This window comes from Anas acuta, chromosome 1 (genome assembly GCF_963932015.1).
Source record: "Anas acuta chromosome 1, bAnaAcu1.1, whole genome shotgun sequence".
NCBI classification, from domain to species: Eukaryota; Metazoa; Chordata; class Aves; order Anseriformes; family Anatidae; genus Anas; species Anas acuta.
This window is the reverse complement of record NC_088979.1, coordinates 61,951,931-62,447,112: the sequence shown is the minus strand read 5'-3', so window position 1 is coordinate 62,447,112 and position 495,182 is coordinate 61,951,931. Positions and strand designations below refer to the sequence as shown.

The window sequence follows — 495,182 nt, the reverse complement described above, 5'->3', positions numbered from 1 at the left end:
ATGCACTGTAAGTCTGGTCAAACTTCATTTATTTTTATACTTCTGGTTGTCTTTAAAGCCAAAAGGGTTTTTTGCTGTTGTGGTGTGGGTGGTTTTTTTTTGTGTGTGTGTTGTGTTTTGTTTTTTTCTCTCTAATTTTGTGTGTAACTTGGACCTGAATTTTCTTAATTAATATTTTTTTCAGATCTTTGTTTCTTAGATGTCTGGCTTATGTACTTGCTTACATGTCAAAAGTAAATAATTTGCTAGGTCTGTGCCCAGAAGTCCCCATGCTTCAAGGGCAGGCTGGCGAGAGTGTTAAGAGTTTTTCCAGAGACTGTGTCTCATGAAGCATAGATAATTGTCAGGATAATGTTTGCATTCTCACCTAAAATGTTCCCTGTTGGTAGAGGGCCTGAAGGCCTCCACAATGACCTTGATTTCTCCTTTTTCTTTCCTGTGGCACACTGCAGCTTTGAAGGTTTTTGTTTCCCATCCTACAGATCATCTTTATACTGGTGAATGTTTTGGAGATGATGTTGGTGATACATGAAATTTGTATCCTGTGGGTTCATGAACTCTCCTCTTTATTTTAAACTAACACAGTCTGTTTGGTTATTCCTCACAGGTCATGTTTTCTAAGCTAGTGGACTTTCCCATTGCTTTCCCCTTGTCTCTGTGTCATCACAGGCTGTGAAGGCCATTCCTTTCTTAAAGGATGATGCCCAAAGGCTGGGCAATATTCAAGACCATTTTGAACTCACAGCCTGTCTACCAGCATACTTCTTCCAACATACTCAACAGTTTCTCCCAGGTTTACGTCCTCCACAAATTTAATGCACCCTCTATCCCATCACGGCCATCAGTGATAATTGAGTGGTATCATACAGTGGAAGCACCTCAGCACTTTCCACCTCCCAGGACTATATGCGGGCATGACACTCCAGCTACTTTTTTCATCCCTTCTGTACTATTGTAATTCAGACTATTTCTCTGTAGAAAGGTCTGGTTTGGTACTAAGTCCTATTATGTCAGTTTCTTTCTCTTATGAGGGTTATTTTCTCAGTAGCCCCTTTTGGAAATCCATTGTGGGCTTTTGTTGGTGGTGGCAGTGTCTTTGAGGAAAGGTTGTTTATTTGTTTTTAATAAAGTTCAAAGCACAAAACCCAGCTTTTTTTTCCATGATTTCTGCTCTCAGCAGGAGTTTATTTCTTAAATGATCCTGATGTTCCTAATTCTTCACCCTAATAGTCAGAGTGCTTTTGTATTCCTTGAAAAGTTTAGGGCTCGTCCCCACCTCCCATTATTTGAACCCCTAATTGAAATCCAGTAAAGTAGTCATTGCTGAGGCTAAATTCATGGCTCTTAATAAGCCAGCTCGCCCACTGACACAGGATTATGACCATGAGGTAAGAAGAATTCCTTTGTTCATAATTTATAAATGGTATTTATTGGCACGGTTACTGGCACAGTCCCTCTATGAATACATTGCTGTAATTCAGCTGGGCATTCTAAGGAAATCATGCAGGAAGTGAAGAAAGGTCCAGGATAAGTAACCGTGAGGTAAACAGTCATTGGCTATTAAAAGAAAATTGCTGGAGAATTCACTTCAAAAAACCTGCTTCCTGGCTCCAGCCAGTTTCCAAGGTGTATTTTGTTGTGGTGTGTTGTGTTTTTACTAGCAGGAGATTTAAAAGGCTGTCAGCCTAAAAAGGGACTCAAAAAGGTACAGCTGTATATAACAATTTTTAGAGGTATCCAAGATAAATGAATGACACACACGTACATGTGTGTCATAAGGGGGGTTAATTGCCTTCCATAGCGTTTTCATCCATCAATTTATGCAGCCAGTGTGCTAACTCTATCAGCTTTTAGGATTCACAGCATTTTCTGACAAGGGGTTCCACGGACATCTGTATGCCACATGAAGAAGTGGGATGTCCCAATGGGGGTGAGAAGCAAACTGAAAAGTGCTAGGAAAAAAAAAAAAAAAAAAAAAAGGCAAGTTAAATGTCAGGTGTATTTAGAGCCACAGGAGAATGAACCTGAGGAAAGGTACATTGCCCTTACAAAGAAAAACACTAGCTACTTTGCTACATGATACCAAAAGCCATTGGATGTCTACCTCTGCAAGATGATTAGTAGAAGTGTGCTCACAATGCAGCAATGATAGCACATCAGAAGGGGGACCAAGCAAAAAAATAAAATCACTTAATTTGTGCTGTGAAATGTTACACGACTTTGTGCATGGGTAAAAGTGTATACATGTGGCTGTATCTCTATCAGTGCAATTAGAAATGGATCATCAATTTTTGGAATGCATGTTACAGGAACTCCTCTAGAAAATGTGGCTTAAATTTCAAAATTATCTATTTCATTGCTGAAAGAATAAATCAACTTGAAAAGCAAATGTGGTACTGGTATTGTTTTAAAAGGCATAATTTCAATTCCATTTCCAAGTAGTAAACCTAAATTTTGATTAATTATTTTGGCTGTCTCAAAGCATCTTCAAAAGTTCCTTTAGCAGCACAGTGAGTTATACTATCCATTGATTTTTTTATTATTTTATTTTTTTAAGTCCAAAAGTAAATGAAGCATCCTGCACCTCTCCTCTACCATCTGATGGCACATTTAGTCAAGGTGCCCTTCTTGTCTGCTGGAGCAGACACTGTTAAAGTCACAGACAATGCACAAAGCGGTCCCAGTGATGGAAAAGAACTCCTTGATCCTCTCTCTGCCCATGCAAAGTTGTTTCCTCTAGTGTGTGCTCAACAGCTTTGTTCAGTTCAGATTTAAAGTCTCAGTTACAAGGTTCTCCTCCTTACTTCGACAGGCTGTTTGACAGTTTACCTGCTACTGAGGAGAGCCAAGAGGCAAGTTCCACACCAAGAACCCTTGTAAGAATTGTAATTTATCCCAACATATGTCGAGCTGATCTCATAATTGCTCTACAGATGTAATCCTCAAGCTCAGGTATCAAAGTATTCAGAAACTCTGGACAACAAAACATGACATACAAGTAACATTCTGGCATGTACTGTGGTTTCCACCATGTCAAAAATTTCTTGGTAAGAAGAACAGCAAAGTTTGGAGGTTGTGATGGTTTGGTCAATTGTGATAGTTTGGTCAGGTGAGAATATATTGGCTCAGACAAAGGCGAGGAGCTTGACCTTTAATTTTAAAACGAAAGATGATGCTCCATTCTGCTTTAACATCTTCATCAATGATCTGGATGACGGCATTGAGTGCACCCTCAGTAAGTTTGCAGATGACACCAAGCTAGGTGCGTGTGTCGATCTGCTCGAGGGTAGGAAGGCTCTGCAGGAGGATCTGGATAGGCTGCACCGATGGGCTGAGGTCAACTGTATGAAGTTCAACAAGGCCAAGTGCCGGGTCCTGCACCTGGGGCGCAATAACCCCAAGCAGAGCTACAGGCTGGGAGATGAGTGGTTGGAGAGCTGCCAGGCAGAGAAGGACCTGGGAGCGATGGTGGACAGTCGGCTGAATATGAGCCAGCAGTGTGCTCAGGTGGCCAAGAAGGCCAACGGCATCCTGGCTTGTATCAGAAACACTGTGACCAGCAGGGCTAGGGAGGTGATCGTCCCCCTGTACTCGGCTCTGGTGAGGCCGCACCTCGAGTACTGTGTTCAGTTTTGGGCCCCTCGCTACAAGAAGGACATCGAGGTGCTTGAGCGGGTCCAAAGAAGGGCGACGAAGCTGGTGAGGGGCCTGGAGAGCAAGTCCTACGAGGAGCGGCTGAAGGAGCTGGGCTTGTTCAGCCTAGAGAAGAGGAGGCTCAGGGTTGACCTTATTGCTCTGTATAAGTACATTAAAGGAGGCTGTAGCGAGGTGGGGGTTGGCCTGTTCTCCCATGTGCCTGGTGACAGGACGAGGGGGAATGGGCTAAAGTTACGCCAGGGGAGTTTTAGGTTAGATGTTAGGAAGAATTTCTTTACTGAAAGGGTTGTGAGGCACTGGAACGGGCTGCCCAGGGAAGTGGTGGAGTCACCATCCCTGGAAGTCTTCAAAAGACGTTTAGATGTAGAGCTTAGGGATATGGTTTAGTGGGGACTGTTAGTGTTAGGTCAGAGGTTGGACTCGATGATCTTGAGGTCTCTTCCAACCTAGAAAATTCTGTGATTCTCTGCTGATACCTCTGTGGGGAAGAAAGTCTTCAATCAAACATTAAAATGCCATTACTTCATCTTCCAGATTCCTAACTCAGTTCATGATGGCAACACAAAGGAAGGGCAACAGCCTGGTTTATTTCTTCTGCTTGATTTGAAAGTACCAGAATTAATGGTGCTTGTGATGACATGGGCTGCCTGTGGAGATACGGAGAGATGGAGGGTTGAAATAAAACAAGGTGACGGGTTTTAAAATGCATTTTCTACTTTCAGGGCCAAGACACTTTCAGCAGCATTTTAGAGTTCTTCAGTCACTTTGTTTTGTAAAATAGTAAATTATCAGTAACAGAGAGTTAAAAGGAGCTGGTGGACCATGACTCGCTGCCGGGCAGGTTTAACCATCCAGGAGATGGACTATGGCTTAGCAATCCAGGTAGAGGACAAAAGATGCAGAGCCCAAAACTTTTCACAAAGGGAAAAAATGTGCAGAAGAAAACTACATTTGGAAAATTTAAAAAGTGTTTTCATTCCCCCTGTCTCTTTTTTACAGCTTTAAGGCTTTTGGTCACTGGATGCAAGGGGCTGGGTGGAGACGAAGAGGATGTTCCTGAAGGACCCTGCCCATCCCGCAGAACTGAAGTGGCAGGAGGAGGACAAAATCAAAGCCCTTCTGTCTCACTCGCTCTCTTTCATGCAGAACTGCCTGCTGCCCTGGAAGAAAGCCCTGCTGATATTGGCAGCAGTGCAGGGGAGCTGAAGGGTGACAGTCTGGTGAGGCAGCTCAAAAGGTGACCAAGTGACTAGAGAGCTACTCAGGACTTTCAAAGTCTCTGGGAGGGCACCCTCAGAAGACAGACACTTTTTAATTAGCTGCTTTATTTCTCCTCGGCAAACAAGGCACAGCATTAGATAGAGGGGAAAAAAATTAAATAATTTTTTTAAATGTATTTTTTTTGCCTATGCATGCTTGAAAACGTATAAGAAAAACAGGCTGAGAGCAGGAAATCAGCCTCCCCATCATGCACTTTTTCAGTGCCAGCAACAAAAGTGGTTAAAAGTAGACTAAGAGGGGAAAATCTATCAGCTTCTGTGGGCTGTAAGCACCGACACGCTTGGGGAGGTACATGTGCATCATTCTTGATTTCATGGACTTTTAAAGAGACAAAATAGGTTATAGGTGGAGGTGAGCTGGCTGTTCATGGTACATAGATACCTTGGTAAATGAGGCACTTCTTTTGCCTCACAGACTGATAATGACCATTTATATCTGATATTGCATTAACTTTGTCCACTCATGTTTCAACAAACTTAAACTTATTAAGTAGCTGTGACGGGTTTGCACACAAGGTCTCTTACAGTTCTGATTTCCTTCCCAGATTTTGATCAAGACGTCATTTTTCAGGTCGTTCCCCTTAGCCACAGCATCTGCTTGGTTGCAACAAGCTGTAAGAAACCTAATATTTTAATAAATAACCTCCAAGAAAACACTATTGAATATTTATTTAGGCTAATATTTATGTATCTTTCCCTTTTCAAGAACAGCCTGAAGACTCTTGGTTTGTCTATTTGGAGAAAAGGAGGCTAAGAGCTGACCTCACTGCTCCCTACACCTTCTTGAGGAGGGGAAATGGAGAAGGAGATGCTGGTCTCTTTTCCCTCCTGTTTACTGGAATATTCTGTTCTGTTCTGATCCATTCTTATTCTCCATTTCCACTTGCATAAAGCCTTCAGTGCTGGCCTTGTTGCATGTTGAGATTTCAGGTCTTAAATCTGACTGTTTCAGGAATTAAGATGTTTCCTCAACTCTAGTGTCATTGGGAGGGCTGGTGAAGGGCATAAGGACGGGAGGAAAAACACTGCGGAGACAGCGTAGGAGAAAGATCCATCTTCAGAAAGGGAATGGTTGCTGAGAACTGGTGCTGGCAGGAGTGCATCACTTGCTCATCTTCCATGGCAGCAGCAGCCTGAAAGCATCAGGGTTTTATAATACAAAAACTAAGCCCAAAGGATACAGAGCAGTGGAACAGGGTGCAGGTGAGATGTTAAAAAAATACCTGGTGAATGAAATGCACATAGCTAAAGCTGTCACACTGGCATTACTCCCTTCTACGGGCATATCTATTTCTATTTAAATATTTATACAGACAGACTCATGCACCCTATTAGAACATGCTGTTGGATTCATAAAGGCATGAGCTGTATCATACGTCCCCATCCTTAGTGGGGCTCAGCACCAGTAGGATATTTTACTGTAGCTACTTGAAAATTTTTGAATTTACATTGACCCTTTCCCTGTGAATTGATCTTAAGGTCTACGCATATATGTGTTACCATAATTAATCCTAAAGACACAATTTAATACAAGAAATAAGCCATTCATTTGATCTATTCGCTGATCTATTTTTGTGGTGTATGGTCAGGCACCTCTCTTCGATGGTTTCCAATGTTTGTGGCATGGAATCATTGCCCCAGAATGAAGGAACGAAGGATTTCCCCTTGGATTTCCCTGACTGTTGTTGTATGTCCTCAGCCCGTGTTATGCCCACACAGGGACAAGGAGACAAAAGACTTCTCAGGATGGCATTGAACTCCCTTACCATTATGGTGGGGAGCTGATGGCTCCTGAACCCAAGGCTTCAGCCCCCATTGCACAAACATACCTGCTCCTGCCCACGTGCCCCTGCACCTTGCCTAGGAAGGTAAGCCTTTTAAGATAAATGTGAATAACAATTTGACATAGCTCTTACAATGCTTGCTCATCAATTTTTGAGTTTATACAGAGGTAAGCTGTTTCTTGAACATTTATGCAAAAAAAATTTCACCTACGCAAAGGTTATGAACAACCTATAATAAAAGTAACATAATTAGCATAGCCTAGACATTCAGTTATAAAGAATAAATGTTTCTGAGTCTGAATTATTTTTGGTCTTATTCTAGTAAAATCAAACCAACAAACCTTGAAATGGGAACTTCGCATTAAATCTGAATTGCATCAGCATTCATAAAAGTGAATTCTGGCTTTGGGGAATGACTTTTGGGGAGGGACTCAGTTTTATGGCTCCCTGTATCTGCTGGGCTGCACAGGACAAAGAGGAGACAGGGGACCTGGCTAAAAGTAGCTGCTTGCTGCATTTGACTTAAACAGCTCTCCACGTGCTATGTATGTGTTTCATTTTAAATAATAGTTACCCCAAGGTGTAAATGAGTCAGTAGATGTGATCACACCTACAGCGGCTCATTGCAAGTGCTATAGGTGGTTACTGCTTTCTCCTGTAATAATACTTTCAAAAGGGCTTTCATTTGGCTGTGAAGTTTTAATTCATGTTGTTTCAAGTAAAGGCATTTTTCTCTCCACATAAATCCTTTAGTAATAACTAAGTTTACTGATCCACTTTACAATCCCTGGAGGGCTTTCTGAGCAGAGATTACTGATGTACATTTCTGAAGTTACTTTTTAGTCGCTTGGGAGCACTTATATCCTAAACCAAGTCTGCTTGTATGGACCTTGATTTTACATTTCCTTTGCATCCAAATTCCTGCTGAGCATAATGCCAGCCTGGCATGCTCAAGGGACATGGCATGAGACACAAGGGCTCTCCTTCCTGACAGTACACTTAGCATAATTTAAGATATTGAGCCTGGCCCTTCTTACATCTGTAGGAAGCTTTTATGCATGATGTCAGAATCTGGCACAGCTGAGGTTAGCAAAGTCAAACGAGCTAGGCCTGAAGTCACAGTCTTTGGAAAATTCACAAATCCACACAGTTGGAAAAAAAAAAGAAATATTCAGGGTATGCAGAGTAAAATTAAACACAAGTTTCCTGAACACACCAGCTAAGCTGAAACCCCAACAGAATTCATTCATAAGCTACAACATGAATATGAGAATTATTCAATATCAACATAAAAGAAATAGTGTGATGCTTAAAGACCTGGGTTTGGAAAAAAATCCATTCCCAGTCATTGTTTCACAGCTATATGTTAAATCTCTTCACAGATTCCTGGCAATTTTTCCCTCAAATCCTGTACTAATGTTTTCAGAGGCAGATAGCTGAGTGCCACGGGGCTACTGTCAACACCATTAATGGTTGGTACACCATTAATCCACATCCTTCATGGCCCTTGACAGAGGCATCTTGCCTGCAGCCATTTAGGATGCACCTAAATCTTGGAGAATGGCATTGCTACAGACCACTCTTTGTGATCCTTCCTCAAACTCCATGCACACTGTGTAACAGTCCCTGGGCTGTTTCCAAGGTTTGAATTCAACTTGGGCAGAACTTGTATGATCATCAGCTTATGGACAAACACCTCTATTAACATGGGTTGAACTACTGTGTAAATGTTACCTCTATCAGCTTTCTTCTGGGCTCATGTACATGGTGTTCGTCCATGATGAACACAAGGCCACTTTCCATTCCACTGGGAAAAAGGATAATAAATTTTAAAAATGATAATAAAGCAATATAAGCCACGGAAATATAGCAAGAACTGAGACCAACATTCCTGCTATAATGAAAGCAATTTTTGAAAGTGGTCAAATAAAAAATGCACATCATTCTAATTCTTGATGCATGTAGGTTGTTCTTTCTGTACACAAGTATTTAATAACTTTAATTACTACAGAATCCTCATAAATCTAGAGGACTTCCATACAGTTCAACAAAACCATCTTAATCAGTCTGGAAGATTATGGCCACCTGTTGACAACAAACCTTAATCTTACCCAGCTTTCAGAGACTTTTAATTATCAGCAAACAGTTCCCATGCATGCAGGTGGGTGTTCAATTCTGCTTTGGACATAAATGCCTACCATTCCTTTTGCCCTTTTAACTACAGTGCATCATAAATAAGCACTAGGCATTCCCTTCCTAGAGCACTTTTTTCCATTTTTTACTTCTTGCTTAGATTTTTTTTTTTTTAATGAGAAGCTACTTGCTGATTTATGAGCTGCTGTTTTTTTTACTGTGTATAAAATTTCCTGCTATACAACATCCAATATTTCCCTACCAAACAAAAGGCATCAGGTCTTTAATCTTAATATTATCTCCTCGTGTATTTATGCATGGCAGTTGTTTGTGGGAACCTCTATCCTTTCCATTTTGATGAATGACACTTCTAGGAGACTATCACAGTGAGTCTGCGGTATATGTGCTGTTCATGCAGCACCCAGCATCTCCTGGCTTCTCATATGAGGGAGGATAAAAGAAGGGCTGGGACCTGCTTTTGAGGGTCGAAGTCTTAAAAGAAAGGAGAAACACAAAGGAAAGAAAAGAAATGGGACACGAACACCCCAGTGGGGTCAGAGGGTGGCCATGTCCGGCCTACTCAAGAGAGTTTTGTTATGCTTTTCTCCTGACTTGCTCTGGAAATGTGCCTGAAGCAGTCGTGTACAAGTATTTTGGGGGGTGCCCTTGAGAACGGTCCTACAGGAGCAAGAGGCTGAGGCAAGGCTGAGGCAGAGGAGGGAGAAAGTGAGAGGGAGGATTTAGGGAGAGCAGGGAGATCGGCAACAAATGAAGCAGCTTTTTAGCTCCTCAGATAGCGACTGTGCTTTCAACAAGACATAAACTGACCCTAACCTTGTGGTGACTTTGCAAATCAAAGATAATTCTTTAATTAATTGCACAGTGAACAAGAGAGAAATGGGCGCTTCTTTTCTATAATGATGATCTGCATCTGGTGGTGCTCTCCTGCTGCCTGAATAAATGGCAGGCCCAGCCTTGTGGCGCTCCGGCAGGGCTTCTGCAATCAGATTACCTCCCCTCCTCCACTGGGCATCGCAGAGCACTCGCTCCTAATTGTGATCCGATCTGATTACTGACCGTGGCTTCTGATCATGCCCCATCCCTTCCCTCATCTGCTTTTCATCTTCTGCATCGCCTCTCTGTAATCGTGACAGACCTGCCTCAAGGCCCCAGGTTATTTCCTATTGGCTTTGGGTGCAAGAGCTTGGGGGATTTTGACAGCTCTGCTTGTCCTGGTGCCGTCCATCTCTCTCCTGAAGCCCTGGCTAGCTGAGATGTGACACTAGCCAAGAACAGGAGCAGTTTCTCCAGGTGCTGGTGGCCCAAGTGCTGCCTCCAGGGATGAGGGCCCTGAACCAGCATGGCCTGCATATGAGGATGCTCTTCACATGGCTCAGCAGGGCCTCCCATGCAGATACCATACTCTGCTTTCTAAAAATGCTCACGCCAACCATCCAAGCAGCCAGACAGGACTGCCTTGGAGTTCCTGAAGTAAATGCATTTCTTGTTTAACATCTGAGGAGTCGGCCAGCCCTTCTTGCCAGGAAGATGATTAGGCCGTCATCTGGGGGCTGGAGCAGAAGAAAGGACTAAATGAAAGAGATGATAAATCCATCTATTCATATTACAGGTCATGAAAGGGGAAGAGCTGGCAAGCACCTGGCATGTAAAAGGCTGGTCTGCAAGTTGGGAAACAAGAAAGAACAGAGCTTGGCTGGAGCCGGACATCCCTGGCAGAGCAAAGAGACCCCATATCCTGAAGCACCACACGTATCCTGCCCAGTTATATGGCAAATACTGAATAAAAATAAAATTAATTTTGGCTGTGTTACACGTTCAGCTGTATACCCTGTAGCAACCAGCTCTGAGCTGTGGTGCTGCATACAGCAACACCACTGGAAATTTCGGAAAGGGAAATTGAACACCGAGTCTGTATTGCTGCTATCGATTACTTTGCTTTCATTTATAAATAATGCCTGGGTGCTTAGGTTGCCAGTTAGGATTTCTAAGACTATCGGGGGTGATATCTCATTCCTTTAGAAAGACTTGGTTTAATGTGTCTAAGGGATAGACTTGTAAAGATAACCCTGCTCAGGAAAGAGGCAACCAGGTAATGAAGGGAGCAGGAGCAAGTCGGTGCCCTCGCTGCAGAGGGGTTTCAAGGAGAGACCAACCACACCGAGGGGCCCCAGGGAATTTACACAGGGGAGGGCAACACAGGATACATCCTCTGCCAACTCTGCTCGTCGTGGGGCAGCTTCAAAACCACAGGTGGGCTGTTCGCACTGACATCAAGCACGCGTCTGCATGTGGGTGAATTGCCTCCCTGCCTTTCAGCCTCCCAGTAAACTCACAGACGTATGAGGTGTGCTGGGCTAGCTCAGTCCAGCTCAGTTTCATTATATCGATGGGATCGGATTTGTTCTTTTGCAAATAGACAGTGCTCAGGTGTCCCTGGCACCCTGCCCTTCCAGAATCAATTGCTGAGTGCTTGCAGAGAGCCACTTAAGGAGAAGGATATCTAGTAAAGAGTAAAAAACGTAAGTCAGCTTTCTTTCCCTCTTGCCATGGATTTGCTTCTCTAACAGTCTGTATATATCCTCATACAGAGGAGGACAGCATTTCTCCTCCACAGTCCACGTCCCATCGTCACATTAAATAGAAGTGATGGCGTACTGGCTAGTTTCCTAACCTCAAAGCATATATGCTGATTTGTCTCACAATATCTCATCGATGTCCTGGAGAAACTGTGGAGTCCACTGAAGGGAATTATGACGGACTGCAGTCACAGGAGGCAGAAGCCAAGTTTTCTACCACAACCCATCCAAGAGGCAATGCAGCAGCCAGCAATGCCTCTCCAGGTACTGTGCTGCTTGCAGGGGGAGGCTTCTCCCAGCAGGAAACAAGGCTTTAGACTTCCTTATTATGAAAGGACATCTGATAGCCCTGATCAGCCTACCAGACAATCCATCATTTATTTATTGGGCTCTAATGGAATTGTATAGCTGCCTGGATGCATCCTGCTTTGTAAGTCACTCTGTAAGTGACTGACAGGCACCCATAGGATTGTGTCGGACAGATACATTGATTTTACAGGGAGGAGACGTTTCTTAAGTTGAATTCTGTGCCCTCCTCCCCATATCCAGAAAGACAGAACTGGAAGAGATGCAGAGATGCATCAGGACGTGTCAGGATGCATCTCTGCATCAGCAGTCAGGATGATCAAAGGTACCAGGTGGCCTTTGCAACAGGAACCACTAAAGATTTGAAAGGTTTAAAGAAGAGCTGAGTGGGGTGGCATGAGGGGGGTCTGCAAAAACATCAGTGTCTTAGCCAGTCATCAATGGCTGTCTCTTCTAATCAAAAGACTAGAAAATGGGGTAGCAAATGAGCCTGGCAGGCAGCAGGTTTAAAAGAAAGACAAATCCCCGTGCACATAACATGCAGGTAGTCTGTAGGCTGCCTTGCCAGAGGCCTGTCATGTGCTAAAAGTTCACCTGGGCTCAGAAAGCATGCAGAGATGTTGAAAAGAGTCAGCTCCACTGGCACAGATGGTGGTCGTGACCCTCTGTCCCCTCACTCTCAAAGGGATTAAGGCCATGACAGCCCCTTAAGCAGCTGATGTGACTGAGATGGAAACCCCCAAACTGGCAATTTCAGCACAATGTGTGACTTGAAGGCAGCTGCCGTGTCCAGAAACAAGGTCAGATGCCCTTCCAGAAGCATTCCACAGCCAGCAGCAGGCTCTCAGCAAGGTGGGCAAAGCTGGAGAGGGGCAAACAGTGGTGAGAAGGCACTGGCCAAGCACAGGTACCTCAAAGCATCTGGAAAAGCAAAGGGCAGAGTAAAGGAAGCAGATAGAAAAGAAGAGAGAAAGCACGAGTAACCATAGGCTTATTAAAAAAAAAAAAAAAAAAAAAAAAGTGTCCCTATTAAGATCTTTCTGTGCTTTAGTGATTGAAGCAAAGAGAAATTTTGATTGAATTCTATGAATTTCTGTGTATATATGGTTACACGCAGAACAAGCCTTAATGTCATTTCTAAATTGAAAGGAACTCCTCAGACGATTTTCTGGCTTCCTAATTGGAAAGTATCTTGTTGCCTGTCGTGAAGTCAGACTTTGCTGGAAATAATCTCACAGCGGTGGATTGCAAAGAGATGTGCAAAGGGCAGGAGGAGAAATATGAATTGTTAAATTCAAATGGAAAAAAAAAAAAAAGGCACAATCTGCATATATGCAAGTGATTTTGAGCAGCAGAACAAAGCCCCTTGTGCTGTTGAAATCAGTAACCTGGATGATATTTTCTACTCACTTTCCTTGATACAGAAATAGCATCCAGTACAGGTTGTGAGAAGTTATCACCCCGTCTTTAACATCTGATTCACTACCACGTTACAGCCTGAGGTCTTCATCACAGACTTGTACCTGCAGGATATTTTTGTTCATCCTGGGTATGTCCTGGAATATAAAGCACAACTACCTGTGTAAACAGAAAAAGGCTGTAAAAATGTTAGGACTGTTTGCTCAGTCTCACTCACTGAGCAAATAAATAAGCTCTTACGATTTCACTGAGAGCACTGAAACCATCATTCTGAACCTGATAGATAAATTTATGATTCGTTTTTGCAGCCAGTTGAAAATCTGTCCAGGGAGAAAAGTAATAATACAAGATAAGATCTATTTCTGGACACATTTTAGGGCTGGGAAAAGCCTGTCTAGAATTATCAGACACGGTCAAGTCCAAAATATTTTTTGGCAAGTCTTGTGAATGCCCTCTGCCTCCAAGTCTCCATCTGTAAACACCTCTCCAGGGTCTGGCCCTCCTGTAGGGAATATTTTGGGGTCCTGTGTGAGTGGATCTCTGTTGCAGTGTGAGTATGAAGGCGGGCTGTTGCTCAGCGTGAGATGTTACATGACCCTGCGATGGACCAGGTCTTGTTTTCTGTTATAATTTTCCCCCCATAGCAGCAGTGCTCTGAGGACTATCGTTATTCAGGCATCTCTCAGTGATTAATGGGGAGGTGAGAACCCTTCTCGAATACTGCCCAAATCATCTGGCAGTGCACAGGCTCCTAAATACCAAACCACACAACACCAGCCTCTGAAGGGGCTTGCTGAACCTACTGCGTACTTCTTACGAATAACATAAAAACACATAAAATAGCATTGAAAACTCTACTTATTGAAGGGTGTTTTGATTTGTTGCTCCTTTGATATGAGAACCTGACTGAAATGTGACTGGCAGCTGAGATGCGGGACGTGCCACAGGCTTGCCCTGGCTCCCTTTGTTCAAGACCCCTCTGCAGGAGGAGCTCTACCCAGCAGGGGGAACATTTTTACTGAGATCTGTACCACGAGTCACACAGGGTCCTTCAAGTCATCGGGGTAACCTGAAGGCTCAGTCAGATCTGTTGTTTTCTTTCTGTCTTCTCTCAATGGTCCAGGCATACAATTCGACTTTCTGGTGACGCTGTGTAAGTCAGACAAAAACCATCTTTGCCATTGATCACGCTACGTCTGCTGATCTTAACTCGTATTTCTAGGAAGGAACAAGTCTATTAACAGAGGAGAGAACGGAGAAACGAAATTGGGATACGTTTCAAGAGCCAGGCCGGGTATTCACAAGCATCTCCACAGCTTCTGCAGATAGCAGTAATCAATTCTGAACATCGGGACTTCATAATGGTGCCTCGGGACCTGAAGCTTCATTATTGATTACCGCTGCTGATCCCAGGTAGTCACATCGATACCAAGACACAGTGCTGCTCACATGCTGAAGCACAGCAATATCCCGAGATGTTCCCGTCTCACAGGAGGATGACAGCTAAACATAAAAGCACCATAAATGCTCCTAGCCCGTTTTGATGAAGCACTCAGTTTTAGAATGATTTTTTCTGCCTGTCTTCCCTTGAAATGTTGATTCAGCCAGTGTTTGTATTCATGGTATCCCCATTAAATCTGTTTAGCTTGTCTCAGAAAGCACCATTTTCTGTCTTGTAGACCAGCAGCCCAAAGCAGAATGGTTTCCTCTGCAGCCATGTACCTCTTAATGCTAAATAAAAGATCATACCAGAAGACAGTGTAGCTCAGACCAATGGTTTAATAGGTCCACAATGAGGCACACAGATCATTTGATGAAAAAAACCTGCTTGTGCTCAGCTCTTGTCCTCAGATTTTTCTCCCCTCCTCTCTTCTTGAGGATCCCTCCTTAGCACTTACAGTCATGCTATCAGGAAAATCCTCTTCATCTTTTCCCAGTTACCAGCATTTACTGGAACAAGAGGAATATTTCTGCCTCTGTTTTTCTGACTGTGCTGTTTTTTCCATTTCCTCACTCATTTAGGCACCATTTTAAAATGCCTTAGCCTCTCAGCAGGCACTGTTCAGGAGATGTGCAGAGGGAGACCTATGGTGCCTCCCAGAGCCATGCCACTGTGTGCTGCTAAGCCCAGAGGACCTGGGGGCCATTTCCCCTTCACTTCATCCTCTTGGGTCAGCCCCACAGGGATGCTGCAGGGAGTGCTTGTACCTTGGTGCTGCTGTGGGTATGGGTGAAGGGCAGTAAAACAGTCCCTCCAGCATCCCTCCAGCAGCAAGGGGCAGTGAGAGCTGAGTATTCAGAAACAACCTGGCCTGAGTTTGGGGTCCCTTGTAGCACATCATGCTTTTCAATCGCTCAGAAGGCTTCGTTTGACACAGTCAAGTATCTCTTTATGCAGTGACTGACTGGAGCCACATCAATTAAAAGAGCGTCAGTCTGCTGTAACAAGGCCGGGGGACAGCCGAGCAGCCCCAGAGGGACAGGCAGCAGAGAAGGATGTCTGTACACTAAAGCGAGCTCATTAGCCACTGAACAGACATTCTGGTTATACTGGAAGGTTATGCCACGTCTTTCTACCTGGCTTCATTTCCCTGCTTTAGCCTGAAAAAATGAAAAGGAAAAAAAAAAGAGAGAAGAAAAAAAAAGCCAGCCTTTTTAATATAAAGGAGGATATACGTACATACAATTGTGTAAATATATAAATAACATATGGATATATCTATATATGCACATCTATATGTTTCATTCTCTCTGTATAAATTATAATAATATACATTGGCACCAGTATTATAATAATAATAACATTGGCACCAGTAGGGGAAGTAAGGCCTCTGGGGATTTATGCTGTTAACAAATACAGTATTACAAAGAATGGCAGCAAAAGAGGAATCAGCCACTGATTTATTTATTATTATCACTTTTGGTCACAATGAGCCAAAGAAATCCCTGATAAACTTGCTGAGGACCAGCCTCCTTCCCAGGGGCCCAAAGAAAGGTGAATACACCACCTTGGTTTAAAAACACAAAAAGGAAGGAGCTAGGGAAATACATTAATGCCACTTCAGTGCAGAAGAAGGGGCTACAAACAGGATTACACAATCAGTTTATAAATACCTACAACTTATTAGGGCAGTTTAAGTCATGCTGAAAATGCCACAGCAGTCTCACTTCTTGCTCTGCCTAGGAGGGCAGAGGGTGAACTTGGCATATCTTGATTTAGGTAAGATTTTTATCTGTTTCATATGGTATTCTCCTAAGAAAACTTGTATAAGCAACTTTTAGTAATAGTATGTAGGTGAAATAATCATTATATGGGTTCACAAACCTGTTCCCAAAAAGCAGTTTCAACAGTTATATATATTTACCCATGCTTTGCTGTAAATAGGGAGAGTATTCTTGATCCAAGGAATCTCCTCCTCAAAATACACTGTGCATTTAGTGAGGAACAGGTACCTCGTTGCCTTCACAACATCACTGGCAACGTGCTACTCGTGTTAGTGATAGATTTACCAAATAGCAAAAAATAATACAGATTTCATTGTGGCAATGTACGAGGTACTAAGCCATGAGGCAAATACTTGAATGGCTAAAATTCAGTGAGAAGAAGGGCTCTGAGAAGTAGCAGCGGTATGGGGAACTTGCTGAACAGTAAGTGCACATGAATTTGCAATTTGATAGGGCTGTAAAAAATATGTCCTAAGTCATTTTGAGTGGCTTGTGCTAAGACATCACATTACCAGGCACTGTTCCTCTCTTTGGGCCAGATCCTGAAACAAATTTAAGTCAGTGGGGGAACTGTCATTGATCTTAGTGATTTTGTGGTTGCTGATGCCACATCTTGAACAGCATTCAATTTTGGGCGCCTGATTGCCCTCAAGACGCTGACAAGCTGAGAGGAGTTCAAAGGAAAATGGCAATAACAGAGGAGACTTGGTTTCAGAAGTAAGATTGACGAGTTATTAAATTATTAATAGCATCGCTGAGCAATATCTCTACAGTCTTTGAAGCAGGAAAAGATGAAGGAAGAAGACAGAAGTGAGGGGAAGCAATGTTCCCAGTAGGAGATTTGTTTCAGACAACCAGTCCACAATGTCCGCATGAAGCTGAAGTGGGAAGAGGTGCACATGGGGCCAGGAGGTCCCCTCCAACATGGAGACCAAGGCTCCGGGACATGGCGAGCAGATTCTGGCTGGAAGGAGAAGCCTGTGGGCAGCTGAGGCTGGCATTACTGCAGGGTGAAATGTAAGGAAGAGAAAATATGGTTAAAGTGGGGTGGGGATAGGGCTGGAGAGCAGGATTTGGGAGGGCGGGAGAGTGGGACGTATGGGAGAGGGCAAAGGGTTTCTGTTCTGGACCTGCTGCACACATGTGCACCTGGGGTTGAGACAAACTTTATGTTTTTAGGTTTTAAAGCTATTTGATAGAAAAATCCTGAAGTAAGGCACCAAACTGGGTTATTTTGCAGTAGCCCATCAGAATATAAACTGATTTTCCTATAGCTCCAGAACATTTTTTTTGTACCTGCTCCTCAGACCTAACCACACGAGAAGGTAAAAAGCAGAAGCATTAAAAACAAACAAACAACAACAACAACAACAAAAATCCAATCTCCTGTGGATGTAGGAAGATGTGCCCAGCTTTGAACCCTGCACCTCACGGTGGTGGCCAGAGAGCGACTGGGGTGGGAAGGGACCAGGCCACGGGGATCTATGATATAGATATGTGAAAGGAGAAAGATTACCAGCTGCTCGTGTCTAGTAATGAACCACTAGTAATGAAAAATCCCTGTTAATAATAAGTATCACTCAGTGCTACCCAAAATGTGTGAGACAGGGAGCCCACATGCTTTTAAACTTGTTTTTTTACAGAGGTGTCCACACAAAGGAAGCAGGCTGTGACCTCCCGGGCGGCCTGCAAGGCCACATGACTGCTTCACACCTCACAAATAATAATAATAATAATAAAATGTGAAGAGAGAGAGAAAAATAATAAACTAAGTGGTTTATTTCAACACGTGCAAGCGGAAAATAAAGGTTTGTCTCTTTTCGCTGCCGCCGAGGCCTCCGTTCGCTGCGCGGTGCTGCCGCCCGCCGTGCGGCCGGGGCCCTGCAGCCGGCCCGCAGCAGGCCGCGACTGGGCCCTGTGGAGCACCCGGCGCTGGCTTCGTGTGGAGACAAAATAAATAAAATAAATAAAATAAAATAAAAATCAGTGTTTCCGTCGCGAAAACATCCTCCTGCTGCCAGCCGGCAGCAGCCCCTCAGAGGGGGGCCATGCAGAGTGAATTGGGATGCAGCGAGATGCTGCAGTGGCCTGAGGGGAGCAAGGTGCCACGGGCTGTGATTGTGCAGAAAGATAAATCCTTTCAGCAAAAATCGATGAGGCCAGGACTGCTGGAGACGTTTCATGGGATGCTTCATGTTTCCAAGGACCTCATTACTCTCCATCATTCACAAAACACCACGAGCAGTTAGTTATATGTTGCCTCCACAACACCAGGCATCGGCACTCGTTCACTGTCAATCTGAAAGGAACATCACTGGGGTTTGCTGGATTTATTTTTGCAAGGTTTCACAGCCATAATTTCCTTCAGTTTCTCAGGAGGTGGAGTGCGAGTGGAGGGAGCTGGCTGGGCTAATGATGGGTCAGGTCAGCAGCCCTTGGACAAACAGGAACAGAGCAGAAAAGTAGAGTCCAGCCAAGATCCTTCTGAAATACCACAGTGAGCAGTGGGTTAGCCCTGAAGAGAGGCTGCTTTGCCTCTCTCTTTTTTTTTTTTTTTTTTTTTTTTTTTCCCACAGCTTTGGTCATGCTGCTATTGTAAGACCAGCATTGCACTTGCCCCTAAACTGCCTTGCTCTTATCGCTTGCCCCAAAGCTAGAAACAGTAGGAACATCACAGCTCAAAGATATTTTCACTGGTTTCTTCCCCTGAATTCCTCAGGCTGCAACTTTGATGTCTTTAGTCTCAAATGCAGAACAACTGTTCTCCCCAAATCTTAAAAATGCCAACAAGTTTTCTCTTGTCAAGCTGCAAAACACAAGAGAGAAGCAAATAGAAGGGGTAGTTAGTGAAACACACAATGCAGGGAAAAGAGAGAAGAAAAAGAGAGAAGAAAAAGAGAGAAGAAAAAGAGAGAAGACTCTGAAATAAAATTCAGCCCTGGAGATGAAAAGCATCCCTCCACACACAGAGGGAAGGGAGCCCAGCGGGTGCCTTCCTCCAGGCCCTGCTGCACCACGACGGATTTCCCTTTTGGCATGCTGTTATCACGACTGAGTGATGTTAATGTTTTACTAACATTGACACTGAGCTCCCGTTTGGTGCCATACAGACCTACAGCAGTGCAAGCAGGCATGGCTTGCTGTGAGCTCTGCATACGGCAGGCTCAGCCACCACTGTATCAGGTGTGCCATCATCCGTTTCTGCTGAGGAGAACATCCCAGAGGGATAGCATCTCAGGCTGGATCTAAGGCATGAAACGCATGAAAGAGAGGTTCAAGCTTATTAGTCGAGCTTAGTGACTGTACAAACCCTCATTGTACGTACAAATTCAGCTATCACTGATCACAGCAGCATGGCTCTCCCGAACATGTTCTCCATTACTCTTTTGGAAAGTCTGGGCCACCCCGAGACCAGATTCTGCTTTGCTCACACTGAGGTCAAGCAGGAGAAGGGAAATGCACTCAACATCCCCACCACCACCTGAGCTGGGCAGAAGAGCCTGAAGCAACCCCCAAAACCAGTGCGAATGCTGCTGCCCACCCAGGAGGGGGAACTGGGGCCGTGGTCTCACCCCGAGTCCTGTGCCACACTCTAGTGCGACCTTCCCCCTGCCGCTTGGCCGTCCTTCAGCCCAGCGGCCAGCCCAAGGTCGGAGATGCAGACATTAAATACCAGCTGGGGAAAGCAAACACCAGTCCCCGTGCAAGCAGCCCCGAGTACATTAAACACCTCGCTGCTCTCCGGATGGAGCGCGCATGCCCACCCCCTGGCCACGGCTCTGCTACCAGAGGACAAAAGGCTGTAGGATTTTGGCAGAGCAAACAGAGCAGAGCTGGCAGCAAGATGAGGGCATCTGGGCAGTGACTGGACGCTGATGGGTAGCTCTGCATGTTCGGTCCTCCCAAATTAGTGGCTGTGAGCCCTTCAGAGAGCCTTTGGGATAGCCCTTTCGACAGGCAGTGCTCATTCCCATTCACATGCGCAAAATTTCCATGAAAATGCCACAGCTGCACATTGGCTGTGCCCATGGCTTGGCTGTGCCACACGGGTGGCACGTCACAAGAGCTCTGGCTTCACCTCTGTGTGCACCGATGTTTCCTGACCCTGATCTCCAGTAAATTGCTTACCCCGTGTTGCTTTTACCTCCACCCACAGGCATCAGTGCCCTGCGCTCACAGCCTACCTTCTCCAGTTATACATCCTTGAAGCCCGGCAGGAGATGAGAAGAGGGAGGTTCCTGTGACCTCCTTTGCAATCTGGTGATTTTTGCAATTAATTAAGGTAAAACCCAGCAGTCATATCTCAGAAAAAAAAAAAAAAAAAAAAACCTTGGAGGAAAATCTGTTGCTAGAAACCTTTTCACTCCAAACTTTTCCTTCAGCCTTGCAGAGGAGACACCCAAGTTCTAAGTCTGCAGAGTGCTGGGAAGTCCCCAGCTTCCCCCTGGCACATTTCTAAACCCACTCAAGCGAGAAGGTGTGACCCTGGCTGAGCCTCCCCTTGTCACCATCTCTGCCTGGCCACTCTCCATCCCGTGGGGACACCGCACTGGGAGCTCTGCTGTCATCACATTCATGCTGTCCTTGGCTCTGCCTTTGCCCACCAGGCTGGTCATCTCACTTAGTCAGGCCCTGTCACCCCCTTGCCTTCCTCGTGCTTGCAAATGGTGTCCTGGAGGATGTCTGGACTTTATTTTCTAGCCACTTCTTTCTTTAATTGTTTTTAGAAATCAGGCAAGATTGCACCAGCAAGGCTTTCCATTAAGAAACTCCCAGTGATTTCTTCAATAAAATGCAAGTTTCTCTGCTCTTATCTGCTGCTGCATCCCTCTCCAAATATTGGCATCCTTCATTTTCACTAACAAATATCTGACATTTCCACTGATGATTTCAAATACTGAAGAGAGAAGCCCTCTCTCTGTGACCACCCACTGCCATCTGGCTTTCACCCTTTGTTTTCCTTCTGTTTTTTAATGTAAACATGCTTTGTAATTTCTTGCTTTTAATGTATGTATTTAATTTATGCACAAGTTTAAATGAGGTGTCTAGTTCATTACAAAATAAGGATATAATTCAATGACTCTGATTTTACTTACGCTGTTGTATTAATGTGGTTAATTTATTTATGTAATTTGCATTTTGGGTGCTTCCAGTCAGAGCAGATTTCCACCTGCAATAATTTTCCCACTTATCCTTGTAAATGCTGCTGTTAAAACTTTGCACGTTTTCATTTTCAATTTTCAATGAACTTTTCTAACTCCAGCTTAGAAATAAGGAGCTTTAACCCAAGTCACCCACCTAGGTCACTGTGTATCCGTGCGGCTCACGGTTGCCTGTGGCATCCCAAGGCTCTGCCTCCCTGAATACCATTGAGTGTTGCACTGCTGAATCATCACCTTTCTGCAAGCAGCATCAAAATTTACTTTTCCTTCTTTTTCTTCCTAAAATTGTTAACTCCACGTCTAGTGACTCCCCTCCGTAGGATTCACCAGGATGGCTACTGCTCCACACAGAAGGGCTGAGGTCACGCTGAAGACCCGCTGTTTTCCTGCCTGCTTTACCTCCAGGTCCTTCACGTCTTTGTTATCCTTTCCAAAACTGCTTCGTTGGAACCTTGACAATCCTTTTAACCTCTGTGTAAGTGCTTGATTTCCTTTTTTTTTCAGGCCACTGCCCAATCTCCTTGTCTTATTTTAACGTTTGTCCTAAATATCGGTCAACTCGTGGTGTGATGACTAAATGCACCTTTTTGCTCTTCTTCCTCCCATTTCTATGGGAAATACAAGCTGGACAAATGTCTGGGGCAGTACTCCAGGCAGGCCAATACTCTGATTTAAAGGGGAGGAAGTCCTGCCCCTGCTGAATTAAAGGGCAATCAGAATTGGAGTCAGCATCATCAGAGATCGCATGGAAAGTGTTATCTTCAATTCCCCAGCTGTGAAATGTGGCAAATACTATGGAAAACAGTCAGTTTTGGCCCAAGTCACCCCACTGCAATCCCATATCTCTGAGCAGAGTGTTATGGGTTGTAATGGGGGAATAGCATCTGCCATTTATAGGTCAATGGAAAAAATAAAAAAGGGAAGAAAGAAAAAAAGAAGTAAAACCAGAGAGAAACTATTTCTCCTTCTCTTTATCTGCTTAGATAACTGCTATCACACCGAGTATATCTCAAGCCCTAAAGGCACTCTGCAAAATGCGTAATTCTGCCAATCTACGGAGGTGGCCAAGAGAAAGTAGAAGGGCATTTGATAGGAGCCAACTTTCCTGCGGCAGCCTGGCCACCCAGTCGTTATCAGCACTGCTTATAAAGAACTGTATCTGCTGTGGGTTAATAGCCGTGGGCAGGGGCTTTCACTGGTCTAGGAAGTAATCTCGTTGACCTTCAGCAGAGCAGAAGATATAAAAACCAAAGGAGTTGTCTTGGGCAACTGTTTGGGCACCCCTTGTGTTTCTCAGCTTCTGAGGAGGACGTGTTTGGGGGAAATTCGGTGACAAAATGGCAACTTTAAACGAAAAGAAGACCTGCAGCGAACGGATGGAGAATTTCCGTCGTTTTGTCTGGAATCCCGAAACGAAGCTGTTCATGGGAAGGACCTTGATTAACTGGGGTACGTTCCCATGCATTGGGATCTCCTCTTCCTTCGGTACCCTTAGAAACCTTGCAGGGGGAGGGAGCGTTGTACTGATGAATGGGATATAACGTGCTGATGGATAGATTTTTTTCCTAATCATTGCAAACGTCAGTTCTCGTATGTGCTTGGGCTGGCTGGTGCTAACGCCATGGCAGCAGCTTCTTCTCCAGACCTAGCTGGGGAACTGTGAGAAAATGTTTTTTGTCCCGTTCTCTGGAAACACATTTTGCTTTTCTGAATTTCCTTTCTAAATTATTGTCTGTTTAGTAAATCTCTGCTATCATAGTGGGCTAATGCATATTTCAGCTGAGTCTCCCTCAGCCAAACTTGTGTCCGCAACAACGATGTGTTTTATGAGCTATGTTTTGAAAAGTGCAGCTCTGAACACTTCAAAGAGGGTCCCTGCTCTTCCCACAGACCCTAAGGGTAGCTGCAAGCTCCCAGAAGGTTTTTATTATTTTATTTATTTATTTATTTTTCTGGTGGGAAACTTGTGAGTGCAGCTTATGGGCCACTCTTGAGAACAAAAATCAGACCAAAATATGAACCTTTCCTATTTGTGTCTACATTACACACACAGATACGGAAACAGAGCATTATCCTAAGTCTTATGCTGTAATGAAATGGCAAGACGCTGCGTTTTGCTGAAGGTGGCTTCGGATGTCAGAGGCGATACAGGTCTCAAATCAGCACACCTGAAATACTGCACTCCCTGATCCAAACAACACAAGCAGCAGCTTGTCTTTGCTGATGAAATACGTCTGCTTTTTTGCTTAGTCTGTGCGTTATAAGGAGCTGAATGCTCTACAGTGAGGATTTCACCTCCTTTTTCCCCAGTGTGGATCAGCCTCTACTACCTGGCCTTCTACGTGGTGATGACCGGGCTGTTCGCGCTCTCCATATACTCCTTAATGAGAACGGTGAACCCGTACGAGCCGGATTATCAAGACCAGCTGAAGTCCCCAGGTACAGCTGCTGCACAAACCATCCCTGCAAAATTTAGCCTCATCCTGAAAACACTTTACCAACTTAAAAAAAAATGTAATAAATCAGCGTGTTTAGTTCCTTTATGCACGCCACACTGTTGAGACCATCAGTGCCCAAGCACAGCAGTCACTGACAAGTGGAGAAGCCCTTGGGGAAGGGCTCGGCCCCAGGGGAAACCTGGCTCCAGCTCCAGCCTCAAGCACTGGGAGGGTCTGGGGGTGTCCTGAGAGATAGGGAGGCCAGGCACGAAGGCTGTTGTCAATTTAAGCAAACTAATGGGTGCCCGGCACCTCTGCTGCTTTGCCTTCCCTTACGAAGGTGTAACGTTACGCCCGGATGTGTATGGGGACAGAGGACTACAGATCTACTACAACACATCGGAAAACAAAACCTGGGAGCGACTGGTGACGACCCTTCAGACCTTTCTGACAGGTAAAAGAAGTGGTGAGGTTTCCTGCATCACGTTGAAGAAACATGCTGTCACATCTCCCTTATCACACCCCAGTGCCTGTATCTCCCTCATCACATCCCTTCTCCCTGTAGAAGCTGCAGCCTGATTTTGGGATGTGTAACTTCTTCAGGGAGGAATGTTTCTTTCTTCTTTCACAAATCTAGCCTATACCCCTGCTGCTCAGCATCTGAACATCAACTGCACAGGTGACAAGTACTTCATCCAGGACACCTTTGATGGCCCAAACAACACAAAGCTGTCCTGCAAATTTACATCAGATATGCTTCAGAACTGCTCTGGCATCGCAGATCCTACTTTTGGATTTCCGGAAGGCAAACCTTGCTTTATTATAAAAATGAACAGGGTAAGTAGAGCCTCGGACTGCACAGAAGAAACGATTAGTTGAGAGCCACCAGGTCTCATGATTCTCTGCTGGGGAACTGCTCTATAGCCTGCTGCCCCAGTGGTTCTCTCCTGCAATACACAGATCCCGTGGCTTCAGTTAAAGTGTGAAGATGGAGCCATAAATAAAGTGATTTCAGAGATGTGCTTCTTGCACACCTTATTTCTCCAACCTGCAAGGAAAATCTTTTTCCCCAAGGAAAATTTTTGCTTGCTGCATGCCAGCCAGGGCAGGAGAAATACATGTTTTCAGTGCTCAAGGGACTTTACTTCCTTTTGCTCATGCTGCCACAGGGCACAACCCTACTATTTTGACAGGATCAAATGGACTTGAGAGTTTCTGCTCAAGCCAAGGCTTCCTAGTAAGAGATAATGACAGGCACAGCTTCTTTGTAATTTTCACCCAACTACCTGCTTTAAGGGACACCCGACTGCCTGGGTTTCGGAAAGAGCAACCCTTGCATGCAGGTGATGAGCTGGACTTGCCAGGAGGTGCAGCGCTACACAAGCTGGGTGTGTTAAAGCACTGACCAGCCAGGGATGCACTGTCCTGACTCCTAAATATCAACCCAACAAGTTTTTTCCACGCCGGGTACCTAAAATGAGCCGATCGGTCTGTCAGTGCCTTGTGCAGAAACACATTAAGCAGCACCTGAAGCTCAGTTAACCATTTGTTCACTTTTCTCTCTCAAAACAAATTCCAAGATGACCAAATGTGTGCTTTCTGTTTCAGATTATCAAGTTTTACCCCGGTAACGGCACTGCGCCGAGAGTGGACTGCACATACGTGGTAAGTGCATAAGGCCTGGGCTCAAAGGTTTCCAGCACTGCAGGTCTGAGGGCAAGCTGTGACAGAAAGGTCACCCTGCACCTCTGGAAATCGGGTCATTCTGGCAAAGCGCAGTAGGAATGTTCTTAGTGCTGGGCAATTTCTGGCACCAGCAGGCATCCTAATAACAAAAAAAAAAAGAGAAAAAAAGAAAAAAGAAAAGAAAAGAAAAAAAAAGTTTTCTTTTAAACCACCCAAAATTGTTTTTCCATACTGCAGGAAAAACACAAGAACTTTTGCTATTTGTTTTCCTCTCCCATTAGTGAAGCTTATGAATCAGAGCAACTCCTGCAGGCTTTCTGCAAATTTCAGCAGATCCTAATTCACTGAGTTCCCAACTGCTACAAAAGACCACTTGGCTGTTTCTCTTGGCAATAGTAACAGCAGGAGATTTCCACTTTTATTTGAAAAATAAAATTGGCACTAAACAGACTGCTGAACTCGCGTTTTAATACACACTCTGCAGCTTTTAACAGCAATAAAACATTTGCACAGGGCTGGCCAACAAATCCCCTCTCTTGCTTTCACAGGGTGATGAGTCTCGCCCGCTGGAGGTGGACTACTACCCAGCGAACGGCACCTTCAACCTGCACTACTTCCCTTACTACGGAAAAAAGGCACAGGTGGGTGCTCATTTACGTCAGCTTGGGTTTTCTTCATCTGTGAATCAGATGAAATGCCCGTCTGATAATTTCCGCGATCTTACGTGAACTGGAGAGAAGGTTAATTTCAAGAATTAGTTTGAAACCAATTACATAAAATTAAAGTACCCATTGTTATGTTTTGTTTTTTTTTCTCCTAGCCTACTTACAGCAATCCTCTGGTAGCTGTGAAATTTCTCAACCTTACAAGGAACGTAGAACTCAAAATAGTGTGCAAAATCATTGGAGCTGGGATTACCTTTGATAATGTTCATGATCCCTACGAAGGAAAAGTGGAATTTAAATTGAAAATAGAAGACTAAGCAGCAGCAGCAGAGACACTTCTGAAAAACATCTGTGAGGAGTGACTTACCTGTTACTGCATTCACTCATATTTATTTTCTATGATTTCCAGATAAATTGACTCAAATTGCAGTGAAAATAGACATTTTCTACTGAAAGGCAACCCATGTAACTAAAAATCAAGATACCACTTTCCGTGTGCGAAGGCGATAGGGATCACCCTGCATGTACATAGCTTGCTTGTGCCTCCGTGCAAATACTTGTGCAAAACAAGTTTCCTCTAAACCCAGCAGGTGTGTCCTCAAAGAAAATAAGCACAGGATCAAAACACCATTTTCATTTACTTTTCAAACCGTAATAAATAATTGATGTAAATACTAAACATTGTAGAAATAATTAGGGTAGCTAGAAAAAAAAGTTTGAAATAGCACAATGTAATACAATACTCAATCTGTCTTGTATAAGATGTTTAAATTATAAAAGGGTAAGTAGCAAAATTATCTGTATCCCCATACATTTTTATTTTTTTGTACTAGTCAGCTAAGCCAGATTTTTTTTAAGTTGACAAATCAATGGCTGCAAAAGAAGTGAACTTGAAACCGGCCTCCAGGCTACAGCTTTTATTGTACCTACCACTTGTCATTTTTGTCCAACAATAAAAACGCTCGGTAAGACTGTAACACCCAGTTACATCCAGGAGAACTGTATTCATTTAGCTGTTAGGGGCTGTTGGTTTTGTTTGCTTCCCCTCTCCAACCCTCCCAGTAGAATAGCTTTATAGGGCTTGCTGGGTTACCTGGAATAATCTGGAAAAATGAAAATGTTAAAATTAAATCTTTAAATGAATTGAAAACTTGAGAAGTCTAGCCCTAACAAACAATACAAAGACACAGGGCTGCTGTGTCTGTAGAGTATATTTATCTTAGATGAAGCCCAGGTTGCTTCAGCCGAAGAACAAACATTACACAGAAAAGAAATCCGACAGAAATCCTTCATTGCCTGGGCATGTTAGAAAGATGGGAAAGGTAAAACCTCACCATTATGACACTGACATTCTGACACCCAGCTCGCAGAAAGAATCTGGTTGAAGGGGAGTATTTCCACTTCAAAACCAGAAGGGCATTTGAGCCTATTCTTTAAAAAAATTAGCATTCTACATTTCAGAATTAGTAAGAAAATGCACCCTCATATAGGAATTTTTCCCCCGTCCTTCTATATTTCAATTTTTACTGCGTCTTTGCCTCTCTTTTAAGAAACTGAATGAAAACCAATTTTGCATCCTTGTTGGAACACAGTTCTCTTCCTCCTACACATCTTTCCAAAATAATACAGAGAAGTATGAAACAAAGTATTTTTGATAACCAAAATAGTAATTCATGCTCAAAAGTAATTCGAGGTTGTCTGCAAGCAGAATGTTTAAACATTATTATAATTATATCACAGAGACCTGTCCCCCTGCCGTCTCTAACATGGGCAGGTTCTCCGCTTGACCGTATTTGATTCAGCTTCTACAACCTGCAAGCTGGAATCAGGCGATGCAGTATTAGAAGCTCACATTTTAGTGCACTACAGCACAGCACAGGAAGAGGCTGAACAGATTTCCCACCTACCAGTATCTGTACAGCCACAGCTTCAGAATTACAACCTATAGCCTTGCAGAAAAGCCTTTGATGGGGCAAATGTAAGGAAAAGACAAGCCTGTCCCCATGTTGAACAGATGATGATGCATTCTGCAGTCAGAAACTCTGTATGCAGGTCCTCCAGGTACGGTTCTTTTAAGAACAATGATTTTCACCCTGAAGTTGGATTTAACTTACAGTCGTCTGATAGGATTCTCTTTCTTTACTGGAATTACAGGTAACAGCAACGCAGAGCAAGGTTTGTGGCTAGTGTAGTCGAAGTGGACATCTGTGAATTGATCTGGGTTTAATTAATATGAGCTTGCCTAGAACCCAAATCTAAGCATACTTAAACAGCAGAACCAACAGCATGCAGGTATTTTGTAATACTGCAATAGCACAGCCCAGCAGAATGCGCAAGCATTTCACGTAGCGAGCAATATAGCCAAAGCAGCAAAAAAAAACTTGCAGTTGTGCTCTGGAGACATCCAAGCAACAGAATTGATGAGACCAAAATGAGGACAGGAAGGAAAAAGGGCCGGACGTCCTGCCCCAGGCACAGGAGGGTGACCGGCAAAACCAGAAGCACGTTGAGGAACAGGGAGGAGCTGAAACCCTGCTTCCTGCAGGTGGGGTAAGGAGCAGCAGGGAGTGGGGAAAGATGCAGACAGACAGACAGACTGTCCGCCTGGTTCTGGGTGCTCTGGGGAAGGAGCTCTCTGATCACCTTAAGGACTAGAGAGAACTCAGCACCAGCTGTACAGTAGCAGCTACTGCACAGCCACAGCTCACATAGCGTCCAGTTGTCATATGCTGAAAGCTGTATGGAAGTAGCAGTTATGATTAATTATAAGCAAGAACTAGCCATTAGCACAATGTGTATTGCTATTGAATGAATTCAGTCGTTTTGAATTTTAAAACTAGTCCCCTTTATCAGTCTTTTAAGTGTTCCCACTGCAAGTCTCTAATTCCTTGAAATATATACATGTGCACACAGAAGTATGTATATAGATATAATATACCTGCATTCAGCTACAGCATTAGAGATATTTGATTATTGATACTTGTAATCAATACAAATGGGGAAAAAAAAAACTGTCAGGCTACACGAGTCTTTCTTTGATTAGACACTGAAGCAGTGGATTTCAGAACTAAATACATATTTTAAAAATATATATAAATTCCTGAGTTTAACTGGATGTTGATCAACGAGAGACCCTGGGAGCAAAGGCAGTTAGTTTGTGCTCGTGGCGCAGAGAGAGGGACAGGCAGTGGTGACACCAGAGAGGATGGCTGTCAGTGATGGACTGCCAGTTGCAGCTGTGCAGCAGAGATGGGATCCGTTGGGGGAAAAGACATAGGGAAGGTAGCACCATTGGCATAAACACCAGTCTCTGTTCTTTATTCTCTACCACACAGAAAGGTTTGGGTTGGAAGGGACCTTAAAACCCACCCAGCTCCAACCCCCTGCCATGGGCAGGGACCCCTCCCACCAGCCCAGGCTGCCCAAAGCCCCATCCAGCCTGGCCTTGAACACCTCCAGGGACGGGGCACGCCTGACAAGGGATTTCTGGGCATTCTGTCTTTATCACAGCAAATATGTAACCAACAATCTTGATTTTCTCTGGCTAATGTTTTGCTCATTGGTATTGGCACACTTTCTCCAACCTGTAGCAAGAGGCAGGCGTGGCCAGGTGAGCACCACAGTAACGCCAGGTGAGCTACTGGTGAAAACAGCTGTTAGAAGTAGGAAAGGCCTGTGCATGTCTATTGTCCTCCTCCAGCTTGCTCTTAGCTTCACCTGTATTTCTGCTTGGAAGCCTCATCCTAAGGCAGGTGGTCTTCACTTCCACCTGCTCAGCTAACTACCTTTCATATCATAGGAGCTTGGTAACTTCTGATGGTTTCTGAAGATCAGCCGAGCTTCCATTCATCTTTTGCTGAGTCTTCAGTATGCAGGCAAGCCAGATAAGCCATTTGTAAGACTGCTCACGAGACTGGCATATGCGATTTTCTAACACTCTTTTTTTTCCTAACACTCTCAATATGGTAACTCAGGCTGGAAGGGACTAGAGGACTCCCAAGGTGCAATCCCTACTCAGCTGTAAGGTCAGAGTCTAGCTTGTTTCATGCTTTTATCCTGTCCCACCTTTGAAAACCCTAAGGGTGGGAGTCAGCACTCTCTCCAGGCAACTTTACTTACTCACCCAACATCCCTGTACAGTACTGCCTTCCTCTTTTCACGTAAATCTTGAATCATACCTCAGAGACTTAGAATATAAGGAAAAACTGGAATAACCCTCTTGGACTGTCAAAAGGTCCTTGACAGCTATCGTTGGGCTCTGCACATAAAAATCGCCATTCACTGCCAAAAAGAATTTGAAGCAGCTGACCCACCTGCTACAAGAACATGGCTTCTAGCATCAGCACTGCAAGGAATGACACATCTTTAGTTAGAAGCAAAACATTCAATTAGCCTTCCCCTAAAAAGATTTTTCCAGACCTGTAAAATTACGTAATTTTCTTGGTTCACTTATATTACTATAGGGTTTGATACAATTACAAAGTGTTCACTGCATTATCAACTGATCTGTAGTAAGCACCCACATCCTTTTACCACAGAACATGTGTCAGGGCATAATCTGTCACCGTAACATTCCTCATGTTTACCCCTGGGTTTAAGCACACGGAGGAGCCATTACCACAGACCCTAACTTGTTATTCTAACTTGTCTTTGCAGCAGCTCCCTTCGTGGAAGCATCTAAGCCTGACTCTGGCAGTGGCCTGAAAGAGCAACTGAGCCATTTCAGTAACCTGTGCTTTGAAACAAGAGCAGAGAGTGATGTACCAAAAAGGTGCAAGTAGATGGAAAATATATGAAGACTTGCTTTGAGAACACGGGAATGTACAACAGAAAGCGAGGACAGGAATATGGGATGAAGATTTAAGACAGCAAGCGTGGGGTTTTACATAGAATAGCTGGATTAGAGTATGGCCTGACATTCTGAGGAGCAACAGGACTGAAGTAAGGAGACATGAAAGAAGAGAGTACACAGTGTATAATAGTGCTCTTTGCATCGTAAGGTATCAAGACCTACAAGGACAAATTGCTAAACTAAAGCAAAAAGCCAGGAGGGTCCTATGTAGCACAGATGCAGTATCCTGAGACAGTTAATTCTAGGTCTTGTGGCGAGAGGAAGTGAAATGTTCTAAAATTACCCTAAAATTAGAAAAACCACAGAGCTTGTTAAAAATGCCCATGCGCGTTTTATTAATAAAAACTAACAGTGCCAAGGTTAAACAAGTCAAACAATTATAGTCTCTTTATATTCCATAAAATATTACAGAAAAGTTTATTTGTGTTTCAATAAAAAGACTACTGTCTTAGAATAGGCAGCTGACAGTATTTGTGCAGTTAATTGTTTGTGAATAGATTTAAAAAGACTACCACCTGCCCTGAAATTCCTTTTATAAAAATGAACTATTAAAAATGATTGACAAATTTTGAGTTAAAAAACTTAAAACATTCTCTATATTTAATTTCAACTTTATAATAGATTACAGGAAGATGCTTATGAAACAAATACAAACATTTGTTTCAGTACATGTCTTTATATGATAGACTTATAAGTATGTAAACAACTATATAATAAAAAGTTTCCAAAGTCTGCCTGTAAGAAATCAGGCAAATTTTACCATAAGCAATAAATCATTCCAAACCTTCAAGACATTTTATATAGCTGCACCAACTGGCAGTAAACATTTGCCAAAAACTCTGTAATTCATGTCCCAACATACAGTGACAAGTATATAAACTTGATGGAATCATAATGTTAGATATAATTTAAGGGAAAATAAGTTCACAACAACATTTCTGGAATTTAACATGTAAAAAAGTAGGACGTATCTTTCTTGTTTGGTTCTTTGGACACTGCATGGTTAACAAAAAAAACACTACTACATTAGCTCACTATCCCTCAAAAAGTGGTATAATCAAAATACACTCCAAATAAATTGCCATTCAGTGTATTCATTTTCCACAGAAGGATAGCATTTTATTTCTCAATGATGTGTCTACAATTTCTTTAGCAAACTTAGCAAGAACATTTGGGGCAAAATCCATTTTCCTTCAAGTAAAAAAAAATAAAAACAAAAATAAACCAAAACCCCCTAAAACGAGTAAATAAAGGCTCTGCATTAACACACTGGTATCAAAAACACACATCCACACCACATTTAAAAATATCCTACATAAAACAATCCTTGTTTGCTTATCAGAGGTGCAATTTCTAAACTCAGAACTGCTTACCAACATTTTTCTTGAGGGACGGGGCAAAGTAATTTGAGACTTCTCTCCCTAGAACAATTTATTCCTGAAGCTTGCTGAATTTTAACAAAAAATAGTCTACAAGCAAAGGGCATCAGTCGTCATCATCGTTTTCATTAAAATCATCATCGTCGTCATCGTCATCCCCTACGTAAGAAACTGGTGTTTCAACTCTGGAGCCACTGTACTGAGATCCATTGGAACTCGTAGCCAACATCCCATCTCCACCATTGGAAAAGTCACTGGAAAAAGAAAAAACAGTTGGCATTGCTTAACGATTCTTCCCAGTTTGCTGTGCTTTTAACCATTATCACGTATCTGCTCCATTCCTGTAACAGATCTGCCACTTCTACTTTGTAAATTGTCTTTAACATAGGTCTAAGTTGCTTCTCAAAAGCTCTAATAGTAATTTAGTAACATCTGCTTCTAACAGTTGAAGTAATTTTGAAATGTTTCTTATTATGTTTGTTCCATGGAGTTTAATATAACAATGAAATCCTTTCACAAGTGCTTTACAAGCATGTTTTTCAGATTTCATTCAAGGTATATTTACTTTTAAGAGTAAACAGCTATCTAAGGCCCAAAACATTTTTATGTAGCGCCAGACAGTTGCATCACAAGTGAATCATGTCATCCCGAAGCACTAATCTTGATTTGGGAAGTACGGAATTCATAGTTTCTCCCAGTTAATTCCTTGTTGTTACATGGCCAACTACCATGCTGTATTATTAAACTGAGCATTTTTATTCTCACTGTGCTTTTCTAGTTTTAAGAAAAATTCCTTAGTATCTTCAATTTTTATCCCCTGTAAGAATATTAAAAATTTGCCTCTTAGAACAGCAAGTAGATTTAGAGCATTCACTTTCTTAAATACATTATTTTTCCCCCCATAATACACATGCATTGTAGATATGGTCTGATATTTCTTGTTCCTAGAGAAATTAATTGCGTTCAGAAGAATTTTACTTCTAATAGTCAGTACATTTCTGCCTCCATCATTAGTTGCTATTTTGCTAGTCTTTTTATTACCAAGTTTGACATTCTTAGTTAAGATCAGTGAAAAATCCTTTTCCTGAAAAATCACTGAAATGGCATTTCTAACTTGACAGATACTCATCATTTTTTCAAAAACACATTTTAGTGATTTTTAATCCAGTTAACACGTATAATCAGCCATGCACAGTCTTGTTGTGTTGAACGAACTCAAAGCTTTGGACGTCTATCTTTACACAAATTCAAAGTACTATCAGTAAAATTATATTCCTGTTCTTTAATCTTGAATAAATTAATCCTGTGCTTTGTTTTGTATTATTTGATCTGAAATTGGTGCCAAACTAGCTAACCGTAATTAACCAAACACATCCCACCTCCTCTCTTTCCACTACTGGCAGAATAACAAGCACCCCAGTTTTTAAAGTACTTCTCTAAAGAAGACAATACCTCTTCTCTTCTGCTTTTCTAAACATATTTTGTCATAGTTCTCACTGAGCTTCGTTTCCCTAACATAGAACAGGCTGTGTTAGGCTATGTTCCCCTCTCATGCTCTTTTGGGCAGCTGTATAAGCAGGTAGTCCTGTGTATCCCTTAGCTTAACTATTTCCCTTATTTCCCAACTTTCCGGAACACAAAGAAAACAGTAAGATCATACACAAAATGTTACATTTTTTTTTCCCAAATATGATGTTAAAATTGCTAATACAATTACACTTTCAAAGTAGACTAGATATTGTATTTTTATAGAAGGGCCTTCTTCCAACTCTGAGGGAAGACAAACAGGTGAGAAAAAGCTGCCAGAAGATCACACTTTCAGAGAAACAGAATAAACCCTTATACTGATGGGATATTTTTAGATAAGGATGTAAGAGTTTTGCCTTTTAATACAAATGCCTTAAGGAATATCCCCCAAACTAGGCCTTCCTTAAGGAATTTTAATACAGCAATTTCCCAAATAATTGCTGAGGCAGAAACATAGAAAGTGGCTTTGACACTTAAGTCAGTGTTACAGAAAAAGCCTACATAATGTAGACCTTACCCTTCCCTTCTCATGGCACATGCTCACACAAAGTTAAACAAAGTCATGGGCTTATTGTTCTACCAGCATCTGATGCTGTTTAAAGTCCAAAGACTAGGATTCCATTTTACCCTAGACACCAATGACCAAGGGAGAATCTTGACCAGATTGTCTTTAGACAAGTATCTGTTTTCTTGTCACAAATCAGAACAAAAAACACCTTCAAGATTAACATCAGTCTGATTGATCTGTTTTCCAATACCTTGACAAAGATTTCTTTAATGACACTGGGAAGAAGCACCTCTAGTCAAGTTAAAGCCATGTCTGAGGATAAACTCAAACACATATCCACACCACATTTAATCAAAATACAACCAATTTCACAAAGTATTTCATCTGTAATTAATTTTATTTCATGCTTACTGGTTTTCAAAACTAATTGACAATTCCAACTCACCTGGCTGAAAATCTTGTGCCATTTGATGCAGAACCTGATGAAGATGTGACATATACACTGCTGATTGATCCCTGAGCCATTTCTGTAAAAACAAACAAGTGTTATTGCAACAATATTTCAACTCTTCCTATTCAGAGAAAACGCTTAATTTTCTCAGAGCCCAGAAAATAAGTCTTACAACCAAACCAACATATTAATGCCCTATACCCAAAATTTTGTAATTAAAATTAGTGACTGCAAAAATTCAAAATAAATTATACATCTTACGTTGAAGTGAGCAACACAGAAGTCTTCAGTGTCCTTATATAGCAAAAGTAATAAAACATCATAAAACAAAGCCATGACCACGTTTGCACTTAACACCTTTTCAGACAAATCAACTACAAGTCATGTCTTCATAAAAGAAATTACACACTGAAAAGATCTACTGGCATGGGACAATGCAGAATGCAGTTCTCTGAAGAGCAACACCCTCTTCTCTAAGAATCTCTGTTTTTTGTTCCCTAACATTCACTAAAAAGCACACATTTGAAAACTTATAAATCTACACCACAAACCAGTGGAAATCAACTGATCTTAAATAATCTCATGTTTTTCTCCTCGATTTCCATGTTAAGAAGGAAAACAAATTAACTCTTAGAGTAACTAACCTGTCACATATGGTTCCAAAGCTTTGGGAACCAAACTCCTTGCAATTTTTAGGTCCTCTGCTGAACAGCTTCCAGATTCTAGCCCACAGGCCATCCCCATTCGTTTTAGTACTTCTATATCATCATGAATTTCAAAAGTATTGTCAAAATTAAATAGATACTCAAACCTGTAGGGGAAAAACATCTCGGTTAACTTCATCTTTCCAATCACTTAAACTTAACTAAAATTAAACCTAAAATGCATGTGTAATTTTAACAGATACAGATATTAAAAGTTTTAGTTAAATACTTAAACTATTTTGCACATTTGATCAATATTTCTCTAATCCCATTCCTCTCTTTTTGCTGGCAAAAGCCATCTACATTGTCATCTTTTCTTCTGTTTTAACCTTTTCTTGTAAGCTAATAGTGCAAGCAGAAATGACTGCTACTTTCAGCTTTTACTTAGGAGATGAAAAGCCTAGGTTTTTGAACCAAAACCAGAGAACAGCAGTTCTAAAAGCAAAATCCATTTTCAAGTCTGCTGGCTGTATTTCATCATGTTAATGGCAAGTTTACACTACCTGGTAAAGTATTACCTAAAAATTCAGCAGAGCTGACTTACTACACTTTCAAAATCTTTAGACAGTTCATACATTTTAAGTCACTGTATCTGAACACAATTATTCCATTTAATAAAAAGCTTCATGCAGCTCTGTTTCTATTCAACGTTATGCTTAACTCAAAATTGCAAAGGTCTCAATCTACAAAAGGTAAAAGTATGTTTATTCATACTTCAGTTTTAACAATTGCAGATGAACTCTTTAACATAGATGTAAAACTCAAAGGTGTAGCAAAAGCCAGAAGGAAAAACTTCATTTACTCACTTGTCATTTGAAATACTGCAGTCAATCACTGTTTTCTTGCTGGTGTTCACAATGATGAATGGCAAATGGATGACAGAATTGGAAGGTGGCGGCCGATTTGCCTGTTGTTCTGCCTGACGATTTCGCTGAACGAGGTTCTTGAAGGCAATTTGCTACAAAAAGCAACAGTGATATGGGAGTGAATTAAACCTTCAATATTTGGTTAACCTACAAATCCCTCAATGAATACCAGCAACGGTTGAAACATGTAAATGCAGAAATGAACAGAGAATGTTCATCATATTCCTGAATTTTAAGATGCAACAAGAGACAAAAATTAGAGTATTAAAAATGCAAAATGATAAAAATTGAGGAAAAAAACATATCTAAGAACTACAACAGGACAGATCCTTGAGCAGATTCTTGACAGAGAGAAGAGATGACAGTGACTGGAAAAAGCAAGACTCATACAGCATCTTACTTCCACTCTGTTTAGTATTTCCTGCTAGCTACCGTACTCTACAATAATAGTTGAATGATTAATACTGTATTTTTGCTGAAATGGTATGCTAAAAAAAGGCTAAAGTTTGGGATGTGAACATCTGACACTAGGTTTCTGAATTGTTTAACTAAGATCAGTGACTTTACTCATTTCTTACCAACAATTTTTCAGAATGTAAAGTTCATATTTTAAAGATTAGCAAACTTAAGAACTAAAATCATTACTCAATTTTTTTTTTTTATTACTCAACTTTTTTTTTTTAATTACTCAACTATTAAAACTCAAGTTATATTAAAATCTTACAGAAAGTCACCAAACAAAGCACTTTTATGGTTGTAGAATCAAATGACATGAACAGGAATTAAAAACAAAATCCAAAGCAAACAGAGGCTGATAAATATCGGAGTTGTATAGATTGCTGTTCCACAGCTGTCTTTTCTTTCTGCAAGCTCTTCCTGAGATTCTCACCCTTACTGTATGTGATGGAATTACTGAAGGATACTCTGGTGAGCCACCAGCACAGTGACTTAGGGGGTAAACTGCTGCTTCCTACAATCTACTAGGTGAAATCTGGAAAGGAGTTCAGTTACAATTCAGCAAGTGTTCCAGAACAACTAAGCCACCTATACAACAGGGGCAGCTGAGTTCAAGAAAGGCAAGACACAGGCTTCTTAGATGTCTCCCATCCCTCACTGGGATAAAACAGGAATACACGTGTAAGTTACCTTGCCCTAGAGACAAGAGTACCTTGACTGTACCTGTAGAATGAGTTCTTGTAGTTGAGACTGTTTTTGCTTTATTCTTTCAAGTCTTCTCTGTTTCTCCACCTTAAGACAGAAAGAAGATGGTTAGTTTGTTGGTTTAAAACAGCATTTTCTCCCCTTAAATTGCTTAAATACCAGAGAACTGAAGGCATGAAGTATGTCAGTCATTAAGGTTCTGCTGATGATTCAGAGATCCACTAAGTCTCACATCAGTACTACTGATGGAAACTGTAACAAAGCAGAATTAACACATCGAGGAATAAAGTAGAATATATCAGTGAGTATAAAAATTTCTTTGCAAACAGAAGTTACGCCTCAAAGAGTTATCCAGATTCTCTGAAGGAGGCAAAGAGCATGTGGACCAGGTAGATCCACTTGATACCCTCTACTGTTATTGGAGGTACTGGAGAAGAGATATTAAAGAAATGAAGCTGTTATAGAATCAAAGGTTATGTCCCCACAGAATTAAACACATACTAGATAATAATAGAGAAGACAGGGACAATACAGTACCAAATAAACAGCTTTCTCAGTGGAGGAAGTCACCAACAGATTCTCATAAAGATTTCTTTTACAGACTATTACTCAAATTGTAAAGGATCAGAATAAGGGGATGAACAGCAAGGTGACAGAATTTGCTGTCAATGTTGGGCTATCTAGTATAGTAAAAAGAAGAGCGCTCATCACAAAGTACATAGGAAGTGCCTTTGTAGCACTGCGTGATTAAACCATCAAAATTAATACTGGTAAATATAATGTGGTATATGTGAGAAACTATAATCCTATTCATGCAAATTTCAGAAAAAGTGACAGGCTCTGAATTACATATTGCCACTCAGTAAAGTGATCTTCAACTACAATATCTACAAAAATATCAGCTCAGTACATAGCCAGAAATTTTAATTACTTGACAAGGAACAGAGAACATAACACAAGTTATCATTACATCAGCGTACGAACCCTGAAGTTTTGTATCTTGGATTCTGTAGGTCTTGTGATCCTATTTCAAAAAGGCCACATAAAAGAACAACCATGATAACTTATAGTATGGAACAGATTCCATACCATGAAATAATGAATAAGTTAAGACTTTTTAGGAAGGAGAACGAAATAAGGTGGGAGGGTGAGGAAGATAACTATAAACCAGGAGTAACATGGAGAAAATGAATGACTGGGTCACCATCACTTCCAATCAAAAAAAAACAACAAATGCACACCAGAGGATATCAACTAAATAGAGTATGCTTTAAAAATAAACAAAAAGGTATTTCATAAGAAACTCTTTAACACAGCTGAAAATCTCACTGCCATAAAAGATTCAATGTTAAAGGCAAATTTTGTACAAAACTGAAGACTATTAAACAGAAGGATATATACACACATCTGTGTCAAGTTGTGCCTGAGCCACCACTTACAGGAGAAAGCATCATTAATTGCTTTCTCTAATTGTATACTCCTTTTTAGCTTACTGCTATTGTCCAGCAACACGCTAGGATAGACAGACTGCTCATTCAAAAACAAAATTTTGTTCTTTTGTCCTTAAAATATGCACTTAAGAACAAAATTAATGGAGTTAAACAATTCACATGCAGAATGCAGTTGTGCCCGCTTTTGATGAAAAATTACAAGCATATGCTGTTGCAAAAACTGCAAAGGCATGATGTTAATGAAAAAAGACTAAGTGCTTTTAATTTAGCATTAGAAATAAATGCCTCCTTCCAAAAAAATAAAGAGGCTTACCACAAATGACCTGAGATATTTTCCTATCACATACACAAACTACACTGCTTTCTATATTAATTCAAGATACAGACCTTATTAACTGACCCCCACAACCCTTTTTGCATTATCAGGATGTATTTTACCATTTCTGATACTCTTTTTTACACAGAAAATACAAGTTTAAGAAGACAATACTACATGCTTAACGGGGAATCCCCCAAGCTCATTTGTTCCCTTATGAACTATTTTTATTTTTAAACAGTTTAAGGGTGAGGCTAAGCATTTTCACCTGGAATGGTCAAAAAAAAAAGTTTATTATGCTTGACAATTTCACAAATTAAACAGCCTCCCTAAGCTTGTTAAAGAAAAACAACAAAACTTATAAAAACTTTCCAGATACTGTCACTAACAATTTAAATGTCGACAGACCTTGCAGAAAAATTGGAGCTAGAACACTCAGGAAGTAATAATGGGGGAAGGGAAGAATCTTGCAAATTCCTTGAGCAAGCTCAACACATTATAATTTTTGCCATTTCCAAAAATACATTACATTTGTGGCTCAATTATTCCATGGTTAACAGAACCCCTTCCTCCTCTTGTGACTTGCAATTAACAAGTTCTCACTTGGATATCAGAAATTAGCATTCTACATATCTTAAATGCATGAAATTTCACTGAACATTTTAAGTTGCTTCTGTCGGTACTAATATTATCCCACCCTTCTTTAGGGCATTATCAGTCATGCCATTACATTCAGTAGAACAAGCCATGCATCTTTTTTTTGTTGCTCCAGCACTACTGGCAATGCTACACTTTATGAGACAGATTCAAAAACATCAGCTTGAAAATCCTCCCAGACAACTGATTTCCTATTCAGCACACAGAACAGACATCTTCAAACCACTTCACCCTAGTTTTTAAATGCCCTGATTGTCACTCTCTCACCCTAATAATTTTAATTTAAGATAAGTATCTTACTTAAATCAAACTCAGATTGATTAGATCCGTTATATTTTCTTCACCTAGACAGCAATTACATTGGCAACTGAAAAAAACAGTTACCAGTATCAAACAAAAATGTTCACAGAATTAGGCCTTTTTAGATAGGTTCCAAAATATTTTTCTCAACTTGTCTGCTTCTGTGCTGCCTTTAAGTTCTACTGAAGGGAACTTCACACTAAGAACAAATACAAAAACCTCATTCTCTTCTGATAAAGTAAACTGACCTAACTGAGCTCTGTAAACCTCAGTAATTATTATCCTGCAAGTGTAGGACTCAGGATACTTATAAATGAAAAGGAAAAATTCTGCCAGAACTTAGGAATACCTCTGAGTATTAAACATTTTGCTTCTCTCCCAAAGCTCATACTAAAAAATTTTGACATGTTTATGTAAAACAACTATCAGAAACAAAAATGACCTACAGCAACAAAGAAGGAACGCTGTGTGCATATACTGATCGATAAGTAACACTGCAGATGTATTATTTATGTGGCATCGGGAGAAAACAGCTTTGACCACCACTACTGCAGTGGAAATGTACACTAGTTATTCACTTTGATTAGCTTCCAATCGGAACCACTTCACATATATTTTAAGTGTTGTGTGGCAGAGTTGCTCCTGACATAGAAGACCTACTTCAAAAAACTATTCAAGCAGTCTGGTTAGATGTGTGTTCTGTAAATACAAGTTGGGAGGGGTGGGGGGAAGTATCAAAAGAGATCCAACTATTCTATCTTGCTATCTCCGAAGATCACATGCAAGATAAAAACATATTCAAGTAAACTTTTATGCAAACACAAAGCCATTGCGAATTTCCTATATAAATACCTCTAAATTCTGACATTCCTGAGCCGAGTTAGTAGGTAGACCGATCCATTTGATTTCCTTCTTCTCCTTAGAGATAATGTTCATGGCCATAAGGACATTTAAGGCATCATAGACACGTCGTCTAATATTCTTCTGGTCATAAGCCTGCTGTAGACATAGTGCATTAATCAAAAACATACCTGTGACAAAAATATTTGAAAATAAAATATATTACAGTAAATGGGTAAACTTGGGTAGTATCTGAACTGTTTCATTTAGCAGGAAGAAAAGAAATGCAAATCTAAAGAAATTTATCTTCCCCCATTGAGTTCATAAATACTTGTCCCCCCCATTTACTTACTGATTCATTTGGTGAAATGTGATTATCTGTGGTACTGAACTCTGCAACCAACTCGTCTGCCACCTCATTATATGAAGTGGTTCCTTTTCTTTGTACCTTCTCACAAACCTTCATAGAGAAATGACGTAAACCTTTGCCATTCTTCTCTCCTTTTTTGTTCCGCTTCCTAAATATACACATAATATGTAATTTAAGAAGATTTGAACTTTGGAATACTTAACATTGCTTTTTCAAATACAGGCACACTACAGTAAAAAGCAAGTCTTCCCTTTCGTTACACTCCTCACCCCTTTCCAACATTTTTTTTTCCTGATATTCTTCTCCCCTCTTCCCTGATAAAATTTACAGTAACAATTCTACCATCTTTATGCTGAGACACAATACAGATTTATCTTTTTGACAACTCTGCTAGCTCCAGTAGCAGATAAATTAACGACAGGGATGTTACTTAAAGAAGTCAATAAGGAAAATCTTACAATCTTCAAGACGGGGGAAAGGCTAAAATGAGAAGTGAATTAGAACAGGTAATTTATTTTTCTCTCTTTTTTTTTTTTTTTTTAAGATAGCCCATCTAGTTTTGCAACAAAAGCCTATGTTGGTTGAATATTGTTCCAAGTCTGATACTGATTGAACAGATACACTTGTTGAACTCACTTCACCGGTTGAGTACCTCTCCTATGAAGAGACACTCAGAGACTTGGGATTTTTCAACCTGGAGAAGAAAAGGCTCCAGGGAGACCTTAGAGCAGCCTTCCAATATCTAACGGGGGCTACAGGAAAGCTGGGGAGGGACACATTGTCAGGGAGAGTAGTGAGAGGACCAGGAGGCTTTAAACTAAAAGAGTCTAGATTAACCTCTAATCTAATCTAGACCATCTAATGGTCTAGATTAACCATTAAGAAGAAAATCTTTACTATGAGGGTGGTGAGGCACTGGCACAGGTTGCCCAGAGAAGCTGTGGCTGCCCCATCCCTGGAGGTGTTCAAGGCCAGGCTGGATGGGGCTTTGGGCAACCTGGGCTGGTGGAAGGTGACCCTGCCCATGGCAGGGGGGTTGGAACCAAATGGACTTTAGGGTTCCTTCCAACCCAACCCACTCTATGATTCTATGAAGCCGTTACAAAAGCTTCAAAATTACTATAGATGAAATATGTTTTTTTCTGCATGTCTTTCACATAAAAAGTTCTGTGTAACTTTTAGAGAAATCTAAGTATCAACAGAATTAGTATCAAAAATAGAACCTCTCATTTTCTCAAATGCATCATAATTCCAAAGTAGAAAATCTATGTGTAATGGGACACTGACGACAATTTGTGTCTTAAAACAACTACAGTTAATGAGAGACACTTAAAAACAAACTTGCACAACAGAAGACATAAGAACACCACATTCATTGTATCTACAATTTATCTGCAGTAAAGACTTTATTCTGATTTAGAACAATTCTTCAGGATATACTTTTTCCATCTGAAGTATACTGTCTTGTCTTAGAAATAACCCAGCAAAATAGAAATGCCAAATTAAAACGTGAATCAAATCAGGTGAATTCTTGTGTCCTTTTAGGAGCTGAATTCTCTAAATCCAAGTAACATGAGAAAATCTGTCAGTGTTTTACAGAAAATATCCTACTCGCTTGTATGACAAATGAGCAGATATTCATTCCTGTATGACTATGCCTATTTTTTTAACATAGCATACTTTAATGTCGAAGTGTTCTTAGTTGAAAGGTAAGTAGACTGTCCTTCTCACACAGCTCACCTGAAGAGTGCATACAGTATCACAGCAAACATTTAGAACAAAAGTTTCAAGCTATTTATTAATCCTTTGCAACTTTTATTTAGCTCACCCAGCAGACCACGGCGAAGAATCTGCAGTCTGGTTCTGTGATACAAAATGTGTATTAGGTGTATGTGGGCTTCCTACCAGGATAGTATTTGGCGCTGAAGGTCTCTGAGGTGTACTGATAACCTACAGCAAAGATAAAATCATTTGGAAAATAAACATAAGTATTCCAAGGTATTCAGATGCTGCAATATTCAAGTGATGTATTATCCAAGCATGAATAATAGTTTGTTTCTACCCACTTCTATTAGATGTTTTCAACTTATATACATTAGCATAAAAATCTTCAGACTACATGTTACACAGTTAGAGCACTCCCTAAGTAATAATCATTTATGTTTCATCCTTCCTAAGCAAGCTTTTCATGCTGTCTCATTTAACTGCAGATTTTGGTTTTAGATAAGAGCATTCCATTTTCCTTTAGCTACAGTCTGCCTCACCAACAAAATTTAAAGTTTACTCCCCAAGCTAGCTTCAGTAATTTCGCCTTTGCACGAATAAAGTAGAAAAACTTAAAAGTTGAAATGAAACCATCCACTTAAAATGTTTCTAATTCTTACAGAAAGCCAGCCAATCTCCCCTACCCTCCCATAACCAAAACTGCTCATTGTTGAAAACAGAATGAGGGTGGGGGATACAGAACAGGCACTGGGTGTATATGAACCAGCTCGCTTTCTCCCTGGAGAAAAATAAATAAAAACATCAATTTTGCTACTAGCAGTTCTCTACCAACTACGGACCAAAAACTTTAGCTGTTTTAACCTCCTGTTTTAGGCCATTTCTGACAATGTTTTTAAGAAGAGTTGGAATGAACATCTCCAGGCATATTCAAGATGTCTGATCCCACTGCTTTGCTTTTTGCCCTTAGATGACCACAATTCCTGAAGCCACCCCCCAGCAATTCTGTCCACAACCTTTTCACTTTCACTGATCTCATGAAAAAAGAAGTGTCTGGTTCACCAACATCTCAGAATGCCATCAGGACAGCCAGTGTGCTGCTCAGGTAACACAGACAATAGAGAGAAGTGAGGAAAGCTCTTAACCAGTTTTTATTCTTGAGGATACTGTTAGAGAGGACTGCTAGAAATGACAACATTTTTCTTGCAGAGGCTAAAATTAGAGGGTCCCACCCTACTCCCTTGTTCCCATTTCCACAAACAAGCCCACCATCACCTTGGTGCCTAACAAATAACACAGTGCATAAAGATGGGAAGCCAAACCCATACAGAGGGAGGGAGGGGAGTTATAAAACTCGGAGAAAAACAAACCATTTGGCAACAGCAAACACTGGAAATCTACTGTGCTCAGTAGTGTCATTAAACATTCAGCAGTACAAAGTAGTAAATGGATGGAGATAAACCCACAGACTCATTTCTAGAATGGAAAAATGAAGTCTGTTTAGTAAATTCAAAACCTGCTCAGCATTCCCAATCTAACTCACAGAAGTCTGCAAACTAGCCAGAATCATATGCTTGCTGGTTATATCTTTAAAAAGCTCAACTTTTACATAGAGTATGTCTCAGATTTAAGCTTATATGTTATGCAAATGATACATATCTCAGAGAGAAGCTTAGAAATACAAGAACTTTCCTTAAAAATTCTAATAATTTCTCTCATGTGTTGAAAAGTCTTCATATAGCAAACAACCACATGTTAAGACTCTATACTGTTTTTCTGTAGAATGGAAATAAACCTTACAGACAAAAAGGAACTTCAACATGGCAGGGATGTTTGTTTTTTAATAGTCATTTTAAATCTAATTACTCTTGCAGTTATAAACAACAAACAGTGGTGATTTTGTTTTTCTGAAAGATGCATCTCTACAACCTCTTGAAGACAAGGACTGCTACATAGCTTAGAATTTGTACATTATTAATCCAAAATCAGTATCATCTACCAGTAACTGCATCACATTGTTTCCAAACACATCCAATTTATTTCAGTATTTGAAGGACACAAACGGCAGAGATACTCCAGAACTTCAGAGATAAGTGGTGAGCCTCTCTACTTCGTAAGCAAGTGAAGGAAAACTCCTTAACAAAGCAGCTGTCTATACCAAACGTCTTACCAAATCTGAAGCAGCAAGTATTGATATTACAGAAGACCCTACAGCCTGGAGTTTCAGATTCTGCTAAAGAACTACTTGGTGCTATTGGCTCCTTTAAAAGGAACGATGATGTCTCTAACTTTCACGCATGAGGTCGTAAACAGGAAAGACTTTGAATGAAAAAAATACTGAGTTAGGCAGTACTGAGTCACTGGGAACATCCTAAAACAAAAGCTTATGGGTGCAATTATAAAAGACAGTTTTTTAAGGAAAATAGGGAGAGGAGAGGCAAAGAATGCAGAAGTGAAAAAAGAAATGTCTGCTGTTCTCTAAAGTTTCCTGATTTACAGGGAGAACGAGATTGAAATCCAGCTCCTTAAGAACCACTAAGATCAAGACCATGGAAAAGAACAGAGAATAGCAAGAGTCTACACAAACCACTTCACTGTACTAAACACTGTCCCCATGTACATTTTCCTGCTAAGAAGAAATCAGACTGCCTGAACAAAGAACACAGGCTCAGAAAATTAAGTACTTAAGCATTAAACTGGTTTTGCCAGTCAAGGGTTAGAAAGTTGAACAGGGTCACAAGCCAACTCAGTAACTCTGATCCTCAAGGACATTTGGCTCATTGACAGAAAATTCTTGCTGTCCTTCTAAATCATAAAGTCAGAATAAATTTATCCAGGGTTTCTCTCTATTTATATATACATAAAATAAAAAACTCCACCTCTGCTTTAGTGACATATAACCAAACATTTAGTTTTGTATTGGTAATAATAGCCTATACAAATATGCTCTGATATGGGACCCTTATTTCACCAAAATTTATTTTTGTCTTATTCTGAATATTTTAGCAAAGCAATAAAGAACTTATTACCGAGAATGTGAATTTCACATAGCCATCATACTACCAAAGACTATGGTATTAAGACTGGTTCTTTCAGAATCAAAATTTTTAATAACCTTACCATGCAAAATTAGTCATTATAATACAGATGAGCATTTGTCAATTTAAATATGTGATTTGTATTTGTAAATACACACACACAGATATAAAAACAGATTTGCATGCATTTATTTACTCATTGTTCAAAGTTTAAGGAGGCATCAGATAATTTGTCATTTAATTATTAAACCATGGCTTTGGTACTTTGAGAAAAGGTTTGTTTGTTTGTTTTTTTCAAGTTACCTTTCACTTTCAACATTAAAAATCTACTATGTACACAGCCTAGCAATAAAATCTGGAAGAGATATCCCACAAGTCATTACAACCTATGATCTATACAAAAACCATCTTCCTCTTACTGCTGGTTAGTGAAATTAATGTCTAACAACTCTATTTCCTTGTTTGGAGTATTTATTTACAAACTGTCTCCTACTAAAGAGGCAGCTTCAGTTAAACTTGTTTTAATGCACTCTAGCTTTCGAGTAATTGCTGGAGGGAGTTAGTTCACCACCACCACTGGTAGTTTAGCACAAATAATCTGCAATTATACTGATACTTCGCTACTCAGGTATCTTCAGTCTGTCTCAGATGGGCCTCCTCACGTTATGTGAAGCTCAAGGAGTTGAACATAGTTCACATTGCACTGCTGCAATTCAATTAAGAACACTGGTGGATGTAGAGGTTTGGTTTGGTTGTCGTGTCAACCTCCCCACCCCCAGGCTCTCTTCGAATTGACAGCCGTACCAGAGCAGCTATCTGAGCATGGTCACAGTTTCAAAGTATAGTCAATAAGCAATTATACAGATAGAGCAATTATACAGATAGACTGCTTATTACAGAGAGAGTGGACTTTCCACATCTGTGCAGTTAAAGTGGAACAGTTATAGGCAACCACAGTTATAAAACATTCCCTAGAGCTCAGAGTTGGTCAAGGGAGATGGAAAACCGCTCTTGTATTACCAAATGTAAGAAATTAAATTCTAGATGTTTATACCTTGCAGTAGCTTTCCAGAAGATGAACTGAGACCAACTCTCAGTTGATCTTAATTTTGATCAAATAGAAATGTCTTCTCACAACCTATGTATTATCTACTGCATTATTAGATTCTCTGAGTCCTCTAATTTCACGTAACTCACACTCAGAGCAAAAGCAAGCACTGAGGCAGGAGGATATCTAAAATCATCATTAGCATTAAAAAATGTAGTACTGCTTTCAATTTTGTTCCATCTGACTTCAATCTCAGTAAAAACGTGCTAATGGAATTAAATTTACATGTCTCTATGACAGAATCTGGAAGAGCCACTGATTAGAAGTGGCAACATTAATGAATGATAAGGCCACCTGAATATTCAGGTATGTTGATTTGACAGTCATCTTTGCATTTCTTTCTGCACATTTGTTCTAATGTAGTAAGTCCATTAAAATTAGAAACATTTAGACAATCTGCACATGACAAGTGATGCCAAATATCAATCTACAATTCAGATTTACAGTATGTGTAATCAATAAGAAAAAACAATGCAAAGTCTCCTTACCACTTGTTGTGTAATGTTGACATTAGACTGTCCAAATGTTTTTGGCAGGAGCTGCTTTCCGAGTGTATTTACTGTAGAGGGATGTACAGCCAATAGAGAAACAACTCCTAAAAACAAATACAAGTACAAATCTTCAGGTCAGCCACATTGTATTATTTTAGCAACTGCAGTTTCAGAGATATTACCAATGCATATTAATAGAAACTAGCTCTGAGCTCCACAGAGAGACAACATAAATGTAGCATTTATGCATCAGAAGAAAAAAAAATCTTAAAAGATTCTTAGTATGTTGTCTTAAACTTCCTCCTGTGTGACCTTACAGCTCAGTGATCTAGTCTGAGCATGTTTAAACTCCTCATACCCCAATTTTTCTCTCAAAGCACAGTAGGAGAGCTAACTGGTATCTGATAGAAGGATTACCCTCCATGTCTACCCCCTTTCTTTTGCGGCTATTGAAACCTTTTCCAACATTGCCCCAAAACCATGCCCAATTCCCCAGCATACAACATAGCCTTCTGAGGCATGCTGGTCTATAAGAGGTTATATTTGGTTCGCACAGGCTTTTCCAAGAGAGTACTCCCAACCAACTTTTAGGTACCCTCTTCCAGCTGCAGGGAATTAAAGAACTGAAGCACACAAGAAACCAGTACTTGAGCAAAACACACGCAACACAGTAGACCAACCCTGCAGGGAAAGCTGCTCTCTTCCTGTTCACAAGCCATCCGTAGTCCCTGTTGATGGTTAAGCCTTAAGCCACATAAGACAACAGTTCAACTACAGAAATTCTACGCCGGGTGTCTGTAGTGACTTAATGCTCCATACCAGCCTTTAAATAAGTAAATAAACAAGAAGGACTGAAAAAGAATCATGGGACAAATAAGTTGAGAGGTTTGACAGCTCTTTCCCTGTCAGAAGAGCATGGCACAACTCCTATTCATCTTTTTTCCTTTTATCCAATGCAGAGACAATTATTGCAATAGCTGCATCAGGAAGGACCCTGACCAGTCCTTGATGCCCTCCATCCCTCTTACACATGCAGGTAGTCAACAGAAAGTTGGAGACAATCCCTCCTCTCCAGAAGGCCTGTGTTTCCAAGCTGCCATTACTATACCATGACAAACTGACAGCTTCACTCAAGAGTTATTTTCAGCCCCACACAAGCACAGGATGCTGTAGCCCATCATTCTTCCAACTTCTGAATGCTCCTTCAGAGTCACACAAGGAAGGCTGCTACACCTTCTTGTTCCTTCAAGTACAGCCATCAGTATCATTGTTTTTCATTTTGGCCTTCCTCTTTGCAGAATGCAGTAAAAAGCAGTATAAACTATTTGGACTAGTACTGCTTGTGCATCTTTGCTCAGCTACTCATCAGTGTGACTTTTTTTTTTTTAAGGCTTCTAAGTGCTTGAAAAACAGGAAAGCGAACTGAAGATTCCCCTTCCCATATAAGAGCTGCAACTGGTTCCCCAAGTTAAGCCCCCTTATCTATTTGATCTCTCATTTTACAGAGCTTTTTCCTTGCCTTTGATGGTTCTTGTTGCCTGTACACTTTCCAGGTCTCCCACCCTTTGAGATTTATTTTTGAATGGGACAGACATTATTCACGACAAATGAATGATATATGTTATACAGTAACATTTTTATTTTTCTATTTTATTCCCTATTCCTTCCCAAATAATTCTGAAAATTTGATTTGCTTGTTCCCCAGCAGACACTGATTTCATGTTTTCATAACATAGCCTACAAGGACTTTAATAACTCTCCTGAGTGTCAAGAGCTCACTAGGGGTCCTCATTTTATCTGGTTTAGTTTTCATCAATTATTAACCCATGAGAGGACTGTCCCATTCTCTGACACCTTAGTTTCTTTAACAGGCCAACTAAGGACCTTGATAATGTCTTTTTGCTGTTGCTTTCAAGAAATCCAAGGACATCACACTGATTAGATATCCCTTATCCATACATTTGTTGATTCTTTCAAAGCTTGACTTTGAGAAGACAACTTCCTAACTTCCCTTTTCCCCTCCTTCTAGAGGGAGACATGTTAACTCCTGCCCAGTATCACATTTACCCACGCCTACTAATTTTCGCTGTTATGTTCTCAACTGATCTCCCAAACAGAACCCCGACTTCCTCATCTGCATTTCAAGCCCGCCAAGAATCAGTGCCAGGTATGTCCTTCCTATCCTGGTAGGATATTACTTGCACATAAAAGGATTATTCCAAGCCACAGTGCCAGAAGTACTTTTGCTAGGTCCTTATACTACAGTGAGACAACTTCACAAAGAGCAGTCTTGCCATGAGATGCTCCCTAAGCATCTTCATCATCTGTCAACTCTACAGACACACACAGACTTCACTCTTCTGATGTGTTCAAAACCAAAGCAATTCTTTATGCTATCATGTTGTTTCTGCTTATGCAGTCAGCAAAGGCAAATACAAATGCACTTGTAACAGTCCAGTACACCTCCATGCTACAGCAGAGGTGAGGAGTCAAGTGGTTAGCTCTGCAGGAATGGACCCAAGGCGGTCCTGGTGGACAGGAGGCGGAATTGAATCCAAAGTGTACCTCTGTGCTAAAGAAGGCTTAACAGCACACCGGGCTGCATTTAGAAGAGATCACCAGGGTCAGAAGAAGGAATTATTCTCTTGTGTGCCTGCACTCTAAGCTGTATCTGGATTACTCTGTTCAACTTTGGGGCCACAGCGCAAGAGGATTCACAAAGAGGGAAGAGTCCAGCAAAAAGCTGCCAACGTGGTTAGGGTACTGGAGCTTATGATGTACAAGGAAAAGCTGAGGGAGCTTGCCGTGTTCAGCCCGTAGGACACACTAAGCCAGGACATTGGTCTGTCTGTGGCATCTGATCACTGCCTTCAAACAGCAAATGGGGAGCTGCAGAGATGACAGCAGAAGGAAGAGAGGCAAGTCTCAAGTTGCTGCACACAGCAAATTCCAGCTAAATACTGGGGGGAAAAAAAAAAAAAACACAATGAAAATGGCAATGCACAGGAACAGGTTGCCTAGGAAGTTCCCTGGAGATACATAAAAATTTCAAGTACTCAAGGCTCTGTGCTTTGAAGTTGCCCCTGTTTTGATCCAAGGCTAGATTGGATGGCCTCCAGCCTCCTTACATTATTCAAATAATTCTAGGAATACAAAAAGTTATCTTGCAACTACATCATCTGCATGAAAGGAACGGTATACGTTATGCTTCTTTAAAGTTTTTAATTACATTAACATTTTCTGTGGCACTGTGCCAGCATTAATCCATGCCCCTGAACCAACCCGTCTCTATACAGAAACGGCAAGGTAGGGCTGTCTGTACGCACAAGCTGATTGGCAAGGAAATGCAAACGTAACTGGAAGAACAGCAACACACCTCTGTTCCAAGCAAAGTCAAAGTCCACCCATAAAAGACAGCATATTAAAGACTGCTCAATTAAAGGAAAAAAATATTTTTAAAAAATTATTTTTTTCTATTTGTCTCTGCTTCACGCATTCTACTTTCTCATTTACCTGACTTGCAGAAGTTGTTCTAGCATCCAACTGCATTTTTTTCCCCAAAGGCTCATAATGCTCTGATTTCAGAGTATGTGTGGATGAAAACTGTTTTTAAGTATACAAGCAGAAAAATGTTATTAATTTAGCTTTGCAAGAGACTGACAGCTCAGTTTCTCAAAGGAATTTTACTAATCATTTGTTAATTACTGTTACTCTTACAGCAATCACTGCCATCCAGATAATCTTGTACTTTATTGCCAAGATACAGTGTACACTGCAGCATGTAAAAATTAAAACCGCAAGTTTGCAAACAGTTTCCTGGCACCAACTCTTCTTCCTTTTCAAAAGGAATGTATTAATGCAGCTAGTTCCTCGCATTTTTTTCTAAAAATTTTTTTCCTTGCATTTTCTTCTAAAGAAATTAAGACTTCAAAAAACATGGTTAAAGGCCAGTTAAAGCACAGAAAAAAAAATATATACACCGAAGGACAAAACTACTAACTGAATGCTCAGCCTCCCAAGCATTGCCAGTTCAGAAGAAAACTTAGCAGCTTACCAATCAAAAACCACAATGAAAGTAGAACTTTACTGTAAAGCTCCAGAATGTGTCCAAACAGAAGGCAGAGAGAGATGGGATCAAGGAGCAATGTCATATAAAACTTGAACAGCAAAAGCAGCAGCACACTTTAACAAAAAAAAAAAAAAAAAAACTATCTGGAAGTTTTTGTAGACAGACAAGTGCCTTCTGCATACAGAAAATGTTAAATAGTCTGCTTTGGTTACTAATTTCAGTCAGGGTAGAGCTCTTGAACTCTTTCACATGCCCTTACCCTTACCAGCATATGAGAACAAACCCAAGAATAAAGAATCTCCTGCAGAATTTTAGCAGAGTGGTGATACAAATAATTATGAACACTTGAAATAATTTGAGATGTCACAGAAAGAGACAGTACATCTAAGATAAAAGAGTGCCCTCTGCAGACAAGGCAATAGATCACTCTGAGCACTGACTGCTCCAGTTCATCTAACAGTAGTGACTCTGAATTTGGTGTTTCATATCAAAGTGTTTGGGCTGAAGCACTCCTCACCTCAGGAACAGAAATCCCACTCATTCTAGGCACCATACCATTTGCTGATGCAATCAGTCTTTACATCTTCTTTACTTGAGAAAGAGCATGCAACAGGAGTGATGCAACAACAGAAATCAACTGAAGAAACAAGCCAGTTTCCTGATAATATGGTCTCTAACAAAATCTTATCAGTAGAAACAATATTGTATGTGACAGAACTGGATTAAAAAAGGTAATTCTGAAAGCACTTTCTGCTATCACAGCCCCAAAAAAACAAGGTATGGAGTAAGAAGAGAGTGGTTTGTCTGGATTCAAAGTAATTCCTACCATTTCCTGCAACAGCCTCAAACTCTGTTCAGCAGACCAGTTTGTAAGTAAATACTCTACATGATTGAAGGTTAGGAGTTGAGCAAAGAGTTATTTTAAGAAAGGTCCAAAGCAAATTAACCTTGTAGATGACATTTTGCAGTACAACTGCTTTTAACTGCTCTTACAAACTCCACAAACTCTTGTTTCAATTCTCTTTAAAATTGATGGTTTTAACAGAGCAGTTGAATAGGACTTCAGGACATCTACGCAACTTGAAGGCAACAGTATTATTAAATGCGTCTCAATACAAGTCACACACGACTTAAGCTTTTGAAAAGACAACACTACTATCAATAACCAGATAAAACTCACAATTAAGAGAATAGGAGTTGAAGAGAGCAAAGAAGACCAGTGAGACTTTCCATGAGCCTGGTGATTTCAGTAAGTGCCACTGACACTAGATTCCATTGTGACTGCCACTTCTGAGAAGACCAAGTGTCATTCGGAATATTCCTTATGTTTGGAATCAAAAATAAATAGGAATAGAATTCATACATAGCCAGAGTACCACTACTGTTTAAGATCCAAATGATTGATCAGGGATTACATGAAAGCTATGAGAATTATTTGGAAAAATGGTGTAGAAACAGTTTGGGCATCTTCTGTTTGCAGATTTTATTTATTTATTGGTTAGAAAAGAGACATGAGGAGAAATAAATGGAGTTCTACATCAACATCCCTAACAAAATTCTTTACTGTCACCATTTGGTAAAGCAAATACCAAGCTAATTCCAGCTTCAAACCTGTCCACCAAACCATCAGCTTAGCACAAACAAAAAAAATAATTAAAAAGCCAACTAGTAATGAACTGCACAGTCCGCTCAGAATATGCGCAAAGAGTGCACTTAGAAGACCTGGGAAAGATGACAGAGGTTACAACTAGACCCTGGGAGCTGATTCCTCATCCTCCACTCCTGGGAAGCTGCACTTTGTAACTTCTCTCTCACAAACGCCATAGACACGTTATGATTAATTACCTATTTTTTTTTTGAAAATTAGCATTGAACCACTTCTGAGCCCATCAACCTCCCGTAAGCTTTGACAACACACACAGATGACTGTCTCCAGTTGTGTGCCAAGCCAAGTAAGAATATCTTTGCTTATTGAGCAAATTGCACCATCATGTTGAGACAACATGCTTACACGGCAGCCTTGGATACTTTTACAAAGGCATCAATCTCCCCCGACATAATACCACAGTATTCCCGAGTGCTTAAGTAATTTCTTACATCGACTTAGACTTTTAGCTGATTCTTGCCATCCTTAGATATGACTAATAATACTTCACATACTACAAACCAGTCTTTCTTTCCAAGTCTGTTCAGATATAGTCTACTCTTAGACTTTATGAGTCTTTCCAGACTTTTTGAAACATCTTTCCTATTGGCAGCAACAGTTTTATTTCCCGACTTTGACTTTAGACGATAACAATCGTTTGGAATCGTCTGGGCTGCTGTAATGCCCCAGCTTTTCATAACCAGTGTTCAGGCATATGTTTGCTGAAGGGTGAATCACAGGCTCTGAAATAGCTGTCTGCTTTCATTCCAGAGGAACGACTCCAAACATTGTCAAAAACCAGGGAGCGTTTGATCTCTCTATACAGATACAATAACGCAACATTGTGAAAGCTTCTAGTCATTTAAATATAAAAGCACAAGACAATGTTCAAGGCAGTGTTGAAATAGAGTTTAAATACACCTCAAAAATTTACATATTTGACAACTTCAATTTTTTTCAATTACCAAATCTGAAATGAAAACAAAACTCAAGTTCTTTATGCCTATATAATGTGAAACCTTATTTTAAGGCATAGGAGACAAAAGGAAGACATCTTTACAAGCATCTTCTGGTTGCATACCAATAATGCCACCTACTGGCATGATAGATGATCCAAGTTTTCTTTTTGATTAATTCTGAAGTTAACCTACGAGCTTTAATTTCAATATAACATAAATACCATTGACTCCCTTTCCCTTCCACTCAACCAGGTATTTTCTTTCACCAAATATCCTTGCAAGTATGGGGCAGGATTAGAACTGAACAGTGTCCTATTTAAATACCAACACTAGTCTGACTGTAACAACAGGGACCAGAATGCAGTACTTTTCTTCAAAATGCAACCTCACGGAAAAACATTTTTTCTAAGTCTATAAAGTTTATCGCCAAATAATTTTTTAGAATGCACAGACTCGTGAAGAAGTTTTACTGGTTCAATTCCTATTAAAAGTTTTTTCCATTCCTCCACCACATACTGAATGAATTCTGATTATAATTATCAGTTGAAGTCAACATACGGGGTGAATTTGAGCATTTCACGTTTAAACAATTAGCTGGGTTCATATTCCAAAACAAACCCAGGAATTAATAAAACTAGATTTAAAAAAAAAATGGTAACAGTAATAATCCCAGAATGGAAATAAACTAAAATAACGAGTAAAGCATCCAAATGCAATTATCCTTGCCTTCTATCTTGCCTGCAAGAAGCAAGCAATTACAATCGAGTCACTTTGGAAACTTACTCCATGATTAAACTGCTCTTTTAATTCTGTCTTGGATAAAGGAATTTCTCCTTTTTATTATTGCCAGGAGGAGGGATAGAGCTATAAATCACACTATTTCTTCACTTGGTGTTTTTAAATTTTCATAAACATTGTTTCTGATTACAAATTAATCTCAATAAACCCTCGAATTATGAACAGCTTATGCAAATCCCACTCCCAAGCACAGGGTAACAAGCGATGGAACAGGCCCTGTGTAGTGTTCTTAGCAACTCAGGCCTCAGGGAGAAAAATGCAACTGGGTACTTTGGTATGAGCCAAGGAAACTTGCATCTGGTTCCAGTGGGATTTATCATTCCTCCACAATGTCATAAGCTGACAACACAACAGCACAGGGCAAGCAGCAGATATAAAACCATGTAGCTTTATTAGCTTATCAATGAAAGGACATCTGGATACACCGCTACCTTTTGCTGTGGGTCAACTCATTAGCAGACTCTAGCAAAGCTGCATTTTTAAAGCACCTGGCATTGTTCAGGATTTCCCCAAACAAACATGTTTACATCATCTCTTCTTCCCTTCCCAGACACTCTCTGCACATTACATTGCTGCTTCTCTCCTTAAGAGGGTTATAGCAGAAAATCACCTTCCTGGTTACCGAGTACACCAAAACCTTGTGCCAAACCAAACACTCTACACCAAACCCCTGCAATTGTGCCACTTTAACCCTACCAGGCTGCAAGCTCAGCAGACCTGGCACATAACAGGAAAGCTGCACTAAGATGCAATTTCACACCTCACCTCCTCTCAAAAAAACAGGACTTCCAGGAGAACACAGATCTTCAGGACCTCCCTGGAGCCAAATGTACTGGAAACCTGCATTAGCAATACTTCTTCACTGACAGACTGACAAATACTTGAATACTAAAGAAATTTATTACAAATACATTTGTATCAAGAAGAAAAACTAAATGGTACATTTTCTGAAACTTTCATGAGATCTGGGAATCAATATGGCCTCCTATCAAGTTGATGTAATTGATGTCTCACTCCACTGATACTTTTCCAAGATTCAACTTTGAGAATCTGCCTTCCAGAATAAATTCTCAGTGGAGAAGGAACAGAAGTGGAGAGAGAACCTTCAAGTGAGCAGAGCTAATGGCATCATCCTAACACAAAAGAAAAACTTGCACTTTGCTTGAGACACTTGACAGCATGCTGTTTTTTGGGGGGCTAAATGAGGTGCTGCACTTCACTAATGGAAATACATCCCATTAATATAAGTGAATTTACACCCAGCTACTTCTGAATACACAAGCTTCCAGCTCATTTCCACTGATACCTCTTATTGCACACTAAAGATGCATTTAAAGCAAGAAAGACATCTTTGAAGCATTTTCTAGAATGGTGTTTTATCTCCATGACAATTTACTCAATCACATGCTTTATGCAAAACAGATGTTGTGAAGTAATTTTTAAACTATTTTCTCCTCATAAATGAAGTCAGATCGTGCTTTAAAAATAAAAGCTGTTAGTTAAACCAGCACTGATGAATTAGAAGTAGTTCTGTAAGTTGAAAAAAGAAACGATACAGGTTTTTAGGAACAGGACATAGAAGACTAGACCTAAATTCCCCTGAACTAGACTACGGGTTAATCTGAGAGGATGGGGGGTAATCCAACTATGCATGAAGTCAATGGGCTTGTCAACACTAAAGTTTATGAGAACATCAGACAAGAAGAAGCAAAACAACTCAGACCTAATAAATTTCTCCCTACTTAGTACAATTTACCAAAGCGTGCCATCTGTCACACGGGAATAAAACAGACTTAGCAGCATTTGGAAGCAACAAAGGAAAATGGCCACCCCACCACAACCTACCCTGAGATGAATGTGACCACAAATATGATGTTACACAGAAAAAACTGGCATCTCCATGAAAGTATGACCAACACTTACTTCACTTGCAGTCATATATACAATTTTGGACACTTGTGTTCAGGAAGGTTGATAAAAAGCACTAAAACAGGCTCAAAGACTGACCACATGGACAAAGAGCCTATCTGATGCAAAGTCTAGAAAACAATGGCTAGATGGCTTGTCAAACTAAAGACTTAGGACATTCAATTGTTCTTAATAAAGAGTAGGCAAACGCACTGGAGGAAACTATTAAGCTGAAAAAATAACACTGCCACCAGCAAAATGAATAAAATGGCAAAAATATACTTAACTGGAAATCAGAAAATAATTTCAGAGTCTCACTATGGAAACAACCTTCCCATAAGAATACTGGGAAGAAAAATCTGATTTTGATATGTAGCATAATCAATTTAGAAAAGATTCTATTTAGCTGTCTAGAACTGCAGGCACTGGAACTCAGCATGCTTCTGTTTTTTTCCCCCCAGTTATACTAATTGTAACACACAGCACACACAGCTCTCCAAACATTTAGATACTCCTAGTTTTTTGAGCGTACATGTCAAATTGAAGTGTTGTAGCCTACATTTTATAAAATTGCTTAATTACATTACACTATCATACAAGCACAGCCACTATCAGCAAGTCCAAAACAGTTCTGTTCCAAATACCATTTCAGATAGGTACTAATGGATGCCCTATCATAAAACCTGTCACAGCCCATTTTAAACTGTTACACCCCTGCGTTTTCCTCCATTGCTAGTACATACTGCCCCAAACGCTGTTTTAGGCCATCGTGGCCTTTATACTTATAGCTATGCTACCAAGAAGACCTCATATGGAATGACAGTAAAACCACAACTGAACTTTGTGCTCAGTTTATAGACAATTATAAACCATAACAAAACCTACAGTTTGTTTGCTGAGTACACAAGATATAACTTGAGAAAAGCTTTACAAAGCTATGCTAAGAAAGTATTTTAAAGCCAGTAATAAGCATAACAACTAAAAATCAAGAAACAGGCTTACTAAAATTGTGTTCTTACCTTTTCCAGGACTTAGGTTTTGGTCTATAAACACCTTAAGCTCTCCATTGGCTTCAATTAGTCCAGCCTATTAAAGAAAGTAACTTTTATTACATTTACAAACACTGATAGCCTTTTATTGTTAAAGATGGAAGCAATCACACAAGAAGACTCTGCTGCCACTATTCAGTTCCTCAGAAATCTGCCACTAATTGCACTGTTTGTGGCAGAGTATTTCTCAACTTTAAAAAAATCAGTTGATTTTTGTAAATACTTATTCTTAAAAAGCAAGGAAAAAAGCAGTTTACACCTACCTTGCTATTTTGTGCCCTAACAGCATACATGCACTGCCTTCAGAGACAGCTGAACACCCCTATTTAGAACCACTGCCGTCTGTGATTACACCTTTTGCTATGTAGGAAATATTACCCTGTTAATAATGTTACAGCAAAGACAACAGAGGTGGTAAAGAGCACCTTAAGACATTTTAACTAGGAAAATGGCATTAAAAAGTAACACTTTGAGCTTTTCATTTTTTTTCTTTTTTTTTAAAGATCAAACTGCAGAGCTCTTAAACAAAGGATTACAGACAAGTGTATCAAGTAATCATCATCCCTTGAGAACACTCATAGTGGAAATTTAAAAGATAATACTGGATAGAAAAAACAAAGCCACAACTCCTTGTTATCTCCAGACAAAACAGCCCTGAAAGAATAATGAACACAGGACAAACAGACTGTATCCATTTAGAAAGAACAGCAAGGAAGTCAACACTTGTACTTACCAGAGTTTAGCAAGTGGTGTTCAGAGGGTGAAAAGTCCCTAGCTTTATTTTCTACATGGCCTGTACTTGCAGGCTACTGCACATCTTCAAGATACAGTTAAGTGGTCTGCTGTCAGTCAGCCAGCAGCAAAGGTTTCCCCGTAAAAGCCTACCTGAAGAGTCCTGTTTGTAATTTGCCAGAAGTTCAACAACCCAAGCGAGCCACTAGAGGATGCTGTGGTGCTGTTACTATCCAGGTGTATGGCAGCAATGAATCCTTACGATGTAACTTTACAAAATGGGAAACTTTCTACAGTCTTCTCTCCTCAATGAAAGGAAGAAAGAGAAAGAAGACAGAGTGCTGGGCACAGGCTGGGAAGTAAGAGGAGAAATTTTGTGAAGGGAAACAAAGAGCAGTGTCCTATAATAGCATGGCAGAGATGAGAACCTGGTGACACAGAGGAAACTTAAATGAGGAGGTAATGAAAGTGATAGGTAAAATGAAGAGCCTGTAGCATTTGTCCTCCTTTCTCATAACCTTCCCTCTCCCAGAATAATGAAATAGTCTGGTTTTAATGAAACGGCAACAACTTTCTGTTATACAAACAGCAGAGATTCAAAGGCAGCTCTGCTGCCCTATTCCCAGGCACCAGAGCTGACATCCAGCAGGCTCCGTCAAAGAAAGATGGTACTAATCCATATCACCTGCAAAGATGTCACTAGAAACGCATTCTGTAGGACCAGTATAGGCAACAGGACCTTCTAGAACACTGGAACTCAATGCATTGAAGACAAAGCCAAATTTTAGGGTGTTACATTATACTCCCAATTCCACCTCTGTTTCACAACCAGCGTGTTAAACCACACAGGAAGTGCAGCCTTGTTGTCATCGCATTTTTTAAGTGCAATCCTTCAGTTTCTATTCAACAGCAGAAAGAAGAGGTTTGTAGTCCGAGGACTCCTGCCATTTCTCTTGTCCATAAGAATCAAAAACATACCAATGACAACAGAAAGACAACAAAAATATAATATAAAAACTCATTACATTGAGTTTGTGATTAGCAGAACACCCAGAAAATGGCTGGTTTAATCTGTAATGTCTTTCATCATAGAAGGAGATGAATTTAAAGCTTTTGAATTATTAAATCCATTCATCACTTTAATATGCAAAAGCAAACTTGCACTGAGCTTGAATGTCAGTTATAGTGATGGTCCAAAAGTTTGAGCAGTGAGCTAGTTCAGCAAATTCAAGTACTAAAAGCAAGTCACTGCTGAAACAGGTATTTCAATAATTAGCAAATTAGGTAATTGGGTAATCAATTATTCTTCAGTCCCCTATTTTTCCTGAACTAGAATGATCTCCAATATAACCATTTCTATTAATTCATTTTATCCTTAACCAACCAACACATTGTAGTATCAAATCAAATAAGCTTCACGTTTTCTTCTACATAATTAAGATACACCATGAAAACTCTCAAAACCTACATTCAACTCTAGAAATGCAATCTAGCATTACACAGGGTCAGGTTGGTGCCACATATCCTGAGGATCATGCTTCTGTGTGACTGAAATTACACAAGTCACTGACAAACTGGGAAACACTGGGGAAAAACACTGCATTTCAATCAACAATAGAATGCAATTTGGGAAAAAACAGAACAGCAATCACTGGAGAACCACCAGCAAATTGAAGAAGACTACAACAGTTACAGTTCCTCCACCTTGCACACAAGAGTCTTGCTGAAGGTTCAGTTCTGGCAGCTACATGGCTGGAAATGTTCGACTCCTAAGTGTGTGCCTAGGAAAGACTCCAAGAGACCTGCTTGGAAAGAACACTGTCAAATCCCATAATGAATAGCACCCCCAGCTGCTATTATCCATAATGAAAGTTGATTTCATTTCTAGTGAAATCCTGCTACTCTAGGCTCAGTATGCATTTCATGATCCTGGTTATATCGTTTCATTCTAGATTAGCAAAATTTATCACTATTTAAGTCTCTTCAAAGTCACTAGCTTCTGGGGATACAGAACTGAAAAGCAAAACTTCCCTGCCATACCAAGACCCAGTATCTTTGGTCTAAAATAGAACTACTAGGCAAAAATCTCTCAGTGCATAATTCACAGAAATTCCCACTATTTTTCAAGGTAGGTTATTTGGGAAGATAATCCAGGATTACTCCTCCATAACATATCTAGCACAGAGCAGTGCTCTGAAGAAAGCAAGAAAATAGAACTCTGAGGGAAATGTGACCACAGCTACCCTTAGGTACACAACAGTCACGGATTTACAATCAGCAAAAGAAGTATTTGAGTATTTGTTTGTTTTCTCCAATAAAGAAGTAACCTTCTGTCAAGTAGCATTTAAGCCTTTGCTGATGGGACAATACACTTAGTTTTCAGGCCTTATCAAGGTACTTGTATCAAGGTATTTTGATTTTGTTTTCCACCTGATAACATTAAAGGAAGTTATGCATCTTGAAGTTGAGAATCATGGGAAGAAGAAAAGGAAGAAAAAATATGTTAACGTCAGGGCTGTTTGAAATGCTATCGTGATCTTAATATTTGATTCCAAAGGCTTTATTTATTATCTGTAACTTCACAATTTGAAGTTGCTTTCCTCTTCAAAGAGATGTTGGCTGTATATCCTTCTGTAAGATACACAAAGAAACCTTTACTATCTGAAACAGGTAACAGGTATATTACTCTTTCTGCTTTTCACATTTCAAGAAAATGAACAATAACGTAATAAAAATAGCTTCTGGTGCTCCACATAACATTTAGCTGTAATGATTTCAGTTCTGAACAAAAACTTTGATCTCCTCCTTTGTGGAGAACACAGGTAGAAGGTTAAAGACCACTGGGTAAATCAGTAAAGCTGCTAATTTTAACTATGGATGCTAAGTTTGAGTAGAGACCTCAGCTACCACCTAGGATCTATCACATCACATTGTTCAGAACCTCTAAGGAAAAGAAAACAACTGAAGCATATCAAAAACAACTGAAACATATCACTAAGTTAGGTTTGGCCACCAGCAGGCAAATGGAATGGGAATTCTATTTTTGTTTTGTTTCTAAGTAAAAACTGAAGAACTGGAAGTCAGTCAATTGGGAAGTAATCTTTTTGCTGGGACCTGAAACAAAAAATTTGTAAACCTGAAACAAAATTTGCTAGAAACGTAGAAACTTTTGAGACTTCAATATCTTACTAGCTAGCTAATATTTGTGATCTCTGAAGTTATGCACTAGAAACTTAACACCCTTACAATGAAAATAACATTTCTTCCCCAGCTTTCCAGACTTGCAGCTCTTTTTCTTTACAAAAAACTGGCATAAAGTTATTCACTACACCTTCAAACTATAAAGAGAAAAGTCTAAAGCAGAACATGGACAGAAGGACAGGGAACCTATAAAAGCATGACCAGGTATAGAAGCTTGACTAAAATGAGACTGAACAAGTACATGTCCTATGTCTGTCAGGCTTAACCTGAGAGGAAGGTCACCCCCACCACACTGAGATAAGCAAATACAGGGAACAGAAAGCTGCTTTTGTGCCACAGAAATACCTTTTCTGTCTTGCTCCTAGGTAAGTGAGCCCAATTTGAAGCATTCTTTGTGTTTTTAATTATGCTCTGTGAGAAAGAACTGAAACAAGAGGGGGAAAAAAGTTGAGATAAATGGAAACAAGCATTTGCCAAAAGGTATTTCTCAGAAAGCTTTAAGTTGCTAACTGCAGATTAAGACCTCTAAAATGATGCACAGGACTGGGTGTGACAACAAAACATTAGAATTAGGTCAAAATACACAACATTGGTTAAAGCACAGGAGTCAGAATGGGACAGAGAAACAAGCAGACAACATTGGCACTGGAGGGGGAAGACACAGAAAATGAGCTAGAAAATCAAATGGAAATGACAGATGAGGTGCAGAGGTTAGAGAAACTGGGAGTCTCTGAAGAAGTACAGGAAACACAACTCATGAGAACCGAAGAGAGTTTAAACAGAACCAGGAGTTTGGATCCCATGCAGAGAAAGGAACAACACGGGAACTGGGAAGGTATTCTCACCTTCCTATTCCAAATTAAGCTATGACTGAAAGGGTAAATAAGCTGGCACTCAGCGTTGCAGTAAAGACAAAACTAGGGAATGGAAAAATTGGAAAGGAAAAGTATTCCCATTAGAGCACATTTCCTCCCAGAGCATGTCAAACTCACAAGGAGGATGCCTCTGCTGTCTGCAGGCATTTGCAAAGTCAGCTAGTAAAAACACACGCCTCTGGTGCAAACTGCACCTAGATGACCACCACAGAATGACAGGCCCTGGGATCTGACTTACATGACAGGCCCCATGCCACACCATTTTACTATGTGTCGCTTTAATGACAACGTAGGGGGGGAGGTCGCCTCATGTTATTATCAGGAAGCAACACACACACAGAGTGAAAAATTAGCACGGCTATGAGATGGAGAAAACTTATGATCAGGAATAATGCTGCTTAAACAACTTCACTTCTCTCCCCCCTACCCACATGCAGATGTTACTTGAAACAAGATGATCATACCCTGTTTTTCCCATCAGACTCTCATCTCATTCAGGGACTGGAGCAAGTATGCTGTGGGAATGAATCATCATATAACTTCAGGAGCCTGTTTTTATGGGACATTTTTCACAGAAATTAAAAGGCAATCAAGAAATACAGTAGAGCACTGCAGGAAAGGAAAGAGGGTTCTTAAATTTAAAACATTTGAATTTCATTTTGCAAATGAAGTGAGAACTATGCCTCACTGTACAAAGTAGCACAAAAGAACTTTCAAAGTCAGGCTATGGGAGTCTGATCTGGCAAAATTCTCAGATGTGTTACTTCACTGCCTCTGAGCAGCCTTCATCAGTGACAGTTATCATACCACATCCTCAGCTCACAGCAGCACCATGAAGATAAATGTGCTTGTCAACCACTTGGCAATGACCTGTACCATTGAAACAAGCTTCCCAAAGAGTAAACTGAATTATTAGCACCTTAACCTATGCAAGGTGTAGCCAAAATGCTACACATTAAAAGACCTGGATCACACAGAAAACCATGAAGATTAATAAAAATTAAACAGGTTAGCAGCTTGGTTAAGCAGTGTTAGTCTCTGCTCTGAATACATGCCCCACTGGTACTACACACATGCTGAACCCTGATCACAGAGAGAATGACACCTGAGGGAGTCTCAGTTGTGGAATATGTCAGGACCATTAGCTTTGTCTGGCTGCTTTTCTAAATGGAGTAACACACCTAGAATTCAGCAAAGATTAAACAAAGAATTCATTTTGAAGAGAATCAAATAGTGCTCCATTCTAAGTAGCCACACAAATCAAATATACTGAAGGAGTTAAATTATTATACTGGATTGTTTCTCAGGGTAATGAATTGCCCAAGCGATACTATCCTTGCATGTGTTAAAGCTGGAGCCCCCAAACTAACTGCAAAGCTATAAGAAGTAATACTGAATACAGGATTCCTAGAGTATGACCAAAGCCATGGTTTGCCGTTTCTTTGATCGTTTTGCAGTAGAAAATCCCAAATTGTGTCCTCTTGTCCACAGTATCACACACAAAGAGGTAGCAGCAGCTGCCATTTCCACAGCTAGCTCCCAGTGCTGTTCTAGATTTGACCTTAATAGACTTGTTTTTCCAACCAAACCAAAGTCTTTCAAAGTAGTTTGTTCAATAGCATCTGAACACAGCAGAACTCAAGTCACGTTAAGCAAGACTTGTTCCAAAGCCATTTGCCTCACCAAGTTCCCTATCAGTGCATTAGAAGACTACAGCAGCCCACACCATTTCCTCCTAAGTCTGTGTAACCATTACTGCGATACAGGGAGGCTTAGCAACTGTAGCGTAACTAGACAAGTAGCTGGCAGGCTTTTGGGGGACACGGACCACTGTCAACCTTTAAGATCAAGTTGTTCATTCACTGAAAAAAACTTTGAGAATGTTTAGCAAAGATTGGCCCATTTTTCCCTCCCGCTTTCAATTACCCGCAATAAATCTCCGTTAAGTGATATCCAAGCAAGCAAATACAAACACTAGTCCCTAGTGTAACTTCACTTTTAAAAGCTGGCATTTTTGCTCAGCTTGTGAAGATATCAGCACACAGTATTTATTCAGTAATGCTACAAATAAATAAATATAGAAAGCCACTACCATTAACTACACATACAATTAATAAAGATGCTAAATACTTAAAAGCTATAGTAAAATAACTTATTTCTGCAAATAGTGTAGCAAGGTGATAGGTAACTTCAGAGTTGCTATTTGCTGTTTAATAAATACAAACTAACAAAGAAAGTAAAAGACGCTCTTATTGTGTAGTTACAACCCAGAAAGGAGAGTTTAAAGATCATTTTCCTTCTGTGTTCTTCAGCAAGGCCTATTTTAAAATATACTAACAGCATTTGAAATCCTACACTGAGATGCCTTTTTTTTTTTAATAAGACCTGATTTCATATTACTTCATCTTTAGTTTACTAACCTCTGAACATGTCAGGACTGACTAAAGCCAAATAGAAATAAATTAAGATACCGAGAAGTCACTGAACTACAACGGTACCAAAAAAGATGCACAATCCACTTGAGATCCACTAAAGGTCTGATTTATCTAAGATGTCTCACTGCTATTCCCAGTACATAACCAAAAATAAACATAAAAGGAGAAACACATGCTGGTATTTTAAAAGGAAGTCTGCAAAACGTTTTGAAAGGTTTTCAATACTTTCTAGATATTCAGAGTACATCATGTAAAAAAGATTCTCAATCTATTCCCTAATTCCATTAGGATCTTTTTTTAAAGATATCCCAAATGTAACCTTCTCTTACCATGAAGACTTGCTCAAATGTGTGATGGACACGCTCCACATGAAAGCAACCAAAAATTCAACTTTTGGGGTGTTCCTGCAAATGTACTGGTAGGGAAGCAAAGACCTACAGATCTTTCCCTAGATTTAGCACACCTATTGACCTATCAGGTAAGGCTGCTTTAAGAAACTACAGTTTGCTGTTTTCTGGTTGTTTTTGGTTTTTGATTTTTGTTTTATGTATCTTTTGCTTAAATAATATTTAAATAATACCATGAAATAAATCCATTAGATGAAATTACATACCCAAATGTATTCTGAATACTCAATTAAAATAAGCCATCAACTGTAATCCCTGTATCTCTAGAGCTCTGAAACAGTGATGTTAGACCAGGTGCTGAACTTTGTGCCAGCAGAACTTCCTCCACTGTGTCTTTGGGATATACACATGTGCACAGGGTTTCCTTTGCAAAGTTTGATATCTGGGCTGTTTCTGGTACTCAGACATTAATAAAGGCACCGTTAAACACTGAAGACAGACGGCATGCTTTATGCAAACTAGAGATTAAGAGAAAAAGCCCTTAGAAAGGAATTCAAGAAAATGATGGCAGTAAAATAAAATTTTTTAAAAATAATCCCATTTTAGAACGAGTTATCCCAAACCATTGCCACCTATGAAACAGTACCATATGAGAGCTTTCCAGATGAACAGCTCTCAAGAAAGATACTTCAACCCACGAGAAGTTCTGAAGCCTACCACTGGTGTATTACTTCAAGAAGATTGTGCAGTTGAAAACTAATTTGTTGTTTCATGTTCTTCATTAACATTTTTTTTAATTCTTTTTCATGACTGCAAACAGTCATGAAAAGGTGAATAACGGAAACAATCCTAAGCACCTACCACTAGGTACAGAGTATTTATGTAATCAATGTATTTCAATACATGCAATTTTCAACTTCAGAAGGAACCCTACTCATTCCTTTTGTCTAGTCCTATTTTTTCTCCCACCTGGCTGTAATACCATGCATTGAACAGCAGATTTCTAATAGTTTCAGTGCCTGAAAGTGACCTCTGCTTCTTCTCTTCCATTGTGTAACGAGTCTTAAGGAAAAGAACCACAAACTTCTCTGTATGGCTGCTTGAGGGGCCTCAACACAGTTCGCTTGCAGCAGAAGTGGACAGGAGGAGAACCAGAAACAGAGTCATACCACAAGTTGGATCTTCAGCTACAGTATAGAAGCTGTTAATTGAGTAGTGGTGGTGTATCAGCTAACCAATTGATACTAAAAAGTATGTATCATCTGAATTTTCAGGTGATTCTAATATATGACTGAGCACAAAAATGGTCAGCAATTAGTTCTCAATTATGCTGGGCCCCAGCAAGCTAATCCATGAATCCTGTGAGCAGCACAAGTCAGCTGAGCACCTTGGCACGTTCGTTTGACTCCTCCAGCTCCTGCCTGCAAGGTGTCACATCTGTAAAAGTAGTGGAAGAGTTTATAGGAGACCCAACAAAGACTCCGAGAATTACACTGATTATCCAAAAAGAGGATGTGGCTAAGCTGGAGTTTCTGGAGATGCTCTGCACACAATGACAACCTCTATTTCAGAACAAGAAACTTCCCATATGCTGTTGTCCAGTGCTCTCAAAGATGTACACGGTGCAAATGTACACATCAAGCTGTGCCCAACTCTACTGACCTCAGCTGAACACCAGCTGTCATCCTGCCTCTGACGAGCAGAGGAACAATCCTACTCCCATGGTGCACACATTCTTCAGATACTGCAACCACTGTTCCCTCATCCATGCATGTTTTTTCCCCACTGTTTCTTTAAATTGGATAAAAATGTCAAGTCTTTCTAGTAACTAAGCTCTTCTGAACTGAATATGGTACTCCATGCCTGGTTCTGTTTGAACCCGTTCCCAGCTGCACACAATGCTCACACACCCACAACCAGAAATGGCTACACTCATTGCTGTTACCAGACCCCACTGGAAAATGAGTTTGCTCCTTTTTCCTTCTACATTGATTGCTTTCTACATCTCCTACCCTTTATGTAACAGTCCTCCAAAATATAAGATTTGGCATACCCACAAGTACTTCAACCTTCACAAGCTGGTATTTATCTATTTATGTTACTGTCAATGTATCCAGCTATAAGATTAGTCTCAATTATGCTCTTAAACTCAACCTACATGCTCCTAATTAAGGTGCTTTCCCTGCCCCCCCATGGATTCCTGACCCTGGCAGAGGAAATCAAATAATTTTGCCAGAAATCAATGCTTCGTTGCTTATTTTCCCTTTATTGTACACTCTGAAGAGCATTAGAGGGATACGTTTTAAAGTAATATTTAACAGAATTTAGACTTTGGTCAAATATCTCGTAAACATTATCTTGCCAGCTTACCTGATCAGTACTTTTGTAATTACTTAATCCTTTTTAAAACCATTTTCTTGGGATTGCCAGTATTCTCCAATCGAGCTCCCCTTTCGTTCAATTCTCCAAAGAAGCTGCCTGCCATCTTTTAATAGGTACGTAACCTTTCAAACAGCTGTCTCAAGCGGTAGCTCTTATAAAGAGCCTTCAGCAGAAAAGCTGGAAGTGAGCAACCCAAGGAAAAGAAATGCTTCTTTTCCTGTAGCAGGTGGGAGGAGGGGTTAAGTAGAGGCGCGTTATCTAGTGGAGCCCTGGCTCCACACCTTCCTCTTTGGCGGGGCCGCCTGTTTCACCAGGCGCCAGAGCAGGCACCGGACCCAGCAGCACAGAGCGAGCGTGGCACGCACCCCGAGCCCGCGCCCACTGGCTGCAGTGCACCGACGTGTGCTCGGCCACGTAAAGGCCACCTGAAGACCAGACTTAGGGTATGAGCAGCACAACCCGTCCTTACCACAGTTTAGCCATTTCAGCCCTGAGGACAAAAAAAGGAAGGAAGGGGTGGGGGCATTCATCAACTGTGCCATCTTCTTCGCCACGGCATCTCACAGTCAGCGACTGCACTCGATAGGTGACACAGCAGAAGCACAGGCCGCTCATCACAGCAGTATTTCCAGGTCAAAATGTGTAAGTTTACAGTGGAGCAGGCCTTACAGGCTTAGTATCCGGATATTTAGTGGTACTTTATCGTGATTAATTCCACTGTTTCACGAGGGAAAGAACTGGAACTTGGGACAAAAAAAAAGAATTATTCTTCTTTTCCCTTCTGAAAAGAAAACTATATATACATACCAATTAGCACCTTTATTTTCTGGCATTAAATGAAACCTAAGGCAGCCCATCATCAGACTGGGAATTTAAAACTTCCCAGCTTTCATTATACATTTTAGACTTCGTGTAATGGTGGGCATGCAATAATCCACAACAAGGTAAGCAGTTCACCTTTCTTCCCTGAGGCAGGATTATATATATATGTGCAGAGGTTTTTAAGAACAGGTTAGACAATCCTTCAAGATTTCATACTCTCTACCTACCCTGTTCCAGTGCTCAAGAACACTTTAAATTTTACCTACAGTCTGACCTAATTATCACTTTTCCATATGCAGCTCATGTTCTACTCTTAGAAGACACTGATAACAGCTGTTTGTCCCTATCTATAGTATCTTCCTCCATTTCTGAAGTTTATTACCATGTACGCTATTTGTCCCTTAACCATTCTGCTTTGTAGAATAAGCTAGAACTTTCAAAACCGAGGCTTTTCCTCAAATGTCTTACTCTCATTATGCTCCCATAGACTTTCTAGGACCTTCATCTGGATATCCAGGTGCCAGTACTTCTTCACGTAGCTGATCTCTCCTCCAAATGGCGGTATTAAACAAATGTGCTCTAATATCCCCATTACTTTGAACTGCTGCAATTTCATCTCCTGTTCCACCACTCCTCTTTCGTTTTCTTCCCGCTCATGTGGCCTTTCATTCCCTGAACCCTGCTATCTGTACCACACTTGGCCACCCTTATCTTTTACAAGCAAGCTTTGAGTGACTATGTATTTCTGGTTGCGTTTCTGCAAACTAAGATATTTTTCAGTTGCCTCTAAACAACGAAAATTCTCTACAAGATTAATTTCTTAAAACAATCACTATTGCATGGTAATTCTCACTCTGTGAAAGCTACAACACTTCACATTAGATCATACACTGCTGTTTAAGAATGTCAGCTTGTTTACTTTTGCTTTTGTTTTTAAACTAAGTGGAGATATATTCTACTTTGCATATGGAATAGTATCTTGTCTTTTTTTCAATAGGGAAATGTGAAAGCCCAGCTGCCTTAGGTAGTAACAATGAACTACACCTTAAATGCAGAACCTGTTTAAACAGTTTAAAAAAGAAAAAAACACTGGAATGGGTAAAGACCAAGTTCAGGAGGTAGGCCACAGAACCAGAGCCACTAATCTTGAAGTGAATGGTAATGAAAATCAATGATGAAAGTCCCCAAAGCCTGTTCTTAGTGGCACTAATTAGCATTTTTGGTAGATGGAGATGAAATGGTGAACACACATAGAGACTTCCCTGCCCTGGATATATAATGTCCCATCAAGCAGTAGAAAGGCAATGCTAGCCAGCAGCGACACTTGCGTTGTGACTTTTGTCAACAAGTAACGATAGAACAGTTATCAACAACAACCCCAACACCCAAACACAATATTCTGGGGGTATTTTGAACCCTAAGTCATTTTAGTGTTCAACATGAATATACCTAATGCCAGCGACCCAAGTGCTTTTATGGGAACAGCAAATCCTTAAGATTACTCTGAGACAATAGCTGCAGATCTGAAGCTATGCTGCTACATCTAGAGGGAAACATAGCCCAGGCTTGATGTGCAATGCACAGAAAGTAAGTTTCACATATTCACTGATGTCAGCTACTATAAAGGATGACCTGTTTTGCTTCTGTTAATAAAAACAAAAGCAAAAACATGCTATTTGCTATGCTGCTCCATGTGACGTGCTATAAATATACTTACATCTTTTGCCATGTTACCAAAGACTAGAAACCAATCCTCTTAAAATCTTGATGGCTGCAGGACACGGAGACAATGATGCTATTTTCTAGAAAGCAAGAAAAGCCAACATTAGCTCTAAAAAACAGGAGGAGGGAAAAGTTTGTTCCCCGTTTAAATCAGCACCTACCCCCAGACACGTTCTGCTTTGGGAAGAAAGAAGCGTTTTTGAGGAGGGGAAAGTTTTGTGCCAGCACCGGCCGGCCCCCCAAGCCCCCCGGGCCGATCTGACACGTGGGGCGCGCCGCCTCTGGGAGTCGCCCTGGCGGGGCGCCCTTCCCCCGGCCGAGCCCAGCGGGGGCAGCGCTCCCTCGGCCGCCTCCTCCCCACCCCCGTTGGCGGCAGCAAGCAGGCCTCGGAGAGGGGAGTCGGGGACGAGGACGTCTCCCCCGGGGGGGCCTTCAGCACCTCCCCCCTTCCTCCTTTTCTTCCTCCTCCTCCTCGCAGCGGGCGGCAGAGGCTGGCAGCGCCTCGGGCAGCCCCCCCCTTCGCTCCCTCCTTCCCTCCTCCCCCTCCGCGCCCCCCGCCCAGGGCCTCACCACCCGTGCTTAGCCCTGCGCCTCCCTCCTCCTCCTCCTCCTCCTCCTCCTCCTCCTCCTTCTGGCAGCCAGGGGCCGCCCGCATCGCTTGGGGGGCACCGAGAGCGAGGACGAGAGACGAGGGGGGGGCACGACAGCCTAGGAGGGCACCCCCGCGGCTCTCCCCATCTTCCCTTCACCCACCTGAGCGGCCGAAGGCGGAGAGCGCCGGCTCCATCCCCCAGCCAGGGAGCCGGAGCGGCACGGGCAGCACCACCACGACCACTCGCAGCACCAGGAGGAGCAGTACCAAGAGGAGCAGTGCCAGCAGCAGGAGCAGCAGCAGCACCCCAGCACCCGCCGCGCTGCAGCGGACGCTCCCCACTGCACATGTGCGGCGGCGGCGGCGCGCGCGGGCCCCGGCGGGAGGGAGGGAGAGGAGGGAGGGGGCAGGGGCGGAGGGAGCCGGCACCAACGCTCCCTGACGAGACCCGGGGGGGGGGGGGGGGTTGGCGGCACCTCACCAACGGTCACAACCGCCCCAACGGCCGCCGCGGGGACCCCAGCGCGGGTCTCCCCCTCGCTCCCTTCCCCTCAGGGCTTGATGGGGCGAGGGGGGCGCTGAGGGGGTCCCGCTGCGGGCTGCGAGGGCCCCGTCACGGCCCTGCCCCCCCCGCGCCTCACGCAGCCGTGGGCTCGCCCGCGGCCCTCGCACACCTGCGCGGCCCCGCCGACGGTTGGGAGAGGGGAGGGAAGGGGGGGGGGGCGTTAATAACCCCCTCCACCCTTTTTCCCTTTTTTTATTTTTTTAAATTATTTCTATTATTTTCGCCATCGCCGCCCGTTAGCCCAGCGGCCGCGGCGGTGGCGGTTGGGAGGTGACGGTTGGGAGGTGACGGTTGGTTGGGGGGGGGGGGATTGAAACTTACACTTTTGTGCGTCCCACCGGCGTGACGCTGCGCGCTGACGTCACGGGGGTGTAGCGTGCCTTGCACGGGCACACGCCGAGCGCTCCGGGCCGCCCGCCCCGCCCGCCCTCCCTCCGCGGGCACGAGGGAGGGCAGCGAGCATGCGCGCCGCTTTTCGCGCCTTTCCCCTCGGCGCCCCGCCTCCCCGCGCGGGAAGCGCTGCGGGCACTGAGTGCGCTGCTGCTGCTGCTGCTGGTGGCGGCGCGCGCGCGGAGGGCGGGAAAAGCGGCGGCGCTGTGGGGGCTGCCCTAATGGCGGGTGGGGATTGGGGGGGGGGGGGGTGCGAGGCTCCTCAGGTGCCTCACGCCCGGCGTCTCCACAGCCCGGCCGGACCCCCTGTCACCGCCCTGAGCCCTCAACCACCCCCCTACCCTACCACCCCTGTCACCACCAAACCATGTCCCCAAGCACCAGGCCCAACCTCTCCTTGAGCACCCCCAGGGACGGTGACTCCACCACCTCCCTGGGCAACCCGTCCCAGTGCCTGACTGCTCTTTCTGAGCAGAAATGGCTCCTCATTGCCAACCTGAACCTCCCCTGGTGCAACCTGAGGCCATTCCCTCTGGTCCTGTCACTGGTTACCTGTGAGAAGAGGCCGTCCCCAGCTCCCCACACCTTCCTTTCAGGTAGCTGCAGAAAAAAATGCTTCCCGAAAGGCAGCATCTCCTCCTAGTGATGCTGTCAACCCTCCAAGCCATATATATACACACTGAGCCTGTGTACTTAAACTTTTTTACATCTTTTTTTTTTTTGAGAAACTTTGTTCCAGTATCCCCATTACCAGAGGCTCCCATAGGTTCCAGGATGGCACCCTCAACAGACAGCAGGGTATGTCTGTCCCAGGGCAAAAAAGGGACTAGAACAAACAAAAAACAAACAAACAAACAAAATGTTTTTAGAAAGGTAATGGTAAGTGACTGTACACAGTTATAAGACCTTTCCTCCAACATGCTGAGTTTTACCCCTGAGACTACCTACTGTCACTTTTTGAAAACTCTCCAGTTGAAAACTTGCAGCCTCTCTAGTGCAGAGGAAAATGGACAGAATCTTTTTATAAATAGAAAGTTGAGAAAATAATTCATAAATGACTGTGATTTGTAGGGCCTAAGAAAACAATACTAGCCTTGTAGAACAAAGGAGCAATAACAAAGGGCAGAACACAAACCTCATACCACTGCTTTTGCAAACTTCACAGCTCTGCAAACGCAAGAATCAAGTCTTTCTTGACCCAAATCAGTAAAGAAAGAGTGATTGAAGACCACCTTATTTAATTACTCAAATTCCTCTATTGACACTTGTGTAATCTCACTGTGTGGAAAAAAATCTTCACTTCTCCGCTCTCTAGGCATTCCTCTCCTCTTGGTCTCTCTAAAGCTTTTTGGAGCTTCAGGACTTCCTTTGTGTTTGTAGTGGTGAAAGACTGTTTGCAGGTTTTGTTTTTTTCTTTTTTTTTTCCTTTTTTTTTTTTATTGTGGCCTGTCTCATTTTAAGTGTGCTTGAAAAGGAGAACAGATCACAACTTCAAACAGCGTCAGTTTGGTGCAACTGTGCAGCAGACTGAGAGAGAGATGTGAAAAACGTGTTTCAGATCATCTAGTCGATAATCAGACACCTGTGACACGCCAGACTACGTGCACATGGATGCATTTTGACCTACACGCTCAGGAACTGGCAGCCACGCCATTTTCAGATAGGGACCTGCAAGAGCTCCCTTCTTAAGCAGACACCTCACACACCAGCTGATACGCGTGTCAACATTTGGCCTCACTGGGAGGCAGTATCTCCCAATTCTCAAACTTCTGCTCTATTTTAGGAGATAAAAATACAGCTTGGCATTGTAACGTTGGACGTTTTGCCATTCTCTGACCTAGGTTTTGTCCCCCAGGGCAGGATCAGCTGCCCCGAGGCCATTCAGATTGCCCAGTTTGTCCTTCAGCTCCAGCAGGAGGGTGCAGTCGTCTCTCATGGTAGCTCACTGTCCTTATGGGCAAGAAGCGTCTCCCACCTAGCAGAGGTAATTACTCAGTGGAGATGGTGGAGCACCAAAGAAGAGCACCTGCTAGGCTACTACCTGAAGCTGGTGGATGCTCTCTTCTGCCTTTCCTTTCCCTCAGGGCAGGTTGGACCACAGGTTTCCTAGCCCTGAGGACATCTTGCTGCTCTTCTTTCTCCTTTCAGGGGTACGGTTGCCTCCTTCATCAGATCAGCTTACCAGTGGATGCCTGGGACTAGCTGCTGTTTACACACAATTGCCATTTCCAGCCAAACTACTAGCACTGCTAGCACGGCTTGCCTCCTGTCACTCACCGGTCCCGTTTCTTCCATGCTTTGTGTTGCCCATGTGCTGGAGCACTGCCAGGAATGCTTACCGAGCAAAAGTAGATTCCCTTCTTAGACAAAACCCAGGAGAGCTTTTGTGGTTAGATTGTTTTGGGTTTGCTCCAAGAGGCAGCAAGGCCAGGCTAGGTTTCCCACACCCTCCATCAAGCATCATCATACAGCACTGATCTCTCAAGCGAGGCACCCTCGCATGCCTCTCTGCCCACAAAGCAAAGGATGTCCAACTATACAAATAAAAGGCACTGTGAGGTTTTCTTCTCATTTTTGAGGATTACGGGAAATATGAATTCTTAAAGCTTTTTAAAAAGCTCCAGGCACCTATGACAGCATTCACTGAGCTACCCTAGGGCGATGCCAGTGTCAACTGCAAGAAGCTACCTCGTAGCTCCCACAGAAAGACTTTCCCACTGAGAAACAAGCACAGCCAGCTTTCTATGGGATGAGACCAACACAGGGTAGTTTAGGGTCAATATATAGTGATCTAACACTGGAAACAGGGAAATGAATCACAAGGTACGATGACAGTCAATACCACCAATTTGCAAACTGTTTTGATTCCTTCTCCCTCATAGACAACAATGAACAAAATTAGCAATTAAGGGCTAACAAGCAAGAACTGCAGTCCTCAGAGAAAGATGCACAAACCAAGCAACCAGTCTCATTCACCTCCAAAACAAAAAAACAACAGAACCACCAAAAAAACAAACAACCAAACAAAAACACAAGATATGCTGAATGAGTTGTTATCTTTCCTTTCTATTCTCTCAAGCTCAGCTTCACCACGTAAATGTCCTTTCATCATTAATGAAGTTTCTGCTTCGCATCAGCTTTTTTGTGTTCAGATGATGCTGATCATTGGATAAAAGAATGAGATAGACCTCTATCCAACAAGCTGAAATAAAAAATTCCAGACAAGACCACCTGCCCTTTAACAAATCTTCAACAAATCAGCAGACGTTCCTCTCAGGGGTTCTGGTTCTCTGCTTTATTTTTATCTCCTTGACACAGAAAGAGAGTATTCCAGATTACAAGCAGTAAATTCCTGAAAAGCTGCTGCTATATCTAACATGTGCCAATTGCAAAGTTTTCTACCCATTTTATATACAGGTACGACAGTCGTTCAGGAATAAAGCCTTCGTTTCTATCCTAAGACTGTGTCATGGACCCAATTTTGACTTGGAATTATGCATGGAGCTGTAACTCGTATTTCAGGAAACATTTACAATATCTAAACCTGCAGCTTTCTAGAGGACAGCCCCAACTATCTGGTTGTAAATCAACTTGTGTCTATTAAGATTAGTAATTTGGACTTGCATTTATTATCCAGTCAGGCAATTCAAGGCTGTGTCAACAAAGTGACACAGGATATTGAGCTCAGATGAAGCTCCTATTGCTCTTCCCCCAGTCCTTAGAAAGTCTAGGCAAGTCAGGTCTGAGTCAAAAATTATTCAGTAAAGAGATGGCAGAGATGAGGCTGCCCATAGGGTACCCAGATACTTGCTCTCCATTTTGGACATGGTGCCAAAAGGACTTTTCACTTAAATCCTTTAAAAGGTAATCAGGGAAAATATGTATTTTATATGTTTCTTAAGAGACATAAACCCTCTTTTTTTCCTTCTGTCCTCACAGGAATTTTCCAGAGAAGTACAAGTAGCCACAACAGTTTATTTAGACATAAGGTTTACTCATCACAGCTGCAATACTTTGTATAATAGTTCTGAGGGCTTACTGACAAAGAGACATAATGGAAACCAGACAGAGGCCTCTGTCATGGTCAATTTTATTTTTTCCCTGAAACATAGGTAGTATGCTATGTGTGACTTAAGCATCTTTCAAAATTAACATGGGGCATTTAGTTGAGAACCTTGTATTTCGGGGAGAAACTGTAGACTAGATCAGTGGTCAGAGTAAGATTTCTCTCCCTAGTTTGTTAAGAAACAAAGTTAAAATTATTTTAGTGGGGCACCTGAAACAAAAGTTTGAGATGGTAGACTTAAACTCTATCATAAAGCTTCTGAATTACTTCTATATTTTGAATACCAGTTATTGAAGTAAACCAAGAAAGCAGTTTCAAATTTCTTTTCTGATACTCATTTTATAATCAAACTCTTTTATAGATTTATAGGGCAGCTTTTGCCTCTGTTTGTCACTGTTCCTCAATAACTTTGGAAACCATTACAAAAGAGATGAAATTGCCATGTGTTTCTGTAAATTTTTATGAAGAATCAGTGCCTGGAGATAAAGCCCCACATCCAGTCTGCAAAACTCAGTGATGAGTGGCAGTGGCCAACCAGCCTAATAATAAGTACACTCTCTAAACTAGTCCAAGCTGTATTTTGACAAACCCAGCTGATGTCAGAGAAAACAGAGGAGGAAGCTGAGGCACAGAATGGCTGAGGTTGGAAGGACCTCTGAAGATCACCCAGTCCAACCCCCTGCCCAGCAGGGTCACCTAGAGCACGTTGTGCAGGATGGCATCCAGGTGGGTTTTGAATATCTCCAGAGAAGGAGACTCCACAGCCTCTCTGGACAACCTGTCCCAGAGCTCTGTCACCCTCACAGTAAAGAAGTGCCCCCTCATATTGAGCTGGAACCTCCTGGGCTTCAGTTTGTGCCCGTTGCCTCTTGTCCTGTGCTGGGCACAACTGAAAAGAGACCAGCTCCATCCTCTCGACATCCTCCTCTCAGATATTTATACAAATTAATGAGGTCTCCCCTCAGCCTTCTCTTTTTCGGATTAAACAGGCCCATCTCTCTCAGCCTGTCCTCATACAACAGGTGCTCCAGTCCCCTACTCATCATCGTAACCCTCCTCTGAACTTGTTCCAGTAGCTCCATGTCCCTCTTGTACCGGGGAGCCCAGAGCTGGACACAACACTCCACGTTTGGCCTCACCAGGGCTGAGTAGAGTGGGAGGATCACCTCCCTTCACCTGCTGGAAACACTTTTCCAAATGTAGCCCAGGACACCGCTGGCCGTCTTGGCCACAAGGGCCCACTGCTGGCTCATGGTCAGCCTGCTGCCCACCAGGACTCGCAGGTCCCTCTCTGCAGAGCTGCTCTCCAGCAGGCCAGCCCCCAGTCTCCACTTGGAGTTATTCCTCCCTAGGTGCAAATAAAGACCCTGCACTTGCTGAACTTCACGATTTTCCTCTCAGCCCATCCCTCCAGCCTGTGCAGGTCCCTCTGGATGGCAGCACAGCCCTCTGGGGTACCCGCTACTCATCCCATCATCATCGTGTCATCATCAGACTTGCTGAGGGCGCACTCTGTTCCTTCACCCTGGTCGCTGAGGAGTAAATTGAATAAGACTGTACCCAGTAGTGACCCCTGGGGGACACTGCTAGCTACAGGCCTCCAACTAGACTGCACAACTCTCCGAGCTCTGTCGTCCAGCCAATTCTCAGGCCTCCTCACTGTCCCCTCATCCAGCCCACGCTTCCTGAGCTCGTTTATGAGGATGTCCTGGGAGACAGTGTCCAAAGCCTTGCCGATACATGATAGAGGAAAGAAGTATAAAGCACGCAAACCCATCCAAAGCTTTGTTAGTTTCGCTACCTGGAGGATAACTTTCATTTTAATTGGCAATTTAAACCCACGGAACATGCATTTTGCTAGCTATTTGCCGGGTATCAAAGTTATTTCATGTGATAGTATAATACTGGCCTAAAGTGTTAATATACCTCTTTTAATAGCACTGTTTTAAACAGATAAAACTCGACATGATTTTGAAATTGTCAGAGTGGACTACAATCTATGAATAAGCTTTCTCTATGATGCTTACAAAATAGTCTTACAAGGCTTATCCTGTTACGTATAATGTTTTAAAGAACAAAGCACTTACATTTAAGATCACATTCAAAACATTATTTTTTTTTTAAATATCATGATACTTTAAGGAGACTAACAATTTATACAATGTAAATGCAAAGTATGAAGTTGTGGAGTTCCAAATACACATTCAATCTGCCATTTCTAGTTTTGTGCAAATTAATTTGCTTGAAATAACTTCAAATGTAGAATATTATCAGCAACACCCAACCTCCAGAGATTAAAAAAAAATGACTTTTTTATATCTGCTTGAAATTAGACTTCCCAGATCTACTAAATTTATTTTTGATTTAAAACAAGAAACTGTAAACAATTACTACAACAGCAGTTAGCAACAAGAATGGGTAACAGTTGTCAGTCTTGAAATATAACCTATGCCCTTTGACCTTTTAGTCAAGTATGTAAATAAATACAAGAACTAACACAAATAAAAGCTACCATTATAAGAAAATACATTATATGCTGTAATTTGGAATAAAATCTTATACAATATCGGCTGCATCGTTTGGAATACGTATTTGCTTAAAACAGCTTGATACTAACAGTTATACTTCTTTGTGTAAAGGACTAGACTTTTACTCACCATCAGAAATGTGTTTTGTGATTAATTTTATACCAGTATACTAAACACTCAAGTGTGAAAATGACTCAAGTCATATAGTAGAAGAAGATACCATAGGCACCATAATATATATTTTTTTCTTTCAAACATAACCTGGTGATGAACCAACAGTAAGAAAAGGAGATGAAAATTAAAAGGCACATTCAGGCAAGAAATAATCAACACAGTTTGCATGATGCTATAGTTAAAAAAATAATTTATACTCTGCATAATTGAACAGATCAGGAACAAATACTCTGGTAGATTCTAATCTGTCAGAGAAAGCCAGTTTTGTAAGAGATGTGCAATTCAAATCAGATCACTCTTTTAGAAGTTGAATTTTGTTTTGTTTTAAGGTCAGTGTAAGGCTTATAACCAAGTGCATGTTAAGAGGACTACTCAAAACCTCTTGTTTTCCAAGTGCATAGAGATACAACGAACAATGAATATATTCTTTGCAAGATGTATTCTTGTACATGTGCAAGTCTTATCAAGTACTTGAGCGTCTTTCGGGTCTTGGAACACACTTCATAATAGCAGCTCTCCACAGGGCAGGGGCAAGTAAAAGACTTAGAGTAGTCACACTCAGAATAAGAAGATAGACCTGAAAATCGGAAATAAAAGCCATTACTTCCCTCCACAGTTACGTGATAAACTAAGAAATGCTTTAAATTTGATGAGATCAGACTTTTCTCAATATTTTCAGGCTGAGACTTTACCTGTCTCTCTTACCAAGTATGCTTGATTACAAAGGCAAAAAAGTGCATGCACAAGTCATGTAATTATCTGTTTACCTGATTTGAACATTCACTTGAAAAAGAAAAAAGAAAAAAACAAACAAATAAACAAACATAATGAGCTCATAGAATAACAGTTATTTACATCTATAGCTGAGAGGTCAATTTCAAAAGCTTAAGGTGTGCTAAAAAGTCAAAGGCCAAATACCACTTTATTAATAAACATAAACCATTCTGGTTTAAAGATATAATGGCAAAGTGTATTACTAATATATACACTATAGTTTTTTACCTATCAAGAATCCCTCTAAGTCATGCTGCACATCTTCTGAAATGAGATCTTTGTTACATGTTATGGAAGAGTGTTTTAAAATGGCAATAAGAAGTAGTTTGAGGTCTCAAATATAATTTGAGTGACATTTGGAATTTAGACCTATGTAAACCTGTACAGTAGAAAATGACATGAAAACTGACCCAGGAAAATTGAAAGCCTAAGGGTCTCCAGGCACTCTGGGTGGGCCCCTAAAATGATTCTGTGATGGGTATCTTGAAACTCTATACAAACATATAGTATTTATAACTCCTAATTATATGCAGGAGTAAGCAGGACGATGAATCACCTCTACACACGCAAGTGAACAGCATTGTGTAGATTTTTCACACTTGCTTTATTTGGAATTGGTTCCAGCATTATACAGCCCAGTGCTCTCACAATGGACAGCTCAGAGAGCCAGTAAAGTATTTTTGTGAGCAGAGATACAGAGGGGAAAGCACTTAGCTTTAGAATGTGAGGTCAGTTACATCTCTGTAGCCATAATTTACTGAAGTTCGCAAAAGAGATTTCATCTTGAGAAAATAGTGTTCTCCTAGCTTAAATATAAAGCTAAGTTTAAGGTTTCCGTCCTAGGGTATTTTTTCACGACTACTGAAAAACCTAATTTCTTCTGCAGTGGATTTAAAATTAACAATCTTTGCAGGTAAAGACCACAAGTTTGTTTGCTCACTTGTTTGATTGTACATTAAGGCAACTTGCACTTCATCATACTTACCCTCTACTTCTGATTTACTAATATTTCCTTAGTCAATTCCTATATTCTCCTTACATCTTTCTATAGCTGTATCAAGATTTTAAAAGCAAAAGCTTCTCACTCTTAGACACCTGGGTGCTATCTACAATTCACTGCTCCATTAATAAAGAAGTCATTAAGGGGGAACAGTTAAAGCAAAACATTCATAACTATATAATTTTAAAATTAAAACGTGCAATCTGCAACATTGAAGTCCAACAAGTAAAAAAAGTTCAATAAGGGAAAAATTGAACAAAGAACCCTGTCAAGGACAAACAAGTTTCTGTTTGTATGGGCTGATTACTTGTTACCAGTTTCAAGATTACACAAAATAGGCCTCCAAAATTTCACATACACTGCAATATAAAATCCCAGTAAGTTTTTCAGGTGCAAAACCCAAAGTTAGTAACTATAAAACAGCTTACCTCCCGAGATATGATCCCTGCTCTGCGTGCTCTACTTCCAAGAACAAAAGAGAATTCACTGACTTGTGCCAGTCCTGCTGAGACAATCCATTTGATATACTGGCTGGTCTTTGGAAGAATCAGAGAAAGGACAAGCACTGCCAAGACAAACTTTAAAAAGTAGGGTTTTGGGGGGTTGTTGTTACATTGTTGTTTTTTTTTATGTTTGTTTTTAAATAAAAGAAAATATTACTGTCACTGTAAGATACATAGCATCAAATACAACAATGCTGGACATAAAAATAAACTGGCGGACTTGTAAATGTCTTCTGTGTTAACATCAAAAGAGGCAAAAAGTACACAGCACAGTACAAAGTAGCATTTTTACTAAAATAAAGCATTTGATAACTGTTACAAATCCTAAGTTAAGCAAAGACATTTATCCACGTGTAACAGACTTGTAACATTAAATAAAAACCCTGCATATTTGATTTTTATCCCTGTATATTTATTTTTATCTTTTAAACATAAAAAATATATATTTGTGTGTATACAGCCTAAGAATGTTGTATCAAACTGTATTCTACCAGTTAAGATTCCTCCAATTACAGTAAAGATGTATGACTTCTCAGATGTTTATCAGATTTATCAGATTTTTATCAGATGTTCAGTTTTTGAACTATGTTCATTATGGCATGCAGCACTAAGATTATTCACACTGTTAAAAGATTAAAAAAAATAATAATAAAAAATACCTTCATTATGACCACAGACAACGTAAGGAAGAGTAAGACTGTGAGTTCATATATGACAAATGTGGGGAAAACATGAAGTCCTAGAAGGAAAAACATTGGTATTATCTTAGTGCATCTTTTAAAATCAACAACTTTAGTCAAGCATTCATACTCACATGTAAGCTAAGGCTGAATATAAAAATCTTGTATTTATTGGAACAGACAACGAAAACATGTAAAGTTTCCAAATGCTGAAATAATATATTTGTCCTTTAAACTATTCAGATTTTATTGCATCTACAAAGAAGTATGGAGTTAGATTTCATTTACAAGAACTAGGAGTTTTAGTGTTGTGTGTTTTGTTTTGTTTTTTTTCCTTAAAGTTATGTGCTATACTGTGGCATGTTCTGTTTCTAACTTATTTAGAGCACATACAGTTCATTGCTGAAAGAAATCCACCGGACAGTAACGTTTCACAAGAAGTATTTACAATGATTCAGTTTTAACATTTTTTTTTATTTATTTATTTTTTACCACTGCTTTGCTATATTTTAATTTACTGAGTGCAACTAAGATCTATTTAATAGATAGCAATATTCAGTTTGTTATGCTAGAAATCCCTGGGAAGAAATATTTCAAAGTTTAATGCCAATATTTTATTATGATAATTTTCAGAGTTCATCACAGATTTAAGTGCAAGACTGTATTTTCAAAACCAACCAACCAAAAATCCCCAACACACCTACCAACACTACCTACTTAATCACTTAAGTATTTCCTGGCAAACCTAGACATTTTTGGAGGGGTTTATCTCCAACAATATTCCAAATTGAGTTAAATTGTATATGACAGATGCATTAGCACTTTTGTTTATGTTTTGTCTTTTCCACACCAGTCAACAGTCCAGAACCTGAACTGAAACACACTTCTTTCATTAAAGCTTTAAAAATACCGCAGGAAAATAATTCCATTGTTCTGCACGGTGACTCCAAGATATACTTTGCTAGCCATTTAGCATTCTTGTATGAAACGGTAATGGACTATTACTGAGGATGGAACATGTTACACATAAATTACAAATGCAACAGAAAACGTAATTGTTTTGACCCCGTGACCCTCGCATGCAATCACTGAAAGTCACCTGAACAAGAAAACTCTCTTGGACTGGAATCAGGAAAAGCCATAAAACCCCTGAGTATGGTCTACCCCAGCTAAAGAATGACTTAAAGCCGCATTTCGATGATTTTAGGATTTTAGGGTTTCTGTTGGTCTTGATTGTTTTTGCTTTTTTTTTTTTTTTTTTTTTTGAAAAGGAATATATCAAGGTGGTCTTGCTTGAGAAACTTATGTCTCATGTTGAGACACCTGAATTTTATTCCCAGTGACCACACACATATTTTCATTAATCTTATCTGTATGATCAGTAAAAGGTCAAACCTTGCTGTAGCATCAGCAAAATGATTTGGTTATTACATGAAGCACGATAATGAACTGTCAAGAGCACAGCAGCTTAAAACTAAATCCGGCTATTATTAAACAGACAAGAAAAACAAATATTTGTTGGAGATGTCCTGTAGTCACTGAGGAGGAATCTTACTCACAGCTAAGTCTATTTTTTCCCCTAGGATATGAGGGACTTGTGCAGGCAAGAATCTTTGGAAGTCCATTCCTTTTCCACAAAATCTCTTAAAAGAGAAACCAAACTAGTGGAGATGTTCCTGATAAATCCATAACAATTGGCAATTCTCCAACCTAACTGTTTTTGTTGAAGGGCAAGAGTTTAGCTTTCTGAAGCACGAGGTCAGTAAATCAATGCTCTAACTTCTTATTCTAATGCAAGACTGGTTTCCATGAATTTTCCCTGCCCTGTAGCACTGCAGAGCCAGAAGAAATGTAGAGAACCAAGAGTTGCTGCCTTCCTAAATGCACAGGAGAATTTACTTAGAGCAACTTCAAGATGTTTTGTCTATGTGCACATTCCATTGTGTATGAAAATGTACTTCAAAAACCGTAAGCTCAGAGATTTGTATACAAGTAGTACCCAGTCAGCATGCACACTGCATTTTACTTCTTAAGTTCCTTTTAACTGTGGAAATGCAAATGCAGAAGATTATCAGAATAAGGAGAGAGATGGCAGAACAAGAGATGAACATCACACCAAAAAAAAAAAAAAAAAAAGAAATCTAAATGTTTTGTGGACATGGACAGGCAAGTAGCTTCTCTCTTTTTAGTGTTTATCATGTGCACGTTGCTTGCTCACCTCTAGGCTGGTCTCAGAGGTGTACATGAAAAGCAGCTAGAGAAACACAGCCTGTAACAACGTCGTGTCTGACAAGAGGGCCAACCAGCATATCTGGAACTGTAGGCTTCAAAGGGAGGCTGTAAGTATAGCCTGGGGCTCTCCTCACTACTGGTGGATCAACCTTTTCACTTCTGGAGCAGTCTGAAGTTCATTTGGACTGCTTCCTGACGTGGAGATTATTACCATATTCAAAAGAGCTGAGGCACAAACTACCACAGACTTCTCTGCTATGTGCCTGCTAAACAGCATGTGAAGATCCAACTACAGTCATCACTGTGTCCTGGAAAATCCAGCATCAAGAAGAGGAATCTTAGAGATCCTTGACAGCAGACATGATGAAAGAAAAGAAAACTCTGGTGGTCAAATCTCAGCCAGTGGGAATAACTCTGACACATCCTCAAGATGGGACAGTCAATCAGAAAAATAACTTTAGTGATGCATTGGGATGCCGTATCTTAATGGACCTAAGAGCCCTGTATCTTACTGAACCTAAGATCAAAAAGACAATAGCAGAACAGAAAAAACAACGTTCTCCTTCATTTTTCTGCAACAAAAGGGAAAGCCATCTCCAGTCTACTATCAGTTCTGAAAGCTTGAAACATCCAAGTTTCATTCTGTCCCATGCAGGACAACAAAGCAGTAGGGCTGGATGGATGAGAAGGTGATTAATGTCACCTAATCAGCTCCAGTCTTGGGATCTTCCTTTCAGTTCTCTCAAATCCAACACTGTCAGCATCACCTCTCTTCAGAAGAAGAAGATGAAGTTTTTCAGCATCTTGCATTTAAGGCCCCAATGCCAGCCACAAGATTTACCCAGAAGAAAAACATGGAGCCTTGCAAGTGAGTACGTCTGTACAGCACACTGAGAACACACGACCTAGTCACTCACTAGAAGCAAGATGCCTCCTCACCACTGGCAGATAGAGTTGCTGATGCCCAAATTCCACGCATCTCGTGGTCTGAGAAAACCCAGGAAATTGGAGCCTTAAAAAATAAACAGGCTGTGCAAAGATTCCTCCCATCTTCCTGAAAAGCAATCAAAAGAAAAATCAAATGAGGCCGAGGTGGAAAGGGAAGGATCTGAGTAGCAGGTACTCAAAGTTCTCCAAATGTGACTCTAAGAAGAGACTGGTTCAGATGTTCCCTCAAAAAATATTGGTGAGGACAGAGAGTAACAGCAACTTCCTAACCTCAACAGGTAACACGAAGAGAGTCAGAAAATTGGAAGCAACACACAGAGGCATAAATGAATGTACACTGTCACAGACAGTACGTGAACAGGTACTGTGCAGCTCAGCCTTCAAGCCCCAGGATGGTTTTTGTAGTTAGAACACAAGTAGGCATTTAGGACAAACAAAAGAGGGACTAACTTCTCCAAACAATGTATTTACATTCACTCTTCAATAAAGTCAGCCCCCCAATTCCAACCAAGTCCTTTATTCTAAAAGGAATAGAAATTATATTGCTACAATGGTGTATCACCCCATCTCGGGATCTCAGATGTCTCTACTGTTGCTGTGTGTAGCAAGCACCCTGTTATGAACAAGCCTTACAATTACATTAAGAACAGTCAGAAAAGTAATTTTTGAGATTTGTGACAGTACTACAAAAATAATTTTCTTAGAGTGTAAGTTACACTACGTGGAGTGCTGCCTATTATGTCAACTGAGGTCATGCCCTGTCCATCCGTCTCATCACTATTCATAATTTATGAGGTCACAGGAGCGTAGGACAGTTTTGTGTTCAGTTCTTTGCAAAATCCACTTCTGGCTTATGATTACTTGTCTTGCTTTATAAACCTGGTAACACCACCATTTCCATCACTTTCTTTACCAAAATATGTAAAAAACTTATCTGTGAGCATTTAGCAATTACTCATCCAACCTTGTCTGCTTGTCAACCTTATCTGTTTTATCATAGTTCGCCATTTTATTAAAACAAAACCAAGTTCTTCAAATAGACATTCCTACTGCTAAGTAATCTGGCTGATCAGCACAAGTTACTATCATGGGCAGGGTAAAACAAAATCAAAACTGGCGAGTATAACTTTTTTATTTTGAAAACTGCCAAGAAACACTTGGTTTCTGTTATGATAGAATGGGCATAAAGCAGTATATAAGGAAAGGCATACAAATTCTGATGATGGTAGGGCTTCATTATTATCTCAATAAATATATGGAGATAAAAAAACAAAGAAGAGGAAAAAAAGAAGCAAAAACATGGGCTGTCTTCGAAATAAAATCCAAGAATCTCTCAATTTGCATTGGTTGAAGTAGGTTAGATTTGTGTGCCCCACTCAGTCCTTCTTCTTTTAGATATTGCAATGCTCCCAAAATCGGATATGCATCTCCTGTATAGTCCAGTAGGCCTGTCTCCTCATTCAGTGTACCTAAGCACTGCAGAAATGTGTTTCAGTTTCCTTCAGAGGAGGTATATGGACTGCTAAGGAATCTAACACTTCAAAATGAAGCTAGCAACCAATTTATATAAATATTCTCGGAATTAGCATGCTCTGGATAACAACCTTAATGAATTTCTCCCTGGTCTTAGGCATCAATATTGCATTTCAGTCAGCGGGTAGTCTGAGATATTTCTTGTTCAATTCTTCCTGCATTGAGCACACACAGATTACATCTTCCTAACTAAGGAACCAAGAGCTATAAAAAGGATCTGCTTCCATTACCATATTCTGCTTACAGAGAAAACCAAGCCTCAAGGACGTGAAGTTTAATCTATTCACTGACTCAAAATGGTAATAAAACTTTTGGTATAAATTACAAGTATATCCACTGCAAAGACAGAAGAACATTTTCTAAAAAAGAAAAACAGCAAACATAAGGCCCTTCTTCCCTTAAAATTTTTAGTTACGTGCTTTAAAGAGCCCAGAGAAATTCAGAATTGAGAACAAAAACCTGACATTAAAACAAAAATTGAGAGTACAACATGGAAATTCCTTATGAAAATTAATACTGCATTCAAAAAATAGCAAAGTCAAACCAATGGTGTCATCAGTTAACATTTTAGTATACTGAAAACATAAAATCTATCTCGTTCAATTTGTATACACTAGTTTATTTATTTTTACTCCCCCACATTTGTAGGTTAGCACTACTTTTAGTAAGCTTTGTCAGAAATTACCTATGGATGCAAAGAAAATGATGGCAAGAAAGTCTCGTATTGGTTCAATACAGGACATAATCTCCTCAGTGACCATATGACCCTGAGAAGAGATCAGAGCTCCAGCTAAGAAGCATCCCAGCTCCATCGAGACATCCAGCAGCTCTGTGATCTGTCAAGGAATAACAGGAAAATCTATTACCGTTCTCTTGCCCAGAGTGACCTTCTTTACCATTTCATAGAGAAATTACAAAGCTATACATTGCACTGGATGTAATAAATTAATATAACCTTACACAAACTCAACATCAAATATAATTTAGCTTATTTCAGTTTTCTGCAGTATTATGTTTGTAGAAGAGACTGACAAAACCATGATGTTTCCCCTCCATGTTGTTACTTCCTTCCCCACAAAAACAAATTTCTTAAGCTACATCATAATGCTTTGTGTCTCACTTATGGATAGCATCTGATTTCACCAAAATGAGAGAGACTAACAGCTTGGGAGACAGGCTTGCATAATACAATGAGGCTACGAAAATAAGCCATAGGAACTTCATGTTTCCCAACCGTCAAACAAGGGGAAAAAAAAAATCAAAGCTTATAATTTGGGAGAATAGTCTCAATTTAGCAAAAACAGTCCCAGACATAATTTACATTTTATGACTGTAAATTGGACCTAAATGTGTTTGTGTGTTTTACTGAGTAGGGATGGATTTAAGCAAGTGAAGTAAACTGCTGGAATGAAGCATCTACTTGAAAGGATTCAGACTGCTCTTCGTTCTTTTTTTTATTATCTGAACATGGTGCTAGAAGGGAGAGATGAAACACTTAAAGAGAATGAACTACAAACCAAGAAATTGCTTCAGGCAATGCTTGTAACATGAGAAAAGCAAGCAGCACTTCTCAAAGGTATAAATAAAATGCCTTTAAAACCATACTGCTGCAGACGGTCACCTCACTTAGAAAGGACAATGCTATTAATATTAATAGGACATTTTAACTGAAGACTTATTTCCATAGCAATTTAGTTTAAGTAACAATACACCACGGTGCATTTATGGACAACATTGATCATGTCTTTAATGGTGTTACACTGAAGTATGAAGCTAAAACTCAAGTGACTTGAAATTAATGGAGGAGAAGGGAAGACACGATAAACGAGTCTCCAAGCAAGGTATAAAATGCTGCCTAAATATGCAAAAGACTGGGGTTTAGTTTTAAGTATTAATGTCTAAATGATCATCACGTAATTCCATTTGTGATGATAGTCCTTCACTTATTGCAAGATATTTAAGAAAACAAATTGGGTCTGTCAACTTATGCAAATAGTTGCTAATCTGGCAAAACCAACAAAATAATCTGGGCCAGCTACTGTGAAAAATCTGCCAGTCTGGATACACTCCTATCTTAAAACAAAAGGAATTTCAGTTCAGTCTCAAAGATGCGCAGTGCTCTTCCTAACAATCTGAAATAGCAGGAGGGAAGAAGGAAATGTACACAAAGGATTTAAAATCACCAGGGGGCAAAAAAAAAAAAAAAAAAGGAAGAGTAACAAAGGAAACATTTTGGGAAGTCACAAGCTTGAGAGTATGACCATGATCCAATACAGCCTCTTTAAATAAAACTGGAATTATTTCTACAATTCAGATATAAACCACCAACAGTTAAGTATTACCTGCTATAACAGAGCTTCAGGTCAAAACATTTATACCTGATATATTAAGCATTCATATGCGCATGGTGAAGTTACCATTTCAGAAGGGATTTACCAGCTCTTCTATTGGAACTGTATGATATTGTGCTGTTATCAGAATCACTAGGCAAGTAAGAAGCATTATCAGGGTGAAATAAATAAACTACATGCTTGTTCAGAAGGCATAAAACATAACTAGAGTAAAACCTATGTCTGTTTAGGTTTGCTCCCACAGCATAAAAGCCGAGATCTATGTCTTTACTCTAGAGCAAGCTAAGTAGGAGTTCAAGGACCTGGTAGATAAAAATGCAGATTTTGCTATTTGTCTGTTCTCCAGGTACTATACAACCTCAGGTCTACTACATATATAAACATGTACACACGTATATATATACACACATATATATTAAATCATTACTCAAAAAAAAAGAGAAGTGGATGAGAGGACAAGGAAAAACCCCCAAATCAGGGTACTTTCTTAACCTCATTCAACTTCCTCCAGTCTGTTCTTCAGATTTATACCAAGACTGCTTTTACTATTCCCATCCTGGTTTCTGGTTGTCCAATATTATCAATAAGCAGACACATTTCCCCAACTTACTCTGTAGCTTCAGGGGTTATCATAAATAACGTGTGCAGATAGATGCAATGAAGAGTGTTTGTTTTACTGGCAGGAAGGGCTTCTCAACGAAATGTATTATATAGGCAAAACTCAGAATGTGTTTTGCATTTAGTATTCCCTCTCTGTTTGCCCCATTTTTAACATTTTCCTTTATTGAGCAGGGCTCTAACAACTACTGTTTCCTGGGCTGTGCTCTGTCCTTTTCTTGACTCCTACATTACAGTAAGCTTTGCCAGTCAAAGCTAAATGAAAACTTTTGTTAATTTGCACCTTTTTTTTCCCTTGTACAATTTAGTTTTCATTTGCATTCAAGGGTTGCATTTTACTCTTAATTCAGAGAGGATTGTTTTGCACTCACTAGAATATAGGATTTTTATGTTCAAGTGTTCTACCATAGCAATAAATAAAGAGAGAAACATTGCTGCTATACCATGTTCCAGTTGAATTTCAACCACTTGTTGAGCAGCTGTTTTGCCTATGTTCACTAATAACGTGTGTCTTATTGCTACTTTTTAATCAGCATAGAAGCTTAATGAATAGGGTGAGCCAGTAAGACTAAAGAAATCCCTGACCAAAATAAAGGTATTAATATTTGGGGATTAATAACTTAAACCTGCCCAAGAGTAAAGACGTGGATCCTAAGCTTGCATTTAAAGAAGCAAAGCATTAATGGGAACTAAAATATTTTTAGAGAGCCTTTTAAAATTCCATCTCGACTGTATTTTATGAAATAATTAATTTGAATATGAGATTACAGTTCTTCCTTAATCTTCTCCCTTTAATTGACAGAAGAGAGTTCAAAAGCAGGTTATGAGCCACTGAAAAGTACTCCAGCAAACCAGGAATGACTTTCCTAGTTGACTGCAGGGAAAAGTACGTACATTTTCTTATAAAAAATGCTGCAATGACATAACTTTTTCTCCTTCCATCTTTTTGATATGTAAAGATAACTGGCAATTTCTCTCCTCTTGCTGCTATCACCAGAGTTCAGGGCAGTCAAACTGGAAGCCACATCTCCCCAAGTGTATGCACAGTCCTATAAACGTGTAACTGCTGTCCTCCTTACTAGGTCTTGTTTTTTTCAATTGCTTAATAAATTTCCACAACTTCATGTTAAAATATGACAAAACTGACCACTGTTGTCCTGCAGATATCTAATACAGCAATTCATTATCAGTGGAGTGTTTAAGACAAATGTTCTTGTAATATTTCTGTACATATAGAATATGAAAAGGCAACGCGACACTCATCAACACTCAGGCTGACATACGGCACGTTCTTCAGCCACCATAATAAGTGTCTTAACTTAAAAAAGCACCAGCTTGGCTATCTGACCATGTATAAACCAGAAGCTGGATTCATTTTTTATGTTGTAATTGAAAAAAACAGTTTCCTAGTCTTAAAAAAAAAAAAAAAAATCCACAAAGAACAGTGTCTGCATAAACCAAAGATTGAAAATCAGTTTAAAGTTTAATAGTTATCTACTGGACCCTTGTTACCGATGATAAGAAGACTTAAAGATGTACAACTGCACGTCAAAATTCAGCTAGACTTGTGTAGGATTGGCACTTGACAACTCCCTGACCCACCAGTCTGCCCAACTTGTTGAGGGAAAAAGGGAATTTTAGTTACTTCTCAGAACATAGGGAAGCAGAAAGAAGCATCTCCAAAACTTGGTAAAATAGCTTATGTTTTAGATTTATTACATCTCTTTTACTCTAAGTTAGTTTATAAAGCAGAGACATATTTAAGATCCAGTTTCAGATTCAATGAGCCGCAATGTTACCCAAGTGAGCCAAGCAGATCAGAAATGCTCTAAACAAAGAAATGTTCAAAAGTCATTTCCATACAGAAAGTTCCTCTACTGACAGGATAACCCTTACACTGAAATCACTTACACTGCAGTGCAAGAACCTCTTTTGCTGTATATTCCCTCTCGTTTTCCCATACTGAGGCACCGAATTTGCCCTTTTTGGTAGAGAAACTGCAATTCTTGTCATAGTCAAAGGAGATTTTCAAGCACAGGAAATAAATAAAATAATAAATAAGTTTATATAATGTGTGTTCAATACATATGCTAGTGTTAGACTTGAACCCCAATAAAGGATAAACTTAGGTGAAGCCCAGAAATCTAGACAGTACAAGAGCACATAGCAAGTAACTGTGCATGAAGCAGAAACGCAGTATCATTCCTACCTGCTTTGTCATGCATTGGAAAGGATGTGGCCTGCAAAATAATTCACACACTAGACAGAGAATTAAAATATTTTCTTTAAAAACATCCCTCAATTTCTCTAAATGAAGCTGCGGAGTTATTTTTGGTAAAGGCTACCGAAATCTTTCTCACTCTCTTATTCCTCCCTTTAAAAATGTAAAAGCTATTTAGAATTAAACAAGCATGGAAAATTCCACGTGTGCAGATAATTGTACAAATTCTGTCAATGTTTAGGCTTGCTTCTCAAAGGAGAAAGATCTTTGCAGGCATTATTCCAGTTTAACTGTTTTTCTACCTGGCACCCAAAAACCTTAGTTTACCCTTTCCAAATTCATGTAACTTTTTCAAATTAGATTACCACCTCCCCCTTTTCCATGCTCTTATACCACCATTTTTCTATTGTTATTATATTTATTTTTAAGTCTTTGTGCTCAAGCCACAGCTTGTAGTATTACTATAATAAATATGTCTGTGTCAGTGAGCATAAAGCCTCTGAACTGGTTTACCAAAGTTTTGTGTAGCATCTTTTGTACTGTTCCTTTTGATGCATTATTTATCAAGTTTAAAAGGAAAGCTGCTTTCACTTAAAAGTACACAAAATACTTGCTTCTTTACAAACGCTTCCCGTGCTGAACAAGCATCCCATTTTTGCATTATGCATCCAATCCACTCAAACATATTCTCCCTTAGGTTTGTATACATACGCATTATGTGAAGTCATGTACACAAACTCCTTTTACATTTGATGTGGATTTGGGCACAATGTGCCCAATTCAATAAAATCAGTCCATGCAAGCCATTCTTTCATGAAAGTAAGATTTTTTTCTATATACCACAGCATCTAACGTGACTTACGTGGGGTTTTGTTTTTATTCAAGTTGTTGTACAGATGTTATGTCTGCCTCTTTGAACGTAAAAAGGAGAAAATAGTTTTGTTTCCTTTTTTATTAACTATCACCAGCGTTTGGAATATGAACAGCTGTTTAGAGGGATGGTATTTTTAGCCTACAGAATAGAAATCAATAAATTGTGAAGGTATGTTCTCACTGACTTCTTTCTCAACTGTTTTCCTGGAGAAGACCCCATAATAATTAAGCAAACACACCTAGCAAAAAAAAGGTTCCACACACAGGAAGTTTGGGTTTTTTTTTGGACATTTTTTCTCAGAATTTCTTAAAGGGGACACAAAAATCTGCATAACCAGGATAAGAGAGTTTCAAACCCATGACATTATGAATAGCCATCACAGTCTGTTCTCCAACTGAAGAGCTTGTCAGATGGATGAAACGTGAGATAGAAACCAATGGAAGGAAGACTGAGAGCCAAACAAAGCAAACCCAGAAAAGATATCAAAACCTATGAACGTGGATCATATCCTGGAGAATTGTGGCATGACTTCTGAAGTTTTACTCTGTTTTCTAGTACATCCCACTTTATGCATAGGAATCCTACACATTTTAGTTCAGGCAGAGGAACCTTAGGGCATTTCCCTGCTTTCTCAACTTCATCTCCAGCTGTTTATCTCCCACAGAAAAAAACGTAAGCTAATTTTATAATAAAAACTGTCCAGAATTTGCCATTGAAACGAATCCAGTCAGCAAGTGTCAGTCAGATGTTACCAGCATCTCAAAACCCATCCTAAATTATTTTGAAATGCATGAAGTATCCCAAAATTAAAACTGCAATCATGATCCTTACAGTGGCTGTATAAAAAGTTACCCGCAGAAGTTCAGTCTATTGAGATTCAAGATATGTCTGCTACTACTCATCTGTACTGTGATGCATGAATCATCTGTTCATTTGGGTTTTAAAACATTTTAAAATGAAATAATTAACTACAGAGCTATGTGGATATGCAATAACAGTAGGTGTGATGGCTTTTGTGGTACCTACAACACGTATCGAAAAGTTTTATTAATGTAAAAGATTACCGTTAGCATGAGGAAGATGAATGCAGATATTCCTAGAATGAGGATTTCTTTATTCCCTTTGCTTTCTGCATGCAACTTGCGATAATACGGTCCTATGAGATAAGTCTTTATAACAAGACATATAAGAAAAACAGCAGCCAGAGAAAAGAGAATTTGGCCAATCAGTATCAGTATTCTCAGGATTTCCTTGAAAATGCTGGAAGAGAAGAACAAACAGAACATTTCTTTCAACTGCTCTCTTGCCTCTAAATGAGTTCCCCTTAAGTGAAAAGATCTAATTCCATGGATGTTCAAAGTTGAGTAGCTACAGTAAGATATTTCAATATATTAGCAAACAACGTGAATACTAAATCTGCTGAATTCCTGTCAATCTCTTTTATAGCACAGAATTTACTCTCATGCTGGTTCAAAAAGATTTTTATTGATTAATTTTCACAGTAAACCATCAGAATCAATAATTCTATCCCTCTGCCTTTGACAAAAAAAATCTTAGTAAATTAAGGTAATAAAGTTAAGTCTGAAGAAATTCACTTATTTTCAACAGTACTGAATTTTTCACTACAAATTTTAGTTTAAGAGTGGACAGGACGAAGGCAGCTAGAACAGAAAGAATATCCACGTACAACATGACAAATAGAAATAGTAAAGGGAACTTGGAGAACAAAGCCCTATTTTTCATAGAGCTGACATTAAAGGTAGTGCCCTCATGTTCATATTTGCGATCTATATACTAAATTGGAAGGGGGAGGGGAAGAGATTAATTTATTTTTTTTTACCTGGAGTGTGTGCTCACTCCTGCTTGAATAAGTGTAGGCATAACAGCTATAAATAAACCAAGCTGCACATCCTGCATCACCAACATGCCAAGTAGTACGCTGCTGTAGTCAATATCTCCTGCACACCAACAAAGCAGTCATGGAAACATTTATCAGAATATATGAACGCTTGCAGAAATCTAGAAATGTCTTAATCAAATGAAAGCTATGCATAACACTCCAGAGGGTGAGGTCAAAGTATTCTGGTTTTCTTTTGCTTCTCTCCGCCCCCCAGTAGCTAAATCAAAATATATATCAATAATATAAAGGAAATACTCATATGAAGCTTGACTTTGCTTTGCAGTTAAGCAAAAGTTACACATTTACTGAAACTTATAGTCTTCAAAATAACAGGCATATATAATGTAATAAGAGCCAGCATACATAAAACATACACTTTGAATTTATGCATTGTAGTAAGAATATTCTAGAGAGAGGGAAAAAAAAACAAAAAACAACACCTTAACACTGTATATATGAGAGAGGTTTAAGGGGAAGAACAGGTTGGCAAAACGGTTGAGTGGAAACATTTAGGAGCCTTTGGAGAAGTCAGTAACCTGGCACTTGAAAGTATTTATTTGAAGAGCTGCTGTCTTTGCAAGACTACCTGAGCTGGTCTTAGTTTGCAGGAAAAGGATGTGAATTACTTAAGTCAGCCTTTCTGCCCCAGTGACAGACTGGTAGTAATGGTCTAATGAAGTAGCCTCTTAAACAGCACAAGAATTCCAGAACTCCAGTAAAGTGATGTCTTTTGTTTCTCTTACAATATTACTTATTCCATTTCAATGAAATTTCGTTGTAGATGCATAAATATTTAAGTCATACATTGATTTAATACATTAAGCATTTAAATCATACTTACCCTCTTTATCTCCTCGAACAGTACCTGCAAGAAATCTTGACACCAGTGGCGTGCTCGATAAAGACAAACAAGTGGAAATGAAGACGCTTTGTGTGGGTCTGATTTGGAGCAAGTGTCCCCATAACAAACCAAAGGCAATCATCAGAACGGTCATGTAGCAGGGTCCTTGCAAAGATATCTTCCATACCTTGGGAAGAAAACAAGTTCTTGTAATTAAGTCTGATACATGAGAATGATTCTTCAGTGCAAATAAGCCATTAAAGGTGCATGATTAGGGGCTGCAGTGCTGGGCCACTGACATAACCAGCTCTCATCATACACATCCTGAAACTCTGAAGGTATTATGCCTAGTAGATAATATTCTGTGCCAGAACACTTATTACCTCATGAAAGCTCATTACGTAAATTCCCATAGCTCACAGACCAACAAGTTAAGGGTCAAAGGCCCACTGTGGGTTGAACTACATTAAAATCAAATGGAAGACCAGTTATTTGGTACGACTCCAAGGCAAAAAAAAAAGGCACAGTTAAGACCGTCATAAATACCAGCAGCCCACTCCATGCTAGTCCAACACACGATTGTGAATTTGCTTGCACACCAGTAACAGTCTGCATGCTAAGATTTAGGAACCTCTGACTTACTGACTTTTATCTTTGACTTTAGGTGAACTAAAAATAGCAGAGTGGCTGAATGCTCATAAACTTTAACACATTTCAGTTAAAGCTTTTATAGTCTGATGAACTCACAGCCATCAGTTTAGGAACAAATCATACAATGAAACTCTTTAAATAGATAGAGCCTTCACATATTTTGCAGCAGTATTTTCCACTATTAAAATTCTAGCTTGTTTTTATGAGATTTTTTTTTTAATTAAGACCAAAAGAAACTTGTACCTTTTTGCTGAATCCCGATGGCCACAGCATGTATTATTCCAGATTGTGCTAACATACTCGCAGAATCATTTTATTAGCCAGTACAGCATGTAACATCAATTCAGAATGCAGTACTTAACAAACTGATTTTATTTTTTTTTTTATTACAGGACTGGCAAACATCACTGGACATTCCATAACAGCAACTGCATGTTACTGCATGTTAAAATAAAGCAGAGATGGATTGAAATAAATTGTGTGAGATTTTTCTAGCAATCAAACTGTTTTACTAAAATGAAGAGGAATAGCAAAGTTTGTTGGAGATGCTGAATAAATAATGCATTCTATTCTTCCCAGAGAGTTAAAGACAAAAACACCATGTTTGTCTTTTCAAAATTGTACAATGTTACAATAGTATATTACAGAGAACGTGTAAAAATCTGAAATAGAAGGAGTAACTTGAACATTAACAATTAAATTCTGCAATATAGAAGTATTATACAGAAATACCTTTCTTAATCTTTCAGGAGAAAATTCCAGACCAACTAGAAATAGAGTGAAGAATACACCAAACTCTCCCAGTGTCTCCACCTGTACAATAGACTTTCAAAAAGATAAAATAAATGTTAGTGCATATCAGTCTACTCATAAAGCAAAATGTAAGTATACTCACAAAATAAACAGTTTATGTTTCCATAGGCAGTTCACCTGCTGGTCATATGACATCAGGAGTTCCCTCTGCATCTTTAGGATTCAGAACACCATCTAGCTATTACTGGACAGTTAGGTTGGGTAGGGCTGGTCACCCAAAAAGCACAGGTGCTTTGAGCTAGGGAAGCTTGCTTGCTTGATGAAATTGAGTAGGTTGCTTCATACATAAGCTATTAAACCCTCAAGGCTTCTGTTCCAGCAGTTACTTCTGGCTAGTTACTTTGTGGGTCTTCTGGTAGAATTATTCCAATGTACTGTAGCTGCTGTTTTACTCTCCATCCTATAGACTCCATACATCCATCTCTCAGACAAGTATAATTGCCTGCCTTCCTACCTCAGAGAGAAGGATGCAACAGCAAGAAAAGTGCTTCCTTCTCAGAACAGTAAAAACACTTTTTTTCTATGCATTTATAGTCCAGAGCAAAAGAGGACAGGGTCTACCATCAATCACAGAGAAGTGGAGATGGAAACTATCTTTCCCCAAGATCACAATTTGCCTGCCTCCAACTCATCCACTACATTCCACGTTTTTATGAAATGCAGAACAAAAAGAGAGAATACACACTAGAGATCCAGTCAATATGAACATTATACAGAGGAGTACTGCTTAATCACAGCTCCATAAGAAACAGGCAGCTCAGGAAGAAACCTTCCTAAAGAAATCTCCCTCAGCTCTGTTCTGATCACATCATTTTCCTCAGAATAAGTCTCTGAAAATACACTGCTGAATCTTTCTAATGCCAGCCACACAAACTTGTTCCTTAATCAAGTGGTCAAGTGGTCCAGACCTTCTCAACCCAACAGTTATGTACTACACAAAGGTTATTATTTAATCTCAGTTTTAGAAAAATACAATTTTGAAAGTGTATTTTTTAGCCTTCCTTTCTAATACGAGACTGAGAAAAATCCTACAATTTCTACTCCCTTTACTTTTGAGCACAATGATCAATTTCCACAAAAGCCCACGTCAGAGCAGAGGTTGCAAAGGTAGCAATTTCCAAGCAGCTATGTGGGTATTCACGTAACAGACACGTTTGACTTAACCTGACATTAACATCCAACCTTAACACTTGCTCTGTTTTGCCTGCTGGCCAAACAATCTGTTAATGCACACCAGAACACTAATCAAAACGTGCAGCTTCTGGCCAAACACAGCCCGCTGGTTCTCACTGAGCTAGTAATCAGCCTACACGTGACGGAGCTGAAAGGCTTCAAGAGAATTCAGGAATGCAGGCAGGGAAAAGAACCAGGGTTACTAGGAGGGATGAAAGAGCTACAGAGATGCAAAATAACTCTCTAGGAAGCCAAGCTATGCTACTCAGGAAACTACTTGTTTTAAACACTTCTTACACGTTAACACTGACTTTTTGCAAGTTTCTGAGTATCTGATATCGCTTAAATGACTTGGCTCCCAAATGCTTTGCTTTATGATTAAAAGCAAACAAGCAAAACAAAACCAAACAATATATAAACCAAACAAATAAGCCTTTAGCTTTCATTTTCAACAATTCTTTTGTACCTTCATTACATAGGAGAAAAAAAAAAAGTCCACGCTTGGTGATTTTATTTTATTTTCTAATACGTTTGCAGCTGGATATACCATTTTTTAAGATATTATTAAACACATCAGTAAATGATATCAGTCAAAAAGCAGCTTACACACTTACCTTGATGCTATTCAATCCTGACGGTCCTAAGAGTACGCCACAGATGATATACCCAAACATGGTTGGCAATCCTATTGTTGTGCACAGCCAGCCACATGGCAAAGACAACATTCCTATCGTCACAATATCCTAATGTATACAATTTAAAAGTATGTTAACATAAAGGATACACAATTTTGTGGTGAAATTAAAGACTTATGATCCTTCAAAGGAGAAATGACACTGTAAAATTAAATGCAGAATACTGCCTGTGAAAACAAAACACAACTTCAGTAAACTAACCCAAACACACTGTCATAGGTATAAGCACTACAGTTTTGTAGATGAAACACTTGAGGTACTAACCTTAAGTAATTAGTGCCTTGGGGACTTTTGATCAACTCATTAAATATCTTAAATATATAACAGGAAACATAACGGTTTCCTGAGGTCTTCTGGAGTGGTGGTGGGGGACAGACGCTTTACATAAAATGGTGAAAAAAACACTATGGTGAAACAGATCCATTTTGTTTAAAAAGAGTTTCCCAATCCTGTTATTCTTCACGAAGCACAAATATAATAAGAACTGCCTCTGCATTTTTCAGCTTCCCTTTCCTTACCACAAGACATGAATAGATAAATTCTCTCTAGTGATAACACTCAAGTGGCTTTCCAGGCACAGCAGTAGCTTGCTTCACCCCTGTGCAGCCAGGCAGAAAGAATGCTGCCACAAAGGTGCAACAAGTCATGTCAAATACAAACAGAGAGTATCCATATGGTATCACAATCAGTCTTGTGAAGACTGTGTTGGGATTAGGAACATATTGTCCAGATCACCAGCAGAAGGGGAAAATCATGAATGCTAGGGTAGCTTTAGAGGGAAAAGCACTGAAACTGTATTCAACCCCATCAAGCAGTTCCAGCATGCAAACTGGGGGGAGTAAGTCTGATAAAAACAAATGGTAAGAGTGTCTCTAAAAGGATTACCTTTATGAAATGATGATCAGCACGAGGAATGGTTGAATCTCTGGGCTTGGTAAGGATATACTGATTGTTCTGGGAATCAATAAGCATACTTAGACCCAAGTCATCCTCCACTTCTCTTTTTGAAGCATTTCTTTTGGAGTTGGCTTCGTCTTCTTCCACCCTTAAAACCGCTTCAAAGTTAACACCTCTTACCTGTAAGGAAAAGAAGGAAAACAATAATAAAGAAAAAGAAAAGCAAACAAAAGACACTTGCATGTCTAGGAAGCTTATAGTAAAAAGGAAAAAAACTATTAGCTGTTCTTGAAGTTGCTCCAGCATTTGTTGACAGTGACTAAAAATACTAGTCTCTTCTTAGAGAAATCTTTTCAGCTTCATTATCAAAACTGGATGTCTGTAACTGAAAACACTGTAATTTACTTTTCATTTCAAACAATGAGGGGTTTTCCAGACCAACTTGCAAATGGAATAATGCCTCTGCAGCCACGTTGTTCAACTTAAAAAAACATAAGGACAGGGTTTCAAAGATGCAAAATTCCAATTCAGGAATCTGAAACATATTCTGAAGTTTGCAAAATTATTTATAAATATATAGAAGTACATATAAGTATATATTTATAAGTATTTATAAGTATATCTAATTCAAACATCAGCTTTTTTAGGTGTCCGAATGAGACACCGACAACTATTTTCCTTTTATATATTACAAAAGCTGCATTTTACTCACTTTTTGCCTGCAACCTGCCTCTTTATATCTATTCTGCCTTCACTTCCCTGAGCTCCCCACTTACCAGACTATTTTGCATTCCAGAATGAAGTCTCCATTGCCAAGTCTAGGAGACCAAACCACATTTTCATGTTTTCAGCTGATGAGAAAAGGCAAGAGCAGCTGCGTGCCACGTACATGCAAACTATTCTCACAGCATCAGAACAAAGAAAGGCTTCCCTACAGTCAGCAAACAAGAACTGTTTCTAATCAGAATACACAATAGGTTCCCAATCCTACTGTTTTTCTGTCATCTTCACTCCTGACGCCCTTGATGCTACTACAAGGAAAACCAAAACAGAGCTCAGAGCATACTGTTGAATGCTGGCTCTATGAATTAAAACATACTTTACACTGATTTTCACGTAGGAGTTATTTCACTGTTCAGTGCAGTACTTTGCCTAAAACCAAAAACTCTAATAAGCCAACATCTGCTCTAGTGTTTTCTTGGGAATTTAAAGTTATGACATCAGTGATCACGTACAGCAGATAGAATTACCTTATGAAATACATCAGCACTGAGACATCTACTTTGAAGATCTGGAATTTTAAATTCATACAGAGTTTGCTCTATGTTCCTTTGTACTTGGTAGCTTGTGTATCTGGCATCTACTCAAACCTCTCTGTATCAAAAGCAAAAATGTATCAAAGATCATCTAAAAGTGATGAGGTCTATTTCAGAAACGGTATTAGGAATAGAGAGAGAATATTAAGATTAAGAAAAAGATTATGAAAAAAATATTTTTTCTGTGTCTTTATATCTTCTAATATATTTAGAAGTCATGTACTGTGTGAATATTATGGTGCATTTTTATTTTTACTAAAGAAAAGGGAACAGACAAAAGACAGACTATGCTCAGAGAGTGAGAGTAGATGGCACAGGTTCAGAGGTGCTTTTAAAAAACACTAAGCATCTGAAGACATAATAGAAGACAACAGTATTTGTGCACTTTTATGTAAAACACCCTTTCAGGGATTGTTGTTTGAAGAAATAAAATCCTGGGAAAAAAAAATGTTTTCTCATTACATAGGTTAGCTCATATTCTCTTTTTTTATTTGTCTCTATTACATTTCTCTATTTGATTGTATCTTTAATAAAATCCTTTGCATCCTTATCAGATTACTGATGATTGTATTAGAACTTTTTTTTGCATTCCAGCTTAAGAGAAAATATTCTAGATACTTCTCACAAAGATAGAGATGCAAATAGTCCTCTAGTGTGAATTTCATTATTCCTTTTGTTTCATGAACCGACATATAAGAAAAACAAAAGAGATACATTGGACAAGAAGGATGCATTGGGTATTTTTTGCCAATGAACAGGTATTGCAGATGAAGTACCATTCCTGGCCTCTTTGAAATGTGCCGTTATACCCCAGCATAACAGGAGAGGGCACTCCAGCAAGATCTTCCCTACCCTCCCTTGGTCCTGCTAGGTAGGATTACCACTAGGTGTAATTGTACCTGTCTGGCGTAGGCAAAAAGCTACTTTTACTTTCTCTCAGGAGAGTACAATTACAAAAATGGCCTGGCCCTTTCCTGCAGAGCAGCTGTTTTTCCTCCGCAGCAGAATTCACAAACTGTGCTTGCCTTAGAAGTCAAGCTGCAAATCAACAAAAACCTTTCAAGAGCAGAAGCCAAATAAAAATTTAAATCCATGCTTATAAGGAGGATCAACTCAGAGTCAGCTTCTGAGAAAAATGCAATGGGACACTGGGATAATGTGATGAACTCCCGGCTCCAAATACACACAGCCTTACCTGAGGGACACTGTCCATCCTGCAACACAGAAACAATGAACGATGCAAATGGTGCTAAAAGCAGAGACAGTGGGAAGCTGGAGAATGCAACACCACAAACACATTTCAAATCCTTACCTTGAAAAATACATCTTTTCCCAGATTGTGAAAACTAACTGCAAGGATTCTTGTTCTCCTATAGCTTTCTCAACAAAATGGAAGAGAAAAATAAAACTGGAGACTACACGTAACTCCGTATCTTGCAAAGTCTAAATACCACAGTCATGGAGTCCTGCAAAGTCTAAAAACCACCATCACGGATATGTCGTAACTCTCATGAGCTGTATCAGTAAGCTGGAATACACTTATCACTGAAAGTGGTAGCCGCAGGGAGCAGTTTCAAACTAAAGCAGAGAAATCATTAGCAAAGAAAATAACGATCCCCGTTTGCTCATTCCTAAAAAGCGACTATTTTACGGCTACTTACATTCTCCCCTTGAAAGGGAAGCAAAAACAAATGTAGAGCCAAAGGGTGTTTTTTTTTTTTTTTAAAGTTGTCACTAAAATCCTAAAAGCTATCTAATACAAGAGAAGTACCCATACAATGCAAATACTTAATGCAAAGCAAAAACTTAAAAATAAATGCATACGAATGAAAAGACAATCCAAAACAACACTTACAGATTTGTTGTCATCAAAGGCGTGCTCTTCTATTTCTTCCTCCAATCTGTCAGCTGCCTTCCTGACGTCTTCAAGAATTTCATCGAGCATTGACAGGCTTTTGTTTTGATGCTGCATGTTCTTAAGGGCTTCGACCTGATGCTTTTCTGCTGCTAGGAGTTCGACATACTCCATTTCCTCCTGTTGAATTTTACAACACAGATAAAGTGCTGGCCAGGCCTTTGAGCAGCCAAACATTTAACATAAATGTATGCTTCTTTTGACACAGAGCATCTTACAGGGGGAATTGCAAAAGCAATACAGACATTGTATTGGTGTTTGAAGACTATTTTCTCTTGTGCCAATCTCAATTGGAGGAAAGGGGCAAGGAAAACAACAAAGCAAAATAAACAAACAACAAAACACTGATTCCCTTTTCTAATCCATTAAACAGCAGAGCTGCCTCAAGGTTACAGAAAATAGGAGAGGAATTACTCCGAGGAATTCTAGGAAACATTTCAGAGCCATGTAAATTTAAATCTCAATGTTTTAGCAGGGAAGCGTAATAAACTTGAAAGCATTGCTTTACCAGCTACAAGCATCAAACAAACTGAAAGGTAAACATAAGGAATCTTAATTTTGTAAGCAATTTTACAAGCAGATTTACCAAGATGGGAAGAAGCGTGTTTTATCATTTCCACACTTGCTGTAATTTTTGAGAATTGCTACAAAAATAAAAATAAAAAAGCTGGGTAAGAGCATGGATGAGCAGCTAAACCCCTCAGCAGTTAGCTGAGGTTCCTGTTTCTGCTTCCCTGGAAGCATTTTCCATCAGGTGCTGGGTCTGGCTGGGATGAAGTTAGCTTTCCCAGCATTTTGGGGGGGATAAATATATGATGCTTCAGCTTACATGGCTGCATTCCCTTGAAGATGCACTAACTGAGCGTGGACAATCATGAATGAGTGAGGGGAGGTGGGACAGCAGGCTTCTTCCTTTCAGGGAGGTTCAGGATGCCGTGAGGGTTTGGCTCAGACAGCCCCTACATCTGGTTTTTGAGAGAGCCAATATTATTACCGAGGGAAACGAGAAACAGTCTGGGCAAAAACTGCAAGCGACCTCTAGGTCAGACCGAATTGCCTGAAAACACAGGTTTCGACCTGAATGTTTGATGCTCTGCCATACTCAGCTGGAGGCCAGATAGACACAGATCTATTTCCCTCCAGTTTTGGGCTTTGTCTGCCTACCCCACACAAGCATCTTAGAGAGCCTGGGCATCTAAACTGATCCTAGACACTGGTGTTGGAATAAGGAGGGTCCCCTCCTCCACACACGTTTGTGGATGGACATTTTTCTGCTGAAAACCTCCGAGAACATGCTTATAACTCCATCGATTCCTTGACGCCCAGACAGCAGTATGTTCAGAACAGCCTGTAACTGTGTTTAGCCTGGAGGTTTTTTGTTTGTTTTTTTGAAATCCCGACAGCCTGATGAATGCTCCAGGTTGTGACAAAACCACAGAATCGCTGCCTCTCGTCTGCTGGCATTTGGGATTACCATAGTTACACTGGCATGCTGAGAATTACCCAGCGCCTAAAATAACTGGAGTTGGGGAAAAAATGGAGCTATTAGCGTGTTTGGACCTATGTCAACTGCTTCGCTTCTTATGCAACACATAGGAAGGAGTCGCAGTCACTCTCCTACAGCCTGGAGGAAAGGAAAACATTTCCTATCTGTTGTTCTCTGCTTGCAGACATTGTCTCAGAGATGTTAAAAACACACCCAGGGAGAGCTGTGGGCTCTTTCCTCAGTCAACAGTTCTGGAGGTAATGAGGTTTAGTCCCTCCCCTCCAAATAGAAAGAGGTTTGGGGTGAAAGGGAGCTGATCAGTCCTTTCTGGCAGCTGGGACAAACTCTAAATTTACAAGAAGAGCTTTGAAACAACCTGGTTCCCTTAATGAAGATGAAGCATTCGTAGCCTACAAAGTGGCACCTCTGTTTTGCCCAGTGCCACAGCAGTACAGTGGGTCCAAGAGCGGTGTCCACGAGCAGGACAAACTTTCTTGCTTGCCACAACAGCCTGCAACATGCTGGGCAAAAGTGCATCACAGTGCAAGCTCTGTTCTGCAGCTCAGGCTGGGATTTGAGGTATTTGATCACAAAGTACTTACTAAGCAATGTTTTAAGCAAGGTTATATGGGTAAGGATTCTGTACTAAGCAGCAGACTTGAATACCTAGAAATGTGAGCAAAATGAAGGCAAGACTAGTTAATGCAGCATTGCTGTTCCTACTCTTTAATACTGGATGAAGAAAGCAAATTCAATTCTTTACAGTGCTTGAGACTTATCTTTTCCATCAGGGAAATCTGAATTCCACCCAAGAAATCTGAAGCAGGTAAACTAGACAAGATTTTGTTGCTCAGACCCAGCATGAAATGCATCACACGCACACATATTCTGATATTAGAGACTTTCAAATACTTCAGCTAAACAGAAATAAAGTGAATGTATGAGTCCAGCATCCTCTGCAGTAATTGGTACTTTCCATTCAACCACTCTTTAAAAAATGGAGAGGATGTCTTACGAGTGCACCGAGAAAATAATCACGACAATAAAACCAAAGTGGAACAAAACCAGACCTAGTGCATGTCTTTTGAAGCGAGAACGAGTCCAAGAAAATTTATTCCGTGTAATATTAATCTTTGGCATTCATTTCCCCATCATCTCCACCTTTATTTCACATTATAAAGCAACTTACAAGGTTAGAACAACAAACATTGTTTAGACAACCATGCACCTTGATAGCCTACACAACCCACCCCTGCAGAAGCTAGCCTCTGATAATCCATCCTTTTTTCCACTGCAGGGACCACTCCAGCCTCCCAAGCCTGCATCCTACCTTCTACTGCCATCAGCCTTTCTTCCCAACCATTTCTGGCACACGTTTCTGGCACACAGCAGTCTCTTGCCATCATCACCTGCTAAGGTCTGCCCATCTCTCATGCAGATGCACTTTCTAGATTCTCTGCTCCCTGCTCACTATAGCCCAATTACATTTTTTTTTCCCTTCCTTGGCTCCCTTCCACAAGGAGAGCCTCTTCCTGAAGAAAACAAAGAAAATTCTTAATGATTTTCTTCAGTGGTTGAGGGGTAGAGGCTAGGAAATGAACAATTTAACTACTGAGTCAGCTCAGCAACATTTTCTCTCCTTTGTAGGCTCTCAGTAGACACCCTGAGCACTACCAAGTTTGGGGCCAGACTGTGCAAGCCCCAACAGCTCTGCACCAACATGGGAACCCAAACTTTCCCCAAAGTACTTCTGTTCTCCTGTTACTCATCTGTGCTTTTCTCAGCAAAGTTACCTCAGCCAGCTCTTTCCTGGAGATGTTATTTTTCAAACCTGCACTTCTTCAGCTAGGAATTCTCCAGCGAGGTCAAAGAATCCTGTCATCAATGCTCTGCACGCCCATTTTACCCACATCTATGGGAGTACAGGAAGTAAAGAAGTCGTTCTGCCTGATTTGCAGGTTTTCGTTGAGCAATTCTCTTCTGAAGTGGAAAAAACATTTAGTATTTTGCCAATTTGTTGCCTTATTTCCACTCGCATAATGCCAGTCACTCACACAGTGCAGCTCTGTTAAGTTCACTGACTCACTTCTTGTCTTCCTCCTCGTCTGACATATTTGACGTGTGAGTATGCTTGGCTTTGTTTTGGTCTAACTATTGGCTGCCACTAAGCTTTAAGCTTTATTCCAGAATCACATACTCACAACTTTATTCAAAATCCACTTTAAAACTCCCAGCTGTATGTAGATCCACTTTTTTTCATTAGAACAGATTGAAACAGTATCATAATAAAATTAAAATAATATTCTAGGAACAAACACAGTGGGGGGAGGAACAAAAGGGAGAAGGCACTAACCTTAATTGCAGCTTCTCTCAAGGCTTCCAGTCTCTGCCTACTGCTTTCTTTCATATTTACAACGTCTTTATAATCCCCCTGTAGAGCTCTCTGGAGGCCATGGATTGCCTGAAAGACGGAGTTTTCACTTTCATTTAGCTCCTTTTGGAAGATTTCGAAGGTATGCACCTGAAAAAGCTTCTCCTCGTCTGACAGCCCCGCATCCTTCTCAACTGCCCTTATGGCACTTTTCAGTTTGTTGAGAACGACGTTCTTCTGGCGAAGAAGGCCGGACAGTTTCCTGCAGCTCTCCATCACCCACTGCTTTCGCTGGGTGATAACAGCTCCCTTCCCACGGTGCAGCTTTATCGCGTGCTTTACCACATCCTCATGGTCTGCAGCGTTCGCCAGGTGGCCACAAAGCAGCGAAAGCAACGTCCACAGGGGAGTAAGCCCAGTCACCTTCATCCTTCGCTTTTTACTGCTGTTGGGGAGAAGCTGATCATCCACAGCCGCTCACGGCTTTCTGCTGCATGGTTTCTGCATCCCCAGCGCACACACCGTGCTGCAAGACAGTACCAAGCAGTTATCAAACATCATAACATTGAGTCACTGGATCAAACAAATTATAAAACAAACCAAAGGCTGCTTTCTGTGCCACGACCTTTAACAGAACACATATGGTCTCCTGCGGTCAAGAGTTATCAAAACCAAGCAACAGCCCAAAGTCACTGTCGGGTTTTATTCCCTCTGTTTTCTAGAGATGACCTTGTCTGAAGAACATCAAACGGAAGGCTTAGTCATGTCACACGGCAGTCATCTGTGCTGCTTCCTAGAGGAGGGAAAAGCCATTAAAAATATCATGAGGCCGTAGGTTGGACTTCAACCTAGCACCAGAAGGCCTTCTTCCTTTATATCAGTAACCTCTTGTCATTTTTGTATCATAATTTGTATCATATTCACTTGTTATGGATAGAGCCTCAGAACTGGTGGTATCGGCTCAGAGGTTGGACCAGGTGATCCTGGAGGTCTCTTCCAACCTGGATGACTCTGGGATTTATACAAAACTCAACAAAAAGAACCTTAATTGATAGAGATCACACTGTAGTTGTGAGAGAAGCGTTCCTGCAGGGAAAAACCAGAACTTGCTGGGCTTGGTGCTACCAGCTTGGATGGGAGACCTCGACCTGAAAGGCTGCGTGGCCCGGGGGCACTCTGCTTGAGCACTGATTATTGATCCTCGTGATTTTAAATAGACTTACGTTATAAAAGAGATTGATATTAAAAACAAAATCGGTATCTTTCCTAAGTTCCTTTCCCAGGAGCTACCCCGCATCCCGGTGCAAGACCAGGGACATTTTCCTGGCACAAACCCACCCCAAGGCTACACGCAATAAAACACCCCCTGAGACCCTGGATCAGCACCCTGAACACACACAACCCATGGGATATTTCGGTGTGTCACCGAAGGAGCCTGTGTGAGCCCAAATTTCGCCCTTTAACCCCGGGCTGGGGTCACCACTGGGGTCACTGCTGCCCGGTGGCAGGCTGGCAGCGGACCCGCCGTGCCCATATGGCAGCAGCGGCGGCAGGGAGGGGTACGAGGTGTCGGGACGATGCCAAGCACAGCTTTTGGGGTGCGCTGCTGGGTTTTGGGGTGCCCCAAACCCCTGCCCGCTGCCCGTGGGGGGGGGTTTGCCGGTCCCCTTGCAATGAATGAAAGGCGAGCCCGTATATTTAGGTGCCTGGAGTTGACTATAGAGCAAGGTTTAGGAACGCAGGAGCTAAAACACTTAAAATTAAGAAAGGGGGGGGATCAATGAGGGGCTGGAGCGCGCCCACCCCGCGGATGGCGGCGCGTAAAGCACGAATATTTCGCGATTTCGGTCAAATCCCTGCAATTTGGCCATTTCCAGCAGCCGGACCGCAGCATTTGGCCATTTCCAGCAGCCCCCCCCCCAGCAGCCCTCCCCCCAGCAGCGCCCCCCGCTTACCGCACCGCGCCCCGCCGGGCTCCGCGCCCCGCACCCCGCACCCCGCACGGCGGCAGCGGGGCGAGGCCCCCGGGCGCCAGCAGCCCCGCGGAGCCGCTGCGGCGCCTTTAAGCGCGCTGCCTGATGGGAGATGTAGTCCTGGCTCTGTGTGCGTGTGTGGCTATCGAGAGGGGCGCGGCGGCGGGGGTCGCTCCGTTAGGCGGGCGGTGCGGCGCGGCGCGGGGCACGCTGGGAGATGTAGTCCGCCGCTCGGCCGCGGCCTAAGCGAGGAAGAGGAGGAGGAGGAAGAAGAGGAGGAGGAGGAGGAGGAGGAGGAGGAGGAGGAAGGAGGAGGAGGAGGAGGCGGCGCTGCTGCTCCTCAGCGCCTGCGCGGGAGGCGGCGGCGGGCGGTGAAGTTGGGCGAAGCGCTGCTGGTGCCATGGTAGGCGGCGGGGCTGCGGCTGAGGGGGGGCGCAGGGACGGTTGGGGACGGTTGAGGACGGTTGGGGGGGGGGCGAGCGGGGACCCCCCCACCCTCAGTGTCACCCCCGCTGTGTCCCCACCCCCGGTGCCAGGCAGCGGGAAGGTGACCCGAGGCGGGCAGGCAGGCGGCAGCCGCGTACCTTGCCCTTTTTTGGGCTGCGGGAGGACACGCAGCGCCCCCCCCCCTCCGTGTCCCTCTGTCCGTCCCGCTGTCTGTCCCCTCACGTCTGGGGTTGTGGCGTTTTTGGGGTTCCCCCCCCACACACCCCCGACCCCCCGGCTCAGGGGTTTGGGTAATGAGGAGTTGGGGTCTGGTGTCTGAGGTTTTGTCAGAAGTGAGGGGGTTTTGTCCCAAAAGACCCTTCTGGTGGTGGTTTCTGGGGTGTTACGCAAAAAATAAGCTTTATGGGTGCCTGCTTATATAAAATTGGGGAAAAAAATGCCGTTTGTATCTTGCCTGTGCCACGCGTTGCGTGTCCTGAGTTCATCTGTAGGATCCGCGTGTGCCCCAGAGATAAGGAGGCAGCCCTAGGATGGGGCCGTGAGCCCCAACCTGCAGTGCTCCCCGTCCCGCTCCTGCTTAGGACACCCCCATCCAGCCTCGTCCTCCAGGCAGCCCTAAGCAGCTTCAGACAAATTTCTCAGATAAGACATCCTGGTCCGACAGCTACACCAAGCGTGGCTTAGCCGAATCAGGTGGTGCCAAAACACAATAAAAAAAAAAAAAGAGTTGGATGTAAGCAACCCCCTTCTTCACACAGAATCACACTGATCAATGTTAACAGCAGGTTTGCTCCCCCCCCCAAAAAAAATCCCATCTCCAACCTCTTTTTTTATCCCATAAACTTGGGGGTGTTGCAGAGAGGCGGCTGCTGCAATTAGCCCTCATTAAGAGGGACCCCTCCGTGGCTCCTCCATGCTGCTGCAACAGGCCACTATTTTGATTAATGTGCTAATAGTGTAAATAGCTTTTTTTCAGAGTAAATTAAAGTTTTAGATCATGTTTACGGGAACTTTGTGGACTCGCTGCAGCATTCAGCAAACCTCTGGGGTGTGTGTGCTTTATTTTCTTTCGGTCTTGCATCTTCTGATGGCAAAAGTTACTAGTTGCTAACAAAAAGATGTGAGAAATGCTTCTGACTTTCAGTTGATCACTTAAAATGATTAAACTTTGAATTAGCGCTAGCAAATCAGGAAAACCTTTAAGCACGTTTCTCACTTTCTCCATTCACAGAGGGCTTGTACAGGACCTGAGAATCTGTACATCAGGCCTGTGTGATTCCTTGTTTATATGTTTATGTTTTCAGAAGATAGCCCTATAGTTATATGATGAAATTTGTGTTTGCTGATGTTACAGAAAAGATGCTTGCATAGAAGGCGTAAGTCTATTACTGACAGAATATTTTTTGCTAAAAATGTACGTGTAGATGCTGTCGTTTCGACTTTCAGAATAAAATGCTGTCTTTTTAACTGCAGAAGAACGAGGCTTTGTCTTCCCATAATTCTGAAGTGAAAGTTACCATCAACAAGAAAACTAAACCCTTTTAACTATAGGCGTTAGTAGTAGAATGCTGAAACAAACTTCTGGATTAGCTTCATTGGCTTTCCTGCTTCTTTTGCATCCCAAAGCATAAGCTTAAATCGTCACAGAAGGACAAGGTCCGGCAGTTTATGGCATTTACCCAGGCTGGGGAAAGGACTGCTATATACTGCTTAATGCAGAATGAGTGGAAACTAGAAGTGGCAACAGACAACTACTTCCAGAACCCAGACTTGTACTACAAAGAATCCATGAAAAATTCAGTAGACAGGAAGAAATTAGAACAATTGTATAATCGATACAAAGGTAAGGCTTCTTTTTTTTTTTTTTTTTTTTGTGTTGGGTTTCATTTGTTTTTTTAAATTTCCTTTGGGGTGATATTGCTACTCTTCCCTCTGCTAACTTGTGCTTCTTACTCTGTACGTAGCAGGGAGGTAAGAACGAGAGAGGTTTTAAATGTTCTCAGTATTCCGATACACAGCTTTCTTAGGTATTCCTGTAGAGTTTCAGATAAATTCACAACAGAAAACTAAACCTGTAATGAAGAAAGTCTCAGCTATGTATTGTAGAAATGAGAGGAGAGCGTATTACGGAACTGGTTTTATTGCTGGTGGCTGCTATTAAATATATCCATGATGCACTTTGGGTGGCAAAATAATACACATGATTCCTGTACAAATATTTGGGGGAGTTAATTTAGTTCCAAGATGGTAGTATTTCTATACATTGAAATCAAAAGCGTGTCGGGTAACATTATGGCTAGAAGCCTGACTAAACGGTAAAATGAGAAAACTCAAAAAGTAGTCTTGAAACTCCATCCTTAATTTATTCTTCCTGCTTGCCTATGACAGCAAAAATGATGCCTGTGTTCAGAGAGGCGTGGAGGGAAAACCATAGGGAAGCAGGTTAAAGGCAGAGTTGTTTCTTTTTCCTTTGATTTTGGAGCATTGTTAAAAAGATAGGAAAAATAAAAGGAATAGGGAAAAAAAAAGTCATGTAAGAATGTATGTAAAAATGTGAGCGATCAAGGTAACAGGGACTTCTGAAATGTGGCCATCTGATGGGAACACATGTGTTCTTTACATGTTCATGCAGAGTGCACTGGAAGCATCATTACCAGTCACTGCTGAGATCCATAAACCTTGTGTTTTAAAAAAATGGACTCCTCAAAATTAATCAGCTATGATTTCACATACTTTTCTACTTGTAGTATGTAGCCTGCTTCACATATACTACATCTTACTCTTACAATAGTATTTCCACTTCTTTTTTTCTACTCTTTAAACCACACATTCTCTTTTAAATATAGACACTCTTCAATATCTTCAGTATTTTGTTAAAAGGTGGCAATGAGTTGTGGGAGAGACAAAGAATCAGCAAAACTGTAGCATTTCCTCTGAGAAGGTGGAAAAAGTTGGATTAATGAACCACTCTTTGTTTTTAGTATGTGTCTGTATCTCTTTCTCTCAGTCCTTTGCTTGAAAATATATATACCAATTCACAAATGCTGCCAAGAATATCTAAATCTTAAAAAATCACAAATTTATTTCTTATTCATAATATTATAGCAATGGAAACTAGCATTTATTTTTGTCAAAGAGAAGTCTATCCAGTTATGTCTGTGTTTTGGTTAGCAGCACACCTTTTGTGTTCTCCTGCAAATCACAGTAAGCTTGTAAACTTAACAAAACTTTCACAAGATTTAAGAGACAGCAGACTTGATTAGGCACCGAGAAAAAGGTGCTTAGATATAGCTTAAACTTCACACGGCTTCTCAACAAGGTGGGATCCCTGTTTTCACTAGGGTTTATAGAATTACTATGTACATTGCATTATATTCTGAAGTCTGAAATGAGAGGTCTTTCATTTGCTTTGCCCCCTTGGTGGTAGTTGTCTTATCTGTTTATCTAGCAGCTTTATCAAAGCAACAAATTCATTTTTGTTCCCAATCACTTGGATGACATGCAGCACGATAAGGATGTCCTTGTTGAAATGCATCAAAATGTTTCCAGTGATTTTTTAAAACACACACACACTTTTTGCCTTCATATCTTCAGTTATTCCCAAGTTATATAAAAAAAGCATTTTGTCACAGAACTAGATCTGGCACACAGTAGAATTGTTACTTGTTATTCCTGCTCAAAAGTCCATAATAATTCTTTGTGTAATGGGTGTAAACCTTTGCTAAATTAACTTTCCCTTTTTAGTATGTTTGCTACTGTAGCTGTGTCTGGAAAAGCGAAAGAGATCTTATGTCAACAAAACAAAAAAAGGTTTCTTAAACTGGCTTTTTGATCAGTCATAGAATAAGGACTTAAAGTAGTGTAGTTGAAAATCTTACCAGCTTAAGGGATTAATTTTTTAAGCTTACTCGAGGGATACCTCAAGTCTTGAGAATGAAAGGTGTAATTTTTAGTGTTTTTTTTTTTTTTTAAGAGAGAACTCTGTTACAGTTACAGCATTGTTACCAACCCTAACATTCAGGTAGTGTGGTGCTGATCTTAAAGAAGGTACTTAGTACTAGTGAAACATAACATTTTCTAAGTTGTATTGTTTATCATAAGCCACTAGTGTGCTGAGGCATCATTTGAGCAATGCTGTGGTGATTTTCCTGGCTTGCAATGAAAAACCAAAAATATTTCAGTGTACACTTGTAGTGTATTCTCATCTGCCACTAGCAGGAAAAAATCTCTGGGAAGTTTTTGTTTAGTTGTTTTTTGTTTTGTTTTGTTTTTTTTTTTTAAGTTAGCCATGTGCTAACCAGTAAATACATTGTGCAGGTGGATGTATTTATCAGCCTTGCTGTGTTGTAGATTCAGTCAGGCATTTCTTCCTGTAAATTTGGATCTTGCGTGGAGCATTGTGGGAAAGAAGACAAAACTGCTTTGTTAAACCTAGCTTGTACATTTAGGAAAAAGTTGTGATCCAATTCTTAAGGAAGTTTGCAGAATACTTGATCTACCCACTGAATAACGAGATTTCAAGTGAAGCTTATGTAAAACCAAAGACCTGTGATATGCAGCATATCAGAGCTGTGCTGATGACTATTGGTAAATGATTTTATGAATAATTATAATTCTCCTCTTTGTGTTTTGAATTGCAGACCCGCAAGATGAAAATAAAATCGGCATTGATGGGATTCAGCAGTTCTGTGATGATTTAAGCCTGGACCCTGCCAGTATCAGTGTTCTGGTTGTAGCATGGAAGTTCAGGGCAGCTACTCAGTGTGAATTTAGTAAAAAAGAATTTGTAGATGGCATGACAGAGCTGGGGTGAGTATCAGTTTCTTCATGGTTCAAAATGTAATGCTCTCAGTTTCTGTGTAAAATATTTTGATTAAATCAAGTGTGAAGCTTTGAAAAGCTGGTAGTGATGGTGCCAAGCTTAACAGGTGCTAAAGGCCGGTAGTGCCAGTTTTCTGTAAACTGGTGCTTTACTGCAAAATATTAATGGTAGAAGCAAAATAATTCTAAACAGTACAGCAAGATATGCTGATCTTTTTATGTAACTTACATAAATACATGTATGATCGTGTTACGGTTTTGTTGGATGCCATGCTGTTAACAGATGAACATCACTGGAGAAGCTTCAAATAAAAAGAAAAATCTCAGCATTGAGAAGAAATAGCACAGCAGAGAAGAACTTTCCATTCTTTATCTTCTCACCACCAAATGGAACTCTTTCTTTTTACCAGTTTTACAAAATATAGTTTTCTTTTATTGCCTTCTGTGCTAGATACTTCATTTGTAGAGAATATCTCTAAGGAACCGAAATAAAAATGAGAGTACCAGTGGTAGAAAAAAGTTATTTGCTCTGACTGTGACATAACTAATAAAAGATTTTTTTTTCCTTCCTGAATTATTGAACTGGTCTGGAGAGTAGACAGAGGCTAAAACCTAACCCTCCTGTTTAGCAATAAAATCAAGCATTTATTACCATAAATTAATATTTTATGTATAACTCTTTAGAAGAAATGTTGTATTAATTATATGTATCATTTTGACCCTTATATAAAATACATATGTGTATATATATTTTTTAACAGATTACATTAGGTAAGTGAGAAAGTACAGTTTATTGTGCATACTTTTAGTTGTTAAATAACTTAATTTGGTTTAGAATGACACTTCATTAATACCTTTCTACAGTAGAGCAACTGCGAGCAAATGTAGTAGCTGTTTCTTGAAGCAGGGGTCCTAGCAGTCTGTTGTTATTGACTTGTGTCTAAGCTTTCCTTTTCAGGTAAGGATTTTCAGAAAATGATGAAAGATCTTTTAACATCATCTGAACTCCACTGCTTTATTTTGTCCCTTTCAGTCTGGGTTTTGGATAGATTCAGAATAGTTATGACTTTCTAGCCATGGAGAAGTCAAGCAGTTATGCTGTTACATTGAAGGCTGCCAGCATTATTTGATTTAACTGATTTAAAAATAAAAAGATTTTGCTAATCCTCCTATGGTTTCTGGCTTGGATGTTATTTTGTAACTTCATTGTTATGTTGATCATATGTCCTGTATGATATGTTTCACAGAGGTCTGTGAATTTTACCTCTCTGTCCATTTTAGAGTTCTTGGAAGCATAATCTGGTCATACCTGCTTGGCACTGGTATGCTGCTTATTGATAATTTGGAATGCTTTTTGTTACATACAGGATGTGCAGCATCTGTGGTTTGTTAGCATTGAACACAGGTTAAGATTTGAATGAAAAGACATTCCTTGAGGCTTAGTCCACATAGCACTGTCAGGGTGTGAATGGGAAGCAGAAGGAAGGCATGTTAAGTGTTCCTATTGTTAGGTAGATCATGTCCCCAGGAAACTGAAGCTCTCAGTTGAAAACTTGGCAAAATTCCTCATCTTTCCTCTACCAGGTACTGTTAGAGACAAGGGAGGTTGTTTTTTATTAATCTGTAATATGCAAGACATTTAGAACAACATCTGCATTGTATGGATTTTTCTATACCCATCCATTCTTTAATAAAATTGTTACTGAAGCTTTAAAATAAATGCAATCGTTTAGGTACTGAGAAATTTTATCTGCAAGATTTTTTGAAACCGGTTTCTGTCTCTTTGAGTATCAAGGTGCAGTTCAGAGTATTGGTAATATCCTGTAGATCTTGAATATGCATTTGATTCCTTGATGTGGGGAAAACCCTTTTTCTTCTAAAATTGCATCTTGTCGGGTCATACACTTTCACAGGAAATACTTCAGTTGTGTCAAGGGATGTGTTTCTGTTAGAGTCTCAGTAACTTGATCCCATCTTAGTGTACCTGTGCCAAGCTGTTAAACACCTTGTCAGCCTTCAAAGTATTGTCAAAGGCTCTTTTTTTTTTCCCTAGGTTTTATCTGTAGGTATACAGTGGTGGCAAGCAGATGTTTGCAAATAGTTCATTTTGTTGGAAAGTCCTCTAACATCAAGATTAGCTGTAAAAATAGCACACAGTTCTTCATTTATGTAGAACGGGGAATAAATAAAGTGTAATTAGATGAAAACATAAAGCTTATGTTACAACAGCTATGAAAGGGAAGGGAGAACTTATTAGTGTTAGGTCAGAGGTTGGACTCGATGATCTTGAGGTCTCCTTCAGCCTAGAAATTCTGTGATTTTGTGATTAGGTTGTGTCCTTCTGAAGGCCTATATGTATTGTTCTACCTAAAAATGTTTAGTAAAGGATTGTAATTTTTTTAATTCTATCTTAAGAGACACTTTTTTATCTTAACTACTGTTTTGTTTTGCTCTGAAACTGAAAAAATCCCTTAATTATATATAAATATTGTAATCTCTCTGTCAACAGGTGTGACACCACAGAAAAACTAAAAGCTCTATTGCCGCGACTGGAACAAGAACTGAAGGATCCAACAAAGTTCAAAGATTTTTATCAATTTACTTTCAACTTTGCTAAAAACCCTGGACAAAAAGGTCTAGGTAAGTAGAAAAAATTTGAGAAAATATCTACAGACAGTGAACTCGATTCCAAATTCTTCCAATAATATAATTGTCTCATTGGCAATTGTATAGTAAATTCATTATTGATTATTTTTTCCTGACTTTTCCTCTTACCCTTCTTTGCTCAATTAATTTCTTCTTTAATGTCCCCTTGGTACAGATAATTTAAAAGGATTTTCTGCTAGCTTTGACGTTATCTCTCTTCTTGTCAAAGGAAGCTCCTGCAGTTCTTAGACCCCTGATGTAATTTTTTGTTTAAAAAATGTTTAAAAAACATTTTTTTTTGTTTTTAAAAAAAGACTTAGCTAATGAGCTCCTCATGTTTGTTTTGCTCAGAATAAAGCTGAAACAAAATCTCCATATCAGCTTAAAAAGAGGGAGAAAACACCAGGCAAAAGATATTGTCCTTTCAAGAATTTTTAGCTTTAGCCCACAGTTTTTATGTAAAGTTTCTAAAATAAGTAATATGGATTTGATTCAAAGCTAGTGAGCAGAAATAGGCATATGATGTATAAAGTATTACGTTGTTCTCTAAAGTTTGAGATTGTTCCAGTCCGTGGCTTATATTGTTGGAGTGAAAAGGACATGTAATTTAAATTCCAATATTTTATTCTCTAATCAAAAATCCAATTTTTATATTCAAATGAAAAGTTTGGGAATAGATGGGGAAAATTGTAAGATAAAACTTCAAATATATGTCCACTTCCAAAAGACCCATTCTGTGTGTAGAACAGCATCATCACTGTACGCTTGTGCAATGGTTAAAAAGTGTGGGGATTATTTTTGGTTTCTTTGTTTTTTGTTTTAAGCCTAGCCACTTTGTGTGTCTACATTGCTTGGCAAGCATGTTAACAAATACTCTTTCTCAAAAATTGTTCAAAGAAGTGGGAAGGAGAAGCAGAATATTTAGACCTTCTCGAGCAGTGGTGTCTGTACCTCATTCTTTACATGCAGTAATAATCTCTTGAATTTTTTGATGTCCTTTTTTTTTTTCAGCTGTGGACAGCTTTTAGTCAGTGTCCCATTTTCTATATCTTTCACAGCGATTTCTTCTTTTATTACATATGTCTTCCTTGCATCACATGCCACCTTTCTAGACACAAATGAAATAGTCCAGTAGAGGTTCTGTGGAGGTGGTTAGAGTTCAAGTTCATCACCTAGTTGTTCGTTCTCTTGCTTCTGCATTAAAAAGCCTAGCTTTATCAGCCTGCAGGGTAAAAAAAAAAAAAAATAGGTTGGTTACAGCTGAGGTTGGAATTTATGGGACACCTAAAGAAATATTACAAATGGCTTCCTGTTTTAATTGGCCCCCCTCCAACTTGAAACTCATGTACTTGGGAAATAGGACGCAAAAGCTTTTCACCTAAGCCTGTACAAAGAGAGGGGGGAGGGAGGGAAGGCAGCCCAACCCAGGTTATGGAACTGAATGTACTGTTTATTTGACATGAGGAGGAAAAAGGAAACTTAGTTGTGTTCCATTACTTCTGTTTATTTGGTATGGAAGCCCTTCCATTTATGTCTGTCTTCCCTGTTTTGTAAGAATGGTACTTTTCAGCAATAAAACGCCGAAGTGCCTTCTTGCACTAGAAGTTGAAGTGGTAGCAGAACTAAGCAGAAGAGAAAGAAAGCCAAGTGTAAAATACGCTGTAGAAAGAGTTGATTGGAACTGTTGCTGATTTCAGGTTTGAGGAATTTTAATAATTCTGCCAATACTTACTGTTCCTTAATTTCAAGTAGTGCTTAGTTCACAGTATTTTGAGGACATTTTTGGTCAGACTTCTTTGGGGTTTCTTAAGGTTATTCTAGATACTAAATAAATCCGATCAGGTGCTACTTATTTCAGCAGAGATACATGCTTCTCTCTGGTGTGAACTTGGGCCGCTCTAGGTTGAGTAGAAAAAGGTGCTGAGCAGGCATATTGACTGATACTGTATTTTCTTCAGTTCTTGAGGTCAGTGATAGCTTAGCCAAAGAAAAATTAAAGCTGCATAGGTTTGGAGCTGGACTCTTTTCAAGGAATGCCATTGTGTTCAGTGGAGCGGGGAGAGAGAAGGAAAAAAAAAATGCTGTTTGGTGTTTACTACATACTGTTTTCTGCTCTGATTATTCTAAAGGTTATTCCTGTTCTTTGGGGGAAAAACAAAACCAAAAAAAAAAAAAGTAAGCAAAAGTTCAGACAGTTACCTTACAAGAGCATTTCTATGGGCTAAGAACTCTCTCTCTTCAGCTACCCCTAATACAGGATGAGGTCCTTTTTTATTTTACATCATCTTCTCTATATACTCTCTATTTTCTTCTATCTGTTCATCTTCCCTCCCTCTCTCCACAACTGCATGGAGTTGGGTGGTATTTGTGTCCCAGTGACTGCTGCCAAGGAGATGCAGGAACACATCTCACTCATGTACAAAGTGTGTTTCTTTCTTACTGACTTTGGAGCCTTGGCTCATGATGCTTTTATGAATTCAGTGCAGACAGAATGCACAACTTGATTTGTTACTAAATGAGCTGGTATAAACCTCAGCCTAGGTCCTTTTACAGTGTAGATCTCTTCTTCCTCCCTACATGCACATTAGATGACACACAATGCTGTGTAAACACAGGATGCTCCCAAGCAACTGTCCTAGCTCCTTGACTTAATTTTTTTTCTTGTGTCATTCTGCAGCAGTGGTGTTTGCCCACAGACATTCACATTTGAATTATGACTTGAAGACTGAGAGGTCAGTAAGCTTATAGAAAGTAGAGATAAAAGTGAATAATGAAATGAAAACGACAAAAGCAATTATTTCCTGCCTGTCAGTTAAAAAAATATATTTTAATATGATTTTTTTTTTTGGAGGCCTGAAATATCCATTGCTTTTTTCCTTTAGCTGTACTGGGAATTTAAATCACCAAGTCTGGTAGCACTCCTTGCTTAGAGCAGTGATCTGTCTGCTAAAAGAATATTACTTGATTCTCAGGAATACACATGACCTATGAATACTCATAGCTGAAAACTAAACAGGTTTGACGTTGTGTCATTGACAATCACAAAATCCATATTTGTAGCAGATTGTTAATAACACAACTTATATAAAAGATGATGTAATTAAAATGGTAAGACCCTCCAGGCTAAGTGCTACCACATTTTTATAACAGAAACAAAAAATGAGACGAGCTTGCCAGACGAATTTCTATATGTAAAAAAAAAAAAAAAAAAAAAAAAAAAAAAAAAAAAAACCAAAAAAAACAACTTTGCTTATTGTTTTTCGTAAAACAGAAGCAGCAGTTATTACTTTATTTTTTCACCATCTCCACTGAAGAACATCAGGAAGTACAGTGAATCATGGGTTCCTTTTCAATATGCCAGGCAGCCTTTCGGTTTAAAAGGTAAAGGATTGTTTAGTGCATTCCTTTGTGCCAGATGGGATCAAGTGCTACCAAAACGGTTCCTCGCAGATGTTCTTCTACCCAAGTGTTCAGTGGTATGCTAGCAATGTATACCATCTTGTCTTTTTGGTTTCGGTAGTTATCTGCAAGATTTTAGATCTGTTAGCTGTAGTCCTCTAGCTGAAAAAGTTTGGAAGCTGCTGCCTTTGCTTAATAAGTTCTTAATTTTCTGACAACAGGTCTTGTACATCTGTGTCAATGCTTGCTCACACTTATAGTTACTATTTTATATTGTTTTCTAGTGTACAGATTAAATCTATGTTTGTGAGATCTGAAGTTCAATACTTACACATCCAGAGTAAATACGTAGAAAACTGTTTTCTCACAGTTAGGAACAGCTTCTTACATATTTGGCAGGTAAATGTTTCTTCCCTTGGTCTCTAGGTTGAGTAAAACCAACTACTTCAAGACATTATATCTTCCAAGCCTCTGATCATGTGTATTTTCCATTGCAGTCTAATTGATCTAACTTTCTCCTGTCTTGTAGTACCCAAATAAGTTGGACTTTTCATTTGCCTTAGGTACTTTGCTCCTTGTTTTACATCTCAATATTAAGTTTGCTTGTATTTTAACACTGATAATGTCAGCAGTTTGTGATCTATTATGTTACTGGGTTTCTGCAGAACTGCAATGCACCCAGTTGATTACAGTCTTCCGTTTCTGCAGCTGATTAGTCCTACTAGCTGTATTACTTTGCGTTTCTCCTTAGTGAAATCTTCCCCGTTTACTTTCAAGCGTTTTTTCAGTTTGTACAGACAACTTTGAATTCTAGTCCCGTCTTCTACCGTGCTACACTTTTCCCAGGCTTTGTATAAGTTACAGATTTAATGAGGGTTTCATTTGTTTTCTCATCTGAGTTACTGAAGTGTTGGACAGCGTTAGGTACAGGCCTGACTCCTATGGAGAAGTCACGTTCTCCCAGTCTGGCAGAGAACTACTGAAATTAAATTTGAGTGTGGTCTCCCAGAAACTGCTTGGGATCTCAGATCTGGTAGGTAGCAGTTTGAGGGCGCTTCAGCGTGCTCTAAATTTGATCACATCTAGCTTCGCTTTAACCATCAGTGCTTTCAGACCGAATTTCTAGTTCTTTTTGGGATTGCAGTCAGGTTTCAGTGAAGCTTTTTACCTGAAGCATATCTTGGAGGGGAAAAAAAATCCATGTCCCAAACATTCCTCTTTTAGGAGATATCAGCAAAAAGTATAGTATCTCTCATTACACCAGCTGACATTTGTAAGGGTGGGAGTGGAAAGGCCCAGAAGCCCTTCTTAGGAATTTTTTTGGTGATGAAAGAAGAATTTTTGGTGATTCCTACCATGGTCATCTTCATGGTACAGTGGATTTCACTGCAGGAAAGTGATTCTGGCTCTTTTGTTGCCGTTTTTTGTTTTATTTATTTTTAGAACAGCCTGTCTTCCACTGCTTCTTTAATTTCTTCCTGTAGTTCCACTCAGAACTAGTGCAAGAAATTCTGCCTGTACATAATTAGATGTGAAGAATCCTCTCCAGTACATTCAGTTGCATCGATTCTGTCAGGCCCCAAACTAGGCAAAGAGTTCAGTACATTGATATTAATTCCTAGAAACAGGACTGCCTTTTATAGGAGTCTCTTTTCCACACTTAACCTGGTGATACTAGGGAATTTTTCTTTCTATCTGTAGGCTCCATAGTCTCATCTAACTTGAATATTCCACTTATTTTTATTAATACTATCAAGTAGTTTGCTTCAGTAAGGAATATACTCTTTAAAAAGTAAAAAGTGGTACTAGTACCCCTAGGTAATAGCCTGTATAAGCAGTGAAATACAGGAAACAAAAACATATTGCATGAGGTCTACCATGATTTCCTTTAAACAGAAAAACATGCTCTGATTAATGTCACTTAGGACCCAGCTGTCACGTCTGATACCTGAATCGATTTGGTTGTTGGCTAAGAGAAAGATGGATGTTTATGACTGTTAAGGCCACTGCCCTCTAAGTGGTAGACAGAACTCAGGAAGAAAGATAACAAGGTTTCATGCAGCAATGGCTGAATATTGGACCTGGCAGACACAATATTTGGATATATTAAACTGCATCTGAGTGCCTTGTTTGTATCTTTGAGATAATATAAAAGGTGCAGTTTATTAAGGTCCAATTTGCCAGGAAACTTAGACAAAGGATTATTATGAATAACTAGTTTTGCCTGTGTATCTGCTTCCTCATGGTCTTGCTAGTATATATGTTATAATAACTGTTAAGTTTTGGAGAGGTTTATCTCACCTTCTACTCCCAAAGATTAACTTTTTCTACTGCAGTCTGAGTGATGTTTTACATCCTAGCTCTTGCGTGTTAACTGTAGTAAAGAACGGTATTGCAGATCTTCTGTCATGTTGTACATAGAGCAGTTGAGATTGCTAAGGACACTGCTCAAGGTCAAAACAAGGCCTTAGCCCTATCTTTCTTTTTGGTTTTGTTTTTTTTTTTTAAACCTGTTACTTATTGTGAGTCTCTTAACGGATCTCCCTTTGAGCCCCAACAAGATGTGTTCCAGCGATTCCTCATGCTCAGGAGTCTTACTACAGTTTGTTTCAGCACAGTGGAGGAACTTAATGTGTTCCTTCACGGTCTTCGGCTTCTTTTCAACATGGAGACAAAAAGCAGATTGGGTCCTTCGTCGCTCCTTTGTGGTCCCTTCGCCTACTTACTGGCTCAAAAGGTTGTGCTTCCTTCTCTCTGCCAGTTTCCTGGGATCAAGCAAGACATGATACATGAGGAGGGCATTCAGACTTGAATCAAATGTTACCTCAAGACCAGAAGAATGACTATCTTTGCAGCCGGTATGTGGACTTCCAGGAGGTTGCATCTTCTGTGAGCAGATGAGTATAACATGCTCTTTTTAATTGAAGCAACATCATCTTTAGCTTTCATCGTAGCAGTATCTGAAGCTTGAGATTCTTTGAAAAAATACTTAGACAATAGGCAAGGATATAACTTTTTTTCTTACTAGTTACCAGGATTTCCTCCGCTTTCAATGAAGATTGATCCATTTGTAGGGTACTTAGAGGAGTGAGTAGATGAAGAAATTGAGGGAATTAAATGAATTTCATGTTATCTTTGGAAGAGGTCTGTGAATACTGAATAGCCTTGGTCTGTCTAAGTTTTATTGGTCCTTATTTTAGTTTTATTCATTTTTTTTCCATTCAGAAAATGCCACCAATTTCAGAGAAGTTCAGTATAGGACAGGGTGCTCTGAGGAAAAGAGGCCAGTAACAGCAGCAGAAGTGTGGCATAACTGCCAGTTGTAGTAATGCCTTGTTAACTCTTACTCATGTTAACTCTTTTACTCATGTTTGGCTCTTACTTACCCAGTCCACTTTAAGTCATCTGTCATAGCTTATTTGAACTGTACGTGGGGAGATCTGGAGAGATGTAGACAATCTTAAAATCTTTAATCAGGCTTATTATCCTGTGCTCAAACTGATGTTTACTTTCTTCTAAGCCAAGCTCACAGTCAGGAGCAGTTTATTTGCTTTTGTGCAGTTGATGCTTGAGATAATGAGCATGAAAGGTTCTGCATGGAATCAGCCTGCTATCAGTGAGGTGGTTAATAAGCAGTCAGAGCCTGACTGATTCCTGCAGAGCTCTTCTGAAATCTGCATCCTGTGATTCACCACTCTTCCCTGTCCACCACAGAGATGTAATTCTGACGCTGCTAACGTGGAGTGCTGGGAAGCTCCTTGCTTACGGCTTTGCAGGGATGAATGGAGACAACTCAGTTGGATCCTGAGTTCAGCCACGTCCAGCGTTCACTTCATACCCCTTCTCTATTTTTTGCCTTGTCTATTCCTTCAGGGGGGGGAGCTACTAATTGCAGATAAGGGCTATTTTGCTCTAAACACTTGACAGTTTGATGAAGGGTTCCCAGGTTGAGTCCTGATGCTATTTTCTTGCTGTTTTGCTTTGTAGATTTTATTTGAATGTAGAAAAAAAGAATACTCTTATTAGGAAAGAAACTAATTTTTGTGTCCATATCCTTAGTAATTTGGAGGCCTAAGAAGACTCTTAAAATCATTCAGAGATGAGGATACAAGGAGTCAAGTAACTCACTGAATCTTGCAAGTATTCATTTGATGTTTTTTTGGTGAGGGTAGTGTGATAGTCCAATTCCTTAGATTCACACCAGTTTCCACTGTTCCCAAATCTACACCAATTTGTGCACCATGTCTAGGAATTGTATTGAAAGAAAGTAATTATTTGTACGATGCAGTTTGTTTTAGCTTTCTTAGAGGTATGATTTTTGCTTGTGAACAAAATAGAAGAGATCAACCCAATGATTCTGTAGGGGAATTTACATAATTTTAAAGAAAACATCTGAAGTTCCATCTCTTACAAAGGTTACTTATACTATTATAAGTCAATTGAATGATAAAATAGATTTGTCTTGCACCTGTCCAGATTAAATTTTTATGCTGGTTTGGGTACAATAGAGTTTGCAGGCTACTCTTGTTTTCAGATCTGTAAAGGAAGGTTTGGTTACTGCAGTGAGGAGAGAAAGCCTCAAAGGCGTTTTTATTTCTTTCTTTTTTTTTTTTTTTTTAATTCTTTATTAACTGATTTAATAGAAGTAACTCTTTCCTCCTAAAAGCTTTATGTTACATTCTTTGCTAATTTTTTGGTTTGTGGCTGTAGGTGGACTGGGAAGCACTGCCTGATACTTCTTGGTGTAAAAAATCCTACCCTTGTAGTTTGAGACAGTACTCCTTGAGTAAGTGAGCACTGAGGCTTTTAACAAGCTGCTCATCGCCTTTCACAGGACTTGTGTAATGTAGCAAAGCTTTACAATGTTGATAAGAAGGTTAAACATCAGCAGAGGAAGAAGAAGGCAATACTGGTACAATCAGTTAATCTCGAGGGGAAATCAAGACAAATGATTTATTTCCAAGCTCTAAAACATGCTACACTCTATCATACTGTGCAGAACCTAGTCAGCAGGCTAATAACGGATTTTAAGGACAACAGTGACTAATACTGAAGTATTCTTATAAATAACTTAAAGGTCTTAATATGTACTTGGGAGGCCAATGCAATGCTCTCTGCTTTTTTCTCTGCAGTTATGTCAGTAATTTAGATGAATTAGGTTTAGTATTCTGACAGCATCAAACACGACTGCATAAACAGCTCTGTTGGTAGGGCAATCTGAGAGAGCTGGAAAGCTCTGCTTGGCAGAGGATGACAAGTGAGTGCTGCAGTCCCAGAGAGCTGTTTTGGCGCAGCAGGTCTAAATGAACTTAATTTCATGTTCCTCGTAAATCCTCCTCTCCAGTCAGTCCCTTGCTGTCTGCTGATTTATCCATTTTCTCACTTCCTTGATTACTTGTATGCAGTGACTTCATTCCCCGTGTCCAAAATCATAGCAAAGGAGTAAGAAACTTCATTTAATTTGTCTTTAATTTCTAAAATTTTTACTAACAAAATAAGCATTCAATCTAACCTTGAAGGTAGGTACAAGCTATTTAGCTGGTAGCCTATTTCTCCTGCATTAATTGTGCTAATTTATTTCCACTTTTTAAGCTTTCTGTTCAATGAGGGTAGAAAAGGCTGAGGCTTTCATTTTTCTAACAAATTTAGGATGTGTTTTGTTGTTTCAAAATAGATCATGCTGGTCACAAGATCATTAATTTCTGACTGTGAAAATAAATGTAAATCTCTTAAATAGTGTAAAAACAGTATAAATAAAAGGAGTTCCTAACATTTCGAATTAAAGCTAACACTAAAATGTACTAAAGCATGTTTACTGTAATAACCATTATTACAGCAAAACGTTTGAAATAATTAAAATATTACTTTGCTATCCATTTCCTCCTTCTTGAGTTCTAGTTTTACTTTTTTTTGATATTTTTAATAATTTCAGCTTAGATAACTTTAAATAATTGATACCACCTGTAGGTGATTCAATTAGTCCTCAGGGTTTCACTGCAGAAAGCTGTAGAGATGCTGTATTGTGTACCTAGACTAGGTATCCAGAAAGCCAAACATCTCGATAATGAAGCTTTGTTTCAGTGTATGCAAACTCCTCAGACTGTACTAAAGGTCTGCATGACATGCAACATGTACACAAGCTGGTCCGTGTTTAGACATTAGTTTCCAGAGGTTTGTGCATCTGTCTTTACCTTTCCACCTCTAAAATTTTCTTCATTAATATATAACATAGGAAGCATGGTTTTTGTACAAAGCAGCATACTTTTTGTAATTATCACTTTACTTGTAATTGATGCTTTCATAACTGTGCAGCATTGAAATAGAGCGCATAAGAAATCTGTGCCTTGCCAAAGCATCTTTCTGCAGGGCTGCAGAACTCAGGGCATGAGGCCAGAGGTGTTGGGCAGCCTCCCTCTCTCCCTGGAGGTATTTGAAAGCCACCCAGACGTGGGCCTGGGCAAGTGGCTCTGGGTGGCCCTGCTGGAGCAGGGGCTGGACTGGGTGGCCTCCAGGGGCATCTGCCAACCTCCTGTGATTCTGTGATGGCTTTTTTTCCCTTTCCTTTCTTTTGATGGTTTTGTTTTAATCTTTTAATGCTGTGCTCATCATAGCAGCTGCACTCCACAGCATCACAGTTGATTGATGCTACTATCAGCAGCCTAATGAGGAACTGCAACTCTGTGAGACTAAACCCTCCCTTGACAGCAGAAGAATCCAGTTTTCTGTCCTCCAGGACTCAGGTTTTCAACCTAGATAGAGAAATGTCTTCAAACAAAACTGCGTGTAGCCATATCCCTTGACAGCATGGCACGCCTAAAAGCCCAGATTCCCCAAATACTGGTACGATCACGTGAACTAGCACCGTTACCAAGAGTCATAGTCCCATCTCGTCCACTTCTTCCAGTATCTCTTTGGATCAGTTCATGGGTTTGTGTGATTGCTATGAACCAGATAAGAAAGATTTACTTTTCTTTTTTTTTTTCTTAATTTATTTTTCTTATCTTCACCAAGCTAATTTTATCTAGGATCAAGGCTTCCTTCTCTTTTAATTGTGTGGCTTTCAGTTAATTGTGCTGAACAACAAAGGAGGAGTAGGGCAAATACACTTTTTTCAAAGCCTGTAAGTCACAACAACCAACTCCTGAGTCTCTGTGTAGGAGAGTCAGTTGGCACACACGTGTAATATATTCTGCAAGTGACAGATTAATTAAAATAATATTTTTATTTACATTGTGTTGAATATAATGCTGCTGCAATCAGGATTACTTTAAAATAATGCTAAACATAATGCTGCAAATACCCAAATAAACCAAGGAAGTGTGGCATCTTCTTTCCTTTTTAGCACTTCTGCAGTACCTCTAACCATCTTTGCTTCCTTGCCTGTACCTTCTCCCATTTTCCAAGGAATATTTCATCTGAAGTATAAAAACTCTCATGCTGTAAAACTGTTTTTCATCAAAGTGCGTTTTGCTTAACGCTTGCCAATGCTCACAAGATCAGCTTGGAAAAGTTGAGGCTTCATAATGAAGCCTGAGTGAATGGGATCAAAGCCAGTCGCTTCACGGTGAAATTTAGAAACCCGTAAGATTGTGGGAGTTTCTCCCTTCCCGCTTCTTTTGCTTTTCATTTGGGATAACAGATATGAATAATTAATTTGCATACCGAAGCAGCAAGGAAAAGCTATTAAACAGCGTTTTCTGTGGAAAGTGAGCTCGTTGGCCAAGACATCTGACTTTGGTAGGACTTTGGTATTAGATGTACAGCAATTGTCTGCCTCATCTTAACTGCTGTGCTTAACTTTGGGCCCCAGCCCCCCATCATACAGACTCTAGGGAGCTGGCTGTGTTGAGAAACTTGATTTCAGGTGGCACAGTGGCTTTTGGTTTGTAATAGGATATGTGCAGTTCCAAGCACCACACCCCTCTCTTGTAGGTAGGTCAGCCTTCCTCCTCAGCTGCTGTGGTGATCCTTTCTGTTAAGTTGCGTGTTTGGTTTGTGCTTAACCTACACTGAAAGCAAACACTGAATGTTGTGGTTTAAGAAAGGATGTGCCTTTATTTTGCTGGTGCACAGCAGTGTGCACACACCACTGTATTTAGTGGTATTACGGGTGGGACCAGGGACAGAAGTGGTTAGCTATTGCGGATTGCTGAGATGAAACAGGCCTTCAAGAAAAGTTTTATTTCTACCCTAATGCTGTATCTAATACTGCTGTTACTGTTCTGCTTGAATCTGTGGCAGTGCTGCATCCTCCTCTTGGCATGCATGAGCTGAGCTTTGCTCCTAGACCACTCACTGTGGTGTGGAATAAGATCTGCTTACTTGGTCTTATGTTTTCAGTTTTGTGTAGGGGTTTTTCTTCTTCTACAATCACTTATCAGAAGTTTATATTGCTGTAAGGGGTGCTGTAGAATTATTATACCCAGACAAATCTTTTTTATTCCCTCTTGTCCTTAAATTCCCTTCCAAGTTAGGTGTGTCTAAAATGTGGTAAATAAACAGTGGCTGGCACCTGCAGACTTGAATGTCCGGGTTTCTATCAATATTTGCCTTCTTTTTATGGGTGTGTTCTCTAAGTTTGTGGCAGGGTTATTGATAACTATTGTTTTGTTTCTAGATTGAGTAACTTTAATAATGCACTGCTGGGTGGTGACAAAGAGACTTTAATCTTTGACTGTAATGTTCAACGTGCAATTTTTACCATTACTGCTTTTCTTCTGCCTTTTGGGTTACTATAGAGAGCAGTTCTTGGTAATGATTGTAAGAATTTCAAAAGAATGTAATAAATTTGTATCTTAATATACTGGATGAAGCATTAATTGTTTAATCTTAACAGTTTTAATGCATATAATACACTGTAATATTAAATGTTTTGCTTTGTCTCTTGCAGATCTAGAAATGGCAATTGCGTATTGGAATTTAGTCTTGTCAGGAAGATTTAAATTCCTAGATCTTTGGAATAAATTCTTGTTGGTAAGTACGGACTTTATTCCTTCCCACCTTAGTCCACAGTAGTCTGACTTCTATGATGCTGTGCTTACAATAAAAAGACAGGACCTATGAATATTTCCTTTTAACTTCTTTTTTGAAGACTGATATAAGGTAGTCTTAAATCAAGCCAAATTAAATCATCTTTGTGTAATTTTCTAATTGAGGAGGAAGCAAACAGATGTAGCAAAGCAGCAGTGCGTTCTGCTTGCACAGTCCTGTGTTCTCCCACCTTAAGAAAGCTGCTGCATGAAATGAAGCCATAATTGTAGATTGAACCTATGCTGTCTTTATTCTCAAGACAGCTATGATTGTTGCCAGCCATATATTTTACCATACCTTATGTGGTACTAATGCATAAATTGGGTCTTTTTACAAAGTAAGTTGTGTTATGACTGACTTAACCCGAGAGATGACTTCTTAGTGAAAGTTTTTGTCCAAGTAATTATTCTGACTCATATTTTAGATAATAGTTGTGAACTTATCTTGGTAGTTTTGTGTTACCAGTGCAGTTCTGTGGGCAGTGGAGTAAAGATGCATAAATTAAACTTTAGGAATCACAAAATATTCTTATTTAAGAGCCAATTGATTCATCCATATTTCTACACTGGTATTTCTATATGCTATCAGAAAACCTTTGTATAATATTATATCGTGTATAATTTATCTTTAGTTTTCAGTTTTACTTTTTACCTGTAGTTTAGAAGCAAGTCTTTCCTATATTTATTTCTATATTTTTAAGCGTATGCTTTTTAGAATATCTTACTTTTTTTCTAAAAAATTTGGATATTATGTTTATTTTATTCACTGTCTATACGTAAGAGTTTCATAAAGAGAATTTGTGAAAACATTTCACATTTTAACTGCCTTAATACACTTAACACTTAAAGTATCAAAATACAACATCCCACTAGGCTATGTGATCAAGGTTGTTACAACAAACTGTTCTACAGATCTCTGCTTCAAGCAGTACTCTAGAAGATGGAATATAGTGTCTTATTTTGCTATAAGTATTTAACCTGAATGTAAATGATAAAAAAAAAATGTTTAGATTAAAAAAAAAAAATCAACTTAAGAAAACAGCAAGCTAGGACTCCTTAGGGCATGTTTTTGTTTTTCTTTTTAAGGAACCTTTTCCAAAAGATTTGTTTGCTTGTTGTGTCTTGGCTGCAAAAAGTGTAATGTTCGACTTGAGTAAGGGTGCGTGTTTGCTGTTGTGATGGATGTCAGCCTCATTTTGATCAAGTTCCAGGTTTTTAGAAAAGCAGCTTGTTCTCAATATTTCAGAGTGTTAATGCTTTAAAAAAACAACAACAACAACAAAAACACAAAACAACCACACACATACACACACACAAACAGAACAAAACAAACAAAACACTAATTCTTTACATGCAATTACAACTTGCTGCAAACCAGGTCTAGGCATTAGGGCTGACGTTGAATTCCTGATTAGTCACCCCTGTTGTCTTCAAGTACTATAGCAGTATCAATGGATGAGGTGAGTTCTAGGTGGTCTGACCTAATCCTACAGCTCAAAACTGTTTCAAGTTGTTTCCCCACATATATTTCTGCTGATTTCCTTTACAACAGCTGCAGTGCTTTATTGACCATCCTTTATGAACTGTTTCTGCTTGCTAAGGTGGGAGAAAGATCCAGCAATAGCTGAGTGTTCTCCTTTGGGCTAAGCAGTTGGCTTCCCAAGGGGTCAGAGGAGCACACATTTTTGGGGTGTTGTTCAAACTGGCTGGGCTGGAAACTGTTCCATGTGAATGAGGTGAAAGGAGCATACCTGAAATCAGACTAGGAGGTCGTATGGGAAAATAGGAGGAAGTGGGGAAAAGGAGACTGGAGAAAACAAGTGGAGCAAATGCAGATGTTACACAGTGGTGAAGAAGAGAGTTGTTTGAGAGGCTGAGATGTTTTTTTTTTTTTTTGCATCCTTTAGTAATGATTTTATAGTTTTCTTTGGAAGAGCTCAACTTTTAAAAATAAATAGTGTAAAACATCAATATCTTCTGTACATGTCAAAATAAAGTTCTGCCATACTACCATGGAATTTGAAAATAGTTTGTACTAAACAGTACCATTTTTCTTCCTTTGCAGGAACATCATAAAAGATCAATTCCAAAAGATACGTGGAATCTTCTGTTAGACTTTGGAAATATGATTGCAGATGATATGTCCAACTATGATGAAGAAGGTAAAGCAGTACTTGAATTATCTGCAAAAGTTGGTGCAGCAGAACTGAAATGCTACTACAAGCGTACATCAGGACATGCTGAAACCTTTTGTTTCAATTTCTTACATGGTTTAGTTGCAAATTTAGGGTAACATACTTGTTGCCAAAACTAATGATAAGAATTTTGACATAACATGTAGATGGAATTAAAGATACTGTCACACAGTGATATAGCACACACTATTTCAACCTGTCATGCTACAAGAGTCACAGTAAAATTGTTATTGTACCAAAAATGCTGTTAAATGCAAGGCTAAATACTTTTCCACTTGCAAGAATGCCTACATAAGCTTTTGTTTTGTTTTGTTTTAATGAACCTAAAAGAAACTTACACTGTCCCTAATCTTACAAATCCCAGTTTGGAATGGCTGTTTACAGAAATATTTACTGGGTTATGAATGACTCTAATAGAAATGCCATGGTTTTTCTATCAACTGTTTATCAACTTTGTAACATGGCACTGTGCTTTAAATGCATTTTGTTTGTATGAAGAACTATTGCTCAAGAAGAGATGCAATGTTTTTTACTATTTAGGAGTTTTTCTCTAGTGTTTATTGTGTCATGCATGTTTCAGGTAGGAAATGAGGAAATGTTTCTGCTCAGAAAGAGCAGCCAGGCACTGGGACGGGTTGCCCAGGGAGGTGGTGGAGTCACCGTCCCTGGGGGTGTGCAAGGAGAGGTTGGACCTGGTGCTTGGGGACATGGTTTGGTGGTGACATTGGTGGCAGGGGGATGGTGGGACCAGGTGATCTTGGAGGGCTTTCCAACCTTAATGAATGAATCGATGATTGTAAAGCTAATCTAGGCCAGAAAGTCAAAGTGACCTTCTGATCCTTTTTATTTAGAGACTATACCAACTTACTGCTAATAATGATACATTAATTTCTGAACTGCTTGACTTCTCTTTAGGAGCGTGGCCTGTTCTTATAGATGACTTTGTGGAATATGCACGACCTGTAGTCACAGGAGGAAAGCGTAAAACTTCCTAACCCCAGACTTAATGTGGACTAAATGCACAGTCTGAACTGCGTTAGGTAACAAAGATTTGTTGGCTGGTAACTGTGCACACTGTTGCTGGTTTCGGTGGTCGTGATGAGATTCCGGAGACAGAGCAGGAATTCCTCCTTTCTGCCTGAAGAAAATGATGGCTGACCCACGGACATTTCATGAACAAACTCCAGAAGATAGTCCAGGCTGTTTGTAGGCTATTGGCTTCAACTATTTTACTGGTTGTATCATATAGGATGTAGATTTTGCATGATTTTATACTTTGGAGAAGTTTAACTAGAGGCCATTTTATTAAAGGTTTGACAGCACAGCATGCCATTGAGTTCATGATCCAAAGTGAACACCAGCAGTTAAATAAATAAAACTGTATTATATTGTACTTATATGAAAAGCAGTATTTGTGGTATATAAATTAAATCCCTAAATAAAACATGTAGTATGGTGTATTTTTATAAAAGCTAGCTCTATGGATCTGTCCTCATGCAGAATTTTTTGACTTGTTGCCAGAATTTTGAATTTATATTTTTAAGCCTTCAATATAGAGATTAAGCCTTCAGTATAGAGATTAAGCATTCCTTTTGTTTTCCCCGATTAGATTAACTTCCTCACTACTGAATTCTTGAAGAGCTCGGACATGTTGCAGTAGCAGTGCTGAGGAAGGGGTTGCTGCTCTGTGCTATGTTGCACCTCCAGCTTTTTTTATTAACCATTTTAAAATAGACCTTAAACAACTGAAGATACTTCTATTAATTTATATTTGATGATCAATTCTCCTAGTCTTCAGTTATGTATTTATTTTAAACAGTGGATTGGTAGAACATAACTTTTATTTGTAGCCTGGAAGACACCTTCAATGCTAACAAGATGCAACAATTTATGAGTGCAGTTCCTGACAAGCCTCACAGAAAGTAAACATGAATAAGCCCAAAGACTTCAACAGTTGGCTTCCACTTTGAAAACAGAGGAAAGGAAATTTCACATTAATTATGTTAGAATCTGGATATTTTGTATATTCAGTAATACTTAAGGAAAAAAAAAGAGTAAATTAATGCAATATCACTCAAGAGCAGTGGAATTTGATCAGTTTTCACCAAATCCAAATTCATTCAGATTTTTTCTCCCCTCTCACCGATGATCTGTTACAACGTGTATAGAGGCCAGTCTTCTTTTTCCCCAACAGTGTCTTCCAGTGCTTAAGCACAACTTCTTTTTACTAGAAACTATTCAGCATGCTTTCATACAGGGCTCTTCTAAACTCTACATCATCAAAATGAGTTTGTCCTAGCCTTTATAAAAGTTTGTTAAAGAGTGGCTAAAGAGTAAACACAGCTCTGACTAATAGATGTGCTGTAATCAGAGCTGCATAAATCCAAGAATTCTTTGAGAAGGTAGTGCGTTGAGTTATATAACTCGTACCTATTTGGCTCACCTCAGGTAACTTAACTATTGCATGATGGCTTATTATATTTCATAGTTTGGAGGGTGTAAAAACTTAAACTACTCTTAAAAATCTAATGTTTAGATTTTTTCATATAAGCATTCAGGTTTCATTTACGTCAGCGCAGCCTACAAAGCAAATATACGCGGTGCACATGAAGTTCACATTCTTCTACTTGAGAAAATTTCAGGTGTGTATGATGTTTAGAAAGCAGGGTTAGGATGAAATTTGAACAAATAAGCAAATTTTCTATGTATAGGAATAGAGCAAGCAAGTTAGAGATGCCCAGTTACTGATTTATTGTTAGTCTCTTTACCCCAAGCAGTATGTGTAAATGTTAGACCTTGCACGACAGCCGCTAGATGTCAGTGTCTCAGTCTCCAGGTGCTCCTTTCTTTTGTATAGGAAGGAAGGGTGTAAAGCTGACCCAAATTACCACTTTCTGACTGTCTTTTTAGGAGGCCATTTCTTATGTAACTGCAGTATTCTACAGAAGTCATCTGAGATATAAAAGCAGTAGTGTTCTCTTTTAATGGATTTGATTTATAATCAAATCTACCCAATCTTCTTCTACCCAAACCAAGCCATTTCTGTCCTGTAGGCTTTGGAGAATGTGTGTGACACCCCATGGCATCAGCTGCCTCTGTCCAGCCAAAAGCAGTGGAATGCTTGCTACTGACACAATTATCTCTTAAAATTATATAGTTATAATATAACTGAGCAGAAATAGTTTAATCCATTGGTGTGTGATGTAACCAAATAGTCTCATAGCACCGGAGCTTGCAAAACATTTGTACGTGCTGAGAACTCCTTCAAATCAACCTAACGATGCTTTTACCTTCCCAGATAAATGGAGCATAAAAAAGTATGTGGCTTGAGGTTTTTTGGGTTGTTAATATAAGGAAGCAGGTACTTAGAATATTTATTTAGTTCTCACATAAAATTGTTTGCCTCTCAAGCTTCAGTCCTGAGGTCCTTTGTGGAAAACACCTTGCCACAGAGGAAGACTGGGTGAAATGCTCTCAAGGTAGGAGTTGCTCCCCATCAGCCAGTGTAGTCGATTTTTTTTTTTTCTTTTTCTCTTCCCAGTCTTCTACTCGCTTGAAACCACCTCTGCATTTCACATTCCCATAAATATGGAGTGACAGCTTCAAGCTTGAACAATCGCAAAAGTAAATGCAAATGATCAGCTTTCAAATGATGTTTTCCTTACGACTTCCAGTATTTGCCACTGTCTGCTGTTCCCCTTTACAGGGCACTCTGACTTTGCTTTTTAGCTCCTCTAGTGGTAACACCTAGGCTGATTAATTTATAATCATAAATGGTACGGAAATCTTGAAGTTGTTCACTACATACCGTGTTAGTTCCTAGATAAACTCTGTATTTTTTTTTAAAGCTGTTGCCAAGTTTTTTGGGTTTTCTTCCTGGAGCATTCGAAACTGAGCCATAGGATTTGTACTTGCCAATTCTAAATTTAAATGTAATTTATTGTGTGTGTCATGCCAAGAAGAGCAGACCCGCAGGCATCCACTCGTGCAATGCACCTGAGGGATTTGCTGCTGAGTAAGCTGTACGTGTGTGAATTTTTGTGGCAATGGAAAAAAAGAATAAAGGGACTTGGAACATAAAGGATCAAAGTCAGTCATGTGAGATGTCTCTGTGGTTTTATCAGCTTTCTGCTCTGGAAGCCTTGCAAAGGCTGGGGAGGGGGGGATTTTGTTTGTTTGTTTTCAGTTAATATGCTGGATTCATGCATTATTCCATCAACCAGATGAAGGAGAGGATGCAACTCATGATTTTTAGCAGTTACACCTGAAAGAAATGCCTGTTTTGTCCATCTGTGCCACCTTTAAGTTTTTAAGCAGCTGCAGTTTGCATCAGTAACTTGCCCAGGCTATGAGAGGTGTACCTGCAGGGGAAGCCTTGCTCGGTCCTAGGCACTGAGCTCTGTAGGAGAAGCAGCACGCTCAGCAGTCTGAGTGAAGATCTTCAGATGTGTGTGTTCAACCGTCCTTAATTCTCACCTGAAAGGCTGAAGGAAGGCAAAGCAAACATCTATGTGACGAGGTGAGAATGGCACCTCTTAAACAGGGCTTTTTTCTTATGAACTGTGGGCAGGAGGGGCTGACTGCAGCTGCCTCTCCACCCCCACGCACGAAATCCCATATTTCAGATGCTGTGTGATGGCAGCCGTCCTGTCAAGAGGGTGAAGAAGGACGAAGTCCATGCTGCAGCACTAAAGGAATGTTTTTCTCTCAAGGCAGTGGTGCGAAGCGGTATAAAAATGAGTCACCCCCAACTAGTAAGCAATTAAGGAAGGGCAGTCTGTTTTCTGAAGACCTGGTTGACATCCCAGCAGGTAAAGGAGGTATCCTCTGAAGCCAGGTTCCCCGTAAGCTGAATGCAGGCTTTTATGTTTCACACGTGGCTTCCAACACAGCTGAGCTGAAACAGCAGCACTTTGCCACCAACATGAAGGCTTTGCTCTGCTCTGCCTTCCCATTTCATTTTTTCTGTGTATCATGCAAATATGGTATTTCACAAATATTTTTTGTTTGTTTGTGGGTTGTTCATTTGTGGTTTTTTATTATTTTTTTATTATTATTTTTTGTTTGTTTTGTCAGGGAGAGTAGATATCAGTGTGCCTAACTCACCTCTGTCCAGAAAGTTCACAGGGGTTGGAAGCAACACATGAAAAGGAGATGATATGCAGCTCACAAATTAAACAAATGGTTAATCCTTTGTTGCGTGTCCTGTTTAGTGGCGTTGGAAAACTAGAACTTCTCTGAATTTTTCTCTGGGTTTTCTAATAACCCAGAGAAAATAACCTAATAACCTTATTTTTAATAGCCAAAGACTTCACTCCTAATTTGGTCTGAGTTACAAGCAGTCGAGTGTGCATGCAACAGGGAGGGTATAAAGTCCATGGGAGGCAAAGGGGCAGTACAACTGCCAGCCACGTATAAGAGGAAGAGATAAATGGAAAACTAAGAATAGCTTTGCCCATTTCCAGAGAGGAACCTTTCATCTGATAAGGCCCCCGTAGCTCCCTGCAGTGCCTCAGCAGGCGGTTTCTCCTACCCTTGGTTTGCAAGTTCAGCTTCCCAGAAATCACAATATCCTGTGGGAGTACCAAAGGGGGGGACACACCAGGATGCACGGACCTGTAAAAGAGATGTCAGATTGGAAGCTACCACACTTCTGATGTTTTCTTTTTTTTTTTTTTTTTTTTTTTTTTGGTAAAAATTGTCCTTAGTTTTCCATTTGAATGTTCTCTTTCAGACCCACGATGCTCGTGGCAAGCCATCTCTAGAGCAGGCTGCCCACAGCCATGCTGTAGAGTTCATGGCACTTCATCGCCTCTCAGCCCTCTGTAGTGTCCCTGGTACTAAAGGCATAATTGCTATTTATTTTGTGCTTTTTCAGTTCAGAGTTGTTCTTTCTGTAGGGGTTGGAAGGGACCTCAAGAGATCATCGGGTCCAACCCCCCTGCCAAAGCAGGTTCCCTAGAGCAGGCTGCCCAGGTAGGCATCCAGACAGGCTTTGAATATCTCCAGAGAAGGAGACTCCACAACCTCCCTGAACACTCTCAGTGTCCTCTTTTTAAAACTCGGAGACTCTGTTACCCAAGCCCTAATCTGTAAAACAAGAGTGTGCTGACCAAGGCTACTTCCTCCACTTTTGCATCTGACTACTTACAATACAGAACGGGGATGTCAGGGCTTATCTTCCATCCAAGTGGTCAAAAACTGCATTAAAGTCCCTTGAGTACAGTGGTATTCTTACTCATGTCAAACACCCAGCCTGTGATTAACTGCTTATCGTTCTGGGAGACAGCAGAGTGCATCCTCTGTGCTGCTGGCCTTGTCCATCTGAGCAGCAATCAGTGCTGCTTTAGGAAAAAGGTCAAAGTAAAACAAAGATTTTTACCCCAGGTATCCTTTATCAAAATTGCAGTCAAGCCAACTGCAGTTAAGTCAAAGCGTTCTCTATTTATTTTTATAATAAATACATGGTTATATTTACATTTGTATTTCTACCTGTAAAGCTTAGTAATTTTTGATTCCTTAGGGCAGCATGAGTAGAGACTCGGGACCACAATGTGAGGCAGTTTCCACAGACCCCGTAAGGGAAGATGCTGAGCCTACACAGAGATCTGTTTGTGGGCAAAACACGTTCAGAAGGCTGCAGGATCACAGAGCCTTTTCTTACACTGCATGGCAGAAGCACAGGACAAACTGCACTAACAGAATGAAGCAGATAATTTCCCAGGGATCAGGTTTGGAAGGGTGGTATTAATATAACCAAGTTCTTACCAAGTGTGATTTCTTCATCTGTGAGCTTTCCTAGATTTACAGGATGCCGTTTAAATATATCTTTCCAAATAGTTTCCCTTCAGAGTCCAAATGTGGGCTGCACCTAAGCTCTGTCCTAGGAAAAAGTCATCCTTTGCCAGGCAAAAGGAGATGTGGGACTGAAGCTGGCGTCGTGCTGAGTGCTCGTCGGGGTGCAGTGAATGGGCTAAACACCCGTGGTATACGTGGGACAGAGCAAGAAGGTTGTTGGTGAAATATCGCCATTGGAGATGTGCATTAGAAATGTGAGAGGTCTACTGCATTTACTGGGTTTCTTTCCACCTAAGCCATCGTTCCTGTGTTTCCTGAGTTCAGAAACCTCTTTTATCCCAGGCTTTCAGCTTCTTGAGCAGTCCCTGACAGGGAGACTGACTCCAGCGTATCAGAAAAGTGCAGGAAAACGTATTAATTTGCAAGTTATTAAATAAATAAACACCCTTGTGAAGCCATCTGTTTTTCTGGGTGTAGAGTTACTTCCACGGGGTAGGGCTAAGTATTTCCTGGCTTGCTTTGTGCTGGGCTGCAGAAACGATGTTTTTGCACTTGGCTTTGTGGGCGCGCTCTCGCGGTTTCATTGAACAAAGCCCCTGCAAAACCCCTGGCTTATGAAATATTTCCTCTCCATTGGGCCCCAGACAAGAGATGGCATCTGCAGAGCCAGAAAAGGAAGCTCTTGCCTTATAGAGAGAGCTCCCGGGGTGACACAATGGCTGATATAAAGTGTCGGGGGAGCTGAGCCGAAAGCAGAGGAACAAAGGAAGATCCAGATTCAGTGGCGGCTTCAGGCAAAAGGGAAGCGAAAAGCGTCCCGGGGATGGATAAATTCAAGGCTGCGCTTGTACTGGCCGGGGTAGGGGATGCTCTTGGTTACCGAAATTTCTCCCGACAAGACAATGCTTTAGGTGCAAAAATCCAGCAGGAGCTGAAGGAAATCGGAGGGCTCGAGAACCTGGTGCTCTCTCCAGACAAATGGCCAGTAAGTGACAACACTCTCATGCACATGGCTACAGCAGAGGCTGTCATCACAGGTAGGTAACACGGGACTCACAGCTGCAGTCTGGCAAGGAGCAAAGCTCTAGAGCCGCTGCTTTCCTTAAAACAAGCCTGAGTGCTGTGGAGGTCGGGAGAAAATGTGTCAGAAATGCTGCTGGTGTGAATGATAAGGTGCATTAGCTCGTCTCCTCCACGAGCATAATCTCGTGGCCACCACACAAAGAGGAGTTTCGATTTCTTAAGTGTGGACGGGCTCTCCCTGCACTCTGTCTAGGTTTATAAAGTTGGTTAAAGCTTAAAGACCTAAAATACTGCATGTCCAGCATAATAGCAAAAGTATTGCATAGCTCATGTGTACACTGCATGTGTCAGGGAATGGTTTAGACACCAGGAATAAACCCGTCTGAAATTCTTCTATAAAAGATCTCCTAGAAGATATAGTCTTACAAATTCTTCTATAAAAGCTCAGAGCTTTTCCCAGTGCACTTTTAATGTCCTTGTGCTCACTGCTCCAGGCTGGAGTGGAGTCCCCTCAGTATCTCATCCAGGCTAAAATCTTCAGAGCTATTTCCTCTTTGCTGCCCTGCAGGCACAGCGTTGTGCCTGCAAAGCCAGAAAAGGAGCAAGCTGTTTTGTAGGGAGAGCTCTGCATCTTTAATAAGAGGTTAAAATAAGAGGTTAAAATAAGAGGTTTATAATAAAGTATAACAGAATAGAGAAGATTATTAATATATGTCTTCCAAAATCACAACAGAGAGAGAACATTTGTGTTTTCCTAAGCTAGTGCCAGACTTTTTAAGATGCCACGATATTTGTATCAACACTCTACCCACTGAGCTAAAGCTGAGACCATCATCAAAACTACATCAGAAGACATCAACTATTTTTTCATCTCCTCAAAATGAATCAAATGTTTTTTAATCTCCAGAAATATTCCTGACTTCTCCTAACACAAGCAGCACCGGATAGCTAACAAAAGCAATGCGATGTAGCTAGGTAGCGTTAAAGTCAATGAAATTTCACTTCTGCCTCTGTTTCGCTGCTTTATCTCTGCCTGCCCCTGATGTGCTCTAAATTTAGTGTGTGGAGATCAGTTGAAGAGTGTGTTGGGCGCTTCATGCTTGGCTATTAGCTAGCCAATGGTTTACGGGGTAGCTAATACACTAAAGATAAGGGCAAGATGTCAGCCTATGAAGGAAAAAAGATGACTAACATCTTTCTGAATATAGGCTATGATTAAATCCGTATCATGTGTTTCCTGCTTATTGAACTCTCCAAAACCATAACTTACGGGTAGTCAAGTCAGTCGGGCTATCCGTACAGTAATAAATCTCAAACAGGAGCGCTGCCCTTCTTTAAGGAAAAAAATAAGGTTTCGCCATAATTCACGTCAGCTGTGCTGATCCCGTGCTCTCGTTTCTTTGTCCTGATCAGACGGGCTTTAAAAATGATGCTGTTGTGGGCTGGTGATAAAGCTACAAGAAGGAGAGGGAAATTTTAGTGAGAAACCTTCATTTCAGAGCAATGCTCGTGAGTGTGGGAAACCACGTCCTTTCCTCCGCTTCCCAAAAGGAAGGCAGGACCCACCCACAGGAGCCCCAAAGCCAACAGAGTGATGCTCACCAAGGCGAAGGTGGCTCTGTGAGGCTGAAGCCAGCTGGCACTGGCCCCAAAACCACCCTGTGCACTGATGGAAAGTTTGATCCGAGAGCAAAGGACAAATGAAATATCTACCTGCGGGAGTCATTTGTCCCGTGAGGGGGGAACAAAACCAGCACCACCAAAAGCAGGGGACCTGTCCCCGCCACAAGGAAAGCCTTTTCCTCTCTGATTAAACACAGATTTTAAGAAATGAGCACTCATGTCTAAAGGAGCCTGCCCCATTTGGCTGATGGCTCAGGCACCAGCCTGGCCCCACGAGGGACCCGCAGTGGGCTCAGGCAGCTGGCGGTGCTGGACCAAGGGACCCTGGTTTTGGGGACAGCTTCTGTGGGTGCTGCTGAGCGGCAAATCCTGCTCTTGGCTCGCATCCAGATAAACTGACACCTGATTCCTAAATCTGGAAAGAGTCGGCAGCTTGAAAGTATCCCGTTCCTCCAGGACTGTAAGCGGGACGGCCACTGTAACCGATAGGGCATTTTTCTTGTGAAAGGAGGGGAATCTGGGTTTTACCCCGTGTCTTTTCTCCCCATCTGTCTGCACAGATGGCACTTTAGAGTGGCTCTGGCTATGGGTCTCCAAATGTAGCCTTAAATTAAGCCTCCTCTTCCGTGGGTTTTGAGAAATCATCAATCTTTGACAAAACGCTTGAAGGTATTTTTAGAACTTCCCTTACCGTGTCATTCGATCTGTAGGCAACCCAAGTGTTAGGAGGGGTTTCTTCGAGTACGCTGGAAACATATAGATGGTCAGACCGTGACAGCCTCCTCGGCTCCTGCTGCGTGCAGAGCTGTAGGAGGAGGCAGCGGGGGCTTTTCCTCAGTGAGAACCAGGGGCAGGACTCTTCAGGCCCAACACCTGAAAAGCCCAACACGTGAAAAACTTACAGAGAAGACCTCTGTTTTATTATGCATATCTCATCAAAATAATTCGTGGTGTTATATAAAATGAGGAGAGCTTTGTTTTTAATGTGGATTCACGCCTGCAAATGAGCGCAGAGGTGCAGGCAGAGCCACCAAGGCAGCACGTCCCCAGGGGTGAGACACCTCGGTGAGCGCTGCACACCCCAAGGTGAGGTACAGCCCCCGAGCAGCTCCTGTTGAGGAGCAGAACACCTCTGTATTTTCAATTAAAGGAATGAAAAATGAAGAGAAAAGGAGCAAAATGTAAAAAACAGAGAGACAAGGATGTTTCTCTCCAGTCCCCTCTCATGGGTGGCGGAGTGTGGCACCAGAAATGTGACCCGGCATGCTGGAAGTGGGAATAGGAGCATTTATTGAAACCATGATGAGCTTTTTGTGTTTGTTTTCAGCACTCTCTTGCTCTTTCGCCTGTGCGTGACCATGTTTTATTCCCGTTGTGCCCAGACTACTGGTGCCTGGAGGACCTGTACCGCGAGCTGGTGAGGCGCTACGTGGACGCGGTCGACAAGCTGTCGGGGAGGCGGCCAGACCCCGCCACCATCGAGGGCTGCAGGGAACTGAAACCAGACAACTACCTGCTGGCCTGGCACACGCCGTTCAACGAAAAGGGTAGGGTACCGCCTCCCCTTCAGAGATGCTGGCCTCAACAGTGCAAGCTCTCAAGATTTGGGGCAACGGGGAAATCGTTGCCTTTCTTCCCCCGGCATCAAGGGCTGCGCCCCCTGAAACGTTTCCATGTTTGCCTGGGGATGGATGGCAAGAGGTCTGCCAGGCATTCCTGCTCCAGGGCACTATGTCCTCTCGTAAACGAGCCCTTCCCTGTTTAACATCTATTTAAAGAGACTCTGTTCTTGGCTCCGTGCCGTGGGGTCCCGGTCTCTGGCCTTGAGTTTAATGGTTATTTTAAGAAGTATTTTCTGCCTTTTATTTTTTCGTTGAAATGTTTGTAGTTGAGGATCTTTTTGGTCTTACATTACTTTTCTCCAGGAGGATGCAGTGCTAGGAACGATAGCTGTATTGCTGACCACCCCTAACAGTCCTACCCCTGCCTCCCTCCCCATGACCCTTCCTTTCTCTTTGTGATTATTTCATTTTATGATAACTGGAATTTCTACTTCCAGCTAGATAACATGCATGCAGCTACACCTAAGCAGTGCAATTAACCTTGAGAGGCTGCAGAGATGCCATAGCATCAAGGGAGGCAGACCTAGGCAGCCACGGGACCGTGGCAGCTCACATAATGTAGACACTGCACCGTGTCAGCGCGGTGTGGTATCACTGTGGTATGTACCCGCACCACTCAGCAGCATGGCACGTTGATGCAACGCTGTGACAAAAACACGGTGGCACCATGCCACGGCTATTTCTGGGTCTCTGCAGTCAGCTTTCTTCAACACAAAAAGCATCACCCACTCAGCCCCCGCCCCTACAACAGCTGCTGGGAGGGGAAGGATCCTCTCCGTGTGTACCCTGCCCACCTCACCATTCACCAGGCAGATCTGAGAGAGGGCCCCGTTGTGTTCATCATGTGTTTTCTGACTGACCGTGAGTAAAATTCAGTCAAAATAATCGTGGGAGCTGCTGCTGGCCCTCAGCAGCTCTCAGCACCACCAGGAGTGGAGCACAGCTGCTCCCCAACCTGTTGCGTCTGGAGCCACGTCTCCTCTTTTAGCCTTCCTGCTGCCCAGCTTTCCATGGCTGAAGATTTGTTCCTGGGATACTCTGGGATAGAAGTGTCTGAAATTAATTTCTTCAGACCTGGCAGCTAAAATGCACTGTCTACATCTGGTCCGAAAAATGCCATCCTGAACATCTTAAGTAGCTTTTTTTTTACCCTGAGAACAAAAGTACCGGTTACCTGGGTTGGAGATGCTCAGCTTACCATGGGGCCTGACACTGCTATGGACACAATGCTACACTGCTATGGACACAATTAACTTTTTAAATGATTTTCCACAAACTTCCTCTTGAGGAAAAAAAAGTAAAAAAATCCATGTTGTTCAATGCCTTGCAGTGAGGTGGTATTTTGGACAGGCTGGAAGCCACATGCTGCTTTATTATGATCATCCTAAGCTATCTCACTTCTAGCAAAAAATCATGTGCTTATCTGAAGCTCCTCTGCTCAAATTTATGTGAGTATATTCAGCACGTTGAGTTCTTATGTTAAATTGCCCCATGTGCTTCTTTGCCACCTGCTCTCAGGTTCATTGACACAATCAATGCTTTGTTTCATTGCTAAAAACTTGAATTGTTCAGAAGAGAATCACTGATGGTTGAAAGCAGAAACAGAAGTCTGGGTAAGGCCAGAAATGTGCCTTTTTAACTGCAAAAGTCCAGTTAAAAGCCAGCTTGTCTCTACCTGTATTGAATGTATTTCAGGCTGAGGCTGCGTCATCCAAGCAGGACTTTATGTGCAGCTACTGGAGCCAGCTGCTGGGCTTCCCAGTGGTGCTTATGAACAGTATCTTTTGATGGTGGTATGGGATTATGAGGAAAAAGTGCAAGTTAAATGCAGGATGTCGGGGAGCAAAAATGAAGAGAAGGATAAGCTACAGAGGGACACGAAGTAAAAGGAGTCAGGCTCTAAGTTTTCATGCAGAATAGCCTGTAGTCACAAAAGGGGCATCCTCTTCAGAGCTTAGTAGGCATTAAGCTGATCTGTATTATTATGTAGAGTGAAAAAAAAAAAAAAAAAGAAAAAAAAGAAAAACAAAACAAAACAAAACAAAACAAAAAAAAAACAACACAGAGGAATTCCATAATAATAGAAAATAACATAGTGCGTGAATGAAGATGATATTGTGTGTTCATAAAAACATATCACAGCTTTTGTAGAGAGAAGTCACACCTCAGAAATTTGTGAGAAAGTTCACGAAATAGCCAAGAATCTGGGGAACAGAGGATACACATTTGACAAGGTCCTTTACCAAGATGACCAAGTCACCAAGTGACAAGGCAGTAAGTTGCTACAGAATGATGGAAAGGCTCTCATGAGCATAGATAACTGGTTAAAAGACAGTAAACAAAGAGCAGGACATTGCAGTCTGTCTTCTCCAGAGAGAAGGAGACATCTGTGTTGGTTCATGGTCAACATGTCCACAAACTATCTGGAAAAAATAAGTACATGGTTGTTCAGCAAAGTCTGCTGTCAAAAATAGTAAAGTACAGAGCTGTAGAAGATCCTCACAGCCATGAGTAACTGTGATATAATAGCAGAACCAAATGCAATGTAGATAAATGAAAAGTCATATGCATGGGAAAAAAAAATAATATCCTAATTTTATATACATGGTTGAAGTTGCTGAGCCAACTATTACTGTTGAGGAAAGGGATCATGGAGCTGTAATAGTTCTACAAGAACATCACTTCAGAGCTCAATAAGAGCCAAAAAATTAATATACTATTAGAAATGACTGGGAAGGGAACAGAGAACAAAGCACTAAACACGCTGGCACCACTATATAAATCCATAGCTCCTATTTCTTGATTACTATATGTAATCTGGTCCCTCCCTCCCCACAAAGGGATGTAAGAGAACTAGAAAGGACATGAGGAAGGATAACTGGGTCAGTCAAAAACAGCTTCCTTAGCCACCGATGCCTAAAGTAGATCTGCAAAATCATAGTTTGGAGAACATTAATACAGGTAGAGAAAACTCATGTCTGCTCCAGTACAGGAACTAAGTACCTCAGTTGAAACCATGAGTTCAAAGCAAGTAAAAGGAAGGACTTCATGCAGCACCTAATTAAGTTGCACAACTCATTTATATGGGAACGTGCAGATGATACAATTCCTGTGGGTTCAAAAAATAGCTGCGCAAATTCACCCAAGGAAAATCCTTCCAACATTACTAAGCAGAAAGATGAAGAAACAGCTACCTGCTGGATCAGGGAAGGAAATTGTCAGCACTATACTTAGTACAAAGGGGCAGTGTCTTTATACTTTTCTTTTACTCCTTAAATATCCTCTCCATTGGCCACTGTCAGAGTTATGTTGACCTATGGTCTGACTGCAGCGGACAGTTCTCATGTTCTCACAGGTGTATCTCACCCCTGGCAGGCACTAATCTTGCTGTCCCTCCCTTCATTGATTCACATGGTATCGATACACTGGACTTAATATCTACTGATCACAGGAAACCCTTCCTAGGCTTAATGTTACTCCATGTGATGGATTTTTTGGTTGACAGGTTTGCTTGTTTAATTCTGCAAAAGGTTTCAGTATAGCTTTTAAACACAGAGGAACACAATGAAGTTGCAAAGGCAACCACCTTCAGACCCTCAGTCTGTAGTGCATCCTTCTCTTTGAATACACCGCAATTTTCTTTAATTAGTAGCTCTGGTGTAGCACAACACCTGTACCTTTTAGATAACCAGCATGGATTATGTCCCTTGGAGGAACGGGAACTGAGTAGTAGATAAGACATTTTTCAGACAAGAATTATAGAATATCTAGTGTTGGAAGGGACCCACAAGGATCATCGAGTCTGACTCCTGGCTCCACATGGGACCACCCAAAAATCAGACCCTGTGTCTGAGAGTGTTGTCCAAAGGCTTCTTGAACTCCGGCAGGCTCGGTGCTGTGACCGCTGCCCTGGGGAGCCTGTCCCAGTGCCCGACCCCCCCCCGGGTGCAGACCCTTTCCCTAACCCCCATCCTGACCCGCCCCTGTCCCAGCTCCATGCCGTTCCCTCGGGTCCTGTCGCTGTCCCCAGAGAGCAGAGCTCAGCACCTGCCCCTCCGCTCCCCTCGTGAGGGAGCTGCAGGCCGCCATGAGGCCTCCCCTCAGCCTGCTCTGCTCGGGGTCGAACAAATCAAGGGACCTCAGCTGCTGCTTATACATCTTTCCCTCTAGACCCTTCACTATCTTAGTTGTCCTCCTTTGGACACTCTTGAATGGTTTTATGTCCTTCTTACACTGTGGCGCCCAGTCCTGCACACAGTACTTGAGGTGAGGCCTCACCAGCACAGAGCAGAGCAGGCTAATCACCTCCTCTGACCAGCTGGCAGTGCCGTGCCTGATGCACCCAGGGTATGGTTCGCCCTTTTGGCTGCCAGGGCACACTGCAGGCTCCTGTTCAACTTGCCGTTGACCAGAGCCACCAGATCCTTTCTGTGGGGCTGCTCTCCAGCCTCTTGTTCCCCAGTTTGTAAATATATCCAGGGTTGCCTTGCCCAGGTGCAGAATCCAACATTCACTCTTGTTAAATGTCATACCTTTAGTGGTTGTCCAGCCCTCTAATTTGTCAAGATCTCTCTTCAATGCCTCTCCACCCTCAAGGGAAAGAACGCCATTTGCAGCACAGGTGTCCACCAGGAGCAGGGGCTGAAAATGTGCTGGAGAGGGTCTCTTTCAGTCTCTTTCATTATAATCAGGATGGCTCATAAAGGATGAGAAAGTTCTGAAACTGCAGAGAATACAATAGTATTTTGGAAAGTCCTTTCATGTCATATTTATTCGATGTTTGACCTTTTTAGACTGTACTTGGTGGCTAAACCAAGGTTAAAGAGGTGTCGGAGTCACCACACACAAAACTCTTCACATTGAACTCTCAGGAGGATGGGAAGAAATTTCTTCATCTAACCTAGTTAGATCACATAACCAGGGTGTCCACTCAGGATAGATCTTCTCTGGGAAGAAAACAAGCCCTCTCTAGAGAGTAATTGAGGTACTAGTTGGTCTGTATTTCATTTGGTGATGCCAACGGGTGGCTTGTGTTAACGTTTCAGTTTGTATCAGGCAAGTACTTTTGCATCAGATCTTTCCGCAACCCCCACTATCACACTTTGATCATGAAGCACCCAAGGTGGAGTCACTTGGGATGAAACTAAAGGGATCACAGTGCTCTAGGAGAGCCCCTGGAGCTCCACAGCCACAGCAAGCAGAGCCTGGGGAGCAGCCAAGGGCTCCTCTGGAGGTAGGTGTCCAAAGCAAGGTGTCCCTGGCTCCTTGGCATCTGCTGCTTCACTCTGGCCCGTGAATTCCTCCTCCTCTGCCATCATACTGGCTAGCAGAGGCAATCTTTCTCTCTGCTGCCTGTCTGGGAAAGACAGGAAGAGTGTGCTCCTAATGTAAGTTCCACAGATGCTAAAATTAGGTGGCATAAATATTCCCCCTTATCTTCCAGGGGCCAAGCAGAGAAACACTGATTGCTCTCAGCTCTACCCAAGGTCACTGGGAAGTGTGACTGAGCAAAGGCAGTGCTGAAAAAATCCTAAGTACTTTGAAAAATCGAACCCTATCCATCTCAGAATGAGTCCCTGCAATGAGCATATGCTTTTTTTGGGCATTGGCTTGCCAGCTGTGAAGAGGAGATAATCACCTCACGCGTGCCTAGAGAAGATAAGCTCATTAAAACTTCTGTGGGATCCTGATATTACTGTGATAAGTACTGCAGAGAAACTCGTTAGTAAATTTAACTCTTCATTCAATGAGGTGTTTAAAATATGAACACCTGAAATCATGCCCTCTGTGCTGACAATTTAAAGAAATACTGAATTATCTACTCAATAAATAATGTCTGTACTGCATGAGGCAGAAATTTCCAACAAGTGCAGGCTGATGATGATAATGAGTGTGCGCAAAAGCGCAGACTTCAGGTTGAACAGGAAACCCCAGTTCTGTCTTCTAACTTCAGAGGATTTGTCTTTGGACTCTTTAATTTCTTTTTCTGATATGTTATTTTTGTAATTAATAGAAACTTTTGTGAACTACCTGTGGGGCTCTCTAGGATGAAACATGCAACAAAACTCTAAGATCAGCTGTGATACCCATAGAAAGGGTTTTAGTAATGTGCTTTCATCAGGAAGACTACTAAAATAAGGGCATAGTAAAAGTGTACCTGTTTTGCAGACTGCTGCTTCCAGCCCTGGCATCTGGAAGGAGAAAAAAAGAGGTGTCAGTTGAGGATGAATAAAGATGACATGAGAGTTTGAATAAAAAATGTACTGGTAACAGGCTAGCATGCTGCTCTTTGGTACCTGCTATGCTCTTCACAGAACTTGAGAATACTGGAATATACTGGTAAAATACATAGGAATGTAGTAGTATTGGAATAAATTTGTAAAATCAGAGTGATTGTGTGTAGGCAAAATTCCTTGCATGAAACTTTCAAAACATGTAACTTGCTTTGCATGCTCTTTTCCCACTTCTTAGGGAGCTCCCACACAAGTGTTGAAATACTAAAATGTACTTGCTTCAGATTTTATCAGCATATTTATGTATCATCCATCTACTTTTAAATGCTTACCATTGTTGTTTTATTACAGGGTCTGGATTTGGAGCATCTACAAAAGCCATGTGCTTAGGGATGAGATACTGGAAGCCAGAAAGGCTCGAGTCACTTATTGAAGTGAGCATTGAGTGTGGACGAATGACTCATAACCACCCTACAGGTAATGTCCATGGACATATAATTTCTGTGAAGTGCCTATGGTTGCTTTTCACTTCCATGAGGACTAACACAGCTCCTGTAAATCCACCTGGTTAAGCAACTTCTGCTTTTCAGGCTCCAAGGCTTTCATTTGAATTTGCTTGGATAATATATGTATGTATATACCACTTGTACAATCATAGAATCGTAGAATCATACATGTAGAATATCCCGAGCTGGAAGGGACTCATAAGGATCATCAAGTCCAACCCCTTGAGTCCAACTCCAAGTCCTACATACAAGGTTATGTATGTGATTGTATATTATACAAACAGCAACCACAGCATAGGAGTATTCCTTCCTGAAATCCCAATAACTAAACACAACCTGTCTCATCCAAAGCATATTCATGTCACATGCTCTGATCAAATTTTAGGATTCATGTACAACCATATGACTCATCGTTATCATGCGAGTTTATGGTTCAGGGGATAATAATGTTTTTCTGTTGACAGGTCTTGTCACATCCAATCACTGCAGGCAAAGGTAGAAAGCCAAAAAATTCTAACTCTACACATTTCAGGACAAAATATGATTTATTATCCAAACAAAACAAAAGTAATTACATTTAATGTTGCTCTGAATATTCAAGTCTGTCATCCTGATAGTTTTATGCTATGTAAGCATGTATTCATTCTGTTTGCTTTAGACAGCATTAAATAAAACCATAATGAAGGGTGACATGTTCAACATGCTCAGTGCTCTGATGTAGTCAGAACATCCAACAGGATGGCACAAAATTAGAGGAAAAGTATTTAGAGCAAAGCAGAAAATACTGTTGAACCAATATACAAAATCCATGGTGTGTTAGCAGCAGCAAGCCTGCTTGTATTTCTGGGTATCCCACGTCATAAAGAACTTACTAGAGACAGGAAATGGCATCAAGAGTATCAAAGTCATTAAATGCCTTCCATAAGAGGAAAAATTAAGTCTAGAAAGAGTTTTCTGCTTGGAAAAGAGACAAGTGGCATCCAGAGAAGCATCCAGAGAAGCACACATGACATTATTCTGCTCACCTGGGGCTTATTTCAATTATAGAATTCTTTTCTTAGCTTTCTTTTGCATGTTGCTCTGGGTTGATTTTGTTGCATTTGACAAAATGCCAGGATAACAACAACCATAAGAAACATGCTTCTCTGTTTCTGACATGAACGAAGAGTTGAGTGTTCATTTCAAATATATTTGTATCCAAAGAGGAAGACCTAGCTAGTTATGCAGACAACATCTTAGACAACTGCTTCTTCAAGACAAGTACAGACCAAAGAAAATGGATCCAACTAGATGGAACAGATTTGTCCCCCTAGAGGAAAATGCACCAGAAATAGTGTTATATCCAACAACCACAGCCACTGAGCTGGATGAATCCACCATAAGCAAGGTGATATAACTTGCAACTGAATCATTTTGTGCTACTCAGTTATTCCATGTGACCTCAATTAGAAGTCTTTCAGTATCACATTAGTGGATTATGTTTATTTTTGACCCCTACCTCAGTTTCTGTCATGTTACACCAGTGAGAACAGAAGCACCCTTCTATACAAAATAAGTTGTAAACCACTGGACACCATGTATTAGCCAAGAATCTTAACGTGCCAAGAGCCAGCTGGTAAGCAGACAGGGGTAGGATATGTGTGTTTGTTAATGTACCCAACAGTCATGAGGCATCCTACTAATGATTTTACTAGGGACATGACAAGAATGTCACAAGCACAGTTCACAAGGTGGTAATCATATTTATATATTAATTCCAGGCTTTCTAGGGTCCTTATGTACAGCTCTCTTTGTGGCTTATGCAATACAAGGGAAGCCCCTGGTGCAGTGGGGAAGAGAGATGATGAAAGTCGTGCCAATGGCCGAGGAATACTGCAAGAAGACCATTCGCCACATGGCAGGTAATGTCTGAACCAAGAGTTATTTTCTTAAAAGCATGTTCAGCTAGAAAAGGCTAAAGAAACATCACTGCTAATTCTCCCCATTTCTGCCGTTTTCCACCAGCTCATGACTCCACAGGCTGTCCTCCTCATCGTCTTGTTAGACTGTAAGCTCTTTGCAGGTGGTGTCTTCTTCTCGTACTATCTGTTAAGTGTCAGAAATATTGGTGGCAAAAAATACAAATTATAATTCCATACTGCACAGTTTGATCTTTAAGAAATCTTCAAAGATTGCTACAGGGTGATGGGGAAGGAAGAACTGTTAGTTAGCAGGTTATTAAGCAAACTGACTGCTGAGATATGAATTATTCATTCCTTCCATCAATTAGCATGGCCCAATAGCTTCCATTAAAAAATCCACTACTTTCCTCATTTTGCCAGGAAAAGTTCACCTGTAGATGCCTCTTGACAAAGAGTCAGCCTTTGACCACAGATGCAGATTTGATTTGTTGATATTCTGAACAAATATTTAAGATACAACCTGTTGTATCCTTTTTTAAAGCAACTGAGTGGACCACAACTGTTCAACTTGATATTGCTACTTCACTAATGGTGCGATCTTCAGGACAGAGGTGTTTTAGTTCCCTCTTGCCTGGGACTGATGCATTTGTAACAGTGAGACCTGCTGTGGACAGATGAGTATAGTTACATTAAAATATTAAGGAAAGTTTTCCTGTTAATCTCAAGGGATATCTGTTGAACAGACTGAATTCTGTGGAAATCTGTAGTCAAAAGCACCCAGAAAAGAATATTTACCTGGGAAGGAAAGCTGCCTCTTTAAAACCTGAAAGAAGCAGGGAACCTTCCTGAAAGAAAATGCATTTTCAACCACGTCTCATTGCACACTAAGATTTTTTTTAGATGAGACCTATGAGGAGCAGGTGCAGGATTAGTGTGAGTGAGCTCCTCTTTGAACGACTTTACAGCAGGTCCCTGTCACTCCACCAGAGCAGGACCCCTCTGCATGGAGGTATGTGTGCTGGACTCCTGAGGCACGCTGTCCGGGTAATGCCCGTATTGTTGAGCTTAGTCCTATTTTGGTAGCAAGAGAAGTCTTCTGCATTAAAGTTAAGCTCCTTGGCTGGTGAGATGCACTGCAAAGAAGTCCTGCCAAACAGAGTCCTCCTGATTAGGAAACTCTTTCTTGGCTTCTTTATCTCCCTTGGATAACAAACACCATGTTCAGTCACAGAGGGCTTGATTCAGCACCCCTCCCTGCTATTCAGCTGCATTTACTTGCCAGATATCCCATGGATCTCAATGTGACTGTAGTCTCAGGCTGGATGTGAGGGGTGGGGCCTCAGAAGGGCTGGATCTAGGGTTTCATACCATGTCGCAGGTTGTCCACACAGCCAACATCTCCTGCATATGCTTTTCCCCTTCATTACTGAGCCTGTGCATTGCAACAATCATGCACCCCTGCTTATCAAGGTGCTATACAGAGAACAGTCATTTCTGAGGTGTTCACGTTTTCTGGTCATGTTGAAAAGAGGAAAGTGGAAAATGCTGACTTTAAAATACAAAGCAACCTGTTGGGTCATCTGCATTTTTAAAAGAAGTTTTGGAACTAGCCGATGGAGTGCTTTTTGGTAGTTTTCTTCAACCAATAAATTTTTTCTTCACTGGATAGTGAAGACCCCAGTCACTATGGGGTTCCTTCCACAAGGCTCCACTTTAGGGCCAGTTCTTTTTAATGTTTTCATAAATGACTTTGATGCAGGACTTGAAGGTATGAGGATGACACGAAACTGGGAGGAATCCCTCAGGTGTAGGAGGGCACTGCAGAGAGATCTTGACAAATTAGAGGGCTGGACAATTGCCATGAGCAAGTGCTGGATTCTGCACCTGGGCAAGGCAACCCTGTATATATGTACTGATTAGGGGATGAGAGACTGGAGAACAGCTCCACAAAAAGGGATCTGGGGGTTCTGGTCAACGGCAAGTTGAACAGGAGCCTGCAGTGTGCCCTGGCAGCCAACAGGGCCCACTGTACCCATGGGTGCATCAGGCACGGCACAGCTAGCTGGTCAAAGGAGGTGATTAGCCTGCTCTGCTCTGTGCTGGTGAGGCCTCACCTCAAGTACTGTGTGAAGAACTGCGCGCCACAGTATGAGAAAGACATAAAACCATTCAAGAGTGTCCAAAGGAGGACAACTAAATTAGTGAAGGGTCTAGAGGGGAAAATGTAAATGCAGCAGCTGAGGTCACTGGGTTTACTCAGCCCTGAGCAGAGCAGGCTGAGGGGAGGCCTCATGGTGGCCTGCAGCTCCCTCACGAGGGGAGCGGAGGGGCAGGCGCTGAGCTCTGCTCTCTGGGGACAGCGACAGGACCCGAGGGAACGGCATGGAGCTGGGACAGGGCAGGGTCAGGCTGGGGGTTAGGGAAAGGGTCTGCACCCAGAGGGGGATCGGGCACTGGGACAGGCTGCCCAGGGCAGTGGTCACAGCACCGAGCCTGCCGGAGTTCAAGCAGTGTTTGGACAAAGCTCTCAGACACATGGTCTGATTTTTGGGTGGTCCTGTGTGGAGCCAGGAGTTGGACTCGATGATCTTTGTGGGTCCCTTCCAACTCAGGATATTATATGATTTTATATTTTTCTTCTTAAAATACTCTCCATGGTCTGATGGCTGTTAGCACATTGTCACTCTGTTTTTTTAACAGCCCCCTCTTTAGAGTTCTGCGAACTAGCTTCCCAGTCATCAGGGCCATGCAGCTGGAGATTAGTCCCAGTGTGGGGCTGGGTAGGCACAATTTTGTGAAGGTATAAGTTCATGCAAGTTAGCCAGGCTGAATTTACATGGCACTGAACTGCTTTAACGATCTTAATCAGCAAAGAGAGACACCTTTATGGCCTTATAGGAAAAGAAGCAACACTACAGAATCACAGTGTAGTTTGGGCTGGAAGCACCGTAAAGATCACCCAGTTCAACCTCCCTGCCATGGGCAGGGACACCTCCCACCAGCCCAGGTTGCCCAAAGCCCCATCCAGCCTGGCCTTGAGCACCTCCAGGGATGGGGCATCCACAGCTTCTCTGGGCAGCTTGTGGCAGGGCCTGACCACCCTCAGAGTAAAGAATTTCTTCCTAATATCTAACTTAAATCAGTTTAAATTTAGTGTAAAACCATTACCCCTTGTCCTATCACTAAATGCCCTTGTAAAAGATCTCTCTCCGTCTTTCTTATAGGCCCCCTTAAAGTACTGAAATGCTACAATAAGGTCTCCCTGGAGCCTTCTCTTCTTCAGGCTAAGCAACCCCAGATCTCTCAGTCTTTTTTCATCCTTCAGAAAAATGGTTTGGTTGCATGCACATTCCTCAGTCACTTGCAGCACAGAACTGAGCGACCAGAAAGGACAGAACCAGGGGAAAAGCAGCAAGATTTAATTATATGTTAAACTGTACACAAGTAGTCCCATACTGACTCACTGTTTTGCCGTGGCATACTTAGCAGTCTCGTCCATCTCACTGATTTCTAATTCCTGATCCCCATCTGCTTTCCAGACAGGGTTTCATTCAGGCATAAATTCTGCAGAGGTGTGTGTACGTATTCAATGTGACTTCTGCAACTTTTCAAGCCTTTATAAAGGGTTGAGCATTGGTTTAAAAACAAGATGAGTTTAATAAGATTATTTGCATGCACAAATTTAAACATTATTAGAGATACTCTTCTCAAAGTGACATAAAAAAAGGAGAAAGACCTGTGGTTGCTAAAAAAAAGGTTTATTTGTATGGGCACAAATAGTAGATATGTGTGTTATTTATCTCTTTCACTATATTCAATAAGTATTATAATATACAAAAACTGGAAGTTTTGGTCTTTCTAACAGCTCTTTCCTGAAAGATCACAGTAACGAACAGAAATACTAGAGAAATTAAGTGAATAAAAACTGATAACTGAGGTAGGAGGTAATTTGTATTTAGGATATGTAAGCATTCTTAAACATTCTTTAGGCATAGTAAAGGAATTTTTTAATGGCATAGATTTGATTTTTTCTCTCTTATCTTTCACATCTTCTTTTTCCAGTTAGAGGTCCCACTACATACTAAAATGCATACTTTGTATATATGCCTGTTTAATGTATGTTACTGGAAAATACCCAGTTTTACAGATAAGTCAATATGTTCATTTTCTTTAAAAGCTATTTAAGTAGAACTGAAAATGTTGCTGAGATGAAATACTACATCATTAATTTCTTTTGCATTCAGAATATCAGGAACACTGGTTTTACTTTGAAGCCAAGTGGCAGTTTTACTTGGAGGAGAGAGAAATCAATGAGGAAAACCAGAACAAACCTGTCTTTCCGGACAACTATGATGCAGAAGAGAGAGAAAAGGTAACTGCAACTTCAGAAAGTGCCCAGAAAGGCTCTGAACTGAGAGAGGTATTTTCAAAGGGACACACCAATATTTTACAACTTTTTCTAGTGCCAGAGCAGAAGAGAAAGTCTTTGTGTTTTCTTTTTTCCTAAATTTTCAGGGAAGAACAAAAAACTCCCATCCATGGTGCAGGTTAAGTGTAAAAAAAAGCAGCTGTAATCAGTCCTGAGGTGCTAAAGGTTCCTGCAGTGGGAGAGGAAGTCCTAATGTCAAATGTGGTGATACTCAGTGGAAGTGCAAAACTCGTAAATAAACTCCCATCAGCCAGGGCAATTTGAGGTTGGAAAAGGCAAACATCCAGCTGGAGGCTCTCATGAGAGCCTAGCAAAGCTGTGGCCCAAGTCCCACAGAAATCTCTTAGGAGCTGGGTGTAGCTGTGATTCTTTGAACAGAAGACAGCCCTCCTAAGCAGTGATCTGCAAACACAGGCAGCGTCCCAACTAGTTTTAGGTGTCTCAAGAGATGGTGTTTCACCACATCTCATGGGATACTATTTTATAGCGTATGTGATCTTTCTTTTGACTTATGACTTCTGGTTAAAACTTCTTAACTCATGGGAAATAATGCCCTTCTTCACTGGTGTTTACAGCTTTCTGATACGTGCTGGCACCTCTTATGTTTCTCCACTTAGCAGCTAAGCAAAAAGTATGTGGTTCTTGTCACCTTTTCCCATAAATCAATCCCCTTTTCCAGACTATTAAAGCACAGCTCTATTCTGAGAAGCCACTTTGTATATTTTTAGGTGTTCATCTATGCAGAGAAAGGTGCCAATGGAAGATAGATTAACTCTGGATAATTTAAAACAAATGCTTTAAATATAAAGACTAGATCTCCTTCCAGCTTTATTTTATCACTTCTGTGCCATGAACTTGTTACTAGTTTTTTGTTTCTTCCAGTTCTACTGGAGTCTTAGAAGAGCATTATGAGAGATTGAACTGAACAGAATCTCCCCACAGTCATTTTCAAGGGAAAACTGGTTTAATTCATACTGCAGAAACAAAAATTATCTTTGTATTACCTAACCCAACTAGCTTGATCTGCTAAACTATTTATTTTGATGCACAAGAAAGGAAAATGTTGCTTGAACTCCACTGCCATGCAAAGACCACAGCCTGGCAGAAGTCTCTCATTTTGCCTACAAATTGAGTATGTTTATAGCCATGGAAAGAATAATCACAGAGAAGGCAACCATCCTGCCTGTCTGTTTCCCAGGACTGTTTGCCTTTGCACTCCCTCCAAACCATGTTGTGTCCGATTGCCTTTCTGCAGGCAAGTAATAAACCACAAATATCTGTCACCCCTTCTCACCAGCAGGTTGTTTTGGGCAGGTTCCTGCTAGACCAGAGGTATACAGGTTAAACTTGGAGATAACTGGAAACGTGGGGGAAGAAAAACAGATTGCACCTTCTTTAATGTATAAACACAAAGTGGGCAATCAGGTCATAGTAGGAGAAATCATTTTTCAACTGCGCTCAGGTTCAGCCTTGCTTCTGCAAACACACCCTCACCCTGCTCACTTTCCCAGCGCTGGACACATTGCATGACAAACAAAATGTGAGAGGGAGTGTGTCCCCTTAAGATGGGGTTGTTTAAACCAGCACCAGAGAAGGTAAAATGGTAGAAAGGGGAGTGCTAGCCAGCTGCAGGTCATGCAGGAAGGCAGAGGCAGCTGCAGACTGACTGCAGGGGATGTGTGCATTACCTCTAGGGCTTGGCAGCAGAAGGGATCTCATAGTCACACCCATATCCATCTACCCTGTGGTCTTCACTCGCCCTTGCCGAGGGAAGCCGGGCTGTTGCCGGCTACAATGTGAGGCTGCACTTCTGAAAAGCTTGAGAAATGCTGCCTCAGTGCAGATCGATCCCAAGGAGCACTCTTCCTCCACTAAAGAATTCCCAGCAAAGTGAGGTCACGTCAGATGTGTGCAGAAACATCAGCAATCGTGAGGGCTAAATGGAGCGAAACTTGAGACGCCGGCGTGCTCACCCAGAATAGCACTTCCATGGTTTGTGCTCGCCTCTGGTAGCGTTGCACCTGCGTCAGTGCTGCTCCACCAGAGTGAAAACTGCAGAAATAAGGCTTTACATTTGGCTTGTGCTAGAGGACAGAGTAAATAAATGTTCTCTTTAGTTTGCAAAGAAAAAAAAAAAAAGGCAACAGACTGAAGGTAATCCATCTCTGCCCTGTGTGATGTAAATGCAGATAAACCACAACAAAGTATGTACTGGTTGAGGTTGAAGTGAGTAGATAGAAGTGCAAATCTTCATGTACAGCGCAGAAACCACAGGCCAGCTAAGCAGTTGCAACTGACTTACCACAACGCAACTTAAACCCCAGGAACTAAAGCTGCCAATTTCCTTTAAACGAAGTTATTTTTAATGGTAGATTTATCAGAGTCTTGAGTTCACTTGGGGATTTTGGGCAGGTAGAAGTGAGTTCTGGAAGTACTTCGTCTAGAGGAAACCCACCTGTCTTTTGCAAAGCTTGCTGGGTTTGGTTTGGTTTGGTTTGGTTTGGTTTGGTTTGGTTTGGTTTGGTTTGGTTGTTTTTTCCTTCTTTCTTCTCCTGTGAAAGAAGTGTTTCTTAAATTTGCAAGGTTGTTCAATGGAAGGGGAAAGAATGGGCTTGGCAAGAAAAAGTCAGAGAAAGTGACCTGAGTTAACACAGCCTGAAAGTTGAGTCCCTAAAGAAATTACTGAATCAAACCTTTTTTGATGCCCACATAAAATTTGGCTAAGTAAAACTTTTGCAAACGTGTGACGAGGGAAGCCGAGAACATTTCCCAGAGGCAGAAAGAAGACCGATAATGTAAGTAAGTCTTTTCCAACCCCAATTTTTGAAAGAATAGGAACTTCTAGGGTGTGAAATTAGAACCCATGGGTCTTCTCACTGTGAAACAGTCCCAGAGCAGAAAAGCTCGAAGCCCAGGAGTACCAAATGCCTCCTTGTGACTCCCAGGGCACAGGGACGGGGCTATGAGGCACATATCCCCCTTCCTGCTGTCCCACCTTAATGCCTCCATCTTTCCCTCAGACCTACCGGAGGTGGAGCTCCGAGGGCCGGGGCGGGAGACGGGGCCACGATGCCCCTATGATCGCCTACGACGCCCTGCTGGGGTGCGGCGGGGACTGGACGGAGCTCTGCAACCGCTCCATGTTCCACGGAGGTGAGGGCGCGGCCGCGGCTCCCATCCCCTGCTCCGTCCTGCCACGGGGTGCTCGCAGGAGGTGGGAAGGAGACCTGCCGGTGAATGGCGGCTCTCGACATTATTTCTGCTCTTGAGATTATTTCTGTGGCTCCCGGTTTTACACCGTCGCAGAGTCACAGCGTGGCTGAGGCTGTCAGGGCCCTCTGGAGATCACCTTCTCCAAGCCCTGCTCCAGCAGGGACACCCAGCGCAGGCTGCCCAGGCCCACAGCCAGGCAGCTTTTGAAGATCTCCCAGAAGGGAGACTCCACAACCTCTCTGGGCCATCAATCACATTCTCTGAGCAGCAGCTGCCGTGCAAGCTATTTATGGTCCTTGTCAAATGTTACTTCATCTGAGTCCCATGCTTTTGCCAGAGGTGCATGAGAAGTAAGTCCGGTATAACTTAGTAAAGGGTTGGCATCTTTCTACACCAAAACACTCGCCCCTTTGGCAAAGCCACCTTTTAACTGCGTATAGTGAAGCCAAGTAAAGGGGAAAGATAATACAGTGCCCAATTGAGTGCCTGCCAGATAAATCTTAGAGGCACACGATAAGATATTTCCATAATTTTGCAAGAGAGAACTCTCTCACTGGCAACCATGCACCCTGGGCCAGGGCAGCTGTGGAAGATGATCCCAGCACTGCAAACACCTGCACCGTGGTGGTGGGAGGTGGTGGCCCCTCACTGCAGAGGCTGGCCAGCAAGAACCTGCAAGGACCACAATGAGCATCGCTGCTACTTACCATGGGGTTAGATGTTTTAAATCACACACAGGTCCCTGCTGTGATGTTAGGATGGGAGACACAGCCTCCAAACCAGGGTATTTGCCATGTAGCAGGGGTTCCTGTGTTCCTGGCAATGGCCAGCTGCTTGCAAGAGCTGTTGGGTTGCAGTGGGTTTTCCCCAAGCCAAATTAGTAATGAGCCTGTGCTGTCAGCAGTGATCTTGTCCACTCTGCTGGCCGTGCCCCTGCCTCTGCCTCTGGCCACTCGGTCTCTCATTTGACCAGACATGTCCTTGCCTTTCCTCACGCTGACAAGGTGACTGAAATTGTGTTAGATGGAGAGTGAGCCACAGCACATCTATCATGCATCTCCCAGTTGCTTATTCTCCACTAGCGTTAGCCCTCAATGTAAGCAAACGTCACAGAAAAAGTAAGCAGGGTGATCAATCCTGTGCTGTCTCTTCCACTACAAGAGCTACAGGGTATCAGATACGAAGAGCAGGTGAAAGCTTGGAAACAGACCAAGGGAGATGCTCCTTTCAAACAGTGAGAAAGGATGCTGTAAATGCTAACAGTTCCCTGCACTCAGAAAGTGATCAGGCACTTGACAGACCCATGGGAAAAGGTTTGATGAAGGCCAGGAGACAGAGAGGCCACTCCAGCTCAGGAGCACACACCGCAGAGGCACTGCTGTGCGCTGGCTTTGGTGTTACTCTCTTCCCTAGGCACGGGACAAGACACGGGGTCGTGCAAACCTCTGGGGCTGCCCCAGCATGGCCATCATGTCCTTCCCACGCTCCATCAGTAGCTTTATCCTTCCTCCCCTGCGCAGTGCGGGCTGTGGTTTTGTACTTGAAGGCGACCCTAAGAGAACTTTGCATCTGTGCTTGAACCCGCAGGAGAAAGCGCAGCGACTGGATCTATCGCGGGCTGCCTGTACGGGCTGGTGTACGGCCTGAGCAAGGTTCCCAAGGGCTTGTACCAGGACCTTGAGCAAAGGGAGAGGCTAGAGTACTTGGGAGAGAACCTTTACCGACTGTCCATGCAGGAAAAGTAAAGCGGTTTCTGCCATTTTCTCTTTCTCTAAAGACCATATCAAACCCTGTAGATAACTGACTGGCTTTAACAGTGAAGGATTAACTGAGTTAGTCTGAAAGGCTGTATGTAGACTGTGTGCAAGTGCAGGTAGCTGAAAAATTCAAGAGCAACTAGGTTTTTATGGTGTTCTTCTTTTTTTTTACAGATGTAGGGGTTTCTGAGTATAATGATTGTTACTTAAACCCGTGAGATAATCTCAAATGGAAAAAAATAAATAAAACCTCTTTTGGTTGATTTCAGTCTAACTTGCTATAATACCACCTTCTAAACAGCTGTGACCAGTAATTACACGTACAAAATTAATTTCCAGAACTAATGCTTTCCTGCAAAACTAATGGCGGTGTCCACTTATGGGGATATTCTCTGTATATTTGACAATCCTTTCACCACTGCTGTTCTGCCTTGTTCTCAAATCTAATGTGTCTGTGACACTTGTAAACCTAATATCTCACGGATTATCCTTTAATGAACCGCTGATCCCCGCATCAGCGCTGTGGTGCAAGGTATTGTTACATTACAAGCTTCCAGAAAAGGAAAAGCCAACACTAAAAATACCCCCAAGGCTCAGCAAAGCATCAGCGTGTCCAAACTTTCTGATTTACACTTCTGTTGTTCTTCGGTCTTCAGAACAAACTTTTTTAAAAATACAACTGGCTGAAATATTTGTAAATAAATTAGTGCTTACACTATTTCCTAAGCATCATTATTTATTTTTAGACTGAGCAGATTATATGTTGCTGTATCAGTATCAGAATTTTTGGCTGAGGTCTTCAAGCAGTTGTAATAGGTCAACAGTACGGCTGTGATACATTTCGCAAGTCTGGGAAACAGAAACCCTGGAAAGAAAACAGTTACAACTGCTTTTCTTTTCTTTTCTTTTCTTTTCTTTTCTTTTCTTTTCTTTTCTTTTCTTTTCTTTTCTTTTCTTTTCTTTTCTTTTCTTTTCTTTTCTTTTCTTTTCTTTTCTTTTCTTTTCTTCTCTTCTCTTCTCTTCTCTTCTCTTCTCTTCTCTTCTCTTCTCTTCTCTTCTCTTCTCTTCTCTTCTCTTCTCTTCTCTTCTCTTCTCTTCTCTTCTCTTCTCTTCTCTTCTCTTCTCTTCTCTTCTCTTCTCTTCTCTTCTCCTCCTCCTCCTCCTCCTCCTCCTCCTCCTCCTCCTCCTCCTCCTCCTCCTCCTCCTCCTCCTCCTCCTCCTCCTCCTCCTCCTCCTCCTCCTCCTCCTTCTCCTCCTCCTTCTCCTTCTCCTTCTCCTTCTCCTTCTCCTTCTCCTTCTCCTTCTCCTTCTCCTTCTCCTTCTCCTTCTCCTTCTCCTTCTCCTTCTCCTTCTCCTTCTCCTTCTCCTTCTCCTTCTCCTTCTCCTTCTCCTTCTCCTCCTCCTATTTTTCTCTTTCTCTTTCTGTCTTAAGAAAACCAGTCGACTATGATTCAATCAAAAGCTGCATACATCTGCATCTAAAGTAAACAGTAGCACTGGGTGAAGGAGATTCTGATATACCAGCAACATGGGCACAGATCTCGAACCCTTAGTGAAATGACATAGAAGAATTAAGCCTGGAATTTGTCCCTGGTGTTTACCCTCATGTTTTAATTCAGAAGCTCCAAAACAGAGGTCTGTGCCGCACTTTCTAATCTCCACAGAGAGTGATTGACTACATGGTGTTGGTTTCTCCTATCTTTCTCCAGCTGCTGAAGCGTGTTTTAAAAAGATAGCTAAAAATACATAAGTACTTTCCTACTCCTTTTTCCATGTAAGCAATTGCTGGGATTGTCACTGGGATGTTATGTGGCAGAAGGAGGAGCAGGTGATCCGTGTTGTTATGAATAGAAGCCTGCATGACAATATCCATATGAAAAAGGTTTCTGTCCTATGGGCTACTTCAAACACCGTGGTTTTAGCATGTTTTCTCTTCGCAGCTTTGCAAGGTGCTTTCTTATTTGCTTTGGAGATACGTTAAACAAAGAGGACCCTTTGTGTCAGTAGCTTTTGATTTAATATAATACCAAGATTTCCCCAAAACATTCCTTCTAGTTTATGATGACTCTAGCATACCTGTAATAAATTCAGCAATAGAGAAGAGAGAGGAACATATCCTGTGTCAGGTAGGATCTTCACCAGCACTTTGACGTTTCCTTAAAAAAAAAAAAGCACAAAAGGATGAAGCACACTCATAACCATTTCCTCCCCACTTCATCTTATGTCCAGACTGGTGAGGACCAAGTTTAGCTTCAGAGACAAGTAAGAGAGTGTAATTTAGAAGGTGGCTCACGAGGGCTGGATTTACAAAGCACTACCTCTGCACTTGTTGAGGCGAGCAACGTGTTGGCCATCATTTCATCAAAACACTAAAAATGCCTACTCCTTACTGTCAGAAACTCCCTCAGTTGCATGTTTTTAGCAAGCACTGTGAGATGCCACCACCACTGCAGCTCCCGGAGCCCCCAGTGAGAAGCAAAAGGTGTGTTGGTGCACTTGGGTGCTGGCAGGGCTGGAGGAGAGTGCTGGCTCCATCCACCACATGGGCAGCGCTTGCTGCAGAGGTTTTCCCGGGACAGGACGGGCTCTGGGATAGGATTGCAGTGCAGCCCCTTAGCATATCAGGCTGTTGCCACTCAGATACTGGTGTGATAAGTGTCTCCAAAGAACCTATAAATAAATAAGTAAACTGCCTGTCTTACGCATCTTAATTATTCGAGGGAGAAGGAGGCAGGAAACTTTTGAAGACAGCCTCACCTCCTGTGGAGGACCAAGAGATCTGTCCTCCGGACACCAAAAAACACATCTGTAGAGCAGCGCTGCCAGAAGCGGGCAGCACATCAGAGCAGCATCACGGGCACTAAGAACAACGTGAAGTGACTTCTCCAGAGAGGTCGCTGCTGGTTTGGGGTTTCCCCCTGCTCACATCGAGTACCTGCCCGGCTCCTCCCAGCCGTAGGTGGGACTAGAGCTGACTATGTGTAGGTGATAATCAGCTCATATAGAGGTGACTATATTTCGTTGATGGGTCACACAGTTCAAGAACAGTAGGATGCAAAGCAGGAAAAGGTGGTGAAGAAATATTAGTGACGATGTTTTGGCCCATTGAAAACGGTGGTCACACTCCTGAATTAATGTATCTGAGAAACCCTTGGTCTTTGCCCTCCTTCCCAGAGGGGAAAGCACACTGTTCTCCAAACACCGAGACAACATCATCATTGCCCCACATTTTTTGTGGTGGTCTCAGCGTACTTCCCTTCTGCAGAATGCTTTTGAGATTTACGTGGTCGTGATGCTGGTTTGTAGGTGAAATCACCTCGGAAGAGCTGCAGATGCTCTAAATAGGTGCCGTACCCCTTTGCTCATCTTCTGTGCCTTGCTGGCGAATACAGGTCAAACACTCAACCCATGCAACACGTCGTGGTACTTCAGGCAGTGCAGTAGTCCCACATTTCAGAAGGCACCCTATAAGAACAAGCTAATTTCTATGTTACCAACACAGAGTCGAAGGAGAAGCCTGAACAGAGCTCACTAGCAATATATTTTAACGAATTTGGAATTTTTAGCTCATAAGTCATAATTTTCATAATTATAATGAAAAGGATGTGATCTTCTTCCCTTCACAATCCTGGCTCCCTCAGCTGTGGTGCGTGCAGTAACAGGAAGGGTGGATGTTACATGGCAGAGAGCACCTGTGCCGTGTTGAAATGTGCTGATTCCCAACCAAAACCAACACGGTATTGTTTGTTACATTAGCCCTATGCCAGTTGTCACGCTTTTTTTTTTCTTTCTTCTTTTATTGGGCTCTAAAATTAGCTACAAAGCTGTTATAAATAAACCTTCTTCCATTCAAGATGGCAACTTCATCCCACTACTGGGGGATGTGATTTTCGACATGTGCGTGTGCTTGAAACGCAGCCAAGTGGAACCCAAATGCCAGCACCCGAGCGGGTGAGGAGCAGCCCCTCGCTTTCCAAACAGCCCCTGTAATAAACCTGGGGGCAGCAGCTCCAGCTTCTTTCCGAGGCCGGGGGGGAACAGCTGCTGGGGCACAGCTGGGCCTTCCCCTGCCTTCCAAGCCTGCCACTCCCCCAAAGGATGAGCCTCTGCAGCTTCTCTTCATTTTCTACACGTGGGTTTAATTTGAAGAATTTCTTATTCGGCTTCTGCTCATAAAAATTAATACCCTCCTGGTATGCAGGCTGCGTTCTGTGCATGAAGCTATTTCTCTGCACGGTGAAGTAACCTTCCAGACTTTTGTGGTGTTAGAAAGCTGACACCTCTTGGTTTTTTTTTTTGTTTTTTTTTTTTTTTTTTTTTTTTTTTCCCCTTCCAGCCCCATCTATTGTTATTGACTTCACACTCCAGCTCTTGTGCTGAGTTCACTATTCTATTTAGTAACTGATCCACACCGATTAAAGCATTGCCGAAATCCCCAGCTGTCCTAGGGCCTGATTCTTCAGTATCTCAAGGGTAGATCCAACACAGCAGCCTTCTTGCCCCAGATTAAAGGGTCTTGCAGCCAAGTGACATCGCCACGGTTGTTGGTTTGTCAGGTAGTGTTCTCATCGTATTTACCTTTACCTACCCTTTACCTAGCAGGAGAGGAAAACAGCTTCGATGTTAGGACACGGTAACACCAAATCAGAGTGAGGAGTGGCACAGAGGAGATGTGGCCACCCCAATTAGTGTTGTTGCTCCCCTGAAAGCTTCCACTTACCACAAAGCACAGAAGAAACAGCCAGCAGTGCCACGGGAGCTGTGTAAAGCCTGAGCACTTTACACGGTGCCTCACGATGCTTGTAAAGCACCTTGCATGCTTTTTAACAGGCCACTAATGCCAACTCTCTCGAAAACTCTAAAGTCAAAGTATTTTTTTCCATTTTATGCACAGTAGCATGTCACTAAAGCAAAGTAAGGAGGTAGCAGCAGTGTTGATGCCTTGAAAAGAACATGCATGTTTTCTCTTGCGCAGCACCAAACGCACAAACTCTTGTGGAGATCAGATGCTGGTAGACCCTTTGGTGCTGAAGAAGAAGCTCAATAGGATGGCAACAGAGCAAGGGGCCTTTGCAGTCCTCAGCAGCCTGCTGCTGTACGTCACCGAGCTGGCAGCCTGCGACCCGCAGCTCAACAGCAAGAGGACCAAATGGGCGGAAGGTAAAGAAAACCAGGTGAGTTTTAAACAACCGTCTCCAGACACAAGCAGGGGGCAGTACCCCACCCGATTTCAGCTCCTGCGGTCCCGGTTTCTAAACAACAATCGCGAGCCTTACATCAAGAAAAGAAGAGAAGTCGGCAGGCTGGTCATCAAGGAGAGGCTGTGGGCGAACAGGGCTGGAAACAAGTTAGACAGAGGCAAGGAGAGAAGAGGAGATGGGAAAGCAGCAGAAGAAGGTGAAGAGACAGCGCCCAGTGAGAGGGCCAGGTGGAGCGGCCAGGGTGGGAGAAACACAGTTAAGGACATCTTGAAGAAATTTCTGGCTGCCGAAGAGAAAGAAGCCAAGGAGAAGTCTCCCAGCTGGAAGAAGAAGGGGCCAAGCAGTGGCTTGCCAAAAATAGTCAACAGGAGTTCAGTCCTCTCCAAGCTGAAGGAGCAGTTTGAACAGAGCTCCCTCTGTTCGGCCGCGGAGGTGAAAGCGTCGCTCTTGCGCAAAGGTGAGAAGAAGACTAAAAGCTTCCCCAGCAGAAAAGCTATTCGTAAGCCCGAGGTCAGAGTGCTGCGCACGGCAGCACTGGCAGCCACAGACATAAAGAGCCCCGAGTCCCAATATTTGGTGTGCTCCATGGTCCCGGTGCCCAGACTCAGCATGGCTACTGAAATTAACCATCCTTGGAGCTGGTCGAAAAATAACGCTGCGAAACAGCCTCTGGATCGCAACACACCGCTGAAGGAAAAGGGGGACTCTGAGAGAAAGCCTGGTGAGAAGAAAACAGCAGCACATGCAGCCCAGCACAGGGAGGACAAAGAGGAGATACTGATGGCACCCCAGGAGATGCCTGATGCCAAGGACAGTGCCAAGATGAAAGTAGATTCCACAAAGCAAGGAGCTGACTTTAATCCTAATCTAGATGGCTCTTCTGCCATCTGCAAAGATAAAGCACTTGCAGATTGCATTCCTCCTGCATCTGGGCATAGCCTGGACTCCAACAGGAATAATTTATCAGCTGGGCCTGGTACATCTTCACCACCGGGGGCTACCAATGCTGCCCAACGTGCTAAGGGCAATGGTCCACCTTCTAACTCACCTTACTCTAGAAAAGCTGAAGGATCCCCTGAACCAAGTCCTCAGGACACTAAAGCAGATGAGATTCCTGAAATAGTAATGTACGTATCTTGTTCTGAGGAAGCTGACCCAGAGCTCACACAGCCAGAAAAGGATCTTTTTTTTGCCGAGCAAAAATGTATCCCCGAGCAGAAAGCCCTGGAAAACATCCTGCCATTTCTCTCTCCGAGAGTTCAAGCATCTTTTGAAGCTGAGCCTGCGACGCAGGACCAACAGCTGACTCTTCTAACACCAGCTGCTGGTAAAAGGCCACCAGTAGCTCAAAAACAGGCACCAGGGTTAAGAGGCAGATGTTCTGAGGAAGCCAAAGAAGGGGAGAAATATCACAGTGAAGACAAAATGCACTCTACTTCTGGCAAAAATTACATTGATGTCCCAGATAAAAAGGAACAGGAGAATGAAGCACCCCAGTGCCAAATGCAAAATGAACCCCAAATCAGGCAGCCACAGCCACCTCAAATGCCTGGCCCACAAAATGAGTTTGGTAATTCCGGTGCTGAAACGTCAAATCCCGATGTGAATCAGACCAAACCTATGTTCTCCTCAAAGGAGAGCCAGGAGAAGGAGCCTGGTGCTGCAGAAGAGCACCCCTCTTCTGACTGGGAAAAGAAACGAGGCCCTTTGCCAGATGAGTTTGTGAAACACAGACTGCACTTCGCAGAAGAGGATTTGGGGAAGGGGCAGTTACCTTCATCAAATGAAATGATGAGTGATGGAGACAGTCGAGGCCTGGGCAGGAGTACCTTGACTGACCTGGAGATCTGTCACAAGCTGTCCAAGTATTTCCTTCACCGTGAAGAGACCACTGCAGACGAGATGCCATGGCCTGACTCTGAAACAGGGCTGTCATCCTCAGCGAACCTTGAAACAAGACCAGCGAGTGGGGTTGCAGGACAAAGAATCCACCACGCTCTTGGAAATCCCCCAGCCCCTCCACCTACTGAGCTGGTAAGAGCAGGAGCTGGCGGTGTGGAAGATGAGCGTGGCAGTCACGGCTGTGAGAAGCATCCACTGCCCTCTTCAGATGAGCTGATGATGCAGGAGAACAATACTGCAGCGGAGAAGAAAAATGAATGTGATTTTAAGAAGCAACTGCTGTCCCCAAATCATGAAACAGAAAATGAAGATGCTACAGCTGAAGAGACAATTCCACTCCAGGGCTTTGATCATTATGTTTCACTTTCGACAAAGAAAACAGGAAAACATGACAAAAAAACTATGCTAGCAAGAAAGCCCCTGTTGCTCTTGGAGAGGAACCAAACACAAACTCCAGATGATACCTTGATGCAGGAAGAGAACCTGTTTCCTTCATCAGCTGAATTGGTGCCAGGCCAAAAGAAGCATGCAAAAGGTACTGATAACGTCTCCAAATATAAAAAACATAAGCCTCTGCCTTCAGATGATGCCATGAAGCATGGCAATGAGAGCATGGAGACAGAGGAGGGAGAAGAGAGAAGTGTCTTACATAAATTTCAGGAGGAACAAGTATCAACACCAAGCGATACGATGGATCATGATAACAACTCGTCAAATGAGAGGAGTGCTCATAGTCCTCAGGCACCTCAGCTACCTTCGTCAGAACGTGATGCTAACAGTCAAGGGGTGAAAAACACTGGGCAGGGCTTGAAGTGCCCAACACCTGCAAGAGATATGGTTAAACATGAGCGTGATATGACAGTCGATGAAAACATCTGCTGCAATAATGAGAAACACCAACTGTCCCTGTCAAGTGAACCACTGAAACGTGCAAATGACACTGCAGGGAAAAGAAACATGAAGTTGAGCTTCAAGAATTACTCAGCACCGCCAAGAAATACAGCAAGCAATGACAATAACACCACTGATGAGGAGAATACTTTTCATGGCTTGAAAAATGAGCCGGTGCAACACAGAAAGAGTCATGAAGGAGAGAGGAATACTTCATGTGATCCTAAAAATCAAATACCATCATCAGGTCCTCTGGTGAAGCAAGACAAGAAATCCTCCCCTCAGCAACAACCATCACCTGCTGACTTCGTAAAGCCTGAAAATAAGTCAGCTGAAAAAAAGACTAAACATACCTCTGAGAAGCCCCAGTCACCTTCTTCAGACAAACTGGAGAAGCCTCAAGAAAGAAGTCCTTCAGCAGAGAGGAAGCAGAAGACACCAGCAGCAGAGGACATCCCATCACCCAAAACAAAGGCTGTAAAAGGGGACAATGAGCACCAGCACCCAGGAAAGTATCGGTTACCACGGTCGAGTAAAGCAGCAAACCTTGAGAAAGAAACTCCAGGAGGAGAAAAACAGCAAACAAGGTCTGAGGATTTTACGCCTGGTGCAAATACTGCAAAAGAGAAGAACAAGTTTCCAAATCTCAAGAAGTACCGATCGGTATCTTCAGAAATACCGGCTAAGCCTCAAGAAAAGGATGCTCCAGATCAAAAGCAAGAAACATCAGCTGCTACAGGTTTTAAGAAGCCTGGTACTAATGCTGTAAAAGAAAAAGATAAAGATAAAAATTCAGAGGAGCTCCAATCACCCTCTTCAAACAAAGGGATGAAATCCCAAGAAAAAACTACTTCAGGGAAGAGGAAGCAAAAGACACCATCAGCAGAGGACATCAGGCCACCTGAAACAAAGGCTGTAAAAGAGGATGATAAACACCAGTGTGCTGGGAACCATCAGTTACCCCTTTCAAGTAAATCTGCAAAGCCTGGGAAAAATTCTCCAGGATTGGGAAAACGAGAAACCGCAACTGAAAGTTTTAAAAAGCCTGATGCAAATGATGTAAAAGATAAAAGCAAAGATCTAGGTTCTGGGATGTGCCAGTCCCCATCTTCAAATCTGCAGGTGAAGCCTGAAGAAAAGAACGTCACAGCCAAAAAGAAGCAATCGACACCACCATCTGATGAAAAAACGAAGTATAAAGCTGGTAGTCCAGAAAAGAGAACAGAGAAATACCAGCTACAGTCTTCAGATAAGAAAGGGAAGAAGGACAATGATGATTCGGGAAAAGAAGGGTCTGCGGGTGACCTCAAGAGCTCTCAAACTCCATTGCCACGTGATGGCATAAAACATAAAAGCAACACTGCCCCAAAAGACACTGCCCCAAAAGAAACTGCCCCAAAAGACACTGCCCCAAAAGACACTGTCCCAAAAGAGACCTGTTTGTCTAATACAGAGAGGTCCCCCCAGTCATCCCCATTGCCTGATGCATCGAAATATGATGGAAGTCCCGCTGAAAATAGAAGAAAACGGCCTGGATTTAAGAAGTACCAAGCACTCTCATCAAATAATTTGGTGAAGCATGACAAAGACATTGCTGAAAGGGAGGCTAGCTGGCAGGCAGCTGCTGTAACAAGCGACAGAACAGCAGAGCTGGAGGACTGCTCCAAAACAGCACCATTCTCCAAGTACACAGTGGAAAGCTACGGTGAAAGGCCCTTAGATTCATCTTTTAAGCCACTGATCATTAGGGTAACTGACACATTTAAACATCACAGCTAAAAAATACTGCTACAGCTTAAGTAAGAACTTACAACTGATCATACCACTGAGTCACTCAATCTTTCTTTTTTTTTCTTTACTCTCCAGGGCATTACATTATCATTTTTTAATCACAAGGACATTGATGTGCATCTATCCGAGCTGGGCTTTTTCCTTTCTTAACATTAGCCCGAAGACATGAATTAAATTAATCACTGCAAGTGAATTAGCTAATCACTGAATTAATCATCAGTTTATAAATTAAATATGAGAAGGGCTTTGAGATCAGTGTGAATTCAGTCCTGCTCCAGACTCCCCTTGCTAACTAATGGGTGTTGTTTGCAACAAAGACGACTGTTCAGGGTGAACTCTATTTGTATTTACTTATTCTAATGAAACTCTGCTAGCACATTTTCCAGGAACGATGGTAGGCAGTGTCAGCTTTAATTATGTCAAAAAGCGCTCGTTCCAGGCTCTGCCTTTTCACCAGTTAATGGGAACTGTTGGTCTATGGCTGCATTGAGTGGCACTGCTAGCAGAAGGAGCGAGGGAAGGAAGGGCACGCTTCATTTATCCGCAGAAAAATCCTCAAAGGACGTTGGTGTTACAAAAGCTCTTACCGTGAATGCAAATTTTCAGCCTTATTAATATTGGAAAAATAGTGATTTAACCTCCTGTGAAGCTATGGGTACTTTGGCCACATACTGCATGCGTTATTGTTGGGGGGGACACGCTGTTTCAAGTTATTCTCAATGATCGCAGACGAATGTGCAACAAGTGAGTGTGGAACAGCTCAGTGCTGAAAGGCTCTGAGGACTTCTCTGGGGGATCATGTCAGCAGGAGAGACTGAAAACCTTGCTGGGGGAGCTCAGCTCTTTTTGGGGTTTCTGTCTCAGCCTGGGTCATGGGGCATGGGGCACAGCCAGGCACTGCAGCTAGCACTGAAAGTCGTAGGAAGTGCTCATTTTACAGCCTGATGTGAAAAGGAGCAACACGAGGCAGCCAGCACCGCTGAACGCTGCTGATGAGCCGTGGCTTTCTGTGTGTACCACAACAGCGGCTTCTGTGTAAAGCGTGCACGGGACAAATTTTTTGGAGAAATGAGGACGGGGCAGCTCCACACTCACTGGGCTCCTCTGCCCTCAGTGAACAGCAGACAGGCAGAGAGATGTTACAGCCAAAATCTGCCGTGCAGCCCTTCAGCTTAGTGCTGTAAATGATGAATTCAGGTATTTAAAGGCATGGCCTAAAGAGTCGATTCATTTTTTTCCACAGCCACCCCCATGCAGGTCTTGGCTCTGTGACACCAAAGGTGGGGCCACTCAAAATAAATAAATAAATAAATAAATAAAATAAAATAAAATAAAAGCCCAATCTTCTCAGTGTAACTGAGCTTCAGAGCTGCCCAGGAGAGAGGACAATCGTGGTCCTGCTCCTCATGGCCCTGGCTCCCCTCAAGTGTTTCGGATGTCCTCCTCCCGCAGCGTGCGGCCTGCTGGGTGCGGCCTGGCCACTGCTCCAGCCTGCTGGCAGGCCGCCCCGACCCGTGGCCAGCAAGGAGAGAGGATGAGAGCGAGCTGGCAGCACGCTGGGATCAAATCCCTTTGCCAGAATAACGCACACGAGTCATATACGTGACAACTGGGCCGGCCTGGTCAGGGACGCTGCCGGGAGGAAGAGGGGACATGCACGCAGCGTCACCCCCTGGCTGCTGAAGAGGCTCGGGCTTTGGTTTCTTGTCCACCACATGGCACGAGTTAGGCTTCCTGGCATCTGCAGGCTCACAAAATGAGGAGTGCATTTGTATACCAAGCTGTGTCCTCAAAAAAAAAAAGACGGTGAAGGGAATTTATCGGTTGTACAACGCTGCCCTTCTGCACGGAGGTGTATGTCACCCTTGCAGCTTTTATGGGCTGGCAACCATAAAGGCCACTTTGTACTAAACCTAAGCTGTAATTTACTTTTTATTGTCCATGATTTCATTTCCCATTGGAGAAAAGCCCTTACAACATAAAGCGTTTGCACCAGACTTGAATAGTAAATCCTCTGCTAGCTGGCCTTTTAAAACAGCAGGCAGATCTTGCTGGCAGAGGAGAAGCCGCTTTTATTATTCTTTTTCTAATCTTTCAAAAGAAACTTAAAGGCTTTTTTTTTCCCCCTCTTATTCACATCTGAAAGATCACTGCCTTGTGACGAATTAAAGGGTTCTGTCTAGCAGAAAATTACCCACGTGTGCAGCAGGGGCCCCCCAGGAGAGTGAATCGGTGGGTACCAGGGGGGCCTCAGCTCTTCCATTTCACAACTGCAATGCCTGGTTTTCTTGATGGATGCAGCACGAGGAGAAGAAGGTGCAACACCCTCTGTTTGGGCAGAGTCATCTCCTGAGGGTTAACTGTTAGATCACAGCATGCCTTCATCTTTGATGGTAAGAGGTAAATCATCCATTCGAGACTATTGAGGGTTCCTGCCTGAAGTGCACTTCAGGGATGAAGGAGACTTGCACCGAATGTGTCTTTGGGTGTAATGCACATCCCTGAGCGTCAGGAGTTAGCACAATCAGCTCCTCAAGAGAGGAGGGAGCGAGGCCATGCAAATCTCAGCGGCAATCACCAGAAGAGCATAGGCAACTATCTGGAGTGCCTTGCAGTTAGCAGCTCAAAACAAGCCGCTCCTGCCCACACTGATGGGGAATTTGGCACTGCTGGTAAGCAGAGACTCCAGAAGGGAGTATTTAAGGAAGAGCAGGAGCACGGGGAGGAGGATGTACATCTACATCAGCTGTGGCACAAACTGTGCAAATCACCAGGCACCAACCATGGTGAGACCCTTGCCCAGGCCACATACACAACAGACATCAAACATTTCATTTCCCGTTCCTGGCTCCAGTCCCTCAGAGCTTTTCCCAGCCTCCTTCACCCCAGGAGAGGCAGCAAGGGAGCCCTCCCAGGCTGCCATTTCACTGCGTATGACCCAGTACCAGACATTGTTGCTGCCTCTGCTTCGCTGAAATACAGTGGCAGCCAGCATCTCAAAAGGCATCTAAAGGCACCAGATCCATAGCCCTCACTGAATGAAGCAGGATATCACTATTATTACTATTTTTGTCAGTTTTAGTTGTGATTCCTTAAAGCCCTGGCTTTGTTATAAATGCAGTCAATCAAACAAGTCTCCTATGAGGAGAAGTTGAGGACATCTGGGCTGTCCCATCTGGAGAAGAGGAGGCTGAGGCATGACCCCATTGCTCTCTGCAAGTCCTGAGGAGGGGAAGTGCAGAAGGAGGTGCTAGACTCTGTTCCTTGGTCACCGATGTCAGGGCGTGTGGAAATGGCTCAAAGCTCTGCTAGGGAGGTTCAGGCTGGGCATTAGGAAAAAATTCTCCACCGTGAGAGTGGTCAAACCCTGGAACAGGCTTCCTAGTGAGGTGGTTGATGCCCCATGCCTGTCATTTGGATAGCTCTCTGGATGCATCTCACTCTCCCTCCACCTCTCTTGTCTTTTTCAACTGAAAAAGAGCATTAAAAAAATAATAATAAAAAAATCACTATTCTCAGCAAAAAGAGCCCAAGCCCTGAGGAGAATAATCCAGTCAAAGAACTCAGACTAATGCTGAGGCATAAGGCACAACCCAGCTACCTCAAAATTAGGAAACGTGTCATTCATTTTCTCCAGACATCCAAAGAGGGAAGAAACATTTGTCCCAGTAGTGCTGTTTCATTCCACGTTGTTCAAAGGCAACAAAAGTCTGATTACTGTGCACTTAAGGCTCTGACCTATGAAGTAACTTAGTGATTTACCAGCATTTTGTACAATTTCATCTTAGGCAATCTTTAAAACATCTTGCATGACAAAAAATGAGAGGCTAAGACCTGAAGCCGCAGGATTTATCTCAGGTTTTCCCCATTGTACTTTTTTTGGATGGCAGTGGTGATAGCAATAGAAAATACTAAAAATACTAAAAGGAATATCAAGGATTTCATATTAAAATGCAGCACACCCCCCATTTTAGCTTTTCTCCTGCCCACCTGCGGCCAGCCGGTAACAGCCCACGGGCATTACTCGGTCCTGCGGTGCAGCATCCTTCCCAGGCTGAGCTGCCACAGATCACATCTCTCGGCTGTAGAAAAGCTCCACCTAATGGTTGGATTTGTACAGCACGTTACGAGCAAGCACTGATGAACACGGAGTAAAAACCACCCTGTGGTGGAAACAGCAGGGAAATGTAGAGAACAAGTTCTCCTCTTATTCCCATTCCGGTAAGGACCGCACACCATCCAAAAGGAGCTTTTCTGTGTGAACAGAGAAGCCTTAAAAATAATAACTGCGAATCCCCATAGCATTTCCACTTAGCATTTTGCTAAGGGAGATTCCTGTTACCTTTGAAATAAGCACAGAAGTGTAACCGGCTCTTAGCAGAACCAATTTTCACTACTTCACTCCCTATGTGTTTTCCAAAATGTGTAATGTCCGCTAAGTTTTATTTCTGTTTTTCATTTCCACGAGCATCTCTTTTTAGAGAATGAAGCATTTTTCGGTTTTTGATGAGAACTTTCAACATGTCAATATGGAAAAAAATAATCTTGCTGGGCATCTGCTTTCCTGCCTACCAAGTGATTTTTTTTTCTTTTTATTTTTATACCAAATAGCAAAAGAGTCATTAGTTCTGTATTTAACCTCTTACAACCTGAAAGACCTGAGGCAGTTTTGGGAATCGTTTCACATCTTCTGTCACTGCCCTTGACTTGTCCCTGTTCATTGCTTGTATTGTGCCGAGCTGCAGGTGCAAGAACAACTTGGTGGCATGGTGTGATTCTCACTTGGCAAGCCAGCACTATGGCAGGCTTTCCGGGGTGTGTGCAATACAGTCGCAAAAGCATACTGCTGAGAAGATTAAGCCATAATAACTCATAATGCACTGAAATGGTTATCCTCAAGAAGCCCCCAGTTAGCTGTTAGGGACTGTGTTTTCAAGAGTGGCAAGTGACTTTGGGTGTCTAACACCTTATCAAGGGATCTGAGTTTTAGGAAGAGCTCAGCACTTGCTCTCTTAAAATCACGCTTCTTCCATAACATGTCTTATGTGAGGCAGCCAAAGCCCCTTCTAAAACCTTGAGCCAGTCATCTGAAATATACAGGAGCTTCATATGCACCTACTTGCCCTGTACTAACCAAAAAAAGGCTGTGAACAAAAGGCTTGGTGTTCAGGAACCGGTGAATGCAGCCAGTACAAGTTGCTTTGACTGTGAGGAACTGTGACCACAACCCACAGACCACACAACTTCCTGACTTGCCGCACAGCAGATGCAGCACCAGTCCCTCTGGCCCTTGCAGGGCACTGAGAAAGTTTTTATATGGCTGAGATGCTTCCCATCGCTGTGCTCCCCAGGGCTTCTGAAAAGTTCCAGAGAAATAAAACTCTTGGATGCTGCAGAGCCAGTGCATCCTTACCAAGGAACAGCCACGTCTAGTTGAGCTACATCACCAGTGTTAAATAATTGTGTCCCTTGGGACTTGCGCAAATGCAGAGGACTGTCTGAACACAGCTCTGGATTGCTAGCCCCAGTTACTGAGATCTTTCATTCCCCTAAAGAATGGGAACAGTGCAGGCTGTGCTGAGCCAAGCATCCAAACGGGGTCCCAGCAAACATGTCTCAGCTCTAACTACCTTCAGACTGAAGGAAATTATCACAGAAGACCAGAAATCCCCCAAAGACATCTTCTTTATTAACTCACTCAAATGACACCCGTCATGTAACAAGAAAGCTTGTACCCTTGTCATGCCATGCAGATTTCTTAATACAACTGTTTCCCTTTGTATGTGGGTTACTTATTTGTAGCACCGAGTCTCGTGTGTCAGGAAGATGAAGACAATAAAAACGTGCCAACTAACGAGCTCGTCGGCGTCTTGTCATTATCAAGGAGGGAGCCTGTGCGTGCCTCATTGGTATGCAAACCGCTCTCCTTTCAACCGAGAGAGCTGGCACAGGCTGAGCTTCGTGGGGCAGCTGCGAGCAGCTATAAAGTGCAGAGCGTTGCTTGTGTAAATGCCATGGCTTTGAAGAGAGCAGGACACACTGCATCCTCTGCTGTGCCTGTGTTTGGGTACTCGAGGCATAAGTTCCTTGGGCCATGGCAGCCTGCAACGTGTGTGAGTGTGTGGATGTGCCACCTGCCTGCCGGGGGCCAAGATCCCACCTGAAACTGCCAGGCTAGGAGGAAACTCAGAGGGAAAGTTACATTCATTATTTCCTTCTTTTCCTATTTTTCCCTCTTCTTCAGAGGGTTTTTCTCGGGATTCATCTGGAAGCAGCAGATCGGCTCACTGATTTTTGCAGGTATCTTTTTAAAATAAGTGGCCACTGCTTTCTAATGCACACCACCAGTGTCCAGCTCTAGGCAAACAGAAACACGAAATCCAGTCTTCACAGAAGTGTAGGGGTTGGAAGGGACCTCATGAGATCATGAGGTCCAGCCCCCCTGCCAAAGCAGGTTCCCTAGAGCAGGTGGCCCAGGTAGGTGTCCAGATGGGCCTTGAATATCTCCAGACCAGAGAAGGAGACTCCACAACCTCCCTGGGTCTTTCTTTTTTGCTTTCTCAGGGCTGAAAACCAGCTTCGGCTTTGCTTCCGAAGCAGTGAGATCACTACGAGTGTTGTTAACATCCTTCTTTGCGTGCCCTGTGACCGATGAAGGATTGTAAGAGCGAACTAAGTCAACCAGGAGCAGCCACCCAAAGCTTTGGCATCTCTCTGGGCTGCACCGTGCCTGGTGGCTGCTCTCCGTGTCCGCCCACAGCTGAAGCTAGAGGTGGGACAAGGCCACACCAAACTGATCCTAAGGGCCAGAAGAAGCCATAAACAGGGCTGGGCCCTGCTCACAGGCACTAGGCCCAGTCGAGCCAAATGTGTGGTGATTTAGGGGCAGGAGGCATGCTAAGGCCCGGCTGTTTCTCATTAGTGTGCTGCGTGACGGCTTTCAGGGCACGGTTTACAAGGGTGGTGAAGGCAGGCCTGCAGATCCTCTCTTTCCTCTGCAGTATTTATATGTTTTCCTGTCAGCGGCTGTGGGATAGCTTCTACTCAAAACGGGGTGAAACTGAGGCTGCCTCGCCCCAGCCTCTTGTTTTTAAGGGGTGCAAGGAAAAATTTTATAAAACTGAAGCATTTTATTCTGGTCTTGACCTTTTACTTGTGGTCCTGATCACTACAGGAAAGCAGGCACAGAAACACAGCAACTTTTCTCTTTATTTCAAATAGAAAAACACATTCTAGCAACGTTCCTCCAGCCTGACAAAGAAAGCTCAGGCTTCCCAAAACACTGTATTTTGGTGTCTTTCCAAAAGAAAACGTGTTTCCATGGAAAAAAAAAAATAAAATGGTTAAGACACAGGATGTTCTCACCAAAAATATGTTTTGTGGGGAAACCACTGCTGATTTCTAGGAGCAGGGAGGGGGTGCTAGGGCTTGGGTTGGGAAACTCGAGGGGCAGGAACCCTACAGCCGAGGCACCGACTATGCATGGGGAGATTGTGAGCAAGGGTGGGTGAAGCCTTCTGCAGAAGATCATCAGCTCTATTCTTGCGTTTTTATGAGGTCAGGTCAAGCTCCAGAGGCAGACCCTCTAAACTTCCTTGGGATACCACCCAAAGGGCAGCATCATTTTGCTAGCCAGAGCAGAAAAGAGGAAATCCTAAAAGGAAATCCCCCTGAGCTTGTAGGGCTCTTTTGTTCCCACGTCCTTGCGAGTGGTCCCGTTGGCCTGCAGGTGGCGAGTTTTCCATTTGGAGCCTGGCTGCTCGCTGACAAGGTGGGGAAAAGCCCGGCATCCTTAAGGGAATCTGATACACAAATACCGTGCGAAGGTGGCAAGGAAGATTTAACTCCTCAGCCTCCCTAGGGCCTCTCCCATAGTGCTTAATTTTGTCTGCATGAGCAACTGTTTGCTGGGCATGGATATAGGATAGGGTAGGATAGGATAGGATAGGATAGGATAGGATAGGATAGGATAGGATAGGATAGGATAGGATAGGATAGGGTAGGGTAGGGTAGGGTAGGGTAGGGTAGGGTAGGGTAGGGTAGGGTAGGGTAGGGTAGGATCGGATAGGATAGGGTAGGGTAGGGTAGGGTAGGGTAGGGTAGGGTAGGGTAGGGTAGGGTAGGGTGGGGTAGGGTAGGGTAGGATAGTGAAATAAGGGTATGCGATGATCATGCTGTCATTTAATTTTCTCGTTCCCCCTATGGCCTTTATTAACACACCACCATGAAGAGGTACCCGTGTTGGCTGACTGACCTCAAAGCTCACCCTGCTCGGTCCACAACTAAAATTTGAGGAGTGGCTTGCAGTGTTATTGGTCTCTGGGCCATCATGAATGAAATTCCTCCAGGAGGGCAAAAATGTTGAGTCTGGCCCCCACTGAATCACCACATACTTTGAGGAAGTTATGGTTTCTATATCTGGTTTTCATAACACACATCTGTACTGTAATGTCATCTGGACTCCTTCACCAAATAGCTAGTAAAAATATGAAGTCGGAAAGCATGTTTTTAATACACGCAGAAAGACATGTTTTCCCCTGACTGCCCAAATGGAAACTCCACTTACCCTAAGCTCATCCTGTGACGCACCCATTTCCCATTGCAGGCTTCCCTCTCGCCCTTTCTACTTTCCTACCTTTTCCCCTTGTATTTCTGTCCCGCCCAAGGGCTACAAAATGAGGCTGGGATGTGAATCATATATTTCCAAGAAGCATAGAGAACTTGCTCCTGGGGTCAATTTTTCCATTTATTTTTCAAAAACCGATTTCTGAGCCCTCCCAGGAGCCACATGCGTAGGGATGTCTTTCCAACATGCAGCTGCTCATGAATTCCTGGGAGGACCCCTAACACAAACAAAACTTTCAGTAGTACAGTAGTCTTTCCATACTGAAGCTTCATTTTTATTTGGTTTAAAAGAAAAAAAAAAAAAAAAAGAAAAGAAAAAAAAAAGAAAAAAGAGGAAACCAAAAACACTTGCAGACATTCAAAAAACATTTTCAATATGCTATTTTGATCAGCTACCCAAATAAGCACACATACTGCATTCTGGCTGCAAACCTCAAACTTGGTGACAATTCAATGCCCACGTGAGTATAACATTCTGGGGAGGGGAGGAAAAGGGTTTTTTTGCATCCCTCCTGTTCTCCAGTGTGGTACCAACCCCGCTGTGGATGGTTTGGGTTTTCCTACAGCACCAGGAAAGGAGAAATGCACAAGTGCAGAGAGATAATACTCTGAGAAAAGCTTCTTGATTTCTGCTCAGAAGGTTCTTTGCAAGGCTCTGCTTCATTTCAAGGTGCTCAATGCTTGTCTTTGATCCCACAGTAGACTGTGGGTCCTGTGGGGAGTACAGGGAAAGAGCTAAGGGGAGCAGAGGCAATACCTCTGTGAAATTCTTTTGAATGCACAGCATTTTTTGGCTGGAAAATAAATAAATAAATAAATAAATAAATTTAAAAAAGCATTTTTGCCTGACCAAACCCAGCCACACTGCTGCAATGCTCTTTGTGCCATTACCTCTGACCTTTCTAAAATGCACAAGGCTTCCTGGCTCAGCTGAGGTTGAGGATGCTATTATGGGGTTCTCGGAGCCCAAGAGCACCCAGGTCTTGGAGTCCTGTCACCACTGTTCGGCTGCCGCCCAGGTTTACAGCTTACAAAAATAAACCCAGGGTCTGCTGTCACTTACACGATGTGGTGAGAGGCCTGGGTGGAGGGTGGCACCCCAGAAATCCCCCTCAGAGATGCAAAACCCCGATGTGATCATTTCCTGTGGTGTCCTGCCTCTTCAGTTCTCACGCTCATCACAGAGGGACTTTGACTCTCTGCTTCTAAACTATTTTTGCCTGTCTTTAATAGCACAGGCCATTAGCTCAATTACTGCCTCCAAGTGTGTCTGTTCAGGGAGGGGACCCCAGATGCCTTTGCCCAACACAGGCTTTTAGTTTAATTAAAGGTAAGTGCGCAAATATAAACAGCGAGACATGCATTTTAACAACATTTCAGCACTCGCAGTTTTGCTCTTTGCAATCACCTGCTGCAAATTTCTCAGATGTTATTTGGTATTACTACCCTGGTTTTCAAAGGCATCCAGCAAGAAGTGCTGGATGCACTCTGGACCAGAGCATCCAAAGGTAGCTCTGCGAGTCAGCAAAGCACAAGTCGCCAAAGCCAATTACGCACAGGCAGAAGCACTTACAAAAGATGCTGGAGGGTGCTCGAAAGGAAAAATAGACCATTGGAAAGCTAAAAACAGCCATTGCTGCTTATGTAAGTGTTACCTAATCGTTATTTCTTCCTAGAAAACGGTACATCAGGGCCGTCTCTTGCCTCGTTACAAGTGTCCTCTTGATGAGGACTCTTTACAGCAACTGTGAGCTTTTAAAGTGTTGTTTATTATCACCACAAAAGCTTGCCTGCAAGGATCAGTGACAGATTTCTCCGGTGGGAATATGGATGGTACAGCCAGAGACACGCTGTCACTGCTGTGGGAGATACAGCACCTTGCTAATCTGGTATTCGTTTCATAAGAGACAGTTCCCTGGGAATACTAATCACCGCTTGCAGTAACCACACATCGGTACTCTAAAAGGCAGCCACTGCAACCTGAACAGCTACCAGTGTTTTTCCATCCAGAGGAAGCCCCAGGCACCCTGAGGAATACTGGTGGTGTACTTTGAAAGGCTGAATTCTCCTTAGAAGAAGGCTCTAAACCACCTCCTTTGTGGAAACTCTTTTATTTTTCTTTTCTGAAGCATTCAGTTGGTATGAGGAAGTTCTCAGGATGTTGTCCATCTTCCTGGTATCTGACCACTCGATTCTCAGCTTGCATAGAGGTGTGTGACCTGAAAACTTGCTGTTAGCTGTATTTGGTCCTGTGATGTGCAGGAAAAAAAAAAAACACAGTAATAATAAATGAATGAAAGAAACAAACAAAAACCCAATTCTGCAGTGTTCTGCAGAGCAATAGCCAATGCACCAGCCACTTCTCTACAGGAAGGCAGGCTGAACTTACTTTGTCTCTACTTGCAGCTCCTTTTAGTTTGCTTTCCTAGACTATTCAAGTTCCAAGTAAAATTGTGGCTGTGCCTTCACATTTAAGAGCTGACTTGCTTTAGCATATAGCCTGGGGAGCTCTGAGCTGCTGCAGCAATGATTGGTGGTCTTCAGAGCTGGGCACTGGAGCCAGAGCGAGAAATTACCTTCTGAGCTGAGGTGAAGGCCCAGAAGAGAGTTTTTAGTGCTGGAGGACAGACATCTCCTCTCCTTGAGTGGCTTGCACACCTTCTGGTCCTGCACCACTGCGGCCGTTTGAGCCCCTGGGACTGGGTCAAGCTGCAACTAAAAGCTGAAAATGCTCAAGAGAGGTATGATGAATACTCAGCCCCTTGCTCCCCACCCCTGTGACTTCTGTGGGGCTGAATCCAACCTGTCTTTGCTGAAAGTTGCTTCATTTGGTATATAAAGAACCATTAGATACTCAGAAGTCTGCAGTTCTCAGCAAATTTTGTGCAGGACATTTTTGCTGCCATTGAAATGCAAAAAGCTATTGTATGAGGGATATGTAAATGTAAAAGGAAATGATTATAAAGGTAACACTATCATAGTTTCTGAGAATAAAATTATTGAAAAAAATGTTGCTTAGAAATATGAAAATACAGAAATATAAGATGATATTTGTTGCGGACACAATTGAAATGTGCAGCATTGTCCACACAATGATTGCTATGGCTTACTGGATAATAACAGCAAAATAAGTTGTGCACTTTTCCTAAGTTCACATGTAGCTAAAATAAAATTTATCAATTGAAGAAACATTGTGGACATTGAGCCTGATTTTCAATGGAGAAAAAAATCAAACATCTGGATGAGAACCTATCATTTTTATAACTACTTACACAGCAAACCATGGAAATACCTAAAAGTTGCTGATCGTTTTCGAAGCTACACATCCCTTCTCAGTTTGATTACTTTGTGATGGGAAAGGCCAGTATCAGAAATACTCAAAATATTAAAATGAAATTTAAATTAATTCATTTACATGTTGACGACGTATCAGTGAAATTATTCCTGTTAACTCGAGGGGACATTTATCCGCAAATTAATACCAAGTGAGAATCGAGCATTTCCCCCAGTATTAGCCATTTAATTTAATCTGTGACCTGCAAAGTATGCCAGAGAGAAGTCATAATTTGATCTTGGCTGTTGCAATCAAAGTTTCTTACCTTCCAAAGGAATTTAAAAATAACATGAGCTATTTCAGCCGATCCCTTGATTGCATGCAAATACTGAGGCTTATCGGCACAGATGGTTATTGCTGTACCCTGCGGTCGAAAGGACCTTCAGCCACTCCTGCTGTCAACCCCAAGCTTGTTTTTTCACAAAACTTCTGAGTTTTCTTTGAGCCCATGAGTCTGCAAAGCATATGGGGAACACGCGTGCAGAAGGCTGCAATGGACAGCAGCGTCCCTGGGAGCACAGCACGGAGTTCAAAACTCCGAATTTGGGAACATGCAGAAAGGCAATTTGCTGATCTGACCTAAACTCAGTGTCCTTGCACATTTGCATTTTGAAATATTATTTAATTACAGAAATTTAGGGTTATCTGTATTTCTGCTGCCTTATTCCATGCAAGGAATGGACATCTCCCATTGCATGGGCAGCTATACAGCTTTTCCTTTTTACACCAAATTGTTTCAACACTTTCTGGATTTTTTTTCCCTTAATGTGTGATTTTTAGAGAAACCCTTAACAGAAAAGAGACAAGGAAAATAGACAATGTTCTTCAAAGCTTACACTATGCATTTACATGAAATGATTGCATTTAAATGCCTGTAATGATAACTCTGCCTGCTGTTGGTGGAACAGGATAGTGCTTGACACAATTGTAATGAGAGTCCTTGCACAAGTCCCAGAGCAGCAGAAGGCCAGCAGAAGGCTTGCTTTCACTTGTCAGAGCCAGGACAGCATGTAAAATCAGGGTATGCACTGAGCGGACGTTCAGATATATGCCCAAAAGTGCATCCCTAGTCAGCTAGGTATCTTCACAAGCTCAATAGGGATGGGGAAAAAAAGGGGAGGGGAGGGTGGGGAGAAGTAAAAGGGAGTTACTGTTCCCTGAGGAATTTCAAGGTTCAGTTAGAAGCACAGCACTCATGCAGCCAGAGGAAATTAAACAGCACCAGTGTGAATTCAAATTGCTTTCAGCACACTGCCTATGACCATTCAAGTAGATAAGGAAGAAAACAAAACAAAACAAAGCAAAGGCATTTAGAAAATACTTTGTCAGGTCGCATCACAAACACATTTTCTGAAGTTTCAGCCTGACCCAAGATTCATCAAGCAATTAGCCAGTACGAACTTCTCATTTCTTTCATTCATTTCCACTCCATAGGGTCACGGCTCTGTCAGACCTGCTCACTTTTCGCAAGGTCATTCCTGTTTCTGTCTTAGGAACGCTTCCTAACGTTCAAGTATTGTTTTCATATCACCCCTGACATATATTTTTGCAGTGTTTTGCACATCGAGGGCACTGCCACATCATTTCTCTTCCCTGCTGTTCCCAGCACTGTCACTTACAGCCTTGAGCCTTCTTGTCTGACGCAGCTGGAGGATGGCAGCTGAGTGCAAAAACCCTTCTGCAGAGTTTTCCACGGGTAATGTTGATTCTCCAGGCGGCTGTGGTGGTAGGCAGCAAGCTTCAGAGCTCCTTTTTATAGCTGCTCATATCAGTATGCTTTGACTCCTGGGGCCACAGTCATACTGAGAGTAATCAAAACACTGGCGTGTTAAGACTACACGTGGGTTTGTAGCTTGTCCTGCCAGCCAGCAACCTGCATCAGTGTGAAGCTGTGAAGCCTTCAGGGAAGAGAGGAAATTATTATTATTTTTTTTTAAATGTATGTTTCTGTCCTTGCTCTACAGCCTGTTCTAAAGTTCAGCGATTGCTGCTGGAACACTTCACATGAGCAGGTTTAATCAGGCCCACAGACCAGTTATGTAAGCATGACGCAATTTGCTGGGACGAAAATATGGAGCAAGTTCAGCATTTCATTACCTGTCCAGAGACTCGGTCCGTACGTAGGCTGGAGGTTGACTAAACCGGGTGGGTAGGTGGTGGTAACACGAAGCAAAGGCGTCAGGATGTGATGGTGGCATCCCTTAACCTGGCCAGATGGACGAGCTGTCTGGTCCTGCAGCACGTTGTGCCTAGGCGAGAAGATACTCCTCCAATGATTAATATATATACATATATATACACATATATCTTCACTTCTTGGTGGATGTTTCTATATTGCCAAATTTGCCTAATCTAAAATGTTTTCCTAAGCAGGGAACAGCATTTTTTTCCCATCATATGAAAGTAGCTCAAGCTAAATGGGTGCAGAGAAGAGCTCCAGCAAGGCTTGCTTGGAGTGGTTTACTAAATACAGACACAGAAATGAAGGTCTACACGATAAGCCCCACAGACAAGGGGGATGTATGCTGTGAGTTTCATCGCTTACTTAGGATACTGGAACATCCAGTTACCAGTAAGAATGATCTTTTTGTGCCTGTGTGTGTGTTTGCTCATGGCAAAGAGGTAGCAACGTTTTCTGGACGCTTTGCCAAGAGCTATTACACTCTTTGGTGCGTGCAGATTGCATTGCTCTTGGATGTCCTGCCAGCTTTGGTATTAGGGAATCCAGCATTAATGGCCACAAACTTGTACGAGCGATATATTCTCTGAGCAGCAGCAATTTAAAATTTTATTTCAGAAAAGTATTTTAATTCCAAGTTCCTGTTTTCAGATCCATAAGTATTGTAAAAATCCTGTTCTCTGAGATGTGTGTTAATCTTAGCTGTGGGGTAATTTTACCTATTTATCTTGTTACTTCCTTAAACAGTCTGGACGGGGCTGTTCTGTTAACTGAGTTCACAGCATCTCACAATGAATTGACATCAGCCATTTCGGTCATCGCTCTTTAGCTGCTAACGAGATTCATGCAGTCCAGCACAGTATCATTATAAAATACTTCACACTCTGCTTTAATCCTCAGCCACGACTTGCTAACTACTTGCTATGCAGGAATCCCTACTCTTTCCATACTCTTAATTAATACTCTGTTAAATGCTCTTTACCACATGGGGTTTCCCTGCTGTGCTGGAGGTGATCTCTCAAGGTGAACTCATGCTCTCCCCTCAGCACTCTGTCCAAGGGATGAGACCCTCCCTAAGGACTGACTAAAGCATTGGCAAACCTCACATGTCCCCTCCAATGCTTCTGCATGTGCTATTTCTGAACAGGGCCTTTTAACTATTTTGTGAATAACTAGGCTTTTTTTTTTAAACTTCTCACCTGGATTTGGAAAAGCAGACCTGCTGGCCTTGCTGGGAATGGTGTTTCTCACATGTGGTGGTCGCAGATATGGAAATGTTCCTCACTAAAACACGGGGCAAGGGCAATGCAGGCAAGCGAAGCTGTGAATGCCGCAGCATGTGAAATACTACTCGGCTGTGTTTATCTGCCCTGCAGCGAGCAGAGCTAAATGCCTAGCCTTAAAGGGAAGTCCCTATTTTGAGGGCTTACTCTGGCGAGCAGCGAGACGAGAATTTCTACCAAACGTGTTCACCATAATGTAAAAATTTCAGGGATAAGGGTCTGGATGAAAGGGGTCAGGGGAAGGTACATTAGGTTAATTCCCCTTGTGCCAGGCACTGATCAGGAAAGTGTTTCTCTGGGCTGAATGTCCCAAAACTGCCCTCCTGCACCGTCACTGCCCCTGTCAGCAGCTCCCTTGAAGCAGGGATCAAAAGTCACTGGTATCCTTCCCTGTGAAACAAAAACCAAGCACACACAGTTTGCAGATTTGAGACTTTATGCGTTTCTTTCTTTGGATGCCTTTAAAAAAAAAAATGTGTGATATGATCTGCCCAGGAGAGAGCAGCACTGACACCCTATAAAGGACAACCAAGGTATTCTCTTGCCAGACAGGAGGCTGGTTCACCTTATCAGCCATGATACTGAGATGAAAGATTCTTAATAGGAGCTACCTGAAGTTTAATGAGAGCCCTTTTGTGAAACCAGCATACCTCAGAGCGCACCACAAAGGAACATCAGCACAGGAACTGTGTAAAACATTTCAGGCTTGCTGATGGTAAAAACGCACCATGGCACACACAAAGGCTGTCCTTGATGTGCTGCAGGTGTACCCTTAGTTAATCAGAGACGTAACCTGTTGTTCATGGGGGATTTTTGACGGAACCACTTTAGAAGGAACATGCACAGCACAGCCCACACTTTGCAGATGAAGTACAACCAAGTGCTGCGGCTTTGGGATTTGGGGGAGGAAGGCGAGGGTCCCTTTTCCCTTTGGTGGGACAGCATTGCCTCCTAGTCCCAACTCGGTGGTGGCAGCTGACACAAACACAAAGCTCTGTGATTTTTCCCTGTTGTCGGAGCCCAACTGCATCCACGTCGCTGTGTGGGTGCCTGCCTCTGATCCCACACAGAGGAGGCAGCTTTCTTGAGGAGTGTGCTGGGAAGGAACAACTGTTGATCTCCCTCCCGAAATCCCATCTGTTGTCTTCAGCAACTATGACTTGCTGGCTGGACTAGATAATGTTTCCCTGGCAGGAGCTGTAAGTTTCCAAGCGCTTGCTTGGTGCAAAGTCAGAACTTGATTAAAAAAGGACAAGCAGGAATATAATTTCCCTCTCTCCCGTCTGTTCTGTAGCACAGTACGAGGTACGCTGCCAGCAGCCAGACAGTGCAGGGTCTGTGTGAGTTTTGGGGTTTGTTCCATGCCTCAGAAAGGCGAGGAGCAGTATGCTAACACTAGAGGCGGGCTCAGGAAACAGGGAAGCCTTTCTGGGCATTAATATTGGTGGTGTTATTACTCCGCATGTATTTGACAATCGGCTGGTGTAGATTTAGTTTGAGGTGGAAACGAAGTCAGCAGAAGCTGAAGTTAAATGTATTTTGGTGTAGCAAAGCACTGGCTGTGCCATGAGTTATTTGGGGAAATAAAGTTAAATGGAAGCCTGTATGGCAGCCTGAGGGGTTGGGGGAAAAAATGACTGATTTTTAATGAGGTCTATCTCCTCCAGAACCTAGTCCTGAGGAGCACTAGTGCCTGCAGGAACCGAACCACTAGGGCAGGGGGCTCATGCCGGGACCTTCCACAAGCAGCCACCGGGGGGGACCCCGAAATGGCGGCTGCCCGCGGCAGCCCCTCCGGCCTCCGCAGGGCGGGGGCTGCCCCGGGGCGCCCCGCTCGCCCTCTGGGGGTCCCCATGGAACTGGGGCCCCCCGGCAGCCCCCGTTTTGGCACGGGCCCGGCCCCCAGCACGGGAGGGAGGCGGATCCGGGCGGCCGCCCCCGCCCCTCAGCCGGCGGAGCTCCGCATGGGGCGGCCGAGGCGGCGCTGCTCGGGCTGAGGAGAGCCCGGCCGGGGCTCCCTGCCGGAGGGGGCCGATGGCCGGGACAGAGGGCGGCCGGGACTGGGCGTACAGGTAGGCTGAAACTCCGTCCCTGGGGGTGTGCAAGGAGAGGTTGGACCTGGTGCTCGGGGACATGGGGCAGGGGGTGACACTGGTGGTGGCAGGGGAGTGGTGGGACCAGGTGATCCCGGAGGGCTCTTCCCACCCTGCTGGCGCTGTGTTATGGAGAGAAATGCACCCCGGGCTTCCGTGCGGTCGCAATTTGGGTCAGTTTTGCACACAGCAGATCCTTTGCTCTAAAAATTCCTCGCTTCTAAAGCGAGCGAAATCTGTAAAACCGCCTGAACGGCGCGTGTGTAAGTTCATTTACTTAAGCAGCTTGGATACGCTGTGCAGCCTGTGTAAAGTAAGTGTTTGCTGGGAGGAGAGCTGCGTTTAGAAATAGCAGCTGGAAGTTATTTAAAGCATAATTAACTTTTTTTTTTCCCCTCACTTGAAGGTATGTAGAAGCAGTTGTACAAGAATTCTTTTATCTCTTTTTGTTTATTTTATAGGGTTGATCCATATGGATTTGAAAGGCCAGACGACTTTGATTACGCATCCTACGAAGCTTTCTTTTCCAGGTACCTAGTGGTACTCACAAGGCGAGCGATAAAATGGTCCAAGCTCCTAAAGGGGAAAAACAGCATTCAGAAGAGTTTAAAAGGTGAGCTGTACGTCTACTTAAAAGTAAAAGAGCATTATGTTGGAACCGGTATACATTATATTCGGTTCATGTGGGTTTTTGAATGTTGAATTTTATTTTCCTCTTCAAATGAAAAATATTATTAGGGGGATCATTGATTTGATTTAAAGCTTACAAAGGAGTAATCCTTCTTTGGCATACGCTGTAATATCTTATTACATCTGTAACCCAGAGATTATGGCCAGTGGCACTTCCAGGTGCTGGTGTACAGCTGTTATGTTGCTCTGTGCGCTCTCTGAAAAGACGTGTGATGATGCAGGAGGCACTGTCTTTAGCCTCTCTCCTTGGCAGTTTATTGATTGCTGAAATTTTCTAGTTCATTTTATCCTCCTTTTGTAAAACGATGTTCACCTCGCTGCTAGAAAGGCGTGTACGGAGAACTGAAACTAAGCACCTTACAGAGCAAAGAAAGCAAAAATTCATGCGGGAGCTAATGCAGCATTGGAGAACATGCTGATGGAACAGTTCATGGCCAGTTCAGAAAGGAAGAAAACCTCTAATAATGTTTCATTTTACAAGAGAGATGATGGGGAGAAATAAGTACATGGAGGGAATCAGAAGGGGACAGGGTGTTGTCAGACTGAAGGTCACCCCCCCTCCCTTCCTCTGGATTTTTCCATATAGGCATCATTTTTTCCCTTTGCTCTCAATTATGTTATTCAGCTTGCTTTCTTTTAGGAAACCTTTTGGAGTTCCCTATAACTATATTAAAGAAAAAGTGAGTAAAACAACCCAAAAGTTCATGCACTGGCTGTAACATAGCTGAATATTCAAAGCTCTGCTTCAGGTGTGGACCTTGAGTGCTAATTCTGGCTGTTTGTTTTTTTTTTTTTCCCTTGGCACCAGGAATGGAATGGTAACAAGTGAGACGTTTTCAGAGGAACAGTGTATTTAGTGGAAGGATGTCAGTTTTGAGGCTGAGGAACACCAGAAAATGTAGGTTTGAGCTATAGTTGCTAGATCATATGCTGCTAACTAGAAAGTAACTACTGATACTCACTTATTTTTCTTCCAGAGATAAAGAAGATACTGTTTAGGGTGTACATTTTTAATATAGTAGTAACTACGCAGTATTCTGAGTTATTTTGAGAATTCTGAGTTATTTGCAGAATTCAGAGGATTTTGAGTTTCTGCAGAATTTAGCATTCCAGTTGTGGAAAAAAATAATCTTGGGTTTTAATTCATCTCCTTATTTTGTTAAAATGGGTGAACCGTGACAGGTGAAACCTTTAGTAATTTGCACAAGCTGCTTGCATCTCTCTGCTCTTGTGTAGCCTGTTCCAGCCTCACAGACGCAGAATGTTCCTGTGGTAGAGCAGTGTGAGTGCCTTTCGTCTTATTTCAGAGCCGAAACTTTGACTAATTCTCTCAGCTTGTCCACTAAGCTTCAGTACCAATAGTGGTGCTGCCCCTCTAGCCACGTAATGATAACAGCCATTAATGTCATGTTTATCTTCCCTAACAGGCTAATGTGTTGTATTTTTAAAAAGTCTGCTGCAGTTTGTGAAAAATTGGGTAAAGTAGATCCACTGAGGGGGTGCAGGCAACAGCTTTGGCTGTAGCAAGCCCTTGCAGGCTGGCGTATCATCTTTGATGCTAGTTTTTGTTAAAGGTACTCAAATATGTGTTCTCATGCATATGTGTAATATATAATGTGTAATTATAAGGAGGGCGACTGGAGTTAAGTAGCGTTGAGGAAGTGCAGTCTGAGTGTAAATTTGAAGCTGTTACACTAAGCCGCCCTCATTCCCATCAGCTGATTCCTCAGTGGAGAAGAGCAGCAGATTAACCTGTACAACTACTGATTGAAATGCTTCCCCTCTGATACCGTGTATTTAGATTGAATCCTGTCAGTTCTGTGAAGCACAGAATTAAGTACCTAAGTAGTGGCTTCAGTGTGTGCTTTATCCTACAAGATGATCCTGCAGGGCCTTGGGGAGCAGAAGGTCTGATTTGTGGGGTGCTTGCTGCCTGGTGAGGCACTCTACAGAATCACAGAATCATCTAGGTTGGAAGAGACATCCAAGATCATGTAGTCCAACCTCTGACATAACACTAATCAGTCCTCCACTAAACCATATCACTGAGCTCTACATCTAAACGTCTTTTCAAGACCTCCAGGGATGGGGACTCCACCACTTGCCTGGCTCCAGCACCTGGCTTCCTTGCTCAGGAGCTCAAAAAAGCTTTAAAAGGCACCCTGCTGTGTCTAGCTGGGGGAGAGGCACTGTGTGTGTGACACCTCTGTGGCTCCACACCCATTTATCCCCACATGTCGAGGAGCTCAGCATTGCTGGCCAGGAAGAAGTGATGACCTGTGCTAATTTTCCAGTTGGGAAATGTGGCGTGTTCACGTGCTGCTCAAGTTAGCCTCATGCCCATGTGCGGTATGGACGCATGTAATTCTGTCCTACTGTAAAGAAAACTAATTAGGCTACATTTTAATGAGGGTAATTAAGCGGTGTATCCTGTTGTTCTGGATCAGAGCCTTCCGGCAGGACAGGGCATGGGAGTTTTGGCTGGTAGTTCATTTTGCTCGTTCTCCAGTCTCTTGCTTTGTGCTATTTTGTGGTGTTCTGTTTCCCTTTCTACCCTCGTTATCAATGCTGTCTCCTCTGCACATGAGAAATTCCAGTTGGCACTCGGTCGTTTGCCTCCTCTCTCTCTCACAGGATCCCAGTAACAAAGGTAGAATTACTGCTTTCATCCACTTGGCTGCTGTCTTTATTGGGACCAAAAGACAACCACAGGCAGGCAACAAACCCTCCAAGATAATTACCCAAAGGAGCTTAACTCTGACCAAAAGTGTGCTGTGTAAGAGAATCAGGCTGCAGGTGGATTAGTCAAAACTGGCGGGCAGCAGAAGGCACTCTCTGGTCTTTGAGGCTGGTAAAATCCAGTGCAAGGTGAAAGTGGTTGTCGCAGGAGCACAGCTGGTCCTCAACAGATGTTGGAGGAAGGAAGGAGCTTCTTGGAAAGTCAGTTTGTACGTTTGACAGGAACTTGAGTGTTCGCAGCACAGGTCTGCTTTGTTTCATCGATGTATGCATAAAACAAAACCTTCAGCTCTTTGTTGGGATGCTGTTCTCAGCTCTGCCGTAGAGTTTTTTTCCAGGGTCTGAGTTACTTTCCTCAGTATTTAATCGGAATTGTTATGTGCAGGTGTTTTTCAAAACCACGCTCTTCTAAAATTTTAGGCATGATGATTTTTGTTCTTAAATGACGTTTTCCTGTGTAACTTGGTCTGCCCATGGTGTAGAATGAAGCAACGTTAAGGGGAAGGGGAAAAGGTAAACGCAACTTTAACTTGAGGCAAAAACCTTAACAATTTTCATATTCCATGTTAAACAGCTTGCTTAAAGACTGATGCTTCGTGTTTCATCTATGAACGGAGGCAAAATTTTGATGTACAGATATTTCTTTATCACATACTCCGAAACTTGGACTGTTGAAGGCTTGGTGGTTTTGAGCAGTGCTGCTCTTGAGATCAAGCCTCTGGTGTACAGTTGGAGTCGGATGCGTGCTTGAAGACACATGCACAATCCGGCTTCATCTGTGAAAGCTTCTTAAACCCGACAGTGGGAGGATGTTCTGCTGTGTGGGATGTTGTTGTGGGTTTTTATTTCCTGAAGATAATGTGGAAGCACCCGGGGCGATAGGAGCCTCTGGCTGCCTATTGTCATGTGAATGATGACACTGAGGAATAATGAGTGTGCTGGGCGCTGCAGGGCTGCTTTCCCCTTGTGCCAATGTCAAAGGCCTGTCCCCACTTCCCTGAGTTTAACGCGTGTTGTTGTTGGATGTGGTTGCTGGCTGTGCTTTCAGGATTGATAGTTGTTCATCAGCTGCGTTCCTGCGCTTGCTGTGCCCATCTCTAGGATTTATTGAGCAGCAGAGTTCAAAATCTTGTAAAAAAGATGAAGCGGGGATTATCAAACAGAAATGAGTAAATTATCTCCAGTCTGTCTAGAATAAGGTTGCGGTTGAAGTTACTTTACAGCTGGAACAAGAGAGGCTGTTACCCATAGCATAAATCCTCATGGGAACGCTAAATAAAAACTGTACCCTGAAGGCCAGGTGCTTATTGCAAATGTGAAGGGTAGGAACATTTTTTTTGAGAGAAAGTGCCAGATTTTAGGTGGGCGGAATGCCCATTAGAGATGCACAGATCTCTCCGTTGACATTGGGAAGGCAGTTTTGGCTCCTAAAGCATAGGCAGCTAAAAAGAGGTGGAAGCGAGGCATGTAGAAGGTCGCTGGCTGAGTTGCTGTAAACTCATTTTGCTCTGCTGTTTTTAAGGCCAACTGCCTTTAATTCAGACACCATTTATCTTGAGTTACAGACCTACGTAACTGGATAAAACCAGGTTGGGTATTGATATTTTGTGCAACAACCAAGAATTCCCCACTCTCATTCGAGTCCCATTGGATTTGGAGAAGAGAAGCTGGAGCTTTAATTAAGCATCATTCATTTGGTAGTAAATGTCTGATTCCTTTGTCACTTTCTTCTCCCTGGAAAAAGCAGAAGGATCTCAAGTGTTTGGCTGTCTTTTGGGGTCAGAAGGGGTCATGCTGATGTAGGATTATGTACCCACGAGCAGCATTGGTTCCCTTATTAGTATCTTTCATTCCATTCCTAGGAGGAAGCTGCTTTGGCTGTTATTAGCCTGATGCTCCTTCCTGCAATCTTGCATCCTAGTTATTCACACTGAATCATCTGCTTAAAAAAATAAGGCTAGGATGCAGGAGATAACAGCTATTTTATATCTGAAAAGATTTCCCCAGTTATTCTGGGACAAATCGTCTGCTGCTCTCTGACATTTCCATCCCTTCTAATTGAGTTTAGGCAGTAGCCACGTGTTTCGTACTTCTGTGTCTGCGATGGTTTCAGTGGTTAGGTGCTAAACTGAAATCCCAGCGTTAAGTTAACAGAGCCATTTACACTAGAGAATAACCAAGCAAACAGTGGTAACGTGTCAGAGGCTGTTAGGGAAAAAAAAAAGTTAGTGCTTGTTTGAATGATAAAGGATGAAGATCGAGAAGAAGCTTTTTGGTGTTCCTATCTCAGAAAGTGGGAAGGATTCAAAATCCTACTGAGGCAATAGAGGACTGAGAAAAGCATCAGTCTGGTGATCAGTTTGAGTGGCAAGTATTGAAGCAAGAATCAAAAATAAACGGTAGCTGAGAAGAAAATGCTTATCCTATGTGGTAGTCTAGGGGAGAAAGCATAATAATCTCTAGTCAAGAGTTGTCCTGTGACTTACCAGCTTTCTGTTGCTTGTCCCAAAAGAAAAATGTATCTGGAAATGTTTTCAAAGCAAACCAACAAACAAAAGCTTCTTGTTTTGCAGTGAAGAGGTATATCAGGAAAGGCATCCCCAATGAACACCGGGCGTTGATCTGGATGATCGTGAGCGGGGCCCAAGCCAACATGGAGCAAAACCCTGGATACTACCACAGGCTGCTCGAAGGGGAGAAAAATGACAAGCTGGTTGAAGCAATCAAAACAGGTAATTGTCCTGATAATAAAATCCGTGTTTATCTACTATCCTATGTCCTTAAATTGTTAGAGGTGAAGTTATGTCATGGAAAAATTGGGTTTCTGTAGTAGTGGTTTAAGTGCTGAATTAGCATGTAAATTAGATTAGCCATAAGCTCTTTAACAGCACAGATCTTTCCAGGTTCTTCACGTAGCCAAAAACATTAAGGAAGATTGGAAATTTTTTTGGAAAGGAACTGAGAACAAACTAGAAGGCGTTGTTATGTCATCTCCTAGGTGAATGATGAGTTCTAACTTCGTAGTGTGAGACCTGCCTTTGCATCTGTTTCTCCTTATTTCAGTCCCAAAAGGACCTGGAAGAGCAGCAGGAATGGTTGAAGACGTGGAGCAGTGCCTGTGTAAGGCAGATGAATTACACTTGCATCTCAGCTCGAGGAAAGATTGCGAAGGAAAAAAGCTGCTGACAGACCTAAATGAATTATAAATGGTGTAGAGAGGGCGAATGGGGAACAGTTGTTAACTGAAGCAATTCATTTTGTCTAGCAAGAACTAAGGACACTGGATGAACTTTGCCATGCTGTGGATTTAGAAGAGCGTATCACTGAATTGTGGTGCCTGTTGCTGGAGGGTGCTGCTGAGGTCAAAACCATGAACCAGTTCAAAAAAGAATTTAACAAGCCGAGGGGTGGGGAAGTCCACTCAGGAACTGGTGGTTTTACCATGCTAGGCAGCTGAATACCACAACCGCTCTCTCACTCCCCCTCCTTAGAAGAGGAGGGGAAGAAGTAAAGGAAAGAACAACTCATGGGTTGAGATAAGGATAATTTAATTAAAGGAAAAAATAATTATTAAGGAAAGATTATTATTTATTGAACAATTTAACTAAAGGGAAAAAAGAGAAAGGGGAAAAGGGAAAAAACAAAACAAGTAAAGGCTATGTGGAAGTGCAGAGGAAAGAAATTACCCTCTACTTCCCACAAATGAGCGATGTTTGACCACGTCCTTGAAGCAGGGCCTCAGTGCACGTAGCTGGTGTTTGGGAGGACAGATTTTTTCACAACGAGAGCCCACCCCTCCCCTCTTCTTCCTTTTTCCACCTTTTATTGCGGGGTGTGACATCATCTGGTATGGAATATCCCTTTGGTTGGTTTAGGTCAGCTGCCCTGGTGATGTTTCTTTCTTGTTTTTTTGCCCACCCCCTAGGAGGGTTAGAGAGAGGCCCGATGCTGTGCCAGCACTGTGCAACAGCAGACACAACACTGGTGTGATAACACTGCTGTTATAGCTACAAATGCAGAGCACAGCCCTGTATGGGCTGCTGCAGGGAAAGGTAACATCCCAGGCAGACCCAGTACAGGCTGTTACAGCGGTATGGATGTACCCCCTGATGCATTAAATCACTAAATGTAAATCCTTGAAAGAAGGGAAGAAGAGGAGGGTGAATACCACTCCCCTACTAGTCCAGTTGCTTATTTGTTCATTGACTAGTGGCCAAAAATAAGTGACAAGGTGTTAGACCACCCCAACCTTTCACTGGCCCTCTGGGAGTCTGAAAGAGGCAGGGATGGGAGGGACGGGACAAGTGAGTAAAAGGTTGATGTAACTGCTATTTGTCCCCAAATTTTTCAACCTGCTGCAGCAGAGCTTTTGCGGAGAAGCTGTTACGGCCTGGATTGCCAGATAGCTGAGTTGAGAGGTAGGACTGTGCTTTGGACAACCACAATGCTGAGGCTGTTACGTTAGAAAGGCAGGTGCAGTTACTGTTGTCTTTTTTCATCTTAAAAAAGCCAGGTAGTTAAAGCTGGGATTTTACTGATTTTAGTTTGAATTGGGTAATCATTAGAACTCCTTTTGTTTTAGTTCCAATTTTCCCCTCCACAGCAGCACCATGGGCTTTTGGGACTACACACCTTAGCAAGGCATTTTGAAACACAAACTTTCATGTTCCTGCAAATGAAGACTAAACAGAAATCTCCAGGCTCATATCCTGCCTAGGGATAGACACAGCAGAGCTCTAACTTTATCTGTACAGAGGGAAATGAGTTTCTGTAGCGGCCTAGAGAAGGAGCAAAGTGTATTCAGTGCAAAATTCAGAGCAAAATGTATAGCTGCTGAAAGCGGGAGATGCAAGCAATTTCTTTTCTGAAACTAGACCGTAGCACAAGTGGTCATAGTGTGACAGCAGGAAGCTTTTCACACTGGTTATACAATGAATTAAAATATTTCTGCGGGGGAGGAAAAATAATGTCAGAAGCTGAAGATCTACTTTTGAATTACTGAGGAACTAAACTTTTGGAAGAGCAACTGCATGGATAGGTAAACCGCAGAAGAGGAAACTAACAGGGAGCAAGTGAGGGAAAGGGATGAAAGAAAAATGGGTTAGAGGGGGAAAAAATATGAAGAGGACCTCAGACTTCAGTGATAGATTTCCCTTCAGAAAGGAAGCAACGATGTGAACGTATGGGGGTTAGGAGAAAAGTATTAAAGGTGAATGGAAATCTTATGTTAATGAACTTAATGCTCGTTTTGACTGTACAAATTTTATCATAAGCTTTATCTGAGGACTGTTTCAGTGTAAATTGTTGTCTGAGTTCGTTTCTGCCTGTTGTTTTCCCATCGCAGCAGTTGTTTTAAACAGCAAACTAAATGAGGATGTGGAATCTTGCTGCCGCTCTCAGGTCTGCAGTTTCCAACATTTTCAGACAATTGTGCTGTATTTAGTCATATAGCCCAACTACAGAGTAATAGCCCAACACAATTCTTTACACCATACTTTAAAAACAAGAGGATAGTAACCATGCTTTTTTTTTTGTTTTTGATGGGAGGGACAGGAGGGCAAGGCCAACTTAAGACTTTAAAATCCCTTGTAAAACGTTTAAGAGCCAGTTACCTGTTTCTTTTACATGCCCAGAAGCTCCAAACAATTTTCATTTCCATTTGGAACTTATTTTCAACATGGAAATGTCTTCAGTGGGGTGTAACTAAATTAAAAAATGCAGGGGGACTGTACAGAGAAATGGCCTGATTTTAAAGAAAAATCTGATTAGTAATAACAATAAATCTAATCTATCCTTTGACCATTTTTCTTCATCTTGTTGATTTTTAACTGATGGGCTTTATTGCTGATTTTGTTTTATGAAGCTTGCTTTTGGAACACTTTTGGATTTTATTTTTGAAGAGAAATATGGGAGAGAAAAGACTTCGTTAAACATAAAAATAAGACCTTAAAGAATGCAGGTCTCAAAATGTTGATGCCAGTTTTCATAGTTTAGGTTACGTACACATTTAGAAGGGAATATGTTTCTACAGAGCTTTGTTGTTCATGCCCCGTTGTGGTAAAGTTCAGTTGGACAAGTGGTGTTGGCCCAGTAGATGTGGCTGTCCTGATGCAAAGCCCGCCTGCTGGTTATGAAAAGGCCTTATCTCAAAGTTAATGTAGCTTGTTTGCAGTAAGTCCCTCTTCAACCAGGACATTTTCAGTTAAGTATGTAGTGTGTGCAAGTCTTCCTGTGTACACGTGCAGCTAATATCCATGTTTCCACTTCTTTTTTCCCCGTCTTAAATCTGCTCTCACAGAGGCGCAAGCAACATCACTTCTTGGCTCGGCTCTGGTCAGCAGTGGGGACCTTACCTAACATGGGGCAGCTTCTAGATCCTTCTTACAGAAGCCACCTGCTACCAAAACCTCGCCACATAAACCCACTACAGCATTTCATGAGGGGGAGCTGTATTGGTGACAAACATATCTGGTATCTGAGAGTCCCCACGGCCTGTACAGCACCTCATGACTGCTGGCCTGAGGGCCTAGCTGTGTGGGTCAGGTAGCGGTTGTGGGATCCTTCGTAATAGGTTCAGAACTGTAATTCAGATGATAGGCAGCTATAAAATCGACTCTACACTGCTCAAAGCATGAATAAGTTTCTCTGAAGGGGGGTTGACCTATTTGTGGAGGTTAGGAACATTCTCATGAGTTTTACATGGTGTTTAGCCATGGGGAAGAGCAGCGTCAGCTCTTTGGGCTCTGTGTTTAAAGTAAATCAGGTGGTGCCCAACTGCTACCTCGCTTCCTTGTCTGTCTGCCAAAACAGTTAAAGGAAGAACTGGAGAAGGAAAGTGCGTGGTGATACTTCCTCAGAATATGTTACCTACCTTCTCTCCAATTCTGGTATCACCTTTTGGAGACAAAAGGGACTGGAGTTTATGCAGTAACCAAGACACAGGATGCTGCTTTATTCTAATTCCAGGCAGTGATATTATTGTTCTCATCTCTTTTTGTAGAAAATCCTATCCCAGTTTGCTTTCTTCATTGCTGTAAGCTATTGAACTGTTACTTGAAGCTGGGTGATTCAGGCTTGATTTCTCTAGTCTTAGTTGATAGCAAACTTCAACTTAACTTTTAAAAATAAAAAATATCTCTAGAACGATTTCTAGTTCTCATTGTTACAAAGTGAAGCTTGAAGCTGAGTCCTGAATATCCAATTATATCAAATTTAAAATACCCTTTACATATTTTACTTTTCCAAATCTTATTGAAGACCTCCAGAATAATGAGATTAGGTTTTCACTGGAGTTTTTGAATGCTTGTACTTGACAAAAAATAAAATAAAATGCCTGGAATCTATTCAGAACAGAAGCAAGTTACAGACTAGCAGTAGTGAAGAAGTGTGATCAAAACGGAGTACAGCATGTTATTAAATAAATAAATACTTGTGTAATCTACTGGGCATTGTGTCTGGGAGTGGGAGGCACATTGATACAAAGATATGTACAGAAAGGGTGGGGTAGCAAGCTGAAGAAGTCTGGCTTGTAGGCATGCCTGGCTTTGGAAGTACCCTAAATGTGAAAAGCACTAGAGTGATGCAAAAACACTAAACGTCTTTTTGCTCCAGAAATAGCATCTACAGTTCTAATTGTGTGTGTTAAAATAAATATCTCTTCAGCTGAGGCTAATGTGGATTCCTGCCTATGTTTGTCTTGCTGAATGCGAGGTGAAAATGCTGCAGTCCTGGGGAAGGAAAGAAACAAGCCAATGCTCTTCTCATGCTTGCTGCACAGAGATGAATCAACAGGAGAGGAAAGCTGTTGGTTTAGTATTTCACAGCAGCTTAACACCACCACCTCCCAGTATTGAAGGATCATCTGAAAAAAATAATATATCATTTTGGGATTTAATCAGAGTGTACTGCAAAGAAGTAGCTAGTCATTTCTCAGTGACTTTCTTCCTGGACCCATGTTCCTGCGGATAGCTTGAATTTCGTCAGCAGGTCTTCACACAACAAGATTGTCATGGTTTGGGGTTTATCTATCAGTAAAAAGCACTAACGTTGATTTCCTTGCTCAATTCATTCTGGTGGTTTTCTTTCCCCAAAACTGGAGTAGCTCGAGGTTGTGTTCCTTTGGCTGCTAACATCTGTCCAGAGGGAAGTAGGTGAGAGGAGAGCAGGTCAGCTCTGAGGTGTGGATTCTGCACAGGTTAGGGGGAAGAGCCACAGCTGAAATGTCAGCATTCATCTTTTTCTTTTTTTTCTTTTTTTTTTTTTTTTGTGAAGCCCAGCCTAAGCTTCAATAAACAAGAAATTATTCCGATTATGCAAACACAGTGCTGCTCTTCCTACCAAGAGGAAAGACAACACTTGGTTATCCTGTAACTGCCTGGCTGTTGCTCAAGTCCTTTTAAAAATTAGCTTTTTCCTTGAGTTTTTCTTCTAAGTCACATGAGCGGTGAGGTGAAACATTTTCCAACCCTCCCATTTCTGTAAATGATTTATTGACTTCAAAAGGAAGAAAGAGTGATTAAAGTCTTTTTAATGCTTGTGATTTCCATGAAACTAATCATGATTTTGGGTGACTTTCTTCCTTGAGTTGCTTACAGCTCAAGTTTGTGTCAGAACTGTAGTAGGCTTTTTCCAGTATGGAAGAACTAAAAGAAAGCTAACCAAAATAACTTGTTTTATTAATGTCTCAAGGTTCGAAAATCTTCGCAGTAATGTTACTTTCAAATCAATTTTTTTTCCCCCGACTTGGACTTCTAAAAATCAGACGTGGAAGTGGATTAGTAACCTTGGCTTCCCTCTTTATAGAGTGAAGCAAGCTAAAAATTAACTCTGCCTGTTTTTCCAACAACCAAAGGATGTTTGGGTGACTAGCTCAAACCTGCATGGTTTAGGCCTTTGTAAAGAGAGGTGAGTCCTGCTATTCACATCATAGGGGAAAAAAAAAATACTGTGATTCCAGGGAGACGTGCTCAGTTACAGGAACGAGACTATTTATTTTTAGTTGTTTGGGAATGCTTGGTTGAAGCCCCCTGAATGATAAGCCAACTGAAAGATCTTTGGATTTGTTATGAGAATGTTTTCCTAGAGGTGCAGATCATTTCATGCCACTCTGCTAGATAAATTTTGTATGAATTCTTTTTCTTTTTTTGGTCTAAACGAGTGATTTGCTTTCATTTAAGCTTTTGCAGTCAGGCCTTGAGTCCATTCTGCAGGAGAATTTCTTTAGTCCTGCTTGAAATCGTTTTCTGTACCCTAATAGGATTAGTCTTTCTAGGAATGGATTATCCTCAAGTGTAGATGCTCTTTTAGCCAAAACAGAGGTAAAACTGGTTCTTGGTAAAATTCATCCACCAAAACTACAGTGTAATAAGGTTTCGGTTGTGCTTCAGGAAAGCTGTAAAAGTCTGCTTTGAAGACCAAGGAGGGAACAGCTCTTAATTTTGTTCTTTTTTTTCCCTTTTGTCTAGACATGAATAGAACATTTCCAGATAACATAAAATTCCGCCAAACGGCTGATCCCTGCCTGCAGGATACACTCTACAATGTATTGGTAGCATATGGGCACCACAATAAAGCAGTAGGATATTGTCAGGTATGTAGTCATTGTGTTGTTTTTTTGTTCCCCCCCCTCCCCCCCCCCCCGTTTGTTTCTAAATGCTGCATTTCACCAGTGGTAATTGGTGTTGCCCATTTGAATGTGCACTTTCAGAAGCAGATCCACAAACAATTTCTGTTCTTAAAATGGCCCTGGGAGAGAAAAAAAATAATCACTTCAAGCATGTTCAGGTACCCTTGTGAGTTTCCCCAGGGTCTTTTTGTAGCTACTTCACTGTATTTGGTTTGATTCATGCCTTGGAGAGGAGAAAGAGAGCTTGTCTTTCCCTCTTCCCCCCTCCTGCCATCCTTCCTGGAATAGTCCTTGGTGTGTAGGAGTCGTGATGAGATCTCAGTTGTCTTTGTTTTCACTGGAATGTTTTTCAAAACACAGGAAAACCAGTGCTCATGTGATATATCACCTAGGATTTGGGATAATTGGGTAGAAGGAAATAGTAGCATTTATTTGGTGCTGTCTCCAAGTATAGACAGACAGGTAGGAAGAAAAATTGTTTGAATTTCACTTAGAAAGTCTTCCCTTTCTTCACCAAAGATGCAAGTGCTAAGCTGTATCTCATGCTAGTTGGGGAAGTTGGTACGGTATATACAATTGTTCCAAAGTTTAGAAGATTATGAATTATATTTACTGAAATCTGGAAAATAGGAGACTAAGGAGGAGACTTAGAGAGGCTTAACGCTAGATTAAAGTCATGAAAACAAATTATTCTTGTGTATACTAACCAGCTGTAGTATGGAGATTATTTGAAACAGGAGTAAAAGATGCCTGGTTTTTCCATTTTGTTGTTCTTGGTATTATAAATTTATTAAGATGTGATGTTTAAAGTGTTGAGAATAACAGAAGGAATAGAACTGTGAATAGTCTGTTTTGCAAGGGTCAGGCCCCTGTATCAAGGTAGAAACATACCGCTTCTAAACCGTGCTGGCTTCTAAACAAAATAGATGTCCAATTGTTGAAAAGTTTTGCTATATTGTTTAATCGGTGTGCTAATCTTTGCACATGGCATTATGAACATTGGAGATGAAAGGTAACTTAAGGAAAAAAAAGTGATTTATTTAGTTTTTCTCCTTTCTTCTTGCCTCTGGTGTCCTCACAGGATGAATGTTACTTTTTCTGGCTAAAAATAATTAGACTATAAACCAAAGGCCAGCAGCATCTGCTTTCCAAGGCACGTTGTAAATCAGGGAATGTTTCAGGAAAGGATGTTTTCTACTAGTGAAGCAGCAGATTTTGTCCAGGTAGATATTGTGATGCCTGCTATACTATAGCAGACACCCTGTAAACACTAGAAAATGGAGTAAAAAATGAGAACTTTAGTATTTTGCAGAGTTCTTTTTGTCATCTGAAGGCTCTTCAGGGGGCATTTTCACAATTCTACCACATTTGTAGTATTTGCTGCCAGTTAGCTCCCCATTTGGGAGTGTGTTGGGCTTCACATGGTCATGCTGTGACAAGGCCATGGCACTGCCTAAAATCAAGAGCCCTGTGAATTTATGCTTAAGACTATTTTCCTGTGTGTGCCGTGTTCAATGCCAAGCGGTCTCTTGTCACCATAGATAGATGCAGTTCCTGAGCTGTCGGCCTCGAAACAAATCGTTGCCTCCCTAGCTAGAAGGCCGAGCACCGTGTAAGGCCACACAAGGTCTGTCCGAGCCATAACAAGTGCTGAGTGACTCAAAGCTGGAAAACGAAGCCCTGGGGAAGGTGCCACGTCCTAATGTTTCCCTGTTGTGGGAGTGTTGCAAGGCCTTGTATGGTGGGATGGGCAAGTGAAATCTGCTGAATGCAAGAAATGAGATTTCAGATGAGATAGGATCTTGTAGCTTCCAAAGGCTGTGAAGGGCCTCCTTGGTGGCCGTCATCTCTTCAGGTCCACAACTGGCAGCACTCAGGAGACCGAGAGACAATGCTGGAGAAGTCAAGCGTGGAAGGGGAGAGAAAAGGAAGAAGGCCAAATAAAGGGATGGAACTGAAGAAGGCAGTGTAACCAACACCAGCTTTCATAGCCTGTAAATATTTAAAGATAATTTCCTGTTAGCTTAGGAAAACTTTCAGAGACACCTTTGGTAAATTGTCAAAGTGTGCTTGCGGTGATATTGCAGTTGTCATCTTGTTTACAATAGAAAAGATACACTTAAATGTTTTTTTGTTTGTTTGTTTTCAAGATGAGGAATCCAAAGAAAGTGAACTACTATGCAAGTAAATTAGTAATACTGCCGTAACTTAGTGATATTATGGCAGACACAAAAAAAAGTGCCTCAGGCTGAGGCAATATTTTTATGGGGAATACCAGTTCACAACCTGTGTGTTCTCTATGCAGTTTGAACAGGCCAGTTATGGGTTGACTAAGCTTTCATAATTTTTTTGGTAGCTCCCCCTCCCTCCTTCCTGTTGTTTCCCTTCCTTTTTACACTGAAAGGCAGGAGCTGCAGTGGCCAGAGTCATTGCCTACCATGAGCAGTACCGGAGGTACTAGAGGAAACAAATGATTTGTACAGTCATTTGATGGGCTAAGCACCAACAGCTCATAAAAGCTGCAGCTTTTTACAAAGGAGTGTTTGGATCAGGCTCTCTCCTTCTGCAGCTGTGTGGTCCACCTGCAGGTGTGTTACGTTTGCATTGCACGTCCAGATCAGCTGTGTTTTGGTGCTGGTCAGAACAGTCAACAGTTAACACTGGGACAGGGCTTTGGGATTTTTTAAAAAGGGAAAATTGAATGTAAATTATACACTGCTAAGCTTTTTATTTTAATTTTCTCTCCTTGAGCTTTGATAATAATTCTCACCAGCTGTCCTCTTGCAGGTTTAACAGCTTACTCAAACAGTGGCCTTTATTACTAAACTGTACTTGATGTGCTCACTTTATATACCGTGGTAATTTAGCTCTTAATCAAAATAAATGAACTAGAAACTCTTAAGGTAAGTGTACGCATCTTAAAATTCTTCTTTCTTTTTCAGGGCATGAATTTCATAGCTGGATACCTGATTCTTATTACAAAGAATGAAGAGGAGTCCTTTTGGCTGCTAGATGCTCTTATCGGAAGAATATTGCCGGGTATGGTAAAAATTTAAACAGTTGGTTTTGTATGCTGGAGCTTGGCTTTTATTCTATCTTTGTGTTTTTGTTCATTTTTAGAGTGCTCAGGTGTTAAAATGGGTTTGCATGGACTGAAGACGTTTTAGGGCCCTGGAAACACAGGACAAAGACACCACACACAGGCAAAAGTTGTCTGTTCTGTAGTCACAGCTTAGTCCTGATGGAGTGGTTTGCTTTTATGTTAATCTGTAGTCTCATTTCTCACTCCCTACTTGCACCTGTTGGGTAGGTGTCTTCCCACGCCTGTGTGGAGCTGGGGAACAGAGCTCAGAAGGTGTCTGGGATCTGGTGTTTCTGTTTGCAGGAATGTGATTTGAGGCACAGATGAAGCAGTAATCACAGAGCAAAGGTGGGAGATGCACGCAGACTGAGCACTCAGCCTGCAGCATCACTTCCCAGTGGCTTGGCAGGAGGCAGCACGAGCTTTCTTCAGTGACAGCTGGCATGGTGGTGTGGGCTTCTGCTAGGGGGGATCCTCTGAGCAGGCACACCTTGGGTATTTCCACATACTGATGTTACAGCAGAGCAGGCAAATGTCAAAATTCCTGCCTGTGGCTGTATGCGAAGTTCCCTTCAAAGCTCTTGTGATTGTGATCTAGCCAGGTTGGTCGGTAGTCTTGAGGGAAATTCAGTGCACCCGACAGTGCAGACAGCATTTACATCTGGTCGGCTCAGTAGCTCCCTAACTTTTCTTGCCTGGGTTTGCAGCAGGAGCTTCCACACTGAATTTTGCCTCATGTTCAACTGAATCTCACCACATGTGGAGTAGATCAAAACCAGAAGCAAACATCAGGCACAGCTGTGATTTATAATCCTGTGAAATACATTTGGGAACGTTCTTTCTTGGGATTTAATTGTAGAGGAAGAATGGCTTCATCATGAATTCCCAAGAGTGTTGTGCATGGGACTGACTTACAGCTACAGGCTCAGTGTGTGTCGCATTCAGAACAGGAGAGACTCATTTTTCTATAAGGAGGCTGTGAAATTCACTGTTGGCCCAGTTCTGCTTTTGAACAGATGTTTATCCCAAGTGGCTGGAGGCTGAATCCAATATTACAGCGTCAGCTAAGTGCTGGTTGGAGGCATCAAGGTTGATATTTGTATTTCTGTTTCTTCCTGGTCTGGTTTAAGATTTAAAAAAAAACATTTTTCTTCCCTTTTGAAGAGAAGGGAAAGACTCTAAGAAAGATAAAGAGCTGAGGGAGTTTTTTCATGCTTTTGACCAGCTGTAAGAATTACCTTTCGCATTGAATTACACCATGTAGGAGCTGAGTTTTTCCCTTGCATGTTAAGCACCATGGTTGCAACTTGTAAGAGTAGGAACTGGCAACTGTGATGTTGAGTCAATCTGCAAATATTTGAGAAGTTGCAGCCTTGAAGCTTACTCTCAAGCTACAAGAATAGCCTGAAGAAACCAACTGTCTGCTGGTTTGTTCAGCCTTGAGAACGATAAGCTGGGCAAACAGGTAGGAAACAACAGGCTGCCATGGGACCTGTCACTGGCTGAAAGCAGAGGATGTCTTCCCATTGGCATCATTTTCGGGGAGATAAGGCCCTCAGTAAAAGGCACATTTGATTGCAAACTGGTGTGTGGCACCTTCTGCTGCTAATCTTTTTGGTAGTCCTACATGTTTTTATTTGGGACAAAGGAGTAGATTCAGATTTTTTTTGTTCATCTTGTTGTATCCCTTCCAGCTCAGGATAAATTCATAAATTTATCATTGCTTTTGGCAAGGAATTCACTCCAATGAGTTCATCATGAAGCCTTTCTACATATTGCTGGTATCTAAATGACAAAAGTTGCTCTTATTTTGCCCTCTTAGTCATTGCATTGATATTATGCTGGTAGCGTTGGTGTTGAGAAGAAATGGATAATGTGGAAAGCAATCACTGTGTACAAAGGAGATGTACATTTGCTTATATCCATGGCAATATTTTTTACTACCCTGTTTATAGATAGGCATTTACTACCCTGTAATGAGAGTCTTACTACAGACTTTGGCCTGGGTTCAGCACGTCCAGTCCAGAGGCATCCAGCTGAGGTACTGACGTTAGAAACACGCACGCTGGCAGTTCTGCTGCTGTCAGTGGTGAAAGGGATCAGAATTGCTAACCTGCCTGTGCCCCCTTCTCCTCCAAAATCAGCTTTAAGAGATTTTGAGGTACCCCTTCCAGCTCGGGTGCCTCAGCAAGAGCCTGAGTTAGTAGGGTGAGTCTTCTATCTAGGGAAAATATTTGCGTTGGGGAATGCAAGGCTTCATTGTCTCAAAGCAGCAGCAAGTTTTCTCTGCCAAAAAATTCTCATGACAGTTCTCTGTCGTAACGGTGATGATTTCTCTACATACATATTTCTTTTTATCCCCACTGTCCTCTCAGCTCATGCTTGAACTGTACGTTTATGAAATTCAGAGCATGATGGATAAAATAATCAGCATAGTGTCAAAGCCATTATGTATGTGTGAGAGAGGGGCAGACAGACGATATGCATAAAGAAACTTCTTCAGATAAGTACTACTCTGGTGTTAATAGTGCAGGGTACAGCACATTTCAGTTTAAAGCCCTTCAGTTACTTCTTGGGAAAGCAGAGAAGTGCTGTGTCCTCTCCAGGTCTTCAGAGGGAAAAGTAGCAGTCAGTTTTGTTGGGTGCCAACAGTTTAAGCCAATCTTTTTCCTTCAGTTTTATTCCTGTGGCTGTCTTCTTGATCTGTTTGCGTTATGATCTACACCTTTTCCTCTTTTGCTGCGACAGATATGCCTCCAGGTCACGTCCTCGATTTCCAAGTATCCCCGTGTCACTGCAGCTAAATCAGGGGCGATTTAGGACAGTGTGGAAATCCCTCTGCTCTCTGTGGTGCTGCTGTGAAAGCTTCCTTGCCCCTGCCTGCACACGTGTAATTCCACTCAGCAGCTGGATACTGGCAGGGTTTTTGGTCAGCAGGTGAACCAAGTAAGCCAGAGATTGTGCCATCTATTGAAAAACGTAGCGTGTGACAGATAAAGGATTAGAACAGCTTTTGGGGGAAGTGACAGAGGACTCCCCCAATCCACAGCTCTCCTCCCCGGTCTTACTGGTCTTTATCCCAGGGAGCGGGATGTGCCACAGGGTGCGATGGAGGTGCGACTCCTCCACCCCCTGCCAGAAGGGGACAGCTGGCGATGGGACCATGTAAGTAGAAGTTTTTCTGTCTGAATCATCCCACTACACCCATATGGGGTTGGTGCAGCTCTCAGAGGGAGCCAGCAGAAGTTAAAGGGGTTTGCTGGTGTGTAGGGCTGTGTGTACGCCCCGCATCTGGCTGAGCTCAGCACTGGGCAGCGCAGCTGAGCGGAGCCAGGAGGATTTGTGCTTTTGCTGAAGGCCAGCCCCATGCCTGTTGTGGCTGTCAGCTGCTCAGCTGGGGGTTTGGAGGGATTAGGGGCATATCTCATTTAAACGCACCATGGGGGAATGCAGCTGTTTGTTTAACTGAAGTTTTGGGTGCTACCAAGGTCCTTTTATTCCTGGGTCAGTCAAAACAGGCTGAGCTGGAGCAGACAGCGTTGCCCAGAAGAACCAGTATGGCTTCAGTTCAAGCTCAGAGAAATTGTGGCTTTGCAATTTCTGCGTGGTATATCTCTGCTGTTGCTGTTCTGCTCATAGCTTTACTTCTTGCTGAGAACATTTTTTGTTCTTGTGAGGAAATCTATGAGGAAATACTGGGGGGTTGCTTTAGAAAGTAGCAGGTAGGAGGTAATGTATGACTGTGGTACTTTGGTATGTAATTTAAGGAGCATATTTGCCTTTCTTTTTTTTACATTTATGATTAAATGGTGAGTTTAAGAGAGGAAAAACTTGATGGTTTGAACTCCCTTCAGCATGGCAGGCATTATATATATCAGTATATATATATCTCGGAACATTTTTTTATTTTTTTTTCACTTGTTTCACTGGGTTTGTATTACTAAGCTGCTTCAGTCAAACTCTTCTCTTGCAGTTTGGTTTCTGTTCCCTTCATAGCCTAAAAATGTGCACTTGTTCTAGTTAGATTTTTTTTTTTTTTAACATGCTCACAATGATACTTCCCCCCCCCCCCCCCCTCTAGTGGGAGTATTGCTAGTGCCTTGAGCAATGGCATTATTTATCTCTTTTCACAGCTGAAAGTGTTTTATTTGAGAGAGGAAAACTGTAGGATCTCCTTTGCCTTTTTTTCTGGGTCATTTTGAGCTGTGATCTTGGTAATGATGCATGTACTACTGTCCTCTTGCTGCTGACAGCTGTTTTCCTGCAGCTTATAGGCATTTATAGCACCTTTTGTCGAACTGTTTGCACACTCTTCTCTGTGTGTTTTTGTTAAATATCATCACATCTCTCTGCCTACATCCCCAAGTAATCCAATCCTTTCACTACATTACTCCATTGTGCCCTGTGTGTTGACATGGGACAACACCTTCCAGGTTAGTACTGGTAAACAAATACCAGCTTGCTCTTCTTCTCCAGTGTTGTTAACAGAAATCTTAAATCAGATTTAGCCTACAAGTGTTCCTCAAGAAGGCCCAGCAATGTTCCTTCAGCCTGGAATTGTTTTAGGTGAGTTTTTTTCTTTAAACTTGCGGCATAGTGCCTGGTTGTGTATCAGTTACTGAAAATAAGGATTTTTGAATAACGAAAGTCACAAAGAGTCACACAACTGGTAGACTGCAGTGAAGCAGTGGGCATTATCTGCGAGAACAAAAGGTGCAGTGCAAGATACTGCTTCGCTGTGTAGCTTAGCAACTGCTGGTTCAGGCACATGTCTGCGTCTTCAGATAAATAATATCTAACACATCCCTGTTTTGAGCTGGCTGTGGTTCTCAGTTATGTCAGCCATAGACTCGCAGGTATTTTTGCAGAAGAGACTAGGCACAGGAAGAGGCACGAATATTTGAACTGAATAATAACATAATTGCTCACCCAACTCTTGTGCATCCTTGTCTTTCCCTTGCTCAGTGTTAGGACATTCTTTCAAGTCCCATCACACAGACTTCAGGTTTCAAGGGAAGAGTCACTTGAGAAATACAGAATGCTCTGCTGCCTATGAAGTGTTGCTGTTCAGACTGCTTGCTTGTAGTTGCAAGTAAGCGTGTATTTGTTTCCTTCCTGAATTGGGCCAATGAGGTTGCTGCGGTTGCTCAGTCTGGAGAAGAGGCGGCTCAGGGGAGACCTCATTGCTCTTTGCAGCTGCCTGAGGGGAAGCTGTGGGGAGCTGGTGGTCGGCCTCTTCTCACAGGTAACCAGTGATAGAACCAGAGGGAATGGCCTCGGGTTGCACCAGGGGAGGTTCAGGTTGGCAATGAGGAGCCATTTCTGCTCAGAAAGAGCAGCCAGGCACTGGGACGGGTTGCCCAGGGAGGTGGTGGAGTCACCGTCCCTGGGGGTGTGCAAGGAGAGGTTGGGCCTGGTGCTTGGGGACATGGGTTAGTGGTGACACTGGTGGCAGGGGAGGGGGATGGTTGGACCAGATGCTCTTGGAGGGCTTTTCCAGCCTTAATGATTCTGTGATCACATCCACCACGAGGAGAGAGGAACGCTTGGCTGCTAGGCTGGGTAAATAGGAGCTCTGAAGTACGAGACTGACACATTGTACTGTTAGTCAGCAGCCACGATGAAAGGATTCATCTTTGAATATTAGAGGTCAGTTGTATTTATCCAGGAATTAAGCATGCAGTGTCCTGATAAGCTGAAGGTGGAACGCAGGGGTCATCGTGTGTGTATATTTAGAAACCTTGATAAGCCTGAAATGCTTATTACTAACAAATCTGAACTGCTGTGCCACTTGGGAGACTTGAGCAAGCAGGAAACGAGTAACTGAGGTTTTTCTGCTTTTACATGATAAGTAAGCTTATACTTTTGGAATAATTTTATTTCCTATATGCATCTTATTCCTTGTAATTCATAAGCCTCATCAATAAAAATAACGCTCAATATTTAGCATTTGGGCTTTAGGTAGCTGGGTAGAAGTCTGACAGTTTTGTCTAAACCACAGGTTTCTTGTGTGTGACCAAATGTACACGTTCTCAGCCTTACTTCTGTGTGGGGACGTGCTACATTTTGGCTACCAACCAGAAGAGCCCTTAGTGTTTTAAAATGCTCAAGAGGATTGCATTATTCCTCAGCCTGGCTGTATTTACACTGTGGAAGCAGGACCTAACTGATTTATTCCATCCAAAAAGTCGAGCCCATCTCTTTCCTGCTGGCAGGCAAGCCCTGTATTAATAGAATTTAATTATGTTAAACCTTGAGTTATCTTTAATAGTCCTTCCGTGGCCCTGCTCTGAGAGGGGACTGCAGCCTTCGGCTATCTGTGCCAGCCGTGCTGTTTGCCTCTTTGTCTCCCCAGTCGATCAAAGTTTCAAATCCCTTTCAAAAGCCACCGGCAAAATAAAGTTTTCAAATGAAATCTTAATTTGGTTAGGTCCGATTAAAGGCAGAACCGCCTGGCTGCTGATAAAGCAGGAAGGTAGGTAGCAGTGGAAATAAAGGAGCAGGGGTTTGGGGGAAGGAGGTCCTTTTTTTAATTTTTTTTTTTTTTTTTGATGTGTAAAAGCCAAGTCTTAATGGACAGCACTTACATAAATTTGGTGCCTGATGTTTTATCCAAATAGTCGTGTTGGTGGGTGTTTCGGTTGCTTGTTTTCAGCTAGTGGTTTTCCTTGTGAAAGCATGAATGTGCACAGGTAGTGTTGAACCACTGTGGTTTTGACAGAGCTGTCTACGTATTGATTAAAGGGGTTGTGGTGTTTTAACTCTGCGATTAAAGCAGCAGAAGCAAAGCTAGCGAATAGCTCATTTCATTCCTCACAGCATATATTTTTGACCTTCTAATGGTCAGCAGGGGCTCTGCGTGTTCATTTACGATGATGCAGCCTTCCCGGACATCTTATTTGGACTGCAAAAAGCATAATATAAATGCTGACAAATGCAAAATGGGGTTGTGGGTGCTTGTTGTAGATCCTAAGGCACAGTTTTGTATTTCAGCTTGTAAATTCCTCGAAAATGGATTAGCTGGAGTAGACAAATACATGTGTTAGATACCAAGGCTCGTGGAGTGAGGTTTGTAAGTGGCCTTGCTGGACAAGAAGCCAGCTGAGCAAACAGCAGCATTGCTGCCCGTGCCCCCTGCTGCAGGCTTGGTGCTGTGAAAGGCCCCAAACTTGGTTGGAAGAGAGACCCTACCACTGTTAGTAGCGTCTTTGAGCTGTGAATTACAAAACCACAGAAAGGTTTGGGTTGGAAGAGACCTCAAAGCCCACCCAGTCCCACCCCCTGCCATGGGCAGGGACACCTCCCACCAGCCCAGGCTGCCCAAAGCCCCATCCAGCCTGGCCTTGAGCACCTCCAGGGATGGGGCAGCCACAGCTTCTCTGGGCAAATCACTTTTTATCTGGATGTGCCTCGTTCTAACCAGTAGCTAGTGCTACTTGTGAAGACTTTGTTTTCCTCTCTCGAAAAGTCCATAATGTCTGGGGTGTTTCCTCTGTGAAGCAGTCGAGTTTGCTTGTCATATTCCTTGGATAAAGTCTCTAAACAGAGAAGTTCCCTACAGAGCTCAGTTTCTGTGAGTAGTGTTTATAACCCTTTGTTTCCCACCCCTGCCAGTCCATCAGCTTCCTGCCTTAAATATCAGAGCTGCTGCAGTGTTCTGACTTCGGTTTGGTTCGTGTCACATACAGAGATAACACACTCTCTTCTTCAGCACTGAATACATCCAAGGATTACTTTACCTTTTCCTGAACTAAGACCTGCTTATTCAGGATTTATTGTATTTGTAACTTAAGATGTTGGGGGGAAAAAATACTTTTAAATTGCTCAGCTACTGCAAGCTTTGATATTATTTCAAAATACAGTGAAAAGCATCAGCTACATTGAGAATATGTTTATGGAGGGACGTGTGCTTTGGGAGTAAGGGAGAAACCATAGGGAGAAACTCATGTGCAGTGCCCAGCAGTACCTGTTGTCTCCCTAAATGTTTAAAGACTGATGGCCTGTTTAGTTTTAGAGATGCTTGGGAAATATTACCTTGTTTTTTTTCATGTGTTTTACGTTCAGAAGACTGAAATGCAATACTAAATTTTCAGCTTATGGCTGGGGGAGAGGTATGACTCTTCCCCCATTTGTACCTCTTGCAGGTTTAGTAGAACCTGTCGCTTCAAGATTAAAATTAATACGCGTTAGCTTCCTCAGGCTTGAAGTAAGAGGATTGTGGATTTCATGCTGTTCAGGCTGAGGTGTTGGATTGGTTTCCTTCTCCAAATATCAGGCTGGAGCCACGTGTGCCTGTTCAGCTTTCTATTTAAGCCTCCTGCTTCTGTCCAAGTCTTTTAAGCGAGGGAGTTCCCGTGGCGTGACTGTAGCATTGTTGTGAAGAGCTGGAGAAAACGTGGCTTGTTTTTGAGTGTGAGATAACAAAAGTGCTGTGTTTTGTGCTGAGGTGTCAAGAATAATCTTGTCAGTGCAGTGAACTGATAACGTAGTTCCTCTCCCTAATCCCAGCCAGGAATCACAAAAGCCAGAGACCAGGATCCTCCTTCAGCTGCAGTCGTGTAAGACTCGTGATAGGGTGGCAAATTCATAACCAAGTATTAGTCCCCTCTACAAGCATGGTAAGCAGTTGTGGCAGCCTGCAGTGTTTGCTCACGAATTCCCCTCCATTGGAGGAAATGGAGGTAAAAGTCTGTCCAAAACCTCGACTCCCAGGACCATCACCCCTACCTGGTGAACTGGAGTTGTTGCATGAGCCTGTATGAGATTACTTTGGTAGCTGGAGCTTCAAACTGTGCTTGTTTCTAATGATGCACATGTCATTATTGAATGCAAGATGGTAAAATTAGTATTTAAAACAAATCTAGGCTGCTTCTTTTCCCATAGCAAGAATGTCTGAAAGTTGCATTTGTGCTTTCTAGCCTGCTGCCAACTTCGTTTTTCCATGTCCAAGAGGTTGCACAAGGAGTCTTTGCTCCTTCATATTTCACCTTTGTCTTCTGTAATGTCAGGAGAAATACTGGTTTTGCCTTTATTCCCATTGTTGTTATATTTAACCAGTGGTAGCTCCTGCACCTGCTCAGATTTGCTTGGTGCTGCAGGAAATGCAAATAAGAAGCCAAAAGGCCGTTTCCATCCCACAGCACCCATCTTCCAAGTTTAAGATCAGAAGTTTTGGTTCACCTTGGTTCAACGAAGTAAAAGCTCCAGCTTGAGCCTGTTTTGGGGCGTTGCTCACCCTCCCCCTGGAGGACAGGGAGCTTGTTTTTGACATGACATGAGTTAAGAGCTCAGCTTGCCACTGAGCCACGTATCTGCAGGATATCGCTTTGGCCAGGCCATCTGCAGGGGGTCACTGTGGCCTGAGGTTGCAAAACGAATTGGCAGTACTCTTGGTTTTCCTCCTTTTCCTGTTGTGACTTCTCTTGTTTCCTCCCAAACATGTGTTGTCCAGCTCTGTATGCAAAGCTGGCGATACAGATCCTTACAAACCCCCCTGCACCTTTCTGAACTGTTCCATGGTAGAAATAAAAGGGCAGAGCGTTGCCCTTCCCTCCTGGGTAAAAAGAGGCTGCGAGTTGCCAACAGGGAGAATGAATTTGGCTCATGCCTGTGAGAAAAGTTAAAATAGCCAATCCTCAATTCCTCCCTTTGGTTAAATAAATCAGACCTGTGAGATAAATCACCGCGTGCCCCAGGCCGGGTTATGCAGGCTCCTGAAATGCTGCTGAGAAATGCTGGAAGACGTGCGGCAGAGCCTGGGTCCTGCCGTGGGTATTTCTGTAACACCAAGAATAATTCCCAGCCTGCTGCTGCTCCCCGTAGGAGTGTTTATATTTAACCTGACACACGCGCACCAGACTCGGAGGAGCCTTTTTTAACTTCTGCAGCTCTGACTCGCAGAGGTAACTCGAGGCTGTGGGAGTGCTGCTTCTTAAACTTTTATTTTGGGAACCGCTTAATCTCTCCGTACTGCAGGACGAGGTCACGGGGTCCTTGCAGGCCTGATCCTCGCTTCCTGCAAATCCCATTAGCGCCGGACATGCCACTGGGAGGCTTCGGGCAGGTGCCTGGCTGTGCTGGGAGGCAGCGAAAAGGAGGCTGAGAGCATCTCTTCGCCAGGAGCTGCACTCAAACAGGTGTCGGGCTCAGTGTCCGCGTGCCACAGGCAGCGCAGGCATAAAGAAACCCTACAAGCAAGGAGAAAAGTCCCTTCCCCTCGTCCTGTTCCTCCCACAGCAGCAATGCAGCACGGCAGTGGATGGAGCTGGCTCTTCCTTTTGCAGGAACAGGAGCAGCACCAGGTGATCCAGCGGGGTGAGGCACATGCATGGAGCAGCCGGCGTCCCAGGCAGACTTCTGGAATTTGATCGTGGTTTAATGGTAGTACAGGGTAATGATTTCCCATCCTGTGCCTCGTTTGTTGCCTCCCAGAACACGTGATGGGAAGTAATGCTCACCTCCATCCCCGTCGCTGACAACTGAGAGATGAAGGGAAGCCATCTGACCCTGTGCTGTTTCTTCAGGGGATAATGTCTTGTCAGAGGGCATTCCTGCAAACCAACCCAGAGCAGTAGATGCACAATTAGCCTGCACTCATTAGTTATTTGTTTATTTTTAATTAGCAAGCAGCAGCTTGGGGGCAGATCCTGAGCCAGCTCCATTCTGGGTCACAAACTGCTCAATATTTTGCCGGAGAAGGAATAACAATGAGCATGCTCCTCAAATAGTGTCTGCAATCGGGGAGAAGAGGCAGGACTGCGGAGTTTTTGCTGAGGGGCTGTTTGCAGAGGCTTTAGGGGCTGGGCATCGCTGGCAAGTAGGAGCGGGGCAGGTTTGCTCTTGCCACGCGTTTGGGCACCAAGCCAGGTTACAAAATCACTGACTAACCACGCTGGGTGCGTCACCTCTCCGGGAAGAGCAGAGCCAAGGCTGTGCCATCGTGCCCTCCCTCGGGTGCCTTGTGCAGTGGCTGTGCTCCGAGATGTGAGGGTGAGGTTTGCTCGGGATCCCACAGGAATGCAGCTGGAGGACTGGAAGCGCTGCTTCCCGAACTCAGGCAGCTGTTTTTATACACTGGTTTACATTACAGGTACATATATGTCTTATATATATGTATGTATCTCATCAAGTGATAGTACATTGAGTGATAATTAAATATTTTAGCTAAGAGGTAAGAGAATCACAGAAAGGTTTGGGTCGGAAGGAACCTTCAAGCCCACGCAGTTCCAACCCCTGCCACGGGCAGGGACACCTCCCACCAGCCCAGGCTGCCCGAATACCTGTAACATCCCTGGTGGCTGTAATTTTTGGCCATTAACTTTTTCCTCGCCAGCTCTCAAACTGCTGGGCAGGTGCCTGGCTGCGTCCTCGCTGGGATCCTGGCATTTATGTTGTTGTGCAAATTAAAAATAGCAGCCGCAGCGTGTGGGGTGATGGTGCAGGGCACGTGGGTCCTCGTTCCTCCCAGGGACACTCACTGGTGGCGACTTGAAGTTTGCACTCATATCCCTCAGGAGCACCGAAAAGAATGGGTTGGGGGTGTGTGAGAGGAGGAAGGAGGGTAGGAAAGAGAAGAGAACTTGTTCTTTCACCTGAAATATAATTCCTTGATATTTTTTCCTCGTATAAAGCAGCATTTTAGGCAAAGTTTACTTGGCCAGTCAATGTTATTTTGCCAGTGTGCCAGTTCACAAACGTGCACAGCACAAACACATGCAGAAAGAAAGGTTTTTGTTTCGGCTTTGCAGGTCATGGTGCAGTTTTCTGTTTGTTCTCAGCCTACTTCCTCATGGCACTGTGTGTGCTGCAGCTCTCCAAGCTTTCCCTACAAGCAAGTCAAAGATGACTGGTTAAAGGAGTGTCTCCAACAGCAGCCACTCTTATGCTGGTAGAGGAGTTTTCTCTAAGCACGCCCAGAACTACTTGTTCATCGAACTGAGGTGCTCGTTGTTCAGCCTGCACCTTGATAACATAAATGCTTCCCCTGTCAAACAGGCTCTGGACTAGCAGTTACATCCAAAATTAAGGAAGCTGGAGGGTGCTACAACAATTCAGTGCAGTGACCAGTGATGTAGGTCTAATTTCAATCCCTGTCCCTCGGATAAGTCTTTAAGTGGGAAGAGCTGTTACCACGGGGACCCATCAACTGCTGACTTTTTGGTTTCTTCTCCCCAAGATTATTACAGCCCGGCCATGATGGGCCTGAAAACCGACCAGGAGGTCCTGGGAGAGCTGGTAAAGCTGAAAGTCCCGGCTGTGGCAGAGCTGATGGAGAGACACGGGGTCATGTGGACCCTGGTGGTGTCACGCTGGTTCATCTGCTTGTTCATTGACATTCTGCCAGTAGAGGTAAGCAGTGACGTTGGCTTCTTTTTAACGTGAATCTATAATCCTTATTCCCTTTGTGGTGCTTCAGTGATACAATTTCCTCCTGTAATCTGAGTTCTCCCCTTTCCTGCAGACCGTGCTCCGAATATGGGACTGTTTGTTTTACGAAGGGTCAAAGATCATCTTCCGCGTGGCCTTAACGTTGATCAAGCAACACCAAGCTTTTATTCTGGAAGCCACGAATTTCCCCGACATCTGTGACAAATTCAAGCAGATCACCAAAGGAACATTTGTAACAGAGTGTCACACCTTCATGCAGGTAAATTCTCCATGGGTTTCTAGCTGTTATGAATTAAAAACAACTTTGCTCCATCAAAAACACAGTTCAGAGAAATGTGTCTGTGGGAATCGCTGAAAGGATGAAGAACGTTTTCATATATATATAAAAATAAATCAAACTTGTTATTTTAGAATTATTATCCAAATTCACATACAGCAATCCATTTGTATTCTCTGTCCTACAATGGGGAAAAAATCCCTCCTACCCTTTTTAGCTTTTTTTTTTTGAGGCAGGAAGTCTGGCAAGAAAACAACTTCACTGAATGCTTTCAGTGAGCTGTGCATTGATCACATTCCTATGCGTTTTCTCAGATGAATTGTAGTAATTATTATTATAGGATACAACTTGCATTGATAAATCTTCACTGTAAAGCCTTGGTTAGTCATAGAACGAGAAGTACCCAGCTCTTAACCTCCAGTCTGAAAGCTCACTGCCATGAGAATACCAGTTCAGAGGCTGATATAAACACTTGTCCTTGAAGGACACTTTTTTCTCTGCCCTTCCCTTTAATGTCATTATAATGACTCTTTAGGAAGTCCAGGAGCTTTTTCTTGCAGTTTCCCCAATAAAAATAGCTGGGTTACTTATTTTCCAGAAGTGTTTATGTTATCTGGGGTGGTTACTGTAGTGAGGGGGCTTTCAAGGCAGTAACATAAACAATTTAGGTTAGGTTTTTGTGGGATGGGGAAAGGCATGCTCCTGAGTTGTTTTGCAGAAATGCCAACACTGGTTCCAGTGGAGGTGATGACAGCTGAAGGTTTTATGTTCCCCTCACGAACAAAAACTTAGTTTTCAGTGTAATGCCGTGGAGACTTCTTTATCAGAGTGCTTTCAAAGCTGGCTCATTCGCAACCTCATCTCCAGAGCTGTCGGTTACAAGTACAGAGAACAGAGGGGCCTACGCAGCTCAGCTGGAGACTTAAGCACAAAGCAAGTTTATGTGCTCAAGCTTGCTGCACAGTTTTGTTTGGTCAGAAATTTTAAATGAAGTAGTGAAAACAAATGTATTGTTCTTGAGATCTCAAAAGCAACAAGGGATAGCCAGAAACATTACAGAAGCGTTTGGTAGCATTTGAAATGTCTCAAATTCTTACATCCAGGTACCCTCCTCCCCTTGGAAAACCTCATGGAATAGGGCAAAGGTAGTTCCTTACTTCACTAAGGCTGATTTTTTTTTCTTCAGCAACAAAGTATTGTGTTTTGAGTGCCAGGGCCTGAATGACCTATGCTAGCACCACAGGAAACACGCATTGATACTTTGTAGAATTACCCAGGATGGCTTAGTGTGTTCTGAGTATGATTTTATATCATTTTAACTAAGGGTTTTCTCATTTTGCACCCAGAAAATCTTCACGGAACCCGGAACCTTGTCCATGACTACAATCGACAAACTCCGAGAGACGTGCAGAGAGAAGCTGCTTTCTCAGGGATAACTCAGCAGGCGGTCAGATACGACAGAGATCAACACATTCCTCTACTTGCACTGGCTGAAGCACACTTTAAGCTTTCCATGAGTTAACTGACAGTTGACCAATTTTTTTTCCTGCCTTTCAAGTAAGTGTTGGTAACACTTTGTACTGTATGTCAGACTTGATAACTGGAACTACTGGACCTGGTGGTTGTGTTTTTTGTTTTTTTTTTTAAAGGATTAAAGTGTTTTCAGAGTAAAATGTGATCAAAGTCGAGACACTCCTTTTAAAAAAAATCACTGTCCTTGTGTTTTCAGGGCATTTTGTAATGTTAAAGAACAGGTGTATAGAATTACATATCCTTCCTTACTGTTAACTGTGACACCTCGTATCATTTGTACAAAATAAATCTAATTTAATTTGTGAGAACCTGTTGTTTGGCATGAAGAGAGTACGATAGCTGACCCTAATGCTTAGTGACTGACTGAATACAGCATCTACTGATCTTTTTTGCTGACAGAAACAAGGGAAGCTGGCACTAGGCCCCCTCCAGCCTTGCTGAATTAATTGCTTTCTTGTCCTTACAGAGCCCTCTTGTGGCCACATCCTTTCCCTCACCTTTTCTCCTGTTAAAACTACTGTGGAAAGCCTCACCTTGTACCACACTTCTTTTCAGCCTCTGCTGCAAGACTGATCTTTAATAAGGAAGTTAGTGGGTTTGTTTTGCTGCACAGGGAGCTTATTTCATTCCTCACAAAGGAAAAACAAACACAGACAGTAATAGTGCTTTAAAAGTCTATGATAGTGTGCTATCCCATCCTTTATGCTAGGAGATGCTACTTTTCATCTGGACTGCTCAGTTCTAAGGCCAGTGGCATCCCTTCAGTATGGCAGCAGCTATCAGGAACTGAGAGTTTGTTTCACCATGGGTGAAATCCATCATTTTCTAGTCCCTTGAGGGTAGCTGGGCAGAGGTCCAGAGCATGCCAGCCTTCACCATCAGAAGGCAGCTGCGCTGTGCAAAGTCTCACTGGAGCTTGGCTTTGGAAGAAAGAGAGGTACAGTTAAACCTCACACCAGTTGTTTTTTTCTGCCAGAGGAAAAGAAAAATAAACTTTTAACAATCCCAGAGTAAGGATAGCTTAAAACTTCAGAAACAGAGCCAAGACTACAGCACTTACCAGTCAACTGTTTTAAAAAGTGATCAGCAGCACAAGGATTTACAGAAAAAAAGTGTCTTTATTAGCATTGTTACAGGCAATGCATACATAAGAACTGATCCTTGAAGTGTACAACCCCCCAGCCAAGTTTAAAGCAAGAGAATCAGCAGATTGAGACCTATATTGTACACATGTGCAGTAACAGGATCTCTCTGGACCTTCCAACAGAAGAGACTGAAATCACTTTACAAAAAAATGTAAATAAAAATAACACCCATTTTTAAAAAAGCGCCGGCTCCTCACAAGCTGGCGTAGCATCAAAAATATCAAACAGGGGAGCTGTCCAATCATAAAGAGTTCCTGTAAGGTTTGCGTATTGCGTTCACACCCTGCATATGCCAGGCATCGTGTTTAAAGCTTAGTAATAAAAAATACACACCTAGTAGACAAGGTGGAGTTTAGAGAAATTTCCATTCTGTCAGTTGTTACTGGATTTCCTTAAACGCATCATCAGTATAATTAACATCATCACTGGATGGCAGCAGTACCAAAAATGAACATTTTCCCTTTGTTAAGAGTTCTGCAATTGAGTCAAAGTAAATTAGCAACATCCCTCTCTGGAATCTTTACACTGACATTACCTTATGCCAATTCCAAAAAAAGCACCCTTTAAAAAAAAAAACAAACAACTTTTAGCTGGTTTCTAAGTGGGTAAATATTTAAACTAGTTAGCAAAATTAAACACCAGAATTTTCAGAAGTTATTTCTGTGCATAGTTAAATGCTGCAAGATGATTTCACGTTTAATAAAGCAGACTTTAAGAAGCAATTTGCAAGAAAAGGTGTTCCCTTACAATATCAATCTTAGCTCAGGGGAGATAGGTATTTTTTTTTCTCTAGCTTCTTGCAATTGCTTTTCATCTACGCTGGATTTTAGTGCAAGTCATTAAATTGTTTGATATCCAGCATGGCTCCTCCTCCTGCCGCTCAAATAAGCGATCAGGACAATTAGAACAAGACCAGCAAGGGCTGCACCGACTATTATAGGGATCAGCATGTTGTTCTCATCCAGCTGACATTCTTCCACTGAAGAGAAAGAGAGATTAGCATTAGGCACTAGTTCACCGACAGACAGGTATTTCCAGAACCCCACTCCTGCTCTTCCATGACTCTTCTCTAGACCATAAGTAACAAGTCCTAGTTATTTCAAAGCTGCTTTTTACACTAGCCTCAATTCAGACATCTTATCAACCCCCCCCAACGCCTGTAATAGGGCGTGCAGAGACTTAAGCACAGCACCTACAAAGTTGTCCTTTGACTAAGACTATTAAATTTATACCAAATTGCAATTCACAAACCTTAGTGTCATTCCCTCCATCTGCCCTCCTGTAATGTAAACCACTTACCTGCCCCAAATTTGTCTCCATCAACCTTGAAAACCTGGACCTGAACATTGAACACGTTGACAAGGGCTTTGTCTGTGACCTGGAGATTCTCCTCGGCACTGCACTTGTAGGAGTTCCCTACCGTAGCTCTCAGTTCGCTCATGCTGTTGTTTGAGGCTTCAAATATTGGAGCTGCGTAAGAGAAAGTCTTATTACAGAATCCCGAAAAGCAGGAGCTGCAAGGTCATTGAGCTTCAAATTCATCCTTTTGAGCTTAAAATTCAAGGCATTTACCCCATTTCTAATGGGTTCTTTAATGCAGGCAACCCATAATGTTTATAGACGAAGTCACCCAATGTAAACTTCCTGAAAGGCCCTACCTTTTGCCTCAGAAGGCAGAGTTGTGCTGACACTCACACCTTGCAGGAAGAATTTGTCACTACTTGCATTCTAAAAAAAAAAAAAGAGAGAGATTAGTTTTAATTTAAAATAATGACGTCCAACAAGCTGTTGAGGTTAGGGTTCATTTGTGCGTGCATTCAAAGGACAGTCCACAACTGGGATGCTAGCATCCAAAGGGCTTATTTTTAGAGAGAAATGGCTACCGACGGTATACACCTTAGGGAAGGCTGCTGGTGGGGAGGGGGGCAGAGAAATGCAGGCTGCTGCTCCTCAGACTGACCTCACATCCACCCCAAAGGAAGAGGTCCCAGCTCTGCTGGAGCCAGCTCTGCTTGAGCAGTAATCCCACCCGTGCTACAGGGAAGTAACAGGTCAAGGCAACAAATTTGATCAATCCGGAGATCATCGAATGGAGCATTAAAGTATTAAAACCAAAGGCATTACTCATTCCCCTTCCACAGATGGATTTTCTGCCCTAGTACTTGCCCAGATTAATCTTCTTGCATCAAAAGAACTGCTGACCCTCCATGCTTTGTCTATGGATCCTTACCAATACGAAGTGGAAGATGATCTTTGTTTTCTCAAAAGTCAGATTCAGGAAGGCAGACGTGTTGTCACATTTTCCAGAAGCAGTTGTGTTGTGTGGTATGAAATTCAGCAAGTCTAACCCCATCTAGGAGAGAAGAGGATCGATTACAACAGCTGTCCTTCAAGCAACTAATACACCACCACGTGGTCAGGCAACTCCTAGTTTGCCTGTACTCACGTGTATATAATGCTTTATTTCCCGACCTATTTCACGTGCAAAGAGGCAGATATGTAATATAAATTAGACCCAGTATAAGATGTACCAGAGCTACCATGCTGGCACCAAGAGTGAAGCACATCTCTGCATCCCTAAAGAAGCTCCCTGCAGTCCCAGCTGCTGATAACCTGCTGCTTTCTCCAGGCTAACCTTCTTTGCTCCTGGCAGCACGAGGAAAAGATCAGTAACCACCACTGCAGAGGGAGCAACAAGCTATAAAATAGTGCTTCAACGTGATGTAGAAGCAATCAAGGGAGATGTCTGCAAGGATGGCACCTCCTCACTGGTCAAGGAATCAGAAATTAGGCAGTCGAGCTGTGCTGGAATGCCATGCTGCAGGAAGCAGCTTTGGGAATTCCATACAATTCAGGTGGCTTAAACACAGCTGTCATCAACCATCTACTTACTGTGCAGCAGCACATCAGCAATCAGGGCTTTTACCTCTCAGTCATAAATAAATGCAATATATTCTTGTGCAGTACGAAGCTCCTAAATCCTAAGCAGACACCACCCTCCTCACACCAGGCCCTTTCATCACTGGGATCCAACTTAAACTACACAAAAGCGGCCACAATTTGTTTGCCCATGGTCATTCACGTTACCTCAGATATGAAAACAGCCATTATTTAAGTAGCTCTTAGGCACTTCAGTTAATCCCAGCACTCTTTGATATTGGTTGGAAATTAAGTAAGGCTTTTGCAAGTGTTTGAGTCCCCTAAGAATTTGTCAAGTCTGTACATTGATACAGCAGGAATAATTTCCCACTCTAACAGTCATTCTTCACTTTCATTTGGGTACCTCAGGCCAGATTCCTGTAATTAACAGTTTGCACATCTTGTTTAGATGGCATCCTTGGTATACAACTCCCCCTCATCAGATCTTTATCATTTTTAACTGCTTTTGTGGCATGGCCATTTACACTAACTGGATTTGACAGGCAATCCTCTTAATGAACAGAAAAAACTACTTTAACGACCACTTTCAGTAGAGTACAACTGTTTGAGTAACCGCTAGTCTAAACCAAGCTAAACAATTCAAATAGAGGACAGGCGTGGATGAACACTACAAAGAATCAAGCTTTTTACAGAAAACAGCCTGTAATAATTCAGCAAGTCTTCGCCAAAGAAGGAGTCCTAAGATCTTAAAGAAAAACGTACCTTTTCATCTTTTTTTTGATAGGTGATATTAAGCTGTAGCCCCATGGAGGCAAGCACACAGGTTCCATTTGTGCCAGTCACGTTGTATCTACCAACTGCAGGGTTTGGAGGCAAGGCAGTGGGCGCTGGGCTAGCTGTAGGAACCTGGCTGGTAGTATGTTTAGCAGTTGTCTGTTTAGGAGTTGTTGGTACTGCCGTGGTAGTAGGAACCATATCTTCAGAGCATTCTGTCACTGGAGAGAAAGGAAAACAGACAGTCAAACAAAGGCACGGGATGATCTACCTTTATAATCCTCCAGGGAAAGGAGGACACAGTTTCAAGTAGTGTTTCCTAAGGGAAGATAATAAAAGCTGAGAAACAACAGCGAAGCATTATTGGAACTCTTGCTGTGAAATTAAGAAACTTAAAACATCACACATGGAAATGCCACCTCTGCTGTTATTTGTAGAAGTTCATGGTGCCTGCATCTGCTTTTATTCATTTGTCATTTTGCTTCACAATCACATCAGGATAAATAAAATTCATAGGCTCAGAGCCAGCCTTCCTGCTGTGTAGTCACAGCAAGGCTCAAGTGACTCCCCCTTTTGGGCACTCTGTGCTAGCAGCAGAGGAGCAGCTCCTGTGCTCAGTATTAAGCGGTCTCCCAGGAAATACGTAGTATTTCCTCATTCCCTCCTTCCCCCCCAGTACACTACCAGGTCACGAGGGCCCTACTTCATTATTTTGGCAACACCCACAGCAGCATTAAAATACCACTGGGCCTGTTATCAGAGCAATGCTGTGGCTCTTTTATCCTTAACAACATGACTTCAGGCCCTGTTTCTGATGGCAAGTGTTCTGGTATATCCTTTCCATTTGGGATTTTATGCCCACCCTCTCTAGTTCTGCACGACAAGCTACCTACCACCTGAGCTACAAGGCTGCCTGCCTTTTCTTTTCATCCAGTCTCAGCACCAGCTTCCAAAGCAAAAGGAACAGTGGCTTCATTTGCCAGAGTATTCACAAATACCTGGCAGCAAGATCTCAACACGTTGTGAGAGCCAAGAAGGCTCCTGCACTGAAGATCTAAGCCAAAACCAAAGGTCGCAGCAAAGACACTGCTGTGGCACAGGCTTCCCTGTTCCAAGCCAAGGTCATCTCCCTATTTCAGGGATAACTTGTAACTTTATAAGGATGACAGCAAGTGTGACTGTGCCATAAATCATCTCAATTTTGACACAATTTCTCAAAAGGCCTGGTTCTAAAATGCCATCCATATCTTGCAGATACCAGATAACTACTGAATAGCCTCTGTACAGCAGCTTAGCTTCTGATTATGGCTCGGAAAGAGGAACTCCGATCACACCTTCTGAACTCATACAGACTCCAGCACAGCACATTTTCCTATTTCTACTCCATTTCTGGAAGGTGGAAGTGAAAAAAGAAGATGGATGAGTGGAGGAGTGACCCTACCTTCTGTAGGCTTAACAGATACTGCTCAGGTCCCAGAATGCGATAATTTCCTAGCAAATAAACCAGACAGTCACCTTGATTGGTACTTCAATGCAGAATTTATCTCCATCTGCAAGGCCTCAACACATACCGCGTACCACCTCTTACTGCAGCTGGCAGAGATGGAAGCCTCCATCTCACTTCAAGTGAAAGTCTGCACTGGGTGGAGTTTTGATACAGTACTTTTACTGAACTCACAGCACAGCTCCTACTAACTCTGCAAGACAGACATGGAGATAAGATACCCCCACGTCTTTTTCTGAGGGTTACAGAAAAGCAGCTGACAACAATACTAACAGATAAAATCCAAGCCTCCTCTTTTCTTCTTCAGAGCTGCAGATAATCATTGCAGTTAACTGCCAGAAGTTACCACTACTACTGATGCACAGATGCATTGAATACTGACTTTTCTCCCCTTCAGAGAACCTTACCCAGATCACCAGCAGAAACATCCTCTAATGAAAGAGCTGCAGATTAAAAAAAAAGTTAAACTTCAGATCTAGAATTCTCCCTTATCAAGAACTAGCTGCCAAGTGGATAGGGGAAGTCTTAAGCTCAAAATGGTGGAAAGAATGAACTTATCTGGAAAGAACAACGTATTTTCAGGACTATGATTTAAAAACTTATCAAGTAAGAATTCTTTAACCATCTGAATTAAAAATAAAATGAGAGGAGATGCTCATTATGCAGGAAGAGTGAGGAAGAGTGGAAAAATACAAAAAAACGGGTACAGTCTCGAGAATAATAAAAAACAAGGGAATAAGTTAATCAAATGAAAGAAACGAGAATGGCAACATAAGTAACAGTAATGTGGAAACAGAAAAACAAAACAGAGCTTGAACTCAAACTAGAGCATCTATCCCCAGATCATAGGATCACGTGTCTTTTCTAAGGATAGCTTCATCAAGACAGTGATACCACAGGATGGAGGAAAGCAACCCTGAGGAAGTGAGCCTGGCAAACAGACATTAGGAGAACCTAAAAACGGAAAAGGAATCAATTAGGAATAGAAAGTAAAACAAACGTTGATAAACTTGTGTTCCAGAAGGAACATCCGCCCCAAATAACGCAGTATTGTCTTACAGCTCAACCAAAGGACTGTAAGGACAGATAAGTGGTGCTGAGAAGTATTAGGCACTAAGGAGATTTTACTGAAGTTTCATAGAGATTAAAAAATAAACGCTTTTTCCTTAATATCATGTTAAAGCCAGCTCATAAGTGATCACCTTCCATATTTATCCAGTACACCTGGATAACTGGATCCAGGCACTTAAAAAAAAAATGAGATTGCTCTGAAGACTGGAGTAATAGAAACTTTTCTAAAATTATAAATATAGGTCCGTTTTTTTTTTGCTGGAAAACTAGTTCATTAAAGGGAAAAGCCTGATCAGGAGAATGATAATACACTGAAACCTGAGGCAGTAACATGAGGCAGCCATAAAAGAACTGCATTATCATGCATCAAGCAAAGTATTTCTCAAAGAGACGGGACAAGGATACTCCCATAGAATGCAGCTTTTCAATGAATCCATAGGATGCCAGCACTGTCTACCCTAGTTTTAAGATTAATTTCAATTTATCAAGTGTATAAATTGGATTAACAGCCTAAGAAAGAAAAGTTTCACATTACCCTGAGAAGACTTCTTACTTGCCCCAGCAAGACTTACCGCTTCCTAAAATGCCTCAAACAAACATGAAGAAACACGAACTGAAGAACTTGAAACAGCACCGTGAAAACACCATAAAGTAGCCTGACTTCTAAGCATTACAGAAGTGAAATTCTGAAAGGCCTTTCAATGCAAGCAACCAGGACAAAAAGTCATTCTGACTGAGGCTGAGTAAACATAATTTTTAAAGCTTATGTAAAACTTCCTGTAGGAATTGTTCAGTATCTGCTCCCTACGGAGCAGTTCGCTGCTGTCCTCCACTCTGTCATTAATTTTCCCCAGAGCACAGTAACTGGTTCAAATTACTTTGGTAGCATAATCGTAATGTAATCAGATATTTCTCAAACCAAGATTTTGACCATACATCCAGCTGACCTACTGCAGCAGGTCTTTACACCCCTAAACAATCATGAGCAGAAGGAACATTCCCTAAAGCCTGCACAACATCCTTGGGAACATCGTGCACCATCTTCCAGTCATGGACACTGACACCCTCAGAGAAAATCCGAGGCCCGTTCGTTTCAGAAGATTCTGCTACAGAGCTATCAGAGCTTCAGGTCCAGCTTACAGCTGCCTAAGTATGATAAATCAGGACTTCAAAAAAAAAAAAAAATTAGAAAGATAGTTCCCCAAGTACATTTTCTGCTACAAGATACTTACTGTTTCTGCTGAAAGTGCCGTTTGTGAGGAAGGCTTCCAAAGTCACGTTGCTAAAAGTAATGTTCACATGCTTCATAAGGATGTGCTTGGAGTTGATGCATCTGTATTCTGTGTCCAGATGTGCCTGAATAACAGATTTTTGTGATGCTTCCATCACTTTTCCTGTGGAAAGATCATATTGCATCAGTAGGTAACAGTTTTTACAGAAAAATCCGTGTTACATCCGGAAGGGTGACACAATGAGAGCAGGAAGTTTACCTTCAGTTGAATTATGGAATAAAGTTGTATCTGACAGGTTGTAGCGGAAAGTTAGCTGTTCCACTTGGTACTTATCCACAGTTTTTGAGAAATTCAGGCGTAACAAGTGTCCTGCTCCAAAACTCAATGCTAGAATTGGGTTAGATGTGTTGCTATCACCACAGGAGCTGTGTGGCTGCGTTGTGGCATTTTGTGGAAGAAAGAAGTGTGCAAACTGTAAAAAAAAAAAAAAAAAAAAAAAAAAAAAAAGTAAATAAAACAACACAATATAGTGTATAAATGGGATAATGTAATAACTTTTTCTTACTGCTTTTTAAGTATCCTATGAACCTACTACAAAGCATACAGCTGACGCTCTTATGCTATGTCTATTTACCTACCTGTATATAGCAAGTAGCATGTCACTGGCACTCAGATTTCTAAGAACATTCGTCAGAAATTTGAGGACAAAATAATATGTCCTCACAGCACCTTAGACTTTCCCTTTAAGCTAGGGCTATGAATTTGCAGGTGAATCTGTACTAGGCAAATCTGATCTGGTAAACTCCAGACATGTGGAAAACAGAATTTACGCTTTGCTTCTTGCAGTACAAATGAGTCAGAACAAAAGCAAATGGTACAGCGCACATAGTTTGGCTCCAATTCTTTTGTATTTATTATATTAACAAGGAACTTGGTACCTGAGGATAAACAGAATGCTTACTGGAAAGCATGAGCTGACTGCTCAACAAGAAGAAACAGACCAAAGCACGTGATGAAAGCAGTTACCTCTGAATGCAAACCTGTGTAGCAGTATCAGCAGGATTTCAGACCATCAGCACTGAAAAAGTCAACTACACAACTCAGCTCTGCTCAAATCACACACAGTGAATGTAAGCACTGGCAAAGCAACTGGATGTTTTAATCTCACACTACGATGACTAGAAAAAGGTAATTTTAACAAGAGTGCCTTAAAACAGGCAACTGCAATAAGATTATAAATAATCCACAGTTCTGTCTAGTAGTAAAGATGGGAAAAAACAGCAAATTGAAGAGCAGAGTATTTGTAAATAAAGATTCTTAACTTTCCAGTTACAGACTCGCTGATAAAAACCTGTAAGCACTGCACTGGTCTGAAGATACACTGAGATTTACAGAGATATGCTAAGCAGGTCACAGGTTTCAGGGAAGCTTCAAAGCTAGATGCCAGTGGCCATTTCCGTTCAGAGGCAGCCCATGTAAGTATCCTGCAGTGACCAAGTTCACCAAAAAGAGACGGGCATTGTTTTATCCTTTACAGTCACAGTGAAAGCCATTATAGCTACCAACAGGACTCGTGTCGAATTCCAGACAAAATTTCACATGTATCACTCGTGGTGGCTTCGGGCAGCTTCAGTCCTGCTGTATAATTACAGGAAGCGTCAGTAATAAAGGAAAAGTTGATGCAACATGACTGGAAGGACGGAATGTCTGCAGAAGCAGTTTTTCTGGCTTAAGTATTTGTTCAACATTTGTTTCAGTTCTGCAGAGGTGCAAAAACACCCCAAATTTTATAAATGCGTGTTAGAGACAAGCAGCGAGCTCCTCCCATTACCTGTTTTTGCCCATTGCTTTTGTATTCCACTGTGAAGGCTGCTGTCAGGTTAGCAATTATGCAGACTTTGCCAGTTTTATCTTTCACATCAAACGAAGAGGAAACCTGCAAAAAGCCTGGTAAGAGCGACAAGGAGTTAGCTTGGCGTCACATTAAATTTAGTTTTTGAACTAAAACAATGAGACAAATATGTACAGCTCTATGTTTTGGGAGAATATCCTGAACACCAGTTGAGTTTGGAAACGTTTGTGAAGTCTATTTGCTAGCCTTAACATCACTAGCACAGGGTATATTTAACAGCCCATTTAGAAAAAGACAAAACCACCCCAACTGTTGACATGAGAGCTCCTCAGAGCGTAAGAAAAACCTGTAACCACCATACCAGCCCTGCTGCTCGAGGCAGCAGCTCCACATTCACCCTACACAGCAACTATTTTGCAAGCTGCAGCCAGAGCTGACTTAACAGGTCGGACTCCAGCACTCAGCCTCCCCCCGCAGCACGCCGCGCTGCCTCCACTCCCACTGTACCAGGACGCTCGGCCGCACACGCGCTGAATGCAGCATTTAGAAGGCTTGGACTGACTGCAGATGTTTTGGAGCTCCGGCCAAAAATAGCGTGACGGAGCATGCCACCCTTGCCAGGAGAGCTTCTCTTGACTGTCCTCACGCTCCCCGCGCTTGAGAGGAGGCCGGGGGCCGCGACCTTGGCTCAGACAGAGGTTGTTTTCCTGCCTGGTTTAAGCTCATCTCAGACCAAGCGCTGAGAAAAGCGGGGCTTCTTCCCTGAGCAGGGTAAAGCCATGTGGCTGGAGAAGCGTGGCATCATCCCTGCTAGCAGGCTGCATTCAGCCTGAGCACTGGTTTTCCCTTGCTTTGTCTGTAGCAAGTGCCAAGCAGACAGTGCTCTTGCATCTGTACTCATACCAAGGTGCTCACATTCTTTATTGTAAAGCATTTTCTGTTTCCGATTCTTATTTTGTCCCCACACATCTGAAACAAACCTCACCACAAAAAGCCTGCGCCATTTTCCTGCTAGCATGTTTGTCACCTCGCAGAAACCTTGAAAAAAAGCAGTTACAAGGCACAAACCACTCCATTTATCACAAGCAAATAAGCTTTAAAGAGTCAAACACGCTAATCCACTCGACTGCTGACACAGCAAAAAGATCCATGTGAGGGATTATCCATTAGCTAGCTTCCCAACCCTCAAGAGGCTTTTCAAAAGCAAATCCCAACTTCAGAACTTTTTGCCACAAAAGCATCTTGCATCCAATTGCATTATGACAATTATTAGGAAAAAACTGGACTTTTGTCACAGTTACACTCAGGCACAAGGCACTTCAGTTGTAGGAACACAGTGGGAACAATTTCAGCAAGCATTTGCCCTGCTTGCTTCCCCCCAGCAACAGTTTCCTTCATCTCCAGCAAGGGACATACATCTCCCCCAGCATCAAAGGCGACCAAAATTAGCTAATACTACCAATGGAAACTGCAACAGAATGGAAACCTTCAGTATGCATGCTGATTCCATTGTTTTACAGCTACTAAAAAAAATTTTGGTGATTTCAAAACTAAAAATAAATGAGTAATAGGCACTACAGAATGAAAAAAGTTTAGAAGAGAATTACAGGGCAAAGAGAAGACTGAAAAACAGCATTAAGAAAAACTTGCTGTCCTAAAGGAAAATATGAGAGTCCTGCCCATTACAGATGATTCAGAGAACAACAAAAGACAATGCAAAGGTACCACAGAAATCACTGAATGGAACAGAGATTCTGGGAATGAACAGCTGACAAATTACCCTCGGCAAGTTTAAGTAATAGAGAACAAGTGGTTTGAGCAAATATTAAGAATACCACCTACACAGCTGCTAGGATTATGCAAGGTTAAGTTCACACCACAATATGAAACCCTGTCTGGTTAGCGTGGAATAAACACTAAAACCCCATTCCCCCTCCAGAAATGTTAGGCAGCCGCTGGATTTGCAGTGTCAGTGATGAGACATGCGTCAGGCATGAGACATCGAGCTATCCTCAATGAAGTGGCAAAACAGGGCTGCTTCCCTGCAAGTAAATTGGCGTTCACGAGGACGGCGATCAGAGCAGGCAGTGTAATCCACTGCCATCGTCCTGGGGGCGGGGATGGAGAAGCACACAGAACAAATCGTGTGAATAAGGGATAGGGGGGCACTGAAAAATTAGCAAAGCCACAGAAGAGCAAGGCAAGGTACTGAAGGCAAGACGTTCCTGCCTACTCTTCGCTCCAGCCAGCCAGCTTAAAGCAGCAGAACAGCTTGCCGGGTTTGGGAGGAAAGCAGCTGCTGAGTTTGAGAAGGCTGCTTCAGTGCCGACCAGTGATTAATGTGTGAATCATCTCCAGCCCACAAACAATAAGAGTCTGCAGTCAAAATGTCAAGAATACAGAAAGCAAACTGATGTTGAATCAATCTGTCCTGGGAATATTTCTAATAAGTTACATAAAGTAATGGTCAGTGTTGTCACAGCGTATCTACAAATTGAGAATATTGCTTGTACTTCTCATAATGGTACCATTCTTTGCTGTTTACCACAAAAACTGATACAGCCTCCAGTGTCTTCAAACTTTAAATGCTCTTCTTAATAAACTACAGCATCTTACTGTGCCAGAGCCATGGCAGTACTTGATTTACACAGCTGAATAGATCCCAGGCTTTTCAATAGCAAAAAGTTTTCTGACATTCATTATTCATTCAGCTGGAAATAGTATGTTATATCATCTAGCAGGAGAATCACCAAGGATGTAGCAGCATCACAGAAATCTCACTTTGTTCAGATGCTTCCTTTGGATTCCAACAGGTTTGTAAAAAAAAAGTCTCCTCACACATTTATTCCAGCTGCACAGTTTCACCTGAAAATCATAAAGTAACTTATCCCTTTACACCTCATTTCTGAGGTTATATTGTCATGCAAGGAAGATTGAAGGAAAAACTGTTTAAGGAACAACTAGATAGATGCATTGCTTAAAATCTGGCATCCATCTTTAACACACCTAAATCAAAAAACAAAACAAAACAAAACACAGAGCTTATTAACACTCCAAGAATCAACAAGTCAAAGAAAACTAGAACTGCCTTATACAACAACTTATCTTAAACTGATTTACCACAAAAGGTTAAATTTGTTTTAAACTGAAAGCTATAAAGCTAGCAAAACAATCTGGCACATTTGAACAATCTTAAATCTGAGCCCTTTTGAATATTGTTCATAGAAAGCCAGGATTCCCCTCTGTTGACCAGACCAAGATGCTTTCAGGTTTCAAGCTTTTTATGATTTATATCCTGTTAGTCAAGCGCAGCTACCCTTAGGCTACTCTCCCTTATAATGGAAACCTATCAAGGGAAAAAGATGAATGTTTTATTTTGCTCTAAAAAAAAGCATGCATGTATTAATGCCAATTGTTTACGCTAGCTGCTTGCAGAGAGGACTTCGGTTACAATAGTTAATCATTTACCATCTGAGTTTTTTCTAAAACCATCGGACAAGGATCTCAAGCATGAAAGCTACTTATATGTTGTTTTTTTGTTACTGTATTCGTGTTTCCTGCATAAGTATTGTCCTGCCTCCCTCTGTGAGGAGCCACCAGGCCCCAGTGCCAGGGCTGTCTGTGCAGCAGGTGCCTGGCGGCCATTTTGTATCCATGGCGTCAGGCCCTCAGCGCCACCACAGGGAGCGCCACTACCCCCAGGGCAGTGATCCAAGGAGCAAAGTCGTGCTGGGTCCTACTAAAGGTTTATTTCTCACTGTACACGAGTGGAAGTGTCCCAGTAATTTAATCACTTGGCTGGTTCAGAAGGATCCTGTCAACTCAGTGCCATTTTGCGAGCAAAATGGTGACCCTGATGCTTCAGACTCCTAGTGTCTGTGCCAGAATGGGAAAAAACCCTGAGGTGTTTTGCTTCTCTCCTCTAATCACGTCTTCCAATTTAAGCACCACTCCCAGACAGACACCTTGTATGAGTCCTTTCTTGGAAGAGAAGGCAAGATCACTTGCTTAGGATCCAGGATCTACACTACCTTGGGACTGTACAAAACCCAAAAACTTTATACATATATATACACACACACACACATACATATTTAATGATCATACTATTCATTAACCCTTATGTTTCTGAGAAACAAGCAAAAGCAAGAAATCCCTTGACAGATCTGATCCATGACCCACTTGGGCTCAGACAAGATGGTCTTCATAAAACTGAGTTAGCATTTACCTGTCACCGGTAGACTCAAAAGACTGAGCACAGGGTATCAAAAGCATATCAAGAAGAGATAAGGCTGGGCTCACATCTCAGTTGCTGTTGGGACACGCCTGAATACAAGCACAGTGACAAAAAGCAGGACCAGAGCTTAAATCAAGATTGGTGGGTACCTAGGTAGGGAAGATGAGCTATCAAACTCCAGACCCAACCCCAGAAGATGCATCCTTGCCAACTTACAGGGATGGATTCACACGATCTTAGATGGTATTTTTAATACTGTTGATTTACACTAGGGCAGTAAGCATTTCGTATCTCAATCCAAGTGTGCAGGTGAACGACCTCTCTCTTTATAAACACCAAAGCACAAAGTGTTATAAAGGAAAGGATATTTTGCAGCTGTACACTTGCCATTTGGCCGGACAATTGCACAATTGCATCAAGTTCAGTCACATGAAGCTTCTTTACGGTTTACAATCTAGAGGAAGGAAGTCTTGGGATAGCTCTACAGCAGCTGATCACACGAGTCCACCGGGAGGGCTGATACACCATGGCTGGACTCTTTCCAGCAATTGCACAAATTCATTTTGCGCTTTCTGTGGTTAACACTGCTGTCTCACACCACACAACTAACACCCCCTTCAAGGTGTTGGGGCTGACAGCCCCAAACAGCACCAAACTGACAACTTAAATCCCCTTGGAGACGAGAAAACTGGAAAAAAGAATAGTCTTGCCTCAGTAAACCACCCTCCTATTCTTATTGAGAATAAGGGAATAGATCTCACTTGTGGGGGAAAGTAAAACCATATTAACATATGTAATATTACACAGACTGAACTCTGTGTATTTAAGAAATAAGAAACCACTAGAGGTTAATCCAAGAAAAGGAACTGCATTAAAAGCAAGGACTGCTGTCCATGCTGCACTGGCAGGGGGCTACTTACACTCTCGCCCTTGGAAGCGGAGAAAAGAGTGCTGGCAGGCGGCGTGCTGCCAAGTGGCAGGGAATGCTGAGGAACTGTCACGCTTGGATTGAACAAGATACCACTTTATCTTAATGTCAGACGCACCAGAAACACGAAGGCCTGATTTACCAGAGCATAAGATACATTTTAAAGAAGTAGGCTTGTAACTTAGAATTCAGGTAATGCAATCAAGCGTTCAAATAGCTGCTGTAACTACTGCCGCTCACACCCAGAAGGGTCGCCTGCCAAGCTTCAGAGAATAAATACCAGGAAATCCAGGATCTCACTAATCTTTCTCAAAGAATTTCCAAATCACGCCTGATTTGAGAGAAAAGAAACCATTGCAGTTCAGCTGAAACAAGCAGAGGCAGGCATGCCTTTTTAGCACGAGAAACGAGTTCTCGAAGACATGGGAAAGGCTACACTGCAGTAAAAATAGCTCCTCAATGAAATACCCACCCTCTCCTTTCAGTAGGGCTCCCCTGTACCTAGAATAAACTCTCCAGCTTATCATCTGCTACTGATTAGCCATCATCCTATTCACTAGGGAACAATCTGGAAAGAGGTTACGCAAAAAGTGAAACTTGAAAGCCGGTCTGGACAGGGACCTAAGGCATGTCCCAGGCGGCACGATGGGGAGCCAGTGGAGCTTTTACCCTGCCAGGCAGGAGAGCCACACAAGCCAAGGCTGCATAACCTGTCACATGATGACAGACTGGCACTAGCACACCAATTCAGGTCCTTGGAGACTGTGTCAATACACTTAAAGAAGCCGTCAAGCAAGCACAGCGGTAAGTGCGGCGTTTGCTAGGGCAACATTCCGCAAGTTGCACAACACAGCAGTGGTTATAGTTTATGAAAACTACTTCTGAGTCTCGGTTCCATATAGCTGGTAACCCTAAGACTCAGGAAAACAGTAAAGCACCTCGTTATTTAGCAGCTGGAATTCATTAGTCAGGTTTCTCCTTTTAAGTTGCCGTTTCCAAGAAGCATTCTGGCCTCTTATCAGGGCGCTGCTAATCAGCACATCCAATGCAAGTACAGGCAGCACAACACGTTGGTAGCAAAGTTTGAAATTCCCCTTCAGACGCAAGTTGTGCAATAGAAACACGTGGATTACGCGTCAACAACCCTGAAACGGCATCATGGCACCTTCAGCTCCCCCCCTCCTCCCTGCCAGATCTCAGATATTTCGTTATTCTGATCCTGAATCAGGGAGTATGTAGCAATGCCTGACTGCACTTCGATTTGGGACGTGTTTTCCTCTGCTGTGCTCATGTTTCAGCGAGGAGGAGGGCTTATTGGTGCTCCAGCACTGGAAGAGCACAAGAGACTCTGCTGGGCTGGACACCCAGCACAAGTGGCAGGTTGTGCTCAACAGCAGACAAGCGCGATCGCAGTATTTCAAAAAGCTACAGCTAATTTGAGGGAAAGCACTCGGTTTCCTTTAGATTCCCGGAATTCATCGCTGAAACTCAAGTCCTTGGCTCTTTATATTAGCCAGGAAACTCGTCAGGAAGCACTCCATGCTGACACGCGAAGGAACACCCAGCTCAGCACTTGCTATTCCCGGCGAAGGGAAACCGAAGCAGCAAATGAGGCACGGCGAGGGGAGACACTCCGTGCAGACCCCAGCCTGCTGCCTGAACCCAAGGCGCTGCCGAGCAGCGCTTCGATATCCTGATATCTCTGATATCACCCCCATAACCCTTGAGCCTCCCGCGATCTCACCCAAATCGACGTTCACCCAGAGGACCGAAGGGCTGCAAAGAAGCCCAGGCGAGGCGAGGCGAGGCGAGGCGAGGGGAGCCCCTTCTTCCCTCCCTCTCTCCCTCCCTCCCTCCCATCAGGTTACCCGAGCCTCCAAGGGCAGCGTCCCCCTCTGCACCACAACGCCTCCCCCTGCGATTTTAGGGCATAAAGCGGTGGGGAAGGATGTGGAGCCCCCCCTCACGCCCCCCTTTAGGGCCCCGTCCCCCTTACCCAGCAGAGCGGCCGCCGCCAGCAGCCGCCGCGCCATGGCCGGGAGCCGGGAGCGGGGAGCGGGGGGCTCGGGGCGCGGAGCGGCAGCGGGAGGAGGAGGCGGAGGGGGGGGGGGCAGCGGGAGGCGGCTGCGCGGGGTCACATGACCGGGGCGTCACGTGAGCGCTCTCGCGAGAGGGGGGTGGGGCCGCAACGGGCGTAACGGCCGCAACGGCCGCCCCCAGGAGGCTCCCCCTGAGCCCCAGGAGCTCTGTGCTGTGCGGGTGAGGAGCCCTGGCACAGGCTGCCCAGAGAGGCTGTGGGGGCTCCTCCTTGGAGGCCTTCCAAAGCCGCCTGGAGATGGGCCTGGGCAGCCCAGGGAAAGTGGTAGAGTTGGGTGAGAAACAGCTTTGGCCTGCAACAAAACGCACCCAAATACTGCATTGCCTGCAGAATGCTTCTTGCCACTGAGTTTAAAAGCAATCATCTCACATAGAATAAATCCAGTCACAGCCGTATAAACTCAGTGGAAATTAATAATTTGTTATCTCTGAAGTGATACATCTATGTCTGCCTGTGTAGACAGAACCCATGTATCTGTTCCAGCCCAAAACAGAGGCCACTAATGAGTTGTCCCTGTATGGCTTGTCATACAGGTAAAATTATTTGTATTTTCACACGGCTTCTGACATTGCCTGATACCTTCATAAACAGGAATTTTAAGAAACCCCACACCTTATTTTTTGGAAAAGAAAAAAAAAAAGTGGTGTTTTTTCTATTGACATTGTCAGATGTCAGTGTAGTACAGCGATACAGAGCCCAGCCATTTGATCACTTTGTAATTCAATGCAATCCAATGCTCTCTCTTATCTAAGCTGTTAAGGATACAGTTTCTCCAACTGAAACCTTAGAAGTATTTATTTTACTATTTCTATTAGAAAGTGCCAATAGCTGCATGCTGCTGCTTTCTCCTCAGTACAACCTACTCCAGGTTAGTCAGCTCAGAGACGAAACCCTTTCCACTCCCAAGCCGCCTCTGTGCATTTTTACGTAGGACCGATTGGAAACGCAATGTAGCCACGACCAGCTGCTGAAGTCAAGTGCGGTTGTTCTAAACCAGATGACCTCTCCCCGATGTTTGTCTCGTTTCACTTACACTTCCTATTTCCACAAAACATCCTAGAGAGGGTTATCAGCTCTTAAGTGTGCCTTAGAGATCTGCCTTTCTCTTCCAACAATGCCACCATAAACAGACCTTTCTTTATAACGCATTTTTTTCAGTGCCTTTTTAAAGGCAGAAACGCTTCATTTTTCACTTGCTTTTTCCTGCAGCACTTGGAGTAACCTTTATCCCCACCATGCGTTGCCAAAAGCAGAAGTTAGCCTTAAAAAGGACGTTAAGGAACAGCTCTGGTCAAGTGCTTTGAATGAGTCATTTGCAGAGGAGTGGAGGTGGGACATGGCTTGTTCCGGTTTTTTGATCGCTGCTTTTGGAACCTGCGCTGGGAGTGGAGGAAAGCCTGTGGGCTACTCAGAGCCTGCCAGAAAACAACAAAGAGGGAGGCCCGATGGCACGCTTAAGCTCGCTATTCAGTGGCCTTCCTCTCTGCTGAAAAAAATGGGGTAGGCATTGATGAATTGAGAATTTCCCTGATGAAATGCATCTTACGCAAACGTTGCCGTCAGCCTCGCTGCTCAATTACTTGTTGGCCAGCATCAGCAAGCTTGGTAGCAGGGTAAGGTACAAGCAAACACAAAATTAGGGCTTGTCTAAAAGCCGGTATACGGACAGAGCCTGGAGATCCCAGTTAGTGCTGTCACCGAGGGAACAGTGGTCACGCGTTGTGTGAGCTGCTGACCGGCGTGCAAGCAGTTCCGCATCCAGCACGGTGTGTTTCTGGCCAGCCACGGATGCAGGGTGGCTGCCTACAGCAAAGAGCACGGGGAAACGCTGACAGGATCTGAGAGACAGGTGAGTACAGCCTGGCGTGCACAGTTCAGGCAGAAGATGAGCAGGGAAAGCAGAGTACAGGCTGAGAATTTTCACCAGGAAAGGATTTCCATGAAACACGACTCCTTTTTTTTTCCTGTAGCTTTTTGCTGCTTATTATCAGACTGCACAGGGTTATTTTCCTTCCAAAGAGATTCACCTAGGAATAGATAACCAAGTTCGTAGTACAGAGTCCACTCTCCCCAGCACCAATCAAGGATCAAACATGTACAAGTAGATCTACATGCGTAACTCTAGATGATACACTGAAGTTGCTGGAAGGGTTATGATTTATTTCCAGAGACACACAGCACAAAGAGATTCACCCTCAGGCTGGATTTCCAGATCCAGGTGTGTGTGTGTGGCCTTGTGCTCCTCTGCATTTTGTATTTCAGGGGAAGGAACACCAAAATCCTCAGCTCAGAATGGAGCTTCAATGGAGTTAACACCAAAGGCAGAAAGAAAGCTGGAGCAAACCAAAGGAGTTAGATAATGAACCCAGATCCAGACAAAGTATTAGGGGGGAAACTAAAATGCAGAATGAAGACAACCCAACACAAGGAATGGGCAGGAAGAAGGCAGTTAGTGCCTGGTAAGGAAAGCTTTAATGGCCAGACTCAGGAAGAACTTACAACTGTCAGCCATCAACCAGCGTTCTTGTACTCATTTTCCCCTCAGAAAACCTTGGGATGGAAAATTATTCTTTAAATAGATGTAAGATACATCTGGATGAGTTCAGCTAAAGGTTGAAGTTAAACTCAAACTAGAAGGTTTTGGTTAAGACTCAGATACCCCTCACTTGTATCCCAGACTCCTGATTTTTTTTTTGTCATTCCATACAAGGGTATTGCTACTGAATTTATTCCAAGGATGCTGAATCACCAAGATCGAGGCTTTCGAGACATTTCCTACTGAGCATAGAGAGCGTAGATGCAGTGCAAGGGAAATCTGTTACCTTGCTGCAGCCTGACTTCATCACTAGGTGATCTTCCAGGAAGAAGTTTTGAGCAACGTCATCATCCCTGTGGGCACAAATACACCCGTGGGACATACCGAACCCCACAGCCTCTATCAACTAAAAGCTGGTGGAGACAGGGTGCTCAGCCAAATTCTATCACCAGCAATCAAAAACCAAACAAAAGCAGCTATTTCACCATGAAACCGCGATTACCATGCTGACTAATGAGCCAACTGCTTTTCTATTTGTTCAGCACGCACAAAATTCCAGGAGAAATTTGAGGAAGCTGAACAGAAAACGAGGGCCTGAGAACAAGAGCCATGAGCACACGGCCTCTCAGTCCCTCCCATAGCTTTTGAATCGCTGAAGCCACTTTCAGACCATTTTTTTGGGGGGAGGTGAGGGAGCATGGGGGAGATTGGCAAATGGATCATGGAGAGTAAAACCAATGCTGATGGTTTGCTGTTAGCAGCATTCCGCAGTACTGCTTCTTGAGGTTATTTATGGGGAGCCTCCAGCCAGGGCCAACCAGCATACATCATGGAAAGACAGCCATCATTATTTCTACTGCTCCTGGAACAACCTATTTTTAATTGCTATACCAGAGTAATTTGGCCAAGGAGTTCTAGGCAATGGCAATTAAGAAGAATTGCAGATCTCAGCACTTTTAATCAATTAACATCACTTTGCAAGGCAGAATCAGTCCATCATCTTCAGAATAGCACCGCTGCTCTTAACATATTGTTTTAAAACTATTGGACCAGGAAGTGCAGCACATGTTCGTTGCTTGGTATCAGTTACTGTTTACCACGGCCAAGTTTCCATGCGGATAAAGCCTCTGCCCAGCACATTTCTGTGAAGAGTACCTTCCTTTTTGTTTTAAAAGCCTTGAAAGATGGAGCTGACTGGCTTTCGCATGCCTGGAAGATCAGTTACAAGGCAAGTCATAATTAACGCTAAAGAATGTACTGCATAAATTAAGGGCCACATTCTCACCAAGGCTAAGGAATTGAATATGCATCAAAGATTTTATTTGAATTAACTGGATTCAAATATTAAAATAAGTACATTAAATTACAACATTAAATATGCTTTAAATACAATAAACTAGATGTTTTTAGTTTCTAAACACAAAGGGAACAAAAACAATTCAGAAGAATGCAATACAATTAATGACACCAGGTGACAGAACAAGGACTTCATGTAAATCTGCGAGATGTCAACTCTTTGCAATGTTTACTTTAAGAAGACATGGTGGCATTTCAACTGATGCACAAAATCCATGTTACATAAATTTAGCAAGGTATCTCTCAGAAAATATTGCTGTTATAATTCTCATTTTCGCCACGATCAAAACTCCTTTGGTAGCTCTTTTTCAGAGTGAAACACACCAGTATGCAAATCCCGAAAATAAACAGCATCTTGGAAGTATTACCACAAAAGGTATGTTCTTTATAGTTACAATTATCTAACAGATCTACAGTGTCTTTCCTCCTTTAGTTCAAATCAACTTACATATATACAATATGTAACAAAGTACTCACAAAATCCTTAGTCTTTCAAGACAAAAAACTATGCTTTCACAACATCAAGACCATAAAAGTCTGTTTTTTTAAAAAAAGTTCTCGATTCTTAAAGTGGAGCACGCTGTACAGTAGTTTCCCTGTGATTTTAAAGGCAAAACTAAATGTTACGGCAAGTACATCAACAGTGATAAAACCCAGTTGCCCTAAAATGAGGTAGGGCCTCTGACTCAAATCTAATCCTTGCCACCCAACCCAGCAGAAGTAGTAATAAAATAACAATCCATATTTTTGCTAAATAACCCAACAATTCACTACACACACGAACGCAGTTGTCCTCTTGGCACGTAAAGGATCTCACTTCAAAACCTGATTTATCCAAACCAGACTGAAGTTCATACTCATTTGAAAAAAAAACCTAAATGAACACAAGGTCGAGAGTTTTCACGGTGCAGAATTTCAAAAATTCAGTGTATTTCAACAACACTGTTTGTACATAAATGTTCATCAATTAAGGGTTTTTAAAAAGTTACCCAAGTTGTCACTGTAGCTAAAGAATGCAGCATATAGGGTCTTTACGGATGCAGTCAGGAACACAGAAATGAAAAAAACAGACTTGCATCCATCACAGAAGTATTTCTTACACAGGTGATTTTACCTTTCCAACCAACTTTGATGACAATTTTAAGCAAATCTGTAAAAATAAATTGAGAAGAACCCAGAAGAACAAACAAACAACTAAAGGAAATAAAAATGCGACATTTAAAATTAGTAAGGAGTCTTGACAAGGATGATCAGTTAACATATCATTTTGCTTCTTGTCCACAGCAGTGCATGCAGCTGGTTGAATAATATACATCAACCTGAAATCTGCTAAAAAATAAAGTCTGGAACAGCATAGGTATTCGGTGTCCTGAAGATATATTTGGATTTTTTTTTTTTATTTTTTTATTTTTTAAATAAAAGTATTTCCTCTCCATTATGCAACATAGTGGTACTGATTGGGGTTGTCTTTGTCTCTCTCCATATAGTCCCTGTCAATGAGAGACTCGATCCTCTTTTTCAAGTCTCCAGGCTGCAAGAAAAGATGGGATTAGTAAAACAGTTCATGATACAAAGGCAAACATATTTTATTTAAAAAACAAACACACACACAACCAAAACCAAAAGACAGGACAGCTAAAGACCACATAGGAATAGGAACTACAGTGAATTGCTAAACAGAATTTCCTGCTGATCCTTTAGCTTTCTGTTCACATGCTCATTTTAGTACTTGAACCTTTGAATTTGATTCAGACATACTGCACATTTCTTACTCTCACAGACAATCTGAATGGGAAAGTATATGACATATTTTTAGGTAATCGTAGGATGGTTTGAAAAACAAAATCACTTACCTTCACTGGAAATTTCAGTTGATTATACAATTCAGAAACAAGAAGATTATGACCGAGAGTCTTTCTCATCTTCATTATTCGTACAATAGCAGCATCAATCTGGTATTGTCTGTCTTGGAATACTCTTTCAGTTGTGCTAACCTGTTCCTCGACCTAAAGAACAATACAACACCATGAATAATTACCTTTCATTACTATTATTTTATCCATTATATTTCTGCAGTTAACCTTTCCAATGAAAGGAAACTCATTCTCGTCCAACTCTGAGACAGATGCAGACCTTGCTGCATGCTCGTAACTAAGTGACTCTGAAGAGTACTGCTGCTAAAGCAAGCCAGATATAACATTAAGGATAATGTAAAGAAAAAAATCATGTCTTATTTCAAATCTATTTGATAAATCAAACTAATTCATAAAAACTCACTTCAGATTTGTAGAGCACAAAAGAATTTGACAGTCCAAATACATCAGGTCTTCAGCATTAAAAATGCTCAACTGATTGGACTTTTTACAATTTTATTTTAACACGCAAAGACCAAAAGGAAACAACTCAATGCTAATTAAAACATGTCAGCTGGTGTCAAAAATTGGGATTCAAGTAAAACAAATGTACCCACTACAAAAGAAGGGACAACCCTGACCTTTCAATAACCCCTCCTAATAAAGGAAAGTGACATTTGATTAACAAGTTCAGTATAGTACCAGCACTCCAGTCATACCATGAAAGCTTTTAACATGGACTGAAACATCTGCAAGCTCCTATCAATTTAACATAATGGCATTTAGATGTGCAGGCACAGGAAGAAGGAACCTGAATTGGTTTGATTTCAGTGAGATTTAGGATCTTTATTGCCTCCAGTCAGCCAGCCTGACTACCAAAAATGCAGAGATTCTGTCTCTCCGTGTGGGACATGGGTAAACAGTCAACCAGAATGAATGCGAAAATAAATACATACTGTTTCTTTCATCTGGATTTGATTGATCTTTATTCTAAACAACTTATGCTTGAAATCACCATTAAAGATGAATTTGTCTCCATCTTCTACATCCTTGCCCTTTGGATTTTTAATCAATACTCGCGCTTTCCCACAAGCTAAAGACTGCAAGGTTCTTCTTAATTCACTGTCCTCTGTGAAGAAGTTCAAGAGAAAACAGAACAAAACGTTAATATGAAAAGTTTTATGCAATTAATCTAGCCATACAATTTTAAAAGTTATTGTTTTTTTATGTTATTATCTTCTTCTAAGCTAAGTTCTAATTATGCAACAACTTACAGCCTTCACGCTTGGCCTCACACGTATCTCACAGGCAGATGCTGAGAGCGTGCACAGAACTCTACAAGTCAACAATACAGACTCAGACTCATCTCAGCAAAGTTTCTATCCAACAGTAGTATCAGAAAAAAAATCACAGCAATGTGAGCCTGGTTTTATTGCTGTAGTTTTGTTTGGCAATCAAAAGAAAAACTCGTTGATGACAGGAAACTCAAGCCAGACATTTTATGATTTCATCACTCTTTCTAAACACGCACCAGAAAATATAAACACAAATAATAAACAAACAAAGGAAAAAGGAGAGAAGTTGATAAGAAGATGTTTTGCGAGAAGGTACAGCTGACAGCTATTATAGTTGCAAACTCCACCACAACAAGAAAGTAGTGGAAACAAGGGGGTGAGGAAAGTTTTATCCATTAAGATTTAAAGCTAAAAGCATTTGGACAAGTAGATAAAACAAAGTCTAAAATATAATTACTAGAATGTTTTGAAGTCTCATCTCAAGATTTTGCACTACAACAGCCTCTGGAGTCTCCAGAATACTTTTATTGACAATATATAATTATCACTGAACGTGTCAGATCTGAAAAGTTCAAGAATGGAAGATTTTGCAATCTAGTGCTGAAATGCACAGAATAGCTGACTAAAAGATTAACAGTTATTATTTCTAAAATACTGTAACTTTTCCATTCACACAGGATGACCAGTTCTTTTAAAACAAAACAAAAACCTCCAGCTGTTCTATTACTACTAAAAAAAGCCCAAACTCTAAATCAAACCTTGAACTTCATGCTGTTTCAAACTTTTTAGGTGTTTCACCTTCAGTAAATACAGACTGATGCCCAGGCCCAAACTCCTGTGTAAGGATGCTGTTAAAAAAACCTTACAGTTCCAAGTGTGACCAACTGATACAGATGAGGACAAAGGAGGAAAAATCTCCATGATTTTGGGGGTGGGGGTGAGGATGTTGCAATAGTCCACAAGCCACTTTTCTACTTAGCATGAGGGAAAAATATCTGACTTTCTCACCCAGAAATGTGTAAGTATTTCATGTTAGATGGGAATGGAATTTAAAAATACAAAAGGCAAGTACTGGTTTCTGCCATACAAACTCTTAATTTCTTTATGTTAACTTCAGTATGACTCTAAGTAAGCCAAATATTTATCTGAGTGGCCCTATCTTCTGCTGAAGTCTGTAAAGGAGACAAGAAGACGTGACTGATAGACAGGAGGAATCAACATGAAGCAGCTTTCTCAGGAGTTCCAATAGGACAAGAAAGAGTACCAATGCTGCCAAACTGATTTTTATTATTCTGGAAAATCCCAAATGATTTATACCTCATTCCAGTACATGATTCATGAGGCTTTATTCTAAGAGGTCCATGGGAAGATACTAAATAAGCAGAATATAGTTTGTGATTACATTTATGATGTTCTCGATTAAAAATCAATGTACGTGCAAGAAATTGTGGGCTGACAATCTGAGTTGATCTGAAGTTCGAGGATGACAGCTTTAAGGTCTGCAATTAATCTCAGACAGCTAACCCTGTTTCGGTTGAGACCAGCTGCAATATAGGTTATATGGAGTAGATCAAAACGTCTGGCTCTGTTAAATATGACTGCTAATCTCTGCATGTGTAGTTAGTTATTTCCTCCCTCCACAGATGTGTTTGTATTCAGCAACGCTGGCTGTCATCTGATCTCCTGATTGTTCAAGTTGGAGATCCTTTTGTAACGTTTAAAAGTTTCAGATTTGACCTTCCTAAAGAATCAGCATCAAATCTGTCGCATCGGTAATCCTCTTTTTCAGATCATTAATGACTACGTTGAATAATAACACAGGGATCCCAATTAGGAGCTTCCTTCCACTGTGAAAGTGACCCATTCATTTCTACTTGTTTTGTCTTCTAATCAATCATTCACCCGTGAGAAGAATTCCCCTCTCAAGCCATGAAAACTTATTTAAAAGCTTGTAATGAGCTCTTACCAAAAAGCATTTTAAAACCCAAGTGTACAATTACCGTGCATATGCTTGCTGACTCCCTCTAAGAAGCTGAAAGGGAAATTATGTGTCACAAATCATGCTCTTCCCTAATATACACTTAGCCATGAGCCTCTGGGTGAATACCATCAGGTGGTGGTGGTCTAATTTACCATCAGATTTACCAATCTGTCCCGAGCCCTTTACTGACACTTCAACTCAGAGTGCTTTATTCTGTCCTGTGCATTGGGTGCAGCTCCCTGGACTCTTCTGATGTAACCACCAATGTGCAAAGACTGGTTAACACCTCGTAATGGGTCTCAACATAAACACACATCAATTAAATAACTGCCCCAGGCTCCCAACATCCCCCAGGAAGAGTTAGCACATGTGAACACCGAAGCAAAGGAAGTGGTTAGACACAATTCTTTAGAGTGGGGAGGTTCAGCATCCCTGTCAGCGCTTGCTTTACAACATAAGAACAGTTGTCCTGAATCAGAAGGTCCATCCAGACCAGTGTCCTGCCTCTGACAGTGCCACCAGCAGGTGTGCACAGGGCAGTGTAAGAGAGAAGCTAACACAGCAATGCTCTGCGCTTCCTTGCTGCTGCTCCTCTCCTCATCCTACTGCTCCCTGAGCCTCCAATCATTTAGGGCTCAGGGAATTCCTAAGGCAGAGGCAGCTTCCATGCACTGAGGTACCTTTCCATGCATTGCTCGTCCTTGAATTCTGTAAACTTCCAGCTTTTACAACATGCTGTGGTCAAGTTTCACAGGTTATCACTGCTGGGCAAAAATCAATCAGGGTACTGCTCAGCAAATGCTGAGCTCCCCTCAAAGCAGTAGGAGGCAGTGAGACCTGCTTCTGAAACCATTTCAAGACTCCTCTCATTTAGAAGGGAGACTGCTAAATGGGAACGGGACCTCTCTAGAGAAGCTCTGAATGCCTTGTGTGGGTAGAATTTGGAAGAGTTATTCTACTTCAGGTATCCTGGTCTCAAGGGCCCTGTGAGCCATGAACTGTCCTCATTCAGGGTTTCCTACACTGTCTCCTCATAAGAGAGAGAAACAGAGATGACATAATAAAGGTAGCTCCCAACTATCCATCAATTCTAGCCAGCTGCCTTAAAAAGAGTCTATTGAAATCCTTCCTATTGCGCTGGGACATCATGGATTTCCACGCAGCAGATTTTATCTGTTGCTGTAAGGCAGCCAGAATGCAAGCGCTGAGGTAAAGCAATACAAGGTGAGAACGCAGGATCTGGATCAGGCTTGTGTGAATTTCTGTTTGTTCTGTAGGCCTTGTACTCTGACCTAATGAGTCTCTGGACCATGCTGATGCTTATCGCTCACGATGGCATGCTTTCTCCAGCTCCCTTACCATTAATGGCACAGGTGACTCAGCAACCTGAAGATTCAAGGCTGAGAGGCTGGAGTATCTAGACTGTGCTGTGCTGCCTTCTGAAACAACCTGCCAGACAATAGCGATTCTTGATACCCCATTTTTACAATATTTTATAAACTGTATTTACAGTATTTTAGTAGTTGGGTGTGTTCAGGGACTTTTTCAGCAATTGTTTTATTGGGTTGATCTCAAGGTTCAGCATGCAGAAAGCTACTGGGTATGACCTGCTGGTTGACGCAGAGAGTTCCCAAGAATAAAGAGATGAAAGGGTTATGCTTTTTAATGTCAATGGCTGTAACTATTTCAAGAAAGTGTAAAAAATTAGAGAACAAAAAAACAACAACAAAAAAAAAACACCAAACAAAAAACCCTGAGAGGATAGATCCCACTAGTGGTTAAAAAGAAACTTTTCTCTTTATGCCTGTTGTTCTTTCTATCTTCAGGTTCAACCTGCAGAGAGGAACAGCTAAAATGTACACTCACTACTGGACACTGCTCTTTTTAACAAATCAGATCTATTGTAAAAAGGGAACTCCGGCAACAGTAACAGAAAAGAGAAGGACAAGCTCTCAGAACAGCTCAATTGCAAAAACTCATAGAATTATAGAAGTATTTAGGTTGGAAAAAGACCTCTAAGACCATCTAGTCTAACCTTTAACCTAGCAATCACCCTAATATGACAACATTCTTCAATCATTGTCAAGATATAGTATTTGAAAGTGTGATTAAACAAAAATAATCTGTACATACAGCTAGTCTTTATCACAATGTGAATTGTAAGAACTGCAAAAAATATATTTTGTGAAACTGACAGGTTGTTAGTAGTACCATATGCTACACACCTCTTACTGTCTACTTTACGAAGCATTTTATCTACACCAGGAAGTATGAGCACTGTATTTTGCTCTTTTTTTTTTGTCATCGATATACTGTTGGCTCACAAAGTTTGTCCTAATGCTCATGACAAATTTCTTAAAATTAGGCCTTTACCTACAGATTTGTAATAGGCAATCACTCAATGAATAAATCTAAGAATCACAAAGTGTTTTTCTTACCTATACCAGTGGCCATTTTAATCTCTTCAAAACTGAACTCATCTCCTTCATTGAACATAAGCAGCACTAATGTCTGAAAGAGTGATACTTGAAATTCTTTCTTTCCCTAAAAAAGAAATATAAAATAATTAGCAGTAATATTCAGACCATTTTCTCTCATATCCCCTAAATCTGATAAGCTACAGAAGCAATACATTCTTTTTTTATTTATTTCTAGAAGAGAGGGGCATTTTTGTATGCCTATCACACGGAAGAACTTGCTCAAAAGGTAGCACTAAAGAAACAGGATATTTAAAAAACTCTTTAACTTATCTAACAGTAGCAGTACATCACAAACCAGAAGCTCATTAGAATGAGCTAACAATTAGGTCACATCATTTACTTTATTTCATTACAAATTCTAGCTTTGCTACCACCAACAGCAAATCTTTTTTATACTTCATGCTGTACCAGTAGTCGAATATTTGTACGAGCAGGCAATGAAAAGGAAATAAATTCTCCAGATGTACACACTGTTGTCAATCAGCAACAAATCTGTCTTACTGTTACATAATGACAAAATCTGTAAGTTTCATATTTACAGTGAGCTGGTAAAAGAATTCAAGGTTGTGGGTTTGCCTTTTTTTGTCTCGCTCTGCTTCAATTAAGCTGCATTATTAGCAACACAAGATCTTCCATGAGACAAAACAAAACCACATTAAGAAACAATGTGGTTATTTAAGACTTAAATAATTCAACAAGCATTTAAATTTTAACCAGTCATCACATCACCAACGCCCTTCAGTCTCTTTTTGCAACAATTAAGCATTCTATAAATGTCATCAGTATTTCTAAGATCAAAACAATCCCATATTAAAAATAAGATGCTGTACTATTTCTCTCTTTAATTTCCTGCTTTATTACAACTCTCTTTATTTGAATAAACAATAATTCCTATCAAATGAATATAAATGTTACTGCAAGGTATCACATATTTGTCTTTAGATCTGTTGAATTTCAGTTTAATTATAAAAAATATTATTGTTGTGCAAAATAACAATACTGAACTGTGATTGTTCCTCTGCCAAACATGCTATTACCTTGATAAAGAAAATACTGAACATGACTAGATTCCAAATAGTTGACTTAAATTTTACCCCAACAGGCTAAACATTAAACATGCACTTACTTCCTTAAATTCTGCCTTCAGGACAGCATGCCCTAAAGTGGTCTGCCACTGAAGCTTTCGACCACTGTGTTTTCCTAGATAAAAGGTTTTGAACACCTCTTGAAGCTTTATCATCTGCAAAGCAAAGAGAACAAAGCTTATTAGCGTTTTACCAGTACAGTGATACTGGATGATTTCATGTTTAATTCCATTGTTTTTTTTCTCAACAATATTTCATAGTAAATGTCTTTGTGAGGAAAAAAGCAATCACTTCATTTTAAAGAGCTAAAATTTGCTCTCAAGTACATTGCTACTACTGTGTACAAAAGAAATTCTCAATTCAAGTATAGCTTTCAACTTCCCTGATTATTATTATTATTTTAATAAATATGAAATGAAGCATCCATAATGGGTTTAACACCTCTAAAATACTGATTTTGTCCTGGACATTTCATCTGATCAGGAAGTCACAGGACAGGAAGCATACAGCTTGCACCTATACACTGACTACTGCCACCTGCTCTGAAGTTCTTCCTTTTATTTGCCATATAAAGTGTCAAGTCTTATTTCAATGCTTGAATCCCAAGTAATTGGTTTCTACTCCTCCATTTTCATGACTCGTTGCTCAGATTGGATCCTTCCACAGTAGTCTGCTGTTGAAGAAAACGTAGCACAGGAGAAAATGCACAAATGCTTCCACTGCTCCTGAACTGAACGGGATCTCCACCACCACCTTTGGCCTTGTAGGTGTTTGCTGCTCTTCAGATCAAGCAAGGTATCGCAGGAAACAGGACTCCAAATATGTATTTCAACTTAAATAACTACAGGTATGAGCTTTGCAAAACCTGTACACTTGGAAGCAATCTTTTTTTCAGACCATTTAAATGCAGGGACTAGTTTTATGAGAGATTTCGCAGAGAACAGAGGAAGGATCTTAGGGAAAACAAGAGCATGCAGTAACATAACTACTGGCTGGATCAACATGCATAATCACTGCAGTTAAAAACTGATTATGGTGAAATGTTTTAAACTTTTAAGTGCTTGAATGCAACGTTAAATAAGACACTAATTTTATTTTAATACTAATTTAAGATTAGTATTATTTAAAAAGTGAAAAAAAAGTGAAACAATCACATTAAAAAGTGGATTTTACCCACATTATTTTTTTGTAATTTTGAAATCTTTAAAATGAGAAAAATAAATTAAAAACTTAAAATCTCACAGAAAAACATTAAACAAAGTTCACCCTATGATAGTGATCATGATACCATTACATAATCTGCATTTAGAAGGAGAATTCAAACACTAACCTCTGAATTTAAGTGGACTTCCATAGGTGTATAAGTTGGCCAATATCCCATAGTTAATATATTTACTGTCAGGTCTATATTTCCTGGGTCGCTTTGGTTCTGCATATACTAAGATACAAGAGACAAAAAACATCGAAGTCTACTGTTTGCATGCTAAATTAGAAAAATATACATACTTAATTTGAATTAGAAATTTTAAATTAAAAGGGTAATGATGAATTCCTACATGTCACATCCTTAATTACACATGCTCTACCAAGATTTTGAATTTCACGTCTAGTTAATGCCCCACTAACAACCTATTTCAAACACAGCAAGTGACTGCAAGTAAAAAGAAAATAACAACAGACATTGAAGTTCCCTAGACGACTGTCTGTATGAGGTATCAAGGTCAAAAACTTTAACCACATGCAAAAAGAAAAAAAAAAAGCAAACCAAAAGCTTTTGATCAGAAGCCAGGGCAACAATTTTAAGATCAGAGTGATTCCCTAGCACTTCAGCATGTCTATGAGACAACACATTTTCTTATAACTTCGGCATAGCAGCAGTCCAATCAGGCTGCAAACTCTGGGATAGAAAAAAGAAAACAAACTACAGTACTTTTTTAGTGGAGTAGCTGCTCTGGGTCAGACCTCTAGCCCAGAACTCTGTCTTCAGTAAGGCCCCAGAAAAGGTACTCAGCAGAAGCATAACAACAGGGCAAGCATACACAATATTTCCTCAGTCACTAACAGTTTGGAAGTTCAGGGGTTGAGATATAAACGATTTCTATGCATTGTAGCAACATTCAGGGAGTTTTTCTGGCTTATTTGCAAAGAATTAGAGCAGCAATAGTTTCCAGAATGAAGGATAGGGACTTTAAAGGATGTCAACCAACTAAATTACTATGTGATATTTAGACTTTATTTCACTTTAAAAAGAATTAAATAAAAAAGATTTTATCTGAGTAGATATAGAATAAATAAATTACGCTTTATAAATGGATCTATAAAGAGACTGTTATCATGATTAGGGACTGCTCAAAAGCTGCTTCATTTTACTTTAGCTTAATCCAAGGTATAACACTATTTAGTGCTTCCCCATCATTGTTGAAAATTTAGCACGCAAACACAGTCTGAATGTACCTGCTTAAACTGAACCATGACATCTTTTGACAGTTCCATGTCCTTGAACATGCCCTCCAGTTTGCTGGTAAAAGCAGCCCCACATTCTGTCACACAAATTAAAGCAAAGATCCCACAATTACAACAAGCACAGAACAAATGAAAGGTTTAACCAGAGATAGCTGAGCCAGATTAGCCAGGGTCTAGAGCACCCACACGTAAATACATATTCTGCTCCTACACAGGTATATTAAATGAACCAGTCAAATATCTGAGAGGTCAGCCCAATAGCTCTCGCTGAGCACAGTGAAAGTTGTGATATGCTCAGCTATTACTTAAGACCTGGCTTGTTACTTTGTAAAGTATGAGACCATATGGGTTCAAATTTACAAAAAAAGTATTAAAAAAATTAGAACGCCTCTAAAGATGCCTACCGTGTTTAAGCTTTGACAACATGGACTTCTCAGCATCTACTGATGCACTTTTTCCAACCAGCAGTCTTTTTGCCAAGTCCTTCTTATAGAATGCCTCAAACACATCTTTACCTGCGTGGAAATGGGAGCAAAACATGCATGAAATCATACATTCTATTTGTACCATGGCACTTCAGGTTTGTGACACAAGCCTCTCTCATGGCATGTTGATCAGCAGATCAATATTCACTATGCAACAGCAAAGAAAAATATGCAGACAATAAGTTCTTATTATATTTGAATTATTCTCTTGACATACATATTTTTAAATTTACTCCAACTCTTTGGTGTCTACCCAGAGACCATAAAAGGTCTGCAACTCAATCTCCAAAGAAAGTTTGTCCTCCCTGTTGTGTTTAATGTGCTCCTTCCAAAGGAAGGAACCTTGAATTTAAGACTAATTCTAGTGGAACATCACACTAAAAAGATCTCTTAGAGGAATAAAGTTCAGCTAGTAGCTAGAAAAGCATTTTAAATTGCATTAACTTGGAACAGATATTTCTTACCATGAATAAATCTAAATATGATCATGATTTTGTCAAGGATTCTTTCCAACTCTTCATCTGTCGCTTCTTTATTACCAGCTCTTAATTTGGAATCCACATATTTTGCTACAAATAAAACAGTTTAACAGTTTAATTAAAAATAGAAATCTAAAGTCACCAACTTCAGTGTTTCCCACTTGAAATATTACCATATATTACAAAAAAGCAGGATAAGTGGTAAACTTTCTCTTTTCTGTTCTCCCTATGTTCAGGGGAATGATAGAGCACTTATTGTACTATTGCCATAATGGAAAAGCATCACAAGAAGGAATCACCCAAGGGAAAAACAAAGGAATAGAGTAAAATCATTAAAATTAATGCATTAGAAGTTCCCACATTCTGTGCTGTATTCATTGCAAACACATTACTTGTTGAAAGACAATGCCTTGGAAGTGTATAATGCATATGAATGTATTTATGAGAAACAGAAACAAACAACACAAAGAGGACTACAGTTTTGTAACTTTCAGCAGGCTCCTCTTGCTCCTTGCCATGGTATTTTTTTGTATATAAAAAATTAAGCAGAAGCAATGCTTTCAAGTTAGTAGCTTCAGAATGATAAACATTATGTTAAGCCGTGAATTTAGCTAAGTACTGACTAAGCCACATTAGTATTTCTATGCAATCTTCTACTGGGGTAGGATGGAAGCCATTGCAATAGCTGAAACAACACAATCCACAAAGAACAGCAGGCTGTATCATGGCTTTAACCTGCATTCACTAGGTTGTGCGATTTGTCCTACGTTAGGTTTGTTTTAGGATGAAGCCACAAAACATGGTGAAGACATTCAAAAGAGGGGAAAAAACTAGGAGCAGGATCTTCTCATGGTGTAAATGCCACGATTCCCCTAGCTGCAGGCAAAGCACAGCCTGAAGAGCAGCTTTTGCTAGGTCAGGGATAATTCCAGTGAAAGTACTTTTACAATATATTTTTTTAAATTATTTTTCCCTTAATGAGATCTAGTTCCCTCTTCAAGGTACTGATTACTTGTTTTCCTCCTTACATCTGAAAGCTTTAAAATTGTTCTCCCAATTTCAGCCTTCCATTCTGATGATGGACATTACTCACTAATTTCTGAGAGATCTGTAACATTCAAAGAGCTTGTGTACTACCAGACAAAAATAGTTCATTTTTTTTTTTTTTGCTACGGCTGCTCTCCCCCCAGCCCCTGACGCCGCTCGTAGGATTCGCATTGTGTTCTCTGAGCAAGTGTTAGCACCAGTCACAGGGTAGTAAGCAGAGCACAGAACAGCAGAGGTTGACATGCTCCTTTGGGACACTGCACACACCTAACAACACACCCGCGCCTTCGGTCCCGCCGTGCTCCCAGGTTAACTTTTGCCTGGCACCCCCAAAGCGAGTCTCCTAAAAGCAGGACGCGTACTGCTATTACACTAGCACACTCAGCAGCAGCATCTCATCATGCTTTCTACAGACTTTGGAAATATTTTACAGAAAAACGTTTGTGTACCTATCAATTCTGCAGGCTTATTTGGTCTCTTGTTGATAAATGTTTCAAAGGACTCCTTCATCAAGTTTATAAATTTTTCATTTTTCTGAAAGCACACTTCTATGATATGGTCCACTTTATCCTTAAAATCTAGTAGCTCTTGCACCATATCCTTGTCCTTTTCAGGATTAACCACTATTGTTGTCCCAAAGTTCTGCAAAACAAACACTTTTGATAATAAAATACTTTAGAGTACTACCTATCTCCCCCAACAGACACATTCACACTTATAAAATTTATCATTAGAAAGAATAAAAGTGTTACAGAGCTACTTATATGTGACTTCAAGTTTTCAAAAAATGAGATGCATTAAAATTTGAAATAAAAACCCAGACACACATTAAATGGATTTCAAACATCAGCGTTTGACTTAAAGATTATATACATTTAAGACAGAAGCTAAACAAAAACACAAAGTAGACATGACTGTATGATGCACAAGTTCACAGTTAAATACAGAACTACATGATTCATGTAAAAGAAATTATATGGAAACTGCCTCAGAAATGTTACGTGTAATGGAAAGCTTTGCACCATTCTGCTGAAATCCACTACAGAGCCCTACTGACAGGAACAGGTGGCTGAAATACAACTACTGCTCATCGCTCCAAGATTGCTCTCAGTGAGGGTTACAGACCCAAAAAAAAACCAGCTGATTTGCAACAAAACAATTTTCCCATTTTAAAGGAGTCACATAGTTGGTTTTCTTTTCTTGTTCATTTACTATCCTAACGTTAGAGCTATAACACCATTTGCCCACCAAAGCAAGATGTCCCATAAGGGAAGAGCTGAACCTATCAGACCTTTTACAACTGCTTAATAACACCAATCGCTGCCCTAGACAGAATGACTGGTTTTCCACCATGGGAAAGAGCAATACTGGCACAGTAATAGTGGAATACTATTTAACCCGTGTATTTACATCAACTAAAGTACGTTAACCACAACAGTTAAACAGAGATGGGAAAATCCCTCTCAAACCTCAGAATTTCCACTTAAATACCTAACAAACCACTGCAATCCTTCTCCAAGATCTTTCTTGAGAACCATTTCCAAGTGAATTAAGAGAAAAACGAGGCTGCCAAGCGTCCTTAGGCTTGCTGTGTACATCTTGCACTGAATACAATTTCCCTTTCATTAACACAGCATCCAGATCTGTCTCCACCAGTTATGTTCATAAGTTGCCGTTCCACAAATGGCAAGCTGAGCTACAGAGAGCTAAGTGGCATCCCTGAAATCACAAAAAGGTGACTACAGCAGAGCACAGATCTTCCCTCCAGTACTCTGTCCCTATGTGCTTTTTCTTTCTCACAAGGTAGAATTTAAGTTCTTGAAGCCTCACTTTGATGAAATCTGTCATACAGAATGTTGTCAAGGAAAAAAAATAGAGCAACTTGATAGAAAGTGCAGATTTCTGAGCACGTAAAAAAAGGTTCTTAAAAATGAGGCCATGAAAGGTCTGATTCTGTGAGACATAAGGCATGATCAAGCCATCTAACCAACTTGCTGCTGAAGGTGAGGGCCTGCTCCTCCTTCCCACGGGTTCCTACCTGTCCTGAACTACTCCTTTCCTTGGGCCAGCACCAGCACTGTTCTGTGAGCCTCTTTAAGCTCACTAACCTTGGCATAACCCTGACTTTGCCCACGTACAGTTGTTAAAACGTCACAAAAAGAAGTCTATGGAGCAGCAGGCCATGCAAGTGATGGAGGAGTGTGATCCAGGAGTGAGGAGGAAGATCTGGGAGCCAAGGCAAGCCGTTCAGCTGGCCTAGCTGACCACAGATCCACAGGGACAACACCCTGCTGAGCAATCTGCATCTCAGTTTTGGGGGTGGAGGGGAGACACTGCCTTTCTCCTATGTGCTGTGTACAACTCCAGGTATGGGTGCACAGGAAAGTCACCTCCCAAATGAACCGATGTTGTGCACTTAGCCCTGAAGGTAGAGACACCCACGGACGATTCAGGGGAGAACTAGCACATCGGGAGTTGCCAACTCCAGAGAGAAGTATTTTATGCGAAGCTTTGCTGCCTTCATCTTGCAAGAGCACTGGAGTGCAAGTTCTCTGTGGCAGTGTACTACCTGCATATTATGACTAACTAAACAAACCAGATACCCCACTTTGATAAGGGATTATTTTCAAAAAGAGTATTCCCTTCAAAATGGCTTGAGCATTCACCTTAGTGCAGTTGGTTACACGAAGCACTGTTAATCTGCAGTAGGACAGCTGCATTCTGGTGTTCCAGGAATGTAAAACAGTTGGGTGTATTTGTACCAAAACTCAACATCTACTACAACTCAGCATACTCTAAATAAAAGCTCATATAGCTCTATTTAAAAGTACACCAAAATAACTTCCTTGCATATCGTTCAAACCTATATTGAAAGCAATTTCCAAGCAGCTAGGAATTAAAAATCAAAACTTAAGCGTTGCTGTTTCTCACCACGTGATCATTACTGGGGATCAACATACCATCAACATATTTGCTTAAAAAAGAACTTTGATGTATACACCTAAAAGATATACTATTCTTGTTTCTGAAAGAAGAAATCTATGATAACATCACAAATTTTGAGAGTAGCAACAGATCTTTGAAATACCTTGATGTATTCACTCCAATGTTGCAAAAGGATCTGCTGCCCCCCTTTTACCCGGCTGAACAGCTGGTACGTCTGGGTCAAGTCTGATATTCTGTTTTCATCAAGCAGGTTATCAAGCCCTAAAAAAATAAAATTAGAAACACGAGCAAATTAGAAGGGAGTTGCATAAACACATTTAGGAATACATCAGAAAACCAAAAATCTCTATGAAATACACCAAAAGCATAAAAGTATGAATTTTTAAAGACTAAATTTCTGAAAGCAAGTATTATGCCCAGGATTAACATGCTCCCTTCTTTAAATTGGCTGAAATGATTTACATCATGATATTATAAAACTAAGTCAGCTGAAGTACTTTCCCAACAAGGTGTTGACTCTAAGTCTTTTGCAGAATGTTTATGAACAGTACTTGATTTTAAGTGCAGTTTTATCAAAAAAAAAACCTCATAAAACCTCCAAAGAATGTCAAAACCAGTAAGTACACTGTCCCACATTTAAAATAAAGACATCTACTTTGCAAGTTTTTTTTTCCTGTACTGTTGAGCCATGTTTTTAGATTAAGAATGTGCATAAATTGTCTATGCTCATACTGATGTAATAACACATGATTACAAAGCAACATTTCCCTTTTATCAATTCACCCTATGTGAGACTAGGCCTTGGACTAATGAATAAAGAAAAACACGAGGCTAAATGTAACACTTTTAACAATTACACACACATTTTAACATTTGAGAACGTGGTGAATATAGGCCCAATGTAATCACAGATACATCGTCTGTTATCAGTGACAACAGGCTTTGGTAAAATGTTAAGGTAACATCAAAGATTTATGCCACTGTTCAAAATCCAGAAAGCTGGATTTTACACAAGTTGACAATTCACATCAGTGTAGCTGACACTGTACAACTGTTCTACTTCATGCACAAAATGTACTTAGTTACTTCCAATTTTTAAACGGTATTAGATTACAAAGGATTTTGAAGTACTACTTGACGACATCACCCCATTTTCTACTCTCTTCTTCACCTTAAGATACTTCCATTTTAATTTATCTACGTGTTCAGAAAGGCAACCAGTTTTCTAGAATGATGTAAGGTAAGCTTTTGCCCATGTTGAGATACCAGAAGAATTAATATACTTTAGAAGTATATAAGAAAACAGATTACAAAGTCTTGAATACATGTTACTGATGTTCTTTTGAACACTGAAATTAGAAAATGCCCATTCCATCATATCCAAGCATCATCTCTTACTCATTTAGGGAGACCAATAAATACACTAATTGCTTTGTTATAACCTAGCTGATAAAGTACAACCCTTCTTTCTCCTCTAGCATATAAACTGCATGATGGAAACAAGCATTTTGTCACATACTTGACAAATGAAAAAAGACATTTAGGTAAGTCCTCTGACACAAGGCTTCACACAGCTTCCAAAAAGCACTGTCACAGCCTTGAAAAATTTTATTGTACTCACAATGAAAAAAAAAACAAACAGTATCTATTCAATGGAAGTTGTAATAATACAAGAAAATAAAGTTTCTCATATGTACGCTGCGTGGTAAGATTTTTTTTTTCCTGTATCAAACTTAGTACATCATATGCCTTCTCTCCTAGGGAACAAAACCTACAAAAGGCAGTATCTTCTACTTGCACTGAATACTAGAATGTTATAAGTGGATTACAACGTGCCCTGGATCAAATGAATGCAGAAAGTTATGTAAGAAGTGATGTTAGACTTGCTTCTTTTTTTCCTCTAAGTGTACACATAGAATATAAAAATAATCCAACAATATTACAAGTCCCAAAATACACTAACTGTAAAAATGTATAATTTTCTCCATATTTACATGGACACTGCATATACATTATAAACTAAAAAAGAGTGCAGACTTTTTTCAGAAAACAAGAGCATGTTTTCTGACTACACCAACTGATATACAAATATATCATTGGAAAAGTGACTTGAAAATAACACTTGAATTAAAAGACAAGCAAAATCAGCATGTAGCAACAAACCTATTATTTATTCCTACCTTCTATTTATGATAAGCTTAAGAATAGCTAAGATGGAGTAACCATGCTCATTTTTGTAAATGTACTGAAAACAATGAAATAACCTACTCCCAGAGTAGTTCAGTGAAAACTGTAAGCATGCATCTTTCTTTGTCCCCTTTGTAAAGATAGAAGTGAAAGGCGTGTGCAAAACAATCCAAAAGTATTAACAAACATGGATGTGATGGAGCTTGAAGATAACAATAACAGTTCTGCAACAGTAAAAGTATACATAAGGATACACTGCTACAAGATCTAAAGCCTAGAAGATGGCTAGTGCTAGAAAAGGAAAGGATTATTTAAAGTAATAGAAGATCAGATCAAACCCAGGAATTCAGTGAAAAAAGGGAAAGATTAAAAGTTAAGAGGAACAAAGAAATGGTGATTTGAAGATTGGTATCTGAATAGGGAGTTCTTAAGAAGACTGCAGCTCAAATTTAGAATTGCCAGACAGAAGGCAAAATACAGAAAAAAGCATATGAAGTGCATCACCTCTGAGTGTTGTCAGCTCCAATAGCTCATGATTCTTTAACTATATAATTACAAGGATATGTAAAGCTATTGCACTTGAGCTGTGTAGTCATCACACAAAAGAAACTACAACAGTAAATGCAGCTTTCATTTGGAAGTTGATATGAAGTACACGGAATCAGCAGTTTCAAAGGTTTAATTCCCAAGCTCCAAGTCAAAGGGGACTTAGAGAGTTCATCAAGCTTTACAAATACGGAGTTACATTTTAGGTATTTGTTTCCTCATGGAGGATCTACTTGTCACAGTGGGTGTGACAGTTTTACTGAATTGGCTTTCTGTGTCTATGGAAGCATTTTCCACAGCTACCATTTCTCATGAAATTAAAGATGTGGATTCTGAAGTTATCGCAGAGTACAAGAATCTGTTGTTTATCAGAGAATTCATTAATTTTTTTAAAATACCTTTTTGCAAAATAGCTGTTAAGTGTTCTCCTAGTAGCTGTTTCTCCACACAAGCTATCAGTGGTTTCCTAAATAAGGAAATAAAACTATGTTAGAAGTACCACAGCATAAGGAAATTGCATCCTGTCAGAATATACTTGTGAGAAACTTACAATATTGTACAAAAATCAACAATTTTCTACTTGAAACAAAGGCTACAAATTAAGAAAAAAAGTCTCATGAGTGATATAAGAAAGAAAAAAAGTTATCCACATATACAACTAAAAAAGAAATTCAGTTTTCAATAATAAAAACAAGCTATAGAACAGTAGAGAGAAGTTTAGATACCAAAAATCTGTATTAACAAAGTCTGGAAAAAGTCAATTTGACATTTGGCTTGAAAAGAAAGAAACCTTCCAAAGATGTGCACTCCAAAACAACACGATACCATATACACTTGTGATGTTCAAAACCGAATATTTTTATCCAACTGTATTATGCAGCTAAATAAATTGAGCTAGAACTATAATACTCCTCAAATTGGCTAATCATTTAAAATTCACATTTGAAATCTCCCCTGCTTTTCACAATTAAATATTTTTGATGCATTCCCTTTATACAGGGCTGAAAAATAATGGCAAGTTTACCTTTCCATCATTTATGGGCTAATAGAGGAAAAAAATGCCCGAAACACAAAGGTATAACTGATTTCACTATCTACACTTCTACCATTGTTTATCATATGACAACAACAGACCAAACACTTCCTTCTGTGTTAAGCTTTATAAAACTGGTTCTCAGACCCTTAGTTTAGGTTTTCTAAAAGAGAGGTGTTCAACTCAGATTGATGGAAGCCTGTTAGGTAGTAGCATCCTCTTTAAGCCCCCACCTTTGCTAAAATACCTCCTATTAATGATTTGCTCAGCATTTAATATACAATGCACAGTTTTAGTCCCTTAATCTCAAAAGATTAAATTAGAATTTGGGAAGGTCCGGAGAAGGAAACATGGACAATTAGATTATATAACAGCATCTGCAAGAGAAATATCTGTACACATCAGGAGCCTTTGATGTGGGAAAATGTGAAAAGAAAAGGGCTGACCACTTCCCCTTCCAATACAAGATTTGGGGACATCAGTGATGGTACTGGGTGTCAGACTTCAAATAAACAGAAGTTTTATCATATGGTTTATATCAGATTTATCATACGGCGGCTGGTGCTCTGCAGGATCTCCTGGCCAAGGGATGTCATACATGAAAAAACTTAAGTGAGTCCCAGTGAGACAGCACAAATATGTGAAAGAGATTCATTGGGTAATACTAGACATGCAAACAGCATCAGGTTCAGAAAATATGCTGAGCTGCAAATAGGCAGATACTAGGACAGTATCAAGGCATCACATACAGTTTCCTTTAAGTGAACGTGAAAGACCAGTTAGACAGACCCTTGGTCTTAATGCATGTCTGTTTTTATGGCTACTTTCATTTTCCCTGAAACTTCCAACTACTGCTGCCTGTCTCCAAGAACAGGAAGATTCAGGGTTGCATAAAATAACATCCTTTGCCCTGAAAGACCTATTCACCCTACAGAGGAAGTAAGTGTAATTGGTCTGCATGAGACAGAGCAGTACTTCCTAAGAAGCAGACAGACAGAACGAGTATTTATCTTGACATCTAGCTGATGAATGAGCATAATGTAGCTTCTGCCTCAAAGTATGCATCTACTGACCAGCCAGGAGATTTGCTTATTCTGGTCAGCTGTCCAGGCACGTACTGGTGGGCTGAACAAATCACTCAATGATCCGCATCAATACACACTCCACACGTTGCACAAACATGTTTTAAGTATTCTGAATCGTGTTTCCCATGCTGGTTTTCATTTCTGTCTAAAGTTCAAAGTTACTAACTAAATTTAACATCCTTCCTGCTCTCTTCATGCACACCTGGGGAGACAGTATGACCTGAGGGCAACTCAAGGGCACTAATTTTAAGAGCTGCTGTTCCTTGATGCAAAGACAGGAAATCAGTGCAAAGCCTTCTAAAAGTAGGTTTCTAAGAGTTTGACTAAGGACTAGACTCAGAGCAAGGATTGTGTATCCCTGCAATCAGCACTGACAGGAAGAAAAGTTCAAATATGCACCATTACCTCAAGGGCATTTGCTTAGCCTATCATTTTCTTCATACATATGTATACATACAAGTTAAAAAAATATATATTGCTATTCTTTTAACACCCAATAAAATGCCAACATATTGGCTAAAAAATGAAGGAGTTTGGGAGCAATATTCTGAGTTAATTTTACTTGCTTATGTTATTTTAAAAAAAGGCAACAGCTTGCTGCATTACATATAAATTAAGTATGCATTTATAATCTGTCAGTGACTGTGCTGTAATTCCTGAATGCACATTCTTACCCCAGCAAAGCACACACTATTACTCAATAGCTCAGGGAAAAAAGTGACAAGCTACCTTGCACAATATATTGGCAGCAGCTACACCAAAGCTGATTCTACTTCAAACATCTTGGAATGTTTGCGTTCATGTTCTCTATCCTATGTCATAATTTAACTTTTTCTTTTTTTTTCATCCTCCCCCTCCCAGTGCATATTCCCATATTATAATCACACAAATGTTTAAAATCAGTTACTGCTTCCATAATCCAAATATGAGTTATATAATATTTGTTAACTTCAAATTACACTGATACTTTTTTTCCAATTTCTCCTCTCGTACTTAGAGAGTATTCTGATTTTAAATAAAGCAAATTTGATAAAAATGAAGCCTTAAATGAGAAAAAAAACCACCACTAAACTGTATCAGTGCTGTCAACAAGATAATATCTGTAAAATACTACAGAGATAGTCTGTGTCTCTACCACCATGAATAACCACACTGTTTTATGAAAGATGCTTGACTTTTGCTAAGAATGACAGAATTTGTACTGACTGTGTGCTGTGGTCTAAGTATGTTATCACTCTGTCTCCTTCTTCTTCCAAACGTTTATTAACGTGGTGAAGATATTCTGGAACCTAGTAACAGAAGAGAATGACAAGTTCAACAGATAAGTACAAAACCACAAAAGACAGATAATGTTTCATGGTGATAATTTTAAACTATAAAGAAAGAGAGTATTGATTGGAAAAAGACTATTCCACCGCAATGTTGTTATACATTACATAAATATCTACATTTTAATTAAACAATACTACTTCATAATTAAAGTATTATAACTGCACTTCACAGAAAGAAGCAGATAATCAGAAATCTGAGGTTACTGCTGAGGAATTTTTTTTCCCCTCAAAACCCGATGAGTTAAGCTAGTCCTTAAAATATCAGAGAGCATATTTTCAGTTGGTGTGAACCACACAGTTTCTCCTAGGGCTATCTGTCCCTATGGAGAGTTAGCACGTAAGAATCTTGTGCTTCAAATGATCAAAACAGTTACGCATATGTTGATATGTGTGTGTGTAAATATATATGCATACACAAACATATACACATGTATATGCATAAACATATAAATGTAAGCACTTTATAAATTAGAGCCTTATTATTTTTGTGCTTTTTTTCCTCAGTTTTCCACCAGGCCTGTAAAGCAGTAAGACTTGTGGGAAAACTATGCATCAGAGCATTTCATCTCAGGTCCTGAGGGAACTTCAAGGCATGAGGTGAATGAAACGGGATTAGACACAAAAGATCCACTTCAGTGTCATGTAGACAGGAATTTTCAGAATGTTTGTAGCAAGTCAGCGTTAAAATTGAATTAATAAAAGTAATATGCTGTATCTTAGACAACCAAGAAACACTTCCTTTGATTTACATTTTCAGAGAGAAACACATTTTCAGGCTGCTCACCACAGGGCATAATTTCATCTCAAGAGCACAGGAAACAAAAATGTCGTGTCTATTTAACTAATAAGCAAAAGAAATAAAACTGACAAATAAGTTTAACAAAACAGTAAAAAAAAAAAAAAAAAAAAGTAAAAAGGTTACTTCGGTATTAAGCACAGAGTAGAATGATGCCAGTGGATATTTCACAGCTCTTGAGCAAAAACACAGTTGATGGCACAACTTTAAGCTTTGTGTGGAGATCAACTTGCTGATAGTGGGACTTTAAATACACAAAAATACTACTGGGTTTCTCCACCCCTAATTTACATTTATATATGTTTATATGACATATACATACATGTATATTCACATCTAGAGGTAAAACATTAAGGCAAACGGGACTCCATTCTTCCCCTTGATACAGTACTGCAGTCCCCAATGCATAAACACCACTCACACCAGTAAATCTCACTTATTACCATGCTATGGCACTACCAAAAGTTCTCACACAATCCCACAGCAGATGAAACTAACATAAAAGCTGTCATCTATATCATGCACCTACCTCTCTTTCTTGCATTAATCTTTGGCCCTCTGCAGCATATAAGCAATTTGTCTCTTCCAGAAACCTCTGTTCAAATGATTCCTTGTAAACCTGCTCAAGAAACGGATTTAGTTACTTACATTAAGCTGCCAATAAGGGTAGCATATTCTGGTTGTCAGACATAAAAGGCAAGTAAAATCTCAGGAATGTACACAATTATGACAAGTGTTTAAAATTGCATAAACTCGTAAGTTCTCTGTGTATCTACTGGTTTTAGAAATACTCTGATCAGAGATGACTTTCCAGCGTACCAATAGTGTGTTTCAGCCATCAACGTTAAAATCATCTAAACTGATAGCTTCTGTTTAATTCACGTAGTCCAAAACTTGTACCCAACACAACAGCACATCTAATCCGTTCGAGTTCAAGACTCCCACTGACACTTTTGTGGCCAAAAAAAAAAGTTCCAACTAGTGAAACAAAACAGATAATTTCTGATATGTTAATTCACATCTGCCAGGTTCATCTCAGGGGCACAAAAGAAATAAAGATTCATTTTACCAGGTAAAATGAACTTCCTTTTTCCAGTGAAGGCACAAAGCGATGACTAAAAAAGGGCAGCAACAACCACCACAGACATAGAGAAATTTCTGCATAATGATTAACATGGTTTAATATAGAAAGGAGATAAATTAGAAAGGACAACTACATAAAGTAGTTAGAGCAGACTGGAGAAGGTCGCTAGGGAATGACATGTGAACAGTCACTGAAAAGAAGAAAGAGAAGTCCTTGAGTATGGTAGATGAATAGAAGGAAATACTTTTCCCAAAAGATAACACAGAGCTGTAAAAGTCATTATTACATTCTGAGTTTTTTCAAAGTCCATAAGGAGGAAGAAATTTTTTGTTTTCAATGCATCAAACATGAAACCTCTGGCTTGAAAAGCACTCAGTGTATGAGTTCACTAATTCAGCATCACAAGCAGACATCAAGTGATTGCTTCAGCCTTCTCTTTACATTAGGCTCCAAGTTCAACAGGATTGAATACTAGATTTAATTTCTTACCATCCTTTCCCTCAAGATAAGTGGTGTAACTTTCTGATCTATACATTAATGCAATATATATTCAACTATTTTCTGTATAAATCTTTACAACAAGGTAACTGCTATAGATTAGGATTTACATGAACAGGAATCAGCTTTCAACAGTTGGTCTTCCACTGCATAATTGCCTAAAAAATCAGGAGTGGCTAGGAGCTCAATTGTTTTCAAATGAAATATAAGAGTTGCTTTATTAATTCATCTTTCACCACAGGCTAACCTCTGGTGAAAGAAAATAGAGAAGCAGAGATCCTGGAGTATAATTACAGGATTATAAGCACATCTGTGCCTCGATATAGTGACAGGTAACACAAAAGAACAGAACAGATTTGGTTAGGTTCCCTAGTGAAGAAAGAAAACCACACTGTTGAGCCAGTGAAGAAGACTGCAAACTGAAATCCAATTCTGTAAGAAGGATCCAATAAAGGGCAATGTTTATCTTTAGTTAGCAGAGTATATTGCTAAAAATAATCAATGTTAACATCTACAAAAAACTGATGCAAGTAGAGAAGGCTTGCAAGTAACAATGGGATAAAAGTGGGAAAGGGCGTGCATGTGATCCGAAAATTCACTGACAGAAGTTTCTCTTCTCTCTTGAACAGAATAATTACTTACAAATTTTTCTCATACACCAAAGAGTGTAATTACAGATCAAAGTCTGGAAGGTAAACGTGAAAAGCAGAAAAGCTGGCCAAAAAGTACTTTCTGATAGTCTTTCATACAGTCTTCCCCTTTGCACTCTTTTTTAAACCCTTAAGCAGTTTTGTAATAACGTATGTTACTTGGGAACAGAGCAACCTGAACAGTTCCTAAGAATGAAAGAGAGCTCCTAAGTTTTATTGCACATCATACAACAAGGTCAACCAGAGGACAACACATACCAAAGTCAAAAATCACAATATTTTTTATATTCTGTTTGGTTACTTAGAATCAGTTCTAATGGAAAAATCCAATTATCTATAGACTGACTATAACCATTTTTAAATGTTTGCCTTAACTTTGCATCTAATTCTGTCTTTGCTCTCTGCTAAGAAGTTGCTGACGTAGTGATGTCTTTTGCAGTAAGACCCACGATCTGGACTCCAAAAACCTTTTCACGGTGACAGAACTGATCTTTTTTGGTTGCTACACTCCACCTTCAGTAGGATTACAAAACAAGTAGTTAAGACAGACAGGTATTACACATACTAAAAGACTTGCAAACCTTGCAAAGCCTTAAAGCCAGTGCATCAGCTAAGAAAAACAAGCAAGAGGTCTCATTTACAAACAGAATGAAAGACTAGATAGGGTAGATAAAAGGAAACCACGTCTCAATCTGTTCGACAGATTTTGAAGCACATGCTTACTAGCAGAATATAATTATTTCTGTACAACACACATATTAGAAGTCCAAACCCTGTTTCTAAGTGTAATGGTTATTAGTGAAATTTGCTGTACTCACCTGCAGATCAGACAGCATGCTCAACAAACTTCGCAGCAAACTTCTGTCCACAGCTTCACCACTTCGTTCTCGTTCAATCAGCAGAAGGATTCCATCAATAGTCTTGTTTTGAACTTGCTTATCACTAATGACATGGTTTCTAAATAACTCTAGCCCCATATCCCTGCAAGAATATTGAAAATTAATAAACCATACTGTTGATTCTTTTCAAAAATCTGAATCTCAGTTTAAGAAAATACATACATATTAAGATATATATATATATAACATATACAATACAGAGAGTGAATGTATTAATTGTGCATATATTCTCTTTTACACGATCCACTAAGGGAACTATAACAATAACCATCACAAAAATACCAGGTGAGGGGCTACAAGATGCATAAACTTTAGTTTATGCATAGTTCAGGTGACAACTATGAGCAGTCTGTTTGTATTTCACCTAGTAGACTATAACAATCTCTGTGTATAAAAAAACAAACCACCATTATCACCAAAAAAACATATTACTATTATAAAAATAATTACAAAAATGAACATCTACCTTAACATAAGATCCCAGGGTCAATCTTTATGTCATTTATAAGTTTTGTTTCAAATCATTAATTCTCTGTACATTTATGATCACCTGTATCGCATTTGTGTTTCATACTAAGATTATGAGGAATGATGCCTCTACATCTGATCACGAAAAAGCCAATTATTAATCATGTTCTTTATCAAGGAAAACAGAGGAATCTTAAGTAAAAATTGTTTCCCCCAACCTTCTTGTATGCATAAGGATTTCAGTAAATGGGATGTTCCCACTATGAGCAAAAAGGCACTAAGTGTGAACAGATCCAGATCCTTTTGATGACCTTCGGTAAAAAGCAGCCTAACAAAAAAAAAAAAAAAGGAACTAACACAGAGTCCAGAAGGGAAGACTTCATGTGAGACCTAAAGAAGCACAGAAGTAACACAGGCAGGGAAGAAGCACAATGGTACTTCATCTTTTTTCTACATCTTTTTTTGCTTTATATTGAGTAATAATACCAGAAAATTTTGGAAAGGCCCGGGTTTGTTTGTCCTGGTTATGATATGAAATCCTTCCCAGGAAGGATGCTGAGAAACACAACACCCCAAAGATGTGACCATGGGGTGCTCCAAGCCCAGCAGCAGCATCCAGGATTAACCTCAAAGCTCTGAGCCACAGCTCTCAACTTGCCAGTGTAGGAGAGGTGATCTGCACTTTGTGAGTGTACCTAACTTAGTTAAAAAAAAACAGAGCCAGTAGCCAAGCTTTGAACTTTGCCAAACCAGGAGCACCTGCAGTACAGCTGGGCCCAGAGGCAGCAGCCAGAGGAGGCTCCCAGCACAGCCTCACCCAGGCAGTGACAGCTGCAGCTGTGTGTGCCTGCACTTGTTAGCATCTCTCTTCTTTTCCTTCACTTCACAACAGGTATTCCTTGGGGGTGGCGGAAATTATTACGTGAAAATTTCATTTTCAACCTTGTGCAGACTTCAAGCATGTGCAGATTCTAAATATTAGAGAAATGCTTACATAAGTACCTACCATATAGAAGGAAGCATTGAATTCTGAAGTACGTATGTGCGATCCAGAAATAAGAAAATGCTTCTGATCATGATCTGAAAATACAGAAAAAAATATTTTTGCCTTCATCAGCATACAGCTTTTTAAGTTGTAAGACAAATTCTGAAAGTTGTATCACATACACATGTACCTTAATTGCTGATGCATCTATTTTCAACTCTTGTGGTAACTTGTATGGCTACCGATATGTAATTTATTGATGTTAACGCTATGACTAAGCAGTACAACAAAATATATTGAAAATGGTTTTCAAATTCGTAAGCATTTAACCAGTTTCATTAGCCTGTTTTAGTGCTATTTAAGTTTCAGTGCTATTGAGATGAACAAGCCATTAAGCAGTACCACCAACACTTTCAGTAAATCTGAAAGTGTTGAAATATGCTGAAATAGCATGCTGCTGTGGTTTTCACTTTTAATTTTATTTTCATTTTTCTTTAAAAAAAGAAGCTTAAAGCAGAGACACTAATAAACTGTGCAAAAGACATTTTCACAATGGAAGTTTGCTGCTTCTGAAGCAATTCTCAAGCTGACAGTTTCTGGCCAACCATATCAAAGTAAAACAGCAATGAGACTGTTTTGTTTTTTTCCCTTAAACACCACAAGTGCTAATTCAGCACAAAGGCAAGAGAGCCACTTGCCACAGGTTGTTGCTTTGAGGACCAAAACAAAACAAAAAAGAACTCTCAAAAGTAATTAAAGTGAACAGAGTTCATATTTTTACAAAAACACAAGTCCAGTTTAATTAAAGTTTTGAGGCAAAAGCCTTCAACTTTATTTTCATCAGACTGTTGAATTTATTTTGCATAGTTGCCACAACACTTTTGAGATAAAAAGCACTTACCTCTGCCCATCCCCCACAGGGGAGGGGAAAGAAAAGGACTTGAGGAATGAAAATAGAAATTCAACTATTTTGGGCACCTGTAGCCAAAGCTAGGTGAGAATGCAATGAAACCTTTCAAATGCTGTCTTCGAATTATAATGAAACATTTTAAAAGGACGATTTCTATGAAGCATATTTGAGAGGGAATTTTTTTTTTCTATAACATAATTCATCATGGAGGTTGATGACAAGATGGGGAAAGAGAGATTTAGCTTCTTTAATCTCTCTGTATATTCATCTCTGCATCACAAAAAGAGTCACAAATTAACCCAGCTGTTGGAGCAATCTAAAAGCAAAGCTTGTGGATTCTCCAGTTACCCAAACTGCAAACAGCCAACAATTTCACAAGCGTCAATACATTGCTGAGTGATATTTCAGCATCAGAGTCAACAGCACTGCAGAACCCGGCTTTCAACAACAAAACTGCCCCCAGCTATCAAAGGGGAAAGTGAAAGCCTATGCTGAAACTTGGAGGAGATGCAACAGTCCCAAGTTAAAACCATAACAAATTCCCCTTTGCCAGGCTTCACATCCCAAGGATACATATTCTGAACAAACATTCAACTTACCATTTGTCTGCAGTGATCTTGCCAGCATTTATTTATCTTCTTTAAAAATAAAAGACTATCCAGAGAATCTGTACAACACCTATTAAGGAAAACTAGCTTGCCAGTAACGTCTGAGGCCGGATTCCAGAGATGATCTTTGCCAGCCATTAAGCAAATCTGCTCTGTGGATGTTCTGCTGTTACTGGGACTGCCTAGGGATAAACGGTTAATTGCAAAGCTTCTGCCCAGCACAGGGGATGGCAATTCTCCAAAAGGCCTCCCTATGTTTTCAAGGAATGAACGCTCACAGCTCTCCAGCAATACCATCTAGCGGCTGCACCGTACAACTCCGATACAGATTTAAACAAGAAATCCCATCAGTGTCAAAAACACCCTTATTGCCAGTCGAGGTGAGCTGGATAGAAAGGTTTACTTTGTTTAATGAGTTCACACTGTGCGCAACAGGAGTGACCCTAATCTCTTAGAAGCAGTTACAGTTCTAAATAATCCTCAATAAATCCAAATACCACTCTTTTCACGTACATCTCCAGGTCTCCTGAAGTAAACTATGAAGTTTTATTAATTACGCAACAGATCCAAGTGTTACTTATGCTTTCAGAATTGCAGGATGTCATAGAAGTAAATCCAAGCGTGACTTTGCCTTCCTTTCACACACAGTATCATCCCCAACTCCCTCTGGCCAAATCTGATTAATGTAATCTCACGTCCTTGGGATATAAAGCACTATACCTGTAAAACACAAAATTCTCAGCTCTTCAGACACTAGTTCTGTTGGGCTCATGGGGAGAAGGCAAAGTTTTACAACATCTCTTCAGAAGCTGGGCTGAAGCCTGAAAAGCCTGGAGTGCAAAACTGGTCAACTGTACGCTGCTTTATAACAGGCTAAGACTTGGACCTCAGACTACTGCACTGATTAATGTACTTTTTAGTTAGAGGTGATTTTTAGTATATCAAATTAAATCTAATGAAAAAATGTGCTGCATGATTAAGAACCAAATTCACAGTGCCAATTTATGTATCAATATTTCTCATGTGCCATGTAGAAGCTGGGCTCCTTTACTGGGACAAAAAATTAAAAAAAAAAAGGCCATGCTTGGACTTAGCTAGAGAGAAAAAAATAAAACAGAGAAAGCAATTTATCTTCTTTATGTGTGTAGGCACCTACCTGGGGAACGCAGTGAACTGAGAAACTGAGTTATAATCCAAAGCACATTAAAAGCATTTGCCTAAAAATAAAAGGACTCTTTCTGGAACCCATTCCCCTGTTTCTTTCTATTTCAAGCAATGATTTTCTGTAATAAAATACAGGCAGGAGAGCTGGGAAACAGGGTTAGCACTCAGATCACCGCAGCATCTGTTCACTACGGCACTCTCCAGCATCTGTTTGCCAAGGCACTCTCGAGGACAGCCTGGTGGGCGTAGACTCTACTTATCCTACTTCCCGAGCAAGCGTAACCAGTAGGCTATTATACAGAAGACACATAAAGCACGCCCTCAGCATGCAAAGCACAATGGGCTTCAGAGCCGGCTGCACCCAAGTGTACAGAGAGGATCTGCAGGCACTTCTGTTATCAGCTCAGCCACAGAAAGAGAAGCCTGGTAACGTAACTTGAGAAAACTGGGGGGAAATTTACCGTAAAACTTCAGTGCTCTGCAGGTCCCAGGGCAGCCAAGTCATCTTCTGAACTTTGATCTCTCTTCCAAAAACCTCCCAAGGTGCATGTGAGGTATCTAAAGGGCTTGTTGAACACCTCTGCTACATATTGGCACTGAGTAGCACTTATAATTAGCCATACAGACAGGTGTGCTTTGTATATTTTTACTTAGACTGACAGTGCTACTGAAATTTTCTAGATTAGCTGTAAAATTTGGATTCCTACTAAAATAAATGGTTGTCACCACGCTACTTCTCTGTATGCAAAAAATATTTACCCAGATGACTGAAGTTGCATATGGTGGACTTGAAAATATTTAAGTCATAAATACACAACCTCAAATAACACTGACATTTTGAAAAAACTGTTATTTGGAAAAAAAAAGTTTTAAACCCAAATCTAACCATATCTGTGCACAGGAAAAGGATATTCTCTAAATTGAAGAATTTGTGCTTTCACGTGATCTTCACAGACTTGTCGCAGCTGTTTGTACAGTGTAGCAGAGACTTTATAAGAACAGAGATTTTCAACAGCCTAAAACCAAAAAAGTTGAGATGAGATTAAAAAAAATAAATGAACTAAGATTTTCCCTGCGTTATCAAGACCAACACCAAAGAGGGGAAAAAATCAGCATTACTTGTCCAAACTACGCACCAAAATAAAGCTTATCGAAATAAAATTAGCCAAACTATGTAGAAAAACTAAGTTTTTGTGATTCCTTCCTGATTTCGGTCCCTTCTTACACTGTCAGATGTCATGCACAAGGTCCATCATCATCTCTATCATATTTCAGATGTGCTGTTAAACATTACAAGGCTTTTTTCACCCATTCTGCTCAGCAGCAGCAGTCTTTCTGTAGGTGCATTTTTTGTGCATGCCTCCACACGTGCACACCAGCATTCCTATTTATTTTATAAAAACACAGTCAAACCAAGTATTTTAATTCCTTCTCTCCATAACGTTAAGGATGAATTATTGTTGAATATTGATGCATTTCAGCATTGCTGTAGATTAAGTCTTTAATTATTTAGTGTTATTTTCATAGAGGATTAAATAAAACGGGGTTTTCATCTTTCACATTAATTAGGTGAGGTGGAAATAGCATCAGAACCAAACACTTAAACTATTGTCTCAAAATGGTAAACAAATATAGTTGGTGTCCTGTCATTTTATTAGCTTATTTCTGTTTCTACTGATACACACACTAGGTATAAGGTATATAAATCGTGAAAAAGAATGAAAGCCTTAACAATTAAAAAACAAGTTTATTTGGACCTCGTGGGATTCAGTTGAGGATTTCTTCTCCTTGCTATTTAACAACAACTCTGCCCCAAACCAAGTGTTGCTGTGGTCACTACTTTAATATGAACTGAGCTGTTACAGTTGATGTAGACTATGCTGGGACAGCTCTGACACCTCTGTAATGCTGTTGTTCAGCTATACAGCAATTACATTGTCTCACACCAACATTTTTTCCCTCACAAGAAACTGAGTGGGAATACCAAAGAGAAAACGTAGCCTCACTTGATACCACTGCCTATATTTAGATTTTGTTCCAGGCACGCTTTATTTTAACTTGTGTGCTGCATTTCAATAAACTATTTTATTAATAGACCGCAGCATCTAAAATGAATCACAATGAAGACAGACAAACACTCTGTGAGAGCTGTAAAGTTTGCAGTATTTGTGGCCATTCAGTGCTTCGTACCAAATTATCCAAAGGACTTGGACAAGAAGATAAAACCATCCCGTCTCTTCCTTTAACTTCACCTCAACTTCCTCTGTTCTGTGAGCTGGTGCTGCAGAGAACACTGCATGACACATGAAGCACTATTTCGTTTGGGTGACCAAGAGTGACCCGAAATTGTGTTCCCTTGCTCCAGAGGATCTACAGTGACATATTTTGTCGATGAACAGCATAAATGAACTCAGAGAAAGTTTCAGGATTTCCCCAGTGCTTGGTCTTTACTCAGTTCTGCTGATATTTTAGCTTTTTTGTGCGTGCCTTGTTTGTGATATAAAACGTCATGCTGCCTAATATCAGCACGTAACTCTTTGTCAAAGTACTAGTACATGACCTTCACTCTGCTTTTACTTTAGGACCACACAAACGATTGTGCTAGCACGTGAGCAGGTCAAGAGAGAGGTGAAGGGGAAAGCGGCCCTTTGGGCAGCAGCACGGGCTTGAAGCGTGCTTCAGACTGCTGCCTTATCACCTGGGTACTGCCTCTAACTAGCTGGTGCTTGCTTTTGTGACTGGTGTGGGGGGCAAGCCAGCAATTCCCTTCTTCTTCACCTCTTGTTTAATTCAGACTTGTTGCTGTCTCTCTGAAGAAACATAATTTGAATTTATTCATCTTGCACACAATTAGTCTGGGAAAAAAGCTGTAGTAATTACCACATCTACAAGGATAGGAGAGAGGGAACACTGCAGGCTCTTTGCCTACACAAACGTAGTGAAAGTTTTGAATAATGCTTTTAATGGCTTGTTTTGAGCAGTCTTCAGTTGTAGTATGCAAATTATTGCTGCTGCTTGTTCTATTTCCTCCATAGGTGTTAACATCCTGAAGAGCCTGTCTTCCAAAACACAAAACGAAAACAAACAGAAAAGTACTCATAAGGTGCCTTACACTGCTTCTTGCTTTTCTGCTCTGAAAATGGGTACATCAGGTGACCCCTGCAACAAACAGTAATCACACGCAACTATTTTTCAGACACTTTGTTATTTTTTCTGAGACATAGCCCTTCCTATCCATCCATACAGATAAAAGTCTGCTCAAGGCTCCAATGTTATTTTTTTTCCCTTCACTGCAACAATAACTTTCTCTATGCCCTCAGGAAAGGCATTTCTGCCCCATTTTGTTTTATTTAGGATCTTGTTGCAAAGGGAATTTTCTTTCTCCATTATTTTTAATCACTCGCTGCTCACTTGGCAATTCTTTGCACTGCCCCACTTTCTCTATCCCATCAAATACCAGCTACTTCTATCAAAATCTGTGCAATCCACATCCAATCCCAGACATCATTTCTATTTTAGTAGCAAAAAATTGGCTGCCGCCCTCCCATTGCTCAGTGGCTCTGCCAAGCACCTTCCTGCTTTAACCCCTGCTGGCCACGAACGCTTGGGAAGGAGTAGCCTTTGGACTTCCCACCAGGCCTTGTCACTGTTCTTCACTTTTTCCTCAGCCACAGCATCAAATTAAACAAATCAGAAAGTCCAAGAGCAGCCTGCCTACCTCACCGAGCCCCAGCAGGCTCTCACGATGCCAGAGATGCACAAAAAGCCACCCCGACAGCAAAAACAACCGGTACAAATGCAGGAATTTTCCCCGGTGGATGGCTCCGTGCTCACCAACAGGCAGTTAAAACGATCTGTAAGTACAGATCAGGTTTCCAATAGATGCTGAACTTCATCTTTTATTCCTCTGGCAGGAGAAGATGTATGCATGCACGGGCACACTCACAGCCACCACCCACTGTACAGAAATCTTGCTGATTTGCACCAGTGCCTTGCAGATTATTGGGCTGACCTTATAACGTGCAGTTTTTACAAACAAGCAGACAAACAGAAAAAACAAAAAGTACAGCTCTGCCTCCACAGCTTATCTGAAATCTCTCTCATTCTCTTCTGCCAAAACTCAAGCCTGTACCCTGGCGATTTCATACCCACATTACTATAATCTCATTTCCGAGCCTCTGAAAACAAGTTAGGTAACATTCAAAGCATCTGTGGTTTTCTCTTTTTTTTTTTAAGCTGGGCATGAAAGAGCATGATTTTTCAAATGCTCATTTTAAAACCATGAAACATGTCATGTAATTCAGACTCTGCAAACCTGTAAATATTAATAGATGAGTATATCAGTCCAGTTATCTGTTTAAAGGCATTAAATCCTATTAAGTCAATATGCATTTACATAATGAGCCATTTTAGAACCATACATTATATACCTTAACTAATCACAGAGAGAAATCTAATCAGCTCCCGAAATTCAGCCTGATTTCTTGACCACAGACCCAATGTGGACTGCTGGTTTTGTCTCCCCTTAGAGTCTCTACTTTGCAGACAACATTAAACCTATTTCTACTGAACATTAAGAAAATTTGGGGTGAGAATATTAACACCTTAAGTCCTGATCTTGCAGTGAGATCCACATTCGCAGACGAAACACCTGCACCCACAGAAAACTCGTAATTAACTTAAGCTGTGCTTAAGCAGAACTTACCACATTGGTAATTTTCATAATGACACGATCGTTGAAAAAAATTACTACTCCGGCTAAGTATCTTTATTATTTTAAATGTATATGCATGAAGAACTAAGCCATAATTAATGGAGAAAGTAGAAAGGAAGAACAGGTTTGTGACTATTTCTTTTTTTTTTTTTAATATATATTCGTCTATAGACCCTCTCCAGCAGCCCTGATGTTTCAGCAGTACTTTTTCTCTATTTCCACTAAAAAAATGAGAACTTTGATTAATATGAAAATGTACAGTGATCTGAATGAAGGTAAACTGAGAGTTTGGTGTCTGCTCAACCAAGACTCTCTCTTTCATTCTCCAAAGACGCTGAAGTCTGACTCTTGTTACAACAAATAGCTTAACATTTAATCACAGGAAAGTGAAGTTATGTAGAAAAAGGGTTATAAATTCTTTATCTGCACAACCTGGTGAAGCTAACACCCCATTTTCAGCACCTTGAAGGGGGGCACGGGATCGGAGAGGCTGAAAGCCCAGCCCTGCCCAGCCACAGCTTTCCCAGCCTCCAAATTGCTTTTTCATGGGCCCAGATGCTGGTGGCTTCCTCCAAGGAGCCTTTGATATACAAAACTGCAAAAAAACTGAGCGTGAACAGCGCACGGGGACGATGCGGGTGACACCCAACCCCCCCCATAAGAAAACCACCTCACGGGTGTTACCTGGTAGAGCTCCTCGAGGTTGTAGCGGATGGAAACGCTGCTCTGGATGGCCCCCACGGCGTCGTGAAGTTTCTGCCAGGTGTCCTGCGTGTAGTTATCGGGCAGCTTGGGCCTTTCTGCCGAGACACAGGGCGCGGGGCGCTGCCAGCGGGCGGGGAGGGGGTGGGGGGGGCAGGGCCCTGCGGAGCCATCTTACCCCCCCCACAACCCCCCCCCTTCGCTACCATCCCGGGGGTGCCAGGCGAGGCAGTGACACCGCGATAAGCGCCTGTCCCCACTCATATCGCGATAAGGGGCATTAGGGAGCCCCCCACACACACACGTTGTAAACAAGGGGGGGGAGCGGGCAGCTGGCACCCACCTCTGAAGTTCTTGATGACCAGTTTCTTGGACGGGGCGGTGGTGGCGGAGCCGCCTCCTCCTCCTCCTCCTCCCCCTCCTCCCCGGCTGCTGCTGCTGGCGGTGGCGGCGAGCTTGGTGAGCCCGTTGGTGTGCCCCACCAGCGCCGACAAGTGCGGCTTCTTCTGCGCCTCGTCCGCCATCTCCGCCCCGGGCGCCGTGTCCGGCCGGGGCAAGGCGCTGGGCTGGGCTGGGACGCCTGGACCCGCCTCCTCCTCCTCCTCCTGCTGCTTCTCCTCCTCCTCCTCCTCCTCTACCCGCCCCCACGGCCCCAGCGGTCACCGGCAAGCGCCCGCCTCCCCCCCGCGGCGCCCCGGCCGCCGTCTGGCCGCCTCCCGGCCGCTGGGCGGTGCGGGCAGGGGCAGCCCCAAACACAAAATGGCTCCCGGGCGCTCCCCGCCATGGCAATCCCCCCTTTATGGGGGTGAAGGGGAGGCCGGGGAGCTGCGGGGGATGGTTTAGGAGCGGTGCTTTCAGGCGCTGTGTGTTCAACAAGAGTAGGGGGGGGTGGGGTGAAGCCACCGGAGGCGCCTCAGAGCCGAGCGGCGAAACCACCCGCCCCGTGCCCCTCCACCCCGCCTACTGACGCGCCGCGCGCCCCGCCGCACGTGGTCCCTGCCAGGCCCCGCCCCCCGCGCGCCCCCCTTGGCTGCCGGCGCGAGGCCACGCCCCCCGCGCGCCGCCGGGGGCGGGAAAGAGGCGCGGCGGGAGACCACGTGACCCCGGCGGGCTGGGGGCGGGAGGGGGTGGCTCTGTCTCCGCTGGGCGCCGTGCAGGAAGTGACGTAGCGATTGCCGGAAGTGCCGTGCTGGGCGGCGCCATGATGGCGGGCGGGCTGTGAGGAGGGCGGCTGCGGCATGGCGCACATCACCATCAACCAGTACCTGCAGCAGGTGGGCCGGGGGGGGGCCGGGCCGCTCCTTTCCTCACGGGCTGCCTCCCCGCGGGGCTCCTGGTGGTCTCTGGCACAGCCGGGAGCGGCTCCGGGGGTGGCCCTGTGGGGGGTGCTTCTGGAGGGCTCCCCGCCCGGGGCCTCACTGCGCTGTCTGTAAGCCCTGAGGGGAAAAGAGGTCTGCTTCGTGTGTGGGAACCCTGTGCCAAGCGGGAAAGACCGCAGGCTGTAAAGGAGCCGCGAAAGCAGCACAAGATAGGAAATATAAAGCCAGCTGCTTCAGCTCTTTCAGAGATTTTTGTTGATTTATTTGAGCAAAGGAAAGTTGGTTTTGATTTTTTCCTCTTTTTTTCATGTTAAATGCTAAGTCTGTATGAAATCCGAGTGCAAATCCTGCAAATTTTTCTTTATATTAAAAATTCCCCCTGCAGTATCACAAGCAGTAGTCCCCAGGGATGGCTCACGCCTTCACACACGTGTTCAATGCCCATAAGTCCAACTGGAACTAAAAAGCTTCTATAAAGCTTCTTCACAGCTGCTCCTTTATGGCACTAAACCCATATAAGTTTTAAACCTTTAAAACTCATATTTGAAAAGGTATTGAGGTGGATGAACACCGTTTACAAGCAGGTGGCTTATGTAGTGACCAGGAAACATGTTGTATGGCTGCAGCTGGAATTCATTATGTGATGTGCTTTCCTTGGGCAGGTACAAGAAGCCATTGACAGCAGAGATGGACAATTTTGTGCAGAATTGGTATCGTTTAAACACCCTCATGTCGCAAACCCAAGGCTTCAGGTAAGAACCTGTTACACTGCAAGAATCTCTTCTTGACATTCCTTTTGTTCGCCTTTCAGTTTTCCTAGCTCTCTGTATGCCTTCCTGCCCACTGGGGATAAACCTCAGGAATCTGTTTTGTAGCCCAAAGCGGGATCCCCTTGTAGATTAGTTCCCCTTTCTTTTTACAAGCATATATTATATTTCCATTTTTGTCCTGGGTGGTTTTATGTGTTCCACTTGGAATTTTCTGGATTTTTGTTTGGAATTTTTGGAATTAGTTTTCTGAATAGAATCCTGAAGGTCTGCTACGGCCAGGTCTACATCAGTAAAATCAGGGGTGTGGCAGAATGGAAGCGAATATAAAAAGCAAAACAGTAGGTAGTAAGGCTCTGGTGCTTGTGCTATGTGTATTGCTGGTGTTTTTATTTAAGACTTTATATTCTGGTTGTGTAGGCAAAATGCACACTGTAACAATTCATTACACTGTGATTATTAATATAATTAGGGTTCTGATAGATTGCGAAGACACGTATGCATAAGACTGCCACAATGAAATATCCATTGCACCAGAAATAGAACATCATGTAGAAGTTCTCTTCGTGATTTATTGATTTATTCTGTCCTTAGCTTCCATCTCCAGAGGAGAAGTGTCAACAAGTGTTGGAACCACCGTATGATGAAATGTTTGCAGCCCACTTAAGGTAAAGATGGACCAGGAACAGGCAAGTCGGTTGTGAGGCATCCAGCAGGGATGGGAAAACTAAGTGTACTTAGCTATTTTTTACGGGCTTATATCTGAAGGCTTGGTATTTAGGACTGCAGGAAATAAAGGCCTTCCTTTTCTTTTCCACATGAAGTTTTCTTTATGTACCTGATAGTCCCCTCTACATGGTCATTGGCACAGCTTTGGCATTGGTGCTTCTTGTTTCCTTTGCTCTGCTTTTACTAGCTACACGAAAATTTAGAGTGAAGTAAGTAGGGGAAATAAACATTAAAAAAAGGTAAACTGGGTCATAAAAGTACTCCTAAGTCAGCTTGAATGCCTGAGTAATTTTGTGAGGTTTTTAATACAAAGAAATTCTATGTTGTATTAACATTGTCTTTAGTTCACTTTCAAAAGTCCTGGAAATATTTAACTATGCTAGTCTTGGTGAGACTTTCAATAAGAATTAGCATGTTACAGTTCTTTCTGTACGTACTGCAGAAACAAATCCCTGTTCTTGGATCAGTTTTCTGCAGCTATCAAACTCGGTGCTGTGTTGAAATACTTAGCTGTTCTCTTAGGAACCTTTCTAATCCTATTACTGTATCTCCTTTAATTAAACTGTAAAGCCTGTACCTGCTAAAAGGTACAACAACAACAATTGTCTTACGTATGTATTTTTGGATGTGCTAATGCTCCTTTTCTTTGACAGATGTACTTACGCCGTTGGAAACCATGACTTTATAGAAGCATACAAGTGCCAAACAGTTATCGTTCAATATCCTTTTCATAAACATTGTATATTTTTTTCAGATTAGCTGTTTTTTTGTACAGTAAGTTATCTGTACCCCTTTTAGAATGTAGTCTGCTTCCAAATATGCTTTAGTTATTTAGATCCTTAAACAAGGAAATCCAGGCAGGCTTTTCTCTTTTGAATTTTCTGTGGGACTGTGAAAGAATGTGCCTCTTGCCTGTAAAATAGAAAGTTATTTTCTCATAGAGAATAAGAGAACCTCAAATCATTAATACACATCCCAGTTTGTCCCTGGCTATAGGGAAGATCCTGATAAAGAAAGCTGCTGTCTTATCTCTAAGTGACCAATGTTTTTCATTGCTACTGCAGCACCAAGAGCATGTGGCTGTGCTCACATTCTTCCCTAGTGTCTTTTCACCCTTATTTCTTATCTCCTTGCTGCTTTGTTTGCTTCTGCCCTTTCATATAGCACGTAGTATGTGGTGTGACAACTCCTCTGTTTTTTAAGTCTGTGCTTCATTTCGTAGTGTTTTAAATTCTCCTAAATGCAATACATCTTTCCTGCGAGCATTTCAGGCACATAAAGAAGAAAACTGGTAAGTGTATCATAGAGACTTGCTGCAAAACTAGACTCTCATCTTTCACTAGTATAATAGAGTAATCAAACTAAAATTATGCCTACAGTTTTTAGTTACCCCAGCGATACTGAGATGCAGCCTGATTGTTTTTGCTGCCTGAGTTTTTAGGCCCAAAAGTGTGAGAACTAAACATCTAAGCTTAAGTATTTAGGATATCAATAAGCAAACGTGAAGAATTTGTTCAAAGTGAGATTTTTTTTTAAAGCCATTAGCAGCCTTTTATTTCACTGTGTTCTGGAATTAATTCTTCTGTTAGTGTAGGACTCGGAAATGCTGAGCTCTTGAAGACTTTCCCTTTCTTAAAAAATGTGTTCTTGTTTACTTAAAGATTCATGTATATTCTTCTAGCTTTATGACCAAGTAGCAAGAAAAAAAACTGTTTCTAATGTCTTTTTACTGCATCATTTGCATTTACTAAGCACGCTGTGCCTTACTTTTCCAGGGCCTTGCCTATTATGTATGCTGTAGCCCTCGATCTTCGAATTTTTGCTAATAATGTAAGTAGAACAGATTAATAACCTCATTATTTTTTATCTGTTACAAGTTTCTGTGGTGGAAAGATTTTTACTTGATTCCATAGCCTAATTTTGCTCATTAGTGTCTAATTTGTTGTTCAAGGTTTTGTTAATACACTAAATTTATCCCATCCTATTATAAAACTAGGTTGCTGAGTCTGCCTGACTCTCGATTGCAGCTTTAACTGGAGGGGTTCTGGGCACCTGCACGCAACTCACAGCTTAGAGCATATAAAATGATTAAGCACTTGTCTTTAGAGAATAGCACGATGGTATAACTTGTGGTTTCTGTGTGTTATCCTTGGGGTTTTTGCCTTTCAAAGGGTGGAGATGCACAAGGCAACAGAGCTAATCTAAGCACTCACTGCATCTTGTGAGGGAAACTTTTCCTTCGTTTCTCTCTTCCCTTTGTGTGTGTTGCTTTTGATGCTCATTGCAGCCCTTGCTGAGTCAGTACAACGGCTGGCAACCAAAAAAAAAAATAAAAGGGAAAGCGGGGTTAGTTTTGAATGTTATCTTTTAGCCTTAGTATATTCAAAACGTGGGTGCAAAGACTTCTGCAGCAGAGGATGTATTTGCATTTCTTGTCCTTACGTTTCAGCTAACGAGAATGCAAGTGTTAGAGTAAAGCTTTCTAGAAGGCACATAGCAACAATCCACTCACTGTTTTTTCCCAGTCTTTGTTGTTTTAATTCCTTATTTGTTAGTGTATGGTTCTTTTCCACTTCACATGAACAGTGCTGCCAACTGTTACCATGACTCTGTAGCATGTGTGTTCCTTTCTCTTGAAAATCTCAGGTCGCAGCAGTGTGAATTACTACTAGATAATGTTGAATGTAGGTTAGAAATAAAATCTGGTCCTTCTGGTTGTAAAGAGAAGCTTGATTATAATTTTTAAAACTCAGATTTAATAACCGGGGAAATATTTTTATTTGCTCTTGTTTATAAGACGTCTCTTTTTTTGCTTGATTTTTGGACTTTAAAACTTGAATTGGAGTGTTAATGCTCCAGTTCAGCTGTAAGATGATCCTTCTGAGAGCTGCAATAAGTTTCTTGGTGCTGAAGGTAAAAGTGAACAGTGCTGTTCTCAAAGTTCTCAACCAGCTGCTCTGCCTTGAATCTGGTACAGGGTGTTTAGGAACCCCTTCCAAGTGTGGGTTGTGTTTTTTTGAGTACTTCTGTTCTGTCAGCTTGACTACTATCAAGATTTGGGGGTTGGTAAGAGGTAATATCTGTTGTTATAATGCTTTATAAAATGCTGTATTAAGGAACCAAGCTGTTTATGGTCCAGTGAACCAGAGTTATGCGTTGTTTCTTGCTGTGTAACGTTAGGCAGATCAACAGCTCATGAAGAAAGGGAAAAGCAAAGTCGGCGACATGTTGGAAAAAGCAGCAGAGCTGCTGATGAGCTGCTTCCGAGTCTGTGCCAGTGACACGTAAGTGAAAGATGCTCCATACAACTTGGGACTGCTAAATTGTTAAGAGCTTAATGAACTTTACGTAAGTTTTCTCCACTTACTAAGTTGCTTACATATTTGGGTAAGAATGAACACTTCTGAGGCTTGTTTCCTCTCATTTATGGTCTTTTCTCTCTTGACTGTTAACTACAGCTGGAGAGGCCTCCCTCAGGTTTAAGCTTCCTAGCAGATGTGATTGGGAGGGACTGACTGTGTCCTTGTCTCTCAGGGAAGGCGCTTAACCCTTCTGTGCTCTCTTGAAGTTTGCTTCAATGCAATTAGACTGGGAAGAGGTGACTTTGGTTTCCAGTCTTAGCAATTTAGCACTTTCCAGGTGGAGAAAATGCTTTTTTATTTATTTTTTAACCCCTCAACCATCTTTCACCATGAATATTACAAGCAACTGCTGTCCTAGTGTGTGTGTTACCTGCAGACCGGGGGGAGGATTCTGCTGCAGATGAATAACATTCTACGTGACATCTCATTATGTTGGGAAGAAATGCAGCAGAGTTGTTCGAAAGTTAAGATTGGAGCACATTCTGTTTTGCCAGTACTGGCGTGGTTTAAGACAAGGAGTTTGGCCTTGGCATTTATGTTCAGACACTCATTTTTATCCTAAAAAAAATAATAATCCATGAAATATCTAGAGATGGAATTAACCATAAAAACAAAGTCACTGTTTCCTTACAATGTTCAGTACTAGCAGCTTGTTTTTTTTTTTTTCTATTCCTATGACAGTCGAGCAGGCATTGAAGATTCCAAAAAGTGGGGCATGTTGTTTCTCGTGAATCAGCTGTTCAAAATTTATTTTAAGGTAGGGTTCAAGTCTTATAAGCTATTTTGTGAGTCAAATTCACCCTTTTTTTTTTTTTTTTTTACATGATGTTGCATATCCACCATTTCTGAGTACAACACAACTTTATTTTTTTTAACAGATCAACAAGCTCCATCTATGTAAACCCTTAATTAGAGCAATTGACAGCTCAAACCTGAAGGACGAATACAGTATGGCACAGCGAGTTACATACAGATACTACGTCGGACGCAAAGCCATGTTTGACAGTGACTTTAAGCAAGGTACTGTGTGGTGGTAAGACAGATTTAAGCTGTTGCAGCTTGTCGTGAGCTCTGGCTTATGGTGTGTGTGTGGCTCAAAACGTGTGCAGAAGGTGCAGTTCTGTTTGTGTTGATGACAGAAAAGTTGTGCTGGTACTAATAATATGAGTGAATTGAGCAGAAAATTCCAATATCGTTTGTAGCTGTTACATCAGACATCTAGGTACTGACAAATTTTATTTTCCTTTCTGAAACAAGACTACTTTTCTTGTAATACCTTGTCTTTTTTTTTTTTAAATATAATTTCAAATATAGCCTTGAGCTAGAAATGGGCATTGAGCACAGAATTTGGAGTACAGATTTAATCAATTTTTTGTTGTTGACTCTTGTAACTAGCACTGCTTTTATTTGTGCCTGCAGCTGAAGAGTACCTGTCCTTTGCCTTTGAGCACTGTCACCGCTCAAGCCAGAAGAACAAAAGAATGATTTTGATCTACCTGCTGCCAGTGAAAATGTTGTTGGTGAGTAAATGCTGCTCTTCCAAATCACTTTTTGTGAGGCAAAAAAGCAAACTGAAACTCAGGATGGCTCTTCTGTTTGTTGTTTTTTTTTCCCTCTCCCCCATAAACACCAGTATATGTGAACTTTGTTATAGAGCTTCTGTGTTAACCCATTTGAGGCATATCAAGAACCACATTGTGTTTGGGTTTTGAAGAAATCAGTGAAGACTGGTTCCCTGCTCACTTCATCTTTTTGTTAAAAGAATTAAGCGCATCTCTGCTTCTTGTTCATGGCCTTCCCCATTTCCATGCCTTTTCCCATTCTGGTGTAACTGAGGAGACAAGAACAAGATTTTACAATGTTTCCTGTTCCTGGCCCTGTTACCAGACTTACTCACAGAGAATGTTTTTTTTTCTTTTTTTTTGTTTTGTTTTGTGTTTTTTTTATCATCCACTTAAGAGAGTTCCCATCTTCCACCCTTGTCCCAGCCTGCTCATGACCATTCTCCCTTTTTCCCCTTTGTGCTCCCTTTTCCATCCCTTGCAGCCTCAATTCATTTTCTTTGCAGCTGTCTCCTGATGGAGGAAATTTCCCGTGTGTAAGGGAGACGCATAGTGGCTATCAGAATTGGCTTCTGCTCTTGTTTGTTGTCTGAGTGGTTATTTTCAGATCAGTCAATGGGAAGGTTGATAAAGCCACCAGCCTTCCCTAAGCTGCTGGGTCCTGTGGGGCCTGAGATAACTGCAGCTTCTCTGTAGCAGCTCTAGCGTTTGAGAGGCACTGAAGAATCTGGATAAAGGTCATTGTTTTTACAGTTGCTTTTTAAAATCACATTCCAAACATTAACACTAACCTTAAAACTCTACTAAAATAGCTTGGGTGGTGGTGTTTTTTCAACCTTATTTTTGTTCCTAGCAGCTCTCAGTAAACATGCAGCAGGGTTCTGCTGTCAGTTAATCCTCCAACCAGGAGAGGAGTTACCAACAACAGAGCAGGATGGTAACTAAATTTAAAGGCTGACCAAGTCAGTGTGCCATCTGATCTCCACTGTGCAAGGGGAGGAAAAAAAACAAACCAAAGTTTCTTTTTGATAGCCCACGTGGTTCAGACTTACCTGATGTAACAAGGAGAATTTTGTTTCTTTAAATTTAAAATGTCTTTTCTCCCTCTCTCTGACATTTGAATGTCCATATGGGGGCGTGGTGAAGAAAAAATCTGGTATAGGCTGAGGTGGCACTTGACAGTGCTGAAGCACTGCCTGTATTATTAGGAATGCTTGGGATTCCCACAGTTACTTTGTTTGAAGATGAGATCATACAACTGTAACGTAAAATGTGGAGCTGTCTAAGCCTTGTGTCACAGGATCTTGATTTCACAAGTTTGGTAACTGTTCTGCAACACTTGGAAATATTAAGAGACTCCCAAAACCGTGATAAAGAGTTATTGTGAGTTGAGTTGCAGGAAGTTTGGCAGCGCAAGGGGTTGTCCTACAAATACTTCTACTTAATTCTTGTTCTGCAGGGAAAAAAATAGTAGTTAAACACGTGCCTGTTTCTCTGACAAATATTTTTATAGTTTATGTTGAAAACGCGCTTGACTTTATCCTGGAAAACATTTATTTTTCAGGGCCATATGCCAACGGTTCAGCTCTTAAAAAAGTACGACCTCATGCAGTTTGCTGAAGTAACAAAGGCTGTGAGGTACGGTGGTTATTTTATTGCATTGTGCATTAGTTCAAGAAGCCTTAACTAAAAGGCATTTGTTTGGGATAACTTAAGGAAAGAAAGGGAAGGATATTCTTACCAAGTCCTGCAGCTTCTTTTCTTAATAGGGCGAGACCTTCTCACGTATTCATTTCTTCCACCCTTTTAGTGAAGGCAATCTTCTCCTACTGAACGACGCTCTGACAAAGCATGAGACCTTCTTCATTCGATGCGGAATCTTTCTTATCCTGGAGAAGCTGAAAATCATCACGTACAGAAATCTCTTTAAGAAAGTGTAAGCATAATAAAAAAAAATTACTTGTTTTGCAAAAGTGGACATAATATGGTTTTACCTCGGACTGAGATGTATATGTTCCTTAGCTCTCTGTAGGAGGGCAGAATTCCTGTTGAAGTGAATCTATAATAGAAAGGCCATTTTACTAAGAACCAGAATTTCTAAGTGATTGTTTCCCAATAACAGATTTTCTGTTGTTTGTTTTTTTTTTTTTTTCCTTTCAGATATTTACTCCTCAAAACGCATCAACTATCGCTAGATGCCTTTCTGATTGCCCTGAAATTCATGCAAGTAGATGATGTTGACATTGATGAAGTCCAGTGCATTTTAGCTAACCTTATTTACATGGTATGTGCTGCTCACTTATTGTTTTGTCCTTCCAGACTCCAGGCAGTAAAAAATATTAGGCAGAGAGTGAAAGTTTGTTACTAAAATATATCAGTAATCCTAGCTTGTGTATAAAAGTTGATTAATATGTGCCCAAATGGCAAATGTTTTCATTTGCCCAGGGGAATTCCTCTAATTCCTGCCTCTTTTGCAGGAACCACTTAAAATTGCAGTTGAATTCTGCGTTACAGATCCAGTACTGACTTTTCTATGAAGAATAAATATTCATTTCAAAATGGAAAAAATTCTAACTGGGACCAGAAAGGGATTTGTTCTCCTGCATTTGAAGTAGGAGACTTTTGATGTTCTAACATCAGAAAAAATAAAAACACGTTTCTTGGTTTCACATTTGTCTAAATGGGTCTTAACTACTCATGAATAGATATGGGCTTGCAATCTATAGATTTCTGATCTGTTAAAAGTTTTGGAGCAGCATTACAGTGTCAGCAAGAAAATGAGCTGCTTCTCTGTTTCTGAAGCATTATTTGGTGACCTCAGAGTAACAAAGGGTGGGATTAGGTGACTGGAAGATTTCTATCAGTGCTGTAACCCTCCATGTCTAAAAAAGAAGAATTATGGATTTTTGTTTTTAAATTTGGAATAGTGATTGATCAAAATCCTAATTTTAAAGTGAGCAAGAATAAATTTAGAAACACTTCTCCAGAGCTCTTCAGGGAAATATAAGCAAACCAGGAGGGGGCCCTGGCAACAGGCAGTCCGACAGCACCGTTAGTATGCAAACATGGTTATGGTTCCAGCTTTCTGCTTGCTGCGTGAGGTGACCCACTTACATAAATCGGATCCTTCCGGACACCAAGTACAGCAATGCAGTGGTGATTGAGTACGTGCACGTAGCTTTGTTTGATTTAGCCTGATGACAGGTGAGGTATAGGCGTTGCGTTACCAGCTGCCAGTACTAACAAGTGTGTTTCTTTCTCCTGCCAGGGTCATATTAAAGGCTATATATCTCACCAGCATCAAAAACTTGTCGTCAGTAAGCAGAACCCATTTCCTGCGCTGTCAACGGTGTGTTGAGTGTTGCATCTTAGCCGTGCAAGTACTTTTCAGACACACGGCTCGCCCGGTGGAGCTGCTCCTAATCAACCAGGGAACATTGTAAATGACCTGGGTCATGTCCAGGACTGGAATACCAGGAACTGTTTGTGGCTCCTTTCCCAGAATGACCAAGGCTGCCAGTGTAACAAAGTGCATTGGAATGAAATACTCACTTTTCAGTGATAGTTTCTGCAGGCTTTCTAGAGCATTTGAAGTATCTCGTGAAGAAATAAAAGCAAAGCATTCCAAACTCCTTCCAAAGTACTTAAAAGCTGTTATGAAGTACTATGTGTTACTATCTCAGCATTTATCTTCCGGAAAAGAAAAGTATCATCCTTTGGTACATATACTAATCCAACTTTCAGGGTGGAAATAACGTTTTCTTTTATGGTCTCCACTTCCTAAAACTCTTTGATAATCTCGGTGGTCTCAAATACACTTTTCAAGCCTTCTCTAAAAGCTAGAGAAGTTGTGCTTGATACCGAAAGCTTTGCAGTTTCAGTGATACTTACAAGTTCAACTAAATGTGATTTGTTTTTTTTTTTTTTTTTTGGTCTGTAGTTGCTCAGATATGTTTTTGTTTTTAATTCCTTTATTGTTTTGATTAAATTTTGTTACGATGAACAAAAAAGCATATCTAAGTAATTTATCCATACACTGTTTTATTCTATTTCTGGGGAAAAGACTGCCACTGGGTCCATTGTTTTACATGTTCCTTGTGTGTGTGTTCTGTGTTTTTTTTTGGGGGGTGGGGAGGAGGAAGAGTACAACATACCTTTGTGTGTTGTGATGGGATTTTTTTTAATAAAGAAAATAAAACATTTTTCCCCCTCTTTGGGAGTCTAGTTTTTATTTTACCCAGTTACTGAATTATGATTTATGATTAAAAACACAGCTGCCATGGATGAGGGAGAAGAACTTTTTGGTGTTATGAGAGAGTCAAGTCCTGTATCAACACTTAAAGGCTTGGAGTGTTCTTGGTCTTCTTAAGTTTTACTTGTATAGATGCTGAAATAAGAATATGGGTTTACTGATCCACGTTTCAAGGGAATAAGAATTAAAAAGACTTACTTCCTTCTAGTAACATTTAAAAGCACAGAAAAGCATCAATACTTTTTGAGTTTTAGAGCGAACAGTCCTAGGAAACTTAGAGTTCAGTCAATTTATTAGTAAAACACCTACAGTTAATGTGCCATGGCTTTCACGGTGTTATGTGTCAACAGAGGAAGGAAGGACAAAGGGACTTCTCCACGTGAATTGGAGTTAAATTGGTATCATCGTTGCAACTTCTAGTGCTGCAAGTGGTGATAGAGTCAAATGTGTCTACTGGCTGCCTCCAAAGGTGGTTGATAGGGGTTTGGTTGTGTTTGTCTCACTTCATTTTGTGTTTAAGCCATATCATGTATCTCGCAGTGTTGGTAAATAGAAACGTTTTTCTGTCAGCATCTTCTAGCGGCCAGGGTCCCAGGATGCCAGTCAGAAACCACGTGCCCTTATACTTGGTGGCCATGAAGCTTCCTCCAGTCAGCTGTTTGTCCGTGGCCTCCTGGATGTGTCCACAAAACTGCCTGTTTGTGAGGCTTACGTTGAGGATTTGTTCACAGTCCTCTGTAGGAAGGTAGGAAACCTGCAGCTCCTCACCTTGAACTTCATTGCCTTTTCTTTTCCAGCCGCTGACCGTACCCGCCAATTTGGGAATCAAAACATGTTCTGCAAAGTCTCTTTCAGGGATGCATACAGGAAGCTGGTGGGTGTTGCACTCAACGTGCTCGTGGAGTTGTAGTAACGCAATGTTGTTCTCGCCGGTGTCCTCATCGTACCGGATGTGTATGTGTTTCTCGTGAACGCGCATTACCCTCTCAGTTCCACATGTTCTGTTGTGCCCTGTGAAGCAATGACATGTTCGGTGCCCTTAAGAATATCAGAGACTTGAAAACAGCATATAAATTGATAACAACTGTGAGTTGTGCTGAGAAATATGTACAGCAGAGAAATGAAACATGGTGAAGGTAAATTAGGAATGACAGCTTTTCAACGTTGCATAGCAGCATGCATAATTTCAGAGGGGAAGGACAAATACCCAACACCAGCAGTAAATTTTGGCATGAAACATTTCTTTTTTGGGGGGAGGAAGGGTAGTGATCTCCAAATGAACCTAGTTTAGCATATCTCTAAATGCTGAGCCAGCCCTTGTGAGTGCCTTAGAGAAGTACTGGTCTTTCTGCTTGGCTTCTTGAGAGGCATAGGACAGCTGTAGTTCTAACTCAATACTCATTTAAGATGCTTAAATGAGATGCCAGCAGATTTATACACTACAACAATATTTTTGGTGCAGCAGAAATTTTAGTAAGCTGTTTTTGAAAGTAGCTTAACAGTGTTGAAACGTGCTACAACAAAAGGAAAGGTTTCATCACCTACCGGCACCGACCCTGATTTCAAAATGGCTGTGCAGAAGGGCACACTCTGCTGTGGTCAGGACAAAATTACTTTTCAGCAGCACTCCTCCACAGAAGCCTTTCCCTTCTGAGTTTAACAGCAGGACCTAAGAAAATACAAAAAATAAAATAAAATAATTAGCACTGTCCATATGAAAAGTTAGCCATAGATTTCATGAATTGCTAGAAATACCTGCCAAGGAAAGTGCTTGTCACGTTTCCTCAGGGTTTCGCTTATCAGATTATCCGTGTCTTGAAGTCTGCCACATGCACATTTATCTAACAAACGAATTAGAAAAAATAAAACCCTCATGCTGTAACATTTTGTGACAACTACTACCTGCAAGTATTTTAAGTATTCCTTCTTGGCTGCAGGGTTTGGATTTTGTACCAAGGAAAAGGACAATATCTCAGCTGGTGAAAATCAGAATAATTAACTTGATTTCTGTAGTAATACTAAACCATTTGAGTCATTGTGTTAGGCTTGTGGTGGCAAGCTTTTACTTTGCAACTTCCGAACTGAGGCTTCCTCTCTAGCTAACCATTAGCACAGGTTGCTTCCTCATCTTTGTATCCCGTACTTGAACTGCACTAAACACCTTATAGTTGTTGGGTATGTGGGTGCCTAGTCCTCAGTACCAAACTAGAGCTGGTTTGAAGTAAAACCCACCAAATTGCATTTAGTGTGGGCATCAAATCTTCACTAAAAGTCTGGCTGTACAGCTCCATTCCTGTTTGGCTGCCATACTTACTAATACAGACAGGACCTATGTATACTACTGTATTTTTAGTTGACCTGGTTTAAAAGTTTTAAGATTGAAAAAATGAAGAGGGCTACCATTTCAAATTAACTAACAAGGCAGCAAGTGCTGTCTTTTATTTGTAAGGTTGTTCAGTGCCTAATCTGAATCAATTGAACCTCATTCCCAAACAGGCAGGTCTTCTGTTGCTCTTTACTGACAGTTGGAGAGGAAAACCTGCACCAGTGAGTGATATTTAGAATGATGCTAGTGCTCTCTGCAGCCCCATCTGTAAATGTTCAGATCAAATATTCCTTCTTTTACCACTGCTCAGGTGTCTTTGTTGCTGATCCCTAGGTTCCTCCTTTTTATGTCCAGTTTGGAAGGTTAATGTTCTTATTTCTGGAGTCCCCAAGTGGGCTGATTGCACCTGGATATCAGATTCCCTGCCTGTCCACCTGAGCACTGTGCGTGGGCCCTACCTCCATGCTCACACCTACCTAACGCGATGCATTGCTTTTTGTCCTTCCCAAGCTCGTAGCCATCAGCACAGGAGCAACGGTACGAGTCGGTTCCTGGATAGCAGAAATGGTGACATCCTTCTTTTCCTTGGTGCCGGCATTCGTTTTTAGCTGGAGAGAACAAGCAGGGAAAAAGCATTGGGAATGGTTCAGCTGGAGTTTTCTTGCATAGCCCGAGTCCTCTTTGCTAAGCATTTTGCATTTACTCTCTTTGTATTGGGGTGGGTAGGAACTGCCTTCCTACTGTCTTCTTCACCACTTTGTTTTTACCCTCATCAGGCAGAAATTGGGCAGAGAGAGCTGCCTTTGCAGCTTCCAAAGGCTTACAGCACCCAGTACCTCCCTGCACCAGGCTGTCCACGATGCTGAGTTTTAGGGAATATTAGTACCCAAGGGTCAAACTAGGCTTTCCACGTGAACCCACAAAAGGATGCCATAAGTTTTCTCTGCTCAGTTAAGCAAAGCCCTAAGGATTCACTAAGCACCAGGGGAACCTTCTGCACTTTTTAAGAAGGCAGGTGATCAAGAAAAAGGCTAAAGTTTTCTGCTTTCCAACAAAAACAAATGTGTAGCTCCTGTTTCTCATTCTTGTGCCAAGAAAATTAAAACCAACCACTGCCACATATCAGGGGAAAAAAAAAAAAAAAAAAAAAGTATTAATCATCTCTGAAACATGGCCAGTCACCTTTCTGTGGCTGAGCAAACGCAGCTTCAGTACAAAGCAACAGGAGGAGCATTTGATCTTAGATCTAGCTCACAGGTGGAGAAGCAGCAAAGAAATTTGCATGTGATGTGGCTCTCAATGGCTCATGCGGAGCAGGTCAGGCTCCCCAGAGGGATACTCTGCCCCTCTACACTCACCTCTTGCTGCAGAAAAGGGCCCTGCTGTGCCCTGGGGGCCCTCCAGACAGGCAGAAATACCAACCTTGGGGCTAGGAAGCAAAAACTTTGGATATGAATGTGCAGGATCCATCCTGGTGTATTTTAAGGGCCAAATAATATAGAATAGAAACATGAAATTATTAGGCTTGGAAAAGCCCTCCAAGATCACCTGGTTCAACCATCCCCCTACTACCAATGTCACCCACTAAGCCATGTCCCTAAGCATATACGATAGCAATTAGACATGCAGTGGAGTGGGATTATGAACTGTATTTCAGCATACACAAGGAAACTTAGGTCAAACATCTCAGTTGGGGTAGTATCAGGGAACCACCACCACGTTGTACAAAGTGTGCATGTTAACCCCACACTGGTGGTGCCTCACCAAAGGCGCAGTCCTCCCCCTCGTAGCCCTCGGTGCAGGTGCAGGTGTAGCCACGAATGCTGTCCTCGCACACGCCGTCGTTCTGGCACGGGTTAGAGGAACATCTCTGGCCACCTGGGGAGGGACAGCCCAAAGGCTGGAATTAGGTGGAAGCCATCCCACCCTCACAGAGGCAATGAGACACGGAGCAAAGATGTTTAGTACGAGTCCTCATAACTTGCAGATCCTGGATCCACAGAACCGTCCCCTGCACTCGATGTTTTAAGGGCTTCCATGGAAAATTAATACTAATGCTGTTTTTACCACCTCCCTGTCTACTGTCTAAAACTCAGATTACGAGTGAATAAAAGCAAATCAAAAAGAAAAGAGATAAAAAGAGAGAACTGGTTGGACGCAGCAGGGATGGAGGGGATGAGGCCTAGTCACCTCGTGCCGGTGCCACAGGCCCCGTGTCCAGGAGGTGCCTGGCTGCATCGCCCCACGTCAGCATTGCCCCATGTCAGCTTTACAAGTTTATTTCTCTCCTCAGCAGCTGCCAAAGGACAGCCTCCAGAGCTTGCAGACAGCCCAGTGGCTTTTAGCACCTATTTATCTCACTTAGGTTCAAACAGTAGGTTTGTATTTGGGAGGCTGTGCTGGTAGAGCTATGCTGGTGAACTGAATCAGCAAAGACTGAATCAGACTTCCCTGTGTGTCTCTCAAACACCAAAATGCTCAGCTTACAAGGGGAAATACACCCCTTTTGCCTTGCATGCCCTGGTAGCTCTATTAGCTTATTAGACTATTAGACTTGTTTAACCCTTTCGCATCAGCCCTTCTCTTGTGTTTCTAGCCATATGACGCATAGTGACTGTGTGTTTCTTGTGGAATAAACTTCTAAAAGCTGCTGAAAACTCTTAGAAACTACATCAGACTGAAGCGTAATGTTCACAACATGCCACGACTATGAAGGAGAGAAATCAAAAGGCCAGCTTACCGTAGTAGTTATCCCAAAACATTTTCTGAAAGAAAGGGGAAATCAGATTTCAATGCTCAAATAACATCATCTTCCATAAATATTTTGGCAAAACAGAGACTTTACATGAGAGAATACACACTGCACTTTGACATTCACACAGTCACACGATTACAAATTTTGTCCTGCCATCAAGATTTGAATGACATGAGGTGTGAGGGAGGGTTTGCATCCTGCACATCGTCTTGCTACTTAAGAAGTTATAAAGGAAAAGAAACACTTCATGGGCAAGAGATAAACAGCTGAACCCTGCAGTATCATGACTTCCTTGCAAAACTGGCCAACTATTGTCTCCCTTTTGTGCAGCCACCTGGGAGGTGACCCCATCCTGTCCTGCTTGTCCCCCACTGGTGGCCAGGGCTCCTCCTTTCCCTTACCCTGCTGCTTTTTCCCCAGATGTTGCTGCTGGAGGTAGAGGTGACAGCACAAGGCGTTGCTTCATGTAAGTAAAAGGAAATTAAGTAAAATACTTACGAGCATCTCATCATTTTCAAATACTTCTCTTGCTTCCTCTTGTGTGCATCTCTCTTCAAGGCATTCTCTTTCCAAGCTGCCTTGGAGAACCTCCTCCAGAAGGAGGGAGCTGGCACGCCTGTGTCTCTTGATAACTTCATTTGCATCATCAGCTGATATAAACACTGAAACATTGCATGACAAGATGCTAATGTAAGTACTTAGGCTAGTTTCCTTTACACTTGCACTATTTTTTTTTAATCAATCTTAATAAACAGCCACATTTTACCATGAAGAGAAATCCTGACACTGTTTTCTTTTGTTTCCCACACCTCTTACAGCCCTGAGCACAAGAGTGTCCTGATCCTTTGTCAGTGCTCCCAAGTAGTAAAAAACAAAACCAAAATGAACCAAACAAAAAGGATTCAGGTCTGACTCATTGCTGAACTTTTCTGCAGAATTCCTTGTAAATACAGAGTTTTTGCATCTCCCTGCAGCAGCCTTTCCTGCTGCATATTTTATTCCTACACTGGACACACAGAGAGCTTGGTTGTGCCATGGCTACAGGAAGAGATAAATATTATTATAAAGGCAGAGGCTGTTTTGTAGGAGTCCATGGGACTTTCAGCAGAAGTGGAAGTGATTTGTATTTATTTGTGATGAAGGACCCTAACTGACGCCCTTCAGTCTGACTTCATGGAGATTTTTTGCTACCAATCATGACATGGCTCAGGGTAGCTATAAAAAAAAAGAAAAAAGTTATTCCCCAGCAATTTAAAAAAAAAGCTGTCGTATGCCATCCTTTACCCGGAAGACACCATAATCTTTCTGTATTTGTGTCAAGAGGAGGAAAATCCAAAGACATGACAGAGATCAGACCTTAAAACTCCTCTTTGCAATGATGCCCACAACAAAAACCACCTGTCAAGGGGGAAGGCTGGTGCAGTGCTGTTGCCTGTTGCCTTTGACATTAACTGGGATGTGGCTGCACATGTCAGTGTGTGTTTGTCAGCTCCCCTGTACTCAGAAAATAAACCCAATGGGGAAGGGACTGGGTTGGTTTGTTTGTTTGCTTAATATTTTTTACAGTCTTTGGGGGCCCGATGGTTTAAACAAGCAGTGATACTGGAACTGGAAAAAGTGACAGCACTGACAAAATTATTCTGAAGCTCTGTGTTGTTTCTTAGTTACACTTTTGAAGGATAGCAGATGAGCAGGAGGATTGCATGTGGTGCTAAGACAAAGCATCACATTTCTGTTTTGCATTTTGAAATGCCAGGGGGCATCATTCTCCCCTTCACAAGCAGTCACCTCCTTTCCTTCTCTCTCTCTTTTTCTTTTCTTTCTCCTTTTCTTTCTTTCTTTCTTTCTTTCTTTCTTTCTTTCTTTCTTTCTTTCTTTCTTTCTTTCTTTCTTTCTTTCTTTCTTTCTTTCTTTCTTTCTTTCTTTCTTTCTTTCTTTCCCTCTTTCCCTCTTTCCCTCTTTCCCTCTTTCCCTCTTTCCCTCTTTCCCTCTTTCCCTCTTTCCCTCTTTCCCTCTTTCCCTCTTTCCCTCTTTCCCTCCCTCCCTCTCTCTCTCTCTCTCTCTCTTTCTTTCTCTCTTTCTGTCTTTCTGTCTTTTTGTCTTTTTGTCTTTTCATTTCTCTCTCTCTCTCTTTCTCTTTCTCTTTCTTTCTTTGACAGCTCCTCCGTATTTTGGCAAACCACAGCAGATGAATACAGAAAACATGTATTTCTGCAAGCTATACTAAGTGTGCTTCTCAGCCTCTTTCATAAGACTTTTATTTTCATTTCAGCAGCAACTAGGTATATAAAACAAATTTTTCTTTAATATCTGGGACACCAGTCATCATAAGACATCATATAGCCATAAGACATCAATAATCATCATAACACCATGATGTAAATGATGGCATTACAAAATTACATTGCTTCAGTAACCTTCCATAGTTTTTACTTCAGCATATGAAAACAAAAACAGAAAAACCCCTAGACAGAAAGGAAACACAGTTTTTTGTGCTGTCAGCACAAAATTACCGATGTGTTTACAAGACCAGGAGCACAAATCAGAATTAAAGGGGCAACAAAACAAAGGCCATACCTGTCTCCTCTGTGGGAATGAAAAGGGCAGAGAGAAGGAACAACATTGTCCAAAAGCAACCTGCCATTGTTACCCTCTGCAGCTAATGGTAGCCCTGCCTGCATTCCTGCAGCTCTTTGGGGAAATTGCTAAACAGGGGATGTTAAAGTTTAAAGTCCAGCTGCTCAAGAGAAAACAAAACCTCTGAGGGCAAAGCCTGGCCGCAAAGTCAACATGTGAAAACCTCAAAAAAAAAAAAAAAAAAAAAAAAAAGGTGTTTGGTGATGCAACTTCTCTTAATGCAATGGCTGAAGGCAGAGAAGGTTTGGAAACCTACAAGTTTGGGGTATTCCTCTCATCCCCCAGCCTTCCCTTTCCCAACACCAAATGGGGAGAAATGAACAATACGAGCATTTCTTTGTGCCATACCGAAACGCTGTCACAGTCTGGATGCTGACTGCAGGGATCAGTTTTACAGTGTGGCTGCTGCACACACTGTCCCCACAAAGCTTTTCCCAAGGCAGGGCATAGAAAGTCACCTGTCCTTGGAGCTTTGCTTCACCAGTCAAATCCCAGATCCCATCAGCTTTTGACATTGCAGTGAATGAAACAAGCCTGCAGTTTCCCCCGTGGGAAATGTATCTTAAAGGATACCATCCAGTCCCCTGCCATCCTCTTTGGTGGGCTGTGAGCCAAGCTTTCTTCAGGTCTGTGGGGACAGGACAAGGGGCAATGGCCACAAGATGGAGCCCAGGAGGTTCCGCACCAACACGTGAAAGAACTTCACGGTGAGGGTGACGGAGCACTGGGACAGGCTGCCCAGGGAGGTTGTGGAGTCTCCTTCTCTGGAGATATTCAAGGCCCGTCTGGATGCCTACCTGGGCAGCCTGCTCTGAGGAACCTGCTTTGGCAGGGGGGTTGGACCTGATGATCTCTCGTGCTGCAGAAGCAGCACGGCAAGGCTGGCTCCCCTCAGCACACTGACACGAAAATCGTGTCACCACTTGATGTCAGCACAGGACTTTGCAGAACCAGGCACAGAAGTGTGCATCTGCAAACATTTATTTATTTTTTTAAGCAAACTGCTTACACGTTGCAACCCTACATCAGTGAATGTGTTCTCGTAGGCATGAGGTATTTATTCAAATCAGGTTAGCAACACCAACACAGCTTCAGAAGCTGTATTCTCCCTAGAGCTTAGTTTTCGAGCTCATGTTTTCCTTTTAGATGAAACAAGCCTTGACTGAGCAGCTGTTTGGGCCACAGTGTACTCAGCCCTGTTACGGCACCAACTTTGTTTTCTTCCCATATTGACATTATTGCAACAGGCCTTACCTTCAAACTTTCGTATTACGGAAGATTGCATAAAGAGAGGGGTTTAGAAAGGCGGTCCTTTCATCATGTTTCTTTATACTTACTAGAATTTCCTTTACCATTCCTTTAAATATCACGGTGAGCACACGGAGAGGTGTTTCATCGGTGTGCCCCCGTTGTGTCACAGCCCCTTGGCTAGCCATCAGCTGAGTGTCACCGTCACACGCTTGTGGGAAATGCACACCTCAGCTAACGAAAGGGGATGGAAATTATTTTCCAGAAGATGTCACCCCCGCACTAGGCAAATAATGAAAGCCTCCTGGAGCAGCTCCAGCCTTCAGCTCCCTGCTGCCAGCAGCCCTTGGCTGGGGGACAAGAAATGAAAGAAGAAATGATCGCTTGCTGGCAGCAGATCAGGATCAACAAAACGAGTCTGCAGCCCTCAGCCTAGCCTTAGACATCAGTCAGCCTGAAACAGGTGAATCTGATCATGTGTAGCCTTGGTCAAGAGCTAGCAGTGAGTGACACAAATTAATTTGATTTGTTTGTTGATGTACACTCTCCTTATATGAAGCACAGTCACTAGTATGCCTCTTTATAGGCAGCACTCATCCTTGTGTGTACAAAAGCCACAAAAATGCCAGGTGAAACTTGCCTAGCCAACAGAGGAGACGCATAATTTGTAAAGGGTTAATGCTTAGTGTGGTTAAAATGGGCTATACTTCAGTCAAATGTCTGGACGGTAGCCAACCAGTTCACCATATGCAGGAAAAAATAAAAAATAATAATAAAAAAGAAAGCTTTTCTTGCTGCATTTGAAGGGCATCATCATTTATAAATGCTGAAGAGACTTGCAGTCATTTTGGAGGAGCATCAGCATTGCCCTTCTGGCTTGGTTGCAGATTGCAGGACATCCCATGGGAGGAATGAAACCCCAGGAGGTTTGATTCCCTCCAGCGGATGCTGCACCCACAGGAGCTTTCCTTGAGGACTGGAGCCCAGCCACTAGGCTGTGCAAGTCTCCTGCCAGCCTGGCAGGCCAAAAAACATCTGGGAGCTACTGACATCTCTGCAGATGTGAGCTCTGACTTTTTCTATTTCTGTGCACACGTTGCTAAAAATAGTAATTGGTGTTAATATTTCAGCATGCACACTGCTAAAATAGTAAGTGCTGTTAATACTTGTTATTAAAATGAATTCATTCTTTACTTTCACCTTGGTGTTCCTTTACCTTTTCCCCCCACTTTCATCTTAATTTTGTTTCCCTACCCAAATTGCAAGCTGTAAAACTGGTTATGAAACAGCCAGAGATGGAAGAGCTTATGCACAGACACTGCCATATCGCTCAAGCTCCTGCATGCAGCTTCAGTGATAGATAAAGGGGGTTCAGTAGGGAGGCTCATTTTGCCCTAAGATGAGCTGTCCTGATCCCTCGTGAAACACTCAGAAAAAAACGCTGCTTTTTGTTTTTCCTCCTGTTTTTCTCTGATTATATCTCCCCATTGACCTTATCTGGTCTTTAGGACAAAAATGGTTAAGGACAGCTCACACAGAAACTTTGATGGAGAATTTTCAGACTAACTGCTACATCATTGACATGCTCTGAAGGGGGCAATAAGAAAATAGGAAGTGCTTGGAGCTTATCTGGAATTCAGACTTTTCAGTGCTGCTGACAGCTCTGTCCTCTCCGTGAGGACTTTAAAGGTTGACATAGGCAGAGCACCGAGAACGTAATGTGTATCTTGCCGTGTCTCTCGAGTGGGAACTACAATTTGCTGTGCAATTAAGCAGCTGTAAGTCTGTCCCTGCAGACAGAATTTGTTCTCATCTGGTACTGAACATCTGAGCAGGATGAGGCTGGTGTTTCGTTGTAGAAGCAGAAAATAACAGGTGAGGAAGGGAGAAGCTCATGTGGCCGATTCCTCTGAATACACGTTGAGCTAAAGACAGTGATTGAAGCCTGCTGAACGTTTCTGTGCCTTTCAGAATTGGTTATGAATAAATTAGGGCTGCCCAGAGCCAGGGCAAGTGGTAATGTGGGGCTGGGCAGGAGGACAGATGGACAGCAGTGAGGGGATGGGGCAGCAAGTGCAAGCTCTTTGCAATGGCCTCTCCGAAATCCCTGGAACATGCCCATGTGTGATCCACAGCTCCACACGTCATGTTTGCCTCTCTTACTGTAGAGGCTAGGGCTGAGTTATAACTGGAGGGTTTCAGTGGGGGTCCCATGGGAAGTCAAGCAATTAACTTCATCCAACAACACATTAGTATCAGTGACATGCCCAATTACTTAGACTCATGTGTGGATACACTGGTGGTTTGCACATTTTCCTGCTCTTTCTCTGTACACAATCAAGATCAAGCATTTTTTTAAATTATTATTATTTATTATTATTTTTTTCCAGAGGCTTTAGAAATGCTGGCCTGCTCTTGTAGTGCCCTAATCTGATAGTATCCTTGTCTAGGTTTATTTCTATAAAGCAGGTACTGCCACAGGAAAGCTGAGTCAGTTGCAACTTTTCAGTGGAAGGTTTATCAGCACAGCCAAAGCCTCTGAGACAAATTCAGACAAAGCAAAAAGATCTCCTAAAACATTGCATTTGAAGATATTCCATTATTGTCCAAACACAGCAAGCTCTGTTCAAAGTCTCTGTTCAAGCACACCTTTCTGAAAACTAGGCATGAGCTCATGAAGGAACTGATGACATCTCTTAATGGAAGTGCTAACTCTCAGAGCTTTAGCAGGCATTTTACAAAGAGGAAAATGTTATTTAGGGATCAGATCTGATGGCTAAGACAATTAGGTTGACTAAACGTCACGCTGTTAAGAGTTTTGTGTCAAAACACTTCTTACCCATGGTAAGAAGCTTGACAATTTAGTGTATATTCCATATTTTCCTTTTTTTCCACACCCTTCTCCCCAGCTGATAATACCAGTAGCGAAGTAAGTGCCATTGTATTCGGTTACATGGGGGCCTCCTCCATCTCCTTGGCAAGCGTCTTGTCCATCTTTGCTATAACCTGCACAGAACATGTTGCTTGTGACTAGATTTGTAAGGGCACGCCTACAAGTTCTCCTGTCCACGTAAGGGACCTGAAGCACTTTCATTCTTCTGACCGGCCGCGCACGTTCAAAGCTGTTCCCAAAGCCACTGATAATTCCGAATGTTTGGTTCATCAGAACATCGTTAGCAAAGTCTTCTTCTGGAAGGCACGCTGGGATAACGTCCTCAGAAAATGTGATAGGTTCTTTTAATTTGATAAGGGCTATGTCGCCGTCAAAAGATTTTGAATCAAATTCGTCATATGGGATTATTTTTTCCACTCTGTGTGTCGCAGTACTTGGCCCTTCCTCTTCTCTGTCCACCATCCCTGTATCAGATTTTTAAAGCAGATGTTAACAAGGCAATACCAGCAAGCCCAAGAAGCTCCTCAATAAAAGATGGGACTAAAGTACCTTGCACTTTGTATAGACATTTGTACTCTACAAATTTTTATTTTACATGTAGAGTATTACATTTATAATGTACATTTATTTTACATTTAGTACATTTCAGAGCTATCCTGACACTGTAGCATTTTATATGCATTTAGGAGAGGTTTTTATATGACTGTCAAAGTGCCAAGCAAGTTTAAAATCAGAAGTTTGCTGTCAGAATGATGGTCTCAATGACAAGTTTCATCTGAAGTTTTGGCCTTCGTTACAACATACCCAGTGGCACTCACTATTGTACAAACAAAACCCCAATATAGAAGAGTAGGTTCTTGCCCCTCTCGTTTGTAGAGCAACATTGTCAAACAGACTTAAGCAGGAAATACCGTCTTCTAAAACATTAATATTCTCCACACAAATGTTCATTCTCAACTTGTATGATATCTCTTTTGGAATTAAATTGACAGGAAATTGGTGCTTAGACAGATTTTGATTTACTGTTTTAGGCCAAGTGCAAATTTTTGTGACTCAGGATACCATTTTCAGTACCTAGAATTTGTGATAGACTATTTTTTTCATAAATTACATTATGAAAATTTGAATTCATAAATTACATGATGAATTTTTTCATAAATTACATTATGATAAATGTCATAATAAATAATGATTTTAAGGTTTCAAGTATGGAACAGTCTCAGACTGGTATCTACATGCTGTCAAATTATTTATTGTTAGTGTCTGAATGTGGCATCTGGAAGTCTTCAAGGTTTGGCCAGTACAGAAAATTGCACGAAGGTGTAATGTTAGACCAATTAACTAATTCAGCTCAGCCTTACTGACCCACATACTTCCATGGTTTATACCTGGCTTGCATCATATACAAGCTACACCGGGCCAAGCCAGGCATAAAGGAACTGTCCATTCGACCAGGTTGAACATTTATTTCATTGCTAGTAAACGGACAAGATGAGACAATGAGAAGTAAGTCTGGGATAGTTCAGTGTCTTGTACGTGGACACTCAGGACGTGTTTTTGTAGCACTTATTTTTATAGTAAAGGACAAAATGACAACCACTTACCAACGATAACCCGTAATTTCTTAGAATCAGTAACGCAATGAGCTGCAGTAAGTATAAAATACTCATTGAGGATTGTCCCCCCACAAAACCAGCTATCGTGCTTCTCCAGAACAGCCTGCAAAGAGAGAGAAAAAAGCTAAAGTGCAAAAATGTCTGTGCATAGAAATCCTGAACAGATAGCAAAGATTCAAGCAGTTTTCTTGGAGCAGAAATTTTCATGCGTATTTCCTATCAAAAGCATCCTTAATTCAGAGGTGGTGAGAGCTACGCTCAAGTGTAGCTACCACAGTGGGAAACTTGTCAAGACAGACCTTTTTCCCCATCTCAAAGTAGAGTCTGCATATTCAGGTATTTAACCAACATTTTTTTGTTTGTTATATTTTAAAGAAATTTGGCTTGTATTATAGCATCACAACTCATTTCTGTTTGCTGTAGTTGTTGATTTTTTTTTTTTTTCGTTTTACTTCAGTCTTTGTCATAACAACTCCAGCCTTTCTCTCAAAACTGCCATGTTACGACCTAAGTATCTGGGTGGCTGGCAGGGAACTGTGGAGAAGCCCATCTCTACGGCCAGTAGCTGCAACCTTGGTTCTCTCCTAGCCTCCTCTCAGCATTGTGCTTGATCCTGGGGGTGATCAAGGAGAGGTTGGGCCTGGTGCTTAGGGACATGGGTTAGTGGGTGACATTGGTAGTAGGGTGATGGTTGGACCAGGTGATCTTGGAGCTCTCTTCCAACCTTAATGATTGTGTGATTCTATGATCTGAGTGGGGTCAGGCATCGAACCTCTCAGGACAGCATCTTACCTGCCATGGACATGCGCTGGGTAAGCTGCCAGCCTCCTCTGTTACCTCAGGATGGTCGCTTGGTGTCTCAGTGGCTTCCTCATTACTAAGATGAGCATCTGGACTTGCTGTACCTTTTTCTCGACCCACTTCATGCTTTCTCTGAAGTTTACCACATGGGAACTTGACTAAAAAGGTAAAATTGAGACACTAGTACTCGATGTTGTACACTAGACGATGCTGGGACTTTGGGGCACCTGTCCCGTGTTGATTGCAAGGTGTTCCCATCTGCAACCCTACACAAGTCAAAATTGCCTCTAGAATTATAGATAGTCACCTTTAGGGGAGGAAAATTGTTTGCAGGAAAAAGCAGGCTGCTTTCATGGAATCAAGTCTTTGTGGAAATGAGGGAAAACTTACGTAAGAGTTCAAGGAAAAGTTTAACAAAAGCTGACACCATTTATTATGGTAATCAAATTAGATACTCAGGTATCCTCAGCAGGGTTGGCTCAGCAAGAATTTTCATGACATTAACAAAAATATCACAGGGGTGAAAGAAGGGGACCAGGATGGTTGTAAAAAGAAAAAAAAATAAAATAAGAATTAACAAAATCTTGTTCTAAAACTTACTCATGGGTTCAGCATTTACAAACTATTTAGAGGTTAAGCAACTTCTATTACTGGCTTTGTTATTTTCATGGACCTGCTGTAATTTTTCATGTACCTGCTTGTAACTTTTGTATTTGTGAAACTGGGTAAAATATTCTATATTAGGAATTATAAGCTCATGACTGAAAATTTGTATTAAATAACAAAGGTCTTATAACAAATATCATCAGACAGAGAGAAGAATACAGTAAGATTAATAATTGGTAATGTGCACTTTGCCTGACTGCAGGTAAAACTGATGGTTTAAGTTCAATGCTGGAAGTTATTTTTTTAAAAAGTTACTATACGTTAACTATGGAAAACTAGTTTTTAGAGGGAAGAAGAATGACAGGTATTATTCTTTTTAAAAGGATCAGGTTATATTTGAAGGGAAAAAAATGAGATATAACTGCAGTCACATTATGTCACTACTGCTAAAGTTATAATGAGTCCTTGTGAACTGCATCTTGTAAAGGGAGAAGTTTCTTGGGTTCCTACTCATTCTGATCTCCAGACGTTCAGCACACACTGGAGGCCTTGAAGAGAGAAACCAATTTCCACCAATGAGGAATGCAACCTCTTCTTTTCTAACAAAAGTTTCTGAAGCATGAGACAACTGCTCCAGTCTGTGGGAGAAGAGAAATCTCAGCCCTGTTGTAACCACCAGTGTCCCATGTGGCTTCAAACCTGCTGGAACATGGGTTTTGAAGTCTGCTCTGAGAACATACACAGATGCATGGAATACTTTAGTGTACTATTTTGGCCACTGCACATTTCTCATGGTTGTCTAATTTGATATTGGTTAAATTATGACTTCTCACTACGACCTTTCTTTTTGTTGGTAACATTTCAAGCAAACCATGTGAAAGGTGTCATCAGTGAACATTGTTCCTCATGCTACAACAGCCCTGCAGCACACCAGCACTTCCAAAATGCAGTGAAAACGCGATGTGCATCCCATAGAATGAACTTTAAGCGTGGCTTCATACCTACAGGAATGCAGGTTTTGTTGTCGTCACCCAGGGCATAGCCATCAACACAGGAACACACTACTCCTTCATCTTCATCTTTGCAGAACTGCCCACAGTTCCCGTTGTTGACCTTGCACGTGTCTGATAGGACTGCAAAGGAGGCAAATTTATAGGCAGGTTCCATATTCATGGCGATTTCTTAAAAGCACAAGCAAAAGCTCATGAAGACTTGCTCGCAAGCACTAGTCAAAGCCATCACCATTTTGTGTAATTCTGTTGTGCAATTCCTGTCAAAGACCTCTAGTAATCACAGCCATCACAACAAACATTTTTAAGAAACCTGTAAGCTATCAACACGAGGGAGACCGCTACCATTCACATCTCATGTTGTGATAGCTTCCCAGCTATAACTGGCAGCTCTTTGATGACACAGGCTGAGATAACCCATACTCACCAGGAGGGAAAGAGAATAACAAACTAGCAAGAACTAAGGTATCAGCAAAAAATAAAACACTGGACTGCAGTAGACCCTCACACTATTCCTTTTCCATCCTTAGATGATTCATACTACTTGCCTTAGTGCAGCCCCTGACATTGCAAGGTCATGGGCAGAATGGGAGCAGTCTTACTAACGGAGAGAGAACAAGGAGAGGTAATTGAGTCCTAACAGATGTCATCTAACCTCTTCCTACAGGTCTGTGATGAGTTTCCACAGCTCATCCATGCAGCCTAATCCACTCCTTAACTAGCCTTATAATACCTAGAAAGTATAATAATAATATCTATCCTGAGTATCCCACAGTATGATGTGATCCCACTACTTCTTGTCCTAGCTGTTCGTCTCAGTAGAAATGGAGAAGACCTAATTCCCTTCCTCCTTTTGTTACATATTTCACAAACTTCCTTGGTTATGCATAGTGGGGCTAAGGGAGGAATTTTGTTTTTCCTCCTAAGAATTGCCTCCTATTTATGTTGGATCACTGCTCTGGTTTCACAAGATTGTCTGGAACTCTCATCTTGATCTATGGTAGTCCTTCTGATCTGGGATTTCCTACAAACACCATAGATAAACACTCTTTCCTATCCTTCACGTCACTGGGGAAGATATTGAGTATCTGAGGTGCTAAGGCTCAGCTGTGTGGAGCCCTGCACTCTGCACCATCTTTCCTTGGACAGTGAAGCACTGATTAGCACAGTTTCAAAACAAAAAGTGCAGCAACCTCTCAGGAGTTCAATTCAGACCATGTTGTTCTGTCTGCTATTATATAAAAGCACGGGGATGCACTGCATCTTTTGTAGCCTGTTATCCTGTCCTTGGAGGAAATGAGACGGGGGTGATGTGATTTGTTTCTGACTGGTGCAACTCAGCAGTTTCTTTTCTCCTTGCTGCACACAAATAATCTGATATCTTAAGGAACAAAGATTTTCTTCCCTCTTGGGAGCAGACTGACATTCTCCTTGGTCTCTCTTCCTATATCTGTATTCTTAGATAGCTCTTGATTTTCGTATCATATTTATCTTATATTTTTTAAGCCTTAGCTTTTCTGCTTTTATGCCACAATGTCTGTAACACTTTTATACTTATCCTCAATGAACGGAACTGACATATATATATATTTTTTTCTATGCTTCCTTCTGGAGGTCAAGTCTTGAAGCAGCTCATGATTTTAATTAATCCTCCTGTCCTTTCTTGACCTTGGGATAGTTTGGACATGCATCATAACCATTTTTTATATGGAAGTATTATATCTTTTCTCTCTTTTAAATATACATTAATTCGATCTTCTTGTTCTTTTTCTTTACTTCCTTCATGAGCTCCATCATTTTACAATCACTTTTATTAAAGTCATCTTCACTCTTTGTATTAATAACCACTTCCATCCTGTTCATTAGAACCAAAGGCAGAATAGCCCAAAGTTGCTTTCCACATGCTTGTATGAGAAATTTTTTCCGAAAACATCTTGAAGACTCTCAGGACAACGGGTCTCCCACTAGGGACCTTTCTCACCTTGTCTCTGGGATGTGAAAAAAAATAATAAATAAATCCCTCTCACTACCAGTTCTTTTAATTTGGGTTGCTCGTGTGTTTATTCAGCGGTGTGCAACTATTCCTCTGTAATCTGTAAGTGACTTTTACAACAGAATTAAACAAGGTGTACATCACGTCTGCAGTATGATCCATACTCTTACTCTGCAGAGAAGCATCTTAGGCTCCAACTTCAAAGCACAGGTGGGATGCTCCCTCAAGCGGGAATGTGACACTTGTGCTGTAACTTACAGAAGCACACTGGGTGTGGAGTCCCGGCTCCCCTCTGCACTTTTAAACCCTGTGGGTTCTTTCTGTCACCCAATAGCTTCCGAATTGACATTGATAATGCTGTCAGGTTGAAAGCACAGAGTACTGATGTATTAACCCCATCCTTTACCCTGACACAGTCATTTCAGCCTGAAATAGTATTTCCCTAGTGACTCAGCCATGGATATTGTTGCACTGTAGCAGGCAAATGGGAGCAAGGTGAGTAAGAAAACAAAATTACCAGGTTTTTCCTGATGTCACCCTGCTTCACAAAGCACAAATGATGGCGAGTAATTAATTACCCTCGTGGTTGAGGCAAAGCAGCACAAAGAAGAGTTAAAGTGAAGGCTGTACCTGTCTGCACTGTCTGCAGGAAAAGGAGGACGAGGGGAAGAAGCCACACTGCTCCACGGTGACCCATCACTGCCATCCTCCAAGCTCACTGAGAATCTCCCTCTGGTTTCTCTGCAGGGCTCTGGGGCAGCTGCTAAATGAGGAACACTGCAGTGCAAAGGTCGCTAACTCATGAGAAAACAAAACCGCTCCGAGCAAAGCCTGGGCTCAGTGTCAGCAAAGGACAATGTTAGAACAGCAAGAGCCACTGTGTCGCAGCAGTGCCACCCTGGCAGCTTGCAGGTGCCTCATGGCAGCAAAGCTACCACAAGGGCAGCGTGGAGCTGAAGATTTGGATCCAGTGGAGCCTGTAAGCAGGTGTCCTGCACAGATGCAGAGGTCCTGGATGGGACCTCTGGGATACACAAAATCCAGTCTCTGTCACAAGCACCCAGCCAGGCAATGCTTTCGCAAATACATCAATTTCCACCTCATTCTAGAATTATTTTTTTTTCTTTGGCAGTCTGAGGACCTGCCCATACCGGTCATATCTTCAGCTGAAAATCATTTCCAGTTGGACACGGCATCTGCAGAAGTGTGCTTCCTTGCCATGTGGTAGGATGCCACAAAGAAGGCCAGATTGTCCACCTTCCTTCCCTAGGGCAGCCTCAATCGGTTGTATTCCTGGCAGCTAGTTACTTCCCATTTCTGAAGGACTACCAAATTTGAGACTTCACTGCTCCCCAGATAACTTCTGTTACAGGATTTTTGAGCCACAAAGGCAGAAGGTTTTCCCTGAGATCTCCTTGAACCTCTCTTGCTGCAAACGAGATGGGCTGTGTCTTTTTACCTTCACCACAGACATGAAGATCCAATTACCTCCTACTTCTCTGCAGTATTTTTTTTTTTTTTTTGTACACATAAAAGCTGCTGCTGTGCTTCTCCTCAGGCTCTCTATATTTTAGTTTAGAAAAGCCTCCTTTTTTTCAAGACCTAGTGCCTCATGCACAAGAGGATCTTGCCCAGATACATTACCTTGGACCAAGCCTGAGCAATGCCCTACCTTCTTATTCATAGGATAATCATATAATCATTTAGGTTTGAAAAGACCCTTAATATTATCAGGTCCAACCATCCACCTAACATTATGAAGTCCCACTATTAAACCATGCCTCTTAAATACCTCCAGGGATGGTGACTCCACCACTTCCCTGGGCAGCCCGTTCCAATGCTTAACCACTCTTTCTGTGAAGAAATTATTATCCTCAGTATTTGCTTACCATAACGAGTTCTGGTATTTTTAAATCCACTGGTTTGCCCAGAAAGTGTGGGCTCTACCTCTTGCCCAGCTCTTATGACCTGTTTAAATTTTGCTAGGTGAAATTGTACCAAAATAGTGTACATAAACAAGTATGCTTTTATTTTGTCTTTTCTTGCTGGCCGTAGAGTTGGTTATGGGCCTTGTTAGGCCCATAACCTTGTAGGCCTTCTTAGGCCCATAACCTTGTAGGCCTTTTTAGGACCATAACCTTATGGGCCTTACTATGCCCATAGCCTTCTTAGGCCCATAACCTTGTTAGAACCAAAGTGACATCAGCAAGAGACACATGCAAGCAGGCATGTCCCTTTAGCACTGTGGCAGACACAACCTTACAGAACAAGGAATGAATATGAAGCCTTTGAGCCTTGGGCACTATAGGCACCTTGGCACCGGATGAAAGTTTTGTAAAGGACAAATAAACACCGATTGCAAAGCCTAAGGACAAAGTCTCTCATACTCCACAGAATTAGGACAGTCATTACAGACTAGGCACAGTCATGCTGCACGCAAACATGGACTTTCATCTCTCTCTTGCATGCTGCTGTGTTAAACCAGCTCTGTGCCTGTTCTCAAGGTGCTACTTGGTTTGACAAAGACACTCTGGTAAAACACAGCAACTGCCACTGTTACCAGAGGCCACCTCAGCACCTTAAACAGTCCACTTTGGTCTTGAGTTTCACCTCGATCCTCAGGCTTCACCGAAGCAGAGCAATGCCCTTAGCACAAGTACTTAAATAGGATTTGGGTAGCACGTGCGCCTGAGGACTTTCCTTTGAAAAGGGATGTGTCACCCTGATGGGGTGCATGGGGGACAAGGGGCTAGAGTGTACAAACAGGAATTGAGTGGACAGAAGAAATCAGGGAACCAACATTGCTGAACAAACATTTAAGTAAGCCTGACAAGGTTTTATACAGGTGGAGACCATCACCTTGGGGTGACTGACCTGCAGTTCTTCTCGCTTCCTTTTACTGCTGACTGCAGCAATACTGTGGTGTTGTGTGGTGTTGTCTTTCTAGTTTTTCAACCTGATTTCTAGTGATTCAACCTGATACAGCACCTGCTATATGAAATCAGCCAGTACTCACTCAAACCCTAAGAGATAAGTGGCAGGTGCCAGGCAAAATGCAAGGTACCTCAGGAAGCATGGGAGCATAATAGGTTGGAGGAACCTTGGAAAGGCCATCAGGATGGCTAGGGGACTAGATGTACAATAAAAGGCTTGAGGGGATTGGGTTTGTTTAGCCAGGGAGAGTTGGGGGATCTAACAGCAGTCTTCCACTGCCTAAATGGGGATCAGACTGAAGACAGAGTCAAACATTTCCCAGAGCTGCCCAGGGGAAGAGGTAGCATTTAGAGGTTGCGACAAGGAAATTTCCCAGTAGATACAAGAAATTTTTATCTGTGAGTATGCTAACACACAGGAATTTGTTGCCCAGAGGGGTAACAGAGCCTTAGCCTCTGAAGTTTTCAAAACTTGAATGGACCAGACCCTGCACAACCTGATCTCACTTTAATGTTATTCCTGCTTTAAGCATGGGGTTGGACCAGATGGCTTTAATACGTCCCTTCCACTGAAAATTATTACATGATTTTTGTGACTAGGACTGCGACTAAGAAGGTTTGAAGAAGAAAGTATGAAGGAATGCTTGACTTCATATACAAAATAACAGGAGTGTCACTACTGCTGGGAAACCTTACAGCACAAAGCAGAGTAGTACCTGGACAGACATATGAGAAATAACTGGATGTTTGCCTTTTTCTAAGAAATTAGTATCATGGCATCTAACTTGCCCTTTAATGCTATTTAGGCCAGTGGAAGACCTAAATTCCTCCCATCCATTCTCTACTTTCTCATCAGCCTTGACATAAGGCAGGCGAACTGTGTCGTGCACTTGTTTAGGAGCATGCACTTTTTTCACTCTCAAATGAGACTTTGTCTTCATATGTGTAAGTTGACTGTAGAGAATAAAAAAATAAAAAAGAACAAAAAAGAAATAATGTTTTATTTCAGATGCTGATATACATCAGTAATACACCTTACAGTAGCACCTAGAAAAACTGCACACGCAAGGACCTCTCTGATCCTCAGCCATACACAATCCAGATCATGATACAGGAAACAGTGAATATGCACTTTTTTTTTTTCTGAAGGAGCAGAAAACAAGTGTTCAAATTAAACTAGAGTGAAATACAATCCATAAAAAGCAAAACCACATTTTATTTAGCTGCTGTGACCTAAGCAGGCAGTTTTGTGAAATGTGGTTATTTAGCAACACATAATGAATACTTACTTGTGTCTCAGCTTTTGCCTGGAAGGAAGCTTCCATGCTCCCTTCATCTTCTAAAAACATCCACAAGTAGAAGCTAAAAAGCTCTAGTAGGAACAAACTCCCTACTGAGCCAGCTGGCTGCAGTACACGTCACTAGAGGACTAAAGTCCTGGTCTTCCCACTTTCATCATGATTAGTGGGGGTTTGTATTATTTCCAGGAACCTCTGGTGGAATCTCTTGAGCAAACAGCTCATTTAGCAGATGTGGGGAAAAAAAAAAAAAAAAAAAAAAAAAAAAAAAGAAGTTTCCATTAGAGAAACTGCACTTTGTTCATTAACAGAAGGATTGAGAACCGCGTTGCTACAAATTTTGTCTCATGACTGTTTTTACCCAGCGTAAGAACCTGGACAGTTTGGTATAGACACCGTATTTGCCCTTCTTTGCACACCCTTCTCCCCAGCTAACAATTCCAGTAACAAAGTAAGTATCCTTGTATCTGGTTACGTGGGGGCCTCCACTGTCTCCTTGACAAGCATCTTTTTGCTCTGTATCATAACCAGCACAGAACATGTTCTCTGTTATCGCAAAGTTAGTGGATTGCTTGCAAGTGTTCCTATCAACATAGGGGACTTCAAGCACTTTAAGTTTTTTGGAAAGTCTTCCACCTTCAAACTCACGCCCGAAGCCGCTAACCATCCCAGACCTTTGGTTCATCAGAACTTCATTAGCAAAGTCTGCTTCTGGGAGGCACGCTGGGATAATGTACTTAGAACGTACTATAGGTTCCTTCAGCTTTATTAGGGCTATGTCATTATCATAAGTCTCGGCGATGTATTTAGAGTGAACAAGTATTCTTTCCACAGTATGTGTTGTTTCAGACTGTTCTTCCTTTTCTCTATCCACTTCACCTGTAATTAAAAGGGTCATTAATACGGAGATAGTATAAGAAATAAAGACTTGATAAAAGAGGACATGAGTATTCCCATTGCTGCCACTTCTCCTAAGACTTTGTACTTTACAAGTAAACTGTAAGAGTGGACTGCAATACTTATCAGCAGCACCTGGATGCATTTTCAGCTTCAAGGTTTTGTCAGTGGGGATTTCTGTAAGAGTTTATGTAAATCAGCATAAACTTATTCAGCTAAACTAATGCAAATAGGGGTGGAAGCTCTTACAGATGCTTGAGCCAGATCTTTGTCAGGGAAGAGAATCTGTTCAGGGTCAGGACTAAAACAGTGCAAACACAAAGTTGTGTTGATCTATTATCATGCCTCAGAACTGAAGCAGTGACTTAATGTAAGCAAGTTTCTTCCTCTAGCCAGCGTGTCACAGCCTTCCTGAGTGTTCCTCTAGAAACAAGTCAGTGTGCTTCACGCTTGCAAGGAAAAATTATGAGCCTCCTGAAGAAGCACTGCTCTGATGAGTGCAGTGCTACCCAACACTTCTAGAATATTTGTTCTTAATCCTTTCCAACTATCTGGCAAAGAAGAAACGGATGCACCATTATCACCTTCTAGATCAGCTGCCCCAGTGATTACAAAACAGGATTCCTGCAATAACAGGAAGGGGTAGAAAGCAGAACAACAACAACACTAATAATAAATAAAGTGATATGAGTACATCTAACATGGGTTTTAGAGCCCAGATAATTAGTCTGCAACACACGCTCAGACATCACTGGAACAAAATAAGTAGCCATTTACCAACAACAACTTTGATCTCTTTGGATTGGTTCATGCAATGAGCTGCAGTAAGGATGAAATTTTCATTCAGAATAGTTCCGCCACAAAACTCTTCCCCGTTCTCATTGATCAGAACAGCCTGTGGGAGAAAACAAGGGTAAGTGCAGAATTAAAAAGAGCAGTTTAACTTCAATGAGCTATAAGCAGGTAATTGCTTTCTCTGCAGACTGCATATATGCATAATACAGCAGCAGTATGCACCACTCTGCAGATTTCTCCTGGTCCTGCATACAGATGTGCATTTGCTACAGATTGGTATGTACTGTTAGAGAATCTCAGCTATCTTTATGCGACATAGAGGTTTAACTTCTTCACCTCACAGTGCACCTTTTTAGTAAAATCTTCCATGAACCAGATTCTGACTGACTGAGCAAGGAGCATGCAGTTCCCAAATCACCCCATCCTCGGGGATTTACTACCCCAAAGAATTCCTGTCCCTGTTCTGTTCCTGTTTGACCCTCCAGGTGTGCAGAAGACGGGAATTCATTTTGGCTGGTCTGAACTCAAGAGGAAAACTTAGTTTTGAAAGCATATTTGTGAAGCAAATGAGTGTTGTCTCTGACAAGCTGTCGGGTATACTGCCTAAAGGCACTGCTATCTTAGAGGACAGGGAAGAAGGGTGCAGGACAAAGGCAAACAGCATGTGGTTCTACACCTTCATCTAGCACTGGGATCTTGTCCAAACTTACACCTCTAAGTACTCAGTCCAGATTGAGAACAAGCAAGCATAACTCCAGGCTAAACAGAGGCTCTGAGTCTGAAAATAACCTCCTCAGCATATGCACAACTTTGCCAGGTCATGGCTTTTGCAGCTAAAAGTTGATTTAGTTAAGCTTGGGTAGTGCTCTCCAAGCCATAGATCAGGAACCTGCTAAAAGGGTTTAAGCTTTGTGCCTAGCATTACCCTGGGCACCTCCTCTTACCTGTGTTAGATCTACACAACACTATTCCCATACAGAATTGGACTATTAGAGCAGTGGCCCCAGTGAATGAGCAGATCAACATGGAAAAGCACCAAGCACCCCAAGCACCAAGCACCAAGATGCACCTCACTCAGAGAAACAGAGAAGGGAAGTCATTGTGCCTTAGAAAGGTTGAGCAGAATGGCAAAGAAAAGCAGAAGCAGGACAACTCTGCCAGAACAAGCAGCTTATGGCTGGACAGCACTGGAACACAAGCTGGGCCAGCATCACTCAAAAGTCCTGTCTGGTTACAGGTTAAAAGCAGCACCACCTAAAGTGGCATAAAACCTTTCATTTTGATATTTTAAGGCTGCAGTTTGCAAAACAATACACCTAAATGCCCAAGTTCACACAGCTCAGGCAACTCCAGCTACAAACAGCGTACTACAGAAGGCAAACAGGTTAAATGAACAATTGCAGAGCTTCCCTCAGAAACACATGCTGGCTACATGCAGAACACAGACCCCAGATTTACCTGCCATGGACATTCGCCAAGATGACACTCGTCACCACCTACTATCCTGGTATCCACATAGGGAGTCTTGATACTCGATCCGTTGCGAGGAGGGAGGGTTGGGCTTTCTGTGGTAGTAACAATCTCCTCCTCCTCCAGACTTGTTCCATTTGGGAAGAGGCCATCCTGCTCACTAGTTACATTGCTACTCTCAGTGGGTAAAATAACAGACCTTTTTTCTCTTTTGACAAAAACTTTTCCACAAGGGTACTGTACTGTAAAGACAATAATACTACAATTAGAGAAGAAAGACCCACATAAGATGAACCTTGACAACACCATCTCACAATAAATAAGTTATGCAGCTGTTTTCAAGACTAACAAAGCTTAGGAAGATGCAAAAAAAGACCAGATGGTTTGGAAAAATGAAACCCATTTGCTACACCTAAAACTCTTCTGTAGGCTCAGTCTCTGGACAGTGTTTCCAAAGTATTTAAAGTCACCTTCTATTGTTTACATTGCTATATTCGTGTACTAGCTCTTATTAAAACCATCTTAATTAGGAAACTGAGTGTTCTATTTTAGGAATATGGCTCATGACGGCAATTCATCATTACTTGTAAAGGATATAAAAAAACAACGTCAGGAGCATACCGTTGACTCATCCCTCTTTCCCCATTTTTTGGAACAATTAGAACACTTCAAACAGCGTCAATCTTAACTATTTAATGTCAGCAGTTACTATTTGATTAGGTTAACTGAAATCAGAAGTAGAAACATTTTTGTGAGCTGCTATTTTATATGGAGCATTCGTGTTCAAATAAACAAGATACAGCGATAGTTCTTCACTTTATTTCCTCAGGAAATTCTGTGAGAGGCACCCTGCAAAGGGTTCTCAGTCAGCTAGGTTCTGAGAAGTCCATCATATCACCTCACACATGGAAGACTTCAAAAATACAAACCAGCTGGTTGGTCTCAGTCTTAAATCTATGCCATGTACAACACTGATGGTTCAAAACACATTCTTTAACTAAAACAAGCCTCACCAGTATTGCTATTAGTTTATCATGTGACTTTGTACCTGATGAAACACAGTGTTTGCCATCTTCTGCTAGAACATATCCTTTCGCACAGGAACACATAACATCCTTCTGCACACTTTTTTTGATGCTGCAGAACTGCTCACAGTCACCGTTGTTTATTTTGCAGTACTTTGGTATGACTATAAAAGAGGTAAGTTTGAAAAAAAAAAACCTGTAAGTAAACACTGACTTTGCAGATCTAACAAAAATAAATTGCACTCTTCAAAGAGGATCTGTAGTTCCCCTGTAAAATGCTTGAAACCCATTAAAATGGGTAACAGCAAGAGTGGCGAAATTTTGCTTATGCCTTACAAAGCAACCACATCCACTGCACGAAACATACTTGCTAAACCCATGTACACACAGTGACCACATCACAGTGAGCTCCAAAAAGCGCTAGCACGAAGGTGCAGTTACTGATAAATCCTCGCATGATTCATCCCTCCTGCCCTAAAAAGATCAGCTCTTCATCATTCCCCTCTGTCCTGTTTCTTAACTTCAGTTCCACACCCTCCACTCTTCTGGGCAACCAATACATGCTCCAGTGACATCATTACATCATTAGGAAAGTAGCTGTAGGGCACAGATGTGAGACTCAGGAAAGATTGCTATGAAAGAAAAGGATTCTTTGCAAGGCTGAAAAAGTCTCTGCATTGTCTACTGAGATCTGCTTTCTTTGGTTCTTCACTGCTGTGAGCTGAGCAGAGATGCTGTACTCCTGAGCTTAGAGTCCAAGGTATGATATCAGTTATAATGATATATTATAACTTAGTTTTATTGCCATATTTTGGGTGTTCAAGCTCATGTGAAGAGGCACTCTCATACTTAAGAGGGTTTTGTTTGGAAGAAGTGTGAATTTGGAGCACTTGCTAATGCTATCCAGCTGTAGAGCCTGAAGGCTTTCTGCTTCTGGCACTGGCTTTCAGCTCACTGTTGACTGCCATCCTATTCTATGTATTTTTCTAAGAGGAAATTAATCTTTGTTAAGGGAGTGTTAACTCCCTATGGTTCTGCAACCCGGTAAACTCACTGCCACAGGTCTTTGAAGGAGAAACCTACCAAATTCACAGTTCTTGCCTTGATAACCATCCAAACAGGAGCAAGTGTAGGAACCAATTCCATCCTTGCACTGTCCGCCATAGTGGCAAGGATTTGAGCTGCACTGGTTGCCATCTATAAAAAAAATAATAATAATAATAAAAAAATTGTAAGAGAGCAAGCATTTTTAGTGAGCTCTGAAGGGGGTGGGGTGGGGTGGGGGGGTTAGTTTTCACAAGCAATCTTTCATTGTTCTTTTTAAAACATATGTCCTATGAGCAGCCACTTTCCAGGCAAGCAAGAGTAACTGCAGTCATTCCAAGTTGGCATGATTCATATACATATCCTCAGTTTTGCAATCTGCTTTTGGTGGCTACTGTATAGTTTCAGCTTTTTTTTCCAAGAAGATAAATTCATACTTGCTTGTCCAAGTGTACATCATTTACAGTGAAGATTGTAAAAGCAGATGGGACATTTCCATGTTGCAACTACTGTCCAAGGCATTTCCCTGCAATTTCCACATAATAATGACAACTCAACTCTTATTTCTTTAAAGGTCATCTCGTCCCACATGCATGTGTTTTGCCTGCAGTGCCACTTATTTAAAGTAACAGATACGAGCGTATTAATCAGAAGATAAACAAAACAAAACAAAATGTTTACAAAGCTCTGCTAAATCCATGTGTGCAGGCCAAATTCCTGTTTCATGCTTACAGTACCAAAATTGTCCCATTTTATCTACTGAGGTGTGAGCTTAGACCTCAAAGAATTAGCTCTTGCCTCATGCTCCCTGTATTTAAGCTGGGATCTCAATATTTAAACATATTTCTGCCACCTCCCTTCCTTTCCATGACCTGGACACAATTGGCTGGCCCCAGCCACAGCCACACGTACTTCACAAATACACTTACAAGTAGAAAAATGAGGCTGCACCACATTTGGGGGAATGTGCCACACAGCAGCCTCTTCTCCCACCCTCACAAAAGCAGCTCACTCTCTTGCACCGATGCTCGCTACCTAGATCTCTCCCATACAGCAACCTGCAGTAACAAGTGCATTCCTGCCTCATACGATGCCAGGCTCTTCTGGAGTGTGTGATAAGACAAGCAGGATATCTGGGGAATTGATGCTTGCTAATTAGTTGCTGGAGATTCACTACTTTCATATTTCTGAATGTTGCCACCTGTTCTGCTCTTGTTTGGAGCACCTGGAAGAACAGCAGTGCCCACAGCAGAGACAATGTGCAGAACACTGCTCATCCTATAGATCCAGCTTGCAACCTACACGATGCCTCTGACCTGTGACTTCATCTTCTGCAGTTACATCTGCCACAGGGATCATCTGCTGGGCTTTGTGTGCTGCCCATTTTACATTTTACATTTTACATCCCTTCTGTACCTGAATGTGGCCTCAAACAACAGCACTCCAAGTGAGGTCCACCACGGAGGTGCTGGAAGACTGATGTCCATCCTCAACAGTGGGAAGGCAAGACCAACAATGAGCAAAAGAAAGGCACACATGAGGTCTGCCCTATTCTGTAGAGGCCTTAGCTGAGCAGCAGCCTACTGTTAGAAACCATACGTGCACAGTATTCCCCTGTACTGTAGTTGCTGGTGTGGGACTGAGTTTTATGTCAATATTGCACAAAAAACATTGCAGAATCCCCCTACTAAAAAAGGAAACAAGACACAATTGTTCTAGCAACTTTGCTGAGGGCAGCTGTGGTTTTCAAAACTTCTGAACACCAATAAAGCAATTCGTGGACTGTGGTTTAAGATGTATGAAATCGGCATTTCCGCTAAGAGCACTGGCACTGATGTCCCACTGCCTGTAGTCTCATGAGAGAATGGTCTGAAATTTTCCACTCCTGTTCATTGTAGCACTGACGCAGGCTTTGCTTGAAACTTCGCCCTTTAGGTTGCAGAGTTTATCCCCCTCCTTAGAGGATTGTGAAAATTTGCATCTTCTTTGTGGCAACTGTCTTCAATTTTCTGCAGACTCAAAGGATGAAGCTTAGCAGTCTTTGGTCTACATTTTTGAAGTATTCCTCCTAACATGTGGGCTGGACACATACTTTCAGAAGAATGCATTACCAAACACTAATACATTAAAAATCTGCACATGTGAAATGATTATGAACAACAGAACCCTAATAAGTACAACTCAGACCTTCAGGAAAAAAGAAAAGAAAAGAAAAACCAGAAAAGACTGGCAAGCAGTATCTGCTAATCTGCTGTATGTCTTCCTTGAACGCCAAAGAGTTCTGTAGAAAACATTTCCCACCAAATGATCTACTTTACAGAAACCAACAACACTGTGGCATGCAAGGTGACATAAAACTGGCAAGAAATTGTGCAATGCAGATTAATAGGTTGTGCTGGCTAAAGCATGTAAGTGCCACTCTCTTCTTTGCATCTTGGAATCTCCCATCCTGGGTTGACCTTCTGGAGGATAACTAACTGGCAGAGCCAGAGGCCCAGCTTCTGCTTCTTGCTATCTACAAAGGGTCAGTATTCTTTTTTTGAGATGACAAAGGTCATCCCAGGAACTGGAGGCGGCTGGACCTTGCTTTCAAATTAAATGACTGGGTTCAAGCAACAGCAAGGCTGTAAATCAATCAGGTTCCTCTTTCAGAGGAAACACAAAAGTGAGGGCATCCCACAGCGAGAAGAGTAAGCAAGGCAGCAGGAAGTGGTTATGTAAGAGGTGCATCCTTTTTCATCTTGCAATAAGGAGGCTTAATTTTCTAAACAAGTGCAGGGTGTTCCTTACCTACATAGACGTTCCAGAATTCCTCCTACAGGCAGGTGCAGGAGAGGGAAATAAAAGAAGACAAAAAGAGTTAGATGAGAATTACTGAATTCAGTTCTTCAGAAAAGTATCAGAGTTTTCATAGAGAGGATACTCATAGCTAATAATTTTCAGGAAACATTTAAGTTACAGGTAAATACAATGTCTTGCAGCCTGATATTGCCATTTCATTAATTAAAACCATATGAATGAACCATCTCTAGTGGCCACCTCTAGAGAATCATAGAATCATTTAGGTTGGAAAAGACCCGTAAGATCATAAACAACCATAAACAAGTTGAAAGAGAAACAAGAGAAACAAGTCTCATGCATTTTTCAGAAATACCTGAACCTGCTTAGGGGGTTCCTAATGTGACCCACTCAGCATAAGGCATTTGATTTCTAGCATACCTGTATCTTGCCCTTGGTTTTGACTGACTTTACTTACATTCCTGTAACATCAAATTCTCAGTCTCCTTCCCCTGTAACCCTACGAAGCTGGACCTCAGAAATCCTGAGATTTAATAATATTTTGTCCAATTTCTGTTCTTCTTTCCCTCTCACTGAGGACTCCAGGTATGCTGTCTGTCCAAGACAACGAGGTCTGGTCACCAGGCAGAACAGGCTGTGCTGGTTCTGCTATTGATCAGCCAACTTTTATGCTTTGAAGTGCCCTGGTGTAGCATCCATGACTCCTCACCCAGGTCACCTCAGGGCCACTCCAAGAACATTCTGGCCAGCCAGGAATTCCACAGTGAAATGAGTCTAGCCTTGACTCTCATTTCAGGGCTGTTCTTAACAGCCACACAGCTATGTACAATGTTCCCAATTCCCCTCCACCACCAAGTCACTTCATGTTTTCAAATATTACCTTTCCTACCTGCCCACCACCTTGCCCCATCTCTTTAAGTCTCCCTTTAATTATAGGGAGACTTAAATTGAACTGCTCACACTTCTAGCCAAACTTAAGCAGCCTCCAGGGTAGGGAAGGTGACACAAGATCCACACATACAAACCTCATTCCATGTGGGAATTTAACATTAAGGCATATAAGGACTGTCCAGAATACACATTCTGTCAATTCAAATGATGGAAAGATGGCCAGAAAATGATAAGCCCTGCAAAGCCTCTTCAGACAAATGTGGAAAAACATTCATGTGAACTTCCAGGTCAATATTTGCCATCCCCACCTTCCCATGGACCCTCCATCTAAGAATATAGTCGTGTCAGTCAGCTATGTCACACAGATAGGGTGAAAATAGTTCTAACACAAGGAGTATTAAATCATTTAAAGGTCAAACACCTTACAATGGAAATTAGGCAGATCAGAACAGGTAAAAGAATGGAAACTTTAACTTGGCCTGACTTGGCAAGAGAGGAACTAAGACTGTTTTGATATGCGTATGCCTTAGCAATTCCAGCCACAGTCAAAACCACTACTTCACACTTTGTGTTAAGCAATCAACAATAACTTGTAAGTTTTGTTGTCCAGCTCACAATACTTTATACTATTTTGCAAACATGAAATATGCAGGCCTATGTTTCATATTAGTTCATCCTTACGGTTTTCTCCTGGTCTTCAAAGGCTTCTCTTGCCTCTTCTTTAGAGCAGCGCTCCTCATTGCACTCCCTTTCAATATTGCCTTGTTTCATTTCCTCCAAAAAGGAGTTAGCACGTTTTGGTCTGTCCAAGAATTTGTCAGCACTTTCTTTCTTGATGAATACTAGACAGTAGAGAAAATGATACAATTGCCGGGTTACGTTTAGTGGTGGTATAAATTCATTAGAAATAAATGAGGTGGAAACAAAACCAAAACAGACCCTCTCACCTCTCCACCCATAAGCAAAGTTACCTGTCATCTCAGTCCTCACAGAGACTGATACATCTCAGGATCTCTCTCAGAATCAGCAGCTCCCAGACAAACTAGAGGCACGCAAAACTCTGTCCTGCTGTTGTTAGTCTTGAAAATAAGAACATGCAGGCTGCTGCTGAGGGCTTCTATTTCTGTTGATCCTGCTCTTCACTCCAGTCTTGAACAGAATGACTTTCCCTGCCACTCTGAAGGCCAGGGAGACTGCAGTTTTGATTTGGTTTTAAATCTGACAACCAGGCAACACCACTGGCTGCTCCAGGGGCTGGTGGTCCAGACGGTAACCACCACACAGACTCATGATGCAGTGACTTCAAGCAGCATGGGGTTCTACTGACAGATGGGAAGAGCTGTCTCACAGTCCCACCTTCAGAAAAGAAACTGCCCGTGTGTGAGATCTACTGTCCTGTACCACCCCAAATCCCACTGCACTGCCCTGGGGTCTTCCTTCCCTCTTAACATCACTTCTAATTGCCTTTCGTAGCATTCTTTCCTTACCCCTAAGTTTGCATGTAGAGCTGCATTTGAAGATTTAATGAAGAACAGAAGCAAACAAATGTCAGCTTAGCATCTAAAGAAAGTACACCTCGAGGTCAGATTGCTGGGTTATTTTATTTTTTAAAAGGTTGGCGTCACACGTGAGATCTCCTGCCTTGAAGTTTAAGACACAGGTAGCTGTTGATTGAAACTGAAGGATCAGAGGCACGAAAACTCAGCTCATGAGCAGTCCTGTTACTCTGCAGTAACAAGAGCTGGCGTTATGTTCTACACAGCTGAAATTTAAATAGGAAAAAATACTTTCCAATCACAGACTGGAGTGTGGAAGACAGTGCTGCAGGTGGGTCTTGAAGGTTCACACTCAGTGGGCAGCATGCATGTACCTTCTGGAGCATTCTTCACACATCTCAATGCACTAATAAGTAAATTAGCTGATCAGTAATCATATAATTTAATATGCTCTAAGCAGCTATGGAGGAAACTTACTCTGCTTCCACTGAAATTGGTAGATCAGCCACAGGGAGCCAAATTCTGTTACTGCCATTTGTATTAAGCACTACCACAGAGCCCATGCGTACTTTGGAGTCCCACTTATTCTGAATATGCTCCTTGCAAGGAAGGCTTACAGAAAGTGCTTGTAACTTCTAGCTCAGCAACTGTTAGTTCATTCACCCACTGTCTTCTTTGTCCTCAAATCCCTCTCTGCAGTTATGGGAAAGTGACAGGATGCAGCTGGTGGGGTTATTGCCACTCTATTCCTTTGCCTCCCCATCGTCACTGTAAGAAGATGTTTTTGTAAACTTCAGCTAGCCGATTAGTCTTCTGAGGCTGGCTGCCCTCTTTCCAAAGCTCCCTGTCATCCTTCTTTCTTTGAAAACACAGAGGAGCAATGGGCGTTGGTCACCTCAACTAGGACACCCTAGCAACCTGCAGAGGACCTTATTTTAAAACCCAGGTAGGCTGACTCACTGAAGGAAGAGTTAATGCCTTTTGAAAAGCCACATGGTGTGGCTTTCTGTCCTGAACTTTGATGTTGACCCTTGCAGCACAAACAGAGGCAGGACGTGCTCATCCCCCTGCGCCCCAGCCCATGGCCAAGCGCACCCAGTCGAGCCTGCCTGGAGCCCCACGACCTCCAGCACACCCCGCTTGGTGGGCAGCTCTCCTCCCAGTGCTACAGACCCCATTTCACGGGGGGACATGGCAAGGCACAGCACCTCAGGACCGCTTGGGATCCCCACCTCCCTGCTGAAACCCAGCAGCAATTTTGGGGCACCCCAGGTGTCACCCGTCAGCTCCTCACCGCTGAGGCGCAGCTCAGGACAGGGGTGCAGCAGAGCCCTCTGCCGCTTTGGGCATCGAACCTCCAGCCAGGCATTTCCACAGCAGCCCCCAAAAAACCGTCAGGAGGGGACATCCTCCTCATCCTAGACCCCTTGGCTCCCCTTCTGAAAAAAAAAGTTGCTGCCTTACCTCCTCCTTCAGCGCGGAGCTCGTCTGCCAGCGCCGCGCAGAGCAGGAGGAGCAGCAGGCGGCCGGCCATGGTGGCGGGGGGCTCCCCGCAGCTGCCAGCGGAGCAGGACGGGGACAGGGACGGGGACAGGGATGGCGACAGGGGACGGAGCTGAAGCCTTCACCTCCCCGGGCGGGGAGAGACTGCGGCGGCGTTGCTTCACCCTGCCCAGAAATAGCGGAAGCGCCTGGAAGGGGGAAAGCCACCGCGGGATTTCTCAGCCGGGGGAGGGAGGGGGGGGTTGACCGATGATGAGGCTCTACTTTTTTTTAAAAAAAAAAGAAAACAAAAACAACACCAGAAACCAAAAAGCAAGGAAGCTGGCTTTTTTTAATTAAGCCATTTTCTCAGGGGGAAGTTGGGAAGCGAATTGTCACATTATGAAGCAAGGGCTGGCCGAGGCTGGCCTTGCCCAGCTCGGTGCTGGCAGGTGTGGGGCTCGGCTTGGGAGCAAAGCCAGGCCTCGGCCTCCCACTCCAAAACCCATGATTTTGGACATCCCCCCCCCAAAACCACCCCATACCTGCACCCCGACACCCCGCTCCCCGACACCGTCACCCACTGCCTCCTCACACCCCCAGGGCCCGTCTGCCCCTGGCCTGGTGCTCCATGCCAGCAGCGTTGTTTTGCCATCTTCGCTCAGTGCCCTGTGGTGGGGAAGGGGTCCCCTGATCAAGGAGATGTGCCCCAGATCTGTCCTCCATCTCCCCGTTTTTTGGAGTCTCACTGTGTGGTGCCCAGTGAGGTCTCTGTGCGCCGGGGAGGCCCCGGCTGAGGTGCTGCCAAGAGCCTGCCCATTGCGTCTGCTTCGTCTCCTCTGCTTGTTTAAACAGGCTGTTATGTTAAAGATATGCTTAACACCTGGCTTTATTATGAAAAAGTCACGCTGTGCAGCCATTAATGCTGTTTGGGGTTTTTGTCTGTGTTTTGCCCTTTTTCTGCAAGATGATCTGTTCATAAATATCAATATTTACCTAGAAGAAGTCATCCCATGGAGCCTGCAAAACCCAAAGCTATTCGAGCTCGAGGGGCCTGGAGGCGTGATTTTGCAATGCTGAGTGCCTTGTCTCAGTGAAAATCAGATTTTATTTGCTGGCTGCTGCCCTTAGTCACCTTTCTCCATGGGAATTTTCCCAATTTTCTCTTTGTTCTGCATGCTTCTTCTGCTGGTGTATATGATTTCCTTTTTTATTTTCTCTCCCCCAGTGGGTCTGGTCTTGTTATTTCTTTAGGAATAATTAGAACCTCTGGGTTGTGTTTTTATTGTCTAAGACCTCTTGTTTCCTGAGTCTCTGGAGTTTGCTGCCTTTCCCAATTCAGTTCTTAAATGAGTAGCCCACCATTCTATGTCAGTAATGCAGATTATAGGATGTTCAGTATCGCATGGGGTATGTACCATATAATGTCAGTGTTTTCCCCCAGTCATAGACCGCAGTCAACAGTGTGTCCTATTTAACTGATGAGCCTTTGTGATTGAGCTGATATTCAGCGTGATTTGAATGAATCCAAAGCATAAGATTTACATAATGTACTTAAACTATTAATCCCATGTTCAGTTTCATCTGTGATTTCCCTTACCTTTTTTTTTCTTTTTTTTTGTCTCATGCTTACATTAAGGAAACACATTTTGTGAAGATGTAGTCTGTGGCATGCTCAGAGCTCCTCAGGTTCTCCCTTGTACACATTAAGGCTTCAGAGAACTGTCTTTGGACTGTCTTTGTTTTGCAGATGATCATATTGTTCTCCTGTTCTGGCTTTAGGCCAAAGGACAGAGGACACCATTTCACTGTTAGATTATACTGGCCAACAAATTAAACAAACATTCCCTTTCACTTGTTTTCGTTCTGTATTGATAATCATAATAACAAGGCAAAGATAAGATTAAATCAGTGGCATTCTTCGCCATTCATAAATTTAGGATTGAATATTCCACTTAATAGCCTTATTGCAATAATATTTGGTGCCAGAAGACTAAAATCAAGTTTTCATAGCAGACCCGTAAATGTGGAATTAACCTTTTTCCAGCTTTCTTGTTCTGAAGAACAGTTCTCCCCTTTCAAATCTACCACTACAAGAGAAAGCTACCTTACTTAGCATGATCTAAAAGAAACTCTTCTTTCTTCTGCCATTGCATCATTATATTTCAGGACCCATCAGCACAGGAAGTCGTGAAAGCCAGAAGTGTAAATGTGTTCAAAAGAGATTGCACTTGTTTATGGAAGAATGGGTTCATTCATGGCTGTTCAAACTAATGCAACTTCTTGCTCAGGAAGCCTGTACATCACTGATAACCAGAGGGTGGGAGGGTAGCCCAAGGAAGGATCATGGTGTGCTTGACACATTACTGACAGTCTTTCTTTCAACATCTAGCTCTCTTACCAAAAACGGATAAAGAATGGAAGGGACTCTGCAGCAGGTCTGATATGGCCTTTCTGTGCCTGCTTGACATGTAGATACTCGAGTTTACAACAATACAGAAATTATTTGATGTATTCAGGCAGGCATTAGACTCATTTCAAATCATCAATAATACCTCGTGTACCACATATCTAAGTTAATGTAGGAATGCTTCAATAGGAAAGAGGGATTAAGGGTCAATAACACAATCTGGAAATGCCCTGATTCAGCATTATGAATCCATGGACTTCTTCAACCAGTCAATGTATTTGGATACCCTCGTATAAACCCCATAGGTGCCTTCAACAGCACAGCCCCTTCCCCAGCTGACAATCCCAGTCAGAAACCAAGTGTTCTTGTACTTTGTAGCATGAGGTCCACCGCTGTCTCCCTTGCAGGAGTCTTTAGTGCCGGTCAGGTCTCCTGCACAGAACATGTTCTCTGTAATATTCAAATCGGTCTGCTTCTCACATTCTTGTGTCTTTACACGTGGCAAATCAACTCTCATCAGGACAGAAGAAGTAGCACCTCCATCTAGCAGACGTCCCCACCCGCTCACTGTGGAGAACTTGATGGAGGACAGCTCATACACTGCAAACCGTTTTTCAGGCAAACATATTGGCACCACGTAATCAGTGAGGTTCACAGGTGTTTCCAGTTTCAGGAGGGCAATGTCGTTATCGACTTGTCCGTACCTGTATCCTTCGTGCATGATTATATTGGTAACTCCACTTTCTTGCTCAGTTTTCTCATCAACATTTATTGAGTGTTCACCTAGAAAAGTTATTGATTGCATGTCAGACAGCAATTCAATTCCATAGAAGTTTATGGAGATAGAAAGTCTCTGGACAAACACTTTTTGGTTTTCACTCTGGCTTGCTAGAATGAGAAGTTAACATAAACACAGTCTGATGACATGGGAAAGGGAAGATACATACCCAGCCTCACTCGAAGCTCTTTAACATGGGTGTGCTCCAAACAATGAGCTGCAGTCACCACCCACTCTGGGGAAAGCAGGGTACCGCCACACTTTTCTTTCTGATTCTGTATTATAAGGGCCTGCCAACACAAAACAAATTTATGTCTGTCTTAACTGTTTTTGACCTAAATCTTGGTAAAGTCAGATTTTATATTGCTTCCTTCTGTCATTTTATGCAGCTGTTTGAGAATACTATGCTGGTTGTGTGGAGAATTTAGGAAGAGGTGGAGTTTCCACCAACATTTTCTCCATCTTATAGTTTAGACCCTGCCAAGAGTGGCCAAGAGTGTGTCCCCAGGTAAAATTCCTGGTAGTAAATTTAAGGTCTGGGGGTTAGGATGCAGAGGAGGTTGTGTTACCACTCTACTACGAAAACAGGCACTCCAGATCAAAGCTAAGATGTGTGATTGAAACACAGGTGGATCCGCTGGCTATGGATAAAGAGGGAATTTGATTGCACTTTTAATGGATTTGAACATAACAAAATTTAAATAATGAATATGAGATAATGGTTTCACAAGGAAAAAATTAATAAAAGACTTCTGAAGACTCACTTGCCATGGACATTCACCGTGAGGACAGATGAAACCACCTACTATTCTCCCACCTGCAGTTGCATTCTTCTTTGCCAGTATTTTTCCACATGGGTATTTCACTGGAAAAAAAAAAAAAAAAGAGCAACAAGTGTGATTTCATTGTACTGAATTCACAGCAAGTTAAGACTGATTCCCATAAACATCTTCAATGGAGTTTTGTGAGGTGAAAACCAAATTTCTAGTCTGGTTGCATGGGCTTTGTAAGTAAGTCAAAGCAGGTAGACAGGCTTTTTTTTTTTTGAAAAAGACAGATATGGTTTCACAAATAGAGAGCAGACACACAGGCAACACTGACATATATTTGTGTACCACAGGAGCTTGCAAATAATACAACTGCTTAAGATATATGTCAGCACTGGGAGGTAGACTGCAGACTTCAGAGCAGAAGCAACTCTGTCAAGCCATGTAGCCTGTGTATTTTCAGCAGCCCTGCTGATTTTAACTCGGTTGTACTAAAAGTGTACAGCAACCATGGCATGGTGAGACCACAGGCTTAGTCCTTTCAGGCTGCACACCTCAGTCTAAGGTCCTTTTAGAGCCCAAGCATGTATGTGAAGACTGGCAATAAGAGAAGCAAGTCTCGAGGTCCAAACCTGCTACTGAGCCGCAGTGCGGTGCTTGGTGTTTTCAGTACATCCTTCACACAACTGAGTTTTCCTGCTACGAAGCAGAGGGTTTGTCACTGGATTTTTCTGGGGGGATGCCAGCTGGCTGTGCTGTAACTGAATGCTCTATCCCTTACGTCCAGCAGCCATTCTGCAGTAACACTGGGATGAGAAGTGCTCTCTCTTTATCACTTTGTGAGCCAGGGCCCTGCAGTGTGTGCCAAGTTGAATCCAACATCTCCACGGTTCTGTAAAAGCCTGAATGTGCCAATTAATTCAGCTAACGCAAAGAAAGCATCGGGCTTTTACGAATACAGGCAGGGTGTGGAGTAGCAGGACTCGCTCTTTTGCTGGCAGCTGGTGAAATACCAGGACAGACGCGGCACAAAGCCCTCTAATGCTGTGTGCAGGGCAACACAAGCCCGGGTGCTGGAAGGTGCAAGCACACGGTGAGAGGTGACAGAAGGGTGGTGAAGGGACTGGCAGTGTGGCAGCTGCACAGTTTCATATCCTCGCACTGCGTGGTCAGCGATATCGGTATTTTGGCCCTCTGGAAGCAAGCAACAACAAATAATACATCATCCTCTCTGTGCTCAGGAGAAGACGGGCTTTAAAGCTTGTGGGGAATATTGAATTCTTTGTTCTCAGCTTTTCCAAAACGCAGCTTCCCCATCACATGATACTGCAGAATCTGCTAATAAGGGATAAGCACATCACCATTTTTTTTTTTTTTTTTAAATGACATTGCTGTTGTTGAGAGCTAGGCTGTCATTATCAGTTCTCCGCATGAGTGCTCCATTGCAGTGTGTGCATGGGGGCATTGCCCCTCAGAACTACGTTTTTAGATGTGAACACGTGCTCCTGCAGCTCTGTCCATTGTGTGTGTGTCCCCAGGGGTCTCCCTTTCCCCTCTGAGAAAGTAATTGAAGCAGGCATCTGCAACAGAGTAAAGTGCCAGCTTCTGTATTTGAAACATAATGAACTTGTGCTGTTGTAGTCCCTGCTGAAATTTACCTTGTCAGATGAGTGAGAGAAATACCACATTGTCTAGAGGAATACCAAAAGTGTCTTGGTACTACTAAATAGAAGGTGAGAAAAAAAGAATAACAGATTTTCTCTGATTTTAATAAGCATCTTCCTCTCTTGATTCCTGTGCTGAAATAATTATGGTAGCAAAGTCTGTAGTCACAAATTCACATGGATTGGAGATCAACAGCGAAACAACACTGCCCCAAAATAATTTACCACAGTGAGTATAAGCTAGAACAAAAAAATGCACCTGTCAGGCCAAAAGCCCCTCTACTTATGCGGAAACCCCTCAGCCTGACTCCCAAATCTCCCAAATCCCTGAGTACCCACTGCTCTGCTTTATTTGGACCACCTGGCCATGGGATGTGCCTCAGTTCTTGTCTACTGTATCAGTGGTGAGCGCACTCCCCACAGAGGAGGCAGGGGCTCAGCTCCCTCCTCCATCCCAGGATGTTCAAACTCACATTCCCCACGACCCAGAGGAGTGGGGCCAGGAAAGAGGTGTCTGAAGGACATCACTAGCAGGTGAGGACCTCCCTTGAGAAGACATCCTGGCATGTAGGCTCAATGCTTTGAACCTTTGCCAGCTGAAGCGAATCCAGCTTCCTTATTTTCTGAGTGAGTGCTCTAGCTACAAGCTTAATGCCCAACAAATGGGTGGCGCTACTTCTTCCTCCCCACACTTGAAGGTTTCGAGGAAGAAAGGGGATTTCTGCCCAGTTTTTCAGAGGAGAACTTGTGGGCCCCTTGCAAAGAGAAGTTCCCAGCTCAGGGTCCTGGGGGCACTGCACAACCTGCACCAACTCAGCTGCTTCAGCCCCCAAATTGAGCTCAGCACTTCCCACCAGCCCTTTTAGGGGTGGCTCAGTGTGCACTCTTTCCAGACTGCATTTTTGGGGTGCTTCAACAGAAGCCCCAACCTACCGCTCTAGACTCTGCCCTTGGAGAAGAAGCAGGGAACTGGCATCCAAGAGTTTTGCACCTCCTAATGTGTAGGTGTTGAAAAGTTTTCCTGCAGGGGTGGCTTAGAGTTAGCATCGGGCTCGTGGTATCTTACCTTGGGGAATGCAGGACACACCATCGCTCGCTAAAGCGTAATCGTCCGCGCAGAAGCACACTCGCTTTGCAGCCTGCTCATCAGCACAGTACTGCTCACAGCCGCCGTTGTCGTACATGCACTTCAGCTTCTCAGCCACGGCTAAAGTCGGGGAAAGAGTATTAAGGTTTCTGAATGTGGATTTTGGTACTTAACAAGAGTGAATTATGACTTGACATGTCGACAAGAAAGCACGGCAGCCAAGCAGATTTCAGTGATTTATGTACAGTGATTTCGTCAAAAGCTACTACTGCTTGGCAAAAGCTCCGTAGGACTGGATTCCAGGAAAAGTCCATGCTTAAAAAGCATACACCTAAAATTAAATCAGTCCACATTCATGAGCTTCAGCAGAAGCACACTACATTTCCAAAAGGATGAAAGTATTGTAATTGTATGGTAACCATCATAACGCATGGCTGAAAAACTGGAAGTATTTTGTATTTTCCCATTTGGCACAAGGATGCTCTGGGATGACCACTGAATAAATCATGTCATAAGAAAACTTATCTTTTGCAAAACAAAATGAAAAAAAAAAAAAACAAACACCTCTTTCCAGCCAGATTCTTTCACTTCAGCCACCTGGGCAGCTTTACGTATGTTGGTGTTTGTAGAAATCACTCCTCTATTGCCATGAGCTCTCTCTGGCCCAGAGGCACAGAAGGAAATCATACAGGGACCACCCCATTCTCAGCCTTGCACTAAGTCATTGTAGAAGGAGAGAGGGCTCACAGATGCTGACTAGGGAGCTGCTGCAATGCAGCAACCATGAAAAACAAAGCCTAGCAAGTGAGGAGGTGGTAGAGAAGGTGGTTGTGATCAGCTTAGCAGTACAGGGAGAAGATGAGGGCATAGTTTTTGTGGCTTATTTCAAGCGATGGGCAGGTAGTGAGCTGCAGTGGGAGCTGTGAGGCTGCCTGGTGAGACTGATGGGTGCCTAGTCCTTGTCTGGGCTCACCATGCTCAGAGTGTAAGTGTGACAGTCAATTTGTTCTACCCACTGGAATCAGTGGAAAAACTTATCCTGACTTCATTAATGCAGACTCTGTCCCCTCGGGCTTTGTACGATGCACATGCAGCATAGTTCTCATTCACTCCCTGCACTGTGCTCCTAAGTCAAAGCAACTTCAGCACTTGGGTAGGAAAATAAAAATCCTCCTTTATTCTCAGCTGGTTCACAAAAGACAATTTTTGTTACAAAATCCTCAAAGGGTAATAATTGTGTTTCTGCTCTGCAGTGCCTGGCTGCCGGCTGGTTAGATCCATCATCCAGCACCCCGGGCGGTGTGAACAGTGGCTGTTGCTGCTAGAAAAATGCTGAGCAATAACGATTGCTCCCACTCATCTCAGTGCCTTGCATTTGAATCAAGGATGATGTTTTTGTTTTGTTAAGCTATGTCAGTGCTGACCTTTTTCACAGCTTTTGCCCTCGTACTCCGCGGGACAGCGGCAAACGTAATCCTGGAACTGGTCATCGCAGCTCCCGCCGTTCTGACAGGGACTGGAGTCACACTGGTTGGGGTCTGCAAAAACACGCAGTGTCAGTCCGGATCACACCAAGAGCGGCGGCAGCGGGAGCAGCTTCGTGGCTGCTGGAAAAGACGGAGTGCTCCTACCGGAATAGATGTGCCAGAACTCTTTCTGGAAGACAAAGATGCGAGATTTGATTAAAGATGAATTCACTCAGAAGAAGTCCTACAGCCCTTGTAGCACAGGATGGCTTGCGGATAGCCACAGTGATGCCCATTTGCCTTTATGAAAGTGTATATCCATAAAATGTTCTACATTATTTTCCACATTCTACATTGTTTTCATGTGCAAATAGGGCATTGTGTAGTACACACATCCATCAATGACCTCTGTATCCAGGAGGTGGGATGGACTGAACCAAACTCTGAATAATGCAATAATTGACAGTATTGTCAGGCCTGGAATTACTGAGGGACCGGGGAGGGAGCTTAGAGAGAAGCCGCTATCCCACCATCCCCCAAATTAGCACTGCCCGGTATGGTCCATGCAGGATGCCCTCCGGCAGCTCACCCTGCTTGTCCCCCTGGAAATGTAAGACAAAGAGCCAAAGAGCAGGACACAAAGTGCTTGGGTCTCTTGCTGTAATGGTTTAAAGTGTCAAAGCAGTCAGGTGTGCGGGGGTCCCCCTGACAGGGAGCGCCTGCCCAGCCCTGCGTTACTTACTGTCCGCTCATCATCACGGTAGATCTCTCTCGCTTCCTCGAAGGAGCACTTCTCTTCCATGCATTCTCGCTCTAGAGACCCCAGCTTTATCTCTTCGAAGAAGCTATTGGCCCTTCGGTGCCTTTGTAAAATGCCATTTGCCTCTTTCCGCTTCAGAAAGACTGAAAAACAGTGGCATGTTGTGTTTGTCGTACATTCGTGCTCTCCAGAAGGAAAGGGCAGGGAGGAAAGGTTTTCTGCTTCCCGAGCTGTTTATGAGAAGCTGGGCAAATGCACACAGCTTTCCGGGCCTCCCTCCTCTGGCGTGCCTCCCACGTAAAGTGGATGGATTTTACAGAGCCCAGACCTTAAGAGAACAGGGCATTTAATACCAATGTGGTGCCAGAGACTCCGAAAGCATCAGTGCACTTTGTATCGTAGGTCTCAAAATATGCAGGGCAATTTCTTCCATTCTATGAGCTGAAAAGCATTTATCAAGCTTTATCTAGCACTGATGCACATGGCAACACCCAATGCTCCTGTACTCACTACACTAAGTCACTCGGTGATGGGTCAGCCAGTCAACCCTAATTCCCCAGTGCTCCACTCCTCACTGTTTTCAGTATCAAAACCTTTCACTCTTTCACAGCACCACAGAGGTGCTGAGGCTGTCAGGGCCCTGTGGAGGCCACCAGGCCCCAGCCCTGCCCCAGCAGGGCCACCCAGCGCAGGCTGCCCAGGCCCATCTCCAGGCGGCTTTGGAAGGCCTCCAAGGAGGAGACCCCACAGCCTCTCTGGGCAGCCTGTGCCAGGGCTCCTCACCCGCACCTGATGGCATTGTCCCCATGCTGACCTGCTCCTCAGCTTCAGGATACAAGTGCACCACACAGCTATGCCCACCCAGCATAATTCAGGACAATGAAGAAGAATTCTGCAAACTACTTTTGCTCCACATAATACACAGCACCAGTCTTGAAATAATTCATTGTGTGTTGTGGTTTTTGTTTTGTTTTTGTTTTTGTTTTTTTCTTTTCCTCCATGTCAGTAGAGAGTTCTGGAGCTTAGTATCAACAAGTTACATAAACACTTGCAACTTGAACCCATCTACTGTGGGTAGAGTCAGGGGTTCAAAATGGTGCATATGCCCTGCCCGTGCCCCAGGACATTCTCCACCACCACCACAGGACCCACAAAAGAGGGAGATTTGCCTCCTGCCTGCTGGGAGGGCTTGGGGCGGCCTCTGAAGGACCAGACTGATGAACCTGGGAGCCAAGCATGCACTCATAGGCACCCTCACAGCCATACACACAAACATGAATCCTGAGAGGGCCTAGTTTGGTCTGGTGAGTTCTTTTTCTCTCAGCATTGATGTCTAATCAGGACATTTGCTAAATTACGTGTGAAATACTGGTCATTTTTCCCATATTTCAAAGTTGTTTAAAGGATTAAAGTATTGTGTGGCATGCATCTAATATATCACGGGGTGTTTGATAAATATTTGTCCATTGCAGGAATGTCAGCTGGGTTGTTATGCTGTGATTTTTTAAGTCAGGCTGTATGCATTTAATATGGCTTTCTTCAAAGGTTTATAATTATGCTGCAGATACATTACATATGTATCAATGCACATGGATACTGACACCCTCCCACTTTGATTTCTGCATTCACCACTTATTTACATTGGAACATTTTGCACTTTTCTAAAAATTTCTTCCAGCTTTGTTCATCACAGTTTGAGAGGGCCAGTCAATGGCTACCTGAGAATCACAAAGCACTGGTTCTGCTCTATTAATTTGGCTGCTGATTTTCAGACACATCCTGAAACTACCAAAGAACTGCCACCTCACTTTCATCTACTGCGTCAGAAACATTGCGGTCTTCCCCTCCTTCATTTCTTGTCAGCTGAATGACAGGCTATCGATTCTCTGCTTTGCAAAATACCACGGCTCAGCATGAAATAATAATAAATCCAGGTTCCTGCTTTCACATCATGGGCGGACAGCTGATGGCTGACCTGCTGCCTGTGCAGTGAGGTGATAGATGCACACAGGAGCGTGGAAGGGATTTTCCTCAGCTGGCAAAACAAGCACACGGATGCCATCACTGAAAGCAAACAAGAGCCTTCAAACAGCTCACAGGCACAGCCAGAGGCAGGACAAATATTTCTGCGTGCGACAGCACTCAAAACTCGCGGTAAGGAGTATGCCAGTGTACCAGCAGAGAGGTCTGCTGCCAGTAAACGTAATTGCAGCCGTACCCTGCAACGTACCTGCGTCCAGAGGAAGAGGAATCAGCAGCGGAAAGCAGAGAAGCAAAGCCACGCACTGCCTGGAAACCATGATGAACCCTACAAGTCGGCGTCCCGGCGGCGTATTGACATTTCAGCAAGGACTGTTTGGCCAAAGAGCTCAGCTTCAAACGCTGGGAGCAGAGGAGGGGCCGGCGAGTCATGGAAACCGGGAACGATCCGCACAGGGAGCTGAGCACAAGGGTGCCTGCAGGTCCTGTGCCGTGTCCCTACTGCACCAGCGGGGAGCTTGCTGTCGAAGCACACTCTCCTGAGCTGTGCACAGGCTGTGCTGATTGCAGAGGCTCCTACCCTGCCCCTTTATTTTCCATCTAGCAGGCCTTTTTCCTGCAGAAAATAAATACCAGGCCCCTGTGTCTGCATGGCACTGAGCTGGCCATGTCACAGAGAGCTGCGGCAGGGTATTTGTGTCGACCAGGCAGGCCAGGTACAGCCTGTCAGGGCTTTGGGGGATGACCAAACTGCTGACATCCACCTTTTCCCACCTCCCAGTCACCAGTGGAAACCCTGAACTTCTGGCTCAGGTTACTTGGAGACACTAATTAACCAGCAAGAGGTACCCGACATTGGTTTCCTGTGGCTTTATTGCAAGAAGCCTGTGCCTTGCAAGCTGTACCAGCTCGAGGAGATGTGGAGCTGATCCACGTTGTGTGTTTCATGAGTAATGACAGGGCTTCTAGGGGCTAGTCTGCAAATCGCATTGTATCTGGGAAAGCAGCAATCCCCTGATTTAACGGAAATCAATTAGTGGCATCACAGCAGAGAGCTGACAACAGGCTTAGGCAAATATTGACTTCAGATAGCAGGGAGGTAAAGGGCGTGTTTGCCCATGAGAAGCGAAGCAGCCCCGAGGGCTGGGGCATCTTCCTGGCAGTCCTCCTCTCAGTCGGTGCGGAGGAAGGAGGGCTGGCTCTGCACCTCAGCCTTGTGGCCCTGACAAGCCCCAGCTGTTCTGCTGCTTCTCTGCCAACGCTTGGCTGAACTTCCAGGCAGCCACCATCAGCTGGGCTCCTGGCCGCCCTTCGCACGCGCTCCTGCTGCTCCTTGCCATGGCTGGATGGCAGCCCTGTCTGTCTGAACACCAGCTGCCTCCTGCACCCAAGGCCAGCCCAGCTTGGTCCCTGCTGCCACCCAGGGGTGTCTCTGTGGGCAGGGTGGGATCTGGCGGGGGTGCAGGTGGTCCTGCTCCACAGCCGTGACACCACTTCGCTGGCTTCTCTTCCTGCATGGTGCACAGGCTTCTGTGCATCCTCTAGGCCTGAGGCAGTGCCTCCCTGCTCCCTTTCTCCCTTGCCAGCCCGCAAACACAAAAGATTTTGGTTTTACTGCTTGGGAATACAACAAAATCCATTGTTATTTCCCAGGGAGAAGTCCGAGTGCTGGGAACAGCAGTGGGTTCACATGGGGCCAGTCCTTCTTCCAAGAACAATTCCTCCGATTAGATGTCATCAGGGGCGGCAGGGAGGCCTGTGCCCATGACGAGAGCCACTGGGCATCCAGAAAATCTTCAGGATTTAGGATCCCTAGATCCCTTCAAGATCCCTTCAGGATCTAGATCCCTAGACCTTGCTTTGTGGGATTTTCTTGTGTGGTCTCGCTGTAGCTGATGAGAATTATCCCAGTATTCTGCTCAATAAATCTCCTCCCCAGTGGAGGTTTCAGCCTTGCCTTATATTTTCAAAGCAATTCCAAGGAAAATAATCCACCGTCCAATTAAAAGTAAATGTATATTAAGGCGAACTCACCCCATGACTGCTGCTAGAATCTGTTTGGGGACAGCTGTTCAGAAAATATGATTTAGGGCATTTTTTTAGTGTATGCTTTGGAAGTCCGAAGTTGCTTTCTTTCCAAGTTTATACAAAATAAAAATAAAAACAATAATAATAAAAAAAAAGAAAATTGTTAACAATGTGTAAAAATGTCTAAACCAGAAGCAGTAGCCTGGAAGACATGAATTGATGTCTCAGAACATGCTGTTCTTTATTCTTGTCTTGTTTTATTTTGACATTTTTCAAAAAAAAACTCATGATTTTACTATTTTTAGTTTGATATTTTGGGCTGAAGATAAGACACATGGAAGTTACTGGGAACTGTGCAACTCAGTCTGATCCGTCAGACTGCATGTCATAATCACCAATTATTTAAACATGAGTTTTCCTGTCAGCACTCAGTGATTATATATATATATAAAAGAGATTTCCATTTCTGAAATACCATAAGACATCACTTGAGTGAGCTGACCAGGGTGTCTAGGTAAAAAGGGTTTAGGAACAAGCTAAAAATGGAAAATTCAGTCTAAATCTCCAATAACAGATGTAACTTGCCATCATACACTTATCAGACTACTTTAAAGTGATCCAAGCCTGTTATCAAGTTAATTATTTCCTGTTGTACTAAACTGTAAATACACAAATATTATGTGACTAAGCTTTAAAGCAAACAATTTGCTTTTTAGACCTCAAAAGAGAAATATTTCTTCCTAGGAGAAAATTACTTGCCTGTTTGGCTGAGTTCTTTGCCCTTGTGCAGCAACTATGCTCATAGAGAAGGAGTAAAAAATGGGGAGGTAATAATACTTATATATATATATATATTTGTGATCAGCTCTGAATACAGGTTCTTAAAATTTTGTTAATGTCAATGTGGATTTTTTTTTCCTACAAGGAAACAAAAGACATAGAAAAGGCTGTGCAAAATACATTTAAACTAGAGTCGGTGTGCCTGAAAGTTTATGTTTAGTGCTATCTACCTCAGCTAGTAATAACAGAAATTAACTCTAATACAGATCTTCTCTTGACTATTTACTAAAACCATCACAGCCATACCAGTACCACTAGCAACATGTAGCCTTTTACGCACAGCTGGGCCCCTTGCTGTCTTGGCAATTGAGATGAAATAAATAAATACAAACACCTGAAAGGTTTGTATCATCGATTCATTTCAGTTGTGTTTTTTTTTTTTTTTTTCAAGGAGAATATTTCAGCACCAAAGTGGCTGACCTTAGTCCAAACCTTTCAGCACAGAAATGCAGGCCTCGATCCTTGATTTTCTACCACCATCTTTAGGCTGCTGCTGGTACAGGCAGCAGCGGTCGCGATGGGCCTCAGGAGAGATGCGACTACACCTACAAGCATATTTTAGCACATCATTTCTTCTTGCATATAGGTCTCTACAGGTACTTAACGTTATGAGGCATTTTGGTCTGTCTCCACAAGGCTCAGAGCCATGCATGGAGCAGCTGGGAGAGCTCCTCATGGGCTTCCTTTGCCCAGGCCTTGACTTGGCCTCTTCTGAAAAGCTGAGAGGCCTCCTCTTCATCCAGCCTCACAGAGGTTGATGAGGAAATGCTGCCAGTTTGTCTCACAGCCTGTGGTTTATGTACATCACGCTCCTTTTTTTGTCAAGGGCTTCTCTATGCATAACACTACCCTCAAATTTTCTAAGAAAAGACGAGCTTTGGGCGAGGAGGATGCGCTGTGAATACTCTTTGGAGCCCATCAGTGCTTATTTACACGACAAGCTATTTAGAGCTGACCCTCTGCAACAGGACGTGGGCAGCCAAGGAGGGGAAGGGGTGCCAAAACAACTGTGCTGCCTCATGCTCCAGAAAAGCCCCCCCCAGGATGTCATCACCCCATGCACCCCATACCCACTGCCGTTTGGGGCTGTCCCTGACGGGGACCTGGCAGAGCCACAGGAGCAAGCACAGGCACCTCTGCTCACAGAGAGGAAAGGTTCATCAGCTCTGGGAGCTGATCCTGCCAAAAACTGCCTGGGAAAGGATGGGCAGAAGAGCAGAAGACAAAGACCCCTGAGCATGAGCCAGGTAAGGGGGCTCTGAAGTCTCTGAAAGGATCTCACCTTTATTTTAATAGCTGTTACTGAAGATAAACAGTAGCTATTAGTAATTGTGGCCATCATTGCTTAATCATTACTTATTAATCTCTTTTGAAATGAAATCTCAAATAAGTTATTTCACCATCTAAGCATCTTATTTTGATGATGCTGTATCTAGACACAGTTTAACTCTTAAGGGACAGTTCTATAACTGCATCCTAAACTAAGGGTTTGGATTGGGGCAGTTCCCTCATACCAGGTTGATTTGGCATTCACCCACTCTAACCAACTGAGACTCCTAATTCTGGTGACTTGTGTGGATACTCAGAACGGTACACTGCAGTTCGTACTAGCCACCTGATGATACAGAAGTAGAATGGAAATGCAGACCATAATTAATTTCCATCACTTCTCTAAAGATGACAAACTCCTGCATTTTGCTTACTGACATCTGTGCAGAACAGGAAGAGGGTTTTGAATTCCAACTAGCCACAGCTAGACAAACCTGCTTTTCTGTTCAAAATCCAGTCTATTTTTATATGATACCCATAAGCAGCTTTTAAGACCACGAGACAAAAATAAAACACGGAGCATGTCTGTATAAAGGCATTCAGCAAGAAGTGCTGAAATTTATTCAAATTTTCATAATTACAATAAAGACCTCTGACTTTGAACCTCTAAATCACAACAGCAGTAAAAAAAAAAAGGGGGGGGGGGAAATAGTGAAATGGGTTGTATTAAAGTGCAATGATGTGGAGGAAACCATTGAAATAACACAAATGAGGCTGCAGTGAGAAATGAAAGGACAGTCTTATCCTAGCGATGACAGCAATATATAAGTAAATTATGTTACAGAATGTACAAAATAACTTACACAGATGAAGATAAGCTGAATCTCATGCCGCCATTTCGTTGTTAAATACCAGACTAAATATTCCTGGTCTGCACAGTATTATGTGGGATAATTAAAAAAAAAGATCAGAGGATTTCTGTGTTGGAAAAGACGCCTGAAGTAAAACCCTGACCCACCTTTATATTGCAGTATTGCAAGAAACCTAAGTGTTTATGAATTGTAAAGTGACACATTCAGCAGCATGAAGACTATAAATACATCCTTTACATTGATACATTATATCTACACATATACATATCTACACACATATATACACACACACCAGCACAGATATATCTGCATAAATGTGTGGGTGTGTGTATATATACACACACACGTTTCAATTTGTACTGACCACAGTCAGCTACGTTTTTGATTCTGTCTGGGGCAGGGTTGCTTTTGGAACTGAGGACCAAGATCTTTCTTTCGAGTGTTTCTCCTTTAAGTTTCCCAAGCTACAGCCGCTGAAGTCTAAATTTCTGGCATAAAGATAGACTTCAGGGCTCAGCCATCAGAGGGTTGGATAATTAACAGCAATTCCCATAGACACAATTTGCTTTGCTTAGAGCTTCTGAAAAATTATGCTTTTAACATCCATGGTATTTTTAACAAATATGACATACAAATTGGGTAAAAACCTATTTTCATATAAGTAAAAACATTATAAATATGTAAAGGAATGAATACATTATTCCATACATGCATACAATTTTGTACTGCTTATAAGGACGAAGTGCAAAGAACATCTCACAAGGTAAAAGTTTATAACATTGGCTTACATCATACCTTGAAAAATCGCAAGTTTAGCATTATCCTTTCTTTAAAAAAAAATAAAATATTTGACCACAGGACAAATCTGACTCTAATAAAGATTTTTTTTTTCCTCCTTGTGCTCCCTTTTACAGAAAAAAATGTGTCTTTTTTATTTCTTTGAATAAATTTGCAACATACTCCATCGACTAAAACTACATCTGGCTTCTTGACCTCTTATGTTTTTCTGGAGAAAGGCTCTTGACCCATAGGGAAGCCACAATAGTTTCCTTTGCCTGTAACTGCATGCTAATTAAAACCGAAGGTAACTGTGCAATTATAGTTTAATAAGAAATCATCAAGTGAATAAGAATGTTTGTGTCATTGTGCACCCACATTAGGAAAAAGATAGTACTAAATTGCCAAGGCTATGTAAACACAGTGAAATTGGTGAAGAGTTTGGTTGTGAAGCCAAAATGTCTGAGGGAACAGCTATTTCGTTGCACGTGTTATCAAAAGGTTGGAAAGGATCAAATACTATTTTCTTTTGACGCTGTTGTGGTCAGTGAATGAGTCATCTCTGCATCCCAATCTCTAGGGCACAGAAGAGTATCCTGACGACCCAAGAGAAGAGAAATGGCTGGACCAAACTTACTTCCTCGTTCCTGTAAAAGTCCCCCTTCACTGCACTGAATGAGGTACATCCATGGAGAAGGGGTATTTTGGGGGAGAGAAATTTTAAAATCTGATTTATTTTTGGCATACCTATCCTGTACAGTGACTACTATGTTATTAGTTTACAATAAGGATTTAGCACTGAACACATTTTGTTTGCTCACTTTCAGATTCTGGGTGTTATGAACAGTACAGTTCTGCAGAAACCTGATTGTATATCAATGGGATAAAATGTGTTTTATGCTAGCACCTCTGCAGCTCCAGAATTCAGAGCAGAAGCCTCTATGATACCCTATTTCAAATCACTTAGTTTTTATTTACAGCTTCACATGCCGTGGACTTTTCCTTGTGATCTTCGGTGAGAATCTCTGAAAATCACCAGAGAAAATCCTCAAAGCCAGCAACACAGAACAGGTGGTCCTTCGTTTGAGTCCAATGTCCAGAACTCCACACAAGATGGCAAACTCCAGTTTACCTTCCATGGAGGTGGGGTGAAAATTCAATCTTAGCCCTTAATGTCCGAGAAGCTGGTGCTGCTGGCGTTGCAGCTGTCACTGCAACTTGATGATGTGCTCAAAGTGCTGGAGGCAGTGCCTGATTCTGGGAAGGGGAAAGGAGAGGAAAAGAAAAACACAAGCAAATATAATATGGTTGTTTTTCACAGGTTTCTTTCATAACAGGAATCCCCAGATAGACAAGCATCGCTTTTATAGTAAATAGCCTACCAGAGCTGCTCAAAGATTGAGCCGATTTTGAATTGCCTATGAGCATCAGCAGGTTGCTTGCTGGGATCCAACCTTCTCTACCAGTGCTCAGGTTCTTCACATACCTATAAAAAAGAAGAAAACAGTCAGATTGCTTCATTTACCACTTTGGAAAGTTTTGCCCTAAACATTTGCCTTCTAAATGCAGTTCCACGTATAGAAGTTTCCAAACACAGATCTGCGTACCAAAGTCCATCCTCGCCTTCACGAATCAGTTGAACTAGGTCTCCGCTTTTCACTGTGAATTCTTCAGAAACTCCTCTTTCATAATCAGTCACAACTGTGTATTTACCAGGAGTCTAAATGCACACAGGGAAAAACACAAATTATTTCTCTTGAGTACCTTAAAGTTCGTTGCAGCTTTTGTTATGAAAATTAAAGCACTTTTCCCTTCTTTCTCTTTCTCATGCACGTACACGTTGAAGACAGTGTAACTATGCATACTGAGCGGCAGTATAGCTTTGCTGTTTAATTCCATGCAAATTCAGTGTATGAATTCTCACACCCTGAAAAGCATTCTGTGAAACGTTTCCATTACAACAACTCAAACCTCTACCGGAAAAAAAAATAATCCCAAGGGAAAACAAAGAAACAAAAAACCCCTGGAGAACTAGTGACACGATCTATGTGACACAGCAGCTGAGCATGCCATTGCTTGACTTCTGTACTACAGCATAAGCACTCGCAGTCTTGCTGGTCTGCAGGTACACCATCCCCAGGTACAAACAAAAGGCTGACTTAAGAAAATAAAGTATTTTTCATTGCCCTAGGAGCTTTACCCAGCTGAGGATTTCAAGGCAGATACTTTCTTTCTCCAGCAAGCTTCAAAAGCATTCCTACGTACTGTCACTCAACAGTAGCATTTGCTTAGCCCAACAGGAAAACATTTCTGGTTACCAGCTTCATTTCGTTTCCCCCTCCTCCTCCTCCTTCTTCCTCTGCATCTGATGAATTCAGTGGATCTTCAGCACTAGACCAACCATCATTTTCTTCAGATGCGTCAAGAGAATGCGACGTTTTAGCCCAACCTTTGTGAACAAACAGCCAACAGTTAACTTTGCAACAGCGTGCCACTGACTGGGAGGAATGTTCTTCCCCCTGAAAGCCACTTCAGTGACAAAAGGAGGAAAAACTTTAGACAGGGAGGTTATTACAGCCACAAAGTGAAATTCAAAGCTAGCAAAAGGTGGCCCATTTCCATCCAAGCAGATTTGTGGCAATGCACAGCAGTGAATTTGACCATTTGGATTTATATACATTGAAAGAAAGCAAAATTCCCAAGCTAAGAAGAACCTATTTCTGCCTTACACAAAGCTGAACAATGGATAGATATCTTTCTTTTGGGAGGGTGTAGAGGATGGGAATGTGCACTTTATGGGAAGAGGACAGACACACATGGTTGTCACCCAAAGCAACCAGCTTGCTCGAACAAGGGATGGACAGATGTCATCTCATTCAAAATATTGAGCACTTAACAGCTGTCTAAAAATTCAGCAGGAGCTACAGGCACTTCATACTTTATCTGGTGATGCAGCTTACTGGTTAAGGGTATCCAGGCTGACACAAGGATGCTTAATCACACTGAATTATCTTCGTGTTAAGTCACTGCACCGAATACCACAAGAACAACCTCCTGCCTGTCACTTATTGCCAAGTGTTCCTTTTTCTCTCTCTGCGTGAAGCATTTCATTTATTTATGAGGCTGGACCGTATCCAGAGAGCACAAAATCCTTTTCCAAATAAAACTACAGTAAGCGGGATGCTTTTCACTGAGGCCAGCAACTGCTAATGCGTGTGCTGAGCTTACAATGAGAAAGTCAAAATAACAAGGACAAATAAACAGTTCCAAGTAACACTTTGGTTCAGGCCAAATTGTGACAATAAAAAACTCAATGAAAAAGACTGAAAGGATAAACAAACATCCCAGCTTCTAGGTAATTATTCGTTAAACTGAGTGAGCAGCAGCATTTTTGCTCTTCACTGCTGCTGAGGCAAGTTACATTTGTTGCCTGGCTGCTCACACCAGTGCATAAAGAAAAAAAAAACACAACCAGGAGCATTGTCAGAGTAAAATCAAAGCAATCTAAGAAGTCACACTCAGAGCACGCCAAACCAAGCGGGTCTTTTACCTCGCCTGCACTGCTGGATGGCCTGCACGAGGTTAGAAGTACTGACCCGTTCGGCCCTGTCCAGGGTTAAGAATGAAATCTGTGAAGAAACTGAGTAATAAGTTCCTGCTGTATCCCATGCAAATTTCACTGGAAGCACACAGCGAGTAGGCCCATGGGACACAGCGAAAACCCTTTCTGTTATTTCCAAGTTAAGAACAATGCAACAGAAGAAAATTTGGTTGCTTCTAATTGTTCCAAGCTCTCATTAGAAACAGAACCAAAAAGTTGCACAAAAGAAAAAGAAAGTGACACCACTGTAATTGCTCTTCCCACAGCATCACATTCACTGGCCTGCTCATCTGGAACATTTTGGGCAGCAGCTCCTTTGCCTTTCTTTTCACATATTGTGCTAACGGAGGTAGGAGCAGACCTGCCTGATCCTGCCATAGCAGCAGTACGCCTGTTCCTCAGACAGGCTGGCACTCTAACAAGCCCATCTCATCTGTGGAGAAAAAAGTGGTCACTGCGGTCACTTAACTAACTGAAGGCTCTGAGCTTACGCATGCTGATTCAATGTGCACGTGTGTATTCTGCATGATGTGACTACATCAGAGCTCCCTGTGAAGGCAGAGCATGCAAGGAAGCGGCAGAGACCTAAGAAAAGACTATGCAGAAATCAGCAAGCTTAAATTTGATGGTGTTAGTAAACTCAGAATTCATAATTTGCTTCTCTTAAGAAAAAGGCCCACAGGTTTCTTTACAAAGACAGGATCCATCTCCAAGATAAGATTCTGTCACTACTTCATTTTCCTTGAGCTCACTGGGGTTTAAGTATGAGGGATGCAATTGTGAAAGGAAACAAGCGGGGAAAGTGTGTTGTGCACTGAGAAGCCGTGACCATCATCTGGTGCAGCTTCATCCTGAAATGGCTGAGCTCACCACACATTTATCCCTCTGAGTTGGTGAAGAAGAAGAGAAAGTGTCTGTCAAAAAAGAGATCAGAAGGTGCAAGACATGAAGGGGGACGTATCAGATGTTTTAAATTTGTTTACTTGGTTTGGGTTGTTTCTGAAAGTGAGAGGCTGCTGGACAGGATAGCAATTCAGAAGTGTGTTCAGAGGACTCGGAAGTTTTAATGTAAAGTTTTAGTGTAAATTAGTAACGTAATTTCAGTAGTTTCCATGGTACTTGTGGATATCACATGCAGAAAATTAACATTTTAATTCCCATATCCACACTTGTGGAGTTTCTGCACAAGCCTGGTGTGGGATTACACTGCCTGCTGCTCAGACAGTGTCAGTGGCGTTGCAGTTTTCCCAGCACAGCAGCAGAACCAGCATCATTTCCACAGGTGAGACAAACACAAAGACTGTGGAAACCGGGAGAAGGGGACAGTGGGAGGGCTTGAAATAGCTTAATCTTTAGAATAATGTTTTCTAAAAGAAAGATAAATGGTTACATGAGAAGAGAGCACTTTCCTTGTACTCTAGTTAATGAATCTCAGGGATTTGTACTTAAGCCTTTGCCAACATCCTTGCTAGTTAGAAATGGGTCATTTAATGGAAATGTTTTATTCATTGCTTAGCTGTGGGTTGGGAGGACAGCAGGCAAACTGCTACTAGGGGGTCAGTTAAAGCATTGTAGGTTAACAGGGTAGTGAAAATTGCCTACTGTCAACCCAAAAAAAAGATGCAACAAGACTGACTAATAAATGCAAACCGAAAATGGAGTAAGGCAAATGTACATTTCACAGGACAGGGGTGATTCTCCCTCTAATTAGAGTATATGACTTTCCTTCCCCCTGCTCTTTTTTCCCCCTTTTTAGAAGTTAAATCCTCTCTACAAGATAGTCTACCTTATTTGAGGCCAAGGTAAAACTTTGACAAATTGTGCTATCAAAAACAACATAAACAGAAGCTGCTGGGCCCATTTGGAACAACACAGCAGATGCCAGCACTGCTGCACACATCGTCATCATCCAGGTAATCCCCAGTGCTCTGACGGAACACCAGGGATGGGTGGGGATGTGTGGAGTACAAGATGTGGTAACACTCTACCTCTTAAACCAAAAGGAGTTGGATCACTCACTACTTCATGCCGTTTAGGTTTTTTGTCAGGACTGGTAGGAGAAGCTGCAGGAGGATGAATAGGCAAAAAACACAGAAGAGAGATATTGAAGAACTGGAAAAAAGAGAATAGGTGGATTGCATGCTAAATACCTTTGAGTTTATACTGGAAAACAAATGGATTTTTGTGATCACTCTAGCTTTAGCTGTCATTGGTCAATTACAGCAGGAGAAGGTAATTAGTCATGTACAGTTTAAGATGATTTGACAAATTAATTTTATGGTGATAGATGAAAGTATACGTAAACTTTTCAAAACGAACTAGACATCAAATTAATATAATTAATTTCAATTTTAGACAAACATTACCAAATAAACAATCACTTTAATACAAATTTAGTGCTACAGCAATACCTGGTCCTGTAAGAAGGATCATTGGCAATGTCTGGCTTTTAGCAGTAGGAGTTGGAGTTTCTGTCAAGGCAAGCATGTGATATTAGTGCTCACCTCATTGGTACCAGATACACCACCCTAGAGTCTCTCCAGAAAGAACTCAAAGGTAATCAAGTTTTGAAAAGGCATTCAGAAAAGATGCATGGAAAAGAAAAACAGTCATGTTCTTGAACGAGTGTCATCATCTTAGTGCAATTCAGACTGTTCAAAGATAGCTGTTCAAAGCAAGAAGTGAATGTACCCAGTGCAATTACTTGGCAGGAGGAAGCAAGAAATCTCTCTGAGCCCTACGTTTTAGAAAAAAAAATAAAAATAAAGACCATTTCTGGAAGCATAAAGAAGTTCTTTACTTTTGTATCCTTTTGTATCTAGCAAAACACACATTCTGCTGTAGTCATGCTTTAGGAGTTCTGTTAAGAAGGGAAGCTAACACAGAAACACTCCAGCAAAACCTTGATTCCTTCTTGCCAAGTACAGGTACATTTGGGGCAGATCCACTGAAGCTAGAAGCAGGCCAGGCATTTGATCTGAAGGTAACATCCTCTAGGCTTTCTTCAGGAAGAGGGCACTTTGAACTCCTTAGGCTCCAGTAGTGAGACCAGAAGCACTAGAAACTGCACTCCTTCCTTCACATCTCCAACAGCTCTCCATCTTTGCAGGCTGTATCTCCCTCTCCCACAGTGCAGCCAGTCTCTCTCAAAAAAATCTCCCTGTCACGGTCTGTGATGCAGGAACCTAGCCTGAACATAGGAGAACAAGCTAATATATACATTGAAAAAGTATACATGAACCTTATACACTACACACACGAAGTGGTGTTCCAATTACAACCTTACATAGAAAACAATCTAGCTTTTTCTTTTTTATTATTATTATTTTTAATTACCTTTCTGACTTTTGAGGTTAGTAAAGCCCTGCAGTGTAAAGCGCTTTTTTGACAGTACAGAGCATTCTGAGGTAGAGCTAGTGTCATCTACAAAGGAAAAGAGACACAGAAAGAAAGGGGAGAAGGCCAAGAAAAGGTGAAGGCAAAAAATCATTCACAGCCCTGCCAGGGAACTAGCACTTCGGGATGAGAAAGGAAAAACTGAAAGTCCAGGTACAACAAAAGAACCCAGGGGGCGAGTTGTTCTTACTTGTACAGGGGTTTGTAGTACCACTAGTTGAGTAAATAATCTCAGTTATGTAAAGCAAAACTCATGAGAATCCTCTTCAAAACAGGTAATGCCAAGGAACTAATCCAGAAGACAACTGAGGAGCCAGGGAGCTCTAAGAGAAGATCTACTACAGTCTGTATCACCCATAGTTCCTCCCACCTCCTTTTCTCTCTCCTTCACTAGGGAAGTTTTGGGCCTGTCCACAGCACACAGAGGAATACAGAAAGCCCAAGGTAAGGGCAGCTTGGACTGGCATGTTCACACAGAGTGTGTACAGCACCTTGTGGGTGGGCTGCCTTGGGGCTACCAGCAGCAAAGTCCTGCTCCTTCAGGTGTAACGTTGCATTTGCCTGTATTACCATGGCTACTGTGCTGGTGGATCTGCCTGTGCATCTGCAGCGTGAGCATGCTCTTCACAGCTAAAGATCACGATACATACGTGTAAACTCACCTTTGCCTTTCTCGGGGTACTTTGGTGCTACTGTGGTGACATAACCTTCTAGACTTGTGAGGTCAGCTTTCCTCTCATCCATTTTTTTTGCGTTTCTGATGTTGTTCCTTGAGGGACTGTTTATTGGAAGAAAAGGAAGACAATCAGTCTATCTCCAGCAACTGGAATCTGAACGTGGGTGATGACCTTGTGTCACAGGTTGCCTTTTACATGCAGATATAAAGGCTGAGAACCATTTCTTAGCTGCTTCTCAGTTCATAGCTTCTAGAGTTGAAGCTATGCACACTGGCGACTGTGCGTAGAAAGACCATGAGCACATATAAAGTAGAAAAGCTCCCCTTGTGACTGCAAACACATACTGTGGCAGTGGAAGCTACTGAAAAGGCAGCTGCTCCGTGCAACTTCCACTCACTCTTAACTACAGACATATTCTGTGATGACAGTTTCCTTCTGAACGTGCTAAGGAGCAGGGAAAGAAACAGAAAAGGAAAAAAAAACTCTGCCTCTTAGAAGCTCTTAATGCAGGAAACAGACAAGAAATGAACAAGGAAGATATGTTGAGTCATGAAGCATGAGGGCAGAGTACTTCTGATACATATTTGAGCACACATCGCATGGGAATGACTGAACATATGAGTAAATGGGTTATGGTAAAACCCATACATACACACATGCACATAATGTCATGAGGCAAAAAGTGAATAGCAGAGGTCAGATAAGTGCAGAACAGCAGGAGAGAGCAAAAGACTATACTTATATAGTTTGGTACGGTGAAGGACATAACACAAAAATTTAAAAAGCTTGACTCCAAACTTGAAACACTAGAGGAATGAACACATCACTTAATAAGAAAGGTAAAGCAGAGAAAGAAAAAAAAAAAGAAAGAAACAAGAAAGAATGCCCTTGCAGAGGACGAAAAGAAAAACATCATGAAAATGGTGAGAGAAAAGAACAAAGAAAAAGGCTGCTTCACATAGCTACATAACTCTCTTACCTGGGGTGTAAAGTATATAATTAGCTGTTCAACAAAGAGAACTATAATACCATCAGAATTTTGGCTGGCATAGAAAGTTACATATCTATAAAACCTGTGCCACTGTTGCTCTCCAGAACTATGAGTTCTGGAGATATATAAACCCCAAGCTTCATAGCTTTATATTAGAAAGAGACCTAAAAAATTCTAAGATGTAAGGGTCAGTATTAAGGGACAGGAGTAATAAAGAACTATAAAGTGAATGTGTTAGTATATTTGCAAAGCAAGTAGAGTGATTAGACAACAAACTCACTTACCTTGTACAAGATGATGCTGGTAGAGGTAAACTCTGTGTGTGTTCAAGTGTCCTGTGCTGACTAGCTTCTGTAATGGAGAAAAGAAAAAGAACCATTAAACAGGTTTGTGTTCTAAGCTTTTCATTTTTACAGTCCTACACAGTGAACAGAGTAGGTTTTGAAGTTCAAAGAGAAAAGAGATTAAAAAAAATATAAGTGTGTATATATCCAAAATATTTTACCTCTGCATGCCTGCAGTTGACTCGTCAGCACTTTTCTTATTTCATTTACCCAAGTAGCTTTAACTTCAGGAGTTGGTGCCTACCCAAAAATAAATACAATCAGCCATCAAGCAGAGAATACTTCTTACACAAACAGCTTCAAGCCAAAGCACAGTCTTAGAGGAATCCTTCAAGAAGGACAGCTAGACCCTCTACCTAGTCCCTCAGTGAACAGAAACTATTTGTAAGAATTTGAATGCACTGAGAGAGAAGGGTGTGCAAATGTTACAGTCTTCCCCTGGCTCCCTTGCACATGGAAAATAAGGAGGTGACTGGTGACAGCCAGCATGGTTTCACTAAGGGCAGACTGTACCTGACAGATCTGGTGGCTTTCTACAACAGGGTTACAGCGTCGGTGGATAGGGGAAGAGCAACTGACACCATCTACCTGGACTTGTGCAAAGTATTTGACACCATACCCCATGATATCCTCGTCTCTAAATTGTAAAGACATTGACTTAATGGATGGACCACTCAGGGGGTAAGGAATTGGTCACAAAGAATTTGGGCTCAATGTCCAAGTGGAGATCAGCAACAAGTGGTGCTCCTCAGGGGGATCAGTACTGGGACCAGCACTGTTTAACATCTTTATCAGTGACATGGACAGTGGGATTGAGTGCACCTCCACCAAGTCTGCCAATGACGCCAAGCTGTGTGGTGTGGTCAGCATGCTGGAGGGAAGGGATGCCATCCAGAGGAACCTGGGCAGGCTTGAGAGCTGGGTCTGTGCAAACCTCATGAGATTCAGCAAGGGCAAGTGTAAGGTACTGCACCTGGGACGGGGCAATCCTAAGCACACATGCAGGTTGGGTAGAGAATGGACTGAGAGCAGCCCTGAGGAGAAGGAGCTGTGGGTACCAACATGAGCCAGCAACGTGCACTTGTAGCCCAGAAAGCCAACCACATCCTGGGCTGCATCCAAAGCAGCGTGGCCAGCAGGTCATGGGAGGTGATTCTCCCCCTCTGCTCCGCTCTTGTGAGGCACCACCTGGAGCCCTGCGTTCAGCTCTGGGGCCCCCAGCACAAGAAGGACATGGGTGTATTAGAACAAGCCCAGAGGAGGGCCATGAGGATGATCAAAGGCCTTAGAGCACTTCTCCTGCATGGACAGGCTGAGGAAGTTGGGGTTGTTCAGCCTGGAGAAGAGAAAGCTCTGGGGAGATCTTACAGTGGCCTACAGGAAAGCTGGGAAGGGACTCTTTGGCAGGGAGTGTAGTGACAGGACAAGGAGTAATAGTTTTAAACTAAGAGAGGGGATATTTAGAATACATATTAGGAAGAAACTGTTCACCAAGAGGGTGGGGAGGCACCAGTACAGGCTGCCCAGAGAAGCTGTGGCTGCCCCATCCCTGGAGGTGTTCAAGGCCAGGCTGGATGGGGCTTTGGGCAACGTGGTCTGGTGGGAGGTGTCCCTGCCCATGGCAGGGGGGTAGAATTAGGTGATCTTTAAGGTCGTTTCCAACCCAAAGCATTCTGTGATTCTCCCCTAACTAACTCCAGTGAAAGCAATAGCAAGTGTATGCAATATCCCCCATGAATATTGGGGAACACAGATTTAACTTTTTTTTTTTTTTTTTTAAATAAGACACTGTATTTGAAACGTATCATTTATGAAACTGCTTATGGTTTAACCTATGCACTGTGGACTTTTTTTTTTGTTTGTTTTTACATTCTCTCATCACTTTCTATTAGTGATATAATAAAGAAAATAAAAAACCAAACCAGATCCTGTTGGGTTAGACCCCAAACACTTTTGAACATCTTTTAAAGGTAGTGACATGTTATTACCTGTATGATGTAAACTTCTTCCCTTGCATTATACCAGATTTCAAATTTCTTTGCATCGCCTTTGACATTTTCTGTTATTCCAACAGCTGCCATCTAGAATCAAAGAGAAGAGAAGCTGACCTACCAAATTGCAATTAAGGTAACAGTGGAAGCAGAAGGCTAATAATATTCATTAGCAATCTATTTTTGAAAAGGAAAACCATATTTGGTTTCTCCCTCAAGGAAAAGAATAACTAAGAATACAATCTGCATTTTGGACATTCAGTACTTCGTGTCAGCTTGGCTACCTCAGAGGGAAGAAAGGCTTATGTTTGTTAAACTGAGACTGATTCACAAACTGTCTCTTCAAATGCATACTGAAAAATCTGACATCTATTTTCTGTGCGATTAATGCAATTGCCATTCATCTACACTAGTATGGCTTAGATTTTCGCAAAGGAGAATTCCTCCACCAGCAACACCAAGTGACACAGACTTTCAGTATCCATTACATTTGCCTAAAAGGGTGAAGTTCACACTGCAAAACTATAATGTATCTTTGCTGACAAAAACAAAACAAAACAAAACACACTTGTATTATTGCAACGAAGCCCTCAGTACCACTACCTTATTGGACTGCTCAGTGCCTTACATTTAAGGAGTGTTTGTAGCTATAAGAAGGTGCCTTCTCATATCCCTCTCCATTTTCTTCTCGCTTTTTACAGAACAGCACTGCTTTCTCATGGAGGAACAGGTGTCGCTGCATTGGCTTGAAGCGTGCCAAATCTTTCACCTTTGAGTGACCTTTTTTATGATCAGTCCAGACATTGAAGGATCCCTGCATTAAAAGCTTGCCCAGCTCGTTCAGGTTTCCCTGGAACAAAAAGTGATATTTATAACTACAAAGAGGTAACATCTGACTAAAACATACTCTCTGAACAGGTCTTTACAAGTTCTGTCATTCCAAGTAATCTCTCACATCAGTGTTTATGTTGAGTATGGAGAGGTAATGAAAATATAGTCAGTGTTTAATATTCTCTCTCCCCTACACTGCTCAGGCAGGATTTTACAGTCAAGAGTACCAGTAGCAAAGATATGGAGATCTACACATAGAAAAAGGGAGAGGTAAAATACACATTGTTTTTTTTCAAGTGTCTGCTCCAAAGCTCCTTGCATTGCTCCATTCTTCCAGAAATTTTAGGTGTAGTTTTACATATGGATATAAAAAACTAGAAGTAACTCCCATGTGGCAGTAGCCTAGAACACGCTGTTCATTATGATTTTTCTGTTTTTAACTTGGTGTCAAATAGATCAAAGAAAGAAAACTTGGGTAGACAGAGCAAAATAGTATTCAGAGCATGAAAACTTCAGAAGAGTATACAGATCCTCTTCCCATTATCACATCATTACATAATGCAGTTTAAAGGCATCTTTTGTACAAGATTCTTCTCATTCTTAGTATGTAACAGGGAGTACACTGTACATATGTATCTGAAAAAATTAAAAATATTGTTACTCACATCATAGCCTGTAATGGCTATCTGGTGCATAGAATCATTAACTGCTTTGAGAATACCCAGTATAGAAGTTAATGCTTCCTGGAGATCTTCAGCTCCTTCACAATTCTTACTGTATTTCAGCATCTCCTGAGTGGGCAAGAAATGACAACATACTTAGTTTTTTGGAAAGAGCAATAACTAGGAATATTTGAATTTTAACACCAAATTCGGCCTACATTTTTCAAGTTATCTAGGGAAGTCAACACTGTATAATCTAGTGGATTAAATACTGACTAACTCAGAAGACCCCAAGGTCTTCTTTATTTCTTATCTCTGCTGCTAATTACCTGCACATTCATCCAAACATTTTGATAAGCAGTACCTAAGAATTTTACAATATTAAATTGGCAAGCATTTTTCACAAGTGCTAAAAACAAAACAAAACAAATCCCAATGTCACATCCACTTTTTAAAGCAAATAAACAAACCTGAAACATTTATTACTTTTACAACTAGCAAATATAAAAATATAGGCAAATTCCATTTGTTATTTGAGTTATTGCAAAGACCTGGGATGGCTTGGAATGCTAATCGTAGACCAAAACTTTGAGCACTGTCTACGCATTTAAAAATGTAATCCTACTCCAAAGAGCTTACTAGTGAAGCTGCATCTTCTAATTTGGTTCCAGATGAACACAGAGGCAAATTCATGTGGAACCCCACAGGCTTCATAGCATGAGAATAAGCATTTAGTAACAGAGTGTAGAAAGTAAAGACACTTTAAATAGAAACCTTTCAAATGCTCCTCTCTTCAGGTAAGTTTAAAGTAATTAACTCTTTAAAAGTTGTTAACTTTAACTATTTTAATGCAATAGTAAACTATTGTAAAAAACAATTGTTGAAACTCATGTCTATGTGGTAAATATTTCCTAAAACAAGCCAGTTTCAAGCATGGCAAAGATTTAGACATTCTTTTTAAAATTTATAATAGTATATTCCTCTCATTTTGCTCTCTCAGTATGTCTAAATGAATCAGTGGCAAAAATACCACACAGTGTGCTCAGTTAAGTACATTTCCTAGAATGTGAGTTGCTTTGAAGACTGTTTAACTGAAGCTTTCTGGACACTTTCTCAAATCCAGCAAGGCTAACTCCTGTGACATGCATGAGGCCACTATAACTGACAAGTAGCACGTACTTCTGACGCTCTCTTCTCTTTGTTGCAAAACTTTCTTGGTCTTTTTGTTTTTCCTAATCACTGTCTTAATCTCTTCAGCAGAAATGTAAGGGCAAAAGAAGTTACACATGGTGCCTCTGTGGTAATGTTTAATGTTTGCCTGCCTACTAGTAGTTTTTTGGCTGAAAGAGAAAAAGAACTGAGCTGAAAGTTGATAGACTGGAATTTCCTTCTGTTTTAATTTATACGCCTCTCTACTAACTTTTAGATTTCTTTCCAGCAGGATGAGAGTAACAGGATTAAAAAAGAAGGCAAAAAAAATACACTTTGTTTATTAACCAAAAATGATGTAGTTTTATAACACATACCTTTAGCAATAACTGGTATTTGGTTATTCTTTGAACGGGTTTCAGCAAGTATGAGTCCAAACTGAGCTTGTGGTCAAGTTTCCTTTGACATTCCTGTAATCAGTGTCAGATTTCATTGGTACACCAATCAATATTTTTTGTCACTTGTTCTTGAGATAAATTACTAATTTAAACATAAAACAAATACAGAAATATTTCAGAGATTCAAGAAAGCACACCTGAAAGAATACAGAATCTGAAAACTGCCTCCACAAACTTTCAGATCGAGGTTTATTTTGACAGTATTTTTCATAAATCTGGAAGTCTTCCATCTGAAATTGGAGAGAAGAGCAAAATATTACTAAATTCTTATGATTTTAATAGATTAAGTTCATCAGAAGTTTTTCCACAGCCAATAAGACTAAAGAAAAAAAAAATGCAATTCCTTGAGGCATCCCTAGCAAAAGCAATTATTCAAAGTCACTAATTTTGTAACAGCTACACATTTTATGCATGGAATATATGAATAAAATGTTCCTGTTCATTTTTATTTCAGTTTAATATTAGACACCTTATGAAGAAGCATGTTATATTTACAAATATATTTACACCAACATGAAAAATTTGGTATCTTTTAATTTAATTCAATTAATGCCAGAACATGAATTCCTCTGTGTAACTTAGTAAAAAAAATCTTTGTCCTTCTTTACAAATTTTTATTCAGTGCTTTTCAATGGAAATTTTCCTAAGTCATTTATTTACTATTTTACCAAGTTTTAATCATCTATTTACTATTATTATTCACTATTTTACATCTATTTATTATTACTACGTCTATTACTCTTTTATTATCTATTTACTCTTTTATAAAGTCATTTATTGCCCCCTTATCACTTCAACATTGTATTCTAGAGTTTGCTATTTTTTATTCATGGTTGTTTACACAGGTCTCATGGTGCTCTTGTATCTTCAAGAGACTTTCACACATGGGTAATCTATTATTTTTATTTGATTATTCATTAAATTTTCACTTTCTGAAATTCATTTATTCATGAATGTTTCCCCTTTCTCTAACAGAGATGGCCAACCAAAGAACTGTACAGTCCCTCAGTTGACCTCAAATTACATGTTATCTAGATCTTGAGCTTTTCTGTAGCTCATTTTGCTGTTGCATAAAAAATATCTAATATGATTTTTTAAAAATCCCAAGTAACTCATAAATGAGTGGTTTTATATATTCTAAAGTCATCTGCAGGGCTTCACAATCACCTTATTACAAACCTAGACATGGCCTCACAGTTCTAATTCTGCAGGAAACTCACCATCCTGTAGCTGTTTTTACACATTTGCCAACTTCAGATGAGTTAGTAACTGAACAGCATCACTTCAACATTTGTTGAAAGCAAAAGGAAGTAAGACTGCATTGAAAAGGTAACTTTAGATTTAATTGAAAGGCTAGGTAGGAAGTCAGCAAGCACTCAGCCCTTCCATTTTAGGAAACACCATCCTCATGGCTGCTTCCAGTAAATGGTAGGGAGAAGGATGACTACTTCCAGTTTCAAAGCCTCAACAGTTAGCAGTAACAGATTAAGATTAATTTCCATAAACAGATTCCTATCTAGCCATTGGTATTCTACAGGTGAGACTCATTGTTTAATAAAGCCCAGATTAAAAAGTTCAATTCTGTTACAGCTTTCCATTTTCACAGTAAAAAGTAAAAAAAAGGATGTACTCTGCTGAGTTGTATTCTTTTAAGAAAAGAGAAACAAACTAAATTCCAGTAAGGAAAGCTAATCAAGTACAACAATCAGTTACAGTGATGTGAAATGATCCAGTACATGACTCCTCTTCATGTTTTCCTAAATGCAACTTTAATAAAGCAATTTTCTTTCAACACTCTAGTAGCTCTTTCTGTCAAAATTAATGACTCTAAACAATGGAAAATATTCCCAACTCTCAAACCTGTTCAAGACAAAAAAAAGGGGATCTGGTGGCAATTGCCACATGAAAATTACTTTCATCTGTAACAGCCTTAGAATAGCTTATGAATAAAATGCCAGCATGAGATGACACATACCTGATCCAGAAAGCAACGTCCTACCAGTTCTGGGTATTCTACATAATTTTCTAGTTCTCTCAAGAATATTCTACAAGGAAGAAGATTTTATTAGAGAACACCTTAAAGTTGTAGCAAATGATAACATTCTTGCAATTCGTTTTCTAAACTTAGGAAACAGAGTTGTAATTCTGTACTATGAAATTAGAAAGCTGTTCTAGATCAGGTATTTACAGAGGAGTAGCAAAATGAAATGAACAAACATTCTGACCAATTTCTTTTAGCTTCCTGTTGCTGCAATAGAAAGGAAATATAAGATTTTTTTTTCAGGAAAAAAAGTTTGTTTCCCTGTCTTGTGTATTAAGCAGCAGGATTTGTACAGTTTTAAAGTCTTTGGTTTTTTTCCTTCTAAGTGCCACCAAACAACACAGAGCAAATAATAATAATAAAAAAGTGGCAAAACCTGAAGTTTAGTTTTTCCTGAATAAGAAACAACTATTTAATGCACTTTATATCTCTTGAAAATACTTATTTTCTAACCATTACAATATTATCACATGAAGAAAAGTACCTTTCTAGCAGCAAGAAGGTCACTTGACTATAACATTAAACAGCCTCAAGAAGATACAAAAGTATTGACAATTTGTGCTTTAGGGTAATAATTTACTTTCCATAGTAAGTTTCATAAAAACAAACAAACCAACAAAAAAAAACACACCAAACTTTGTTTTAATTAGCTTGTAACCAGATCACAATACCTTTCCTCAAGATGAGCACTGCCAAAATTTTATTTAAATGTTCTCAGAACACAGGTACAGTTTCACACAGCTTTACTCATCATTTGTAAACACTTTGCTTTTCTCCTCCAATGTAATATGAATTTTGACTTGATAGACTGCCAGGTTGGACTCAGTAAGCATCTTTTAGCAATTTAGGTCTGATTAAGAGTACAAGAAAACCATTCAAATGCTATATTTATACCTGAATGCAAATCCTCACCTGTTGTGAAAGTGATAAATTTCTTCCATGTTCCCAAACAAAATATCCTTCTTGTTTTGGAGTTCTGGTGAAATGAGGTGAGCCATTAAGGGGTTGTCCATCTCTGCAGCATACCCCTGGAACAAAGAAGCACATGATCATTTCCCACTGATCACCTCCTTTTACTTGTAGTACTTATCTCTCTTATAAGGCAATCTGCCTTTGCAGGCTGATAAACAGCAAAGAAAGTTCTATATTAATCATTAAGTAAGTCTACAAATTCTGCTCTTCCCTCAATTTAGAAAAACACACCTAAAGTCCTTAGAAAGATGCTTGAATAATTACTGGAATTCTTAGTTGAGCAAGGGTGAAACAATGTTTGCAAATGTTTCACCAACCAAAGGCTATGAATTCTCATACTCCTTAGAAGTCAGAGTTTGATTTTTGTGTTAGAATTTACAATTCTGAATTTAAAGCCACAATTCTAGTACACATGTAAATCTTCATGTTAGTGTTGGCTTTAATGATGAGGGAGTAGGATGGTGGTAGAGTCATCGTCCCTGAAGGTGCTTAAAGAAAGGCTGGATGAGGTACTTAGGGACATGGCTTAGTGGCTGATACTGGTGACTGGGGGAAGGTTGGACCAAATGATCTTGGAGGTCTTTTCCAACCTTAATGATTCTATGACTACAATTACTTCTACAGATAACAGAAACCTGTTATCTATAACAAAAAACCTAAGCTACAAATTCTATTTTAAAGATACTTTCGTTAGACTTACCACCAGAGGCCATAACTTTAGATTATGGCATTTTCCATTTATCATATAAGGCCACATTCTCTGCACATGCGTATTTGGCACAAATAGAGAAAAGAGGGCGCACACATGGCTTTAGCTCAAGAGTGCTCTTCTCTGGTACCCTGAAGACACTATTCTGTTATTAACAGATCTCACAGGGAAAACAGACAGAGACGGAAGGAAAAAGAAAAGAAAAAAGTGCAAGAATGCTTTAGTACCTGTGCTAGTAATACACAGCAAGTGTGATGGAACAGCTTAATTTAATGGCAAATAATGGTACCTGCCTTTTTTAGGCTCCTGTGTGAATGAACTACCAAATGCCTTTCAGTCATCTTCTCAGAGACAAGAAGCTAAAACAACATCCTTTGAATTCGTCAGTTTAATCGGGGGAATTGAACTAAACCATGTGGTTTACGGAAGAACAGATCATATGGATTGGAGAACACACATTTGGAATGATGCAAGATTTGGCTATTAATGCATTAAGCAGCTGCAGGAAGATGTTGTGACCTACTTTAGATTTGGATCAGATCTCTCTCTTCCCCCAAATCACACTGTCATGGATAAGGTGCTCACAGAAAAAAAAAAAACATTACTGACAGATTTCTAATAAAAAGGATAAGCAAAATTACACCTACAATCAAGACTCTCAATTTCAAAGTTATGTCCAAATGACAAAAAGTAGGAAAACAAGCTGGTAAAGTGAGCTAGCCTCAAGAATTTAGATGTTTGGATAAGCTAGTGATTAGATTTTTATTATTTTTTTTAATCATTTGTTTAAAAAACTACCTTTCATTTTCCATTGGAATCCTCTGCAGAGAGAAAATACATTGCAAAGAAATGCAACATAAAATGAGACACGGTCTGTACAAAAGAGTACCAAGTTATTTTTATGGGAAAATTGGAAAGAAACAAAGGAATTGGGGAAATTGTCATAACCATGGACTAATAATAAGAATTACTCAAAAGCTGGAAGACTGCCGTTGAACCATACATCAGCAAGGATCCGATCCAAAGTTACTGTTGGCAGTTCTGATCACCCAAGTTCAAGAGAGATGAATAACAAACTTCAAGGAGATATTGAGAAATGAGCTTGGCATGGTCAGAGTGCTCGATAGCCTATTGTATTGGCAGAAAATGAAGAGCACTCGACCTAGCAATACAAAAGGTTGCACTATATGTAAAACAAGAGAAACACTAGAAGAACAGAAAGATTCTGTAACAGCCTCCATTATCAGAAGGAAGAACCAAAAAGCCTTCAACCATTTGAATCTTGATTTTAAGAACAAAATTATACTGATAGGATTGCATACAAACGCAAGGAATAAAGCAATCCTTAAGGTCCACTCCAGACCTATATTGCTTTATACAGACAGCTATCAGACACATCAGACAGCTATCCTGTTGTTGACGTGTCCCAGCATTTGGACAGAACCCAGAACAGCAACGTTATTGGAAGCTGAGCAGAAACTAGGCAAAGGCAAAGCCAGTACTCTTATTTGAAGGTATCTACCCAGAAATTATCGCTGCTACATAATTTAAGACAGCTCCTATTTAAGAGCCTAACACTTGCATGCATGCTGAAAGTGCCCAACTGGCTCAATTTTGACACATCCTGACTGAAATAACTCACCCTCAAGTTATCTGAAGCTTTATCATCTACAATCAAACTGGGCTACAGCAAAATGATGTGTCCATGTATGAAGACTTGACAAATTTGAGGTACAGAACCCTGTACAAGAACCCTATCTACAAAGCAATACACAGCACTGTAATTGTGCCTTGATAAGCACGGAGCAAAGGAAACACCTTTGTTTCCTTCACAATTTTGATTCAAGATGTTATTATTCCAAGGCACTCGTCTGCCATAGTTTTACCCAAGATAATTGGAAGATCACCTAAAGGTCTACAAAGAAGGATGTGATAAGTAGATTTGCTACTTTGATACAAAATTTTCTCAACACAAATTCACATTCCAGTGTGAATTTCTTCTTTCAATGCAAATTCACATTCCAGTATGACACTATCTTCCTGGAGCTGACCCAAGACTCTGGAAAGAACTTCTGCAGGAATTAATGACCATTACAAATGTCACTGTGTTCTACCTAAATAATCAGGCACATCTTATTTTCTGCTGAATTTGTGTTTACTAATATAAAATCCTAGTTGCATGAGTATCTCTAGGAAAAATATTGTACATTCCTGCCTCTGGAATATGAGACAGGAAAATACCAGACAGAGATGTAACAACCACACTGCTTGATGAGACAAGAGGAGACAGAGTGATAAGGAATGCATATGAACATCCATGAAATGAAACAGAACTAGATTCATATCAGCCACAGTGAAATTTAATCTTTACCTCAAGAACACAGAGAAGTTCGTCCACATATGCTCTTTCAGTTTCAATAAGTTCATTAATTACATGCCTGTAAACAAAGAACGGTAATTAAGGAAGGCCTATTCACTTATGCAAAATATTGAGGCAACATTAACTTTGTCTGTTTCTACTTTCCTTCAAACAATAAAAGAAACATTTCCAGTTCAAGTAAAATGTGATTTTCATAGACATCTCTGTCAACAGTTCATATGTCCTTATTGAGAAGCGTGCATTTTAAAAATGTTTTAAAGTTGAAAATGTGTTTAAACAGGAAAAAAAGCCAAAAGCTAGCATTTTAAGTGTTGTAGGAGCTGAACTGAAGCAGTGAACAGTTTTATCACTGTTTATCACAAAATCTGTTTATGCTGTATCTGCAAGAGTTAGAGCTGCAAAGGATTATCAAATACAGATTTCAAGTTATGCTGGTCATTTTAAAACTGAGGCTTTCCACTATACTTAGAAACATCTAATAAATGAGGCACAGTGCCTCATTTTAAAGTTTAATTTCCTTCATAGTCAAGCAAGCATACTTCTTTTTTCCCCCCCTTGTAATTCTGGATGATTTAGCATATGGTTACAACAGTGAAATGACACCAAGAGCATCCAGTTTTCAGGTAGAAATGCAAGTTCTGCTATACCACACACAGGTGGTATTAAGTTATTTTTGGAATGTGTGTGATGCTATTTAGTGTTTGTACAGGAAAGTGATTTTTCTTAAGATTTGTCAAAACAGGGACTAAAGAGAGTCAAACAGAAAACCCCAAAAGTCCTCTGAAGCATGGAGACCAAGATCTCTGATAGATTTACAGGAGGCTTATTCCTCAAAACTATGTCATCTTTGAAATGAAAATATGCAGTTATCTTGCCATAGCACTACCTTGCTGAAGCAAAATTAGACTCTGGTACTATATAAACTAGAAATAATTCTGCAGACAGACTGAAATACCTTCCTCTATGTACAGAGCACAGCCAATGCATTTCAAAAAGCACTGAGACTTAATTCAGAGAAGCATACTTGTCTTATCAAATCCTTAGCCAAACTCAGACTTTACTGGAACCAAATCAGAGAAAGAACATTTGTTGTTTATCAAAATATACTTACTGCCGTAGCACAGCTAGGTTTTCTTCATCATCCATCGTGGATCCTCCTCTGCTTTGATGGAGTTCAGTCATTTCACTCTAAAGAAGGAAACAAACAAACAAAAAATAATCACAGCATCACAGATGGGGGTAAAAGCACTTTAAAATATGGAGCTTTGCACTGAGCTCTATTTGCATGCGTTTTCACAGGCAAGACTGTGCTCCACTAGAAATGAAGTTATTTTGCAGAAACTCAGCAAAAAAAAGTCAACATGAAGGTCTTGAAGCACACATGAAGATTTAGATTCAGGGAGTTCACCATGAAAGGCCGGCTTAGAAAACATCATGGCTCAAGACCCCTCTCCAGCAAGGCAACATCAGAGCATCAGCATTAAATTTTGGAGGCAGTGCTGGCCCTAGTCTGTTTTCCGAGCTAAAAATGAGGTACTGTGCTAACTTTCTGGTTGGTAGAAAGTAACTCTTGTAATGGCTGAGCTAATCCCAGATCTTCTGAAATAAGGAGAGGTTCTGCTTTCAAGTACCCACCCCCCAAAACCAACCCTTTTCTCCAACTCTTGTCCCTACTGGCCACGCAGTCCTGCATTTCTCCTTGCATCGTCTCCTGACTCTTGCTGAATCTTTCCTGAGTTAATTCGACTCTCTAACATAGTGGGGAACTATTTGTTTCTGTTGCTGCCGTCAGGTTACTTTCCCTGCTGGAGGCGGGGCAGGAAGACCTTCCCCACTTGGGAATGGCAACCCCTTAGGTCAGGTGAAGCTATCTGTGAGCCAATGACAACTACCTCTTCACTTTCGTCAGTTTTAAGAGTAGCCAGTTACTACTGGCAAATAATAAACGTTTCCTGTTCATAGATTTTATATTTTGCTGCCCCTAACATTTTTCCTAATATAGGCAACTATTTACTTTACCTTCTCTCATACCCAGCCCAGTGACAAAGCAGCCTCTATTTAAACCAGAGTTACTTTGATAGGGGCAATACCATCACATTTGCAGTGGAATTGCCTCACTCTTCTTGAAGTTCTTGAATATTCTATTGCGTTATGACTTTCTCAAGCAGTATGCGCATGAAAAACACAGAGAAAAAAAAATTACCTTTCCTCTTCTGTAGTTTACCTTCCGAAGCACACCGCTTTCTGAGTTGGATACATAATCTCTTTGAAGACCTAAGCATGTAAACCAGAATCAAACAGCAGTTAGAACTTGAGCGGATCTGACACAGATGTTTGTGCAACCACAAATTACAGCTGTTAGTTTCTGGGCACAGTGAAAAAAAAATACTTAAAGGCTACTACAGTTACTTACCCGGAGAGGTACAAGGAGATTTTACAAAGGCTTCGGGTCTTGGTGCAACTGGCTGAACAGGACGTGTCTGCTTAGCTGCCAGTTTCTTAAGACTTATTTGTCTCTTTTGAAACATTTCTTCCATGCTTTCTTGCTTCTGGAAAACCTTTTGCACATGCTCCTACCATTGCCATAGGAAAAAAAAATCACTGTCAGAGACCTATCAACAAGCTACACAGCTATTTATGGTACATTGATTTGAAATGGCTATTGCTTTTATACTACATATAAAAATATTACCATACTCTTCACTCCTAACAAGGCATAATTTACAGTTATTTGGTACACTTAAAAACTGGAACATCACAAAATATTTTCTCTGCTTGCTGTAGAGAATCCAATGGGATTCAGGCTTCAAATTAAAAAAAAAAATAATAAATCAGGGAAAAGTTTTCTTGAAAGCATCTAATGGTTCTGTTACGAGAAGGTATCAGCAAGAAAGAAAAGCTGCCCAGAGAGATTGTGGAGTTGTCTTCTTTGGAGATACTCAAAACCAGCCTGGATGTGATCCTGTGAAACATGCTCTAGGTGACTGTGCTTGAGCAGAGGGCTTGGACTAGATGATCTCTGGAGGTCCCCTCCAACCTTGACCATTCTGTGATTCTATTTTCAAGTTCTGCTTTGTAACTGCTTTTTCCTATGAGTTGTGCAAGGATCAGGGACAGTCATGTTTTAACTACATAAAGAAGATATCTCAAGTACTCATTTGGGAGGTTGTTTTTTTTTTTTTAATAAAAAAATTAAAAATCCTACTGTCTGAAAATTTGAATTTGTTATTAATAGGCTCTGGAGCCCTTGATGCCTATCCAAACGTAGGACATGACTACCACTTCGAGTAAGGAAATGTGCCAGCTTTCCAGTTCCCAGGTGTAAGTACTTGCTCTGATGATTAGCACGAACTCATCTAGTAGGGTTAGCTTTATTGATGGCTCTTTAAGAAAGCAATTCTAAAATTAACAAATGAATGCATACATATACATAAATATATTCTGGTACCTTGAGGTCCTCATTGAGGATCTGTGCATACTCTCTGTAAATTTTATTCAACTCCTTGATTTTATTGCCTGCACCAGTGTCCAGGAATTTCTCAATCTCTTGTAACGCTGATTCTGCACCATCCTGAGACTGACACTTATCTACAGGCTGTGAAGCCAGCAGATAAATTCCTTCATCGCACCATTTCATAGACTAGAAACAGAGAAGAGAAAAGGCTCAGAATGTATTGATGTCAGCTTCAAACACTAAGAGCTCTAAAACATTTCACACCTCTACTTGTGATGTATTCAGCTATTTAAGGATAAAACTTTCAGTATACCCATATATTTTTTAGTCTCCTGTTATGACAATGGGTGGGCAGAGGTTTTTGCAAACAAGACAGGAAACAAAACCATTCCACAGAAAATTTACCTTTTCTAATAAGCTATGCAGTTCTAGAGATTTGTTAAGAAGATTCCTCCTTCGTTCCATCTCAGTAGTGAAGGCATCACAGAGATGATGAAGTTCACTGCATTTTGGAATAATGGAGTCCACAGCATAGTGATTGCTTTGAATGAAAGTGTCACCTTCTGAAGCTAGCATTCTGGCTTTTGCTATGGTTTCCTAAGAAAGAAAGCATTGATTTCAGTATATATTTCCTTGGATCGACATCAATTAAAAAAATTAGAAGTTATACCATTTATTTTTTATGCAGTCAAACCCACATTTATACAGAACACATTTTAAATTAATAGCTGCCTGACTTCATAAATCAAAGTGATTTTCTGTCTTTCCAAATGCCTAAGAACTTTTATGCTTCCTGGTTTATTGTATCAGACCACTTCAGAAACATGAATTAGTATAACCATATAGCCCCAGTGAGAAGAAATCCAAATCATAGTATGTTAATAATGTCTCCTTTTTACATTTTTCAGAGCATATTTTTGTCGATCTTGTTTTCGTATATCATACACTCAATACACAGCCTTCCCATTTTTGAGTTTTAATGAAATAAGTGGTTTTATTAGGAGTGGAAGTGTCCCCTTGATCATAAAGTGCAGAACTTGGCTATGTAGACATTTTATGTAATTTTTCCATGAAACAATCATACCGACTCTGTGATTAGTCACTCCACTCTTCAGTAAGAGTTGCCTGAGAACTGGGCCATTCCAATGGTTGAAAGCATTGCTCCAAATTCCTTCTGCACATTACTTTAGACACTAATTCTGTCCTGCTGTTAGCTTAAGCTCTGGTCATATGATATTTTCAGTAACTAAATGACATTCCCCTACACACACACACACAGAGTCATACTAGAAATATGGAGAAGTGCAGTTCTTACACATGATTTTTCTTCAAAGTTGACAAGATCTTTCAAAATGTGCTCTGCATGTGAACAGCTGTTTCCCACATCTGTGAAAGCAGACAGTCTCTCGGACACAACATCCAAAGCTGCTTTAACCTGAAACGACATACATGTAAGTATCGATGAAGATGATTCCACCTCTCCAGAGACATATCAGTTAAATAGCTGACAGCCACTATTTGCAATCAGGTGACTCGCATTATGGGGTTACTGGGGCACAAACACAAATTAGGATTCTGTCAACCTACTTTTATCAACTTAAAATGAAAACAGAGAAAAGGCAGTGAAGTAACCTTGTTTCCCGGTACTAGCAAATAAATTCAGGAAGAATAATGCTCAGAAACATTTATCATCTTGCTTTGAATAGATGACAATAGTGCAGAGACATTAATGTAAAGAGCAAAGGGTGAGGTCCTCACCATACCAGTTGTTTGAGAGAAAGATATATATGCACACACTTGGGATAGGGTTTCTGAATGTTGATCCTGTGGATACACAGTGGGCATATTCTGAGTTCAACACCAGAGTAAAGTGACTGTAGGTGCCATTAAACACGAGTTAAACTAACATGAGATCAGAAGCTGGCTGTAAAAATTTTAGTTCAGTCTCCACCCAGCTTCTAACATTGTGGTTGCAACTTCCCACCCACAGTGTTGGAGACTGTTTTCTAAAATTTCAGCCAGAAGGTTTAGGTAAGTCTTGGTTCCATAAAAGGACCTATTGGCAAGATGAAAGCATCGCAGACAGCATATTATGCTTCTGTGGTGGAGAATGGATTTCAAAGGAGTTTTTGAATGCTTATACACTGCTGGGCTTGTGGAAAAAAAATAACACTGCAGAAGAGAAGCTATTATGTCTCTATAGGCAAGTATTCAAGGTAGTAAAGATAGCAGAATGTCAAGTAAGGACATGTACAAGAAAAAAAGTTGGAGAAAGTTTTCAAGCACACACACATGAGCTGCAAAAACAAGAAGGGGAAGTATTTGCTTCTGAATCACTCCTATATTACCAAATATTGACTGCCACCAAGAATTTCTCACCTCTCTAAAATTCTGTTCAAAATTCCGAAGGCACAGACACTGCTCAAGTTTTTGCTGGTGCTTAATCCAAAACTCATCAAAGGCAGTCTCCGTTTCATGTAACTGAGCCAAAAGCCTTAAAAAAAAACAACAAAACAAACCTGTAAGAATGATGGTTACAACCTTCAAGGGACAATACAATCTTCCACATTAAACAAAAAGTCTCCCCAAAGCAATACTTTCCAGAAAAAATAAACTGGATACAGGAAACTTTTTTGAGCATTGCACAGAATTGTTTTCTAGAATAACATTGATATAAAACTAAAGTCCAACACAAACATTAAGTACTGAAAAACTGGCAAGTGCTGATCTGAAGGTAGCTGCTGCATATACTGCTTCTCAGCTCTGACCTGGGGACACAGAGCAAGCAAACATAAATAAAACCTACAAATACACATGGGCCAGGACTCCAAGGGACCAAAACTTTGAGCTATAATGAAGATTTTTGCCAAAATTTTGTATTGCTGTGACCAGCCAGCTGCCCTCACATTTCATTCCTTGGAGCAAGGCTCATAAAAAACCTGAAGGCCATTGCTTCTCTCCTGAGCAGAGATACTACTTCAATATACAGTTGTACATCAGTACAATAAAAGAACCTTCTTGAATTATAATTCAGATTGAAGAGCCTTAAGGAAATTGACCGGTCTTCTAATTGTGCATTTGACATTGTGGTATGCTACAGGTTTATCTCCTTGGTGTACTTTGCTGTATTGAGACTACATCCAGGAAAGGCTGTAGGTCAGAATTTTAATGAACTTTATTCTTTAACAGCACAGAAATGAACCCTGTATTTAAAAGTTAAACTCATTAGAAAATAGTCAGACATAAACAGTTTGTTCCAACTTCTGTCAGTTATTGTATTAAGTAGGAACATTTTGGATAAATTAGCAACCCCCACCCCAACCCTGATTATCCTTCAGATAGCTAATAGCTACAATGACCCGAAAAAGTGACTTCTGCCAAGCTTTGTCCATTGGAATTGACACTTACTTGGAAAGAAAAGTCAGTCCAAGTGTAACAGAACATAGAATGACAGACAAAAAAAGAATGCGAAATGCTGCCTTGGGGAAATGAGCTATGTTTTTATAACTTCGTTTAAATTTACATCTGTGCTATGATGATGATATAATGTCTTCAAAACTGGCAGTAATTTAAGGGGGAGTGGGAGAAACAAAGGAAAATAACAGCTATTACTTATATACCCAAAGGAAGCATATAGGAAGTTTGTGCATAGATACTTCAAAAGCAGAGCACTCCCTAATAGCCTGTTAAAGACTACTAACTACATTGATAAGATATTAACAATCTTAGAAGCTCCTTAAGGAAGGTTCAAAGAAAAAGAAGCCTTCCAATTCAAAAGGAATTAATGGAAGTGGACAAATCTACTGAAAAGATTGGGTATATGTTATTCTGTCTTTTCCTGCTTTCCCTACAACAGCAAAATTTCCTTGGATTGTACTTCAGTCTTTGAAACAAAGCACCAATATTCTTTAAACTAAGGAAAACATGCTCGACTATATAGTCCAAGCCTGACAAAAAGAAACGCCCTCCCCCCACCCTCCCCAACCAACAAACAAAAAACAACAATAAAACCCCACAAAATCAAACACTTCTCTGTTGTGCATACTGAACCCCAAAACATGTTGCCCATTTCCTTACCTTCAGGTTGACTCAGTAGTGGGCATCGGGGGATTACTTTGCTAAAGACAGATCTGATAACAGAACAGTTGCTTCTGAAAGTACCTTTTATCTATTCACACTGCAATGTTTGTTTACTACCTAAGCATGCAGATAGAATTAATAGAGGCAGTTAAGGGTCAAAACCCCATAAAAGCAGCTTGTTCGGTATACCACTCTTCTCACCTTTCTACTGTAGTTTGATTGTCTAGCTGGTCTTGATTCAGTTTGTATTCAGGGTTCTCAGTAACTGGTTTTGTAATACTTCCAAGGACATCATCTCCCTGTTCTACTGCTAACCTTATATCCTCCTAAAAAATAAAACAAGAACAAATAAACAAACAGAAAATCACACTGAAGAATTCTGTAATCACTGGCTTCTCGATATTTTGTTTAAAGCAGACCCCACAAGGCAACAAACTGGCAAAAATACGTTGTTTTAATCACAATAGAGCAAGCATCGTTTGATTAAAAGCAGCGTTTGACAATGAATAAAGACACTAGATGTTAAATGTCAGCTTTTTGTATGCTTGTGGGTCTTCAGACAATATTACACCGAGTTGAATTTTCTTCACAGACAGCATTCTCATGTCTCCTTATGCTACAAATATCTCACAAACTTTAGATGTGTAGTTTTGAAACCCCCAAACAGTTTTAATTTAAGATGATTTCAAAGAATATTTGTCCGTTCTTCAAAAGGTTCTGTGCATTCAAATGCAATAAAATTTATTGTTGCAAAGAAAACTACAAATTAAACTTGCCTCTACATACACAATGATTTATACGTAGAAACAAATTCCTATACATTTGTACATAAGTACAAAAACTAGTCACAAGAACTGTCCTTTTTGAAAGTAATAAGAAGATTCTTAACTTCAAACCAAGAAAAACAATTTCAGTAAGATTTCAGTGTTTGACATAATTATTGTCAATTAACTTCAAACACCCTCCAGGTTTTCTGTTAACATTGTTAGCCATACATTGAATCACAATTTAACTAGAACACAGCATCTTAACAAGATTTACATACCTTCATTTTGTCCTTCTTTTCTGTGTGTGTTGCAAGAAGGGAGCTGGTTGATTGCACATCGTTTGGTAGTTCTGTTTCAGCCAGCTCAGTCCCAAAGGACTGAAGAATCTGAGCTGTTTGCTTAACCTTTTGGGCGAAACCTTCTATAGCCTTTTGGAATAAAAACCATTAAAGATGTTTCATGCTCATCCCATGCACATGTACAAACAGACACATACATACAATTTGTAAAACAAACCCGAGCAGATGAATTACAAGATTGAAAAATGGTCTAAGCATAATTTTGTAAGCAACAGATACCGTCACCATTAATTCCTTAATTGTATGTTTTCCTAGGCTTGTATCAGGTATATCTTCCTCATATTTTTATAATCTGGAGTTATTTTACAACTTGAGCTTTTTCTTTCTTGTAGCAAAAACAACAAACCTCAACACAACAATATACTGTAGTTCCTTCACTTCGAGCAGTCAGAAAACCACTCCCAAATTATTACTCATATTATTTCCCTAAGATGACTAAGTACCATTGGGAACATCTCAGAGCAAGTCAACTTGCATCACTTGGAATATGTCTTATAAATGACAGGGTATGAAACAGAAGGGCTGATTAAACTGAAAAGTTAAAACAACAACTAAGACTTACAGTGCGACGGGATAGCCATCTGTTATGGCAGTAATCCAGGGTGCCACCAAGATCTTCTGTTAATTGTGTTTTATCAATGTAACCCTGCAGTTCTGATACTGAGCCCAGCATTATGATCTGCAGCAGCAAATTAAAAAGCAAACACCATCAGTGGTCACAAGCCCCTTACCAAGGATTCTAAGCTATCCTTCAGCCTTTAATACAGAAATTTCAGTTTCATACCGAAGCAAGTGATGGAACTCTTTCCCTTTGGTATAAGAAGCAAGCAAACAAAAGATCTTAACACTTGTTTCAGCTGAAGATGATGTACATAACTGCAAATAAGCACGAGCACCAGGCTTAACAACACATATTTTAAAAAATGAATTATATAACATTGATGACTCCAGATTATCATTACTATTTTTGAATCTTGGTAAACTGTATATGGCTATTTTCTAAGAGCAACAGCATCTCATTCATTTCTTGTTCATTTTCCTTGCTCTCCTGGGTCTGTGGGAGAAAACAGTAGTATCTTAGTGGATTTGGCATATAAGGACTGGTTCTAAAACAATAAATAAGAACCGTGGGGGAGTTATTTTGACTAGCTCTAACCCTGGCAATTTATATCTGATAACAGCCTCCCCACTTACTTGAATATCCTTAGTTTATATCTTTTCAAAGTTTAAAATATAAACAGCATTGGCTAGAGTAAGTACTTTAACAGATCCCTGACAATAAAGTGGAAATAGAGGATTACTTACAGGTACTTTCATTTTAAACTCATCTTTGTGGAACTTGAAAGCAATGTCTGAGAGAGCTCGATGAAAAAATCCTGTTGGGCGCAGAACGAGGACTAGTTGCAAGTTCCCTGGGAAAGATGCCTGCAAAACAAGTTTAATCTGTTATTTTCTGGTGTCTCAGCTCAGAAAATATTTTTGAACAAGGAGAAGCCTCTGTTGAACCACAAACTAACTGTATCAAAGAGTTCCATAATGGGGTGACCAATTGTAAACCTAACAAGGCTCACATAGAGAGCTTCATTCAAAGAGACATTTATGCATCTTTGGGAACAGGAATCTATTCTTCTGGAATCAAATTTTTCAGAGCTGGCTCATATAGCTCTCCAGTTAAGATTACATCATAGACAGGGAGGCTAATGAACAGAGATGGGTTAGTACTTTTTTTAACAGTACTTTCGTGATTACCTTATCTTTTCTTTAATAGAGCGTGCCAAGAGAAACCTCCATTATTATCTGAATATGTAAAAACAAATTTCTTGTTTGTGCATATACTGCCTTGCTAGTTGCCCACACAAACTATTGCCACCAAGACTGAATTTCTCAGGCAGTAGCTTAAAAGAAGTTAGCTTGCATTTTGCAGACAAAACCCCACAAAAATCCTCATCTGTTCTTTCCTCATCATCTTACAGCTTGTAGCCTGATGGATCTTCCCCAGTTCTAGAAATGATACAGAGAACACAGAAGAGAGGAGAAAGAAAGCAAAGAACCTGCATTAAATTACCAAAAATTAACCTCTGCTGTGGCAGAAATTCGCATACATAGCACTTAGCCATTCTTGAAATCACACAAGTCTTCTCCCCTATGCAACATTGAAAACTGTCGTATTTCTAGCAATTACAAAAAAAAAAAAGGACAAAAAAAGACTGCCAAACAAAAACAAACATACAAACATACATTGACTCAAGAAGCTGCAATGCTATGGTCCATTTTTGTGCCTAGTGAAATCGTTAGCAGCTGGATGGCTATAGACTGGTTTAATACACATTTTTCAGGCTTCCAAGTTTTTAGCATTGGAAATGATAAACTTTTAAAGAGGAAAATAGTTAAAAACTTTTCTGAAAGATTTCACAGATTCATTGTGGTTCCTGAGGTATTCAGAGTTCTCAAACTGATTAGGATCCTTAAAAGACATGTGCTTTACAATCTGCCTCCACTCAAATGATGGCCAAAGTTTTCTAGAAAGTCCAGTGATTCAGTCCCAGCGGAGTCTGTCAGAGGGCTGGGGATGGAATCCAGGTACACTTCTGTTCGCCCACACGAGCTTTCCATCCCTGCACTGCAAGCAATCTTCCTCTGTGGACTTATTAACTCACAGTTATGAAACAGAGGACAGACCTTTTATAGAAAATTCCTGACTCTATTCAGATGAAAAAAATAAGAAAAATGGTAAACAAATGATCTAAGTTATTGTAACAAAGATGACCACAATTTAGGCAAGTGATTTAACTCATACTAAGAAACACTGCAACAGACCATTTTTAAAAAATTTAAACTCTTGAATAATATTTTTAGAATGATAATTTTATAGTCTATTCATTTAGACTTGCATCAATTTATTTTGTGCCTATAACAGTAGTATGCAGACTCTCACTGAGCTGTTTCTCAGCTCCGATTTCCAAAAAATGAAATTTATTCAGTGGTAATACCAGCGTTTCAGAATAAAAAGAAGAAACCATGAAGAAACATCTTTTAGATTACATATTCTGAAAAAAATAATAGGTCTTTGCTTTGAGTTTAGTAGATACATTAGAAACACAGAAGTGTGAAATTGTGAAGTTTCGAAACACAACTTTAAACAGTAAACACAAAATTTTAGTTAAATGTGTGAGTGATGAATTTCTTCATTCTAACTTTAAATTCTCAGGTTTATACTTTTTGACTGTAGTCTAGACTTCAAAGCCACAATTTTATAGCAAATATTTTGACTGTTAATGATGCAAACAGCAGTAACCAACTGCAAAGCAAGAGTAAGCTTTTCTAATCTGTGTATTAGCTTTTATGAAATACAGAGTTTAGTTGTACGACTAAATAAACTAGGGTCTTCTTGTTCATATACACACGTTACAATTACTCTCCATCTCAGCGTGCCTACCTAAACAATGCTGCTGAGATCACTGCAGTTGTGCACCACTCAGAATAGTTCCCATTAAAGACGTGAAGAGTTTCCTTTCTCTTTCAGCAAAAGCTGAATTTTTCAATTATTCTAACTTTGTCGACAATGCTGTTCTTGCCTCCCCTAGCCTGACTCCTATGTTTCCCACTTGGTTTTGTTTTTTCAAGCAAATACAAAGCAGTATTAAATGTTACTGACTGTTGAGCATGGCAAGGAGTCAAATTCACAAATCAAACTTTGTGAAACAACAACCAAAAAAGGGAGGATTGCCACAGTAAACAATGTTGGACGAGCACCAGCTATTCCCGTTTATCTGAGCTTATATCTTCACTGCTCAAATATCACTGCTTTCCTGTTTTTTTTTGCACCCTTTCTCCCCTCCCAAAAGCTCTGGTGACTTGCAGAGACAATGATATGATGCAACAGACACTCCTGAGATGGATTTGAACTTCATCAACCAGTCAACTTAAGCGTGAACAAGAGAGAACAAAAAAAACACCATTCCAGTCCAGGATCAAGCTTGTTTGAAACCATTGTATCCTAAGCAGACACAGCAAACAATGACTTCTCAATGGCATTGCACCAAGTGTTACACACAGAAATAAATATTTATGTGCATTTAGCAGTGTCGTAAAATAAAGCACCTTTGAGGACTGTTTTAGTAAAGTCACTGAATCTTGCTGTGTCCTCAAGAAGCCTGAAAACATTTTTTCCAAAAGCATCTTTCTTTACTGGACTAATTAACTGCTCCCCCGTTATCTTGTCACAACTATTGTACTTTAGCTTAATGCCTATGCAAAAGAGACCAGGGAAGCAAACAAACAGAAAAAAACAAAACACTCCCAAACACTGTCATATTTTTAGTGTCCTCTACTTAAATTAGCGTAGTACCTATTCTATCCTAGCCTGGCCCATATATTCCTTTATCTTGCTTGCATCAGTGCTGGCACTTGTTTAATGCTTCGCAACACTTTGTGGGACTAACTTTGTTCATCTCTCTACATCACTTCCACATCCAGGCAGGCAAGTGCTGATGCCAAAGATACAGAAGATATAGACACACGTGATCATCAGACTTGAAATCAACCTGAACAGATTGGGAATTTACAAACAGCACAACTCCTAAAGCTAAACTTCCCAATACAGGAGATCTTTGCTGCCTTGAGACTACCCCAAACTAGAACATGTGAAGAACCTACACTCGCTGAGCAAAACAGGAGCTGCCTTAACAGTAAAATTTAGGTGCATATAATCTTGATCACCATTTTCCTTCTCAGAAAATTAACGATACATCATCTGCCTGTAGCACCAGCACTGACCCTGCTGGTAGAGGAGCTCCCACCAGGGAGCTGCTGAAGGCGCTCCGCCATCTTACCCCCAGCAGTCAGGTTGCACCAACGAGTGGGCAGATGGCACTTTTCAAGGAGGAATAATCTCACTGAATCGCATATTTTACCACAAAATGGGGGCAGGCAGGCAGTGAGATAGGAAGTGGTGCTACCAAAATCCTCCTTGGTTCTAGGGAGAAGCTGCCTGCGTGTAGGCCGAACGGCATGGTGGCCTGGGCCTACAGCCAGGTGTCAGTCACTGCAGCTTTCAGCAGCATACACCAAGGGGGAGCTTTTGGAAAGGACAACCAACACCTTTGAGTTTTCACATCTTGAGTTTCCTCCTGCGGTGCCTAGGGCTTATTTATTATCCAGAGGAATTACATACAGAGAGATACATACATTATTTTAACTGCATCTCTGTCGGTGAAGTTGCTGCTGTTCAATCCCACAGAGCAATTCACTTGCCTGCCTCAGTACTCAGGAACGTTTTATACTCCTACACAGCAAAGGAAAACTGCTCAGATAAACAGCTAATCCAAGCCTCTTTCTCTTCCCCTTCCTAGGTAAACAGCCAGCTTTCAGAAATCTTATCTGAAAAGCGTGAGCCACCAAAGTGCTAATGCTTAACTCAGCTTCAGTTGTTCTGTCTTAAAATACATGGAACAAGGTTGTTTTGCACTTTATGAACTGCCTCAATGTGCCCACATTACCAACCCTTGTGGTGGTGTTTTTCCTCTTCGCTCACTGGTATGCCATAAGCCACAAGACACTTCTTTCCAAAATCCTTCTACTTCTGTGTATAAAGGAGCTAATAAGTAGGTGCCCCCCCACCTTTTTTTTTTTTTTTTAAACTGTTTATTCCTAGTTAGAATGAAGGCTTTCACACAGGCTTCTCGTCAAGGAAGAATCAAAAACAATTCATAAAAAGACCAGGTTGAACTCTAGTTTTAAAAACACTGAGCTGTTTTGCATTAGGTGATATTACTACTTGTGATATTATGACCCTGCTTTCAGAGTTTAAGTCTCTTCTCAAGTCTCTTTTCAGAGTTTAAGTCTCTACTCTCTCTTTTTCGTTTTGTATTAAAAACATATGTAATAAAAAAAAAAAAAGCAGACTATACCAGGAGAACTGAAAACAAAATATGTTCAGGCACTTTCACAAAACATTCATTGCAATAAAGACAAAAGCATACAGCATCTCCAAATAACTGTTTTGGTTTATCATTTATTAGAACCACTCAGAACAACAGCTACACAATTCATACAAATAGTGTTATAGCGTAATCATCCCGTCAAGAGTTTGTTTTGAACCTCAGAAAAAAATGCCTTTGATAAGTAACTTGACTGGGGGCTGAAAGAAGAACAGTTTTCTCAAACATAACCCATACAAACTGCTACTTATCATTACAGTTTTCAGGACATGATGCAAAGAGCTAGCAAGATACCGGGCTAGCAGGAAATCCTGTCCATAACATAAAATAATGCTTTTGTTGACTATGGAGCATTGGTTATGAAACGTATCTATCCTACATCATCAGCTCCCTAAGAGCCTCAACCTCTCTCTCCACAAACAAGGCCAAATAGCTCAACGTTGGATTACTGTAATTCACTGTTTCTCACCTTGGATGTCAAACCAACGATAAGACTCCAGATGGCACAAAAACAGGACTGTCTGGCTCCTGCAAGGTTTAGGCTGGTATTAGCACTTCAGTCTCTCCTTTGGCTTCTGGTCTTCTCCTGCCAGCTTAAGGTCTTGGCCCTAATCTTCAAAGCAATTAATGGGCTAGGCCTCTGTTACAGTGAGCACTGTGTTGTGAGTTTTGAGCAGCCAGAAAAACACTGTGCTCTGGACAATGCAGCCCAAAACAGAAAGCATGAAACCTGCACGCAGTGCATCCTTATGTTGAAGATAGCAAATCACAAAGCAAACTTCCACACCAGGCTGGATAAAGCCCAAGTCTTGTCACATTTAGAAAGGGCTGCAAACTTGCTCAACTGGATACCGCTTTCTCACTACCTGAGTGACCTTCATACCAACTGCTTCCTCAGGAGCTGCTGCCCACACAGATGTTACTCCCTAAACTGCATGTGTAAGGAAGTTTATTTCCTCTAGACTTTCAATCTGTGCCTGATGGATGGTTGTGAGCGAAACTTTTAATGATGCTGAGTGTGCATTTTGTTTGTCCAAAGGGTTGAGCTCACACTTCAACCTTAAGATAGAGGAAGACAGTGAAGGCAGCACAACAACAGATGCAGACAAAATAAAGCCATAGTTTTTTGTTACCGTTTTTGTTTTAAGAAGCACACTGGAATATGAACAGAGCAGCATGAAACCCCAAAACACATTGATTAGTGTTATGCTTCGCTCTTACTCTGTGAAATAAATACTGCTTCCTTGGGTCTGATAGTATTAGGAGAGAAAGAAGAGTGGTGGGGTTGGGGAGGGTCATTTATGACCACATGAAAAGGAGATCTGTTTGTCGGGCGTTCATCATTCACCCATCTTCAGATTGGACAATATGAAACCATTTTACCAGATTATGTGACTCCTCCTCCTTACAGTCTCATTCAGAAGCCATGCCTTATTTCCACAGCAAGAGAAAGATTTTTCACATTAATTTCAGGTTGGAACAACAACAACAATTCTTTCTTCATTAGCTTTGTTTCAAAGCATACTTCCAACACCTACTAGTATTTACCAGTGTGTGTGTGATTCACACACACACACATTTGTGTTTTATTTTATAGTCAAAACTCTTCACAAAACAAAAACACAGACGAGTAAGATTTTTTGTTTAGCAGCTGCTCAGTGCTTACAAATATATATTTTTAAAGTTGCTAGGATATCAGTGACAGGCAGATGCTCTAGACAGGATAGTCCTGTTGGGCAATGCTCCAGCCACTGCACCCTCTGCTAGCATCTCTGATCAAAAGGGTCAATCCCCTCAGGGTGATCAAAGAAAAATCGGGAAAGATGGCAGGGTAGATGTTGCAGGAGCTAGTACAAATGAGCCAACAGCTGAAACTCTTCTCAAACAACATGAGACTAATATCCTCATACACAACAATAAGCTTAAGTAGTCAAATCTTCTAGAGAAACCAGGTTTTCAGATATAAAATGTTTTCTAAATAGCCCAAATCTTTTCTGGTGATCAAGCATCTGATTATCTGATGTACAGGAGAAACAAACAAATAGAAGTTAAGCCTCTAGTTACCCTTGAGGCATTTAAAATAATTGTCAGCAAAACTCAGAGAAACCCTCATTACTTTGGTGCAAGCTTTGCATTATGTTATTTATTTATTTATTACATCTCTTTTTAAATGAATGGACAGCAGACACTTACTTAGAGTTCACTTATAGTAAATATTATAGTAAAGATACAGTGGACAATGGCAGATAAGGACTTGTTACTATATCTTTTTTTGGAACGGGAGGGTATAACTTAAAAAAGCGTTAAGGGATGATGCGATTATTGTGTAACCCAACAGGAGTACTGCCACATGCATCCACAGATGAAATACACACCCAAAGCTGAGCAAGTTCAGCAAAAGAAGCAAATGTAGGAAAAGACAATTCACCTAATAGAATAATTAGGAATTCAGTTAGGAATAATGATTTATCTTTTAAATAAAGCTCACAAAAGAATGAGAAAAAAGAGAAGTGACCCATCATCAAAAGCACTGCAACCATCAATGCACTCTGCACTTAAGACCCTTTCTCCAGGCAAAAGCATTAGGCACCAACAGTTACTACAATTACAGTCAGGTTCTGCACACTGAGCTTCTAGGCAAAACAGTGCCCATTGGAGGAAAGCAATTCACAGACTCTAGAGATACAATCCTTTTTCTTTAATAACTCCAAAATAAGCTGTTCTTGGCTTGCTCTGTTGGAATCTGCTCAATTCTACATCTCAGAAATTCAAAGTCAGTTGCAAAAGTGAATTTTGATAATATTTCTGTATATTTTCAATGCTTTAACATCCCTAAAACATTTATCATGGGAAAAGTTGCTTTGTAGGTATAATACATCATTACAAATTCATTTACAGAAGTTATATAGTGGAAGTACCTTTAGTAGTAAGTACTAAGTAGGAAGTATCTTTACCTTAAAATACCTTTAAAGAAGCACCTTTTAACTTGCAATAAACAAACAATTCTTTGGTCAAAATGGGGCCAAACAAAAATTGAACTTATGTGATGAAGCTAAAATTTTGAAATGATGAAGCAATAAAAAAAAAATCTTACAGCTCTGTCAGCACTTACTGGAAAGATTATAAATACTAACGATTCAAGCCAGGCCAAAAAGAAAAAAAAAAAAAAACAACAAGCAGTATTACAACCACTTGAGCACTTGATAAATACAGAGGTGTTTTCCTACTTATGGAAGAAAAACAACTTTAAGATTTAGTTTTATATTCAAAAATAGTTATTAAAATGGAGATTGAAAGTAGCAGTGTGAGGTTATAGATTGATGGAGTGTATTTAAGGTATTTTGGCTTAAAGGTAACCCTTGTTTTTATTCAAACATCACAAGACCATCTTTTAATCTTTTAAACCTGATTTTCTTGGACAAGAGGTAAACTAAATCAGGTCCCAAATTCTCAGCCAGTGAGAAGCAGATCCAAAGCTCAGCAAGATGCACAGGCAGCCCACACAAGGACCAGCTCCCACCTGGGAGAGCCATACACTGCGCACAAGCGCGTGCTCTCCAGGTGCCCTCTCAGGCTGATGTTATAAGCTGCAAACTGCATTAAAAGCATGACGAGGACACGCGATGCTTGGCCCCACTCAGGTGGGACACAAAAGAACTGCATACTTTGTGTGTTATAAACCAGCTAACGTTTTGCTGAAGAAAAAGCTCTTGCTGCTTTTCTATTTAGAAGAGGAAGGTTCAACATGGGAAAGCTTTTTAAGGAGTTAATGTAAAACAGTACTCACTGTTATCCGCAGTATGGAAGCTTTCACAGAGGTCCATTTGTCCTGTCTGCGGTCTATGACAAGGATAAATCCAATCCCAGCATCTCGCAAACTAAGTTCGGAGGAGGAAAGAAGGAAAAAAAAAGTTCAGTTAAAAATACAAATGAAACTCCTCTGGTTCGCTCATTCCAAAACGCAGAGTTATAAGCTAGTTAAAAGAAAAAAAAAAAAAAAAAAGCAGCTTGACCCTTTTGTGCAGAATCTTCTTTATTTCAGGTATTTAGATGAACATATACTACACACCATTGGAAAGATGCAGCAGTCCCAACTATGTCCCACAGGGCTTCAAACCATATTCAAATCATGAATTGTTCTTTTTCCATGAAAGGTAGTTTTCACATGTCTTGTGCAGGTATTATTTCAGATGAAAACAACACCCTTTGGTTCTCCATTGTTTTGGTGCCGATATAATCCCTGCTTCATGCTGTTTTCAACAACAAAGTCATTTTCCTTTTGCATCTGCTTTCAGCCTTCTCTTTGGCTTGTCTTCCTCCTTACTAATATTTAAAATCCTTTAAAAACGCAGAGCTTTCTGATCATTCCACGATATGGCTCTGTGCATCTGAAATGCTCTCTTGCTTCCAGGCTACAAACTTGATTTCAGGTACATTTTGACATTCACCAAAGCAAGAAATCCCTGTGGCGTTTAAAACCTCAAAGTCACAGATCCTAAAAACGAGATAAGCTGCCCTTCTCTGAAATGGAAACATCTGTGAGAGAGAGCACTCAAATCCTGGCGTACGGGTGACCTTTCTTGCTCGCCTGTGCTCAGCTGCATGTGCTACCGAGTACAAATAAAGGGATCTGCTCCTGTTTTGTAATTTCCCATCTAAGCCAATTGTGTAATGCCAGCAGCAGACCTTGCCGGCCAATCGCAATCAAAACGAAAACGACAGGCAAATACAAGGCAGACAGACCTGACTTTGTTTTTTTCTTGTAGATTTTGTTGTATTTAGTCTCTGTTCTGCACTTTGATTGCAGATATTAATTTTACGGCAAGGCCTGCCGGCTCTGCTGTGTGAAGTTCTGGGAAATATTATGTATTGATTTGTCGTCATTGTACCTTAAAAATATAAAATAAAATCAACACGACACAATTTTAAGATCCTGTATTCAAAACTGCTGAATCATATAAAAGTACCTGCTTTGCTTTATAGGATTGTGCTGATAGCATAATAACAGGGGGATGTCAAGGAGAATGAAAATTACTAACATCCGGATGTGGCATCTAAAGCTGATCTTTAAAACTGCAAATTTAAACATGACTTACAGTCCATCTCCTCTCCTTTAAGAGCTGTACATCTCTCAGGTTTACAGACCAGATATTTAGGGAAAAAAATAATCAGAAGTGCAAAGAAACGTCAACACTTCCTTTCAAAAGCAGAAAATAAGTCATTTTAACACAGGAATATTTGAAAAGCCACCCTCCTCACTGCCCACGTTCAGTGCATGTTACTTAACTCTTGCCTCCGGGTTAGGATAACACTGATAAACAACATCCGAGTGCTTGCCTTGTAAGCCTGAATAATGCTTGCAGACAAATGGGGCATTATATTAGGAATATGCTTACCACTACAGTAAATTTCCATGATTTACTAAAGCCTCCCTTCTTCCTTCTCTTTTTTGATTTGAAGGGCAAGAGGAAGAAAAGGATCTAGGTTGCTTTTAAGCATTTTCGTGTACCCCATTACAACTTCCCACCATTTTAATGTTCAGTCACTGAGCAAAATAAAATGCTAATAGCAACCACCTTCCACAATTACCAGGTAACAAACCAAACTCCTCGGGTCACACAGCTCAACGTGAATGAGTGGAGTCCCAAAGGTGCTGTGACTTTTCCCAAACAGTTTGTGTTTGGAAGTTTTAAGACTCTAGAAGAGCTGTTTCCCATAATCAGTGGAAGTCCCCAAGAGCCCTGCAATTTCTGCATACTTCCTCAGCGCAAAGCATAATCTCAGATCCCGCAGAACAATACAAGGTCTGCATCACATTTCCAGAACCTACTGACATTGTTGTATAACAGGAATAAAATTAAAGCCTCCAACAGAACAATCAGACTTATTTTCAGGGCACAGGGAAGGACAGGCTCAGCTGGGGGCCTGGAAAAGATCCGGACACCAGATCCACGCTGAGTGTTCATCACCTGCCTCAGCACCTGACATTCGGCAGAGCCTAATATCAAAGACAAGTGTTACTGAAGTGGAAGAGCTGACAAAGGAAAACACATCTCCAAGATAGCCCGAAAGGTGTCCTTAGCCAGCCTTTTTTTTTTGATTCAGAAGAAGGCTCCTTTCCAGGCTCAGAAATAAAAGCCACCATTTCCCAGTGCTGGCTAGAAGAGACTCAGCGGCAAAGTCTTGAGCACCTGACTTCAAGCCATTAACTCTTGCCAAGTTGCCTAAAAATATTAAATGCTTCGTTCTGAACCTTTTACTGAATTTTATGTTGCTCAGAAATACATAATCTGTCAACTCCTAAGTCAAAATTTGACCCTCCTTGCCCCCAAAAACATTAACATGTCGTACAGCAGGATGTGAGACAGGAGAGCATGGAGAAAAACGTAAGAGGTAAAGGAGAACTCCAACTTGTTACCAGGAAAATATCAGGAAGGTAACACAACAGTTCCCCTCTCACGTTCAGCTGTTCCTATGTTTATTACTTCAGGTGCTCTGAAGGAAAGGGACTTTGAAACAGTCACTGTGGGAAAAAGATCTGTTATCCTGATGGCAGCGCCTCGTCGCGAAGGGCTGGCGACTGAGTCTGCGATCCAGCTCCTGCAAGTGGTAGGCAGGAAGCAACAAACCAAACCGAGACGTCGTGTACGACAGAGCTGGGAACACTAGGAAGACAACAAAGCCGAGAACACGATGAAGACAACAAGGCTACGTATTCAAGAACAAGTAAACACTGGAAACAGGTCTGTTTGCCAGTCCGGCCTTGCTCAACTTCCCTCTCTTCCCAGCACCCACACCTGCGCACGCAGTTACCAGACAATTCCCAAGCCCCCCCCCATTTTGTGATGAGTGGTACTCATCACAAAACATACCGGCCATAAATTTTCATTTGACCAGCTACCGTGAATCCGTGATCTGTGATTTAGGCAGATTTTTCTGAAGGTGTTTTCTTGCCACAAAGGCCCTCACTCTCCTAAGTGTCAAGTCCCCGACCCAAGGATGGAGACACTTGAGCTGCTCAAACAAAGGGCTGTTTCAGCCTTTGAAAGCATGGCAAATTGTTCCCTCGCCCCTCGGGAACAACCCGATGCGTGGCCAAACATTAAAACAAAAAACCTCAGGTGAGGCATCAGGAATGGAAAGAAAATCTGGCAGCATTATAAATGACTGGAAGTCAAGCCTTACAGTGAGAAACAGCAGGCGAGCCTAGCAGAAGCACCTGCCTGTTAAGGCTCCTTGACATTTCCCTTACCACCTCTGTTTTTTTATTGTAAATGCATTAACTTGTATCCGGTGTACTTTCTGAAAGATAAATTATAAGCTTGTAACTCCAATTTAGTTGTTTCCTTCCTCTGTTTCCCTCCTAACACAAGAAATACATCACGAGTTCAGCTCTGTTCTTCTGTTTACTCACCAGCACAAAGAACAGAACATTTTTAGAAAGGCAGAGAAACCACCCCAGCTCTGCAGGGAATACGTCCAGCAAGCTCACAAAGGTCAAGCCAGAAAGGTAGAAAGCAGGGCAAGGGGAGTAGGGGCCGCAGACGACAGATAATGGGAAAAAACGCAGCACAGGGTAGACTTTCTGCTCAGTTCCCTCCCTCCACCCTGGTGAACCAGTGCAACACCATCTGGGGGTGGTGAGGAAATGAGGCTAAAACACCTGCCCAACAAGCACTGGCTTTTCCATGTAGAGCAGGACCTGAATTTTCCATCTAGTGACTCCTCAGCTTCGGATTATGGGGACATCTCCCTTGCTGTGTAGTTTGCAAGACTTGTGATCTCATGCACCTGGGGGAAAGGGTGGGAGAGCTTACAGTACATGGGATTGCAGAAAGGAACTTCCCTCTGGGGTATGTGGAAGCAATTACATAGTCGCCATCTGAAAGATCCCTGCATTTCTCCGAGGTATGGGTGGTGACAACTGCTACACAAATAAGTTCCTAGTGCTTTTACACTGCTGTATGGAAATTGCTTGCAATCGTTGCTTTCTCTTACCAAGAAAACAAAGCAAATCTTCAGGTTTGTCACAGTGGCTTGAAAATATCAAGTCTGAGGATGTTTGAAATGCAGGGCAACATCTCAGGTTAAGCAATTCCAGTTTAATACAAATTAATTTCAGTCTTAAAGTCTATTAAACCGTTGGCTTACATTATCCTCAGGATCATTCCCTACCTTGACTACATCTGCCTACACACACAGAAGGACTAGGAATTCTTGCTTTCAGTGGCTGAACAGCAATTCCAGCAGGAGGACTTCAGTAGTATTCTGCGAAGAATTAATGTATCATCTACACCAAGGCAGAGACTGCAGCAAACCGCAGGCAGGTCACCGCATTATAAGCGGTCTACAGATCCCTAATACCCCAGCTCTTAAAGCTTACTCACTCTGTAGCTCATCGCTAATCATTTATAAGAATCAGTGATATGCAGACATGGCTTGAAGAGATCTCAGGAATGGTACCCACCACCCTGTCCATATAGCAGCTACCTTTAGACATGAGCATGCCATGAGAAAGGTTGTGTGGACCAGCTCTATAAAAAATAAATCTACATTTTAATTCTCAAAAGGTAGACTTGTGTCTAGCGCAGAAAAAGACAAGTTGGAGCTCAAACAGGTTAATCATATGAAAAGCAGACAATCCCACAGCCCGAGCACTTTCAGTATCAAGTGTTCCCATCATGCCCCTATTGATGAAAATCCTCCCTCCTCCCAGCAGCTACCCCTCTGAAGGCAGAGTGGTATCACCCTATATATATATCATCCTATAGGTTAGGGTAATTAAGAACAGCATTCCCTGTGACTTCATTTAGGAACAGGCTGTAGAAAACCAGACAACACTACCAAGGTTATCATTTCCCAGGAGAGATTTTGCATCCTACATTTTAATATGTGTTTCAATAGATTGAACCTCAGCCACTTCAAAGACTACTTCCCATCTCTGCTGCCACTGCAAAGGATGTCTTCTAAGGGAAGTGAGGGAGCGAGGGCAAGAACTCTTTCTTAAGCCTAAGTGTTTCACAGATTCAGAAAAATGAAAACATCAATGCCTTGGCAAGGAATGAAAGCAGAGACTTGCCTTCTCCTTAATGGCTTTTATAGGCTCTAGAATACAGTCAGATAATAAAGTGAATAATGTGGTATTAATAAACTGATCTTTGCTACAGCAGTTACGAAAAATACAATCAGTCAAGCCCCATGGTGACAGGAACTCTAAGGTTGTTTTCACGTTAGCTGTTTTCATACAGGTTTTGCATCAAAATGACAAGCAACAACAACTCCCCCAGTATAGTCTTGTCCCATGTCTCCCATCCTTATGCCCTTTATACAGGAAAACCAAGACTTCTACTTTTTAGTTTTCACATATACTTATACTTGATCTAATCTTTGTATTTTGATCTTTGACAGCTTCTGCCTATCCAAAGTGAGACTGAGATTAATGACTTCTTACCCTTGGTAACCACAACGCTTAAGGAAAATAAAATGGTCTTGTGCTTTCTTGAGTGCATGATGGAAATAGGAGGCGATATCGTGTTCCACAAGGCCCCAGTTTGAAAGCTTCAGATATCACAGGCTTTTATAGCTCATAATACCCAGCCTCACTGCAGAAGGCACACAACGAAATCAATTTAGAGATTGCAGGAACTGAAATAAAACTATAAACCAGGCATTGTTTGAGCTCTACACTGGACAATGAACTTGCTGGTTTCAATTAGTAAGGGAGCCTGTAGGTTTTAACACAGTATCTAAGCTGAATACTGCTTTGTAATGCTGCTGCTATTTCAGATGTTTTCTAAAACCCTGCACTTAAATTAGTGCTTAAAAGCATTCAGTTGAAAAACAGCCTGGAAAATAAAAAAGCATTATAATCCTTTATAATGACAACATTACAAATGATATTCCAAATATACTTCATAAATGCACAAATCACACTTACAAAAATGAACAGATCACATTTACACACCTAAGACAAGTTGGAAGTGTTTTGAAAGCCAGAAGGTAAAATCTTCCAACTAATTATATATGCTCTAAATTATCAAGCTTTAACATTGCATTTGCTGTTTTTATGACAGAAAATTTGAGGTTTGCATTGTTATCAAAACATCAGTGGCAAAGAAAAATAATCTGCCAAGAAAATAAATAGAATGAAAGCATATTCCCAGAAGATGGCTGTACATGCAATTGCATGATGCTGTTATGACATTTAATTGTTTTGACAGAAAATGGCATTTTGGTGCCAAATTCTGCCACAGATGTATGACTGCACACATCCGAGAACAGAGCTGTTCCTAACACGCATAACGTTTATGAACACAACATTTCTGAACACTCAAGTAAAGCTCTTTGGCTATCTAGCAGACCTCCTGAGCTCCCAAAGCAAACTGGCCTGACATTTCAGCTCCGATTCACGCCATGGGCCTGACATCTCAGTTTGGATTCCCCCAGGAACTATCTCCCATCGAGGTGTATAACCAGTCTATCAGATAACACTTCTTAATCCAGTAACATTTACGAGGGGAAACAAACAAACAAACAAAGCCAAACTAAAACCATAGAAATGATGAAGTGTCCCATTTTGTTTATATATATATCTGGGGGCAAAATTGGAACACAATCTGCATAATTTTAGATGGAATTTCTAACACTTCTGTCCTTTTTTTTTGTTTGTTGTTTTTTTTTTTTTTTTATATATCTATTTTTTATTTTTTTTAAACCTGTATCTTTTCAGCTGAAAATGCTGAAGAAATCAGATAGTGCAGGAAGCAGAGTTGAGGACATGTCCATTGCTTCTCATCTCCTTGGAAAACCATCCCCAGAGCACAGCCTCCACAAACAGGCTCAGCCCGAGCTTCCTGAGATGCCAAGCTTGGTGTGCAAGTCACTGCTCTGCAGCTTTATTTCTCTGTAGCCAAATCTCTGGAATTTGGACAAAATTTGCCATCTCGTCATTACTGTGTTTAACTAGTGGATTCCTGGACAGTGCTTTGACAACAGGCTACTGGTCTAAAAATATTTGTTATTTTGGATTATTTGGATTATTTTGGATTCATTTTTGGATGTTTTGGGCCATTTCATAGAGAGCTGAAGGCCTTTCAACTGTAGAAGGAAAAATATACACAACCCAAATTTAGACTGACAATTGTTCATAAAAAAAGTGTCAGGAACGAAGGAATTCCAGCAAAAGAAATGAAAAATGAAGCACTCAAGAGTGCTGCTATCCAAGGGCAGCCTCTAGTGGTCTGTCCAAAATCACTGAAATACCAAGCAAAAATGTTTATATATAAAGCTCCTGGCAGTACCACCTGCATTTCACCCAACGTGGGGTGTTGTAACACCCCATGACAGGAATATAACCTAACCTGTAAGCAAGGAGACAGCATTTCTCATTGATTCTTACATTTAAAAAATAAAAAACTGCCTTCCCCAAAACAACCAAACAAAAAAGCACAACTAAATAGCTATAAATACAACAACATGCATACTATACTGCTCTCATTTTCATTTCACAATAGAAATTTTGGAATTAATGACTTTTTAACTGTGCACTCATGTCACAGCATTTGGATTTTCCTTCTCCCCTTCCCAGTTAACTCCCCCTAAATCTTATCCAGAACACCACTGATGTAGTTCTTATCAGTTGTTTTTCCTATTATGCTTACTTTTGGTCTCAGCTGTTGCTAGTTCATGCCTCAGGAATATCTTGAAATATTCATACCATTTTTTCATCTTGGCTCAGAACTGGTCAATCACCAGATACACAAAATTGAACTTCAGGATCTCACGGCAAGCCGTCAGTATATATGAAAAGAAGAATTGAGATACATGTTGGGTTGTGAGGTGGCATGAATAAATAATAAAAAAAAAACATGTTAGGCAAATGGTTGTAGTTTGCTCATGAGGCAGTGGAGACCAGCAGAATCACAGAGCCTGGAACAGGAAAACAATGAAAATGCTTTTGGGAACTTTGTAAGCATAGACAAGATAATTGGGCATCCGTCTGTGTCAGCAAGAGAGACCATAGCTTATTTATTTTCAAGTATTTGCACTGGTTTATATAGCACGCACAACCACATTTCTCTTTGCCTCCCCGCTCAGCTTCAGATACGGGGGTGCTGATCTTCTCCATTTTCTCCTACTCTAAACACCTCATAACACACTTGCACTTCCATGCCGATCCCTCCTTAAAATAAATAAATAAATAATCAAACATTTGCTGATTGGAGCACAGTAAGGCTGGCTATATTCCATCGTATATGCTGACATCCTTTCTGCTCCAAAAAACTCATGCTGTCGGTGGGGGGAGATGAGGGAATATAGCCAATGTCAGAATAAGAACTGAAGCATCCAGGCATCATCTTCCATCTCCCCTTGTATCACACACACTGACTTCCTTTCCATCAGCCCTTTTGTACAGTAACTTAGCAAGTTTTACACCACTGAGGAATTACACATGCTAAAATCAGCGTGGCTTAGATGCTTTTCTGCAGGTAAAAGAAATAATCATTAAAAGAAAAAAGTCACTGCTTAGCAGACCCTCTTTTAGGGTGTGAAGTTCACTATTAAAAGTATTTTTAGGGAAGAACTTTTATTTTCTGAATGGAAGATTCAGTCTAATTTCTTCTGGCCACACCGAAATGCTTTTGTAAGGACTGGAGACAGACCATTTTGAGGACTCATTTAAACTTAACTACAGATGGCTGAAGTAGGCCACGTTATCCTTGAGGGACAATTAAGGATAAATAGGTCAGTAAAGGCGAAAGGGCTCCACGTTGGTTGAGCTTAAGTAAATATGAACAACAGAAAGCCTGAGTGCTCCCAGCTTTAGAACAATCAAGCCTGATCCCATAAAAGCGTTTTTACACCAATTCAGAACTACGATATTGGAATTAAACATATTTCCAGTGCACTTCAACAACCATTAATGCCATTGCACGAAGTACTGACACACATTTTCTGGAAGGCTGCATGCTGTGTTTTAGGAAGGTGAATTTATACTTAAATAGTGTTTTAAATTCTCTGTAGTTGAGATTGGACTTAATGAAAGCTCCAGCGTGACGTCCAGCATTTTACTAATTAACTTCCTCAATCTTACCTTGTCTCCTTACAAGAGGAAATTTACCACTGGATAACATGTGTCATGCAAGTGGGATTTAAAGAATCCCTTCAACAGGGATGAGCCTTAAAACAAGTTTAATATATTCACAAGGTGGACATCAGAACAACCATAAGTTGCTCCAAACCCAGGAAGAATTCAGACCGAGTAACACATTGAGCTTTGACCTAATGTTGTCAAACAACGTATCTGACACAAAAGCTCCCGACCACCACTTCACCTCAGGATTCAACACTCGTTTTAAATATAAACCTTTACATTTCTTTTTTGCTTACAGGAACATATGGCATTTACAACTGCTTGGCAGCTGTGCTCGGAGAGGAAGGGCACGCACAGCATGACAGATTTTGCTGGAAGCCCTGGGATGTTCTCATTGACGAATCTGAGGGGCTGCCAAGGTAACAGCAGGATACAGGTTCCACATCTTTAGCCTGGATTGTAATCTGACAAAGAGGAGAGCGTGGAAATGAAACACAGCTGACACATATAGACACTGGAGCTGAAAAACTGTTGCTCAGTGTGTCACTGTGAACTGACAGGGTGTCTGGTTTTTGGCACTTCTTACCCATTATGTGGTGACATTCGTCCCCGGCACTCCATAAAATAGAAGTAGTTAACTCTTAGCTAGCAGTGTGCTGCTTATTTAGGCTGCAGATAAATGAGGTAACTCGTATGGTCACTCTTCCCCATTGGTTCTTCAGAAGGTTGGCCTGGCCCTGAAGGCTCTTCAGGCCCAAAGACAGCATTACCCTAATGCAGGTGCCCCAGCTCTCAGGGAACAGCAGTGAAACCATGCTGACAAGACTGGCCAGACCCAAGCCTGCTCCACACACAAGCTCTGCGTGTACCAAGAAGGTTTGTTAGCCCCAGCAATATCCACACCATGCTGTGCCATGGTCATCCAGTCCGTAGCTAAATCATGGAATCATTAGGGTTGGAAAAGCCCTCCAAGATCATCGGGTCCAACCACCCCCCTACCACCAATGTCATCACTAAACCATGTCCCCAAGCACCAGGCCCAACCTCTCCTTGAACACCCCCAGGGACGGTGACTCCACCACCTCCCTGGGCAACCCGTCCCAGTGCCTGACTGCTCTTTCTGAGCAGAAATGGCTCCTCATTGCCAGCCTGAACCTCCCCTGGCACAACTTGAGGTCATTCCCTCTGGTCCTATCACTGGTTACCTGTGAGAAGGTGCCGACCCCCAGCTCCCCACAGCTTCCTTTCAGGTAGCTGCAGAGAGCAATGAGGTCTCCCCTGAGCCTCCTCTTCTCCAGAAGAAACAACCCCAGTTCCCTGACGCTTTGCAGTGCCCATACTAATGAAGTCTTCTTGGACGCAAACCCCCTGGGAGGCTTAGTGAAGATGTTTCCTTTTATTTTTTTGGCAACCCGATGTTAATCCCAAATGACAGAGAGCTGGTGCACTCCGTAAGGAAGGGTCTGGAGCTCGCCAGGCCGTAACAACAGAACTTTATAACTCCCAGACGCCAACACTTTGTGAAGTTATCTTGTTCCGTTTCGTAACTTGGCCAGGCTCGCTCCCTAATTTCACACACCAGGCGGTACCACGAACAATAGCATTTCTTAGAACACCACACTGTGTTCGGGCCTTTGTAAGCCATTGGGATCTTAAAGACGAGGACATTCTCCTGGGCAGGAAACCGACGGGGACAGCTTTCAAAACAGGAAATAGCAGAACATGACAATTTAACCTGAGATATGCTTCGGATCATGCGGCGGGACAGAAGGGCATTACAAACAGAGGCTGTACAAGGCTCTGTCTGAATACAAGCACAAAAGGCCTGTGTATTGTATTTAATAAGCAGCGTGGGACTAAAATGGGCCATGACAACTCAACATTTTCTAATCTATACCATTTCTCTTGAAGGGTATTTAAGACAGTGTTACACGTTTAGAATATTAATTTTTAATCTCTTGTGACCACAAGTTTTTAGCTTGCTTTTTTTTTGTTGTTGTTGTTCAAGGATGAATCTATAAGAGCAACGAAGAAAAATATTCAAGCTATATCCTTGTAGTTTCTCATACAGCATACTGTTATCATATTGCAGAAGAAACTGTTAATTAGCCAGAAACAAAGCCATATGTTTGAAAAATCCTGTCTTTTTTTTTTTTTTTTAAAAAAAAAAACACTGCAATTATCTACTAATTTCTTTTGGACCAAATTCTCATATCACACCCTACATTTTGTAAACTCATTTTCCAAGAACACATACATGCTGGTAAGTTAATAAAACATGTTAAGTTTCAGCTGTGATTGATAGAAATAAACACATATGACACTTGCCTTCAGTGTACATCATAGATCTTAGATGTCCATTTACTAGGATAAATAGAAAAGGTAAAAAAAATACTTTCAAAACAAAGAGAAAAAGAAAAGCATACAGAATGCCCTGAAATAACTTCTTAAGGGTACATGAGGCAGTTGCTTTAGAAGTCTATTCCAACCTTGAATGGAATATTCTTCCTCCACCCTCTGTATATGGGATATAAAAGGCACACCTCATAGGTGCCTCTCCCACTTTGCAGTAGCAATGACAGACACTGTGTATGGAAGTCTTCAGATTTTTATTCAACTCTGTGGTGGAACAACCTTGTCTTCCTACCCAGCTCAGCAGCATTCCCCAAGGACTCACCCAGTGAAGTGACAGGAGGCATTCTTCTCTGCAAGCTCTAAAGAGTATCAGACTGGCTACACAGACACCATGAAGTGTCCTCAAAGCATCTCAAACACAGGCAAAACTTGGCTCACTGTTCTCTGCTGAAAGCCAATTGACTCTAAAGATCATCTCTCTTACAGACACGTATCTACAGATACGAATTTATTCAGAAACTATATTGTTAAAACCTATTAATTCCTGAAGATCTGTACTTATATCAAAAGTATGTGTAGTAATTTAACGTTGTAGCTAAAGTACTCTTCCTATAAGGCATTGCCATAAGAACATTACATACTGCCACGGATTCCCCTTCTTTCATCTTGGATACTACACATGTAAAATAATAACAAAAATCACTTGAACTAAGAAAAGAGAGAAAAAAAGTCATTCTCAGGAAGAGAGTCCCCAGCTTTTCAATACAAAATATTCTGTACTTCAGTAATAGTACTAAACCCACCAGCTACTGAAAGGAAGAATCTGTTTCAGAAGTATTAGATATATACCTTTACAATGTACATCTCATTATAAAGTGAAATATTAAAGGATTGGCTATACTCTTCCACTGTCTATAGTTCTTATCCTTAATCCATCATTTTTTCCTGATACAGCAACAATCTTTAAGTACACACGGTACATGACTGTTGTCACACAGAACGTCAACAATCTTGTACTGAATATTTTGAGATTATTACAAGCCATACATGAGGTACTTTATTTTATCTAGCTGTCTATAGAACATATGTTTTCCTTGCAGTGTTAGCAATCTGAGGGAGATGGTTCAGCTTTTTGTTTAATAATATACAATTGCACCAGGGTTAATGGTATATCTTATATTAAAATTAGATATTCCCTTTCCACTGTCTCCTTTCTTAACTTCTTCAACTTATCAGACTTCCACATCTGAGCACAAGCTGATAGCTCTGCTGTTTGCATTATTCTACTCCCCGGTCATCTAAGCTGGTAACATGCAACTTATAATAGTTCAATTTCTGAATGCAAGGTGACCCATGAGATATTTAACTCTTCATTGTAGCAGTTCACTGTGAAAGAGACAAGTTTATACATGAAAAGCTTATTAAACTCAGTGTTTAGATCACACAGAATAATAATTCAGTGAGAAGGGACAAGGTCATGTTTACACCTATGCAATCAGAGGGAATAGTAACGACATGTTCAGAGGTTTTGGTTTTTCTCTTTTGGCAGGAAGTCCTAAGCTACACTTATTAAGGCTTTTATTAATTCTTCTTTCACTTTGGAACAAATCTTGAAAATCTGATGCCACTGCTAGAAATCACCATACTGGTAAATATTTTATTAGGCAAAAAATCTTCTGCGGAACACAGAAAGGTCCTTTCTTATGTGGCTCTTAGCAGTTTCTCGTTGTCATTCCCATGAAATATCATTTCCCCTAACACATGACTGCAGGCAGTCAGACAATAAGCTTTGAGTTATTGCTGCCAACCCCTCGCTGTGATCGGGAATCTTGTGCAGGGCCAAGTGGCACAAAGAGCCTAGCATGTTTTCCAAGGAACTGCTGTGGCTCCAGACGTGTCTGTGCTCTACAGGGCTTTTCTACGAAAAAGTTCTTCTTCCCCTCAGTCAGAACAAAAGACAAAGTTATGTATTTGATAAGCTAAATGATACTGATCAGTAGAGGATTCCATGCATAAAAGCTGTGGGCTGCATTTTTTACCCTTCCTGTAAATTTGTATATCTTAGACCTTTTAAATAAACTTACAAAACAAATAAACTATTAACAATCTGCCTCCACTTCCCTCAAAAGCAGTTTCCAAAGTACCCCAAAGTTCCCAGTCTTTAAAATTTTAGCCATTGAAAACTAAGATAACAACAAAAATCCTGCCTTGTGACAATTTTACACTAGAAATATCAGCAATTCAAAGAAGTTCACAATACTGCCCATCTTTGAGGTATAGGCAGTCGATAGCTTACTGTTGGCAGAAGATGTTTTACGAGGGAGGGTATGCTGACATCTGGTTAGCAGCATTTCTGCAGTTTGGTATTCCTACACACCTACCCAAGGGCTTATAAACAAAGTTTAAACACAGTAAGCTGGTAACACCATTAGAGAAGATGTCAGGGAGGACCAAAGCCCTTTGAGATTACAGCAGTTCTCAGACACTAAAAAGGTCCCAGTTTTATCAGCATTTTAACAGTGGCATTAACATTTCAGCTTAAAACTTGTAACAAAAGTTATAAAAATCCAAGAACATAAAATATGGGTATAGTAATAAAAGTTAGTATCTTGCTTTTTATATCTACCTAGCTATTTTCCTTCGTTTACAGGGGATGGAAACCTGAAAAAATTAGAAATAAAAGAAAGAAATAACAAAAATATCCTACAAGAACAGCCAAACTTAAGAAGTGGCTGCTGCTGGCTGGCTATGCATACAATAATTATTGGAAGGTATGGGAAAATGAACAAAAAATCTCCAGAAATTCTGCTCCCAGAGTTTTAATTAGTCAAAACGTGCTCCCACCAAGCTGATGCACTGGGACGCCTTCAGTGTTCCTCCCTGCGCCAGATGCTGTTTGCTCCGCTCAGAATTTCTCACATGAATCCCACTCTGTGAAGAAGTTCAGTGGGCCACAAGAAGGCGCCTTGCCAAAGGAGGACTTTCATAAGGAGGAGCAGATGTGAATTTAGCACATAATTATTTGTAATAACAGTATTCAAGGAAGATACTATCAAGGGAGGCTTAGCACCCCACAGCTTAAAGAGCACAAGGATAAACAAAGAAAATAAAGCTGACTGTTGGCTTCACAGCTCCTCTCCTGCTTACCTACGTGTTAGTAAGTTCAACTAGGACAGCACCTCATGGTACTGTGCTGCATATAACCAGTGTTCCCTGAAAGGGAATAGGTCCTACAAAATAATTAGGAGGAAAGACCTTTACAAGAAGACCATTTGTTCACTGTATATGCATGAAAAGAAATAAAGCATGTGTGTGCAGGAGGGAAATCGGCCATGATTAGTTTCAGACACGAATTCAGCACAGCCCATGCTGAGTTGCACTGAACATTGTCAGAGGAAAGAATGAGAAAAACAGCTTGAGACCAACATTTAATCGGTGTTAGACAACCTGCGTTTCTAAGGGTATTTAACCTGGGAAAGCCACATAGTCCAATTTAGGAAAGACATAACAGATCTCACTTCACACAATAGTTCAGGCTTGAAGGGATCTCAGGAGGTTTCTAGCCCAACCTCCTGCTCACAGCAGGGCCAACCCAAATTTGGATCAGGTTACTCAGGGCTTTGGATGGTCAGGTCTTGAAAACCTTCAAGAATGAAGGCTCCATGGTATCTTTTGTCATCCTGTCTCAACGCTACATCACTCTCCCAGTAACAAATAGATGAACCAGTCTTTCACCCACCTAGTAGCCCCCCTATCAAGACTGTGACAACCCAACTTGGACGCAAGGCTGCTGGGAGAAGACTGTGGAAAGTCTTGCTAAAGTTAAGACATGCACAGCCTCCCCTCATTTACACACCCAGTGATTTCACCATGGAAATAGGTTGATCAAGTGCAATTTACCATTGTTTAATCCATGCTGGCTACTTCCCAGCACTTTCAGCTTTCTTGTGCACATAAATGTGTTTTAAGAGGACTCACTCCATAACTTCCTGACAGACTAAATTGAGGTCAACTAGCCTGTAGTGCTTCAGATCATTATTCTTGTCCTTTCTGAAGATGAATATTGGTATTTGCTTTTCTCCGGTCATCACAGTCTGCCTCTGATCTCAAAAATCTTTTGAAGGTGATAAAGAGCTGCCTCACCACTCTAGATATAGCTCAGATTATCCCAAATACTAGTTTGGGGTCAACATTTTTCAAGAGATCCTTGAGATCCTCACCTCTTGCTAGTCACTCTCAGTAAACTCAGATCCTGTCTCTAAGCACAAAGGCCTGGACAGACTGTCAGAGAAGACTGATGAGCTCTTTGCTTCAAGTGTCTCAGCCTCTCATCTGTGTTGGCTGCCACTAAAATACCCAGCCCATTCAGCACAAGCTCACATTCTCCTTCTTCATTCCTTTACTGCTAATGCAGCAGATTTTTTTCTGGGGGGTGCTGTGACTTTCCTGAAGCCACCCCGTGTGTTCAGGCAATGCTTCTGTATTTCACTTTTGTAGCCTGCCACTGCTTTCACCTCCTGCGCACTGTCTTTGTACTGCAGCTCAAAGTCACAAGTTCCCCGCTCAGCCAGGTCAGTCTCCCAGTATGTCTACTCATTTTCCAAGCTGTACCATTCTTGTGCTTGGATGGTGCTGTCCTCAAAAACTTGCCAGCTTTCCTTAGCAGATTTACTCTTCAGAATTACACTCCATTAAATCTCACCTGAATAAGCCAGTCTGTTCTCTTGAATTCTAGCATCTGTATTCTATTCTGCTACATGCCTTTCTCACCTCTGTCACGATCTTGATCTATTTCCCTGAGAGATTTTCAATAAAAATCACAATCTTTGTTGAGCAGCCCATTGACAACGTTATACCATACCTTCTAAGAGAATCAGGATTAATTGCTGGGCCTGCTTAGCACTACTGGTCAGATTTCTGGAAGTGCTACAGAGACTGTACATTCAGCTTAGATAATGAAATGAAGCACAAATGGCTAGGACAAACCCCAGTATGTAACTACAGAGTATTCCCTCAGCCTGAGTAACAATCTTGAGTAACATCCAGGAATTAGCATGTCCTGCCAAAATTGTATATGTTTTCAGTTAAAATACACAACACCGCACTCTAAGATCCAGCAATGCAAAAATAAGAAACAAGAAAATTTCTATTACAGAATCTATATCCATACCTACCAGAAAGTAATTTCTTCTTGCATGCTCTAGATGAATGATATACTGCTATTTACACTTTTATCAACTACTGCATTAGGTGGTTCTCACTAATCAAGACTCTTATTGACGCTGCATCGCCTGCTATATTCATGTTTTCTTTAATTAAATACAAGCCTGACCTTTACCCTATGATATATGTTTCTGAACATAGGAAATGCTTTATTGGATAAGAGTATTTTCTCTTGGCTGGGTGCTCACCTTGGGATGCTGGTGAGGTAGGTCAGGACATTCTGGAACTCCTTCTCTGGGATCTCGCTGAAAGCTGGGTAGTCTGGAAAGGTGATAACAGGGCATCCATCTTCCCCTCTTCCACCTACAAAAGAAACAAGAAGCAGGCACATTTACATAAACGTCCCGTTAACTAGACTGCAATTTCCCAGTAATTAAACTATTGTACTTTTTCTTCTTTTGACGCAGTGCTCATCAGCATGGACACTACTTATTCTGAACAGTCCAATCTCTTCTTCAGAGTTCATAGAGTTCTATAGGAAGAAATTTATTACACATTAATTTTTTCCTGTACGTTAAGTGTCTTGTGTGAACACAATTTGGACACCAGATGGCAGTGCATCTTTCATTTGACAAATGTCGATTGCAAGTAAATACACCCCATTTGGAGAAAAAAATGTAGTAATTTAGGAAAAAAATAATCAGAACTAAGCAGGCAAATCTCCATATTGAACCAAACTCAACCTCCTTACCAGTTTGAGCTCATTCCTGCAACCCTCCCCTCAGCTAGGGGAGCTAGCTCTCTACCATATCTATTTTTAGGTACAATTATACATTATTTTCAGCTTTCCCTGGTTACTCGCTTTGTTCCACTTAGCTTCTATAAATAGGCCATATGAAACAAAAGAAAAAGAACAATACACTTGCAGGACATGGCCTAAAAGAAGAACCACAGACCATGACTTTCAGGAAGTTCCCAGACCACCACCAATTGTCAAGGGCAAACGTGGAGCCGTCCAGCCTTGACACAGCCTACTATTTTTCAGTTCTTATTACACTCATTGGCGGTTATCATGGGTGGGGACGACTCCATCCTGCCTGTAAATACACTGTTGTGCTCTGCTTACATTACTCTAGTATTTTCCTGACGGGACACTTGAGCACACCTATACCTCCCAGTGCTGCTCAAGTGCTTTTCCTTCGTGCTGCAGGGCTTAGAGCCATGTGCTCTGAACTGCTCTGCATAATAAATTCCACCTAATTCCAGCTTTAACATCGCTGGCCTAGAGAAGTCGCTTTCTATATTGCGACTTGAAGTACGTGATATTGCAACTTGAAGTACACGGCCACAAATGAAAGACCTGCTGCTCTAGTAAAGCCCTTGCTCCTTGCAAATGAGCATTTGTCACAGCAAGCTACATAAAGATCACAGAAAACACAGCCAAGTAAAAATCCTACATGTAAGTAGTGTTCGTATGAAATACTAATATAGTAGAAGAGTTTTTGGTTTTTTAACATGTCCTTTTTTTTCAGAATGAACTTAAGGCAGCAAGGAATGTTTATTTTTTCCCTTCATTCAGAACCACTTATCTTTGTTTCACCTCTTTTGTTTCACCTCTGCAAAAGCATCATTACCCAGTTCAGTCCTAAATTAGCTGTGTAAAATGTGATTTTCTTCCCTTCTCCTGAAACTAAACCAAGCCACAGAATTTTGGTGTGAGCAGATAAAAGGGAAACCGGAGTTTGGAAAGCCAAGTGTTTTTTTTTTTTTGTTGTTGTTTTTTTTTTTTTTTTTTTAGAAGAGCAGGAAAGCAACAGAGTGACAAAAATATTTAACTTGACCTCTCTCATCTTTCTGAAATATGTTTTTAAGGCAAAAAAGTAAATATCTTATTAAGTCCAATTATCATAATAGTCTTTCAACATTCCAAACCCAGCTACGAAAAAGACAAGAAAACTCACCTGAACTTCATGAGTGCTACAGATCATGACAATAATTCATTTTGTAGAGTCATTTAGAGTCATTTCTAAAATAAGCAACTGTAATTTTCACAAAATGTAAAAATCATAATCCAGAAAATAGTATTTCTTTATTTTATTTTAAAGAAATCCAGGTCTGTTGGTAGAGTGACTGCATCTACTTAGCTCACAGTCTCAACAGCTGCAAAATCATCTCTCCCTGCAATTCACCCTCCTGAAATGTCCACCATGGCTGTGGACCAGGTTGAACTTCTTTGCTGGCCAAGTTCAATTCACCATGGCACACACAACCCTACTCTCCTATTGCTAGGCGTAAGCAGGGATGCATTGACTTGTTCAGCTGAAGTGTAATAGTTTTACATGTTCTTAAGACAACCAAGTATATCTTTGGGAGCATATTCAATCTAATCTTAGGTGGGTTTTGTTGTTTTCTAGAAGTTTTTTCTGAAAGGATATTATAGCCCTTTCTTTTTGAAGATACGTGCATACTTGCACGCACACAAATGCTGTCATGACTATGCAAGGGAAAACGTTGAAAAAAGTCTGTTATTTCTTTTTGAGGTATTCATCAAATGCCACTTGAGTGCCAGCTTTTGTTTTTGGTTAAATTGCAAAGAGCAGAAGAGAACACACCGCTCCTTAAGCACCTGCAATCAGCCCTCACTCATTTTGTCTGAAATGGTTTCCAAGAATTACTTGAGACTGGTCTCATTACACGTGTAGCTGTAGGGAACCACCTCCAAATGAGAGGATCGTTATTTTTCAGCCTAAAAATGGAAACGCCATAGAAGTGAAGAGCACTGAAATGTATATCTGCAATTAAACAAAAACAAAATACCACTTTACATGAAGTAGATCCACTTCCACCCTATTTCCGTGAGCCTTCATTAAAGCAGTACTTTGTTATTAACTCATTTACAACCGACTTGGCAAGCCTATTCAACTGAAGCTTCCAAAACAAATTTGATATCAAAGAAAACAAATTACCCATGTAAACCGAAAGGTTTTCGGTGGATAAACCCCTACAATTCCAGTAAAATTCCAGTGGGGCTGTCTTCTAAGTAGAAGACTGGCCTTGGTCTACAGCCAGTTATTACATCAGTGACAGCCCTGCATTTTGGGGGAAAATAAGCATTTTGAAAACACGTTGAATTGCGTTAGCTATACAAGTTAGGTAGCAAAACGACTTAATTTGGCTTATGAAGTAGCACACAGGGTTCCTAACTTTTGTGTACAATTTTTTAAACAATAGCACTGACCATTAAAATTACGTGGATTCAGAGCATCAAGAACCCATGGATACTAAAGGAGTGGAAAAGAGGTCCTTTGAAACTAGCAAACCTAGGTAATTTAGCATTTATTCTCTATATTTTGCTGCATCTAACTTTTCCTACCACAGTTAGGAAAAAAAGAACATCATAAAAATGAAAATTGCAAGTTGGTAAGGTGATAAAGAACTGTCAAGCCAAGGAAATTTTAACACTTTTGCACAAATTCTAATCAAGAGGCATACAATGGACTCGTTATCCAAAACCACTCTTAAGTGACAAACAATTACTGCTACTCTTTTCAGTTTAAAATCGCATTGAAAGTTACAAAAATTATGAAATTGGCACAGCTGCTAAAAAACGTGTGCACAGAGAAAATGAAAATTCCCCACAACCCAATAAAAGACATGCTGTTTCCCCTAGTAGGACTGGCAAAATCAGGGAGCAGCAAAGTAGAATGCTCAGACTTTCAGGAAACAAAAGCAGATTATTTTGTGGTGTTCCCCTAGTTATTCTGCTCCAGTTTGCAAATGAAAAGGTGCTCTCAAAAGCACTCTACCCAATGCCACAAAAAGGAAGCAGTGTAGGTGGATATAATTACATGATGACAGATTTAGGTTAGAGGACCTGTATTTTAGCTCCGTCATGCAAATGAAATGGCACTCAGATTAAAAGATATGATTTTTATATTGATCAATATGGGCACACAAGTCTCAAGAGTTGAGCAATTTGACAACAATGACGATCAACAACTTCAGTTCAAAAGATCCAGCTCGTGTAAAAGTGATCTTGTTTGCACTAACGTCAAAAGTTAGATACTTGTGTGAATGAGAAAGCCTTAATACATTATTTATTTATTTATTTATTTGACTGCTGTTGTGGTTCAGATACTATGTTTATGTGTTTCTGAAAAGGAATTTATCTTTTCTCCTTGAGGAATATACTCAATTGGAGTACTCAAAGTATCTGAAATTAAGAGTAGACTTCAAATGAAGTAGTGGATAAAAGCTTCATTGCATATCCTTTGTAAAGGAAAAAAAAGAATTGAGGTATTTATTAAAAAATATTATTTCCTTGAAATGACAGAAGTTTTACATTACTTCACAAGCTGCATTTTGCTCAGGCTGATCAGTAGTAAGTATACTGGGCTAGAAATCAGTTTTTTTTTTTTTTTTCTTTCCTACAGACAGCAAGTTCAGTGTACTGAATATAAAACCACAGTTCGGTCAACACCTGAGTGAGAGAAACCACTACTGTTTCTTGCCTCTTCCACCATCAGTACAGGACACTTAGAATAAATGTGTTATATAGGTAACAAAACTAAAATTTCCAAAATCTGCAATCTGTATAGTACAGAATCCACTTAGAAATTCTCAAACAGAGTTTACAGACTCAGGACCCACCAATACAACAAAGACAGCAGTTTAATCAGTAAGGTATTTCCAGGTCACTTCCATATAAGAGAGCAAGGACATTGCTGATGAATTCCAAGTTAGAGAGAGCAAGGAGAAGCAAATCATTTACAAGGATAATTTAAGGGCCAAAGATTAAGCATTGGTTCTAGCTTTTAGAAATGCTAACTTTTTTCAACTGCAGGAAAGCCAACTATGAATAAACATGCAAAAATGCAAGTTGCATGAAGAATTAAAAATAGCAACCCATATGTATTTTTCCTTTAATGAAAATAACTTTGTTTGAAGTTGTGCATTGCATGAAGAGGCATTCAAACCAAAGTGAGCTGAAACAGCTGGTTTCAGTACTTGTGGTGGCCAGAAGTGTCATTTGCACATCACATAGCTCGTATGATTTAAGATGCGTATAAACAGATACACCTGTCTGTATGCTCTTGTTCATCTCCATTTGTTTTAACAAACCTGCATATGGCAACTGCAGATAGTTACAAAGTTGGGTATGAAAGTAATATGGCAACTTTCTAAGCCAGGAATGAGAAAATAAAATATTTGTGAAAGAAAATATAAAATGCAAATGAGAGACTTTAAACAAGGTATGTATTTTCCAGAGACTTTTGAATAGAGCCCCCAATGTCCCTTTAGAGGGGAAATAAATAAAACAGTAATAATAATAAAAAAAACCTTTGCAATACAGGAAAAATGGTTACAAAAATACAAACTAAATGAAGAACGTGTTAGACAGGTGAAACAGTGAACCATGTAGAGAGGACTGTCTGCTTTGGTATGTGGAAGGGCACACCTAATATAGCTTAGCAGCAACAAAAAGCAAACAAAAATTCTTAAAGTTAAGGACCTTGTACCACAGAAGGAAGAAACTCCAAGGAAAAATATAAGTAGCTGGGCCTGAGGTAAAATATTAACACTAGGGTTTGTAATCTTGTTTTGTGAATGACTGATTTGAAACCTCATCCAGAGCTTGCCCCTATTACATGTGAGCTGAACACAACTGCAGACACACTGCCAAGCCACAGCTGGAGCCTTCAGCATCTGTAGGAGCAGCTCGAACCTTGAAACCTCGATGCAATTACATTTGGCTACGCTTGCTGAAAAACTTAAGAATTAAAATAAAGTTCTGTTTTAAATTGTTTTGTTCCAAGCCTAACTTGGATGTCCCCAGAGCATTTATATTATAATCTAACACAATGAGACACACAGAATACTCTGTACCTTGAGAGGAAGAGACAGACAAACAGGTGATCCTGTTTTAGGTCAAAACACAGAAAGTAGCTCAGGAAGGGCTACAATCTTCAGCTGTTGAAGCAGACTGGTTTACATTCACTATTAAGCAAGTGTCCCACAAGACCTAGATATATCCTATTAGTGAAACAGATGTGATTCTCAAGTATATGTTACATTGGTGTTGAAAAAAAAACACTAAAAATTGAAACGTTATATATGACATGAATTGATTCACCACACCTGCAAAGAAGCTATCTACCACATATATTCATAATCTAGCAACTTTAATTTTAACGTGTTTTGTATCACATCCTAAGATACTATTTTAAAGGCAACTTATTAATTAAAAAAAATGTCCCCTTCACACACATAGGGAAGGCCTTAAATGGCATTCCAGCAAAGCTACTTGTAAGCACAACAACTGCAATAATAAGTAAATTGGTAAATTGTATGTAAATTGAGTATCAAAATATTAACTCTGTTCCTTTGTTCATAGAACCCATAACAATGCTACTTGGTACAGCACTGAAAATAAAACCCTCAATGTCCTGCAGGAGGACATTAGGATAAAAGAATTGAATTTCAAAGTGAAATGAAAAAGCATAACAATCTAATTGCCCAATAATAATACAGTGTAACAAAGAATATAGTTATAGCCCATAATAATGCAGCTGTCCTACTATTTCAGGCGAACAAAACAGACTTAAAATAGATATGAGATTTAAATACAAACTGAATAAAATAGAACAAGGAACGGCTGTCCTCACTAAGCTCCACTGCACAGCAGATGTAATGAGTGTTGACGATGCCTGTAGAGTACTCAAGACTGTCAGGGGATGAAGAATCTCCCATTGGGCTCAATGAGATTTCAGCCGTCTACTGAAATCACCAGTTTTCCACTCACTTCTGAGGGTCAAAATATAAACCTTACTTGGAGTTGCCTAGAAAGACCGGTTCTTGCATAACACTATTTCATGCTAATTTTTGCCCCTGGATAAAAAGTAAGAGCTTAGAAAGCCAAAAAAAATCCCAGAAACGAATTGTAGTTTACACACCATCATCTCAAATGAAGCATGAACAGCCAACTTCACAAACAAAATAATCTTATTTTCATGTGCTACCATCATCCCATAGAAAACACAACCACTACTACAGTTCCAATGCTTAGTTTAGCTTATGAGGCAGGAATAAGTTATAAATAATGATCAGCTGCTGTAACAATGAGATTTAAAAAGGTTTTATCACACAAAGCAGCATGTTGTTTTGTTCCCAGGTGTCCCTTAATCTGATGCAGGAAGGGATTCAAAGGCGAAAGAACAGTCAAAGTCCAACTTCAGCCTAGAAAGGTTAACCTCCTTCATACTGAAGGAGGCAGGGCTGCTCTGCAAAGCTCATCCTTCTCCATGCACTGGAGGGAGGGCAGGGCAGTAACTCCAACAAGTTCACTGCTGCACATCTGTGAGAGTTTTACAGACAGGAAGACAAGAAAAGAAAACAAACACAACAACACAGAAGTTTATCAGACTCCTGTCTCAGCCTGATCAGTGAGCATCTCCCTTTATCCGTTAGGGATTAGTCACGGTTGGTCCCAGCATCTGGAGGGACCAAGCTCAGCAACTGATGCCTGCACAGCACAAACACATTGCTCACCTGGCACAGGTAATCCAGGGGCAAAGACACGCTGTGCTGTGTAAACACAGCTGTGCTGCTTTTAGAGACAGCTTTAAGTCCACAAAGCCAGTTCCTTTGCAGAATGAATGCAGGGATGCCAAGAGGAAAAGCCCTTCCAGAGCTGCACGTGTCTGAGCCTGGCACTGGGACTGCTGGGGAATGTGCTACCGTGGTGCTCGTTCAAACATTGCTCTGGTAAAGTCCAAGGTGTTAGCTTAAGTTTCAGTACTGAAGCTGACAGCAGAGCCAATGGCAGCTTAATCTGCAGTACGGGGGCCACGAGACCACAGCTACATCAGCACACCCATGCTGCATCTCCAATTCCTGACAACAGCTCAGTTAGATTGGGGAACTCTCTGTCAGGGTGCAAGCCCTGTCTCAGCCACGACCACTGGAAAGCACAGCTCCCTTAGCACTAACTACATGTTTGTGTACCAGGCTCCTCCACACTTCCTTATTCATTTTTTCCCCATTTATTCCTTTATCCTATCCTCATTTCCATCCCATTATCCTAGATGCTGAAAATGATTGATAATTTGAAATTTCCATTGTGCCTTATTAAGTAAATACCTTCACTTTTTATAAATCCTTAAATAACAAGTATTGGTAGTCTGTATTTTCAGTTTCTTATAAGGAACAGATTTGTCCTATGTGAGGCATCAGAAACCATGGAGGCATAACAGGCCCAGCTGTACAACTGAGCAGTATCCACATGAGGGAACATCATAGACTTCTTACCTGACAGGTAAGCAAATTGTTTCTTTAACTGGTCCTGAATATCCGCAGCATAGAGGGGAATGATATCCTGATGCATGATTTCATCTGTGGGAAAAAAGAAAAAGAAAAAAAAAAGCATTTCAGTCATTTTATACAAAATTTTAGAGCAGACATGAACAACAAAATCAGCACTAAGAAAACAAACACACAGAAAATGGTCTAAGCTTTCAAAAATAACGTGAAAATATTTGGAGTCTTTCAAGTGTTTGCCAGGGGCAAACTTTTCTTTGAACAGCATATTGATAAAAGATTAAGAGTGATGTAGATTTGCTGACACGTGGAAGGTGTACTGGATGTCACTGAACCAGACATTGTAAAGCTAATATTCCTCAGGAGTGATGTTAAACAGTGAGATTTTACATATCAAACGCATTTTTTATTAAAACCTTCTCAATCTATATGAAAAGAAGCAGAACAAATGTTAGCATCCCACTTGCCAGGCCTCACTGAAACCATCCCACAATGTAGATCTTCCCAGACTCCAGCGCCTACCAACTCCTCAGTGGATTTTATGGAAGGAACAGCAAACAGCTCTGAAAGCATCGGTGCTATACCATCCAAAGGGAAATTCTATTGATGAATAACCTTCATTATTCCACACAAAGGGAGTATAGCTGGCATTTCTCATGCCAAATAAAGGGTAGGGTCCTGCCAGAACCTTGCCTAGGGCCTAGATACCACAAGGCAGCACCGCTCTGCGTGATGGGCCTAGCAGGCCTGGAAACTCGGCCCCACGTGGGATGCACTGTGGAATGGTTTTGCCTAATCTTTTGTCTTAACTCTTCTAGCTCAGGTTAATGACAAGTGTAATAATTTCCTGAATCTTAGCTTTTGGCCACAGTATCTGAGCCAATGTGCTTACCCCAGAAGGGGAAGGTCAAGCAGAAATCTAAGTCTTGTTAACTGCTTGAATCTGCTGACCACAATAAAGACCTCCATTTCTAAGACATGTCAGAGTTGCCTCGTTCACTGAGCTATGACCTTGTTCTTAAAAAGAAAACAAAAAGTTTTACTCTCATGATTCCTAAATATTCATTATCCTATATTTTTTGAGCCTCATTGAAAAGCAGTGAAAGAATAACAGCATTTTCATTCCTTGGTTTTGAACTTTTTTTTATGTAAAGAAGTTTTGTTTTTGTTATTTTTAAGGTACATTAAATGCCATTAAGAAACACCCAGTTCTTATACTCAGAACCGTAAGAAGAAGTGAGCAAAAATAGAAATGAGGTATAGGGATAAAGACTATCTGTGTTAAAGTACAAGCTGATTGAGCAGAAGCACTGCTCTGGCCCTCTAGGATGGGCTTTGCTCTTACAGAGACCTTTCAAATGCCAGAAATTAAGGGGAGAGCCCTACATTGCTATGAGCAATTCTCATGCGTGTACAGTTCTGCGAAATGCAACTATTTGAGAACAGTTCCCCAAAAAGCATTCCGCTATTTCTTCCAGATAAGCAACAAGTCATACTGGGAAACAGAACTTCTCTGTTCCCTTTCTGACAGCCTGACAAGAGGAGCAGCCGTGATCACTGTCAAGGTCACGCTCTAATCAGAGCTATTTTTCTGCATCCGGTGAACGGCTGCTGGATCAGAAGACCTCTGCATACCATGCTGTCAAATCCATAAGTGGGCAGATTTAGCTGTCAAGTCATATTTCTCCAAGACCTTCAGTTATGTCATCATCTTAAGGTCTTAAGGAGAAAATTAGGAACAGGTCTCTTACAAGCCCCATCTCAGATGGCCAACTCATTTCCAGAAGAGGGGACTCACCTCTCCTAAAGAAAACAGATTTTATTTTTACTCCAAGTGCTTTTTAATACAAAGAGCCCACCTGCAGCAGTGGTTAAGACACTAAAGCCAATCCCTGATTCTGCAAGGGAACCCATTTAGCTGATCCTATGACAGGATCAACACCAACTTTTTTGGTGGGAGATAGGAAAATGGAAAAAAAAAAATCACTGTGTAATACACCATCCTGTCTACAGTCACATGCAGAAGTAATTTTCCTTACTGCCACATAAGCCCATAATAAAACAGGTGTGAGTTGCGTACATAGGTAAATACATGACATGTAATATTTAAATAGGCAAGATGTTCATAAGTCAGGGAAACTATATTTTATGTCTACCAGACACAAGGATTCCTGCTTCCTGTCATGCCTGCATGATCAGTCACGTTGCTGTCCTGACTCACGCCACACAGAGATGCAAATTGCTTTGGTTGCCTCACTGCTCTCCCTGGCAGAAGCAACAGCTTTTGCAACCCGCCAGGGCAGCCCACAAACTTGAGATCACACACTTTCACTGACGGTGCAGCATTTTCCTCCCCCTGGTTTAAAATCTCAGTTTTATTTCAAAGAGCCAGCATCCTTGCAGCAGCAGGAGCAGCGTAGTGTGCCCACTTACAGACCAAAACCCTCCTGAAGCCCATCCTGTTGTGGCTCTCTGCCAAAGCACAGCCCTTCCCCACCTTGCTCTGGCTCATCTGGTTTCACGACACACTTCAGGAAGCAGATTGTGTGTTAAGATCAGAGCTGATTTTCAATAATTAAAAAATAAATAAATAAATAAAAAAGAGAGAGAGAGAGAGAAATAGCATAAAACAAAGTGAGGAAGTGCAACTCTTGAAACTCCCGAGCTGTTTATGTTCAACAACTTGACAGGATGCACTTGAACCCAGTAGCAGAGATGGGCTGAGGAAGAAAACCATGAAAGCATGAGGCAAAGGATAGAGAGCAAGCTAAGTACTTGAATGAACAGTAACCATCAAAAATGAGACATGGGCAGAGAACGTCCATGAGATTAAGGAAACAGACAGTCTTATACAAAGTCAGGACTCTGGGAATTTATTCCTGCTTCTCCATCACATCTGCTGTGAATTTTATCCACCATTTATCAGCCACAGTATCTTTTTTTTCCACTTGACTTCTCATGAATAATCTTCATAATCCAAAAAGTTACCTTGACCAATAGATGGCATTCATTACAACAGAACGAAGTGATGTGACCTTGAAGTTACAATAATAGGCAAAAGTAGCAGTTATCCATGTTAACCACCCTTGTTGGTGATAAAAAAAATAAATAAAAAATCTGCAGTCACATTTACGAAACAATAGAAGTTTTATCATGTATTTAGCTGTGACAAGGAGCTTGCCCTTCTACGGATGAAGGGCAGAACCCAAAAATACAAATGCAGATACAAATGTAAAAACACAAATACAAATGTAACACAAAAGCAGAAGCACCCCAAATGTGCTAATGCTGTAGTATCCAAAGTCATCCAACAATTCCCATGTTTCTGCAGCACCCACCAGAAAGAAAAGGCAAGTTTCAGTGAAATTGAAGGCTTCTCCTAATCCATGTTGCAGCTGTGTGAGGGGATTGCAGTTTCCATAGAACATTACTTGAACACCACTAAAACAGTTGGTGTGACAAGCTACAACATAAAAAACCTGGACATGCTACAGAGGTCAGTATGGGCTGCAAAGCCAGCACAGGACATTAAGTTCCGCGCCCAACCACTTTGTAAATCTTTATGCACTGCAAGCTAGGAAAAAAGAATAGTTTCAGTGCTGTAATTCAGCATTTTGGTTAGTCAGAAGTTCGATTTAAAGTTGCTTGGGGCAAGTTTTGTTTCTTTTTCTTATAGGATATAAGAAGGATTCATTTTTGGGCTTCCTACACTATGTACCTAGTTTAAACAGATCATCACTAACCTCAATCTCCATGAATGATAACTAACAAAAGGTTCCTCAGCCTTTAAAAGCCACACTGGAAGCTGATGCTGAAATGTTGCCCTTTAGATTTAATATTACATACAATATCTGTCATTCATTCTTGTTTGCACTGCTTTGTGCAATCCTATCTAGATGGTAGAGTAAATCAACAGCCAATAAGGATTGGAAGGTAAACAATAATCATTTCTGACGTTTCCTTGAGCTAGATTGGATTATTTAAAACAGAAGGATAAAACAAACACCAACAACAACACCTTGACACACAAGTGTAGAAGGCTGTTGTAAGTCACTGATCATAATTGTAAGAACAGCTTGCAGACTTCCTGGTATTTACATACTGAAACAAAGAAAAACCCTTAATTCTTTAATGTAATTCTTTCATTACTCCCATATCCATTACTCTTTCCCAGGCCTGAAGAGTTGAAATACTGGCATAAAGCTTTCTTTAAGATGCCAGGATTCATTTTTTTTCTTGAAAAGCACTCACAAAAAGAAACACATTTTTCAAGTGCATCTCTCAGAAACTGGTCTAGCACACCGGCAACAGAGTAGGTAAGCAAATTGATGTCAATTTAGAAGATGGAAATAGCATACAAACACAAACTGCTTCCAAATACAGATTATTCTTAAAAGCAATCTGTAAGATATCCAAAACTGTTCCCAAGCAATGTTTCCTAATCCTTCCTGCACGATGGCTGTAGGAAGAGTCTTCAGTGCACAGGTACCAAATCTCAGTTTGGGAGGGAACAAACCCAAACTTTTAACAGCTTTTCACTCTCCAACTCTCCCCTCCAAACTTCACACAGATATTTCTTGGAAATACCCTTTAAATAGAGAACCTGCCACCTGCTCCATTCTTTAGGGACAATCCCCATTTTAGAGAAGCTAGTAAAGTGCATATAAAAATATAGAGTTACTGAAAATCTGTTTTTTTAAGGAATTCTTATGGCTCAGACTCTATGTATACTTACATGAAACAGCACCCTCACAGCCCAACGTTTACCCTGTTTTACCTTGACTGTCTCACACAGTATTTTCAAAACAGAGACCCAAGAGAGTGTCTGTTTTTCTATATGTAAAATTCATAGCTGAAAAGAGATACTTGTACCAAAACATGCTAGAATATCCAGTCTTTCTTGAAGAGCTCATTTAGAGTTTTTCTCAACAGTCTGCTTAAAATGAAGGCCTCAAGATTTATAATGCATCCGGTATTGTGACTACTAATGAACAGTAAAATAAGACTCTGCGAAGTCATTGCTGCTATTTTTTTTTAAATTATTTTTTTTTGTTTTGTTTTTGTTTGTTTTTTTTTTTTAGTTTTTAAACTGAACACACACAATAGCTAGAATGTGCAAAGATTTTTTTCCTAAGCCAGCACCTGGAGGTTCTTTAAAATAAATAAATAAAAACAAACACAAGTTCTAGCATTGAAATTGTGTCTAGAAGACAGATGTCATCTTACTAATGTAGAGGGATAAGTTACAAATGAGGTTCTTTATACATATATATACATATACACACACACACAGAAAAGGATGTTTCTCTTCATAAAATGTGCTTAAAAAATCACCTTGCAACTCGATTTGAAATCTTGCTTTCATAGTCCTCTCTCTATGATGGAGGAAGATGGCTTAGAGAGGCCTGACCCCACATTATCAGAGGCAACTATAGGATTACTATTTAATAGTTTGAACATAAGGGCAAAAAGATAACTCGTGCTTGAGCTGGTGCCAGAAAGCCCTGAAGAAATACAGACCTAAGAAAACAATCGATGTCACTCAAGTCAAGATTTTCACTTATTGGTTAAAAGCCTCCTTTCTTTTCTGAACAAACTGAAGCTTATCTCATTCAGACTTGGTCAGACAAGATGGAGCAAAACCATTTTCACAGAACACATCACTGGAGTTGCATTTGAGAAAACCACATCGACATTACGCTGAAGAGGGTCTCCTAGCAGGACTCATTAGCCTCTTGTAATGGGTTTAATCCAATTCCCACTGAGCCAGCTGGAATTACACCACCCTTTGAGTAGCTTTGAATAAAATCCTGTGTCCATTACTTTGTAGCAGCTCGACAGCCAACCTGTTTGTACTTTTATACACATGTGGACACAATTATGCCTTTCAACGCAAACCCCAGTAACACATCATAAAGCAAACTACAAATCATTTTCCTGCCTCTTCTTTCTTGCTGAGTCAACAACATTTTCCTGAAAATGCGATGATGGCTTCGCTACTAAATGCATGCCTTAAATTGAAGAAATACGTCTTGTTCCCAACCAGTTTTATTTTACATCTCTTCTGGAATGGCCCACCCACCCAAATGGTTGCATGTGTTTTGTGAAGGGGGACTTCATTTGACAAATCTCTTTAGTAAAGCCCCCTTCCATCTGGAAATTATAAGTACAAGATAATGGCTTTCAGAAGGGTTCCTTCATCTCCCGCAGCCTCAAGGCAAATTTTTCATTGCCTCATCCTTTTCTCTTCTTCTTCCCCCCTCCAACCACCAGCCCTAACAGCCAGCTCCTTTGTGTGGCCCCCAAAGCAGGAAGGGCCACAGCAGCAGGGCTGGTGAAGATAGTTTCATGTCGTGCCATGTGGAAGAGGTCTAAAGAGACTATCATCATGCAAGGAGAGCTCTCCAGATTTAAAATGGAATTTGACAAGGTGCTGTTGAATAGTCATGATGCCTGCAAGCTCTACCACTAAGTATGCCCAACCCGAAAAGCTGCTGACCAAGTTAATCTGATCTATGCACTATTTGTAGCCACGTTGGACTAATTACAGGTACTTCACACCAGTGTCCATAACAAAGTATCAACATCTCACCAGTCCAAACTACCTTCAGGAAGAGCTCATTTCTATTTTATTTGACTACACTGCCATCAAAACAAGGGGACAGAAAATGCAAGTGATTAATTCCCCAAAATTTCCATGCAAATCACAACTCTCAAAGTGCAGTTGGGAAGGAAATTACCACCTGAATAACACACTGCACTCTGCCAGATTGTTAGCTTCTGGTGAACTAAAATATCCCAAGGAAGCAGGAAATACAAATTCTTCACCTGCACCAGCATCCCAATTGCTAGCCCAAATAGAAATAAAACACTCTGAGTAGCTTCATATGGCATTGGTCTCCAATAATTATTTCAAATGACACAGGTAGGTAAGAACTTTACTATAAAAGCTTAACAGCCTACACAAAAGCTACATCTCCTGTTTCCTTTCCCAGTTAGAAATTACAATTACCTTTCAATAGCCCCGATGCACAAAACCAATCTTCAAGTTGAGATATTTTTTCTTTTAATTGAAGCATGCTTTCCACCCCCATGGCACGGTTAACACCAGCTTATTTTGCCCCTTTATGTTAAAGGAGCACAATTTAAAGTGCCTTACCATGGGAGGACACAGTAGGACAGCATACACTATTGCTACAGTATGCAATAAAAAAAATAATATGCATGCAATAGAATGATTCTATATAGAGCCCGCTGGTGCAATAGGCTAGTCTGTAATTCCATACACTTTCAATCTTAAGTAAGGATTTAATTGAGTCAAGACTTGGAAGTGGAACTGCCAAAGCAAATCTGAAGTCTTAGGGATGATGTTCCCTCTATTATAAGCTCACGTATTTCTGACCATTGGAAACTTTAACAGAGCCTGTAATATTTCTGCAGAACTTCCATAATCCCTAGTTTTAGTAATATTTAAGTGATTCCATTGAAATGAAACTGGAGAATTCTTTTTTAATCATATTTGAAGAACACTACTGCTTAGAAAAAACATATCTTAATCCTGAAAGGATGCAATTTGTCTATTTAAAATCAGAGGACATGAACTTACTACGTGTGAAACAACAGAGAACTAAGACATCTTTATATTATGTAGATGCCTACCGAACCTGCTTTATTCAAGCAATTCCTGCTTCCTGTAATCACAGTTACAGGAGAAAAAACAAAAACAAGAAAAAATTGTCCATCTGGTGCTTCTTTGAGATCACAGACTTGGGGCTTTGGCACCCAACTACCTACGAAATTCTGAGGTTGATGGTCTGGTTTCCATGTATGGAGATTATCCACTGATCTTTCTTTTGAAAAAAATGGCTGAGGGGTACTGCAAATGCAGTGCTGGCATGAGAGGACAAGAGGTATAGCAATCCCCATTTTCTTTGTTCTGACTGTGAAATAGCTACTCAAAAGCATATTTTGACAACCAACCAAGATTTTGATTTGCTTCAAATGCTTCTCTAAAACGTTTGGACTTGAGACCTTATTACACATGTCAAAGGATATCACTGCCTTTGTTCTTTTCTTTTTTCTTCTACCACTCTTTTCCAGAAGGCAGCAGAATTCCTAGTCTTAGTTTGCCTAAATAATATCACCTCAAAGTACCTAAATAATATCACCTCAAAGTACAAACATCAGAGGAAATCTCTCCTCTCTTCCGCGTATAACAGAAGTACTCACAAGGTACTGGGAATGCTAAAAACTCCTGCTTCTTCCTCCTGTGTCTTCAGTCACACCTACCTGACGCACGTACTCCATTGTCCCGGAGCTTCTCAGAAAATCAGCTTTAAGGCCATTTTACAAGCCTGATCAAACACTAGCTAATCTGTAACCAGAGGAAGACTGTGTAATAATTAGGAAGTCAACCTAGAGATCAGCAAAATCTACTATTTCTTTGTACTTGAGGAAAATCAAACCAAGATAAATCAAATACGAAGCTGGGCAAAAAGAAAAAAAAGATGTTGCAAGTGGTGCAAGAAAGAATTACCAGTTACAATCTGATTTGTTTTCACATGCTTTTGTTCTATACAATACTTACATACACCTAGTCTCTTTTGGTGACAAAGAGACATTCTTTGTGCTATTTCAGGTTATGATAATTATTCCCTTACTAAACTGAGACAAGGAACTTTGAATCATTCCACACAGCCGCCTCATAGCATAACTTTTTGCCAGTAGCGGAGGACTTACAGAGAGATAGGACAGCAAGACTGTCACATGAACCCACTACCTAAAAGCAAAACTTCACATAGTGTATATGACATGTCATTGCTAATGCAACAGTCGTATTCCTCTCATCCCCTTTCCAGGTTGTCCTAAAGAAAACCAATGAACTGATCTTCTGCCTGCTGATAAACTTTCTTCTCTTTTTGCAGGATAGTTTCCGACTGTTAGGAACCATGCCCCCAAAACAGGGTTAACAGATATTGCCAAACCTGCGGCATTAAGTCCTTAATATTGCAAACTGTACTGAAGATATAGTATAAAAATATTTCTGAAGTATTAGATGTACTTAAAGCTATCTCCAAGGAGCAATTTCTGCAAAAAGAAAAGGATTTTTTTAAACAGAACTATTAGATACAGACTGAGCATCAGAGAAGAACGTTCCCCTACAAGTATTCACGCACTAAGAAGGTGATTGACCCAGATGTGTCTCACTCAGTACTTTATCAAGCAAGCCTCCATGGAATTAAAAAAATATAAATGTTAGACTTAGGGCATTAGATCTTATTACACGCAGTTGGCTGAGAAAATTATTATGGGAATTTTGTTTTTTAAGTACTAAAGCCTTGTAAAGAGGGGCGAAAAAACAGTCTTACCAATAGAGAAATTAGAAAGAACAACTCTAAATAGAAGAACTGCATGCAAATTACAAGGCATCTTTAGCATAGCTTAAAAATTGGTGGTGCAATCAGCTTAAGCACATACCCTAAAGCACAGATCTTCCCAAGCAACCAAACTGAGGACTCTTCACTACTGAAATCCTCTACTTTCAAGATTCTCCCTGCAGAAAAGCACACATCTCAAAGCATATCCAAAAGCTTTAAATGAAAAGTGAACACTTGCAGAATCAGCTGCATGAGTATCTCAAAACTCTACTAAACAGGACTTTGTTTTTGCATGGTATTTTGGAAACAAGATATTAAACAAGGTGTACTTTTGCTCTTGATTGAAAATTGAAATCATAGTTATAAAACAGCAAAGTGGTAGAAGCTAGTTGTACACACCTATTTTGAAGAGAAGTTCACCTCCTCAAAGAGAATTACCAACCTGCACTGCTGCGGTATGATCCCGGACAGTGTTTTCCTTGAAAACTGGAAATGGGATTCAAAGTTCAGTGCTGCACCTTAACACTGTGATAACAACCACAGGGGTTTCAGCAAAACTGAGGACAGATTGAACCACTTCTAACAGACAATGAATTTGATAGTACTCAGACATGAGCACATTCCGCCATGGAGCTGTACAGTTACAAACTAATAGTTTGAAAGGGGATGTAAAGAACTTGATGCATCTGACAGCCTGAAGGAGGAACCAAGCATTCACCAAGCAGCTTACATGGTGCTGAGTACACTTTCCAGCTAACGTGTGTTTAACTGCAGGGGTTTGTCAGGTTCCCAGTACTCAGGACTACAGATGGCTTACAAAGAAGGGGCTGACCAGTTGGTAACCAAAGCGGCTGTCCCATCTCCCCAGACATCCCTGAAGTGGTGATGGAGCAGCTCTGGAACTGCTGTGCCTTACTGCCTGGTGTCCTTAAAAAGATGAAACCCATCACGTCTCTCTCAAGCAGTGCTAATACTAACTTCTTCTGGCAATGGAGAGGCAGGACATGGTTCAGTATCTCTCACAGGCAGCTAAAGAATCCTTTAATGCCACACAGGCAGCTCTGCTGCTCACATCCAGCATTTTGGAGGCAGCATGCTCAAGTTTTAGCAGGAAATATTCTTCTGCCCCTCCTCTGCTTCAGAGATCCATTTTCACCTCTTTTAGGTCTCAAATTAAGCATCCATTCATTATCTAATCTCAGAATTTGGTACACTGCTGTAATGACTAATCAAGTTCTCCTAAATACAGCTCTGGCCCTGTAAGCAAGGGGTTATTTTTGATGTAAACTGACTATGCAAAACAAAATCAATGAAGGCATTATTTCTTGGATTTTTTTTCAGTGTCTCATCAGAGGAAAAACAAACAAACAAACAAAAAAACAACACAAACAAACAACAAAAAAAAAACAGGGTGGCCACAACAACCCCCCCAAAACAACAAACACTAGATTCTGAAACTGCCTAACCTGAATGTTAACTCTGTTTTGAGGCGTTGGTTTGCTAACTTTTAAATCCAAAGATTGACAGCTCTTCCTCTGAAGCTTGTGCTTTAAGGGAAAAAGGGAAATTGCTTAAGATTCTTGGAACACAAAGTTTCCATATTTTCTATGTGCCAAGTACAAAGAAAATGCATGTTTAAAAAGTAACAAATTGCTGTTTGTTCATTAAGAGAAATCATAGTTCATTGTCTCAAGTAAAACAAAAGCCTTGCTTAGTGCTTAAAATCAACAAATACCTGTCATATTAACTGAGAAGTAAATAGATATGCTTACTCTGAGTTAGATGACTAAGTGGAGCTCAGTGGAGCTGATCTTCAGTTACTACAACTCCACAGACTCCATGAAATGAAGGTTTATAAAAAGCAGTGTCTTTAAAAAGCACTATGAGCTACTGCTCTTCCGTTTTTGAAGGCTTTGTGTCTTTTGCACACAACAGAAATGCAACAAGGCTGCATTTGGAAGAGAAAAGCCTTGCCAATGGAAGACTGAGTAAAAGTTCTGAGTATTTGATGCTTCAGCAAGTACCCGAGAAACAGCAGCTACAGAAGTATTTGAGGAAAAACAAACACACGCAAACCACATAAACATACTAGGCTCCCATGGTAATGATGAGAGACAAAATCTCCCATCCATCACGTGAAGCCAAGAGGGGAAAGAGCAAACTTTGAGCTTGAACTTCCCTGCTGGTGGGTATTTTCCTCTAAGAGGTCATTTGACCTCTCAGGATCCTTTGAGACTGACCACAAGTTAAACTCAGAAAAAGCCAAAAGAACAGCAAAGTCATACTGACAGCGTGAAGACAAGCATTTCCTTTTAAAAGCCTGGCAACAGGTCCTAGAAAACACCAGCTCAGTGCTTTCAGTGACAGTGTCGAGGTGCTCTACAGAAGCTTGGAGCATCCACCCTTGCACCTCATCCCCTGGGTCTGCCTCTCCCCTTCCCCTCAGCCCTGGCCTTGTCTCTGCTGGCAGCTGCGGTGCTGGAATGAGCTTCCTGGCCTCCCCTTGCCTCCTGCTAGTGCCCAACAGCTAAAAAGATCAACTGCATTTGTTTTCTTGAGTTGTCACTGGCAGAGGTCTTGCAAAGTCAACCTGTAGTTGGGCCTGCAGGCCTTTAGAACATAGGTGTTGGCCTGGGGCTTTTACTGTGGTGTAAACTGCACGGGGTCATGGCACGAGAAAGACAGTTCCTCCACCAGCGATCTACTGACTTCCTCACGTGGCATCATAAGTCATTGTCCTTCACTCTGCTTAGAGAGTTGGCTTCATCTCACGGATGAACTGGATTAGATCTTCTCGATCATTCTGAGGCACAACCTTCTGACACTACAGCACAACACATTTCACTTTTGCTTCCTCTGTGGAGTGCCCTGATGTCTTCCCCCATGATTCACAGTAGTTTCCCTAGCTTAAGGGGAAGTGCTTCCCAAAGTACTTCCACCCGCACTGATTAAACTGACCATGTTGGAAGTGATTAAAGTGACCACCTTTAGCATGCAGAAAAGGAGGCTCAGGGGACACCTCACTGTGGTCTACAGTGGCCTTAAAGGAGGCCATAGTGGGGTGGGGAGCAGTCTCTTCTCCTAGGCACGAAATGATAAGACAGGTGAAATGGTCTTAAGTTGCACCAGGGGAGGTTTAGGTTTGATATTAGGAAAAATTTCCTCACTGAAAGGGTTGTGAAGTATTGAAACAGGCTGCCTGGGGAAGTACTTTGGTCACCATCCCCAGACGTCTTCAAAAGATGTGATGTATAGATGTAGAGCTTAGTGACATGGTTTAATGGACTTGGCAGTGCTAGGTAAAAGGTTGGACTAGATGATCTTAGAGGTCTTTTCCAACCTAAATGATTCTATGATTTATTTCAGTTTTTAAAGGCCACTTATGTTTATTATAGAGGACTGAATGTCTACTGAAGCTTTGCACAGCAAAGGGATGAGAGGGAACAGTCACATGCTGCAGCAAGGGAACTTCCAGATCAAAATAAGGGAAAAATAAAATCACCACAAGAGCGAGACTGGGCACTCTCCACCCTTGGAAATGTCCAAAACTCACATGGACAAGTTTCTGAGAAACCTATTTCAACTTTAAAGATGACCTTGCTTTGAGCTATGTGGCCTCCAGGGATCCTGTCCAACCTCCATTTTTCCTGTAATTCTGAAGGAATTCCCTGGCCAAAAGTCCCCAAGTCCACCTCACAATCCCAAAAAGAAAAAAGAGAAACTTCCAGAAGGGCTATCATGGGCTTACAACAAGAAAATTCATGCAAATTAAACTGCGTACTAAACTCAGTATACTGACTTTAAAAATGAATTCAGAATAGGGTAAAATTTAGCTAGGTTGACACACCTCCTGTAGCACAGGCTAATAAAATCTGTCTACTGCTATATGGTATATCAATTTTCTGTAAAACAAAAATAAGAACAAAATAACAAAACTAAGAAATAGCATTTCCAAAGAACAAGCAAAGAAGAAACATCCCAGAGTCATAATGAAATAGCACTGCTTTCTGACTAGACCCAACCAATGATTTGTTTCCTCAGAGCTGTTCTCAACCCTTTGTGGGTACAAAGGGCCACATGCCAACAGCAAACAACTTTGCAGGATGCAAAGCTCTCTCCCAGCAGTAGGTCCCTTCCCGCTGCAGTACTATGGCTCTGACAAGACCATGGCAAACAAGCATAGCACTGACTGGCCTTGCTTTCCTCCTTTCAGATAAAGCTTCCATGTGGGACCACGTGGAAGAGGACTAAGAAGACTTTTGTCTTTCTCCCACATTTCCCCTACATAAAAGCAAACCAGGAGAACCTCTCGGAGGGATCCTCCAGGGGATCCAGTCCATCAGGGAGAGCCTGCTAGCACACGTGGACCCAGGGCAATACAGAGGCAGTGCTGGCTTCAGACCCCTACTGTAACATCCCAACCAGGTCAGCAACTTCCTACACATGCAACACGTCTACAGGACAGGAGATGCTCTCATCCCCATTTGTGTGTTGAAAACCAGAATTGCTCACAGCTATCTGCAGTCTTTAAGCCAAATAGAGAATTGGGTCCTGCAACCTCATCCAACATCTATCCCCTCTTTTCAGTTTGTCCATCCTTCTTCCTATCTCCCTACTTTTTCTCCCTGTGATGGACTGACCAAGGAATTCCCCAAGATGACATAGTTTTCCTCAGAAATTAAGAAAGTTTCCAAGAACTGAGAATAGGAAGATCTGAGGTCTCTCTCCTGCTTTCATTCTCTCCCCTTTGCTGACTAGAAAAATAAAAACATCCCGCAGAGCGCTCAAGGCGGAAGAGGAAAGAACAGCACTGAAGAAGGGGATATCACCTCTGTCCCTTTGGAAGCTCTGAGCACAAAATTTTTTCAACAGTGTCACCACGAACATGCTCAAGAAATGGTGACAGATGAGAAGTAAATTGAACCTTGGCAGTTGCTAACAAAAACAGCCCTGCAAGCTTATTTGTCAGTAATTAAATAGAAATTAAAACTCCCTGTGTTTAATCATAGAATATCCCGAGTTGGAAGGGACCCACAAGGATCATTGAGTCCGACTCCCGATAATTTACACAAGTTGTCCTGGCACAGCTACATGGCTAACACCACATTTTGACACAAAGCACCACAATTTGAAACAAACCATCCCCTGGATCTGCAATTTAAAACAGAACCCCCCTTTCATATAATAGCCAGCAGTATTCTAAATCCACCTCGTCCCTCTCAGCAAATGTAAGAATGCACGTAATGACCCATATTTACTCAGAATGATTAATCCCTCCACAATTTCAATCTGGCTAGCTTGCCTTTTCTCCAGTTTTTCGTTCATTTCTCAGAAGCAGCATGCCTGTTGGTATTACCCGTAGTAGCACGAAGTGCTCCTGAGAAGTGGAGCACTTTGTGACTCGCTTGCTGATAATTAAATTAGCAATACTTAGCAGAAGATCCACCCTTCACCTACCTGTTTCATTTAATTTTGACATTTCAAAAGCAGCGATAGTGGAAGTTTAGACACCAGTCCATCAATCCAGTGCTCTCTCTCTGCTATTCCTCTGCAGTAGTCATGCACACCAAAACCAGCAAACAGAACTGGAAACGTGAATACAAGCACCAGAATAAGGAAGCAATTTTTGCCTGTCCCTATTTCACAAAACCCGCTTTCAGTTTTGCCATGGACTGTAGCTGCACTATTAACAGCAAATAATATCTCCACTGTTTCATTTATATCTTAACAGAAACAAGATTCCTATAGAAAGCTCTGACAGAAGGAATTTAAGAAATAATGCATTTGAGATTAACTCTCCTATACTAAGAACAAGGGGATGCCAAATGACATCCTCTGAAAGAGACTGTGCTCCCCCCTCCCCCTTCAAATAGGGATCAGGGCAAATTACATGTCTGTTATTCACATGAAATGCAGCAAACTGAAAATTAAACCCCACATTCAGGAACAGCAGGATGGCTACAACAGCAGATTTTCCTCATAAGCCTTAACAGTGCTTCTGATCACCATAATCACTGCCCAACCGAATCCTGAACAAAGTAAAGTGCCTTCCATGTGAAATACTGGGATAGATCTGGTGGATGCATCTGAGGTAGTGAGAAATACATCCAGAAATAAAAATACACACTGCAAATCTACACAATCACAGAACACACACACCCATAACAGTAAAATATACTTATATAAAAATGTACACAGAGAACGGAGTACAACTTCTGCCTTTGTACTAAAAACACGTCACGTTTTCCTCAGTAGGATGTCGTCTGACTGAATTCCTCCCTGACCTGCAATCAAGTAATTAAGAAAAAAAATAGACACACCTGTGCATTTCTTCAGAAGAAGCCACGATTCAGCAATATCTTCATAGAGCAAGGAGATCAGACTTAAGGTCATGTTGCTCCTCATAGATTTAGTGCAAAATAGTTTGGCAGACAGTGACCTAGTTATCTGCAAGCCCGTCTTCAGCATGCAGCGAGAGCACAAAAACTCCATCTTTCAGTCAAAGCCAAGCCACCCGGGACATGATACCTTTCTTCAAATTACACGCAGAGCAACTGCGCCTTTCAGCGGGACCAGAGGTCCCCCATCGGGTTAGCTGGTTCATGGTTACTTACCACGTTTTGTCTTCCTGCATCAAGTGCTGGCATATGCTAAATTCAGTCTTTGACTTTAACCGTGAACAAATATTCTAATATTATCAGTCAGAAAAAAATAATTCTAAGTGCAGCACATCAAGACCCTCAGTTTAAGAGCCCTCGTTTTAAGCAAATGATAAGCTGCCCAGTAAATCCATCTTCATCTTTTTCTAACCATCCCTCAAGTCCTGCCCACGAGGAAATGAACTGCCCAGGGGCAGATGTCATTTTCTAATGAACCTTCGGTTAAAAGTTCCTCAGAAACGCACCAGGCATGTCATATTTCTGAGGAAGTCCTCACCCAAGCATCTTTGACAGAACTGAACGAGGGTGTTTTGCTTGGTGGTAAACCCATTAAGCACCTGTTCCTTAGGAAGACACCTGCCACAGCAGCAGGAACTGCCAAAAGGAAATGTATTACAACTTACAAAGTCACGGTACTTGAAGGTGTACAAATTTTATCTGTAAGAAAATGGGAAATTAAAGCAACAGTTAATGAAAATAAACTATTCCATATGATCTTTCAGACACCAATGCTCAGTAGCGCTGCTTTGCTTGATCCTTTAAAGCAATTGCCCAGTGATGGACTACCTGTCAATGAATGCACTTGAGATTAGCTACCAGCAATCCAGACTCCCTTCCATGAAGAGCAAACCAATAAATGAGAGTGACAGCAACAACCATGCGAAAACAAACAGATTGTTTTTCCTCCCTTCGAGATGTTGTAAGAGCCCTTTCTTGACAAGAGGGGGTCAAGGAAAAAGGACAGCAAGGATAAAAAGCTAGGATTGATGGTTACATCTGTTCATAAAATCCCATTTACAGATGGGGAAGAGCTTAGTTTCAGCTTCAGCACACCCGGCTATAAACACAAAACCAAACAAATTGCAAGCCACCCACAGACCACACCAAAGGTTATTTGCTGGAGTGCCCCACATCTGTGTTCTCACCACTCATCCTGTTGGTAATCACAAACCAATTTGCTAAATTATAATAAATCTACCAATAAGTGGGTCTATTCATTGCCTGGCATTAAAACATGGCCTGAGAAAGTAATTTAGGCAGATTATTTTAAACTCTGCTATTTCGATTTCAGGCCCATTGCAATCTGTAGTATGTCAAACTACAAGAGATTAATAAGTGATATCATATGTTTTTAATGAAAGGTAGATTTAAAAGAAATAACCCTCCTTAGAAATATTTTTACTTAACCGTTCTGTACTTCAGTAGGTTGTTACTAGAATATTTAATTTTTAAAAGAGATCAAAATTAGTGAATGAGTCTTCTCACCACTCCCACGAGTCATGTAAACACTCTTTCAGTTCCATCACATCCATGAAAGCTGAGACAGAGCAAGTGACCCATCTTGGATCAGATGGCAGCATTTGTTGCAATGTCAGAAACAGGATCTCCCTCTTGTCTCCAAGTCCATACTCACTCTTTTCCAGGATTGTCAGTGGAGGTTTGTGCTTCTAGATCGGCATCTTGAGCTCTAGCCCTCAGGCAGAGATCACAGCTCACAGAATTTTATTTCTAGCTCTTGCACCGTAACGTGGCTCCAGGAAGAATGGTCTTAAGGCAGCTAGAGATTCCCACTATGTATTATATACTATATCAAGCATACACACTGATACTCATTTCTTATTTAGCAGCACAAAGCCAGTCTCAGACATTTGCTACTGAGAGTCCTGAGCAGTACGCTTGGCTGACTAGATATTACTGCTAATAGCAGCAGGGGTTTGGTCTCACCTGCAACACAGCATGATGAAAACCTAACTCTTGTTATCAGAAGTCTTACACAATGATAAAACAGTCATAGGTGTGCTTTCCAAACATGCAAAGAGAGGAAGAGGAAGCTTTACGGTCTCCATTCAAAGATTAAAACCAAGTGAAAGAGGAGCTACACCCTTTTTAGAAACGTATCACCCTCACACACACCCATCCAGTAAGATACAGGAACCTGATATTTTGGCAAGCTGGCTACTCCCTTAAGGAAAAAAAATAAATAAAACCAACAAACATGAATGGAGAAGAGGAGAAAGAATCACCTACAGTGCACTGACTCTGTGTTTGTTCTCACTGTTGGGACAGAAAGGAAATGTAAACCCTTGTGTTCACCAGCACTGCCTATTGAGCATGGCAGAATGAGCCAGCAGCATGCCCAGGCAACCAAGAGGGCAAAATGTATTTTGGGGTGTACTAAACACGGCACAGCCAGCCGGTCAAGAGAGGGCGATTTCCCACTTTACGTAGCATTGGTGAGGCTCTGGTTTGGACATTGTGTGCAGTTCTGGGCTCCGCAATATAAAAAGGATGTTAAGGTCTTTGAACACGTCCAGAGGAGAAAAACGAGGTAGGTAAAAGGGCTGGAAGGCACGTCCTGTGAGGAGAGGCTGAGGACACCGGGTTTGTCAAGATTGGAGATGAGGAGCTTGAGGGGTGACCTTGTTGCTCTCTGTACCTTCCTGAGAAGGGGAAGTGGGGAGGTCTTCTCCCTGGTATCTAGCGACAGGATGCACGTCAATGGCTCAGAGCTGCGTCATGGGAGGTTCAGGCTGGACGTTAGGACAATATTCTTTATCGAGAGCATTGTCAAACACTGGGACAGGCTTCCTGGACAGGTGGTTGATGCCCTGGGCCTGTCTGCCTTTAAGAGGCATTAGGATAATAATCTGGATGATATGTGTTAATTTTGGTTCAGCCCCAAAGTAGTCTGACAGTTGGACGTGATGATCTTTGTAGGTCCCTTCCAACCAGAAGTACTCTATTCCACAATCCCTTCATGATGTGCACAATAACATGGACAACAACCTCTGAACAGGTTGCTGTCTTAAAAATTTCAGAGCAGAGGAAGCAGCGGAGTGAATCGTTCATGAGAAAACCAAGTACTAGTTTAAAAATAATCTAATTTCTGGGACTAGTGCAACAGATGCATGTAATATCCATCCTCCATGCTCCCACTTAGCTTTGTGGACCTAGTAATGACCGTGGCTGAGAGAACCAAAATATAATGTTGTTTCAATCCTACTATCCTTAACCAACTAGATGTATCTTCACCTCTCAACTTGAGGACTCTGAGTGTCCTTAGGCTGAAGGATATACGTGAAGAAATGGGGTGAAGAGCTCAGGTGGTGTACAAGGGACTCTGAGGCTGCTCCTAGTTTGCTGGAGGGGGTAGGAACCCAGGAATAGCATCTCTAAGGAAAGTGGCCACAGGCACCTTGCTAAAAACTATTTTAGATAAAAGTGGTTTTTCCTAGCAAAGAAAACTCAAAATTTCACTAGCCAAAATGCTCCACATTCCCATGAAACAGAGTATGAACCATGCACTTGTGAAAAGAAGTCTCCAGCCAGGAACTGAATGAGTTTTTATTTTAGCACTCTATTTTGGAGCATGTGCGTGGGGAAACATTTGTTTCGTGCTTATAATACCTTGTCTCCTTGCTGCGTGCTTCAGGAGAACAGCAAAAACAAGAAAGAACAAATGTGTTGAGCACAAAACCCCTTCCTAGACTTTATTGTTGAGATCGAAACACAAGTGGAGAGGGCATGCAACATGTGGGCATGCACATTAGCAACAAGACTTAGGGGAAAATTCCAGCTCTATTCAAACACAGAGGAACAACAGCCCTCATAAGAAAAATCTATGTCAAGACGTGGGTATATTTATAAATGCAAGAAAATACAGTAAAAATCCTACCATGCTGAAGTCAATCTCATCCTGGTCTGTGACTGAAATACTGCAGCCCACAGAGAAGAGGAAAATACCACGGGAGAAGCTTTTAAAGGATGAATGCAGAATCATGAAGGGTAAGAGGCTGTGTCATTTCAGTTCTGTGCAACCCAGAGAGGGAAGCTTTGGCTGCACCTTAAATATTTAAGTTTGATAAGTCGATAGTAAGAGTATAGCTACTGATGTATTCTTTCCTTCAGGGTGTAGCACCTAGCAATAAGCACATCAGTAAGACGATCTGCCACTTCGTGTGATTCAGCATGACGAATCATCCTTATAGGATAATATTTAGCATAATGTAAATGTGCACTCTCCCTAAAAAAAAAAAGCTAGCAGAATACACCTAACTCACACCTGTAACCACAGACTGTGTAACTGGGTGGAGCTGTGAAGACATTAAACATTTTGATGCATCACCAGTGAGCACCTACGTTAGCATACTAGACTATTTAAAAGCCCTAGTCATTTTCTCCTTTTAATACTTCACGAGGGTTTTTCAAAGAAGAAATGCTAAAAAGGTTTCATTCTTTTTAAAGTCATCAAGCATTCGAAATTGCCAATTCTCTCTTGTTTGCATCAAAAGATTCAATTTTCATTAAAAATGAGTTTATATACACACATATACTGGTAGAAATCCATTATAGAAATATTTCTTTACTAACCCAATACTAGCAGCTTCCTAAATTTCTATGTAACAACAGAACTAACCAATTTTGAAACAGCTTTAACAGTTTTCGATTTGGATGCTAAGTCATCAGAAAGGTCTCTTTATCACACGAACATCTGAGTTTTAGCAAGTGTGAGCAATCAAAATTTGTGGTGAGAGAAAAGCAATAAAAACCACCATCCATGAAGAAAGACACTCTTCCTACAAAAATGAGTATGCTGGTAATACCAATAGTTGCTGGAACACTTAAAAGGTGAAGGATACTGTTCAATTAATAGGATGAATCCTGCAATATCATTTTGAAAGACACATCTAGTAAGAAATGAGAAAAACCACTGAGAAACTACATTTCAAAAGTAGTCTTTGCACTATAAGACAATAATAAACTTCAAAGCTTTGAAGTTCACATACCTTACATCAGGTATCCAGAAAGTAAGACAAAAAGACTACTGCAATTTCTAAGGAAGCAAAACACACCTCCAGTTCTCCAACCCCAAGACTACGCTTAAAAATTTCCAAAACAAACAAACACACACACACACCCCAGAAGCCTGGCCACTGAATGCTCTTATCATCCGTTTTCATTCCTGATTTCAAAATGAAATATTTTTGGAGTTCTGTGAACTGAATTTTAGTCAGTTTATACTTTCCTATGTGTCCTTTCCAAACAAGCTCCTGCAAGTCTCTAATCATAGGTCTCCCCTTCACAGTCCTGCAGGATTTACCGTGGTTTCCATTTCAAAGAGACAAGAAATGGACTTTTTCTTCAGGTCAAAGCTGAACCATGCAGGAGTTATCCTGTGGTCTTTGGTGACAGTTCTGTCTGTCCACAGCTGCAAAATAAATGGATTTGACCTCTTTAACTTCACAAACAGCAGCAGTACCCATACAAAAGTGTCTGCAATCTGACATGATCAGTCAAATGCCATGGAGATGAGGAAAAGAGGACAACTGGCTCCATGCTGATGCTGTCAAACACAGTATTCAAAATTGAGTAGACCAGAGATTGCAGTCTGACAAAAATTGAAAACTGTAATTAAAAGTGGATGCAGATCACCACTAACATTAGATAGAAGCTAGGACCAAAATTCTGATAAAATCCTGAGAATGGGACCCATTATAGCAGCCGTAGGATTAAAGGAGCAAGTGGAAGAGAGAAGAGGAAACGGATGTAGGGTTTCATGGTAGCAGAAAGGAAAACCCAACAGTAACGAATGACAACAGGAACATGTGATGAAAACACCCCAGGTAAAGAACTCGGGAAAGGAAAAGCAGGTCTACTTTGTATTCTGAAATGTAAATGTGTATGTACATACATACAAATAACAACATTACTCCAGAACGCAAGGCAAACCAACAGAGACCACTACAACAAATGAAGCTTTGTACCACAGTCATACCTATATTTATAGCCAAAGCATAAAATAAAAATTCATCAATGATAGGAAACCCTTTTTGTGACCTCTTAAAGTACACAATTATTTTTTTTCCAGATTAACAAGACACTCAGGAAGCAGAAAAACCTTCAGGTCAAACGCTGCAGGAGAACGCGTTCCAACAAAAATATAAAATGCTCCGCAACACTGATGAACACAGATAAAGGCTGCAAAACTATTTATCACAAAGGAAGGAAAGGAAAACAACTTTTGCAGAAATCATCATTCCCCAAAATCCTGGAAGAGCAAACAGGACAGACAGAAGCGAAACTTGCTTTTGGTCCAAGATCAGAGACAGAAAATACTCGTTCCATCACGTCTCTAGAAACAATCAGTTGGCGTGCTTCTGAACAACTTATGATACTTCAGTATTTTAGGATCACTTGTAGCACCCAATGAAACACAAAAAATAAAAAGAAATGGCTGCTAGGTGACCTCAGTTACCTATCATTTCAGATTGGTGAGTTTAGACAAAATCCTTCCGATTAGGCCATTGCCCTCAACTCTTGTTGATGCTTCAGGAGTAGTCTAACCCGCATTATTCTGAGGTTACACTTCAGAATGGTGAAAACCCACATAACAGATCAGATAAATATACAATTGTCCTCCTAGCAGTTTATTTTTCAAGCCAGTTTTGATTTTGGCTCACAATTTGGACTTCTTGTGGTCAAGGCATGCACAACAAGGATCACGTGGCCATGCAACTCAACAAGTCCCCAGTCACACAAAATGTGTGGGAAAAAAAAAAAAAAAAAAAAAAGCAATCTTCAAAATACGCCAATCCCTCCACTTAGGGGTTCCCAAAATTACATCTTAATTTCTCCCATTGTAGATGCAGTATTTGTAAGAAAAAAAATAATTGTATCATACAAAATACAGTGATCCCTTTAATAAAACACTTTAAAAAGCCACCAACTACAAAAAAAAATAATAATCTAGACCTCCAAAAAACTGTTATAAAATACACCAACAACTGCAAAGACACACAGCAGCTGTAACTGTGTCCTGTTTCTATTCTTTGGGAAGCAAACAGGAAACATATACCCTTACCTGATTGAAAAAGCAGCCAGTCCCTGAGGTTTTAATCAACCCAAAGCAACAGACATTTTCCTTCTTCTGCAGTTTCCTAGGATGCTTCCTGGGCTGCTCAGAATAGCAGCATGGAGTCCGAGCTTTTTAACAGCAGCATTGCCTTCGTTTTCCTCATTAAGTACTGCTACCTGCACTATCACTGTATTTACTTTTGGCCTAGGTGTGACGGCACAGGCACGGCTGTGGATTCAAACAACAAAACCACTCCTCTGCCACGGGTGCTTTATTAGTGTTAGCCTCCGACTTCGCCTCAAAAACCTTCGCGCTGTTTTGAGACGAGCAGTAACTAAAGTAGATGCACCAGCCATGAAAGAAAGGCAATTATGCAAAGCTTTAGTTAACAAGGAGGAAAGACCTATAAAAACCTGGCAACCCTACCACATCACCTCCTAACCTCTACTGATTAGGATTTTGCAATTAACAGAAATCAAATCCTACCCAGTTCTGGTGTAAAATCTCAACTCCAAAAAACTTCTGAAACAGTTTGGTGCTTCATGGCCTTTTCCTATTGAAGAATGGACACAGAAAGAAGGATGAAATTAAGACTAAGGAGCAAATTCCACTTGTGATGACACACACAGCACCTGATCTCACATCCTCAACACTCAGATGAGTAGGGAACAACCTACAGACTGCCCCCAGCCATTCTCTGCTCTTCCTCTTGTTGCCTCTGCAAAAATTGCATGCGTTTGCCAGCAGCTCCTGTCTTTCTTCCATCTCACTGCTGAGATGAGGAAAGTCAGGTGCTTAAGACTCTCAGTAAAATAGTGGGGAAGAATACTTACTACCTCTTGAGGTCAAAATAGCTGAGGCGCAAAGCGACAACTTCAAAAAGGGGTACAGCTGGTAGGTCATATATCTTGCTCCCTCTTTTTATCTTCTTTAAGTTTCTGTATATCCTGTAAGAAACACCACACCACCCCTCACGCACAGAAGCCAACGTTCAATTTCTCCAGTGTCACAAGGCGCTCTCCATCCAACCGAACTGACAGCAACACGGACAGATCACCTGCTACTTACCATGTGCATACTCAATCAGTATGACATAATTTTAACTTGGCTTTTACCCTTGTATTTGCACTAAAAGAAGAGTGCAGGGCAAGCAGATCAAAGGTAAGGTGTCATGCTTTCTTCTTCAGGCAAGAAGGCAGAAGCTCTTACCGTACCTGAGTGGAAGGAAAAGACTCACAGCTCTATCATCTTTGTAGTTCCCTGCAGTACGGTGGAAGCAAATAAGGCTCCTTCAATTAAGGTCTCATCCTGCAGCCAGTCTTTGAAGTATCAGCAGCATCCTTTTTAACAGGACAGATTTCACATCCTTGGCTGAAGGATGGCCAAAAGCCTCCTTTTCTCCGACTCAAACACAGAACAGCCTGCGACCACTACTGCCTTGGTCCCCAAGTTACAGTGGTTTAGCCAATGCTGAACACATTTTTACACTTTTTTAGGTCACCACACACACTATATTGAGTATAACAAATGCAGATACCCAGACAACCCCAAGGATCAGCAAAGAGCCAAAAGTATTGCTCAGACATGAAGAGAACATCAAAATAACATTAAAAATATTAACAGTATCCTCACACCCCAGCTAGGGTTTATTTGCTGCCCTCCTTATTTCTGAGGGAAATTTCAGGGCAAGAAATGGGATTTCTGTTTAAGAAAAAAGTTGTACAGACTTCTTAAGTAGCACTTGGGGAAAGTAAGGGGCAAGGGTGCCACAAATATTCCATTTTTTTGCCTCCTGAGATTGTGGAAATATTTTCCAGCAGCTCTCAGGGATTAGCCTTCACTGGAATTTCTTCTCCTATACTATGAAGAAGTTTGATACAGCTTATATATAAGATGTACTCAAGTCCCTTTGTTATTTGCATGTAATTCCTTAGAGCAGAAAAAAAAAAAAAAAGGTATCTTCCTTTTAATCTCCCTAGTTTACTAGCTAACGAAGGAAACAGCAGCTCAGCTACAAATAAATAAAAACATGTAAGTATAATAGTCTCAACCACCAACAACAATCCATGACCTAGTTGAGCTTGTTTCATGTTTTCTTCTTCAGGCAAGAAGGCAGGAGCTCTTACTGTACCTGAGTGGAAGGAAAAGACTTGCAGCTCTATCATCAGCTTGCCCAAAAAAGCAGCATATGTCGGTCTGTCTGGCACCTCCTGGCAGCTGACTAGTACTCAGCTTCAGCCAGCCCAGCTGGGCCAGGTTCAGAGGCATTTAAAGGTTCACAGGTGCAGCCACAAGCAGTTGGCTGGCAAGGTGCTTGTGTAAATGCTTCTTTTGGAAACAGCTCTTCAGCTCAAGCACAATGGTATAAACCAGCAACTGAGGTTTCTCTTGAGTCATGAAACACTGAGAAATGGACTCAAGTCTCACCTGAGATAGCTTTCACATGGAGCATCTGCCCTGAACTTATTGCCTCCCATGGACCAGCAGAGATGAAGAGCTGGTTGAGATACTCCTGGCATGCTCCCTGATTTGGCAAACCATAACCCAAAGCCTACTTTGTCATGTTTCCTCTGTTCTTGTATTATTGTTTTAGACCATTTTGTCTCATCTCGCTTGCTTAGCTATGGGTACTGTGCTCTAAGACGCCTGCTGTCTTTGAAGTACTGATGCTGTTTGCAGGTACTGGCTGCAATCTGTGTTTTTTCCTTTCTAAAATGGAGTCGTGCGAAGGAAATTGTTTTTACGAAACTGAAGCTATCCAAGAACGAACAAGTCCATTGTTTAGAGAGGAGACCTTTGGGCAGCAATGCAACGATGACCTGTGAGTCCACAAAGCTTGTGTGGACGGTGAGGGGTCTGGCTTTGCGTGCCTTGGGACAGGGAGAGAGGGGACAGAGCATTCTCATTGTTTAAATGTAAACAATAATAATAATAGGCTTTTGTAATCGAGAGAAGGAAGCAATCTAATGTGGAAAACAGTTGTTATTACTCTGTTTACAGCTCCCTGCTCCCCCAAAATAGGCCAGGTTACTCTGTAACACCGAAGAAGCCTAAACTGAGGTGACCTCTAACTGGGTGAATGGCTGAAAACCCATCTGATAAGATGGGTTTGGGAATGCCTTTTCTGTTTTTAAAATTACCTCATAACAGAAGCGTGCCAGGATGGAAAATACTGGATGGAGTTGCACTCTTGCAACTGTAAGAACTTTATCCTCAAAATCCTGGACAAACTGCAGATGGTTAGGTTGTAAACGGGATCCAATGCCACGTGGTAGCTGAGGCACTGTCAGGGAGAAAGCTGATACCTGAGTCCAAACGTATTTCTAATACGTTTTGCCATGTTGCTTGAGTTGTAAGATGATTAAATCTATATTCTATCTTTTTTTTTTTTTTTTCCTGCCATAGGGTGCTTTGTTGTGTCTACAGATTGCTTCGTCTGTGAAACATTGCACGTCTTCATCACAAGCAACTGTTATACTTCGTTTGGTCCAACCAGATATCTTTTCATGAAATATTAAATTAGTACTCCTTATCATTATTCAACACATGCATCTGGAGACTGTCACATCTTATCTGATTCAAGTAACAAATCCTGTTTGATTTTTGGAAGCAAAGTATAGCATTTAGTGGGTGGCACCCCTGTCTGTGGCAGGGGGGTTGGAACTAGCTTCCAACCCATGCTGTTCTATGATCCTATGATAAAAATGTTTTGACTTCACTGACATCTGAGAATTTTGCTTCTCATCTTTGAAAATCTGTTCTAATCACATAGAAAAACACTCACAGATTCCTTTTTTTTTAAATCACTTATTTTTTTCAGGTAAAGTATTCCTAAAATAACTCTAACAAATTCACGTGACAACATCTGCAAAAATTATCAATACAACTCACGGTGCAGACAAAGAACATAATTTTCAATAGCTGGAAGTTGGGAGGGAAAAAAAAAAAAAGAGAAGGAACCAAGGTCAAATGCTACCAATTAAAAGAGGAAAAGTTTATGCTGAAGAAGATGGTAGAGAACACCTTTGCTTGTACCTGAAGTCCTTAATCAATCTTTGACAGCCATAGGGGTAGATATTATGGAGACAGATTTCAAAACATTACCTGTGCATCACATGCACAATCCAGTTAAAATGTATGAACACACGCTACTGGAATCCTAGAGGTTTAGATGACAAAAGCTAGAGAGTTTGACAGTGAGTTGAAGAACTGTGCAGTTTTCAGCTCCCAGGCAGGATGTGTTTTGAATTTCTGGTGTGAAAACCTTGCACCAGAATTGTATGTCTGGTAGTATTGGAAAGGCAAAACCCCTCTGTAGTAGGATAGACGCAACGTCTTGAAATCTTGTTTCACACGCTAGTTCTCTTTAAGCACAAGACAATTGGCTTTCTGATTGCTCTGCATTTTATCATACAAACCTTTTGAGTCCATCAAAGATGGTATGAATTAGATAATTGACTAAAATAAGCATGTTTGGCTAAAATAGAAACAATGGTCATGAAAGTTGAGAATTTAACGAGTAATTCTCCTATGCAAACTCACTGCTTAAAACAATTTGCTTATGTTTCATGAAAGCTTATGACTTTCACCTAAAAGAAGAAAAGGATGGAAATATAGATCGTATCTTTCCTTCAAATAAAAGCCTGAAAAGCAATTAAGTCCTTCCTCAAAAGCCAAGGGACACATTTGAACAAGTTCTTCAAGTAGCCTCTGATGTATACTCATATGAATTGTATGTCACATATTGTGTAGGCTTCTAAAGTGATTTCTCAGAGAAATCAAACAAAAGATAAATTCATTTAAAGAATTACTCATGACTAATACGACTAAGAAACTATGTTAATACCATCCATCTGAAATTCTAATTTTCAGAATAGAGCCCCGTACAAGTTAGATTACTGTAGTGTGATTCACAAACCACAAGGGCTGTTGTAGTCCATGACAGCTCTAAGATAAATTATCACTGGAATTGTACCAATTACAATTTTTGAAGTATATTCCCAGCTACCTACTCACACCTGAAATGATAGGATCATTCATGAATATAACTTCTTTCTAGCTGCCCCACAACTCCTAAGTGGCTGTTAATTGGACAAAACTCCTTACTTAAAACAACATCAAGCTACTCCTGCTAAGCCCTTCAAGATCCTCTTTGAGCTTGCTCCCTAGATTAATGTTTTTGTGTCCTCTACTTCACAATTTCTAAAATTGATTAGAAACTTTGAAATCAGAAACAAATGCAAGTCTGATGAAAATGATAAGATTGGACTGAGATTTACTGCATGCTGACAACATTGCAAGTGGAAAAATGTGAGATTTTTCCACCTGGGGATAAAAAGACGTAAGAAGAAGTTCCTACAGAAGATTCCTGTAGGCTCCTTCATTCTTCGAAGCTCCCATTCATTCTTCAGCCTCTCTCCAAAAGGAAAGAATTAACCTATCCAACAGCCCTGTCACTCAGTGAAATGGTGCGCGACTCTCATTCTCAACCAAAGACTGCTGACAGATACTGAAGAAGAGTAAGTAAACGGGAAAACTAACATTATCAGTAGGCTTTGTCCATTAATTTTAGAAAAAAACACTGACCAACAAGATTCGGGAAGGTTTCATGCCAAACTCAAGTCAAAGTGCAAGAAACAGAAGTTGTATGTGAGGTCGCATTAACCGCTGACTAAAATAGAATCAGTGGGATTTTTTTCAAAGATCACTGAACAAGAAACGAAACACAAAAGTTGTGTTGATCTTCATTTCCTGCTTTGGGAGAAGACGTAGTGTTTCTGAAATCAAAAAAAAAAAAAAAAAAGGATTACTTCAAATCAGGAAGTGCTGGAAATCTTACAGTAAACCTTGATCCTTTTAACTTAGCTTGGTTTACCATGAGACCACATTAGTTTAGACTTTCCAGGTTAGATTCACCTTTGAGGTTAATTTGATGATCATGTGGGATTTTGCTAAGCACTAGAAGTATACACAGTAAAAGGAAGTAGTACAGACCATCTTATTAAGCATGACTTTAGTCTAGCTAAACAGTTTGCAACAACACATGAGATTGTAAATGTCTTGAAAGAACAATGAAGAAGATAAAGGGAATAAATAAAATTACATCCTGGCTCCAGGACTGGTTCTGCCCAGAGAGTAAACATCTTATTGTTGACAATTCTCCATCCAGAAAAGCAAAAGCATGCTGTAAAAATAGGAAGTCGCTTTTGTTCCAAATTATTGAAGTGTCTCTGCATATTCATCAGGGAAACAGTAATTTTTTTCCACTATTGCATTATTTTTGCAAATCTCCTTTCCTCATAAAGATATAAGCTCTTCAGCAGCCATGAAAGTGGTGAAAGTGTAACTTTCTCCTAACTCATCCCGTATATAAAATACCATATATGCTAGTGCCTCTAATTAAATGGGCGTTTAAAACAGCACTAATGTTCAGCAATACATTTTTCCCCATTTCAAGAGTTGCACGCACAGTCAGATTTTGTTTTCTGAGGATTCGTTTTACATGAATTGACTCCCTGAATATCACACAACAGCTCTTAGAAAAGGTCTTCTTGTAAGAGACTCTTACAAGAGCTTAAATCCTAGGAAACAGGGACAAGGAGAAAACCATAGGCAGAGGTTTAGGAGGTCCAAGGGGCAAGGGTACAATCTTGAGGAGTTCAGAGTCAGTGGATCAACTGGAAGAGCAGTCTATCAGCAAGTTCTTGTATTGCCCCTTATGGCATGTGTATATGTGTGTGTGCATGTGTGTCTTTCACACTTTTTTGCTTCTCAGGTTACATCCCTAAATGCAATACTAAAATTAAAAGAAAAATTGGAAAGTTAAAAAGGGAGAGCTGATGCAGCTACCACAGAATTTATATTCCTTAGGCCTGAAGGAAAGCTGTCCAAAGAAATGACAACTTTTTTTTATCTTTTCTACAAGTTTACAAGACACTTTCTTAGAGTATTTCATTAATTTATAGGACAAAAATTGCCATGTATAAATAGCATATGACCTACTAACACAATGACTATTTTGCATCATTTTTTCTTGGTGGATTCATCACCAGGAGCAATGTGGTAGCCTCTACATCAGTGTCCCAGAGCCTACATATTCCTTCATCATTATGTACACAATTAGAAAAGTACTATATTTTAGCCTACAAATTGAGTAAGGCACCAAGAATTTTAAAGTATTAACTTTTATAACATCATAATTTATAATATTATACTTTTTTTTTGTTGTTGTTATTTAAAAAAGAATTCAAATAGCTTTTTCTCACAAGGAACAGGAAACAATAAGATTCAGAGATCTTACGTGGGATTATTCTCAGAAATTGGCTGATAACGTCATCCAGTCTAAATATTTGTACTTGCTATTACAGCATGCATCTTACTGTGATTGTAAATTCCACCCCTCGAACCATGCATTTCCTTATAAAGATTTTAAATTAAGAAAAACCTGAAATTCAAAAATGCAAGAAAAAAGATAAAAAATGAGGCTGGGGTCCCTCAGGTTTATGGGACAAGTCAATACAGACACCTGAGCGGAGGAAGATAAACATTTTACCAATGTTGCTGAATTGGTATGTCTGAAACTACAACGATCTCTTTATCTGAAAACATACATTGAGCTGATTCCAGCAGCATAAACTGCCCTACAAAAGTTTGTGACGATGCTCTGAAATGATTTCTGAGGGAAGAAGCAGATCTCTTTTGATGGACATATTGCTTGGGAACTTTTCTGACTTTGGTAGGATGTCGGCTGTGACAATGTTTTTGCTGATGTGCTGATTTTTCACTGGGTAATTTGGCTGAGCCCAATAAATCATTTCATTCAAGAATTCCACAGAAATTAAATGGTAACAAGTTTCGGGGGGTGCTATTCGAGAGGACAAAGTTCTACAAGAAGTTTACATGAAAATTGAGATCATAAATTAAATTGTACTTGCTTTGGAAAAGCGGATTTAAAATTTAAGCACTATTAAACTTTTCCAACAATGTGGACAAAATTCATTATCAGGAATTAATGGTCTAGCAAAATTTATACTTGTAATTCTTGAAATGCATATGCTTTTCTGGCACATACAAAACGTATAGTTCAAGATGCTTCCAAGAACACAGATCCCAGTCACACACCTTACACACCCCTGACTTGGCGGGCTGCACAGCCTGTTGACATTTAGAAGATCTAGGCGATATTATAAAGTTAACCCAACTTACCCTGCGCCGCATAATCCAACCAGGAACACCATTCGGAGAAAAAATAATAGCTCCTCATTTCTGCTAGAGAAATTCCTCTCTGATTCATCACAGGAGAAGAGCATCAGAGAAGTGTCCACCTTCCCCTTCTGCTCAGAACAAACCACCCCCAGAAAGTAAGAGCTTTCATATTAACTGAACTTTGTTCTATAAATGCAGCAGGTGGCTCAAGATGACTTTACAAATATATTTTCCTCCTGTAGCGCCATTGCACCTGTAATTACCTCTTTAATTATAGTGCTCTCCTCTTATGTCCCCACCCCGAATATTTGCAGACTGCTGGTATACCCAGTGTCTGATAGAGTATATCCAGGCTGTAGGCTCAAGCCCTAAGCATATTTTCACTCATGTTAGGCTTGAAGAAGGCAAAGCAAAAGTGTCTTTCACTCCGACATTCATAACACCATCTGGAAAGAGTTGTATTGAATTGCTTCCTAGTTTTAATATTTCTGTACACCTTATCACTTCTCCTCTGGGTTCACTTAAGTCTCTTCTCCAGCTGTTTGCTGGACAAAGTACAAGGGCATTTCCAGTAGGTAATGGAATATTCAAACATGTGAACTCCACATCTCAAATAAATCCTTTTTCCACACATTTACCCAGCCAGCAAATGAAGGTGTGAGCACAGCAACAGCAAACACAGCCTTACAAACCTGGGCCTATCTGGCATGGGGACTAACAGTAATAAAGCTGTAGTGGCAGACTTTAACACTGACCTGAAATCTCAGTGTTTACACAGGTTCCAGGCACGCTTTGGCTGTGTTGAAGCCTTCAGGTACCAAAGTATGCCTGCCCCCACTCTACTCATATATTGTCTGGCATATGTTCAATATGACATTTCCTGCTTCTGTGCTTTATGCTATCCTGCCTGCAAACTACACACCACATGCTCTTCCCACACCAGGAAGACCAACATCCAACAGAAATACTCATATGACTCTGGAAAGTGCTAAACCACACATCTCCATCCCCTCAGCTGACACAGAAGATGCAAGAATGTTCTTCCCCTAGACTCCTCCTTGTGATTTGTGGTGGATTTCCCAGGCTTTCTCTGACTCTTTAACTACACAAGTCTATCAGTATTAGAAACCCGAGTTACGGCACTGCCTCACTGCACCTTGTCACAGAACATCTTTGGACTGGATTGGAAGGATCCTGGGGCACGGGGACCTCGTCTCTTCTTTCATTCATTACATGTCTAGAGCATACAGGATGTCTCCAGAGATAACCTCCATCCATTCTAACCACAGCACAGACTGAAGGTGGATGTCTCTGGAGTCCCCACTTGGCAGACTTGTTTTACACCTCTTGGCTCAAGCTGGCCTACTGCTCCTGATCGCTTAGAGAAAGAGCAAGAACATGAACGGTCTGAGAGGATGCTCTGGTAGTACCACGCCAGGAAGTCCACCTCAATGGGCCATGGCAGGCCCTGGAACACCTCCCCTCCTGAGGGGTGTCAGGTGTCCCCACAGGAGACTGCTCAAAGCCATGTGTTTCCAGGGCTGAGGTCCTCCGTGAACTCTACAACCGCTGTCCCACCCTCCTGCAGAAGATGTTCAGTCAGGGGTGGATGTCGAGAGCATGATACCCTCCTGTCTAATGTTGAGTCCTGGCCATATGAGCCTGGGCCCTGCCTGCGGAGGCACTGTATGGTGCTCAGTCCCAAATCTCTGTGGTCCGGGAGCAGGCATCACTGGAACAAGGGCTCAGCCAAGGCAGGGGGATAAAGGCAGTACAGCCAGCCTGGGGAAAGAGACGCCTGCAGAGAGCAGCAGACTGAGGTTTAGGCCCGGGAGGATAGACCCAAACCTCCACGACCTGCAAGTAAATAAAGTTGTCTTTGTTAAAATTAAAGCAGAGACAGATCTGATGAAGAATAAAGATTCTGGAAGCCAGCACAGCCTCCCTCATCAAGGTAAGTGAGGTCACGATCTATGAGCCAGGACATTTACAGTTCATATAAAGAATTCTCTCTACCTTATTTTTCTAACAAGGGGGTAGAAGGCTGAAGTAGCAGGGAGCAAAGCTACTCTCAGCAGTTTCCAGAGATGCTAATAAGAAAACACAGCCCTGCAAGACACGGGTCAACAGGACTGAGCAGCTTAATTTTGTCACAAGAAAAGAGCAGCATGTATCATGGGATTCACAGACTTACGAGTACATTTACTTCAGAAATAAATGCTTGCCAAAATTTTAACTTCACCCAGCACAGCTACCTATAGAACTGCTGCCAGGCTGCAGGACCCCTCCTCTTCCAGTCTAAAACCTTGATCTACATTTGGTGTACCTTTGGGTCTGAAACTGCCACTGAAGGCTAATTAAAATCTGCCACCAGGAAGGCAGGAAGACTCTTATCAGTGCAAAAGGCCATAAAATGGCTTTGACCAAAACAATGGACTAATTCTTACTGTATATGTAAAGTTAACATTAGAACCATCTAATTGCTTTTCTACTGTCAACATAAAATGGGTAACAGGAAGGAGAGGAAACAGAGTTTTTGCATACTTGAAGACTTCAAAAAGAAGACTGCAGCACAATCAAAAGGAGCTTTGGAATAATAATACAGATGGGTGGGAGAGAAGAGTGTTTCTTCCCACAGAAACGTTCAGTGTTCTGACTGCACACGTCTATATATAGAGAAAGGAACCTCTAAGTAAGAGGTGATTGCACAGTGTTACAAGGTTTGCATTAGGGATCTGAGGCTGAAAAAAAGTAGGCTAAAATGAGGAGTTTTTTTTTACATTAGAACATGTTCAATATATTAAACCCATGCAGTTAAAGCTTTGACTATGCTTGGGATTAACATTCTCAAATGGCCAGCAATGACCACATTTATTGCTACATTTTGAATCTGACTACAGTGCGATTATGAGCGTGTGATGGTTGAATCCTAAATAGAGGTAAGGCTAAAATTTGATGAGGTCTTGTTTTGCTTTGGTTTGTAACACTGCATCCCATGCATTTAAAATATGGCTGAATTTTTCCCATGAAGAATTGTTACTAGCAATATTATGATTACTAGCAATTAACATAAAACCTTTTTCTGGTCTGACCTGAATGGGATTAATTGTTAAAACTTGATGATTTAAAAGTTGGCACTCCTAAAGGTATGAAATCTTGGCCTTAAGAATGCCCAGGCAGGAAAGGTGAAATCTCTGCATTTCAGAAGTCACCAAAAACTCAGTGAGCACAGCACAAAAGAAGGTGTGAGCAAAAAGAGCCACCATAGAGGCATTTTTCACTTCCTTTTTTTTTTTTTCAAGGATAGTTGTCAACATGAGGGAAAGAAATATTTGAAAGCCTTGACAAATTTATGCTTACTATAGAGGTTGCTAAGCTTATTTTTACTTCAATTTCATATGCTCTAAATTTTAGTTTAGAAACAAGCAGGAAAAGCTTTTTTTTTTTTTTTTTTAATCTATAATAGGTCACTGTGCATACAAAATATAAAACCAAGAAAGGTTCCATTAATTATTGAAAAATCTGCTTCAGCTTATCTCTGCCAGTCAGGGCAAACCTATCTCAGGGGAAAAAAATAAATATTTAGCTTTACTAAACACAAATATGTAATTTTTGCTTATATTAATATATGATTATAGCACATACTGTATGAAACAAGACTTCAGGATTCACTAATGGTTGTAAGTCCCACATTTAGTACATCACACTCAAACATCAGAGGCTTCCTGAACTTTTGAGTACAGTTAAAACATTTTTGGGGGTGTAGTTACTTTTTTTTTTAAGAGTGGAGCACTCAGTGAAGTTCTTATAGCGTATTGAAGTTGGTGTAAAGCCTTCAAATCTGTGTTTGTTAGGCACTATCATACCTGGAACTGCAAGGACCAACAAAACTGCATGCACATATAACGTTTTTCTCCTGTAAGTACTGGTGACAGAGATTAATCACTATCCATGAGTAATAACTAATATGGATAAAGATTTATATTTTCCTAACAATAACAAATGTTGGATCCCTACATGAGCATGCTTTGAGAAAAAAGCAACAACAACAACAAAATAGTTCCTGCAAGAACCATCAGAGTTGTGAAAATCAGCAAGTCCAGAACTAGGCTACTTACTGCTCATAGGCACCTCACATGGTGCTTAAATTTTAGTGCAAATATTCTATGCATATGCAAATCACAACATACAATCACTTGTAAAAGTCACCTCACCAGAGCATATTTGGCGTGTGTTATTTCGTGACTGCCTTCTACCATGAAGGAGCTGGCCGAATCTTGGTAGGATCCTAAAGTGACTTTCATGCCCATCCTTTAAAAACCGGCGTAGTGACATGGATGCGTCTTCTTGTGTCTTCACTGAGTTATTCACCAAAGGAAGAAAAAAAGCACCTCTTCAGAATTACGCTCTTCTGACACAATGTGAGGCACTCTGATTTTGTGTTAAAATGTCAATGGAACACGAGATTTCTTTGTCAGATTCAAACACAACAAAAAAAGGATTAAAAAAAAAAAGACTCAGATTTAAAGAACTGGAAGTAGGTGCAGTTCAGTTATTTGGATCATATGTGCTTTTCCTCAGAAACCCATACCTGTTTTTCTACAAAAAGAAACTGAAGAATTGGTTGTACTTAATGAACAGAAAATGCCAAGATGGTTTCTACACAAAGCTGCAAGATCTTCTCAGTTTCTGGCACACGTCACGCAACGGATAGATTGAACTCCTTGCTACAGCTTGCAGCCTGTTTTCTTGTCCCTGATGCCACTACTGTGAATAAAGGAGGCACAGCTCACATAAGCAGCTGGATTACCAGAGGAAACTTTCAAAACGAGGACAGAACTGTCTGTTTTTCAATGTTTCATCCCAAACAGCAGCTGTTTCCGCTGAGGAAAAGCCCCCTCAGAACATCCAGCCCATCAGCTCGCTCCAGCCGTGCGCAGCTCTCCAAAGCCACTTCTCATCCCAAGTAGCTGGCCCTACTGCCGAGGTCTTCACAGCCTTCTCATTACTGAGAGGGGAGGTTCAGTAGTTGCACAGAGACAGACGAGGTTTTAGTGAAGAAAGGCAATTGAAGGTCTTTTGCAGAAGTCCACGTTTTGCTTGCAAGTTCACAAATCAGTGCTCAGATGGGCAGAAATCTCATGCTGGGACTTGCTGCACTTCCTAGTCCTGTGTCTGAAGTGTCCCGTATCCCTCAGTGGCCTCCACTGTGTTTTATGCCAGCAAATTAAAAGCAAATACCATTGGCAATACGATGCTGTTAATTAGAAACTCCTCTTCTGTTCATTTACCCTGAGTCAGACTCTCATCACCAAGCTCCTCTTCCTCTCCCCGAATTTGCTCAGAGGGGAGCCTTAAAGGTTGGACCGGGTGATGTTAAGAGATCTCCCACCTGAGTGACTCTGTGAGATGTGAGCCCCTCAAAGGCCGAGCCTGTCTCTGGAATCTGCAGGCAGAAAGGTCTCACAAGAAAAGCTTGAATCTTCCTGGGAGTTAACAAACAACTAATAGGAAGGAAGGGAGGGGAAATGAATCCCAGGCTTTCTGAAAACACATCAGGAAACCCTACACTGTCTGTTCCCCCTGTCTCTTTCAATGCAGGAGAGAGGAAATTGATAATACTGCTTTACTTGGCAGTCATATTTTCCTCTCAATTCTGGTTAACTATGTCCTGTATGGCTCCAGACCTACCACAACCCCGTCCATACCATTATGCACATCAAACTGAAGAAGTGTTCTGAAATCAGGTTCCCAACTATCATTATTCTGAAAGCAAATTAGAACAGGCAACCTTTACTTAAGTCACATGGAAGTAAATATTAATTAACTTATAAAACACTAGTTTGAATGCACCTGGCTAGCAGGGGATAAAATGCTTGACTCTTGATATGAAATCATAGGTAAATGTGTCATTCTTGAAATGCAATGATCAAGAGAGGTAGACAAGTAAATAAGAATTAATGCATTTCATGCAAATGTCACTCGTGTTCCAAATTCACTATAATAAGCAGATGGACCACTGCATAATGCAGCTGTGCTACTTATCCTAGATCAAAGGCCTGCCAAGCTTATTTAAGTAACAGGAGAATTAAAAGGAAGGAAGGAAGAAAGGAGGGGAACATCCCAGTGGTGGAAAACCGCCGTGATGCACACCACCACTGCATTACACGTTTAGTGTTCATGCAAAAGAGGATGGCACTGAAATAGGTGCGGCACCAATATGAGGCAAAATCCCACATTTTATGGGGTTGCTCTTCACTTGGGGGCACAGTGAGACAGATGTAGTGAAATAATGATCCCTGCAAAGACACCACCACAATGTGCTCCTTGCTGCTGAGCTTCTGAGGGGAGGTGATGGATGTGGCTGGTCCTCCTGTCCGGCAGGCTACTCCTTCTTCGAGTTTTTGGGACACAGCAGCCTCTGGATGGCAGGAATTGGTCCAAATGTTGACTGGAAGGTGGGTGAGACTGCGCATTACCTTCCAGCAGCTGAGCCATCAGCTAGAAAAGTGACTGTCCTGTGATGTGCCGTGATGCCAGTGGCACACGGTGGCCATCTCACCAACAATTCATGCAGAGGGTTATTACAGCGAAGCAAAAAGACGCTATCCTCGCTTTCCTCGTGTACCTAAAGCACACAGAAGATTGATGACTTGAGTTGTAAAGTTGTTAAGTACACACAATCCAACTGAAAGCTCCCCATTAGCTACATCCCCCTCCGTAAAACAAGCTTTTAATCTTCTTTCGAGCACTCAAATTTGTGCCTAGAAGCAACGAAATTAATCACAACAATGGCTGCGGCGGCGCACAATCAGGAGGAAACAGATGGTGTAATGCAGCGTTTTCCAAACAGCCACAGCCTCTATCTCCAGGAAAATAATCAGAATATTTTCCCTTGCTGTTGGCATTGCTGTAACAAAAGCTCGAATTAGATGGGTTTCTTCTCTGCTCTGTACAGCATCAGCAACCTACTTAGCAGTTTCAGGACGGTAGGATTCTTTGAGTACTACCTGACTGCACCTCTCTCTTCTTTCACGTCACGTAACCAGTAGCATTCGATGGGCGACACCTCTGTGAACATCTTTAAATGACCACTGACAGCTTGATGGAGTCAACAGGATCCTGGCAAAGAAACAGCTCTCGTTTTTCCCAAGCTCCATCTCCACGTCTGTTTCTGGTTGCAGGTGCAGTGCTGCACATTGGCAGTAGAAGCAGCCACACTGAATTACATCTGTATGTATACTCTCTCCAGTTCTTCCTGGGAACTGTCACAATATTTTTGTTAATAAATTAACCTCAAGTTTTCCTGGGGATCATTAATTTAAGCTGCCATCACTTTGATCGCTGCCAGATTCTTGTTGTTCCTTTCATCTTTTTGTTTGTACAGGAGCCTTATCTTCAGGGAACATCTCAAATGCCCTAATGTGATTTCCCCCGGATCCCAACAAGTGTTTACAGACCCTTCCTTACATCCTGGCATGAAGTGCCAAGCTCTGAAATGGTCATGTTAGAGGACCAAGTATCCCTCCTAGCAGTACAGTACAGGAGACTCTGGGAGCAGAATCAACACCGCATTAGGACACAAATTTATGTTCCTGTGTTTCTTCTGCTCCTTAACACAAGTTAATCTTCAGGCCTGCTGATAAGCCACTGCCACCAGTGTTGCCATTTCTCCTTAAGTTTAAATCTCATTTTTCAGGGAAAAAATGAGCTAGAAACCGTGGTGCCTCCTACGCCTTGTACTTCAAGATCCCACTGTGCATACACTGTGCAGGAGTCCATCTATGAGATCTATAATTTGTCCTGTCCTTTGTCCTTTGAGTCCCTGCAGGAAGCAGATTCTGCAGAGAAACTTTGCGATCAGCAGTGCCATCACATCCCACTGCAATCATGGGATAACGCAGAGGACTGCAAGAGAGATCTTGCACGAAGAACACAAAGACTGTAAAAAATATATGGGGAATTTGCATTTAACGTGTACACATGGAGGTCTGAAATCACTGTTTCTTGGAAAAGTTTCTAAAAAACAAATACAAGGGCACATACAAGCTAGCTCTCAGAGTCCTTTAAAAAAGGATCAAGCACCATGCTTATCTCTCAGTGCATTTGCAATAATAGTGGAAATTAAATGAGGGGGAAGAAAAGCACATCACAAAAGAGATCTGCTGTTCAGGTTTTTCTGCTTAAACATGCTCCATTAGTTGTCCCTGCACACAAATGATACTTGTCTTGTTGAAAACGGTAGTACGAACAAAAATCTGAATTGGACTCATGCTACATTATTGAACAAAATGATTGCTTTGGGCACATTAAAAAGATAACACAGAAATTACTTCTAATCTGAAATGTAACCTGCTTTATACAGTTGAACACCCTTACACTGTAACAAGGGAATACTGATTGTTATGATGCTCAGTTCTGAGCTTTCTCATAGCCATACTTAAATGTTAAATTATGGCAAGTATTTTGCTTGTGTTGATTTTTTAAATTAAAAACAAGTTTATAAAAATTAATCCATGCCAGAGGCTAGCCACTAGGCTAAAATAGTGAAGTGTCAGCCAGAGGCTGATTTTAAGCAAGAAAGAAATGGTAGCTGAGACTTCAAAGAGACAGAACTTGATATTTTTACATCCATAAATTCTACATGGCTCTTGTAAAAGGAAGATGTTGAGAGAAAACTTGCCTGAAAACCTGAGAAGTAAGTCATTACTCCACAATGCCAAGGAGATTGAAATACAAGAAATGACTCTTCCTTTTTCGATGGGGATGAGATTAATATCAAGTTCAGGTACATCTTTTGCCTATTCTATTTTTATACCTGTTAGAATTCAATAAGTTTTCTTATATTTCACTTTTAGACTTGTCTACCGGAATACTCTCTCTATGAGAAAGCTTAAATAGGGCTCCTGTAACGTAATCTAGAGAATCTGTGAAGTGAAATCCCACTTAATAAAATACCATGACAGACAAGTAGAAGCTGAACTGGAAAGAAAACTCAGAAATAGGTATTAATCAAAATATATCCAAGCAAACGTGAAACCTATTTTAAACTCAGCATCTCCCCAAACCACAGATAGTGATAAACTTTCCCAATATTTTGACATTAACTTATTAAAGGTTAAGAGGTAAAAAAATTACTTGGTTTCACAAGAAATCTATAGGGAAAGCTTTAATTAAGTTACATGGGTTTATTAGATTAGTTTTCCAAGCTTAATCCTAACTGAACGTGTCTGCTCAGACAAAAACCATGATTGTAACAAGCCTCGGCATCAGATGAATATAAGTCAATCGGGGCTGAGATAAATGGACAGCCTGCATTCTATTTATACTTGCACATTATGCTGCTGAGCTGCAGCTGCCAGTCTTTCCTCAAAGCAATCTCTCAAAAAAGTTGATATATATAGTTGTTACCATAATATAAATCCTAAAATCACTGAGGATCATTTTGTATCTTAAATATAAAACAAGAAACAAAAACAACCTTCAGGACCTTGAGGGCTACGAAGATGGTGAGAGGGCTACAAAGATGGTGAAAGGCCTGGAGGGGAAGACGTACGAGGAACGGCTGAGGGCACTAGGCCTGTTCAGCCTGGAGAAGAGGAGGCTGAGGGGAGACCTCATCGCAGTCTACAACTTCCTCGTAAGGGGGTGTCGAGAGGCAGGAGACCTTTTCTCCATTAACACCAGTGACAGGACCCGCGGGAACGGGGTTAAGCTGAGGCAGGGGAAGTTTAGGCTTGACATCAGGAGGGGGTTCTTCACAGAGAGAGTGGTTGCACACTGGAACAGGCTCCCCAGGGAAGTGGTCACTGCACCGAGCCTGTCTGAATTTAAGAAGAGATTGGACTGTGCACTTAGTCACATGGTCTGAACTTTTGGGTAGACCTGTGCGGTGTCAAGAGTTGGACTTGATGATCCTTAAGGGTCCCTTCCAACTCAGGATATTCTATGATTCTATGATTCTATGACATAAAATGAGGGTTTCAACGTTCTGGAAGTGTTAATATTACATTGTAAAGAAAACTACAGAGGCAGGTGAAGAAGAGGAACCCATTCAGAGTGGGATGCTCCTACAAAGCATTTCTGGAATTTCATTTCATTGTTTTGATTAACTTCGTAAAATTAATCCTATGCTTGATAAAGCCCCATGCTTTCACCCACCTCTCCCAAGTCCATCCTGCACCCAGTCTCCTGCTGCTGAGGCTGCGAGTACAGTACAAGGCAAGAGGAGAAAGAAACTGATGAGAGACCAAGAAGCCCATGATACCACCACACATCTTTGATGCCTGCAAACCATGGAGCCACGGGCAAGGGGCCACTACTGATATAAACCAGGTAAAACAACAGCTGAGAAAATAAATGGCTTAAAATGGTCAGTAAGATATATCTTTATTGGCAATGTCCTGTAAAGATAGAACAGTTTCAGGCATGTTGGCCACTCCCAGCACATAGATCCTGGGACACTGCGGTCAATCCCATTATGTGCCAACTACATCTGTATAAATAATTACTGAACTAGGGGGGCGAGGGTAAGTAGTTACCTTCAATATACATTCAGTTGTGCCACTGGAAGCTTTGTTCAAAAACTACCTGCATCTCTGTATATATGTGTGTATATACATATATATATATATATGTATATATGCATATACATATACATGCATATACATATATATATATATATGTATATATATATACATATATATATACACATAATATATATATATATATACACATAAATGAATAATAAACACAGTCAACAACGTTGGCTGGCCCTCCATGACACCGCTCTGTGCAGAACTGGCTGGGGACAGAAAGCCAAACCTTGATGTTAAAATAATTTTTGTTTAAGATTACAAGTTCTTGAATTGTTTTCAAAAGAATGAGTTCGAGCTCAAAAGCTGTATCTTTTAACAACTATATACAGCAAGCACACAGTACTTACTCACTGGGTTGATTTCCAGCAGAAGCAGTAAGAAAGGGAAAGGAGGAGTTTGTATGAGTTTATGCCACAGCCAGGTATGGCTCCTCTTCCCAGTCTGGTCTGCCACATTTGAGATTAGTGATCAGCTCACCAACAAAACTTCACTTTCAGGACACTGCAAAACTGGATGGGTTAGATGGGTGATTTTCAGGTCTCTTCCTGGAGACAACACCTTGGACAACAACAAAATGCAGAATACGGTATTGGCTGCTGCTGGATCAATGTATCTACAGTCCCTAGCAGCGGTGGACCCTGGCTACAGCTTCTTATGTTCATTGAATCATAGAATCATTAAAATTGGAAAAGCCCTCCAAGATCACCTGGTCCCACCACCCCCCTACCACCAATGTCACCCACTAAGCCATGTCCCCAAGCACCAGGCCCAACCTCTCCTTGAGCACCTCCAGGGACGGTGACTCCACCACCTCCCTGGGCAACCTGTCCCAGTGCCTGACTGCTCTTTCTTTTCCTCATTGCCAACCTGAACCTCCCCTGGTGCAACCTGAGGCCATTCCCTCTGGTCCTATCACTGGTTACCTGTGAGAAGAGGCCGACCTCAGCTCCCCACAGCTTCCTTTCAGGTAGCTGCAGAGAGCAATGAGGCCTCCCCTGAGCCTCCTCTTCCCCAGACCAAACACCCCCAGTTCCCTCAGCTGCTCCTCACAGGACTTGTGCTCCAGGCCCTTCACCAGCTTCGTAGCCCTGCTCTGGACATGCTCAAGGGCCCTGATGTCCTTCTTGTAGTGAGGGGCCCAAAGCTGAACACAGTGCTCGAGGTGCGGCCTCACCAGAGCAGAGTGCAGGAGGACGATCACCTCCCTGGTCATGCTGGCTGGACTATTCCTGATACAAGCCAGGATGCTGTTGGCCTTCTTGGCCACCTGGGCACACTGCCAGCTCATGTTGAGGTGAGCATTGACCAACACCCCCAGATCCTTTTCCTCTGCACAGCTTTCAGCCATTCTGCCCCAACATCATCCCACTGGCCTCTGCCCATTGACCCATCCTGTCCAGATCCCTCTGCAGAGCCTTCTTACCCTCTGGCAGATCAACACTTCCCCCAGCTTGGTGTCATCTGCAAACTTACTAAGGGTGCACTCAATTCCCTCATCCAAATCATCAGTAAAGACATTAAAGAGTATAATAAAGAGGATAAATCTCAATAATCAAATGCATGCAGTAAAAAACGAATACTGTGCACCTACACAAGCAGCTGACATCACCTTGCCATAGCACCACAGGCCAGAAGCACCCTTTGAGGTTACTGTCTCTGCTACTGTAGTTTCCTTCTCAGAAGTGTTCGCTGCTGCCATGCGTTTCAGACCCAAGTGATCCTGCACTCGGTTCTCACCTCTTCTCTGTAAGACTTTAATTCTTTTCCATGTTTCACAATCCTCCCTTTTTAGTCTCTTCATGAATGGTTAATTAATAAAGTGAAAGAGTTTTCAGTTGAGTAGCTGCTTTGAAATTCTTCTGCATGCACTGTTACACTGATTACAAATTTATATGGCAGTAATCCACTTGGCACAAAAGAAACACTGCTATTAATACTCCACAAGGCTGGTATGCAGCTAGACGTAATACCTTTTAGAGATGTTTCAGATATGCTATAAAAAATCCTGAGGCAGTAAGAATAAATGCCATTTTTCTCCAGCCACTGTTGTGATGCAGCACAGGGGGGTTTCTTCTGCAAGTTTCTGAAGTGCCATGGGGATGCAAAAGTGATGTATCACACAAGTGCTTGGAGAAAGAAGGAGATTTTCATAATATTAATGAACACAAAGAATTCATTAACTGCTTATTTTGATGATCACTCATGTAGGATTCCAGCTAAATGGGATTTTCCCGATGTACAGATAAAGAAATTTAATTGAACTGGGATGAAGGGAGTTACTGGTGGGACGGCTGCCAGTTTACTAAACACAGTCCAAGTTTTAGCCAGTTCAGAGTCAGTTTTCCTCATTCTGGCCTCATCAGCTGGCCAGTTCTAATGGACGTTTTAATTATATAGTCACAATTAAAGACATTGAAGCAAACAGATCTAAACACAGAGTAAGGGAGAGACCAAGGGTTTTTAGACCATCTGGAACTACCAATCCCTAGGACAAGTCTACGATTAAGTTTAAGAATGAAAAGCTCTTTGACAACTAAGAACCAACAGACAATTTCCTTCTGAAAACGTAAAACAAATGCTGTATGATATGCAGTTACTGTGGCTGTAATTCTTCAGAAGAATGAGAAGCACATTCCATCTATAGCATGTTATCAGCAAGCACCGACTGAATACAGCCACAGTCACACAGGCACTTTGTTGGGCCTAGCTCCGTGCTGCTGCCAAGGGGAGAATTCCTGCTCTCAGGGTCTTCTTCCCCTTGCTTGCTTTGTGTTGGCATGTGTATTTCTGTAGCTGCAGTCTGAACCACACACAGAAATGTTCCAGGTAGGACAAGCAGGGCGGTGATGCGTGATGTGGCTCTGGGTTAAGGAAGCCAATAACCCCAGCACAAATTGTGGCATGTGGAAAGCTGCCGAAATCATAAATACCTAGTGATTTGCAGGTTGGGAAGATTTATCATCTTTATTTCCTCAAGTGAGTAGTAATTTCTTCTTGCAATCTGTCCCTGTATCTTTAGGGTTCTTCAGCTGAAAACCTGACATGATTTAATAAAATAGTACTACTGATTACTAGTCATGGCTACACACTTAGAACCCATCCAAAGGCACAATGGGCAAATGTATTGTTGAAGTTACAGTCTCCAAATATATGATTACACCAAAATCCGTTGAAAGACACGTAAGATTTGGCAAATTAAATCTGTTAAGCAGAAATGGGCACTGATGAAATCACGGCTCCTCCTTACATGGTTTCTCTGCATGAAAACACTGAGGGAAATAACACTGACACTAAGGATAAATAAAAAGTCAGGACATTAAAAAAAATCATAGCTTGCATTAGAGCAAAAATATTTTCCTGCATTTTCTCTCACATGAGTGAGGCCTACAAAGGGTACGCCACGGGGATTCCCATAGCTGTAGAGCTGTATAACCAAAGGTCAATTCCAGTCAATATCCTCTTCCTCCCTCACAAATTTCAGTCTTATTTGTCATATTTGGATTCAGAGGGGTTTTTTTCCAGATAATCTATATGATGCTTCAAACTTGTCAGGTAAAGGTAGCGCTGTGTCTGCAGGTTTTGTTTGTTCCCATACAGAAGAAATATTACCCAGGCATGCTCTGCTTTTCATCAAGGATGTGTTTCCGACAGCTAAAGTGTGACAGCTACAACCATTACCTCATTCTTCATCCTTGACTGACTCAATCAATCCTAGCTTGTCTAAGGAAGACAACCAAAAGCTGTAAGTGCAGCTACTCAGGAAGAGAAAGGAAGAATGCTTTTGCTAATAGACTGGTATTGAGGATGTGGTTTCAGAGATGAAGCAGTTGAGATCTTCGAGGAGCGTGATCTGCTCCAGAATGCTGGCATCGCTTCCAGGGGACAATTTTGATCCTTCTCTCACCACTCCATCTGCCATGCTGTCCCTCTGCAATTAAACTGTGTGTATTTTAGTCCCTGCACACATTCCCCACACACGCATCCCCTCCAAACTCAGGTGTTTCACTTGACTGTGTAGGAAACCGTTAGCAGGGTGTTAAACAATCAGCAGTGTAAGTCGAACCCAAGGACACAGTTGTCTCAGGAAGCAGTCCTTTCATTGTGCAATCAAACATAAATCAGAGACTAGGTCACAGGAGCAATCTTTGATCAGATCTGTGATGTGTAGATGCCACTAGCACCAGCAGCTGGACTTTGCTGCTGTCCTGGATACTTACAACATTTCTCTGAACCATTTAATCCTCTTCAAACATTTAAAACCAATGTGTGAAAATGTGGTGCTTTGGTGAAAAGATTTGAACCAGCAGGAAAATGTATACCACTGCCACCAAATGCTAGCAGCCAGCCAGACAACAGGTCCCAAGTGTGTGGCCCATGTACCAGAGGACTGAGGAGACTCCTGGAGCATCATCTCCACCCTCAAAGGTGCTCAAGTCTCAGCAGGACAAGCCCGTGATAAGCAGATCTGCTTTGAGGAGGCAGTTGGACTAGATGACCTCCTGAAGTCCTTTCCTATCCAAATTATTCTATCATCACCTTGATTATTTAGCTCCCTTGTTGTCAGCCAGCTGCATTCACTGCTTGTGCTCTCCCCAGAGAAAAAAGAGAACAATTTTCAGTGCTTAATATATATAACTTGTTCCAATTTCCCATTGAATTAATAATTTAGCAGAATCTTATCTTCCTCATTTTAGAGTTATGTGAAAAAGCAAAGTGGTAAAGTAAAACATTAAATTATTCACAAGTTGTTCAGACACGCAGGCAGAGAAATGGTAGATACATTATATATTTATCAGTTGTTAGAAAGCACAAGAACTATGAGCATGATAGCCAAGCTCCTTCAACAAAAGAGAGAAAAGTGGTCTTCAAATTCATGTTAATTTTTCAGACACTAAAATGAGCTCCAGCAAATGTATTTAAGGTAGATCTCAAGTCTGCACGATGTTCAGTATTTGCCCAGTATAACAGTTTCTGGCTGCTAGTGAAGGAACGAGGCTCTACCTTTGTACTGGCAGCATCTTTGGCAAAAGGCAATTAAACCCCACTCAGTGGCAGCTCATTAGGTTATCACTGACTGATACAGCAAATTATCAATTTGTTCGTAATGGGTGGATAAGTGCTACCACACGATGAACAGACTCCAAATCCTCTCGTTCTCCAAACTACCAACTCCATTCAGTTTCCTCAAATGAAGGCTTATGTCTCCTTGTTTCGGCGTTCAAGAAATAAAGAACTAAGAATTAATATTTAAATTGATTAATTTGAGTACTTTATGACTCTGAATAATCTCTACACATGACGACAAGTCCAGGGAACATAATTCCCCATAATCCAGCCATTTGAAATGTACTTATCTTCCTACACACTCAGCTGAACTACCTCTTTCGAATACAATTTAACCAGAAATAGATTTAAAAATGAAAAAAAAAAAACAAGAAAGATTTGAAGTACCATCCTCAGAGTATTTACTACAAAGTAACCACGATACAGAACAGAATAGTGCAATACTTTTTGCCCTGCAACTTTACATTTTTTCATGATTTTTTAAATGTCCATATATTTTACACAAAGACCGTCTGTTAAAATTCATCTGGCTATCTGACCCCCTCCTCCCCCCAGATGCCCACAGACAGACATAGTCATTAAAGGATTGGCTGAACAAGATCTCCTTTCATTTCTGAAGGGGCCCCCTCTAACCGAGTACCTCGGAAAGTAGTCTTTATTGTCGGGCACAGAGTGATGCAATCCTTTATAGCAGTAAAGATGTAGGATTCACTTCCTCCATGTCCTGACAGTCACGCCTCTTACACTGTTAACGTCCTTCCACCCGCTGGCTTTCTATGGCTTTTCATTGATTTCAAGTTCAGCAGGAACCACTTTGAACACTCAATACAAGCTCCACCGCCCCAAAGAAAGTTTTCTATCCATAACATGGATAAAACCCATGTATTAAACTCATAGCTTCTGCTTTAACAACAGCAACAGGACAGGGTAAAGGAACCTCCATCCTTGGGGCTTGATGAAGCTCCTCTGAAATGATGAATCAGGGAAAGCTCACTCCTTTCCCTGGAGCAAGCCCCTGGCAAACTGCCCCTGGTAGGATCTGGAGGTAGAAGGATGCCCTACAGAATAAACGAGGCTGGAAGCACACGGTGGGCACCAGCCCATCAGCCTGGGGAAGGATGGTTGGTGAGACTGGCATGAGGGCACAGGTGTCTGACTGAGATACCAGAATATATTCAGCAAAAAGAGAAATCTTTTAGGGAGAGGTGAGATGAGAAGGAGGCTGGTGGAAGGGAAGAAATGTGATACAGTAAGGCTGGGGAAACAACCATGTTGTTGTGTAAACATGATGTTATGATAAGAAGCAACCTAATTACAGTTTATGTTGACATTAGAAGTATTGGCTGTCCAGGGACATAAATTGTAATCAAGTGTGCTAAAACACAGCACAGTGGTGTGTTACCTCATTTTACATGATTTTGTAGGTGATGATTTATGGCCCACAGAGCAAAAAGTGCAAGGCCCTGGGGGAGGAAACATAAGTCATCTGGCAGGCATGCAAACCTAGACGTACTGTCCTTGCTTTTCAGGGTGCGTGTTATGCATTTAAATCAAATACATGATTTAAGGCACTTTTCCAGTTGAAAGAATAAACTTGAGAGCTTGAATCTATTCTCACCAGACTGCACCACACCAAGGTATTTATTATGAGTATAGGGTTCTGAATGGGGGAAAAAAAAAGAACAGAACAAGCACATTTCTTATGAAGGCTACTCATTCAGCACAGAGCTGCCATGTAATTGGGCTTTCCTGGACGAGAACAGGATAAATATTCATAGCTCCTACCAGTTGGCTTGGAAAAAGCTGAAGGAAGATGTCCCCGCAGAAAAAGTCAATAAATTACTTACGCTTCTTATTGTTGAGATTGATTACTTACAGATACGAAAGATTGATTACTTACACAACACACACTTTGTCTCTAGTTTAAGCAGTAATGCTTTTCAGATCTTTTTTCTCCCACTATATTTTGGATTACCAATGGAAAAACTGTAAATTACAACTGATAATAATGACTGAACCAGAAAGGAGGAGAAATTTAATGGCTCACTAAAGTAACTTTAAAATCTCACACTAAAAATAACCCTTTTAGACACAACCCCTACATTAGCCTTTCAGGCTTATGTCATTCCAGATCACCATCCTATCACAGATTTATTTCTTCAGATGTAGCACAAAGTCATGCAAAACTCCATTCAGATTGTCAGGCAAGAATGAAGACGCACAGGGAAATACAGGATATAAATCAACCACTGGTTGCACCTGCATCCCATTTGTTCACCTTGTGAGTTAAAAACCTGGTACTTAACCAAGTCAAATCTTAGTTCATACATACTGGCAATTTGAATATCCCTATTATTTCTATGTCTACATTTTTCCTCTTCAAAGCCTGCTGAAAAATAGTTCGACATATATCTTCTATTTTTCTAAGAGGCACAAAGAACTTTGAAGGAGAGTTTGGATAAGCGGTGCCATGTAAAATGCAGTTATGACTACCTTTTACAGCAATGAAGCTAATTTTTTTATTTTTATTTTTTTGTAAAACAGTGTATGGATATTAGATCTTAAAATGCAGCAGTCTTCAGCTAAAGGGGAAAGGATGAGCAGAAATGCCATGTTTCTAATTCATGAGACATCAAGTCTAAGAACCTGATATAACACTCACTGAAATCAACCCTAAAATAATAAATGAGGTCAAAATTAATTAACTTAAGCCCTGATAGAGTCTCAGTCCAGCAACTGGGTTTAATGGGCACAGGATCCACACAGACCTCTGTGGAAATCGAGTACCCTCAGTCCTATGTATGACAAATGGATCAAGAAGCATCTCTCTGCTTCGCAAGCCACCAAACCAACAGCCATAAAGTTCTACCACAAAACACCCATGTAAGCTTTGAGGTTAACCCAGACGAGTGAAAGAGATGACTGTGTTTGATGCAGCAATACCAGAAACACAAATTAGAGAAGACAGCTGCAAAGACGAGGAGTTGCACCACACATCAGCCGGCTGCGCTGCAGAGTAGGTAGTGGTAGGCAGGCCCAAAATCACCACTGCCACAGCCACGTGGGAGCATGTGTGGCACAGAAATCACCTTCACAAAAACCTCAGTCCCAGCCAGAGTATTTGCCAGTGCTTTGGAAGCTGCAGATAAGAGCTCCCAACCCACCTCTGCCACTCCGTCTGGGAAAGGCTGGGCAGGATTTCACAGCAAGTGCAAAAGGGTCATATGGCCAAGACTTCCAAATGAGCAAATGTTGTCTGCACAGAGCCAAACGAGGCAGTCATTTTCCAGATACATTCATAATAAAGGATGATATCACACTGACACTTATAAAAACTGTATCCAATTATTACCTAGGTAATTGAGAGCCAGATAATACTAGTACAAACTATATGAGAACAAGCTGAAAAATGCACACAGTCTCTACAAAAGGGAACTGGTTCTCTACAGGGGATAATCTTCCCTACAGCTGCTGAATGGCTTTTAAAGTGGACACTACTGAGAAATTATTTCAGCATGCAAGCAACTACATTACTTCCCCAAGTGTATTTTGCTTTTCAGTCGTGCATCCTATGACACACAGTTTTATAAGCCAGTAAATTAGTTTTTTCCATAATTTAATATGCTGTCTTCATCAGCTGCCTTCAGAATCACAATTTGTTTTTCCAGCAAGTCTAATGTCTCATATCTGTTTTTAGAAATGAAAGACAATTTGAGATAATAATTGGGTTATTCAGACATACTTTGTTTTATCTTTGCAGTAAAAGAAGTTAATTCTTCTCTCAGGCTTACATAATTCTGATTATGGCATCTAGAAATAAAATACTCATTATATTTCCAGACACAAGTATGAATATTAAAGTCTCCACTGCTTCAGCAGTACTGTTTCAGTAAACAGTGCTAATCACAAATTTTCAGCAAAATTGTTTTTAAGAGAAAATTATGCTTTTGCTACACTTCTTTGTGACAAAAAGAAATAAAATTGATTTCCAATAGACATTCTTAGCAGTCAGTTGAAATTTTGCTTTTTCTGGTGATAAACATGTTAGAATCAACTCTAGTTTAAAAAAAAAAAAATCATTGAGATTTGTTTTTTTTTTGCTTTTTACTGACAGCTTTAGAAGAAAACTGCATTCTGATACAAACATGGCTAAAACTCTGGTAAGAATAACTTTCTAATCCATATACCAAAGGCAAAGCTAGGGCAAAAGATGTGCAATTGCTTTCAGAAAGCTTCAATAAAAATGAAAGCTTAAAAAAATGAAAACTTCAGAAATGAAAAAGCATTAAAAATGCTTGTTTCAACTTTTTTTTTTTTTTTAATGGGCTTAATTTATCAGGTGGCAATAAGGTGGTTTATTACCAGCAATCAAACCGATGCTCAATGTTAGAAACTTTTGTTTGGAGAAACTGCAGGTTTGTTGGCTCACCATCGATCATCTGTCAGAGCCCAGCAAACCAATGAAGTGGTCGGGAGCCACACCAGGTTGCCAAACCCAGCAAGCAGGGGCCCAGCCCCTCTGAGTCCCACACCTCGTGTTTCTCCCCCCGGCGAGAGCAGGTGCAGCGAGAAAAACCGCTCCAGGGCTGCGAAGGTAGAGCGCAGCCCTGGTGCAGCAACGTGCCTGACCTTATTTCCCGCTGGGAATGTTCCTCCCTCGCCAATTCCAGCACGCTTGTCTGATGTTCCCTTTGCTGCTGTCTCGCACAGATAACAAGTTACTGGAGGCAGGGAGCTGCCAAGTGCAGCGTGGCTCATCTGCGGAGGGCTCGGCAGGCGGTGCGGAGCGATACCCAGCAACGAAAATAGAACAGAGCAGATGACCAGCCTTTAAAACAAACACAGGTTCGTTTGTTCATAGCTTAATAACTTACTAATTCATTGCCTGATGTGTTACTAGCAGCACGCTTTAAGAAACTGGGGTTGACCCTCAAAATATCCCTTTGTAAAGGCACAAGTAGTTCAAACGAAGTTCCTTTTCCAGTATTTTAAGGTCCCTTCCAACCCAAACCATTTTATGATTCTAAGTATTTCAAGAATGCCACCATCATTTTCAAAGGATGAGATCTCTTGCATGCTGGCTGTCAAACTGGCAAGGCTGCAGGTCACAGGAGGTGGTGGTGTGCTTCCCAGCCAGGAGGGACACCAGGCAGTGGCCGGCGATGCAGCAGCTGAAGCAGTGACCACGTGCAAAAGGTCAGGAGCTGCTTGATGGGGAAGGAAGATGTGGGAACAGGAGGGACTTCTTTATGGTGCAAGTGCCAAACAGCAACACCCAGGTTCCTTCCTGCCTTGGCAAACACTCTTTGAGACTATCTCAAATACCTGTGTTTCCCTTCAAACTACTTTTGGATCTCTCTCAACTCTTGGCCTCCTCAGGGGACAAAACTTTAAATCTTGCCATTTCTCACCAGCTCTGAGAAGACTTCCTTGCAGCATAACATAAATATCAGACAGGGTCTTCATTGAATTCAGTCCTAGATCATTGCTCTGAAAGAACCATTGGGGATGAAGATGTTTTAAAATAATGGCATATAAACCCCAGAGACATTTTTTGGTATCCGTGTTTTAAAAGGCAGGTGGTAGGGTGCAGAAAAGTTGGCTCCTGTTTTTCTGAGGGCTGGTTGGGAATTGTTAGTACTGCTGTAAATTAGACTGCTAAGCATATCGTACAAAGTCAACACAATATTTATTACATGCCTTCACTCTGCTGATATGAAATGTATGGCAGCCCTCTGTGCCATGCAGCTTTTACCAGACCTTTTTAATTCCCTGCTAGGTGTTCAAAAATGTAAACAATTGCTGTAAAAAAACCACCTCCACCTGCCGCACTGAAATAACTCATACTCTGCCTTCGTGCAACAGAGAGAAGCTGTTTCTATTAATAACCCTCTCCCACGCTGGGCTGTGTACTCTCAGAGCAATTTGGGTACACTATTTTCAGAGGAACTTAATGTGCAAAAACGATGCCACTGAAGTCAGCAGCAGACTGCACTGGGCTTGAAAGTGAACCAAAAAGAGCAGCATAAGCTGGGGGAAAGAAACACTGAAGAGGCTCAGCAGAGGAAAATTAAGAAAGTATGCAATTAGAAAGCTCAGAATGCTATCTGTAGGTTTATTTTTGTTTCTTACCTTCATAAACTACTTCACAAGTGATTTGGCTGATGTGGAAATGACCAATTTTTTCTGCAAGCTGCTGATGCCATTTCAGCTGCCATAAACAACTTCAGTGGCTTCCTCCAGCTCTTTGCAATGCACTTGGACACTCTTTGCCTTTCTTTACCTTCAAATCTTTAATATCAGAGCTCCAAAGTGTATCTCACAGGTCACTTGCAGCTTCAGGAGTCTTTGCAGAGAGCTCAGAAAGGGAATTTTTGACTCTGTTCTCGACAAAAGCAGCTGTGCCAGGGTCACAGCAAATGTCTGGGTATTGAGCAGACTGGAGCTGCCTCATAATTAGAGCCTGGCATCCACTCAAGCATGAATTAAGTAACGATGATGAATTTTCATCACTGTTGTGATTCTGCGAATGTAGGTCATATTCCATCAGAACTGTTAAACATACAGCTATTGTGTTGAGACATATTGTAGCAGAGGGCCCCCAGCCTCATGCCCTACTAAATGCTTATCTATGAGCACAATATCCAAAAAATCTTTTTATGTCACCTCGTTTCTGCCAGCTTTTTATCCAGGCTGCACAACCAAACACATCTGTTTTGCTTCCTGAACCAATCTTCCTCCCTGTTCGTTCCCTTCAATTCTTCCACTCTTCCACAGTCCTCAAGCAAAGCTGGGAAAATCCCTCTCTTAAAACACAAGTGTGGTTTTTTTTCTTTAATTTGTGTGTTTCATTGAATGCTGGTGTGAGAGCTTGTATTTTGTATGTTCAATGTGTGAATAAAATCAGCTTCAGAACAGCAAAACTAAATAAAGAAAGTTTCCAACTTCCTTTGTTCAACCAGTTGGGTAAGAGCAGGCAAACCACAGACTTGGCTTGAAGCTGAAAACACAACTCAGCAGAAAAATTACCTGTTGTCCAGAGAGAGAAGTACACGTTATGTGCTAGAGATGAGATAAAAGGGGTAAGTTTTGCCCTGGCCCACAGAACACATCTAGCTGAGCTTAGGCTCTTCTCAGAAGCAGGCAGGGACTCTGACAAACCAGCTCCTAGTTTTCCTCTTTCCAGGTGAACTCACCAAATGACTGTCTCATCCTTCACTGCAGTAAATATGGAAGTTGAAAATATAGAGAAAAGGGGAATAGGTGTTTGTCAATGCAGTTATTGATACACCATGCAGCAGCACACGGAGCCTTAAGAAATGCAGACGCAGCCTTTCCAACGCAGCTGCTACAGGAGGCATCGTGCCTGCAGTTAACACGTGCAAGGTAAATACTGAGAAAGGAAAAAAATGAGCCACACAACACACTGGCACGGTTAGTGTACAGCACTGGCCAAAGCTGGATTGGAGGCTGGATGGGAAAAGCAGCTGATAAAGCACAGGCATGTGACACGAGGTAGCCTGGACTCACAGGGTAAGCCACACAGGTAAGACAGAACAACAACCAGAAGCCCAGGACAAGACACCACCAAAGCAAAGCCCTGTGCCCAGCCCAGAAGCCAGACACAGGGCTGTTTACAGAACGGCTGTAATTTACCATCGGATGTTTTAGTAGCAAAGGTTGTAGCCTGAAGAGTTGTTTTTAAAATCAGCTACGTGCACTGCATTCTCATGATTTTCTCTTTATATCAGTTATCCTATTGTTTCGTACGGAAAGCCACCCTCCCTTCAAGTTCACCTGCTTACAGGCAGGAGTTGAAAGAAAAGGAAGATACATCTCTGGTTCAACAAGAATCAAAAACTACAAAAGCATCAGGACAGCGACTTCCAGCTGCACGTTTCCCACCTGCTACACAATGTGCTGAAGGCAGAGAGACTTTTAAGAAGCCTGGTGCTTAGCAAAGGCCCCCAGTAATAATGGGGGATGAATTTTATGACCCTGAAGTCAAAGCCCCACAGCATGGCTTTTCTGAACAAGTACCAATTTGCCCCAATTATTGATTTTAAGAAGTCAGACTGCTGCCAGAGAGCATCACACACCTACATCCACAGAACCAGCTGGTATCAGGCATGGATAGCTGGAGAACTTAAAGTGAGGTCAAAATAGCTCTCATGCTATTGCAGGCTTACCAAGAGACAAGCAAGTAATTGATCCCTGTAAAAGCATACAAGATCACACTCCTTCTGTCTGAAATGAAAGCATATCTGGCTGATATTTAATAGGACAAGACAAGAGAAACAAAGAAACAAAATTAAAGTGGCTTTGCCAGGCATTAGGGAACAGCAGGCTGAAACTTCCAGCCCTGTTTCAGATACCTGAAAATCTTAAGAAGCCGTCGGTCTGATGCAGAAACAACACAACAGCAAGTCTCTTCTGCAGCTCACTCGACGTGTTTCATTCAGGGAAAAGGAGACTGACTCAAACACCTGCTCCTGGGCTTTGCCCTACACGTCAGCTTAGGACAAACACTACCTTGAAAACAATGCAGCCTTGTTACGTATCGCACCTCTTCCCCGCGCTACTGTTCCTTTTCTGCAGAAATTCCTCGTTATTTGATATGCATGAGGTAATCTCTCGGCTTGGCTCTCTCATGTTGGACGCGTGGTAGGCGGCTGTGCCAGGCTGTTGTGCCAAGAAGGTACTCTGAGTCACCAGGATCATAAAAACACATCAAAGTAACAGGTTTTTTCTTCTCCAGTATCACAGAATACAGAAATCCAGGCAGGGCTTTCCCAGCTCTGCATGCCAGAAGTCCGTATGCTGAACAGGAGACTGACAGTAACACGTCCTGCAAGAGCTCTGAAGAGCTACTCCACATGTGCCAACATTTAATGTTTAATGTTTTAATGCATAATGCAAAATTGCCCCTGATCTCTGTCTGTTGAAAGTTTTCCTACTTTCACTGTTGAATACAGAAAACTGTCAGGTAGCTTTAGTCATGCATTTCTGAGAATAAAAGCATTTTCTTTGATAAACTGGCTGATAATGTTACCACATAACGTGGTGGGAGCACTGTAGTGCTGTTACTAGGACCAGAGGAAATGGCCTCGAGTTGCTCCAGGGGAGGTTCAGGTTGGCAATGAGGAGACATTTCTGCTCAGAAAGAGCAGCCAGGCACTGGGACGGGTTGCCCAGGGAGGTGGTGGAGTCACCGTCCCTGGGGGTGTGCAAGGAGAGGTTGGGCCTGGTGCTTGGGGACATGGTTTGGTGGTGACAGGGGTGGTAGGGGGGTGGTTGGACCAGGTGATCTTGGAGGGCTCTTCCAACCCTAATGATTCTGTGGTTCTGTGGTTCAGATGTAAGTTTTCCTGCTATAATTCAGTCACTGCACTTTAAATGAGCAAAAGACTAGGGTAAATAACATGAAAAGAGAAGTCATTGTTGTTGACAAACAGCCCTCAAGAGTCCACATGGATATAAAGTCAAGTAAGCACTTTTCAATTTTTGTTGTATGTTAAAAAAGAAAAATATCCTACTGAGTATCTCTTTTGGAGATGTAATTTTTAGGCAACACTAATTTGGCTACAAAATAAAACTTACTCAACCTTAATGCTGATCAAAACATTTTTCTTCAGATTACCCGAAGGCAGCTCTGTTTAATGAAGCAAAAGACTGCTGCCTGCTCTGACCCTTACTCCCACCAGCTCCACGGGTCTGGCTGTTTCAGGGTAAAATAAAGATTTTGATTTAGGCCAGAATATAGAAACTGAAGCTCCCACCTTTAGTCTTGAAATTGGAAATACTATGATCGGAAGAGCATGCCTGCTCTACACCCTCTGGCCTGGGAAACTGAGGCATCTTTCATGCCAAAACCCAACATGAGGGGCAGGAGAGGCGAAACGAAGGCCAGCAAGCTCGCACCAGGCAGAAGCACACCTGCTGCCACCAAATGTCACCTGGGTGCAGCAGATGCTGCAGATCTCGGGGCTCTCAGCTGGACCTCGGCAGCTCCAGCAGCCACACAGAAAGCTGATGAAGCTGCCAAACGGTAATGTGATGCTCCTCAGACTCAGATCTGTCCGGCTGCCAAATCAACCCGAGTGCTCTGCCACACGTAGAAAGATTTGTTTCGATTCCCCAACTGGGAAATCAGGTGAACTCAGAGCAGATGCCTGAAAAGTAAGGAAGAGCAGGGGTGCCTGTGATGGTTACTCCATCTCACCTCTGTGTTTCCTTTCCTCCAGCACAAACAACAAAATAATTGCTCGCCCTTTACCGGCCATAATAGCAGGAGCTGCAGAAGCCTCTGGAGCCTGCACTGCGATGCAGGCTGGGACCTCGCTAACACACACTGCTTAGCACAAGGGGAGGACGTTGAGGACAGCAGGAATGGAGAGGCCAGCAGAACAGGTCCCTTCAGCTGCCCATACCTCTGAAACATCCCTTTAGTGTGCCTGAGGGTGCCCCATCGCTCCCTGCACAAGCCAACTCTTTCCAGTGATGTGGGGCACGTTTTCCTTCAGCAAGGTGGTGTGCCAGTCCTCTCCTCCTACATCTCCTCGTAATTTTTCAAGACATTTTGAGCCTGCCTTCAAAACTCAAAAGAAGAGAAAGCCAGGGAAATGAAGCGTAAAATTTTGGCCCCAGCTGTGGGTATGACAGAAAGTCCGGAGCTCCTGGCAGCTGACTGAAGCTGACATGTCTAAGCCGTGCTACCTGCACTTAAAACACTAGCACTGCATGCATATTTCCTAAGGAAAATATATATTTATCTTCCGTGATGTGCAGATGTTTCTTCTTTTTGCAGAGAGCTCCAGTGTTGTTGAAGGAGAGGAAACAGATGGGAGCTGTGACAATGGCACCTCTCCAAGGTGGAAAGAAACCGTTCATGGGGTGACCAGAGGCCTAGGGCTGGTTCTCCAAAGCACGGGCTCACTGGAGGGGAAGGTCTGCCCTTAAACAGAGATATGTGGGATAGAGTCTAACTTAACACAGGAGGAAGAAAAGCAAGACCTATGGCCAAAATTGGCTTTGGAGGGTAAGGTGAAGGTGAGCAAACTGAGAAATAGACAGGAAAAGCTGACTGAAAGCTGTCCAGATTTGTAAAATGTTGCCAAGAAAGGCACTGTGGGATCCTGTGAGAGGCCCACACAGCCATGAGGGGGCAAGGAGCATTACCAGGGGACTGGGAATGTGACTGAATCAGAGTTTGGGCAGAGCTGGAGCAGGAGGACTCCTGCTGAGAGACAGATGGACATGTGGGACTTGCTAGGGGGCGAGGAGCCAGAGGCAGAGGCTGGTGTGGTGAAAAGGAACAAACAGCAAAAGATTATGGGCTGCAACCCAGACTTACCACACCTAACTTACATACCTAACCCAGCGTTAGGAGCTGAGCTGCTCCGGGCCTCCCCCAGCTGAGGGACACATGCAGGCACCTCAGAAGCTGGAGGGACTTGCCTCCTGCACTGCCCCCTTCTTGCCTTTCACCATGCCAGGCCTTTAGGGGATCTCCTCTTCTGCCTGACCTGCCTCAGATGTCTAAAACCACCTGGGGTGAATTGGAGCCTGCCTCCCCGGGGCAGTGCTCCGAGAAACAACTGGAGGAAGAGGAATAGGTATCGTCCTGCAGCCCTAAAAAAGAGAAAATCCATTGGTGCCTGAAGGTGAACAGTCGAGCTATGGGGGACGAGGGGAACCTTTGCATTTCAATTGCTCGTGAGCTAGTGAAAAATGGGCTTGGATAAAACCTGCACATGATCATGGGCTGTGAAGGAAATCTCTCTGCTTACAAAGGGTTTCTGAGTCAACAGAAGGACACCTGTGAAGCCAGAGAGCAGACAATTAACCCAAGGACAGCGTAGTGCAAGAAAAGGAGATAGCGCCAGAGAAACAGGCTGAGGAACCTGAAAGAAACAACAACAAAGCAAAGCAAAACCAAACAAAGAAATAAAGAGACAGGAAAACTGAAACCGAGCTAACTATAAATAAATCCACTGGCTGTAAAAAAGAGATGAGAGGTGCCTTTGGCTAGGGAATACCCACACAGGGATTAGAGAGAGGGAGAGAGAGAAGTGGGAGGATAAGAACCAGCTAAACCACACAAACATGAAACTGGCAGTAAAAATAACAGCTGCTTTTTTGGAAAAACACACAAGCTTAGCAAGCTGAAGAGCAGCCCACAGTCAGAGCCTGCTGGCAAGTGTGAAAATAGCACTCGGTAGCGCTGGTGGCTCACATGAAGGTCACGGCGCTCCTACATTTGCACAGGGCGGCGATGGGCGCTGCCAGCAGCAAGCCAGGGACCCCTGCCATGCCGGTGGCTCACTGCACTTCAGCTCCAGAATAAGGGCTCCTGTATCACTGCCCAGGGCTGTCACACCTTGTAAGCATTTATCTTAACCCCAGGAAAGCAACAGCGATGATGTTAAGGGAGTGAAAAAATACTGCACGAGTTATTAAAATAAACTGCAAAAGACAGTGTGCCCCAGCAAATAGACAGGCTTTCTTTTTCCTTACCGCTCAGAAAATAAAAACAGGCAATAAAAAAAAACATCCAAGCATTTAATAAAGAAATGTTTGGAACACAGGACGGTTATTAGGGGAAAAGTGCATAGAAAGAGAAGGAAAAAGAAAATAATCTGCATGGTAACTGTTACTTGTAATTTAATGCTTGTTCTTGCCAGATCAAGTTTTGCTTTTCCTCCCAAAAAATGTTACTAAGAAGATAAAACACCTGCTTCTCCTGCCCAGGAACACTGATGCAGCTAATCTGTCCAGTCCACATTTGTCATTTAATCTCTCTCTTCACTGGACTACAGCATCAGCCATTTTGCTAATGATCTCTTTGTAACACATGGAAATTGCTGAAAAAGCCAAAAAAGTCTCAGGAAACAATGGCTCAGGGAAATGAGGAGAAAAATTCCAAGTTTTGATACTGCAGAGAATAATACCTTGAATGCTTTGTATCAGCAAGCCATCGGTTTGCTTCAGATGACAAGAAGATGCAAGATTTTTGATCTGTCAGCAGATTATGATTAAAGGGCAAAAGAGGCAGTTTCAAAGGATGCCAAAACCACATCTCTTCTCTTTCCAGGTAACTTTTTATTCTGAAACGTTTACATTTCTGCATGAGCAATAGCCAGGAAAACACTCCCAGATCTAATCACAGTCACCTTATCGCACACTGCTGCTCAGCTCTAGTTTTGAACACATAAACCTTCACATTTTCAAGAAAATCACTCAGAAATCACCATCCTCTTTTCACAGAGCTAAAAAGACTTTCTAGCAGCTCTGCTGCAATTTTTAACCCACTCAGATGTAAACCTAAATTTAGGGTAATTAATCTATTCAACTCTTCATTCTCATGAAACAATCTAGATCCACCTAAAAGCCTGGCTGTGGTGCCTTACAGTTAGCTGGGCTTTTCATTGCTCCAGGTTTCACTAGACAAATCTGTAATTCCCTCCACTTCTTAGCTCCAGCTGAGTCAGAGAAAAAAGGAATTGAGACCCATTTAGAGTATTTGACTGGGCTAGCAGCTACCCAAACTATTCCAGAGGACCTTTTAGAGCTAGCCTCATGAATATCTAAGCACTAGAAATGCTAATTAGTGTCAAAATAAACAAAAGTTTAACCCCGCGACAAAACATTTTCCTTCCTATTAATGCGAACATGCACCCAGAATGCTAGCCAGATTACCAGGATTTTCCGCAAATCCTATAAAATCGCTAACAGCATCAAGGCAAGACATTATTTAAGACCAGCAGCTCCTCCTACCAGTGCACCGGGAAACCGCATTTAATCTTTGCATCAGTTCTTCCAGGGCCATTTCTTCAGTTCGCAGCCAGCATCTCATTCTCTGACGGAACAAAAAGAAGCCACAGCAAACATGTTCCCCCTGGTTCAAGAAGGAAGGAGAAAGGGAAAAAAAAAAAAAAAAAAAAAAAAAAAAAAGGGCAAGGCAGCACTACAGCAGCGCTCCGCAGCCCTGCATTTCAATGACTCCCCACAGCTCCCCGTCAGCGCACAGGAGGCAGCAGGCTGCACCCTGGGTGAGGTGGGTGCTTCCAGCAGGACCGCTTGAAACTTCTCTCCCCTCCTCTGTGTGTAGGGTTTTGCCCGCAGCAAGCCCTCAGACTGAAGGATTAATGTGAGGCATCGCTGAGAGGCTGGCTCTCTCGGTGCTGCCAGCCCGCTGCAAGCGCTGGGAAGGTCTGCGCTGCATCAGCTGCTCGGTTAGGAAACTGCAAGTGGTGACGGCTCGCACGAAGCCCTGTCCTCATCCCTACGTGAGCAGCAGCCTCCTTGGTACCTTCTTGTCGGCTTGCTGCAGGCAAGCTGCTGTGGAGGAAAAGCGCTCCCGGCTGCCAACGTCAAGGCTGTTCCGCCTGTACAGCGCCTTCACGCTCCGCTTGGAGGGCTCGTTTTGGGGGGCCGAGGACTCTGAGTTTCGCTTGAACACTGAATTAATTGCAACCATCTTCTGGAGTGTTCAGGTGAGCTTCACTGCTTAAATGCTGAGCCACAGCGGTCTCTGTAACTGCGTTTCCAAAAAAGTGCTGCTTTTTTTGCCACCTGAGGCACTTAAACCCCTTGGGTTTTCACTTCTGGATCTGTAGAGCCCGCAAGGTATATGGGGCAAACACAGAAGAACTACACAGGTCAGCTAAGAAAAGCAAGCCCGTGAGCCTATACATTTCCACTGGCTCTATGGGGCATATTTTAGGGATAAAGAGAGCTTTTAGGGATATTGAAAATCCCGAAGTCTGAGACCCTGTAGTGCTCCTTGTGACTGATTTTCAGGGCTTTTATACAGGCTGTTGTGCACATTTCAAACAGCGAGGCTTTTAACGCTTCCCTTCGTCAAGATTATCTCAATGCCTACTAAATCTCATTATCGTCGTGATTTTGTTGATGTTCAGCTTAATTTTCCCACCATTGTAATCAATCCACTGTATTTAGCTACGTCCTCTTGTATTTTAGCCGTCAAATAAAAAATATTATCTATGGCTAAAAGAAAAAAGGCTGTTTTCCTGCACAATTAAAAGCACTGTGTTGTGCTGTTTGTGACAAAAACTCTTTTCTACAAATTTTCTACAGCAGGCAAAAAGCAGCAGGCCCTTCTGGGAAAACGTGTGGATGGCTATGAAGACTTGTTCGTAACTCTTAACAATAACCCTAAGGAGGGGATGCACTTAAAGTGGTTTTTGGAAAGGACACACCAACCTATCCAGGCTTCCTCTGTCTGTAGAAATGACTTATGTCTTATTTAGATATTCATTTATAGTAAGTCCCACATCATTGCCACTCCAAGTATGACGGGCCTACAGCACCTCTGTATTATATATGATTAAAGTATATTAATAGAAATGACAATAAAGCTTCAATCAAGCTTTTGCACAACAAAGTCTCACATAAATACACCATCTATAAGGACATGATAGCCAAAAAATGGTGTGTTTATCTGACTGCTCCCTAAGAGAGCATTTTTACAAAGGAAAAAAAAAAAGTGATGAACAGCAAGACTGTGATTATCAGGTCGTGGTCAACTAAGAGCAAAGGCACTAGAGAAAGGGCACAAATCCACGGGTGTATATGGAGATTTGAGGTTTGTTTGGAAACAAACGCTGTGGGATGGAGTGCCACGTCCAAAGCAACCACCCTCTGCTGTGAGGAGCCAGCTTCAGCAACCTTGCTCTGCCTTGTTAACATGTAATCACATAACGAGTTTTGCCTGATAAACAACAGATAGCTGCAGTAACACACCTAGAGATTTCTCTGTTAACTCCGCTTTGATCTCCACGGTGTTATTTGTCGATGAATTTCAGCATCTGATGACGTGCTGCGCGAAAAACTGCTTTGCTTTCAACTACCTTCCTGAAATTTTTCTGGGTGCCCCAGTTTGCCTTTTGTGTGAAGCAGTGGAAAAAAAAAAAAAAAAAGGGAAAAAAAAAAAAAGCAGGAAATAAACACCAGCTATTCACTTTCCCAAGCCATTCATGACTATACAGGCTTCCACTGTAGGTGATATTATGTGCCCTCCAACCGCCTTATTTCCAGACAGAAAATTTCCTGCACTAATTAGCTCCTGTTCGTACAAAGGCAATTCCATACCTCTGGCCGCCTTTGCCACGCTTCTCCATACCCCGATTCCACCGCAACAGAGGGAACAAAGCGGGACACGGTACTCGAGAGGCCGTCACAGCATGGCTTACACACTGACAGAAAGATTTTGTTGTTCTCCGCTCCCCTCTCAGCGCCTCGCAGCGTGCTGTTTGCCTTTCTGCCCGGCACCGAGTGCCCGCTGAGCTGCTGCTGTTTGCAGGGAACTGCCACAAAGAGCCCAGATATCTCGCTGAGGGTGACAGCTAACCCAGGGAATATTGTTCTCCAGTCCCATGGGCACAATTTGTACAATTCATTTCACCTACTGGTTGCTTAGTATCACCAATTGAATTTGCATTCGCCAACTGCATTAAATTCTATTTTGAAGAACTTCTTACATCTGCAAATTTGGTCTTGCTATGCTTTGTTTCCATTCCCAGCTCACTCCGGAATATGTTGAATAGCTGAAGCTCCTGCAGAAATAAATCCCTGCTTTGCTCCATCGGTAATTCCTCTCCACCCACAGCAAACCCAACACCTAAAGCAACCCCGTTTCTTGCTTTTGAATCAATGACTGACGGATCCACAAGAGGGCTTCTATTTTAACCCAGTGGAGCTTGGTTCCTCTAAGAGCCTGATAGGAGATGCAGTGAAAGAAACACCATTTATAGAGCACAACCTACAGGAAATTCAAACGTATCCACCTCTCCCTACCACTTTGCATGGGCCCTACCCCACCACTTGCTGCAAAGAGCACACGGAGGGTTACGTGAACCCAGCTAACCCCTCCGACACACATCCCAAGCTGCTTTCCAGCCGTATCATGCGCTCAGCATCAGGCCAGCAAAGCAGCTGCACCTCATCCTGCACCCAACACCGTGTGCCATGAAAAATGGAGGCACAGAAGGTGGAAATACAAAAGCTATGGGCACCCACATCGCTGCAGTCGTGAGCCACTTACCTATGCCGGACTCTGGCAGAGCAGCCACTGAACGTGGCTGGCATAGCCCAGATCCTCGCAGGCCCTGCAAAGAACTTCCACCTAAAGCCGAGGCACAAGAGCAATACCGATCCCTCGCCTTAAATAAAAGGAGGGGGAAAAGAGGAAACGGGACGGTCGATATGAGGGATCCAAATAGAAAATGCATTTTTAACATTTCAGCCTCTTTCTGGCACCACTTCTTCCTTCATGAAGCACAGGGATTTTTCCCTTTTATTTTTCTGAATGACTGAGTTCTCTTGGTAATCAGCCCAGTTAGGCTTTATTATGTAAAGCATCTGGGATTTGAAACTGGGATTCATAAGCAGAGATGGCAGCATTCAGTTTTTGGCAACACCTCGCTCTTCCACAAGGACAAAATTGTTCCTAGATTCGCAATCTGAAGGAATACAGAGAACTTTGCTTCGTACAAGTCATTGCCCTGCAAATACATGCAGGAAGGAAAAAAAAAAAAGTGAAAGTTTTCTCTTAAAAACTTGACACTCCTGCATTCACATAAAGCTAGAGTGTGGGCCAGGTTCATGCAGGAACGTGGAATAAAGAAGCCTTCAGACATGCGGGAACATTTAATAGAGGTACTCCGCCAAAATGATGCCCTGTTTACTAATGCATGAATTTACTGAATCCCTATAATTCCCAGTGTCAGATCATCTTTTATTTTATTTTTCTTAGAGACAGTATGTGTCATACAGAGAATAGAACCACAGAATCATTAGGGTTGGGAAAGCCCTCCAAGATCACCTGGTCCAACCACCCCCCTACCACCAATGTCACCACTAAGCCATGTCCCCAGGCACCACGTCTAACCTCTCCTTGCACACCCCCAGGGACGGTGACTCCACCACCTCCCTGGACAACCCGTCCTGCTCCCCATTCAGATGCCCCTTCCCCATTCAGCCCAACCTTCCTCTCAGTATTTTCAGTCCCTAAATGCTTTTCTTTCTCCCTTATCTGTCACAGTCTAGCCTCTCCTTAAAAAACATCAAGATTAGGTCATGAGGCTTAGCTTACACAGTAATTCTTCCATAATTCATTTCTTGCATATCCTGTATTTCACTTTTATATGTGGAGCAGCATTCCTCATACTCCTGTAAAGTTTTATAGTTTACTCTTCAGCATGAATGAACTTAAACCTACTGATAAGATCAAAGGCTTCAATACTTCCTAGTGTAGCAGGGCTATGTCCTGTCTTTTTTTTTTTTTTTTTTTTTTCTAGCCTCTCTTGCTTTTGGGGAGCAAATGAATGAAGTGCCATTTGTACATCTCTTTCTCTGGTATGTCAAGTTTCCCAGTAACCACTCCATGGTTATTTTCTTCATCCTCCTCTTTTTCCACATTGGATTAAGTTATCAGCGTAGATATAATGGGCTTGGAAGAGTTTATTTGGTGTAACACCCCCCATCTATCCATGCTTAGCATACAGCTGGAGCAGCTCTCCATCTCCTCCAACCTGAGGAGCTAAACTACCCCGACATACCAGCAGCTGCACTCCTCGAAAAGCAGGTATGGCAAGGAACCATGTTGCCTTTTAGTTAGGGCAGTGCCAAGAAAGACCCTTCCTTTTTATTTTTATTGACGTGTATTTATAGATGAGGGATGTGTTTTCTGGAGGAGGAAGACCAAAGGTAGGAAGCACATAGGTGAATGGGGAAAGAACTCGCTGTATACTGAATGTGGAAGGAAATGAAATATTGTTAGGTTGTTTTCTTTCTCGGGACAATTCCACGGGTATGTACAGTTAAAGGAAAGGCCACACAAGGGAAATTGTATTCCAACCCCTAAAAAAAAACAATACGATGAAACTATGGTACTTCAAACATAGAAAAAAAAAAGTGGAAATAAACGAGTTCTGGTTTAAAAAAGCAAGCAAATATTGAAAGGCACTGAGAGAATTAAATAAGTAATAGAATTAGGATGCAGAGATGCCACGGTCACGTTTTACCTCAGAGTTAGCATTTCGTATTTGCATGAAGAAATGAAATCAATCCAGAAGACACTCTTCTGCCACGCTGGAGGAAATACAGGGTGAGGAGTCATAAAATTAATTTCTACTGAAGAAAATCCTTCCAATATTTTTTTTAAAGCTCAAGGATTTTGAGGACTCCTATGACTTAAATCTTCAAATCCTTTTTTTTTTTTTTCTTTTCTGTGTGTGTGTTCAGATTTGGAGTATTAGGAAAAGTTCAAATCTTACTACGTGCCCCAGTTTGTAAAATCCCTCTTTCAAAAGAGCTGGCCGCGCACATACCAGTTCATTAGCTCTGCCATTCAAGAGGCAGGGCTGATTTAAAACATTCCCAGCAAATGACGGTAACGAGATGTGATACTGAGCTGTCACTTATAATTGCTAATTTCACATACAGTCGGTAATCTAAAAGGTATTCAGAAGAAAAAAAGAAGGGTATTTCCAGGACCATTCAATTTGATTGCACAGAATAAAAGTGAAGAGCTTCCCCCCGAGGAACAGGCTGACAAGTTGTGTCATAGAGGAAGGATGGAGTAGAAAGATGTCAGCTTTAATTCTGAACTTCCTTTATTAATGGGACCTATCTTAAACTTTTACTGCCTGTACTCCACTTCAACAGCTTTAAAAACGTAGCTTTCACTGGAACTTTCTAGTCACAGAAAGCCCTTCCCTTTTCAGAAGAGCAAAGCACCTAGGACACGGGACAATCCAGCTGGTGTGGTCTGGCTGATCTCAGGCATCAGTCCTACCCCAAGGCAGCCTCTCCTGGACTGCACCCCAAGCACTGCTAAAGGTCTTGGCTTCGTCCTGATACAGAACAGAAAACTTTAAGGAGTCTCAAAAAGCATTCAGGAACAAGACAATAATTTCTAGCAACCCCAAATGTTGCAGCTGTAGAGGCCAAGCCCTGCACAAGACTCGCTGATCATTTACCCTCACCCCAGTTCCTTCAATGGCTCCTTTGTGGCTTTTACAACAGAGCTTAAACTTCTCTGTGTTCATCTCCTTAACAAGCTAATGCCACAGTCGATTTTATAGAATATAGTCTTTAGTAAATAAAATAGCATTACAAGAGGGGTTCAGGCTGGACATTTGGTCAAACCATTTGGACATTTGGGTCAAACCCTGGAACAGGCTTCCTGGAGACGTGGTTGATGCCCGATGCCTGTCAGTGTTCAACAGGCATTTGGACATTGCCCTCAATAACATGCCGTAACTTTTGGTTAGAAGATGGATGAAGAGGATGATCAGTTGGACTCAATCTTGGTAGGTCCCTTCCAGCTGGCCTGTTCTGTTCTTAGTCTGGTCATTGGTGTTGGCAGATGCTTAGTGTAGGAAAGAAAGCCCAGGCCAGACCTCCTCAGAAGTGGCAGGAGATTCCAGGTAGGCAAAAAAATGCCTCTAAGGAAAGGCTTTTGCAGACAATTACAACTTTTTCATATCTTGACATGTAAAAAATCACTATTTCCAGTTCACAATGATTTGTCTTTATACTTAGCATATGAAAGAGTGAACATTTTCAGATCCCATTGTTTATTTTTCCATTTGATAGGCATCACAGAAGATGCTACTTCCCAAACTGGGCAAAATAAAGTGACTTTTTGTGGGAGGTGGTCTCCACTGTATGTTGTGAGATGGGCAGACTGCTCTTCAATTTATTTCTCTGCTTTCATTACAGTAAAGCTGTCAGAAAGGAAAATGCCTAAGCTTCTTTACATTGTAAGCCGCATCTACACAGCCCTGTCATGTTTTCTGCTTGAAACAAAGATCAAACTTGTGCTCTGATGGGCTCCCGACAGTACTGCTGTTAGTTTTCCTTAAAGACCATGGTTCTGAATAGCTACTGCTTTTGAAAGAGAAATGTTTCAGAGCCAGAGCATGAAATCTTCTCTCAGGTAAGCACACGTGTAAATGTCTTTATTATTTTGATTACATGCTGCTATCACTTTTTACCCCCACACACCTTAAAGCTATTTCCAATCCATAACAAACATTGCTTTTTTCAGTGACAAGCTTAATGCAATGCTCCTTTATTTTCATTTACTTTGTCTTTAAAACGCAGTAAAAAATGTGCTTTGACAAACTATTTACTACACATAAGAGCTTGCATGGGCTCCAGTTTCAATCATTTTTAAGCTTTATAATATCTGCATAACTGGAAAAAATATCTTTTGAGTTGAGTTGATCACAACTGCAATCAAGAGCTAGCTACATAAATCCACAAAGATTAAGACAGAGGGATTGGCTCTCAGAGGGACTCATATCCAGAGCACCATACACAATTCCTTGCTCCAGCTTGGCTCCTCCAGCTCATCAGGCATGTCTGCTTCTATGCTGTCAAGTCAGCTGCACAGTTGCTGGTAATTAATAACCTCTGTGATGCACCAACTGGTACATGACAATATTTTCAACACTGGTATTCTTAATAGCAGTTTAATCACACTGTTCTTAGTTGTCTGCTAAGTCACATCATGTTTTAAGAGACTAAAAGATTGAAATGAGATTTCCTCAAAATTTCGTGTTCTGTGTTCATAGCATTTCTCAAGTTCTACCAGTTTTCTTTTTGCAAAGTTTTGCTGTCAGAGCTCTTTATCAGACCAGTTTCAACACGCTGACAATGACCTGATCCTTCAGCTTTCAAGCTCACCAACATAGAGCCTCAGCAGAGCATCTGTGCAGTCACGTCATGTACTTCTAATGCAGTTTACCCACCTGTGTTTGCTCATCAGATATAGCTACTACATGACAATTTAGCTGTAATATTTGACAGAGTTTCCTCAAACACTCCTAGCTGAAAGCACACTGAGACAGACTCCCAGAACTTGGATATCTCAATTCAAAGGGCTTGCCTGTATTGCAGGGTTTGATCCGATTCCAGTCAGGTGTTATTTGCAATATAAAAAATTTACAACTTAATGAAAAATTCATAAATTCACAAAAATTTCCAAGAAAGTAAAGGAAAAATACACAAAGGTGTCAGGCAAAAAAGAAAGCATCTTGCATTATTTCATCGTACACAGTTATATATTTGTCATTAGTGTTGTAGTGTGATTATTGTCAGGGTGTTAGGCCTAGAAGAGATTTCACGGAAATAAAGAATTATTGTACTGTATTTCCCTTTACAAGACAGCAAATATATGATGGACCAGCCTCCAGTCATGTTCCTGTACACTTTGTGGCAATGCCTGGATCTCTGAATGGGAACATTTTGATCCTCTTCACCATTCCCACCCGTGCATGCAAGAGGAAGAGCATTTTCAGAGATGCGTATCGCCAATAAATCAGTAGAGGCAGGAATTATGAAACGTAATTTAAAAGCTGTGATTGCAACAGGCAGTGTGTAGAGGAGGCCTGAGGATGCCAGATAGCATGCACTGGAAGGCAATGCTTGAAACTTGAGCTATACCACAACAACACACACCAAAGGAAAAAAAAAAGTTTCTAGTCTCCCTAGAGGCTGATCTGCATTAGCATTGCTCTAAAAGCCATTTACTTCCTCCATGACCTTGACAGACCCTTTAAAGAAACTGAGCAAGGCATTAATGAAATAGTCACCTTGGCATCCGTGGTTATTAGCACAGCTGGACCTGCCATTACTAGGAGCACCTGCTAAAACGGTAAAAATTGACAAGTAGCTTTGGTTGGAAGGCTCTGCTGGGTAAAAAGAAAAGAAGTGCATAAAAATAAGTAACCTATCAAATAACGCTTGCAGTGACATTATCAAATACATTAGACAGATATCTAACTACCCAAAATCTCTCCATAACACACTGTTACCAGTAAAAAACTGTTATCTCGTTTCATCTTTCTAAATATCCGATTTCTCCTTGCTGCCACACGCGTGTGCGAGTGGGACATCTGGCAGAGTCATCAGCAGCGGCGTGGTAAGAGAGCGCAGACAAAGAGCTCTCAAAAAGCGGCAGTAGTTCTGATACGCTTCAACTTGTATTTTCCTCCTTTCGTGGGATTAGGCAGCGTTTGTTCACGGAACTGCACTGTTTGCTTTACAACGGAGTCAATATTTTTACATTTGTTTCTGAGGTTTTTAATTGTGTAGCGACAATAAGGAGGGGAAGGACAGTGTGCAGAAAAGAGATCACGGGTAACAGGTGACATAATTCCACTCTCCTTCTGCCCCTGTCCTTCCTCTCCTCCTGCCATTTGTGAAATAGGGCATTGAAAACTAAAGTGTAGTTTCTTATGGAAAAGACAGTGTATCTGCCTGCTCTCCCCACGTCCCCAGCCCTCCAATAAGCTAAATTTGTATCCAGAGCACGCTGTACTCTGTATTCTACTGCAATATTAGTAGCCTAGAGCACCCAAAGCAAATAGCAATAAAAGAAAACAGTAATAAAAGAAAATCCATGGAAACTTCCCTTCCAGTCCCTTATAGAGAGAGATTTGTTTAAATAGATCCACCTCAGCCAAGACAGGCAACGTTATCTGCGGGGGGCAGAAACAAAGACTGATAAATACTCGTGAGTAAAATCCTAAATGCCAAGGACCTAACAACTAGGCTTACATATAGTTTCACATGGACAGCTACCCCATTTTAGAGAGAAAAAGGAGTTCATGAAACAATTTAAAGACAATTTGAGAAAGCAATCCCACTACGGAATCGCTGCCAGATGTGTCTAATATTTGCCAAGCTACAGCCAACATTTTGTCAACATGGGTTAAAATTGCTTTTCTGTACAGCACAGCCTTCTCGGTGCTATATGATATTTTCCCAGTATATACAGGAAACCATTTTACTACCAGAAAGACAGTCACAAATGGGACTTCTACCTCATGTGCTTGTGACCCAGTTACTCACATGAACTATGGCAAAGATACCTGTCAAAAACAATTTAATACTCATTTAGTGCTCGCTTAACATAACGTCTCTTTCATAAAGCCAATAATGAGTCTTAAATTAAATAAAAGTCCTAAATTCTTCCTGATATAACCACACAAACCACACTGTTGCACAGATTTGGTTTTGGCTTGAAGTGTTGAAGCTAATCATAAACACCACTAAAACATCCCAACACAATATATGAAATCATACCCCTGCCACAGCCAGAACAAAAATACTCTTCTATGACAACACATATATGTATCCCACATTGAATGTATTAAATAAACTACAAATAAAGCCAATGTCCTGCCAAAATCCTATTATGAGGCAAACGTACTAGCAATTACTTTCAGCAGCTCTCTGATCTCCAAAAACCATCTAAGATTGCAATATGCAAAAAATAGCATTGAGCTCAAAATACGAGGCTTTAAAAATAAGTGTGCAGAAAAGCAGATGCTGTAAAATATATATATATATATAAACACTGCCCATGTTTACTTTTGTAAATACCAACCTTTGTTGTTCTGTCCGAAATCCAAAGCATGCAGCACATCTCCTTTGATCACGTGTTTTATGTGAGGACGGCACAAATGCCGCAGCTTTTGAGAAACAAACGTGGTGAAAAGGTCCAAGCGTGCACGTCAAACTCTTCCCAAACGCAGTAAAATTGACAGATTTAGTGCAGTGCATTTAGCTTTTGCAGTGAGTCTGTTTCCAAGGAAACCAGTAGCTGCAGATGCTTTCCCATGTCGTTGCAAAAGAAAATTCAGCAGCGAGATTAGTTGCTTACTCAGTATTTTGCTCACACATTCATTCTAATCAATAACAAACTCTTCCCCAAACTCTGGCAGAAGACCAGACCGAATGTTTAAAATAAATAAATAAATAAAAGCTTTCCCTACACATAATCTTTGTTGCTAAAAGCAGCATGCTACCTTTCAACATTTCCCTCTTTACCCTCTTTTAGTCTCCTGAAGGGACCAGCCTCCCCTGCTTAGTCTCCCTCAATAAAAGCATGCAAAAAACACCCCATATCACGGGTTTTCATCCCAAAAAGTGCTCCAACAACTTGGCAATGCCCCAGCTTCCAAGGGACAAATGCTGACCTGGAGAGGCTGCGGGAATGCTTACCCTTACCGTATGGAATAGCTTTACAAAACTGCCTCATGCTGTAGAAATATCACCAACACTGACATGATTCAGGCTCCTTATAATGTGAGTACAAAATATAAATATTTAGTACAACCCTAACGGAGATGCAGGCTAGAAAATCACTTTCCAGCACATGACATTAAACCTGTAATTGTGTTAGATGTAATGGTTACCTCTCATTTAAACAGCAAATTCCCAAGCTGGCATATGTAAATGCAAAAACCCATAGACGCTGCATTTCTTTTTTTAATTAGACCTCTTTTGTCTGTATAAAGTACCAGACCTCCTCTTTCAGTGTTGGTGATTCAACAGCAACATCTACTGGACACGAAGGGGCAAGATTCAATCTATGTAAAGAGATTAAGGGGCCAGGCACAGAAGCAGAAAACATTTACGGCACCTCTCTCTACGTACTTTTGCATCGCGGTCACTGCAAAACCTGAGCTGAAAAGAACAGAAGTTTGAAGTGTGTGTTTGCTCTACATTTACCCCTCCAAAAAGAAAACAAACCCAACAATAAGATAGATTAATAAAATAGCAGTGACTTATTGTTGTCATCTGGAGACCACATATTTTTATTGTATCTTCTAGGAATATTAGATACACTGGGCTAACAGAGCCACGGGCAGGAATTTTGCCAGTAGAAATATTCAATCTCCAAGCTTGTGCAGTAAATTTTATTATACTCACTTTTGCTCTTTCAGCCTGTTTTCCCTCTTTGTGAAACAATTAGCAGATTAAAAAATATCAGCAGTAACTAATAGCCAGCCAGCTCAGACCAAACAAAAGTTCTTGAAAACGTCACAGGGAACAAGAGGATCTTTGAACCTATAAAAGGCTGATGACGGGGAACCCAAAGATTTTGGCCTTATGATGCCCAGCATTGGTCTTCCTCCACTGGTCAGAACCAGGTGTCCAAATTTCCTAAGTGGAGTACATGAAGATTGGATACCTTGTGAGAGGGATACGCAACAACCTAAATTTCTTACAAGCTACATCTAAGTAAGCCAAAGACAATGACCAAGGGCTCAACTTCATCCCTCCTGCCCCACTGCAGAGACTGGTATTGCTTCTGCCTGCTAACTGGCACACATCCAGACGAGGATTCACAGTCACAGTCCTTGCCTGGCTTTGTACAGCTACACAAATCCTTCTCCTTTCCCCATGCAATCAGAGAAGAGGATCCCCACTCCAAGCGCTGATCATGCTTCACATCTCGAGCAATTATTTATTAGCTATATAAATACTCCTGGAAGCAGAGAGCACAACCCAGAGCAGCCAAAGCCAACCCAGCATCCCTGCTGGCGCCCTTCCAGTCGGTAAAACAGGAGAATAACCCACCTGCTCCCTCCGGGACCAGGCCTGGCTGCACGCATATGGCCCATTCTGATACCTTCCAGAACCTCATTTACAGCCTTCTTATGTAAATACACTTTGTAGCAGTGAAAAGGGCAGGCGCAGCCAACTTCTGTGAAATTAAATGTGCCGGAGTGCACAGAGTGCTACACCATGCTGTTGTTCAGAGCTGGAGCTGCACAGGAGTGTACCAATGAACAGCAAATTTCTATACAATAAATTATGACAGGGTGCATGTTCTACAATGAAAGGTGTTTCTCAAAATAAGCAAGAACAGGGAAGGAAAAAAAATAGTTAAACAGCATCCTTAACATGTGCAATGGGACATTTCTGCAGAATTTTTCCCCACTCCTCTGCTTTTAAGCCCTGCTCGTGTAGAAAAGGAAACTTTCAGGATTTTTTATGGGAAGAAAAAACTCTGTGTATACACTGATAGCGAAAAGGTTTTGGGGCTGCATTAGGAGAGCTGATTCTGCTTCTAGGCCCACTAGCTGTGGTCCACTTCGATTTTTTGGCAAGCCCTAGCAGCACTATAAAGGTCCCTATTACCTTCTCTGCACACACATAATCTCATGGATGTATCCCCATGCCTTACTGGAAACAGCAGCTGCTGGGAAGGCTGCCTAGCTTTTCAAGGATTCATTCCCTACCTGCCAGAAACCTCAGCAGAAACGATACCGATGTGCTTTCTCTGGGAGCTTCACCTTTTGGGCTGTTCTCCTCGGCAGCAGTTAATCCCAGGCATCTTACTTTCCGTTGTTGCTTTCTCAAAAGGACACCGAGCCAATCCACCATTTTCAGCGCAGCAGCTCCGCACCAAGGTGATGGTTGGGTGGAAGTCACACCCGCAGCAGGGCTCCCCTTGTTCCACACGTGTAGTAATTAGCAGCAGCACATTTCCCCAGATAAGCCTTTGCAAAACAGGGCAGGCCAATTTGACAGCTGTGAGCTTACACTGACCGACTCCAGATGCAAAATCAGTTTTCCTTACCTCCCTCCACATAAGAAGTTGTTTAATAACAGTCAATGGAAAATATATTGAACTGTTCAACAATCAGTTTAGATGACATGTGAAGACTACAATCAATCATTTAACTATGTGCAACAACTAATTTTAAAGAATCACAATTTTTCTAACACACCTTACGATCAGCAAGCAGGCTTAAGCAGCTCTGATAAGCTGAGCTGAGAAAATAAAGCTGTGCACCGAGTAACTTACCTTGCAAGCCCAAATTAAATAAACTCTCTTTAGCCCCTAGCAATTAAAACAAACACTCTATCTTTTAGCTTTGGGTTTCCCCTTGACAGCTGGCTGTTTAACCAATTTTAGTCAACTCTAAACCAGCGTAATTTTCAACAGCCAAGAAACATGACCGTATGCATCTAGGCTGCAGTTTGTACCTAGGAATAATGCAGAAAGGGAGCTCCCTGATAGCTGTGTATTTTCAACAGCAGGAAGGTTTCTACATACGTTCCTTTTTGGACATAGACACTTGTGGTAGTCGCAACAAAATGCAAAAATAAACTTGAAAAATGTACATGATTTATCTCACTGTTTTCCAATATTTATGTTATCAAACTGCTCTCCTATGTAGAGACAGTCTGACTTTTTAAACACTCGATGAGCGTGCACTAAGTCCAGCAAATCTGAGTATCTGTTTCATTATCTGCATGAAACAGCCCTGAGAAATTCCCCAGAGCCAGAGGCAGCAAGCGAACCCAAAATCTAATCTGGGTATTGCCTAGAACAGAGGCAAAGCAATTCATTTCCCTAATAAATGGGCCAGCTGGAAGCCAGCTGATGAATCTAACCCACTGCTTTTTACCCTGAGGATGTGTAGGTGATGCTGAGAGACATGAAGGCAGCATGAGAAAACTCGTAGCTCGGATGGTTTCTGCTGCACCTATGCAAGTCCTAAGGTAAATATTCACAACCTCATCTTCATGGCCTTAGGAGCGAGGGAAAGCACTTTAAATGTGCCAGGTGACTGCTCTTCAGCAGGCAGGAGGCACATCTCCAGGTATGTCTAGGGTCATGCATTACCCTGCCAGCATGGTAAGTCAGTTTCTACGACAGAATTTGTTTTTCGCTTGTTTGGATATTATAATCAAGCAGCTTTACGCAGATATCCACTGCCTACGGATGCAGAAAAATGGGATTTACGGAAAGCCTAAGCAGGTTAGACGCATAACCTCTGCTGAATTTCAATTACACTTCTGCTTAGCCACTTCTCCAATTTCTTTAGAGCCACCTGAGGCAACAAAAGCACGAAGGTATTTATGTCAGGGACTAAACAGAATTGACAAAGCTTTCTTACTTTGGTGTCATCAAGTATTTAATATTTCTTCTTGCATGGAGAATATCTGAAAAGTGAAGCATGATTTAAATCAAAAGAGAGAGTTTCATTACATACAGAAGTATCATAAAAGCTATTAATTTCAACAAGAAATTAAATGTTACTGCTTCCTCTGCAGAGTAAATGGCAAGACATCTATAACTATATAACATGAAAATATAGAAATGCAAGAAAGTTGAACTAGTTTTCACTCATGGAATATTGCTAGAGAATAATTTCTTACCTCACTACTCAACATGATTATGCTGGCACTTCTGAAAACTCCAAATTTAGAAAGTAGAAGTGCAACAATGCTGCATACAGAACTTGGAAAAACTCCTAAAATCCTTCCCAGCTCTGGGAAATTCAAAGAAAAATTAAAGATGCTTTCATGCCTTCACTATAGCTACAGATGGTACAACAGGTTCCTGAAGATTATCTTGGTGGCCTGGCCAAGGAAGGAAGGAAAGAAGGGAACTGTAGTCACTGGCAGAAGTGCTGGCTTTCAATAATTTGCCAACAGACGTGGCTAACCAGGGAAATCCCAGTTGACTGATGGTTTCAGCCCAGAGAAGAGAAGGCTCCAGGGAGACCTTTCAGCAGCCTTCCAGTTCCTAACGGAGCCTACAGGAAAGTTGGGGAGGGAGGGACTCCTTGGCAGGGAGTGCAGTGACAGAACAATGACTAATGGCTTTAAACTAAAAGAGGGTAGATTTAGATTAAACATTGGGAAGAAATTGTTCACCCAGAGGGTGGTGAGGCCCTGGCACAGGCTGCCCAGAGAAGCTGTGGCTGCCCCATCCCTGGAGGTGCTCAAGGCCAGGCTGGATGGGGCTGTGGGCAACCTGTGAAGAACTGGCTGGGTGGCTGGGCTTAAATTGCCACAGTGAAGGGAGTTGAGTCTGGCTGGCAGCCATTCCCAAGAGGTGTTTAGGTGTTTAAGAGACACGTAGATGTAGCACCAAGGGACACGGTGTAGTGATAGGACCCACAAAGTCAGGTTAATGGTTGGACGTTATGATATTAAAGGTCTTTTCCAACCTAGATGATCCCATGATTCTGCAATGGCATGGAAATTCATCATATGTGGCACTGAATTATATGCATATATAGGCACACATACTCGCACACACACTCTCAAAGTTATTGCTGACATTACAGAAATACCTCCCTGTAGCTCATTTTTCAGCTGGCAGTGCCTTTTCACACTAATAGAGCTTTTCTGCTCTAACTTCTCGAGCTGAATGCCGCTAGCTGAGCAAGAATTTATTTTAATATATTCCATATTTGCAGTAATTCCCAGGGAAGAAGGAATTACAGTAAGATGCTTAATATTAATTTCATTTAAGAGGCTGGTTAACCTGCACAGCTCAAGACTTAGATGGAAATCCTGACTAGACTCCTGCCGATTTTAATCAAGCTGGGATTTCATTGCTCTATTACTTGAAGCAGAAACACAAAACAGATGAAGTTCACCATGCAAATGTTCTCCTTTTCATGTTGTTAGGTAGGTTATTCCAATTAGCTTTGAACACGTCTAATTTTGAGGAGTTAAACTCCTTCAATAGAAATTCGGTTTTAGTAAGAAGCAGGACTTCTAGCTAATAAACATATACAAACATTTGCTCAGACACATGTGCTGAGTCTGACAGGAAAGGAACGGACCTGTAAAGAGATCTGTTTATAAAACTGAGTTCTGCTGTAAGTAAATAGCCTTGAAAAGTGAGAAATACAAACTGTGCACACAGAATATATGCTATATCCTATTTGGACGTGCACCTCTTATCGAACTACGAGTGCCAAACAGAAAGCTCAACACGGATATACTTGAAAGATCCCAAAGGAAAATCCAGCCAGTCTTTTACTGCCAACCCACTGCCACCTGGCAGGTGAAGAGTGCCAAACACTCTTCTCTGCCAACAGTTAGAGTAATCTCAGTTTTACATTCGCCAAAAATAAGAAAAAATAAATCTGAGTTCCCCCTTGAGCATTACATCAGACACCACCAGTGATAGCGATAGCTCCCAGCTCTGTGCAGGACCATGTATCTCTAAGAGGCTTGTATATTACAGCTTAGGGACTCCCCATCATTTTATTTTTAAAGGCAAGAAAGGTCACAGGCAATGTAGCATCTGTGCAGACAGCTTCCGAAGTTTTTAACACCATCTTTGTTCCCCAGAAGACGTACCAGTGTTAATCAGATTACACCACGATGTCGTCACTCCTGGAAAAAAGCAGTCTCTTTGCAGCTGCAAACGGAATTCTAAAACAGAAATCTCTGACCACATCACAAATTTTGTCTTGACAAACTTTTCTTGCTTATGCAAAAAAAGCCCACCAGCAATACTTGGTACGATATTCACAGCCTCATTACCTACATACACCGGTTAGCTGTATTAATCTAGCTTGTAAGTAATCTGCAGAAAAAGCTTTCCATCAGGGAGTTGCTTGAGGTATGGTGTAATGTGTACAGCCTTGCAAATTAAAATTAAAATCCCAATAAGATTTCAAGTATGATAAAACATCTTGGGCAATGTACAACAGTTCCAAGAATAAAGGAATCTTGCCAATATATTGCATAAATGTATGCATATATTGTGTTTTCTCCCCAGAAACACAATGATTTAATCCTGTCACTCCTTTTGCTACCAGCAGAATCAGATTCTCAGATGTCATCTTCTATCTCTTATTTTTTAGTTAAGACTTTAAAAGGTTGTATTTGTAGACATTAAGGAATAGAATGGACTTGATCCAAACAGCATTGGCTATTGCTTTTCTGAATAGAGTCACTTAATTTGAAACAGTGTAATTACAATAATGAACACTTACAGTGTTCCTCTCATACATTACTACCAAAATATTTTATTTATACAGTTGTGGCTGGTGGCAGTGGGGGAATTAAGGATTTCAGGGTAGAACTGGAGTTGCCACGATGTATAAGCCTTTAAGAGACTGTTTTGCCTGTTTTTTCCCCCTCTCCTTCTGACACGGGTGATAAGCTATTGCTGGTCTTACTAATGTAACTTGACCAAACTATTCCAGACATTGGTGATGTAACAGGTATATAATGCAAAGATGACCACTTCAGTAATGAATGCCATCAAGCAGGACCATAAAGGTGTTTATATATGCAGAACAATGCAATTTAAGACTCTGAGATGATACCAAGCATGTTTCTTTCCAAGAGCATGTGAATGTAACAGAGGAGCATTTCCAGTGCCTGTGACTGCAACACCTGATGATTTGTTTTGCAGCACAGTCACAATTGTTAGAATTGGCACATCAAACATGCACCTATCTTTTCAGCTGTGTTTTAATTTCTCCTCAAAATCTTAATAATCATTTTAAATGGCAAAAATGCATCCGTTTTATAATCTAAAATGTTTAGAAAATATTTTCTACTTATCAAGTACATCTTCTCAGGTAAGTTTGGATCAAGGAAACTTCAGACTTTGGAATCAGCAATCACCTGGATACTTAATTCCTCAAAACCTGGGCAGTCGTGATAACCCTCTTGTTTTTGTAAAATCTTTGATTGTAGCACCCTCATTTCTGTTTGTTACAACAACAGCAATTACGGTTCCTAAGGCATTACACTAGAATATTTTTTATAACACAAATACTGTTTTTGTTAAAAAAAAAGTGTGAAAAAAAAATCATACTCCAAATAGATCTGAAGAAAAGGCAAACAAGCAAGCAAACAAAAAAAGGGTGACAACTGTTTCAAGGAGAACATCTTCAGAGGAGAACAGCCCCAAGCAAAAATGTTGCTGCGTTAACTGGCCTCCAAGCACAATGCTCCTGAATCCAGTCCTGACCAGGCAGAACAACGTAACAGGCACAGAGAAGTGATAGATGTATTGAAGATATATATATATATATATATGTATATATATATTAGTGATTCATGATTGGCTTCCACAACTGCATCTTTTCTCCATGCGCTTTCTATTTTCCAGCCTCTCCTAAAGAGAAGAGTGGGAATGATGTCTTACCCAATCTGAATGCCAAAGGCCATCTGAGTTGTGTGTGCTATAGTCTCATTGCAATTTGGGTATCAGGGAAAGGTTCTTCACCGCGAGGGGTGGTGGAGCAGTGGGACAGGCTCCCCAGGACAGTGGTCACAGCACTGAGCCTGCCGGAGTTCAAGAAGTGTTTGGACAATGTTCTCAGTCATATAGGCTGATTTTGGGGTGTTCCTGTGTGGAGCCAGGAGTTGGACTCGATGATCCTTGTGGATCCCTTCCAGCTCAGGATATTCTAGGATTCTGTGCTCCCATCTCAGTTGTGCTCCGCTTCAAGCTGCGTTTTGCATGTTCCCTCAGCTATTGTTTTCAAGCTAGGCTTTCAAGCCTCGCAAGATGCAAAATGTTCTCAAGCAGAAATGTGCAAACTCCCAGACACATGGAAGACCTGATCTTAATTATAACTTCTAGAAAAACATTGCAGTAAAAATATTGCTGTTAATATAGCAGTATCAATAGCGTAGCAGATGAGTTTCTAGGGAGGGGGAGTGAACAGAGGCGTTAAAACTTCAGCTGCAGCAACATATGGTTTAACTGAGAAGAGCAGCGAGATGCTCTCCATCCCGCAGTATTGTTAGGCTGCATGGGGGACTAAGGCCCGTCACATTTGCTTACAGAAGCCAAAAATAGAGAAGTGAAAAGACTCCAATAACATCGCTACAACAATATAGTTTTTTTTCTCCAGCAGCATTTCTCTCTCCTCTTCTTCCCACCAGAAGACTGTGGTGCTTGGCTCCGCAGAGCAAGGCACTATGCCTTTCTTTACCAGCCACAAAAATAGCAGCTTCTTTTCCTGAGAGAAGTATCTGAACAAGTACTGGAACTAAAGCAAAACAACCACACATCAACTTTAACAACATGCAAATTGCCCGCTGTATTTACCATGTTATGCCACTGTAGTTCTTTTCAGAGCAGATTCTTTCTAGCAGTCCCTCAACAAAGTCAGAAAATATTAACATGAAGATTGTATTAATAAAGAACGGTAATTTCTTACAAGTCAAAACTCAACAAAATGGCCATAAACACAACGATTCATTACATCCCCGATACTAGCAACAGTATCAGTTACGACACACACAGAGCTTTCAGACTGCACTTAAAATTCAAGAAGTTTACCAAAAAATTATCTTCAGCTAAGTTTCTCATTCCTAGTTCTAGTAGAGCTCCTTTCCTGGTCTACACCGTTCTCTTCTACAAGTCGAAAGAACACAAATGTACGTATTTTGAAAACTATGCCCCACTTTTTCCAGACATAAAGAGTAGTATCAAGAGCATTTCAGTTTTGATTAATGGGTTGCAATTCAGTTGTCAAGTCAGGGATGGATGTAAACGTCAATGAAAAATCTACATTCCTGCTACATCTCAGACCAGGAAACTTAGTCCAGGACCTTTTTCGTTAAACCTCATATGGCTTTTACATGGACTCAGTGACAGAAAGCCAGCAACCATAGCTAAAAGCTGAAATAAGCATAGCCTAGTATGGTCACCTTTAGCAGCGGTTTGTTTCACTGGAGATTTCATTAAGAATATGCTGTACAAGCCCTTCAACAGTCTAAACCTTCTCTGCAGAAATCAAATGGGCAATTCTCTATCCTTATTTTATATAAACAATAAGAAAATGATACCACGTAAGTGTTCACCTTCTTCCTTAATTCACAAAGACATCCAAGATCTCCACCATAAAAGTCAGAGTACATGTATGCAATCTCTCTCCATTCCACTTTTCTCTTTTAGTCTAGATACACCTTCATTATTTCCACAAAATTTGTATCGTGTCAATCTCTGACCATCCTGACATCTTTCTCTGGAATTTCTGCAAGGTTTTTTTTGCATCTTTCTTTGTTGACCTCAAAAGAAGTGTTGCATCCTGGCGGAGACCTCACTTGCACATGAATAAAACGCTTACTCTGATAACTGCTTCCTTCTAAGCCACAGCAGAATAGGAATTGTTTTCTTCTGTACTAGCACCAGCATCATCAGCTCCTTCAGGCTGAAAGAACCACTTTTTTTTGCCTTTATTACAAAGGAGCCATATCCTGCCTTGTAATTGTATAATAAATGCAAAACTGCATTTTAGTGGATTTCACCTTTCCGGTTTTGGATCATCTTCCTAGCTAAAGAGGTTTGCATGAATATCTGCAGATATTTTTTAATTTCCTAGGAGTTGTTTTTTTTTTTTTTTAATTTAATAAAATCAAAGGAATATGAATTAATAAAGATCAATTGCTATCAGATGCAAAGGATTATCAAATTATGGCATTATATTCCATCTACATTAGTACCAAGGCAAAGACCGCTCCGTTCAGATATGAAAGTAACAAACTTCTGCCTGGATAAATACAATATGGTATAGGAGAAAAGTAACTCTTAATCCTTGTCACTATATCCTAGCACTCACTGTATTTTTCTCCTGCTTATGGATCTCAGCCACAAAAACAGTATGATAAAGTGCCGAGGTACTTTGTGCTTGCTTCTCTGAGCAGCTTGTCTAGAGCAGGATTTTAAAACAGGAGGGAAGGTAGGTCAGGTTTCAGTGGGATGACTATTTTTTGCTAATCAATTACTTTATGCAATTATTTTAATTCCTTATGACAAGCATCAGGACTCCTGAGTAAAAGCCTTCACTCTTTGCTGGATGCTACTAAACATTTGTTTTTGTGCTGACATCGCCCTCCTCCGAGTGAATATTTGGCTACTACTTTATTTGGGTTCCCTGCTGTCATTGCTCAAATCCTCAAGCCATCGGTCCCCTCCTTAGTCCAGTTTGGCAGCCAGCAGGCCAGTTTTCAAAATACCCCATGTTTTTCTCACCTGCTGTGCTTTCCGGCACCTCCTGCTTGTCTCGCACAAGCTGCATGATGTCTGACACCACGACCTGATGGTTCGTCTCTTCTTCTTTCTCCTCATTAGACCGATTGCCCGTTGCGAAACAGTTGCAGCTGCTGGATTCTTTGCACGGGACCAACCTCCAATACCAGTAGTCAGACATGAACAGGCTGGGAGTTGATTTCTGCAGTTTGAGAACAGACAGAAAATTGTTTGCAGCAAGAAGTGACAAAAAAACAAACAAACAAGCACCACAAGCCTACCTACTTAAAAGGAAATCCTCAAACGTTTGACAGTCGTGTACAGATTACTGGGACCTTTGATTTTATTTGAATCAAACAGGAAATTGGAGGTTTGTAATAAGCATATGTGGTGTCACATTAGTGAATAATAGCTACCCATGACATGTATCCAAATAAAAACCTCAGGAGACCCCCATAGCTTCTCAAAGGGCTTATATTATAGGTCTGTGAGCCAATCAGACACACACAAAAAAATATACAAAAATCTAATTATGTGTAATCTTAGTATCAATCGTATAAAGGCAAAAAATATAAATATCCCTTTGTATTTTCAGCAGAACAAGTCAGTATTTGTCTTTAAAACACCCCCTGGATCCCAATTTAACTTGGTGAAAGAACACGAGCTGTCAAAAAAGCAAAACAACGCAGGGATTTTAACCGATGTAACGCTTTCCCCAGCACGGGGAACTGAAGCTACTGTCAGAAAAGTTAACAAACACATTAACTGGAGGAAGCCTTGATGCTGGCAGCATGGCAGGAAGGAGCGATAGCGCAGACCCGTGTGGTTTGGCTCCTGACCGAGCACCCGGGGCTTTGGATGCTGCCTTTCTCGAGGAGGAGCGAGCAGCAGCAGCACCCCGAGCCTGGCCAGAGCTCATCACCAGCCCCATTTGTGCCCGCAGGTAAGGCAGGAGCTGCGCCCAAACACCTGCAGCTTGCTAAATTTGCATACACGGATGCCAGGGAGCCACCGTGTTCTTCCTCTTGTACACAAAGGGGGATCTCCCCTTCCTGAAGTTGCGTTATTCAGCAGCTGTTTTACCAGGAACTGCCCAAGGACCACGCAGCATCTCTGTCATCATCTTCTTAGCAGCTCAAAGAAAGCCATTTCCCTTTACCTCTACCTGGTGGCACAGTAGCTACAATTTCCCCTTTTCCCATTTTCTGAGGCTTTCAATTACCCGCGAGACATGAAATAGATTTCTCTTCTTAAAGCCACTTAGCACAGTGTGAAGTTTTCTGGTCCTGAACTTCTTTTTTCCCCCCCTAGAAAGTGGGAATCTGCTCTGAAAGAGAAACAAATCCCCAAGTTGCAGTGGATTTTCCCCCACTCTATGAAAGGTGAACCGAAATGCATGTGGAGCTACGCTTCAGCCATCAGCAAATTACGAATAAAATCCTCATTTATTGCCTTTCCTTAAGGAACAGGAACTCCCGAAGATTGCCAGAAATAATGATACTGAAACATGCAGCGAGAGACACACATTTCTGACCTTAATTCTCGTTTAATTAGGTTTCCTGACCCACAAATTTTCCTTATTTTGATTTTTAAGAGCAGGAACGCGAACTTCTGGAGCCAACAGCTCGGGACCCAGTGACAGAGAGGGAACCCACTTGACTCATGGCCCTTCAAGACTCCCCAGGGTTTTAATGGGATTTTATGAATGCCCTTTAAACTACTTGAGTTCTGCCCTTACAGATACTGTATTTCTACTCTTGCCCTTCCACATTTTGCTTAGAAAGTGGAGGGAAAGAGCAACAGCATCAAAACCCTAGCCATTCTCCCCTCTATCTCCAGGGCCTGCAGAATACCCTTCTGTGATTTTAAAAGAAAAATCAATTTAAAGATTAATGTATTAATTCATTTGGAGCTTTACTGTGATCAACTTTAAACTGGGTACTAAGAAGTCCTTCAAGATAAACGTCCTCATTTTTTATTTAAAAGGCCTCCACGGAGCGTTAGAAATCATCACTGGACTTATGTAGGAAACGCTGGTTTCAAAGGATCTGCAAGGCTCTTTAGCAAGCACTAAACTGAGGCCTCTTCAAAGGAAGAAGAAAATCAGACGCGTTTAATAAGAGAAATGCTTGCCTATTAATTCAATTTTTCAGCTTGCAGGCAACCATTTGAGGAAGGCTCGCAAGTTTAAGTGGCAGTCCCTCAGCTGTCTTTCTTCCTCCTCTTGGGGCAGCCGCACAAGAACATTTTACCCTTTGTTAGTTAACCCAGGATCAGATTTTAAGAGCTCTGACAAAAGGAAGGAGGAGATAAACACACATCACATCATCCCTACAGCACCCTGCAGGTACGTGACAGAGTAATATCCCATAAATTGTCAAATTCTGCTTCCATTTCCAGAGCTACAGGCTCCAAAAGACACCGTGCTGGTCCCAGACCCTCAGAGCAGAGCGTGCGGGCAAGGGAAGAGCTTCTTGCAAGCGTGACACAAAACGTGGACAAAGCTGGAACTTCCTCCCCGCCAGCTGCAGGCGTCCTCACGTGAACCGTATCTCAAGTCCCTCAGAAGCCTGGCCGTGACACAAGAGGCATTTCCACTTCTGTCCATCACAGGAAAAAACAAAGGCCCTCGAGTTTAGTAAGATACCGGACCCGTGAAGCGTCTTGCTGCCCGTTTTGGGCAGACTTCACATCCGTGAAGGTGACAGACCTCCATTTCCAGTGAAAATCAGCCTCTGAGCAACATTAACCTGAATGTGAGCAACGTACCACCTTACGGGGATCTCGTTGCCTAGAGATCATTATTAGCAAACCCATTTTTTCCTCAGTCTTTATAACTCCCACCAAGCCACCTACATTCCTGAAAACTGAGCTCTCAGAATTAGGCATCTACATTTCTTCTCCACCTGCCCCCGTGCTGCAAAGTTGTTGTCGCCACTCGTTGCTCGTCCCGTCCACTAGAAGCCAGCTAAGCACAGCGGCCCCAACACAAAGCGTGATGCTTCGAGGCTCTGAAACACAACACAGAGCAGCTGATGTCCCTCCAGAGCTGCTCCTCGTCTGTGTCCATTTCCACTTGGCTCACATTTCCGAGATTTTTCCTCAAAACCCCAGGGAATGACAAGCTCTGCCTCATTTTTAAAATAAGCCTGACACACGAGAGATGCTGAGAGAGCTCCGCAGCACTTTATGCAGGGTGAGGGGGCTGCGTGCTTCACCCCGTATCTTCACCGACAAAGCTCTCCTTGTGTGAGCATCACGAAGCTACCCTGAGCAAAAGCTTTCCTTTGACTCGGAGGTGCCCACGGCCAAGCACGCAAACCCTTGGGTAGCTCAGCTGAAACAAACAAAATAGCTGCTACTTTCCATCCGTCAGTAAACACATGGCACGTTCTGTTTATTTTGCACTTATTTATCATGGAAACAAGCTCGGGAACATCAGCGTTTGGGATGTCAAAGACCTCTCTCTGGACAAAGCTCCTGGGACAGCGCCTTTGGTCAGCAGCCACATCACGCAGCACGCCCGCGCCCTCCCCGGCTCGGAGGCCAGTGGTCCCCGAGGGATGGCTTGGGTCACCTCGTCCCACGGACCCGCTGACAAACACGTACGAGGTGTCCATTTTCAAAGGGCTCGTCACAGAACTGCTCCACGAGTCCCTTCTTGTCCTCCTCCTTCCCGACCCCTACGTGGCAGAGGTCAAAAGCATTTTGCAATATCCCATAAAAAAAATCCCGAGCCCCGTAGCTCAGCCTTTTACTGTAACCCGCCTGGCTGAGGTTTGCCAAGTCTCCCCAAACCTCCCCTGCAAGACAAAGGAGCCCCTTTCGGAAAGAAGCAGCAGGCTTCCTTCGGAGCTATTTGGGATTGAATTTGCTGTTGAGTAACCATGCTGAATGCTTCCTAATGAAGTTCCTATAGATTTACCCAGCAGGGTAATTTGGTTAGAAATGGCAACTGACAACAACTTTCATCTTGAAAGGGGCACTGCATGAAGAGTTTTAAGTAAGTGTGTAAGTGTACGTTTTAGGATGATTAAGCCGGTGGCTGTTTCGAACCTCCTGCAGAGCCCCAGCAGTGCACACAGGTGGTTACCTTCAGGACTGCCTTCACAGATATTTTGTCAGAAAACAAACAAATAAAGCTTTTCCACGCAACCTCTGGAACTACTTCTGCATAGTCTGGTCCTGAACCAGCGAAACTTGTCACTTCTGGAAGCTGCCTGAAACACACGAATTTCCAAGTTCAACAGCAAAAAGTCGCGGGGATGCTCCCCGATTTCCCTATAGAAGAAGGGATAAGGGTAAAGAAGTGGGTTGTGTGCTAGCAGCCAGGCCTGAACCACAAGAAATTACCCGTGACACCAACCAGAGCTAGGGGAGCACTCAGCTCTCTGCCCTACAACTTTTATTCGGAGCGCATTCAAGTTCCCTCCTGAACTGTGGTCTGAAACATTTTTTTGCCATTCCCTTCCTACTTGCATGATCTTTTAAAGCTGATGTCCGTTTGCGTTTAATGTTGTATTCTTTGTTTTTCACCATGCTGACCAACCTGTGCCCAGTAAGCCCCCGTTAGCGGAGGTTCTGCTGGCTGCTCATTCTTCTGTCAGGCTTTCGGGGGGAGAGGGGTTGGAAATTAATCTTTGAACACATCTCTCCTTCTGACTTTCGGATGGCAAACACTTCAGCCTCCTTCCTCTTGCCGGGACGAGGAGAAGCAGAAGTCAGGGGGGGAAAACCTGAACCCAGAGACACCTCAAGCACCAACAAGCAGCACACGCGGCTCCCCCCCCTCTCTGCCTCAGCTGCTGCGGGGGACCCCTGCCCGAGTGAAACATCTCCACTCCAGCTCCGGCTTTGTCCCCGCTTTCGGGATGCTCCCTACAAACCCCAGGGCACCCCTTCTGCTGGGAAACCCGGGGGTTGAAGCGGGACAGCCGCTGAGGCGCTGGCTCAGCATCCCGCAGCGCCCACCGCGCCCCTCAGCCCGTGTTATCCGCTTATTTCCACGCAGGTCCCCGCCTTTGTTTCGCTTCCCGAACCCTCGCCGCCACCAAAACCGAGGAGAGGAGAGAGGAGAAGAGAAGGGGCGATGCAGGGCGATCCCCCCGGGACAAGCCCCAGCCCCGCGGCCACCGCCTCCGCCACCCCCCACAAGATGGTGGCGGGCGGGCGGGAAGGGGGGATCCCCACTCACCTCAGCGCCCTGCCCCAGGACCCGGTGGCCGCTGCCGCCGGCGCTCCGGAGCTCGCCCGGGCGAGTGGGGGAGAAGAAGGGAGAGGAGGCAGAGCCGGGAGGGAAGGAGGGAGAGAGAAAAGGAGAGAGGGAGGCGCCGCGGGGCCCCGCCCGCGGCCGGGTGGGTAGCGGGGGGCCGGCGGCTGCCTTTTGTCAGCGCCCCGCCGTGCCGGCTGCCGGCGGCCGCCCTTTGTCCGCCTCCTGCCCGCCGGCCGGAGGAAATTTATTTCCCCCCGGGCACCTGCAGCGCTCGGCTGCCTCCTTCCCTCAGCCCTCAAGCTGAGGGGGGCCGGGGAGGGAGCCCCTGAGGGCACCCGAGGGAGGGGAGCCGCTTCCCGCCCGCGGCTTTTGGGGCTGAGGCGCCCGCTCCCGCCGGGTCCTTTTTTTGGGATTTTTTGGGGGAAGGGGGGACGAGAAGTTTCTCCTGGAGGCATTGAGGGGAGGTGCGGGGGCACCCTCAGCGAGGAGGTGCCGGATTTGGGGCGCTCACAGCCGGTCCCGTGAGGTGAGAGGCTGTGGGGGACGGAGGAGACATCACTTCTGTGGTCCCCCGTGCTGGTTGTGTCGCACACCGCAGCCTTAGGGACTGATTTAGGGTCTCAAGGGTTGGGTCAGACAAGAAGACCGAGTGCTTTTTGATTTAGCGGGATTTCTGCAGAAGAAGGTCCAGTGGTACAGGCTAGTAGTATGAGAACTCGTGGAGGAAATTTATTTCGTTATGAACAGCTTTCCTTTTGTTTCCTCTCAAATATTGTTTGCTCTGCATTAAATAAAATATCAGTATAACATCAGCTTTGAGTAAGGATGCTATATTCCATATATACTCTTGGGTCTGGCCGTGCCAAGAAGCTGGGGTGCATGTCATCAGGGAAACTTTCAAGCAAATGTCAAGAACAGGTGACATTTAGCAGTTCCGAAGACATTAATAAAGTCAGACACTGAAGCAAACCTGTGCTTCTACATTACAACAGCTGAAGGTGAAAGTGGGTTAAGATATCCATCCTAAATAAAAGGAGCAGCTTGGGACTCCCAAGGGCTGCAAAACAATCAAGTCTTATGGCTCGGGCAAAAACTGTACCACCGAGCTGCTTCTTCAAATGCAGTACATTGTGTTTCTCGTGCCCTGGCAATGTGAAAGGGCTATCAATAAGCACCAGGGAGGTTTTGCCCATTTTCTGAAACTTTTCAGCTCAAACAAAAGCTGAAAGTCCAGAAGGACCTAATAAGTACTGTGGTGCTGTACATGCTGTTGCAGACACTGCACAGGATGAAGGGACAAACTCAGCAAGGTCTTCAAAGCCAAAGCTGTGCTTTGGGAATGAGGGTGGGGAAGACAGACACTGTTTTCAGTGGAGGGGCTTTGGCTCGGGCATTAGCTTCTCCCGGCTTAGTGCCTGATGCCAAATTTATCCAGAACAGCGTGAAATATAGGTTTACTTGGTTTGCTTCAAATTGTAAACCAGGAGGAGATATACCGAGGTGTATGAATGTGGAATTGCTGCTACGTGCCCTGTGCTGTGACTCGACACATGCGTGCTTCAGGAGAGAGAAGAATCAACCGAGATGCTACAGGAAGATGTTCTCTTAATACGAGCTTTTTCTGCCAGCTACGATGTCTGGGCTGGCTGCAAAATGACAACGGGATGGTTGTCAGGAAGAGGTTATGTGAATTGTGTCACCACGTATCTGAAGGCTTTCTTTATCATAGGAGCTAGGTCCTGTATGGGATCAGAAGCTTTCAATACTTAGTAATCTGATGAGAAAAATATCCAGAAGAGTAGGCTTTGAAGCTTTTAATTATTTAGAAAAGTTCTTCAAGCTCTGTTAGGAAGATTTTTGAAACCTGCTGAAAATAAAATAGCCATAATTGTCCAAAGAGAAAAGGGAAGTCAAAATATTTTTAAAATAGACTGATAATAATTCTCTTTTTTATAGTAAAGGCAATGCATAGTGAATGATGGAGAATGAATTTGATTTAAGGAGAGGCAGTTTGAAAAGAGAATTACAGTGATTGAGACATGTACAGCACAGCACCGGGCTGAATGATTTATTTGTGGCTAATACCACCGAAGTGCGACTGAAGTGGGAAAAGATGGAGAGCCGACTGTAGAGAATCCCGTTGGTAGGCTGCAAAAATTCCACATTTGTGCAAGATGTGAGCAAAATGTGTTCCCAAAAAACCTCGCCTGTCTTCTTGCTGCACTGCAAACGTTAACAAACATGACTCACAGGCTCAGGGGACACCGCACAATCACGCGCTGCTTTCTGATGGTTTAAAGCATCTCTGGAAATTCTTCCTCCTCTGCTATGAAATATTTACCTTAATAAAAATCCGAAGAACTCACTGAAAATAACAGCAGCTTCTCCATAAATAATAGAAAAAAGTCCTGTTTTCAGGCATATTCTGTGGCTGAAAATTTGAGCTGGATGACGTAGAATAACCAGAGTAGCCTACAGGTGTCCTTTTAGCCTGTAGTAAGTGAGATTTTATCAAGGGGCAGGGCTGAAGGTTAAGCTGCATGATCCTTTTGTGTCACTGAGATGCTCTGGTGCCAACCGGAGTTCTTGGTGAAACCCAGAACTGCTGCCATAAGAAATGGGATTGCACTGAAAGGAGGTGGTTTGTGGAGGAACCCAATGCACAGGTCACTCAGATGTGCACAATGAGTGGGACAAAATCTAATTAGCTACAAGGAAAAAGAAATGTGCACACCAACTGCTCTTTGATGCCCTTCCTGGACTGGTTTAGATCAAAAAGCAGCGCACGTGCTTGGGCTTTGCAAAACAGATGGTGAAAGGGGAGACTTTTTACCTGGCCCTGGAGCAAAACTGAAATCCTCATTCAAATTCAGCTTGGTTAGGCTCCCAGCTGGAGACGCGGGTGCTCAGCTCGCTGCTGTACCAGCTAGGAAGGCGGGCACTAGCAATAGCAAAGATACACTTCAGTATTGTAAGGTGTAAGAGAAATGAGTAAACCAGGAAGAAAACTACCTATTTCCAGGGAATTAGCTGAAACGGGGGAATCCTGTGGTTGGACCTGTGTATTGGAAAGCCCTAGGAAATCTGTGGCAACAGGAGCAGGGACCAAGGGAAACCCTGGACCCCTCAGCATAGCTAATGCAGGGGAAGTCTCTTGCTTTCCCCAAGCTCCACGATCCCAGTGCCCCGTGCACGCCACAAAGTGGCTCCCCACAGGCACAGGCAAGCATCTCCTCTGCCTCGATCCTGCAAATAGGTGAGATTTCTAGCAAGATCACACTGGAAGTGGCTGTGGAAAATCTGCCCTGTTGTTTTCCTCGGGGGCTGGCACAGTATCAGACTCTTCCAGCTTCTGGTGCCTGTGAAGCATCTGTGACGTGCGGAGCAAATGATTCCCTTTCCTCTCCTCCCTTCCTTCCTTTCAGGGTTACAGGAGTCAGGCCAGGCCCCTCGTTAGCCGTCCCACATCCATGAAAGGTGCTGGGCGGACTGGGAGATCTGTCTGTAAGCTGGCACCTTGAGTACATCTAAAGGCAAGCGAGAAAATTCCCAGCCTGGAGTCCTGTGATGCTAAAGATGCTTAGGGCCTTCAAACCCCTCCTGCCTCAGGCTGCAACGTCCACACCTCGGCATCTAAATAAGATTATTCCTAATCTGTGTATTGGGGACACGACTGCAAACAACAAATGTCACGTGGGAGGATGGGGTTGCAAGCCTGGCTTATGCAGGAGCCCCAAATCCTGCATTTGCCATTTGCGTTGTGAACATTGAATGTGTCTATTTCTGTGGTCTTAGTGACAGAAGTTATTGAGATATTTGTCTTTTTTTTTTTTTTTCTTGGACATAGATGTGAGACATCCCATGCTGTGCATTTTTTCTCTCCCTCCTAGTTAATATTTTTCCTGGCTTTCCCAAGAGTTTAAAAAATAACCGGAATCGTTAATGGAGTTCACTGTGCTCGCATTCAGTACCGTTGCTTATATTTGGACAGTAAATACGCTTTTAATGTCTAAGAAACAAACGAAATACCTACTGGAGGACTTCGGCTGGAAGTTGTGGTTGCCAATCTGCAGTTGTTATTAGCGTGTCATCCAACAGAGTCTTCTGCTGGCTCTGTGGGGAGCTCAGGCACCTGCGTGGGACGGGACACACGGTGTGCTCTGGGCTGCAATGGGCCGGTCAGTTTGACCTCAGTACCAAGGAAGCTCATGGAGCAGATCCTCTTGGGAGTCATCATGCGGCACTTGAAGGGCAAGCAGGCGATCAGGCCCAGTCAGCATGGGTTTATGGAAGGCAGGTCCTGCTTGACGAACCTGATCTCCTTCTACGACAAAGTGACGTGCTGGGTGGACGAGGGAAAGGCTGTGGATGTGGTCTACCTTGACTTCAGCAAGGCTTTTGACACCGTCTCCCACAGCATTCTCCTCAAGAAACTGGCTGCTCTTGGCCTGGACTGGCGCACGCTTCGTTGGGTTAGAAACTGGCTGGATAGCCGGGCCCAAAGAGTTGTGGTAAATGGAGCCAAGTCCAGTTGGAGGCCAGTCACTAGTGGCGTCCCCCAGGGCTCGGTGCTGGGGCCGGTCCTCTTTAACATCTTCATCAATGATCTGGATGACGGCATTGAGTGCACCCTCAGTAAGTTTGCAGATGACACCAAGCTAGGTGCGTGTGTCGATCTGCTCGAGGGTAGGAAGGCTCTGCAGGAGGATCTGGATAGGCTGCACCGATGGGCTGAGGTCAACTGTATGAAGTTCAACAAGGCCAAGTGCCGGGTCCTGCACCTGGGGCGCAATAACCCCAAGCAGAACTACAGGCTGGGAGAGGAATGGTTGGAGAGCTGCCAGGCAGAGAAGGACCTGGGAGTGATGGTGGACAGTCGGCTAAATATGAGCCAGCAGTGTGCTCAGGTGGCCAAGAAGGCCAACGGCATCCTGGCTTGTATCAGAAACACTGTGACCAGCAGGGCTAGGGAGGTGATCGTCCCCCTGTACTCGGCTCTGGTGAGGCCGCACCTCGAGTACTGTGTTCAGTTTTGGGCCCCTCGCTACAAGAAGGACATCGAGGTGCTTGAGCGGGTCCAAAGAAGGGCGACGAAGCTGGTGAGGGGCCTGGAGAACAAGTCCTACGAGGAGCGGCTGAAGGAGCTGGGCTTGTTCAGCCTAGAGAAGAGGAGGCTCAGGGGTGACCTTATTGCTCTGTATAAGTACATTAAAGGAGGCTGTAGCGAGGTGGGGGTTGGCCTGTTCTCCCATGTGCCTGGTGACAGGACGAGGGGGAATGGGCTAAAGTTACGCCAGGGGAGTTTTAGGTTAGATGTTAGGAAGAATTTCTTTACTGAAAGGGTTGTTAGGCACTGGAACGGGCTGCCCAGGGAGGTGGTGGAGTCACCATCCCTGGAAGTCTTCAAAAGACGT

The 495,182-nt window shown here is 41.6% G+C and overlaps 14 protein-coding genes and 3 long non-coding RNA genes across 41 annotated transcripts; 7 read left to right on the top strand and 10 right to left on the bottom strand.

Moving 5' to 3' along the window:
- The first annotated feature begins 22,850 nt into the window (after nucleotides 1–22,850).
- ATP4B (ATPase H+/K+ transporting subunit beta) lies at nucleotides 22,851–28,171 on the top strand. Its single transcript, XM_068679077.1, has 7 exons — nucleotides 22,851–23,012; nucleotides 23,874–24,002; nucleotides 24,342–24,455; nucleotides 24,639–24,838; nucleotides 25,610–25,666; nucleotides 26,236–26,328; nucleotides 26,508–28,171. The coding sequence occupies exons 1-7, from the start codon at nucleotides 22,901–22,903 to the stop codon at nucleotides 26,667–26,669; spliced, it is 867 nt and encodes a 288-aa protein (XP_068535178.1). The 5' UTR covers nucleotides 22,851–22,900; the 3' UTR covers nucleotides 26,670–28,171.
- Nucleotides 28,172–31,512: 3,341 nt separating this feature from the next.
- Nucleotides 31,513–72,654, bottom strand: TFDP1 (transcription factor Dp-1). Of its 3 annotated transcripts, none has more exons than XM_068679041.1 (12): nucleotides 72,516–72,654; nucleotides 71,033–71,117; nucleotides 58,492–58,558; nucleotides 48,091–48,197; nucleotides 43,563–43,684; nucleotides 41,717–41,882; nucleotides 41,377–41,523; nucleotides 37,819–37,887; nucleotides 36,580–36,731; nucleotides 35,714–35,880; nucleotides 35,064–35,145; nucleotides 31,513–32,837 (listed from the first exon to the last, which is right to left on the bottom strand). In XM_068679041.1, exons 2-12 carry the CDS (start codon nucleotides 71,042–71,044, stop codon nucleotides 32,690–32,692), a joined length of 1,239 nt encoding a protein of 412 aa, XP_068535142.1. In that variant the 5' UTR covers nucleotides 71,045–71,117; nucleotides 72,516–72,654; the 3' UTR covers nucleotides 31,513–32,689. The 3 variants fall into 3 exon arrangements, with proteins under 3 accessions (XP_068535142.1, XP_068535133.1, XP_068535149.1); XM_068679032.1 differs by lacking the exon at nucleotides 72,516–72,654 and adding an exon at nucleotides 71,791–72,028; XM_068679048.1 differs by lacking the exon at nucleotides 72,516–72,654 and adding an exon at nucleotides 71,791–72,028 and having other exon boundaries at nucleotides 41,377–41,520.
- Nucleotides 72,655–78,560: 5,906 nt separating this feature from the next.
- Nucleotides 78,561–109,256, bottom strand: TMCO3 (transmembrane and coiled-coil domains 3). 2 transcript variants are annotated; one of them, XM_068678997.1, is made up of 13 exons: nucleotides 109,100–109,254; nucleotides 107,127–107,670; nucleotides 103,228–103,407; nucleotides 100,045–100,236; nucleotides 99,079–99,207; nucleotides 97,211–97,303; nucleotides 95,828–96,014; nucleotides 94,927–95,044; nucleotides 94,151–94,346; nucleotides 87,708–87,858; nucleotides 82,289–82,368; nucleotides 81,555–81,704; nucleotides 78,561–79,929 (listed from the first exon to the last, which is right to left on the bottom strand). In XM_068678997.1, exons 2-13 carry the CDS (start codon nucleotides 107,571–107,573, stop codon nucleotides 79,816–79,818), a joined length of 2,037 nt encoding a protein of 678 aa, XP_068535098.1. In that variant the 5' UTR covers nucleotides 107,574–107,670; nucleotides 109,100–109,254; the 3' UTR covers nucleotides 78,561–79,815. The 2 variants fall into 2 exon arrangements, with proteins under 2 accessions (XP_068535098.1, XP_068535106.1); XM_068679005.1 differs by lacking the exons at nucleotides 78,561–79,929; nucleotides 87,708–87,858 and having other exon boundaries at nucleotides 81,566–81,704; nucleotides 109,100–109,256.
- Nucleotides 109,257–109,379: 123 nt separating this feature from the next.
- DCUN1D2 (defective in cullin neddylation 1 domain containing 2) lies at nucleotides 109,380–133,104 on the top strand. Of its 2 annotated transcripts, none has more exons than XM_068679096.1 (7): nucleotides 109,380–109,520; nucleotides 111,191–111,407; nucleotides 114,205–114,373; nucleotides 116,895–117,025; nucleotides 129,321–129,403; nucleotides 131,525–131,621; nucleotides 132,570–133,104. In XM_068679096.1, the coding sequence occupies exons 1-7, from the start codon at nucleotides 109,518–109,520 to the stop codon at nucleotides 132,647–132,649; spliced, it is 780 nt and encodes a 259-aa protein (XP_068535197.1). In that variant the 5' UTR covers nucleotides 109,380–109,517; the 3' UTR covers nucleotides 132,650–133,104. The 2 variants fall into 2 exon arrangements, with proteins under 2 accessions (XP_068535197.1, XP_068535188.1); XM_068679087.1 differs by lacking the exon at nucleotides 109,380–109,520 and adding an exon at nucleotides 109,621–110,612.
- A 5,833-nt stretch (nucleotides 133,105–138,937) lies between these two features.
- On the top strand, nucleotides 138,938–174,051 carry ADPRHL1 (ADP-ribosylhydrolase like 1). 3 transcript variants are annotated; one of them, XM_068678967.1, is made up of 8 exons: nucleotides 138,938–139,489; nucleotides 142,481–142,645; nucleotides 149,305–149,430; nucleotides 151,220–151,360; nucleotides 155,605–155,732; nucleotides 158,810–158,942; nucleotides 160,590–160,743; nucleotides 165,735–174,051. In XM_068678967.1, the coding sequence occupies exons 1-8, from the start codon at nucleotides 139,276–139,278 to the stop codon at nucleotides 170,530–170,532; spliced, it is 5,859 nt and encodes a 1,952-aa protein (XP_068535068.1). In that variant the 5' UTR covers nucleotides 138,938–139,275; the 3' UTR covers nucleotides 170,533–174,051. The 3 variants fall into 3 exon arrangements, with proteins under 3 accessions (XP_068535068.1, XP_068535085.1, XP_068535077.1); XM_068678984.1 differs by lacking the exon at nucleotides 160,590–160,743 and having other exon boundaries at nucleotides 138,977–139,489; nucleotides 165,735–165,907; XM_068678976.1 differs by lacking the exon at nucleotides 165,735–174,051 and having other exon boundaries at nucleotides 138,978–139,489; nucleotides 160,590–161,022.
- Nucleotides 174,052–176,091: 2,040 nt separating this feature from the next.
- Nucleotides 176,092–187,752, bottom strand: LOC137855025 (uncharacterized). The gene is made up of 3 exons (XR_011095490.1): nucleotides 184,123–187,752; nucleotides 181,559–181,891; nucleotides 176,092–181,418 (listed from the first exon to the last, which is right to left on the bottom strand). It is a non-coding gene; the product is annotated as an uncharacterized lncRNA (long non-coding RNA).
- A 126-nt stretch (nucleotides 187,753–187,878) lies between these two features.
- GRTP1 (growth hormone regulated TBC protein 1) lies at nucleotides 187,879–220,120 on the top strand. 2 transcript variants are annotated; one of them, XM_068679058.1, is made up of 8 exons: nucleotides 187,879–188,037; nucleotides 188,520–188,671; nucleotides 194,061–194,219; nucleotides 200,952–201,076; nucleotides 204,055–204,151; nucleotides 216,370–216,542; nucleotides 216,655–216,840; nucleotides 218,205–220,120. In XM_068679058.1, exons 1-8 carry the CDS (start codon nucleotides 188,000–188,002, stop codon nucleotides 218,292–218,294), a joined length of 1,020 nt encoding a protein of 339 aa, XP_068535159.1. In that variant the 5' UTR covers nucleotides 187,879–187,999; the 3' UTR covers nucleotides 218,295–220,120. The 2 variants fall into 2 exon arrangements, with proteins under 2 accessions (XP_068535159.1, XP_068535167.1); XM_068679066.1 differs by lacking the exon at nucleotides 194,061–194,219.
- LAMP1 (lysosomal associated membrane protein 1) lies at nucleotides 219,490–236,179 on the bottom strand. Its single transcript, XM_068679017.1, has 9 exons — nucleotides 236,011–236,179; nucleotides 228,829–228,944; nucleotides 227,256–227,469; nucleotides 226,998–227,159; nucleotides 223,179–223,411; nucleotides 221,767–221,889; nucleotides 221,195–221,264; nucleotides 220,836–221,006; nucleotides 219,490–220,515 (listed from the first exon to the last, which is right to left on the bottom strand). Exons 1-9 carry the CDS (start codon nucleotides 236,045–236,047, stop codon nucleotides 220,376–220,378), a joined length of 1,266 nt encoding a protein of 421 aa, XP_068535118.1. The 5' UTR covers nucleotides 236,048–236,179; the 3' UTR covers nucleotides 219,490–220,375.
- A 3,760-nt stretch (nucleotides 236,180–239,939) lies between these two features.
- On the bottom strand, nucleotides 239,940–276,709 carry CUL4A (cullin 4A). Of its 2 annotated transcripts, XM_068678916.1 has the most exons (20): nucleotides 276,122–276,386; nucleotides 275,761–275,876; nucleotides 271,275–271,378; nucleotides 269,190–269,259; nucleotides 267,702–267,775; nucleotides 266,147–266,309; nucleotides 263,626–263,715; nucleotides 262,176–262,258; nucleotides 259,250–259,317; nucleotides 256,261–256,379; nucleotides 253,622–253,814; nucleotides 252,111–252,215; nucleotides 251,566–251,676; nucleotides 251,153–251,238; nucleotides 250,029–250,136; nucleotides 248,740–248,853; nucleotides 247,572–247,677; nucleotides 242,814–242,986; nucleotides 241,858–242,010; nucleotides 239,940–241,535 (listed from the first exon to the last, which is right to left on the bottom strand). In XM_068678916.1, the coding sequence occupies exons 1-20, from the start codon at nucleotides 276,300–276,302 to the stop codon at nucleotides 241,440–241,442; spliced, it is 2,313 nt and encodes a 770-aa protein (XP_068535017.1). In that variant the 5' UTR covers nucleotides 276,303–276,386; the 3' UTR covers nucleotides 239,940–241,439. The 2 variants fall into 2 exon arrangements, with proteins under 2 accessions (XP_068535017.1, XP_068535028.1); XM_068678927.1 differs by lacking the exons at nucleotides 239,940–241,535; nucleotides 241,858–242,010; nucleotides 242,814–242,986; ... (4 more) ...; nucleotides 251,566–251,676; nucleotides 252,111–252,215 and having other exon boundaries at nucleotides 253,622–253,828; nucleotides 276,122–276,709.
- Nucleotides 276,710–276,897: 188 nt separating this feature from the next.
- On the top strand, nucleotides 276,898–287,729 carry PCID2 (PCI domain containing 2). Its single transcript, XM_068678953.1, has 14 exons — nucleotides 276,898–277,052; nucleotides 277,760–277,849; nucleotides 278,459–278,532; nucleotides 279,247–279,314; nucleotides 279,845–279,884; nucleotides 280,369–280,423; nucleotides 281,774–281,877; nucleotides 282,637–282,712; nucleotides 282,834–282,975; nucleotides 283,375–283,475; nucleotides 285,082–285,155; nucleotides 285,328–285,453; nucleotides 285,678–285,801; nucleotides 286,786–287,729. The coding sequence occupies exons 1-14, from the start codon at nucleotides 277,017–277,019 to the stop codon at nucleotides 286,873–286,875; spliced, it is 1,200 nt and encodes a 399-aa protein (XP_068535054.1). The 5' UTR covers nucleotides 276,898–277,016; the 3' UTR covers nucleotides 286,876–287,729.
- Nucleotides 287,730–288,043: 314 nt separating this feature from the next.
- Nucleotides 288,044–298,164, bottom strand: PROZ (protein Z, vitamin K dependent plasma glycoprotein). The gene is made up of 8 exons (XM_068678941.1): nucleotides 295,428–298,164; nucleotides 293,349–293,512; nucleotides 292,836–292,860; nucleotides 291,860–291,973; nucleotides 290,572–290,703; nucleotides 289,525–289,610; nucleotides 289,315–289,438; nucleotides 288,044–288,780 (listed from the first exon to the last, which is right to left on the bottom strand). Exons 1-8 carry the CDS (start codon nucleotides 295,492–295,494, stop codon nucleotides 288,269–288,271), a joined length of 1,224 nt encoding a protein of 407 aa, XP_068535042.1. The 5' UTR covers nucleotides 295,495–298,164; the 3' UTR covers nucleotides 288,044–288,268.
- A 921-nt stretch (nucleotides 298,165–299,085) lies between these two features.
- LOC137854914 (coagulation factor X-like) lies at nucleotides 299,086–306,445 on the bottom strand. Its single transcript, XM_068678893.1, has 5 exons — nucleotides 306,285–306,445; nucleotides 303,653–303,784; nucleotides 302,037–302,203; nucleotides 301,233–301,347; nucleotides 299,086–300,092 (listed from the first exon to the last, which is right to left on the bottom strand). The coding sequence occupies exons 1-5, from the start codon at nucleotides 306,358–306,360 to the stop codon at nucleotides 299,545–299,547; spliced, it is 1,038 nt and encodes a 345-aa protein (XP_068534994.1). The 5' UTR covers nucleotides 306,361–306,445; the 3' UTR covers nucleotides 299,086–299,544.
- Nucleotides 306,446–309,571: 3,126 nt separating this feature from the next.
- F10 (coagulation factor X) lies at nucleotides 309,572–322,008 on the bottom strand. The gene is made up of 8 exons (XM_068678860.1): nucleotides 321,767–322,008; nucleotides 319,488–319,648; nucleotides 317,907–317,931; nucleotides 315,156–315,269; nucleotides 314,096–314,236; nucleotides 313,036–313,289; nucleotides 311,560–311,677; nucleotides 309,572–310,764 (listed from the first exon to the last, which is right to left on the bottom strand). The coding sequence occupies exons 1-8, from the start codon at nucleotides 321,834–321,836 to the stop codon at nucleotides 310,217–310,219; spliced, it is 1,431 nt and encodes a 476-aa protein (XP_068534961.1). The 5' UTR covers nucleotides 321,837–322,008; the 3' UTR covers nucleotides 309,572–310,216.
- Nucleotides 314,634–345,910, top strand: LOC137854921 (uncharacterized). 2 transcript variants are annotated; one of them, XR_011095453.1, is made up of 4 exons: nucleotides 314,634–314,832; nucleotides 339,063–339,162; nucleotides 343,840–343,996; nucleotides 345,755–345,910. It is a non-coding gene; the product is annotated as an uncharacterized lncRNA (long non-coding RNA). The 2 variants fall into 2 exon arrangements; XR_011095456.1 differs by lacking the exons at nucleotides 314,634–314,832; nucleotides 339,063–339,162 and adding an exon at nucleotides 342,491–343,365.
- F7 (coagulation factor VII) lies at nucleotides 324,222–333,579 on the bottom strand. 2 transcript variants are annotated; one of them, XM_068678873.1, is made up of 8 exons: nucleotides 332,947–333,567; nucleotides 330,699–330,859; nucleotides 330,122–330,146; nucleotides 329,915–330,028; nucleotides 328,470–328,610; nucleotides 325,737–325,837; nucleotides 325,142–325,262; nucleotides 324,222–324,977 (listed from the first exon to the last, which is right to left on the bottom strand). In XM_068678873.1, exons 1-8 carry the CDS (start codon nucleotides 333,014–333,016, stop codon nucleotides 324,436–324,438), a joined length of 1,275 nt encoding a protein of 424 aa, XP_068534974.1. In that variant the 5' UTR covers nucleotides 333,017–333,567; the 3' UTR covers nucleotides 324,222–324,435. The 2 variants fall into 2 exon arrangements, with proteins under 2 accessions (XP_068534974.1, XP_068534983.1); XM_068678882.1 differs by lacking the exons at nucleotides 330,122–330,146; nucleotides 330,699–330,859 and having other exon boundaries at nucleotides 332,947–333,579.
- MCF2L (MCF.2 cell line derived transforming sequence like) lies at nucleotides 337,424–489,912 on the bottom strand. Of its 15 annotated transcripts, XM_068678832.1 has the most exons (34): nucleotides 489,751–489,911; nucleotides 484,560–484,758; nucleotides 402,202–402,285; nucleotides 394,143–394,257; nucleotides 377,071–377,161; nucleotides 368,650–368,769; nucleotides 367,907–368,023; nucleotides 367,264–367,413; nucleotides 366,420–366,544; nucleotides 364,518–364,632; nucleotides 363,454–363,573; nucleotides 362,544–362,735; nucleotides 362,133–362,324; nucleotides 361,098–361,257; nucleotides 360,888–360,958; nucleotides 359,796–359,872; nucleotides 358,676–358,742; nucleotides 355,536–355,651; nucleotides 354,558–354,627; nucleotides 352,720–352,812; nucleotides 352,502–352,594; nucleotides 350,979–351,104; nucleotides 350,111–350,332; nucleotides 349,480–349,572; nucleotides 347,653–347,731; nucleotides 347,432–347,498; nucleotides 346,142–346,257; nucleotides 345,420–345,506; nucleotides 344,495–344,554; nucleotides 344,072–344,146; nucleotides 340,801–340,931; nucleotides 340,090–340,202; nucleotides 339,865–339,968; nucleotides 337,424–339,739 (listed from the first exon to the last, which is right to left on the bottom strand). In XM_068678832.1, the coding sequence occupies exons 2-34, from the start codon at nucleotides 484,735–484,737 to the stop codon at nucleotides 339,645–339,647; spliced, it is 3,714 nt and encodes a 1,237-aa protein (XP_068534933.1). In that variant the 5' UTR covers nucleotides 484,738–484,758; nucleotides 489,751–489,911; the 3' UTR covers nucleotides 337,424–339,644. The 15 variants fall into 15 exon arrangements, with proteins under 15 accessions (XP_068534933.1, XP_068534843.1, XP_068534940.1 ...); XM_068678742.1 differs by lacking the exon at nucleotides 344,072–344,146 and having other exon boundaries at nucleotides 489,751–489,912; XM_068678839.1 differs by lacking the exon at nucleotides 344,495–344,554.
- On the top strand, nucleotides 427,392–429,434 carry LOC137854930 (uncharacterized). The gene is made up of 2 exons (XR_011095459.1): nucleotides 427,392–427,923; nucleotides 428,508–429,434. It is a non-coding gene; the product is annotated as an uncharacterized lncRNA (long non-coding RNA).
- Nucleotides 489,913–495,182: the final 5,270 nt, after the last annotated feature.

What these genes read in the sequence shown, in the direction of transcription:
- ATP4B (XM_068679077.1), top strand. Translation starts at nt 22,901, where the DNA reads ATGGCAACTTTAAACGAAAAGAAGACCTGCAGCGAACGGATGGAGAAT. An exon ending in AGACCAGCTGAAGTCCCCAG is followed by an intron (nt 24,003 to 24,341) that starts GTACAGCTGCTG and finishes TCCCTTACGAAG; the next exon opens with GTGTAACGTTACGCCCGGAT. An exon ending in GAGTGGACTGCACATACGTG is followed by an intron (nt 25,667 to 26,235) that starts GTAAGTGCATAA and finishes TTGCTTTCACAG; the next exon opens with GGTGATGAGTCTCGCCCGCT.
- TFDP1 (XM_068679041.1), bottom strand. An exon ending in ACATTTCACCAAATGAATCA is followed by an intron (nt 41,524 to 41,716) that starts GTAAGTAAATGG and finishes CTATGTCTACAG; the next exon opens with CAGGCTTATGACCAGAAGAA. An exon ending in TTTGGAACCATATGTGACAG is followed by an intron (nt 35,146 to 35,713) that starts GTTAGTTACTCT and finishes TTGTTTTTACAG; the next exon opens with AAATGGCTCAGGGATCAATC.
- TMCO3 (XM_068678997.1), bottom strand. Translation starts at nt 107,573, where the DNA reads ATGAAGGTGACTGGGCTTACTCCCCTGTGGACGTTGCTTTCGCTGCTT. An exon ending in CTGATCATCATTTCATAAAG is followed by an intron (nt 99,208 to 100,044) that starts GTAATCCTTTTA and finishes TGTATACATTAG; the next exon opens with GATATTGTGACGATAGGAAT. An exon ending in CATTTTCTTTGCATCCATAG is followed by an intron (nt 82,369 to 87,707) that starts GTAATTTCTGAC and finishes TTTTCCTTCTAG; the next exon opens with GACTTCATGTTTTCCCCACA.
- DCUN1D2 (XM_068679087.1), top strand. Translation starts at nt 110,562, where the DNA reads ATGTTTACGGGAACTTTGTGGACTCGCTGCAGCATTCAGCAAACCTCT. An exon ending in ATTGTATAATCGATACAAAG is followed by an intron (nt 111,408 to 114,204) that starts GTAAGGCTTCTT and finishes TTTGAATTGCAG; the next exon opens with ACCCGCAAGATGAAAATAAA. An exon ending in TTTGGAATAAATTCTTGTTG is followed by an intron (nt 129,404 to 131,524) that starts GTAAGTACGGAC and finishes CTTCCTTTGCAG; the next exon opens with GAACATCATAAAAGATCAAT.
- ADPRHL1 (XM_068678967.1), top strand. Translation starts at nt 139,276, where the DNA reads ATGGATAAATTCAAGGCTGCGCTTGTACTGGCCGGGGTAGGGGATGCT. An exon ending in GACTCATAACCACCCTACAG is followed by an intron (nt 149,431 to 151,219) that starts GTAATGTCCATG and finishes TATTAATTCCAG; the next exon opens with GCTTTCTAGGGTCCTTATGT. An exon ending in CCGCTCCATGTTCCACGGAG is followed by an intron (nt 158,943 to 160,589) that starts GTGAGGGCGCGG and finishes TTGAACCCGCAG; the next exon opens with GAGAAAGCGCAGCGACTGGA.
- GRTP1 (XM_068679058.1), top strand. Translation starts at nt 188,000, where the DNA reads ATGGCCGGGACAGAGGGCGGCCGGGACTGGGCGTACAG. An exon ending in TATCGGAAGAATATTGCCGG is followed by an intron (nt 204,152 to 216,369) that starts GTATGGTAAAAA and finishes CTTCTCCCCAAG; the next exon opens with ATTATTACAGCCCGGCCATG. An exon ending in TTGACATTCTGCCAGTAGAG is followed by an intron (nt 216,543 to 216,654) that starts GTAAGCAGTGAC and finishes CCTTTCCTGCAG; the next exon opens with ACCGTGCTCCGAATATGGGA.
- LAMP1 (XM_068679017.1), bottom strand. Translation starts at nt 236,047, where the DNA reads ATGGCGCGGCGGCTGCTGGCGGCGGCCGCTCTGCTGG. An exon ending in TCATCTTCCACTTCGTATTG is followed by an intron (nt 221,265 to 221,766) that starts GTAAGGATCCAT and finishes TTTTTTTTTTAG; the next exon opens with AATGCAAGTAGTGACAAATT. An exon ending in TCTGCCTTCTGAGGCAAAAG is followed by an intron (nt 221,007 to 221,194) that starts GTAGGGCCTTTC and finishes TCTCTTACGCAG; the next exon opens with CTCCAATATTTGAAGCCTCA.
- CUL4A (XM_068678916.1), bottom strand. Translation starts at nt 276,302, where the DNA reads ATGGCGGACGAGGCGCAGAAGAAGCCGCACTTGTCGGCGCTGGTGGGG. An exon ending in CATATTTAGATTTATTCATG is followed by an intron (nt 251,677 to 252,110) that starts GTAAGAAATATC and finishes ATTTCCACGCAG; the next exon opens with GTAAAGATGTGTTTGAGGCA. An exon ending in GTTGTCAAAGCTTAAACACG is followed by an intron (nt 251,239 to 251,565) that starts GTAGGCATCTTT and finishes TTTGTGTGACAG; the next exon opens with AATGTGGGGCTGCTTTTACC.
- PCID2 (XM_068678953.1), top strand. Translation starts at nt 277,017, where the DNA reads ATGGCGCACATCACCATCAACCAGTACCTGCAGCAG. An exon ending in ATGTTTGCAGCCCACTTAAG is followed by an intron (nt 278,533 to 279,246) that starts GTAAAGATGGAC and finishes TTTCTTTGACAG; the next exon opens with ATGTACTTACGCCGTTGGAA. An exon ending in CCAAACAGTTATCGTTCAAT is followed by an intron (nt 279,315 to 279,844) that starts ATCCTTTTCATA and finishes AATGCAATACAT; the next exon opens with CTTTCCTGCGAGCATTTCAG.
- PROZ (XM_068678941.1), bottom strand. Translation starts at nt 295,494, where the DNA reads ATGGCAGGTTGCTTTTGGACAATGTTGTTCCTTCTCTCTGCCCTTTTC. An exon ending in ACAAGCACTTTCCTTGGCAG is followed by an intron (nt 289,439 to 289,524) that starts GTATTTCTAGCA and finishes GTATTTTCTTAG; the next exon opens with GTCCTGCTGTTAAACTCAGA. An exon ending in TGAAATCAGGGTCGGTGCCG is followed by an intron (nt 288,781 to 289,314) that starts GTAGGTGATGAA and finishes ATTGCTTCACAG; the next exon opens with GGCACAACAGAACATGTGGA.
- LOC137854914 (XM_068678893.1), bottom strand. Translation starts at nt 306,360, where the DNA reads ATGGCAGTGATGGGTCACCGTGGAGCAGTGTGGCTTCTTCCCCTCGTC. An exon ending in CAAAACCTGCATTCCTGTAG is followed by an intron (nt 302,204 to 303,652) that starts GTATGAAGCCAC and finishes TTACCTTTTTAG; the next exon opens with TCAAGTTCCCATGTGGTAAA. An exon ending in GAAATTACGGGTTATCGTTG is followed by an intron (nt 300,093 to 301,232) that starts GTAAGTGGTTGT and finishes AATCTGATACAG; the next exon opens with GGATGGTGGACAGAGAAGAG.
- F10 (XM_068678860.1), bottom strand. Translation starts at nt 321,836, where the DNA reads ATGGCCGGCCGCCTGCTGCTCCTCCTGCTCTGCGCGGCGCTGGCAGAC. An exon ending in TTGAAGACCAGGAGAAAACC is followed by an intron (nt 317,932 to 319,487) that starts GTAAGGATGAAC and finishes ACCTGCCTGTAG; the next exon opens with GAGGAATTCTGGAACGTCTA. An exon ending in CAAACACTGTGTTTCATCAG is followed by an intron (nt 313,290 to 314,095) that starts GTACAAAGTCAC and finishes TTGTCTTTACAG; the next exon opens with TACAGTACCCTTGTGGAAAA.
- F7 (XM_068678873.1), bottom strand. Translation starts at nt 333,016, where the DNA reads ATGGTTTCCAGGCAGTGCGTGGCTTTGCTTCTCTGCTTTCCGCTGCTG. An exon ending in GTTCTGGCACATCTATTCCG is followed by an intron (nt 330,029 to 330,121) that starts GTAGGAGCACTC and finishes GTGTTTTTGCAG; the next exon opens with ACCCCAACCAGTGTGACTCC. An exon ending in ACGGTGAATGTCCATGGCAA is followed by an intron (nt 325,263 to 325,736) that starts GTGAGTCTTCAG and finishes TTGTGTTGGCAG; the next exon opens with GCCCTTATAATACAGAATCA.
- MCF2L (XM_068678832.1), bottom strand. Translation starts at nt 484,737, where the DNA reads ATGTCTGACTACTGGTATTGGAGGTTGGTCCCGTGCAAAGAATCCAGC. An exon ending in AACTTCTCTGTGTTCTTGAG is followed by an intron (nt 355,652 to 358,675) that starts GTAAAGATTAAA and finishes TCTTTGTTCCAG; the next exon opens with GGGTATGCTGCAGAGATGGA. An exon ending in ATTTATCACTTTCACAACAG is followed by an intron (nt 354,628 to 355,535) that starts GTGAGGATTTGC and finishes TCTTCCTTGTAG; the next exon opens with AATATTCTTGAGAGAACTAG.